The 425354-nt window shown below is 50.1% G+C and overlaps 2 protein-coding genes and 1 long non-coding RNA gene across 13 annotated transcripts; 2 read left to right on the top strand and 1 right to left on the bottom strand.

Moving 5' to 3' along the window:
* Positions 1–450: 450 nt before the first annotated feature.
* On the bottom strand, positions 451–345213 carry ASTN2 (astrotactin 2). Of its 7 annotated transcripts, none has more exons than XM_062640264.1 (24): positions 345111–345213; positions 344252–344400; positions 281621–281808; positions 251150–251534; positions 232405–232554; positions 224792–224899; positions 211483–211629; positions 198356–198523; positions 187330–187414; positions 187089–187163; positions 186074–186211; positions 153983–154133; positions 142492–142658; positions 140554–140742; positions 122038–122162; positions 121532–121636; positions 119988–120167; positions 97528–97793; positions 88104–88237; positions 86783–86931; positions 34934–35075; positions 8782–8882; positions 7795–7978; positions 451–1317 (listed from the first exon to the last, which is right to left on the bottom strand). In XM_062640264.1, exons 3-24 carry the CDS (start codon positions 281804–281806, stop codon positions 1080–1082), a joined length of 3573 nt encoding a protein of 1190 aa, XP_062496248.1. In that variant the 5' UTR covers positions 281807–281808; positions 344252–344400; positions 345111–345213; the 3' UTR covers positions 451–1079. The 7 variants fall into 7 exon arrangements, with proteins under 7 accessions (XP_062496248.1, XP_062496253.1, XP_062496247.1 ...); XM_062640269.1 differs by lacking the exons at positions 344252–344400; positions 345111–345213 and adding an exon at positions 333910–334258 and having other exon boundaries at positions 451–851; positions 1105–1317; XM_062640263.1 differs by lacking the exons at positions 344252–344400; positions 345111–345213 and adding exons at positions 285478–285561; positions 286026–286149.
* On the top strand, positions 47005–50033 carry LOC134174919 (uncharacterized). The gene is made up of 3 exons (XR_009968835.1): positions 47005–47587; positions 49014–49199; positions 49548–50033. It is a non-coding gene; the product is annotated as an uncharacterized LOC134174919 (long non-coding RNA).
* On the top strand, positions 106339–113940 carry TRIM32 (tripartite motif containing 32). 5 transcript variants are annotated; one of them, XR_009968834.1, is made up of 3 exons: positions 106829–107948; positions 108807–111431; positions 113194–113940. XR_009968834.1 is itself a non-coding variant. In XM_062640273.1 (2 exons), the coding sequence occupies exon 2, from the start codon at positions 108874–108876 to the stop codon at positions 110815–110817; it is 1944 nt and encodes a 647-aa protein (XP_062496257.1). In that variant the 5' UTR covers positions 106339–106379; positions 108807–108873; the 3' UTR covers positions 110818–113940. The 5 variants fall into 5 exon arrangements, 4 of the variants coding, with proteins under 4 accessions (XP_062496257.1, XP_062496254.1, XP_062496255.1 ...); XM_062640273.1 differs by lacking the exon at positions 106829–107948 and adding an exon at positions 106339–106379 and having other exon boundaries at positions 108807–113940; XM_062640270.1 differs by having other exon boundaries at positions 108807–113940.
* Positions 345214–425354: the final 80141 nt, after the last annotated feature.

Genomic DNA, 425354 nt, shown 5'->3' with positions numbered 1-425354 from the left:
CCTGTGCCAGCGTTTTACAACCCTCATTGTAAAGAATTTCTTCCTCACATCCAGCCTGAATGTCTCCTTTTTTAGTTTAAAACCATCACCCCTCATCCTGTTGCAACAGGCCCTGCTGAAAAGTCTGTCCTCATCTTTCTTTAGGCACCTTTTAAGCACTGAAAGGCCACAATAAGGTCTCCCTGGAGTCTTTTCTCCTCCAGGATGAACAATCTCAACTCTCTCAGCTTTCCCCATAGCAGAGTTGTTCCATCCCTCTGATCGTTTCTGTGGCCTCCTCTGGACCCTCTCCAACAGGCCCATGTCTTCCCTGTACTGAGGACTCCAGAGCTGGATGCAGGACTGCATCCAGAGCCGAGTAGGAACAGCCACCAGTGATACCTGGTCCTGTGAATGCCCAAGCAGCGCTGAGGTGGTGTCAGGAAGAAACACCAAGGAGGCAGCAGAGACGGACTTAATATGAACCTTTAATGCACAGCACAAGCTGCCGGGCGCCGGCTGCGCACGGAGCCGCTCCATCGACTCGCAGTGGTACAAAAGCCCAGCTTGCCTGCAGCATCCTGGCACCCGCCTGGCATCCCAATCCGGGCATCCTGGCTGGCAGCACGGTGTCACCGGCCACCCGCGCCACCTCCTCCTGCGTCCTCGGCCACCACTGCACCCCACAGGCAGGGAGGGGATCACCCTGTGCCCAGCAGCTCCCCTCTGCCTGACGCTGGCTTCCAGCGCGTTATCTCCTCCTATCCAGGGTTTTGGAGTGTGTAGTCCAGGAAATTCAGTAAGAAAAGATTAAAAAGGAGAGGCTTTGATGCTGAGTCAAATTAGGGAATTTCTTCTTGGTTTTTTTTCCTCTTGAAAAATTAAAAAAAAAAAAAAAAGGAAAAGAAATTAAAAGTCCAACTTGCTGATTTCTTGTTTCTCTGCTGTCTGCGTGAGAAAGTCCTGTTTGGCCTCGCTGTCCCCTTCCAACCCCTCCAAACACCACCCGACCCCAAACCCCACCAGCACTCAGCATTATCACAAGTCCTCGACTCCTCGGAGTCCCTTTGCCTCCCACAGCTCCAGGCCTGCACCTTCCCTCACCGCCCCTTGGACTCCCCGTACGTGTTGCGCAGCATGGAGACCATCTTCTCCTCGCACGTTACTTTGGTGTCCTTTAGGATGCTGTACCAGACCATGCCGGGCGGCCGGACCTCTTCGCTGCGGCAGAACAAGTAGGGCATGGTCTCGGTGCGGCTCTGGATGTAGGCACTGCGTAGCAGGGTGGAGCAGTGACTGCTGACCTTCTCCAGCCTCCTCAGGATCAGGTGTGCTTTCCTGGAGGGGACAGAGATAGAGATAGAGACAGAGCAGTGCGGGCAGTGCAAAGAGACCAGGAGACAGGACTTTTGGGGTCCACCACCAGCTCTGTCTATGAAGGTGATGAGGTGCTGGCACAGGGTGCCCAGAGAAGCTGTGGCTGCCCCATCCCTGGCAGTGTTCAAGGCCAGGTTGGACACAGGGGCTTGGAGCAAGCTGCTCTAGTGGAAGGTGTCCCTGCCCGTGGCAGGGGTTGGAACTGGATGAGCTTTAAGGTCCCTTCAACCCAAACCAGTCTATGATTCTATGAAGAATGCATGAGACCCATCTGCCTGACATTGTCTTTCCCATTTCAAGTGAGAAGCTCTGCTTTGCCCAAATGTTCTGGGTGTATCTACTATTCCACAGCAGCAGGCTGGAGGGACCTCAGGTCTGACCCACAAGAGCAGCTTGGGTGCACGGGGTCACTGTCTGCCCTTGCTATAGGGTCACCATCACCACTACGCGCTCTGACAGGCTCCAGCACATGTGCTAGTCCCCATGCACCCTGGTGACACTCCCAGCATCCTATTGATGAGGTCAGCCCTCCCTTCCCTGCTTTCCCAAGTCTCCAGGAGGCAAATGGCCCAAAAGGACTGACACTAGAAAAGCGAGGGGAAAAAAGCACACCACATGAAGACAAAACAAAATAAACCCATAAGAAACCAAGAATCCCCTTGTGGGAGCCTGTAAAGTGCTAAATCAAACAAAGGGAGGGGAAAAGGGTTTACTTCAGTGGTCTGAAAGTCGCAAGATCACAGATTATTTCCTCTCCCTTGGGTGCCACAGGAAAGCTCTGGATTCAGGGCTTGGGGATTTCGCAGTTCCTGCAGGAATGTAAATTCCCGATAATGCGATGTCAGGGGCAGCGAGGCACAAACACAGGGAGGGATTAGTTGGTTATGAAAGCTGAGTGATGTTGCAGTGTGGGGGGAGCCCGATGCACCCACAGGCACCCGGCGACAGGACGCCAGGGAAGGGCTGCCTGGAGCCACCCAGCGCCGGAGCAGAGGGCAGAGACGGTGGCAGGAGGCAAGAGAGCATCCCAGCATCCCAAACAGCTACAGACCAATCCCTGCAGAGCAGAAACAGTGGATGAAAGGCTGTAGTAAACCACTGCTCCTCCAGCGCTGCGTGTGGAAAACTGCCCTGCTCCATCCCCAGGGTCTTGGGGCAGGGTTGGCTTTACAGGGGAAGGGAAAAGGGAGTTGGTCATTCTTGGACCACACTACATGGTACCCATGTAGTGATTTAATGTATAAAGACAAGCCTGACTAGGCAATTTGAGTCATTAGCTATACACACACATATAATAATGGTGTCATGGGCTGAGCTGAGCCCAGCTCTGACAGAATCCTCTACTCATGCTACTCTTCATAGCAGCCACCTGACCTTCTGCAGCAGCTGGTGCTCCCACTGCTGAGAACAGGCCCGTCACTGCTGCATGTCTGCTGCAGATGTTATGAAATCCTACGATGGCATTAGATGCTTTCAGTAAAGACTGATCGAGTAAAGCTCAGCTCAGCAAGGTCTGTAGTGACTGTCACTGCAGTGAACAAACTTCAGCAAATCACAGTCACTGGTGTTGGATGGGACCAAACACCACCATCTGTGCCATTTCCTTGCTGGGAACAACCTGCCTTGATGAATATCTCTCTGATCTGGTTTTAGAGCCAAGAGCCCACAGTCAGCTCCTAGGATGGACTTGGATGTGACAAGTGCCATGGGGAAGTCATCCATCTGAAGGCCACCCAAACAACCCAATGATTTTCCCCCTGACTGACTCCATAAGGCAAGAAGGGAGCAACAATGAGTGGCCATGATGAGCCCTTGAGGCAAACCCAGTGGTGATAACCACAACTTGGCCCTAAACAGCACAAGGAGTGGACTGCCCAGCACATCCCTGTACATGTGCTGGCCAAGCTCTTCTCTTTCTCTCCCTCCTTCTCATCACTTCAACTAACTGTTCACACACCACTGCATCTGCAGGTGTGCTTGGTGCAGTCAGTCCCAGGAAAGAATCAGTGTTTAATGCTGCGATGCAGCACACAATGGGTTGGTGCTACAAGGATGCTGAAAACACGCTGCACTGTGGTCAAGGAGGAGACAGGGTGATGGGGAGGGAGGGAATCAGGCCCCTGGTTTTCAGTGCCCAGTGCCAAAAAGCCCCAGTTTTAATGGGTTTCACCACTTTGAGTCATTTATGTTAGTGGGGTAATGAAGTCATGTGTAAATGTTAGATTTAGCTTTCGGCTGTCAGCTGTTCCCTCTTAAAACAACTAAGGAGAAGGAGACCCAGAGCGGGTGAGGGGAAAAGAGAGGCTCTCTGGTGAAGTGGGGTAATAAATTACAGGAGCAGTTCTTGGGCTGCCAATTTAACACCATAAATCAAGGCCTGGGTATTACCCAAGCGCTCCCTGCGGAGGGCTGTCGGGTCAGAACGACCACCTTTTCAAATCCTGGAAATGAAATCTTCCTAAATGCTGACCAACCTCATCCCTGCCAGGAACAGTAATTTATTGCCTTATTAAAGGGCAGGAATAGGGAGAGGAGTGAGTGAGGGGGGGAGTTGCCTGTGGCCAAACCCCCAGCTCTCAGCCCCCAAAGGCATGCAGCAAACCCTTTCCCCTCACCCCATATCCCAGACAAGGGGTGCCCCCACATTGGCATGAGCCAGTGGAGCAATCCCACCTGCCACGTGCCCACCACAGGGGCTGTTGTTTTAAGTCAGCACCAGCCAGGGACTGATTTTGGTCTCCACTTCTATGATGGATTTAGGAGGTCACAGCCACAGCCATAAATGATGAAGAGGGGGATTTAAAAATAGGCTCTGTACGGCTGTTTCCCTCTGTGGTACCTTGTGGCATGGTGGGGGAGAGGAAAGGGAAAGGGGATGGGTGCTGCCAGGGCATCTTCCAAGTGCTCGTGCATGAAACAGTGGCCCCACTGCAAGGGAGTGCAGTGCAGTGATTGCACAGGGGACAGGGCACCGATGTCCCTGGTTGCCAGCCCCAGCTCCACAAGGCTGTGACCAAGAGCAGGAGACATGTTATGTCCTGCTCTGCCCAGCCCAGGGGTGTTCCCACAGGGACATTTGCCCCCAGATGCAGAGGGGCCTGTGACCACTCACATTGAGGGCTGGTGTGGGATGAAAACATATCCAGAGCCAGCAGAACCTTGCCCTATCTAACCTAGGAGGAAGGTATTAAAAGAGAATGAACCAGCATAAAGAGGCAAAGAAGAAATGATACCTGGGGTAGAGGGAGGATGAGATTCCCAGGACTGCTGCCTGGCTGCTGTGTTCCCATATGGGGTGATTTTGTCATAAATACAGATTCTTCCACTCTACTGAGAACTGACCTGGGTCTGTCAGACCCTCATAAGGGAGGACAATGAGTCCAGGACTCGATGGCCTCTTATCACAGCTTCCCATCAGAACATTGCATTCCCCCTCGGTACCAGAAGGCAGCTGCTCTGGAGATGCACTTCATCCCCCGTGACTGTCCCAGCTGCCTGCCTGGTGACCTGCTCCAGCAAAAGAAAGGCTGCAAGCCCTGGGCTGATGCCACATCCTGACCCCTGCTTGTTGCTGGAGGCCACAAGCAGGGGCATGGAAGGAAGATTTAAACTTAATTACTTCTCCTGCCTCCTCGTAAAGCCAGTGGTCATCAGAATTGTCCTGAAAACACAGTGAGAGAAACTTAATACAGAAACCTCCCTGTTGCTGTGTCAGGAAGCCCTCTGGCTGCACACATCCAAAGGTCTGAATGCACAGTAGCATTAAACCTTCACTGCTTCAGACAGATTTTGTTGGAACAAATTAACTCTGTGAGATTCACTCCGTGTCTGCAAGAGGACTGGGAAGGGAAGCAGGAAAAGGGTTTGTTGTTGCTAAAGGAGACGAGCAGGAAGAGGCAAGCCAGGTGCCAAGATGCTGCTGACCACAGAAAGTCCTGGTTTAGGGCCACCTATGAGCTAAGTTTTTAATGTCTCCTTAATGTAAACGGTCTGGTTGGGACATCTGGCTGTCAGCATGGCTCCTCGCAAGCAGCTGTTTGCAGTAACCTGTGGCTTTCATGGAAACTGGGCTCACGAGGGCTCTGGGGTGATGTATTTATTACACAGAGGCAATCAACTTCCCTCTTGTCGCTCCGGTTTATGAGGGAACATTTACTGCGAAGCTGAGGCTCATCTGATAAACATCTCAAGGTAGGAAAATGAACGTTCCCCCGGGAAGGAGAAGAGGCTGTCAGTTCCAATCGCGTCACAAGGTGGCCTCCATTGGCACATCCTTACTCTCCTCCCGCTAAGTCAGTGCCTCTGCTTCTGTCCAAGCTGGATGGCAGAGCTTTGCTCTTGTCAAGGGCCTGGCACTGGCTGCTGTGGTGTTTGTAGATGCTTCCCCTTGGCTCCAAGTCACGTATTGCTCAAGTAGAGAACAGGGGCACTGCTAGGAGCTCCTCTGGCTTGGTGAGGAAGGCAGACAGCAGCCGAATCGACCACTGGCTCTAGATGCAGTGTGGTACAGTCAGGCAAGATGGGCAGTTTGAATGTCACTTTGTACCTCTCACGACCTGATGCAGGTGTCAGGTTAGATAGCATCCTTCAGTAAGTGTGGTGGGTCTCAAATAACAGGAAATAAAGATCTGTAAGAAGAGGCTGATGGTTCCCAGGGATTTAAAGAGAGAGGAACAACTGAAAAGGACAAAGGAGTCTGCAGTATCATCAAGGGAGGAGGAGAGCAGTGGGGAGGATGAGGATGGCTCTGTGCCAGAGGCTAATGGACTACCAAAGAAACTATGACCAAGGTCATCTCTGGAGGAGGGCAAGCCCCAGGCCAGCTTGGATTTGTGTCCAGGAAGGATATAAACTGTTGTGAGGAGCTGTCATCTGGTGTTATAGGCAGATCCTTAGCAGTATCTAACAAGCAGACAGAAGCAGAATGCTTCCTAAGGGGCTGGGTGGCAGTCTGGCCTTTGCCAGGACACTGCCAGCACCCTTGGTGCAATGTACTTCATGTACCTTTGATATCTTAGAGTCACTGGGGTTTGCAGATGCAGTCCCTCTGGAAAGGTTCCTCTTCATACTCCCAGAACCAATCCTCTCCCAGCCCTCCTCAAAGCATGAAATGTATGGTAAAGAGGAAATACTTCTAGCATAAAGGTGTATATAGGTAACAGATGAGGTGCTGTGCATCCTTGCATGGTGTCAGGGGCACCACAGGGCTAGAATTTAGGAGGACCTTTCTAGTGCCTATATCAGCAAGCTGAATTATTCTTTTGGGACAGAGGGAAGGTGGAAAAGGGAATTTTGGAAACATTTATGGTTTGTATGGCAACCATATACCACTGTGAGAATAAACACACGCCAAGGCAGATAGATAGAGAAATAAATAGAAGGAAACGTTCATGAAAGGTACTATTTAGAAGAGCCAAGTTTATCACATATCGATTGCTCAATCATTGACCCCTCTGATGGTGTCAAACAGTCAAATCTACACACACAAGTAATAATCTGTTCACCAGCACCTCAGCTCTGCCCTTCCAGGGGCTAAAAACTGTTTTCACATAGGATTAATCCCCCTGCAGCGGGCGTTTGCATTGCCTCACATGTCCCCAGCCACACAAGGAGGTAACAGGAGCCCAAAGCTAAACGTGGGACAAGTGGTCCTCTCCTTCAATGTTCACAGGGAATCTTTCCTGGGTGTGGAGGAAGCCAATGTGAATGCAGGATGGCAGAACGGATCTGTCCTGGGTGCAGAATCCACTTTGGTCCTGGAGGTCACGTCATGTTCCTTGACACCAGCAAAAACTGCCCAGGAGGGATTCTGCTGCTCCTCATTACCTGGCTCTTTGGCATGCACGAATACTACAGCATAAGGACGGACTTGTCCTGTATTCCTCAAACACCCCGACGTGTACAGCTGCCTCTGTACTGCAGCTCTTGGTACCTAATGCTTGGTGCACACACCACTCAACACATACACACCTGCTGCATGTTTGCTCCATCCCCTCAGTCACCCTTTCCAAGCATCCACCCTGCAATTCATCAGGACATCTCTGAACCCTGGGGCAGCCATGGGCTCATCTACCACGGCTCTGCAACTGAAGAGGATCTGAGTCGGTCCCAGTTTACTCTCTTGTCCCAGGCCTAATTTACACCCTTCAGCTCTTCCAACACACCCAGCTCATCTGCACTACCTGCCTGTGTCAGGCTGGTTGCTACATGTCCCACACACTCCCATCCAAAGACCTCCAAGCTGCTATATCTGCCATAACCACTCATCCAAAGATTGAGTGGGACCTGGTGGTCCTAGGGGATGACAGCTTGGTGACCACCAAAAGGGGACTTCTCTCAGATACAAGGAAAAGGCAGAGACGGCCACATCCACAGTGGCCAAGCAGAAGTGTGCCCCAGGCACTGGTGCAGGGGAGAGTGCAGGGAAGGGACAGGTACCTGGGCCCCAGCTCGTCCTCACTACGCCACACGAAGTCTCCAAACTTCTCGTAGTGGGAGTTGTAGTGGTGCTGGACTCGGAAGAGCATGGAAGCGGAGACCTCCATCAGCGTGTTGTAGGCTGTCTGCTGCTCCTTCCCACTGGTGTAGCCGTTGTAGAGGTTGTAGATTTTGTCAGCTATCTCTGGAAAGGATCAGGGGAATGGGATTAATGAACAGGGGTGGGCATCTGGGGTGCCTGCTGGTCCCTTGGGATTGCCTGCAGCAGTATCTGGTGACTGGGGGAGCATTTAAAGACTCCAGCAATTCTCCATGAAGGAATGGGAAGAGGAGGAGGGCTGCAAACACAGCCTTACCCTCTCATGTAGGGCAGGCAAGCTCTTCCCTAATTCACCAGAACAAAAGCAGTTGCACAGCTATGATGCTAAAGGATAGGAAGAATACAAGGCTGTTGGTAACAAGATGGTACTTCAGCCACAAATACTGCGCATCATCTTTGTGGTATCTACTAGAGCCGCTCAGATGTATTAAACAAGAGGGTGAACCCTGCTGTAGAAAAGGATCTTTCTTTAGAGTTGAAAAATGCACAAAACTCCATTCCCTCCCTTCTCTGTAGTCTCCTGTTTGCTTACTTTTCCTGGTAATGCTCATCAAGAACATGGAATAAAGCATTAATCAAAACTTCCTTTTGTGTGCTTTTCAGAATAGAAAGCAAGGAAGAAAGAAAAGAGGTAACCTGCCTTTCACATAGAGGAATCTTTAAATCTGAAAGCAGCCAAAAGCTCTGGGCATAAGAACAAAAGGTATTGGCTTCAAACCTCAAAAATGCAGATGTGCAAAAGCAGCGGGGCTTTTACTGGTGTTTCTGATTCGGAACCAAACCAGCTGCCACCAGCATCCTCCTAAACACCCAGAGCTGAATAGAGGCAAAGCAAAATTAGCAGGAAATGTCTTTTGTCATGGCAAATGAGGCACCTGAACACTGACCTTCTGCCTTGCTGTCATCTACCAGCGGGCAGGCTGTCCTCAGGGTGACCGTGCTCGGCTCTGAGTGTCTCCCTCGCGTATCCACTGCGTAAAGGGTAAATCTGGAAGGCAGGAAGGAGAAGGAAAACAAAGCCTTTATCACCCAATCCCACACCATGGGGTTGTTATAGGAACCGGCCTTCACAAGAGGAAGCAAGAATGGGGTCAGGTTTGCCATCTCAAGGAGATGCGAGATGGGCTTAGAATAGGAGAGCACCCAGGGACAGGAGGCCACCATGTCCCCATGCAGCACGATGGACCCCCTCCATCCCTGGAAGCCCTGTGGGGCTGCACCCTGCAGCTGCCTGACTGCAAGAGGGTGTAAACACCTCCAGGGTTGCTTTGCCATGTGCTGATGCAAACGTTATAATGCTCTGGCGTCTGCAAGCCGGGCTCCTCTGCGGCCCTCCTGAGACTGAGCAGTATTTCCTGGTGTAAGCGGGCTCTGTGCTGACAAGTGACAGCTCGTACACATTCTGTGAACGGCCTTGAGGTTGTTTTCTCCCTCATTTCCCCACCAGGGTGGGGTTGGTAAAAGGGTGGGAATGATAATTTCACACTCAAAGCTAATGGAGAGCATCTGACAGTAAAATATGGCTTTTGTGTTGGATGAAGCAGTCAATAAACAGGCTGTGGCTGCATGGGATGTCCAGGGATGCTGAGCACAGAGCCCTGGTCAGAGTATCAAAGCTCCAAGAGCTTTTTCACAGCAGGGGGGACAATCTTCTGTCCACTCTCCCAAAAGGCACTGGTTCATATTTATTCACTCCAAGCCAGGCACGGAAACTCCAGCTTGGCTTTGACAAAGCGCAGGAGCTGGCTTGAACCCCTCGGAGGTTGGAGATGCCTGGTGGTGGGGTACCCAGCTCCCAAGAGACAGCAGAGCCCCACTCCTTATCCTAAACATGAGCAGCTCTTGCAAGTGAGTTTAAAGAGTCCCATAAAAGCAGCTGAAGCTTAAATGGGATTGAGACCTTGGGGTGTGTTTACTTAAGGAATGGTCCTAACTCCCCAGCATCCTTCATGGGGGCAGAGCAATGCCTTCCTTATCCTCACCCCACACACGAGCCCCCTCTCTCCTCCCGGCTGCACCCCATGCACGTGCCTGATAAGAGCTGCCATTTGCACAGTAGCAATTCCCAGCACAGGACCCATTCTCCCTGAACAATTAGCCTTAGTTCCTTAACAATACTTGCTATCTGAAAGGATGCCAGCAGCCTGCCAAGGAACCAGCTTGTGTGTAGGGGCAACTCCCATTTTCACTAAGCTGGGCCATGCAGAGGATGCACACTCTCAGCTCACCCATGGAGATGCTATTTAACTCTTTGGCATGACATCAATTTCCTTAATTTACAAGGAATGTTGCTGAGAGTGGGAGCAGCTTGGGAAGGATGTCCACAGCTTCACAAGTACCACACACAGGCTGTTCACTCCCTATAATTAAGGGACAGCAATAGAGTAATAGAGTAATAGCAAATTTAGGGCAGGAGTCTAACTTCAGCATCCCATTCCAGATGTACCACCTCCTTACAGTAGACAAAGGGTTCAAGGTGAGTAAGGAGTCTCCTGCTGTAAGCAGATAAGGGATGTGTCTCTGCAGCTTGGCAGCATGAATCCCTCTCTTTCCAGGCCCAGAAAGCAACAGCAATAGGAGCACCCATTGTTCGGTGGGGGGACCTCAGCCCCAGTGAGACGAGGAATTCTGCATTGAGAGAGCTGAACAACGCTCTTCTTGCTCACCAGTGCAAGCACAACAAGCAGTAAGAGGGCTCAGCATGCAGGTTACCGCTGCGTGCTGCTCTCCATCCCCATCCTGGGGCCACTTGCTTAGCCACAGCAGCTGGGTTGTTGTGTTTTCTTTCTCAAATGGGTGGGCACAGCTAATGTGTAACCTCTGCTCTGCCTTGTAGCCGCTCAGGCAGCAAGGCTCCATTAGCAATCAGTGCCAGAGCACTTTCCATGAAAAACAGCAGACTTTTATCCCAACACAGTTGTAATATTCAGCAATTAGTGCCCACATCACCTAGTCCATCGCCAGGGGGGTCAGGAAGATTGGTTGGGTGTTAAAGCGTATCCACCCCTCTGGGTGATGTTAAAGACCTATGTTAGCCCTTTGACTGCACTTTTCCCCTCTGCCCAGCATACACAAGAACAAAGTCATTCAGCTGCCAAGAGCAAGAGCATCTGTACTGGTCAGGCCTAGGTTAAAAAATACATATCAACAAACAAGCCCTTCATTTCATCCTTCTTTTTTTCAGATGATAGAAGAAAAAACCCCATAAATGTAAATGGAAAACATCAGAATCAAAGTGATTTTGATCTGCTCAAAACCACTTTTTTTTGAGGAAAAAGAAAAATACTTGCTTTACCTCACCTGAAACCAGCCCTCTTTCAAGAACCTCAGAGGAAAGCTCTTCATTTCCATTCACTCGGAATGAGATGTTATGGAATCAGCACCAGTAAATCCAGCTTTGGTGGAAGCTGGTTGGCAGCCACAGCCCTCTGCACCTCTCCAGGCCCTTCCAGGGGTGATCTCAGAAGGTTTTAACATTAATTACGGTCCAAAAGATCACCCTGGAGCACAGCAGTAGTAATAGCTCTGTTTATCAGTGGTAAACAGAGACACATGAGATGAAGCATCGTGACCCGGAGAGGCTCGGTGACATGAACAGTTTGGAAACTCAGGAGATGATGGTTTCCAATCTTGCTCTCAAACCACTTGACCACTCAGCAAAACACTCTTATGGGCAGTTAATGGCACTGTGCAGAGCAATGGGGTTTATGTTTTACTTTGATTCCCAGAAGCAGACAATAATGAAGAGAAGAGAGTGCAAAGATCTGCAGCTCAGAGTAAACTTGGTATTAACAGAAGGATCTTGCTTACTGCATCTAAGAGAAGCCTCCAGCAGATGCAACCGAGGTGCCACCAGCAGGGATAGCACCAGCATGGGACCCAACAGGGCACAAAGGTGGTGGGACATGAGGGAGCACAACCACACGGGAGGGATGGGGAGGTCTGCATATAAACAAGGGGAAAGCTGCAGCAAGCACGACTGAGGGAGGGAGCTGGTGGGCTCGAGTCCGGTGTTCTGAGCCAAGGACCGAAGCAGGCAGCATCCCCACCGACAATGATGGAGCTGCACCTGACGATGCCAACCCTGATAATTTGCAAAACAAAACCAATGAGGCTGAAGAGCGGTTCCGAGTGTTCTGCCCAAGGCAGGGGATCTCTGGAGTGAAGTCAAAGCCAGAAACAAAAAGGTCCCAGACCCACACTGAGTGCCTGAAACACGTCAGACAACCTGGAATGCCATATGGTAGCTACGACCTGACAGAGCCTCCTTCAGAACCTGGAGGTGTTTTGTTTAGCAATCAACTTTCCTCACGATGGTTTCTCGTGTTTTCCTGTGCTTTACAAAGGAGCTTGGGGCTACCTGCTACTGTCTCACAGCTGATCCTCTTTTCCATGAGTGCCTTCAGTAAGAGCACACATGAACACTTGTTTTTCTACAAATAACTAAGACGTATTTTGCCCAAAGAGGTCCCAAAGCGCATTTCACCACTCCAAGCACGTATGCTCTTGGCAGAGATCAGCCCTCCATGCCTGGAAACGCTGCCACCTCTGCAGCAAAACACAGCGGATGAAATCCTATAAAGTAATGCTGCTTAAATGTTTACTACTAAACTCAAACCCATTGGGACCTGAAGGAACTTTCAGAGAGAGAGAGAGAAGGCAATTAACATTTGGCCTCATGAAATGTCAACACCTTCCTTGTAGATACCCCACCCAGCATTGGCTGAAGCCTGGATTTTATCACTAGGCTCAAGATGCTTCTTGGGGGAAGAAGAGAAAGCAGAGGGGGATGTTTAAGCTCCGGTTCCTGGAATCCAATGAATGTGGAAGATGGTTAATTGCATTTGAAATAAGGAATATTAAAGAACAGAAAAATAACAGAAATATTTCTATTTTTCTAGTTTTCCATTTTAAACGTTTTTCAGTCCAGAGAAAAAAATAACTCAAAATACAAACTTCTACAGGCACTAAGGCTCTACTACTTCTCAGGCTAAGAATGAAGCCCCAGAAGATGTTATTTATTTATAGACACCAATGTCAGCTCATGTTTTTTTCACTTCCTCTCATGATACTCATGTTTGAGTGCTTTACTCATGATCCTTACTTGCGGGAAGGGAGATAAGAACTTCTGCATCTGACCTTCCTTAGCTTGGCGGCTCATGTCTTTATATCCCATAGAGATACCACAGGCATTTCTGTTCTGCCTTGTGCTCTGCTCAGAATCATAGAATAATAGAATAGTTAGGGTTGGAAAGGACCTTAAGATCATCAAGTTCCAACCCCCCTGCTGTGGGCAGGGACACCTTACGCTAAACCATATCACCCAAGGCCTCGTCCAACCTGGTCTTGAACACTGCCAGGGATGGAGCATTCACAGCTTCCCTGGGCAGCCCATTCCAGTGCCTCACCACCCTAACAGGAAAGAATTTCCTCCTTATATCCAATCTAAACTTCCCCTGTTTCAGTTTTAGCCCATTACCCCTTGTCCTGTCACTACAGTCCCTAATGAAGAGTCCCTCCCCAGCATCCCTATAGGCCCCTTCAGATACTGGAAGGCTGCTATGAGGTCTCCACACAGCCTTCTCTTCTCCAGGCTGAACAGCCCCAACTTCCTCAGCCTGTCTCCATACAGGAGGTGCTCCAGCCCCTGATCATCCTCGTGGCCCTTCTCTGGACTTGTTCCAACAGTTCCATGTCCTTTTTATGTTGAGGACACCAGAACTGCACACAGTGCTCCAGGTGAAGTCTCACAAGAGCAGAGTAGAGGGGCAGGATCACCTCCTTCGACCTGCTGGTCACGCTCCTTTTGATGCAGCCCAGGATACGGTTGGTTTCTGGGCTGCAAGCACACACTGAAGCTGGCTTATGTTAAGTTTCTCATTGATCAGCACCCCCAAGTCCTTCTCCACAGGGCTGCTCTGAATCTCTTCTATGCCCAACCTGTAGCTGTGCCTGGGATTGCTCCGACCCAGGTGTAGGACTTGGCATGGTTAAACTTCATGAGTGTAACCACTTGGCATGGTTAAACTTCATGAGGTTGACATCAGCCCACCTCACAAGCGTGTCGAGGTCCCTCTGGATGTCATTCCTTCCCTCCAGGGTATCAACCGAACCACACAGCTTGGTGTCATCGGCAAACTTGCTGAGGGCGCACTCAATCCCACTGTCCATGGCAGTGACGAAGATGTTGAACAAGACCGGTCCCAACACTGATCCCTGAGGGACACCACTCGTTACTGCTCTCCAGCCGGACATTGAGCCATTGACCACAACTCTTTGTGTGCGCCCATCCAGCCAGTTCTTTATCCACCGAGTGGTCCATCCATCAAATTGATGTCGCTCCAGTTTAGAGACAAGGATGTCATGTGGGACAGTGTTGAACGCTTTGCACAAGTCCAGGCAGATGCCATCAACTGCTCTACCCCTGTCCATCAGTTCTGTAGCCCCATCATAGAAGGCCACCAAATTGGTCAGGCAGGATTTCCCTTTAGTGAAGCCATGCTGGCTGTCACCAAGCACCTTGTTGATTTTCATGTGCCTTAGCATGCCTGCCAGGAGAATCTGCTCCAAGATTTTGCCAGGCTCAGGGGTGAGACTGACTGCTCTGTAATTCCCCGGGTCATCCATTTTCCCCTTCTTCAAAATGGGGGTTATATTTCCCTTTTTCCAGTCATGGGGAACTTCACCTGACTGCCATGATTTCTCAAATATGATGGCCAGCGGCTTCGCAACTTCATTCGCCATCTCCTTCAGGACCCGCGGGTGGATCTCATCAGGACCCGTGGATGGATCTCATCAGGACCCGTGGACTTGTGCACATTCAGATTTTTAAGATGGTCTCGAACCAGTTCCTCTCCTACAGTGGGCCCAAGGTCTTCATTCTCACAGTCCCTGCGTGTGCCTTCCAAGACTTGGGTGGTTTGGTCAGAGCCTTTGGCAGTGAAGACCGAGGCAAAGAAGTCATTCAGAACCTCAGCCTTCTCCAAATCCTGTGTAGCCAGTTCTCCTGAGAGCTTCCTGAGGGGGCCTACGTTCTCCCTAGTCTGTTTTTTATTTGCTATGTACCTGTAGAATCCCTTCCTGTTATCTTTAATACCTCTAGCTAAGTTTAATTCTAACTGGGCCTTAGCTTTCCTAACCTGGTCCCTAGCTTCTAGGACAACATCCCTGTACTCTTCCCATGCCACCTGTCCTTGCTTCCACTTATTATAAGCCTCTTTTTTCATTTGGATTTTCCTCAGGAGCTCCTCATCTATCCAAGGAGGTCTCCTGGCTCTCCTGCTGCACTTCCTTCTGGTTGGGATGCAACACTCCTGAGCTTGCAGCAGGTGATCCCTGAATATCAACCAACAGTCTTGGGCCCCTCTGCCCTCTAGGACTGTATCCCATGGAACCTTCCTAAGCAGGTTCCTGAAGAGGCCAAAGTCTGCTCTCTTGAAGTCCAGGGCAGTGAGCTTGCTGCACGCTCTTCTCACTGTCCTGAGGATCTCAAATTCGAGCATCTCATGATCGCTGCATCCAAGGCTGGCTTGGAGCATCACATTTCCAACGAGCCCTTCCCTGTTGGTGAGCACGAGGTCAAGCATGGCACCTCTCCTTGTCGGCTCCTCTATTACTTGCAGAAGGAAGTTGTCTTCCACACAATTGAGGAACCTCCTGGATTGCTTGTGCCGGGCCGTACCGTCCTTCCAACAGAGGTCAGGGTGGTTGAAGTCACCCATGAGAACAAGGGCCTGCGAGCGTGAGGCTTTTCCTATCTGTCTATGGAGGGCTTCATCTGCAGATTCCCCTTGATCAGGTTGTCTGTGACAGATCCCCACAGTAATGTCTCCCATAGCTATATTCCCTTTAACCCTGACCCACAGACTCTCTGTGGACTGCTCACCTGTCCCCAGACAGAGTTCCATACTCTCCAGCCTATCCCTAACATAAAGGGCAACTCCCCCTCCCCGCCTGCCAGGCCTGTCCTTCCTAAAGAGCCTGTAACCTTCCACTCCAACACTCCAGTCATAGGAGCCATCCCACCGTGTTTCTGTGAAGCCTATTATATCATACCCCCATAGACATGCCCACATCTCTAATTCCTCTTGTTTGTTCCCCATGCTACGTGTGTTTGTATAGAGGCATCAGAGCTGAGCTCCAACTGAAGCCGGCTCATTGGCTGGAGCGGCTGGGATATCTCTACATTGCTCCAAGCATTTATTATAGGTTCTGGCAACTGACTGGTGTCTTCCTGAAGCCTTTGGGCTTGTGAAGCTGCTCAATGAGATGCTGTACTGCAAACAGGCTGGCTGGGCTGCTGAGATATGGGCCCTATAAGGAGTCAAAATCCTGCAGGTGCCAAACACCCATGTTAAGTAACTGGGTGCCTGCAAGTAGCTGGCTGCATCCAAAAGCAATGGCTGTGGGGCAAACCCGTGCTGTGCTAAGGAAAGCCCTGAACCACATGAAGGGAGGAAAAGGCAGAGATGCTGCTGCTGAGCCCAGCAGAAATATGGTCTCATGCTTTCCAAAGTGGTGCAACCACAAGATGCTCTCGACAGTTGGCTGGAGCTTGGCTGATAAGCCTGGGCTCAGCACCTTGCTCCTGCAGCCACAAGACTACTGCTGAGCTCCAGGAGCCTGGTGCAGGGTAGACCTGGCCACTGTCACACAGTGCACTGGATTCCCTCTCCCCTGGTAGTGTGGGTACCACTGCCCACCATGCTGAGCCCAAGAACACAGATCCCAACCTGTGTGGCATCACCTCGGTGTTACGTGCACATCCTGCCATCACCTTCTTGTGGATCACAGCTTGTCCATGCCTTCTGCACAGCCCAGGGTCTCTGGGCTCACATTCAACCAGCGCTGCTGAGGCTGGTCCAGCACGCTGACATGCACACATCACACCCCTGCTTTGCCAGCCCTTCTTGCTTCCTGTTCCAGCTTCAAAACAAGTCAAGAGGCCCCTGTTTAAAAGCTCTCAATGGACCAGCTCTTGGCAATCCCCGTGTCTCTGCTCCTCTGTCATGTCAGCATGGGGACTGAGCATGAGGGACCTGGGGCCAGCAACACTCTGAATGTGCCCAGACACAGGCAAGTGCAGAGCAGAGCAACCAGGAAGAGTGCCACAACATCTTTATGCTCGGGGGACCCATGAGCACAAACTGTTCTTTCCCAATCTTGTAGTACCTTTGGCTCTCAGACACCAAGATGAGGGGCTTGCTGGAGGCAGCCCAGAGGTGGGAAGGCTGACGGGGTTGTGTGTTTCTTTATCCCAGTACTCACAGTAGAGCATCATTTTGGTGAGTGTAGCAAAGCTTCTTGTGGCTGCTAAAGCCAGCAATAAATTTACCCAAAGTTTCCCTGAAAGACTATTCCTGCAAGGTGGGGGAGCCCAGGGGGGTTGTGGGGAGGAGCACAGCTATGGGTATTTTAAGCCCAGCTGCAAGCTGCAAGCCTGCAGCTGAAGGTGCATGCATGGTCCGCAGGGCACTCATCACCCCTGTCTCCCCAGCATGGGCTCACACATCTCCTGCTGAGCCTCCCAGGCACTTTCATGGATGGCCATGGAGCAGGAGTGAAGCTCGCCTGCCAGCAGCATGCATGGGAAGGGGTGTGTGTGTTTAGTGCAAGCATTCCCAATTCAGAACCCATTACAATTTAAAAAGAAATCAAATCCAATAAAAGCAGCCCATCCACGCAAGCCACAGGAATGCAGCTCAGCTTGTTGGCAACTCTGCCATTTGAAATCATCTAGCAAGGTAAATGAGAACAACCCCCTCAAGTCTCTGCAGCAAACAGCAAGCAGACAGAGCAGGGAGTGGGTTTTAGAAGGAGAGGATTTCTCAGTGTCTTTGCTGGGCTCTGACTTAGGGCTGATCGCTTATGCCATGCCTGTGTCCATGGTGCCAGAAAGCAAGCTGGTACCCTGGCATGACCACACTGCATCCCTACCAATGGCTCTGCTGGAGGCTTGGGATGTGGGCTAAGCTTTACAGGGCAGTGGACATCCTTGTGCTGTCTCCCAGGCTGGCACCACTGTAGGTATTACAGCAATCAGATGCTCCTGTTGGGGTGTTTGAAGCCTGGCAGGAATAGGGTGTTGAGCTAAGGACAAGGGGCTGTGCTATGACCTCGGGCTGTCCCAGAGGGAACAGCTCAGTGTGGAAAAGAAAGAGGAGAAGCAGCTCATCAAGGGGAGGGCACAAAGGGAGGCAACACCAACCTGCTACCAGTGAACTGCTGCTTACGCACCATACATACCATTCTGCAGAAGGACCCATGGCTTTTGCTTTGCACAGCCATCATTTTTGGCTCTGCCTTTCCGCAGAGCCTGCACCGCACTAAGGGAACAGTGCACAGAGCCATCTTGAACACAAACCATCTTTTAGAAAGCTCTCCTCACAGTTGTACTACCCAAGAAAAGTACCTTTTATAACTGGGCTTATTTTAACCATCTGCGACAAGTGACCTTGCTCCCATCAGTATGATGGAGGAACAGGTTAGCAGCGATGCTGGTGTCACAACAGAGCATGAAGCTTTGCTGTTACACGAATACATGAGGCTGTCAGGAAACTGTTCTCACCATTCACACCTTGTTTTTTCCGGGACAGCAAATGTCATGAGACTAATCATTACCCTTCAACAGATGCCTCTCAACAATACCCGAGCACAGTTGTCAGATGGAGGGAAACAAATGTACCTGCCACAACACGCCTCAGGTGTTTGATGCCTTTTGGAAGTGTATAAACCAGTGCCCATCAAATACTCCTGGCAGGAGGAAAAGCACGGGATGCTCAGCAGGCTTGCTCAAGTGGGGCTGGGAACAGGCTGGCACAGCCCTGGGTCCATGTCTGCTCTGTGGCAACCCTGGGGAAGTCACCCAGGGTTACCCACACTGCAAGGTGACCCTGAATTGCAGCTGGTGCTATGTCCATGCTCCAAAACACTGACTTGAGAACGTGGTACTTCTCATGGGGAGGACAGGGCCACTTAATGCTGCTGCGTTATGGGGATGCAACAAGGGACATGTCATTTTGGTGTCCCAGCATCCCACCACTGAGGTGTTCTGCAGCACCCATGGCATGTACCACAAACCCCACTGCTACCATGCACAACAAGAGACACAGAAACTAAAGCAGCATAAGATGCCTTCTTACCCAACACCAAGATTTGCCTGAGGCAGTGGCTGCTGTCCCCTGGAAACTGGGTGGCACTGGGGAGATGACGAGAAGGAGGAGAGGCTCATAGGACATGTCTGTACACAAGGTCAACCCCCAGGTAGAACGAACAAGGTAGCTCAGTTCCAGTCATATCAGCTCGAAAGCTGAGGAATGGGAAAATGCTGCTCCATGACTTTTGGCACTGAGATGCTCTCCACACAGCACTGGGTAAGCATTGCACGCTGCTCCAGGTCTCCTAGAACTTGCTCGCTCTCTCCTGAGCTACAAGGCCATGGAGAGCCAAAACCTGCAGCAGGCAAGGTGTCAGTGCTGTTCCCCCTGATTCCCTCCTGCACGCACGCAGATGCTGCGCGCCTGAGCCAAGCTATAATGCAGTTTCACTCAGCTCTCACTCCTTACAGCACTTCATCAATCTTTTTGTTTTCAGATCCCTGTCAAACAAGATCCAAAGCGAGGACAAAAGGGAAAGAAAGAAACTCATTAAAAGGCCGGATCATTTATGGCTACTGCCTGGATCCATTGCCTCCTCGCTGGAGAAACCCCTGGTAGGACATTCGCCTTCCCAGCCTCAGCTGCAACATCTCAATTTCCCTCGAAACTCTGTCAATAAACCCCACTAGAGCAGCGATTCCCAGTACTGCCATGGCTGTGAAAGACGGCCTTGATACACAGGCCACCTTCTGTTCCCTGGAGCCCTGCTCCTGAATGATACCTGTGTTGGAGGGCCAAGATCCCACAAGGAGCCCCTTTGCCAGCCGGACACCTTGCAAGCGGCAGTGCCAAGATTGCCTGAGGCCAAAACGTGTTTCACTAGAAATGAGGGAAAGATGCCAGCCGGGCCATGGATTCACCCCAGAAGGTGCAGCATGGTCCCTGCAGCCCTCCCGGCTGCTGCGACCATAGGGTGCCTTCACCACCCCAGGGCTGAGAGCACCAGCAGTGCCCCGTCCCCCTTGCCCTTCTCTCTACCTTACACATATCCTCCTTTGTCACCCCTGCTCCTTTCAACCACTGGCAAGGAGCAGATAATTGCTCCCTCATTCCTCTCCCTTAAAAAGGTTTCTATTTCCCCGGTGCGTGGCTCACATTCAGAGTACATCCTTTCAGAGGCAGCTTTACACCAAGAACAAGCTTCTCTGGAGATCAGGGTCACTGTGCTGCACAAAGCTGCTGGTGGAGATGGGATGTGCATGTGAGAGAACAGCTCCTTGGCACGGCAGCAGAACAGCACACCCAGAAAAGCTGCCCTGACATGAGATAACGTTAACACAGCCTATGTTACACCCCTGGGGCTTTAGCTTTTAGGCGTGCTCCAAGGAGCAAGTGTTTTATTAGCTTTAAGATGCCCAGTAGACCCCACAGGGATGGTCCCTGAACTCTAAGGACAGGACAATGGCAGAAAAAGCAGGGTCACTATGGAATTCCCAGCACTGGGGAGGATGGATAACGGGTGTTGGTGTTCGAGGTCCGTATTTCTTGGCAGTGGTGGCCTTGCTTTCATCCTGCTGGCTGTGAGGATGAAGATTTGCAGATGGGCTTTATAAATGCAATGCAGCAAGAACTGGGCCAGCTCTTCATCGTCTCTACTGCCTATCCCAGTGCTTGAGGAAAGGTGTTCCCTAGCTCTGCATGGCAAGGCAGAGAAGGTCCCACGTTACCCAGGATGTGATTCTAGCATCGTTTGGTGGAGAGAAAAACCAGAAGGAGGTGGTGCTGAGCCACTAGCAGCTGGTGCTTTTGTCTCCAGTGAAGCAAAAGCAGCTCACCCCAGCCTGTTGAGCACCATTCCCTGTTATGCTGGGACTCCCAGGAGATCCCGAACAAAGCCCTTGGACCAAGGTCAAACGAGCTGCCCCCGACTCCCTGTGCTGCTGGAACAATTCCCCCCATGCCACGGCTCAGATTGATGCCCAAGGCTGTGAACTGCAGGGGTTCATCCTGCTCCAGATGCAGAATATTAGTGGAGCTGGTGATGGATTGAGCTGCCCTGGGTGCAGCATGGCCAGGGAGGGCTTTCCCCAGGCTCTGCATCCCACGTTTCCCACATGTCCCTGCAGCCTTCACACAGGACCATGACACCCATCAATCCCCTCCAGGTCTCCACTCCCAGGGTCAGGGTATCCCCAGGCAGCACCCACTCCTCTCTCCCTTCCACTGCAACACCTTCTGCTCTCCCATTAGGCCAGGTACCACCCTGCCCCTCTTCCCTCAGCCACAGACACCCCAAAGCCTCCAGCTCCACGAAGGTTGTGTGTTGAGGGGTAAGTCATCACTCTGAGGTTTTGCTTGTCTTCTTTGCACAGATCTATGGCTGGGTGGCTCTCAGCCCCATCTGAAAGCATTAGCCCTGTGTTCTCTGAAGAGAAATCTATCACTTTAGTACCTTCCTTGGGCTACCTCTAGGACGGCTGCAATCCTACTTCTATGAAGAGACAGCAGGGCTCGGGCAGGCTGCGGCTGCAGGAGATGAGAAGGCTGCTCAGAAGGAGAGGGGGAATAAATCAAACTCTTCCTCCAGTTGTGCCAGGGAGAAAGGAGAGAGGAGTGAGGCCCTGGACCCCTGTGGTGAGCTCCACAATGGAAATGTTCACAGCTCACCATACCAGCCGTTCAACCTACCAATGCTCTGCAAAGCCTGGCCATCACCGGCCCTCGGGAGATGTGGGGAGAGGAAGGTTGTGACCCTTGGCAAATTGGGAAACGTTGGCCCCTCCCAAGCTCACAGTCATTCTAAACAAGAACCAGACACTCCACAGTTTGCTACCCCTGGAGATCCCCTTGGTAGGGCTTGTTCTCATCGTCCTGGGGGCTTGGCTTCCATCTGGGCTGCTGGTTGAAATCCAGCCCCGGCTGGTAGCGACTTCAAAAGGCAGTGTCATCTGAGGAGTAGTGGGTGGTCCACGTCAAGCGAGTCAATGGCTGACTGTTCTTATACGAGCCACCACAATAGGGCCTCCTGCTTGACAGCTTCAGAAGAATGGTAAAGGGCTGCGTTGACTGCAGGGTGCGGGGCCAGTCACCTTCGCAGGCTGGCACGGGGAGGTGGTTGTGCACCCCTGCAAGCAGAGGCTGTCCATCTATCTACGTTGGGTTTGTCCCCGAGCACTGTTGGCCAGCCTTAGCTTCACCCTTTGCATGGAACAAAGCAAAACAAAGCACGACAACAATAACTGCCCACAAGGGAACAGTTCGGAGGAGGGGGATGCCTCCTTTTGCCGCATCCCAGGGTCCAAATAAGCAAGAGACATCCGTCGTGCTGGGTTATGGGAGCAGCAAGAGCAGCCAATGGGGCCCTGCAATGACCCCACAATGTTGGCACAGGGGGAGGACAGTGGCAATGCAGGGATGCTGTGTGCAGCGAGCCCCAGGTCCTTCCATGCCCTGAGGCCCTGAATCAAGAGGGAAGAGGGCAAGGGGCTGGCAGGAGGCAGGAGATTCTCACAGCACCACAGGCAGGGGGGGAGGAGGGTGGTGGGGAGGACCCGAAACAAATAATAAAAACAAAATCCCAGTAAGCACGTTAGAATTCGTTTGAAGTGCAGAGGAGCTTTCAGGCAGGGTTATGTACGTCTCCCAGCCCGGCGTGATTTACACATTCTTTGCAAGCAAAGGAATCTTCCCTGATTTGAAGTAAACCAGATGTTTTGGGGTTTTCTCCCCCACCCCCTTCCCTTTGAATCATTTCTTTATTGAAATGATGGCTGTACAGCCCTGCTACCCCAGTTGGCCTGCTCCGGGGCCAGTGACCTGCCCTGCATTTAGGGAGAGCACCTCGTCATTGCCATGGCCATGCTTGTGAGCATCCAGAGGTGTGGAGCCAGCCTCATGTTCCTGCAAATGCTGCTTAGGGGGCATTGATCGGTGCAGGTTTCTTCCTTTGCTTTTCCTTCTACATGAAAAGATTGCAACTCACAGCAGTTCTTCCTCCTCTGCAGCTAGAGCTAACGCATGGATCCTCCATCCCTGCTCCACCAGCCCAGGTCCAGGAAATCTTCTAACCAATACTACTGGCCCAGGAGACTTATGTTTGATGGTGTGATTTGCCCTTGCTCCGACTCCTCAGCTTCACACCTCACCCTAGCTGTGCACCCTAGCATGTTCATTGACAAGGGCAGCCTGGCCAGGGCACATGGACCAGCAACAGGGCCCAAGTGAAACAACTCAGCCCAGGGGACAGCGCTGGGCAGGCAGGATGGAGCTGGGACTATCTCTTGGTTTGAGCATTATATGTTCTCAGCCAAGTTACTTTGCCCCTATTTTTGTCCCATGTTTTTCACCCAGAAAACTCCTCTGAGGAAGGAATTTCCTTTTCCCAGAGGGATTCACAGCACTGAGTGCAGTGGGGGCTTCTGAGTGCTGGTTGATGCTGCAAACTACCAGCATAGCCATGCCCTTGAGTTTATGTTCAAGAGCAATAACTCATGGCCAGTAGCAAATCCATCCGGCTCCCCCCATCTTTCTTCTCTTTTTTTCCTTTCAAGCCCTGTTGTTATTTCTCAGTACTTCGTTGGTGGCAGGGTGGGAAGGCTTTTTGTAACACATTCACGTACCATTGGGACTCGCTCCCATTCCCGTCTGGTACAAGAGATTGCACAAGAGAGAGAAACAAACAGGGATGAGGAAACGCGTGTTTATGAGAGGCAGCTCTGTCATCGTGAGCAAGGGACCCCCCGCAAAAGAGCCAGCCTGGGAGCCAGGGGAGAGTTTCCATTCTCTCCTAACACTCCATTCATGCCTTGTTTCATACTTCCCTGGAGGCTCCATGACTGGCCACGATCCCACAGCACGGTGTGGGCCTTGCACCCCCCATGTGCTGCCTGCCCCGGTGCTTGCTGTTGGGTGGAAATAGGGAGATGGTGTTGTCTCATAAAGATAATGAATTGAGAAAGAGCAGCGCCCTTTGCTGCTGGATGCGCTGCGGGTTCTGCTGTGGTGGAGGAGCAGGTCCTCCCTCCTGCATCACTCAGCGCCCTCTCTGCCATGGACCTCACCTCTGCCCGCTCCTCTCCTGCACCCCAAGGATTGGCTCTTCAGTAACACCCACCACGGAGCCCTACACGGGCATTCCATGCTTGGTGTGCTGCTGTCACTGCAATAAGCATCCTCCTGACCCGACTGGGAACCCTCTGTATAATCCAAACCACATTGCTCCTCATCGGATGCAGTCACCGGTAAATAACCTTGACTGCAGCAGTCTGGAAGAGTGAGGGATCCTGTATCACTGCTATTAATGATTTAGGATTGTACATCATTTGCAGATGACACAGAGAGAGTCTCAACCCTTGCTACATCTTCTCCAGGACAGCCCCTCTCCCGCCTCACCTCAGATGGGCTCCAAGTTAAAACCCCCAGGGTGACAATTACTCCCACCAGATACTGGTGGGCACACAAGGAAGGGTGATGGGTGATCTCTGCTCTCCCTTGTGCACTGCAGATCTACCAGCAATGAGGTTGGGATCCCCCTAGAAGCAAGTAGGGTATTAAAACCAAAAGCAATTGGCCATGCACATACTACAACCCACCTGGGTCCCTCTCCCTCCTGCTCCTGCAAGCCCCCTGCCTCCCCCCACCTTCTCCATACACCTCAATTTCATTATCTCTGATCTCGAGCTGCCTATTACATGCTTTTTGCCAACATAAATATTTAATCCCGGTGCATTGCACAGAAAGGCCCTTGTGGAGTTAATACTTCAACTCATGTTTCCACTTGGAAAACAATTCAGCGTGCGGCAGTGCAGCAGGTACAAGCCAGGGACAGAGATGAAAGCCTGGGAGCTATGTGGGGTGATGTAGGTGGGCTTCACGCCATGGGGTGGGCTTCACACCATGGGGTGGGCTGCTCCAGCCAGCTCTGCTGGAGCATCAGGTTAGGATACGCAGTCGAAGAGCCACAGTGAGCTCAAAGCCACTGTGAGCTGCTGCCTGGGGAGCATGCGATGGGGTACACTGCCAAGGGAACCTGAGATGCAGCCCTCTGCAGTAGAGAGGATATTCCAATCTCTGCAGTACTTTTGGTTGCAACGATGTGGAAATCCCTGCACAAAGGGTTTGCTTCACCTGGCAGAGCATGGGGCTACCCATCCACACCATCACACGCTGCTCTGTGCGTGCACGGCCACACGTGTCCTCATCAAACATCTCAAAACACACCTGCACAGCCAGGGGTTGTTTAGAGCAGGATCTGGCTGTGATTCCACCTCATACAGACTACGGGATAAGGGATGGTGGGTGTATGGGGCTATTAGGTAGCACTAAGGTACATGCTCCTGCTGCTGGTATGGGAAAGACCCCCTGCAAAGTAAGGTGTCCCAGCTCCCCGGATCCAAGCCCATAACCAGTACGGACAGAAAGGCACACCAAACCTCATCCATATGCTCCAGCACCACAAAATGTACCCAAACCTCACAACCCCCCAAACCCAGAGGGGAGAAGCACAAGAGAAAGAGAAGACAGGGAGGGTGACACCAGTAGTGCTGATGCTCCCCAGAGGCAGCCTGTCATTCAGGCAAATAGATCACAGCCTGTGGCAGTGCCAGAGGATTACCCCAGGCAGCTTCAGGTCCCCTCCAGTCCCCTACATCCTGCCTTGATGGGGATGATGCCAGCTGGAAGGGCAAGACAAAGGGTAGGGATGAGACAGAGTCCTTCTTTCTGTCTTCTCTCTCCATTATGGGCATAAAGTAGGGAGAGCCACATTGATGTGACTCAGGCATTATCCCAGACCTGCTCTGGGACAGCTCAGCTCACAATTCATCAAGAAGATGCTGTTATTATGACAACAGCCTCCACTGGAGAACAGGCTGCCCAAGCCAGGGACACACATCAATCCTTGCCCATGCAGGACAGATGCTCCTGCAAGAAGGGACCTCCCTGAGCTCTGGGCTGGTTCCTGCTTAGCCAGGGCCCAAGGTGTTTGGGATGTTTTCTCCCAGTAACCCAGCACCACGCTCCCTGAATCAGGGCTCCATTTACACTCCTTCCTGCCAGGGCAGCAAATCCCCAACCCCAGCTCCATCAGCCCATCTATTGAAGGACCCTGCCCCACCATCCCCTGAACAAAAGCAACCCTCAGACCCTACTTCTTTTTTAAGGAACATTAGAATTATGACATAAGCTTTGGCTCTGAGGGGGTTCAGTGAAAGCCAGGGTATTTTCTTTCCCCTTTTCATAACAGAAACCATATTGCTCTATAATCAAATTTATCTCATTCCTGATGAGGGAAGTGAGTGTGTGCGCGAGGTGACCAGGAGCAATGAGGGCATGTGTGCTGGGAGCAATCACCCTGAAGGTATGCAGAGCAAATATCCTTGGCAATACAATGTGCCATCAGATTGAGGAGATCAAGCAGAGACCAAATAAGCCACAGCTCCAGCAAGGACCATCACCCAGGGCATCAGCAGGGACCCACCTCACCGTGTAGATGCCACCTCTTGCAACCAAGAAGCTATTTCTTGTCTTTCCCATTTTATGATGCTGTTTTCTTCACTGTATAGGAAACCTTGCAAAGGGTGAAGCTCACTTTTGACACGTTTTACAGGTGGGAAAATTCAGGAAGAAGCAGTTACTTTGAGGTTAGTTGCTAAACATTGTCTCCATTTCACATTGATCTACTCTGGTGCAATTTCAGCTGAGGCCAATGGGAGATGTGTCTCTGCCTGTGAAGCCTTGAAGATGATGGTCCCAAAATGGAGATGCTGGCTACTTTTGGGGGTCTGCAGGGGGTATTTGGCATCTAAGCACTAACATAACTCGAGACAGGCAGTGAGGGCTGTGAACAAGTGAAGTTGAGGGACTTCTAGTCTAGATACAGCCAATATCCTCAAACTAGGAAACTACAATCAAAATTCTTTTGCAGGGGGGAAAACATGCCAAAACCCAAGGAATAAGTTAAAGGTCACTTGAGATCTACTGGAAAGGGGCTGAGGTCAGCCACCTCCTGTGCAGGTTCCATCACTCACACACATCACCATCATCTCCCCCATGACAAACTCCCTGCAGGTGGGAACCAGCCCTGTCCCATGATTTTGACAGGGAGAAGGGGTGGAAGAGCTGGAGGGCTTGCTGTGTGCTTGTAAACCCCAGCGTGGCACAACCAGGAGGTGGATGCTTACAGATGTAATGTGCTGCATGAGTCAAGACTGAGAGAGATTTTGGTTTTTAAATACACACCCCAAAAGAGAAGGCAAATGAAGATACAAAGTGCTCTCTGACAGACAAGGCTGGGGAGGGACTCTCTGTGCTGCTGTTACAAGAAAAGGATGGGGTGGGATGTGCTGCAGGTGTCCTTTGGCAAAATGAAACAACAAAACCCACTTAACTAGATTAATGGACTTGCAAGCTATATATGAGATATATGCACATTGCTGGTCTGAGCTGGGATGGGTCTTGTAGGTATGGCATCCAAACTTTGCCTCTAGATCATGGAAGATGGGCAGGTAGGATTAGCTTGTAACTTGTCTGATTTAGATAAGCATCACCTTTTGGGGCAAGTATCTCCAGCTTTTGGGACCTGGGGTCCCATCCAGAGTCCAAGGTGATTTACTCCCTGGGCTGAGGTATTGCTATAGGTTCAGGTAACACCTGTGAATGCAGTAGTATCTGAACACCTGGGCACCAGAGCAGCTTCTCACATCCTTCCTGGGGCATACTCATGGATACAGCTGAGCTGCTTTTGGCCACTCCTGAAGGAATAGAATTAGCCTATTAAAAACTTGATTTGTCTGCAAATATCAGTCTGAGCTGCTACTGAGTGCAAGGAAACTGTCGAAGGAGACAGAAACTTCCAACCCAAACATGAACGTGCTGGTTAGGGACCCATGAACCCACACGTGGAAAACCCAACCATCATTTTACAGAGACAAAGCTTGCCTGGGGTGTATAAGTGCTATCAACCCACAAAACAACACACGGCAAAGGCACAATCACCCTAATGGGACTTGAGCAGGAAAACATCATCAGCACTGTATTAAATAGGGCACCAGCTCCAACCCTGCTGCAAACCAGCCCTGCGTGCTCAGGCTTCACCCCGTCTGATCCCCCTTTGGTCTCCTCTCGTTTGGCAGGGCAGGTGTAAAGCCATGGGGCTGCCAAGCGGACACGGCCGTGCAGCATCTGGCTCGGTCTGGCTTGCACGCAGGCTGCTTGGATCCCTCTGCATCACACTTGCCCATATTTTACATTCCAGGATCAGCATGGGCAGAGCTTGTTTTCGGCTGCGTGCAGGACCTGGAGCTGCACACGCAATGTAACACTGCCTCTTGGTGTCAAAGCCCCGGTGCAGGCAGCGCTCCTGCAAAGTGATGTGAGCAACAGGAGCTTCGCTTGTGCTTTGGCAACAGAGGGGGAACTCTGGCTGGCAAAGTGGCACCGTCACCCACTGTCTCCAGTACTGTGCAAAGAAAGGCATTGTGCTGCCCGATTTGCCTTTGCTGGGGAAAAAAACCACCAACACACAGAGAAAAAGAACAAGAGAGAGGGGAGGCAGCAGCATTGAGGGCATGCCTCAGGTTTCACATGTGCACCCTCAGGTACCTGGTCCCAGACTGCATGATGAAGTTAGGAAGAGGAGATGGCATTTGTTCAGGAGGCACTGCTGAACCCCCTGTTCAGAAAAGCAATTCTCTTAAGTACTCCTAAGTGCGAGCAAGGGTATCCCTGGACTCTGCTCAGCTCCAGCCCACTGTCACATCACCTCTCCCTGCCTCAGTTTCTATAGTTAGGATATGACCAAGAAAAACAAAACCCATTTGCCCTTCTTCTGACCCATTTCTTCCCTACAAGATAAAAGTAACACCCACAGCAAGCAGTGAACTCCTTGTGTCCTGGAAGGGGAGAGGGATCAAACCCCGCTGTAAGAATCAAACCAACACGGCCCCCAGCTTTCCAGCCTTCAGGAAAAAGGTGCTCTATACCATGGAGAACTGCTGAACAAAACAAATGCCTCCAATCAGTAGTACAGTGCAGCTTTTCCTGGATTAGAAGCAAACCGAAGCCAGCAACGCCCAGTGTTGATATTTATATCGCATCTCTCCCATTACTCAATGAGATAAGACTTGGACGGGTCTGTGTTAGTGGCATTAGGTTTCTACACACTCAGAAATAGGAATACTCTCCAAGTCTGTAACTGTAAAGGGTTGGTGACAGGGGAATTGGTGACAGGGAAAAGGTGGAACTGCAAAGGTCCATTTGCCAATAGAAGAAGAGGCCAAACTCCTCTCCACCCATTACCATTTCCAGGAAGAATCCTACATTCACACACTGCAACACCCTATACAATGACCTGTCCATGCCTCCTCCTCCTTAGTCCCCCACTGCCAGCCTTCCTCCAGCCATCACAGAGGAGCAAAGCCAATGGGCCTGGGCCCAGCCAGGTTTGGGGTTCGGATACTGGGAGGTTTTAGGACAAACCCAAGGATGTTATTTCAATCTGGATGTCCTGAGGAAGGGGTGGGGTGGAGCTGGCCACAGGAGGTAACAAAGGCTGTTCTGTTTCTCTTTGTGGCATGAGGTATGAGCAGAAACAGAGAATTTGGGGTGGATAACCTGATCTTTCCAGCAAGAAGGAGAGAGACGCTCATACACTTGGCAGATACAGGAGGAGCAGGTTCCAACTGAGGTCACTGGAAAGGCACCTCCTGACTCCAGATCTGTCCCAGGTGGCTGGATACTGGTGGCAGAAACAGATCAGGAGGTGGATTCAGGCAGAATCCCAACTTTCAGAAGAGTGATGGCAAATGGTTGGTGTAGCAGCATTGGAGCAGCACATGGAGGCCCTGATCTCATTTACTCAGGCTGGGCTGTACAGAGATAGTGAGAGAAAGCTTAAAACCTGAGCTGATAAAGGGACGGGAAAAGAGTAAAGATGAAAGTGAGACAAAGTGATCTGCTTAGATCACTTAATAGAGTAAATGGTAAAGTTGGGAAGAACCTCTAGCACTTTGACTTGACATGAAGAGAGTGTGAATGCCTTCTCTATGGCTTTTGCATGCATACATTCCTAATGCTGGAAACTTCAACAGGAGCCCAACTTTCCTCAAGTTCCATGCATGGGACTTCTTTAGTATCAGCAGAAAGAGAGATTCTCTCCTTCTTCAGCTGAGCTCCTGACCTCCCTGTACAGACCATCCTTCATGGGGCCAATCCACCTCCACTGAAGCCCACATGGGCCCAGACAGCTTGGTACTGGACGGACTCAGCAAAAACAACAACTCATCTGAGCCAGCATTTGGCAGCTTGGTTCTGAAGCAACCTTAAGCTGTTGAGGAAGGATAAGCACAGCCCCAGGATTAGCAAACACTTGTTTGACTCCTGACTTGCCTTGTTTGAGCTTCCGCAAGCCAGGAATGCCTGAGAAGAAACTACAGCCATACACCACTCGGCTTCAGGAAGCTGGAGAGCATGTGGAAGAGAAGAGGTGGATTCAATGAAGCAGCACAGCTCCTGTGCACACAGGGGATTCAGCCAAGGCTGTAACAGATGTGTTTTAACCCATGCCACTGAGCTATTTGGGATCTGTCTCCAATTGCTCCAGTGCTCATTCATGTGTCTTCCTGACAGAAGACCAACAATAACAATTAGTATCATATAAGGAGCAGGGGGACTGCTGCCAGCATTAGCACAGTCTTGAGCACCAAAGGTTTCCATTCCACTCTTTATCCCAGCTATGCGCAAGGCAGAGGTCAGTCAACATTAATCAGCCTTGCTCTGGGCCAGCTCCTTCAGCACATTCAGCTTGCTGAGTTGCAGTCACTGTCTCTCCATGCTATGATGGGCTCCCCCTACTCAACACCTTTGCCTCTTTCCTCAAGCTCACCTAAAACAAAGGTATATTCACCGTTAGGCAGCACATGATGGCAGAGGCTATGCCTGGCCATGCTGGAGGTGGCCTTCAGGCTCTACATGGGGTCACGTTGGCCAGGCAGGTTTTGGTGGGTCGTTGCTGTGGACGGGAGCCTTGTGCCGTCATTCTGAAGTCTAACTGTATCCCCTTCTATCCAATGGCGGTGCCTTACCTTCATCCCCTAAGAAGGGGTTTCCACCTTTCCAGCACTCCTGGAACACTCTCCCAGCCATAGGCATTGGGCTGGTTCAGGATCCCCCTGGGGAAACCCTGTCTGAGCCAGCAAAGGGAATACAAAGTGGAGGCTCCTTCTCAGCACGTGAACGCACTCCAAGGAAAGGCTCTGGAAGGGATCCTGATGACTTTCATATTATTTCCAGTAAATTTTGTGCTGATTCTTGGCACAAACACTGGAAATGAATAGGCTAAGTCAGGAATGTAAATAAAGTGAAACATTAGGATTTAATCTAATCTATAATTATAGTATCTGTGGCACGGGGAAGAAGTTGGTGTGTTTGCACTGCAGCTCCATTGAGGAGCGCGAGGGGGTTTCATTTCCCTCTCCAGAATTTCCCTTTTTGGCTGAGGGATGCTTGGTGTCTCCTCATGTATCTGAAAGAAACGTGCTGGGCTGGCAGAGCTGCTTTCCATCAGCTGAGCAGGTACAGCCCAGGGAAGAGACATCCCCAGGCACCCATGGAATGATGGGATGAGAAACTGAGATGGATGAGCTGGGCTGAAGGCTCAGGGAGGCTGTGGGATGCACAAGAGAAGCTCCTGTCTGTACAGTGAAGAGACTGGTTGGGTTCGTAGGGTGCTGAGCTATGTAAGCTCAGTCCTCAGACCTCTGAGACAAGCCAGAGCCCTTTCTCTTGACTGGGGTTTGGTGCTTGGTGCATCACAAGTTCCCTGTCACAGCAAACCATCAGTCTGATTGGCATTAAATGCTGCCCACGCTGGCTTGTCCATGTAAGACAAGCACTTAACAGACACACAGACATCTCTCCCTCTGCCCTCCTCACCCCATCCTCGTCCAGATCCACCTGGGAGGAAGCTTGACAGCTTGCTCTGGTCTAGCATCTCAGGGGAGAATAATCCCCTCTCCTGTGATGCACTTTGCAAGAATTAAAGACTTTTGTTTTTTAAGAGCTTAAATCAAACTCAACAGTCTTTGAGGACCATCTTCAGTGTCCCTGTGTCCGGGTACCCAAGTGCATGCACATGGCTGCAGCATGGATCCCCACACATGGGCCCTGTGACAGACCAGCAGCAGTATCCACACGTGTACATGAACCTGCGGTACCCATCTTCGCTGACATGAACCACTTTCCCTCTGAAAGCCCTCTGTGCAGGGACTAGCATCCCAACCCTGACATACCACAGGCAAGGGCAAGAAAAGAGATGACAGGCAATAGATTTTCATCAGACTGCAATTGCAAAGGACAAAGGAATTAGTTCTCCTTTTGTTAGTTTATGTTTTGAAATTTCAGAAGTCTCAAAAGCAGAGGAATCAATCACGCTCTGTTTATTTATTTGCTTCTAGAGCATTTCTTGGTTTTGTTTTTCATACTCAAGCTCAGCTTTGATCTCAGGCTGGTAAGACTCCAAATAAATGGTCAACAACAGGGTGTAATTGCCGTAGGTACTACCAAAGAAAAGGGACAGGATGTCCAATGCATTTACAGACCAGAAGAGACTTCCATGATCTCAAGAGTCCCCTCTCTCAGTTTACATGACACCCTCAGACTACGAAACAAGCAAAAGCATTTGCTTTTGGAGAGCTCTGATGCTGAACCCTGTGTGCTCACCCAACAGCCTAGAGAAAAGCACAGGTCCCTGCTGAGTGGCTATAATCAGGATTATACCCAGGCCAGAGCCTTCCAAGATAGCTGTTTTTCCACAGAAACAAATGAAACAAGCAGAAGAAATTCAATTTAAGCAATGACCCCGTGCCTCTGTTTCTGTTGTTGTTCCGTCTGCGCGGGCTCGGAACAGAGTGTTAGCCTCACATTTCACTGTTCTGGCTTTCTTCATGCTGTGTTGCAACTGTGTGGACATCTGAGCAGAGGAATATTTAATGTGTGTGCCTATGTATCTGAGAATGCACACATGCTAAGTAAACACGTGCTGGTTAGGTCCCAGGTTGGAGCAAACGTGTGTGTGTGTGTGCTGGATCTGCATGCATCCATGGCAATGCATTAGACACGTGTATCAGTCCATGCAGGTGTGCTGGGGCATGCATGTTTGATATTGATGCACATCATATTGATGCACATAAATACGATGACCAGGAGTGTGGGTCCATGCCCCACAAGTGCCAACATGGACGTTTATCCATATGCATGTGTCCACACATCTGCACTTAAGCATGCACAGCCCTGGGAATGATGTGCCAAGCCCTCCTAAGCATTAGCTGCTGGATGGAGCCAGCACTGTGCGCTACCCTAGGGCCTGTCCCCACACAAGGATGTGGTCCAAAGCTCCTCGATGCCAGGGGACTGCTGCCTGCAGCCACAGCTGCCCATGGAAGCTACAGTCCCACACCCAGATGCACCCACAGAGAGCAGGAGCTGCCCACAGCCACCCCCAGGACATGGGGCATCACCGACTCTGCTTACCACCTCCGCGGCAATGTGCCTCATGACTGCAAAGCAGAAGCCTGGCTTGGACCAAAGGGATGACAAAACCCTGGACAAAGCTTTCCGCCTTCCACCCAAGGCTCTCCCAGCCCTTTGCAGACATCAGGAATTAGATCACAGAGTCCCTAAAGCAATGGGTGAGTGCAATTATCCCTGCCTGGCAGATGGAGAAGATGATTTGGCAGCCCAGGCTGCCCAAGAGCCAGACCTTCTGGCTCCCAACTCCGTGCATTCACCTTGGCAGCAGCCTCCCTATCAAACCCAGTGGCTCTTCCCTCATCCAGTGCCCTCAGCAGCCAAAAGGCTGAGAGCCCACAACCGGATGAGTTTATGGGTGGTGGGTTGATAGCAAACTGTGGTTGCTCCAGCCTCCCCCTGGCACCTTTTCTGAGCAGCCCGGTTCACATAGATACTAATAGCTATATTGATGCATTATGTATATTTAACAAGAAAACATCTAAACCCATTCAATGGCAAGAGGTATCACTTGGAGATGCTCCTGACACAGCCCCACTCAAGAGATGTGCAATAAAAGCTTCTCCTTCTTCAGAGGCTGTCAACATACTGAACTGGGGAGGTGGTGGACGGGGAGGCAAAGGGAAAGTATTAATCAAGATCTTTAAAAGTTCTCGTTGACAGACCATTTGCCAGCTCTCGTTTTAAATGCTTTTGTGGTCCCATAAAAAGTTTCATTACTCACTACAAAATGCATTTTAATTATTACAGTCCCTCTGACATTAAGCCCTGGGTGTTTCTCTCTTGCTTACTTTGTCTCTCCTCTGTCTCCTTGCCTCTTTTTCTCTGTTTCTTTCTCCCTCTAAACAATACTGAAGGAGAAGTTAACATCCAGATCCTGAAATTATCCCTTGGCTTTGGACACTAATTGCTCCACAGGATTCACATAGAAAAGCCAATCGCATGTGCTCAAAGAACATCTCAGAAGACACAAGAACATCAGCACAAGGGTGGCCACCATCCCTGCAGAAGTAACTGGGTGGTGGGGAGATGGATTTGATGTCTCTCTGATCTGCTGTATGTATCCTGATATAAACAGCAACTTCCAGAAACATCACCTACCACACTTCTGACATCTGGCTATTTCAGTCCACCAGGCATTTGACAACTTGCTTCAATCCGACCACGTCAGCTCAGCTCATCCATGACACATAACCCTATCCATGAAGCATGGAAGAAGACTGAAATATGTGAGTTATTCCACTTATTCCCTCAGACTCCCAGTGCCTCCAGTGCTACAGACCTGGTTTTCCATTCCAACAGCCCAAAGCAAGAGTCTCATCATCTGGTGCAACATAGCATTGACCAAAAAAGTCAGTCACAATAATAGCATTGGAGACCCCTCCTTGCCCCCAGCACCTCCCCACGTGCCTCTCCTTACTTGTAGAGACCATCTGGTTCCAGGCACTTGAAAATGACTGAATAGATGCTGGTTTCAGGGACATCTCCATGGCTCCTACCCGCTGCCACACAGGATGTTGCAAGGCCAGAAAGCAAATCATCTGCGAAGCTCAGGGATTCTCCTGGAGAGCAAAGAGATGAGCATCAATACAGGTACAAGATTATTGCTGACCATTTGAAAACCACTGTAGGAACACCTCTACATAGGACAGGCAATCAACACACTCTAGCTGTGGTAGGAATGGCCCCAAATCTATATGGAGTGTGTCACCTGTGGACAAAGCAAAGTAGAAAACACTGGGGCCATCAGCTGATATGGACCCACTGGAGAAACCTGCAAAGTCAGTGCTTGGACAGTGGAAGGTGCACTCACAGAGCATCCAGGCAGCATGTAGACTCCCTGCAAGCTCCACATGGGGGACCACCATCCAAGGATGGGCTGCGGGTCCCCAGGAGAGCTGGAAGCCTGGATAAATAAGGCTCTCCTAGTAGGGAGTTCATCTGCAGTCAGTTCTTAAGGGGAACACGGCCTTTGTCAATAATCACCTGTGACAGTGATATGTATTTCTGCTGTGTTAGATTATCAGGAAAGAGACAGTTTTAGAGCTTGGATGGAATTTCTCTCAACGCGCTGGGGCTTTTCTTGTGTGTTTTATTTTTATTCAATGAAAATCAGGAGCTTTGCATTCCCTTTCCTATGCACCCTGCCAGCTCCTGGAGCTCTGACTGGAGCTCCTTCAGCTGTGCTCAGGAACACATTGCTCCTTTACAAGCTTTTGAAGAAAAAAAAAAAAATCCTAATTAAAAATTATGAAAAACCTTTTTTTTTTTTTTTTCCCTTGGTCTTCTGGTTTTTAAAGCTTATTAAACACTTAGATCATGACCCAGCTGAAACTGAAAACGCTCCATTTATTACGCTTTTGGGGCATGATTATCCACTGCCGTGCAACCTGTCTCCTCGCAGTGGGCAGGTTGTCTATCAGTTAGAGCTCATTGCATTCAATTCCCATTTTACATCAATGGAACTGAAAGCCCAAGGTCTCAAGCAGTGAAAAAAGCCCGAGCAGCTGCCCTGGTTGTGCCCCCATTTCCACTGATGGGAATCAGAGAAAGGGCTGTTGCAGCTGATGGAGTTATGCTGATATAAGCATGGTATAAGCAAACCTGGATGCAGACTGCCGTGCCAGGTACCTTGTGCATATGTAAATGTCAAGACACCACAGCAAAGTGAGGAGGAGAATTCCCTTCTCAGCACTTCATATTCCTAAGAGCAAAAGTGACTGAGGATGACTGAAATGAAGCACAAGTCTGATTTCTTGCTATAGACCCTAAGAAATAACCCAGTGCTATAACCAGCCCAGAAGGTCTCACTGTGTGGCTGGATTACCCAGGTAGAAGAAGAAATCCCCTCCTCCCCAGCCCCTCCAAACCACATTGGAGTCTTGTCTCAAAATACACAACTCAGTAACAAATGTCCCCCTTGGCTAGAGAAAAGAGCAGCAATAAATTCTTTTCCTCCCTAAAGGAATCCAAGCCTTAATTATTCATTTTAATGCTCCCAGCATGACTTGTTCTTTCCAAACTTTTTGTTTTTTTTTTCAGGCAACTCTGTCACCAGTCTCTGTAGTTTAACCCAATTCCCAGCCATGGTCCATACCAAATCCCAAGCCAACTCAATGGGCAGGTTGGGTTGGCAATGGTAAATCACTGCTTGGAAGTCATGAGCACTGAATGGCCTTGAGCAAGCCCCTTAGCTCTGGGTTTATGGTTTAAACAAACAAACAGAACCCTATTGCTCATTTCCAACTTTCATTACCATCCCTTTTCATATGATGTTGGGCTGGATTGGGGAACTCCCTGTCACCAGAAGTCATTGAGAACAGACACTACCATGACTTACAAACCAGATGAATCACAAACACATAACAAAGAACCAGACTGTGCTGCTGAACTGGAACTAGAACTCTTAAGCCTCTTCAGACCACAAGAAACCTCTCTTCTGACGAGGAGGAGACTTCACAGGGGGAACATCATCCCATAGGGGCCTGCTGTGGGATCTCACACCTTCCTCCAGAGCACTCAGGGTTGAGAAGCAGCCAGTGAGAGGCAGGAAAGAGAAAAGCTGAGCAGAGAGACCATGATGAGCAACTGGACAAGATCAAGTGGAGATGTGGACTGGCAGTGCATGGATACCAGGAGCATCAGTCAGGACATCTGTGCCAGGGAGCAGAAGAGATGGGACAGGAGAGAAAAACACAAGGTTGAGACAGGGAGTGCGGAGGGTGGAACTGGACTTGCGGAGGACTGAAAAGGGGGTGGAAAATGTCATGTTCAACCAGTGACTTTAAGAGTGTATTACAACTGCAGCGTTAACTCTGTAAGGCACCCACTACCTTCTGAGCGCTCATCTTTCATGGTCCTTCTGTGCAGCTTTGAGGGGAACAGTGTTGCAGTGAGCACTGCCCTGAAACACAGCGGCAGCTCCATCACACAGTGGTTTGCCATGGACCAAACCCGCACAGATTGTTGCACTGCTGTCCCCCTGCATGCAAGGAAATGGAGCTCTCAGTGTCCACCAACACAGTGTCAGCTTGGGTTAAGCCAAAACCCTTGCAATAAAATCCTTATGGCAAGATGGTGTTTAGTGTTCAACCCTGAGCCTCTGGGGAACTTTCCCCTCTCATTGGACCTGCTACAATCAAGCCAAAGCAAAGAGGTTGTTATGAAAATAGCAAAACAGATGCTAGCAAAGGTGCTGAAACCTCAGCCCCAAGGCTGGGAGTCTTTCTGCACCTGTATAAGCAGCAGTGAGGTTGCTGGCTGTGCCAGACTGCGCAGACCATGGAGCAAAGATGGAGTGGGTAAAGGATGTCCCAGGGACAAACCGACTGCCCAGAGCTGTCAACCCACAGTGAACGTGGGGAGCTGCTTTGCTGTGCTCTCCCCTGGGTGAAGCAGAGCATACAGCAACATCTTGCACAAAAGAAGTAAGAGGCCGTTGTTCAGTCCATGGAGCTCAGAGAGAAATTTCCTAAGCTTCTCCAGGGCCAGAAAACAAGTTATTCCCTAGATTTAGACTGGATCCTACTCACTGGAATGTCACTAAGGCAATGAGTGCTTTTGCTGGCATTACAAGAGAATAATGGAGCACTAATGTTGTCCTACCAAGGAAAAGTGGTCTTGGGATGTAGCAATAGAGGAATACCAACCTAACTGCACAAGGCCATGGTGAGAGCTCAGTATGTGACATTGCTCATCTGTGCTTAAGAACAAGGCATGGGGAAACCAGGAGAGAAGGCTTCACAAGGAAGTAACAAAAAGGACAAATTTACTATGCAAGGAGAGACATAAAACGACCAAGTGGAGATACATAAACCTGTTAATACATCTACAGGGCAGGCACTCAGATGGAAAAGAAATATTTGGGCTAATGAGCAGTAATGGCAAGAGAAGGTAAATTGGATATGAATAAACAGGCTACTCCTGAGAAGGGCAAATAACATAACTAGCTTTTAAGAAGGAGTTTGATCACTTTATAAAGGGGATTATATGGATAAGTGCTGGAAAGCAAAGGGGCTTCTCTTTCCCATCTGGACTTGTGTTCGCACACAGCCCGCCAGCAAATATAAAGAAGGATTTCAGCCTCCCCAAGCAGCACTGAAGCACAAACCTTGTAGATTGGTATCTTTGCTTGTGTTATTAAATTTCAGAAAGAATCCAAAGGTTCTCTGCAGAGTAAATGATAGCTAAATAGATCATCTCTGTGGAGTAGAAGATATTTTATTGACCAGACAGCCATCTGTGTCCTTCATTAATAGTAATAAATAATTGATGTCACACTAAATAAAGCAACAAGCTGTTACAGATATCAAGGAAAAATGACCAGCTCCTGTGAGGATCCCTCACCTGTGTTCACTTCTCAGTAGTGAAAAATCCAGACCAGAGCTCAAGCATCACTGTGGTAAGTGCTGTGCACAGAGCAAAATATGCCACTTGCTGCACACTGGTAACAGAGCAATTGTGCTCAGCAATGGGATGCTGATACTCCCAACTGCACATCAAATCTCTGCAAGAATCTTTCCATACCACTGCCTTCCCAGTGCTGGTCTGCCCCAAACCATTCAGTTCCCCGGGTAGCTTCTGAAAATCAATCTCTGCTCTACTACTGATGATGATGAAGATGCAGCTCCCTCCAGGTAGCGTTTTTCTTCTGTCTCTAGTGCAACTCTCTCGCTACTGCCTCATCCTCTTCTGCACACATACTGTGGAGTTTGGCAAGCATCCTCTTTGGTTTTGTAAACATGCATCTTTACGCTGATGCTGGTGTTGTGTGGGTCAGAGCTTGCCCTAAACCAGAGGAAAATAACAGCAGATATTGCAGTGGGGTGGGATGGGCTAATCCCATTTCATGAAGCTTTGCAAACTTCTGGCCACAGTGAGGTATATAGGTCATCCACCGGTGATGGCTCTCAGATACCCATCTGGGAACTGAACTTGATGCCTGGTCTGGAGAAGGACATCCTTTACTCAGCTGCCTGCCTGCAAGGTTGAGCTGTTAATCTGCTCTTGAATGAGCACATATCTAGTGACGGGAGGTTCAGATGGCCAGGAATGGGGACTGAGGAATGATAATGGGTGGGAGCAGGCTCAGACCACTCGCTCGCAGCATCCAACAGTCTTAGTCTGCCTCAGTCCTTCCATTGTGAGCATTGCCAGTGCCAGTGGCTGCGGCCAGTGGGCAGGATGAATTAACCATCAACCACCTCACTGAAGACGACAGGAGTTATAGACTAAACCAGAGACCAAGACCAGGAGCCTCCAGGAAATTAGAGGAGCAAAAGGAAGCCCTCTCTCTGCAGGCATTCCCACACCTTCAGCTCATGTCTGGGTGCTGAGTGGCACAGACATAACTCAGTGCAACCCAAAGCGGAAATGAAGATGAGAGACCTCCCTGCTGCAATTCACCTCTGAGATTCCTAGAAAGAATAGAAAGGGGAAAGTAGGAAGGCACCAATGTCTCTGTCTTGACATCTTCTTTACTAGCCTGGGTGAAACCAACCTTGCAACGTTACCAGTCACTTTCTTCTGATTGTGGTTTTCTCTCCCCATCTTTCTCCCTTTTGCTTTTTTTTCAACCTGTTTTCAATTTACTCTTGTGGCATCTCTGTCTGTGACCTCATTCTGGTACTTAAAGGGGGAAAAAAATCAGAGAGAGAGAGAGAGTGTCCTTTAAAAAAGAAATGAAAGAAATCATATTTTATTTAGCTTGATTGGTTTTGAAGCTTTAGCAGAAGAAAGATTAACCTTTTCTGCCTAACTTAATGAAAACAAGGAGAAAGCCTGTATGGATAAATAAATATCTGTGTGGGTACGGAGCAGGCACGATCGTGTTACAGCCCCGGTGGAGCTGTAATGGGGAACAGGCGCGTTCCTGCGCAGCGGCTCCCAATTCCCGATCCATTTTCAAGGAAAGAAAAACAGAGTAGAATGTCAGAGGCCCAAGTGGGCATAAATGAGGGAGCCCGGGGAAGGCAGATGGGGCCCAGCGAGGACCTCCGTCCCCGACAATGACCTCCGGAGCAATGCCAGCGAAGCAGATGGAAAAAGAGACCTTACTCCACTTTCTGTTGCCAGGATTTAGTTCCTGAAATGGGGAAACAAATGGCATGCCCAGCCCTCCATGACTGTCACCTTTTGGGGGTCTTCATCCCACCCTCCTCTTCCTCCAGGGCTCTGCCTCCAAGGAGAAGAGGTTCAGAGGAAGGCCTGGACTGGGTATTTGGATGGGGAGCACAGGCTTGCGGGGTGAATCCTCCACAAGAAGGTTGTGCCTGGGTTTAATGTGCTTTGGAGCTGGTGCTTGATAGGGGAAAGCAGTGAAAGGTGGTTTGTCTTGGAGATGATGGGCTGATTTAAATTGGTGTAACATAACTTTAGGCGACAGAGCTGTTCCGATTTACATCAGCAGATGGTCTGTCTTGCTGCCTAGATCATTAACAGCAAACCGTCCCTACAGACCCTGGTGGAAGGATGTCAAAACCTCCTTCCCTACACGGCTTGCCAGATTCTAAAAGAAATAAAAAGACCTAGTTACTACTAAAAAAAAACCCTTCTGCCCACGTTCTGGGAGCATCCATGCATGCCAGCCTCTTGTGTTAGACGGGAGCTGAAGCCCCATGCCCATAAAACCTGAAGCCTCTGGGATAATTTCTTTCCTCTAAGACACATCCATCAGGAATCCCTCTGGCTGGGCACAGGCTGAAAGAGAAAAGCCAGTGATGATGCTGGGCAACTTCAGGCACAGTTTGTGCCTCATTTGCCAACTTGTACAAAGGTGCAAATGGCAGAACTTCTCTGAACGACTTCATCTTGCCCAAGTTATGATTTTTTGGGCATTAACTTCCTATAATTTATATGCTATTAGACACATTAATAATGATGAAGAGCTCTCCTCTGGGCTTCCCAGTTCTTCTGGAAGGCTGCATTTGTAGATGGCTAAATGTAAGGAGCGATGCTTTAGCTGAGCTAAGAGCAAAAGTTGCTTTCCAGTGCCACAAAAGTCCCTTGAATGGCTTTGCTGGTGCTCTCCAGGGCTACAGCTTGCTCCATACAGAGTGACCACATGGAACTGAAGGATGAGCTGTCTTGCACTGTTCTTATCAAGAGCAGCCAGTTGGACAGAAGGAAATGGTCTTCATCTGGATGAGCTGCAACGTTCTAAAAACATGATGCACAAGGGTAATCACAAGCATATTCTGCTTTCAGGCTCATCAACCGGACTCACTGCTCCTTCACCTGAGCTCTCTGCAGACTGCTTATCACAGTTCTTTCACAGTCAGTATCCAAGACCTCAGAAAATCGGCTTCAACTCATGTAAAAATGCATCACCTCCTCCATCTCCCCTAAGGCTGTACACTGCTGGAGGAGAGTGAGAATTAATGCATTTCATTCTGTGCTAACAGCCCTCCAGTATTTCTCAAGGTTCACTGGGTTGCTAAGGGTCAACCACAGCCAGACACAAGCTGACTTTGCTATGCTTGGAGTCATCCAGGCATGAGCCAGTTCCAGTCTCGAAGCCACGTATTCACATTAGCATGGTGGAGAGTCCAAGTGAATTTATCTATTCCCTTGGAGTTTGTTTCGGGCTCTGCAGCATGTTAAAGTAGTTACTTGATTTCAAGGCGAAGTGGGAACCCATTTGTTCTGGGAGTTGTGCAGACACAAAACAAAGACATCAACTTTGTCCTCAGATACTTTGTGTCTGGCAGAAGATCTTGTCCAACACCACAGATCTAGTTCTCACTCTCATCACTGCAGATCTAGTTCCTACTCCCATTCTTACTTTCCTTTCAGTTTTAGCTTCTTTTAAATTAGAGATTTCTAAACAACGGACCAATGGTCCAGAACACTTGGTGGGTCCCAAGGTCCACAGTCAGCAGATCCAGGGACTGCACAGAGCTTTATGTTCACCAGGAACACCACCAGCCCCACAGCCACTCTTCAACAGCATAAACTGACGTTTCAGATCCTTCAGACAGAGCAACAAAGCCTGTACCATGACCTCTTTCTTCTTAAATGCAGAAAGCTACTGTACTCCTGTGGTTCCTTGGGAACAAGCCAGTGTCTGAAAACGACTCCCAAAGTTTGGATGCAAAGATGTCGCCAAGGACCTGGACCTCCACCACTTCAGAGTAATGAGGAGGTTCCATCTACTGCTAGAATTAAGATGACTAAACTCGAAGTGGAAATCCAGGATCCTCCCTAAGGAAAGGTCAATGACAAGGTAGTTCTGACCAGTCCAAGTGGGACGTGGTGCTACACCTACACAAACCTCCTAACCTGCCTAGTATATGATGGTCTATGAAGAAAGGAGGCTGAGGTCTTTCATTTCCAGCTCTACTGAGCAGTCTTTTACCTTTATTTTCAGGTCTTTATGATCAAACACTGCAGAAGTTTAATGCCCCAAAGAACCCCACTGGCTGACTCGCACCCACTGGAGCTCAAGCCTTACAACACATATGCAAATACCAGGCTAGCAGGAGGAGGAAAGCACATTTCCTAGAAAGAAAGTCAGTGTGCAATTAATCACTAAACCCATAATTAGCTTGGGTAATTTGTCAAAGCTAATTAATGTAAAGCTTTGCTGAAAAGCCATCGGTTGCTCTGTGCTTCATTTTTCCTTGCGCTTGTTAGGAAAGTGGGATTTTTGGACTTCTAGATGAGCCAGTTTCTTCTATATTGCCACTATTGCCTGACCCTCCTCCCGGTCCCTTCTTACACTTGATACCTCAATGTTGGAAAGTGGAGCAAATCACTATCTGTAGTGTCAACCAGCTTTGGTTGGCCCCATGTCTTCTAAATAGAGGTAATATGTGTAGATGCTGATGAATTAGCGATAAGACTTTGGACCAGTATATTCCAAAGGGCTCAGCACACACAACTGCAGCCAAATCTGCAGCCAACGAACACTTACAAAAATTGGTCCTGATGGAGGCATGCACATGGAAGCAGACCTCTTATTTGGCCCTAATATGCAGTTTTGGACATTTGAGAATGTGGGGGCAGCTCCTCAGTTCATAAAATCTCCTGTAGCTCCCTTGAAGTCAATGGAACAATAACAATTTACACTAGCTGAGTTTCTGCATCCTGGCTGTGAGCTATTTGGAACAACCACACCATAATGATTATTACAGATATTTCAGACCACTTGTCTAAGAGGGAGAGGAGAATACCACTGCATAAGAAAATGGAGAGCTGGTTTGCTATGATTTCCAAAGAATTATTGACCCGTATCTTGCAAACATTTACACATGTTTAGCTTTATTCATGTGAGCTGTTCCATTACACTTGTGTGCCAGATAAACTAATGTACATGCTTGCAGGACCAAGGTTAAAACTTGAGCAAACACAGCGAGTTCTAAATATTTGTATAGATACGTCCAGTTACCTTGGATTCAGACTAGAGAGCAGGTCATTTCACTGTGCCTCTTTTCATAACTCCCCATTTATCCAAGCAGGTATCACAAGAGAAGCCAAATGTGATATCAGAATGAAACTGAGAAAATAAGCAATTATTTGACCAAACTCAGAAGCTAAAAAACACCCACTCGGTCAGGATTAACATATGCAGGGGTTGACATCAGTTCTTGAACAAGGAATTACCTGGATTACTAAAGTATTTTCACAACAGCTTTCTCCACACAGCTAATGAATCATTCACTTATTGATTTCTCCATAATGAAGTTAACATTTTTCTTCACGGTTTTGATTTATGAGAAGACACAAGCCAGTGAAGAGGAGGAAGAGCTGGGAATCTTTTGGCCATGAGGAGCCTACTTCAGCATCCATCATCATATCAGCAATCACCCCATTTTTCCCACTAAAACTACAAGGTGAGACGGGATCTCCCGCACCACCGCACAGCCTCGCTGCTCCCAAGGACAGAATACAATCCCTGACTTCTTAAACTGAGCTGATTCTGTTTCCTTGAGGACAAAACACGTGTTAACAAGGCGCTGACACCCAGAGACTTCAGTGCACTTCACAAAGGCCATTAATACCTCTGACAACGTAGGCAGCATTTGTGAGCTCCATCACACCTGCATCGCAGAAGGCTGCAGCCTCAGGAGAGGCGACAGGCAAGGGAGCAGGGACACAAAGAAAGGAAATTACTTTTTCAAGACAGCAAAAGGCAAATTTGAGGCTATAACACAGAGCCCCAGCCCAGATCTCCAACCATTAATAGCTGGCTTTCATCTCTGAAAGACTACTCACCCTTTTTCACATGTGAGCAGGCACTGTGGATACCTGCTGTAAGTGCACAGCAGGAATGTGAATTTTAAGTCCTGCTTCTCAAAAACCAAGATAAATCAATCTTGGCATCCACAAGAAAGGGGAGCTGTTAGTAGCCAGGGCAGCTCTCACAGATGATGTCCCCTGGGAAATCATCTCACCACAGGCCCTCTATGGTGGGAACAGCAAAGTCCTAGGTGATATCCTTGGCAAAGCAAGGTATCTCAGCACACTTCCTATCCCCAGGATCACCGATCACTCTAGCTGGAGACACGTCATCACCAGCAACTGTGCAACATCTGACCACTCAGACGACAAAAGACAGATTCCCAGAATGAGCAGAGCAGGATTAAGCCAAGTGCTAAATGGATTCCAGGGCTGCTCCAGAATCCGTGCTGACGAGGGAAGCCAGTGCCAGGTAGCCAACCCGGAGCTCATATGGCAAGGTTATCAATTCCTTCTTTTCTTCAAATCCCTAAATAGAACCCAAACATCGCTTGGGCCATGTTACAGAGATAAGGTGAGTCTCTCCCATCCCTTGCAAAGCTTGAAATAGAAGTCCAGCTACTCTCCAAGCATTAGGCGTAGGATGTTGACATTTAGCAGTAGGGAAAATTACCCAAACAATGAACCCTCTCAGGTCTCTTTTCTCCCCTCCCTTCCCCAGTCCCCTGGAAAATGTTCATAAAGTGAAGTGGAAAAAAATAACCAACAAACCCAAACCAACCCCAGCCCCAAGAACCAACCCCCAACCTTCCTAAGGCTGGAAATAACATGCAGAGAAGAGTGAGTCAGGCTCTGCTAACTGCACAAGGGTCACCGGTCCTGAAGGCAGAGATGATTCACCATGGCAGCAAGAACAAGAAGGTAGAAGAGACTCAAAAGAGAGGGTGGAAAGAAAGAAGGGGAGGAACTAAGCAACAAAAAGGTTCTGGGTTGCATGTACCTTGATGTTTACCGAACACCACTCAAGTGGAATTGATCCTGCATAAATCACTTGATAGTGGTGAGACTATTCCCTTGGTGCTTTGGCCAGACTTCCTTTATGAGAAGGAGGGCAAACAGGCTCTAAGACCTCAATCCATCCCCATCCTCTGCTCCTCCTTCTCTTCTTCCCCTGCCTGAGATGCTCAGTGAAGCCTCGATTTCCTGCTGCCTCTGCTTCCACTGCTCATTTCCTTTGCCCATTCCCTTTCAATTCTGCAGCATTAGGGGACTGTTTTCCCTATAAAGGATGCCTTCAAGATGAGAAAAGCAGAACCTGCTCAAGAACACAGCATGCCATGGGAAAGCCCTCCAGGATGCCACTGGCACAGAAAGTACATTGTCAGAAGAGATGGAGAGGAGGATGGGGCTCAGGTGCCTGGGGAGAATCTTGCCTGCCAGAAAGCTCTCCTGCTATTCCTCCATTCATCCTTCCTCCTCATCTCCCCCCTTGCTTTTATCTAATAACCATAAGAATTCAAACACAAAAAACCTGCTCTGAAAAAATTCTAAATACAAAAAAAAAAAAACAAAAAAAAACCCCACACCAAAAACCCCCAAACCCTTCCCTCTAAAGTTCACAATGAGAGCTGTAAAATTGTTTCTGCTTGGAAAATTCTCCTGGTCAGTTTTTCCTACTGTTTAATCCCCGCTTTGAGTTACACAGAATGAGTAAACACATTTTATAAGGTTCTAATTCATACCTAACCCATACAGTTTATAGCTTAACATAGTAAAATACACACACACACACTTTTTATACATATATCTCTCTATATATATATACACCCCCCTCCGCTCACACACACATGCATAAAACAGCCTTGGTCCCACTCCTGCAAGCCTCCCACTGATTGCTCCGGCATGTGCTGTGCTATGGAAGCAGCCTGGCGTGCTTAGGTGTGAGTTTGCTGGCCTGGGGAGTAGTTTCCACTCCAGATTCCTGCAACCTCCTTTGTAATAAATAATTAGTCAGTCTCGTTAAGGGAGCAGCAGGATCCACCGCTCCATCCTTGGAGGACTAAGGAACGCCACCACGTGGTATCCCAGGACTTGGAGCAAAGCCCCGTGGTTGGGCCGGAGGAGCTGTGGGAGCAAGGATGTGTCTGAAAGGCAGCTTTCTGCTGGCAGTGATTAGAGGAAACCTGAAGGTGGGAACTGGGACGAAAGTGGCCCACGGTGTGAACACCACCAGTGGTTGCTCTGGAGGAAGGCAGGCAGCCCTTGCGTCACACCTCTCCATGTGGTCGTGGGTTAGGGTCAGCCCTGATGTCTTTGTCCGATGCCAGCCTCAGCACGGAGCTGCAGGACAGGTAGTTCTTTCTCTGCATTGAAACCATGTCCTTCACCTTTGCTTGTGAGCACGGATGCAGACCAGTCATGACGTGTTGTGGATGGCAGGAAGGCCAAAGAGCTACCTGAACCTCAATTGCCGCTCCAGACGTTTGAGAACAAGCCACCACAACCTGACTTTACCTCCCTGGAGGCAGAGCTGACCGATTCACCCAGTTAGACCTGGGCTGTGCCTCAGATCTCTCTGCTCCTTGAGCCTTTAACCCAGCGTGGGCAGGGGAGACGGAGTCCTTTCGACTAGTAGTTAATGATAAGCTAATATCATGCAGGAAAAATACACTGCCTGGCACAGAGAGCTTGTGAACAAGAGCACACCCCAACAGTCCACAAGGAGGTTTACCTTACCACTTCTGATGTGTGCTTCTGCTACTCCCAAGCATCCTCAGGGCGAATGCTGTGCACATCAGACCAAAACCATAGCAACAACACCCCCAAACGCTGCGCAGGGGGAACCTTCTGAACATTTTGAGCTGCCAGTGGCTTTGAACTTGGCTGTAACCTGAAGGTAGGAGAACTTTACAACTACTGACTAAGGAATTGCTTCTACCATTGCTCTGAAGAAGGTGGTTTCTCTTGAGCATTTGTGCTTTGGGTTTTCCCACAGCAGCTTGCTAGTAAATTAAACGCAGTATCTCACACAGTCCCACACTTCTGCCATAGAGAATAACTGTGACTGAAGTACCAGTTCTGCTATACCTCTGCAAGACCACACCAAGAGATCATTTCCAAAGAAAACCAAAGAAAAAGTGGGAACAAATGTAACCCCCATCAAAAGACTGGGGTCAACTGGAAACCTGCCCTGCAACAACACAATCACCTGGTCTAAGTCTTCTCAACTTTATCTTCTCGCCCTCCAGCACAGCCTCTGCTCAAGCTGTCAGGAAGCCAAATCCCAAAGCAGGAATGAGTTAAACCTTGAAGTCACTCTTTAAAGTAAGGGTTACCCTGCATCCTTTAAGCCCTTAAGCAGCCTTGCACTAAAGCCACCTCCCAGGTGGGAGTTTGTCTCTAAAGATCATGCTCCAGGTCTCTGCTAGCAACCATGGCTACAGCTACTTGAACCACGTCCCTAGGGGAGCGAGCGCCATCACCATCCCTGCTCTTCTCTCTTTATTCCTTCTGCCTGATGCTCCTGTTAAAACCAAGGTTTCTATTTTTTTCAAGTGCAAAGATTGCCTCGAAGACTCAATCTCTTTTTTTCTGGGAGCTTATTTTGATATGCTGTCCCTCCAAAGGTGCAGCAAAGCACTCCAAGTCATCCAGGTGAAATCAGGGGCATCATTCAAGCCCACTCTGGCCAGCCCTGTGCTAACCTGTTACTTGAAGGCAGGGACAAAAGCCATCACTCAAACTAGCGGGTTTGAAGCTGCTTCTGGCCACACTAAATGTAAGATGTGGGTTTCAGGCCCCCAAATGCTATTTTCATTCTCCTCCTCCTCTAAGAAAATGAAAGCGAGTGTTTATTTCCTGAATGCTCTGGTCTGAGAAAGGGCAAAACTTTCCTGTGGGAGCCAGGTGGCTGGAAAGGGGAGGCACAGGCAAATATTTGCCGAATTTGTCAATGAGCTCTTATTCCATATTTCTTATTAATATTTATTTAGCCATAATGTGAGAGAAACCTGCTCAGACCACAGCAATGTGGGAGATTCCACTGTTATTCTCCTCCTGGCAGCTACTGGCGGGGAGGGAGGAGAGGAGGGAAAACAGAGACAGAATGTCAGGGAGTTCACAAGCAATTTAGAGCAAGTCACGGGCTCTTGTCTTAGCAGAAGATGGGATGCCTTGAGAAAAATCAATGCATCTGTGGACCATGCGATGGGTCAAGGAGGTTGAACAGCTCAGCCTTCCTTGCTGATATTCAAGGCACAGGTGTAGCTTGGAGAAAGAAAATGATCTCATCCTACAGCCCTCTTTTTCCTTTTCTTTTAAAGGAAGGAATCCTAAACGACATGGAGACAAGGAGAATAAACCGCAAGCCCAGGTTTAGTAAATTGCATGAGATGAACCTGATGCATTTCTTCAATGAGACAGTTCATTCCCTAGACATGAGAAGCGTGGTACAATCTCATTTATCTGGGTATCAAGAGGCACCACAACATGACATGGGCAATTATTAGGTAAGCTTGAAAAGGTGGGAATTAGCAGAAGAATTATAGAGAAGGTAAGGAACTGAGTAACGGACCAGTGAACACAGGCTGTGCTGAAAAGAGGGTGATGGAAACTGAGTTATAACTAACAAGGTTCTTCAATGACCAGGCTTGTAATTCATCTTATTTCTCACTCGAAACAGTGGTGATTTAAGCGCTGAATGAAGTGGAATGAATTATTAGTGTACAGGAGATCAGAGGCTCAGTCAAAGCAAATTAAAAGATCTTGAGGGCTGTAGTAATACAAGCAGAAGGAATTTTAATATTTAAAAATGCAAAGTAACTTAAAGATGGACATTAAAATAGTGCTTTTGTTAGCAGGAACCCCTGCAGACAGAAACAAAGGAGGAGGAGGAGAAATCTCTGGATGCACTGGCTGGTCACAGCACAACTATGTGTTGCTGTTGGATGAGAGCTGGAGAAATGGAAAGGAGATTCTTGGACCAGCTTAGAAAGGCTCCTCCAGTTGAAATACAGAATAATCAAATCCTGCCCATGGCAGTGAGGTTGGAACTGGATGATCCCAAGGTCCTTTCCAACCCTAACTGCTCTACGATTCTATGATTCTTTTGATAGCGAAAGGCTGAATATGGTGGCTCACTACCTGCCTTGCCATCAGAGAAGCTCAAGAAGTCTCCAGCCCATCCTCCTCAAAGCAAGGCCAGGGCATGGCTGCTCAGGGCTTTATCCAGTTGAATTCTGAGTATCTCCCAGGAGTCCTCCAAGAGCCACAAAGCCGGTGTATAAATAATCACTGCTTGAAGCAGAAATCCCACTGGACTGTGGTGACCAGGAGGAAAGACCTGGATGGAACAATTTGCCCAGGGAAGCTGTGGCTGCCCCATCCCTGGCAGTGCTCAAGGCCAGGTTGGACACAGGGGCTTGGAGCAAGCTGCTCTAGTGGAAGGTGTCCCTGGCTGTGGCAGGGGTTGGAGCTGGATGAGCTTTAAGGTCCTTTCCAACCCGAAAACGTTCTACGGTTCTATGTGTTTCTGCAGGGCTTCAAAGCCCCAGCACTGCTGCCTCCAAAAACCAGAGGAAGGGCTGTGAGCGTGTCCCCTGTTGCCCTCCACTGGACAGAAGAAGAACGTCACACTTCCGTGCCACATCTGGGGACAGCACACCCTAAAAGCGTCTTCTCTTTCAGCTGGGGTAAGAGTCTGTGCTCTGGGAATAGAGCAGCTGAACTCTAGCTCTGTTTTTGCTCTGTCTCATGTAGCAACAGCTGGGGGACATAGGTTCGCTCAAACCACAGCCAGACGATTGGAAATAAAAACGATATTCATATATTAATTAACATCTGGTGACTCGTCTCATTACCCGATACAATGTGCCTGAGCTGTTTGTTCCCTTCATATTTTATGCATTGAATGAAAACTAAACAAATGTTGCAAACGCACAAAAACCAACTCAAACACTACCCAAGTTTGCGCTTCTAACACTTACTGACACATCAGCTTAATTAACATGTAAAGAAGGCCATGACTAACCCATCACACGAAGATGGTGGTGACACCAAGCTGGAATTAACATCCAACCTGGCTAATTTTTCATTAAACTGGGTTTCCCTTTCCACATATTCTTCAGACAAAAACCCCATCAAGTCATAATTTGTTCAACTGAGCAGCTCAGGGCCTGATTTAGCAAATTATTACTTACCCATTCCCAAAAACCACTTCTAATGAAAACTGGCCCTAAACATTTCGGCTGGAGCATAAAGCATCATCCCAAAGGAACAGAGCTGATGTCACTCGGCCTGTGCCACATGGCTGCTGCTTACTGCCACATTTTGGGGACAGAAAGAAAGAAGGCGAGGGAAGGAAAGCCAGCTTAATTAAGAGAAGTCATCACTCAGGTTGCCTGGCAGTAATACATTACCCTGTGTGTGTGGCCATCCCCATGGGGTTGGTGGTAGATGCCTGGTGGCCACCAGTGAGGTGACGGGGCTGGCGTGCATCCGGGTGAGGATGTGGAGAAGGGAATGGAAAAGCTGGAGGCTTGGCTTGGCACTTGGTTCCAGGTCATGCTTGGGGGTTTTGAGACAGGGGCATTGAGAGGGGAGGCAGAGGGGGGAGCAGAGCCCCTCTTCCTTCCACAAGTGACCTGGGGGAAATAGATGCCCAATAAACCATGCCAGGCTCTTACAGGATTAGCCACGTTCTTAAAGAGGCTGAAGGCTTCACTAAAAACACAACAACAAAACAACCCTGGGCTCACAAACTCTTTTCTGAACAGGAAGAGTGGAGTAAGAGGAGCTCTGGGGCTCACAGAGGTGGAAAGTCACGGGGTTTCGGGAAGCAGCTCGCACAGAATCATGACTCCCCAGCACTCATGTGCAACCAGGTCAAAACCATGGCTCTGTTTGATACTGATGCCACAGAGGGAACATAAGGCAACTGCTTACCTTTTGGGTGGCCTGGTGCCCATGCTGGAAACCTCTTGCCAGCCCAGTGGATAGGTACAACTGGGTGCAACTCGGATATAAGCACACATCTTGGATGTGAGCTGAAGCCTCTTGTCAGCCCAGTGGATAGGTACAACTGGGTACAACTCGGACATAAGCACACATCTTGGATGTGAGCTGAAGCCTCTTGTCAGCCCAGTGGATAGGTACAACTGGGTGCAACTCGGACATAAGCACACATCTCGGATGTGAGCTCTGAAGGGTTAATACCACTGACCAGCAGCTGGTGTCACCCTCAGTTTGTTAAAAGGGACCAGAAGCAGAGAGGATTCCTCTCCTTCCAGTTTCCCATCTTCCCAAAGAGCATCCCGACCGCACCAGTACTGCCCTGATGCTGGTGATCCAGCTCCCCCAGCTCATCCCACCGCAGCATCTCTGTGAAGGTGACTGGGCAGGGTCCCACCAGAACAGGGATTTGATGGTTAGCATGCAGACGCCCATAACCCAGTATAGACATTGCCATCCATTACTCCATCCCTGCAAGCAGAGCAGGTAGCATGGCCTCAGCACGCTGAGGCACTTTCCATACACTCAGTTCCTACGCCACTGCCAAACTTCAACTGTTTGGGTTGAAATTTTCCACACTGGGTATCTGCCTCGGGCTGAATTTTGTTTGGAAAGTTCCAGATAAAATAACTCCAGCCAATTCCAACAAAGCAGCTCAGGAAAAAAATACACTTCTCCTCATGTTAAGAAAAAAAAAGTCAGAAAAAAACCCAAACTAACTTACAACTTTAGTTGTGAAACCCCAATGCTCAGAGCAGGGACTTGGCATTTGGCATGAGGTGGTCACTGTGCTAACCACATAGCTTAGTTGCCCCTGTAGAGATTCCATTCCAACTGGCAGCATTGCCAAGCCAGCAGTGCTCAGTGTGCAGACACTCCACAGAGGGATCCTTTAGCTTTTCCTGAGCTCCCTGAGATGCTTCAGCCCTTCCCAGCTCCTAAACTGGACCACACCATGCACACATCCCTCCTGAAGGGTGGGTGAGTGTGTCGCAGCCAAAAGGCAGCTTTGTCACTACTTATTTAAGGACTGAAAAGCATCACTTAATGCTTCCCAAGTGCCTGGTGCCTGCTGCATCCCGAGGAAAAGCCAACATGTGCATTAAGCACTAATGCAACGGGAGTGCAGAAAGAGCAGAGGGCAATGCAGGGGCGGCAGAAGATGCTCTACTGGGTCTTGAAGAGGCTCTGTAAGAGCTCCACAGGTGAATGAATGCACACAGAGATCTCACTGTATGAAGAAGAGCCTGAATTAAAGGGCTTCAGCTGCCTCCTGCACTGCGGAACATCAGTGACTACTGTGGGGCAGGATTTAGGTCTTACAAAGGAAAAACAGAAAAACAGAAAACAATAAAATCCAGTCACAAAGTGATAGAGAAGTTTCTTGGCAAATTATATAGGAATAAACCTCACTTTCCTTGTTTCAGTGCATTGGGGTTTTCTTATTATCCACGAGGATGTGTCCAGGCCCAAGGATACAGCTAAACCATCATGGAAACAACCAGTTCCATAGGCAGACTTCTACCAATACACACGTTCAACAAAGCCTAACTGAAATGTGAACATGGGCTGAGCTTCAGGAAGGAGGACCATGAGATGCCATCCCACAGGTCTACCTTTCCATCCACATAACTAATTTGATCATAGTTGTAGTCAATATAACCCACCAATACATCTCTTGCAGGGCCACATGGACACTGGTACATGGGAGCTTGCACCCACAGGCTAAAAGCCTATCACTCTGGCCAGTGGGCACTAACTGGGCTGGAAACCCAGACAACTAGCAATGCTCAAGCCAACCCTTATCTCCAGGGCTGTGTGCTTCTATTCTACCTTTTCCAAATGGGAATAACAAGATTTCTCTGCCCCACAGAGAGTTGCTGAGAACAAAAACCGTAAGACATTATAAAATACTGATAGAGTAACACCTCAGGTACAGTAAAAAGTCAGACTTTCATCAGTTAGAGCATCCCACTCCCCTCAACTCAAGCTCTTAACACCATCTAGCACCAAGTGAGGCTTACATCTCCCTCCCTAAAGGAGACTGGGACACTTGGTAGGTAAGAGCTCTTCCTTTCTCTCTGCCTGCTCCATAGTCTTCAAGATTGTTTCAGTCTTCAGCCACTGCCCTCTGATCCTTCACCAACATCAGGAAACGTGCCAGGAGGAAGGAAGAGAAAGAAACCGGGAGGAGACAACAGTCATGTGAAATTGTGGCATGAATGGCGCAACCGGTTGCATGTCATGGGGGCTTGGGAAGGGGTGGTGGGAGCTGGCAGGGTGGGCAGTTGCTCAAAGGAAACCACAGAGGACTTGACCAAGCACTTGAAAGATTCCATGCATACCTCCCAGATATGCCGGCGCGTTACAAAACCCCTGCCAGGATTGGGTGGCGGCATGCACTTGGAATAGACAAAAAAGGGGAAAAAGAAGAAAAGAAAAGGAAAAATCAAAACCCCAAACAACCATTCATGGGCTACAGAGAAGGCTGCAAGTCATCTGCTTTAACGAGACGCCACAGGCATTGCTCCCTTGGAATTTGGGCTATGTTTGCGGTCCATGAGGAGACTTGCGAAGCCTTTGGTCACATTAAGCAACATTACATGATAATGCTGCAGCCCTTTCAGGCTGAGGGAGAAGGAAAACAAAACAGATGGAAAGACATTGCTGTAAACCTGGGAGGGAGAAGAACATTCCTCCGGATACTCTTTTTGGCTGGTTGTGTCCTCCCCTTGTGCCTCCCACCTCTTTCTCCCTTTTTTCCCCTCTCCTCCTCTTGCAGAATTGGTGACAGCAAGTGTTTTCTTTTGCTAATATTTCCATATTAAATAGAAAGGAAGAGTGTGAAAGGCTATGCGGCGTGGTGGCAGCTAGACAGTGGAATCTGCAACTGAAGGGTGGAGTTGGAGCACTGGAGAGGTGCCGGTTATTTATAGGGTATGAGAGAACACAAGAAATGTCTGGCCCCTTTAAGGCCCCTTAATCCAAACAACCAATGGAAAGAAAAAAAAAAAAAAAAAAGGGAAAAAAGAAGAAAAATGGGAAAGAAAAAAAATATATAAGGAGAAAAGGCATCTTTGCACCAGACTGCAAAGTGTGAAGGAAGACGGGGTGATGGCTTGGCAGGGTCTTGCTCATCTCTGCAGCCAGATCTGTGCCCACGGCCCTCAGTGCTGCAGGGCAGCACCGTGCTCGGGCAGAGGGATGATGTTGGAGCTTTGTGCTCCCCAGGCAGCCTCGAGATGCAGCTGCCTGGAGGGTGGGACAGGGCAGCTGTTTAAGCCATGATACAGCAGCGCTGGACGGGAAGCGGAGATGAGCGGCGCGGTCAAGAGGAATCAAAAGGGAGAAGCTGAGTGTATTGGGAATACGGGCTGGAAACTCCCTTTCTTCAGTCGGCATTTATGGAGCAACCAGGGATCTTTGTGCTCTGATCTGAGATGAGACTATGAGATGTGCCTGTCCATTGTCCTCACTCACTTTGGGATACATAGAGTGGAAACTCATCTTCTCATGGCTGGGTATCTCAGCGCAGGTGTGGATGCTCTGGGAAGGCTGCTGGTCAGACCATTGTCACGGCTGGTTTAAGCAGGGTTATTTGGCTCTAGGCCTAGAAGACCGTCACTTCCAGCCCTTTTCTAATATTCCTGATAAATTTTAGGTCAGCTGAGTAATGTCTGTCCTCTACAAGATGCCTTTCCCGAAGAGGAATGAGAGGGACCTGAGTGCAAAGAGGTGCCATGCAAACCACAGCAGTTTTGTGCTCTAAGTAAAACTCCTTTTTCCTTCTTTTCCAAAAGAAATGCTTGAGGTTATGCCTATCTTTTCTAAGCAGACATAAGGGAATTGTGAAATGGTCCTGGAGGAGACTCAGCACTTCGGTGATTTAGTGCACAACGAAGTGGATAAGTCATCAGCTTCCATGAATATACACCTGGAACTAGGGAAACTGAAGACAGACAATTCTGTGGACAGAAAGGGGTCACTAAAGAGATTCAAGAGCTAGAGCAGATGACAGTGACACTAAATCCTCATGTCTTTTCACAAGCCCTGCTCTTATTCCCTAGGATCCTGTTGAACCCATGAGCCTTCACTAACGGGTTTCATTCCCCTCTGCCAATATCAAATAACAAATGTCAGATCTCAGATGGGACTCTCAAACAACATAAAAATAAAATTTATATGGAAAGATGAAGTTCAAAAGAACAGTTGCAAAACCCAGAGAGGTTTTCGTTTGTACCTGAGTTCACACACATAAAATCAAAGTCAAAACACTGCTGTTCAGCATTGCCATCACCATCATCTGTGACCTTCTCCCACCATCATTGTGACTTTGAATGCTGGACACTGGCTACAAATGAATATACTGAAACTGAGGAAAATGCTTCCCTGATGTGTAAATAAGAAAAGGCAAATGTGCATTAGGTAATCCCAACCTTCATTTGATCACTTCTAGTTCACACAAACTGCATGCTAATATTCCCTCTAGCTCTTCCTTCCTCTAAGAGAAGAGTTCCAGAGCTCTGGATGTGCTCCCTACCTTCCAACCTCATCAGAAGGGCAACAGCATTACAATGTCTAAATCCTTAACTGCCAGTTGGTGATGCTGGCTTAGCTTTCTGGATGCCTCAAGCATCATAGATCTGGAAAGAATGGAGAGGTGGAAAGACTTGGCCAAATCCTCAAGAGGTGTAAATCATTACAGCTCTTCTGATGTCAGCACCCCAGGGGGGCTGGACCGGCATCAAGAGGAGCAGTGAGGAAGAGGAGGACTGCGCCTCTTCCTGCTTGTCACAACATGATTCCAGGAAACTCGGACCTCGGCTCTCCTCTTGCTCTGGACTTCAGCCACTGGCTCATCCTGCTTGGAGAATCTGTCAGCACACCTCAACCCTCGAAAACTGGGGCTGGAGCCAAGGCCCTCAAAAGGGAGCAAAGGAAGGATGGGAGATGGAATCCAAAAGCGTCTTTCCGCCCTAAAGGTGAGCCCTTTGGAACAGGCTCGAGTCCCATCCGCCCGCCTGGGGACAGCCTGCCAGTGGCTGTTTGATATGTGGAGTGAATGAAAATGCTACCCCCACGCGATGATGTTCCAGCATCTTTCAGCACCAACTTGTCTTTTCCTTTATCTATCTTTGTTTTAAACAGAGGCTCTCGGGAAAGCAACTTAGCAGACCAAGCTGCAGAGCAGAGACAGAATAGAATTGTCTTTTTTTTTTGGCTTCCAATACAAGAATGCAAAGCATTGTCTCTCTGGGAGGAGAATTAAGTATGGGCAAGTGTTTTGGCAAGAGAGCCACAGAGGAGAATGGAAGGCGAGGATGAGGCGGGGGAAGAGGAGGGGAGGGAGAGCTGGGGGTCAGATGGATGGTTTCGTCTTTTATAAATCTTGGATGGGGAAGAGGCACACAGATGGCTTTGTGTTTTAAAATGATTCTAATAAATCAACTCCATAATCATAATCAAAATGCCCTTGTCTCCCTTTTTTCCCCCCTTTTCTATGGATCACAGCTGAGCAATGAGGCCAGAGTGTGTGTCTGGTGAGGGAATGGCCAGTACATGAGACACAACCAGACCGCGGTGGAAGAGTGAGGGGATGTGTGCGAGTGAGCGTGCAAACCTGAGTGCACGTGTGACCACAGCTGGGTGTGGGAGCCACCACAAGCCCTTCCTATGTCAGGTTGTGAGTGAACCGATGACATGAACGAGCACTGTGGGCTTTGCAGCACACAGTGGGCAGGCAGTTTCCAGGGCAAGGGTGGGCACATCCCTGCAAGAGCCTGGACCATTTCTAAGCGGGAATGTGGCCATACATATAGGAAGAAGGTCCAAGTGTGAGAGTGAGCCTGCAAAGAGATCTGCAAGGAGAGGAGCTATCCTGATGGTGGGGGAAGGAGTGGGAAAAGGCAGGGTCTCGTCTCTCCCAGGCGGGAGCAGACGTGCTGGGGAGGAATGCTGCGTCCCCATTCCAGCGCTCGGTCTTGGCTGCGAGGAAGGTGCAGTCTCTCCTCCTCCAGCAAGAGCCACTGGGCCTGGAGTGTGGGGGGAGCAGAGGCTCTCACTGTCCGGGTTTTCCATTTGGAGCTCCACATGGCACGAAATCCCATCGGCTTCCTTGCCAGAGGGAGCCAGGTGGAGAGAACAATAAAAAGCAGAAGGCGCGGGGCGGGGCGGGATGGTCCAGAGCGGATGCAGAGGATGGAATTAATCAGCTGTCCGGGAGGAATATTAGAGCTCTTCGGCTTGTCGTCAACGCCTTCTCCTCCTTCCCAAAGACAGACACAACGAGAGACCAAGGAACATTTCCTATTGTTACAGGGGATTTGTCCACAAGGTCCAGCCCCATGTGGAAGTCATTACCGGCTGGGAGTGGTAGGTATCTCACACAGAACATGCAGCTAGATGGGATGGGGGAGGGCAAAGGGGAGAAAGTCAAGAGACCAGAGATGATGTGGCCCTGTCTAATTGATTTAGGCATCTCAAGGGGGACTGTCACCACAGCAGCCAGGATCCAAGTCCAGGGATCACTGTGGGATGAGGTACTAAGTGTTTTGCTCCGTATCAACCCCTTGGATTGAGCTGAAGTCCCGAGTTCCTGTGAGAAGCCATCAAGGGTAGCTCAGCGCCAACAAGAATGGATCACGAATTTCACCGCTGCTACCAGACAGGGAAGGGAGGGACAGTTACGTCAAGGTTTGCTTTTCCCTGCCTCTGACCCTCCCTCGATAGAAAACAGAAAAGGGGCTGCAGCAACAGCTGTAGGAAGCACGAGGTGAAGAGCTGACCACTGCCCACCTGCACGTCCTCCCGCTCCAGCAGAACTTGGCCTTCAGGATAATCCATGGAAGAATGTAATTATCCATGGGTGAGAGCCCAGGAGTGAGTGATCAGAGAGAGTCAACACCTCCGTGCTCCCAGGGGAAGGCAGATCCTTTTAGACACATCTAAGTTCAGTTGTTTCACACTAAATCATACTGAAGGCAATAGCATCTCCAGAAGTGATGATGTCAATGTCCTCAGGACAGCCAGAGGGAAGGGGCACCTCAGAAAGCAATGAGAAATCAACATCCTGACTCACTGGCTGCCACTTTTTGGTCTCCCTGCTCTTACCCTGTTGAATACTGAATAGGATTGAGATGAACAGATGTTGCTGCAAGTAAAAACATGACAAAGCTGCCCTCCCCATGCCTCCCAAGCTCACTCATGATTTCCCCAGCCATGAAGAAGCAGATAAAGTCAGTCATGCATACTGGGGTAAAAAAAGACTTGTATGAAGTCTATTTGGGCCATTTGGTCGGACAGAAGCCACATAATGCACTGCAAAGAGAAGTGAGAGTGCTGAGGGGAACAAGCAATGGACAACTGGCTGCTTGACACTACCTGGGGCAGCAAAGCTGTTATGGGAAGTGTGCTCAGAGGACATCTGCTAAATGCCACCCACTATTGCTGACATCTCCCAGGAATCTGGAGCCCCACAGAACAAGCAGCCTTTAGGCTCCCAGGAAGAGGAGGTACCGCTTTTACCTGGATGACATTTGGAGCAGGCACGCAGCTCCTTTAAACACCTCCTTCTTTTGAACCAGGCTATCCAAACCCACTCGACATATACATACACAAATGGGGAGTGATACCAGGACTGAAGGTTGTCTACCCGTAACGAAGCCTTCAACTAGCAGGGTTTCTCTTTCACCCAGGTGACTTACATCAAGTTTCCACCAGGGTTATGGCTTGGACAGAGCTGATCTGCAGGCTGCACATGGGGTCCATCTCCAGAAGATGCAATACCCAGTCTCATGCAATTGCTCACACAAAACTTTAGTATCAAGGGGGAAAGGATTTGAGAGAGAAAGTAGGGCAGGCCCATAGTAATGAAGACCATTCAGTGGGACAAGCAGTGTCTTCTGGGGTCTTCAGAAGCTCCAATAACATGATACCACACTTGCAGATGGGCACATGCAACTGCGCTAGGGGAGCAGGGACCATTGCTGTGGGGGCAGACCAGGAGAAACAAGGACTCTCAGCCACCCTGACATGTTGCAGGACCCCAAAGCCTCTTTTACACCACAGATTAAGCAGATTTCTCCAACCTTCTGCCCTCACTGCAAGGCCTCCAGCCCAACCCTACCACATGGGTATTTCTTGCCTGCATCAAGTCCACTGCACACAAAAGCTCTCACTAAACCAAGAACAGTGATAGGATGCTGTGCTGCTCTTTAGTAAAAAGTCAATAAAAATACAACAGAAATACTTGTTATCCCCAGGAGGCTCAGGATGCTCAGCTCATTTGTCTCCAAGGAATTTCTTCTCAACTGAGCAGGATGTCCTTCCCCACAGGATACTGTATATTTGGGTGCTTCCACCAGCATGAACACTGCAGAGTTGTCTTGTAAATAGTGTGAATGTTCTCCTCTATTTCTGTCCTACAAGAATCCATTTTTACCAACATTTATGCATCATAACACATAGCCCTGATCCTGCAAAATCTCGACACGGGCACAGCTTTGTGTGTGCCTGAGACCTCCTTGGGTTCAACGAGCTGTTCATCAGCAGCTTGCTGGAGAGGCTGAAGCTGTACTCATGTTTTATGTATCTGGAAAGATTATTACATAGCAATAGGGTTCAAACAGTAGCCCCCAGAATCATCAGCTGTTTGACTCACTTGCTACACGCAGTCTAAAACGGAAACAGGGGGCGGTAACATAATAAAATATAACAAAAATGTCTTTAAACATTTCAGGTTATTGGGAAAAAATATCTGTCTTTGTAAGTTCTTCAGTTTTGAAACCATCTTCTCACAGTCAGACTCGACGAGTAGATTGTATTTGATTTAAAATTGCATTGTTCCAACTGTACCTACAACACACACACAACAGGCACATGTATAAAACATGCTATTACACTATAAAATCCATATTTACATTATTGAAATTTAAAATTAAAATCATACTGAAACTAAATGTAGTTGGTTGCCATATGTCTTTGGAGGACACACTACCCTCAGTCTGGAGTCCTAAATATATATATAAAAAAGCTAGATATTGAAGTCATATAGCTGTTTTCTCTTTAAACTTTGGTTTTTCTCCTCTTTTTAGACATCAGCTGAATTTTTGGGCAATCTTTTTAACATCATGTACATCATACTGCAGTACGGAAGATCATAGGAATACGGCACGGAAAGCGCATCCCCCCGTACGCCCAGCAGTTGCAGGAGGAAGCAACCCCAGTGATACCTCATTGGCACCAGCATCATCTCCTGTGACGGGGAAGGGGCAATGACCACCATGGGGAAGGGCAGATACCAAGTCCCTAAAGCCACCAGCCCACCATGTGGTGGCCTCCAGGGCTCCTCTTTGTGCAGCGCTGCTGGAGGCAGCCCGTTCACAGCAGCACCTCTCTCTCACCTTCCCTCCTGTGCTTCCCGCACACATGGAGCTTTCCTGCTCCTGCCTCCCTCTCTCTTTCACTCTCCCACCACAGCTGGTTAAAATTATGCTGGAATTTTGTTTTTCTGTCAAGTGAATTTGGACCTGGTAAATCCCTCCCAGCCACTCCAGTGGGCTCCCTGCGAACATCGGGGCTGTGTGTAGTCATACACATGATTTAAGAAAGGTGCTGCTGGAGCTATTTCCGAGCACGTTCACCATACAGGGCTCAGGGCAGCCAAGAGGGGCTCCTGCAGCTCACAGACACCCGGGGAGGGATGTTGGGGTTTCCACATGAAGAATGGGTGGGGGAAAGAGAAGAGGACCAAAGAGCTGTCATGGCAGCTGGAGCAGCTCACCTTGCAAGGACAGTGCAAAAACAGACAGCGAAACAAAACCAGACCATCATAGGCTTGGAGAAATCCCAGTCCTTTTGTCTTGAGAGAAAACCCTCCGGTAAGCCAAGCCAATGGGGGGCTGTGGTACAGGAGGAGGAGAACATGTTCTTGGCTGACCTGGGGAAGCTGAGTGCTTGCAAAACCATCTAACAATAAACTGAGGCTATGAGCATGTACCTGAACACACTGACCCACACCCAGCACAGTGCAGGGCTCCCTTTGTGCCTGGGGGTCCATCCTGGTGGTGTTTGACCCACCAGAGCACAGAGAGCTCCACGTGCATGGGGCAGTGGGTGGTGGGACCTGGCATGGGGATGTGCCCAAGCCTAAGAGCCTCCCCTGGTCACCTCTGCAGCTTCGATGGGGAAAGGCTCCCAAAACTGGCACTTCCTCCCTGCCAGTTTGGGCCATCCAAAATGAATTAGAGATCTCCCAAGAGACCAGGCTGCAGTTATGAGCAGGATTGGTTACTAGGTCAAAGCTAGCTATCCAGCAAAATTATCCTTATGGTTAAGAATAAGAGGTTTAGAAAGAGGCACACAGGTCAAAGACATTCTGGGTTGGGGGAAATGAAGTGAGGCAATCCCTTTGACAGTGTTGAAACGGCCCCGTTACGACATGTTGGGAACGGAACAATGCAATTTTAGCCTTCAAAGTGTCTTTTTAAAAGACAATCACCGACAGTTAAAAATGTGAAGTTTTTAAAAGGTCAGGAAGAGAAAAAGCTTTTCTCTTTTGCCCTAAGTGGGTGTTAAGAGGGGGCAGGGAGGGGGCTGTAAGGAGAGATTTTATTTAATGGAATATTTCCAATTATTAGAGGAGGGAAAGAAGGGGAACCATTCCCTTTGGCCATAATTAAATACATGCATACATATATACACATACACATATGCATACACACCTCTTATTTCTTCAGACCAATATCCATGCCCTCTCTGGGTTTAATTGATACCTGGTTGTGCTGGGCATGTAGACACGATCCCTGTCCTGGCCAACTCCCAGTCCCAAAAGAGCAAACCAAAGGATGAGCTGGGATCTAAGGGATGAAGCAACAGCTCTAAACTCCCTCAATGGGTCAGTAGCAAACCTGCAACGAGAATCCAGGCAGCTCTGGGTATCACTCGCTGCATTATGCACTTGGCCAACTCCGTGAAGGAAAAGCTATTTACAAGGTGATGACTGAGCCGTCTACATGGGCTGGGTTGGATGCGAACAGGAACGAGAGGAGAGAGGTCGTGTGTGCACGCGTGCGTGCCCGCAGGCACGTCTGTGCCCACCTCCTGGACGGGGCTAACAACCAGCCCTGAAATCACTGCGAGGAGGTGTAAAGAAAAGAAATAAAACCAAAGACTGAATCTTGGTCCTGCTCCATATTTGTCTTTGCCCCCATCCCCCCATGCCAAATACAGCTATAAAAATGGTGAATTAACTTTAAGGCATTTTTTTTCCCTCCTTCTTGGTCTAGCATAAGCTTCAGATGATATGAGAAGTTTTTATATATAACCTAGATTTATGGCTTTTTTGTTTTGCAGTTACATGCTGGGTTATGAAAGAAAAGGAAATCATGTTTTGGTCATAAACAGAACGCACGCAAACAGAAAGTCATTTAAGTATTAGCTTTGCAAACTTGATGTCTGCATTTTTATATCTATATAAAAACACATCCCCCCCTAAACACAGAACCAAACCCTGTGTTATACATCATGTTTATACACTATATTGATGTGCACTTATAGAGAATCCACTTACTGACTTATTGTTGCTGTTTCAAAACATGCCAGCAAAAAGCCGAACTGTCAGTAAACACAGTGGATATCACCCCTGTTTTCCCTTTTCAGGTTGGTTTCCCTGGTGTACAAAGGTCAGCCCCAGCTCCAGCATAAATTATTACTGCCTATTTGATTCATAATAACATATCCAAATAATGACCAACACATGCTGGATGCTTTATGGATGAATAATTCCAAAGAACTGGCAATTTAAACAGTTTAGAGGTAGCAAAACTAGGGCAAAAGTCTCATTGCCCAGGTTGTGTAGCAAGGGGCAGAATAAATCCTATGCCAGTGGCAGCTCAGAAAGTTGCCTGGATCAAACCACTGATCCCAGCACCTCCACTCCTACCCCTTGCTGGACCCAAGGCAGGAGAAGCATGCAGGGCAGGCTCACGGTGGTCAAACCTCTGCTAAAACCCAGCAAACCTTTGGATGCTTCAACTTAGCATGGAGTTGTCACGCTTTGAGACAGCCAAGTGGGTGCAGAGGAGCCGTGCAAGCTTGGATGGATGGGACACTGCCTTCCCCTCGCAGGACAGGGTGGGTTTCACCCATCCAAGCTCTGGTTGAACACGTGGCTGAGACCCCATCAGCCTCCGTGATGCTCCATGTCTCTCCTGCATGTGATGAGCACAAGCACAACCCTGACTGCTCCTACGAGCCCATCCTCAGGCTTTGCTGGCTCCGTCCCTGACATGTAAATAATGACATACCATTTCCAGGGCTTTCCAGCCTATTACGCTGCTCTTTGGACCTTGCCTCCCATCCGAACAGAAAACCTGTGTCCCTGCGTGACCCTCCTGGCGCAGCCAAAGCAAACCAACGTGCTATATTTGTTTTTCAAGCCTGGGCCAGGAATGATTCCCGTAAGGCTCGGCCTGGCTTAATGGAGCTGTGTCTGTGCTGTGCCTCTAAGCCTACATTTGGCCATGAGGCCGGAGCTGCTTTTTCGCCTGGCTCGGGTAGAAGGCAGCGGTGTTTGCTGAAGGTAACTCCATAGCGAGAAGCAGCAGCAGACAGTGATGATGGGGCAGAGGAGGAACAAGCAAAAAAGGGAGGTGAGGGAAAATCAGGAGGAGGGGCAGTGGAGGGTGCTCCCAACCTTCCCAGTGTGACTGTTCTGAGACAAACCTGGCTGAACAGCCCCATTGCCAGGGAGAGAAGAGCCGGGGCTGCATGAGCATCGCTGGGACCTCCTCACCATGCCTGTGTCACACCACTGTACTCAGCCTCTCCAGCCTCCTGCTCAACCACAGCAGCAGCCAGGATGTTTTTCTTGGAGGAGGAGGCTGCTGCAGTTGTTTGGGGACAGGCTGGGCTCCTGTGGGTGCCACGGGGAGAGGTGCGGTGCCCAGAGGATGGTACCATGACTTGTGGTCCTGCTGCATCACCTCTGCTTCATGATAGCCCTCAGCTCCCTTGTGTAAATGGGGCTGTCCCCAGACCTGCCGTGGCAAAACACGGTGCAGTGTGGCACCTGCATTGCCTTTCTCCACAGGTCCCACTCTTGGGCCACAGGTACCCAACCTCCTCCCACAGGAGCATCCTCAGGACTGCACACACCTTGAAAGATGCAGAAACCACCTCTGGGTCCTGCATCAACACACACCTACAGCAAGACAGTCACTTATTCCAATCACTCCAAAGAATGATGAAAGCAATCTTGTCCTAAGACAGACATGTGAGAACCTGAGCTTTTTTTCATTATAATGAAGCCCTGTTCCCTTGTGAAGCCCCCTGCCACCCTGCATGGCGACCTGCTTTTTGGTCTGCAGTGAAAAGAGAGTCCTGGATAGCACCCGAGCGGTACCTGCAGAGCCCCTCACACAGAGCCTCCCAATATCAAGGCACAGAAGGATTTATGTTTCCAGGAGATACCTTTTCCCAACAGGATTTCCCCACAACACCCAGCAGAGGAACAAGCAGGTTTGTCAAACCAATGACATTTGCAGCCGATTGAGTGCATGGTCATAGCCTGTACTTAGTAGGCTACAAGATACTAATTAGATGGGTTAATAGCATCAGTGAGATGCAACTGTCCCCCTACACTGGTGTCTATGCAGACACCCAGGCACTTTGCCCTGCAGCCTGGCGTGCCCAGAGCCCAGCACACCAAAGCAAAGGAGTTATATTGGGCTCAGCACACAAAAACTGAGTAGCCGGACTGCTGTTGGACAGGAAAAGCTTTGGGGAGGACGAGGAAAGCATGGCTGCTGGACCCAGATCTTCTACTAAGTGCCAGAGCAAAGCAGGAGAAAGGAGACAGATTGGATCTGCAAAGCTTGGCTTAAGAGCCAGAGCAGAAGCTGAGCTCGCTCGGAGTTTGGATGTATTCAGACCAGGACAAGATTCAACTCCTTAGGAAGGGCATGGCCATGAAGTTTGGATCCAGAGCTAAACTTGTGTGAGTTTGTGCTGTGCCACCTACACCCTCAAGGGTCCTGCTGTGGGGTGGAAGCAGGGGGCTGCAGGGCATGGCTTGGGCATGACACGGGAGATGCCACACTTGCTCTGAAAGCCTGGATGGGCAAGGAGCACGGGCAGAGCCACAACTCCACTTTGACACTGCCTATTCATGCCTCGGGAAAGGAAGGAGGGAGGGAAGAGGTGACGGTGCGCACGTTCTTTGGGAGCTGCTGGGTGGTTGGAGGCAATCGATGCAGTGGGCTCCACGCTGTCCTGCTGGCAAGGCATGGACAGGCAAGGCACGGACAGGCAAAGGCAGGCAGGACAAGGTGTCAACAGGCAGGGTAAGGCACAGACAGGCAGGGCAAGGCAAGGACATGCAAGGCAAGACAAGGCGAATGGCAGGGCTGGGGCTGCCTGAGCGCAGCGCGTCCCAGACGGGGCCCCCTCGGCTTCCCGGCCAAGGCAGGATGGAGCAGCCCAGCTGCTCGGGCTTGGCTTCTCCTCGCATGGCAGCCGGGGGGGAGAGCCAAGCGCAGGGAATGCCGGCAAGCGCCTGCATGCACGGGGGGCTGCGAGCGCCCTCCCCTCGCCTATGGGGGGGATTGAAAAGTAAAGATGAGGGATTAGTAATTAGGAGGTGAACTCGGGACATAAAAGCAGCAGAGAATCCTCTCAAAGGGTGCTTTTGCTTTTTAAAGGTTTCACCAAGATTCCTGCTTTTCCCCAGGGTGCCCTTTGCAAATCAGGCCTCACTGCAAAGGCTATTGGATCCGACTCTGACGTCAGCAGGGAAAAGGTCCCCAGACTCTCATTAGAAAGGGGAAGAAAAAAATCTGTCCTTGTTTTTTTTCTTCCCCCCTGACCAATTTAACCTTTTCAGGACAATAAACAGGCTCCTCACAGGGTGAAACCGAACAAGCAGAAGGGCTGCGGGCTCTGCTTCCCGGGATGACGGAAAGTGGATAGTGGATAGGGGCTTGAGCAGGCGCTGTGATTCCTCTCCTGGATGGTTCAGCACTGTGCCCATGCATGGGGTTGTTTGTAACCCTTTGCTAGCGTGGAAGCTGATGCTGATTTCACTACCTGAGCCAGTGCGTTGGCACCAGAAAAGGGTGGGATACAGGGAGGCTGCTGCAGATGAGCCAGAGCAACCAGCTGTACCCAAAGGCAGCGGTGAGTTCTACTTCTGGTTCTGCTGCTGAGGCAGCCCATGGTGCTGTGTGAAGCAGTGAGCACAGCGAGATGCTGCTCTGCCCTTCCATGGCACCCATTCCCCAAATGTTTGGTGCCAAACTGATTTACTGTAACCCATCTTACTGAAGGGGGTGGATGGGTGAAGTGCCATAGCAGGATGTCCCCAGCAGCTCCCCAGATGCCACTTGCAGACCTCCCACCCACTGCTTAGATGTCATGTTCCATTTGATCCTTGCACACACGTGCCATATAGGAGTAAGGGTATGGTTACCAGCAGCTACACATGCCAGAGAGGGAGCAGCTCCTCATTGGAAAAGTAAACCATCAGTGTTTACAGCCCTTGGTTGCCCTTGCAGGGAGTAACAGAGGTGTGAAAGAGGTCCTAAGAGGCCAAGCTCAATCTAGAAAGGTCCCAGCCATAGAGATTGTGCCCTCTGGAAAACAAGACATCTAAGTTTTAAGATGGTGAATGGTCACACCTAAAGGAAACAGGCTTTTCTGAATGGGAACAGTGAGGCTTGTCAGTGTGCAGCGCATGGGTCAGCGCTGATGGAGCCTGGCCTGCGATACTCGGGATGGGCAGCGACCCAAAGGGAACATCTGCTCATCGCATGGTATTTTGGGCCCGGTTTTCCCAGTCTGGGATGGGCAGGGCTCGGCTAGCAGATCTGGCAGGGCTGCTCATGAGAACTGGGCCGCTGCCCTTCCACAGGAAGCGGAGGACAAACCACTCCAAGGTGGGAAAAAGAGGCTGTGAATGGCAGCTCCGGTTGTCAGAGGAGGGAGGACCAAAGGGCTCAATGGCTGCTCCATCCTCCCTGCTCTGTCAGCTCTCCATTCAAGACCCCATCACTCCTCACACCCCCAGGCAGGCTTACTCTGCTGGGGGATGCTGCACAGCTCTCCTCTTTCTGGGTGCCCTTCTGCCCCAAACAGCCCCTTTCCATTAGCCTGTACCATTGCTCACGCAGTCCATGCAATCAGAAGGTAAATTCCCACCCAACACGGTGGGACCCTGCTTTAAACCCTGCCCTGCACCTCTTGAAGCCACAGCACATCATCCTATGCACTCTCCCATCCCATTCAAAGACTTTCTCCCTGGCCCCCATCACACTACATGGACGCACAGTGCCTTTCCCTGCTGTGATGCCTGCACCATGCTGATGCTAGATACCAGTTACCCTGGCTCAGAAGCACTGGTGAGTGAGAGGACGAGAGGATGGGCCAGATCTCCACCCAGCCACATCCCTCTAGGGTGGAGAAGGAGGAAGCAAAGAGGCCGCTTGCTCCCGGCTGCCTGGCCCCCGGGCTTGGCTTGCCTGCACAGGGGTGTGCGTGCATCAGGCTTCCCTCTCGCCTTCCCTTTCCATCCTGCACTTCTGGGCCCGTCAGCCCAGAAAGCTGGGAATGCTTTCCCACCGCTCCCCCGTCATCACCACCGTCACGTCCGTCCTGTGGCGCTGCCTCCCACACTCGGGATGAAGCCTCATCCCTTCTCTGAGGTTTGACGGGGGTGTGCTGGGTTGGATGAGCTTCTGGATGGGCTGCAGGGACCTTTCTGGGACAGACAGAAGAGATAATCGCTTTGCAACAGGGCTGACATCTCTACAGGTCGTGTCCTAGACGTGTTCTCAGCTGCCACTGAACGCAGGAGGAGGTGGAGCTCAGCAGCAGTGGACAGGAAAAGCAGTGCTGTTATTTTTGGGATTAGGATGCAATCTCCTCCAATTGCCTTCCCCTGCCCCTGTCGCAGCTCCAGACCTCCTCAAACCCCACGGGTTTGTCAAAGGGCATCAAAAGGTGCTGAACCTCATCAAGGAGAGGGGTCAGAAAACAACACGTGGGTCCTGGCTCCTATTGCTCACCCCATCTCCGGCCTGCACCATTGCAGACATTCATCTCAGCTTTCCCCAAGCTCGGCTCTCCCCTTTCTTCCCCATCCCAGCTAATCCCCAAGCCCAGCAAGGCCACCCCAACTCAGACATCACCTTCATTTTACCCCAATGAGGCTCATGGGGTGATGCCCACCCGCCAGCACCAAAAGCAGCTTTGTTCTGCATGGGCTAATCCTAGGAGGGGGGTGATAAAGATCTCCTCATCCCCATGGAAATTGAGCCATGTTCCTCACATACCTCCACTAATTCAATTTTACACTGTGTGAATAGACCTGCCAAACCTTTATTATTCTTTCTTCTTGAGAAGCTTGCAGCAGAGGGGTAGGGCAGGCACAGAGGGGCGGGCTCCCTCCAGCCTCTCCCAGGCTTGATCTCTGCAATAAATGGTCATGCTTGGTCCTCCTCAGGCACGTTTCATTACTCTCCTTTCAAAACATGGCACTGAGGATGGAGGAAAAGAGAAGTCCAAGGCCAATATGTAATTGCTTAGAAATTCCTGGGGAAGGAGGCAGTGGATTTGGGATTTAGGTGAGTGTAAGGGAGAGAAGCACCTGGAGAGCATCCTCTGCAGTTCTGCTAAAATGGTTTATCCTGGTCTGGACCACAGCTTGTCCCACTCTCAGTCTTCACTTCTGAGATGCCCCATGCACAGGTCTGAGCATTCTCCCATGCCAGGTCCCCCCAGCACACCTTGATCCTGCCCTCCACATCCACAGCCCCGGCCAGTGCTCATCTGGAGTCACACATCAGCATCATCGCATTTGGTCACCCCAACCCCTCCAATCCAAGCCAAGGCAGTGGGGACACTCAGGGCTTTGGCACACACCACTACTCGAGTGCTGGTTCTGTGACAGGGACCTGGATCAGTGGGCAGCCCTCAGGAGCAATAAGAATGCTGCAAAATGTCCTTATGATGCTCTATGGCTACTTGTGGTTTGCAATAGTATCTGCAGCTAAATCACTCTGTAAACCCCTGATAGATCATGCAACATCTTACACAACACAGGAACTGCTTGCAATGTATGGGTGCAAGAAAACCAAAGAGATGCCTCTAGAGTCGTCTTTTAAAGAAGAAGCAGCCCCATTCAGAGGATATGCACAGGGAAACTGCCAGCTCAGTCACTCAGTCTGCAAGAGGGTTTCCTGGGTGGGCAAATAAATGAACAAGCAAATGGGCTTTCACAGAAGACTCAGTCTGCTTGAGCCCTACATCTGGTACAGCACCTAGGGTTGCCAATGGAAAGCACATGGAAGGTGGCCTGCTGAACCATCAGAAGTGGAAATCCAAGCCTGAGTCGCACTGCAGCTTTCCTCCTCACAAGCCCCTCAGACGTGGTCTCCTGCACGTGGTGCAGGATGCACAAGGTGCATCACCTAGAACAAAGATCAGGTACCCAATTCCTAAAGCTAATCCAATTTTGAGCCCTTCAAGAAACGTATCCCAAGTGGAACATGGATTAATGAGTTCTGTTGGTGATTTGAATGCAACTGTTCAACTGGGTTTGGAAAAGTGAACCAAGCAAGACAAATCACAAGACACTGATGAAAATACTAATGAGAGTGTGCCAATCTCCTCAAATTCCCAGTCCTCAGAGATGCGAGGCAGGAGGGGATGAAACTTGGAAGCTAGTAAGTAAATACAGTTATTAGACATAAACACATAGAAAAGATGGAGTTCAGTATTGTTTGCAAGATTTAAAAAGAATAATAACATGAAAAAGCTGATAATGTCCAACATGCACAAAAGAGCCAAGCTTGATGGGTTTTTTAACTGTTTTCTATATCATTGAAGCTTTGATGTATTTCATACCCTCAAATGGCAGGACCTACCCTAAGTAGTTGTAATATCTACTGCCTACCCTGGCTCCTTGAAATGCAAATTAACAACGTGTTCAATCTGATTTAACTTCCCTATTCAATAACTCAGGCTTTTTTTCCTCCTCTCTGCCCTTTTTGGCTAATGCTGTTGCGAGATTACCCACTAGTTTCCTTTGAAACCTGAAATTACTCTTATGCATTCTCTACATTAGTTCCACACTGAAGCTATTTGTTTGGGATTAGTTATACTTACCTAACTCGAGGGGTGCTGAGAGGATTACTGGCAGTTTGCAAAGGGCTCTGCCAGTGGAAAGCACTATCTAAATGCTAAGTATTATGAAGTCAGATCAGCTATTTACTGACCCCGATTGGTAATATCCCCTCCTCCAAACTGGACGCAGAAACTGAAAGAGCAGAATCCTTTTTTTGGAGAGACAAATAGTGACAGAAGGCCAAGGCAAGGTCCACAAATAAAAGAAATCCTAGAACATCACTTCAGGTCAAAAAAGGGCTTTATTCCTGGTATGAATAAGCACTGAGCGAGAGGCAGGACCCAGAGCACAGGCAGGGAGGGTTGCAGGAGGCAAACCCACACCTTCAGGGATCTCCCTTCCAGCCTTCTGCAGTGCTTCCCCATCATCCATTACACAAACCAAACACCCAAATGGTTTGTCTCACACCAACCTGCAGCTTGGCTCTTAAACAGAGAGATAGACCGAGCTCCTCTTCTTTACAGGGATGAGTTTTACTGATGCAACGTGACCTTTTGCTGGGCAATGGTATTCGATTGTTTCATCTTGCAATAGCACCTCAAGGTCAGCAGAGAGAGCAGGGTCTTGATGGGAGAGCTTTTATACACATACATGTGAGCAGGTAACTCCTGCTTCAGGGAGCTGGATTCAGTGATCCTCATGGGGCCCTTTCAACTCAAGATGCTCCATGAAATATAGGCACTACCATCGTTCCATAATGGTTCTGTACAGCCACAGATGATAGAAACAATCCCTATGTCTTCAATAAATACACCATGACCATATTTATCAAGGTGGGAGGGTCAATGGAAGCATGACTCCATCCCTAGAGCAGACACTGCATCCTGCACCTATAGCTGAATCCCTTCCATAAACAGCTAGGAGAATCCAGATGGAGATGGAGGAGTGAGGGAGAGGGGCATGGGGATGAGGAGAGAACTGGCTGTTTACACACATAGCAGGTTTTGAAGAAAGCTTTGAGAAGAGCTTTGAGTGAGCATGATGAGGAGATGGGGACAGCACAAGGATCCTTGGTATACAGGCAATAAAATTTAAAGTGCTGGGAAGAAACTCGGAGATATTGATGAGGTCAACAGCAAAGGGAAAAAGAGCAACACTTCAGAGTCAAATACAGGCTCTGGGGTGGGATTCTTCCACCAGCAAACAGCCAGCACAAAGCCCCAGGCCATCCTGTTCCCAAGTGCTCAGCTCCTAGAATGGGCAGAGAGGGAACAGGCAACCAAATTTCTGTAGCAAGAGCCTCCACGGGGAGACATACACTAGGACAACCCCACTCCACAGGGCTGAAAAGGAAGGTAGAGACAAACCACTTGGTTTCATCCCTCATCTTCCCACAGTGATTTTTCCCATTGTGTGGACACTTGGTCATCAAGTTGGATTAAAGGCAAGGTCTTTGAGACCTGGCTTAAGACTCCCGCTCTTCTCTGCAGAACACTTTGGCCAGCTGGTAAAAGCAACACCAAGCTTTGTAACCCAGCTTCCTGCAGGGTTTGTACTCCCAAAGCAGAGAAATGGCAAAGATGAGCTGGGGGGGGGGGGGAACTGCAATCAAATGCAGAACCAAAAAGCAATGCTCCAGTGTACCTTGCACTGTCACCCAGGGAAGGCTTGGAGGCTCCCGGATGGAGCTATTCAGGCCCAGCAGTGCAGTGATCCCAGAGAAGATGCGAGGCTGCTGCTGCACAGATGGGATGGGGAAGGGGATGCTCACTACAAGAGCCATGAAAATGCAAATAGGGGAAAGAATCACCAAAGTGGAAATTTGTGCAGAAAGAAAACAGGACAATGAGCTTGGTGGGAGGTGACAGGGACCTTCAGAAGGATGGACCATGGGATCCTCTGGCTGCCCAGCCAGAGGGGTATAGAATCACAGAATCATAGAATGGATTGGGTTGGAAAGGACCTTAAGATCATCCAGTTCCAACCCCCTGCCATGGGCAGGGACACCTCACACTAAACCATGTCACCCAAGGCTCGGTCCAACCTGGCCTTGAACACTGCCAGGGATGGAGCATTCACAGCTTCCCTGGGCAACCCATTCCAGTGCCTCACCAGCCTCACAGTAAAGAACTTCTTCCTTAGATCCAATCTAAACTTCCTCTGTTGAAGTTTTAACCCATTACCCCTTGTTCTATCACTACAGTCCCTAATGAAGAGTCCCTCCCCAGCATCCTTATATCCATATACCAAGTATGATATATGATACAATAGTGTGTGAGGAGATGAGCAAAATGGGCAGAGTTCTACACCTCTCAAGCAAGCCACTGGACCATAAGGAGGGTAGAGCGATGGTGTTTGGGACCAGCTAGTGACTAAGGGAGGACTGTGTGTCCAAACTTAGTCATTTTTTCCCATTTCCTTCTCCTAGTGTATCAGTTGGCCTAATAAGAGATATTACCTGCCCTAACAAACCACATCTCACTGAGCATTTCTCCAAGTGGAATTCAGCAGGGAAAAGAGAGCACAAGCACTGAGAGTGCATCTCCAGCGATGCAGCCTCCACCCTATGGCTGGACACTGCCACCAGGACAGGAAACCCTCATCCACAACCGGCGGAAAAAGAGGAGACAGCATCCTCCGGCCCCCACGCTTCACCCATGGGGACCAATCCGTCTGTATTGTTCTTTACCCCAGCCAAAACCATGCAGCAAACCTGACCTTAACCTTTGTCAGAGTTTGGGGGTGAGGAACATGCCATTCCTGACATAGCTGATGTTTGTGAACAAAACAAATGAAGAAAGAAATAAATAAGCAAAGGCCCGGCCGCAGACTGCGCTTGGTGTCTCTGTGGTCGACAGTTACAGCCCACGGCGGCTGTGGTGAGGATGACAAACCGGGGTGGCCGCTGCTGCTGCCGGGGCAGGGCATCACTTCAGCCCTTAATTCCCTCTGGCAGAGCTGAACTCGTGTTTGCCCGGTCTGCCTGACCTCGTACCCAACCTGAGGCAGGTCCCTCCTTTGGCTCAGACCATAGGCAAGGAGCTGACCCAACACACAGCACAATGGGGCTATCACCCCAGCAGGGACCATCAGCCCTGGCACAGTAACAACAGGACAAGGGGTGATGGGTTTAAATTGAAATGGAAAGTTCAGGTTGAATATAAGGAAGTTCTTTATTGTGAAGGTGGTGAGGTGCTCACACAGGGTGCCCCGAGGAGCTGTGGCTGCCCCATCCCTGGCAGCGTTCAGGTTGGACACAGGGGCTTGGAGCAAGCTGCTCTAGTGGAAGGTGTCCCTGCCCGTGGCAGGGGTTGGAGCTGGGTGAGCTTTAAGGTCCTTTCAACCCAAACCAGTTTGGGATTCTGCAACACCGGGTGGAGGACTCTTGGGAAGAGCTTTCTTAATTATTCATGGATCAAGACAAGCTTCCTAATTGGGAAAACAAAAACCGGTGGTGGAGATCAGCTGCTCAAGGCATGTTTTGCTGATTGCTCCTCTGAGCAGAAAGAAGGGGTATGCCCCTTGCTTGCTCGGCAAGGTTTAAGAGCATGCAGAAGCGCATTTGCAAGATAATTTGGTGGTCACAGGAGACTGGGTTTTATTCCTGAATTGAAAACTGGCTATTAAACATCATTTAAAAGAACAAAATAAAAATAAACCAGCAATTTCTCATTTTATTCTCTCCCTATCATCATCATTAACTGCATAACATCCCTTCACCAAAGATCTTCAACCGAGCAATAGAATTTTAGTACCTAAACCTTATCAGTGCTCTGCAAGGGAGTATTCTTCTCATTTCAGAGAGGGAAACCAAGGCACAAAGAACTGAAACGACCTGCTCAAAGTCACACTGCACATTACAAGTGGAGCCAGGAATAGATTCCTCGAGGCCTGGACCCCAGGAGGCAGCACGCCCTCAGGTATGCTGCTCTTACAGGCCAATTAGCTTTTATGGAAACGTTTAAGGAAACATTTCCTTTCACAGACTCTGCCTGCTAATTTACTCCCAAGCTTTGTCATCCGTGAGTAAAAGCATCTTCGATTTAGGCTGCTACGGAGCGACTCAGCCCCATCCCTTGCTTGAGACAAACGCGCTTTGAGCAAGTAAAGATCTGACAAAGAGCACCCCATGACAACGCTGGATAAAAAGGGGCTGGAAGAGGTTTTCCCCGTGGATCCCTGCCTACTGATTAAGACTGATTGCAGAGACTTCATCAAAGCAGAGGGCTCTGTATGGAGATGCAGCCATGGGGACCGCTGGGGCTCTGGGTGCAGAGGCATGCTTTGCTTTCCAGCACGCTGCTCTGTTTAGGTCTGCTTGGCTTGGTCGGGGCAGAGCTGAATCATAGAAAGGACCTTAAGATCATCTAGTTCCAACCCCCCCTGCTGAATGTTCACCTAAATCCTCAATGTCCTGGGTTCTGCCACCATAGGAGCTGGGAGGGAAAAGGCAGAAGAGAGAAGGGCAGAAAGGATGGGAGCAGGAAAGCAGACCCTTGTTTTGCTTTCCATCTCTCTCTGCCGAGAAACGGTTAACGGGTTGCAAGGTTTCCACCCTTCCAGGACGGAGCCTTTTCCTCCCCTTTCGAGTGCCCCCTGCCTTCCTCCTCCAGCGACTGGGAAGCTGTGACTGCTCTACACCGCTGACACCTCGGCTGCTCTGGAAACCCATGAACTGCTTGAGAAAGGTCAGCTGGCAGCCGCTGCATCCCTTCTGCTGCCTTCCCAGCCTTGGGCAGTGCAGGAGCCCCCTCTGTAGGCAAAGACCCACATTAACCAGCGTCCCTGGCTTCTTGACATGGATGTTTTTCCCCCAAGCAAAAGCCTTTTCATCCACCCCAAGCTGGGATGTAGGGCTCTGCCCCACTGCTCATTGCTGGCCCCATTACACGTGACATGAACCAAACAGCACAACCAAAGGGAACCCACCACTCTCAGCGCTCCTTTACCTCCTCACCCCAGCACTGCACATCAACGAAGTGAGCCTCTCCAGCTCCCAAAACACAGACTTAAACCCAGCTCTCGTTCAAAATGACCCCGTTTGGTCCATTAAGATATGCTGCAAAATCCCACCCCCCTCCCAGACATTTGCTGAGGCCAGCAGTGAATTTAAGGGCAGATGAACACCAGACTGGGAAGTAGCCGAGGCAAAATTCCTGCTTGGATGCAAACAAGCTCTGTCCTTCCCAAAAGAGGAGTCTTTCTGGGGGTGGGAGGTTAGCAGCTGAGTCAAGGGCTGCTGGCAGTTGTTATCAGGCACTACTCCTACAGAACAGTTTGACCACAGCTTGTAAGGAAATGTGTGAAGCTGCCCGTGTTTACTGCTCGCTGTCCTCACCAGTTACAGTGCCTCCTCCTTAGGGATGCTCAGCCTGTGCTCACGACATCCTTCTTCACCCTTCTCCACCCCTCCTGCTCAGCCACACAGCAGCGTCTCTGCCAGCAGCCTCATAAGGAGCTGCTAACCTAGAGCAAGAACCCGTTCTGGATGGTGTCTAGTTGGGAGTAACATTTACTCTTCCCCGCTCCTCGCCCCCTTTGTACAAAGCCCAGAGCCATCACTCACACAGGCATTGTGCCCCATGACCAACTAGGGGGTGGTAACAACAAAATTAGAAAGGAAGATGACGAAGATCTGAACAGGCACCCTGAAATAACCTGGTTTCTTTGGTGTCCCGAGAGCACTTCTGTCCGAGACATTAACATCACTCAGTTTCATTTGGAGGAGTTTCAGCATGCAACAAAAATATCTCGGGCTCAGTAATGAGGCAAGAAAGAGATGGTGCTTATGGAGCTGAGCAAGGAGCATCGTTTCCCTGTCCTTGCGGCGGAAGAGAAATAACTGGGGAATAAATTAATCCTAATAACTGTAGGGTTCTGATCAGGCATACATAACCAGCAGTGCGCCTGCAGGATGAGCAATTGATGAAGTCATTGCTTCAAAGGTGCCTTGATGCAATTAGTCACTTGTAAAACACGCAGCAGAGGAGAAAACCCCGCTCCTTTTGTTCAGGAGCATGGAACTGTGCCGTGTGTCGGGGTGATTTATGGATTACAGCACAGCAAAATTAGAGCTTGGTGGCAATTAAGGGTTGTTCTCTCCTGGGTGAAAGAACAGGGGGAGAGGAGTGGAAGGATGGGCAGGATGCAGAAGGGCCAGATGAAGTCGAAACAGCAACACCCCATTTCTGTGCTGATGGTTTGCAACAGGGATTATTTCCTTTCTGCACATATCATTGCAGGGGGAAAGAGGGTTTCACCTGTAAAGCTGGTGCCACTGAAGATGAATCAAGTCATGAATCACCAGCATGAGGATCTGTAATTAGAGCTACTGGGAGTCACAGGAGCAAGAATCAAAGGCTCTAATGGGATTATGGACAGATCTGGACTGTTTTATGACTAATATTAGCAGATAAAGGGAATCTACCCCATGCTCAGGGAGCAGGGAGGAAGGCATTTCCCATCCCCAACCCCACTCTCCGGCTTTAGCGTCCACAGCACCATCCACCCGAGGCTGTCAAGGTTCACCCCAGCACCCAGGGTGCAGGATGAGCCCATGGCCAAGATCCAAAGGGAGCTGGCTGACCCGGCCGTGGGGAAGCGGGGTCGGTCCCGGTGCAGCTCAGCATGTTCCCGATGAACCCACCAGCTGTTTGCAGCTGGAGGATGCAGGCAGATGCTGAGCAGCCGACCCTTGCGGTGCACAGCTGGGATAAGCAAGGAGTGCCTGTCCAGATACCCACCTCCCGTGCTATCCCAGCCTTGCCCGGACAAACCCAGTGGCTTTCCTATGCTCCCCCATCACACTCCAGCTCACACTCTCCTTCCTCCAGCCCTGCTCGGAACAAGCCCCAGCATGTCTCTCCACAGCCAGGAGGAGCAGAGACGCTGGGAGCTGAAGCCAGGCAGAGCAGGAGCCAAATGTCCTCTCAGCACCCCTGGGAGGGGAATGTGCAGCCTCTCTTTAGGTATAGGGGCCCCAGTGCCCGATTCTACACAGTTACTGCTGTTTTTTTTGAGCTCAAGACTTCCTTGAGGAATGAGAGCTTTCAAAGAAAGCATATTTTAAATAAGGAGACCGCAATCTCATGCCTGTATGTCCAGAAAACAGGATGCTGAGATGGGGCTGCACTGCTGGACACCAGTGCATCATCCTGGGGTAGCTGGCAGATGAAGCAGAAGCATCCAGCAGCTGCAGGGCTGTGGGAGGACCCTCAGTGCAGTCAGGACACTAAGTGGGAATAGTCTCCACGATCACTGCATGTTGTCCCCACAGGGGCTGGCACACCCCAGGGCACCCAAATGCAACGGCCATCTTCCCATCCATGAGAGCTGGGCACCAGGGCAGGGCAGAGCTGATGGTCTCCTCACTGCCTGGGGGTAACAACGCCTCCTGCTCACCTTGGTCCCAACCAGAATGGGCACATTGACATGGGTTTGACACTCTCCAGCTACCAAGACGCCACCAAGGTTCTCCAGAGGAACTGGAAATTGAGATCTGAAATTGATCTGCAGCCAAGTGTGAACGTTTGAGGCTCGGGAGCAGCAAGCACAGTAAATATTAACTGTTCATGAATTTAGACCCCTTGCATTCAACTGGCTCCTCTGGATTTAGAGCTCCTGCACAATTTTTGGCCGTTACTGTCGAGTGCCTCCATTTCCCAGGGCACACAATGAAGTTGGTGAGATTTATGGATTTCCATGGATGACAGCACAGCATAAAGGAAAGCCAAGTGTTACCTGCGACGATGCACAAACCCTGCTGCACTCCTGCCCTCAGTGTCCTCACAAGCACACACGAGCGTGCCACAAAGGGGGAAATGGAGAGTGGGGTTCCCTCAGCCATACCTCAACCCTCTGGGAATGTGTTCAGGGTAACAAAGAAGGAGCCTCATTAAAGCCAGCAAATGGACCTAGCTGCAGAGGGCCGTGGATCTCCCTGGAGCTGAAAATCGGATGATCCCAGCAGGGTAATGTTCATATTGGTGAGGCCAGACCCAAGCACAGCACGGCCAAGTGACTGTTTAGCCTTGCTGCTATGTAGGAAGGGCCTTTGCCGCGCTCCAAGCTCCAGTGAGGCATTTCCTACCCTGCGTTACCCTGTTTCATCAGGGTGAATCACCAGACCACCACAAAAACCTCAGGACCTCGCTTCTGCAGTCGTGATCAGCAACTTCCTTTATTAAATTAGTGACCAGCCCCTATCTGTCATCTCGCTGTTAATAAAAAGAAACAAGGGCTGGAAGGAGGCTGCAGACCAGTGCCTGGAGCCAGGCTCAGCTCAGCACAACTCATGTCCAGTAGCACTGCAGAGCTGCTCCCGGGCACAGCACACAGGAAGATGAGGTATTAACCCCACACCAAACAGGTCTGTAGCATAAACGCAGGGGGTTTCCCTTCTCCCGTACCCCTCAGGATGCTGTTTCACTGCTGCATCCTCCATCAGTACAGCTCAAGCACTCATGCGGCCACAGGGACAAGCTCATCTCACTGCTCTGCCTGGACTGATGTGAAATCCTTCCTCAAATGCATCTCTCACATAGGACAGATAAAAGCATACACCTAAACGCTCACTGCTCTAAATGATCCCTGCTGAGATGTATCGACCCCTTTCCCACAGCTGGCATGACATGGGCTAGCAAGGAGGAGCATCTTACTTGGTCCAAACAACACCAGTTCAGAACACAAAGCTTTTCCTCTGCCAGAGTTGCTGGAGACAATGACATCCCTTTGAAAACACATGTTCTCTCCTTTGGGAGCAAACCCCAGCAGCCGGTCAGCACCACACACCCCTCCCTGCAGCAAAGGGGGGGTCATGGTCCTGCTCTCTGGAAGAGCAGGATTACAGGGGTGGAAAGAGCTCAGAGACAGTGGCTCCCAGCGAAGACCAAGTCAACCCGATGTTGAGATAAGACCACTCCTTGACCCCACCACATAGGCCTGACCAGTGGGAACCCAGCATGGGAAAGCTGCAGAATATCCACTCTACCCCCAATAACCCAAACTAGCCACAGCAGTATTTCCTATTATGTCTCCATAACCTAATCTGACCCCCTCTAGGGTCCCCCGATTAATATCAGAGAAACCTCACAAGTCCAATCACCCAATTACAGGGAGGAAAAGTTTATCCTATCTAAACAGCATGAAATGTAACCTAGATCCAGCTGCCCTGAGACTCCTGAGGGCCAGATCTCAATCCCTGGCAAGCTGAACAAACTGGGAAGGGGTCACAGGGGAGATGGGGAGGGTCTCTCCCTGCTCCTGTATCATATGAAACCTGCAGGAGAAGAAGCTATTTTAACTGGTAAATCCCCTGAGTCAAGGTTTAATCCCTCTCTATTTTCACTTAACTTCCCTCACACCAAAGCTACACAGGGAATAGATGACATTCCCCACCTTGCCCAACAAAGGGAGCCCCCATCATCTTGATGGACAGGGAGGAAGGGGATAATGGTCCTCAAGAGGCAGAGTGTGCACAGGCCAGCTTGGGAGATGCAGGGATGACCATATGCCACCTAACACAAATGGTGTGGGTTAGAGCAGGCCTGATGCTGGCAGGGCAACAGACAGGATCACAGCAACATCCCCAGAGTACCTCGTGCACTGTGGTTGAGAGGTTTCAAACAGGACAGAATAGGCTGCCCCAAGGCAGCCTTTGTGCCTCCTTGGATCCCTTTCCCATCCTTATTTCCCTCCAGAGGAGCGTGGAGGGATGCTGTCTAACTTCTTGGATTCTATTTCGGCCACCTGACAAAGCTGAACGCATGGGAAACCTCAACAGCAGCCAGAGGACTGGAAAGCAGATTCCCCATCCTGCTCAGGATCCCAGCTCAGGCTTTGGCTACAATGAGAAGAATACACAAAATCTCCAGGAAGATCCTACCCTGGTGTGGAATTCCAGTCTGGTGTCATTCAGAGCCCATCCAAAGGGAAGACCCTTGTGCTTCACTTGGCGAGCGTGCCCAAGTTCCCTCCCAGAGCAGGGTTCTGTTGCATCCAGAGATGCCCCAGAGCCTAAGTTTTCCAACCAGCTCAGGGCTGCATTGCCAAGCACCAGCTTTGCAGACGCAGACTGAGCTCCCCTCCAAATTCCAGCCACAATGTATTGATTAGAAAAGCCTGTTTAGTCAATAAAGGCTCCTATGAAAACCTTCCACTGAACTGCACTCACATGCCATGATCCGTCCGACTGCGTTAGCAGCCTTTGCTTTTGATGCTTCCTGACAAGATGGATTTGTGGCCTTGACTTTTCCAGATCAGGAGAAACGTAATCCTAGAGGATAAAGTTACAGACCAGTATAAAAAACTCCATGACTGGCTTCATTAACTGCTGTGTAAGAAGTTCAGAGCCTCCTTAGCTGGAAGGGAGCACCTACAGCTGTCCTTTGCCTTGCCGGAGAGGTAGCCCTGCACAGGCAGCACAAAGCCCTTGGCTCTTAAAGTGTATGACATACTCGTGGCACCATCCAGGCTGCTCCATCCTCTGCAGACAGCAGGGAATGGGCAGACAGTCCAGGCTTTCCACCTACTAAATGATTTGGGAAAAAGCAAAGATAATGCCCAGTTCTGTCCAAAAGGTGTCTGGGCAGATAAAAATAAAACAACCCTGGAACAACCATATGGAAATGTGAATTAATGAAATACTTCAGCAAGTGACTCAACCCTAATTGAGAGCTGAGAACCCTCCACCTCCCTTCTGCTTTCCAGGATACAAAAATGACACTGGTAGGTGGAAATAACTACAGCTGTCCCAGTGGGAGAGAAATCAGTGCTTCACAGCAAGTGTGATGGCCAAAACTAAGCACTTGCTTGGTGCTATTACACAACACAGCCCAGGAAGCAGTTTCCAAAAACTTGACCTTCTCTTCAAAGGCTCCTTTTTTTGAATCATCTTCGCTTTTGCCAACAAGTGAAATGGATTCAGCACTCCAGGAGGGTGTTCTGGGTGTTGAAAGCATCTTTACCCACGTGCTAGTCATAGGAGAGGCAGCAGCAGTGACAGCTTCCACACAGCAGCCCTGTCTGATCAGGCTCCCTGCACACAAGCATTCACAGATGAAGCTCTGCTGCATTTCCAACCCCAGACAGTCCTCACCAAGTGGTGGTTGTGAGCAGCCAGATACCTACCCACTGAGAAACCAGCTGAGATCCACCAGGTAGATGCCAAGGAACAAGCAGGTAGAGACAACCAAGCAGTGGCATCAGCTCCTGACCACCATCAGGTCCTCCTCTACTTTGGTCATGTCCAAGGACCTCCTTTGAACACAAGTCAAGCACACAGATGACCCCTGAAAGAGCTGTTTGTTGCTTCCAGGCTGAGCACTAACCTTCCTGACCACCAGCATCACTATGCTGAGAGCTGCAGTGTGGTGTCATAGATGGTGAGGGCAGAACAGTTCTCCTGAAACCAATGGAGATCGTAATGTCCTTCCTTTGCAACCTCTGGGCTAACTCTCCAACCAAACATCATCTATGAAAATGGTACCTACATCAACACAGGTGCCACAGGTCTCTACAGAGAGAGCTTTGCCACCACAGGGCTTTACAGAGATAGTCAACACCATGATTCACACTCAAGATCTAACACCACCATCTCTAACAACAACTGTTTTAAACACTCCTGCTTTAACATCCTCCACACTTGACTGGCACGAATTAAAACTCAGGATGTTCTACCCAACTCTGCACATGAAGCTCCTATAGCTTTCCAAGGGCAGTGTCAATTCCTGGTGCTCTCTTTGGTACCAAAGCTGTTGGGAAGTTGGGACTCTGAAGATGATTTTAAGGCATGTTAATAGGCGCATAGCCTGGGTGTAAGAAGATTGCACTGACTCCTCCCTGACAGGCACACTATTTGCTCTGCCCAGATAGTTTTTCCTCCTCTTCCAGCCTATCCCTGGTTTTCACATGACAGTAGCAGCACAGCTTGTACACAAGAGGGTGTTCTGGAAGAGACGGTTGTCATAGCTATACCCATACAGTCCTGGCCATCCAGACACATCAGAATGATGCTCTGCAGACCAGAGTTAAGTTATAAATGAGATGCTCTCAAGCTTCAACTCAAGAGCACAGCTTACAAACCACTAAGCCTTTTGGTTTGACTTCTTTCTTTCAGAGACATGATGTATTCAAAGGCTCCTCTGCAGAACAGCATTGCTCCAGAAAATCCTGTGATGCTGGCATGGTGCTGCACATAGGTTTTATGCGATCATACCCTTCATTCTGTACATCATTCTACCCAGCCTATTCTCCAGACACCCTCCTGCCAGCTCTTCTCCACGCCACAGGCTTGTGTATAAAGGGTCCCAGTATATTACGAGACTTTGACCAAACTGCCAGCATCTTCATTCTTCTGCTCTGAGGTCTATATGGTCTCCAACAAGCTCATTCAGCAGGTTTTCTGTTCTGCTCCTTTCCTCAGGAATTACAAGCTGTTCTGGATGAAGGCTACCTCTTCTTTGAAGATGATCAGCCAAAGAGATTCAGGAGCAGAAAGGATCCCTGAGAAATAATAAAGCTTGGGAGCCTTTTCTTACACCTCACCTGAGGATTTCACTCTTCATCTTTAAATTGTGGTCTCCCACCTCAGTTCCCAACCCTAAAACCAGAGCAAGGATCCTTCTGCCCTTCTACCCATCACAGGCTGGAGGACGCAGCGCTCCCCATGCAGGACCATCTCAGGCAGTGAGGCTCAGGGGACCTTCTAAGCCAAGGCCACCATAACGAGTGATACCCCAGGTCCCCCACCCAGCATGGCCTGGCTACAGGAACCAGAACTGAGACATTAAAAGCACTTTGCACCACGGGCACTTTATCCCCTCGTCCCTCCCCCTCATCCCCTTCGGAGCTTCTTAACTTCAGAAACTTCCCTCCAGAGAAGCGTTGGAGTGACAGAAAACATTTTCCAAGCCCTAATATCAGTTCCAGATGTTCACAGCCATTTCAGTTTGTACCTCACCCTGTAAAACACATTTCTCCCTCTCCCTCTCTCAAGCGCAGCGCCTGCTTCGCCCATGACATAATGCGCTGGCAGGCTCGGCCATGCACACACACACACACACACACACACACACTCGCGCCCTCTTCGAGAGCCCCATGTTCAAACAAAGAGCATCACTCAACTACAAAGCGGGCACGCACATGCAGCTAGGAGCAATTTCCACAAGTTTTAATAAACAGTTTGGGATGTAATTGCTCTCCGTCTTCTCCGCTCGCTCCCCGCGCGGTGGTGTTGAAAGCGTGGTTTGTTTCGCACACAAGTTCACCTCCTGCTAGCCTCACATTGTCCAAGGGCTGTGTTTTCCTAAGCACCAGTAATAAGTCTCTTTAAGAAGCATGTACAGCCTAGGGCAGCCAACCCATGTGAGCTCCCAGCTTCTTCCACCCCATCCCATAGCATCACTGCCCTGTGCACAGGGGATGCACCTTAGATCAGCCTCAGGAGTCCCTCCTGACTGCTCTAAGAGGAAGCGGAGCAAGTACTTCCTGGCTGAAGGAAAAGGCTCCATCTTCCAGTTGCAAAGGACAAGGAGTTTGGCAAGAGTGAGTGACCAGAGGTTTTGGGGAGCAGGAGGAAGCCAGAAGGCATGTAAGGCAGAGGCCAGGTACCATCTAGCTTGCCATGGGGCTGAAGAGCAGGTTGGCACAGCTCTAGCCCCAGACAATACCAGGAATCCCAATAGGAAATGACTACAATTGCAGTAAAACAAACAAACCCCTGTACAAGCACAAATGACCCACACATTTTAATTCAAGAGATGCAAGGAATGAATGGCAGCAGCCTCAAGAGCCCTCAAGCCTTGTACTGCCACACTCTACAAATCCCCATCATGTACATCCCAGTAACAGAGCAACTTGCACCTACCTGCCAGGACACTGATGGGGAAGGAAGATCTGCCCCAAAGATATGCCCAAAAGCCATCCACATTTCATGTCCCACACCCTTCTCCCAAAGCTTCTCCCTTCTGGGGTTGCCTTGTTTAGTGATGCTGCTCAGATGTGATGGAGATGAGGTGCAACTGGATGGGTAGGTGATGGTGATGAGGGAACACCCACAGTAGGGCTTTTGGCTGGGTGAAGCACAGTACAAGTGAAGCCTGTAGCAGTCAGCATCTCTGCAAACCTACACATGGTATTTGCAAGAATCAAGTCATCTGGCACCAGAGGCCTGTAGGGTAATAAAGGAATGGAGGCAGGAATGCTGTTTGGTTCTAAACAACATGGAAAAAAAGGGAGACATTTAGGGTTGGCTTTTCTCTGTAATTGTTAATGGGGTCATTCTGTCCCATGCAGTCCCCGAGAGCAAGGTGAGGGGAGGGCAGCTCCCCACAATGAATTCAATTGCCTGTCAAACACATGGCAGTCATAAAAGGGAAATAATACTAATAATCATCTCTATTTCCTCCTCTGGCTGCCAGGCAGAAATCCAGCCACTTCAAAGGAGAAACCCCACATTTCCCTGGGCTGGCCTCACCTGAGTGATGTGTAAGCAATCTGGCATCCCCATCCAAAACAAAGGCTTGTTTTCTGTCTCCATTACTGGAGGGTGCCCCTCCAAGATAAAGAACAAGCCTTCTTCCATGCCAGGAAACTAGAACCATAACCCAGGGGCCATCCTGTATGGGGCAGTGCTGGAAGTGGATAGGAGAGGCTGCAGATGCAGAATAGATTGGCCTGAGATGAACAGAGAGGGTCAAGACTTGCCTGTGGCTGGGAGCTGGAGCACTTCATGGCAGCTCATTGCAGCGCAGGGCTTGGCTCAGAGATGAGTAAGGAGAAGAAACAAGCCACCTCCACAAGCTGAGAAAGCTTCTGACCAAGACCTGAGGACTGTGCACAACTCCTGAGCTCGATCTGATTGATCTTCCTGAAGTCACCTTCGCAACACGAGAACACAGACAAATGCCTTGCCTGGACGTCCAGGAAGCCTCTGCCAGAGCACAGGGAGGTTTCCCCTCTCCAGTGCCAGCCCTGTCCCTACCTCCAGGCTGGTTCCTTGTCCTTGCAGGCAGCCTGAACACACACACCTCACATAAGCCTTAAACCAAATGAGGTTTTAATGACACAGAGCGGGAGCTGTTGCTGAGTTCCAATGACAAAGCTGTTCCTTTGCTCCAATGACAGGTAGAACCCTTCTTCATGTTCCCTTACCTAGAAGGGCTTGAAATAAGGCACTGCCAGCATCTGGAGGAAGCAGCCTTCATAGAAAGGGAAATCTCTGCTTTGGTCAACACCACCGGCTGCCCTTGACATATCACATGAGCATCTTTAACAAAGTACATCCCAAATCCTCCAGCAAAAAGCAGTAGGAGGCTTTGCCTGGCTTTCCATGCATCAGCAGCATCACTTCAGGTCTCAAATCCTATTTCCCAAAATAAATCACCGATTCACCCAAATCAACCCCCATGATTCACACCCCAGCAGCTCCCAGAGCATGGCTTGAATTGCTGACAAAGCTTTCGCAAGGCACAGAGCACTCAGTCTAAGCCTGAGCTGGGAACCAAACTCCAACCCAGGGAAGTTGCAGGTTCCCCTGGAGAAGTTTGGTGCTGCTTAAATGATCTCCTTATATATTAGAGGCTTTGAGTTACTTTGCTATGTGTGCAAGGCAACTTGAAGTGTCCTTTCAAAGGCTGCCACGCAATGCAGTACTCACTAGAAGGGACCAGTAAAGCCCTTGAGCTATTCAGAGCCGCCCTCTCCCTGCAGCCACTATTGTGTAGCATTTCAGACTGCTCAGACCAATCGCTTCACTCAGAAGCTCCAACTCAAAGTTCTCCTTCCCCCAAAAATGGAAATCATTTCCTTCTGCCATGCTATGTCCTTGTATTTCCCCTTTCTCTCAAACACTCCTGTAACACCTTGGCTCTATGCACCATTGCCCACAGACGCAGCAGCTCCCAGCCAGGCAGGGCACAGGATGCATCGCCCTGTACCCTCTGCACCGAGAGGAGCAGCACCCACCTGTGTAGAGGTCCGTGTCTGTGTACTCATCCACCTTCTTGTGCTGCAGGACGTAGTCAGACACCTTGGCCCCGATGGCAGGCTGCACATCCAGCCACTCCAGAGAGACCACGGTGCTGGAGGGCTCCACGCTGGGGGAGAGCCTCAGGCTGAGCAGGAGACAGAAAAGACACCACATAAGACATCAGGTCCCTTTATAGGGAGGAATCCACCTCTGCAAGCAGCACAGCCCCAGGCAGGGCTCACACTCATACACAGCGATGTGCACAACAGGAAAGCAGATAGGAGAGCATGGAAGAGCTGAAGTTGAAGGTCAGTTGCAGCCTACTGCAATGTGTCCTTCTCCCCCCCTCCTCCTGGAAAAGCCTAGGTCACGTAGTCACAACCATGCAACCCAGACATCCATAGAGCCATAGAATGGTTTGGGTTGGAAGGGAACTTAAAGCTCATCCAGTTCCAACCTCCTGCAGGGACACCTTCCACTAGAATCCCACCTAAAGGAACTTCAGCGACCCCATGGGAGACCAAGGAGCAGAAAAGACAGGGAGGCTCCAGCTTAACCTTCACATAACCCAGCAGGGTTGAGCCTACAGGAGGGGAGGGTCCTGTGTGCATTGCCAGAGCAAAGGGAGGGAGAGAAGGGGCAGGTGTGGCTGTGAATTTACCCAGCTGCAAGTGAGCAAGGCTCTGATGGGTGTGAGCATCAGCCAAAGCAGGGCAGCTGTGCAGGAACTCCTGCCCGGGTCAGGGATGACGTGGGTAGGGGACAAGGCAGAGCAGCTTTGTGCTCCTGGTTGTGTTAGTAAGAAGGCATCTGCTCTCTTTGCACCAGGGTAAATGACAACATGAAGTACAGGGCTACAGAGAGTCCAGCTCCAAACACGCAAGTGTGTTTGTTGGACTTGGGATGGGAAATGAATCCCCTCTGAGGATGTTGGCTCACTAAGAAGGTGCTCTGCTCCTTGTGGCTCGCTGGAGCCACTCTTCCTGCTTTCTCAGCTAATTCCCCAACAGTTTGCTCCTGATTTGCTCTTGCTCTGACAAGCCACAATGAATTGCACCGTAATTCCATTTCTTTCAGCATTTCAAATCCCATTCTACAAGCCTTGCTAATCAGGTGATGAAAGTCTACAAGGAAACCTTCCAGGGCCACAGTCGGAGCCAGGATATCCTAAAGGCATCAGTCTCACAGTGAGGAGTGCTGGCCTGCGGCCCCTGGGCTTGCAGGTGAGGGGCAGGAGGTGCCCATGGGCTGAGCCTGCAGGAAAGGGATGGTGCTGGGGGGCTGTGACCCATAGAAGGGGCTCACATGGATACGTACACGGGTGGAGGGAGAGGGCTGCAGTTGGGGAGTCCGTTCTCATCGAAGGCGTTGAGGTCGCACCTGCACCAGTCTTCAATAACATCGCCTTTCCCCGAGCACCAGTATGAGCTCATCAGGGCTCCCTTGAAAGCCTGATGTGAGAACAAAAAGCGTGAACACGTGTGCTAAAGACTCGGTGAAATCCAGCCAGCAGCACGACTGCGCAGGACTCAGCATCAGGGATACGTGTGTGCAGAGCCCCAGGATCAGGGAGTACAGGGTGGATCCTCCCCACCTCTGCCACAGATCCTCTGCATGGCCCTGGGAGCATCCCTTCCGCTCCTTGTGCTTTAGCTCCTGGGTATCGAGTGATGCTGATTCATCCCTGGGTTGGGCTGGGGAGCATCTGCATGATTCTAGAGAGGAATCCTGTGTTGGGGGACTAAACTGCCTGAAGAAACATTAACTTAAGCCTGTTGTGACACCAGACATCATATGTACAGTACGTGCTGCTGCACACAATGAAATGTATCCCCGTGCCTGCCCCATAGGTGTTTCTGTCCCTCATATATTAATTTCTCCATCCCCAGCCACACAGCCCACTTTCATCCTTCTCATAGTTTGTTTATAGGAGCTGCCCTCCTGCAAGCAAATTGCAGCTTTATTCACTGTGTAAGGAATACTCTCAAGCAAAATAGCAGCATGTGGAAGCAAAAGACAGAATCCCATTAAACACTTGCAGGGTGTTGGACCAGCTGGGCAGCCTCCTCTCCGCAGGCTGTCCCCAGCCTGACCAGGAGCCCTCCCAATGCTCTTAATGATGCCAGTGGATCCCCAGAACAACAGCTTTTCATCTGCTGAATCTAAGGCTCAAACACCGACTGGATTCCCAAAGCCCTCCACGTCTAACCCTATGGTGCATTCCCTGCAGCTTGGTGTTGGTGCCCACACTGCAGCACGGAGCATCCCTCGCTCCATACCCTGCTGTAGTTCAGACTACATGGATTTAAAGTGGTTTCTCCTGCTACTCTTTGCCTGTTGTGGCTAAACCAAGCCCCAGCTTAGAAGACGGGTCTCTCCCTGCACACACACACAGTGAATATTCACTCCAACCCTGCAAAGCCGCAATGCCCTGCTAGAATAATCGCAACACCAAAACTCCATCCATGAAAACAAACCCCTTTGTACTGCTTTTGACCTTTTACAAGGCACTTTTGGGGGCTGAAACGCCTTCACGGATCCTCACCCATGTAGAGCAGCCCAGCTCGCAGCAGCTCTATTCCACCCATTCAAAGCTGCCTATGGATGCCTGGCCCCGGTGATACCGCAGGTGACGCCTTAAAGATAAACCCCTGCCCTTTGAGGGGGACAGGGACAGCTCCAGCAGCTCCGGGACTGAGCAGAAAGCTCTAGGAAATGCACCATCCGGGGAGGTTTCTGAAAGCAGGGATAGAAATAGAGCCTGACATCAGGGCTCCCATTGTCCGGAGCCGAACACCCCGAGCACCTTTAACCAGGCGCCTCAAAGCTTTCGTGTCTGAAACAGTTTCTGCTTCCAGGCATTTTACAAAATGGGACTGTTCCAAAAGGGGTGGGGGGAAGAGAAAAGGAAGGAAAAACCATGCAAAAGAGAGAAAATGTGATGTTACTTTGCTTTGTTCTTTAGACTGGAACCGAAGAGCTGGGCTGGAGGAGGTACTGCAAAGTGAGGGAAGCAAGGACAACAGAGAGGAGTTTATCTGATACATGAATAAATGAGTGCAGATACACTTGTGTAGGGAGCAGCGGTGCTGTGCAGGGTAGAAACACAAAATGATTCACGTAGATGGATAGGGAAGTGTATGCTTTCCTTAGGAAGCAGGATAGATACGTGTGTTGTGGGTCCGTGTGTGCACAGACATACACTGGGGGTGAAGACAGACATGGGCAGATCCTTGTGCTGTCACCCTGACCCTATCCCTGACCCTCACTGCTCTCCCTGCACATCCCAACATAAGGATGAAATCTCACCCGCCCCATCCTTGCCCTTTAGCCAAATCCAATAGTCAGTTCCTTCCTTCTATTTCCTTATTTCTGCTGGTGAGTGCAAGGCAGGATGAGCAATCCCTGCTCTACCCTGCACCCATTTCAATTAGATCCTGTAGGCTCCCAGCCATCATCTGCCTTGTGTCAACCTTCACACAAACAAGGTTAGCTCAGCGATGCATCCTTCCAGCGCTCTCATTAAAGCACCTACGTGCACTAACCAGGTTACTCAGAGCATGGCTAGCCCCCGGTGCCTGCATCCAGCTGACGTCAGGGCCAGGACTCACCTTGTCTCACTTCCCAGCAGGACTCCAAGCCAGCAATTTCTAGGATCTTCCCAGGGGAGTGCATAGCAAAAGGTGGGGAAGTGGCAAGAGCGAACTGATGGAGGGGAAATGGGTAAGACCATGTGGAAAGAAGGGATGGAGCTCCCTGCACAAAGATGCTCACCATCACTTTAGGAAGCTCTACACCCTCCATGGGGACACCAGCCTGCTCTGTGGGAACGGCTGCACCTCAGAAACTCCAGGACAAAGGGAAGGTGTCCATGAGTGTTGAGGACTCTCTGGTCCTCCGGCACTGAAGTCAGACACATCCAGCCCACCCTTCATGCCCTCAGCTCCCCAGCCTGCTCCAGGCTCTGGCTGCAGTGGCAAAGGCTGCTCTCAGATCAGCAGTTGAAGTCGCCTTCCCCTGCAAGAGCAGTAGCACAGCCCCAAAGGTGGCAGCCATGTGAAAACCTCTCCTTCCCTTTCTCCTTCTGACAACGTAGCCTGGGAGGTACAGGACTGACCACACAAACCCAGGACAGCAGCTGCCACCCAAACCAGGAGCCCAACGGCACAGAAGACCAAGAGCAGTGGACAAAGGATGCAACAAACGTGCTGAGTCCCATGGGCAGCAGCAGCCTTTGGGAGAGCTTCAAGTGGGAATGCACAGGGACCTCCCTGGTTTATGGTGGCTGAGGATGCTTATTCATTTGCCTTGGAGTGGGAAACTCCGTATGTCATACAATCATAGAATAGTTTGGGTTGGAAAGGACCTGAAGATCATCCAGTTCCAACCCCCCTGCCATGGGCAGGCACACCTCACACTAAACCATGGCACCCAAGGCTCTGTCAAACCTGGCCTTGAACACTGCCAGGGATGGAGCATTCACAGCTTCCCTGGGCAACCCATTCCAGTGCCTCACCACCCTCACAGTAAAGAACTTCTTCCTTATATCCAAACTTCCCCTGTTTCAGTTTTAACCCATTACCCCTTGTCCTATCACTACAGTCCCTGCTGCTATGCTTGGAAATGTGCGATAAACCCCCTGCATCCCAGCAGGAGACAGCATACACAACAGGACCATCTCCACCATAACCATCCCGCCATGGTGGTCACACCAAAGCTACCAAACTAGGAAACCCCAACAGGCCCTACCAGCACGAGGGGCTTCCCAGGAGCATCCCTGTGTGCTGGGGATGGCAGCGTGGCCCTCAATGTGCTCACCAACCACTCCTTGGGATCTCAACGTCCCTGTGTGCCCAAAGGCAACTTTATCTTTCATTTCAAAGTATCCAAATTGTGTTGTTTCCCTGTGAGTCAGCCCATTTAGTTTATGTCCTTCAGTGCCAGAGGGGAAATTTATGAGATGAGAAACTGGCTCAAAACGTTTATTTTCTAGATGACGAGTCATGCCATTAGATATATAGCATTATGAATCATAAGAACAGCATCTAATTTGCTCTTAAAGGTATAATAGGCCTGACTCCCCACACCCATACACACACATCTATTGGATTGATAGTTCCCCCCTAGATGGCTAGTTCATTTGTTTTGACACAAGCAAGACTGAGAGGACCATAAAGTCCCATCTTACCATAAGTTAAGCCTATTCATAAAACAAATATTAGGGAAACGAACGATCAGCTAAGCACATTTATCCTACACTCAATTGCATATGGATCTTTCTCCTGTTGTTATTTGTGCTCAGGGGGAAGCCATTTGGGCCCCTTTTATAGCTTAGACACTCTGCAACAGAATACAGAAGAACATTTCCTTTGTCCTCTGTTAGACCTGGCTGATGGAGGGAGAAGCATTAAGTTATTTCAAACTGTGGGTTTCTGTTGACATCCCCAGAGAGGTAAATCGCAGGACGTGAAGGAACCTTTTAGATCAGCATCAGCAACACCACAGGGGCTGCTCTTTCCAGATGGGATACTGGAAATAGCATATATTGGATGCTTATTGGTCAATATCTGGTCTTGTCCATGGCTGGCAGGGATATGAGATCCTGGTTCCACTGTTTCTTTAGGTCTAGGTTTCTTTGTGGTTGGTGCACACACTTCAGCTTCTGGGAGAACTAAAATACAGGGAGATTAAAACCACCACCAATGAGCACACAGGCTGGACAGGGATGTGCTGCAGACAGTGGGGATGATCCAGCAGCTGGGAATGTGGTCCATTGCAGGGTTTGCACTGTTTTCCCTGGTCTTTGCTTGTTTGTTCTCTTCCTCAGTGCAGAAGGAAAGGAAGAAGAGTGGAATGAGGCTGGGTCATGCAGGCAGACAGGCCCCGTGTGTAGGGAAACAGCCACCCAGCGAAGCTACCCCATATGGAGCCTGGCACAAGAGGACCACCGACCCCAGCTCCGGGACACTGCTGTGCTCCAGGCAGACTGCAGATAGCAACAGCATCAAGCGAAAGAACACGGGGCGTAGGCTCAAGCAGGGATTTTACAGCCCGAACGGGATGCTACCACGATGATTGCTTGGCTGCAGGAAAAGCTTTCCATGCCCTTACATTAAAGCTCCGTGCTGGTCACAGGAGATAAACGCTGCCCCTTAGTCTAGACATGTCAGGGGCGGGGAGGAAGGAGGAGGAAAACTACGGATTTCCCAGGCCAGAGACTCTTTCCAGGATCACGCAGTTCGCGTCTGGAAGTCTGCTCCAGGTTCGCAGCGAAGGAGGATGAAGTTTCCCTATTGCTGTTGGCAGGTGATCTCATCTTGTGCTGCTCACACCCTGCCTGCCTCCGGCTGCCTGTCCCCGGGGAGCAGCATCACCAGCACTTCATCCTGGGGAGGCACAGCAGCGCTGTGCTGGAAAGGTCAGGGTGCTGGAAGGGACCCAGGGTGGGCAGAATCCTGCTTTCTGTTATTGATGGGATCCGAGGGAGCAGCAGAGGACACTGTAAAACCTGGCAGCGGGGGAAAGCGAAGCCCCGTGCTGCGGGGCCAGCTCCGCTTTCACACCTCGGCTACAAAGCTCCTCATTCTAGCGGTTACAATGCTGCTATTCTTCCCCTGGAAACGCGAGTCGGATGTGGGCTGGAGCTGCAGCAGGATGCTCGAGTGCAAGGAGCAGGACAAGGGCCAATTAGCAGATATTAAACCAAAGCAAAACCAAATAAGTGTCCCCCCACACACAGACCCCAGACCAAAGCACTCACCTCCACAATGTCCCCGTTCGCCCTGGCTCCCTTTCAGCTTTGGAGGTGGAAAAAGAAATCCCTGGCATCGGCTCTCCACGCCTTCAGGGGCTGCTTTAGGGAAGCTGTGTGTATGCAGGGAGGATTGCCGGCCTCTGGGTGCTGTATGAGGGGCCAAAGTGAGCCCATGGCCTTGGGGATGCCTTTCACCTTGTCACCATAGCCTCTTGCAAAACCTCACCTGTCTCTTGCTGGATCCACATAGGCAGAGGGTATCAGGAGAACTAGCTTTGAGATACAGGGTAATGGGAAGGGCCCAGATATCCACCCTCCTGAATGGGATTCAAGGGGTACAGCTAAACTATTCCCTAAGAAACAAGCCCCAGTTTGACTTCTCCAGCCTCTGCCTCAGCTCCCGTGTCCCTCCTCTTCAGGCTCATGCTTGTCCTAGTGCTGCTCAAGTCCAGGACTGATCTCCAAGCACATCTCTGGACTCCCCTGACGGAGGTTTGCTTCCCTGCGGGCTGAACTGGGACGGCTGCAGGGACAATGTTCACCCCACAAGAGTCAAGGGCTCCTCTCCCAGGCACAGCTGTGATTGCGAGGCCAGCAACAAAGCCCAGACAGTGCCCAACAAGGTCAGCTCCTGCTGCAGAGGGTCTTGGGGTGCCAGCACCAGGATCCTGCATTTCCCAGGTGTGCTCTTTTCCATCTGCTGTGCCCTTGAGGGCAATGTCAATGCCAAAGTGAGGGGTCACAGCACCAGCAATACACTTGGATACCCCAAGCCACAATGGTGAGCCCAGTCTGCACTGGACAGGGTGGGCTCCCCACCACCTTTATGGGCAAGCATTGATGGAGGTATGACGGGCACGTTTCACCCCATTGTAGGCCCTTCAGACTCTCCATCCTGGTAATTCAGGGTTGGTGTAAATGTACAGAAAGGCTCCAAGTGCACTGCCAGGGCACAGCTCCATCACACAGCTCCTTCCAACAGCAATTGCAAGACAACTGTGACCCCAAGAACTGACCAAGAACCAACTGAAGACATCAAAACCAGCTACACTTCTCCCCTCGGCTGAAACACAGCCACCAGAGCAAGTGAGCAGCAAGGGCACAGAGATGGGCTGCATCCAGGAGGAAAAGTGACACTGGTTTGTGCAGCTCCCTCTGAAACCACCACCACCACTTTGCCATGGTCTGTATGAGTAGCAAGCCTGCTCCAGGGGAGGAAGCGCATGTGCTCCATCATCATCAGTGCATGGGGCACAAGCAAACAATGGTCCATGCACAGGCAGCAAAGCAGCTCTTGCTGAGAGCCCTGCCAGGGTCCCAGCCATGTGCTGGCTCCTGCTGAGGCCAATGGGGCTGGCAGTGTGGGGAGGTGCCCCCAGTGAGCCTCCACACTGTGAGGGGGCCGTGGCTGCAGGCAGATGCTGAGATTACTCGAGTCTCAAATTAAAACAAGGTCCTGGGGGTCTCCTAAAATCCAGGCTCCACATCCATTTGTCTCCTCAAATACAAACAACAGGGGGTTGAATCCATTTCCCACTAGGAGCGAGGTTGATCTCTGCTGCCCCACTTCCCTGCATCCCCCTCAGCACACCACCCCCTAAGCACTTCTGCAGCTGGAGAAGCTGCTCTGCTAAAGCAACTTTGAGTTTGGTTTGGGTTTCATAGAGCCATTAGGGTTAAAGGGACCTCTGATCATTGTGTCCAGCCCCCTGCCAGGGCAGAGCCACCCAGAGCAGGGCACAAAGGAATGTGTCCATGGTGGGTTTGGGATGGCTCCAGACAGGGAGACTCCACAGCCCCCTGGGCAGCCTGTGCCAGGGCTCTGATACCCTCACATAAAGAAGTCCTTCCTCATGCTGAGGTGACACTTGTTGTGTTTTAGTTTATGGCCATTGCTCCTCGTCCTGTCACTGGGCACCACTGGAAAGAGCCTGGCACCATCCTGCTGGCACCCGCCTTTGAGATACTGATCTGCATTGATGGGATCCCCTTTCAGGCTGCTCTTCTCCAGACTCATCAGGCGTAGTACCCACAATCTCTCCTCATAACAGAGATGCTCCGGACCCCTGAGCATCCCTGTGGCCTCCTCTGGACCCTCTCCAGTAATTCCTTGTCTTTTTTGTGCTGAGGAGCCCAAAACTGGGCATCCCTGTTCCTCCCAGTGCCCTTCAGGATTAGCTGCCCTTTCACCTTCCTGCACCCCAGCCAGGGAACATGGGGGTTTGCAGAATGGGCAAACCTGGGGTCTCACTTGCTCAGCCCATGCCTCTTGGTGGACACCAGGGTTATAGGAAGTCCATTGCTCATCCCATGGGGTGAGAGCAGGCACCAATATCTGCTGGAGGAGGAGGAAGGCCACCGCAACATGGCTCTCCTCTCCTTTGGCTCCAGGATGTTCACTAGATGGAAACCAGCCAGGGTCACCACATCTCTCTTCTCTCCCATCACATGCACTCAACAGCATCCTGCCGTCGAGGTGCTGGGGGCATTTTGTCATCAGAAAACCCCACAAGAGCAGTGGAGCTATAAACAGCAATGGTGCTATAAACTTACTTGGGCTAGTTTAATCCCACCAGGAGCAGTGGAGAGAAGGCTCCATCATTGCCTCTGTTCCCAAAAGCAGCCCTTTCCCTGTGAAACCTCCCACCCACAGCCACACCAGCCATGTCAGCTATGAAGAAGCCATTGAACAAAGCCCCTTAAAAGGTGCTTGGACTGTCAAACACATTCCCTTGACCGTGGGGAGCTCCTTGCCCAGCACTGCCAAAGTCCCCATACAGGATACAGCTAACAGTGACCATGCAAGTTCTCTGACCAATGCTGTTAAACCACAGGAGAGAGAGAAAAACCTCTTAGCACGGCTCAGTCTGTAGTTCTCAGTGCCTGAATGAAGGAAAAGAGGCAGTATTACCATTGGCAGTGCCCTGATCCACTGCTCCTTCCCACTGCTGGGAGCGGGAGCGATGCTTGAGCAGCACGGGGAGGCAGACCAAATCCCTGCTCATTACACACTGTTAAGGGTTTCCTTACACAGCACAAGTGCCTCTGAATAAATGCTCTTTGGGAAGCAAAAGGCAAAACATGACTCCTGGAGCCCTTCTAATTTCAAGCCCTTGCTTCAAAAGCAAGGAGAAAACAGCAGTTCCCAATGGCATGGAAATAAAGGGTTTTCCAATGCAATTTACGTGGGCAAAGCAATGGATTTTCACCTATCTCCCTCTTGGAAATGGTCAGTTTTAGAGCTGAAATCAAACATGCCCACACAGAAGCATCATAAATCAGCCCAAGGCAGACACCCACCATGAAACTGAAACCCCAGCACTTCAGAGCCTGGTAATGGAGAGCACAGCCTTGTATTGGGTGGTAGCTGTAAGCTTTAAAAGGCAACTCACTGCATTGGGGTAGATGATAAAACAAACCCACACAAACTGAAGTGGGCAAAATGCCTTTACCTGTGTCTTGCCTTATCTCTGCTGGATGGAAATACATGAAATATATATGTATATATATAATAATTATAGAATCATAGAATAGTTAGGGTTGGAAAGGACTTTAATATCATCCAGTTCCAACCCCCCTGCCATGGGGAGGGACACCTCACACTAAACCATGGCACCCAAGACTCTGTTCAACCACCAGGGATGGAGCATTCACAACTTCCCTGGGCAACCCATTCCAGTGCCTCACCACCCTCACAGGAAACATATATAAATATATGTAATATGTATATAAAATACATGTAAATATATGTAATACTTTCAGCATACTTTATAGATGTTCATATCCACCTTATTACTGACCTTGCTTTCCCTCTGTACATGTCTATGCGGACATAGATGCAGAGAGCATGAACTTCAGTGCTTACCACTATTACTGTGCCAGTTCCTCGCCACCCTCATAATAAAGACTTTCTTCCTAGCGCCTAAATCTGTGCAGAGACTGAGGAAGGCAAACCGAGGGGTGACTAAAGCAGGATCCATCACTCACCTCCCTGGTTTCGTTGTCCTGGATCAGGGCGTACAGAGGCACCACGCGGTTGATCTCCAGCAGAACCGGCGTGGGGCTGAGCTGCTCCTTCCCGGGGCGCCGGCACAAGTGGCAAGTGGATGGGCAGCGTCCTTTCTCCTCGCAGTGAATCTCCACCCCTGAGATGAGGTGGTCATCGGACAGCATCTGTGCCGTCAGCAGGCCTGAGAGATAGGTGATGAAGGGCATGGATTTCAACTCCTTCTTGTTCCCGAGCTCGGTTGTTTCTGGTTCGGGGAGAGGGAAGAAACCAAACAACATTAAATAAAGCCCAGCACAGGTGTATTCCCAAAGCCAAGCTCTGCTGCAGCGAGGATAAATGCAGCTGCTGGAGGTGCTGGAGGCCAGGTGGGAGCAGGAAACCAGAAAGGTCAAGGAGAGAAAAACAAGACTTGCAGGTCACTGCTTGGGAATTGGCAGGAAGCGCGAGCACCGACAAGCACTTCTACAGTGACAGACTGACCATGTTCTCTTCCTTCTTCTTTGTAACTTGCTTATGCACTTTCTGCACTTCAAAATGAAACCCAAGTATATCCTAGCTGCCAAAGTGAAATCGCTCCAAAGGGACCAGGGCAAGCAGCTGAGTGCTCCCAACGCTCACCCCAACACCAGCCCTCTCTCTATGATCTTTAGCTCTCTCTTTTGCGTGACACATTATCCAGGACACTGAGATGGAACCAAAGGAGGATGCAAAGAGACTGCACTGAGGGATGGAGCTCCTGGGCAGAGGGTACGATGGGTGTGGGAATGAACTCACCACATGGGGAGAGATGGAGGCATTACCAAACCCAAACTGTCAATATGCTGCTTTCAGGAACTATTCAGCCCTTTGAAACCCATTGTGAAACTTCCTGGTGGTCTCAGTTACAAAGCAATGAACCCAAGAAAGCCTTACTTTGTTCCGGCTTGGTCCAAACACTCGCTAAGGACAAAGTACAATACCTGGTGCTACCCTAAGCACAGGAGACAGGACTGCCATCTCCATCCTGTGCACCTATATTTAAACCCTTCACCTGTAGACTCCTCTTGGGTTGATCCAAGGAGAGCCCAACTTTCATAACCTGGTGAGGGACTTGGAGGAGAAAAGCCTTTCTCCATCCTGTGCCCAAATGAAGCTCCCAACACCACGAGCTCGATGAGGCTTCCAACACCATGAACTGGACAGCTGCTGCCTCCAGCAACAACATCCCAGTCCCACGATGGAGCTGCAGAAGAGCAAGGATTGCCTCAATGCCCTCAGCTCGCAGTGACACGCAGCTGATGTGGCAAGGCACTACTCAATTAGGAATACCAGTAAACACAGTATTCCTTCACGACTCCTGATGGGCTCCAGGCTAGGGCCAGCCTCCCCTGCTGCCTGGCTGACAGGGAGCACTTCAATGCTCAGGATCAAAGCTGTCACGGGCAGAACAAGCAAATTTCCATGTTTCAGTGGAATAAAAGCGGGGAAAACTGCTCAGATAAATCAAAACAAGGCAGTGAGGAGATGTCTCAATGTCTAGAGACACTGGTGTACAGAGACATGGAAAATGAGAGTTGGGGCTGGCTCCTGGAAAGATTATTTTCTAGAAGAGCAGCTCCAGGCAGTTTCAAGCCTCATAAGGGGAAACCATGAAGCCCTGACAGATAAACTGGGTGGCTCAGAAAGAGGGAAGCTACAAGGTGATGCCATGGACCTCTTCTTGCTTCTGGGCAACACATTTTTAACATCACTATTGAACTACATGTAAAAGAGAAAGGAGATGACAATGACACTTCCGGGCTGCAGAGCTTCTTCACCAGAGCTGAAGCAGTGATTTTGGAGGTCCTCCATGGGGAAGGAAGTTTTGGAGCCATGCTGTAAGGGAGAACATGAACACAGAACTGAAGAGAATGTGGACTCAGTTATCTCATGATTGGCAATAGGGTATCAAACCTTCCCTCCTGAAATACTGGCTTTACAGCTAAGAATTGGACTACTTGCATCAAACATCTGGATGTGGCCTTAACACAGGCTATGGCTTAGCCTAAACCTAGCCAAGGCTTGTCTGGAGATATGGCACAGAGTTTCCAGCCTTTCTGACAATCACTGTTGAAATCACACACACAGGCTTCCACCAGCACCTGGAAGAAGCCCCAGGGTGATGGGCAGCACAGTCCAGCTGCTAGAGCATCACTCTGGGGATGCCTCATTGGAGGCTCCCTTCCAAGTTACCTGTTCTGTCCTTCTCCCTCCATGTCTGCATTGAAGCACAGGACACTCAATGCATGTGGGCTCAGGGGCTCTTTGAGTGCAAACAAGCAGTAAGGAGTGGGATGAATAAGCAAGAAGAGCAACTTCCCTTGGTCCTGCTCACTTACAGACTGTTTTTGCAAGGAGCAAGCTGGGGCAAGTACCCTGTACCCTAGGAAAGGACACTGTAGCTGGGGGTGATTGTTTCAAGAGCTCTCCAAAGGGACTGGCATGAAAGCAATGGTTCCTCCTGTCTCCTGAAGGAAACCCAGATGGAGCAAAGGCATTTCAGGAGCAGCAGTCACCAAATGGAGCTGCACAAACTCTCATATAAACTTATACCTAAGAACTCATATATAACTCATATATAGTCTCATATATATAAAGTCTTATATATAATCAAAGTAAGGCAGAAAACTGAGTAGCACAGCTCCCTTTCCATACAGCCACACACCCAGCCACAGCAGATTAACCATGGAGCCTTGTGCCTCATGGAAGACTTCACAGGTAAGGTGGAAATCTCTGTATTTAATCCTCTTTGTAACAGCTGAAGCCCCAGTTACTTTAGGGGAAAGGATTCCTTTGCATCCTTACAACCTGGGGATGTAAGGGGCTACTGGAGCTGAGCTTACAGGTTCAGTGCGCTGGCAAGGGATACGCAGTGTTCCCTTGTGATGAAAAGGCTCTGGGTGCACCTCCAAAGGAGGAAGATGAAACAGGATGTGGCTTAGCAGAGGGAGATGGGTTTTGCTGCCAGCTCTCAGACAGACAAGCACTTGGAAGTCATCAGCACTGGAGAGCAGATCCTGGCAGCAGTTGTGCAAGGAGCTTTGGGGGCTTAAATGCAGTCCTGACAAAATATTCACCCCCCTTCTGCTACCAAACCCCATGTGAGAGTGCCAATTGCACACCCTGCTTGGGATCCAGCTGATCCAAAGCTGAGGACAGGCAACAAGGAGGAACAGCTCCTCATCTGCTGGCTGACAGGGTGGAAAGCAACAGCTCCAGGAGCCTCATCCCTAGAAAGCTGGTGATCTTGATGGAGACTGTGCTTCCTTCTCTTCCCAACCACATCACCCACCACTCACAGCATCTCAGAGAGGATTCAGACCTGGGAGGTATTGTCCCTAAAACACACTCCTTTATTCCATTGCAACTGTAGCCCAAGGAGAAGGGATCTGGGTCCTTCTTTCCTACCTCTGAGTTCTGGCTTCCTGCTCCGCTGCCTGCCTGCAAGGATTGTGCTCAAGGGCCAGCCTGCTCTCCCCACAGGGAACTGGAATAATCACATATATTCCTGGGGGCCCAACCTCTCTTTTGATTACCTAAATCCTTGTACAGCACCCATCAGTGCTGAGGCCCGGCTGAATGGCTGCTTCTGGAACAAAACACAGGCAGCCCAAACCTATTCCTGGTGAGGCCAAAGGAATATTTGACATTGGATTGGAGAGAATCAGAACCAGACCCTGCAACATCCCATTGCGCTGCCATCTCCAGCTGCCAACAGAAACCCTCCTGCTGCTTTCACTGCAAGCTGGGCCCAGTCCAGATTAAGTAAACCCAGCTTTAGGGTTCAGAGCCACATTGCACAAGCTCCATCCAGAACTGGACAACGTCCCAAAGCACTCAAACTGCTCTTGCAAAACCTCTGCTTTACTCCTAGGGAAGGGCTTTGCAGGTGACTGCTGCTGGGTGCTCCAAAGGTCCTGTTCTGGCAGGAGGATGAGGCTTGGCTGCAGGAGCTGCAGCAGCAGTGGGGATAAGAGGGCTTCCTTATCAGCACTTGCATCTGAACATGCTTTCGCTGGTGACTCAGTTGGATTCTGGCAACATCTGTTTGGAAGCGCGGGGCCGCGGATGTGGTTAGATGCATCACGGCAACTTGTGGGAGTTATTAGTTTGTTTGCATGAAACATGTATCTAAAAGAAAGAGGGGAAAAAACAACCAACAACAGCACAACACAACAAGTAAAATAACAGCTTCTGCCAAGCGTCAAGCCTGGCTTGAGAGAGGATGAGCAGCGCAGAGTGTGCAGAGGTACCACGCGCTGGCCTGGCTCTGGGCTCCATCAGGGTTTATAACCCCACAGCATGAGGTGATTGCCTGTGCAGGGGTCCCTGCTCGGGATGCAGCAGTTGCAGATGTGAGGAAATACTTCCAGTAGCACCTCCTAGTGCCTGGACAAGAGGGAAGCACCATAACACCACTGTGGTAACAACAGCACAATACCTAATCCTTCGCACTGGAGTTTGTCTTGAGAGCTCCCAGAAGATGATGGGTTTGCCAGTGGTCCAGCATTCTAATACAGCACCTCCTCCAGAAGATCCCAAGTCATTCCAAAACTGGGAATCACACCACTTACAACAAGTACGCAGCCACATCAGGGGTAGGATGTGGTAGCTCCTGAATAGGAGAAAAAGCTTGGAACGAGGAGAGGAGAAGGTTCTCCAGCTGAAGCTGCAGAGGGAATGTCAGGAATAGACCCAGGTGGGGACTCCTCCAGGCTCAGCAGGTTAACCCCACCAGCACCGATAGGCTGCTCATCTGGCCCTGATTTAGGACCTGGGCTTTGCACTCCACACATGGAAGAGGCAATTTTGGTCCACTTCTGCCCTAGTGCCACAGCAGGCAGGGCAGTGGGGATTTACAGCCAACACACATCCACTGGCACAGGCTGCCCATTTATTACCTGGTGGAAAAAGACCCCATTTGTTGGCAAATCCATCGGAAAGGACTTAGAAAGAAAATCAATCCTTGTGTTTGCCTGGGAATTTCTCTTGCAGTAAGATATTGTCAGTGCTGTAACCCCCAGGGCCGCTAAGAGCCTGAACAGATTTAATGCTGCCCACTGTCCGTGATGGGAAACCACTGCTTGGGGCTGCAAAGGAGGTGTTGGTGTAATGCCTAGGGGAGCCAGCAGTGCTCTATTATCACACATGCACCCATGGGTGCAAGCAGCACAGTGCCACCCCTTGCTGCTGCCCAGGAAACGCCACACCAACAGCGGCTCAGGCTGGCTGTGCCAAACCACCAATGCCATGTCCCATGGAGGATTCACCTACGGACTGTCACCCATCATTTAGGGAATGCCACCACCCCACGGCACAGCAACCCATGCGGGAAGCCTGGGTGAAGGCACGACCACAGCCTGTGCACACCCCAGAAGGGCGCACGCTGATGCTCATAAGCAACCGCAGATGTGTATCCATGGGACACCTCGGCTGAGCCCACGGAGCGGCTGGAGGGGTGACACTGGGGTGCTATGGGACCTGCCATGCATGGCTGCGGGGCAGTTGTGGCCGCTGCGGTCCGTGAGGACCTGCTGCCCTCTCGTGGCACCGCGGGAGGATGGCTCTCGGGCTGGAGATGCACCACGGCTCGCTCTGCTGCTGGCACTCCACAGCCCCTCCGATGGGACCTCATCCTGCATGGAGCTCCGGCCTCGGCATGATGAGTCTGGCAACACAAATCCAGAACAGCCTGAGTGCCCACAAGTGATGATCTCCTGAATGTGATGGTCTGTGACCACTTTTCTCCCCCTCTTATGTCCGGAGAGTCACAACCACCTTCCTGCCTCTGCCCCCCTCTCCCTGCTGATTAACCTAATGCAATAAAACACAGAACCTTGCACACTCTCACAGCCCCAACACCCAATACAAGCAGTGGCTGGTGAGCTGTGCCATGGTGCTTGTGGCTCAGTGGCCCACAGGACCCCTGTGTGCCCATGGGAGTCCCTCTGCCCTGGGGTGATCCCGAAGGTACCAGCAAGGACCATCTCCTCCACAGGTCAGACAAGCAAGCTCTGCAGTAACCTCAGCTTCAGGTGAGACATTTACAGACTTGCAAGCCTGTGGTACTAAAGGAAAAGGCCAGGAGAGCTTTTAGAGATCATTGATCAACCCCTACAAAGGGGGACGGTGCAGGCATCACCAGTGTGCTTGCTTCATCACAGGAATCAAAGGCCCTGCACGGCCCTCACTGCCTGGAAGAGCAACCAAAGCCTTGCCCTGCTCATCCAACCCTTGGCAGCACCTCCCTGCTCGTGCCCCCTGCCTCTGAGCCACTATAGCCCCACAAGGATGGTCCCAGGATCACCAAATTGCTGCTCTGGACCCCATGGGCTGCTGTGTTAGCCCTGTACCAGCAGCTGGCTCCGTGTCTGCTCCAATGCACCCTCCTCATGCTCATTTCCCATGGGATGGCTGAGATGTCCCAAGCCCTGCTGGCTGGATGACTGGCCACCAGTGTGGGGCAGCTCTGCCCCCCCCACCCCGTGCCAGGGTGACTGGGGTCCCAGCCTCCCCATCCTTCCTCCTCATGGCACAGGGTCCCCATACTGTACATGCTGGGTAGCATCAGCAGCTCATTGTCACCACTCCCAACTAAATCCCGAGGGTCCTTTGTTTCTACCCCAAGATGCATTAAAAGCTTATTTCCTTACTCCTATACTTATTTTTTCCTCACACTGTTCACTTCCAAGTGTGGGTGACCTCACACATCCACCAGAACACCCCAGTTTTGTGCTTATATCCACTTTTATTCCATGGAAAATACATCAGGAGCTGAAAGCGCATTCCCATGGAGATGCCAAGAACTAGGAGTGAACCCCGTGTCCCCTTCTGGGACACTGCAACACCCCCAGGGCACTGCTGGAGCACCCCACTGAGGTTTCTTGCTCAGAGTCAGGAGCATGACATGAAATAGGAGACCATAAACTTCACCCATTGCAGCCCTGGTCAGGGTTTGTCTCTGCTCTTGCTGCCTTTGAGTGCATCCACTGCTCATGTTGCTGATCCCTGCTGCTCCTGATTGCTGCTGCTCTTGATCCCTGCTTGGAGGTAGGTCCCTTCCAACTGAATTATTCCATTCTATTCTAGTCTAATCCATTCCATTCCATTTCATTTTATCCTATCCCATTCCATTCCCTAATTCCTACTCAATTCTGGCTACTGCCTGGGTACCACTGGGACCAGCAGTGATGCTGGCAGCACTGGGGTGTTCAGAACACGGCTCCCATGGACCTGCCTGTCCAAGCCTTGCATCTCCCTACTCCCACAGGGAAAGCCCCAAGCCCTGACATTCCTGATGTGCTGTGCAGGTCCTCCACCCCAGGTCACAGTAAAGCTGGGTTCTGCCATCATGAAGCGGTCTTGTGATGGCCAAGTGAAAGCTGAGTGGGAACAGGACCCACTGTTACCAGTGTCCTTTGCACCACCATGACCCCAAGAAACACCAGGGCAGAGCTAAAACCCCTGCCTCTGACCATTGCTGCCAGCCCCAGGCAGCACAGAGCCTGTCTGATGGGCAAGGGGTCAGAAACCAAGGCTGGAGGGACAAAGAGGAGGACAGAAGAAGCAGGAGGGAAATGACTGGTTCTATGATCAATGACTGCTGGAGAGATCACCTTTTGCTGCCTCCCAGCGTGAGCAGAGGAAGCAATGAGCGGGCAGCACAAGCTCTCCTCTGATCGAGGGCAAACCCAAACCCACTCCATTTCCCCATTGCTTCCTGCCTGTGCCACAGCAGCAACACCAAGCACCGGCCAGCACTGCAAGAAAGGTGTCATTGTAGGAACCAGGACGTGCTCTGAGCAGGTCCTCACACAAGCAACCACAGCTGCCAATGCCCATATTTATGTCACTGACAATATTTATATGCAATCGATTATAGTTGCTATTCTCTACCTCAAAATAGGCCTCTTTGTCCTGGGAGCCCACAGGCTGCTCCAACACAGTGGGAATGAACCAAGTGATGAGTTTTCAATAGGCCAGTTGAAAACATGACAGTGCTCAGGTCCCCACTGCAGGGTAGAAGATGAGAAGGAACTGGATTATCAGGAACTGGCACAGAATAAACCAAGAACAGTGAACCCCAGAATCCCAGCCTGGGTTGGGCTGGAAGGGACCTTAAAGCTCCTCCAGCTCCAACCCTGCCACGGGCAGGGACCCCTTCCACTAGAGCAGCTTGCTCCAAGCCCCTGTGTCCAACCTGGCCTTGAACACTGCCAGGGATGGGGCAGCCACAGCTTCTCTGGGCACCCTGTGCCAGCGCCTCAGCACCCTCACAGGGAAGAGCTTCTGCCTAAGAGCTCATCTCAGTCTCCCATTTAAGCCTGAACCCATCGTCCCTTGCCCTATCGCTACAGCCCCTGATGAAAATAATCAATTAGAATCAATCAGTTGGGAAAACACCTTTAAACTCACCGAGTCCAACCCTTCCCTTTCTTTGTCTGCTTTTACCGCCCCTGCACATCCCAAGCAGGAGGAGGGGCCGCGCCGGGAGCGCCCTATGCGGGCAGGTCCTCAACTCCAGCCCCCGGCGGCGGCAGACCCAGGCCCATCACCACCCTGCAGCCCCACTCCGGCCCCAACCGAGCTCCCTATCCCGTTAACAACCCCCCCTATCCCCGCGTCCCCTCCGCCTCCCCTGCTCCTCCCTCCCGGCCCCGCTCCGCCACCTCCACCCAGGACTCCATCTCCCGTCGTGCTCCGCGGCGCCCCCCCCCCCTCACGCACGTTACGTCCCGTCGCGTCACGCACGTTACGTCAACGCGCGGGGCACGCCGGCCAGCCGCGCGCGCGTCCCGGCAGCTGCGGGCAGGTAGGGAGCGCCCTGGGCGGGACGCGGCGGCGCCCCCTGCAGGCGGGGCGGGACGAGGCAGCGGCCGGGCCCCCCCTCCCGCGGTGCCCCGTGGCCGGGCCGCGGCTCCATGGGGTGGGAGCCCCGGGGTGGGTCCGCCCCCGCCGAGCCCTTGTGGAGGCCGCGGTGGGGCTGTGGGTGCGGTTAGGCTGCGCTGACAGCAGCGGGACGAGCCGCGGCCCCGCGCTGCTGAAGCGGGGGGTGAGCCCCGGGCGCTGGGGCAGAGCCCCCCCCCCCCCCCCCCCCCCGATCCTGCTGCTGTCCCCGAGCGGTTGAACGGGTGGGGGGACCCCAGCGGTCAATTCCAGGCGCCTCGGTAGGTGAAAACTAAAGGGAGAGGAGAAACCACAGCAGGAAATCGCTTTGAGTCTGCCTCATGTAATGCACCGAGGTTATAGCCTGACCCAGGGCTGAGGCTTCCCCCAGTCCCTGCTCGGCGTCACTGGAATGATGGGCACACGAAAACAAACTTCCATCGGAGCACGAGAGAAAGGGAAGTGCAGCAGTAAAGTTAACCTAATGTTGCTGAGGCGCGTGCTGGCATGCCAAGGAAATGCATGGAAGGAATCTTGGACAAATCGTCTTCCTACAAATCTAACTTAAAACTCAATAAACCCCCCTCTGTTATTGATTCCTGAATGAGAACAGTTGTTTTAAAGCTAGTTTTTGATGTATTTCACGTGTATTTTATGTAATTCCCTGTATCTGGTATCTGTGCTGCTCCCTCATCCTCCCCTAAGCAAGTTTTCTAACGTATTTCCAAGGAAAATAAGAATAATGGAGCTGGTACCCTGTGTTGCAGTTTTAAAATGCAGATTTCTCCATCCCTCAGAGGATGGTTTCTGATCTACAGTGCCCAGGCTTCTGCTTCCCTGCCTGAGATAGGAGCCAAGAAGAAAAGGAAAGAGCATTCAGCAGCAGCAAGTGCCAAGCGTTTCCCTGCTCCTGTGCTCATTGAGCCAGGGATCAGATCCCAGCGTGGGATGAGAGCTGCTGCACCGCTGAATCCCCTCCTGAAACACAGGCTTTAAAGGACTAAAAGGAGTTGTGTAACTCTCAGCATGAACATAAAGAACTTCTCTTCATTGCAGTTGCCTTCTCCCACTTGAGCGAATGGGAAACTGAACTTTTCTGTTGGAAATGCTCCCAAGGATGAAGCTGGCAAACCAGCAGCGGGGAAGTGAGAGTGCTCCGTGCATGCAGCCACAGTTCAGGACAAGGTGCCTGTCTGCATCCCTCTGTGACCAGCTCTTCAGTTTAAAGACTAACTCCTTCCCTCCCCTTCTCTTCCCCTACAAGAAACGTTTCCTTCCCCGTTGCTTTTAATAGCTAAGCCATGCAATAGCAACGCTATTGAAACTCAGTCTACTGAATAACAACTTAATGATGGGACCCCTGTTCTATTCCTTTTGAACGGCTGCTTCAGCGGGATCTGCTCCCTGCTGGGAGGAAGCTGAGGGTGGAGAAACCTGGACTGAAGCTGAATGGCAACCAGAGTGCTGGAAAACTGAACCAGAAGGCAAGAATGAGGTCAATGCTGCGAGTCTGAAACCAGGAGACGTTCTATGCAGTTAAGCTAAGTTCAAGAACTAACAGAGAGCACTTGGGGTGTGTATTAACAAATGCTTGGAGTCCTCTGTTAGCTCCATTAGTGCTAATTCCTGCTATTCCGTGTGGAGCTGTGTTTAATTGGCATGCTGGAGCATGATGCTGGGTGGCAGAGGTTAAAGAAATAACACCGGCATCGAATCTTCACTGTTTGCTTTCAGTATGTACAGTCATTCCCAGAACAAGTGGAAGCTGACAGATCATCCCTCCTAGTTTCCCTTCCTGGCAACTCTACGAAGCCTTGAGGATTTATTTTGGCTATCTAGAAAAAAAATGAGGAGTAAAGCAACCACATTTGTTTTGTTAGTTCCCGATGTCACATCTGAATGCAGGTCTCCAGAGGTGATAAATTAATGTCCTCAAGCGTTGCACCATCTGGTTCCTCTTTGGATGCGCAGCATTCTGAATGCTTGGTTTAATCTCCCTGGGTTTCAGTAAATTATGGAAACTCAGAGGCTTGGCAGCAGGAGATGGGCACCATGAGGAGATGATTCAGTCATCAATATCTATTGGGCTTCCTTATTGCTGCCATTAACGCTTCTTTCTGTTCTACTTAAGAAATTTTGCGAGTGAATAGTTCATCACACCAGGAGCTGCAAGTTGGGGTTGGAGTTTGCCTACTCTGAGGTTAGCTATGACTAATTCGTCCTTTCCAAAGGTGGCAATGCTAACTGGGCTGCTTTTTTTCCAGGGTTGGGTGATAAATCAGAAAGAAATTGCATGTATATGTAACTGATGACATAAATCACATTTCCTTTTTTTTTTTTTCTCTCTGGACAGAATTGGAGCACCTCGGAATAGATGCAAGAAGAAGACTTTGTGCTGGGTAAAGCTGCCTTGGAGAGCCATGGCTGTCGCCCCTCATCTCAACTCGGATGCACTCCGAGAGGTCCTGGAGTGCCCCATTTGCATGGAGTCCTTCACTGAGGAGCACCTGAGACCCAAGCTCTTACACTGCGGGCACACCATCTGCAAACAGTGCTTGGAGAAGCTCCTGGCAAACAGCATTAATGGGATCCGGTGCCCCTTCTGCAGCAAAATCACACGGATCACAAGCTTAGCTCAGATGACTGACAACCTGACTGTGCTGAAAATCATAGACACCGCTGGACTGGGGGAAGCAGTGGGTCTTCTCATGTGCAAGGTCTGTGGGAGAAGGTTGCCAAGACACTTCTGCAAGAGCTGCAGCTTGGTTTTATGTGAGCCCTGCAAGGAGTCATCACACATGCCTCAAGGACATAGAGTTGTTGCTATCAAAGAGGCTGCTGAAGAGCGTAGGAGGGAATTTGGGACGAGGCTTGCCAGACTTCGGGAGCTCATGGGTGATCTGCAGAAAAGAAAAGCGTCTCTGGAAGGTGTTTCAAGAGACCTGCAGTCTAGATACAAAGCAGTTCTGCAAGATTACAGCAAAGAAGAGCGCAAGATCCAGGAGGAGCTGGTCAGGTCACGCAAGTTCTTCACCAGCTCTTTGTCAGAAGTGGAGAAGGTAAATAATCAGGTCATGGAGGAGCAAGCTTATCTGCTGAACTTAGCAGAAGTGCAGATCATGTCTCGCTGCGACTATTTCCTTGCCAAAATCAAGCAGGGAGATATAGCCCTCTTAGAGGAGGCAGCAGACGAGGAAGAACCAGAACTGACAAACAGTCTTCCAAGGGAGTTGACTCTTCAAGAGGTTGAACTCCTGAAGGTGAGCCATGTGGGACCACTGCAGATCGGGCAGGTGGTGAAGAAGCCCCGCACTGTTAACGTGGAGGAATCCCTCATGGAAACTGCAGCATCCTCATCAGCATCATTCAGGGAGCCCGAGTTGGTGCAAGAGGAGCCCAGCTGCACACCCAGTTCCTCCCCAGCCAAGCCAAGGATGCCTGAAGCAGCCACGAGCATCCAGCAGTGTCACTTCATCAGGAAGATGGGCTCCAAGGGCAGCCTGCCAGGGATGTTTAACCTCCCTGTGAGCCTACATGTCACCCTGCAGGGTGAAGTGCTTGTTGCAGACAGAGGCAACTTCCGAATCCAGGTTTTTACCCGCAAGGGCTTCCTAAAGGAGATCCGCCGGAGCCCCAGCGGAATCGACAGCTTTGTGTTGAGTTTCCTTGGAGCAGACTTACCCAATTTGACACCCCTTTCTGTCACCATGAACTGCCACGGCCTCATAGGTGTGACCGACAGCTACGATAACTCTTTCAAGGTCTACACCATGGATGGCCATTGCGTGGCGTGTCACCGGAGCCAGCTAAGCAAGCCCTGGGGCATCGCTGCTCTTCCTTCGGGCCAGTTTGTAGTGACTGATGTGGAAGGAGGCAAACTCTGGTGTTTCACAGTGGACCGTGGCGTGGGGGTAGTGAAGTACAGCTGCTTATGTAGTGCAGTGCGCCCCAAGTTTGTCACCTGCGATGCTGAAGGGACCATATACTTTACCCAAGGGCTAGGGCTTAACCTGGAGAACCGGCAGTACGAGCACCATTTAGAAGGAGGCTTTTCAATTGGCTCTGTTGGCCCAGATGGGCAGCTGGGGCGCCAGATTAGCCACTTCTTCTCTGAGAATGAGGATTTCAGGTGCATTGCTGGGATGTGCGTAGATGCCAGGGGAGACCTCATTGTTGCTGACAGCAGCCGTAAAGAAATCCTGCATTTTCCTAAAGGAGGGGGCTATAACATCTTAATCCGGGAAGGACTCATCTGCCCAGTTGGTATTGCCATTACTCCCAAAGGGCAGTTGCTGGTGCTGGACTGTTGGGATCATTGCATTAAGATCTACAGTTACCACCTGAGAAGATATTCCACCCCTTAAAGCATGTCTCTAAGCAGAGATTCTTCCAGCCTCATTGCAATCTGGCAGGAGCCAGTGTCAAGCATTCAGGAAGACGGTGCCATAACCAAAGGGGGGGTCAACGTAGAGGCCGCTGTGTTTTGTGTTTAGAAACAAAATAGCCTATGTGGTGGTGGTCTGCTTCTTCTTCTTCTGTTTTATATATAAAATCCATACAATAAAAAACAAGTGCCAAGGGAAAGGATCCATCCTGGAGTATTGGTTCCTTGTTAAATGACTGGTCACTCCATAAACCTTCTCACCTCCTTACGCCACATCACCTGCACTACCAGCTTCAGCCGTTGTATCTTTGTGCCATAAACACTGACTGCTCTAAATCGTCTTCCCTTAGAGAACCAGAGAGGCAGTCCTTGCTGTGGAACTCACAAGGAACTGGGTAACAGTTGTCTGGGCAACTACCTGGGAAAGCAGTTTCTGATTGCAGCGCTGCATCAACTGAAATAGCCCTCTTAAACTGCGTGGAGATGGAGCTGTGCTTTCAGACTGACAAGGGAGGGGTTTCTCTCTCTGTTTTTTGGGTATTCAGGAGATCACCCCTGTGGTGCCGTTGGTGAACCGTGTCTGTTCAACATCAAGTGAGTAGTGGGCAACTGTGGGAGGCTGAGCTGAGCCACAGAACTGCCCTCTCTGGTGGCAGCAGGGTTTTTATTACTACTGAGAGTTCTGTTAGGTAGAAGGGGATAAAAGGGGAGGGGGCTGGAGGAAAAAATATAAGGGGGGAGGGAACCTATGGTTGATATTTACTGTTTTCTTGTTAAATGTATCCTGGAAACTGGCTTTGGAAGGTATGTCTGGTATCTAAAGCTTTACTGGGAGGTGGTGGGAAAGGGCTGGGGAAATACGTCTGTAGTAAATGAGATTCAATGGAACATCCTGTACATTCACCTGCACTTCATTATTCTGCATTCCAGACTCTTCCATTTAGCAATAGGCTTCCACTTCATCTGCACTTTATACCTGCAAGCTGCTCACTGCCAAGATGAGGAGGGGAGGGGGGGCTGTTTTCTTTCTTTAATACTTGGAACCACATCCATTGATGTACTGCTTTTTTTTCTCCTCCTTGCACAGCAAAACACTACATTCCTCACATACATTTTGTTACAGCACCAGCAGGCTCCAGAGTTCATGTTCATCACGGCTTTGGGCCAAATGAAGCACAAAACTGCAGCTGTGTGAACCAAAGCCCCCACAGTGCTACTCTCCTGGCTGATAAATGTGTACCTCAGTGTGGTGCTGCTTGCCCAGAATAGCTTATTGAAGGAAAGATGCATTTAAATAGGGCGCAGTGGTAGCATGTTAATCTGCCACAGATAATAGTTACACTGCAGCGTGTTTATTTGCTGCTATCAACAATGTAGTTGCAAATTCGGGGGCATGACAGACAATCTAAAAGCTGATTTTATGGTGGCTGCCATGCTACAGCAAATTGTTTGCTACTTGTGCTACAACATGGATGCAACAAGTGATTCTTTTTAAGCTCCCATATACTTTCCCCTAATGAAACAGCAAAGTTAAGTCGGCTTCAGAGGCACTGCAAGCTCCAGCCTGTTGTTTGGCACTCACAAGGTTTGTAGAAGAAGTGGTGGGAGCAGATTTTAGTGGGGTTTTCTTTTCCTCTCCCTGTTCTGCTCAGCCAAAGCACTGAAGAGGCCCAGCACAGCACACACCCAGCTGATGGGGGTGCCCCTCCATCAGGGAATCTTCCTATTTCTCTTACTATAACAGGATGGAAAGAGGTTGTGGAGAAGGGAGCAGGAGCTAAGACACTCCCATGGGAGATGGTGCTGAGGGAGCCCATGGGAACTGAACCCTTCATGCACTACAGGGGCAGGACGAGGGGGAATGGGTTTAAACATAAATAGGGGAGACTGAGATGAGCTCTTAGGCAGAAGCTCTTCCCTGTGAGGGTGCTGAGGCGCTGGCACAGGGTGCCCAGAGAAGCTGTGGCTGCCCCATCCCTGGCAGTGCTCAAGGCCAGGTTGGACACAGGGGCTTGGAGCAAGCTGCTCTAGTGGAAGGTGTCCCTGCCTGTGGCAGGGGGCTGGAGCGGGATGAGCTTTAAGATCTCTTCCAATACAAACCAGGCTGGGATTCTATAATTCTATGATAACCTCCCCTTTTTCCTGCACTGCTCCTGCATTTGCTGAAGCTGCCAACTTGCACATCAGTATTCACATTCTCTGCTTCTCTTTTTGGGGTGGGAGGGGCAGTTGCCTGAGGTATGTTACAGCAATATGGGGAGCTGATCTCACCTTGCATGTATGTTTTGGGGACATGACAACTATTACCAGGCCTTTCTGCAGTTAATTACGTTGTAACTCAAGGCGTTTTTTCCAGTGTTACAGCAATAGCAGTTCCTCTCCTACTGATCTCTTTTCAACATTTCTCCTGTTTCCAAGAACTGCTCCAAGCAGGAAGCTACAATGGACCTGAATAATTGAAGCAATATTATCTATGCTAATATGTACCTCTGTCATTTTCTGTCCGCATGGATCTATTTAAGCTTTTTTTTTTGCAATAAACATCACAGTACCAGCAATAACAGCTCCTGGAGTGCTTGAAGGGACAGAAAAGCTGGTCCAGTAAACTGAGCAGTTGGTTCCTCCAGCCTGTTCCTGGTTATACAGTTCAAACAAAAGCATCGTCTGTCATCTGTTTCTCGCTCAGATGATCCAAGAGAAATCACACCACCCTGCAAGGCACTGCTGGGGCAGGACACTGTGATTGGCACCTCGGGGTGCTATGTGTCGCCTGCAGCTCTTTGTCTGCTCTTGGCTTTCAGGCGGAAAAGAGGTAAAAGGAGGACCTGAAAACCTGTTGTTCCTCCCGCAGGGTACACACATCCCCTGCTAGAACACAACAGTGACCGTGAGGGGGTTTTGCAGAGCTGTATTTCTCACCCTGGTTCCCTCCCCTCCAGTGTTGTGATCATTTGCCAAGCAACATGAACTGGAATCATTAAGGAGCGTGATGAAATAGTTTGGCTTCTGCTTTCTACCTGGAGAAAGAGCTTGTCTGGTCGTACGTATGTATTTGGGCTTTAAAGATTGTGTAATAAAGGAGAAATTGATCCAATTAAAAGCGCATTGCAAATGGCTCGTTTTCTTATTAAAAACACTTTATCTCCTCCCTTTGGTGGCAGATTGGGTTTTACAGCCACTGGGAATTCAACTTGGGAACACAATGGCTACGAGACTCCTTTTATGCCATCGGGTTAGGAAGATAAATCTGATCTCCTTGGCAGGTCTCACATAACTTTATCTGATGCTTCCCTACCCACCTCATAAACAAATACTGGAGTTTCCACCTTAATTCATGCTGATACTCCCACAAGGGCAGTATCTTTTCACTGCAGGTGATACCTGATGTTTTAAAGGGCTGGTTCAAATTCACTGGCACTAAATGCTCCATAACAGGATGTGGAGGCCTGGCTGAAAGCTTCCTCATCCAACCCCCTCATCATCCTGACCATCAAGCAGCTTTCTGCCTCAGCTCTGCCCTGCTGCAGAGGTGACACATTTGCTGGGGCTGGTAGAATCATTTAGGTTGAAAAAGACATTTAAAATCATTGAATCCAGCCATGAGCCCAGCACTGCCAACTCCACCACTAAACCATGTCCCCAAGTGCCACATCTACATGTAGGAGGGCTGCTGGGAGGATTTACCTATTATTCTGGCTGCTTCTGATAAATGCTGCAAGTAAACCCTAGCAGAAGCAGTGTGTGTAGGTGAAGCCGAAGGAGAACTAAGCAATTTGCTACTCAGCATTCAAATGGTCCGTCAGCAGCATGTGCAGGTTCTCCCCTGGTCCCATCATCCAGCTGGGTTTGCTGTGCTGGGTGAAGGATTTTAGCGCTGGGGCTCATCTCAGATGTTACGAAGCAGCTCTTTAAGCAGACACCAGTTGCTGGTTTATCAAAGCACACGATGCGTGCACAACAACTGCCATGCAGGTGCTGGTATATGAGCAGTTATCATTTCTTAGGGTAGCAGCAACTACGCTGCGAACATTCGTTCTGGGCAGCAATCAACAGCCCAGGTCTCTGAAGGGATGAGGGGAGAGCCTGGTTCTTAATCAAAGGGGGCAGAGCTATGGAAGTAGAACTAAAGCCAGATGTTTTGAGTCTTTTCTATTGTATAGCTGAAGTGATTTTTCTGGGTCATTACTCAGTGCAAGGATTTAAAGTTATTTCATTCTGCACAACTAATTGCTCGACTTGCCTGGCAATTCTGGATTACAATAGGCAGTGCATGAGGTCATTGAACAGACATATTTTAGACGAAACTAAATTTTGCGGCAACCACGAGATTGCTTTTTCCTCCTTCGAACAAAATGTCAGAATTTGAGGGTTTGAAATACATAGAATGACATAAACTGCAAGCAAGATTGTTAACAAAGGCAATAGAGTGGTTATAGGATCTCAAGGACAGGGAAATTCTATGCGCTTTGCTTCTGAGCAAGAAGGTATAAGGGAAAGCCACTATTTCCTTGTCTTGGTTTTGGCTGGGATAGAGTTAAGTCTCTCTCTAGTAGCTGGTGCAGTGCTGTGTTTTGGCTTTAGTCTGAGAGTAATGCTGATAACACACCAATGTTTAGTTATTGCTCAGTAGCACTGACTCTAATCAAGGACTCCTCAGTCTCTCGTGCCCTGCCAGTGAGGATAGGCATGAGAAGCTGAGGAAGCAGTGACAGGACACTTCATCCAGACTAGCCAGAGGGATGTTCCATACCCCAGAACATTGTGCTCGGGATAGAAACTGGGGGGAGTTGGCCGGGACATCGTTGTTGCTCAGGATGGGCTGGGTCTCAGTCAGCAGGTGGGGAGCAATTGCATTGTGCATCACTTGTCTGTCTCGGGTTTTAGTCCTCTCTCTCTTTTCCCTGTTCTGTTATTATTAACTTTATTTCAATTATTAAACTGCTCTTATCTCAACCCACAGGTTTTACCTTTTCCCAATTTCCCCCCCGCCCCATTCCAAAGGGGATGGTTTAGGGGGATGAGTGTGGTACTTAGTTGCACCTGGGCTTAAACCATGACATTCCTTTAATAGATGCAAAGCTTGCCTTACAGCTTTCTTAATGCACCTGATTGCGAAAACTACAGGTTCCCCCCATGGACCAGTTCAATTTTAAGTGTGTTATGTCAGTATCAGACCTGAAGGGAGAGGAATGAGACCTTGAGAGGACAGGAGGGATCCACAGACCCTGCTCAGAAGAATATAGGCAGCTATTTTAGCAGAGCTCAAGGCTGTATCCTTAATATGGCTCCTATTTTATGAAGATCTTTTGTCTGAATTGCTGAGTCCACAAGAAAGCATGAAAACTTTAACCTCTGAAAGGGAAATGCAGTCAACAACCTATGGTCCAAGAGACAAGAAAGAAGTACTGGGGAGGTGGGTGGGCAGACCACAGTCTCTCCGTGGACTGTTTTGCTCAATGCTCTGTTACTGAGAGGGAGCATCATTCACGTCTGCAGCAGCCACTTTCAAAGTTCAGCTTGCTGAGCACCCAACTTGCCCAGGTAAGCTCAGCCAAAGAAACTCCATCTAGAAATCATAGGAAATGCAAGGAAAACATTTCACTCACTGCAGACCTGAACAGCTTAACGGGGTGATGAAACCCTCCGAATCTCCTCCACCCATGCATAGAACATCCCCAGCCCATCAGCATCCCTCCCTGCTCCCAGGCTGGGCTTCTCCAATAGGAATGAGCAAGCTAGAACAGCTCATGGAGAGATCCCACTGGGGCTGTCAGATTGTGCTCTCGGAGCAGTAATTCCCTTTCCCTAACCAAGCTTTCCTCTTCTTCCTCATCCAGCTGGACCAAGGGGCCAAAGAGAAAGCAGGTCTCTGATAAACCCTTATCAGCAAATGAAATGGTCCCTGGCAGGAGGGTTTCCAGATGGAGGGTTTGCTCTTTCCTCCCATACACTTCATGAGTCTCTGTGCTGGGGTGAGTCCCAGCCTCTACCTCCAGTTTCCTCAATGAGCATGGCATTATGGGATGTGGAATAGCCCAGTTTGGGTCAGCAGCCCTGGCTCTGTCCTCTCCCAGCATCTTGCCCATCACATCCTATTCCCTGTGGGGACACAGAGGAAGCCTGAACACTGTGCAAGCACTGCTCAGCAGCAGTAGCCAACACACTGGGGTGTTACCAACACTGGTTTAGCCACAGATCCAAAGCACAGCTCCACAGGGGCTGCTACAAAGCCAGTTCACTCCATCCCAGCCAGACCCAGCACATTCTTACACAGAACAGGAGGTGGCCGAGGGCATCACGTTCGCCCCAGCTGCCAAACATAAAGATGCTAACACAATTGGTGTGAGCTTAATGAGACACCATCAGTGTTAAATACTGGCTTCGACAGGGGAGAAAACCGATGTGGGCTCCTGTGGCACAGATCAATGGCTGGGTCGATCTCAAAGTCCCTGCTTGGAGGCCACTCTGATGAGTTAAAGCGTTGCTTGGCTGCACAGAGCCAGAGGAACCAGCCCCAGAAATGGGCTTTGAATCACTCCGCATGAAGTAAAATTGGGGTTTGGGCTGGTCTGATCATGGGCTAACACTGGGGGATGTTTGTGTGAAGAGAGCGCAGTGCTCAGTGTGCTGCAGCCCCTATGGCTCTCTCATTTGCAGGATTTACTCCTGAAACTCCATAGGAACTCCCTCCCCTGCACACACCTTATCTCCTTGCAGGAGGAAGGGGAACACTGAACACTGTGACACCATCCCCACAGGACAATGGGTCCAGGCAGCGAGACGACACCACCTTCCTGCTGAAATCCCGATCCCTTTCTCCTCCATTTAGCCCTGCAGACACCGACCCATACCCCAGGCTCCTGTGCCGGCTGCGGGCGCAGCATTCCAGCTGCTCCAGCCTCGGCAGAGAGACAGAGCTTCACAAGGAGCCTGGCTGCCAGCGCGTGGTCTCCTCTTTGAGCCCGTGTTTTCAATTAGGGCTCGACACCGCGGCTGTGGCTTTACCGGCTCCTGAGGCTGCCCCGCGATTGATGAACCTGATTAAAACATTAACGTTATTCTGTGTGATGCTGCAATGTACATTTGTATCCTCTTTGGTGCCTTCCCAATTAGCTCCAAACTCCTCTCTCCCTCCTCCTCTCCTGACCTGCTTTGTTCCCTAACAAATTGCAGCTACGCCAGCCTTGGTTGGGTATTTATTAGAGATGATGCATATGTGTGCTCGCTGAGCGGTTCGGGAACGGGCTGGCTAGCAGCAGGGAGCCCGGCAGGCCAGAGCTGTTTCTGAGCGGAGAAGGCATCCAGAACCGTCGAGCTGGAGCTATTTATTCCCATCCTCCTTATGTCACTGGCAAAATGAGTGCAAACCAGTGGAGGAGCAGGGAATAGATGCTGTCTACCCTAAATGGCAAGCTCTTTCTCTTAGCTACCAGGGGGGCTCTCCAGGAAAGAGCATTGGGTTTCCTGTGACACTTCTCTGTCGTGGGATCACAGCCTGCTTTGTGCTGAAGGGATCTTAATGCTCATCCAGTTCCAACCCCTGCCACTGGCAGGGACCCCTTCCACTAGGGCAGCTTGCTCCAAGCCCCTGTGTCCACCCTGGCCTTGAACACTGCCAGGGATGGGGCAGCCACAGCTTCTCTGGGCACCCTGTGCCAGCACCTCAGCACCCTCACAGGGAAGAGCTTCTGCCTAGGAGTTCATCTCAGTCTCCCCTCTGTTCACAGAACCAATCTCTCACTGTATCAGCAAGAGCCCTGAGCATCCTTGATATCCTTCCAAGAGCATTTTCCACCCATCAAAGACCTAAGTACAACACTGGTCCCCCCTTCAGTACCGACAGCCACGAAGTTCAACCTCACATTCCACCAGCTACCAAAGCCACAGGCAGAGCCATGCACAAAGAACAAGGTCAGAGCCAAATACCCAGATGCTGCACAGTCAGAAATTGAATGATGATGTCCAGGCATTACATGCAAACCCCCCGAGGTACCACAGGTGCTTTGGTGGTGGGGAAGGATGCTCCGGATGCCCCCAGCACATGGGGCAGCCCTGCAAGCAGCACGGGGCAGGCACAGCTCCATGCAGGAGTGAGGGATCCTGCCTCAGCCAGCCACATACCATGGACTAAAAAGGAGAATCACTGCATCTGCAGTGACAGTGCTGGGACCATGGAGCCACTGTGGGCCTGCTCCACACTGGCGTTTTTGGCCAGGGGTTGCAGCAAGTGCTCCCGAACGCTTCACAGCAGCACCAGTACCTAAATAACACACCTGCGTGCTGCTTTCTGCTGCTAAACCAGGGCATTGCTATGGCAAACTTCATTTATCACTATTTAAAACCCAAACAAACGAGTACAGGGTGTTATAAATGTGCTTCCAAGATGAGCTGTGCTGGGAATACAGAGAGAATAAATAAGCAGAAAGCAATGGAGGCGGCGGGTGGGAGCACATCTCCATCCGCTGGCTTCCACAAACCAAAGCCACTCTCACGGGCAAGGCACAAGTGCTTTGACGACCTCTATCACCATCAGCCCTTACACATAGGAAACACCAGAGATGTTTTTCAATGGAAAGCTATCAGACCCAGGGAATATCCCCCACTCCCTGGAGGACAGAGATGACTTGGCAAATGGAAGGCTATGGCAATAAGGGAGTTTTTATAAACATAACCTAATTGTATTACTTGGAAGTCCTGAAGTTTATTGCCCTGTTTAATGATGTGTCTCGTTATTTATGGTGTAGCACAACGAGTCTGCTATTGATTTAATGCACTTCCTTAAAGACTGTCATTGTCACAAGCAATAAAATGAAGCCATCCTGAGACAGCTCAATTATGTCACATCTCCATCACCCAGCCCTGGGCACCAACGGTGTGTGGGGTACACATGGTGATGTGGGTCACCCAGGAAAGGATGGAGCTGGGGGGCAGGAGAAGGCAGGATGGGTTCGCCTGGCTCTGGGATGCTGCCCATGGACTTGTGCCATCATCTCCTGCTGCTGGGCACTTGGTTCGGTACAAGACTCCTGTCTGTGCCCACTAACCAGCGTGGTGATGGTGAATGCACAGGGGAAAGGGGGTGATGGATGGAAAACAGCACAAACGACAACCGGCAATGGTACCCCTGCCAGTCCCCACTGCGCTCCTCACCTTTCTGGTACTGGAGCCAGAGCTGCTGCTGGACCTTCTTGCTGGGGAAGTGGATGGTGCAGCTGAACTCGGAGCCATACAGAGCCTCCGCGACGTAGTGGGAGCCAAACTGCTGGATGAAGGAGAGCAGCTCCTCCCGGCTGCTGTCCTTGTTCAGGATCTTCAGGATGTTGGCGAAGCCTGTGGGATGGAGGCAGGGGGTCAGCAGAGATGGAGGGAGACCCAGAGATCCCCTGCTCGAGCCATGCAAGTCCCTACATAGGGGCAAAGCGCAGTTCCTCCTCTCTTGCCTCCATGCTCTACATGATCCCTTGGAATCCACTGTTCTTTACCCTCGGCTCTGGCATCCTTCTACTATCCCTCTCCCTAAGTAATTTCTGAGATCCCTTTACAGGATGTGAACATGTGTGTGCACACCCTCTCCTGCCAGCTCCATCCTCTTCTTCAGGCCACACTGGCACATCATTGATACTCTCCCAGAGGATGTGCTTGGCCTTTACCAGATGTTCTCCTGTTGTAAGGATGGATTTATTGCACATTGCACCACATCTCCAGAGGAAACATCCTGTACAACCAATAACTACTTCTAGGAAAGCTGGAGACAGTCCAGGGGGACACAGGGTCTGGGGTGATGGCACTGGGCACACCATAGGTGTGGGAGGGTCAGGGGACTCCACAGCACCCATGCACATAGTGGCGATGGGTAGCACAGGACAAGAACAATGGAGATATCACTGAGGCCACCACACAGCACCTGGGCATCATTTAGAGCTGGCTGATATCATTGGCTTGGTTCAGTGGTGGAAATGAAAACACACTGCAAGAGAATACCTCATTACAGGCACCAAAATGAGGTTATGGGGCTGGCTGGTTGCTTGGGTTATTGAAAGAGAAGGTGGGTTTAATAAAGCAGCAAGAAGAATTCATTCGGAGCTGAACCCAAGGATGTTTTTCAGCTCCAAGCAGGTGGTTTTGTTCTGTCTGTACCAGATCCCTTTTTTCTTTCTTCATTTCAAAGCAGGCTGATATTTTAAATACACATACATGAAAAAAACCTCTGTTTTGAAAGGAAAAGGCAAAACATTCCAGGTCACAACAAAACGCTCCAGCGTTTCCCAACAAAACGGGTAGCTCTGAACACGCGGCACTGAAATGTTTTGACGTTTGCAGGATCCTCCCACCCACCCCCTGCTTCATCTGCGACTCCCTGCTTTGTATGACCCACATTTAGAAGCGCTTTGGGGCCTTTTGAAACCACGTGCTTTCAAGAACTCATTGTTTTCTGTACCCACGCATATACAGAGCCACCCCCTCATGAATCCTTACTGCAGTGATTTAGCTTGATCCTGGTTCTGACCCCAGGGACTGAGCTCCCTGCCTCAGTTTCCCCCATGTATAAAGGAGGAAAGTCTCTCTGCTCACCTCTGTAGTGTGAGTGACTGCACAAGCAAAGCCAATGCTTGGCATGACTGTGCCTTGGGGCAGAGGACCACCACCCACCCGCCCATGCAGACACACATCTTGGTGATGTTACCAAGCCTCACCTGCAGAGAGGGTGATGGAGCTGAGCTTCACCCTGTAGAGGTTGCTCCTGACCCGCCAGTGCTGCACCATGGGGTAGCCCATTGCCTCGTCGTACTTGATGTCCCCTGCAAAGGAAAGAGCCGATGCTCAGCCCTTGCTGCTGCAAGAGATGCTTAATGCTGACATTGAGGAACTGCTTTGCTACATGATACAGGGACATGAAATGGAACAGGGGCAGGGATGGTGACCTCCTTTGGTGGCTATGCCATGGGGTCTCCAGGCTGCTGGCAGGACCAGCATTGCAATGGATGTGGTTGCCTGCATCTTGCAGGGATGGAGATACTGCCCTGCCATGCCAGGGCAGACCCACACAGCCCATACACTACACCTGCCCCAGGCACACAGGAGGGATGCCATGAAGGACTGCGAGACTGGGTGTTCCGATGCCCCTTGGGGACCACAGTGGGATCCAGGGTGGGAAAAGGGGTTCTTGCTCCTGCGCTCACCCCATTGGGGCAGCTCGTACCTGTGAGAAGCTGGAGGTCGGGAAGCGGCTCGGAGAGGACCCCGCGGCACTGCTCCTCCACGGGCAGTGGGATCACCATGAGGCCATCGGCCAGCTGTGGGAAGTCCTTGATGAAGTTATTCTCCCTGCAGAGAGAAGAAGACAACTGCAAAGCAACAATGCAGGCCACGGCCGGGCAGGGGGGCCGAGCCGCCCAACGGCACAGGGATGGGTGGCTCAGGAGGGTGAAGAACGTCTCCAAGCAGGAGACCTGACAGGGGATGGGGTTAGCAGCCCCTGTGATGCCTAATAAGCTCCCCAAGGACCAGGGCTCCATCAGCCCTCTGCAACAAGAGACTGCTCTGAGCCTGGGGAGCCAGCCATTGGTTTTGGCTCAGGTTTTAAAGTGAGAGGGGGCAGACAGCAGTGAGGAGGCTGTGACACCCCAAACCTACCCCTTCCCACCACCAGCAGCATCTTCCCAGGACTGAACCGTGACCAAGCCCCACTGGAGCTTCCCATCCCCTCCACAGCTCTGCCCCCAGATGACTTACTCTGTAAAAGGAGGAAAAGCTTCATTTACAGACAGACACCAAAGAAAAACCCCAAACCCAGCGCGTGCAGCTCACGGTGTGATTTCCCCACACACGCAGGCTCTTTTCTAACCTTGGCAGGTAGAACATTGTGTAATAGGCCCCTAATGAATTGTTTCTAGAACAACGATAGCGGGGCAATGATTTGAATGGGTGAACAGACAGGTCTCTGGGAGACGAGCCTCCCCCCCCGCAAGCGAAATGCCTCGCGCCTGCGCAAAGGGAATGAGAGGGGGGGAGCTTAAATATTGATCTTAGAGCCAAAATATAGGCCAGGAGGCTCCGTGTCCTCTGGGAGCGGAGACAAAAGGGCAGCGGAGCAGGGAAAAGGGAGGTTCCTGTGAAATCAGGTCAGTGCCGGGCGCTGGGGGATGCTCAGCCCTAGCTGCATTGTTAGGAACAGATTTTCCTCTAACCAGCTCCTGGTTTCATTCCCCTTCGCTGGCTTTATCCCCCACATCCATGGTGCGTGGGGGGGGGATGCTCCAGCATCATCTCACATGTGGGGACACCTCGGGCACTACTGCAGTGAGATGCTGAGTTGGTGGAGCACTTCCCTGAAGCCCTACTGCTGCTCCAGGGCCAGGATACGGCCCATGTGTCCTGCACCAGTGGTGAGCAGGAGGTTGTAGCCCCACACAACCAGCCTGGGGATGCTCCAGCACTGAGGTGGGTGAGGAGCACTGGGATGAGGAGCTGCAGGTCACAGTGGGACACATTAGGCAGCAGCACCCCCATCTGAAAGCCACCAGCACCTAATTTCATCTCAGGAGCTTCACTTTAGGTATTGCCAAAGTGATCTATTTATCTGAGGGGAAAAGCCTCTCGCTCACACACGTGCTCACACATCTCCCATTGATCATGCTGGGTGCCTGATCCCCGTGCTGGAGCAGTGCTTTGCTGTTCTGAGCCTCTTGCTGTCTTTGCAATGCAAATGGAGAGCTGCAATCACTGCAGAGCCAGGAGCTGTGGGTGCTGGGAAGAGGGGCTGCAAAGCGAGGCGAGTCAGGAGGGAGCATGGGAAGGAACCTCCATGTCCCTGCTGCTCTCCCTCAGCAGAAAAGGGAGGAAAGCATCAGTGCTACCAACACCTGAAGAAGCAGACACCAGGAGACAGTTAACCCAGTGCCCTGAATGCAAGCACAGGACAGAGAAGATGCAAAGAAGCAGCATCTCCTTCTCCCCCAGTACAAACCGATCCAGACCATCTCACAAACACCTGCCCATGCCATGAGCCCACAGAGCAGCTGTCCCTGGGCCTGAGCTGGGCTCACAGACTCACAGCCTGCTTTGTGTTGGAAGGGACCTTAAAGCTCACCCAGCTCCAACCCCTGCCACAGGCAGGGACACCTTCCACTAGAGCAGCTTGCTCCAAGCCCCTGTGTCCAACCTGGCCTTGAACACTGCCAGGGATGGGGCAGCCACAGCTTCTCTGGGCACCCTGTGCCAGCGCCTCAGCACCCTCACAGGGAAGAACTTTATCCTAACATCTACTCTATGGGGTGACAGGACAGACCCCAGGGGCTGGTGGGTCCATACATGAGCAGCTGAGGAGGGAGAAGCAGGAGATGCACACCAGCACGAGGGGAACACGCACACAGGAGCTGCTGTTCAGAGCTGACACCTCTATGAACAGGTATTTATCAGAACGCCACACTCTGCAGTGCCAATTGCTGCAATCCCGTTTGCTTTAACTGCTCCACAGCCAAAATGACAGGGAAAACCAAGGGGCAAGTGCAAGTCAAGGTGTGAGCACACACATGCTCCTATCACGCAGCGATACAAGGCAAGGCTTGGCTTCAGGAGCACGTCAATGATGCGTTTTTGCTACCAAACCCTTCCTGCATCCCCTTCCCACCTCCAGCCCCCTGCTCCCCATCACCCCAGGGATGACCTGAATCCATGCGGGGGGAAGCACCCATTGGGTGCAGAGCCCCACCAGCCGCCTCCACACCAGCACCCAGTGCACGTGTGGGTGCAGGAGGGTAAACGGGGGGGGGCAGGCAATGGGACCCCCCCATCCGGCTGCGCCAGGGCCGTGCGCTGCGGACCCGCAGCCGGCAGAGGGCTGCAGCTCCTCTTCCTCTGCTCCTCGTTAACAGCCCTGCGGCTCCGGCGCTGCTCGGCATGGAGGCACGGAACGGCTCCTGCCAGGCTTTGTGCTCTCTGGCAGCGCTGATCAAAGCCATCAGGCTCTGTGTGAGCGACAGGGACAGAGGCGAGGAGAGGGATGTGACAGCATCCCTGTGCATGTGCTGGCTGAGCCAATGGCACTTCTGAATGGGTGCAGGGCTCACAACGGGGGGGGTCTGTGCCGTTTCCAAGAAGCACGGTGATGCCTTCACGACCTCATGGCTCCTACTGGTTTATTCCAATGGGATCAGGGGAGATCCAGGCAAACCTGCCTGATCCCAGCCCCTGTTAGCCCCACAGCATCCTGCTCTGTCTCTTGCTCTGCCCCCCTATATCTCCCTATCACTCACAGAGCAGATGCTTGGTACTGGCAGGAGCAGTGAGTAAACTGCTCTCATCCAGCACAATGCACACTGAATGCACGCATCGACTGGCAGCACTCTCCTGGTGGGGATCTCATCATCTCTCAGGGCACTGTGCAGATACTGAGTCATTATACAAGGAAATGCTCTTTCGCCCTCGCAGCACTGGTCCTGAGTAGCATCCAATGCAGAGTACATCCCTGCCTCTGGAGGAAGCCGACTTCCAGACAAACAAGTCTTGATGCTGGGAAAGGTCAAATGGCCAAAGGCTTTTATAAAGGCAGGGTTTGCTGACGAGGAAGGCAGTCACCTGGATTAAACTGAGCTCAAAATCCTGGCTTTAGTGGACACTTCCTATACCCTTGGCTGAATCTATAATGCACCCATTGCCTTGGGTTACACAGCAAACAGCAGCTCCCTCAGTCTTGGGATGCTGCTGAGATAAAGGCAACCAGCGGCTGCTCAGGTACCAGGAGGAGGGCTCAGGCAGCAAGATCCCGCTGTGCTGGTGTTCTCCTGTCCTAGATACACAAACTAGAGATGCTTTTGGGGGATCTGACCTTAAATAATCCACCCAAGGTCATGCGATACAGCCGTGGTGCAGTGCAGTGCAGGGCTGCACTGCTGAGCTCCGCAGGGCTGGTGTCAGCTCACGCAGCTGACAGGAAGCATCCAAAAGGGATGAGCATCCCACAGCATCCCTGAGCAAAAGGGAGCCTAGGGGAACAGGAGAGCCCAATGCAGGCACTGGGAGCAGCCGGAAAGCTGTGGTCTTCCTGGATGGCACCACAGCCACAGGGTCCTGGTCTATGGAATGATTCTGCTGAGCCTTGGGACACCTCATCCCATGGCAAATGTGCTCAAAGCCAAGCTTGCAGTGGGAGCAGCAGTGAAACATCAGCTGGTGACTCACATGCAGGGGTGGACTCTGCCCACTGACCCTTTTTAGAGACCTCCTTGCTCCTGTGCAACTCCCACTGCAAATCCAAGCATCAACTGAGATGGGGCTTCTGCCTCCTTCCACTGCTGGCCATGGATGCACGCCTTGAATCACAGCAACTGGGCAAATATATTCATGAAGGGGTAAAACCATAATAGTAATAGAAAATGACCCCACGAGTGATTAGCTTATGCCCTGGAGCATGAGATTTAATTACCCTTATCTGAGCCAGCACTGCTACAAACGTTAATCACATTATCATCCAGAGTGCCTGTGTTCAGCAAAGTGACTATGGGAGGACTGTGCTTTCTGGTATGCAAGCCTGGAAGGACACCTTCTCTAGCAAGCATCATTTATTAATCTCCCTTATTTCTGTCCCTCAATGGCTTGGGGAGAACATGATGGGTTTGAGGTTATGGAGTGCCAGGTTTTGATCCAACTTACCCTCCGAGAAGCTTTCTCACTGGGGTGGCTGGAAGCTCACAAGAGCCCAGCCTGCATCTGACATGGGACATGCAGAAATAGCTTCTTTTTAGCTTATTATCACCCAAAGAAAGTTAATCTAAAGCCATTGGGAGACAGGAAAGAGGGTGTCCTGTTTCCACAGCCACTTTGGAGAAGGTAAGCACACTGTAAATCTCCCCCCATGTGTCTCTGTGACCTCAGGCACGGGTGAATTATAAAGGCTTAATGCAAACCCTCTGAAGCAGCAGTTACTTATTCCAAATTTACTGATCATTAATTTTAGCAAGGCCCCACACTTGTGTAATGAAGCAGGATGAAAAAGGAGAGACCAATCTCGCTGGAGCTCCCTCCAGCTCCCTAATGTTCAGCTCTAACAACTGTTTGCAATGGGGACAGAAGAGAGCATCAATCCAGATCCCTCTGCTGCAGCCACCATGGCCATCCCCATCCCTCCATCAGCCCCTGTGCTGTGGATAAGACCAGAGCTGCCCATCCCTCCCCACCATGTCCCCAGCGTGTATCTCCACTTCAGTGCCAGCCCTAAACAGCCTGACAATATGTGATAGCTGCCTTAGCAAGTCGGTGCAGGAGAATTAGCATTTAAATTGAGGTGCTCCAGAGGTAAATTGATGCCAGTGCTGGGGCCGCAGCGCCTGTGGGCACGCACGGTGCTGGTGTGATGTCCCCATGTGCATGGGGCTCAGCACCATCCCCTCCGCACATCCTCAGACTGAGCCCCAGAACCCTCTGTGGAGCTGGGAGCGACCCCAGCCATGGCACAAGGATGGTGACAGCCAGCAAATGACATCTGGATATGGGATTTCAAGACCTGAGACAGCCGGACAGAAGGATGCGGGCAGTGGGAACAGCGATGCTCCAAGGAGCCAGCAGAAGCAGGGAAGGGAATTACAGTATCACAGTATCACAGTATGCTAGAGATTGGAAGGGACCTCAAAAGATCATCTAGTCCAATCCCCCTGCTGGAGCAGGAACACCTAGATAACGTTACACAGGAATGCGTCCAGGCGGGTTTTGAATGTCTCCAGGGAAGGAGACTCCACAACCTCCTTGGGCAGCCTGTTCCAGTGTTCCGTCACCCTCACTGAGAAGAAGTTTCTTCTCAAGTTTAAGTGGAACCTCTTGTGTTCCAGTTTGTACCCATTACCCCTTGTCCTATCATTGTTTGCCACTGAGTAGAGCCTGGCTCCATCCTCGTGACACTCCCCCTTTATATATTTATAGACACTTATAAGGTCACCCCTCAGTCTCCTCCAAACTATAGAGACCCAGCTCCCTCAGTCTTTCCTCATAAGGGAGATGCTCCACTCCCTTAATCATCTTGGTTGCCCTGCGCTGGACTCTCTCCAGCAGCTCCCTGTCCTTCTTGAACTGAGGGGCCCAGAACTGGACACAATATTCCAGATGGGGTCTCACCAGGGCAGAGTAGAGGGGAAGGAGGACCTCTCTCGACCTACTAACCACCCCCCTTCTAATACACCCCAGGATGCCATTGGCCTTCTTAGCCACAAGGGCACAGTGTTGGCTCATGGTCATCCTGTCGTCCACTAGGACCCCCAGGTCCCTCTCCCCTACACTGCTCTCTAACAGGTCGTTTCCCAACCTATACTGGAACCTGGGGTTATTCCTGCCCAGATGCAGGACTCTACACTTTCCCTTGTTATATTTCATCCAGTTATTCCCTGCCCAACTCTCCAGCCTGTCCAGGTCTCGCTGGATGGCAGCACAGCCTTCTGGCGTGTCAGCCACTCCTCCCAGCTTAGAATTCCTTCCTGGTGAGTGGTTTATGCACTGTAAAACAGCAATTCAGTTGATCCAAAGCCATTTATCAACTCCATTTGAACCTGCTGCGAAACCTGAGCAGAGATTTTTAAGGTGGTGTTTCTTTTAAGTACAAAACAGAGGATGACAAATAGATCCATCAGTACCATGCTCTGGGAACACTGGACCATTCCGACCTGGTTTTCATACAGACCATCTCCAAGCATCTCCCAAACCCTGACACCTGGACCACACAGCCCGGTGATGCCACCAAGCACTCCAGTATCATATTCACCATCATGGAGGAAAACTGCATCTTCTCCTGAAGCCACTTCTAAAGGAAACACACAGGAATGTGCTCTGAGATGGAGCAATGGAGAAGTTTAGTGACAGAAGCAAAGATCTCCTTCTTGGTGAGCCCTGGAGCAGGCAACCAGTGATGGGACTTGCCGTTGAAGGAGGTCCACCACCAACACGTGGCTCTAGGCAGCACAAGCTGTGAAGCTCAGGTGAGTGCCCACAGCACCCATTCATCACCTTACGTTACTCTCCCTTCCCTGCTCCCCATTATCCAGCTATTTATTCCAGTATTCCAGTGTCTCCTGTGGCTGAAATCCCACATTAGGCTGTGGATCTCCCTCCCTCCGGAATGCCTGGTGGGAAGAGGCTGAACTGAGTGCTGAGTCAATACAGGTTTGGGAAGTTCTGGTTCCCACAGCAACGCCCGGCGCCTGTGCAGCAGGCAGGCAACGCTGGATTTATGCCTTCATTACTGAGCTGGGAATCCCATACAAAGCTCTAGCTTTCAGCCTGTTATGGAACTGGGCAAATCTATGGATTATTCCCTTTGGGATTCAAATTTCTCAGGTTTAAATGTGATTTTCTGCAAGAGATTTTAAGAGAAGTCAACCCCCCCCCCCATGTTTGAGAATGAAAGAAGGGAAAAAGCATGGATACCCCTGTGGCTGGAGAAAGGGAACAGAGTGGGAACCTGCCTGGTGTTTGCCTGTAACTCTGCACAAGTTGCTCCTTGAAGCCCACATTCGCAGGGAGTGAATCCCCAGGGATTCATATCCCAGTTCATATGAGCTGGGAGACACAACTTGGTGCAGAAGCTGCCATCATCATTAACACTTGAACCTGGCTAAGATCTCCTGGCTGCATCACAGCCCAAAAGAGTCCACTGACAGCCTCTTCCCTCTGACAGCTCAGATCCAAGCAATCTGCTGCTGGAAACCTCCTTATGTGAGGCACTGCTTGCTTGGACAAGCTGATGAAATACAGCCCAGCGTATGTCTGACCCAACACTTTGCATCTTTAAGCTGCTATCTCCTTACTATTGTCCTGCTCAAGTCACATCACTTGAGCATCACGTCACTGAGGTGCATCATCACCCAGAACAAACCCTTCCACACACACCTATCTGCTCCTCTCCTTCTGCAGGGGCAAAGCAAACACACAAGGAGCCAAAACCCCTTACTCATGTGGCTCTGCATTAAGTGTTTATCCCAACAACAGGGTAGGCAGTAGCTCCACATCTGGCTGGGGTTTAGCCTTAGCAGCCTTGTCCTGAGCCTCCAACCCGGTGGCAGGACCACGATGACATGTCAGACCCATGTGCCATCCCTCCTTGTGTGGAAGGTCTGGGAAATGCCCAGCAGCTGATGTGGCTGATGAGAAACCTGCCTGTTTGCAAAGCACGGGAGGATCCGTGTCCCGCTCCATGTATCTTCCCTTCAAGGTGTCTCCCTCCATCAGCTCTGCCATCACTGACAGCCGAAGGGTCTGACCTTGTTGGCTCCCATGAGCTCAGCAGCTTCCAGTTGTTGAACCATGTGGATGGAGCAGACAGACCTGGAGCAGCTCATGGAGCTCCTGCCCACCAGGCTGTGGCCAGGGCAAGATGATCTGGGCTCTGTTTCTCTATGGGGATGGGTTTTCTATGCCTGAGCATCCCAGAGCCGGGCTGGACACCTCCTCTGGATGATGATTTCAGTGATGAGTTGATCTAAGGCTGCAGGTCCCTTTGCATGGGGACTGTTGGGGTGCTGTTTGCAATCACCTCCTGAGCATTGCTCCAACAGCTCCGTGCCTGGTGCTTTCATTGTCATTATTTGTAATGAGCCAACAAAGGCAGAACTCCCACTGGCTCCAGAGGAGCCAGGACTCCATGCTGCAACTTCCCAAGGAACTGGATGCAGTTCCTATGGGATTCCTCTTGCAGCCCCTCAAACCACCAGCTCTCCCACAGAGCAACCCACATCCCAGCTGCAATGCCCTGGGAAGCACAAGCACTGCCTTTTAAATAATATTTGCCTTTGCAATGTAAATGCAGAGCCAGCTTTCTGCTCCGCATACGCATCCATTCTCTTTAACAATTTGGGATCTTAAGCATGTATTTCCCTCTCCTAAGCTTCATCGTTAACCTTTAAGATGGAGATAAGGTGTAAGAGTTTGGAAAGGAGTCAGGAGGGACGTTGGAAATGAGCCAGGAGCAGTGTTAATACTGGGCTGCACATCATATCTCTTCTTTCCCCCCCAGGGCGATTCGGACTGCTCTTGACTACCACCACGGTATTACAAACTCTAATGAGGTTTGGAAAATAAGAAACCCACTGCGGCGTGGGAGAAACTAATAGAAATTGTTTTGTCTTCTCTCTATTAGTCATTAGGAGCAGAAGAAAAACAGCCACAGGCAGTGGCAGGGCTGCAATACCACCACGCATTTCATATGCTGGCACTCCGACAAAGTCATTTTAACGCAGTTAATGCTCCTGCTTCCCCTCCACGCACGCTCTGCTGTACAGCAGTATGGGCTGCAGCTGCACCAGTGTCCCCTGTGACGGGATCAACCAGCCTGGGGTGAGCCCAGCGGTGCCCGGTGCCTGCCCTAGGTGCCCATGCTTGGCCAACCCACAGCTCTGCCCAGCAGCAAACCCACCACCATGGACGCAGCAAGCTGATGTGCAGAGCCAGGTATCCCCCAGGGACAGGCATGGAGGGTGAAGGCAGCACCCGTGCAGGCAGCGCTCAGGGATGCATCCCTAAGTGGCAGCTCCCAGCGCTGTCTGGCAGCCAGAGCATATGGTGAATTAGCTGGGATTTGTGGCCACATCTGCAAAGCCGAGTCTCTGTGTGTGAAGTTAATTACAGAAGCCACAAAACGCTGCACACAGCGAGATAGGGCTTGGTGATGGCACCTGCAGCAACCTCACCCCTCGCTATCCTCCCTGGGAGAGGCGGGCACTGAGTCCTGCTCCATGGCTCAGCACAGTGCCCTGGAGCACTTTCCGCTTTGCTTCTCTCCTCCCAGCTCTGTGGGACATCACACCCCGGCTCTGCGGCCGCTGGATGACAAGTGGCAGTGCCATCACACCTCCCAGATGTTCACCTGCTGCCCGCGGGTATGAGCACAGCTGGCCGATGGCACCATCCCCAGGAAGCTATGGCACAGGCACACAGGCTGCTCTGCCTGCATTGCGCTGCCCTGGTCCCTGCTGGGGAGAAATGAATGGCACAAACACCCCCAGGCTTTCATCTCAAGGAAACTGGTGTTGAAGACAAAAGCCCATGCGAGATGACTTCTTGCTCAGCTGCAGTTTGGGCAGGGAGACAGCAGGACAGCAATAGGGATGAGGAGGAGAATGAGTGATGCTGGGTTGGTCCCCACTACCTGCTCCTGTGTGCCTCTGCGTTGAGCCAAAGCTGCAGCATCCAAGACAGGAAGTAGGTGCAGTAAAAGATATAGGAGATCGCCCAGGTTATCCCATGTGCTCTATGGGTAGGATGCAGCAGGAGATGGGAGGGCTCCCAGCACAGCTTGTGCACCACCTTTGGTGGACAGTGGATTAAACTCATGGTCCCCAAGCCCAAACCAAGCATCTCCCTTCAGGTCTACACAGTCACAAGTTACACTGCAACAACAGAAGGGCAAATCCTCCATCTCTGGAGAGATCACTTGGGATGGGAAAGCACAAGGAAAGGTTTTCTGCTGCACTGAGGATTGCATCCAAGCCCTGCTGCTGACTCGGAGCAGGTATGGCTCGACAGCTGGCATAGCTGCAGAGCACTCGGATATCCCCACACTGGTGACTGCTCGTGACTGCATTGCCTGGAGCAAGGATTCGCATTGCTAAGTCAATGTCAAGCTGATTTAGTCGCTGGATGGGGAGTCTCCATCGACCAGTGCTGGCACTAGCAAGGAAGAGCAGTGACGGGCTGGTAAGTGTCAGCCTTGTCCCCGGAGGTGCTGCTCGAGTGGTGTCAGTGGTGCAAGCAGCATGAACCCATGGACTGTGCTAATGGTGACCACCACGAAGTGCCCATGGCATGATGGAAAATCCTCCTGTCATAGCTTACAGTCAACTGACTACACTTTACTGCCTCAAACCCTCCCGCCTGAGTCTCTTCTTCATTTTCAGCTGAACATAATCCTTATTTCATGTGTCCCACGTGGGTGCAGAGCCCCTGTGCCCCAGGAGCAGCTTCAGATGAGGAAAGAAGCAGCAGCAATTCCTCCTCTGCAAGCCTGAGCACCACTACAAGGCTATAAAGCCAATAAGGACCCCCTGGGATGAAAGGTACTCTATAAATCTGAGCTGTTATTATTATAAAACCAATCTCCACCGCATCTCTTAATAATGCAGATTAACTATGCAATAACACCCTCTATAATTAGTATCACGAAAGTCAGAGATGGGAAAGGCCAGCAGGTCAGCGAGTCCAGCTGGCACACTGCTCCCTATGGTATGGGGAAGGGGAAACCTCCTGGGTGCACTGGCAGCTGGGAAAAGCAAAAGCAGGCTTGGCATTACCGCGCACCACAAAGGGAATGGTAAACGAGGATGGCACACAAATCACTGCATCGAACCCAGGAGGGCTCTGCAAGTGGCCAGCACCAAAGTCTGGTCCCTCCCCTCCTGTGTGGGTGCATGTCTCCTCTCCAAACCTTTACCCTTTCCTCATGCTCAGGACACAAGGGCGTCACCATCAGCTTTTCATGGGGTGGACCCTGCAGACCTCACTGAGCCCCTGATGGCTGCTTTGGGGGCACACGGGTGTCCCCTGCAGGCTGATGACAACAGGGCAGGTTCCTTGCAGGAGGAGCCCATGTCCCAGAGGGACAAGCATTCCCCAAAACCCTTCACCTCCCATCCCACAAATAGCTCCCAGGTCCAGGATGAGGAGACACAACCTTTCCATACTCATACCTTGCCTAGCAGCATTCCCACACTGGGATCCCACTGCCTGCTCCCATCCTGCACAGGAACCAGTGCTGACCAATCCATCTATCACACTGTTCTGAACCCCATCATCCTCCTCGCCTCCATGGTGTGCCCCTATGGCCATGGCACTTCTTCCCTGTGGTCCCCACTGGCAGTGGCAAGGGCAAGAGGGAAGGTTCCCAGCCTGGGCCCTGCGCTGCTCTGCCCAATTAGTGCTGCCGGGTGAGAGGCTGTGATTGCGCTGTGGAAATGCAAATCCGAGCTTCCTGCTGCAGCAGCAGCTAACAAGATAATGAATATTTTCATCAGCTGCAGAGAATACAAACATCTGCACACACACAGACGTGCTGCCAGGGCCGGGGGCGGGAGCAGGGGGCAGGGCCACAGGGTTGGGAGCAGCTCTGTAGCATCCCTCGCTGCCAGGGTAAAGGGAAACTGCACCTCTGGCTGGTCCCCGAGCCCAGAAAAGCCCATGGGTGATGCTCCATGAGCTTCATGCTGATGTATCTCCAACAGCAGTGCTTTGGCTCTGGATTGTGCCTGTGAGGTTTGGGGTACATATCCGTGGTACCCACATCTCCTATGGGCACCCGCTCTGCCCATCTCTGGGGCCCAAGCTCCCATTTGCAACAGCAACTCACCAATGTGCATGGCTGAAAAGCCAGCTTCCAGAGCATGGGCTGAGCTGCATAGTCCTACTCACACCAGGCAGAGAACAAGGCTGAGTACCCCTAGTACTTAAATTACCTCTATTATTCAGTCAATCCGTGTGTTTTAAACACCACCTCTTCCACCCTGGACCCCTGTGTTATCTTCAGGATATTGCCAGCACCAGATTTGCTTTTGTTTTTCCAGAAGAATACAAAAGAGCTCCCAATGCAGTGCACAAGCACTTGCCTGCAGCCTGTCACAAACACCAGCTCCAAGCTGCGCAATCTGTTCTCCTCTTTGGTGGGATGCTAACTTTGAACCGGAGCAGGGCTGATGGAGCGCTGTGCTAATTGCATTAGTCATTATACACTGAAATGAGAGATCCTCAGTGCTTAGCCTGGCCAGCGAAGATGTGCTCAAAATACACAGCGTGTGTCTCTGTGCAACCTGTTGTGGGCTCTGAAAAGGGCTGGATGAACTCAAGAAAGCAGCCAGGATGGCCTCGATGCGAGGCGGAGAGGAGAGAAAATGGGATTGAGAAGAAACAGCTCAGACAGAGACCCTTTGGGGGCTGCAAAACCATTGCCAGTAGCACGGCCACAGATGGGCATCAGGACATCTCTGCTCTGCAGGCAGCATCCCTAGCATGGCACAGACTGAAACAGGGTAGGCAGCGGAGCACCACATCCTTCAGCAGCTCCACAACACTGCTAAACTGCTAAAAGCCCCCTTACCTGCTACTGAGGACCAAGGCCGGAGGCATTAGCCTGGCTTGGAAAGACATCATTGCTTCCAAGTAGCATGTCTGAGCCTTCTGAGTTGTGAACAGGTAATAGAATTGCAGCAACAAATAATAAAAAGAGGAATGAAATGGAAGGCAGCCACTGGAAAAGAGATCCATCCATTATCCTGGCCTGAAGGGTAATAGGTAAACAAGGCGGTGGTGTCCCGGCTGGCGCCCTGCTCACCAGCACAGAAATAATAAGCAGTGCAATTATAACTTATGTGCGTGGAGCTTTCAAGACCCAAAGGGGGGGAAGGAGGAAATAGGGAAAGACTCAATAGCATTCATTTAGCTGGTTACATACATTACATTTGTGATGCCAAGGGGGATGCAGGACATCCTCACTCATAAGCTCCGAACCAGGATGTACCACAAAGCCCCCACTGGCCTCTAGCACCCAGATGCGATGAGCACTGGGTGCTGAGCACCCATCCCAGGCTCCTGGCAGCACCCATGGCAGTGGGGACACGGGGTGCAGCCTCCCCCAGCGGAGGGACAGCGATGGGGATGTTTCCCAAAGCATCCCTGCGGCAGTGATGGTGCTGAGCTGTCAGCTCCCCCCGTGCTGCCACCGCCGCGCTGGTTTATTAAGGGCTGAGAAGCAGCGAGGGGAAGAAGTGACAGATTTAAAATTAACTTGCCAAACTCCCCATCAATATTATGACAATTCCCTGCATCGGTTCCGTGACCCGGCGTGCGCTCGGCAGCGCGGCTGTGTGCAGGCAGAGCCGCTGCCGCGCTGGGGCCAGCGGGTACCCAGCCCTCCCCACGGCATCCCGGCCTCCTCAGGGCTGTGCTCAACACAGCTTCCACAGCTGTGAAGCAGCAGCACTGGTTGATGGGTGAGGATGCGTGGAACAGCATCCTCTGAGGACCGGTTTGCAGAGGGAAGGGTGCTCAGCGTGGCAGCCCTGCACCCTCCAGACTCATCCTCCTTGATTATGGGAAGGGGAAAACACTTGGTGCTCAGTAGGGGTTTTGCAGTGAGGTTGTGCCAACGCAAATCCTCTCCCCACTCCAGCCACCAAACCACTTTGGCTGCTTATTTGCCCCCAGCACCCAGAAACTGCCTGGATTCGCTGCGTCTCCAATGGGAAGGAATCAAATGGGGGCTGTGGATGAGTGAAGTGCTCCCCATATCCTGGGGCTATGCCAACGACAAGAGCTGGGATGAGAAGCAGAGCCAGAGGTAAGGATGGGAAGGGACCCTGGTTAGGGCAGACGGCTGCTCCCCAGGGAGTGCTCTGACATCCCATGTGCCATGCAGTAATAATCCAGCAAGTGAAGCTGGCTCCACAGGTAACAGTCTGGGATTTCTCCATATTAATGGCATAAAAGCAACAATCTGAAACTGCAAATAGCTTTTAAACAAAACATCTCTATTCCCTCGTGGCAAAGAGGCAGCACAAAACAGATAAGGAATGAATAAACAACCCATTTGGAAAATAATCCCCGGGTGATTTGGGGATGGTGTGGAGTTGGGGCTCTGCCCCAACGCGAGGCAAGGAGGGGGAAATCACTCTAATCCAGTCTTTAGTGAGCTGGATCCAGTGCTGAGCCTCCCGGCTAGACCGAGAGGTGTGACTGGAATAGATCAGCTCCAATCCCATCTATTTATTAACATCATGCAGCATTCCACCAAAGAGAAGAACCTATTTAACAAAAAGAGATGGATGCCCAGAAGAAGGCGGCTCTGAATGCGCTCTTGGCTTAACAACGGAAGGAGCAAGGGTGGGGAGGGTTCTGGTGTGTGATGAAAGATCCCTCCTCTGCCCCTATCAGAGCACCTGCGAGGACACGCAGAAGCATCACCAGAGGAGCGCTTTGATTTAAATCCTTGCAATGAAACAGCAGCAGCAGCAATGATGTGGTGCACTCCTCCAAGCTGAAGCCTTGATGAAGGCTTGTCCAACAGGTGAGTTGAGCACCCCAATCACCACAGTGATCATTAGCGGTCATTAAACCACCTCAGTACAGAAAAAGCTGTCACAGAGTTCCTAACTCATGACAGCTCGACCTGAGCTGCTGTGGTGCTCACGTCCTGAAGGGCTGTGGCTTCACTGTACTGATGGATGGGGAAAGGGTCCTTGGCACCAGCACGAAGGGATGTGAGAGCAGGAACACAGGCTCTATGTACCACAACAAGGTGCCACACCAATGCAGGTGTATATATAAAGCACATATAGTGCATGCAGTATGAACTGTTTGATTGCTGCCCACCCCTGTTGTGGGTACATCAGTCACAGCAGCCAGTATTTGCTTCCTCCATCCTTCCCTTGCCATTGAAGTGCCTGGGTGCTGCTTTACCCCTCAGATAAAGTGATGCGGGTTAAAAGGGAAACCCAAAATCTCATGCAGCACTGACCAGAACCAGAGGCTGGTCTAAGGTCTGGGACCTCCAAAACTATACAGCTCTCCCAGTACCAGCATGGTGTGCTGAGTGCTCATGTCCAACACCGTTCTCCTGCTGCATCCTAAAGGTACCTGCTGCACACCCCCATCCTCTCGAGCTGACCAGACACAATAAAGCCATCAGTGTTACACCAGCTACGTCCCAGTGCCATGCCAAGCCATTGCTGGGAGAACCTTTATAAGAGCACGTAGTGATTGGACAAGGGGGAATGGCTTTAAACTGAAAGATTAAGGTTAGATATAAGGAAGAAGCTCTTCCCTGTGAGGGTGCTGAGGCGCTGGCACAGGGTGCCCAGAGGAGCTGTGGCTGCCCCATCCCTGGCAGTGTTCAAGGCCAGGTTGGACACAGGGGCTTGGAGCAAGCTGCTCTAGTGGAAGGGGTCCCTGCCCGTGGCAGGTGTTGGAACTGGATGAGGTTTAGGGTCCCTTCAACCCAAACCAGGCTGGGATTCCATGACTCTATGACCACACAGCCATCAGAAGGGTAGAGACTAACCAGTGCTGCAGACCTGGTGACAAAGAGACCACCCCAATGGGATGCAAATACTGGTAACTGGTAGGTGTTGCCCAGGCCAGGGTCCATGAGACAGCTTTTCCCAGCACAAAGGCTTCCTCCCAACCCCATGCTGACATGCCTGGCAAATTGAGAATATCCTATTTAAGAAAGACACTGAAGATGCGGCGACATGGGAAGCAGACACCATTCAACTGACTGTCACATCTGCATAGCTAAAGGATCCCAGCAGTTCTAAATCTCTCTAAAATACTCAGCCCCTTGTTCTGATAGCAGGTTCTTGCTCCTACTTCGCAAAAACAGGCTTTTAATCCCTGGTATTAGGCAGCTTCCTGCTATGTTTCAAATGCACCAAATTAAGGGCTTCTCTAACAGCTGGTGTCTTAATGCACAGAGAGGTTCTTGAATACCTATGAAAATCAGAGGCAAATTACATCTTTCAGTTAATAATTTCTTCTCCATTAACCTCCTTCTCTTCCCTTGTTAGGGGATGATGTAATGGTGCTTCTGCAGCGTAACCCTCCAACACACTGGGCAGCCTGGCTGCAGGGAAGGACACTGCATGGGGTGAATTGAGCTCCTCTCATCACTGCCCAGGGCTTTTGGATCCAACAGGCTGCATTCCAATGGGAAAGGTCAGCCATGCCGACCTTTCAGGATGCTGAAAGCATTTGTGGAGCGAGACATGGTGCCTCCAGCCTGGCTCCGAGCTCTGCCGAGCCAGTGTATCACACGCAACACGTGGATGTGTTCTGAAGGTTGCTCTTGCTTTAGACCTGCTTTCTCCTCCCTCTACCGGCTGTTGGACCTGTTGGGATCCCCCAGCTGATGCTGGGCACTGAAAATCCTGTCTGTGATGTTGAGGTCGTGCAGAAGACCTGGGTCCCGCTGTGCAGAGCCTCACTGGAAAACGCTTCCTCCCACTGCATGCACCGCAACCATCACCCAGGCAGCCTGGCCGGCCATGGCTGGGGAGAGGATGGATCACCAGCAGCCCTGAAGACCCATCAGCCAGAGCCTCAGGGAAGATCCAATCCCAACACCAGAGGTCTTTTATCCTGAGAGCAAAGAGGCCAAAGGCAGCTCCAGCAGGAACTGCTCCTGGGACTGCTCAAACCCAGCATCCCCAGGGCAGCATGACTTGAAGAAACCGCATCGACCAGGAGAAACCACATCTCCTAGGAGAAGACCCATCTCCCAGGATAAACCAGACCCACAGACAACCCTGCATGCTTCCCAGCTGGAATTTAGCGCTGAGGACAGAGATGTGTTTCCTTCCTGGTAGCCATAAAGCAGCCCTTGGTCCCCAGCCCTGGCTGAGGCAGGAGGAGGATGGCTTTCAACCCTCCTGCTTTGCAGGAGGCTATGGTTGAGCTGCACAAGGAGGTTTGGTGCATAAGGACTGATGGCACCAGCTGGGGCTGGCCCTCATTCAGAGGGAGCCTGCCTGGGTCTGGCATTCCCAGGAGAACACTTGGGGAGTGTCTGAAGCCCCCGGAGCTGCTAGCTCATGGCAAACCTCAGCTGTGACGGACCTGCTGACGCTTGTAATGTGGGAGGGAGAGAAAGCAAAGAGGAGCCCACTGGGGAAATTGCCTCTGTGTGCTGTCAATTCTCACTTCCAGCGGCTCCAAGCACTCTGCTGGCTCTGCCTTTCTGAGCGCCTCTGTGCTGGTGGAGCTCGTAATTCATCTGCCATGGAGAGAGCAGAAGGCCAGAGTTCAGCGTGAATGCATTGCTAGGAAGGCTCTGCATTCAGCTGGGGGAAAAGCGCCCAGAGAAACACCGTGGCCAGCAGTGATGAGCTCCCTGCTCCAGCTAAAACCAGAGGTAGCAATGGGGTCTGGGTGCCTTAACAGGAGAGAAACCCCCAGTGTACTGGGAAGATGCTGGACGAGGAAGAATCTCATCTGTGTGGGATACGCACTGGACCCTCTCCTGACTGTGATCACTGCTGCTTTGATCATAGGCCCACCTTGGTTTATTACCCAACCAAAGTGTGTCTGTATTCAGGAGAAGTGAAGAAAAATACATAAATAACTCATTTTCCAGTCTGAATTCAGCAGCTACCAGCAAGATCCCCTCTGTGAGCACTGCAGCTCACATCCTGCTCTCCCTGCCATGCACATCTGACCCCCAGCACTCCTGACATACCCAGAATGCAGCTTGCAAACACCTCTGCTGTCTGCTATTTGCAGCTCTAGTGGGATATCTACTTTCAGCTTATGTTATTTCTCATATATATGTGTGTGCATGTATATATATATATCCACAGCTCCCCCCAGTATTGTAACTGGGGACTCTGAGTAAAACCAGCTCACACAGGTTGAAAACACGCCCAAGGAAACACCCTTTCATACAACATGCGATTAAACAGCAGAACTCCTTGTCACAGGGTATCATGGAGATGAAAGACATCAGTGTTCAGAAAGAGATGAGGCAACACTGCCTGGAAAAGCCCACCAAATGCAATTAAACACTTTACAAGACACACACTGGCCCAGAAGGGTCTGGCTGCCTGCAGGAAGGATGAGCAAGTAGGAAAACCATGGATGGTTGCTGTCCTCTTGCTCTCTTCCCCTAGAGAACCCATCAGAGATGCTGGCTCTGCACCAGTGGACCTTCATCCCATCTCACCATCCCAATGTTCCCAAAGCTAGGAGCAGAACCAGGCCATACCTGAAACTCATCTGGAACACCTGCCCTTGGTTGACGTGCTGGGTCCTGTTGTTATAACCATGCAGCATCTCCCCAAAGAGAGTGTCGTTGAACTTGGCATCCGACTTGAGGCACTTGGGGCCCTCGCAGATGTCAGACAGCATCAGGCAGGACTTCCCATCCGGGGCCAGTTTGTACTCCTCCACGCACCTGTGGAGCACCACAAGCTACTTAGAACCACAGCCTGGTTTGGGCTGGAAAGGACCTTAAAGCTCATTGAGTCCCACTCATGGGCAGGGACACCTTCCACTAGACCACCCCACAAGCCCTGCCATGGGATAAGTCTCTGATGAGTCCAGCCGAGCACCACCAACGTCTACAGCAGCTGCCTGGGAAGGTGCTGTTTTGTGTCCAAACATTCCCAAGGCAAATTCAAGCTTCTGTGCTTTCTTCCACCCTGGAGTGCCCCCATGCAAGGAAACAGCACCTTTGCCCTTCGGTCCCAATTCCAAGAACATTGTGGGTAAGATGCACACTCTCACCTTTGACAGACAGGAAGGGAAACTGAGGCAGGCAGCAGGGATGTGATTTAACTACAGACATCAGGGACATCTTCTGCTCATCCTTCCCTCTCTTTTCTCTGGCTTTTTTCCTCACACTGGCTCCCAGATGACAAGGAAACCTCCATTCTCTGCCTGCCCCTTCCTCTCCATAGCCACAACACTCTGCTAACATCAATCCCATCTCCATCCAGGTTTGCTGCCCTCTCCCATTCATCTGCTGCATTTTAGTGCTGCAAGCACCCGCCTGTCACACCTTTCCCCGCCTGTTCCCGAGGTGCAGCTCTGCCTGGAAAAGGGATCATGAAAAACAAAGGGGAAAAAGCTCTCTGCCCTTGGGGATGGAAAACTGAAACGCAGATTCCCTGTGTGGGTGTGAATGGAGACCATGATTTTCTAGACCATCCCCGCAAAGGTTTCTGGTGCCCATATGGATTTCCAACCCCTTTGGCAGGCACGGTGCAATGTGCTCGTTCTCAGTGACTCAACTGCTCTGTGCTGCTAAACCAGCATAGAAAAGAAGGTGGTGTGGAGGAAACCAGCAAAAAGGGATACAAAGAGAGAAAGTGACATGGGCAGAGCTCCATGGGCTGCTCTTCCCCAGCTGCAAGCAGCAGCCAGGGCTGCAGGAGATGCTGAATCTGCAGCATCGGGATTTCAGTGGATGCTCCTTGGAGTTAATGGTAGGAATTTGCTTCCTTGTGGGTATTTCCTTCCCAAAGGGCTCCTTTTCCCCTTCTTTACCCTAATCCTTCCCACCGGGATGTGAAGCAGGTTCCTGCATGTGCCCAAGGGCATGAACCAGCCAAGGGATGCCATGTGCAGAGCTCCAGGGCTGGGCAATGGATGGCTGGCTGGATGGCTGCAGCTGTGCAGCATAAAGCCAGATAATCACTGAGCTCCTTTTAGAACATACTGCAGCCAGGGAGATTTTCCTGAGAGAAAATGCTAAATTGTGTAGGATTATAGGATCTTGGCCAAAATCAGGGATGAAACTCTATTTTAAGAGAGGCACAGGGGAGGGGGGGGGGGGGGGAAGTAGTGTTTTTTAAACAAATCCTCCACCTTCCCCCTCCAACACCCAATGTACAGTTTTTGGGTCCCTTCACAGTGAGTCACAGATCAAACTGTGCCGTCACACAGAGGGGGAGAGGAGGAAGGTGCAGCTGCTCACAGTGCTCTGTGCGCTCCCATATGCTTTTGCCCGCAGGCAAACCAGGTGCTTCTATTCCCTACTGGAAATCAGCTCCATAAACAGCCTAAAGTACCTTGGGCACCCAAGAAAACCCTCTCTGGGCTCACTGGTTTGGGGATGGTGGTGCAGGAGGGTTGGCAGGGATGGAAATGGGCACAGGTTATCTATGTACAAGTGGGAGATGGAGCACTGGAAGGGACTCACCCACAGAACATGAAGATAGTGCTGGACGAGGGGTCGTGGGGCAGAGGGAGGGTCTGCTGCAGACAGAGCTGCTCGCAGCCACCGTTGAAGCCATCCGAGCAGTCGATCCCTTTGGAGTAGTCGTAGCAACCGGTGCCATCCTTCATGGGTCGGAGGTCCTCAGGGCACTGCAGAGAGAGATGGGATGCATTGTCCTCACAGAGCCTGGAACCATAGCCTGGTGGGTGCCCTCCTTGGGCAGAGCTCACCCAAGAATGATAGGAAAAAGGGTGATGGGCTCAAACTGAAACAGGGGAAGTTCAGGTTAGGTATAACACAGAAGTTCTTCCCTGTGAGGGTGCTGAGGCGCTGGCACAGGGTGCCCAGGGACATGGTAAATGCTCCATCCCTGGCAGTGTTCAAGGCCAGGTTGGATGGGGCTTGGGTGCCATGGTCTAGTGTGAGGTGTCTGTGCCCATGGCAGGGGGGTTGGAGCTGGATGATCTTAAGGTCCTTTTCCAGCCCAAACCATTCTATGATTCTATGAATGATGAATGGGGCACCCCCAAGGGCCGTGCATCACCTTGCACAGCCTTTGGGGCAGAGGCAAGGACCACAGGGCAAGGACGAGGTCTGCTGTGAAAGCCTCACTCCCCATCCTTCCTCTGGAGGAGGGTCAAGTCCTCAAGGCAGCAGAATGACACAGCAAGGAAGCCTCAAGTCCATGTGGGGTGAGGGTGACAACCTCCCTAACACAGAACCATAGAATGGTTTGGGTTGGATGAGACCTTAAGATCATCCAGTCCCAACCCTTGCCACAAGCATCTTGCTGCCTCCCATGGGAGGAGCCGGTGGTGGAGGCAGGATCACAGCCCAGCTCATCAGTTTTCCACAGCCAAGGGAACCATGCTGATTCACAGAAGCTGGCGAGCTGCTGCTGGGTTTTAATTCCTGTTTCCCAGCTGGTTTTCCTTGTCCCAGAAGATAAAAGCCATCAGGCGGCAAATGCCACCAATAAATTGTCACCCGGATTAGAGCACTATTGCACTGTGCTATTTATCCCTTTTCACCAACCACACACACACAAGCACCAACAAAAGGGCCAGTCCTTGAAAAAAATACATGTATCTTGTCCAGGAGCAGCTGGCAATTAAAAATGCATTATGGAATTCCTTGAAGATGGGTTAGACTGGAGCTTGTACAGGTAGTGATGAAGGCAGGTTATAAATGGCCTCTTGTCAAGCAGAAGAAAGGTTATAAAGCCGCTATACTTTGTGGTTAAAAAAGAAAATCAATTTTCCACCTGAGCAAAACGCTGTACATATTAATATATAAGTTCAGGATGCTCTGGACCCTGCTTCCAACACCAGCAATGTCCGGATGGGACTCACTCTTAGCTACTCGAGGACCAAACTGCCTCCATGGGACAGCAAAGATGCTTTAGGGAGCCCTGGCCCACCTCAGCCAAGCACTGAGAAGTTTCTCTTCACCTCCTAGAAACCCGGTGCCATTTCCCTGTGGCAGCAGCATCAACGCTGCTTCTGCCCTGTCTTCTGTGATGTCTCAAGCATTTCCATACCCAGTGCTCCTCCGACACCTTGCTGGCTTCATGCCCTCTGCTCTGAAGCTCAGGTGGACCTTGCAAAGCTCAGCACCTTCCCTGGATAAGGTGGGAAGGGGAGAGGCAAGGGAAGGCTGAGAGGCATGAGGCTTTTCTAGCCAAAGGATGCTGGCAGCACAGGGCCTTGGAACAGGATGCTGCCTGTGTCTGCAGAGCAGGCAGGGCACAGGCAGAGCCCCAGAGGGACAGCTTGGGGAACAGTAAGCCTGCCTAGGCACGAAGCAGCAGCAGACATGGGAGCAGGAAGCTTTGGAGCTGCACGCACAGAATAAATACGAAGGAGGAGAGGACACTTGGAACAATCTGTGCTTTTCACCGCCGAGCTGCCTGGGAAACAGGATCAGCACAAGTGTGTGTGTGAATCCACAGCTCCAACACTCCTCCCCTGTGGTCTCCTCCACGTCTGCTGGCCCTGCTGTAAGAATGAGGGCTGTGCAAATTGGCAGCAGCACATCTCCCTGGGGGACACGGAGGGCTGACTGCAAACAGCATCTTCCGCTCCACGGCACCGCATCCGCCTCTCTGCTGCTCCCCCCATGCCCACGGGGATGGGGAGGTCTGGGGTTCTGCCCAGGTTCCTCTCTGGAGCTCCCGAGGGACCCTCCAGGGCATTGAAGGCAACTGGATGGGACCTCGAGTCAGCAGGAGCTGCAGGGTCACAGCCAGAGGAACAGCCACTGCTCTTCTGAGCTGTCATTTGGAACTCTTGCCCTGGCACTGATCCATGTGCTGAGCTCAGCATCTTCCCCACCCCACAGAGGAAGATGATGGCTTTTTCCCCAGGACTGGGTTAGCAGGTCACCCCTCCCCGTCCTTAGCCCCGCTCTGCTCGAGGCCACCCTTGGGATATTCCTCCCATTTGGGCTTTTAATCATCAATAAAACGTGTTTCCTTTCTGTTTGTAATTATGCATCTTAATGCACATTAATTATGGCAAGCAAACAGCTCAGCACAACATTTGCAGAAGAAAGCATCCCCGACACATCCACCCCAGCTCGGCACGGAGCCGGCTCTCCAGCTGCTCCGTTGCAGCAAGAAGCTCTCCAGGGACAGAAAGCTTTGGGAACACAAAGCAGGGACATAAGTAGGTGTCCCTGCTTGCTAGGGCTGTATGGGACAAAGATGCTGGGCAAAGCAAGGGAACCAGTGAGCTCCATGATTAGTGCCGGGCAGGAAAACCAACAGGCAGATGGCAGGAAAGGCAACAGCCTCAGCACGAAGCGGTTTTCAGGGATGAATATAGATGGAGCAACTGTTGGGCACAAGAATACTCTGTCACAGACTTCTCTGCCCTTGGAGATGAGGATTTGCAATCAGGATGTCACACAGCAGGGGGAGAACTAAAGCCCATTTGGGTACAACTATGCTCTTGCCCACAGTAGTCAGAAATGAGCCAGGAAAAAGGCAGCCTGTGCTAATCCCAACCCCCTGGGCTATGCTGAAGGGTCAGTCTGAGCTCCCAGGTGGGCTTAACAAAACCAATGCTCACTGGGCTTGTATAAAGGACCAGATCTGTTATTGCTGACATTGATTTGTCTGGCTCAGACAGCAGAGAACCAATAATTACAGTGAGCTTTAATCAATCCCCCATCAATTCAGCTGCAGTTCCATTTGTGATCTGCCTTGGCAGTGACACAGGATGGGGGGCTGTGTAGGGAAAATGATTAGGAAATCAATAAGCAACTCAATCAATAACTCCATCTGGGCGATCATGGGTGACACATCCCTCCCTGACGGGTGGAAAGCTGGTGAGATGTGGTACCCAAAACCTCTGCCTTTCCCTCATCCGGATACAGGATGAATCCATTTATCCAGGGAGGCAAGAGGATCCTACGAGCCATTAGACAGCAAGTCAAAAGAAAAAGCTGTTTGTGGTTTCTCATGTTAGACCTGCACTGCTTGGGAACTGGCTTCAAACTCCCAGGGCATCCTTCATCCGTGGATCTGACAAGCAAAACTACCTCGGAGCTTGGGAAGAGAGTCTGGTATTAATCCGTGTTAGAGAGGAAGAGAGAGGTAAGGGGAGACTCCAGCTCATGCTCTGCTCTGCAAAGCCAGGGAGAAGCTGGTTAGCACACAAATGTAATGCCACAACCTTGCAGATCCGCTCCGTCTACACAGGAGTGAATTGGTTTCTCTTTGACAACGTCCAGCCCTGAAAATTGCTCTTGGGACTGGACAAGAAAACTCAGTTTCTTCTCTTCTTCTGCATTAGCACCGATAATAGAGATCCTGCAGGCTCAATGTGAGCCACAGCCACAAGAACCAAACCCTGCTGCTGCTGAAGGAGGAACCGCGGGCAGCTGGGTGGGGGTTGGCTGATAGAATGGTCCTCACCCCACCACACCACCCATCTGTTTGTGATGGCAGTCAGCAAACGGACTGCAGGTATGCACGGGGAATGGATGTGCTGAATCACAAAGTGCTGTTTCTAGCTGGGTTTTGGAGAAATGGGCTTTTTTCACCCTTTAAATGACATCTCCAAGGTGACACGGAGCGGCAGAGCAGGCAGGACAGGCTGCATCCTTGGGATGCCACCAGAGCCTGCACCACTGATGAACAGCACCATGGTTTGGAACCAAATGGGATGTCTGTGTCCGGTGCTGCCACCCCAGCACAGTGCATGGCACCGTGTCAGCATGTGGCCTCCTGCCACCGGGACACAGTACAGCTCCTCTGCCCACCACCACCATCCTCAGCACGATCAGAGCAAACACAACGGGAGAAGAATCATTGAACCCCAGCCTGCTTTGTGTTGGAAGGGATTTTAAAGCTCATCCAGCTCCAACCCCTGCCATGGGCAGGGACTCCTTCCACTATAGTAAGGTGCTCAAGGGGAAAGAAAAGAAGAATCCACTGAAACCTGTACCAGATTGTGTCTGAGGAAAATAAGTATCTGAACAGCAGTATCTGAAGCAGTATCTGAACGAGTCCCTGCTTGTGTTAGGAAAGGAAAGGGCATTTGCTCACTTTCTCATTTAGAGAGCTCATTAGCAGTGAGATGGGTGAGGGGATACTGAAAATAAAGTGTCATTACTGCCACAGATCCCCCAGATGAGAGCACACCAGCTCTTTATCTGAGCTGCCTGCCAGGGTTTCCCACCTCAGCTCCTCTCTTCTGTTAAGTTTAAAATCAAGCCTATCTAATAAACTGTTTCTATAGAGACTAAACTGCCCTTGTCATTATTCTGCTCTGTCTTCTCAACATTGGCTGCCTTTTTGTCAGGAACTTCTGGACTGGGGTATCAGAGGTGATGCTCAGGCGAGCCCGCTCCTACTGTACTCTGGGTACCACACACCAATGTCTGGGTGCATCCAGAGGTGAGACCCAGGACTCAGTGCTGCAGAGTGCAATGTCCAAAGGTCCTAATGAACCCATTTTATCTAGAGGCATCACCACTCCTCACCCAGGAACCTCTTCAGCATAAGACAAGAACATGAATCTGAAGCACTGCTGAGGTACAAGCAAGTGCCAGCAGTTTGAGCTCCAGACTATGCACTGGCATGTATTTATTTGCTTGTTGGAGTTCAGAACTGATACAAATGCAGTAAACTCTTCTATGTCCACATATATATACACACACACACTTACATATATATATATATATATATTCAGACAACTTCAGCCTTTGCTTTCCTGTCTTAGGAGGTTCCAGTGATCAATGCTCTTCAGCAGCAGCAGGACCAGAGTCTGCCTGCACACAGCCTGGTCTCTATGGGGGGGATTTATCCCTCCTTGCCTAATATTAAAGCTGATGTTAGTGACTTAGCATTAGGTCACTAAAGTGACCATCACCTCCAGGCCATCTCTCTCCAGGACCACCCCTGACTGAGGGCAGTGATGTCCTCACCACCACCCTCCCCAACACCTCACTGTGGGGAGCATCCTTCCCAGAGGAAAACATTACAACTGCTTTCAGAAATAAGTCATTATCTGCCCACTCTTCCTCCCTCCCCCCTGCTTCCTTTTCCCTTTCAAGACCATCAATCATTATTTTAGCCTCAGAAAAATCAAATCCATCTGTTTCCCAGGCTCCCGAGCACACACTGTGATAGCTCACCCTCCTCAGCTTGGTGTCCCTCCCCATGACATGGGCTGGGGCTCCATGGAGGAGACCAAAGCTTGGGCAATGAGGCATCATCTCCTCACCTCTGGCCACTACGCAGCTCTCACATGGACCTTCCTGCACAAGCTGCCATGTGTATGTCAGCATCTCAATTCAAAGTGGGATGGACTTGTTTCAGCAGTTGATGGGATGCTTGAACAGATACATGTACACAGATAGAAGTGCTCAGAGCTCCTGGAGCAAGGAAATCAACCTAGTGGATACCCCACAGCTGCTCCCCTTCCTGAAGACACCAACAACACATTTGGAGGTGTTCCAGCATCTCCTGCCCATCAGGGCATCTCCTTTCCCAGGCACAGCAGAGGCTGGCACCTCCCACAACCTGTGGGAGACCAGAAACTCAACTCCTGCTCCACCTGACATGCAGGGTACAGCCCAGCCACAGCACACCAAATCCTACAACCCAACCCAAACCCAAAGCCCCAACCTAGCTGCAATCACAACACGCGAAGCATCCCAGTCTGGTGGGGATCAGAGGGGAAAAAGGCTTGAGCCAGCTAAGCCCTTTGAGGAACACTGCTAGAAAAGCCAACACTGGAGCAAATAGGGCTTTTATAACCCAAGCTACTTCCTCCCAGGCACAAATGGATACTTCCAGCTCACCTCAGTGCTTCCTGAGCTATTCCACTTGCTTTTAAACCTAGCCATCACCTTCTGACATGATGCAAACCCCTTCTGCAGCACTGCGAGCAAAGGCAGGTGGGTGGTGGGCTCCCTGCCATGGCCGGCATCAACCACAGCAGCTTTTACTTCTCTGTCATCCTCAAATCCCATTTTTATCTCACATAAATGAGATCAACCCAAACCCACAGGCTCCTGAGGAGGGGACTTGCTGCTTCCAACCATAACATGAACAGGGAGCCTGCTTCAGGGAGCCAGCTAAACTTTAATGGGATTAGAGGGGACCTGTTCCCATCTCCCTCCCTTGAGCATCTCTAACTTAATGAGTTGGGTGCCTCTTAAGGATGAGTTTTTATTCTTCAATGAACAATTGTCTGTCAGAAAAAATGCAGATTTGATGAAGCTTCAGTGTTTTGTGGGAGGCCATCAATTACAGCTCAAAATTCATTGGGAAATTAGGAGAGGGTTGCATTTTGACAAGGTTGAAATGGTTTGCTTTCCACCGCCTGATTTGGTTTTCATTTCAGGCTCCACACTGGGATAATGCAACATGTGACGTGAAGTCCCATGATAACGCTGGAATTGAACATTTCTCCCTCCTTAAGAGAAGAGATGCTTTGAACCAAAAGATTTTGGACATTTCACCCAGTTTCCCTCCAGGAATATCAGTTCTCAGCACCATCCACTCCATGTTGAGGTACAATCCACCCCTCATGGTCCCTGAGCCACCTCTGGGTGACTTGTGCTGGAAGGAGGAGATGGGAGCAACTGTCCTCCTCCTTCACTTCTAATCCCATTTCTCCCTGAACAGTTATTCTCTTAAATGAAGCCATTTCCCTGCCCGACTCAGCAGCAGCCAAGGAAAAGCCCATCATTTTGATGTGGAAAAGAGCTAAAGAAAAGGATTAGCTCCAGCCAGGCTGTGTTAAGGTTAGGTGCCTGTGTGGACCATGCCAAGTTTCTCCTTCTGTATCTATAAAGGCTGGGATCAGCTCCACATCGGTGTCGCCGTGGGCCACAACTTCATTAAGAGACACTGGTAGTAGATGCTCTCCCTTCTGCCCGCTGCTGAGCCCAAGAAACCCTCCTGCCTAATGGGCTGAGCCTGCGACCATGGAAAAGAACAGCTCACACGGTCCTTGTAGGCAAAACATATTTTTTTCTCATTCAGCTTAGAAACAAATCTGCGCTAGAGGAGCCCCAGCCTGAGAGCAGGATGATCAGCAGCAGGATTTCATGTCTGTGCGGAGCAGCAGCACCCAGCTTGGTGGGCTCTCCTACCCCTTCCTGACACCTCTCCCAAGGTGGGATGGAGCCAACATCTTTGGGCTTCTATGGCACACATCATTCTCTTCCAACCTAAAAGATTAAGTCACCAACATCTGCAGGCATCACCCCTCTTACTCCCTTGAGGCTGCAATCCTGCCGTGCTGGGGCTCTCAAACAGGCAGGGCCATGGGGTGGCAGATGCAAGTAACCTTCTTCTCCCCAGGTGGATGAGAGGATTGGCATCAGTGAGTGAAACCATGCTGAGAGACAGGTGGGGAAACCTGAATTAAAGCCATTTTACAGGTGTTCCCTTCAGTCCCTCAGGGCCAATTCACAGGTTTTCATCTCGAATTATAAACCACCAACACATGAGGGTTAAGCACTGTTCTTCCTTCAGCATCCTCCCTCCGAGCTGAGCAGCTACTACTGTGCCAGTAGAAGGGAGCAGCAATACAGATATGTCTCAATATATATTCTCCTTTACTAGCAATAATCAGACTTATTCCTTCAGCACACTTAATCCTGGTTTACTGTGATCCCTGCAAGGTAGTATGAAACACATTGCACTCAATGTGCAGAGAGGTTTAGAGAAGCTCATTGGGATTTTGTTTTCTTGGGATATTCCACAAACCCAACAGGAATTCTAGGAAAAGCAGCACAGAATCAGCTTTTCTAGAGCTTGGGGATTGCGTTGCTATGTTTCAGGTGGGGCTTAAAGACAAGGCTCCAGTTAGCAATGCCAAGGTCTTTGCAAGGTTGCAGCTCATCCTTAGTTACCCAAATGAAAAAGGCCTCCGATAAGAAAAGAACTGCAGAAAGCCTTTAGGCACTAATGCCATCTACTGGGTACACGTCAAAACAACACAAAAGCCACGAGATTAAGGGAGGGGAAAGGGCCCATCCCCATGGGAAGTATGGGCTGGAAGTTGGGGACCGCACTGCAGAGCCTTTGGGGTCTTGTAGGTGATCCCTCTCATGTAACTATGCAAAGCAACATCCTCTTTCCTCCTTCCTAAGCCCAATGAGAGCGTCCTCAGAGATGCTCCACCGCGAGCTGCATCAAACCACCCTCCGCCTTTTAACCGAGCCTTTTTAAAGCCAAACAATCAGGTAATGGCAGAGCCCACGCTGCTAAAGAGCCCAGAGATAAATGCATCCCCGAGTCCTCGCAGAATTACTGGAAGCCGTATTAAAGGCCCGGCGAAGCTGGTAACAGATGATGATTATATATAAAAGGAATAAGAAATCCTTGAGATTTGTGCTGCTCCCTGGTTGAGCTGCTGGGCTCCAGCTCTGCTGTGTATTAATTGCTTACAAGGCTGCCTCTGTATTTTATGCTCAGTACCTGTCTGGAACATTTGTTGGATTTAGCCTTGATTGATGAACCACTGATTATGTACTTCTGTGGTCCTCAGCAAATTAATACACTGTTGACTGCTAAAGATTAACAACACGTCCTGATTTGCAAAACAGTGCCCAGAGTAAAGCTGGAGCAAGCCTAGTGCTAAAATTAGTAGGCAAATGCTCCCTGAACTCCATAAAAAGGGGAGAGCTTAATTAAATTACATCCCGATATTGCCCACAGCACTTACCAAATTGGCAAAGGGAGTTCGCAGCAGTTCAGCTCTCAAACTAACTGACAACCCCACAATGACCCCAGCCCTGCTCGCATTGGAAGCGCTGCTCGCACCCAGCAGGCTCCAGAAGCAGGGTTGGGATGAGGAAGGGATGCGTTACACAGTGCAGAAGGTACCAAAAGGTCACACACTGGGGATGCAGCAAGCTCCAAAACTCAGCTCCCATCACCTATGACTTAACACCATGAGCATGACACAGGGCTGGGGCAGCACTGTCTGGCCACCAATTAGGCTTTTCCCCAGACAATAGCCATAGACCATGGTCAGAAACATGGGACAGTGTCCTTTAGACCTCTGTTTCTTGGGACCTACAAGCAGGCTGAGTGTAAAACAGGGTTGGGAATGCTGGGAGGGATGGAGCACTGTGCCTCTGGTGTCAGCGCCATGGGAAGCAGGGAGAGATGTGGATCAGTGGTGGGGTGCAGCAGCATCTCCAAACTCTCCCCAGGGAGCTCAGCTCTGTTGTCCTCAGCCTGCAGCTGAGACTGAGGAGCTGGGGGGGCTTCACCCCATGACTGAAGGGTTGTGGAGAGGGGCAGAGCAGCCTCATGCTCCTGCAGTGGCAGAAAAGGGGGTGAAAAGCAGAGGAGGGAAGGATGAGCATCACTGCAGTTATCTCCTGTTCCTATTGGATGCATAGCCGTGGGAGCAGGAGGACAGGGGATGCCCTGGTCCCCATGTGTCCCCTCTTACTCATAGCTTCTGGGGGAGGTGATGTGCTCAGGAGAATGGCTCCTGCTGCATCTCCATCCTCCCCTGCTGCCCGCTCTGTACAGTTTATCCTCTGCGTAAAGCCTCTGTCAGGCATTACAGAACAGGGGTTATTCTCTCTGAGCGACACAGTTGTCAATTTCCACCTCTCCATGCACCACGTGGAGCCCTGGGCCTGTAATGTATTGACAATTTCAATCTTAATATATCCTGACTTCTAAAAAGAGGCATCTCTTCCCCCAGTGGCACAGGGAGGTTGAGTCCCGATTGCTTCTGACAGTGTCTAGGAGGCCTGTTGGCGTCGAGAGCAAAATAACACCCAAAAATAGGGGGACACCCCCCCCAATAGAGTAAAAAGGTGGTTGGAAAAGGGAATAAAAGGCAACGGGAAAAGGAGAGGAGCACAAGGGGAAGATGGCACCAGGCGCTGCTGGTGACACATGAGGCTGTCGCGCTAAATGGCCTTAACAAGCAACCAGAGAAGGGGATAATGAAAACGCCACCCCCGGGACAGCACCGCTTCAGCCTGACCTTTCCCTGTGCTGCATGTAAACATCTTCAATAAATAAAGAGGCACTTAACTCCTGCCTCTGCCCACGTGGGAGGGATGGGGCAGCGGGGCCTCAGCCCGCACGGAGAAGGCAAGGGGCAGAGGTCTGGGAGGCTTCGGAGCAGCAGGGATGGGTTTTTGGAGGGCAGTGGAGTGAGGAGCAAGCTCTGGATCCCTCGCTGGGGTCACCACCCGCTGCTGGGCAGGCAGGAGCTCCTACAATAGGCAGACAACAAGGGATGCTCCGGGTTTCCCACTGCTTCTCAAGGCTCGGCCCCCGAGCGTCAGTGTCATAGCAGACCCCCACCACCTCCACACACAGGGAATCATAGAATCAACGAGGTTGGAAAAGACCTTTAAGATCAAGTCCAAACTTTACCCCAGGAAGTGGTGATTTTGCTGTCAAGGTGAGATGGGGTAGAGCAGGGAGAGGTGCTGAGCTCTGCTGCTCCCACCTGGAAGCACAGTGAAACCCCTCCGTACCTCAATAGCTTGGAGCATTTCAGAGCCTCTGCCCAAAACTAATGGCCTAGGGTCTAATAGGTCTTTTGGAAGGGCCTCAGGAGATTGTCTGGCAAGACACAAGCATGTTCAGAAACAAATCAAAGCTGTGAGGGTGTCAGAGGGGCCCAGAGCAGGAGAGGATGGGGAGATGCTTCATCTTCCTCCAACACTGGGAAGCACACGGCAGGATTAAAAGCAAGGCTGCTTCTGGTCTGTGCTCTCTTGACAAGCAGGAAAACAACCATCAGCCTCAAGCCTTCCTCTTTTGCTCATCTGAGCCCCTGGGCTGCTTCTCCAAGGTCCTTCAGACATATGTGATCTGCTATGAAGGCCCCAGAAGAGGGGGAGAGCCCACCGCCAACACACACATCCCCTTGGCAGCATCCCTGGGGAGGGACAGGCAATGTCCCCCTCTTCTTTGCCCCCCCCCCCAAACAGACTCCAGAATTGGGATGAGCACCCATGTACCTACCACACAGCCCGTGGAGTCCACCTTGCGATCTGAAACGCACTTGAAGTTGCGGGTGCAGCCACCGTTGTTGCGGGAGCAGTCCCGGACCGGCCCGAAGGAGGAGAGCAAGTCATTGATGGTTTCAAAGTAAGTGGACAGCATCGCTTCTTCCCTTGGAGAGAAAAGGCACCGTTAGGGCTGGCAGGGAGCTGGGAACACATGGCATTGGTAGGAGAAGCCATAAAGAGAGCTGCTCTGGTATTCCAATTAGCAAAACCGAGTCAAAGGAAGCTTCCCAAGAGGATTAAGGCTTTGTGATTATACTGTATGGAAGAAGTTTGCTGCATAAGTGACATTCTTGATAAAAATCAACCAGTTATGGGGTTTCAAAGATACTATCTACCATTTCCATGCAAGCTAGCAATGAAGAGGTACTTTATTCACAGCCTGGACTTGTGTGTGTGGTTCCAACCCCATATAGACAGCAGCTAATCCACAATAGTGAAACTCCTCCTGGACATTTCACAGCTGGGACAAGCCTCCCTGAGCACCCGCTCCTCATCCATCACCTGGGGACACTCTCAGAGCTGGAATTCCACATGAAACCTGGCTTTGCACCAAGATGTGGATGTGGGGGCTCATTCACGTGCTTGGCTCTGGGTGACCTGGAGCAGGGGATGCAGGGATAGGGACAGCTCTCTGCAGCTCTGCTCAAGCCCTTGATGGCTCTGCAGAGCCCCTGCCGTGGCCACGCTGTGAGAGCCCTCTTAAGCAAGAGAGAAGCATAAGAAGCATGAGAGCCCTGTGCACAGCAGATTCTGTCTGTGACGAAGCATCCAGGCACTTTGCTTTCTGCTGGGCTCCTGCAAAGGGAACACAGATGCTTGTCAAGAGCTTTAAGCATCTCCAAGGTATTTGTCATCTTCAAAGCACGTTTTATATATTAACCTCTACTTGCAATCCATCTTGGCCAATAGATCCCATCATCCTCTCACCAACAGGACAAAGAGATTAAGCCAAGGTTAAAGCACAAGTCACTGATGGCAAAGGACTTGACCTCCACAAGCTACTTATTAGATCCTCATACACGCAGGACTGCAGATAAACACTGACCCTTCTGACCTTAAAATAAGCCCTGAAGCAATGCCAGGAGTCACAGGGCCTCCCTGCTCTCCCATCAGCACCCAAGCAGCCACACAGTGACTCAATGCCCAGTTCTGGTCTCCCTGTTTCGGGGTGGTTTTCATTTGATAACCCCATGCTTGGCAACGAAACAGTGGTGGAGGAATATTCAGCAGTCCCTGAGGACCACAGCACTGCTGTGGGGTACTAGCACTGCATTCTCCATCAGCAGAGGGACCCTGCACGCACACTCAGAGTCACACTCATGCACACTGCCTTGCCAACACCAAATGCTCCTAAAGAATCATGAGTCAGGCATTAAAAATTATATATACAATGAGAGTGGCATAAAAATGGTGAGATTTTAAAATAAATCAAGCACTGGGTGGGTTGGGTTTTTTCCTTCCCTACATTTGCCTTCTGCTTTCTGAGCCTATAGGGTATAATCAAGTTTTTCCCTGCAAACCCAGGCACCACCAAACCCAAAGATGTAAACCCCTGTGCAGTATGGAAGTCACGACTTGGCAGCTTCCAGATTTCCAGGCAATCACAGCATTCCAGAAGCTGGGACTTTCAACAAGGAAAACACCATAAACCCAAGGAGAATTGGCACATCCCTGCTCTAGGGAGGTGGATGGAGGGCAGTTTCTCTGCTACCATGGATCAAGGTGGATGAGGTGCCCCAGCACAGCGGTAGCTCCATGCCCTCCGTGATGCCTCTGGCTGCATCATTACCCCACATAGCAAATTAATGTCTGCACTGTCTGCTTCCACCCCAGTTAATGCTTCCCAATTTCCCTCTTAGTGATCAAGCTTCCGATATTCCCCCTTTTCTTGGCCCAGCTCCTAGATTTTCCAGCATATTTGGAACTCAATCTCCCTCTTGTCCTTTCTTGGTGATGTTTCAAATATCTTTAGAGGCCCTTTTCTATTAGCACTCTGTTCCCACCAGAATCTGCAGCTCCTCTGACGTGAGGGAGTGAGAATAGCGAGAATACATTAGATCAGGGCACGTATTTCTGCTGGAGAGAAGATGGGGAGAGAAAGGGCATATTAGTTACTACCCAGAGTATTTACTAACCAAAAAACACTGTTTATTAATGTAGGGAGAATTATTTAAAACACATGACAACTCCTCCACCGCCCACCCAGAAAGCTCAGCCCCATCTGGTCCTCTCAAGGGGTTGCTCATCGTAGGTGGACTGAAAGGAGAACTGTGCCCCCATCCTCCATCCTGGCTTTTCCATTTGGGTACCAAACAATCAGACCCTCCTGCAGCTCCCGCATCCCTGAAAGAAGATGAGAAGCTACAGCTGCCTTACGTGGTGGAAAGGAGACTCTGGGGCTGGATAAGGGCGGCTTGGGGGGGGCAGAGGATGGGAAGAGAAATCTTGCTCTTCAAAATCACGCCTGGCATAATGGTGACCCCTGACAAAGCACAGGGCATGGGCTGCCGAGCTGGGACGAGCCATTAAGCGTATTAAAGTATTAACCTCCCTGGAAGGTGGGTCAGTGAAGCCAGAGGGAAGCGTTCAAGTGTCACCTGCGAGAGGAGAGGGGTGATGCTGCTGCCTGCGGATGGAGAGAGGCTGCTTGGCCGGATCACTTCGGTGTCATCTGCTGTTAGATCAGAGGAGCATCACTTTGACACGGCGCGCTGACAAGGGGGATGGCAGCAGATGAGAGGGCTGCTGCGATGCTTGGAGCGAGCTGGGAGGAAGCTTTGCTTTCACAGAATCCTAGAATGGTTTGGGTTGGAAAGGACCTTAAGATCATCCAGCTCCAAACCCCCTGCAATGGGCAGGGATGCCTCACGCTAGACCATGGCATCCAAGGCTCTGTCTAAACTGACCTTGAACACTGCCAGGGATGGGGCATTTACCACTTCTCTGGGCACCCTGTGACAGCACCTCAGCACCCTCACAGGGAAGAACATCTTCCTTATGTCTAACCTGCCTAACCCAGAGGGTCTTAGATGGAGGCACTGCCAAGCCTCTGGCACTGCCAGCCTCAGAGGCTCCTTTTAATTAGGGGGGATGAAGAGCAATAAGTAACTATCCACTTCCTATGATGACTCCCACTTCCTACCCCTGCCCACCCCTCCCTGCTTCTGTACAGGACCACAGCCCTCATCCCCATATCTCAGAGCTGGAGAGAAGGCAGTGCCGACAAGGCAGGAGCAACAGCAGCATCCGACCACCACCACCCGGCCACGCCACGTTAGGCCAGCACTGATGGATGAATCACTCTCCCTGCAGTAACAAGCTGGCTGCAAGAGAACAGCTCTTTTCTCTTGTTCTCCATCTATCCGTATTGAATTTCACTGAGTAACCCCCGGATCCCATCTGACAAGACAGGATGGAGAAGTCAGGCTCCGCAGGTCGCGCCACGCTTGGAGCACACTGGATAGCCAGGGGAAGCTGCTGGTGTCCCTGCGTGGACACAGGCACTGAAACCACAGGGACCAGGCAGGGCTCAGCACTGGTGTGATGGGGCAATTCCCCACCACCCTGAAGCAGATGCCAGGTCCTATCAAAAAGGGCATTTTGGAGCGAGCAACAGAATTTCTGGTGCCAGATTCTCTCCAGAAATAGAGAACTAACATGCAAGCACATGCACACGCTATTTAACTCTCCAGCCCTCTCAAAGACACACGCTGACACCCAAATGACACACTTGTAAATGAGATTCACTCCCCTCCCTACCAGCACCCACTGATTGCATCCCCACCAGCAGTAAACCCATCTTTTCTAACAACCTCTATTGCCACCAACGGTCAGCGTGGTGCACAACAGCAGGGCTCTGCCTGACCTCGCACAGCTCCCACGGCGCAGACCACAGCACCCATCCTCACCCAGCCCCGTGCCACCTCCCATCACAAACCTCATCTCAATTCCCTTGAAAAATCCTTTTCTCCACCCTCTCCCCTTGTTGCAGGCCCTCATTAATGAAGCAGATTCAGTGACAGATATTACTGGGGGTTATTTATTCATGAAATACCAACGCCGTGCAATTCTCAAAGCCTCCAAAGGACTCATCTCAATAAGCTCAGCGCATCGCTGTGCCTGTTCGCTCCGGTTCATCCTGGAAGGGGATTAGTGGGTGTTATCCGTTCAGCTGCCCCTTTTTATTGCCTGCTAATGGTTAAAGACTTCGGTGTCTTACAAAGTTACCCAGCACTGAGAAAAACAAAGAATCAGATGTGAGCTGGGGACTAAGCCAGTGCTGCTCCAACCATCTGCTCCCCTGAGCTGTGTTTGGAGAGGGATCAAGAGGAGATCTGGGGCTCCTAAGTTTCTAGAGATGGGGCTCAATAGCAGCAAAAGGCATGATGCTGTGCCACCTGCTTCACCCCAAAGGAGGGACCAGTGCAGAACAGGGACCCAAGCCCACCCAGCATAGCCCAGGCACCTCATGTCCGAGCACCTTGTGCTGCTTCCTGCTTCCATTAGCAAGACCCCTCTCATCAGCAACTTCAGAGCTTGTAAACCAGGACAGAGCAATTTACGCCCAGATTCTGCATTTTGCAGCTTGACTGAACAATTTTGATCAGTTTTGGCCACAAAACAACTGCTGTGCTGCGAGGCTTGAGAAAGAGATGGTCTGTTCACTGCAGAGAGCCCACCAGACAGGTGTCTCCCTGTGCAAGGACCCTGTTATGTCCAGCTAGGGGTTAAACCTGGATGTCCTCTGCCTTCACCCTTCTTCCCTGCCCTATCAGATCATCTCTGATCTGGCTTTACCCATAGGGACCCTCTACTTTGCCCTGTGGATGCTCACATGGAAGCAGTGGCTGCTTTCCCCTTCTCGTCCCCATTATGGCCCATCCAGCCCTGAAAGCTGAAGTTTAGCACCCATCCCTCTGGGACAGCTTCCAGGGAAAGCTGTATTTTTCCTTAGGGAAAAATGCCTCCAAGGCAAACACAGCCCTAGAGCTGCAACAGCTCAAATCCATGTCCATGTGGCAGGTAGGTTATTTCCTCCCTAACAAACCCTCTCTCTGAGCATCACCTGTACTCTCACCTATTTATTCCTCTCCTGTCTTCTCTCTGCTCCTTTTCTCTTCTCCCTCACATCTCTTTTCCTCCACTAAACCCCCACCTTCCTCTGCTACTCCAGCCAGCACTGCAATCATTAGTGAGGCTGCCAAACTCTTCCTCGAGTTTCAGAGTAAACTGCTCAAAGATATTGATGCCATCAGTGGAAGTGGGACCTGGCCGAGCCTTTTTTGCTGTGCAAATGGTTCTGCCTCTGTCGGTTGGGAACTTCTTTCCCAGCCACGAATTGCAAATACTGGGTGGAAACCAGCGAGCTGGGGAGGGAAGGTGCTCTCAGCTGCAAGCTTGAAATAGCAGATTGGAGGGGATATTGCAGATCAGAGCAGAAGCAAAGTTAACCCAAGCCCTTTGTCCTGGGCTTTGTGCCCTGCAGCACGTGGCTTCTTAAGGCTGGGAAGAGCTCCGTGTGTTCAAACAATGCCTAGCAAAATTCATCACAGCAATGGGCACAAAGGATCTGACACAGGTACCCCAGCCAGGGGTGCACTGCAAGATTCATCACCACATTTTGTAGAAGAACATTACATAGAACTGCTAAAAAACCCCAAATAGCATCTGTGAAGCTCAGCACTCAGGACTGAAATGGTGGGATTTGACCCAGGACCCACCATGCAGGACCCCCAGTGTCTCACAAACGTTACTTTAGACTCACAGTGGCTGTACACTGGGTAGTATTTTCTTCACGCTAAAGATGGGGAGCCAAGGCAACAGGAGATGAGGGTTAAAAGTGCTCAGCACTGTTGAACGCCCAACTGGAGACGCTTTCAAAGTTATTTATAGGACTTTCAGCCCTTCCCACGCTCACAATACAAATCCAACCGGGTCTAACTGCACCACAGGCTCAGCTGCTCTGTATGGAGCACCATGAAGTAAAACACCCCAATTACGATGAATGTGCAATAAAACGTCACCTGAGAAAAGTGGTCTCCAACTTAAAAGCAACAGATTATGTTTTTTTTTTCCAGGATTTCAGCCCTTTCTTTTTTCATTCTGCCTGCAGCAAGAGACCATTCTCTTTATAGCTCTCTCCTGCACCCACTACACCTTTTACCATGCCTGTAAGTAGATGCAGCAACCATCGCCTAGAGTGCCAAACCATGAGCTATCTCCTGAGCAAGTCTATCTGTGCATTGACCAAACTGGGATGCTCTGCAATAGTTCATCTCCAGCCCCACAACTGGACGTCCCAATGAGGATGTGACAGCTTCTAAGTCAGTCTGTAACTCTGGCACATTTAAGCTCACATCCTCAACCAGGTTTCTTAGCACAGTGCATGAAGATGTGTTTGCATGCACCAGATTTATTACTCTATGCAGAAACCCACAGTTCTGCCCAGCACAGCCACAGGCTCTTTTCAGCCACGCTAATAGTGCTGGGAGGCTTGAGAAAAAGCCACCATGGGGTCCTAAACTGGGAGAAATCCTTACTTGAATGACATTGGAGAAAGCATTCCAACGGAGCTACGCTGATGCACCACAGCTGATGAGCTGCTTACTGTGAATTTTCTGGGTAATCTCACTGCTTGTGGTAATACTGTAATAAACACTTGCAAAGATGCTCTCCCAAAACCCTTGTGGTTCCAAGTGTGAAAAATTCCCTACCAAGCATCAATAATTTGCTGGAGAATCAATAAACCCATGACTATCGCTTCACCAGAGTGTTCTGAAGCTCACCTCAGCAACCAGAAAGGAAATTAAAACCAAAGCAAAACCAAACCCATCAGAATAAAGGTGAGCTTGGAAAGCCCACGGCATGCAGGGGAACATCCCGGGGGATGCCAGGGCTCTCCACTCTATTGCATTCCCCTTGGAGGTAGCACATCTGTTATGTGAAGGACCAGGATGTCATGGATGAGATAGAATCATAGAATCACAGAATGGTTTGGGTTGGAAAGGAACTTAAGATAATCCAGTTCCAACCCCCTGCCGTGGGCAGGGATGCTTCACACTAAACCATGTCACCCAAGGCTCTGTCCAGCCTGGCCTTGAACACTGCCAGGGATGGGGCATTTACCATTTCTTTGGGCACCCTGTGCCAGCACCTCGCCACCCTTACAGCAAAGAACTTCTTCCTTATATCCAACCTGAATATATAGTTTTAATTATAAATTAATTTCAATTTAATTCCAAAGAAGATAGTTTTAATTCATTTTTCCCTCTGTTTCAGGGAAGCATCATGGTTATGGCTTCAGCCCTGTGTGAACCAAAGGCAAATGCAGGGAGTGATGGCTCAGTCTCCCAGGCAACCTCAGCGTAAGGAGGTGTAAGAAAAGGGCCATGAGTGTTAGGAGGGATGATGAAGCATGGTCAGTAGCTGTGCTGGGAATCACACGTCTCAGCACCTGCCTTACCGGGGATTGTAATGAATCCCAAATTCAGCAGGTTGCCTCTCCTGTGTAGTGGTGCTACAGTTAGGATGCTCCTGTGTGTCAGACAGCTGGACAGCAAACTGCAGGATGGGGTGCAATGGGACTGGGTGGGATTGGATGGGATGGGACAGAGGCTTGGAGCACAGCAAGAAAACCCACGATAAGCATACAGGAACACCAGACAGGAGGAGAAAGAACACTGCCAATTATCACGTCCCACATCGACCACCCTGGCACATCATGGCGAAAGGGACAGGCATTACCCTACCTTCCCAATATCCCATTCTCAGTTTATTTAAGATTCAGCTTTCCCAGCCGTTTTCAAATCATAGAATTCCAGCCTGGTTTCTGTTGGAAGGAACCTTAAAGCTCACCCAGCACCAACCCCTGCCACAGGCAGGGACACCTTCCACTAGAGCAGCTTGCTCCAAGCCCCTGTGTCCAACCTGGCCTTGAACACTGCCAGGGATGGGGCAGCCACAGCTTCTCTGGGCACCCTGTGCCAGCGCCTCAGCACCCTCACAGGGAAGAACTTCTGCCTAAGAGCTCAGCTCAGTCTCCCCTCTGGCAGGTTAAAGCCATTCCCCTTGGCCTGTCTCTGTTATAATGTCTCCCTTCTCCAGGTTTTTCTTGAGGTCCCAGGCTTTACCCTGCTACCTGTATCTCCTCTGGAGCCTCAACAGCCACAACCCAGCAGGTCTCAGGGGCTCATTGCCCTGTCACACTGCACCAGGCAAATGTCCTTTCTCTGCACATTTTCTACCTGCTCCTCATTAGCTTCATTAGGAGCTGTCTTCAAGGTGAGGATGGAACTCTAGCCATTTCCAAAGTGTCAGCACTGACAAAACTACTTCCCTTTTTCCACACAACCGCAGAGCCTGAGCTCCCTCCTGCTACTACCACAACCAATCCCGGCTCATGTTTTCAGCTTCAGAGGAGCCCGTTTCCCTCTGCTGACAGTGTTACCACCAGCCAGAGCCAGACATACCTAATTCAGCTTCATTAACATTAGTTATTAAGTTATGGATCACACAGGCTCAGATGAGCCTGGCCCATCCCTTCCCCTACACTGCTCCTCCAAACTTCAGCTGCAAAGAAAAGCTTTATAATGTGAAATCTAAAGGATAAAAACATGGCAGCAAACCAGAAAAGCAAAGTTTTAACACCTTAAGTAGCAAAATAAGAGTAAAAAAGATCATTTGGCCCATGAGGAACACATAGCCCCTCGTACCACTGCAATCACCTTTCGGTGAGGGGGCTTAGGCAGCTCCTAATCTAGGAATTCCAACAGTTAGCAGTGGTGGAATCTGCTTGTTCAACACGCAGTCAATAATAGTAATATGTATTAATTGACAGCAATTGCACACTCATTAACTCACAGAGTAATATGTTTACCCAGCAAAACAGATCACGCTATTGGGGTGGGGATTATCAGGAAAGGCAGCGATGCGTAATTAAAACACACATAAATGAAATGATCAAATGATTTCTCTCTACTACTTCATACTTGCACTAGCTCAGCTTGCCCAGCAGTTCCTTACATCCCATCCTCTCAAGAACATAATTTTCTTCCTTGTAAATACATTTCTGGCTTCAATACAGGAAGAAAAAGCAACTGGAGGGTATTTTTTGTGCTCAGAGGTAACGTGGTGATAACATGGGTGGAAAACCTGCACAGAAAGGGAAGTGAGGGGACCCAGGGAGGGTTCATGGCTCGTCACAGCCAAGCTGCTCTGGGCCAAGCAGACCTCACCAATGCTGCTGGCAAGACCTTCTGCACGCTGCATGTAAGGAGGCATCTAACACCCCTACCAGCTTAACACTGATCACAGAATCATGCTGTGACCAAGGGCAGGGACCCTGGAGGACAAGCAAGGCCAGCCCGGTGCCAGATCATTCATAAGGAAGCAGCATGGGTTCTGCTATTATCCCAACCTTGCAAGCAACTGCTTGGATGCATCCCAGCCCTTCCAGCAACCCTGCCACCCAAATCCAAAGCATCCACCAAATGCAGCACCCCATGGTTAAATTTAGAGGGAGCAAAGCCCTCCATGGGGATGCCGCATGCAGGCTATCTCTGCCTGGATGGTGGGATCTCCAATGGTAACAAGGGTCCTTCAGAGCATCTGCTCTGCGACACAGACCCAGACCAAGTCTCCAAGGAAAGATAAGGTGGGCACTGCAAAGCTGGTGAGACATCAAGGTCCATCAAGCATCCCCCAAACAGCAGCCACACAACACGGATACACACAAGTCTGTGCATGCAGAAGTATAATAAAGGAAATTAGGAAGGTTCCAATATCACATACACAAAACTTACGAAAACGTGAGAACTACAGTTGCCAGGGCAACCTTAATGCAGTCTTTGGTAATAATGCACTTTGATGAAGGTGTTAATTGCAAGACCACATACAAGAGGGTTATCTGAAAGACCTCTCTCTTCAAACACCAAAGATGCTGCGCTGTAGCCTCATACCTTTGGATGCCTGAAACGGTCTGGAGCTCAACATTTAGGCATCCAAAAAAACATGTCTGGGTACATATGAACATGAACAGGCTTCTCAGCCCCCCAAAACCAATGCCATCTGCAGCTTCTCCGCATCTTGTTTTCTTTTCTTTAAAGGTCACGTAGCTCCTACTTTATTGTACTTGGATGCTGTTCTGCACGCACAATTACTTGGCTCCTCATGGGCTGCTTATGCTCTGCTCAACACCGAAAAGCAGCAGTATTTCACAACCAATAGTGATTAAGTTCCCAATCTCCCTGTTATCATCCCCACTTTACAGATGGGGAGCTAAGGCCAGGGAAAGTAATGTAAAAAAACCATCCCCTGCATTACACACACCAAATTTGAGACATTTAGACCTGATTTTTCAGAGTGCTTAACATTAAACGACACTTCCCCTGCTTAGAGCACAGCTCTCATTGACTTTGGTTGAAGTTTTTACAGCTCCACATTAATGCAGATCATTCCCAGAGCAGGCTCATCGGCTGTGCTGAGTGACGCAAAGGTGAAAAACTAGGATATGATCACGCCATTAACGACGGTTCCATAATGGATGTGCACACAGGGGCTGCCTCAAGGCTACACAGCAAACTGACCCTGGCACCTCCCGGCTCTGGAGTTTTGCAAACCTGATAATCTTGGCTAAAGAAGAGCTTAATGGGAGTTTTATTCTGGGCAGGGAGGACAGGGAAGGTGTTCCCTCTGGCAATAGGACATTCACCATCAGCAGTTGCAGGATGTAGCATCGCTCAGCCTTCCGCAAGCACCGCTCTCTCTGGGCAAGCTCCTACCTGCTCGCTCACCATCCTCTTCCCCTCTTATGCCAGTACAGCCCATTCGTCTCCCCCATTCCCCCAGTTCCCCATCCCTGTTAGACCCAAACTCTCTATTTTGAGGCAGCTGCTGTATCTCTTAGCCAGTATTTCAGGCTCGGCCATGAGGATCGATGCCGACTCACTGCTGAAATCAAACAAGGCTTCACACTGTGTGCAGTGATTCAAGTTCTTCAAAAGCACTTTTAAGCTGCCCAAATTAAGGCGGTTCTTTGCTTGTCAAAAGAGAGACCCTCCACAAAACATCTGCCTCAATCCTCTGCTACAGTTTTGCCTGGGGGAAGAGAAAGAAATCTTAGCAAAACAAGCAACCGAGCAAAAGCCTAGACAGAAGGCTTGGGATCTCTCATCATAAATTATTAAAGGCTGAAAACACGGGATGGGTCAGGCCACCCCAGTACCAGGCCCTGATTACAGCCCTGCCAGGGCTGGTTCAAATAAAACCACATAGATTCTATGTGGCATAGTGAAAAAAGGCATTCATCTTACTGCTGTGATGAGCTCTGAGCATCTCCTTGCTACCTCTCCCATAACCACTCCCAACACAGCTCCAATCAGATCCCAGAGAGGAACTGAGCATCCAACCACCTTCCCCTTGTCTTTGCCTTTCAAATTATTCAGCAAACCAAGGTTTCAGGTCGCTGCTGGTTCAGCATCCCAAAGGGATGAGCAAAAGGATTTTCCCTTTTAAAACACATCGATTCTAGCCCAAAAGAGAGCTTGGCTGTGGCAGTTCCCAGCTCTCCACCCTGATTTCCCAGCCTAGAAAGAGGGAATCTGCTTGCTGGTGGGAATGTGGAAGGGAGAGACTGGAGCTGAAGGACCACAGCCCATGTGCTGGCTCCATCCCCTGCTCCACTGCTCAGCTTTGGGGATGCACAGTCCCTTTGGTGCTGCAGCTCGTCCCCAGCCCCACAGAGGCAAAGATGTCCTACCTACAGTGCCCCACAGGTGCTGGGGGTGGACCCAGTACAGGGTACAGCACGAGGGGCTGTATCTGCCCTCAGTCATTCAGGAGCATTTTGCAATGGCCAGCTTGACCATTTCAGCACGGGGCTCAGACCTCAGCATCCACGTAGGCACCAACAAGTCATTGGGGTCTTCATTCCCTTTTAGCCTATGAAGGTATCACGGGCAAGTTCTCTGTTCTCAAGGGTGAATTCAGATCTGGCTTTACAGCAATTCATGAGGATCACCAGGAAAAGCTGGACTTTGCAGGGAAACTGGGAGAGGGAGGTTACCCTTCAGCCCATTGTTTCCCTGCACCCAGGCACTGGGAGCAGCCACATCCCAGATCCAGCCACTCTCATTACACACTGATCGTGGCTTTTTTCAGGATACATATGAAGTGTTCAGATGTGGAGGTGATAAGCAGTTTAGAAATGCCAATAGAACGAGATTAGATAAATAGGAAACAGCCAGGGCTGCCGGATCAGTTATCCATGCCCTGTTTTTTCACAGATGCTCTTATCGATCCACTGGGAACAGTGCTGAGTCCCTGAAAAACTGGCTGCTGGGGATCAGCAATCTCCACGCAGGCAGGGATGAGTGTTGGGAGAGCTGATCCCTGCCCTGGTAAGATGGTTGCTGCTGGTAGGATGGCCCATGGAGGAGCCCCTGCAGACCTCAGCAGTTCATCCACGTGTCTCCACCAGAATCCATCCAGCTGAACCCCCTGAAAGCCACAGATGGGTGACCTTTACCAACCTCTCTGCATCCAAGGGACCATGTAGACTCATAGAACAAAGCTGGTTGGAAAAGCCCTTTAAGCTCACCCAGTCCAACCATTCCCAGCACTGCCAAGGCCACCACTAACCCATGGCACTGAGGCCTCATCTCCACGCTGTGTGAACACTTGCAGGGACGGTGACTGCAGCCCTGCCCTGGGCAGCCTGTTCCAATGCCTGAGCACCCTCTGGAGCAGGAATTGTTCCTCAGCTCTGCCTAAACCTGCCCTGGGGCAGCTTGAGGCCGTTTCCTCTTGTCCCATCCCTTGTTCCTTGGGAGCAGAGCCCAGCCCCTCCTGGCTCCATCCTCCTCTCAGTCACTTGTAGGCAGCGATCAGGGCCCCCCTGAGCCTTCTCTTCTCCAGACTGACCCCCCCAGGTCCCTCAGCCCTTCCCCATCACACTTGTGCTCCAGGCCCTGCACCAGCTCCATTGCCCTTCTCTGGCCCTGCTCCAGCACCTCAATGTCTCTCTTGTAGTGAGGGGCCCAGAGCTGAACACAGGATTCAAGGTGCAGCCTCACCAGTGCCCAGCACAGGGGGGACAGTCATTGCCCTACCCCTGCTGCATGGAGAAAGGGGTAAGAACCCATGAGAAGCAGAACTAGAGCTTTATGGAGAACCAAACCCATGAGGTGCGTTTTAGAAGCCACACACGTGGGTCAGTTCCTGGGGATGTATTTATGCACACGTATACAGATCCACACAGCTTTGCTGCTATATATAGCACCTTCCATCAGCAACGCTCACTGGCTTTGAAACTGCCAGGTGAGTGTCCGCAGCCAGAGGAACTGAGGCACAACCAGATTATTTACAGCTCGTTCCCACAAGTCCTCTTTGAAGTTGGAATCCAATTAATTTTATACCTGGGGAGAGATTTGCATAGGGATTTTCCATCCATACGGGCAGGGTTTTCAAAAGGACTCAGCTCATATCTAGGCACCCGATGCAGGCCGTCCTTTCCAAGGTGCCCAGCATACATTAGTAGCTCCTCGGAGTACAGCTCAGTTTGTCACAAGGGCAGCACCCTCCTTGGTAAGGCACCAGTCACCAAGCGCCTTCTGTGAGGATGTCACCTCCATGGGTCTGGTCTCCAGAAGTGAGGATGCTGCTGCCTTCGGAAGGGACCCATCTCTCCTCTGCTTGGAGATGTGGGCACCTCAGAGCAAATTATTTCCTATTATGAAGAAAATGAGAGGTTTCTGCTGGTTGAAATCCCTGAACAAGCTCAGCCTGGGATCAGAGAGATGCCACTGGGGCACAGGGGAAGTGATGGACGTTGGTGGTTGCGGGAAGGCCAGGAGCACCCTGTGCAGTAGACCCATTCCATTAAATCACCTTGGCTATCACCTAAAACTGCACCAGCGCTGCTAGAAGGGTTTGTCTCCTATCTCCTCTGCAAAGATGTGCCACCACAGCAGCAAGCACAACCTGGACAGACCTCAACACAGCTACGTGCTGTGCCCAGCCTGCAAACACTTTGGGGCAGGAGCTGTATTTAGACCTGCACTTGGGGCAGGTCTCTTCCCTGCACTTCAATGAACCTTTCCTGATTTACAGCCTCACAAATACCCCAGTGGAGAGGCGAGCAAGCCTTTTCCATCCCTTTCCCACCCCATCACAACCCACAGGCCCCGGGAGTCCATGGCGTGGTGCCTAACACCCTCTGATCCAGGCAATAGCTGCAAAGCATCGACTTCAGAGGAAGAGACAGAGCTTCAAATGCACACGAAACCCCCAGAGCCCCACGTTTCACAAACAAACAGCACCCCTAGGGATGGAGCGGGCAGCCCTGGCTGCAGCAGTGCCTGCCTGTAATGAGCTGACCTGCAGGCTCCCTCCTGGCTCTCCCGTTCCCGGGGTGATGCTGTGCATTTTTAGCCTTGTCTGCAGCCATATCCTACAGCAGAGGCTGCCGAGCTGTGTCCAGGGCCAGGTGTGCTGAGAAAAAGTGGAAAATCATTTAAAATAAGAAAAAGGAGGAAAAGCTGGCAGTGAACTCTGCTGCATCCAGTTTTGTTCCTGCTGAACCAAATTGGCTGCCATCAAAGTAAATGGCAGATGAAGAAAACATTGACTTTCTGCTTGGCTCAATAAACAAGATAAATTGAGTGGGGAGTTGGATGTGGAACAGGGAACATCATCATTTACCTGAGGAAGAGAGAGGGTTAAAGGCAAAGAGGCTGAAGCAGGGCACGCTTCCATATCTCATGTAAGGAAGTTTTCACATGGGAGCTCAGCGCTGGGAGGCAGGAACCATGCAGCTTTGCCAGGGTTTGGGACTATGCTGTAAGACTGGGTCTGATGTGCTTAAAACAGAAGACCCCAGACCCAAATCCAGGATTCCATTCCCTCAATGGAGCATCTGCTGGTGCCAAAGGCATTTGCCTGGAGTGGGTGCAGAGCCTGCAGAGACTGGACCAGAAGGTCTTGAAGATGCCAAGGTTGGGATTTAGCCCACCCATCCCAAGGCAACCCAAGATGCACCTGGGAATGGGCTCCTCCAAACTCACTGGGGGAAATGGGCTCATTTGGGGGATGATGCTCCTGTCCTAAAGGTTGGCAAGGATTGCAGCAAGGGCTGGTTGGTGCCCTCAGCAACACAGACCAGGTGTGTGATGATTAGGAAAGGCAGCCTCAGGACCCAGCTTAGATACAGATCTAAGGATTACCTAAGCTACTCCTAAGTGCAGTCAAATCAGTCCCAGCCTATGGCCCTTGGAACTGCTTGAAATAGATGCCAAAGAGAGAAGGAGGAGCCTGTTATTGGGTTTCCTGAGGAAAGAGAAGGTCTTGAGCTCACCCATAGCATTAGATAAAAGACCATTTAGGGCAGAAACAGAAATCCTCACCTACAGAAAAGCCTCTTTGTACTTTGCACTGGCTTACCACAGATCTACCATGAAACACAACCATGTGAGACGTCAAAAGACCAGTGCCCTCAACAGGATTCACTGTCCTTGTTGGGCTGTCCCACCTTTTATCCTCTGGACTACCCTAGTTCAGATCTGCCAAGCAGAGCTATTAATGGGGTGTGTAGGTGGAGATGCAGAGGGCTGAATGGACTTCCAGGGTTGCTCACTAGTCCCAGACTCAGGTTTCCAAAGGAGGCATCGCTTTGGAAGATCCACCTCCGTATTTTCACAGTATCACAGACTGGTTTGTGTTGGAAGGGACTTTAAAGTTGATCCAGCTCCAACCCCTGCCACGGGCAGGGACACCTTCCACTAGAGCAGCTTGCTCCAAGCCCCTGTGTCCAACCTGCCCTTGAACACTGCCAGGGATGGGGCAGCCACAGCTTCTCTGGGCAACTTATTCAACAGCCTCCCCTCTCTCAACAATAATCCACAACCTGAAGCATCAGTAAAGAACTGGCAACACATTAAACCAGTGTCATTAAACCAGTGCTGTCGTTAAACCAGCACTTGCTATCACACAGACATAGACTGATTTCAAAGTTCAACTCAGAGCTTCTCACTGATACCAAGCATCCCAGGACAGACATCCTCCCTCAACCTGTAAATATGTCTGCATTATTAAGCATGACATAAAGAATATATGTATGCATTACATCAATCCCTGAGTGGGCACTAAGAGCTCCACACCAAAGGTGTTTAGGAGAGCTGTGCTATGGCAGTGGAAGCACCTGGGGCTGGAGCCTGCGGGCAGTGATGGGAGCTGCAGGAGCACAGTGAAGGATCTTCAGTTTGAGCCTCAATTCACAGGAGTGCAGGACATGGTCATCACTATTCCTGCCTGATTAGAGCTGTCAAAACCCATCAGGGGGAAGTTTGCCTGGAAACCCGCTCTCTGGCTGCATGTTTAGCAACAGGAGATTGATGTCAGGAGAAAAAGAGGAGGGGGAAAGACAGATGAGCATTTGCACACTGCGGGACCAGCCTCCTTCTCCCACCCATCACATTTTGCTCCCCACCTGTATTTAGTGTCTATCTTAATTAAGAACACACAGAAAGAAGGAAAGGCTTCCATGTTAATCCAAGATCTGGCCTGAAGTGGATACCCAGAATAGTTTGCTTCCTTTGAAAGGCATCAGAGGCAGACATACAGAGACATGTCCCTCCATGGTCCCAACACAAACCACCTCTGTCAGGGCATGGAGCACTGGATGAAGATCTGATGGGTGCCAGGAGCATCATCAGAGCCCATGGGTACAAACGGGAGCTGTGAGCATTGCATGGGCTTTCAGGGGAGATGGGGAGTACAAGATGTCTGATCCCACCTCGACGGCAGAAATAAGCCTCTGCAAACATGACCTTGGACAAAAGAGTCTTTTTGGAGGCAGAGCTCACCACAGAGGCAGAGCTGAGGATTTAAGAGCAAGAAAAGTTGGTGGTTGTATTTTTTACCATTCCACCCAAATAGGTTCTCTATGTATTTGCAAAAAAAGGGATCATAAAACATGAGCTTAACTTGTGCCTCCAAGTTTTATTCCCAATGGAAGGGGCATTTGAAGGCTCAAATGCTGCCTGTTTGCTGGCCTGAGAACAATGAACTTGCTTTCAGATTCTGCCCTAATAAACATCAGGAGTCTCTGATCTGACTTGGGCAGTATTCACCACTATCTGTCCACCTCAAAACTGAGCTTAAAGCAACACTCGAGTGTCTGCTCTGCAACAAGAGAGCAGCAGAGTGTTCCCAGTGATAATGCCCCAGTTTGGGAGCTGGCGTTTTGGGATCAGCTGCAGGCTGGGATGGTGAATCCCTGCACAACCACGGGCAACGGGCAGGATGTGTCAATTCTCCCAGCTCCTCATCTGTACAACAGGGACAACAACAGCTTCCTACCTCCCACCGTGCCGTGCAGTTAATTAATGCTCCTTTGAGTTGTGAAGATTAAAAGCAGCACAGAACAGAAAGATAGTGTTTTATCATTGTTATGAATGAAGCCTCCACTTGTTCTATCAGAGTGCACCTTAAAGCAGTGCTACTGTAGATGCTGTGAGTTGTTCCCAGCAGCTGTACTACCACTGGCACTCGCAGGAGTTTGACTGTAGACTTACAAGGAAGAGCTTTGAAGAAGAAAGAGAAGGAGAAAGAGAAGGAGAACAAACAAATAGGAATTCCACCATATTTTGTGCTTAGCACCTGGAGATGAAGCCCTACCCTCCTGCGGGCTGGAATAAATCCAGCCAAAGACAAGAGCATCTCTTCACCTCCTCTTCTTGCCTGTGCTTTACCTTCATTGGCTGCTGCAGCCCTGCATGTGCAACATAAGGACAGATCGTGCTGCCAAGGAACTCAAACAGCAAATTCAGATCACACAGCCACAGGGGAAGGGATTAATATATTGTCTCTATTTGATAGGTGGAAGAAATACAGCACAAGACACTGAAATTGCCTGCTGGGGGTAGAACAACATGCCTGAACCACATAAAGGCATGGACAGGGCCCCTGCTCTGGCGGGGGCAACACCAGATGTGCCCAGCTGTTGACACCATCCAAACCACATCCCATCCTCCCAGGTGAGCTGGTGGAAGGGACCATAGGAGCACTCCTCACTCCCAGCCCGGGGGCTCTCCAGCCTCTGTAAACCCTCCTTGCCCTTATTTGATGCTGTGAGCATCAAACCCAGTGCAGCAGGTCCAGGTATCAATCCCTCTTCTGCCTCACGTGGCTCTGAGCTGGTAACACCAGGCTAGCACATAGCAAAAGAAAGTTCAGATCCTCGAGTACTTCACGCAAATCACCTTTTGGTTCCCACACAGCCTGCATTTTTTAACAGAGGGCCAACATTAATTCCTTTGTTCCACCTCACATCTCTTCACCCTGCACCTCCCCAAGGCAGAAACCTCTCCTTGATACCTACTGCCCTCCTTACCCTGCAGCCAGCTTCTCCATGCCCTGCCAATGCAGCAGAGCTGCTTGCTGCTCTCCATCCCTCCCTCCAGGGCCTCTCCAGGCCACCTCCACCCTGCCCAGGTGAAGGACCCAGATGCCTGCAGCACACCAGGGCCACACTGCTCCCTATAGGTGCTTTTCATGTTTAATTCAGAGGCTAGTTTAGTTAATCTCTGTTTTAATAATTCATCCCTTCCATCTTAATTTTGGTAGTTGTTGAAAATCCCTAATAAAACATTTAGAGGCTCTTTTAGTGAAGCAATGGTATGATTTACTTGATGGAATCCAGTCTTTGATGTCCTGTCTTAATTCCCTCCCTCCCACCATGCCTCAATCCTGTTTATGGCTGTGCCGGAGGTAAGAGGTTCTTGTCGAGTTTTGTAGCACTTAGATACTTGGTCAGTGTTAATAATTCAGCTGCCCCACATGGCTTGGATAAATCATGTAGCACATCAGCCTCTTCCCTTTATAAACAGCCCCTCTGCCACCATGAATCCCAGCATCGGGATCAGGAGCAACCAGGCAGAGCATCCCAACCAATGCGGGTTAGAATATGAGCAGGCTATCCCAGGTACTAACTACATTGTGGGGAGAAAATACACCCTTTTACAACGCTTGTATTTCATCCTCTACTGCCAGAATGGAGAAACATGCTGGGTTTTTGCATCTGTAATTGGGGAAGAACAGATGGTGAAGGCACAGTTGGAAGTAATACAGCCATTAAAATAATCTATACAGCTTGTAATTCTCCAGCACGTGAGTAAGAGGAGGGCCTGCCTCTGCCTGAGTGCCCACCTGGGCTGAAAAATGGGTGGGAAAAATGGAGCTTTTTGCAGGTTTGGGGATATTGAGGTGTTTCGGTGGGTTTGATGGGGTTTAGCAGTCCCCTTCTCATGAGATGCTCCTCTTGAGGCAAGTTGAGGAGCCAACAGCTGAACCAGAGCTGCTTCCACTAAGTATTTGACCCTTATGTGGCATGTGAGGCAGATTATACCCCCAAGACACCCAGTTAAAGCAACTGCTAGCTTCACATCTATCTCAATAGATTTAAAATGATATAAACAGATGTAAAAAGAGCAGCAGAGAGCCCTAAGCACTTGAGGCAGGTAGGGATGTTTGTGTGCTTAACACAGATTTCAAATGGGGGGTGATGGGAGAAGGAATTACACAAAACCACTCCAATTGATTCATGAAAATGGAAAATTCTCAGGGCAACACTCAGGCTTTGCCATCACCTCTGTCACTTGCAAATCTCGAGAGCAAGAAAATGTATTATCAGAGTGAGAAAATTGCCCAGGAAAGCCCAGACGTTTAGCCAATACATGGAAATGTATGTCCTTGCTCTGCACGGTTTCAGAGAGCTCTAAACCCCCAAACACCCCAGCCATGGCATTGTTTGCTACCTGGCCTTTGGCCACTCTTTGTGTTGATTTGCTTTTCCATGCAGAGTGCTACAGAAAAGGTTCTGCTTCAATACAAAATGAAGAAAATACCTGATATCTCCAAAAAACACATTGGAAGGAGCAATCCTTTCCCACTCAGATGCAGAGGCCTGCATCCCCATCCTGATTTATGGGAGGGAGAAGGAAAGGGAATCACAGCAACATCCGCTGTACCCAAGCGCCCCATGTCCCTCAGGCACTGTGCTTCCCACGAACACTTCCCTGGGCTGGACACAATGATGTTCCCAGCCAAAAACCTCTCCATTGGGCTTAAAACCTTCACTGTGATCACCAAGCAAGGACCTCTCCAAACCTGAACACACGGGAGCCAGCAGGATGTTACCTTGACAGCTGGCTTTGCTTTATGGAGCTGTAAATACATTTTTTAGTAGGCTGGTGGCAAGAAAGATGCGTTTTCAGGCTCGGAACCATCCAAAATTAACTACGATTCATTTCAGAGGGGGTGAAGGGGTGGAGGAAAGGGGAATGCAAGGCTGAAACCCACAGAATATGAAAGCCTTGAAAGAAACAGCCACAAAGCCCCTGCATAGCTGCCTTCTGGCTCTCGGAGAGAGATTAAAAACCTGAGCATCATCAGGCTGAAGCAGACGTCACAGAGGCCACCCCGGGCCATGCTCATGCTCAGATAAGACTCATTATTATTTTCCTGGAGACAACCCAGCCTTTGCTAACACAGAGTTCTGTGGCATCACCCACACGATGGGCTCATCTAAACCAAGGAGAGGAGATGCCGGTGCCTGGGGTGACCAGGGGTTCCCACTCTACCTCAGAGGGATCCTGCCCTGAACAACAGCATCTCCTCCTCTGTGTGCGTTCAGCAGCAGCAGTCATTTTTCTCCTTAGTAGCTGGTGCAGTGCTGTGGTTTTGACTTGAGCCTGAGAACAGTGCTGATAGCAACAACTAAAACATCAGTGTGTTAAGTAATGCTTGCTCCGATCAAGGACTCCTCAGTCTCATGCTCTGTCAGGAAGGAGGGGCATGGGAAGCCAGAAGGAAGCAGAGACAGGACACCTGATCCAAACTAACCAAAGGGGTATTCCATATCACAGCACACCATGCCCATGATAGTGAGGAGGGGGGGGAGTTATCCAGAAGGTGCAAATCACTGCTCCGCTCGGGCTGGGTAACAGTCAGTGGGTGCTGAGCAATTGTACCAGGCATCACTTGTGTTTGTTGTTCTTTCTCTTCCCCCTTTTAGTTTTATATCCTCTCCCCTTGTTATTTCCCTTATCATCATTAGTGTTAGTAGCATTACTACTACTAGCATTAGCAGTAGTAGTTTGCATTATACTTCAGTTACTGGACTGTTCTTATCTCAACCCATGGGATTTACATCCTTTCCATTCTCCTCCCCATCCCTCCAGGGGCAGGGGGGAAGAAGGGAGTGCGCAAGTGGCTGCATGGCTCTGAGTTACCAGCCGAGCTTAAACCACAGCAGTGTGCCAGAGCATTAAGCCTGACTTGCCTTCGTTAGCCCTGGTGCCGCTCTGCCGCCACCTCAGTTGACTAACCCTTTAGTGCCTAATTTAATTACCCCGGCCCACAAAGTGACAGACAGCTGTTAAAAATGGTTATTGCATTATTAATACGCTCCAGTAATTTCCCATTAAAACTATACTGTTACTAATTCCCCCCCCCCTTGTATTTCTTCCCTCTTAATTAGTCTATTTAAAACGTTGAAGGAATATTCTCTTTATGGTAAATGGGAGCGTCGAGCAAATTACATTTTTGATGGACTACTTCTGTGATAGGCCAGCAAATAAGAGCGTTGAGTTGTTAATTATTGTCACAGTTTCACGCCATGCCTGCTAATGAGGCAGTCAATCTTCCCTGCCATTCCCAGAATATTAATGGAAGCCCCTTGGTATTGATTTTGTCACGGGGACAAGGCAGGGTTCCCTCCCTCTTGGGTGGCTATAGGGAAGGCAAGGAGGGCTCTGTACTGGGGGGGGACACAGAGAGCTTTGGGATGGGCTGAGTCAAGGAGGGTTTGAAGCTGGATGAAGCTCTTGGATACGCCTATAGGCGGTGTCAGCTCCTGCCAGATTCGCTGTCCCCAATCTGTGTCTACTTGCTGATTGAAGTGTATCAGATTGACCCTTTATCTTTCTGTGATAAGAGAATATGGTTGTTGGGTTTAAGGCAAGAGAAACACCTGCTCTGTCTGGATTTCAACTGATAACTTCATAGTGATGCAGGGAAATTATTAGCAAAGTGACCGTGGATAAGGATTGACATGAAACTACGAGGTGGCTTAGACACTATACAAAAGCAGCTTTTGAGCTGCTCTGGAAGATGCAACAGGGAGCTTCAGTAACACTTCTCAGGCCCTTTGGGGACTGATCCTATCTGGTATTTGCACTAGTGCTCCTCTTGGAGGATGGAGGAGTCTGACAGCAAAGCCTGCCAGTGTCAGAGTCACGGGATGTGAATAATCACTCAGGCTCCCATTGTCTATCTCAGAGAGCAAGAGCCAGTCTTATGGGGTCATGCCCAGTTCAATCCCAAATGCCCACTGCAAACAGTGTCTTGGCCAAGCCAGATTTTAAGAAGTCTTGACTTCATAACCAAGACAGAGAGGAGCAGTGGTCAGCAAGGAGGTGTCAGGGTCCAGGACCGATGTCCCAGCTAACACCATCTCCCCTGGGCACCATGAAGTGAGAGCTTGCACGTACACACATGCCATTAAAAGATGCCACACATATCCCTGCTTCAGCGCCCAAAACAGGGATGAGCACACACAGAAACTGTTCCACCTGAGCCATGGGGACTGTTTGAGTGGCAAAGCTCCCCCCTGCACAAGCATGTCCCCCTCTGCCTTCTGCAGCCACATCTGCAAGAGCAAGGAGCCCTTTCAGAGCAGCAGCACTGCTACCACTGCAGGTGAAGACACACGGAGCAGATATGGACATGCTGATGGTGCTGCTGGAATATGGGCAGGAGGGACCACAGCATCTCCTGGCAGTGCTGGAGCTGTGGCAGAGGACATGGGACTGACTTTGACAGGACCCTGTGGCAACTCGACATTGCCAACGTAGGTCAGACTCTCAAGGCACGGAGGAGAGGTCAGAGCTTTGGGACTTTACTCCAGGTACCTGCTGCAGCTGCTCCAGTTGGGAATAAAGGGGGGCTGAGATCAAGAGCTTCATGGTGGATTAACTCCAAGGGTTTTTTCAGGGCATTCCCCTGGGGAGGGAGTATGGAATAGCTGCTCCACAGCATTCCCTAAGGTAGATGAGCCCTAATACACATCAGGGACCTACTACACCTATAGATCATGTCTGTGTGGATAAGCAGCATATTAAGCCCTTGAACTCTATCCATCAAGGAGCCCTTTTTTAAACCACCCACAACTTCACCATTAACCCTTTAGAAACTACTCAGCTATGGCTCCAACCTGCATCTGTTGGCACTTCAGAGCCAACATCTCCAGCTCTGGCTTGTCTGTGTTTGATACGCACTGATTAAAATAAACCAACTAAAAAGGGACTGTGGACTGAACTGAACTGAATAAAGAGACTTCTCACCACAAAAGCTCAGTGCATATTTACACAGTATCCTGCCTTAACTCTCAGCTTCTTCATTTATGTCATTTTAAGCCCTCCGCAGCAGTAGGGAAGTACTATCTGGTGTTTAATTGTGTGTTCTGCTGGGTTCAGCACAGCTCCTGATGAGCTGCTGCTGGGAGAGGGCCCAGCAGGGATGGACGTGGAGAGGCAGTGACAGGGGACATCCAACACAGAGCCGCCAGCCAGGAGGGTGAGCGGCAGCACGGATAATACCCCAGTCTGAAGCAGTTTTACCTTAAATATAAGGGAAACACTGAGCAACCTGGCTACGTGATGCTATGAGGACCTGGAGTGCAACAAAAAGATCTCCTGTTTGCAGGACACATGAACATGTTCTCACTCCAAATCCAGTGCCAGCAGAGCTGGACTGGGGGCTCTTCACTCCATCATGTGCCTCCCCTCCAATGCCTGTTCAATAGCAGTCACTTCCATTTCCTCCAGAGGAGGTGAAACATGCGCTATATGGAATATGTAAGGGCTGTGTGGTCCAGGAACACTGTCATTGCCACCCCTCCTTCCCTGGAGAAGAGAAGCTGCGTGGAGACCTCAGAGCAGCTCCCAGTGTCTGAAAGGGGCTACAAGGATGCTGGAGAGGGACTTTTCATCGGGGACTGCAGTGATAGGACAAGGGGTGATGGGTTCAAACAAACGGGAAGTTCAGGTTGGATATGAGGAAGTTCTGCCCTGGGAGGGTGCTGAGGTGCTGGCACAGAGAAGTGGTTGTGTTCAAGGCCTGGCACATCCCTGGCAGTGTTCAAGGCCAGGTTGGACAGAGCCTTGGGCAACATGGTCAAGTGGAAGGTGTCCCTCCCCATGGCAGGGGGTGGAACTGGATGATCCTAAGGTCTTTTCCAACCCCAACCATTCTATGATCCCCTGCCTCCACCCCTGGCAGCACCAGCGCTGCTCAGCCCCGCCGGAGCCTGCAGCACAGTGTGGCAGCGGGTCCTTAACTGCACCCATCCACGTTATGATAAAAGGCACCTGGTTGCAGCCAATAGCACCTCATTATATCAAAACCACCGCAGGAAACGTCTAGAGCTGAATTGATTATGGCACAGTAATTCTTCAGGCAGTGAAAGCAGGGCAATTCCCAAGATGGGATTATTTTTTTGCAAGGCTTCACCTAATTTTCTTGATTTTGCTGTTTTTTCCCCCCTCCCCGCTCACTCCCCAGCCCTGCTTCCAAAACTCTCTTTTAGTCCTTCAAAACAATACTCTGCTTAACACACACTCTGGTGTAGTGCTCGGGAAAGCATCACCACCCACTGGATCTCTGCCTTTAAACAGGAAAAAGTAGGGAAAGCTTTTGCTTTTCACTCTGTTGCCAGAAGTCCCATTTGGGGAGACCCCAGAAAAAGACTTCGCAGGGCTTATAAACATCTAAAGCAGAGAAGAAGCTGAGTAAGCAACAAATAGAGATGGAAAGGAGCAATGATGCAAAACCTGGGTAGGGCAGATGCACAGGGCAGATGATTTGACCACAGTCTGGTTGCAAAGCACAGAAAGGTTTCATGAGCCAACACCAGACAGGAAACACCATCCCCTGCACTGTGCAACACTGATTCTAAACCATGCACTGGGCATTTTGGTGCTTCTAACCTCATTTTGAGCTGGTTTTCCTCCTTTGGTTGTCAGGGGAGCAGAGAGAGCCTGCAGAGCATCCCTCCTGCCTCTGGAGACTGCACGGAGTGAGAAGGACCAGCACAGCATGAGCTGCCTGGAAAGTGCTGCACCAACGGCTCTCTTGTCTGTCCCAAGGCCAGTAGGAGGAATAGAGGACATTTTGTCCTAATAAATCACCCCAGGAGCTGGGGTGACATCCCAGAATGGAGCAAATCCCGCGGGAGCAGCAGCCGTGGCGGTGGGGCACTGTACCGAGTCCATCGGAGCTGATGGAAACATCACCCCGGTCCGCGCTGCTCAGGAGCAGGAGCTGAAATTAATGAACTTCATTTGTCTTTGGAGAGTGCAGCAGCGATGGCTTGCAGGTTCAGCAGCTCGTGTGGTCACTGCTGCAGGAGGCAACTGCTTGCCCTGCGTGGAAGGTGAATGGGAGCTTTGACCCTTGGTTGTGTCTGGTTGGCACAGAGCTGCCTTCCTTGTCCCTCCATGGGGGGAACGATGTTCACCTGCAGCAGTCATCCTTCTCTTCCCTTCAGCAATCCCAAAATCCCCATGGAAAATAAACCTTCTTCCTCAAGAGTCCTTTCCAAGCTTGCGGGGAATGGCGTCTTCTCACCGTGTCCTTAATGCAAAAGGACAAAGCTGCCCTGCTCATGTCCACTTGCATTCCATCTGGGTGAAGTGATCCAGTGGTAGGTACAGGAGATGAAAACAACAAAGGAGAAGCAGACCCGGTCCATGTCAGGCAAGTTTTAGGCAACTGAACTGGTTGGTGGATGGTGCCAGCTCTTTCCACTGAGCTGCATTAAATAACTGAAGAAAGGTGTTAGCATGGCACCGCAGCCCCAGAGTTGCAGAGCGAAGCTGAAGGACAGCTGTGCATCCACATGGGACTGTGGCCATTATCCCACCCTATCCTGGAGCACCACAGGGCCTTAAGGACAAAGTTGCTGAGAGAGGGCATGGACACTGAGCATCCTTCCCCAGGCCCCACAGTGCTGGCATGGCACTGCTGTCTCCATCCCCACCAAAAGCACTACAGCTCCCTCCCCAGCACAGAAGGAAGAAGAGGAGGAGAGCAGAAGTTCCCTGTTCCAAGCCTCGCACTGGTCCCCACTGTCCCAGCACCATGCTGCCACAGAGACAGGGCCAGGGGATGAACCTGGCCCCTTCTCCTGCCTGCAAACCTTCTAGTCCCCGTCACAGGCAGGAGATGCACACAAAGGCAAAGGTAATAAAACTCAAATAGTGAGGGAAAAAATGTAATTGAAAAATAGGAGAGAGAGAGAGGCTGTATAAACAGAGGGGCCATGGGGCTGCTCTTTGAACAGGCAGCTACAAAGCATGCTCCAGCCAATATTTAACAGAAAGCAAAGGCAGAGACAGCAAAACAACACCATGAAACAAGGATGGGAGAGCGCCTTTCATTGAAGAAACCCAAGGTTTGATTTTGCTGCCTTGCATCAGCCTTTCAGCTAAGCACACACAGCAGCACAGTGGTTTCAAGTCCCCTCTCCAAACCCTCTGTGCTCACTGCTTGTCTCAGTGCTGGCAGGATCCTGCTCCAGCGGTGGGACGGATGGACACAGCTACAGCAGCACATCTGGGAGACCACTGTCAACCCCTTCATTGTGATGGGAGATCCCAGATACATTAAAAGAAATCTGGGGATGAGATGGCATCTGTGTATTTGGTGGGTGTTGGGGCTTTTATAATTGTCTCAATAAATATACAAACAAAATCTGCTCATTCTTTGAGTTGTTTTTTTCCTCCTGGGCTCTGAGGCACCGTGATGAGAGGAACAGCAATTGCTCAGCTGCCAAACTTGTAGCTATTGCTCCCTACGATGGATCTGAGAGCCACGTCCAAATTCACACCCACTGCATCCCTAAGAGGTTTCATCATTCCCTGGGCAGCTCTACAGCCCAGCATCACGACCTCAAAACCGCAGTGGGTTCAGAGCAGAGAGAGTTAAACTCGGCATTGCCACAGCAGGAGCTATTAACCACCCCTGAAGAAGGAGGGCTGAAATGTCCCTTGGATCCTAGGCATGAAAAATCACCCATGGCTGGTGATGGACCAGGAAGAGACAAGGTGAGGGCAGTGAGGTCCCTCGGTGCTGGGTGATCTGCATTTCAATTCTGACCTGCCTTAGATACTCCCTGGGTGATTTCAGCTCAAGATTTCCTTTCCACCCCTATTTCCCCATCACATCACTCACATAATTCCTCTCATTCTACTGCTCACACCCTTCGGCGGCTGCTGCAAGATTCTGTCTCCATTTAGTCACCTCACAGCCAAGTGAGATGTACCTGATGCTTCTCACCCACTCTCATAAATCAAAGTGGGATGCAGGGAGCAGGAAAAATCCCAATAAGCAGCCAGGATGATGCTAAGTTGACAGATGTAGAGCAGGGGTTGATGGCTGCTTCTATGTAAAGCCTCTGTCCTTACCCTCCAGAGGATAAGGCCAAAGGCTGCCTTTATCCCACTGTAAGCACTGCAAGCTGCTTCTCCACCACATTTTGCTAGACGATAGCATGTTAGGGTGCTAAGAAGCCCATGCCAGAGCAGCAGGGATGTTACCCATGGGGATGTCTCTGTGATGTCCAAGGTAATGAATTACTCAGAAATGAGTAAGTTGTGCCTGGTGATGCAACGATCAATTTGCTTCATCTTTGAAGCCATCCATTCATCACCGACTGCCTCCGCTCACAGGCACTTTATTGGCACCAAAGCAGCAAGTGCAGGCAAGCAACCCACTGAGGAACAGCCCAAGAAAGGGGCTTCCTCCTGCATTGAGCATCCAGAAATCACAGCCTCATCTGGTCCAAAGAAAAGGGGGGAAAAAAGACCAAGTTCCCACAGCATCTCCTGCATTGAATGTCAAGAGGAGTGGGCAATGTGTGTCCCCACCAGCACAGTGCCCCTGGGGACCAGCCCAGCCCAACTCCTGAGCCTCAGTGATGCTCACCTGCAGCAGCATCCATTCTCCTGCACTCCTGCAGATAAGGTGCAGGGCAGATGAGCTCTGCTGCTGCTGCTGCTGCAGTGTGGCCACAGCAAAGCTGTTTCTCCTCTCCTGGCCCAGATTCCATTCGCCTTTCTCATCCACCTCACTTTTCATCCTCCTTCACTACCAGGCAGCCTCACACCACCATTCTCAACACTCACCAGTCAATCACAAGTACCCAAATCACTGCAAAACAACACTGCAAACCCCTGGAAGACACGGCATGGCCGAGCCAGGGAAAGCCACAGGCAAGGAGCAGAAGCCCAGCTCCTGTTCTCGACAGGAGACAGGATGCATACAGACACAGAATGCATCTTCAACACGAAACAGGATGCATATGGACAGAGAGCTCTGCCACTGAAAGACCTGGAAATGAAATAAACAAATATAAAACCCCATAAAAAACCCAGTCGACTGTACTTGTGCAAAGAATTCCGAGAGCAAAGGGGCTCACTTGGGAGCAAAACGAAGATGAATTGACAGCGAGTTCAAGAGAATTCATTCTGCCGCTGAACACTTTTCTCTCCATCAGGACATCTCAAAGCCTTGTCAAGCAAAGGCAAGGCTTTTATTTGTTTCTATGGTTGCCATAACGATAGAGCTGTATGTCATGTCAGGCAGCAGCTGAGGCTCGTGCCTGATTTATAGCTGCTTACCAGGAATTAGCAACTTCTTCTGCAGAGAAGGTGGCACCATGAACCAGGACCACAGGCATTTGCTAGTCACTCTCTGCTCCCCAGGTTATCTCTTCTCTCAGCTCCCAGCAGCCAGCTCTGCCCAAAGGGATGCTTCTGTTATCCCTTGGAGGGATGCTTCTATTACCCCCTGCAGGGATGCTTTCACTACCCCCTGCAGGGATGTTCCTATTATCTCCCTACAGGGATGCTTTTACTATCCCCTGCAGGGATGCTCAGTTCTGGCAGTGGTGGGACCCAGGGGTGCAGGCTCTCCCTATGAGCTGAACAGCATAAACTGCCACAATTATAGTGATTCCTAGTCCTGCAGGACAAGTGGTACCTCCTAAAGGGCCAAAGAGAGGTGGCAAAGAGTCCAGGGAAGGCCAGCGGGAAGGATTAAACACAACAGCAATTTGTTTAAAAAATATATGGATTACTGTGTTTACCACCACGTTATGGGAGAAATACAGGTAAGGGAGAAGGAAGGAGCAATAAGGAATGGGAAACAAAGAGGGATCTGGAAAACAAGCAAGAAAAGGTGGGAATTGGAGGTATTTCTTGTCCTGGCAGGTGATGTGCAGCTGAGACAAGCTGCCCAGCCTGGGACCTGGCCTCCAGCCCAAACCAGAGGCTCCCCAGCATGGGGAGAGCCCTTCAGCTCTGCTGGCCAACATCCTATAAACAAAGACATCGCCATGAGTGTAGCTGCCATGATCCCAGATGTGTCACTGATGTGATCATCGTATGGAAAACCAGAGTCCGGGGTCGAGGAGGAGATGCTCTCTATGGCTACTGATCAATTATACATCCAAGTTTCATTGACTCTAAGCACCCTCATGCTTAATTTATGATGCACAGCCCTAAAACCTCCATCACCAAGTTCTGCATGCAAAGCCCCATCCCACTCAAGCCCCAGCACATGCAGGAGCATCCCTGACGGGATGTTTGCAGTAGGCCTTTTGTCTCCTGTCTACAGGAAGTTTCTCTACTTGGCTGCAGCAGGAGGAGGCATGAACCCTTCGTTCCCATCCAGTACAGCACTGGTACATGTCATTGCACTGCTGAGCAGTGAAACACACACAGAACAGCATCATGGAGAACAGCATCCCTCCAGGGAAGCAGCGTGGAGCTAGCGCTTCTCCAGAGAGCTGCTGAAAGGCAGAGCCCCACCTGCTCTTCCACAGCATCAAGCACCTCCATAAAAACACAAGTCCACGTTTGAACCTTTAACCCTCTGAGCTGTCAAGACTTCATCACTTGTTTTCTCCAAACCAGGCTCGCTGCAATTTCCCTCCATTAAACTCATCAAGACAAGTGACCCCGGTGCCAAGAGGTGTCAGACTAATGAAAGGTCTGGAGGCATGCAGCAAGCTTGCTGTTAGAGACACAGAAGGAGTACAGGACTGAGCTGCCATTGCATCATCACAGGACAGCAAACAGGGCACTGGAGGTGCTGAGATGAGGCCGTGTTGAAGCTGGTGTAATGCAGCCCAATATCTGCCCCTTGACACGGGGATGTGTTAGAGCTCAAGTGCTACAGAAGCTGCCAGCATGGAAGGGCAGATAATGGGATGGCCCTGGGAATAGGTCTTCCCATGCAGAGGGATGGCTGTGTTTGGACACCTACATAATAGACAGCACGTGTTCATCTCCAGTGGTAGGTCTGACATCTGAACCACCAAAACTTCTATATTAATAGTCCCTTGAGAAGCTACCAAGGGTTGTCTCAGTCCAGAGGGGACAAAGTGAAGAGGGTGCAAGACAAACAGCTCTAAAAGTACCTTTCTCGTTGTGTGAAAGCACAACAGACACAAGCCAACATCATGTCTATGAGCACAAAACACAGCAGCATCCCTGCTCACCACCTGCAGGGGACCTGAACAGGCAGCACCACCCTGATTTCCACTCATCCTAGAGTGCTCGGACCCCAGGCTTACAGCCTGATCCCTGCTTGAGAAGTCGTTTAATTTCTAATGCAGAAAAAATAGATTGCTTTTCAGTTTTCACTGTATCTGTGAACCCTTCCATAATTCAACATCAAATATTTAGTATTACATTTATTAAGGTTTTAATAATTCAGCACCCCCTGTATGTAAGATACAAGAGCCGTGAACTTGCCTCCCTTATTCTACCTGGGTCACTCCAATATTTATACCTGGAATTCTCAGCTCAGATTCCATTTATGAAGGGAGCAGGCAACAGCCTCCATGCCAGAAACATCCCTCCTCTGCCTGGCATTCATCCATCCCAATCGAGACACAAGGATCAGTGCTAAGACACAATCACCATGCTGGAGCAGAAAGCAAGCTTCCCAGCCTCTACTTTTGCTACTTTAAATGAAGATGTGAGGAGGCAAGAAATAATGTTCTCCTGGCATTTTGGCTTGGAAAATGTTAGCATAAAGCAACGGGACCCATCACCTTCTCATATGGAAAGCAATAGTTTTCCACAGACAGGAAAAACAACACTCTGAAGAGAGCCAAACTGTGATAGGTATGGACCATCAGTCTCCTTCTAGAGCACTAATGGGCCACAGAAACACCCTTGGAAGTGAGGACCTCTTGGATGCCAGCCCTGGCTCTGCCATAGCTTTTGTAAGCACTTGCTCCAACCGTAGCCCTGCCAAGATGATGGGACAGAATGGGACATCGCTCTGGGAAAAGCCAGAAAGGGCTGAGGGACATAAGGATCCTGGGGCACCCAGGGAGATGATTCATAACACAGACAAGGGTTTGCAGGTCTGGAAATTGTGTCTTAAGTCAATGGGAGAAGGCAGAGAGAAGGAAGGAAGTGAAGGGGGGAAACAGGTTCTCCCTGGCACCCAACAGTCACATCCTCCATTTAATGAGGGAGAGGGATATACACACTAAATAACAGGAATTGAATCTGTGTAGTCCTCTGACCTTGGCTCTTCACAAGCACCACAGCAGACACCTAAGACTTGGATAGATGTGACATACGTATCAGTTTCTGAAAGACGAGCACCTCCATACTGCTAAATGCATCAATTTAAGCTATCCAATCTGACATCAGATTCAAGTCACTTCAAAACCGCCCTGCCAAAGGTTCATACCAATCTACCTGCCTGGATTGGCAGGCTTCAGAGCTGCATACACAGGCCTAACCTAGACCCATCAGGACCAAAAGAGCCTGGAGAGCTATCACATCATTTCTTATTGGAACAAAATTAATCAGACTTATCATCATGGAAATTGCTGCATCCTCAATGACAATTTAGAGAACAGTGTAGGCACTCAAGCGTGAGGAAAAGGAGGAAATCTGCTTCCTACCTGACATCTGCTGGATCTTCTGTCACCAGAACATCTGTCTTGCAGCTGGCGAGAGGATTGATGGAAAGCTCCACGGGGGGGACCACGAAGCTCTTACTGACAGGCAGCCACAGGCCTTGACCCAAACTATAGGTGGACCTGGAATAAGGACAAACGTGTCATATAGGAACAAAGTGTCCACAGCAAACAGTGGCCACTCTTCTGCATCAGACCACTTGGAAGTCACAGCAGCAGTGGCACCATGGTGTTAGTCATTTGGTCTTGTCATGAAAGACAAATAAGCCAGGCTGAGAGACCTGGGTCGGTTCAGCCTGGAGAAGAGAAGGGTCCAGGGAGACCTTAGAGCAGCTTCAGTGCCTAACAGGGCTACAAGAAACCTGGAGAGGGGCTTTGGACAAGGGCCTGCAGGGACAGGACAAGAGGGAATGGCTGTAAGCTAGAAGAGGGGAGATTTAGGTTAGAATTAAGGCAGAGAGGCTGGTTTAGGGCTATTTCTTCCCTGTGAGGGTGCTGAGGCGCTGGCACAGGGTGCCCAGAGAAGCTGTGGCTGCCCCATCCCTGGCAGTGTTCAAGGCCAGGTTGGACACAGGGGCTTGGAGCAAGCTGCTCTAGTGGAAGGTGTCCCTGCCCATGGAAGGGGTTGGAACTGGATGAGCTTTAAGGTCCCTTCAACCCAAACCAGGCTGGGATTCTATGATTCTGTGAACAGCTAAAGATGTGACAGGGAGAATATGGGAGTGGTCAAGCTCTTCATTTCAGTACAATGGGACTTTCCGTGCACATTGTCCTTGCTGTTGCTGTGTCTGGCTATGGGGATGAGAGGGAAACCCTTCTCCGTCTGTAGAATATGGACACATCCTTCTGGTGTGTCAAAGGCAAACAACACTTGTGTCCCCCAGCCAGCATTACAAGACAGAGCCAGGAGTGATCAAGAAGCAGCATCTACTGGGATGTCCTCACTGGCTCTCCTCTCGAGAGGAGAGCTTGAGCCAAGCTGAACCCTCCTTTGACTCACCTGAGTATCTTCTCTGGCGCCTGCTCTCCTGTGACCAGGTCGTATCCTCGCTCCAGCGTTGTGTATGGCCATGGCCTGGAAAGCAGAGAGGGAAAGATCAGCTGTGGCACATCACTTGGCAAGGGAAGCAGCACAGCCCGGTCCTGGGTCTTTGGTGCCAGTGATGGTGGGGAGGAGAACCGGGCTCCTCACCAGCATGGGAGCCAGGACAGAGGGAACACAGCATCCTATCTCCACTCACCCTTCGCTGTGTCCCCAGTCGCTGCGCACACACAAGTGGCGATGGACGGGGTCTGGGGCATAACCTTCATGGCAGCTGCACTCTCCTGCAAGAGAAGAGGAGAAGATGAGACCTCTCTGCCCCAGAGGTACGTCAGCAACCTGCCCATCTCTCCTTGTTCACAGCCATTCCTGGTCATTGCCATGGACCTGGAGCACTCTAGTCTCTTCTGAAACCTCCAGGAGATGCTGAGAAGGAGATGAGATGTGGAAAGCTTCAAGAAACTGCTGCTCTTCTGGAGACAGGGATGCCCCCAACCCATCCTGGCCACATCCACTTCCCAGCTCTGCTCCTGCCACCTCACACCGGGACAGCACAAGAGGGTCTCCTGTAGCCCAGACTCCCACAGGAAGATGCAGAAGCCTTCAACCTCCATCCTCCATGGACAGCACTCACACCATGCCCCCATCCCACAGCTAAGGGGCTCAGTCCCACTTCCCACCGCTCTCTGAGTGCTGTCTCACCCTGTTACACCCTATTGACAGCAAGAAAAGACATTTCCTGCACCAGAAACCGCATCGTGCTTGCCCCAAATTGATTCCATGTTCCATAGAAATACATAACCCGGAGCAAGAAACAGCAAAATCAAAAGATTAATTGGATTTGCACGTGGAGTTTCTGTTACAAGCTGCTGCTGGTGTTTCCACCCCCTTCTCCTCCTCTCTCCATCCTGCCTGATGGCGCAGCAGGCTGAGCAGTAAACACCAGCAGCAGTGACGGGGACCTGCAGAGGATGAGTGGGGTACCCCTATCACAGTGGTAATGCAGACTGGCAGGTACCTGTGTGCTCATCAGGATCCCAAGCAAGTTCTTAAAATGCCTCGCAGAGATTACAGTAAAGAGCTTTACTGTCATGAGGGAGCGAGAGGGGTTCAACTGCTGAGATTTTTAAGGAAGAGACGCCTGGAAACAGGGAGGCAGCAAAAGAAGAAAAGAAAGGGGGAGTGGGGGAAGAGACAGCTAATGATGTGCTAAAATGCAACAGCACCTTCATGAAATATTCACTGCCTTAAACACTGTCTAATATTAAAGATTAAATGTCCTGGGATTTGTCCCAGCGACTTCGAAGCACTGATTTATGATCTGTCAAAAGCTGCTAACCTCATGATTCATAACGGGAGCGGCAGGAACATTGCTCCTCTGAAGGGAAGGGGTTGGGAGAGGGATGGTGGCACTCGCCCTGCTCTGGCTCAGCAGTGCCTGGGGGCTGGGGCGGCCTCGCTGCAGGAAAACACGGGTTCTAATGGCTCCATCAGTGGCTTTAAAGCCAGGGAAGTTATTTTTTTCCTTGGGTGCTTACCACGCAAGTTTCCCCAGGCCTGCTGTGGATCATTAATTCCTGGTGCTCATTGCATAACAAATATGTGCTCTGCAAACGAGAGACGTCCCAAAGTGCTTGCAAAGCAAAGCCGGAGTCTTGGGGCACCGGCTTGTGCTCAGCTGCTGCGACAGAGATTACAGCAAGGAAGGGGAAAACATGAGAGGGGTTGGCACCAAACAGCCCAGCTGCCCAATAACTGGAGGTGCTGGTGGTGGATCCCATTCCCATGGTGCGGGAGGGTTGATTTTGTCCGGCTGTTTGCTCACCGCTCCATCAGGTTGGTGTTGGGAAGAGCAGCTCCATCAACCTGCAGAAATATTGATTGTATCGACTCCAATCCCGGAGTTTCGACAGCCTCTGCTGCTGCTTGAGGCTTTAGGGGGAGGTTGATTTCGAGAGGGCGAACAGTGGCACCAGCTGGGTGCACGTTGAGAGGTGGGACACTAGGGAACACCATTCAGAGCACGGGTACCAGACCCTCACCAGGAGGGCTCGGAACCAGCTTTCCACAGCTTTTCCAAGGAGATAGGCACCCCTTTGGCAGAGTTTAGGAGCTCGATAGCAAGGCTCCCAACACGGGATCAGATGAGCGCTGCAGTCTATTGAGGAGCTGGGGCTCCATCTCTTCAGGACAGATGGTTTAGGATCTATTTCTGTACCTAGAACCTGGAGCAGGCAATCAGTGGGGTTTCCAAAGTACCTCAGCAGACCCTGCTGTGCTCTTACAGGTTTTCATGAGCTTTTGCTCTCTCTACAGCAGCATCCACCCTCCTTCTTTGGCCTCCTGAGCTACTTGGTTACTTTCAGTCCCCATCCTCCCTGGATGTGATGCTGAGCCAGCAAAGCTTATCCCCATGGACAAAGAAATGCCTTATAAAGCCATTTGAAGTGGGAGGAAAAGGGGTTCCCATACCTCTAACACCTCTCTAGGGTAAGCATATTTTCTAAAGAGCAGATGCTAAAAGAAACCAAAACCCCCAAAGCCAAAACAACAGCACCTTTGTTCACAGCTACTAAATCCCGCGTACTTCCAACACGGGTGCCGTTATCCGCTCAGCATTGCTCAGGCTAAGTTAGGATTCAACCTGAGCTTAAGACCAAAACAGACTCAAGTAACCAAGTCTGACAACTGGATGCAGTTTCCACAGGTCCTGCACACGCCTCTGTGCAGTGTTCAGCTACTGGGGGAGGACCTACACACTGCAGTGACAAGCATCCTATTTGTGCAGCCACCAACCCACACCCTGCCCACAGTACACAGGCGTGTGTGGTCCTTCCTCTTGCTTTGCATTCATAACACATAAATTGGGTTGGATAATCCAAAAGACGGGATCACTGCTGGCTCAGTTTAAGTGAGAGCAGGTCCCGGTGCTCAGCCCTGGAGGTCCCATGTTATACTTCAATGTGTTATTAAGAAAAGCACTGGGAGGGAGGAAACACCTCTGCTGTTACATAGTGAAGATGCATAAAGCAGGAAATACAACACCAAAGCTCTAGAGAGAGGCTCAGAGGATGTGTTATTCATGTGACAAGTGCAGGTACATGGAAGGATGAGGGGAGAGCTGAGGCCATGAGAAGGCAGCAGCACCCACAGCATTGTTCTCCATCCTCCCCTGCTCCCCTCACCTTACACCAAATCTCAGCACAGACGATGCTGCTGTCACTAATCACAGAACCACAGATGGTGAGGGTTGGAAGGGACCTTAAAGTTCATCCAGCTCCAACCCCCTGTCATGGGCCGGGACACCTTCCACTAGACCAAGAAGGACAGGTAACATGGAGCCTCCATGCCAGTTTCTGCTCAAGGAGACTGAGCCCTTGTCTGAAGCAGCAGGACTCATCCCCAGACACAGCAGGCACACCTCACCTGCACCCTCACCCCTGCTGTGCCTTCATCCCCACGGAGCCTGGTGGAAGAGACTACTGGCAGCTCAGCTCAAAGTGCCATGCAGAGATAGGTGCCATGCGATGCAAGGTGACAGGATGCTGCATGGGCAGAAGCTTTGGCCCCACTGTGTTGCAGGCATCACTCTTGCCCTTAGCTGAGAAGGTGAGAAGGATCCAGAGCCTCACCTGGAGGAACTGGGCAAGCTAAGGACAGGTCGACCTGGTTTCTGCCTGTGGACATGAGCTTCCTGTGTTTCTGAACAAAGGGCTTCTCACACTGCCTGTTAGCATCATCAGCATCCACAGCTCAAGGCTGGTCCACACTGAGGCTCTCTCCTGCCTGAAGGAAGCAATCTAACACATACAAGCCATCACCCCCAGTGGCACAACCATGGTGCAAAGCCAACAGTGTGGAGGAGCAGAGCCCTTCAGCTCCTGCTGCCTCCTGACCAGCACAGCTCGAGGCTTTAGCTCTCTTTTTTGTTATGTCTAAGCTGAACCATCCTTCCATGTCACCCACTGCCCCATGCTCCTGACAGGGTCTCCTGCTGCACCTTGGCTATCCCTATGCTCAGGGCTGTGGGATGAACCACCAGGCTAACCCTGTTATCCTCGTTAGGGCAGAGATGATCCCTGGTGATAAGATCCCTGCAATATCCCCCTAATCCACCCTCCCAGCAGGATCCTCCCAGGGCCCCTGTGTTCCCAGTGAAGCTGCCATTGGCATTTTTATTTAAGGAGTCAGAGGGGCTTTAGCAGTGATGGAGCAAACCTATGTCTTCCTACTGCTAGCACCGGCAGTGTCCGTGATTCCCTCCTCCACAGCAGCATCTCTGCATTCACCCTCATTCCAGAAGGATGCTCTGCTGTGCCAGGGCCATGTCCTGGCCACAAAGGCACCATCGTGGGGCCAAATCCAGGGGCTGCAGGGCTACAGACACACACCTTTAGACCTGTAGAAGCACTGCATGTACGCAATCACACCTGCCTCTCCCACCTGAAGTGATGCTCAGCCTGGGCCCAGCTTTTGGGTCCCCTCGTCTATGGACACACACAGAAGCCAGGGGACACACCAGTCCCAGCAGAGCAATCCCTTTGCCAGCAAGCTGCAGCATCACATCCCTGCCACCTTTGGCTCTGCAGCCCAGCTGGGTTGTCCTCCCTGCAGAGCCCCCATCCCATCCCTATCCCAACACCACCTCTTGCTTCTCCTCCCTCCGCACACCACAGCACGGGAGGAACAAGGGTCTGCAGAGGCAGCAAGCCAGCGCCAGGCATTTTTCAGTGAACAGAGGCAGCTGTTGAGCACAGCCCTGACTGCATCAGTGTTCACAGAGGGGCTGCAGCACAAAGCCCCTCTCTTCTGGGTGAGTGCGGAGCCATCTCCAGGGTTACCAGCCTGCTCCGAGCTGGGAGCACTGGAGAGTCCCTCCTCCTTCCCTGCTGCAGGCATGAAAAGCTTTCCTCCAGTCAGCAGCTCAAGCTGCATGGTCTGAATCCCCTCACCAGGGCAGCAAAGGCTGCTTCAAACGGTGTCTCCTGCCCAGGTGCTGCTGTCCTGGCCATCAGCTTGATGCTTGGCAAGGACCATGTCCCCTGTCACCGCTGCCCTGGAGTCCCCATGGGGGCAGAGAGGACATGGATGCTCCCATGCTGGCCTCATGGACTGTCTCCTGCCACCACACAGGACACTGTATATCTGCTGTGTCTCTCCCAGGGTGGTGGCAATGCCCTGAGCACCGGCTGTGTGACAAAAGCCACCAATAGATCAACACAAATCACCCCATCCCTCCAACAGCCATGACCACCAACCTCCCATAACGAAGCTGTCAAGGCCTCAGGGTCTTGTCTCTATCAGGAGGAAGCCCTGCATTGATTTATCCTTTGCAAAAGGTTCCTGAGCTCCTGGAGGAGAAACTGCCTCTTCATCCAGCATCCACCAACAGTCTGATGCGGGTGAATCCAACCTCATGTCCTTCAGCCACATAAAGCCCATGCTGTGACCCCATGGGCATCTCACGCAGGCTGTTCTTCCTCATCCTGGAGCCTCAGTGCAAAAGGAGGCTGTAGGGTTCCCACCAGGGCATGGTATGATCCAGTGGTCCTCGTCTCCAAACTACATGCAATGCTGCCTTGGCCCATCTCCTTCCCCACCTACAGCAAGTCCTATGCAGGTAGATCTGGCTGCATCCAGATCTGTGACAACCCATGGGAAGGTGCCACGGGCCCCCCAGAGCAGCACCTCTCCTTGTTGCCAACCCTCCTCCTGAGGGATGATCACCCTACAAGGGATAAGCAAACCCCAAGAGCCATACAAGAGATCTCAGCCACCAAGTCCTGCCCCAGACAGGAGTTTCTCTGCTTAAAATCTGTATAAACATTAAAACATCCAGGTATCTGCTGGGCTGTGGGTGAAGCATCTCATGCTCCAGCACCTGAGCCAGTGGGCGCCTTGGTGCTGATCCCCTGGGAGGAGCAGCTCCCAGCAGCACAATGACAAGGCTGAGATCACCAGGGACAGGACAAGACACATCTGCACAAGGGTTGGCACCAGGGTTTCCATAAACAGAGGTCTGGAGGAGAGGAAAGTTGAAAACCCCACAACAAAACCCTTCCTAAGGAGTTTGCTGTGCCACTGTGGTATGGGAGAGCAAGGACCCCTGTTCAGAAGGACATAAGGAGGCAATTAAACACAGGCAAAGATGAACAAGAGTCTTAATAGTTCATCGAATACCCAACTTCAATGACCAAGTGAAGCATCTTCAGAGAGCTGCTCCTTCAGTCAGGACTGGCCCCTACCCAGGGCCATGGCTCCTCCAACAAAGCTTCTCCTCCTGCCCTTGCTGCCTGCAGTCCTTGGCCTTTAGGGGTGACACTTTCCAAAGCGGAGTCTCTGCTTCCTACTGATGAGAAATGTCTGCCAAAGCACTTTAGCTCTCAAGCAACAAGACATGGAAGGCGGCTTCTACTCAGCTGACCCACCACAGGGAACACCCGGAGTTAATGTGACAGTTATCCATCCTCTCCCTCTTCTGCAAGTCGCCCTCTTCACCCAGATCCACCATAACACCTAAGTGCAAGCTTAGCTTCCAAGGACTGTGCCTAGGTTTATGCTCTGCATGGATTATACTCTCATTTATCATCTGCTCAGCTCCTACACCGCACCACTAAGGAAGATCTCCCTGGGCACACACGCATGGCTGATGCAAGGAAGCAGCAAGAGGTCCCAAGGGTGGTCCAACGTGCCACAGCTGTCATCGTCTGGGCTGAACACTGCCCCACAGCTGACCATGGCAGTGAGAAGCCACCTCCTGCAGCACTGGTGGGATGGGTCAAGCCATAGAGATGGGCCCAGGGCCAGCTCTGTAAAGCACAACTCATTCCTCTTCCCTCCCCTCCGTGGTCTTCAGATAGGCACAGAAATGCCATTACAAGAACATTAGCAACTGCAGGATTAAACACTCTAATGGCAGAAAATGAGAGTGTAAAGACAGCACTGATAACCTTAACTCAGCCCCCTCCAAGGCATGCATTTTGATTGCTGTTTATGTATAACACTTCAGCCCAAAGCTAAATTAACTTGGGAGTTAGCTGCCTCCTGCCCTGCTTGGTGCACGAGGCAAGCTGTGCCACCACATGAAGAGAAATCGTATATTACATGGGTTTTGACCAAGTTATTAAACTCCATACCTTAGAGAGACAGAAGCTCATCTTAGAAAAGTCTAAGTCAATAAAGACGGTCAGGTCCTCCAACAGCGAAAATAGCAGAAGTGCACAAGAACAAACAAATATTACCTGATGTGCACAAAAACCTCCTGATATTAAATTGAACTATAGGAGGAAATGGCTGTTTTCATCAACACAAATACACCCTCACCAAGATGGGTCATCTCCTGATTTACCTGCTCAGCACTGCCACCTCTGAATCCTCTTTAAAGAATGGCTCTGTTTAAAGGGGACTTTCATCTGTGTCCTGCCCATAAGACCTCCATCCTACCTGCCCATGAGCACCACCCGCAGCTCTGGTGACAAACTTCCATTTGGAAGATGGTGGAAACCTTTTCTGCTTCCTCCTGCCACTTTCCAGAAAGACCCTTCCTTACCACATCTCCTTTGGTCCTTACAAGCCGGTGCCTATTGCTTTGGGGGTGCTATCCATTGTGGATGCAAAGGAGAGGATTTTGATGGCAAAATGCCTGATTTATAGATGGAGAAGAAAAAAATCCCACCCATTTGCACCTGCTAATCAAGGTGCCATCCATCTCATTTATGCCACTGCTCCAGCAAGCCTGACAGCACAGAATCAGAGGCTGTTTCTTCCAGCACTTGGCCCCAAGGGACCGATTCTCCAGCAGGTCTCTTAAGCAATGCCCACAGAATGTGCAAGTGAATCGGTTTTGTGCATACAAAGCAGGTAATTGTGCTCACAAATCAGGATTTGCATATGCTGCTGGAAACAGATGCTCTCATCAATGTTACCGGTGCTGGGAATGGAGGCCAGGGAAAAAGCACTCCTGAATCTCACACAAGAGGTATCTCAGTGCATGGTATGAGGGGTGGCACTGCCAATGTGCTCCACATCTGTCCAAAATGTAGAGAGCGAAGAGAGTTGATGGCAAGTCTCAGAAGATGACAAACCTTTCCCTGTTCATTCCAAGCACCACAGCCAGCTCCTGCCAGGAGGATGGGAAGATTTGGATCCCATCCTGAGGACCACAAGGACCACATCCCTACCCTGGCGAGGCACCTGCCCCATCTGATGTGGCGGATGGGGCATGGCCACTGTGTTGCATCTGCAGGGGGGAGACCTTCAGCAGCATCCATTGGCACCTGTATCTACAGTCAGCCATGCCTGATCAACCAGCTTGCCTGTTTCTAAGGCAGGGGGGGAAGGAGGAAGATGCTATTTTGCTCACGTGCAGATGTTGGTGCTCCCTCTGACAAGCTCTGACGAGCTGGTGCTTTGCAAAGAGGGCTTGAAATCTGTTGGGGGGGGGGGGGGGGGGAACAGCAATCATTTAATTAAAGAGTGAGTCACACGGTGAAGACACAAGGGAAGGCAAATTAAGGTCAGGCAAGCAAAATGTATTTTGGCATTTCCTAGCGTTTCAGAGCCTCCGCTTTCACAGCGGATTATTACTCATAGTGAAGGAGTGCTTGGTGGCTGGAGTCATGAGTAAGCACGTTGTACAGACAGATCTCATCTAAAACTCCAACCCGAAAGGAGGGTAAGACTCAGCAGACAGAGCATACGTGACCTGGAGGTCCTTAAACATGTGCCAGGAGCCTGTGGCAATGCCACTGATGTTGAGTGCTGCCCACAGAGGTCTGATTACACCTTGGAGCAAGGGGGCTTTGGGACAAGATTGCATCCACACAACCATGGAGTTATGCAATAAATATACTGGAGGACCTTAAACCTGGCTGTGCTGCTCTCCACAGGAGAAACCTTCAAGGCTTTTATCCTCCAGACAGGACAAACCCCAGTCCTCATGGACGCTTCACCCAGCCTGAGAGGACAGAGGGCAGGGGAAACCCTCAGCGCTCATCGCTTGGGATGCTCATGGAGATGATGAAAATCCCTGACCTGAAAAGGTTGAAATTCAGGCAGGATTTATGTCCCACAGTAAAACCACAGGCCTGCCTCTCTCGTGGTGATAAAAATAAATCACCCTTAAAAACAGAATGACATTCATAAAAGAAATCTGAGTATACATGCAGTGTATCATGGAGTTACAGCCTGCCCCAGCCTGGCATGGGAACTCCTCACCAGCTAAAGGTTGGTCAATGGTGATGACTGTAAATGCATGCTTGGGGATATGTCCTGGGATAGGGTGTCAAAAGGCACTTCCAAAGGCATCCTTTTCAGTGGGTGGTTGCTCAGCTCTTGTGAAGTTTGGACCTCTTAAGAGGGGTCTCAGATTTAGGCTCTGAAAATCAACAATCCCATTGGCCAGTCCTGCTCTATCCCTGTGGATCCAACTGACAGGTGAAGGATTTTCCTTTATCCCCATGCAAACTCCCAGGCTGGAGGGAAGGGAAAGAAGCCGATCGAGATTTCAGGCGAGGAACCTGAAGGTTCAGATGAAGGCTGCTTTGTCCTTGGCTCCCACCATGGGTAAGCAGGGAGGATGGGAACCAAGAATAGGAGCTGTAGAGCAGCTGGCACGGTGCAGAGCAGAGCACATCCCAGGCTAAGGAGCGTCACTGCCTTTCCTACAAATGAGATCTGACACATCCCGCTCAAACATGGGGCATCCAGTGAGAGCGACAAGCTGCTCCTGTGAGCTGGGGATGGAGGGGGAGCAGCAGCTGGGATGGCATGGGGAAACAGCCGTTCCTCACAGCAGAGGCCATGTGAGCATTAAAGCAGCCCTGCTCCATACCAAGGTGGGGAGGGGGCTCTTCCAAAGGGGAAGTCATGGTCTGGCTCCATGCATTTCTGCTGCAGGCAGAGCTTTTTCTCTCCTCCTCCTCTGAATGGAGGGAGAGCGGAGCACATCCTCCCTCTCCCACTGAGGTGGCTGTGTTTCGCCATTGCCTGAAACAACCCTTCTGCTCTGTGACATCTGGATGAGAAAAGCCTCCTCCCGCTCCGACTCCATCTGCCGGGGTGGCTGCTGTCACCTCCCAGCCCTCATTGGGACTGTAGGTGATGCCCAGGGCTCATCTACATGGGAAATTCATCCCAAGTAATCATCCTGCTGCAGCGGTGCCTCCATGCAGACAAGCCTTGAGGAACAGGAGTACTAAGAGAACACTCGTGAGCAAGAAAACATTTATGTGACCGTGTTCAGTATTTGCACCTCAGCAGAGCAGGCAGGGATGAGAACAGGGTCCCCTCTGTCAGCCTGTGGTGTGTTCATGAAGGATTTCTTCCCCTCAAGATGCTATGAACAGCAGTGGGAGGCTCAGAAGAAGTCATTTCTGTGAGCCATCCCCCTCCAAACCCGCTGGCAAAACCAGAAATCAACATCCCTATTTGTAGCCATGAGTTTGCCCCACAAACACACAGTGAAAACATCCATGCGAGGTCCTGTCACCCATTCCAGCTGAGACATCACCTCTCAATGGCCAGCCACTGGCTGGGGTCACATATACTTATTTCCAGTCATGCAAAACCCCTGCCCTCATTCACTAGTTGCATGTTTGCTGTTTACTATGTGCCCAGCTCAGTGCAGATGCCAGGACCCCTGTTTGTCATGCAGGAGCATGTAGAGCAGAAGGAATGGTGACACTTCTCCTCTGCCCAGCCCCATATCTCAGAGTCCCAGCAGGGCTGGCTGCAAGCAGAATATGCTCAGCAAAAAGGTCATTTATAGATGAGGAAAGATGGCAACTTCCCAACTCCACAAGGAAGAGCTGAAGAGATTCAACCGAGGTGACCATCAGACAGGAGCACTAATGGAAAATGTGGTGCTCTGCAGTGGAATGGTCAAAAAAGCAAAGGGATGGGGATGGGGCAAGCTCGTGAGTAGGGTGTCCAAACTGGACAGCAAACAGCACAACTTACAAACAGATTAACCCCACGTGTCTGCTGCTGCCACACCAAAGAGGTGACAGCTCCACCATTTCAAATCCCCGTCCTTGTGCCCATCTCCTTTACACCTTGCTAATGGGGCTCACCACTGGGTGACCCTGCTGGTACTTCTTGGACCTCCATGTCCAACACCAAGCTGAAGAGGTGAACCAAATAGGTGTCGAAGTACCCAGAGATAAAACTTCTCCCTCACACCTCCAAGCTTCCCAGGGTCTTCACTCTTCCCCAGCCTCCCTTACCTGTCTCCTGGTCACACAGCTGCTCGCAGGCATCGGTGGTCCTCTGGCCACAGAGGTCTCTCACCCAGGGGGAAGTGGCATTGATCTGATAGTACAGGGACAGCTTGGCTGGGTTAAGCCAGTCGGAGATGTCCAAGTAGCTCCCCTCGCTCACAACGAAGCTGCTGCCTGGAAGGTGGGAAAGAAGCGTGTTAGGTGAGTGTAAGAAGCTAAAATAACCCAAAACAAACAAACCCCACCAAACATGCATTTTGGCCCAATAGCAGAGCACTCAACTCTTCAAAGGCTGCTCTGATGTCAAGATTAGCAAAATAATACCAAGTTCACCAACACTCGGACCCGAAGAACTTTGTTTGACCATTCCTCTCCATATGAATGTGCCCCAGCAAATGGTCCCCCAGCTGGGACACTCTTCTCCCCGACCCTTACAATACGCAGCATCACGAGGCACTGGATTTGAGTCCAAAATCTCTGCAGGGCCAATGTGACTAATATGATCCATAAGATTGAAGCATCTCATCCGCAGCTCATGCAGGTGGTGTCCATGAAGATGCATGGCTCAGCGTGCGAATGGGCAGTGGCCACATGGGCTATTCCCACTTCACTTCCATAGTCGAGGTGAGGGAATTGACCCAACACAGAACTTCTTATATGAGTGGTCTCGTATCAGAGACATTCCCAAGAGGCAGAAATGAATTCCTGCCAAAAGCGCTTTCTTCCAAAATCACGTTTATTTTGTGAAACATTCTTTTTCCCCACTGGCATCTGGGAATATGCATCATCTAATTAGCCAAATAGATTTTCAGTTCAGCCCAATCATTTCCTTATCTAACATCTGAGGCCTAGCATCGCTTGGGGGATTTTGCAGGCACAGAGGTCCTCATTAACTCTGATCTTCAATTACATTGATTATAAGACAGCCTCCGTAATAGGGCCGCACAGATCAGAGGGGAGCAAAAAAACCTCTGCCATTAAGTGGTGTTTTGCAAAAGTTACCAGGGTAAAAGCCTTTCAAAACAGGGCAGAAGAAGCCTTCAAAGAGGAGGGGGCAAGGGGAAGCACCAGATAGCCCAGGAGCCCACAGCCACCCTTCCAATAAGCGCTAGGACTTGCAAACATGGGTAAAATTTGCAACCACTATATGAAGACTCAAATCCTTCTTAGCGATTATCCAAGGATAGCAAGTCCATAGATCCAAGGCATATTTTCATGAAACTTAAGGCTTGTCACTTAGTAAAGGACTGGGACATCATTTTGCTAAGCATCACATAAGATCTTAGCTCAATGAAAGCCAAGACATTAAGAAAGCAGGATAAAAACTCACAGCAGCAACCACCCTACATGATCCTGCCTGAACACAACCTCCTAATTTCCTTCTGAAGAGAATCACTGGTGCTTTAGCAAGTTCTTCTAAACATCAACGTGCACCATACAAAGTATAAAATAAGCAGAGCCTGAACTCCAGCATCCCAGTGAGCAGCCCCATTTTCAAGCATCCCAAGATCTCAGCACCACGCAAATCTGAGTTCTAATTTCGCATGAATGCAAGTCTTCTACACTTACACTGTTTATACACCATAAACACGTTCACAGCCACATCTCCACACTCAAAGCTGATGGAGGCTGCCAAGCTATTGACTGTTCAAGCAAATGGAAATTAGACTTCCTAGATCCAGCTGCTCTGGAGACCCAGCAAGGCAGGAGCCTGCATCACCAAGGCTGCAGGATACATCTCAATCAGACACACAACAGCAGTAAATTGCTGGGCAAACTCCACACCAGCAGTGGAAAGCATGGAGGCACTGAACACTGAGAAGTACCTTAGAACCACATCATTTTCTCTCTAATTGTCATTCTTTGCCACGAATATTTAAAGGCAGCTTGAAATACCAATGCTAAAGTGTTGCTGGTTTGTTTTACCAAACAGAAATGCAGTGTGAACCCATTGGGAGTGTTTACTATTTATGTGTACGTGGCTATGCAGTAACCTGTCAATCTTCCTTTCTTCCTTATTTTTGTAGATCCCTAATAAAGAGCGAGGCTTGGGAATCACGTAAGCACATTCTGAGGCTCAGCTACAGACAACTCCCTCTGCACCCAAAGACTGAAGAGCTAAAGCAATAGCTCTAGATTAAATCCCTACTTAATGAACCCCACTTCTAGCTGAAATACAGCCAGCCTGAAAGCAATAGAAGCAATTCAGACATAAAATAGTCACAGTGTCAGTGTTCATCAAGATGAAGGTGACTTCAGCTAGCAGAGCATCTTGGAGGGGATAGACTATGCAAAGGGCAGGACCCCTGGCTGGGGTGGGCAATGACCATCCGTCCCCACATGCTAAGGTCCTCAGCAGGAGGAAGTCCATTCACAGCCCTGCTGCCAAATCTTCATTTCCTTTGGAATACCCTGTTTGCTGCTGAGTATTAAAAAGAAACCCTAACCCAACAACTATGTATTTATGGAAGTACCTCCTAAATCCACACCAAAATGTGACACCTGGACAGGAGCTTGTAACTTCTCGTTCAGCAGAGGTTTGGTGTCCATGGAAAAAACACAGATTTGGGAAGCCTGAAATTACCTCCAAATTGATCAAGTTTTGTCATATTCTGTAGAAAAAACCTTCCCAAATATAATGAAAGTAAAACTTAAGAAAAGTCCTCGTATTTTCAAGATTATTTTCATTTTAATGTGTCTGATTGAGGAATCATCCTCAATACTGAAAGTTTAAAAATCTAAAACAAAAACAGCAGTGAAAATGTTTGAATCCAAAATCCCTCAATCCAAGTTCTGAAGGGGCTACAAGGATGCTGGAGAGGGACTCTTTATCAGGGACTGTAGTGATAGGACAAGGGTTGATGGGTTCAGACTGAAACAGGGGAAGTTCAGGTTAGATATAAGGAAGAAGTTCGTTACTGTGAGGGTGCTGAGGCGCTGGAACAGGGTGCCCAGAGAAGCTGTGGCTGCCCCATCCCTGGCAGTGTTCAAGGCCAGGTTGGAGAGAGCCTTGGGCAACATGGTCTTGTGTGAAGCATCCCTGCCCATGGCAGGGGATTGGAACTGGATGAGCTTCAGGTCCTTTCCAACCCAAACCATTCTGTGATTCTGTGACTCTAAGTTCATTGTAAAACGGAGGCTTTTCTACTCCAGTATAAGGATAAACCCCAAACCTGACGAAATTGAAGGTTTTAGTTAATTATAAACACTTTCCCTCCTTCCTAGGAGGAGAAAGGGGACAACTTCCAGCAAGGAACCTTCTCCTGTCTGAAGCCGAGTGCTGCAGCGCAGCTGGGTAAGATTAAGAGATGTACACAGACACTCTCATCACCTTTGCTCCCATTGAAAATACAAACAAACATCCCAACCCTGATCCCCTTATTGCTTGCCTGGGGAAAAAAAAAAGGAAAAATAACAGGAAAAGGTGGTTTACAAATATTTTGAAATCTCAAATTTGGAAGATTTCAAAGCTTTTTCACACAATTTTTCTTCTTTATTTTCAGAGACTCTAAAAGCAGAAAACAGTTTTCAAAATTCACCATGAAAAACATCTTGAAAAGCTCAGAAAGGGCAGGCTGAGTATCAAATCCTTTTAGAAACTACCAAGAACAAACATTTTCCAAGCTAGAGCCGTTTCAAATGTCTTTAGCTTGTCAGGAATACCAGCCAGGTTTGTTTTCACCAATATACAGTCTGTCAATGAAATCAAGAGGAGGGAAGGGGGTGATGGGGATCTCAAAGGCACTCACACAGCCAGGGTAGACGTGGCTCCATACCACCCTCTGAAAACCCACCTCAAGGACCTCAGACCCCACCAAACAATCCCCACAACCAGCAGATCCACTCTCTGAAGACACCCAGAGGGACTGTCCACCCTGCTGTCCTCTGCTGCCAACCCCATCACCTCGATGATGTGTGCCAAGAGACAAGTTTTGAGCTTCCCACTCAAAAGCTCAGTGAAATCCCCCTTAAACAGAGACATGGTCTCAGTGTAAAGCAACCATCAACCAAACAAGGGAATACAACACCAAAACAGCAGCTCTCCATCCATAACCACCACCTCCCGAAACCCTCATTGTAAGACACATCCCTCAAGCACTGTTGGCTTTACACCATAGAGCAGCATCACCACACCACGAAGAACATCAGTTCACAGCTCCACAACTGCCTCCCGGCCCCATAAGGTCTACCAGCACCTCGGGGGATTGATTTGTTTGGGTTTATGTATGCGTGTGTGTTTCCCCCTTTCCCCCCTTCCTTCAACACTGATCAAAGCCAGATCAGTTATGGCAGCATCAAAAGTTCACGTCTCTCGTGCTGGGGTCTCCTTCAAAGTTCAGTGGAACTGCTTAAGCCTTGACAAAAGAGGCTCGAAGTTTTTGACATTTCAAAAATCATTTTCCAGAACACAACAGGATAAAACAGCTCAGAAGAGATAGCGAACAAGGGGAAAGAACAAAGCACCCAAAAGGAAGCCAAGAGGGTTTGGTTTTTCTCTCTTTCTTTTCAAGAAAAAAAGATCAAAATATGAGGCTTTTAAGACTTTCTATTTCTTCCTCCCTCTGCTCTTTTTGTCTTTGGTCCATTCACTGTTTCTTGGCCAACAAAATTCCTTTTCATCTAATATTAGTATTTTGTGCTGGGGAGCTATGGGAGGTCATACTACATGTTGCTATTAATGTATCCTTCCCTCTACCATCACACAATTATAATCCTGTCACAGATATTTTCTTTAAACACTAGAGGAAGGATTACCCCCTTACTCTGCTCTATAGGTACAAAGAACAACTCTGTTTGATTTCTTTGGAGACCTTTCTTATTTTCCTTGTTAAATTTGAAAGAATATTTCCCAAAGAGACAACTCCTCCCCTATCAGCTCTTTGGATTGATCAGCTCTCTCCTGCCCTGGTCTTAAATGTCTTTCAGGCAATGCAGGAGAACCTGATAGATGTTGGATGCCCAGGACACACACACCGACCCAAGGAAGCAAACCAGGCTTGGTGCAGGATTGCATCCACAGACTAATAGGGTAGGCAGTCACAGAATCCCAGCCTGGTTTGAGCAGGAAGGGACCTTAAAGCTCATCCAGTTCCAACCCCTGGTACAGGCAGGGACCCCTTCCACTAGAGTAGCTTGCTCCAAGCCCCTGTGTCCAACCTGGCCTTGGACACTGCCAGGGATGGGGCAGCCACAGCTTCTCTGGGCACCCTGTGCCAGCGCCTCAGCACAGAATGACAGAATCCCAAGGGTTGGAAGGGACCTCAAAAGATCATCTAGTCCAACCCTCCTGCAAGAGCAGGGTAACCTAGAGTACATCACACAGGAACTTGTCCAGGCGGGCCTTGAATATCTCCAACGTAGGAGACTCCACAACTCCCCTGGGCAACCTGTTCCAGTGCTCTGTCACTCTCACAGTAAAGAAATTTTTCCTGATGTTCCCATGGAACCTCCTGTGCTCCAGTTTACACCCATTGCCCCTTGTCCTAGCACCGGACATCACTGAAAAACACCTAGCTCCATCATCCTGACACTCGCCCTTTACATAAACGCCCTTTACATAAACACCCTTTACATAGCACCCTCACAGGGAAGAGCTTCTGCCCAAGAGCTCATCACAATCTCCCTCTGGCAGTTAAAGCCATTCCTCTTGTCCTGCCCATACACTTGCAAAAAGCCTCTCTTCAGATTTCCTGTAGCCCCTTTAGGTACTGGAAGGCTGATCCTTCAAAGTCAAACTTGTAATTCCATATTCTAATTTGAATCCAGGGACAGTTTCACACTGGGTTAAAATCCAAGCTATCCACTTCATCCTTTTGAACGGGTTCTCTCTTGAACAAGATGAAATGCCTAACCAGAAAGTTATGATAGCCACTTTTAAAACCCACAAAAGCCTATAGGCACATCTTTCATTTACTCTCCCATCAGCCAAAGCGCATACAGTTTACATCCTTGACTCAAGGATGTACCTTCAGCACACAAACTACTTCCAGAGCCTGGGCTGCCTATACCAATGCTCCCCAGCCACTGATTTTTGGCTCAAACCCACAGACCCCCATCCCTTAGAAGCGCTGTCAATCCTGCCAGAGCTTTTTCACTCTGGCAAAGCAGAAGCAAATTAGTGATACAGATCTGCATGTAATTACAGCTGTGAGTAGAAGCATCTTTCCTGTGGGAGGAGCAGGGTTACATTTTAAGTGTTAAATTGCACTTTCTTGATCATTCTGACAGACGGTTTCTTCGGGGTTTCTTGGCACTCAGTCCTGATTTCACCAGGGCTGAGCTTCTGACAGGCAATGCCCATGTTTAACCTCATACAGCGGGTGAAGACTTTGCCAACTTCTCCCAAACCCAAGGGGCATCTTCACACCCTGACCTTGTGGCCAAGCTTACTCTGCAGTGACATCTCCCATGGTGTTAGTAGGCAATACCATTGTGCAGGTGCTGGTAACAGCACATCTCTATCATCAGTAGGCATCTGGGCCAGCAATGGCTGAGACAGAAATTAGACTCCTAAAGAAAAGCTTCTCCTTAATGCTCCGTATCTCCCAACTCCCACGCTCCAGCCTGCGGCTCTTCCTCAGTGATGCTCTCCAGATATTGGACAACGGCTTGAGGAAATCCAGCCTAAATCAAATCATATCACGAAGTATATGACGGATGAGCTATGATAAGGTTTAAAGAGCACAAAGTGTGCATGAACGGAGATTTTTCAGCCAGCACCAAGACTAAACATCCTCCCAGAATGGCAGAAAACAACCAAGAGGCATCACGTGCAAGGTTATTATGCCATGGGACTGAGGCAAGCTATCACCACTCACCGAGAGATTGCACATCAGCAACGGTACTTGTTGGAAGAATGATGAAGTAGCATGTTCCTAGCTATGCAGCCTCCAAAAAAACTCCCTGCACTGCTGCATCACTGTTGCTGCAGGTATCCCATGAATTCTGGTTCAAAAGCAAGTGTGGCCTAAGCCAGGATCCCAGGACTCACCGACCACCATGCTGCAAGCAAGCAGGGTCTCATCCTGTGGATGCATGAGTCAATGTTTGTATCTCTCCATATATGAAAGGAAGCAGGTTAGTTGGTTAAGGACATGCCTTACTGCAGTCTTCACTCGCCATCCCTCCCAAATTAGAGGATAAATGGTGTTGGTAGGTGAGCAGGCACTGGGAGATGCCACCTCCCTTGTGATGGGTGCATCCTGCCTCTCTCAGGATGCAGGAACTCCTGGCTTTGAACCAGCCCCTGCTGACACCTTCCAAATACCAGTCTGAATCCCCCTGGCTTGGCTTTGATGAATCCTGCAAAGGAGAAAGGAAGAGGCAAAGTGAAGCTGCCCCAGCAGCCCAGCACACTTGCGGCACAGGGGAGAATGGATGCAGGTTCACAAGCCTGTCAAAAGCGCGATAAAAACACGATGTACTTCAGCCTCCAGAATCTTATTAGTTCCTCATGCAAAGAGCGTTCACGCTGTAAAACCATCTTGGAATCCCTTTGATCCGTGCTGATACAGTTCATAAATTGATGTTAATATTTAGAGTTCATGTCTGGTAACGCTGCAGCCATTTGCTCACATTTCCTCACCCAGCCAAACGGGCGCAGGAACAGGAGGGAGCTGTAATGCAGGCACGGAGGTGACCCGGTGGTTAAGAGCTGATGGAATTAAAGGCAATTTGTAAAGCTGCCCCCAGACACGGCCTCCAGAAACATGCAGGGCCCAGGGCAGGCAGACCTGGCACCAAGGCTGCGAGAGGAAGGCATTGCTTCTGCCAAAGCCCTGATCCAGTCTCCATAGAGCAGTAGAATGACTCCATGGGGAAGAAACAGCACAAGAAAAATCCAGCCAATTCCCTCTGCTGATTCCAAAGCGGGTTGGGACCAACTGGAGAATGTAGGGGACTGCAACGGCAGCATCCCTCTGAAAGCTTGGATGCCTTTGAGATCAGATCCCTTTCTCCATCCTTCTTGGGTATTCCACATGTAAAAAGAGCATCCCAAGCTTCATCTTGCTGTAAAACAGGACGGGGAAGCAGCAGGCTCCCACGTCTCACTGCTCATTTCTCTATGGCACGTGCTGAGCACACGCGGGCAAGCACCTGAGGGCACAAGTTAATGCCTGGTCACCTCCGAGGGCTGCAGAAGATTGAGCAGGAAATGTCAAAAGCAAACAATTTAAAGCAACATTTAATTAAAACCAAAATGAGAAGTTGTTGTGAGTCCAACAATTGCAGGCTGCAGAGCTCCAGCAATCTTTGGGGGAAATTAACACAGGCTGCTAATAGCAGCATCCAATTCCACTGGCGCCTTGGAGGGATCAGTGGTGGGGGAAGGTAGGAAATCATCTTCAGATGAAACAATTACCCATCAGCTGCGTGACAACCGCAGAACGTCACCGGGCAGATGCAGGCGCACGCAGCTTAGAAGCAAACAGCAAAACACAAAGAAGCTTCTTCCAACCCTGCATCAAACCCAAAGCATGGTCACGAGTGGCAGTTCCACCTCCTGGCTTTGCACAGGCTGGGGTTTCCTTCTTCCCCTATGGCTTGCAGGGCAGTGTGCATCCTATGGGAATCCATCCATGCCTGCAGGAGGGCTGCTCCTGACCTGCATAAACCACCCAGCCCACAGTTCAGACAGGGATAACCACATCTCCTCCAGCACGCGTCTCACAGCAGGAGGGAAGGAGGCTACGAATGCCCCGAGATGCCTTTGAAGTGACAGAAACCTGCTTTATGCCCTTTATTTCCACTTATAAAACAAAGCCCTACAAGCCCCTAGCTAAATGTAGCCTTGCCTCCTTCAGTATGCACCAGAGGATCTCACGTCCCTCTCCCACTAAAGTATCCGGATCCAAACATCCACCCACACCATATATAACCTCTTTGCAGGCTGTAAAAATGGGAAGCTTTAATTGACACTATATTTCAAACATGTTGTGAAGCAAGGACATACTCCAGGCTCAGGCCTCTGGGGCATCTTTCCACAGTCCTCCCTTCCCTGCAAGCCGCTCCCATTGCTGTAGCTCTATTTTTTGAATGATTACTTACAAGGGGAGAAAAACCCCCAACTATTGAATGTACAGAGCCCGGTGCCTCACATATTCACATAAAGAGTTTTATTGCCCACACGGAGGGGCTCTCTTTCTTTTCTTCCTCCTTTTTGGCACTAAAGGGTCCTCTAAATAATGCTTTGCATTTCCATATCCTCATAAAAGCCACTACCAACCTTTCTATAAATGCAATCAGAGTGATGCTTTCTGCTCAGCACGGGCAGAGGCTGTCCCTAAACATGATGCCCTGGAGCAGCAGAAGGAAGAGGATGTTTCAACCATCGCATGCCAAGAGAAGGGTTAGAGGCATCAGCCCATTTCTCAGTGGCAGGACATCCCCATCCTTCCCCACCAACAAAGAGCAGGGATGCTTCTGCCAGGCTTCCCTGGATTTGGCCACCCCATGAAGGCTGAGCAGCTGTACAAGCCAGGCAGTAATTGCTAAGAGGGGGAGAGGAGCTGGGGGGGGACCCCATCAAATGAACAAAAGGAAGAAAATGAACCAAGGAAGAGAAATAAGGGCAACAGATGCAGGCTGGTCATTAACACTGCTGCTTGGAATATATCCCCCCAGCTTTTGCTGCCAGTTGGCTTCTGGTCCCAGTCCTTCCCCTCCCCTTTCCCATGCTGCGACTCCAGGGAGCTCAGGAGCTTCCTCCTCTAACCCCATTGCTTGCTGTAGAGGGGAAAGCTGGATGCATCTGATGGGGCTTCCCCCTTCACCCCTCCTTTTCCCAAGCTGGGGTTGGCTCCTGGCTCGCTGGAGCTTGCTGGCATCTATTTAAAGTTCCCTTCAAAGATGAGTTTTCATCTGCTAGGAGAGGGATTTCTTTCAGCCTCTGTTTGGCTTTCCCTGCAGAGGTGTTGGTACCTGCTCTGCTTGAGGATTTTTCCTTGGCTATTGAAACACCACATTTCAAAAAGGAACTGAGAGGGCACCCACCCTTCTCCCGCATGGGAACAACTCCTGTGAATGCACCAGCCCTGCCCTCTCGGAGCCTGCCTGATCATCACACAAAATACAACAGAGAGCAGCTCCAGGAAGCAGATAGTTAAGTGCAAGGCAACATTTACGAATATGGTGCACACCAGCAGGTGCCACGTGAGAGGCTGGTTTAGGGCTGATTCTTCCCTGTGAGGGTGCTGAGGTGCTGGCACAGGGTGCCCAGAGAAGCTGTGGCTGCCCCATCCCTGGCAGTGTTCAAGGCCAGGTTGGACACAGGGGCTTGGAGGAAGCTGCTCCAGTGGAAGGTGTCCCTGCTGTGGCAGGGGTTGGAGCTGGGGGAGCTTTAAGGTCCCTTCCAATACAAACCAGTCTGGGATTCTATGGCCAAAGCTCCCAGCCTCAGGCAGGCCAAAGACATCAGCCCACACCAACCCCCCTTTGCATCCAAGCAAAAGCAGGTTTAAACCCACCCAGGGCATCCCCAGAGAGAAGCAAGTCCCCTCTTCTCCACCAGCATAAGACTCCGGGTGCCAAATCCCTGCAATCACAGCCAGCCCCGTTTTCACTGGGTATCATTAAGGTTTCCCAGCCCGGCTTGGTTCTGTGATGCCTTTAAATGTTTTATAGTGTTTTGCTGCCAGTTGGGTGCTGCCTTGGGATTTGTTGCTATTCAAAAAGAAGGGAGAACTTTAAGAGCTTCTCTCTTCCCAGGCGAGGAACTCTGCCATTGCATAAAGTGATGAGATCTTAGTGAAAGTGATAGCCGCTGCAGAGTGTACTTGGCTGCTTCTGGGTGAGGAATTTGACTGTTTCTCATAACAAATATTAACAAAGTTCTTGCAGTTTGCAATTAGGTTTTACAGTTCCATCACAAAGCTCATTTCAATTCTTCTCCAAGCCGGTTCTACCAGTCCTCTCGCCGCTTTCTCTTCAGCAAAGTCATTAAGTCGGGACTGGAGATCATCCCATTTCCCCCAGTTTCGAGGATATTAATCTGTTTTAGTGGTATTTCATTGTCATTTCCGTTCGAGTGTTCTCCCTGTTTGCATAATTTGCATTGCCACCCCTTTCCCAGTGACAAGCACAGGCTCAGCTTTCCATGGTCACCCAACACAGTCACATTGTATTCTGGTTTATCTTCTTTTTTCAAGGAGGTGCTGCCTTCCCTGGGCCAGGAGCAGGATGCTGAGGTCCTATCTCCATCACTCCCTTCCCAGATAATCTTCAACAAGTACCAAAGCCGGTTGTGAAGTCCCAGCCCAAGGGATGAACCGGCCAGTGCCCATCTCAAAGGGACGTGAGTTAACAGCAGAGCAACCTCCTTTCCCCAGTGCAAAAAGGAGTTTCTGCTCTCCAGCTACTCAGAATAACAATCTGAAGACTTCAGAACACTTATATGCAGCTTGGACAACCCTTAAAGCTTTCTAGAAGCAGGTCAAGGTGTAGAAAGTCCCTTGTTTCGTTATGGCTTTTTCACATCACTCCACTGATGTTCAGTTCCTCCAACCTGAGATTACAAAGCAGACACTCGCCTCCTTCCCTTAAAGAAGGACCAAGCTTTGAAAGCCCATGTACCCGGAGACTGGGTTGCAATTTCCAGAGTCAGCAGCTTAGAAGCATCCTCAGGGATCAGAGCAGAGGCAGCTTCATGCACCAGGATGGAGGCATCAACCATCTGCACACAACACCCATCCCATAAGACACTTATGATCCCCATCACACCTAGTGAGGCAGACACTTCTCTGCATCACTTGGTGCAGAGAAGTGGGGTCAAACAAAGCAGTGGGGAGCTGGGGAGAGCACATGCTCTGTCACTGTTACAGTGCACGTAACAGCCTACAAATGCACATCACAGCCAAGAAGAAACCACTCTTAGCAGGGCTGAACCCCACTTCAAAACACTTGGTGAGTCCCTCACCACCACAGGGTGACGGTTTAAGCCCCTCTCCATCATCCCCTGCTGCTGCCATGCCTCTGCATCCCCTTCACCATCCACTCCCCAAAGTATTAATCCCCCCCCCAGACCTGTCCCTCATCCCAGCCCCAAAGTGGGGGCTATACAGGAGCTGGCCATGCCAGGACACCCTAGCAACTACGGTGATGCACCAGCTCCACGTGGCACATTTCTGGCAGAGAAAAAGCATCCCCACTGCGTGCCCCAAGCAGCGAGATGAGTGCAGGAGCTGAGGAATTGAAATCGACTGAATAATGGCTCCTGTCTGCTGGAAGAAAATGAAATTTGCCCTCGTGTTACCAAAAACTTGCACTCGACGCTCACCGCACATTATAAAGAAAAGGTCAGTGAAACACAACAAACGCAAGGAGCCCGGTTGGAGAAAGCAGTAAGTAGTGACAGCAGCCCTCATCTAATTGTTCAAAGCATCTCTGCCTTGGCTCAAACCCTAGCAGTTTCCCTCCGCACTGCTGCAAGGGGCTGGGATGAGCAGCTTGGCTGCTGCAAGACAGGAGGATATCTGTTTGCTTGGGGCTTGTCAGCGAGTTTGTGGGAAAAGAGGAACATCCATCCAACACAATTAGTAGTAGTTGTAGTAGTAACGATAATAATAAGAAGATGCTACAGAGATTTTGGCCTCAGGCTCATTAATAAGATAATAATAGTAATAATAATAATAATAAAAGATTTAGATTTTGGCCTCAGGCTTGCAATAATAATAATAATAATAATAATAATAAAAATAAAAATATAGTAGAAGTAGTGTTAGGACAAGTGGTGATGGGTTTAAACCAAAACGGGAAGTTCAGGTTAGATCTCAGGAAGAAGTTCTTCTCTATAAGGGTGCTGAGGCGCTGGCACAGGGTGCCCAGAGAAGCTGTGGCTGCCCCATCCCTGTCAGTGTTCAAGGCCAGGTTGGACACAGGGGCTTGGAGCAAGCTGCTCTAGTGGAAGGTGTCCCTGCCCATGGCATGGGTTGGAACTGGATGACCTTAAAGTCCTTTCCAACTCAAACCATTCCATGACTCAGATTTTGGCCTCGGGCTCACAGATGTGCTTTGCTCCTCTGGGAAGGGGGATCCCTGCAGCTGAACAGAACCAGGCCAATTCCCAAAGAAAGGGACCCCCATGTCCCAGACACAGCCTATGGGGCAGCAGGGTCTGAGTCTCCTGAGGGTCTTACCATCCGCAATGAAGTGCTCGGGTACGTGAAGCGTCACCTTGACGGTGAGCGGGCAGGAGAGCTGGGAGCCACACACCACGGCCAGGATGCAGGAGCTCACCGCGATCAGGGTCAGCGCTGTCTTGTTGATGGGGCTCTTCATTGAACCTGGAAGGCAGACAGAGGGGTGGGTAAAGGCAAAGCTGTACCTGGGATGCAGGAGAGCTCCAGCCCAAGGAAAGGGGCTGAAAATGAAGACTCAGTAGCACTGGAAAGCTCAGGAGAGACCTCAGGGTCTCCAAACCCATCACATCGTGTTTGGCTGGGGTTTAACATCCATGTTGTTTCACTCACAGAGTTACATCTGTCTTAGGGACTATGTTTTCCTAGAGGAGGGAGAAAACCTGCCCAGAGCCCTGTATGGACCCTCTGCCTGGGAAGCCCTCCTAACCCTAACCACCATCAGCTACAGTTGGGTTGGACAGAGAAACCCCCAAACTCTGCAGAAATGGGAGTGAAATGGGGCAATGGAGTCATTGAGAGAGAGAAGAATCCCAACAGATTGGGATGCTCTTGTCTGGATGAGACACCTTCCATTGATGGAGGGAACCAGGAGAAACTGTCTCCAGGCCATCACTATGCCATCGACAGGTTTCCACTGCCCAAGAAGGGAGCAAGCCTGGAGTCTGCATCCTTGGGTACCACTGATTCCTCCCTGCTCAGCCTCTCCAGACATGGGGATACCCCACTGCGGCTCTGACTGAACCAAATGCCCCATGGCCACTTAGTCCAACACCTCTCACAAGCACTCCACTCTGCTCAAAGCTAACAACAGACACCTCACAAAGAGCCAGTTCCCTTCTCCAGTGCTTGGGATGCCCATCAAAAACCACTTGAGGACTATGGCAATGCCAAGGAGAAGGCACAGCCCCACATTTAACCCCAACCACTGCACAGTCTATTACAATGCAGCTGAGATGACCAAGCTCCCAGCAGACCTGGCCACATCCCTGCTCAGGATTTCGGTGAGGACACTGATTTCTTGGAAGCCAATCCAGCCTCTCCTCCCTTGCTCCCTGGTATTCTCCATCTCTTCAGCAAAGCGAGATTTAAAAAGCATCAATCTGAACATTGAATGGGAAATACATCCAGCAAGTTAGCACTTGCACACCCTATAACGTGACCAAAGCCGCTATAGAGGTGCTGGTGCCATGGCAGACACCATGCTTGGCGCAATCTGTGTTTTCCAGTCAGAGCGTGACCCACCAAAGCATTCCCTGCTGTAGGATGGAGCCTGCACCGACCTGCTCCAGCCAGCATCCTTAGGAGAAGTGGCTGTTCTGCCAGAAAATACCCCCCTCACTGCAATACAAGAAGTATGCAAATTCATTATTTATGAAGCATCTTTTACTGTCCTTATGCATGCATCATCCAAACAGCTTTCCCACCCCTACTTCACAGCTTTATCGCCGACCTCCCGCGCCCTTCACCCTGAGATCCCTCTTTTTCTTTCCTTTCCAATCTTTATTTAAATCACCAGCATAAGTTAGCACCTCGTTGGGAAGCAAACTCATTGAGCAGACTGTGCCTGCCACAAACCCTGCTCTTGCTCGAAGCTACTACACAAATGCTAAAAGGGAAAAGAGGGGGGAAAGGAAGAGAAAAAGCAAGGAAATAAGCCTCCACTGGGATAAGTGGACACAGCCAAGTGTATACTAGAGCAGAGAACACTGGGGTTCACCATTATAAATCACCTTTCAATCCAGGGTGTTAAAGCACTTTGCAAACATTAAATCACAAATCCCTTATGAGTTAGATGAGTATTATCCCCTCTTCACAAAGAGCCTGAATCACAGGTATAATGGCAGCTTCCACCATCCCACAACCAGAATGGAGCTGGAGGAATCAGGATCTGGGAGCTCCCATCCCCAGCAGTCCACGTGGCTGCTTCTTTCCCCATGAGTAAGAGGAGAGGGGCACAGGAGCTTGAAACAGTCAAAAGCTCATTACAGCTCAATGAGTTCGAGCTTGGGTGCCCAAGGGACAATGTGCTATAAAGTCACCCAAAAGTCAACCTTTCCCTCTCCCCTGCCTCCTGCACCCCACTTGTTTCCATCACCGTGCTAATTAGTGACCTCCAAAACTGCCCAATGTTGGCTTTGACTAACTGAACCAAAGCAATGGGTCTTGTGCTTGAGCAGAAATTGGATTTCCAGCTCAGCTCTTCACTGCTCAGGGCCAGTTTGCTGCCAGGTTGGAAGGAAGGTTGCTGGAAAAGCAGATCCTTCCCTTGTTTGTTAAAGAGAAGGACACGACTCCCATTTTCCATCCCATTGCCTGCTCTTCGGACCACCGATGCTCCAGCAGAAGCACTGCTGTGCTGTGTTTAAAAACCCATCTGGAGATAAACAGCTTCATGCTAGGCCTCTAAAACCACAAGCAAATACATTCTTAGCAAGCCACTGCTAACCAAACCAACCTCACCAGGGCTTCATGCTCCTGTCAGAGGTGAGACAAAATGATCCATCCCTTCCTTGGCCCAGAGAGGGGATCCAAACAGAGCTCAGTAACTCAGACAGCACCACATGAACCACTACACTGCAAATGGGAGCCCTGCCTGGTTGAAGCCTGCTCTTCCCTCCTCTCCTTGTCACCTCTATGCTTCCAGGGCGGATTTGCAAACCAAGGTCCATCAAACAAGCTGGCATCAACCTCCTTCACTAAAAAGAGGAAGCCTGGGGGAGAATACAAGACCTTTATGGACAGCTGATGTGACTCAGAAGCCCCCAGAGCCTCACCATCCAGTCTTTGTCTGGGTCTTGTGGGGTCCAAAAAGCCCAAGAGGAAGAAAAGGACCAGGCACGGATGAGACCAAACTCACTCCCTGTATTCCTCTGCTCTAATAAATCCTTCATCTATTGAGATGCTCTCTCCATGTTTTTAATAAAGCATGTTTCTGTTGCATTTCAGATGGTTGCAACCAAGTAAGAGGGTGCCCAAGTTTGGGGGGGAAAGCAATGGTCAGAGGGGCTTGTGCCCGAGGAGCAGGCAAAGCAGTAGGCAGGACACATGAGGATGATGAAGGAGAAATCCCTGCTTCCCAACAGGCAGAAGTCACCTCTCCCCCCAGGGAGTGAGAGCAAAGGAGGAAGAAGCAGAAAGCAAAGCAAACTGCTCTGTTTCAGGGCAGAACCACACGTGAGATGCTCCCTGCTAGCCATCCAATTAACAGCAGCTTAATTAAACTGGGAGACAAGAGGAGAGCCAGCACTGTGGTGAGAGGGGCTGCTGTCACCACCACCGCTCCCACCCAAGGATTTCTGCTCCTCCCTTTCAACACTGGAGCCAATGAGCCCAGCTCCATCCTCCCGGGGAAGACACGGGGCCCTCAGCAGCCAGCTCGGTGCTTGCAAAGCACCACATCCCTGTGAAGATTCTGCACCTACTGCACGATGCAGATAAATCCAAAGGCACCGGTGTAAACACTGCAAACAGCCCCTCCAAACGCACCTTGGAAATATCACCTCCTCCCGCAGTTAATTACTCTTTGCTTTGTACACCTTCCCTTGCTCACTTAAAGGACAAGGAGGAGGGGGAGAAGACACCCATCAAAACTCTGAGCTCGCTTCTTTTTAACGCTAAATTTAGGAAGGGGGGGAAAAAAAAGCTCTGTTTAGAACACGGATGGATTTACAAGCAACACAAACATCCCGTGCTCTGGGTAATGTGATGTTTCTAAATCAGGCTCATAAATACATGCTTGGGAGATGAGTCCACAAGAAAAAATGCACTTTAATTACCCCATCTTTATCAGCACACAACCCACGGTGTTAGCCATATGTGGGTGTTAAACGCCAAGTGCTTTGCAATCTTCCCCACCCCTCCGGAGATAACAGCAATAATAGGGAATGTTTCGCGGCTACTCGGATATTAAAATGTATTTCCACCACCCGAGGAAGACAGAGCAAGGGAACCGTGAGTGCCTGAACTGCTTAGCAACGCGTGGAGCAGCTGCCCAGCTGCTGTGCCATGCCGCATGCAGAATCACCCGGTGTGGGGTGAGCAGCACCCACAGCATCCCCACGGAGCAGCGAGCCCACCGCAGCCCATCTCACATCCCTGCATCCCGCCCGGTGTTGCTGGTATGTCACTGTACCAGGAGTGCTCCTAATGACCCCTCTATGGTCCAGCTGAGCCTCATTAGGATGGTACAACAGCATTTCCAGGACACCCTCACACACAGAAACATCTCGAGGTGTTTCACAGGGGCATCGTGTGGAATCAAATCAGATGCCAATTAAAGGGAGCAGTGGTGTTGAAAGGTGGCTCTGGCCATGGAGCATCCCTGTGCTGGGATGTGCCAATCTCCCTTTCCTACCCCACACCCCTTTCACATCTTTTCCTCCAGCACACATGGGATGGGATAGGATGGGACATCTTCCTTCCAGCCAGATGCAGCTCTCTCATACCGTGGATCCCACCAAATCTTCATGGACCATTGTGCCCCAGAGACATTTCCCTCAGAAACAGGGTGTGAATGCAATGAACCCTCCAGACAACATCTGAGCAGTGGGATGAGAGCCCAAGCAGGCGTTTCATCGCACACCCTCTCTGCAATGCCTGGCTTCAGCCTCTCCTTGAGCAGGCACCTTCTCCATCGCTGCCTTGGGCAAATCCCAAGTGGAGATGCTCACATTTAAAGGCTGGATCTGGGTCAGGGCTTGGGCACGGGGCTGTCTCCAGTCTCATCCCCCGAGTCAGTAGGATGAAGACCAACTCAAAGTGATGGCTTTGCTCTTCCCAGGTCCAGGAGAGATTCACCTCCATGAGAGCAGAGAGGGTGCACAGCAGAAGGGACAAGGAAGAAAAGCAAGGAGGAAAGACGGCTGCGCTGCGCAGAAGGGTGAGATCAGACGCTTCTGGATTTATAGAGGATTTGATCTTGCTAAGCACACACTGAATCAGATTAATACTATTAACATTTATGAACTATGAATTAGTCAAGGCATCCTCCAGTACAGCACACGGAGGGTGCAGAAATGGCAGCCCTGGGTGCGGGTTGGGGAGAGGATGATGCTGAGGGTGGCATGGCCACAATGGGAGGTCAGCATCGGGCTGCTGGGCCCCATGGCAAGGTCAAGGCTTTGCCAGCTGATCTGTGGTGTACACCACAGCCTGCATTGGAGATAAAGAGCCCCAAGTGAGCTCCCGTGCTCCTCCAGCCTTCGCTCTTCACGTGCTCCTGGAGTTCTAATGCCTCATGTATTGAATAAATATATTTACTTCCTAATTATACGGTTGCTGGTGGTGCTCCCGCTTTGCTTTAAAACAATGGGCCTGCAGTTCCCAGACATGCTGCCAGTAAATTTCAATCAGGAGGAGGAACAAGGAAGCGGAGGGAAAGGAAAAGCCCTGAAGACTGAGCAAGGAAGTGGGAAGGGAGGGTGGAAACAGAGATGAAGGTGGCACAGGCAGAAAGGCTGTGACCCGCCAGCCCCATCACCACCAGGGTCAGCATCTCCAGCCCCATCACCACGGGTGACAGTTCTCAGAGCTGCCCCAGCACAGCAAAGAGGGGAGAATCTGTGCAAACCCAGCTTGCTGTCCTGGCACTGTTACAGGTTTTTGCCATTTCTCTGGGCATGGACTATTAAAATCAATGAAGTCAGTTCTGCTTTCGTGTTCTCGGTGCTGAATCGCTTGAGATAAAATCGCATTAAAGAAACAGTTCCATATTTAAAGGCAGAGATTGTCAGCACTGGAATTTTCTTTCATGCAAATCAATGGAAACACTTCTGGAATTAAAGCCTGATCCTTTTTTTTTGTTTTAAACTCCAGATAAGTCCCAATTTTACAATATACAAACACAAAGGCAAATCTGAGTGGAAGGCTTCATTTTAAGGAGGAGGGAAAGCAATTTTCCATATAGTGTAATGAAAACATTATTCCTACAGGAGAAAAGAGGAAAGAAAGTAATCATTATCTATGAAATAGCTCATGTTGAGTCACAGCTCAGGGAGGATTGTGCTTGGCAAGCAAAGGGCTGGTCAGAGAGCTGAATTGATTTTGGAGACCTGGAGAGAGTAGGAATGGGGGCCAGGATGCCACAGAGGGCTCAGGACCTGGCAAGAGATGCCCCACCACACTGCCAGTACAGGCCCTGTCTGCCCTTCCATCACCACCCTGCAGGCGGAGCTGGGCTGCTGCCTGGGATCATGGAATCCCAGCCTGGTTTGTGTTGGAAGGGACCTTAAAGCTCATCCAGCTCCAACCCCTGCCACGGGCAGGGACACCTTCCACTAGAGCAGCTTGCTCCAAGCCCCTGTGTCCAACCTGGCCTTGAACACTGCCAGGGATGGGGCATTTACCCAGGAGGATGAGAATAAGAATCTCTGCTCTGCACAGCTCCCCAGGCTTGGGCCACATCCCCTCCGTGCCTCAGTCTCCCCTACAGCCAAGCACCACACAAGGACAAGCTTCAGTGTGCCACAGCACCCACCCTCCTCTTCCTTCTCCTCCCACTCCTCCTCCTCCTCCAACCAGAGACACATCCACAGCACCACAGGCGCACCGAGCATCAGCACCGAAACGCATCTTCCTTTCCCACGCGGAGCCGACCCTCCTCCTGCCCGCATCCAGCGGGCTCATGTTCCGCTTCCTGGGAAACAAGAGGCTCGTTGCCATGCGGAGGGCGGCAGCAGAGCGATTAGTGAAATTTGTTACCCACATGCTCCCAACAAAATTAAATTAAAAGCCCTGCTTTGCTGTCGAGATAAGGGCCGAGCCCCTGAGATAATTCTTTTCGCTCTCAAACACTCAATTACTCGCTGAGGCTGGATCAGATACAATCAGGGAAATAAATAAATAAACAGGGAGAGCCACACTGCCTCCAGGAGCAGATGTAAGAGCCGTTATCTCCAGCACAGTCCCGGGAAGTTAAAGAGCCTGCAGCTCCTGCGGCATCGCAACTGCTTTAACCATGGACCCCTCCGCGCCTCTGCTGATGCTTTGCAAACAGCTTCCTGCAGTATCCCTTCTTCCTCAGCACTTCTGCTTCCCCATATCTACAACCCCCAAGAACTTACAGGGCCGAAGATGCTGTTGGAGTAACCCCAGCGCAGCCTTTCTGCACAGATGGAGTCAGACAGGGATGGAGAAGGGCTCCAAGTGGGTTTTAAGTGCTGACGAGGTGCCTGCTTGCTCTGCGAGCAAAATAAGCCCTCATGCAAAAGCACAATGTTTGTTTGCTCGCTGGAAAAACAGCATCCACAATGGAGAGATGAGAAACGCTGGATATTAAGAGCATTCCTCATCAGCACCACCAGCCCAGGGCATCACAGCGGTTTGGGCATGGGTGCAGCCTGGGTAGGACATATGCTGGTGCTCTGAGAGGGAAAGATGAGACTTGAGCCATGAAGGTACCAGCACTGACCTGTCCATCTATTCCTACACTGAGCAGCCTTGTCCCCCCTTCCCAAGGAAGCCTGTCCTGCTTCAGAGCACTGTGGGTGCCAGCAGAGAGGGAACAAGGCTCCCTGAGCACACACAGGCAGCACAAAGCAAGGAGAGACCCGTTACTCCCTCTTGCTACCGTAAGCAACCCAACACGTTTATCACCTTTCATCTCCCCTTTGATTCCCAGCAGCACCTCCCGTAGTTTGAAGGCTGCCAGCCTGGCAAACTGAACCCAGTGCACATGGAATCACAATCCCTGAGGAGCACAGCACAGCACACACTACCCACAGCATTCACCCAGCCCCACTGAGCACTGGCAGAGCACCGAGAGCGGTACCCATATTTCATCCCGCATTTCGTTTAGTTCCCCATGAAATACTAAGTGTTTTCTGCCTCTGGAGACAGGAGAGGATCAAAGCGAAGCTTCCTCATATGTAACAGACTCCGAATACCTAATATTCCCTTCTAAAAGGACTTGTTTTAAACACCAAACACAGAGGCAGATCAAAGCTCAGCTTCTCGTTTCTCTAACAGCCCTCAGACGACTTCACCAGCCAGCAACATGCGTGCGCACAGGTTCTGCTGACACCGATCCAAGGGACGCAATTGGACACTGCTAATCTGTCTTAGCCATCACCATGTGCTATGGAAACATCAGGGTGCCTTGTTCATGGATTCCTCAGCATCCCAAAAGCAGCATCGCTCCCTTCTCTGGGCTGCTGGGGAGCTCACCTGGAGTGCGATGGGAAGATACCACTTGAACAAAAGCAACGTGTGAAAACAGGGTGGGATATTTCCCCTCATCTCTTTTAAGAAGCTTCAATAGAGATGATGCTGAGAGGGGTGAAGGGATCCCAGACCTGAGTGTGGAGGAGCAGGCTTGGGATAGCTGACTCAGGCTGAAGTAGATCCAGAGCCTGTTGAAGAGCAGCAGTCAGGTGAGGATGCTCAATGAGAACCCAGCTGGGTCTCTGCACTGGGGTACCCTCCAGCACATCTCAACCATCGCAGCATTGCCATCACTTTGCACTTGCACTCCGTGCTCTATTTTGCATCCAGATTTTCAGGTATTTATACCTGATGGGAAGAATGAGCTCAGCCCCAGCTCCAGGGACCCCAGCAGGTCCCAGGGGCTCAGACAAAGCCTGGCTACAGAAAGAGCCAGAGGCACTCTGGGTCTCCAAGACAAACAGGGTCAGGATGATCAACACCTTGCAGGGTCTCCATATGACACCACCACTTTCCCTGCCTCAGTTTCCCCTGACCCAGGAAGCTGCCCAGCCCTGCAGACCCAATGTGATGCTGATTTACTCTTCATTTAGCCCTTAACGATCTTCTAGAAGGGGCTTTAAAATAGCAGGAACGTTTCTGCCTTACAGATCAGCAGCTCCAGGGCTTGAGAGAGCAGGCGGAGGTGGGGGAAGCTTGTTCACACTTCCCCTCTCCCACCAGCGAGCCAAGGGGCTCATTAGACAACCCGAGTCCTCAACAAGGTGGCAGCAGCCCCCACCACTGCAGGGAGCCCGGTACCACCTTGGAGTTATGATCCATCCCCATCTTCCTCTCTATTTGAACAGCCACCGAGCAGGCACTGCATGTGAAACAGGAAGCTCAAAGCTGCAAAATCAGACACGGAGCTGAATATATTTTGCTGGGCAAGAGGCAGCCACCACCCTGGACCAAGGGGGATGAAGCAGGAGCAATGCACAGTGTAAGCAAGGCTTTTGCATGGGGCTCTGCCTCCCTGGTTTGGGGGTTCTTTCTGCTACTACTAGTAGTTTCCTCAAACTCAGAACGATGACTGAACACACTGCATGCTGCTCAGGAGGAGAGGAGCCAAGTATCCAAAGTTGGTACGGCCCATGATGAGCAGCTGGGGATGTGCATTAGCATCTCTACAGTGCTGCCACATTCTCAGAGAGACTTTAGTGCTAGTGGAAGGTGCAATGACTGACAGCCCTGGGGATGATACTACAGCCACATGTGAGGAGGTTCCCATGCTTCCCGATTCTCCCAGGGGAGCAGGAAAGGGGAAAGCCAGCCTCACAGCAAGCAGAGCCCCAGAGCACACAAACCTGTTGAAAACAGAAAAATCCCAGTTCTGGAAAATCATAGAATCAGAATAGGGTTGGAAAGGACCTTAAGATCATCCAGTTCCAACCCCCCTGCCATGGGCGGGGACACCTCACACTAAACCATGCCACCCAAAGCTCAATCCAGCCTGGCCTTGAACACCACCAGGGATGAAGCATTCACAGCTTCCCTGGGCAACCCATTCCAGTGCCTCACCACCCTCACAGTAAAGAACTTTTCCCTTAGATCCAACCTAAACTTCCCCTGTTTAAGTTTTAACCCATTACCCCTTGTCCTGTCACTACAGTCCCTAATGAAGAGTCCCTCCCCAGCATCCCTATAGCCCCCCTTCAGACACTGGAATGCTGCTATGAGGTCTAAAATCTCATGGGGTCAGTATGAGGATCTGCAGGTAAGAGCAAACCAGCCATCCTTAGCTGAGGACCCTCCAGCCTTCAAGCCTGGAGCTCTGCGTGGCCTGACAGCCTCTCTCGGGACTTGTTCCACTTGGAAAAGTAGGCCATCAAGTCCAAATTCCAGCTCCTTTGGGACTGCATGCCAGCCTTGCCATCAGCACTGCCATCCAAGTGAAGGACACACTGATCCATCACAACACAGAGGATGGAGAGCTGGTGTGGGCATGGTCTGTGGTGAAGCAAAGGGATGGAGATGGGTACGACCAGAGAACCTCTTGAAATGATCCAGCTCCCCAGGGACACTGGTGAGCAGCATTGCCTCTCCTTGCTCAAATCCCAGGGATGGGGCTGAGCCCAACAGCAGAGAAAGACCAAGGCTCCACGGGAAAATCTTGTCCATGTTATTCCTTCTGTTCCCACCTCCAGCTTCTCTGGAGACTTGCCAAAGACAGGGAAACATCAGTGTGAGGGGATCCCACAGACCCAGCAGCTGGGAAGGTGCATGGTGGGGTGTGCTAAGACCGCAGGTGATGCCTCAGCCATCCCTGCCTCTGTGCCCAGACTGAGCAGATTTCTCTTTCCATGTATTCCAGCACTGAAAACAAAGTATTAAGGGGTTCTGAGCTACCAGAACAAGCTCTCAATTTACTGAATGCCCCTCTAATGTATCTTGGCAAAGCACTATGAAACCTGCAGTCAGGGGACAAACAAGCCCATGACCCACTAACCAGCTCACCTATGGTGCCACCCTAACTGGAAACTTCCCTGGGAATCAATGCCTTGACAGCATCAATAATTGGGCTCAATCCTGAAAAACCTAATCGGAGGAGAGAAACCCCAAGGAATCTCTCTCCTTGGACCCGATAACTATCTCACAGCACCTGCAATGACACGCAACCGTGGCAAAATCGATCCGAAACATCATTGTCAGAATTAACTGTATCTGACGACGCATCCCTCTCCATTTAAGTTACATCTCATCCAATTATGGATCTTTGCTGAACTTGTAATTATGAGTTTGGTACTGTGACTTCCCACTAAGCTATTGCTTTCCTTCCACAAGGGAGAGGAGAGTCAATGAAAGGATAATAGAAAATTCCTTTCAAGGACGTAGTGATGGCAAAATTTAGCTAGACAGGAGGGGAAATACAATGGGGACTCGATGCAAGACGATTCCCTCTGTTAGCCCCCACTGAACATGAACAAACCAGGTTCGCCCAGCACCAGTCAAACACGAAGGCAGATCTAACAGCCAGCTCTGTGCAGCCATGCAAGGCAGCTCTTCCCCCCCCACAACTCCCTTCAAACCCAGCCATCAATGCTGCCCAGTTGAACAACAGCTTATTCAAGGGGAAAAAAAGGAATGCTTCCCATTTATCTACTCCTTTCTATTTGCCCTACCAGAAAGCTTAAACAAACAACCCAAAGCCACTGTGTATGTCAATAAGAATATCTTTGTACCCGGCATCCAGCACGAGTGTGTGTTTCCAGAGACTGTCAGAGCACTTGACCTCACAGGGAATGGAGTCAAGGCAGTGTGAAAGCAAAGATTTATCTGCTTTCCATTAAAACACAGTTTTCCACACCGTGCTCATGCTCCATCTCTCCCTTCCCTAGTGGCAGCTGAAAACACCCTCAAACTTCAGGGGCTTTTCCAAAGCATTCAAGGACTTTACGTTAGAATAACTCACTGATAAAACTGCTTCAGCACTGGGGATTTCTCCCCTGCACCGGTGACCTCCCAGGACCATTTCTTTTGTCCCTCTTTGCAACGCAAACCAATTTCCTCCTCCTCTCGCACATCATTTCCCCCTTACTGCAGCTCTGTTTGTTCTGCGACAGGTAACTTTAACTCGGGAATTCTCTGCTTTTCATCAAAGGCTCATTTGAAACTTGGTGAGAACGTCTCCTGGTTCTAAACCCCATGGCAGAGCGCTAACACAACTGAATAGCCTGCCTTCCAGCAGGAATAGACGCAACGCACCCCTGCGCACGTGTGCTTATTCCCATGTGCAATCAAGCTGATCAGAGGTGTTGAGGTAATTTCACATTCAAATAAACACATTGAGAGCATTTATCAGAATGCCTCATCATTGAAACAAATGGGGCCGTGTTGCTGCAGCAGGCACAGGCATCTCTCTGACGTGCTGAGCTCTGCCTGCCTTAACACAGAAAACAAACGGAGGGAGCAAACCCACTGTGCGGTTCTTAAATTGCTTCCCAACATCGTTGTTTCCTCACAGGGGTTTGTCAAATGCAGCTGCAAATCTTGCTCCATCCTCCACTAAAGAGCTCGGACTGAGGGTCCTGAACAAAAGGGCTCCGGTGTGATGTGACCAGATTAAACAGGTTGGACGGGGTTTGGAGCAACCTGCTCTCATGCAATGCATCTCTGCCGATGGCAGGGGTTGGAACTGGATGAGCTTTAAGGTCCCTTTCAACCCAAACCAGTCTGGGGTTCTGTGATTCTGTGAAATGCGGACACTAATGTCAATGTGAGGATGGGGCTTGTTTCTCACAACAAAGTCTGAAGGGACTCCTGTCTACAAATCCCTGTCCCAACCCTCGTTTTGGATTTGCTCCTTTTAATTGCCTTTGTGTGCAGAGGAAGGTAGGAAACACGGGGCAGAAAACAGGAGTTTGGAGCAAGGAATTGCCAATGCCTATCCCTGAGAGCTGCACTGGCACCAGGACAGTGACTGACACAGTCACCATCCACCAGTGCAGCTTCAGGCAAGTGCCAGGGCATGTGTAATGTAACTGATAGTAGAAACAATCAAAGAAACCCAGAACCTCAGCAACATCACCAGGAAATGCTGTTTATGGCTCATGCATGGTGCTGCATCACACGAAGAGCACATCTTGGGATGTCCTTACCTCTACAGACTGGTATTGTGGTCTTTACCTAGATTCATAGAATCACTGAATCATAGAATCATGAAATCAACCAGGTTGGAAAAGCCCTTTAAGCTCACCCAGTCCAACCCTTACCCCAGCCCTGCCAAGGCCACCACTAACCCATGGCACTGAGGCCTCGTCTCCACGCTGTGTGAACACTTGCAGGGACGGTGACTGCAGCCCTGCCCTGGGCAGCCTGTTCCAATGCCTGAGCACCCTCTGGGGCAGGAATTGTTCCTCAGCTCCATCTAAACCTGCTCTGGTGCAGCTTGAGGCCGTTTCCTCTTGTCCCATCCTTTGTTCCTTGGGAGCAGAGCCCAGCCCCTCCTGGCTCCATCCTCCTGTCAGGCACTTGTAGGCAGCCATCAGGTCGTCCCCCACCCGAGCCTTCTCCACTGTTCACACAGTATCAGACAGCATCACCACTGCACAACCACTTTCGTCCTCTTACACCAACATATCTCACCAGTGCCTATGTCATTCTGTACCTTTGCTTCGCCTCCGGCTCCGGTACTGCTCGGTGTAGAAGGTTAGCTGGGTTTCATCGTCTGCTTCTGAGCCAGAGTTTCCTTTGGCACGTCCAAACCCAATCCCACCTGCAAGCAAAGAAACAGCTCTGTCAGCTGGGATGCACAGCAGCAGGGAAGAGCTGGGAGCATCTCGGCAGAGCTGCTGGGTTTGGCCATTATCCGGTGCTCTCAGCCTGGGAGCTCTGCTTGGGATCACCAGAAATGACCAGGGGCTTTTGTCACTTGTGATGTCACTGCTTCCTTATCAAGGACCAAGACCCCGTGGTGCCATTTGTGATGTGAACATAAGATGCTGTCTACCCCAGGCATGCATTGCAATGCATTGACAAAGAAAACCTCTGAATGCAGAAGCTGTTCTCTCCAACGATACCCACATGGTCAAGAACTGTGAATTTTAGGAGTTTGCTTCAAAGCAAACCCAGCAGAGACAAGTGGTACAGGGGGAATACAGCACTCAGATCCCCTCTGCATGGCGAGGGTCCCTTTCCACCCCTAGCACCCACATTAGCCCATCAGTTCCACCAGCTTGCCCTGATGGCCAGCAGATGTACCCCTGCCATAACAAGAAGCAGGGTTGTGCCATGGTTCACTTGGCATCTCCCTCCTGGAGCTGGAGATGATGTGGGATGCTGGAGAACCCTGGCTCGCTTCAGCTACAGGACCCACCAAGGAGTGCTAAAGACACTTAAAAAGCGATACAGACTCTAACTGGCAGAAGTCCTTCAATCCTTGCAGAGTTTAAAGCAAAGAGGCCTCTGGGGGTTGACAGTGGTCCTTTAAACTGCCATTAAAATATTTTACTGGTTTTAAAAAATCCTTTATTCTAGGCAGAAGCACAATTTCCCCACTTCTTGGCAGGAGAACAGAAAATGAGCAGCGCCTTCTGCCCTCTCAAATCCTTAATCACCGCAATGAGAGGTGGCTGGCAGGAGCCAGAGGGACACCGGGAGCTCGGCACGTGGCTCCTGCCCCATCCATGCCCCGACCTGGCTGTGCAGGGACCTCAAAGTGGGTCATAACCAGGGGGGGTGGGAAGAGGCTCCACCAGCTCCTTCCCACCTGAAAGCAGCAGGAGTAATCAGTGCTTGCACACAGCAGCTTGAACATGGATCTGGGGGGTTTGCAGACTCACACCTCAAACAATAACCCACCATCAGCCCCTCTTCAGACCCCCTTAATGGCAAGCATCCAATGCCATGGTACACCCGCACCCAGGGACTGGGGTTTTGAAGGACACAGCAGAGCGGTAAAACCAATCAGGCTTCACATCAGCGAGGAAAATCTTAATTAACCTGGGCTTCTAATGCAGGCCCTTGGGCAACCAGCCAGGGCTGCAGCTCTGCTGCACCTCCCCTTCTCCCCCCAGCCCCTGGGCTCTTCTGCTTCTGGCATTGCCCAGGGCTGGGAGACAGACAGCAGCTATGGAAGGGTTTTCCTCCTGGAGCTTGGCCCAGGAGAAGGATGTGGGCACTGCCTATGCAGGCAGAACATGGTACATCCCTCTGCCACCTACCCACGAGCCAGACCTGGTCCTTTTAGTGCAGGCAGATGGCTGGGGGTGGACAGAAGCAGTGACCTCAGGTGCTTGTTCTGCTCTTGCAGCCCACCGAGGTGACCAAGCAGCCGGCGCAGGCAGCAGCCCCCCCTGGCCCCTCCACGTGTATTTGCCGGCTGCGTCTCGGTGATGGATGGAGCTGACATGTTAAATTACTCAGGCTGGATGTCTTCAGAGAGCTTGTGACAGCAATATTGCATTTTCTGATTACCCAGCACTGCGCAGGACGTATAAATACAGGAGAGCTGGGACACCCGGTACAGGTCCCCAGCCCACAGTGGAAACATCTCTTCTGACCCAACACGCAGTGGCAGAGGTCAGCCTGGAAACATGAGCCCAGGGCAGAGAAGAGGCTGCGAGGGGATGTGCTTTTACCCCTTTTTGCTATCAAAGATGCTAGAACACATCTTGCTGATAGTTCTTGAGGGGGCAGAGCTCAGTTGAGGCAGCCTATAGGATGCAGGAGCACTGATCCTGCCATGAACCTGACTTCATGTTTAACTGTCTCCAAAATGCAGCTGAAACATCTTTGATATGCTCACGCTTGGAGCAATACCTCCTGCAGCAGCTCCAGTCATTGGCCTGGCTGCTCCCTGGGACATGGGGCCAGGGATGCTCACAATAGAGCTGAGGATGCTCATGATGGGGATGAGGATGCTTGCAGCAGAGAGCACCCACATGCAGCTGCCAGTGGGGATGAACAGGAAGAGCATCCCTCAAAGCCAAGCAGCCCTGCCCTGTCAGCACTCCTTTTTTCTTTAAAAAGGGAGAAAACAACCAAGTAATAGAAAACAGACCCTAATCACCTTGATTGCAAAGAGATGCTTAAAAGAGGCCACAAAACCAGCAACTTGGCAGGGCTGGGTATCCATAACACACCAGCAGCTCTGTGCAGTGGCTGCCCCAAGGAGTTACATCCCCTTTACACCCAGTTTACTGCTGCTATTTAGATTTGAGGAAAAGCAAATCTCCCCCTTCTTGCTCTCATCCCCGCCTCCTGCCCCACCACCTTAGGGACCGGCTGTGGGTGAGGAGGGGGAGCTCAAGGAAGATGCTCTCATTTCTAATCCTGTTTGCAGATTTACAAGCTCGTTAATCCGCTCAAGTAGCTCAGAGCTCAGCGCCGGGGCAGGATGCTCCTTCTGAGCATGCATTAATTTAGTGGGGAGCAAGGAGGGTGCCAAGGCAAACACCTCTCTCATGGTGTAATTAAAGATGGTAGAGTTAATGCCAAATGGGGGCATAAAACTCAGGCACTGGAGGCTCTGCTGTCCCCAAAGACTTGTTGTTAGCTCAAGCTACTTGTACTTCCTTTTCTTTTAAAGGTGCATTTTTGTCATTAGGAAGAAAAAGCAAACTTGACATTTTAAATCCCTTCCCCAAAGCCAGGAGGTTAACAGGGAAACAACCGTGGATGCAAAACAAATCAAACCCAAGGTAAAATAAAGAAGGAAGTAACAGCAGCTATTTGGATAACTCCTGTCTGAAGCCAGGTTGACCTCAGATGCTTAATCCCTCCGAGGTGACTGTTAAAAGAGAAGTGGGAGCTTGTATTTGTCCCGTGGTGACACATCCGTCCATGCACGCTTCTGCCCTGCCATCACAGCCTCAGTCGCAATGGAAAAGGGTTTTCTGCACCCCTTCCACCTGGAAAAGGCCAAATCCTGCACACACACAACACTAAAGGCTCACAACCTCCTGTCTGACTGTGTTCACCTCCACACTCGCTTGCCCCATGCTATTCAGTCTCTGTTGTGTTCAACAAGCCCCTCTGCTCCCAGGCTTCCCAGTGAAGACCAGATCAGAGGTCCTCTCCCCACCTAGGTGCAGAGCTATACAATTGGTTAAAAGGAGAAGATAAAGGAAACAAGCCCTTGAAAATGAAATCCTCTGCTCTGGTTTGTCACCGCAGCAGGGTGTGCATGCACACATACCGGCTTCAGCTGCTGAGGACTCTCTCCACATTGATCTCCCCTTTTCCTTCTGCCTCTGCCCATAGAACTGCACCAGGGTGGGTGATGCAACAATCAGGTGGTGGCCCCACGCCTTCCACTATGGAAAACTGGGATCCCACTGATCCCCAAGGACAGGCTTTGCACAGCTGTGAAGGGGTTTATTCTCACCGAGGAGCTGGCCATGATGCTTTGGTGAGGTGAAAGCTCCTGGTTGAACCTCAAATAAACCTCATCAGCAAAACACGATGCTCCACAGGCACCAGGACAGAGGGATGGGGTGAGGCAGGAGGTATTGTCCTGGCACAAACATGGACCAGGGGTGAGCCCAGCCAAGCCGTGGTTCCCCTCCCTAGTGTGACTTTGGGTGACTTATGGCACAGCCACGACCTCTAAACCACAAGAAGCTGCAGCCCTGATGAACAGCGCATCCTGCCTCCAGCACCAGGATCTATTAATGGCTTATTTCTTCTCAAAGCCAGGGTGCTTTTAAAGGCCTACCCCAGGAGAGGGCACCAGACCCCCTCTCTGCAAACCGGCCTCCCCCAAGGCCACCTCCCAGCACTGCACCCCGACATCCCACCAGCTCTTGGGATGGGTACGCAGGGTGGTCCAGCCAAACCCGCATCCTCCATCCCTGCACCACTCCCTGCCCCACAATCACTTCCCAGTGTAAGCCCCGCTCCAATGCAGCCGGGTTGGGATGCTCCAGGTACGAGCCTGGCTGCATTTTGGGAACCAGTAAATCCAGACTTTCTCTGATGCAGCATCCTTCCCTCCTGCCCTGCCATCCCTCAACAGAGATCCAGCCCATCCCTCCTGCACCTCGGCTCTTACAATCCTCACTCTCCCTCTATTATTTATAAGCTCTAAATGCACTTCACTGGTGAGAATGTTTGGGGAACAAGTTTGTATGAAAAAGGAGTTAGGGAAAATAAATGGTATTATAAATGGAGAGGGTGGTGTGTATTTTTGTTTTTTTTTTTCTAAAGTCGTTCTTACCACCTTTTCCAGGGCTGTTAGAACCACTTAGCACAGAATCACATTTAATGACAAGCAATAGGCAGCAGTTTAAACACACTTAGTGCAGGGAAGTGAAGCAAGGCAATGTTTATCCCAGATTTGTTTGTGTTGGGCTGGGGCAGCGGGTTGGGTTGGTTCCTGGTTTGGTTTATCCTTTCCATAAAGGATTCACTCCACTCCTTTATGGAATGCACAGTTCCTTCAGGGAGAGCGCTCCAGCTGCAGGGCTCTGATGAGGTTAAACATTAATTAAATCAAACCAAGAGAAAATAATTACACACATGCATCCATCAGGCCGCCTTGTCACTACCCAGTAACAAAGTTGGATGCAAACTCCATCAGCGGAACTGTCAGGCAGCTCTTAGGAGGAAATAAATGCATCCCAAATGGACAATTTCCTTTAGGGGGAGGAAAAAAAACAAACCCACCATGGATTGCAAAGGATTAATGAGGCAAAGGGTTTGTGTTTGCAAAGGGATGTAAAATGCAAACATCGGGAGTGGTGATACCATTGTTTAACCTTAATGTCCCATACCACTCCAAAGCTGGGCTGTGAAGACAAAATGTCCAGCACGGGAGAGGGGAAAGAAGTGGATATGGCCTCAAAAAGAAATGTAAAGCAAAGAGGATGGGATGCGGCTGTGGAGAGTGAGATCTGTGCTGGAGACCCTGGAACTGGCCTGGTTTTGGGGGGTTGCTCACTGATTTTTCTGATGATGGAAACCTTAAAATCTTCTAGGGCGTGCTAGTGAAGGCTCCCATAAGTGGACACACGCAAGGTCACACTCCCCTCCTGAAGTCCATGGGGTACCTTATGCCTTGGGCAAGGAAGGGCAGACACAGCTCCCCAGCATCTCTTATGGCACATGCAACCATCCACGAAGGAGCTGCAGGAGGAGCAGAGCCCCACAGAAACTGCAGTAGGTTGGACACCAACACCACGGAGACCCATCCTGCTCCCCGTGCAGATAAGGACCAACCACAACAGCATGTTCCCAGCTAACCCGAGCCCTTCCCTTGCACCCATCCTATTTACATATACCAGAACTCAGCTCTGTAGCACGGGGTGCACTGAGACACCCCCACCTTCCATGCAGCACCTTTGAGACCACTGCACCCAGCTCAGGACAGAAGCAGCTTGAGGTACCACTGCCCAGCTCCTCCCCATCACCTCCCTTCACCTGCATCTTGTCCCCAAGGGCTCTGGTGTCCTGTATCCACTAATTCCTGTGGTCACTAATGGGCAGAGGGATCCGCAGAGCAGCAGTGATGGGGCAAAGGCTGCGAAGACCCTGCTCCATGGCATGCTCTGGATGGGAATTTGCAGGGAGGCAAGGAAGCACCAGCCAGGGAGGTGGGAGATGGAGGGTGCATGTCCTCAGATATGGGCCAAGCCAGGCTGCTCCCATGCAGCCGGGCATCGTGTCTCCTCCTAAACCTGGCTCCAAGGCTGAACTGATTTGCTTCATTAGTGACCAAGTTCAAAAGGGAAACAAAACCAACAGCGACTGAGCCTGGAGCAGGGAATCAAGGAAACCTCCCTGCACAGCACCCCCCACACAGGCACAGCAAACCCCAGCTCTGTGTGTTTGAATAACTACCAGAAAACAAACCAAATCATTTAAACCAGTTAAAGACGCAGAGCATTTTCTTCACGCAAAGTGAATAATTTATAGGCAGAGCTATGATAAAAAAAAAAAAGCCCTTTCCAGCCTGTATTGCAGGAAAATGTATCCAGAAGAAAAGATCACGTTTCAGACTCATAAATAAATGAAAACCAAAGCCAACAGTAAATAGGAGCATTTTCCTTCCCAGCTCCCAGTGCTGCCACAGAGACCCGCAGTGTGATGGTCAAGGGACCCTCCGGCCCATCATCCCTGGAGGGACCCCAGTGCCTCCTCCCCAGCTGGAAATGTGGACCCAAAACCCCTGCACAGCCTCAGCGCTCACCACCTAACCCACAGCCATCACCCTTCTGAGCAGGGGTAGCAATAGGAGGAGGCAGTTTACATGCTGTGAGGCAACGCAAGGAGCAAATCTTGTTCTCAAGGCTGTTTTAGCCAGCATCCTCCTGTTGTTTTGGTGTAGCTGGCAATGCTACATATAGAAGTCATAGTGTGTATATATATACAGTTATATGTACTATAGTGTATATATATAGTATATATGCTATATAATATAGTTATATACAGTTATAGAATAGCTACATATAGAAGTTATGCTTTTGCATGGTACAGCCTTCAGAACCATGGATGCGGCTTCCTTTGTGACCCAGCATCCTCCTGTTGTTTTGGTGTAGCTGGCAATGCTACATATAGAAGTCATAGTGTGTATATATATACAGTTATATGTACTATATAGTATATATGCTATATAATATAGTTATATACAGTTATAGAATAGCTACATATAGAAGTTATGCTTTTGCATGGTACAGCCTTCAGAACCATGGATGCGGCTTCCTTTGTGACCCAGCATCCTCCTGTTGTTTTGGTGTAGCTGGCAATGCTACATATAGAAGTCATAGTGTGTATATATATACAGTTATATGTACTATATAGTATATATATAGTATATATGCTATATAATATAGTTATATACAGTTATAGAATAGCTACATATAGAAGTTATGCTTTTGCATGGTACAGCCTTCAGAACCATGGATGCTGCTTCCTTTGTGACCCCTAGAATAAAGGCCAAAAATCCCTAATTACTGGGAACAAGTGGAAAGATGAGATGTCCCAGTGATGCGAGTTACGGCCAAAATGAATTTCACCCCTTCCTCCAAAACAGAAGCTTGCCAAGAAACCATATTTGACTCCCACCAAACCTCACTTAGCTGGGGCAGCTGACAGGAGCCCTGGATACACCCCGTGAGGACACACAAGGTGAACTCATTCCCAAGCACCTCCACCAGACCCCCCAGAGGATGCTGCATGGGGTTTACCCCTCTTCACCCCATCACTGAGGAGCTCCTGCCTTCCTCCTTTGGATGTGGCCAAACCCAGGTCATGGAGAACATGGAGATCTCATCCTCCTACCTCGTGGCCGGCTCCGGCGTTTCCGTCTCCCCACGGACGTGCTGCGCAGCGCGGGCTGGAGCTGCCCGATCTCTATGGGTGTGTTGGTGCGGAAGCTCTCCTTGAACTTCTGCATCAGGGACTCCACCGTCTCCTGCGTCACCTCGGGAACTGCAACACCACCAGAAGGATGTGGTTAGAAGAGGACCATGTCCCCACTGCCCATATAACCCCAGAGCCAAGCCCTGGGGCAGGAGCTCTGCCAAGAACCCCAGCATCATCCACAAGGATTCATCCAGAGCTTTCCAAGTGTTACCAAAGGCAGAGAACTCAGACAATTGTGAGTTTACAGTAATAGCATTTCTGCTTTCTGGCATTTAGGGTTATTCCTTGCCTCTTCCCCATGTGCACCCATGGAACTTGGAGCATCCTTATCCCTTAACCACACAGGAACACCTGGGCACTGAGCTGGCTTCAGGTTGGGTCTAACTGTGCCCCGGAGCTGGGAGCTGCACCCCAGGCTCAGCAGCTTTCGGGGGGTCAGGTATTCCCTGGCAGGCAAATCTGGGATCAGGGAGCAATGGGCAAGACTGGGATGGGAGCCAAGTGAAGGATGCACAGCCAGTTCAGGCATGCTCTGAGAGGTGCAGCAGGAATCCTGGGGGCCTTCCAGGTGCAGCACAGGAAACATCTTGCTGCAATACCCCAGGGCACATCACAGCTCACTGATATTTAAGTAGCTCCCCTCCTTGTTCTCACATACCCTCTTATCCAGTAAGGCTAAAACCCTTCCAGGATTGTCCTATGAAACTCAGCAGGATGCGCAGTTACAGGAAACCATGAAACCGTTCACAAAGAGCAAAGGTGAAACTCAGGATCAAAGGTTTGTCCTCCTGCAGGCCACAGAGGTCTCCCAGGTTTAACAAATGCCTTGGCCTCTGTCAGCTCCTACAGCACACTCATTAGCAGAACACAACCCTGTTTCCATTGCCAGAGTCACGGAGTCCATCCGAGCTCCTGAGGCTCCCCCCTGCACACAGCATCCCCATGGCAGGGATCACCAGCCCTACAGCCACCCATCCTGCTCGGAGTAGTGAGCACTTTGGAGCTCCCAGCCTGGCAGGAGTTACAGGTTGAGCAGCACCCCACCACATCCCCCAGCTCCAGAGACACATCACATCTGTACAGAGCTATTCAGGCACCCGGTGAGCTCAGGGTGCGTAACTGCTCCGGACCATGGACTCTAATTCCCTTCACAGTGTGGTGCAGGGGACATTTTGGTGTGAAATGAGAAGCTGGCCATGCAGGACAAGGCATCTGTAATCCTAGACAAGGACTGGACTGTGGGCTCCTCCAGCAGTCATCCCATGCTGCAGGCAGTGCATGGAACAGCTCCCCCTTCCTTCTTCCCAAATCCCAAAGGCAATGCCTTCAGCCTGAGGGGTTGAGAGCCTTTAGACCACCCCAGAGTGCTCTTCTACCCCACAGGCTGCAGAGAAGGTACCAAAATCTGTCAAGGCCATTGTGAAAGGGAGCAGCAAAGAGCATATTGGTGCAGGCGCATCTGGAAGGCTCAGGAGAGGAGCCATCCACCCAGCACTGGCGATGGATGGATGAGCAATGAGGATCAAACCCACTGCCTGCATAAGCACTGATGGTGGGAACCATTCTGGGAGAGCTCCAGAGACAGGGTGGCCTCAGGGACCAGTTCTGCTCCAGCTTCCAATTATTCAACACCAGGCTCACCCAGATCAAAGGCAGAGCTCCCCAAAGCCCCCTTACATTTATAGCAGGCACAGCTGGATCCTGCAGTGCCTATGCTCCAGCAAGCAGCACAAAGGGGAGTATTTCAAGAGCAGGGAAAGGCCTCTGAAGAGCATCGTCTACTCCCACCCTGACAGCACAACCCCTCTCATAGGGCTCTGCTGAGGCACTGGGGAAGGATGCAGCACATCTCAGCACCCCATCACTGTGTTTGTGGGGGAAAGCCTGTCCTTGCAGCTCCTTCATCATCCGGGAGCAAGCAGAGCAGGGCCTCCCTGGGAACAGATGGCAAGTGATTTGAACCTCGGGGCTGTGCAATATATAGTGTGTGCAAGTGGAGCGGGGAGCTCGGGAACCGCGCGGCTGAGGCTTAGTTACCGAAAGGAGGCAAGAAGGAGAGCAAGGGAGGAGGAGGAGGGGGCCATGCCTTCAGCAAGCAATGAAACGTGGTGAGGTCACGGCTCTCTCATGCTCCTTGCTTGGCTGATGGGAGTAATCAGCACCACGGTGATCGTACCTCATCTGAGCACCACGTCCTGGCGCAGCCATACAGAGGCATCTGCTCACGTGCTTCTCAGTGGAGCAAACAGCAAAAGCAGGGGGGGAGCATAGCCTATGTGGGGAGAGGGTCCCTGTGGCTGTTGGCTATTTGTGATGATGCTCAGACACCTCCTAAAGGAATGGGAGCAGAAAGATGCATCTCAGTGCTCTGCACAGCTCGTGCACCAGCAAGGTGCTGGCTTCTCCGTGCCCCTGAACATCAGGGTTTGGAGCAATGAAAGAAAAAAGCAAAAAGAATAAAAGAGAAGGAAACGACAAGAAGAGAAAAGAAAACGTCCTTGTCGACACAGCATCAGCAAGGGGAGATGAACATGGCCAGCATGGAAAAAACCCTCGCTGACAAATGAAAGCAGCTGGGCTTGAACTGAATGAGCATCAGGGGTCAAGGATGAAGGGAGGACCCTTCATCCACTGCCAACAGTGACAAAAGGGAGGCAGAAGAAAGCAATGCAGCATAACATGGTGAGAGATGGTTGGTGGGACCCTTCTGACTATGGGAATGTCTGTTCATATGCATAAGACACAGTGCACTGCACACCGCTACCTGAGCTTCCCCACAGGCTGAGCCTGGACAGCCAGGGATAGGAGCCCACCACACACCCAGACCAATGCCTCCATGGGCAGCACACAACCACGTGGCAAACACAACTTCATGCACACCCAGAGCACACATGCCCAGCATTCCTGTCTGCCTTCTCTTGTCCAGAAAAGGATGCAAAAATCACTACCATGGGAGAGGCAGTCACAGAATCCCAGCCTGGTTTGGGTTGGAAGGGACCGTAAAGCTCATCCAGTTCCAACCCCTGCCACAGGCAGGGACCCCTTCCACTAGAGCAGCTTGCTCCAAGCCCCTGTGTCCAACCTGGCCTTGAACACTGCCAGGGATGGGGCAGCCACAGCTTCTCTGGGCACCCTGTGCCAGCGCCTCAGCACCCTCACAGGGAAGAGCTTCTGCCTAAGAGCTCATCTCAGTCTCCCCTCTGGCAGGTTAAAGCCATTCCCCTTGGCCTGTCCCTACAGGCCCTTGTCCAAAGTCCCTCTCCAGCTTTCCTGCAGCCCCTTCAGGCACTGGAGCTGCTCTCAGGTCTCCCCTTCAGGAGCCTTCTCTTCTCCAGGCTGACCCAGCCCAGCTCTCTCAGCCTGGCTCCAGAGCAGAGCTGCTCCAGCCTTCACAGCATCCTTGTGGCTTCCTCTGGACTCACTCCAACAGCTCCACATTCTTCTTATGTTGCCCTTAATCTACTTTAACTATTGGTCAGCCCTTAAACGGTCAGACATTTGGACTAGATGACTGTTACAGGTCTCTTCCAACTGAATGAATCTATTCTACATACCTCAGCTCTGTCCTGCAACACCCACTTGGGCTGTATGTGCCAAGCATGGGCTCAGCCAGCAGCTCCCAGCACCGCTGTTCTCCCCACACACTGCTCTCACATCATCAGTGCCTGGGCACCAGCTCCTCTCAACAACCACCCCAACACGACACGGTTCTGGAGGTGATAGGACCATCCTCTCCTTGAGCAAAGCTTGCCAATCTGCCTTCTCCCCCCATCCCCTGTTTCCAGGAGATAAATCCATCAGGGTTAGTGAGCTCGCACCGTCATCACCACACTGAGCTTCTCCAGCCTGGCAGAGGTGGTGAGATCCACCTCGACGCTTGGCACAACGCTATGATCTCAAACTCACCCCATCCTATAGTGAGAGCCTTCGGCAGCACAACCACCCCAGGAAGAAGCTGAAGCAGAGGCATCACGCGGCTCTTCGGCCTCCTCAAAATGAGCTTCCATCTCCGGCAGCGATTTAAGGATGCAGCTGAAGGTCACTGTACCTTTGTGAAGCACACGGCATGTTCCTGACATACACCTCCCTCCTGTCCACCCCCATATGCTATTTTGAAAGCGCTTTGCTCTCCTTATGGCTCCTCTATTCGTTTGCATGTCTCCCACAAAACAATTCAAACCAATAGCCTTCCGTTCTTCCTTCCCTTTCTGCTGGCACAAGCTGCAGTGGGAAAATATGTTGCTTGGCTTAAAAATTACAACAACAACACCACAAAGTCATCAACTGAACAATATGAGCAATGTTTGGGTAAAAATACATTGCGACGGAGATGGAAAACAGCAGCACTCGTTCCAACCCTCACAGGGCTGCCAGCCAGGAGGGCTGCACCTCTCCCAGGCACACGGGGTATGGGGGGGGGCTGTTTTGGGGAGATACCAACACCGGTATCTCGCCAGCTTCAGTGGCCAAAACACAGTCACAGGCTGGAAGAGCGCAACCACACACAACCTGTACCCACAGCCTGTATTTGAGACACGCACTGGTTGCGTGCCTCCACCTCCGCTGGTTGCATTTTGATGGTGCCTCCTCCATCCCAAGGGTCCAGCTCAAAGGATAAGGAACTGAAAACCCCTTTGACTGTGCAACCTGTTTTGAGCCAGCTAAGGCAGGTGGTGATGGAAGTGCCCTGCAGCTCTTGGAGACAACCCTCAGCTTTGGTGGGTTATTTTAGGGCCTTCAGACCTGGACTTGGAGGACCCCAATGGAGCAGCCGTATCATGTACTGGAGAGCTGCCTTCAGTCTAAGCCAATGCTCCTGCATCCTGCAGAGACCCTATATCCCATTTGATGCTGCACCAGACCACGGCAGGGCAAAGGAAGGGCAGCAGCTACTCCCCAAACCATTCTCAACATCTCATGCTCTCATTGGGTGGTTGAGAGGGCTGGACAGCCCCAGGGCTCAGTTTTTGTGGCTTATTAAAACAGAGCCCTCAGCTTAAAGTCTGTAAAGGTGCCAGCTTCCCCAGGCCTTCCAGTCTTTGGTGTCTGGCTTTAAGTTTCAGTCCCTGGAGCCACAGCCATCCCTGTCCTCCTCACACAACATCTGCAGGAAGAAGACTGGAAAGGCAACAGCAGCTCCTATTTGAGCTTCCTACTCCGGGTATGGGTATTAAAACATCTTTTTGAAAATACAGGGTTTTAAGCATCTGATTTTCCCATCCCTTTCTGATTCTGAGTGTCAGAGGGCAAGTTATCGATTCCTCAACATTACCAGGGCTCCCAGAGGTTTGCAGAGAGGAGTAACTTGCAGAGCAGCTCAAGAGCTGCTCGACTGAACACGGTGCTTCACTGAAATCAAAGTGTTTCACAAGGACTTATCAAACTCAATCAAGGATTAAACAGAAAAGCTGGGGCTCAATTAGAAGTCAAGGTCAATGGGATTTTTACCTACTGACCTGCATTCATGGCTGCATCCATGGCCATGTGTAAGACCCACTGCCCTCATCTCACACACTAGCTCTTCTCCAGGACTCTCTCCTGCCCTCTCACCACCTGCTTCCAGTATTCTGATAATCCACCTTTTCCTAGGCACATGGTAAGTGCTTTCCTAGGAATCCCTGACCTAAAGGTTTAATGATTCCTCATGTCCATAATGCATCACGTGAACACGTATGTGTAAACACAGTTTCATAACATTATAATCATTCCCTCCAAACCAAACCTCTGAGTTTCAATAAGCTCTTCCAGACGTGCCTGGATCGATATCTTGGAAATTTCTATTCAATGAAGTATCTGAAGACATTGACTTTGTGATACTATTTGGGATGAGCATAAATTTCACAATACTGGAAGTTTTCCACATGGTGGAAAGCCTGTTTTCTCACCAGCTCTAAATAATAGGTGTTTGCTGCTTTCCGAAGCATGAAATAAGGTGTTTGTTCCGAAACTGGGATGTGGGCTGATTTTCAACAGTGCCACCCTGAAGGTACTAAGCTCCAGAAAGCAGAGAGCGTTACTAGCATAAAATTAGGCAATTACACCGAAGCCTGTGTGGAGACAGTGGGACAGCTTCACATGTATTGGGATGAAAACACATCCGGAGAGCAACATCCTGCCACGCAGCACGGTGAACAGGGCAAAGACAGGAGAAATACTCAGAACTTCACTGCTCCATCTCTTTCTCCAGCCACCAAACCCCTTTACCACCTCTCAAGCAAGACAGCCTGTCCCCATCAGTCCTTTGCTCTCCACCATTCTATATCATACGCCATGTGGAGGCCCACCATGTCCAGAAAACACTGGGAGACTGCTGGCTGAATGACACAACTAAGTCACAAGACATGTATTTATAAATATATATATACATATATATATATAAAAATCAAACCAAAGCACAAATTACCACATACCATTACATCAGGGGACCAAGCACCTCCTGCAACGCACGCATCTCCAAGCCATCCTCAGGTGAACCCATCAGGGTAAACCAACAGCATGAGGGGAGATCAATGTCTCTCCAAGAAGCTCTCTTACACAGAGGGGTTTCAGATGCAGCATCAGAGGGATAAGGGAACCAGGGAGCATTTGGAAAACAAGCTTGTATTTAATCTCTTTTCTTTCCTGGCCTTTCTTGTTGAATTTCAAAATAGAAAATGCATACTTTTTTTAACATCGGTATTAACGCACAGCTATTAATACATTAATAGGTTATTATGTACATTAATAAATCTCTCGCTATAAAAAGGTTTTTATATATAAACCTGATTGTAATTGCAAATTGGAGGGGGAGGGAAGCAGAAGAAGAAATAAAGTTTTATTCAAGATGTCTCCTTTGAAAGAAACTGAACAAATGTACTTTCCTCCTTCACATATTCATGAGCTCACTGCTTCCCTAGCCCGTTCTCCACCACCCTCAGCTCCGGGCTCGGAGCCAGCACGGTCCTTATCTGGTACAAGGCAGGGAAAAAAAAAGCCCTGATAGGATCAGAAGTTTTCAGTAGTTTAACAAATCTGGGGGAAAAAAAAAGAGTCTCCATTGGTTTTAATAAAGCTTGGGGCACGTGACAGGGAAGGGGGGGGTGATGCAGAGATGCGGGTGTGCACATGGTAGCAGGATAGAGACGTGTTGGCTCAGCATCTCACAGTGAGGACGGCAGGGTACCCCTCAACCCATCCGACCATGCACCCACTCTTTGCTTTCCTCTTTATTGCAAAGCTTTGTTGGTCCCCCACATCTAAGGCCAGGCTGGATGTGGTTCTGAGCAACCTGCTCTTTGCAGGGGACTGGAACTGGATGACCTTTAAAGGTCCCTTCCAACCTAAACTACTCTATGATCCCATGATCTATACAGAGCAGGAGATACCCGCAGCTCCTGTCCTTGCTGCAGCCCAGTGAGAGCAGGGCCCAGGGGAATGCCCATCCAAATGGGAAGAGGCATTCAGAGCCAGAGCCCCCACAGCAGCACCCTCCCAGCACCGCCTGCCCTGACCCTTCCTCATCCTCTCTCCAGTCACGCCGCTCCATCGCTTCCCAGCTAATTGCCTCCACTCATGTGTGCAAACTAACCGTTTACTAGGAAATGCCACAGAATGTTAATTTCATTCCAAACGCACTTCCAGAGTTTTATGGGAGGAAATGAAGAAGCATTGTATTAATAGCAGCATTTGCAACTCCAACCACAGCTCCGTCGACAGAGGCTGTGAGTTACCCATCTCCATGCGCTTTCCCTGCCTTTCTACCTTCCTCCTTCCCTTTTCCCCCAGCCACACTCCTGGCTTCCCATGCTGGTGATTAAGATAATACAATATAATTACAAACGCATTGTGAAAGAGCAAACGCTTCAGAGCCACGGTCCAACAGTCCCTGCTTCTGCCTCACGTCTTTAAGCATCTTTTGGGTCTCTGCACTTCATGGGCTGCTGCCCATGGGTTTGACCTCCCCAGGAGCTGTTTCTGACTGGGAAACCCTCAGCTTTTCCATGGGGCAGAGTTGTCTAGCACACCCCTCCCCTGGCATGTACAGAGCATTAATCCCTCCATGGTGTTTCTCCTTCAAGGAAAAGTCTTTGGGTCCATCAAGCTTACCTCACCTTCCCCTGCCCCAGCACTAAGGTCCAGACCATCAGAGACTTTGTCTCCCATCTTCTCCACCCTAATAAAACCCTTACATTCTTTAATGAGACACCATAACTTTTTCACTTAGAGGAGCAGGCAGGATGGGCAGAGCCTCAGCACCAGCTCATGCTCCTCAAGTGATAAAGTAATTGAATAGTTCAGTAAGAACACTCTGGAGGAAGCTTCCCCATTTGGTGCTAATGGGCACATGAAGCAGCCCAAGCTAATGTTGCTTGAAGAGACAAGGGCTGAAGAGCACAGCACTGAGCTCCAGCTCACTCCCTCTGCCACACAGCCCCTACAACTCCACAAATCCAGAGGGAAAAAAGCCCCATGGTACCACCAAGGGCAGGAACAGCCCATCCCTACCTGGCTGAGGAATCGATGCTGTGGGATCAACCTGGAGGCAGCAGCACTGTGGCGTCTGTAAAGTGAATGTGAGCAAGTCCCAGCACCCCTAGGGACAGGCAGGGCAAATGTGGATGGGAAACGTGGCACATTGTCCCCTCTCCAGTCTCAACCACCACTCGATTCGCTGCTCAACAGCATGGTGCAGAACATTCATTAGTTAGAAATCAGATTTCCTTTGCCCAACAGGCAAGGTGATACCTGTTCATGGGACCAGCAACTTTGTGCCACGTGCTGGAGCAACGAGGGAGCAACATCAACCCACGTGAGAAGGGCAAACCACTAAAACCCCATATTGCAATGGGGCCAAGGAGCTTCAGCTCTACCACCCCTACCATGGCACAGACCAGCCATCTCCCACACCAGGAAGCACACAGATCCAGGCAGGAAATACAGAGCTTAGAGCCAGTTTGCTGGCTCAGAAGAAGACCTGGAGCTGAGGGAACACATGGGGACCCTGGGGTATCAAACGCATACCTCTTCCAAACCACGCAGATGTGAGGCTGAGCACATCCAGACCCTGCAGGACCCGGTGGGTGAGCCTCAGCAAGTGCTGTAAGTCAGTGGGGCTGTCAGGAAGGATTGATTTGAAGCACTTCCTTAATAAGTTTCCTCTCCTGCTGGTCCTTTGGGTAGGTCACTGCCTTATGATAAATGGGGCTGGAAGGTGCCTGCAGACCTCGTGCCTGGCCTCGATCCATCTTCCTTTGGAGCCAGCTGACAAAATGAACTGTCTCTATGCTGTAGGCAGGTGAAACACAGCTGACAGGAAGAGGACATGCAAACAGAAGGAAGAGCTGGCACTGGAGCTGCCCTCCCTGCTCTCCTTCCCATAAAACTCACAAGCCTTGGATGGACTGATAAGGAGAATATAGAATCATAGAACGGTTTGGGTTGGAAGGGACCTTCAAAGGCCATCTAGTTCCAATACCCCTCCAATGAGCAGGGACATCTTCAACTAGAACATCTCACACATTCAGACCGAGAGACCCACAACGCTGCTCAAAGCCAAACTGAAGAAGTGCTGAGCACCATGGACTGAGACAAACCCATCACTCTCACACAGGAGGCAGGATCTGGAGCAACCTCAGCTCTGAGCCACACATCCCAGGGGCTGCCCAAGTGCTCTCTAGCATCTCTATTTCCAGCTGAAACAGGGAACATTGGAGCTGTTCTCCTTCATCCCAGATCCCATTCTTTTTCCTGGCTAGCCTGACTTCAGAAACTGATGGCAGTGTTCTGCTCCACACTGACACCATTGAAGAACCAGCCCTGAGCAGGGATGAAGCTATCCCTCTGCACTGCACACAAGGGAGCTGCAAGATGCAACCCAGCACAGAAAATCAGGAGAGGGAATGCCACTTGAGATCCCCCTGGGACTTCCCTGGGGAATAAACAGGCACTATATTATTTTTTAGATTTTGCATCAGGAAATAGAAAAATAGTTGAAAAAACCCACCCCATCTCAAAGCTAATCCTGGTCAACAACTGGCCTACAACCCAGCAACGCCTTAAATAATGTAGTGCTTTATCAAACATTCATAGAGATGCACAAAGTGATGAACAACGCGCCTTTATACAAATATAGGTCCTGATGGCTTGTTTTCCTTGGACAGCCAAAACTTCACAGCTTATCTGCTGTGAGCTTGTGATTTTGCCTGGATGAAAAGCACTTTGGACATCTGGGGAATCAGGGCTACTGCACATGGAGCTGCCACGATGCCTCCACCAGGCAGCCCCACAAAACCCAGTGTTAAAAGAGCTGCTGCTGATTTGAGGAGCCGCAAGTCACCTGGCTGTGGTTGGGAGAGGTGACCAAGGGCGTTTCTTCTCACATGGGATGACATTATACTGTTGGGGTGAGACCAGCCCAAGCCTTACCAAGGGGTGATTAACCAACAGGACCTCACAAAACCACCATCCCTTTAGGTATCCGAAACACCTCGCTTCCATCCCCTATGGCACCATCAAAAGCCACTTTACCATCTGCTTCTTTCCTCCTCTGTATTGTGAAATCAGTGAGCAGGATTCAGCAAAGGGAGGGGAGAAAAGGAAGTCACATCAGGCAATCCAACCTATCAGCCTTTCCTCAACAGCAATGCTGCTGTGTGCCGGGAATAGCCTTGACTGGTCTGAGAAGTTTAAGCCTTAACCAGTCATTAAGCAAGGGCAGCAAAGCACCTCCTTCAGCCAGGGGTATGCAGGACCAGAGGAGGCCACTGGTCCCCAGGAGCTTCCCCATCCCTTCTGACCCTGTGCAGGAAGCAGGAGCCACATCGGATGCGGCTCTTGTTGGGGAGACCTCCTGGACATGCTCCTGTACATCTATGCTGCTGCTTTAGGCCACTTTCTTGGTGGGGTATAAGGAAGGGGAAGCGTTTCCCACAGGAACATGAGGCCAAGAAACCATCCTTCCCTCTCCCCATATTGGTGAGGACAACGCAAACTCGAGATGGAGGCCACAAGCGCAGTGATGAGATCAAAACAACCTAAAACTGCAGCCTGGCAGCTCTCCATTTACAGCTCAGAAAGCAATTAATGTATTAGTATATTAATTATGACTGTGTTTATCTCTCTGGAAAGGAAAGCTTTTCCCTGGCAGGTATGGACCTTTCAAACCAGCATTAAAGTCAGAGCAGGCATCACCATCAAACTGAAGGACTTAACAGCATATCTGTTGTAACTGGGCCCCCTACTCCCTTTATTAATACACTCAAATCAGTCGGAATTACACACGTTGGACTTCAACCCACATCTAATGTGTCTAATAACAAGAGACACTAGCTAAGCATGTGTTTAAATGCTTTGCTGAATTGGGACCTGATTCCTACCCTGATGGGCCTCATTTTCTGTATTTTCTTTCTTTCAAGCTGAAATTCACAGCCAGGTTTCTCAGGCAGGAATTGGGGACTGCACAACCCACTTTCCACTGGCAGGCCACGTGAATATACATTTTCAAAGGTCTCTGGAAATTACACAAGGAGTTGGCAGGGATTAGAGCAGGGAAAAGCTGATCACGTACAAAGAGGGTCATGATCCCATCAGGTCACTGGAAAGAAGACAGAGCCCCAGGACACATCAGATGCTGGTCTGACGCACTGTCCCACTTTAGCCTCCAGCCCCAGCAGGTGTTAAGCCATCGTTTTATTTATTAAAGGCTCAGAAAGCCTCTGGGTAGTGCTCAGGGTGGCACTGGATCTGCCTACCCGAGTGAACGGTGGCTGCAGGTGGTGGCTCCTGGCCCTGACATTAGGGACAGCACACCCTGGCATGTGAGGGACCTCCTGCCAGCACCCACGACCCCTTGAGGCCACGGGGCTGTCAGCTCAGGGACAGCAACATCAGGCTCATCTTGCTCCCATCACCCATGGTCTCACCCTTCTTCATCAGAGAGCAACACCACCAACCCCGCTGGTATGAGGGCATTGCCTCTGGCTCACACTTGGCCTTTAAGTCTCACCTCCAAGATGCTGAGGAGCTCACTCTGTTGTAAGGAATAGCACCTCCAGGACCAGCTCAACTACTGCCCTCCTCATTCAAATCTCATCCCCCCAAATACCCCTCTCCCCAGCACCAAAACCTCAGGTCAGACCACTGCCATTCCTTCTCTTAGAGGAGTCTTCACTGGGAGGTGAAGACACTGACTGAGATGAGGCTACCAGAACAGTTGCTCCAGCATTGGTGGGTGGCATAGGAAGCCCCCTTTCTCCATCACCAGGACCCTTCCCCTGCCTGCTTTTCGCTGTCATCTCAAACCTAAGCTATCTTCCTCCCTTCCTCCCACAGTTCTGCTGGACTGCATCACCCAGAGCAGTTTGGCTGGAAGCTGGTGTAACAACAACCCCTTAATATTAGCAGTTCTCAGTGCTTCCTCATGCTGCCCTCTCTGCTGTCTGGCTCCAACTCACAGACAAGGACTGGATCATTAAGTGACATAGAATCATAGAACAGTTAGGGTTGGAAAGGACCTTAAGGTCACCCAGTTCCAACCCCCCTGCCATGGGCAGGGACACCTCACACTAAACCATGGCACCCAAGGCTCTGTCCAACCTGGCCTTGAACACTGCCAGGGATGGAGCATTCACAGCTTCCCTGGGCAACCCATTCCAGTGCCTCACCACCCTCACAGTAAAGAACTTCTGCCTTATATCCAATCTAAACTTCCCTTGTTTAAGTTTTAACCCATTACCCCTTGTCCTATCACTACAGTCCCTAATGAGTCCCTCCCCAGCATCCCTATATGACCAGGGTTACCAAAGCAAGCAGTGGCAGAAGAGCTGGATCTCCATGTCCAGGCTCACTCTAGGTGCCAGGCCATGCTGGAAAGCCTCTCGCTATCACTACAGAGAAAAAGCATTAAGAGAAACTTCAGAGGTTTACCCAAGTTAACACAGCAGGTGAGAAGAAAGTCCAGGAGGTATGAATTCAAGATGACTGCACAACCACACCTTTGATATGCCTATGGTATTAATCATCGGTACCATCGGTAATAAGTCCTGTCTCCTGTCTAGACTGGGAGGCCATACCCAGACTGCAGCGTCTCTGAAGCCAGCACAAAGGCTCTCTTCAAAAGTTCTCTTTTTGAACATGAAAGAAACAGAAAATAAAGATGGGTCCCTTTGTTGCAGGACTGGAATTGCAGATACTCGATTTTCAAGTCCGACATCTCTTCTCTCCTCAGCTTCCACCAAGCACAAGTTCTGCTTCTCACTGATCCTTAAGAGATTTGGTTTGGTGAAACCTTCTCGATAGGGAACTTGGGGGTAAGCCCAGATTCAGCCTTGCTGGGCTTTTATCTGCTGTCATTCACTAACCCCATCTCTGTGTATCCAACGCATCTCATTGCGGCTGTAGCGATGCTGCCTTCAATGGTCTGGGGACCAAACCCCCTCAAACAGCACCTGATGCACAGAAGCAAAGGGCTCCTGCTGCTGTAGGATAAAACCCTGTTGGTAAAGAAGAAAGCCAGATATATCAATAGGTAAAAGCAAGTTAGGAATTCCCAAAGGGCTGCAGCTTGAGGCCATCTGCTTGGGAAAGGCAGGAGAGCAAAACTCATCAGCTGCATGAGCTGAAAACTACACAGATCAGTGAGGACAGGCACGATGAGGACAGAGATAGTGAGGACAGAGATAAACCTGGGCAAACTCACCCAAATCGCCTCAGTCTCAGAGCACTGCACACTTGGGAACTGGGTTCCAACACAGACTGGCGTCTTCCTGGTGAAGACCAGGACCCCATACACTGCAGCCCCCACCAGCAGACCCACACTTGGCACCACACAAACCCACAACGACACAAACCCCTCTAATTGCCAGAGACAACCCAAAACAACTAGGAGACGGCATGGCCGCCATTCCACACCAGCACAAAGGGATCCTCTGGGATAATCAGGGATGCTTGGCTACTGCCTCCTTCCTCGCTCCATTTCATTTTACTATATTAATTTTAAAGAAAAAGACTATTTTTCTTCTTAAACCGCCTCGGATTTTCCTCCTGTCTAAATTCACCTGGGCTCTGAGCAATGTCACCGGGTCAGGCTGTGCTCCTGCTGCAATTCTAATTCCACCAGCTTTCCATTCTCCAGGGAGCTGGGGGGATTTTTCTTTATGTATTTTTATCCCCCAAGTCAAAAATGATTTTGCATCACAGTAATGATGTTAATGGCCCTGCACAGCGCATCCAGATTACAACTGCAGCTAGGGAGAAATAAACATCTCATCTTTGCCCTGCTGTTTATCTACCCACAGCAGAGCCCGGTATCAGGTCAGAACCTGTAATTTCATTAACTTTATCACTCAGACGTGCTTGTTGCTAGATGTCATTATTCAGTACATTGCTCCTGTGTTTTGTTTGTGCTGGGCTTCACTTCAGATGCTCTGGCACCACGCGGGAGCTGCTCGAGGTACCCGAGACTCGGGAGGGAAGTTTGGCTCTCTGATCCATGCTTCGCTTGCCCGTGATCTGCAAAACATTTGTGCTGCTCAACATTCAGGCAGGGGCTTCTCTCCCATTTTGCAAGGATGTATTTAACAGTCATCCAGTGCAATTCCCTGCCTGACCTGATACATCCAGAAGCTCCATACGAGGAAGAAAATCCCCACATTCTTCATTGTTTCCCAGCCTGGTTTGCGTTGGAAGGGACTCATCCAGCTCCAACCCCTGCCACGGGCAGGGACACCTTCCACTAGAGCAGCTTGCTCCAAGCCCCTGTGTCCCACCTGGCCTTGAACACTGCCAGGGATGGGGCAGCCACAGCTTCTCCGGGCACCCTGTGCCACTGATTTTCCTCATGGAATGGAGCCCAACAGCAGCACAGTGTGGGGGGCACAAATCCCAAGTGATGAGAAGCTCCTGCTGCCAGCACAACCTGGCACCCTGGGAATCAATCACTGCCCACACATGGGGAGAGAGCAGCGGCACAGGCATGAGGAGGACGAGCCAAAACTCTCCATCTTCATCGCATTTGCCATCCCTGGTAATTAATACTGGGAAGTGACACTTGAAAGAGCCTCTGGTGACAGCCCAGTGATGATACTGTTTGGAGCTCACTGACAAGTCCCAGCTGATGTCTTATCAACGCTGCAAGAGCAGCGAGAAGAGCTTTTCCCTTGGGTGCTCATGGACTCTGTGGGATGCGAGCACAGCTCATCACCCAGCCCCGGTGACCACACTGAAACCTGGCAGCTCCAGCCATGCACTTGGCAAAGGCTGACCCTGTCCTTCAGCTAGGGCCACGCTCCAGCATGCATCCTCCATCCACCTATAAAACTGTGCCTGAGCAGAGCTGATTTCCAGCCCCTGGGGATCTCCAGGGACACGGTGTCTGCTCACACCAACTGCAGTTCCTCCACCCCACCTGCCGCATCCCCATGGGAATCCTGGCTGCGTCTGCTGCTCCTGGGCAGTCACAGCGCCCGCATGTGCAGCACATCCACTGCCTCCCATATCCCTGTATTTACCATGGGTGTGCAAACCTGGTCAGAGTGCAAAGCCCCCAGCATGTATATTTCTAGCCTAAAACCCTACACCTGAACTACAGCCGCTTCATCCTCCGCAACCCAGGCTCCAAACAGCTTCAGAAAAGGAATAACATTATTAGCACATTCCATATTTTAACTCCTTGAGCAAAGCCTCATCCAAAAGGGAAAAATGCCCATCTAGGAGCAAGCAGACAGTGAACCGGCATGCCTTGGAAGGATCAGTCCAGGCAATGCACAAACCTGCCTCGATGCTAGATGAGCGTTTGTGAGCTCATCTCTGAGCCTGGCGTAGCCCTGGCCCCGCAGGCAGCCTGCAGCCCCAGCTTAGGGGGGATTTTCAGTCAGTATAAGAAGTTTTTTATTGCCAATTCCTGAAGCCCTCAGATGGTTTAATATTCTGCCCTAGATCTTGTTTACTATTATGTTTTGAAGAGAACTGAAATGCAGTTACTGCTGTCTTCCCCACTCACACAACTCTAAATAATTTATAGAAAAGCAAAACAAAGAAGAGAATATGAAAGAATAAAAAAGGTAGCTCAGTTACAACATATGAAGGCTTTCATTTGTTCATTCGCACTGAGCAGAGGGCTGGGGAAACATCTCTGAAGGCTAACAGACAGCCTTACACAAAGGGGGATGCCAACGGGGATGCTCAGATCAGCACTCAAGGATGACAGGTTGACCCCTGGGTACCTCTGCGTTGGTCTGAGCAACAATAACCATCATCATAACCTTATTTACAAGAGGAAAGAGTAAAAGAGCACTTCAAGTGTGGAAGAAACACAACCTCAGCCACCACTTAAGACCATTGCAAGGGCAGGGACCTGCTTTCCAGACACAACACATCTGCGCTCCTCAGAGCTGCTGTCTACTCCATGGAGCCAAGAAGAGGACCTGTCCCCATCCCTATCCCCCAGCAGTGCCACTGTGGGTGCTCCAACAGGGACCTCTCAGTCTTTACGGGCATTCATGGGATGAAGGGAGGGATGGTCCAGCATTACTGGAGAGCTGGTGCATCCCCTCCTTGCTCCTGCTGCAGTCACTCAGCAATTAGCACTAATGTACTTTGCTTTTGTTTATCCAAACGCTGTTCACTGTGCATTGCAGGTGAACAGCATTAAATGGCTTCTAATGACATTTCTATAAGCAGAGGTGGGTGTTGCAGCTTCTGAGAGACAGGCTTTAAAGATGCAGGCAATCAAGTGTGCATTAGCCAAAACACCCTGGGGAAAGGGCTGCTCTTCTCCACGCAGCAGAAACATCTCTCCCAGGTCACACAGTTGTACCCGTGCGGTCCATGGTCCCTCCAACCCACACATCAACACCCAAACCCTGCCTGGCCCTCATGGAAACAGTTCTCCAAGTGCAGAACAACACGACTTGGCAACATGGGTTTTATATATTTGCAGTTAAGAGAACAAGTAAATACAGAGCAGTCTTTCTCATAGGCTTCATACAGGCTCTGACACTGGCCTCCTCCTAGAGCTCCTGATGGCCCTCCAATAGAGCATGAAGAGACACCACCAGTATCTGTCACCCATGGCTTGGTCTCTCCCATCATCCCAGGAGAAGGCTGATAGACACAGGACTGCTGCCAAACCCTGTCCATGGGGCCCCCCTTCTGCTCCCACATGCCCAGTACAACCAGAAATGGGTGCCATCATGTACACTGCAACTGTGGAGGACCATGTCTGCCTGTGCTTTCATGTCCAGCCTTTGGTCCTGTCGATGCTGGACTGCTTTACCCAGAGGGACCCCACCAATTCTTACTTCCTGAGCTGGGCAGAGCTTTGGGGAAGGGAACTGCAAAGGACCAGAGTTCCTTGAAATCCCAGCTCAGCACCTTCGGGGAAGGCACGAAGCATCAGCAGCACCTCAACTTCTCAGGAATGGGCACCCCAGCCCTGCTTTATGTGCCTACTATCAGGGATTTACCCCTTGCAACAGTGGTGCTATCTCACATTGTACCTTACAAGCAACCAGCATCATAGGGAGAGGCAGCAGCCAGAACCCACATAGGGAATTGTATAGGCTTCTTTCTAATCTGACCTACAGATGCTATAGAACATCCTCCCTGCCACACCAAAGAACACAGGTGGGAGGTGTTCGCATTCTGTGTTCATCCATTAGATCCACACAGATTCAGCTCTGCACTCTCCCTCAATCAGAACTGTCTGATCTGCCATTCCCAGCTCCACTCAGAGCTCCTGTGCTCTCATCTTAAATCTCCAGCCCTGATGACTTTGTTTGTGGGCGAGTACAGGATTGTTTGTCTGATTGCTCAGAGAATAAAGCACGGGGACGTTTTGCCAGGAGCAGAAAATATGGCTTCATGGAGCAGCTCTCTGAGGAGCCCCATGGCTCAGCAGGCTGGAGCAGCCCCGGCACAGGCACGTTCACTCCATAGAATGGATGCCCTGCTCCAAGCAAAGCGATGAACCTAAAGAGTAAAGACAGGCTTGATGGATACCCCTGTCCCACAGCATGGATCCCAGCATTCCCATCCTGTTAAGGAGACAGGAGTTCCAGTGCTGCTGCAGTGGCAGCAGTGACTCCTCCTCAGACTCTTTTGTCCTCCTCTCCCTAGGGACATGCCAGCTCTGCTCCCACATCCAGCATCCTCAAACCCAGTGGGGGGTTCACAGGGGTCTCTGCCATTGCTAGGACCAGACACACCACCAAGCCTGAAAGCTGAGCCATCAGCTTCCCAAATCATCATGCCATGCAGGCTTATGTTGGAAAGAGGGGACTGGTTTTGGAAGATGATGACAAAGGAAACAGGTCAGATCCTATGAAGCTTCCAAGCACACGCTCACGTACCCCTAATGGTACCTGAGCCACGAGCAAAGCACAGTAAAAAGCTGATGCTAGTCCAGGGGACCTGGTTCTTAGGGCTGGCAACGATAACTTAGGTCTTATAGCAACCATGCCTCAGTTTCCCCATCACCATCCAGAAGTGATTCTCATCTCTGGAAGAGCAGCTCCAAGACAAGGTCTGCAAACCACCTTGACAGCTGAGGACCAAAGCCTGGAGAGCCAAGCGCCGGCCATGGGGCTATATGGGGATGAGCCATCCTCTCCAGGTGACCCCATATAGGACAGACACCCTGGCAGGGGATGCGGGGAGGGACAGAGGAGACAGAAAAGCCACAAACCTTTCTTCTCGTAGTCAGGCTTCTCATCCCCACCCCGGCCCAGGCTCTCCAGCGTCCGTGTCACTTGGCTGCCAAACTCATCCTCCCTGGTGCTGGGCTCTGCCCGGCGCGGCGTCTCCTCCTCTTCCTCATCCTCGTAGTCATCCAGGATGGGGGTCTCACGGATGGGCACCCCGATGACGGAGTTGTGGGCCTGGAGGCGCGAGTTGCGGAAGCTCTCGCGGGCCTGGGGGCCCAGCAGCACCGAGGGGATGTAGTGGATCTCGTGCGTGGCCTCCGTGCTGGCGCTCTTCTGCGGGATGCGGCGGCGCTTGTGCCAGCGCCGCTGGGCGTACAGAGCCACCATGAAGACAAGGAGGAGCAGCAGCAGCGCGATCAGCCCCCCCTGCAGAGGAGAGCAAAGGAAGAGAAGGGTCAGGAGATGAAGAGGGCAAAGGGATGGATCAGGAGATGCAGAAGGATGGGTGAGGAGATGCAGAAGGTGCAGGGATGGGTCAGGAGATGCAGAAGGCAAAGGGAGAGGCCAGGAGATGCACAAGAATGGGTGATGAGATGCAGAAGGATGGGTGAAGAGATGCAGATGTCACAGAGGTGGGTCAGGAGTTGCAGAAGGCAAAGGGACAGGTCAGGAGATGCAGAAGGCAAAAGGATGGTTAAGGAGATGCTGTAGCCAGCATCCATGGACCCTCTCCTTTTCTATCCCCAGAGCAGCCTTTCATCAGTGCTCCATGAACCACACATGGGTGGGTTCATGGAGCAGCCACCCCTGGGTGGGACATCCCAGGCAGGTGAGCAGGGTGCCAGAGATGGCTTTTAGTTGAGAACAGCACAGTCACATCCTGCTCCCTCTCCCAGGGTCTTTGTTCTTACCACACATCCCTTGGGTCCGCCCCCAGCTCACCCACACAGGGGTCTGAGGTGGTCAAGCCCCCCTGCCACTTTGCAGGGGGAGATGGACAAGGAGGCGATCGCATCCCACCACTTAGGAGGAAAAAACCTCATTAAGACAACGCAGCCACTGACCCCTGAGCTGTAAACGTCCAAAGAGTCACAGCATCACACAGATGATGGTGACCCCAGCCCCAGCACTTCTGGCAGTGATGAGCCTTGGGTTTCACCAAGACTTCACCTGCAGACCTGGGGGCACAGCACAACGCATTCCAGACCAAAACCATCTCTGCAAAGCTCTCCTCTTCACCCATCTCTAAACTATTCAATACAGTCCCTAATTACATTATAATAAAACTCTACCCCAAAAACCCAACTTCCTAAAGAGCTATAATATATCCATGGAAGTAGCCTCTCCTCCCAAGGAAGTACCTAAATTCGGCCACCTTGGCCCATACAGGCTGGAGCTGCACGTGTACCAGCCTCTTCATCTCCACAGGGTCAAAGCAATTTTACCCTGTGGCAGAGAAGGAAAGCAGGACACATAAATCTGGAGCAGTGGGAACCCTCAGGGCTTTGCAGCCAAACCTGGAACACCAGGGCAGGGGTTTCTGTGGCACAGGGGATGCTGCAGCCCGCGACTTGGCAGCGTGCAAAAGCAAAGTGGAGAGGTGCAAATGTTCCCTCTGCATTGGATGCAAAGCATGGAGCTGTACAAGAAGCTCAAGCAGGATCAGCTGTAAAGAGGTGGCATCAAAAACTGCAGCTCACAGGGGGAGTTAAGCTGGGGGAGAGGCCTTGGGAGCAAAAGCAGAGGAAAGATGCTTCCCAGGACCACCCCACACCATGATCTGTTACATAGAGTAGCCCAGCCTCTCCCACATCAAGACCCCCTCTTCTGCCTCCTAATTGTAACAAATGAGAGCAGGGCTTGGGGATTCAGGAGGGCATTGCTCAGATGACTTTCCCAGTGCATGCTGCCGTCAGGAAAGGCAATTTAGCATCCAGGAGATGCTCAGGGATCTCTGCACTGGAGAAGGGTAGGGCTTGGTGAGCAGAACGGTTTCATGCCCTGCAGTAACACAGCACTTAAAGGACCACGGGATAAGGACCCTTCATGGCATTCCATGCTCAGAAACAAGAACCAGCCTGGACACCGCAACCTGGAAGAGCAGACATGCATTTCCTTGGGTCTGTGCAGCGCCTGACGCATGGAGAACCCGGAGCATCACAGGAGCTCCCTAGCATGAGCCACTTGTACCAAACTGTGGCCATTTCCTCAGAAGTCCAGTTTGCAGGAGAGAAACCATGGCACAGCAGACACTCCAGAAGGGAGGCCCAGTGACAAGGACACAGCAGGGCCACAGGCTTCAATGTGACCAACCACACTGCAAGACCACATCCAGCTTGTGTGCTAGCATCCTTCCAGAAAGCGAGGGCTTCACATTACGGAAGGGTTTAAAAACAACAGTCATGGACATGACTACAGGGAAAAGCCTTCTCCAAAGCCTCACCACCAAGTCCCAGAGCTGCTTGGCTGGATGCAGCTCATGGCTGGATGCTCTGCAACTGTGAAGTGGCTGCAGCGCAGGGCAGAACACTCCACAGCTGCAGACACAGCAGAGCTAGCCCTCCCTGGAAAAGCACAACCAGAGACAACCCAGACGCTTTGAAAAGGTCAGGGATGACTGTGAAAGCCTTGTGCAAGGAGCAGCTTTCCCAGATGGACCCAGGGAAAGGATCCAGGCATCCGCAGCAGTGGGGGAGCTGCCTGGCTGGGCTCACCTTGTCTTCGCCCTCAGGGAACAGAGTGGAGCAGATAAACCTGTCAGCACGTTCAATTAAAGATGTGCCTGCTTGGGAGGGATCAGGAGAAGGCATAAAGGCACAGAGGTTATTAGTGTGCCGCTCCTCTGGTGGCTTGGGAATGACGGGGTCAGCTCAAGGAAGCTGATGCAGCCACATCTCCCGCATCCTTTGGGGATGACCCGGAGATCTTTGCTCTACCAGCCATTGATACGATGGTCCCCTCTGTTCCTGGGAAAGGCTGGGGGTGCCTGTGCCACCACCCATGGGCTCATTGCAGGCAGCTTGCTTTCAACATACTCCTTTTGTCCCTGACCCCATGCTACCAGCTGTATGTTTAACCAACCGCACATCCCGGGAATGCTTCCTGGGGAAAAGGAGGGGAAAAAAGGAGTCAAAGGTAGGAGGCATTCAAGCCAGCTTCACTTTAATCTACTTTTCATGTTAAATTATCCAGCTAAGGGAGCGGGAGAGAGAAAGAGGAAGGAATGGATAATATGAGAAATGTTTTATTTGACAATGTGTCATTCGGAAACTGATTATTTCTGTCTCCGAGCTTTTTAATATTCCCAAACAATGGCCGAGCCGCGCAGGGATTTGGTATTCTAAGGCTGGATTTATAATACTCTGTTCTGCAGTGATAAGAACATGGGCCTTTAATCCTCCGAGTTGTGAACATGCATATTCTCCCACGTAATGTCCTTCCCACTGCGCTCCTGCATGCCCTGCGTGGCTGAGGGGGAGCCACCGGGTTGCTGAGGCCCACAGGAGAGGAGGAGGGACGGGAAGAAGAGGAGAGTGGGAAAGAAAAGGGTTGGTGGGGACAAGCTGCATGTGTGCAGAACTGTAGGGCTTGGGGCACTGGAGCAAACCCCACCTGAAGGCGGAAAGCAGAGAGGCTGGGACTTATTTGAAGCACAGGAAGCAAATGATGGAAGAAGCCACCTCAAAGTTAAAGAAATTGGGCATTGACATGAATTAGGAAGGCTGCCAAGCTGCCGACCTGGAGGGTGGTCACTGCTTGGGCATCTGTCTGAGGTGCTGGGCAGTTTCTGAGCAGCAAGAGGATGTATGAACACAAGCCATCACCCTTGCCCCCAAAGCAGTGAAAGACAAGGTAGTCCTGCTGCTCCCCTGGGGTCCAAACAAACTTCCTTGCAACAGGCTCTGGACATTCCTAACTTTGCGGGGTCAGCTCTGCTCCCCACAGTGGGGTGGATGTGATGTGGCCCCCATAGGGCTCCTCCAGGCCTGCAGCTTTGCAAACACAGAGCACCCACAGCAACACAGCCCAGCCATTAGGAAAGCAAAGGTCTGCCCACCACCATGCCAAGAAAGTCACAGAAGGTGGTCCCAAGCTGGAGCATTGCTTGGGCTAGATAGACCTGTTATACCAAAGCATCCCTTCTGCAGGTCAAAGCAGAACTGCTGCCAAATAGCACAGCACTGTGGCCAGCGCTGATCTGAACCCCTTCTGCTGCCTCCTCTGAACACCAATACAAGGTTTCGCCCTGCAGGAAGAAATATCCCTGTCTCTTTTACTACTCTGAACCCACTATGGCTCCCACACAACATCCAAATCCAATTATCATTCTACATTGTGACGACTACCAGCCCTATCCTAGCTACATCTAAGTGCAACAGGGCTCACAAACCAGAGCCACTGATCTAAGGGCAGCCCCTTGGGAGAGCCAGGCTCTGACCAGCACAAGACCCCCCCATTGCACCCCACAGAGAGTTGGGGCAAGCAGGACCCTGGCGCTGGAGCATCACATCACCCTATGTCGTCCCAGTGGGTGAACCATGTTAGCAAACATGTACCAGCAACAACCACAGCCCTCAGAGCATTTCACACTGTACTTATCCCTTTCTTTTCTTTTTTTGGCCCTGAAGGTAATTAAACACCAGGACAATTTACCAATGGTGGGAGTGGATTATCCATCACTGTCAAATTTCTTTCTTATTACTTGGTTTTTAATCAAGCCTGGATGCTTTAAAGTTATGCTTTATTTCAAATGAGAAATAAAGGCTTCAGGGTGCTCCTGTGCCCTGTACAGACCTGAGGGCAGCGCAGTGACCCCACAGTTCCTTCTGTGCTTCCATTCCAAGGTCTACCCAGATGCAGAGAGCACTACGTGGACACAACAGGCAGGTAAGACATCACCTAACAGCACAGCAAAGGGGGAGATGCCACCAGCATGGACCACCAAACCTCAGAGGTCCATAGGTCAGGACACAAACCTCTCCTGGCTCTCCTCTGCCATTGCCAAGGGCTATAATGAAGCAGCACGCCCTGAGCAGGCGTAGCAAACATTTGCATTAGGTTTTAGCCATGCTGTAATTGGAGCTAACACGTTTCTAATTTATTTAACTGAAAGTGATGGCCAACGGCAGCACAGAGACCCGATAAATGCTACATCATCAGGCAAAGGTCCTCCAAAGCCACATCCCAAGACAAACCACAGCCAGAAGCAGAGCTGGGATCACCCACGCTGGCTGCTACAGCAGCATCTGTGAATTGCAGTCAACCTTCTCATCCAAACCCTTTGCTGCAGCCAAACTCAGAGAATCATGGAATACCAGCAAGGGGCTTCAAGGATGATCTGGTCCAACCTTTAAGAAGATACCCACATTGGAGCCCAAGACAACTCGTGGGCAGCCTGGTCTGTCCATCCTCTTCCTCCCAGACCCACAAGCAGATCCCTTTGCCAGACCAGACCCAGTTTTGGGGGAAAAATACCCCATTTAACGTTTTGTGTTGCATGGCATCAGCTTCTTCCCCTTCCAGCGCAAACCTCCAGCTTCTCCCTAGAGCTCCTTTGCCTTATCGCATTTCTCCTCTTTGCTGCACCTCTCAATTGAAATGTTTCTCCTGCAAATCGGAATTAAGATGTTGTTTGCACCTTCTTTCCCATCATTAACAATGAAAAATAAGGCTGTTCTCTGCAGACATCTCTCATAGCCTTCCCTCTCCTGCGCAGTGCCATTTATCACGGCATCCTCTGCACCCTGCTGCTTCCTCACCCTCCTGGGGTGCAGGACAGACCCACAGACAGCACACAATCCCTCGGGCTTTAAAGGAACAGCGAGGCTGGGGAGGGGATGCTCTAGTGTGCTCTTCCCTAGAGTCAGGACAACACCAGCCAGGGCTTTGGGAGCAGGCTTTGCAAGAAGCACTCACATCTACAAGAGGAAAGCAGGGCTCATGGATAGAAAGGGAGCAGCAGGACCTGGAGTTAGGGAAGGAGCTGGGTACTGTCTTGGGATGCTCCTGTGAGCACAGACCTGAGCAAGCCCGCTCAGTCCTCACGCAGCCTCTGCTGCGTAAGGGATGTGACAATATAAACCAGCGATGTAAAGATGCTTACTCTCTTCCTGCATGGATGGCATGAGAAATCGGGAGCTTGACTTGAAGCAAGGATCACTTAAGAATCATCACAGAATAGTTGGGTTGGAGGGACCTTAAAGCTCATCCAGTTCCAACCCTCTGCCATCAGGCAGGGAAACTGAGGCAGAGCATGAGGTTGAGGCCCAGGACAGGCAGCAAACCAGCATGAAGGCTAGCAAGGAAGAGCTCAACACCAGGATTAAAGATCTATAGATACATACACACACAGAGATAGACTCCAAAAAGAAGTGTATGCAATCCTGATCTCCAGACCACTCCACCCCACCTCCCCATAAGAAACAGCAATGATACAGGGCACATCTACCAAAAATATACAGCATTTTCTCCCTGTATGCTTCAAATCCCCATTTGAGCACTGCTTCACCAAGGTGCTTAACCACACGCTTAACTCTGAAAGTGTGTTTAATTCCCATCACAGTCCATGAGACTATAGCACATGCCTCAGTGCTCTGTTGAGCAGGGATGGCTGCTTGAATTGTGGCCCTAAGAGAACAGGGTTATGTCTTTTCTTCCCCTCTTTCCATTGCTCTTAAAACAGCATTGAGCTCCAGTGATGATGGAGCATCACCTTCTCTTACCATACCCATATCACCTAACGCTACCCAGAGCTGACAGCATCCACAAACCACCCTCTCTGAATGGGCTTATACCAGTGCAAGCTATAAGGGAGTTCAGGGGGTTTAAAAGGAAGGATTCCCACAGGATGGCTCCATCAGGCTCATGCAGATCCATCACACGCAGCTGCTCTGCTTGCCTTGCTGCACATACACATACAGGGCATAAATTTAATGGCATATATAGTCCTGTAAAGTATAACACACGCTCAAGAGATGAGAGTTACAGTTGCTGTGGGAACCATAACTTTAAAATCTCTGACTGTCCCGCGTTAAGGAAAAATAAACAAGTCCCATTTCCATATAATTTTATATTCCTTAAGCCACGCTGAGTTTTCTTGTGCTGTTTCATCCAAGAATGGAAGCAAAAAGGAGGAGTGGACCTGCCAATCAGCCTTTCTGTGCCATTCAGACACGCAATGCGATGTTCCAGTAAACGTTTATTTGCATGGTCTCCCAGGCGCTGGCTCTATGCAAGCATCAAAACACACAACCCTCAATCACAGCGAACACGCCTGTATATCCCGGGCTGCACATCTCGCTAGGATAACAATTCCAAATGACTCCTAAGGCATTTTATGATGTGAAAAAGAAAAGGCATTTATTTGCAGGGAAATGAAAGAGAAGGGCTGGAGGTGATGTTATTAAGCACCTGATTGCCAGCTCTTTATAAAGCCTGAGCACTGGTTGCATACACAGTGGTTTTAACACACACTGAACACTTCACCTGTATCGGCTGACCCACCAACCCAGAGCTTGCCCTGGGTGATGGAGGGTTTTACAACACAGAAGGTCTTATCCATTCACCCTCATGTTTCGCTAACCCGGGCAGCCTGGATGAGCACAAAGCTCAGACAACAGCAGCTTTATTTTCTCCCAGGGAGTTTCATTTACCAAGCCCCATCCCTCCTCCCTGCCCAGGCTCCTACAGACCCTTCCATGTTTTCAGTGCTCAGCTCATTTAAACCCAGTACCTGCACTGCACGTTAGCCGCATCCCAAAGGGGAGCCAAAATTCACTTGAGTTAAGAACAACCAGCCTTGCTTTCAAATAAATAAGGTCACCACATCCACAGTAATTCTCTCAAAGCACAGGCAATGTCTCATAGGCAAGGATCACCATGTGTTACAGGTTGAGAACCCAGGGTTGTGCCAATACACAAAGCAGCCTGCAATCAAACACAGGCATAAAGGGAAGTCCCTCAAAAGCAGCAAGCCACCATCCATGCACCATTCTTCTCTGTTCTGTATTCAGACCAAAGTCCAAAACCTGACCATCTGGGGTGAGGAGCATCCCAACGCCAGCAGAGCTGCCCTGTGGCCACATCCTAGCCAGGGGTACACTGCCAGGGGAAGGGCAAATGGGAACCCATCAAATATCAAAGGGAACAATGAAGAGGGTATGTGTGGCCCTAGTATCTTCCCAGATGAAAGAGAAGAGCAATGATGTACTCCAAAGCTCAGTTTTGGCTTGGTTTCACTGAAAACACCAGTAACAGCAGCTTGATCATGCCTGGCTTTCTGGATACTCATGGCCACTCATGTGGCCTCCTCTGGACTTGCTCCAACAGCTCCATGCCCTTCTTACACTGGGGACATCCGACATCAAAAGGTGTGAGTTGCTGATTCAAGCAGCAATTCCCATGGGCCCCCCGAAATCACAGCCACTGGGGAATACCTGAGTTCCCTCACTGCTCCTCACCCTTCCCAAACAAAGGTTTAACAAATGCCAAAGAGAGGTCGCGAATACCTGGGATTACTCCAATATCTGTCAGCAGAGCATTTGCAAGCAAGTGATGAAATACAATTAGAGGTAAAGAACACTTGTCAGATAAACGAGCAACATGTAGTGCTGTTGCAAAAGTACCTTTCTTGCTTCTTTCATAATTGTGTTTATCTGCTTCCTCGCTAATTTACACAGAATGCGGTTAATTCTCAGTGGATCTCGCAGCCATTAGCAGGAATTAATGCTGCTCCCACTATATATTCTGCATATATTAAGAAAAAATTAATCTAATAAGAGCTGCACATCTCCGGATGAAGGAACACGAACACGATTCACATTGTGCCTCCAGCTTCCAAGTGCCGGTGAGTGACACGGTACAGCATCCTTTCTGCTCAATTAACCTGCCAGCTTCTGGGGGCTGCCACAGCTTGGATGGTGCGGGGAAAGGTGAGGAGCAGTGAGGGAACTCAGGTATTCCCCAGTGGCTGTGATTTCGGGGGGCCCATGGGAATTGCTGCTTGAATCAGCAACTCACACCTTTTGATGTCGGATGTCCCCAGTGTAAGAAGGGCATGGAGCTGTTGAAGCAAGTCCAGGAAAGGTGGCAAAGCACAGAGACAAAGTCATTGCAGCATTAAGGAACAGGAACCCCATGGAGTAGCCCAAGCCCTGTTGATGGACCAGGTCTCCTCTGCGTTGGCGTGTGCTGCTGCTCCATGCGGGGTGCAGCACAGACAGGCAAGAGACTGGAAAAGGGGGTTAGAGTTTACTTAGGAGCAGCTCTGCTCTGGAGCCAGGCTGAGAGAGCTGGGCTGGGGCAGCCTGGAGAAGAGAAGGCTCCTGAAGGGGAGACCTGAGAGCAGCTCCAGTGCCTAAAGGGGCTGCAGGAAAGCTGGAGAGGGGCTTGGGACAAGGGATGTAGGGACAGGCCAAGGGGAATGGCTTTAACCTGCCAGAGGGGAGACTGAGATGAGCTCTTAGGCAGAAGCTCTTCCCTGGGAGGGTGCTGAGGTGCTGGCACAGGGTGCCCAGAGAAGCTGTGGCTGCCCCATCCCTGGCAGTGCTCAAGGCCAGGTTGGACACAGGGGCTTGGAGCAAGCTGCTCTATGGAAAGCATCCCTGTCTGTGGCAGGGGTTGGAGCTGGATGAGCTTTAAGGTCCCTTTAAGCCCAAACCAGGCTGGGATTCTATGGACGTCTCATGAACAACTTCTGGAGCAAGTAGCTGTTGTGCTCACAGGAGTGGAGGGTAAGAGCTCATTTTGTTGAGGTAGGTTTCTTTAAAAGGTTTATCCCTAGGCTCAAAGCTGGCAGCTGCTTTGGGAATGATCCAGCCCATTGTGTAAAAACAAGTGCCTTACCATATTTAAAGTGCAAATACTTCAGCACAATGAGCATCTTTCTGAAAGGCTGCAGCAGGAACCACTGCTTTCCAGGGGGTAGAGGGAGGGCATTCAAACACAATAATGGGAATAAAAGCTCCATGCATGTGTCTGGAGCGTTTGCCAACTGACGGTACTTTGCAATTCTGGCATCGTAACTCACACTACAGCAATTACTGCAGCCACCTGTATCCCATAGAAGAGCTTCCACTGGTACATGGGACATTGCCCACCAAAGGAAAAAGGTGAATAATAGAACTAAAAAGTTCTCTCAATTTGCACCTATGCAATCTGAGGGATGCACTGGTGCCCCTGTGCATCCCAGAGAGGGGAAATCAAAGCCTCTGATCTAAAGCAAAAACGGAGGAGCTCAGCAAGTCCACAAACCTCCTCTCCCAAACCACAAAGCTATTCCCATCGGTTATTACGAGCCCAGTTAAGTACAGCACTTAACCATACACTTAACTCCCATTAACCTCACTTGGACTTCGCACAGAGATAAAATTCATCAAGTGTTTCAGGGCTTTTTTTGTCTTCCTGCCCAAGAACACGGAGTTCCCAGCGCTCAGCCCTTGGGTTGATGCCTCCAAACAATCCCAGGGCTGGGAACAGCGGAAAAGCAAACCCATGAGGAGTTTTCTTGGGAGTAAACCCAAGTTTTTCTTGGGTGAGCATCACCAAGGGTTGTGTTTTTATTCCAGCACACAGCTCTCAACACCTCCAAGCACCCTGCACACAGCCCTGGGGACTCTCATCTCCTAAGTCCATCCCTTGCCCACAGAAAAGAGCACCACAGTGATGCCCCCCGAGTGCCACCAAGATGATGTGCCGAGCTCTATAGACAAGGGACCAAGACAATGTGGGACTTGCACTTGCTGTAAGCAGAGTTTGGAGCATGTCTGAGCACGTATGTGCATGGAGAAATGAGAGCTCCTTCCCAGATGGAGGGAGCATTGCAGGGCACTGCTATTGCAGCAGCGAGGGTCCACGATGGGAAGGCTGTAGCCCTCCCTCCCCATCCAACAGTGCCCATTTGGAAATGGGAAAGAATCCATTTCAATTAAACATGCCTGGTGCTCCGAACGAAACCAATTAATTCTTCCCATCTGAAAGCTGATTAGCCGGGATAGCTGGGTAAATGGATAATAACAGGCTAATAACACCCTCCCCATCCCTGTGTGCACGCCGGCACTGCCGTGAGGGCTCTGACACGGCATCGCAGCGTAATTGCAGCATCTGTGAGTAATTGTGGATGGCAGGCAGCTGGGAATGGGCAAGGCTGGAGCCCTGGAGCTGCTCTCAGTCCTCTGCACATCCACAGCAGTGGCGATCGTGGCACTGTGCCCCCCTCGCTGCAGCGCCCACCTCTGCTCACCCACTGAGTGACAGCAATGAGGGTTGTGAGGGCTGACAGGTTGGATGCTCAGTTGATGAACTCATTACATAGGCTTCAAACGGGGCTCTGTGCAAGGAAAGCTGTCCCCCTAAAACGTCCTTCATAGAATCACAGATTGGTTTGTGTTGGAAGGGACCTTAAAGCTTATCCAGCTCCAACCCCTGCCATGGGCAGGGACACCTTCCACTAGAGCAGCTTGCTCCAAGCCCCTGTGTCCAACCTGGCCTTGAATACTGCCAGGGATGGGGCAGCCACAGCTTCTCTGGGCATTCATCCCCCTGGGAAGGTTCTGCAGGGCAGCCCTGGGCATGGCAGGTCTCAGCCCTCCCCTCTCCCCATGGCTGTTATCAGACTATGGACTCCACCGTTTAATTTCCTCATCCTCCCCTCTTAACTTGTGCCTTTTGGGATGTGCTCCCACTCACCATGGCCTGGGAACAGATGTCAGATGCACCAAGGGGTTAACAGGCCAGAGAGGGCTCTGCACCCCCATCCCAAACCCACCTGGTTTCAGCATCCCTGCTAACGCAGGCACTGCAAGGGCAGCTCCTAGAGCCCCACAAATGCTACTCTGCCCCACCCCAACTTTGTTTTCCAGTTGGAAAGCACTGATGAACTAAAACCCACTTTCCAGCAGGGTATTTTTGGGTAAAAGTGATTTCCAAGCCAAATCATGCACAGAGAAAAACAAAGATCTCAATCCCGCTGCCATTTTCTAATCAAATTTCCTTTTTGCTAATTTGACAGGCCTGTTTTGAAAATCTAAATTTAAAGCTAAAATAAAGTTAAGATTCCACAGCTAAATGGGAATGGAGAGGAAATATTTCAAATGGAGGTAATAAAACCCTTCTACCCACACCTTCGGGCTCACAAAGCAGCTCTCCACTCCTCCTTTGCTGCTTCTGGTGCACAGTGTGTATGGAGCTTTGGGTTGCTTCCCCCTCCCCACGAAAACAAAACCCCAAAACACCTTGATTTTAGCTTGTAGGAAGCAGGAAAACCACATCCTATCAGCTTCAGCTCCATCACAGCTCACCACAATGCGGTACCCATCCTGTTTGCTGTGCTGGGTTCACAAATGCACTGCTAACCTATATGAAGCCCAGCCCGTGAAGTGCTCCCATGTTCAGAGGGGGCTTGGCCTCCTGCAGGAGAAACAGCTTTGCCTGAGGAGCGAGTAGGAACGGGAGATGAAGACATAGCTATATGTACATGGAGAACCTCACCTGGGTGCTGAGGCCTCAGCAATCACTGCAGCTCTCCATTAGCCCAAGTCCCTGCAGGACAGGCTGGAGCAAGAGGAATGGACGTGTCTCCCCGAAGCACAGGATGTCCCATTTTTCAATGGACAGCTTAAAAAGCAGCAGCACCCTTCCACACATTCACATGTGCCTGTAAGCTCTGCCTAAGAACCAGGGCCATGGGAGGATGCCAGCCTGCATCCCTGCTTGCCCAACATCCCTTGAGTACCAGGAGCAAGGTACTCAAGGGTAAGTTCTCAGAGCAAAACACTGACAGGAAAAGGATTTCCATCAATGGCTTCAAACCACCGGTCCTGGCATTGTAAATAGTTATTTGTACTACCAGGCTGTTGTAAAGTTAGGCTGGAAGAAGGGAAATGTGTTTTGGGGGTTGTGAGGTTGCTTCTCCCTGGGTTAGCTATGATCCAAGCCCAAATCTGCATCAGAGCACACAGGCTGGAACAACACAACTGCCTGCGGGGCTAGAGGAGCCTTGCAGAACACGATAGAGAAGCATTCATCATCAGTGACAAAGGGTTATTGATCCTGCCCGAGGGCACAGAGATGGATTTACCGACCTCTCCAAACCCCTTCCACTACAGAGATCCTCTGGAAAAGCAATTCTCATCCTGCCAAGCCCTCAATAAGGGCAGTGCTCCCTGGGGCATCCTAACCGATGCCAGGGCCATCAACAGGGCAGCACATGTCGAAGTCCTTAGGTCTTAAAAAGCGACTCCAACACGGCAAAACCAACATGCCCACTTGAAACAGCATAACAAAACCCACCCTGCAGTCACAGCACACCTTCCACGGCCAAGCCCCTTCAGCATTAACCTGAAAAACTCGTTTGAGAGGATGACAGTGAAAAACCAGCAGGGCCCTGGGGCACGCAGATGAGTTCACTCACGGTGTCTCACCACCCTCCAACCCCCGGGGACTGAAGGAAGCTCTCCAGGGAGGTTCAGTGCAATGAGGCACTGCAGAGATAACCAGAGCCATTTGCTTATCCACTTCATGTTCCACTTTCCCGTGTTTGCACTGTCAGGATGTTTTCCAGCAGAGAGAATTGTTTCAACCTGAAACTGCTCTGAACAAAACCATACAATTAGCAATTCCCCCACCGAGGAAAGCAGGAAAGAAGTCCAAGGCACAATTTAAGCCTGCAGAAAACAGAGATGAGCAAAGAACTAGCTATATATGAATGTAGCTAAATTAAAAGATAAGGAAGTCGTGCTTCCTATCTCTGTACATTACACCGGATGCCAGCTCAGTGAAAAATACATATATATCTATGTGAAGTTTATATTTCATATATATATATATAGACACAAAGACATAACATGCATGAATTGGTTTCAGTCATAAATCAGCTCTGTGCATTTGCCCAGTGGGACACCAAGCGATGCCAAGGGGTTGACGGTACCCGGTGAGCTGCGATGCTGAACAAACAGGAGTTCCATTGGCTGTGCTATGAAGGCCAGGGAAGCATATGGCCCGCACATTGGGTGCTGGAAGGAGGATGACCTCCTCTTCCTCCTCCTTCCCAGCAGTTTTTAAGGCTTCATGCATTGTGATCCAGGTCTGCAGCTGCCCTAACTCATGGGGACAAGAGGAACAAGGACATTCTGCTTCACTATCAAACAAGAGACAAGAGTAGCACACATCCTCTGATGTGATACAGCTTCAAGGCTGCAGGGTTATGCATTCAGGGCTTGTCTCAGCCTTCAGCCTCAGCCCCCCGGGATGGCCACACCACTGTCACCTTCCTTTTAGACGGCAAGAGACCTATCAAGACACAGGACCAGTAACCAGGGAGACAACCCATCTCTCAAACCGAGTTTGCCCCACAGAGGTCAATGGTTTCCCAAATCAGGGGGTTGTCACACACAGCCCCCAGCTTCTCCATGTATTCACCCTCCTCATGATGTATCCCTCTTCCTGTCCTGTTTCCCTACCACATTTACACAAAGGTTGAGATCCCTTCCCAAGTGAGCTCATTTCGCTTGAGCATCACCATGATTGCAACAGCCTCCTTTCACCTCCCTTCCCTGCAGACCCCCCCCCGTTCCTCTATATCTCTTCCTGTTTTGCTCCTCATCCCTCCCCTGTGTGAAACAAGGATGCTCCATGACCTTGCCAAGTGCAGTGAAAAGAGCCTGAAGGACACAAGAACAACTCCTTAATAGCTAAGTACTGGTTGCCACATTAGCTGCTCTCCTGACCAACATCCCTGAGCTGCTGCCTGTCATCTAAAGGACATGTGAAGCCATAAAGCAAGACAAGGAAGACAGGAGAGAGAACTATCTGCCCACCCCCAGCTTCACCCCCCAGGCACCCCCATAGCTCCAGCCCCACAGGGTCACCTTGCAAAAGGGGGAGCGGGGGGTGAGCAGAACCACCCTGATAACTCTTTGAAGACATATGGCTCCTCTCCATCCTTCGAGCAATGACTCCACCACGCTTCCCAATTCCAGCTGCCTAAGCGCTTTCTGCGGACATTTCCTCCTTCTTTGCAATCATTTGGCTAATAAGATGAGCAGGTTGGGCTCATTTATTTTGGACACTGTTCGTGGGTCATTAGCAGAAAGGCTAATCATTGCATTGGCAGAAAAGATCACTTCTGCTCCAGAGCTGACTGCAGAGCGTGGGGAGGGAGGGAGAGAGAAGGAGCTTTACAGAGCCTCTAGGAAAAATAAACCACAAACCCCAAGTTCTGTGCCTCTGGAAGTGTTATTTTCCTCTGCTATACTCCAAGGAACCCAATGCGAGGATGAAGCAGGCAGACTTCAGTGCCCGAGGGTGCTCTGCAGAGCTCCCACCTCTGAGGGCCTGGAGAAAGAGTGGTGCTCACAGCAGCATCGTGCCCTGGTGATGGGCAGCCCTCCAGGGAGGAATCACCTTCCTCACCCTGGATGCCAAGAGCCCTAAAGCCCAAGGTGGAGGTGAAGGAGCCCTTTCTGGGATGGTTTGGGGTCAGGAGAGCGGATCAGATGTGATGCCTGCACTCTGTTTGCAGCACCTGAGAACCAAAAGCTACCAACAGAGAGCTGCTGGAGTCATTTAAAGAACACTTTGTATTCGGTGCTGAAGCCTGGAGTGCCAGTGGGGGTGCTGAGCCATCAGGCTTTTAGAGCTGAAGCCTGCCTTTCCAGGAGAAACAGCAAAGCTGAGCCCCTTCCATTTCTATCCCAAGAGAGGAGGTAGCAGGAGCAGAAGTTGAAGCCCCACAACACAGCCATGCCAAAACGCAGCAGCACCGCCAGGCAAAGCTGCCCCAAAACCACCTCCCCGAGGGCCCTGGGTAAAGAGCTGCTCTGCAGCATTCCTGCTCACAGAGAACAGGGACACAGAGAGCAGGACTGCTGAGCCGCATTCCACCTCACAGCACAGCAAAACCAGCCTCTGCCTTCACTGACTGACCTGGCAAGGGTAGAAATGAGGTGCTGGGAGCGGGAGGACAGCTGGACACAGCACAGGTTGTCCCCTACTCTAACACATACACAGCCAGCACGCCTCCTGCTCTGCTGATCCAGCTTCACCTCATCCCAGATGTCCCGGCCATGTGTGCCACCAGCGATGCCATGACCTTGGCTGCTCTCAGCAGCATCCTTAGGGCAAGCACAGGCTGCACCTCCTGCCTCCATAGGGAGGCTTTTGGGGGCCATCCATCAGCTCTGTGTTTCCACTCCCAGCATCACAGCTGAGAAACCCAATACTTGCCAAGCAAATACATGGGAAGGGAACTGGGCAAGGGGATGGGATGGCATCCCTGGGAAAAGGGATGCCAGAAGCTTGCCCCCACACCTCTCCCCAGGGTGCTCCAGCCTGCCTTAAGCTACACCACGTCAAGGCATTCCTATGAGAGCATCACACAGTGCCCTCCAGGCAAAGACCCCCAGCATCGCAGCAAAGGCAGAGCCCAGTGACAAAAGGGGAGCTCAGGCTTGCTCTGCAGGGTGCTCCAGCCAGAGAAAGGGAAGGAGGAGGTTTGGGAGCTAATTTAGAGCTTGGATTTCCTAAGCCTTTTCAGAGATGGAGGTTATTGGCAGGCAGCATTACAGCCCCTGCCAGTCTCAGCGGCTCTACAATGTCCTTCCCTTGGCAAGGGCAGCGCTGGGGAAAAAAATAACACACAAAAAACAAGGGACATGTGATGGAGAGCTTGGCCGAAGGCTCCCTCCCCCTGCCAACCTGCCCGCCTCGGAGGAAGAGCAGGAAAGTAAGCGAGAAGTGGCTATTTAAAAAGGAGAGCAAAACAGCCACCGTACTTGTTTGGCTAAGGGAAACATGGCTGAGCCGAGGGGATGGAGCTGTAGCAGGAGATGAGTGGATGCAACCTGGGACCATTGCTTTGATTAGTGCCCATCACCCTCCCCACATCCTCCGGCCAGCACGGGGCCCTCCTGCACCGCACGGCTGCAGTGCAGAGCCCCACAGGGAGGCATTGCACCCACCCCAGTGAGCCCATAGAGATAACTGCAGCTGGGAGCACAGCTCTGCTGTTAGGCTTGGGCACACAGGGGTGGAATAGAGGGATTTTGCCACAGTGCCATGATCCATAAAGGCAGGGTGGTGGGAAGCATCCTCTCTCCTCCCTGGCATTCACAGGAGGGGACTGCTCTCTGCTTGAGGGTGCTGCAGTGGGAAGGAGCTCACCAGTACCCAAAGGGTACAGAGAGTGAAACCATCTACAGCCAAAGCATCACAGCCAGAGCAGCCAGGGACAGGATGACTCTGATGCCCAAATGTCTCTTTTTCAAAGGAGAAGGATGACTCCAATGCCTCATTATCCCTTTTTCAAGGGAGAAGAATAGAGGGAGACAACCATGAGAGCAGACAACCCCAATCCCCCAAGCCCAGGGGCTACCTGAGCACAGGCAACCCGAATAGGCAAGGACATGGTCAGGTGAAGTGTGATCACTTTAAAACCGGTTGGCAAAGAGATCTGCAGCACAAGACTTCATCATTAAAGCTTCTTTTGCCGTTATCGTGCATCATCTGGCAAGCAGAGCACCATGTACCTTTACATGTTCACCTACCCCGTGCAATGCCTGGACAGCTCGAGCAGCCCTAGGAGCAGAGCAGCCTGCTCACACATACACAGCACTCCCTGCATGAAGATCTGCTCAGTTAACAAAGCCAGGATCTTGGTATTAGTGTCCCATGGAGCACAAGTGCCCCAAAGCCAGTGTGGGTCATCTCCATCCAAGGTGGGACCAGCCACACAGCCCAAGCCAGCTGGGATGCACACGGGCAGGACACACATCCTTCAAGGTCAATGTGTTACCTCAACCCATCTCAGCTGGGGAAAGGCATTTCCACACCATGGGGAGCAGCAGCTCACCCTCAGAACCCCTCAGGGAAGGCTCTGTTGGGGCTGGCAGCTAGGCAGGGCTCCGGGGCCCAGGGTGGGTTACACAGGGAATGCAGCAGGCAGATCCAAAGCAGTCAATATCCTAAGGTAGGAGCTGCTTGGCTGGAAAAGGATCTGCCCATAGCTGTCAAAATGCTCACCCTAACTCCACCTCCCCAGCACAGGGGAAACACAGGGCAGCAAACAGCCCAGCTCATCCCTCCCTTCCACAGAGCACAGGGTTGAGCGGGGAGAGAGATCAGGTCACTTCACTCCTCTGCTTTGCAAAGCTATTCCCCAATTCCCAGCGCTAAGCAGCAGCTACAGGAACAATCTGGCTGATGATTCCTCCTCCCCTTGACCCCCACACATCCAGAGGATGAGGCGGGCTGCATGGCAGAGGTGGCTCAAATACAGAGAGGAGGACTGAAAATGGCTCCACGCTCCAGCTCCTGCTGCTGTATTCATCCCAGCACAAGCCACAAGCATCCCAGGTGGATGTGGGAAAGGGTGAACCCAATGGGGGCCTGAGACAAAGCCAAGGTAGCCCTCAAAGAGGGAGCTAAGATCTCTCAGCCCAAGCAGCACATATACTCGACTGATACTCAAGGTGTTTGGTGTGGAGCAGGACCAGAGACAAGCTGACTGTGCCACCCCAAGCCCCAGAAGCTGCAAGCAGTGACAGCGACAGCCTCTTTCAGGGCACATGAAATGGGTAGAAAAGCTTTCCCTGGCAGCTTACACTCCTCCCCAGCCAGGGAGGGCACAGCCACATCCACATCCCTTCCCCTAACCTCAGCCTGAGGGCACAGACCTTACCTGAGAACTGAATCCTGAGCCACAGCTGAGAGCATCTCACAGCTTGTTAGCTGGATCCTGCGGGGAGAGAGGAATCCCTGGCACCAGTTCAAGCGATTGCTTGACATACCTGGAGCTGTTGTCTCATTTCTGTTTGTTTCCAGGAGCCTTGCAGCTATCATTGCCTTTGTTTGCTGTTTGTAAGTGAGCCTCTTCCTTACCTAAACCCACACCACGGCTGGCTGGAAGCACACAGCACTGTGAAGCAGCAACCCAATATCCATCCTCTATCATCTCCCAGCCACATGGGGCTGAACACAGCTGAAGAACCATTCTGCAAGGGGGTTGTGGATGTGCCTGAACCCACAGGGTCCTGAGAAGGTGCAGGGACAGTGTCTAAAAGCCACATACAGCAAACTCCCACCATGAGGAAGGACAATGGGAGAAGCAGCTTCCCTGCCTCTGCCATCCTAAGGATGCAGCTTGGGATCAACCCCCTGGTACCTCACTCAGCCAACCCCAGCCTGCCCAAGCTGCATCCCAGGACACAAGTTTGCCGGCAAGCTTGAATCATTAATTTCTGTGGCAGAGGGAATCTGCCAGGCCCAGTGACGGTGTGAATAATGATGGATCGAAGGGAGAGGCCAAGTGAAACCTGCAGCTTAATGGTACTGAGAAACTGCCTTTGGGGCATTAACCAGCGCCCTCCGTTCAGTCAATGCCCCCACTGCAATGTCACGCTGCTGATGTTCCTTAATAAACCCACCCCCTTACACAGACCTCTGCAGGACGATGCTCCCCAAACCCCACATCGTTTGCAAAAGCAGCAGCAAATCCAGCACCAGGGCTGGGCTCTGCCCCCTCAGCAACTGCTGCCGTCACCGCCTTGGTTTCACCCCGAGCTCGTGTTTGGTGCAATGAGGAAAACCATGCCCAGGCCAGCAGGAGAGCTTAAGCTTGCCTAAGGCAAGCTGGCAATGAGCTTGTAACCAGATAAACCCCTGGGAAGGTAAATGGAGGTACCTGACGTTGTTAAAGCATCCACCAGCTCTGCTGCCATCTTCCTGCAGGCAGGCTTCTTGCCTCCCCATCCCAAAATAAAAGGTCATAGAATCCCAGAATGATTTCTGCTGGAAGGGACCTTAAAGCTCATCCAGTTCCGACCCCCTGCCACGGGCAGGGACCCCTTCCATAGGCTGCTCCAGGGCCCGTCCAACCTGGCCTTGAATAAATAAGTACTCCTCTGCCTTGAGGAGCCACAAAGGAGGAGGCTAGAAGGGAAAACAATCCATTTCCCTGCTGGACAAAGAGCAATACAAAGATTAAAGTGCCAAACCCCTGCAAGATGAGCATCTCCCAGCAGAGCTGGGGCTGATGCTCCCGCTTGCTCCCTCTCCAGCCACTTCCATAACGAATCCAGGCAGCCCTGGGGAGCTCCCACCGGGGCAGAGCCCAACCGGGCTGAGTAGCTCCCTGCAAAAATAATTATTTTCCTGCAGTTTTAGATAATTGGATTTTAAAAATAAGCACAATTACTTCCCCACATCCCCCCTTTTCCCTTGCTGCTGCAGGGAGCTGGCGGAGACCTTTCCAAGGCTGGAACAGAGCTCGATCCCTCTTGTCCGTGGGGATGGAGGCGGGAGGGAAGAGGCAGAGTGGGAGCAGTGACAGGTAAAAATAACCACGCTTGGCCTGATGTTGCTCCCAATTAAGCCAGTGGGAATTGTGCCCAACTTCCTCCAGCAGCAAGATCCAGACACGCACATAGAGAGTCCTCTGCTGTATTAGCAGCCTTAGGATCATCAGAGAAAACCACGCAGTCATGGGCCGCTTCCCCCTGTTTCATGCTGGTATTTGAGCATCCCCACACCAGGGCTGGGTGATCATCGGACCCCCATCCCTTCCCCAGCACCACATCTCCCCTGGTTTAGGCGCGATCCCTCCCCAAAGAGCTTGGCAAGGCTTTCCAGGGAATGGTTTATCTGCTCCGACAGTTTCCCATCAGCTGAAACTAAAGCGTAAGTGGTTTTGGGGAGGATATGGAAAGTGTTGAAGAGCAGAAACATTTCATTCTGACACTTCCCCGAACAAAAAACACTCTGCCTTTTCACAGCACAGCGTTGCCTTGTGAAACTAAGTCCAACTTATTTTTAAATGGAAAGGGGGGGGAAAAAAGAGCCCAAACTGAAAGCAAGCATCATATTTTTGGGGACAAGTATGATATTGCATTTCATCCTATCATTAACACTCCCAGCCTTGGGATTTGCCAATCAAATGAAAACGCAGTCTTTCCTAGTGCTTTAATGTGAAATCTTTCACAAATCTTTCAGCTATTCTGCACCAGGTTCACCCCAGTTCATCTTCATACGAGCCAAAACCTGATACCAACAATGTTTTAACTGATGCAAACATTTCTAACTCTCATTCAAACAAGAATAACAGCTGAGAGAAGCAAGATCTGCAGATGACACGAGATGTGATGGGGAAAGTAAGACTTTTCACTCCTTGTTGGAAGACCAAGCGTTCTAGCCCATAGGCTCTCCCTTAGAGCTGAAACAGAAAAGCAAACCCCAGGGTAAGGAGCATCACGCTCCTGCATCCCCAGGGTCAGAGCCTGTGTTGTACAGACAGAAACCTGGAGATGATCCTATTCCTCTAGGGATATAAAGAGCGTGCCAGGCATTCCTGCTGTGTCCCAGCACAGCCTCACAGGCAAGGGGACAGGATCCCCATCACCTGACAGCATCCCCATCACTCTGCTGAGGAGCACCCCAAGGCAGGCAGTGCAAGCTCCACAGCCTTGGAACACACTCCCCATCCATCACCTTGGAGCCAGCCATCACCCATCCACGGGTGTCAGCATCCACAGGAATTCTCCTAGATTAACAATTCTAACACCATATGTAGCAGTTTAAAGCGACTAGATTCAGTCTGGTAGCTTCAAAGCATTTCTGTGTCTGCATCGGCATTTCAAAGGTACGGATCAAATGCTCCCAGCACTTCACACACTGGATTAGCACAGGGCTCCTGCATGGAATTGCTCTCCCTAGGAGCCCAGCAGCTCAGTGAGACCCAACCTGCACAGGACAAGGATGCTCCTTCCCCTCCAGTCTGCAAACCAAGGAGAGCTACCCCACCAAAGCCTGGCTTTTCCATCTGCTTCAGCCCATGCTGAGAGAAAAAGCATGGAGAAAAGGTCAAGCTTCCAGCTACGCCCCGCAGCGCTGTAGATGCACGAGTATTCCTCCCAGACAGATGGTGGGAAGGGGAAGAGTGAGGAGGAGGAAGGACGGGAACGAGATCAAGACAAGAATCTGAAATTGGCAAAGTCCCTGCTCTGGGTGATAAAAATACACAGCTCGCCATCACCAGCAGTGATGGGACCCACCATGGGGGCGAAGGCAGACATGCATGATGCCTGGTGCGTGTCCCACCTCGAGCCAGGAGCTGACACTGCTCCAACGCTCCTCACCCCATTCCCAAACTTTCCTTTGGTGGTGTTCTCCATCTCCTCATCATCCCTGGAACAGGCTGAGAACACTGGGGCTCTTCAGCCTGGAGAAGGGAAGCTGTGTGGAGAGCTCAGAGCAGCTTCCAGTGTCTGAAGGGGGCTACAAAGATGCTGGGGAGGGACTCTTCACTGGGGTGATGGGTTCAAGCTGAAACAGGGGAAGATCAGGTTAGATATAAGGAAGAAGTTGTTTATTGTGAGGGTGATGAGGCCCTGGTTGCCCAGAGAAGCTGTGGCTGCCCCATCCCTGGCAGTGTTCAAGGCCAGGCTGAACAGAGCTTTGGGTGGTCTAGTGTGAGGAGTCCCTGCCCATGGCAGGGGGTTGGAGCTGGATGATCTTAAGGTCTTTTCCAACCCAAACCATTCTATGAGTTCAGCATCCCCCTCCCAGCTCTAGCACTACAACTATACCAACCACCTTTCCAACGTGAATGCTTACTTTTTCCCCTCATCCCTCCTCTTTTCTCAGCACATTCAGGTTATGCATTCTCTATGTCTGCAGATCATTCCCACATGTTCAATGCCACCTGCAAAAGGCAAACCCCTCCCAAATGCTTCCTGCGGCTGCTTTCCCCCCAGTACCAACTTTGATTGCTCTGGGGATGACAAGAAAGTTAGTTCATCCGAGCTGAGCAGCAAACTAAGAGTATTTATTCAGCCCTGCTTTATCAGAGATGCAAATCAAGCACTCCAGTTCCATAGCTGAACACAGTGGGGGGGAAATGGGCTAGATAGAAAGCTGTAAAGTGCCTAATATATTCACAGGAGCTAAGGTAGAAAACAGAGATTAGTGAAAAATTATTAACATAACAGGTGTCATTGTCACAAAAGTGACACTTTAAGACAAATCCCCCCAAAATGAATTCCCTGAATACAAGAGCACAGTGTTAACTACATTTAGTCCCTGGTTTACATCTCTCTGCAATGAAGGAGAGCACAGGGGGAGGCTGAATGGAAGAGGCTGCTTCTTCCAACCTGCCTGAAGTCATAGAATCATTAAATCATAGAATCATAGAATAGTTTGGGTTGGAAAGGACCTTAAGATCATCCAGTTCCAACCCCCCTGCCACGGGCAGGGACACCTTACGCTAAACCATATCATCCAAGGCCTCGTCCAACCTGGTCTTGAACACTGCCAGGGATGGAGCATTCACAACCTCCCTGAGCAACCCATTCAGTGCCTCACCACCCTAACAGGAAAGAATTTCCTCCTTATATCCAATCTAAACTTCCCCTGTTTAACTTTCAACCCGTTACCCCTTGTCCTATCACTACAGTCCCTAATGAAGAGTCCGTCCCCAGCACCCCTATAGCCCCCCTTCAGATACTGGAAGCTGCTCTGAGGTCTCCACGCAGCCTTCTCTTCTCCAGCCTGAACAGCCCCAACTTCCTCAGCCTGTCTCCATACAGGAGGTGCTCCAGTCCCTGATCATCCTCGTGGCCTCCTCTGGACTTGTTCCAACAGTTCCATGTCCTTTTTATGTTGAGGACACCAGAACTGCACACAATGCTCCAGGTGAGGTCTCACAAGAGCAGAGCAGAGGGGCAGGATCACCTCCTTCGACCTGCTGGTCACGCTCCTTTTGATGCAGCCCAGGATACGGTTGCTTTCTGGGCTCAAGCGCACACTGAAGCCGGCTCATGTTCATTTTCTCATCAACCAACACCCCCAAGTCCTTCTCCACAGGGCTGCTCTGAATCTCTTCTCTGCCCAACCTGCAGCTGTGCCTGGGATTGCTCCCACCCAGGTTCAGAACCTTGCACTTGCCATGTTTAAACCTCATGAGGTTGGCATCAGCCCCTCACAAGAGTGTCAAGGTCCCTCTGGATGGCATTCCTTCCCTCCAGGGTACCAACCGAACCACACAGTCGGTTAATGATATGCTGTGGAGATTAAACATGAAGCCAAAGAATGTCCCCATCTTGGGAAAGAGCATCAGGATGAGAGGAGCAGGAGGCTTTCTCCTAGCTTCACCCATCAGCAGACCCACTCCCCACACCGGTTCAAGTGTGCATCCATAACATCATTAGCACGGGACAGGTAGAGGTTACCAGGGTGACATTCAGCTTCCAACTATGCTGAGCTCCAGTCCTTGAATCAATGGGGTGCAAGTGCCCCATTCAATAGCCTGCAAGTGCTCAGCAGCACTGTCTCGGACCACTAAACCCAGCAAAGGTCCCACCAACCTCTTTGGCCACCCCAAAGCAGCTCAGGGCCACCACCAGCAGACTGGGACACTGCTCCAGGCAAGGTGCTAACCCTCTATCTGCCATCAGCACAGAGCCTGCGGCTGCCATCCTCCTCACAGGCAGCTGGGGATGCTTGGTCCAGCTGCACATTGGGGTGGGTGCCTCCTCCTCTCCCCACATGTGAGGAGGAGGGATGCGATTCTCACACAGGGACACACTGAATCCGGCTCCTGGAGGTTGAGGGCTTTTCTTTGGGGTTTTGCATTTTAATAGAACCAACTAATTGGAGATCAATTTAGGTTTTTAATACCTTTCGGATAAGGAAATCTGCTGCAGCAGCAATTCCTTCCCTACCTTAATTAATTCCTAAACATCACCGAAGCTAGAAGTGCATGCTTTATGAATCTGGTTGACCTCCTGGTGCAGGAATGATGACACAGATGTTGTGCCTTCTTCACTACCTCATTACTCATGTTACACCATGGGTTTTTTCCCCAGCTGAGCTAGCTGACAGGAGCTCCAATGCTGCCATCAGCATGACAAGCAAGACATCAACTGCGAGCACAAGGTCGGCAGGGAAGGAAATCCAGTGGGAGGTTTTGTACCAAGGAGGATAAAATCATGTGGCTGCCCCATCCCTGGCACTGTTCAAGGCCAGGTTGGACAAAGGGCTTGGAGCAAGCTGCTCCAGTGGAAGGTGTCCCTGCCCATGGCAGGGGTTGGAGCTGGGTGAGCTTTAAGGTCTCTTCCAACCCAAACTGCTCCATGAAAATACTGTTGGGTAGGAAAATGAGACCCCACTCATATGATGGCCAAGCAGAGGGCAATGCCAGAGCTAAAGGAGGCCAAAACCTGATGTGTCTTAAGCCCGTGGGACCTGGCGCTATCCCTCAAAGAGCTGTTTGCTGGGGAGGATAGGAATCAACCCAGTTTTGCAAAGGGTTTTAGCATCCTCTCTCTCCTGTACACACCAGGATCATAGAACAGGATAAGTCAAATTGCACTGGTACGATGTTACACCCACCTATGGGATAGTGAGCAACTCCTGCCAGCACAGGCAGATGGAAAGGCAATTGGGCTTGCACATCTGTTTGGAGAAGACCTCACCGCCCTGTCCAACATGCTGGACGGATGCTGTGTTCAGGGCAGCGAAAGGGCTCATCCCATTGGGGTCCGGCTGCCATTGCACCCCAACGATTGCACAGGACAAGCACAATGGCACCATACAAGATGCTTCATGCAGCCAAGCTGGAAGCAAAGAGCCTGATGAGACACAGAGTCACTGGGGAAACATGGGCAGTGGAGCATGGAGGGAGGGAAAGTTGTGATATGGGTCACAGATAATGGTAAGAGAGAAAAAAAGGGGGTGAAAAGGGGAAATCAATGCATTTCCTATGGCTCTCACTGGTGATGGCAGCTTCAGAAAGGAGGTGGCAGCAGCTCAGAACCTCACTTGCACTTGGACCTTCCTGCAGTGCTGAAGAAGCTGGAGACCTGCCTCAGAAACCTGCTCACCAGCACCCACCTGCACCATGCACGGGGGCCACAGGAGCCCTCCCCATCTCCACTTCAGAGCAGGATGCTAAATCAGAATGAAGCATTTAAGAGCACACTTTATACCCAGCTCAGAGGCTGGCAGAGCATAGCACCAACGGCTGATCGTTAGGGAAACATGGGGATGCATAAGAACAAGAGGTAAAAAGGAAACTTGTCCAAATGAGAGCTAAAAAAACCTGCTGGGAGACTTAGAAAGCAGCAAACTTGTCTGTTCCTGGCATCAGGCAGCAGAAAGTAGGCATTAGAAATGAAAAATAATAACATTTAGAAAAGCCAGCCTGATGAGGTCTAACAACCTTTTATTCCAGACACTGAAATGCTCCCTTGCAGGGTGATGGCACAGGATGAAACAAGGCTTCTACTTGTTACTGTCCTCAAAGAAGCCCAACTTATTTCTGCTGGAGATGGAAGCAGCGCATCACTCGTTTCCACAACATGCAGGAGTGGTCCCAGCTCCAAATGGCCAAGGCTTTACCAGCATCACTCACAGAGGCTTAAGGAAGGAAAACCCATCCTTTGGCCAGCAGGATTGGATGAGGCTTTGCATCCTCTTCCCAATCCTGCATCCCAGGCACTGGAGGAGCCACAGGGTGCGATGCCCCTACCAAATGTCTGTGAGCTGGGTCAATGCAGAGATCAAACATGCCTGTTCCTGCCTATCCCCATCCCTCCACCTCCCAGAGCATGGAAAATAAGCCTTCACCTATAGAAATCACTGCTGGACATGGCCCCAGGTCTGAATTTACTGTGCTGCAGAGCAATAATTATAACAGGGACACAAGATGGTGGGGAAACAACAGAAAAATAAATATCTCTTATGTTCTGTTAAATCCAGCAATTTACAAGGCTGGAATAATTAGCAGCTTAAAGTGTTTTGACACAAGCAGCCCCAATAATCATGATAAATCATATCAGGCATATGCCCAGATCCTTGAAGTGACAGATGACAAACACAGCAGTGACAGGACGCTCCATCACGCAGGGAATCATTGAGTTAATGGAAGAATTATTGCTTCTGAAATCCACTCCAGTCCTATTGTGGGGAACATTCCAATTTATCAAAGCCAAATGAACATTAATTGCTGCAGCCTGGTAAGTTTTCAAGCTGCTGTGACCTTCATTGAATTTTAATCCCAAACAGATAAGATTTACTTCCACACAAGAGGAAACAACACAATTAAACCCAAGTGACAGCTAAGATTATGGGGGGGAAAAACACAACAGGCATAATGACAAAAATATTGATTCCTTTCTACTTGACACTGCACACACACACAAAAAAAAAAGGGTAAATAAATAAAATCCAACATTTGCATTTTTGTGCATTTTCCCTTTTTTCCTTTCTTTTCATTTGGGAGACAAATTTCAGATGCTTTAAGCTGAGAGGAAAGGGGTGGCAGAGAGTAATGGAGGCTGAATTCCCTTTAACTGCAGTAATTAATGTTATGTCTCATTGGGGAGAGATTAAGAAAAAACAGTGAGCAAAGGAAAATACAATAAAAATCAAGTATTGTTTTGCTGCTGAAGATGCCCTTGAGCTTGGGAAGGGAGGTGTGAAGAGGGTCACGGATCCCAGTGCTGATGTGGGGGTAGATGGCCTCAGGGACACGGGGTTATGGGCACCGACAGCCCCTTTCCTGCTGCACTGAATGCAAACCCCAAAGCAGAAAGCCAGGCACCCCCAGACAGAACCACCTCAATAAGGAGTAAACCCAAGATTTACATCCCTCCCTGAGTCCCACACAGTGCAGGGGGGTTCTTGGCTTTAGAGACACAGCAGGAGCTACCAGCCAAGTCATAGACACCTACAGAAGCCCAAAACAATGCTCCCGTCACAGCTTGGCCATGTCTCACTGTCCAATAAAGCTTTGCTGGGTACTCCCTAAGCGAGGGATTAGCGGGATCCCCCAGGCAAACCTTCCCTGGCCTCCTATAACTCAGCCCAAGGATGAGCAGACAGGTAGAAGTAAGCGTTACAGCCACTTAAAGGAGATGGAAGGAAGCACTTTCCCGTGTCTCCTCCTGTCCCCCGCAGCGAGATGCTGGGCTGATGATGAACAGGACACACAGACTCTGAATGCCAAGGCAGCACTCAGGTGGGCTGATGCTCCAGGAATGGTGTTTTAGCCTATTGAGAGCACACAGATATCAGGCTTTATGGTAGGAAGCAAAAGGAAAAGTATTTAAGAAGCTAGGAAGAAGGCCATGGGGAGGCACAGCTGTATCTTAAGGCAGGAGAAGGAATATGGGCAAAGGGGAGGATGGGATACAATGGGATGGGGGGGACCACACTGTCCCCATGCTGGCATCCAGAGGGTGCTGAGCACAGCACAGTGGGTGAACCTGCTGCAGGGGAAGGAGGAGGGCTCCAGTGACAGAGGATCTCTGGGATGTTGGTCTCAGGGGGGAAAGTAAAGGCATGGGAAAGCATCCCAAAAAGAACCCGGGGACTCAGAGGAAACGTTTCACCAAGAAACAAAGACTTCCACCCCATTCTACTTCAGCTACAGAACTCCATATGGTTTTGGGGGAGAGGATCCAACAAAGCACACATTTATCTTGCGTTAGTAACTCAGAACTTGGCTCAGGTCCGCTCGGTTTCACTCGAAAAGTTAATGAATCTTCAGAAAAAACCTGGGCAAGGTTTCAAGTCTGTGCTGCAAACCTGACCCAGGGAAGAAACACACAGAGCTTCTGCCTCCCCCAGCACACGGGTGCAGCCCAGACCCATATCCCTGCCTGCAACCTTGGCTTCTATTGCGAGGAGTATCAGGATTGATAAAGGGAGTCTAATCGTGGCTGTTTTCCTCCTGCCTTTCCCTTGCTAATGTAGAAGGGCAGGAAATGCTCAGGCCGGGAGTTAACTCTCACAACAAAGCTATGGATGCTCCTGTGCTGGGAGAGGTGTCAAAACATCTTCACCAGCTAACCCAGGAGGACAGGGCACAGACACTGCTGCTGTGACATGCACAGCGATGCCTTCAGCTCCCCTCCGCCAGCATCGGTGCTCCTGCGCTCCATGGTGCAGAGGATGGAGGCTCTGGGCAAGAATCTCTCTAAGAAACTTTCTCCAAAGCATCAATCAATCCATTACAACCATCACGTTGCTTTCTTAGAAAGAGCAGCTTCAGCAAGGTCTGGGGACCAGGACTGAGTTGATCCCTGCCAAAGAAACTCTGCATTTCAAAGCAATTGCAGTTATCCCATAGCCAGGCTCTCCCCACAGCCACGGGCCGCTTTCCCATGGCTCAGGGTTGCCCACAACAGCCAAACAACCCCATCCCCATACCAGGAATCAAGGTTTTCACACCCCAGACTTGGGGTTTGCCACCTTCATTCCTTGCTGTGTCTCACTTGTTTTTTCAGGCTCATTTTCCAAGTACATCAGTTTTACCCTTTCCTCCCCAGTATTCCATCACAGTGGCATTATTAGTAGGATGTAAAAACGTTCCCTATCCAACCAAACAAGCTGCAGTCCCTGATTCCTATCCCTTCTGCCATCCTGCTATCATACTGCCTCTTATCTTGCCCAACAACCTTAATGCAAAGCCTCTCTCCTGCTGCCATGTACACAATGCCCAACCTAAAGCTCCACTGCCAAGGGTTAAGACACTCAAGAAGAAATCAGATTTAAGCTGTACAAGCCAAATAGACACTTGGTCAAAAGGAAAAATAAAGGCATTGCCCAGCCACCACCTCTGCTCCTTCTCCCAGTAGGAGGACAGAAGCCATGGAGATGACACACAGGTACCAAGAGAATCTGTTCAGATTCACCTTTTGCAGAGGGTGGCTGCAATGGGATCCCAATACGACAGAAGAATTCCCTTGGCCAAACAGATGAGCTGCATCTACACAGGATCTACAAGCCTAACTTCTCTATTTCTTTTATTGACTGGACAGCTTATCCCAATGGCAGTTAAGGGATGATACATTTAGTCCCATTTCACAGATGGATTCCTCTAAAGCACAGAGGAATGACAGACCGGATCCAAATACATCACCACCTCATAACACACTCATAACCATATGAACCATATCAACCACCTCATAACATACTGAAATAAGCATTATAAGGCAACAGAGCACATATATGATCTATTAATAATGGTCACAAACACTTGAAAGGGAGATATTCAAAGCATCAGTTCAAGCTCACATCCTTTGCAAGAGAAGGATCATGCTGCAGGCCATATTCACTTGACAGGTAAAATTCAGCTTCAGAAAGAAATGGCCAAGCCCAAAATCTTGCCTTTACACATGCCTAAAGGCACAACCAAGCGGAAATACTCCCCTGACCCACCTGCCCAGTTGCCAGCAGTGATGGAACCACCACAAGCTTCCTCATCACCTTCCCCACAGCTTCTTCTCTAGTCTGTTGTCTTGCTTCATTATGACAAGACCAACCACTCTTTTTTCCCCAGCCCTTTCAAGCACATCTCTTCCTCTCTGAAGGCACAACCAAGATGGGACATGGACATTTGCAAACCAAACTCATCACCTTGCTCCTTCTCACTTCCTTCCCATCACACCCCGGTTGCCAACCACCATCCCCTCCCAGAGGGTCCCCTGTCCCCTCCGATGCCATTGGCAGCTTTCACTCACCATGACCGAGATGTGCAGAATGTGCAGCTGCTCCTCCACGATCTCAGAAGGCTCCTGCAGGCTCGGGGGGGTGGCCCTGGAGAGCTGCTCAGCGCTGCTCATGGAGACATGGAAGTACAGGGTGCCATTCTCCAGCCACTGCTGCTTCCAGTGCACCAGCGAGATGTCAGCCACGGTCCCCGACATCTCTGCAGGGACAAACATAGAACCATACAATCAGCCAGGATGGAAAAGACCTTTCAGATCATCAAGTCCAACCACAACCCCTAAGTTCACGCAAGAGAGGATCAGTTTTCTCCATGACGCCAAAAGCAGTGTTCTTAGCGGTCCTGGGAATCAGAATTTTTTTGAGTCTTACCCCTAGTACTGCTCCTGATCTACAGGATGAGTTTGAGCATTGCTTTTTGGCCTCTGATTGCTATTTCCCCCATAGATGAACATCAGCAGTTGGATTCCTTAATAAAAAGAGGCTACAAAGTGCCTTGTGATTTCCAGATGAGAAAGGCAGCTACAGTACACAAGTGCATGAGGTGTCTTTAACCTCCTATAGGAAAAAGGCTGGAAGAAGCTCCTGGAGATCTGTAGCCAAGCCCAAGGGGGGTTTGTTGCTTGGCACAGGGAAGACACTTGGTGCCAGGCGAGCCAAAACACAGACATCATTCTTCTTCTGGCATTTACAAGTGAAACCTCCTTCCAGGTCGTGATGTAGCACTGCAGCCATATGGAAGAGGGACATTCCCAGCACAGAGTAATGAGCACCAGTAAGAAAAGGTGACCACCTTGACAAAGATCTAATGACCTGGAGAAAGACCTTCTTAGGCAGAAGCTCTTCCCTGGGAGGGTGCTGAGGCGCTGGCACAGGGTGCCCAGAGAAGCTGTGGCTGCCCCATCCCTGGCAGTGTTCAAGGCCAGGTTGGACACAGGGGCTTGGAGCAAGCTGCTCTAGTGCAAGGTGTCCCTGCCCATGGCAGGGGTTGGAACTGGATGAGTTTTAAGTCCTTTCCAACCTAAACCATTATATAATTCTATGACCTTGGGGTTGCACATCTCTCCATCTTCTCCTGCAGCCGCCTGTTAATTTCACATCCCACCCAATCCTGATTCACAGCATAAGCACCCTGGGAGCTGGGATTACAGCATCCCAACACACATCCACTGCAGCAGCTTCCCCCGCCCTAGGGCGCCACATGAGTAATTTGGGGTGAGGGAACCCCAAAATCCATCCCCAGATCCACAGCCTCCAGCACAACCAGAGCCAGCAGCTCCATCCTCAGCCGCAGCTCCCGCCTTGGCCAGGCAGCAGCAGATGCAGGCAGGAGCGCTGACAGCTCCAGAGCTGCCCATCAAGGTTTAAACGCATCTCTGCAAAGCTCTGCTCTGGCAGTTTGACAGGCAAATCAAAGCCAGGCAAAAAATACCAGCGAGAAAAGAGCCAAAATATTTCTCCTTGCACCACCTCTTTTGTTGTGTTTGTTTTCCCATTTGCAATATAAGCAATGGGAAGCAAGTCAAGGCCTTGTAGTCACCAGGCTCAGCGATCACCTGCTTTGGTGGGAGAATCAAACTCAACTCCCTCCCTCTTTGGGAAGGGCAAGCAGCTATAACGGACCACGGCCTGCAGCCTGAATGGTGTGCTTGCTCCATAAAGGCTAACAGCACAAGCTCAGTTCCCCTGGCACCACGGCTGGACCAGACACAAGGCTCTCCTTCACACCTTGGTCATCTTGGAGGACAGGGCTTGTTCCCCTGCAGGCAAAGCAGCCACAGAACAGCACTGGTGCTATATTGCATTTCATTTTGCTGAACCTAGCTGGGGAAAAGCACATCCCAGTGGGGATGAAGGAAGGAATAATCCCAGCTGAGGCTGTGCTCACACCTTCCAGAGCATGAAGCTCAAAGTCTTCCTGTTGGAGCAAGTACAGAGGAGGCCACAAGGATGCTGTGAAGGCTGGAGCAGCTCTGCTCTGGAGCCAGGCTGAGAGAGCTGGGCTGGGTCAGCCTGGAGAAGAGAAGGCTCCTGAAGGGGAGACCTGAGAGCAGCTCCAGTGCCTAAAGGGGCTGCAGGAAAGCTGGAGAGGGGCTTGGGACAAGGGATGTAGGGACAGGCCAAGGGGAATGGCTTTAACCTGCCAGAGGGGAGACTGAGCTGAGCTCTTAGGCAGAAGCTCTTCCCTGTGAGGGTGCTGAGGCGCTGGCACAGGGTGCCCAGAGAAGCTGTGGCTGCCCCATCCCTGGCAGTGTTCAAGGCCAGGTTGGACACAGGGGCTTGGAGCAAGCTGCTCTAGTGGAAGGGGTCCCTGCCTGTGGCAGGGGTTGAAACTCTGGAGCTTTACGGTCCCTTCCAACCCAAACCAGTCTGGGATTCCAAGCAGACCCTTGGGTGCTCTGGCTCACAAGCTGCCATGCAGGTGCTCCAGAGACTTCCACTTCTACAGACCCACATCCCAACCCAGCAACCCCCCCCCAATCCTTCAGGAACAACTTTCCTTATCACCAAAACCCAATACATTTTCCAGCAGCATGCTCCCGCCTTTCCCTCATGGGTTACATCCGAGCCAACCACCCCTTGCTCACCGAGATATCCCCTGGTCCTGCAGGATCCCCTTGCCGCAGAGCCCAGCTGAGAGCAGGGAGAAGGTGACACCGTCACTGTCAGCTCCCTGATTCAGCACCTCACTAATTACACCGCTGACATACCTGAGCTGGCTGCAGTGTGACCTGAACCCAATCACAGAGGGCTGTGCTCATTATCTGCCTCCCCAGCACAGCAGGGTCATTATCCCCAACCTCTGGGCACATCTGAGCACTCAAAGGAGCAAAGCTGAACAGCTCCTGACCATGCACAAGGTCCATCAAGAGCCCCCGCTTGGCTTTAGAGGGGACATGTGAACTCCCCATCATAATCTCTTGTCATTGCAATGAGGTCGCTCCTAATAATCCCTTCCCTCCTTTATTATAAATAGCCTTTGGCTGGAGCAAATCAGTAGTGAGAGGTGTTGCTCGCATGCTCTGCCCTGTAAATGAAGCCAGACCTGCAGCTCACACTGCAGGACACCGGCTTGTACAAGACCTGGCAATGTAAATGAAATGAGTCCTGTGCCTCTCACCTCCAAAGAGGCTAAAGCAGAAGGTTTTAAAGGAACAAAATGAGAGGAGCATCAGGGCTGCTTAATTGCAGTCATCTTCCCAGCAATACTTCAAAGGTCTGCACTGAAAAACACCTCCTTGTCTAATTAAAATCACAACAAATGCTACTTCCAGGAGCAAAAGCACTAACTGAGCTCTGGGATTGTTATCACAAGCTCTTCCGCAGAGGCAAAAGGGCCATGGGACAGCACGGATGCATCAAAAGATAGGACTGTGGTTATGCAAAGCCATCAGAGGGACAGTCAGCTGTAATAAGGGATGATTTACAGGACTGTACACTCATCACAGACACATCCCTGCAGCACACCATTCCAAAGGAGCTCAGGAAATGAGGTTATAGAGAAGAGACTGGATGTGGATGCCACCAGGACCCCACCTCTACTGCTCCAAAAGAGATCACATTAGGGAAGCAGGGAAAAAAAAGACCTCCAGGGTTAATCTTTCTCCAGATTCTTTCCCTTACACTCACATTTTTTGCATGGGATGGCTCACAGAGAACATTTCTGGGGAGTTCTGAGATACAGGCAATTTTTTGGATTTCAGCCTAGACTGAAGATAAGCCTGTTTCATTTTCAAAAGGTCTCTTCCAAAAGTAGAAACTTCAATTTAACATTCATTTCACCACTTTAAGCAAACCCAGCAGCAAGGCAATCGCTGACAAAAGTTCACTTGCCAAACCCAGGTCCCATTTCCCATATATTTATATATACCTGGATGCTCTGTCATCCCAGCAGCCTATATTGAGGGAAACCTGCGCCTTCCCTCTCCCACCATGAGCCTTCCATCATGATTTGCTGCTCACAAAACATAGAAAAGCCTTTTCAAGCCCTGTTAACTGCTGAACCCTCCAATATCCAAACACAGGGAAGTTTTTGGCCTCATATACTTGACATAAATATTATACAGCCTGTGTTTGGCTGGACACACATTGTCACTCCACTATCTACGTGGTAGTTACAGCAGCAATAGCCCGTCCATCAGAAAGGACACAATAGTCTGCAGCAAGATTGCCTGTTATCAGGGCTTTCAAATGTTTTTGAAACAAATTAAGGGCATTCCTGCACCAAAGCAGAATGAGATACAGCCAAGGTTTTAAACGGGCAGCAATAGAAAAGCACTTGTAATCTATAGCTATTTAAAATTGTGGCATTTAGCAGATGGGGAGTTCTCAGGGAGGGTTCAAACACAGCTTCAGGAGTAAAACACCAGGTAAAGCAGCCAAACAGACCTCGAGACGACTGCCATGTCATCTTCCTACCTGCTCAGTGCACCCAACAGAGGGAAAGGGTCAATGAGGGTCCTCCCGCCCCACAGCTGCCAGCCAGCCCCCTGCTCTTCATCCAAACCCCACAGGCAAGCACCTTTCTCCATCCCAAAGCAGAGCAGAGGACCTGAGGAACCATCTTCCCTCTAGCACAGCCAGAAATGGACTCTCCAGGCTCACCCTGCCCCACACCTGCCCCTCATCTCGCATCACACAGCTCAGCTGAGCCCTAAGAGCCCTCAGCATCACCTGATGATGGCTTCAATTAGAATAGGGCACACAGAGTCCTTTCTGCTTTCCTGCCCTTCCTCAAGCTCTGAGCCTCATAAAATCACTATTTCTATGTTTTCCTTGGAAATCAAAAAGCAATCCCAAACAAATTCCTTCCTGGGGCTCCCTGAGCTGGGCTCATGCCCATCAGAAGGTCACCAACACAGGACAGCAACAATCACAGCAAGCTCCCTTCCACCCGCTTCTCTAATTCCATTTTCCCCTTCGCTGTCGCTACAATCCTGCCATCTAAACATTTCATTGAAGTCTTCAACTCGTATTACAATCAAACTTAAAAAGCAAAAAGGGCCTAAATGCATTTGGTTGGGAACCAAGAGGATTCCCATAAAAGCAGATTATGCTGACATGATGAATATATAAAATGAAACAGCAGATATTAAAGTTGGAGGATTGTTACACCAATGCCTTCGGGCTCCTGGCTGCCCTACCCACCTCCTCCTTCCTCTCCCATCCCCTCCCACTCTGTTTTACTCAAGGCAGAGATAGCCTTTTCACCTCTGCCTTCTCCCAGGCAGCCTGCCAGGCTAGAAATACCCACTAGCTCCCCCCGACCTTATGCAATGCTTCAACATTCATCAGTCATTCGGGAGGTCGCAGCCCTGCTTTATCTGTCAAGGCGTTTCACAAAGCCTGTTTTGTATTTAATTGGCTTGTTCTCACTAATCTACCATGATTATTGTACTTTTATTTCATTCCTGAAGGTCTTTATTAATATAAGCCATTTTACTTATGGCAGTTCATCCCTGTATGGTTATCCAGGCAGGATAACCCCCATGGTTATTCCCATCCCCGGTCAAACAAACCCGACTCATGCTTCCTCTCCTCTCTGCTCCCCAGTGCTGTTCAGACCTTGGGACCAGCTGGAGACCTTTACTATAAGAACCAAATCCTCACTGTGATGGATGAGAAGCCTGTGAGTAATTTCCAGTGCACGGTTCCAGCTTCCTCCTGCCTTCTTCCTCTTTTCCTCACCACCTGCTTCATCCCAGCAGGACCTGCACCCCGCAGCCAGACTCCATCAGTTCACCTGCACAGCTCATCGTCTTAATCTGTTGGCAAAGCTGGAGATCTGTTTAGTGATTACATTTCCTCTTCCAACAAGCTCAGAAACACATTCCCACCATGCACAAAAAGCCAGCACCGGCAACTGTGCACTCTTCTTGTCACCCCTAATCCTGCAGCCCCATTTCTCCTGCTTTTAGACCAGGGGCTATTCTGAGTTAATGTTCTCCCGAGGCACCAACCTCCGGTGAAGTGTTAGTTTATAGATTCCTCAGTTCTAGCTACCACTTATGCTAATAAACCAAATTTATGCAGAAAGTCATAAACAGAGAGCTCTCCCCAGTGCCCTTGCCAGCACAGGATTGCTCCCTGCGGAATAGATTACCATGCTCTGTGCAGACTAGCTCCAAAACGACTCTAGTAATGGGGCTTCCCCCATGCTCCCCAGGGGACTATTCTGCAGTCAAACAGGCCCTAACAGTTCTAAGGGTTTGGGTCTTTTGGTGGCAATATGGTAGGGATTTTATTCCAATCATTAGCTCAGTTTGCTTTTTTCCTCCCTATTCCCATCTCTTAACATGTTCCTTCCCTTCTACATCTCCTCCACTGCTCCTCCCACAGTGCTCCCCAGGGCAACACACAAACACAGCTGCAGGTCATAAAAAGTAATAGAGAAGCTCGGAAGTTTAGGAAGGGGGGGGAAACGATGACAAGCTGCCTCTGATCATCTCCTTTCCAAGGCCCTGTTTGTGAGGAACATAGCCCTGCTCCTGCAGAGCATTCCTGGGGTGCCTACTATGCATGTCCATTGGGATATGGTGTATTTGAGGGATGGTGAAGGATGGAGGAGGGCTTCAGGGAGCCTTGGTCTCAGGGTGGTCCATGGGGCCAGGCTGGGGGACTCTCTCTGCATCTCTGCTAACATCGTGTGTCTCACATTGAGTGGGCAAGTGGGACTTGTAATAGAGTGGGTTTGGCTGCTTTGAGGTTTTACCCAAACAGCCTGGAATGAGATGAGCAAGAAGCCAGGTGTTGGGCATGCTCCTGGGATCGGCCACCTCAAAGACCACATAGATGTGGTAAGAACTGAGCTGACATCACATTTCACCATCCGAGCTATCAGAGCCATGCCACTGTACCTGCTGTCCCCAGGGTGGCCCTCAGCATCTGCCCAGCTTCACCAGGCACCAACGCCAACCTTTACACCTCCCTGTCCAACCTCTGACTGGGCTCCAGCCCTCCTGGGGAAGCCTGTGCCATGTGCCAGGAGCTGGTATTACACTTGCTGGCCCAGTGGCAGCACTGTATTTACTCCAGTTACTGTCAGGAACAGTAAACTCAGGGCATTTGGATTCTCTTGTCCTCCCACCAACCTTATTCCTAAACCTGGATTTTGTTTGGGCTTTTATTTCAAGAGAGTATTCTAGGTTGATGTAATTATCATGCAATGCAGCAAGGGGTCAGCAGGCTGCATCATCACACATGGTCCAGGAGTGGAGATGGGGTGACAGGAACAAAGTCAGCCTTATTCAGCCCCTAGTAACAACTTTAAGACAACCAGCTCCTGGCTCTGAAGTCCTCTGCACCATCCCCACGTCCCTTCAGCTTTTCTAATCATAGGCTTTAGGGTCCCTAAATACATCAGTGAGTGGATATTGATTCGCCTGCACTGCCTACAGATCATAACCTGACTCCATTGCACCTTCAAGGAGCTCAGCACACACTCCACGTTCTTACAGCTGCTTTGATTGCAATTCAGTCTCTAGTACATTACCCTTATTTATAATGCCAGAGCTTCAGCAGGGCGCCTCAGGCACTCTCAAATTATTACATGGCCCTTTTGACTTTCAATTCCTTTCCATTCAATTCCATTTTTATTTGTCAGCAGATACTCCCATTGACCAGTGGTGGAAGCCGACAGCGCACAGGCGGACAGGGCTGCTGCACGGTAAGCCAATCCTATAGGAATGACACACACGCAGCTCAACACAACAGGTCATTTTGGTTTGAATGAGAAATGCCAGGTCTGGAAGAGATGGTTTGCAGCCGTCATTAAAACAAAAGATGAAGGAAAGTGACTTTAAGCATTAGAGCCACTCTTGTGTATCCTACAGAGATGAATCACAGCATCGTCAGGGTTGGATGGGACCTCTGGAGATCATCCAGAGCAGCCCCACACAGGAACATAGCCATGGTGGGGTTGGGATGCCTCCCAAACAGAGATTCCACAATCCCCCTGTGCAGCCTGTTCCAGGCCTCTGCTGCCCTCAACATAAAGAAGTTCTTCCTCATGCTGAGGTGACACTTGTGTGATTTAGTTTATGGCCATTGCTCCTCGTCCTGTCACTGGGCACCACTGAGAAGAGTCTGGCACCATCCTGCTGGCACCCACCTCTGAGATACTGATCTGCATTGATGGGATCCCCTCTCTGGCTGCTCTTCTCCAGACTAACCAGGCCCAGCTCCCGCAATCTCTGCTCATGACAGAGATGCTCCGGACAGCTGAGCATCCTTGTGGCCTCCATTGGCCCCTCTCCAGCAGCTCCTTGTCCGTCTTGTTTGCAAGAGGGATGGATGTGAACATGGTGTCTTGATGCACAGATTTTGTTGAGCAGCACCAATCCCACCTCTCAGTTCAGACACAGGGGTTTGCTTCAGAAGTGCTTTGGGGTCCTTCTGAAAAGCTCAAGCTTTGCCACCTCACTGGATCATCCAAGAGAGACATGGGGTTTGCTTTTGCAAGAGCACTTGAAAGTACAAGGAAGAAGAAAGAGCTGATGCTCCATGAGAGCTGCTGCTGTAGAGACATGAGGAGTGAGAGCATGAGGAAAGCTGCAGAAATCTGTTCCCCACTTACTCCAGATCCTCAAAACCCAACAAGACACAGACCAGATAAATGAGGAGGGGAAAGTCTCTCTGAAAGGCATAAGAACCAGTTTTTGATGGTCCAACTATTAATCCCTGCTAAAGAAATCAATGTCCTTGAGAAGGAAGCCTTTCTGCAGGTAATGGGCACACAACACCACCCGCCCCAGCCTGTCACTGTTTTAAGGATGGATTAAATCACAGGTTTTCATAAACACAGGATAGATCTGCTGCGCTGGGGCAGCAGCCCAAGCCCTGCTGGGGACATCCCTCCATCACTGCCCCAGCCCTGCATGTGACTCTAGCATGTCCCAAAACCACAGTTTGGCTCCTGCAGGATCACCACAAGCATTAGAGGCTCTATTCCCACCCCACATCCAGGAGAACCACCTTCAAAAGCCTTTACTATGCACGTGGGTAAGAAAAAAAGCCCTAATTAATCCCCTAGCCCAGGCTCAGCTGAGTGCAATCACCCGCTGCTGCACATCACTGCCTGCACGGTGACACCAGAGCTTTGCTTGGGGCCTGAATGGATCTGAAGGGTCTAATGACACAACCTGAGGTGACTGAGCAAGAGATGCTGTGTGAGATAACCGCTCACTTGATTTCTTCATAGCAGATGGGGGAGTACGAGGGAGGCAGACGTGAAGGCAGGGGCAAGGCAGAGTGCATCATCTGTAGTGGCACCACATGGTCCCTGAGTGCTGGCACATGGAGAAGGGACCAGGTGGGTTCTGCTGATAGTTTAACCCAAGTCCCACATTAAAAGAGAGGTGCTCAACTGATCCCAGCCTGCCTGCATCCCTCCTGCCTGCCTTCCCTTAACACAGGCATTTGCAGTGGTGGTGATGCCTTTTCCCAGGACAGCCAGCACCACCTCAAATACCAATCCTATGGAAGCGAAACAGCTCCAAGCAACATCATAGCACTAGATGAGGCTTGTGCGAAGAGAAAACCATTTCATTTTGGGGAAACTGCCCCTACAGCATCTTCCCTGTGCAGTGATAACAGTGGCTGCAACTTTCTCCTTGACTCTGAGCTTCTACAGGCATTGAGGGCTGGGACCAGAGCAGGGTAGAGGCACAGTGAGGTGTGCACCAAAGGGCAGGGGACAGCAACAAAGGGACACACCAAGCAGCGGGGACCGCTCTCATCTCCCCTGCAAGCTACAGCAGGAGCAGAAGGGCAATGTGACCTATTCAGGTGACTCAAAGAGCATTGCAATCCAGGCAGACTTCACAACAAAGCAGTGTTATGTTCATTTTAGAGCATCCACAACATACGTCAGGGACTGAGTGAACAGACAGCACCCGCCTCAAGGGGTGAGCATCGCTCCAAGCTTGATTCCAAGTACCCAAGTGCTTTATAACCCCTCTGCAGTTTCAAATGTCTCTCTTCGGGAATCATACCTCTTAGAATGATAACGTAGTGCAATCACTCAGGGCACTGCTCAAGCTGTGATGTTTCTAGAATGGTTCCTCCACAGATCTCACCTCCTAAGAAGCTCTTTGAGCACTGAGGAGTCCCAGCAGAAGCTCCCTATGGACCATGGAGGGATGGGCAGAGGACGAGGAGGAAGTGGGGAAGAAGAGAGGAGGTCTTGCTGCTTTCTAAAGAGACAAACACTAGGATTGCTCCACCTCTTGAGAGATGGATGTTCTTTCCCAAGGAGAAGGAACTGGCAGGGCAAAAGGGAAGAGCTGGATGCTGGATGGAAAAACAAAGAGGTAATGGATAATGTGGGCTCTTCAGCCTACCTGGAGCACCAGGAGGGTGCATCAAAAGCAAAGTAGCCTGAAAACTCTGGGTATATCCTTGCCCAAAAAGGCAAAAATATCAGTTGCCAGTAATGAACATTTGTTCCATGTGCACTGTGATGAGGTTTCTACACTAACAGGGTCCCTTCCCTTGCTGCCAAGAGAGACATCCACAGTGGTTAGAAAGGATTAAGGGTCTTCTTTCTTATCTAGGAGAGGTTTTGAGTGCTTGCTCCCTGGAAAGCCTCCAGAAACTCCGTGGTACCCAAGGTACCACCCCAAGTATGCAGGCTCTGTCTTGGCTACTCACAAACCCCACATTCAGCTTTTACTTACAGAAACAGGTTCTTGCAACCTCACAGAATATTCACTTCTCTCCAAGAGTGCTACATCTTAACCCAGGAGCCACCTTGCTCCTGGATTTATCTACCCCAGCACCCAGCGGGATGTCATCAGCCCTGGACACACCAACAGTTGGCCACGTACCACCAGGTTTCATAGAATGGTTTGGGTTGGAAAAGATCTTAAAGCCCATCCAGATGCAACCCCCTGCTATGGGCAGGGACACCTTCCACTAGAGCAGCTTGCTCCAAGCCCTGTCCAACCTGGCCTTGAACACTGTCGGAAAGGAGGGAAGCACAGCAAGGGCTATGCAAAAGCAACCTGCTGCTTCCCAAGGATGCCATCCTGGGGTACCAGACCCCCTTGAGCAGGGCAGGCAACCCAGGCAGCCTCAGCCCTGCACCATGAGGCTATGAGCCATCAGGTTGCCAGAAACAAATGGGTTCACTGAGACATAGCTGTGAAAATCCTCATCTCTCTCTGGACTGACTGGCACTGAAATGAACTGGACTCGAAGCAGCCGATCTGAGAGCACAGAGAAATCACTGGAGGGCTCAGAAAGTGGCATCGTAAGACGAGGAGACACGAAAATCCAAACTGACTTAAGAAACCAAACTTATCAGGGCTTCTCAGAGCCTGTGGGCAACATGATTTTCCCCCATTTAAAAGTAGGGAAGGCAAAAGAGAAGCAAAGCAATTTGTCAGATTAGAAGTGACAAAGTGGCAGAACCAAAGCAGCCATGCCCTCACAAGCGCCACCGACAAGGAGGGCCCCTTTCCCAGCAGCGTGCTAGCTGTGCCTTGCAACAAGTGCTTCACACGCTGAAATAAAGGATCAATCCTGGGTCACCAGAACACCCTGATGCTGCCAGAGGTGGTGGCCAGGCCCTACAACACCCTGTTACCATCCAGGGGTGCCAGCCCTTGTGCAAGAGTCAAGGAAAAGCCTATGGTCCCTGGGTGTGATGCCGTGTGGATGCCAGGCACAGCCTCCAGCCCCCTCCAGCTCTGATGGAAGCATAAGCCCACCAGTGCCACATCTTTCCAAACAGCTTCGCTGTCACTGCAGCTCTGACCCAGCTTGGAAGGACCTTTGACAACACACCATCAACCCATAGGGCCCCACTCCTTCCAATGCCAGGTTGCTAGTGTTCTCCACCAGGGGAAAGGCTTCATGGGGCTCTTTCTGTCCCTCATCCTTCCCACCCGTCATTAGCAACAGGCTACCACCCAGTTCCAAGCCCTTCATCAGTATCTTCCCCTTCCCATCAATTTCAGATCAGACTTTGGACAAGGGCCTGTAGGGACAGGCCAAGGGGAATGGCTTTAACCTGCCCGAGGGGAGACTGAGATGAGCTCTTAGGCAGAAGCTCTTCCCTGTGAGGGTGCTGAGGCGCTGGCACAGGGTGCCCAGAGAAGCTGTGGCTGCCCCATCCCTGGCAGTGTTCAAGGCCAGGTTGGACACAGGGGCTTGGAGCAAGCTGCTCTAGTGGAAGGGGTCCCTGCCCGTGGCAGGGGTTGGAGCTGGATGAGCTTTAAGGTCCCTTCCAACACAAACCATTCTATGAACCCATGTCCCCATTAACACTGGTGCTAATCATCCCCACACCACTAGATCCAAAAGCAGCATGATTTCATGGTTGCACCCCCTAGCAGAGTCTCAGGGAAAGCTCTATTGCCACCACCTACACTGAGACAGAAGAGACACGGGACACCCTTGATCTGCATAGACAAAGGTCATGGGGAAGAGGCAGAGGGGGATGAATCCTTGCAGCCTCATTAGAGGCAAAGAAACAGTTTCTGCAAATAATTGATTTCTAAATTTATCCCCTAATTAAATAGGTTCCCTGGATGAATCTGCATGCAAGCTGCAAGGCGATGATTTAGCGCCTGGCTTCCTACGGGAACGCATCAACACATGTTTGCAAATCGTCTCTCTCCAAGATTCGAAGGCAGGGTGATCATCTCCCCACGCCAGCACACCCGGAGCACACAGGGATGGGTCCCTCCCACTGCCTGGAGCTTTCAGCAGTCAAAGCTCCCTTCTGTGACAGATTTATCAGTGCTGCAGGTGGGGCAGAAGGATGTTTGTCACCCGTCTTGTCACAGCAACCTGTGCTCCATGGACCAGAGCAGAGCAGCCATCACGACCAGAGCACGCAGCTCGCACCCTGCCTAAGCAGGAGGCCAGCCCAAGAGGAATTTGGCAGGCAGCAGCTCTAAAACCATGGCAGAACTGGAAGTGCCCTGCCTAAACTCTGCACGTAACGACGGCAAGAATGAGAAACATTATCTCCAAAACATGCTACATCCTACATCAATTCCACGGCTGTTCCTGTCTAGTGGCTTTGACTTTTTCCTACAGACACCATCAGCTAATAAAACCTCAAGAGACAGATCTGGGGATAAAACCAGGCTACAAGCTCTGCTAAAATTAAACACATTTATCACCCTTGCGCGGAGAGCTCCTTTTGGAAACCAGAGAGCCCTGTTACTCTCAGACAAGCATCAAAGGACTCTGGACGCGAGAACTCCCCGTTAGGTTGAAAAGGCGATGGTGCTGAGCAGCCCCTCTGTGTTACAGCCCGCACTAATTGAATCCTGCTGCCCAGGATGGAAAGTGTGGGGCCCACAGCCTGTCCCTACACAGTGCTGGGGGCTCAAAGCTCTCCTCTCCCAAGAAGAGAGGCACTTGCCTGCATTTACACACCATCTTCTGCCTGTCAACGCCATCAACGCCTTTCATCTCCTCCTCTTTCTTCTCTGACAGCTTTCCACCCCTCAAGATCATTCATGCACCAAGCATATGGGTCCACCTTCCTTCAGGGCTTTGGTGTTGAGGCTTTGGGATCTACAGGCATAGATTATCCTTCCTGATGCCCTACACACATAATGCTTTCAAGGATAAGCCATAAGTGCAGACTGGAGATCCTTTTTGGTGCCCATTGCTACCACACTGGGCAGAAATAGAGGAGCCCTCTGCTCTGCCCTTGGCTCCATCACTCATCTCAAAGAAACTCATCAGTTCAGATATTTATGCTCCCTGCTGGAGCTCCTGGAAGGCAAAGATGCAGCCTGCACATCCAACTTGCACCGCACTGAAACAAAGCGAATAGAAAGCTGCTCTGTGAAGATCTAAAGGAGTTTTCTGAGATTTTGAACCTTATCCTGGTTTGTGGTAAAGCAAAAAGACCATTTGGAAGTTTCCCTGTGAGGGAGAGGAGAAAAAACCTCTCCATCTACCTGCTCCAGAAACAGCAAACCAAAGGGCGAAAGACAAGCACCAGGCACAGCTCAGCCAAGACCACGGCCGTTTGATGTCCTACAGCACACACCGGTCACGTACTACCCACCCGGACACAGACTTTTCTTTGAAGAAATGCCAAAAGATGGGATTTTCTCCCCCTCTTCCCCCTAAAAAAGCGTTCAAAACTGGAGCATCTCCATGGCATTTTGGATTTCTCAGCACTTCTGGATGAAAACTGCCTTGTTAAGTGAGTTCTCAATCAAACAAATCACTACCACAGACGGAGCCTGGGCCCTAACCTACTTCTGAATCCAAAATAAAAAATCCATTAGGTGGCTAAATACATTAGGAACTGCATCCCTTCATCTCCCTGCTTTGCTGCTCCGTTTGTAGCTGAGCATCCTCCTTTATTAATTGCCTCTGAGAGCCTCAGATCTCTTCTAAAGGAAAACAGTATTGTTCACAGGATAGGAAAGGGATGCAAGAAAGCTAATTAGTCCTCGTACACAGGAGTTTGCAATAGCCAGCATTCAAATGAAGCCTGGTTTTCAGGTCACAGAGCTAAAATCGGCATGTTGCATCACTGGCTTTCTTTTCCAGAGGTGCCTTTTTTTGCTCACCTTAAGCGTATTTAAAGGCAAAGAAAATACCTTTAGGTACCAAAAGCAAATTCATGATGGAGCTCTCCACCACTTACCAACTTGAGCGCATTAAAACTCTGTTAAAAGCAGAGCAAGATGAGTCCTTGAGGCCCTGTTCCCTAAGGATGTGTGCACATAAAGCAAGGAAAATGTGTGGTTATTAGAGTTTAGCTTTATTGTTTTCATAAAACACACTGAAGATTGTGTTTATGATTCTGGAGAAAATAAAACCCTCTCTCCAATTGTTAAAATAATGAACACAAGATACTCCAGTGACTTCTAAACAATCCAATACTTTGGATTTGCACAACGCCTTCTGCTCAGGTTTCAGAACAGCCTGTACAAGAATGAAAATAAACCTGGATGGGTGGGGAATAAATCCATCATCTCACCTTAGAGCTAAAGGAAGCAGAATAGTGTATAGAGTCATTGCATAAGGCTAAGTTACACTTATGGGGGTGGGAAGGGAACTGCTCAAAACTCATTGAACAATTGCTTAAGAACCAGTTTTGCTGGTTTTCAGTTACATTGTTGTTTCTGAATGATCAAATTTGAAAGCCAGGCTTGAGCATGGGAATCATTTGAACCCACTCAAAAATCAGACAAAAAAGTAATACCTTAGTCATCTCTTTCTCTCTGGCCCTTGGTACAGCTTGCTCACAGAGACTTCTCCTACACAACGTTCAGAGGGCTATTGCCTGCCCCATATCCCTGCCACGCGGAAGCTCTTCTGCATCTAGCTGCAGGAAGGCATCTGTATCCATCCCTGCATCCTGTCAGGCTCACAGCATTGCTCAAGGAACATAAACTGTCGCCATCACTTCTGCTCCTCTACCTGCAGCCTGGAGGAGCAACCAGCTAAATAGTTCTTTCCCCTCCTTTAAATATTACAAGGACTATGTGAGGTTATGTATTACTGAATGGAACTGTCTGTTCAGTTCAGCATAGTGATGATGGAAGGGAAGCGTGGACCGCAGAGAGGCCATGTCTCCAGCACAGGAGCAGGGCAAAGAGCCAAGGTAATGACCAAGAGGAATCCTTACCCAACTGCTTAGTGTCTGCCCATCCATCAGAGCCTGACACCTGCCTGGCACCACTTGCATGGTAAGGATCGAATCCAGCTTGGAACACGACAAGGCAAATACATCTTCCCTGGCAGTGGCCTGGGAAATGAGGGAAGCTCTTCAACCAGGTGACCCCCTCCATATCCATGCAGCTCTGCTTGAAAACCTGGGTTAAACCAAGACCTGAGACCCTCTGGGCCATGACCCGTGGCTACCCTGGATGGACTCACTTGGCAGAAGCAGGTCTTTGGAGCTCCAACACAAGAGAAGACTGGGGTAGGGATGGAAAAAGCCAGTGAGGGCAAGGATACTGAGAAGGTGGCGGCAGAATGCAGCCTTTAGGTAGTTTACAAACACCTTCTGGAAGGTATTACTGTCAGCTCTAAACCAACCTATTAATATGAGCCTTTGGGGCTTGTAATAAAAACCAAGGTGTTATTTTTTTGTTCAGAGCCAGGTTAGACAGAAATGTCTGAATATTAAAGGAGCAGCCTAAGAAAAGGTTTCAATTCCATCCCTCACTTTATGTACTTTATTCACAAGCTCCTCAGAGACTGAGGTCACCTCCGGAGCAGTGGTGCATTAATTGCCATAGCATGCAAGAGATGTTTCTGCTCCTCAGACCCACCTTGCTAACAGCTTCATTCCAAGAAACACATAACAACACTGAACTGAGACTTAACAGATTTCCAAGAAACACCAGATTTGATGCACACAACCACATCTTCAAGTTGAGGCAGCACCGAGCATCCAAACTAACACAGTCTCTGTGCATCCAACACTACATCCCAAAATTGAGAAAAGTGGAGTAGTTTCCAGGGCAAACTTCTTCTGTGGGCCTCCTGAAAAAGGAAGTAACTAAACCCAACACATTACCCCCAAAATGATTTAAGTTTGAGGAACTGAAGCCCTCCTACATAGAAAAAGTTGAGAATCAAGTTGTTCCGCAAGAGATTTGCCCTTGTGGCTGCCCTTGATCATCCCATCACACACTATATTGCTACCTATACTCAGGGTTAAGATCCTCATTTAGACACCAGAAATGAAAACCATTGTTGGGAGCCCCACTAGGTCCAATGCTGCCCTTTGCCTCCGCGAAACGCAACTTATCCCCTGACTGTCAGCCTCAGCACCGCCTGGCTTGAGACTCCGGCCCACTCACTCCTATTTTTACCCTGGGTGTTAATGGAAAGAAATCTCTGGATCCATTTGAAATGAATTATACTCCAGTAATTGCAGCTGCTATAGGACAGTATTAGGTCAAACTGCCCTTTTTTGTGCTGTGTCTCAAACACTAGAGATGATGAATGGGCTCGTTTCCGGCAGTGCTGGATGCTCGCAGCCCCAGGTGAAGCCCATGCAAGCTGCAGATGCTCACCACCCCAGTGCCACATCACCGGTGCCTGCCACGTGTTTCCTTCAATAAAGCATCCAAACTCACACTGTGCAAACACAATTCGAGCTCACATTGCTTGCTACATGGCAGCATCCCCAGGTCCTCAGCACACAGCCTCCCTGTGCCCTCCCCAAGGCTGTCCTCTCCAGGCTGCATTTGATTCCCTAAGAAATCTATGCTGTTCTCTCCCTTCTCAGCCCAAACCAGAGACTGTCTCCTCCCATTCTAACTCTGTGTTAATTATTAAGATAGGGTGGGATTGAAGAGACTAATTACCACTGTAAAGTTACCCTCCTGAAGGCTGATAAGGAAAGTAATTAGGATGGACAAGCGTGGATTAGAGAGCTCTAAATCTCTCTCTCTCATCAAGATGATGCTGCTGCCCAACCTCACAAATGACAAACGAGTCCATAGGCAAACATGTGGAGTTGTGGAGACCAAACAATGGGCTACACCGTTACACAGCACAGATCCTTCACGCTGTAGCCCAAGGGGATCCCTTCTATAGCAGCTCCAGGCTGGGATCAGCCTCCAAAACACAACCCCAAGGATCAGAACACAAGACACCCTGCCCTAAGCTGGGTGATAGCTCATAATTGCACCCATGCTGCTCATCTTCTGTGGTGGGTTAACCTTGATTAGGTGCCATACATCCATCAAGGTGCTCTCATGCTCCTTCATTCTCGACTCTTCTATCTCCTCCCCATCCCGTGTGCGTGGGGATGGGGAATAGCAGTTGCCACATAACCCCAGTGCACCTTCCCTGTCGATGAGATGGCATGTTCCTTCAAGTCAAAACACCCAGCACCTTCCCCCCTCTAGACACCATGGCTTTGGCTTCTTTGCCTTCATCTAAGTCTCTTTATACCTCCCCAGATATCAACCAAGACAAGGAGCACACTCAAGCAGCAGACAGACGATGACAGCTATTCCACTGGGCTATCACAGGACACACATCCCCATGACGTGAGGGCGAGGGTGACACTTCATGATGCCACAGCAGCGTCGACTTCCCTGGGAATGTAGTTGCTTGAAGCAAAAGCCCAAGTACTAGGAAATCCCAAGAGCATCAGCCCTGTGCATATCTCCAGCCACCTTCTATCCCATGTCCATCAGCTTGTTTATCCATATGGGAGATGTCTCATAGGTGAGATACAGCAGTTGCAAGCTGGCTGCAGACCCCAGCTCCCTGTATTTGTGCAATACACAGCAAAAGTTGAGGGTCAAGCTTGGGCAGAGCTGCCAACACCACTAAACACATCATACAATCATAGAATAACAAGGTTGGAAAAGATCTTTAAAGTCATCAAGTCCAACCCTTACCCCAGCACTGCCAAGGCCACCACTAAACCATATCACCGAGGGCCTCGTATACATGGTTTGTGAATGCTTCCAGGCATGGTGATTCCACCACTGCCCTGGCAATCATCTATAGAGCAAGCCAGCACAGAGCACACAGACCATCCTCTCTTCTAGCTGCAGCAATACCAGCTCCAGGGTCACTTTCCTCCCGCAGCACGTCTCGCACCCATTCCTCATGCATGCACACAGATTATTTCCCTCTAACAATTTCAGGCACCCTGCACTAGAGCATTTATAACTAATACATATTCTAATGTTCCCGTTCACCTGAGACACTCGAAACTTTCCTGCCTCATTTGTCAGGTTTCTTTATTTTCATTTTTTTCTTAAATACCTTCTTCCCCTCAGGCCAGGCAAATCAGTCCCGTTGATCCTAATTTCCATGGACTTGCTCAGTCATCTCAAGGTCATTTGGGGCCTTATTTTCTAGCTTCAAGTCTAGAGGATTTTGCAGGATTTGCAATTGAGGCTTCCGATTATCTGCTACATATTGAAATGAAAAGGAACCAGCTGAGGAGAGACAGTGATGAAGCACCCCATTGACACCCAGGTAATTAAGGAGAAGCAAACATGTTTGTTGGCTGAAACAAGGAGGGGGGAATGATGTAAACCACTTTATTCTAGCAAGGAAGAGAGGAAGGAGTGAAGAAAAAAGCAGCAGCTAATGGCTTTCCATCAGACAGGCATTGCTTTGTTCAAGCCAAAACCTTCCCATGATGTTTGCATTTTGGTGGGAAGGTTGTTGGGGTGCCATGGGGAGGCTATTGTCACTTGTGATCAGAAAGACAGTGGAAGAAAGAAACCCACTAAACTGCAAAACACAACACTTATGATGCATGAGATGGACAGATCAACACAGCCCCATTCTGAAGGGGTGGGGGGGAATATATATATATAGGACATACATCTGTAGAATCATAGAATAGTTAGGGTTGGAAAGGAGCTTAAGATCATCCACTTCCAACCCCCTGCCATGGGCAGGGATGCCTCACACTAGACCATGTTACCCAAGTCTCAGTCCAACCTGGCCTTGAGCACCGCCAGGGATGGAGCATTTACCACTTCTTTGGACAACCTTATCCAGTGCCTCACCACCCTCCCAGTATATCCTAAGGGCTCAGAATCATTGAAGCCTGGAGGTTTGCCATGGGACTGCTCAATCTCCTCCTGCCCAACCTCAGCATTCAAGTCCAGGATGTTACTCCCTGGTGACTCCCAGTGTTAACTCAGCTCACTGTCAGGACCAGACGATGCTGGGGCTGCGGTAAGGGACAACTTCCCTGGTGAACTTCAGGACTACCAAGGCGAGCCTGGTGCAGGCACGTCGATCCACACTCCAAATGTGTTTATTAGATGTCCTTAATATAGCGGTGGCAGGCAGAGAAATACAATCAAGCCCAAGTCACACATCTTCCCAGGTCCGCAGGGACCACGGGTACAAGGCTGGTTTTGTTTCTTTCCCAGGGAAACAATCAAGATACAGGGCTCGCAGCTCAAATCAGGAGCACTCTCCAGGGGCAGGAGATGGTAATTAGTTTGTGTGCATTGGAGGCATTTTCCGATTCAAGCCCTGCGTGGGGAACCTGGCAGGAATACTCAAGCTGCTGGGCAGTGGAGAGACCTAGTTCTGATGGGGAGTGCTGAGCAGGTACAGTCTTGGCCTCAAGCTCTCGAAAACTGGCCCCGTCCCACCAATTTTTTGCTATCTAAATAGTACTGTGCTCCAGGCTCTCTTTTGTCCCATGGGAAGCATCTTCAAGGGAGGGAAACAGCTTATGTTAGTCTCCTTAAAACAAAGCAAACCCTATTACAAGGGGAGACCTTAAAACAGTCTTCCAATATCAAAAGGGGGCCTACAAGAAACTTGGTGAGGGGCTTTGGACCAAGGGCCTGTAGGGGCAGGACAAGGGAAATGGCTTTAACCTGCCAGAGGGGAGACTGAGATGAGCTCTTAGGCAGAAGCTCTTCCCTGTGAGGGTGCTGAGGCGCTGGCACAGGGTGCCCAGAGAAGCTGTGGCTGCCCCATCCCTGGCACACTAAGGCACAGTCACCTGCACTGCTCCAGCCAGGTCCTTGCAAGATGCTAAGGCTGTGAAAGTACAGCTGAAGTCAGGATGTTTTCCTGCTGACTGTGAAATCAGTGGGTTAGAAATCGAGAGGGATGTATTGCCATGTACATTTGTCCAGGCAGATTGGACATGAGGGCACAGCCAAGAGATTAAGTCATTTTTCTGAGATTAAGTCATTTTTTCTGTTTGCTGAAAGCATTTGAGGGGGAAAAGGGAAAAAAGATCCATCCTTAAAACATTCTGCTGTGAACTCAGTGCTTCGTTTGACAATTAGTCCTGAAATAGCAAATGCTTGAAACAAAGCCAAAAAACACCCTAAATGTTAGAAAAATATCATTAAATCATTGCTGGGCCAAACCTATGTAAAAAAAGAAAATGTCTGAGTGAGAAAAATCCTGGTCTAGTGGCAGGGGCTGGAACTGGATGAGCTTTAAGGTCCCTTCCAACCCAAACCAGTCTGGGGTTCTATAATCTGAACCCACTTCCTATGTGCTCTATAACAGGGTTCACCGCTGACAGGACTGAACTTGCATTTTGCTAACAGACCTCCAGGCACTCTTGTCCTGCTTTTTTAAGACAAAACCACAGAATAACCCCAAACTAAGAGATACAATTCAACTCACATCAAACCCCAGGGCTGCACATCCCTCCCAGCGCCCCAGCTCGGAGCAAGGGCTGCGGGAACAGATGTACCAGGACACAAGGAGTTCAAGAGGCTCCTTCTTTGGATGGAGCTGTGCTGCTGCGGAAGGAGGGAGCAGCAGGGAGATAAGTACTCGCTTCTGCACACGGTGCAGAGAAGGATTAGATACTTACAAATATTTTATCCTAGCTAAAGTAATTGCACCACTTGTTCTTATGAGTCAGAGCTATTTATTTTCATGCTTCAGGGCATCAGTTGATCACACCAGCTGAGGTCAGGCAGAAATTCCCATTGCTCCTGTAAGCCTTTTGCGTACTGCAGGGAAGTGCACTGGCACTAGTTACTGCAGCCTGGCACTTCCCTCATCCCAGCTCTCCAGTCAGCAGCGGGCACACAGGACACGCCAGCAGGAACAGCTTCTCCACCTTAACACACAAAGTATGGCACAGAAACAGTCCCAGCTCTCACCAGTTTAACTTCTTAACAACAACTTCACAACGATCACCAGGGGATGCTTGAAGAACATAAACAGTACAGCCTATACAGAGCAATTCCTCTCCTGGGACACCATTCCAGCTCCCAACAGTGAGCTCCATAGAAGTTGTTCCCTGTGAGGATGCTGAGGAGCTGGCACAGGGTGCCCAGAGAAGCTGTGGCTGCCCCATCCCTGGCAGTGTTCAAGGCCAGGTTGGACACAGGGGCTTGGAGCAAGCTGCTCTAGTGGAAGGGGTCCCTGCCCGTGGAAGGGGTTGGAGCTGGGGGAGCTTTAAGGAAACCAACCCAAACCAGTCTGGGATTCTATGGTTCTGCTGGTGAAGAAGCATATCCCATGCTCCTTCACTGGGTAGAGGATGCTGAGCCTCTTGGTACCCTTCAGCATCATCACCACATCCAGCTGTGTTCCACCCTCCAAGGAGCAACCAGGTAGAGACACAAGGAGGAAGAGCATCCGAATGAGAAGAGTTGGTATCAGTCATACAGGAGGTGAAAATACAAACAACTCCTTTTGACCCTCAGCCAAACTGGGATCTCCAAAGCTCATTTCGACTCTGCAGCCTCTGCCGGGAGCAGACGGAGATAACTGCTCATTGCTCTGGACTTGTGGATGCACAGCTCTAATCATGTCACCACCAAGAACCCTCCCAAAACCCAATATTTGGGCAACGTGAATAGATGAAACACAGGCAGCACGTACTTTGAAGGGGCAGAGGAATGCAAGAAAACAGCCACAAGTTTTGGCCTAGGGAAAAACCCCATCCTCCCTCCCAGCGCTAACGAACCAGCTTAGTAACTCAGAGGCATTTAATAATGGTCTTATAAAGAAGCAGCCCTTGGCCTCTGAGCACCGAGCATGAAATGAAGTGGCAGAGGCCACCACTCACCAAATGAAAGGTTCCCTTCACACAAACAACAGGTTGGCTGCTCTTGGAACAAACCACATCCATGTGCTGGTGGTCCCTTCGGCAGCAGGGACTGAAGATGCTTCACCAAACCTGAGAGAGCACACACAGACCTGGCTGAAGGGTTTCTCATACCATGCATCCAGGATCGCTCCTCTACCCCCTTCCTTTCAACCTGCTCATCCCTGAACTTCATCCTATCCTCCCAAACAGCATCATTTTGCCTCCTCACCCCTGCTTGGATGCTCACCAGAAGCAGGTATCTTACGTTTCCTCATCTGTGCTTCACTGATCCCCATTAGCAATTACAGCGCTGCGGCAGCAGCTCCAGAACTTTAATTATAAGACAATTTCTGTTCTAATCCCTGGTTTAGACTCACTACTGCAGACCCCCCCCCCTTCCCTTCTCTCTCCTATTCTCTCATTCGGTCATTTCAGAGGTGAAGTCATGCAGATAAGGAGGAGTTTGAACAATTAGGTATAATGATAATACCGACAGCACTTTCATACAGATGTCTGAATATCGCTTCAAGGGCAGGACCATGAAGCCAGGTTGGCTCTCTGAAGCTTTGCCATTTCTTACAGCATCAGAAACAGTGTCAGGATCCTTCCAATGTCCACTGTTTCCAAAGCGCTGGGTCACCCCCTTGTTGCTGCTGGCATCTTGCCTTTTGCACAGCCCACCACAGAGATGATGGACCAGCAACGGCATCAACACCTCTGCACCCAGAGCATCCCATCAGCATCCTCCATGTGACATCTCTCCCCTGTGAGGCACAGGGAGAGCATCAGGAAAGTAAAACCCTCCAACCCAACAGCCAAAGCCCCAGGTTCCACACCCAAATCTTCAGCTCAACTCACTTGACTTTACCTCTCATCCCCCTGCCTGTCACGGGGGATAAGAGTTTCTTCCCTGACATGCTTTGTTATTCAGAGATAGAAGATTCTGTAAATGCTGAATTATTATCATCAAATTACAACACTCAGAACATTGTCTCCCTTTGGGATTCGTGCTGCAGGAGGAAAGAGCACAGCGCAGCACCCGGAGCTGAAATGTGCCACGTTTAGTTCCCTTAGAAATAGCAGGGAAACGATGCTGCTTCATCGGTGTTTTTTCTCTGCCTCAGCTTTCCTGGAGGAGTCTCTCTCTGACAGGTCTTCTGCTGCAGAGAACTGAACTATATTTGAAAGGTAATTTTGGAGCAAATGGGAAGAGAAGTGTCAGAGCTGTCATGAGGAGATGTTTTTGGAATTTCCTTCCTGTTTCAGGGGAAGAGGGTGGGAAAAATCAAGCCATTTTGCATTGGAGCGCTTTCAAAATGGGATGGTTCCTTCTGTTGCCTCCAGCTTCCCCAGGCTCCTGGCTGGAGGACTCCACAAAAGCCCTCAGAACAGCCCCATACACTTGGTTCTCTCCTATTTCCCCTGAATGCAGCAGATTTCAGATGGAGCCACTTACAGCACAGGACAATGGGACGGAAGCCATTATCCAGGCTCTCCCCAGACACACTTCTGATAGCCAGCACTGCACCTCAGGGCACACATCATCCCCTCAAGCACCCAAAGAAAGCTAATCCACGTCACTGGGGCATCTCAAAATCACAGCACACAAGCACAGAGCCAGCAATACCCAGTTCTGGTGCTCATGAGGCCGGGCTTGGGTCTCCCTACACAACCCCCTGGGCACAGGCTGCTGGGAACAGCCTGGGGAAGGACCAGCACCCATCTCCTCAGCCTTCCAAGAGCTTAACAGCTTTCCAGTACCTTCAGGGGGCTATGAGAAACCTGGAGAGGGGCTTTGGACAAGGGCCTGCAGGGCCAGGCCAAGGGGAATGGCTTTAACCTGCCAGAGGGGAGACTGAGATGAGCTCTTAGGCAGAAGCTCTTCCCTGTGAGGGTGCTGAGGCGCTGGCACAGGGTGCCCAGAGAAGCTGTGGCTGCCCCATCCCTGGCAGTGTTCAAGGCCAGGTTGGACACAGGGGCTTGGAGCAAGCTGCTCTAGTGGAAGGTGTCCCTGCCTGTGGCAGGGGTTGGAGCTGGAGGAGCTTTAAGGTCCCTTCCAAGACAAACCAGGCTGGGGTTCTGTGATTCCTGCCCATTTTCAGCCTTCATTTTAACATTTTCAAGGCAGTCAAAATCCACCTTTTCAGGAGGAGAGGCAAAGCCAGCCAGACCTCTGGAGATGGGCAAAGGATAACAAATTACTAAGCATTAAGAACGAGCGCACGAGGATGAAACTCCCTGGGAAGCACAGCCGGCAGTGGCTTGACCCAGCCGCAGTATCACCACCAGCACTGCTGCTCCAAAGCCTGCCTGTTCCCATAATTCAGGCCAACAGCCCCAGAAACCTCCCAGACAAGTAACAGGGAAAACAAACACCGCAGGCACACGACAGCGCAGCAGGAATCCATTGAGCTCGGATGCAGGGGGAGAGGAAAGAAAAGGCTCTTGCAAGCGGCAGCCTGCAGCTGAGGATGGGAGGTTTTTGCTCCTCCTCTGCTACCAAACTTGCTATCAGCTCTTCCTAAATGCCTTTTCCCCTCGTTTCCCATCCTCCAAAGGATTTCCTTAACAAAACCTCAGCTAGCGTGGGCACTGGAAATGTTAAACCTCACTGGTCCTGCTGGGAAACCAGGCATCCTTCATCCACAGAGCACCACACACCAGCACCTCTGTTCTCAGTACATCAGCCCAGCCAGGGCAGAACATCCCAGCTCATGCCAGAGCCCTTCAGCAGGCAGGGACAGCCTGGCTCCATCCTCCCAACACAATCCTGCTGCCACATCCACGGCTGCTCCCTGGGAATGATGACAGCAGATGATACAAGACCTTGAATTTAATTGCAGTTGGGGGAAATAAAATAAATGCTCAGAGTGATAAAGAGCCCTTTCCATGAGCTGCATTGTTTGTGTCTCTTTCCCAGAGAAGAGTTTGCCTGGGGCTTGGTTTGTGTTCTGAGGCTCAGGGCCACAGCTTGAACAGAACCAGTCACCCATGAGCATCCTACCCATGCAGCACAGAGGTGTCTGTATGACAGTGTGTAAGCAGGGCAGATCCGTCACCTTCTCCATCACTTACTGGACCCTCACATCCCAACATCACACACACCCCCCTCTCCTGCTCACCCCGGGTAGAAGTGAAGGAGCAGTTTCAAACCCACACAAACCTCCCTCCTGCTCACCCTGGATATACTGAAGGAGCAGTTTCAAACCCTCACACACAAGACACCAGTGGCAAATGCTTTACAGAAATAGGAGAACATCCAAAGATAAAACCCTGACACCCTTACAATCACCACAGTTCATCCTGCCGCTGCACCTGCTGGGTTCCTTGTAGCAGAAAACCCAACCAGGGTTTTACCATGCTCTTCTTTGGGGCTGTCTTTTCCATGGACCTCATGCTACTGGAGAAGGAAGGGTATGGTTGTGCAGTGGTCACAGAATCATAGAATTATTTAGATTGGAAAGGAAGGACCTTAATATCACCTATTTCCAATCCCCTGCCATGGGCAGGGACGTCTCGCACTAGACCATGTCACCCAATGCTCTGCCCAAACTGGCCTTGAACACTGCCAGGGATGGGACAGCCGCAGCTTCTCTGGGCATCCGGGGCCTCAGCACCCTCACCATAAAGAACTTCTTCCTTATATCTAACCTGAACTTCCCCTGTTTCAGTCTGAACCCATCACCCCTTGTCCTATTGCTACAGTCCCTGATGAAGAGTCCCTCTCCAGCATCCTTGTAGCCCCCTTCAGACACTGGAAGCTGCTCTGAGGTCTCCACGCAGCTTCTCTTCTCCAGGCTGGACAGCCCCAATGTTCTCAGCCTGTCTTTACTAAATGGATTATCTCAGCATTGCAGGGAAGGGTCTTACCAGTGGAGAGGGAGCGAAGAGGGAGAGGCACGAGGGCAGCCTTGCTGCAGGGCAAACGGTGATTAAATATTTATAGATTTTAATGCATTGATTTGTTAAGTCAGGAAACAGTCCCATAAGAGCTGGAAGATGCCTTTCAAGGCAATTCTTAATCAGAAAGCCAGGTGCAGCAGAAAGGAGCTCAACAACAGGCAGAAATCATGGCGTGGGAAGCTCTTGGAAGTGGGGTTCTCTCCTCCTCACCCATGTGGCCAGGATGGGATCCAGGAGGCTCAGAGAAGCCCTATCAGAGACTTATGGCCAAAGCAGCTTCCTAACTAAGTTTCTCCTATAAAAGATTAACTTTGGACCGTATTTTTGCAGGAGAAACTCAAGTGATGCTGCTTAAGGAGACACAAAGTGCAGTATTTCTGCAGAAAGACTCCACACCCCTTCCAAAACGTGCACAATCTGACCAAGGAAAGCTGTTACCCACACCAGCCTCCACATCACCAGCCCAATACCAGCTCCTTTCTTTACTTTGGGGAAAAAAATCTCTCCTTCAAAAGCATAAATAACCAAAAATGGGGGTCAGTTTTGTGCTGTCCCAAGTAAGGCAGATGGTCATTGCCCCTGGGAACACTGCATGTCTTGCTACAAGGTCCCCAGCTCCTTGCGTGCATTGAGGTCACACCTATCCCTTCCCAAGCTGGGACAGAGCTTCTGGGTGGCACCATTTGGCCTCTGGAAATGGTTTGGTGCCACCAAGGCAAAGGTGTTGGAACAGACAATGCCCCCTAGCAACCCTTGCACGCCTTCCTTGCGTTTGTGCCACAGGCAAACCAGCCTCCCCCATCCCTCGCTTACGATGAAGCCGGACACTGACCCCACAGAATCCTAAACCTCCTGCAATCCAGCCATGAAAAACACTACTGCAGAGTAAAACTGTGGTTTGCACTCTAATTCAGCCAACTGGAGGGCACAGATTCAGTGCTCCCCCCTTTCTTCAGTGAGATTATGTTTTCTAAAGAGAAAACTAGAAGAAAACTTTTGGATGCTCTTCTCTGACTGGGAAGCATCAAGCAGCCTCAGGGCTGCAAATACAACATCCCATAGTCCATTGAATCCATTAGCTTACTTATCAATGTGAGATTAATTATTCCAGTTCACAGGATATTTGGTTATTTCTTAATGCTCCGACTACCACACTCGAAAGAGCTGAGATGCTCTTGCCTTGGCTCACTGGATTAGCTGCTCCTCATGGTCACTGCCAGCTTTTAAGACACAAGCAAATGCCACCTCTGGGCTCATAAATAAAATGACAAAGAGCAAATCAAACTCCATTTCAGGAGCACCTGCTGATGCCTGAGCCAATGTGGTCCCTCGTGCAGGCCCGTCCCAGGGAGGAGAGTGGGATGCAGTCCAACCCTCACCAATGACTCTAAGAGTATAAGCAAATGTACCTTGCATTTGGGTTTCTGCTGCCAGATTTTAACAGGAAAAGGGAGGAGAGGGACACAAGAGGGAGGGAGGGAGCACACAAAAGGGGGAATACAAGAAATCACAGACATTTTGTTCCCGAATCCTCCAAACGTGACTCACTTTGCTCTATTGTGACAAAGTGAAACGCCTCTGAGGAGTTCATTTCACGTCTCATCCATTCTCTGAATAATGGGAAAATCCCTCTTTGTTTCTCTAAGATATCAGCATGCCTGACGCACCACTCACACCCGCTTCCATTAGACATAATGGAACGAGATTGTCTCAGAAGTTGTTTTCAATTGCTTGAGTGCACCCTTCATTTAAGGAAACAAGAATATATGAGCTGTTCTAGCCCGGCCGATGTGAGGATGCGATCTTTAAGTTGAAGTCAGGGCCATTTGCTTCATGGCATTGGCATGGGAAGAGGGTTGGTCCTTCCTTTCACCAGCTCCAGGACTGGGTTAATCAAGAGGCTTGGCCATGCTCCTACCAGTACAAATACATGTGTGAAACCAGAGGTCAAGCTGTCTTATGGCAAACAGTCCCCTCTCCCTATGTGTCAAGCTTGAGTGCTCCTACCACACGCTGAAGCCTTGAGATGCTACACTGTGTGCTGTGCCATGCTGAGCAAGGATGCTGTGGGTTGCACAAGGGATGCCCCTGTTTCCCGGGCCATTGACCTGGTTTCCCAGTACATCTCATCATGCTGTTATGCAGCACATAATAGAGACAGAGGGTGCAGGAACACACCAAAACCTCCATGTGTAAAAGAAAAGCCTGTTTATCTGCCAAGGAAAGCAGATCCCCCAGGAATGCATGTTCTAGCTGGCTGCCTACAATTCACCTTGACTTCACGGGACAAAAGGAAGTTTGAAAGCCTTGGAGACAAACCAGGCTGCCTTAAAGACACTGCCTGTGATAAGGATGTTGTTAACACTGCTCACATTGCTTCCGCATTCAGAAGGACCCGATGGGGCTTAGTGGGGGGGGAGAACGATGGATCACAGCAGCCAGGTTTTGAGGTTTGTGTTTCTAATTGACTGCCACCTTGAGATAGTTCCTCTTCCCCGCATGGGAGAACAAAAACCACCACCACAAGGCAAGCAGCATCTTGAGCCTATTGGATCCTTTCAGCAAAGCATCAGCTTGAAGCCTCCACCACACCAGTGCTTAAAGCAAAGCACGTGCCTGAGCTGCGAGCCTGAAAGGGGACCCCTGCTCCCAGAGCAAATTCACACCAATGCTTGCCCTGTGCTTAGGACACGACAGCGATTCCCCCTGGCCATGCTGCACGCTGGGGACTTCAGGCCTTTCAAGTTTAACAGGTTTTAGGTTTTCCCCTTGGAGAAAGCATGCGATGCAAGCATGAGCAGAGCACAAAACCCCTCCCTGAGCACAGAGCCACTTTCAAGCTGTTCTTCCCCTCCAAGTATTCATTTTCAGATTCACTTCCCCAGCCCTGTGGGAAGGATCATAGCAACTGACAACAGCCAGACCAAAGCCAGCAGCCAGCAGTGCTGGACACAGAGAAGTGAGGCTTTCAAAGGGACGTGATGGTCCCAGGGCTCTGCATCAGCCACTATCAGCTCCCTGTGCCCAAAACTATATCTCAGCCCTATGACAGCCTCCAGATAGATGAGCTGTGGGCCACACTGCATCATTTTCTCCCTAGTGTTGGCACCCAGCCTTCCCTCTATAGCTTCTCCTGGCCTGGTTTCAACAGCAATAGGTTTTATTATTATGCCTTGCTGCCCTAATTCTCTCCACACTCAATCTGCTATTGACACATTGACCCTCCCCTGCTTTCCCTAGCCCTGGGCAGGCACAGGCAGCACTTGGTCACCTGCCTGCATGAAATGGGAGTTGGGGGCAGGAGAAGCATCCTCCTGGTCCTGCAGCATCCTCATGGACACAGCCCTGCAGGAGAGTAAAGGCTGGGAAGTTTCTGACAGGAGCAGAAAGGAGTGGAGATGGTGAAGAAAAGGAAAGCCAAGGAAAGCAAAACTGATGCAGCACAAAGAAAATGAAGGGTCAGGGGAAGAGAAAGAAGAGAGCAAAAGCAGCAGAAATTCAGCTGATGGGGTATGAAATGTGATGCAGACACATGGCGATAAAGCAGCTGCATGGCACCAGGACAAGGCAGCTGCTGGGAACCCTCCCAGCTCCAGGTCTCACCAGTGCAGCCCTGCCTGGCTCCTGGTCACCTTCTCACAGCATTGCTGAGACATGCAGAAGAGCATCAGGGATGGAGGACTGCGAAGGCTCATTTCTACTTTCTCTTCTGGCTTCCCCTGGTCACACAGGCTGGGTAGAGGGAGTTGTTGCCCCACTTATTTCTCCCAAATAAGTGACTTGCTCCTAGAAGACTGACCTCAAAGGCAGCATTACAGCTCCAAGTGCTACATCCATCTGCTTCAGGCTGCAAGCCACCTGGGACAGGAGCCTGGCAGCACCCTCATTTTGCCTTCAACCAGAGACTTCCACCCCGCCACATGGAAGAGGGATGCAGATGCACAAGCAGCATCCCTAACCCATAGCCCCTGCTGGCGCTGGCTGTCCCCAGAAGTCACCTCTTCTGCTCATGTTACCTTTGCCATCCAAACCCACCCCTTCACAAGTCTTCTTCACAGAGGGCATGCAAACAACCTTGCCAAGGTGAGAGGGAGGGGATCAGTGCCAGCAAGGCCCAAGGGGCTCCAAAGAGGAGGAGGAAGACAGCGCTGGCTTGCAGCTGCCTGCTGAACACAATGAGGAGACAGAGAATGGCCTGTGATTACAATTTGAAGGGCTTCTATGCACTGAAAGGGAACTGATTCAATTGTGCCTCGACTCTTGAGAAGCTGTCAGCAATCAAGGCGTTCCCCTCACTACAATCATCAGAGGCAGGGTGCGAGTGAGAGCAGCAGAAAGTATAGCTTAGGTGATGGCAAGGTACAGCAGCGCGGCTTATTCAGCAGCTGTGATTTCCTTTCCCATCAACATCCAATGGAGGGAGCATCAGGGAGACCAGAGAGACAGAGGAGATGATGGTTTGCAAAATGATGCTCTGGCAAATCCTGTTTACCCCAAGACCTGCCAAGCCACAGACCTCCAAGACTGGAAGAGGAGGAGTTGCTGCAGCAGATGAATTTGTGATGCAGGTTTCGTGACCACTTGTTCTCATGGGCTCCCATGCCTGCACCACATTGTCCTGGGCTGTGACTGTTCACAGGCAGCAGCTCCATCACAAGCAGCTTCTGAATTTCAATTCCTTTCCTGGATGCAACAACTTGTGTAAAATTCTAGCTCAACCTCCTCTCCCTATGTGCGCCCAACAGCAAGTCCAGCACCCATCCCTGCATTTGGAATTAGAACAAATGAACACAGAGCTGCACCTTTCACACCACAAGTTCAAGACCCAAAGCACTGAAAGTCACTTTTAACACCTCACTGCAAAGCTCAGACCAGGCCAAGAAAACTTTAATGCAGGCAAGCTACAAAACCCCTCCAGCCCTTCCCTAGAGCCCCCACTATTCATGGGCAGCCTAAGTACTCATGGGGTGCATTTGGAAGGGAAGGTGATGAAGCAGATGCTGTGGAGCTGGTGGGCACCAAAGACATGTAATACCACCCCCTGTGCATGCCTGCAGTCCCAGGGCACCAGCAGCAGGTTGGAGCTGCCCAAAGCCACTCATGCACAAAACTCTATTCGCACACTGAAGGCAACCTCGAGAAGATTCCAGCTTTGGGGACTGCAAGAGAATGGGTTCATTACATAAAGATTAGACATTAAGAAGCTCTTCCCTGTGAGGGTGCTGAGGCGCTGGTACAGGGTGCCCAGAGAAGCTGTGGCTGCCCCATCCCTGGCAGTGTTCAAGGCCAGGTTGGACACAGGGGCTTGGAGCAAGCTGCTCTAGTGGAAGGTGTCCCTGCCTGTGGCACGGGTTGGAACAGGATGAGCTTTAAGGTCCCTGCCAACATAAACCAGGCTGGGATTCTATGAAAATGCAGCCCTGCAATGCCTGCTGGAAGTGAGCAAAATGCACTACACGCATGCTGGTAGGAAGAAGCTATCCTATTATCCCAGGAGATTATAATTACCTCATTTGCCTATTAAAAGGATACTGTGACAATATTGAAGTTAGGATGCTTTGATTATTTGCTAAAAATGATGTGGTTGCAATCAAATGAAAGGCTGTAATGCAGCCATAGCAATAGTGCTAGTAATTTGTGTAACCAAGGACAATCATTATTCATGTATCAGCCAACGTGTTTAAATATGATTTTTCACACACATACGTATATATGTGTATGTATATATATAGGTTGATGGGCAACATGGGCTCAATTTCCCCTTCTCTGAGAGCTCTGAAGCATCTTTCTTCATTAGCAGAGCACGAGACGTGTCGCCTCAGCAGGAGGCTGTCTCCTGCATAGCCTCATCCGCACCCTGCCAAATGGATGCAGAAGATAAAGTCCCCCATCAGCTGATGACAACCTGTACTATTCAAGAAGAAGAATTCACTGAGCCCTACAGCAAAGGGGACAGGGAATAACGAGATTTCCCCTTCTCTACAAGCCCATATTGAGGTTAGTAGCTCTTCCACCCTGAGATTACCCAGGAAAACACCCTGGACTCTTCCTTGCAAGGCTTCTGTAGCTCTGCTCCTTGGCTTTAAACTCTATTTGCAACACAGAGCCCACCCTGTGAGTTTTCTTTTCTTCTAAACAATAAAAGAAATAGGCTCATACATTTTTACTTGGCATTGCCCTCAGAAAATGGAAACCTGATTACTTATTCCTTGCAATCCCGAATTACCCCTGCCAGGCCAGACACGGTGAATAAATCTTTGCTTCTACAGATACTCTCTCCATTATAAGTGCATGATGGGACCAGCATCCCATTGACCCAAGGACACTGGGAGCACCGGCGGCAACCTCTTTGGTCTGTGCCATTGCCACCCAGGCAACAAACACTTCCAGGAGGGATTAACGTGAGAGCTCAGCGGGATGATGCATCTCCCCAGCTGAGAGCAGCCTTTGGGAGCACACACACCAAAACTCAATTTCCTTCTCCTCTGTGCCATTTAACCTTGCAGAAAGGAATGAAAGGATGGGGGAGAAGGAGGAGGGATGCAGGGGAGCATGGATGCTGCTGTTCAAAGACATCCCTCCTGTGTCCTGAGAAGTCTGGGAAGAAGCTTGCTTTATCTGTAGGAAGCAGAAAAGAGCAATATCATGGCCTGTTGTAGCCTTCCAGCAGCTGGATATGGGAGAAGGCTTCCACCTGAGCAGCTCTATCACAAGCCAGCCATTCCCAAAGACACAGGCAGGGAGGAGGGACAACAGCAATCACACATTGGGACCCCCCCACCTGACAGTGGCCAGCTTTTTTCTTCATTTAGGGATTTGGGCTTCATCTTCAGGCTGAATATAGGTAATTGCAGCTTCCAGCTGCTGGCTACAGTGATGCCCAAGCCTGCAATTGCAGGGCTTTGCTCTCAATAGCTATATTTTCCCAAGTACATAGAGCTGGCCAACCAACGTTATTTATCCCCAAGCTTTTACACAGAGAAAGGCCAAAGCCACATGCGTAGGTTTCTTTTACCATGCAAGAAAGAGAACAGCAATTCCCAAGCACAGAAGAACAGACCCAACACTGCTGTCTGCAGGGACCCAGCTCATACATGGCTCTCCCCATCTTATGGGGGTGAGCATCTCCAGGAAAACAATGTCTCTCCACGTTAAACAAGCCATCAGAAAACCTACATCAGATGCAGAGGATGAGGCTTCTCAGTAGTTGTAGGTACCTGTGCATCCTGGCACTGAGCTCATCTCAGTCCTTCAGACGTGTAAAGCTCGGATGCGGAGCTGTCCCCAACACCAACACAATTCCCACAGTATCCACCAAGCCCTAAACTCCGTGCAAAAACAGCTCCAGTGTAATTTAGCGTAATTATTTCATATTTAAAAAGCAAAAGACCAAGGCTGCAGGACCACAGAGCTAAATACCAACCTGCAGGAGAGTAGGAACTTCACTCAGAGTCTAATTAATGGGTCAGCCAATATAGAAGCCAGGAAAGTATAATCTCAATAGGTCAAGGCAACGCAACTTCCTTAAGGGATGGTGGAAAAGAGGCATGCTAAGTAACCTGGCAGTATTATCTGCAAAAGAAAGCCTTTAAAATAGATGAAGGTGATTTAAAGGGTCTAATTTCAGAGGATTTTCAAAGAGCTTATGATAAAAGTGCTTCAGAAAAGATTAAGGCAAGTAAATGGCTGCCCAGTAAGGGGCAGAGCCAGGCAGGGATTACAGCTGGTGAAGCAAAAGGAAACAGAGAGTGGTTCCCAATTGAAAAGAGGTGGATGGGAGCTAATTGCATTATGGAAATGCTGCAAGATGCAGAGAGCAAGTCGCAGTTTGCTGAGGATCTTGGGGGGTTGTGGCTATGAGGGCCGAGCATCCCGGCTGGATTCATTGCACACAATGGGAGATGAGGGTGAAATTCTGGTTAGGTGAGTAAACAAACACGTTGTGCACACCAGAGGCAGGTGGATGCATGAATTAACCACACTGATTCTGTATTTTGGTGGATTTGCCTGGAGGATCAAGTGCGAGATGGGTTGGGGCAATCCCCAGCACAAACACAGGCTGGACTGAGAACAGCCCTGAGGGACAGGCCAGGGGGAATGGCTTTAACCTGCCAGAGGGGAGACTGAGATGAGCTCTTAGGCAGAAGCTCTTCCCTGGGAGGGTGCTGAGGCGCTGGCACAGGGTGCCCAGAGAAGCTGTGGCTGCCCCATCCCTGGCAGTGCTCAAGGCCAGGTTGGACACAGGGGCTTGGAGCAAGCTGCTCTAGTGGAAGGGGTCCCTGCCCGTGGCAGGGGTTGGAGCTGGAGGAGCTTTAAGGTCCCTTCAACACAAACCATTCTATGATGCATTTTGGGGATGTGTTTGGAGGGGGCTGCCAGCTCATGCAAGCAAATGAAATTGAAGGGAAGCTGGTTCAGTGCTTTTCATTAACAACCATGGGGGCGGGGGCGGGAGGGAGGATGTAATTCCCAAGGCTAAGGTAAAAAAAGAAACAATAAATATAGAACCAATAGTTTTGTTCATTCAAAGCCAACACAGAGTAAATCAATCACACTCTGCTCCCCCATGGCATGAGGACGCATCACTGAACAATGCTCATCACTCCCTGTTGGTGATTTCCCATCTCGCCCATTCTAGGAAAGCCTTATCCAGCCCCAGGGCCGTGCCAGGCAATGCAGCCTCCCTGTCCCATCCCACAGGCTTCCCAGCGTTGCAAAACACCGGGAGTGATGCACTTCACTAACGACACCATGAGAGACAAATCAGTCCTTGGGCAATTGAAGATCCTGCTGCTTTTCTCAGGGACCCAGGAGGGTGCCACATTAGCAGCCTCTATGTACCTACGGAGAAGCTGTTCAACCAAAACTTGGGGAGAAACCCAGAGACAGAAAGTGTCCAGCTTCCCAGGGGGTATGCAGTAGGGATTACTAATGGCATCAATCAGAAAGCCAGTTGAGCTTCATACACCCGCTAGCTCGTGGCACTTCTTTGCCAGCATCTCTAACGGCATTTAACAGTAGGAGCACTCTTCCAACAAATCCCAAGCAATGCACTTCATTCCTGTGTACAGAAAAAACACTGGGGTTGAGATGGCTCATGCCTCTGCGCAGCCACTTGGCCAAGAAGTGATGGTACATACTGACAGCCACCTGCACAACCTGCATCCCTCCATGAGCCCTGTGTTCTGTATGGCACCAGGGGCATCTTGCTCACTCACCATGAGGCCAGAAGGAACAGTGAAGACCAGGCTATTTGACTCTAGACTGTTGCCTAAGCAGGTAAAACGAGCAATGCCACATCTCCATGTATAAAATGAACATCTCTTTAAATCCCTTGCAAATAAACTCCCAGCTAACCCCCTCAAATCAGACAAACCAGTGCAGAGATGAGGAATTTCACCCCACACATTAATCCTCACTGCAGGTGCATCCCCCAGGCTCTGCAGCACGGATGCTTCTAGAAACAACACAGAAGTTATATGGGACAGAAGCATCAGCATTTAGCCTGAGCGTGGACTTGAGAGTCTGCTTTACACCCCAGAAGCATCCCTGGGTACCAGCACAGAGCTCTGTGGTGGGGACTGGGAAGAGACAGTCACTTACTGGATCTAACTGGAAGAGGGAGAAAGTCAATACTCCACAGGGGCCCCGTCAACCAGAGCATCCCAGCAGCGAGCAGGAACCAAAGCAGCTGAGGCCAGCACATCCTCACCCCCTGCTTCATCCTAACAAAGACACAAGTGATATTCAGAAGGGAACATCTTTGACAACTCCCTGAATCCCCCTCTCAGCCAGAGCCAGCAAACTATGCAATGGTCAAATTGACGCCTCCGTGCGTGTCCAGCATCTGCTGCCTCTGCAAACACAGCAAGGGAAAGCCCCTTCAAATGGGATTTCTTCCCACTGGGGTTTTTTCCTCCGGTACAAATCTATTTGAACAGAAGATAAAGCATCTGCAGTTTGACTGAGGTTGTATTCAGAGAAAGCTCTGGCTCAGAAATAATTGCCGCTTGCTATAATTGGTGAGATGCAGGAAGGGACTCAATACAAGTGGAGTCTGGTGCAATTTTGGGAGATTTGTTACGCTTAGCTCACTTCTATCAATTTCAGTGGCTCAGACGCTTCTGACCTGTTGCTCGGCTTATTGTGAAAATGGCTTTTATTTACTGCACTTCCATTAAAAGATGAAATCCATGCATAGGGCTCACAGGGCAGAAAATCACAGTTTACGTCTCAGCTTATCTCCCTTCAGCGGCCCCAGCTCATTTTTGCCCTGGCTCGCTCCCAGCTGCTATAAAAAAAGTCTTCCTGAGCAGTGTTTCGAGTAGCCAAGGCCACTTCCAGCCCACAGGGCAGGAGGTGCATTTGGATTTTAAGGGAATGGTCTGTGCTGCAGTCATCACATCAGCCCAGGCGGGGAGGATGGGGAAGGATGGAGTGGATGGGGATGCTGTGGCACAAGCAGGCTCTCAGCTCCCAGGGCACAGGACACCACTGGTCCCTTTGCAGCACACAGACCCTGCTGTGCTCACAACCACCCTTCAAACCCCAGCCAGCGCTGTTCTGCTGCTGGGTTATCAGCTCCCACTGCCTGCAACCTAAGCAGATGGACAAGCCAAACGCTGTGGTCCTGGAGTGCAGGATCCTGCTCTCCTGCATCTCTGGAGCTTCCCTTGATGCAGCTCCAAGCCCCACTCACTGCAGCGCAGGCATCACTGGTGAGGAAGCAGGCTCAGCACCCCTTTCTCCACCAGTTCCCTTCCTGTACTGCTCAGACACCAGAGCCCTTCTCCCCAGAGCTGTGGCTGGCAGCACACGCAGCCAGGGCATCAGTGAGAACAGAGCAAGCAGCAATGGGACATGGGTGCCTCCTTCTGTGCCAGCTCTTGCTTTGCATGGCAGACAACACCAGCCACACGGAACCTGGTTTAATGGACGGTATCCCCGCCCGTGACAGGGGATTAGAACTGGATGAGCTTTAAGGTCCCTTCCAACCCAAACCATGCTATGATTCTATGATACGGTGCCAGTGAGGGAGCTCTGGCGTGCAGGCAGCTTGAGCTCTCCTGTCCTCATGAGAGGCCATTTGAACACCAGACACATCATCTCCAAGGGCAGCTGGAGATGGTCCCCAGCATCAGCGTGGGGTTGCCAAGGTTACCTCCTCGGCTGCCTAATTAGAGAAGCTGTCACTCTCATAGAGATCAGGAGATGCTTGTGCACGTGGGGGAGAGCAGGGGAACTTTCAAGCGTGCGGATCATTTTTAGCACGCTAAAGCAGAAAGAAAACCCCAACTCCTAAGAGGAAAACACATTACAGCCATCAGACTTCGACAGCAGCATCCTGCCCTGCCGCTGCCCAGCTGTGGGATGAGCTGTCAGCTATAGAAGTGCATGGGGCAGCTGCTATTCCAGCTGGAGAGAAGCAGATCCGGGTCTGTTCCATTTCTGGCTCTGTGCTCCCACTGGTCTCCTTTCTCTGCACCATCAGCCCACCGGCAGGGTACCAGAGAAGGAGCAGAGAGGGTCTGCCCCTCCCTCCCATTTCCACACAGGAATTTCACACCACCTTGGTAATGCAAACAGGGAGCCTCTCCAGGCTCTTGCGAACAGTGTGTAAGGAAGATGTACAGAGAAGCGTGCTCACTCAGTCAAGGTCATTCCACAAGCAAAGAGCAAAGCCAGGAATCCCAGAACAACTCAAATGCCTGTGTTCTCCACCAGATGAATCCACACGCTCGTGTGTGCTTCCTTTAACTGCAAAGATCACGGAGGGAAGCTCTTCCCTCCACCACAGCCAAGAGATGTTCACACCTCCTCAAACCAGATCCCGAATCCCATACACAAGGCCAGGAACCAAGCGGGGAGCATGGAACAAGAGGCAACAAGAAACACACCACCTCAAAACAGCTTGGGAGAGCCTCTCCTTCCTTTGGGAAACACCAAAGCACGGCACTTACATCCCCCATATGGTGCCCCTTTATGTAGCCCGCTCTGAGCACCTTCCTGCCCACCCTCTTCCATGATGTAGGTAGAATAAGCCCATCTGCATCCATAGCTAACACTCAGATTTTGGGGAGCTGGGCACCAGGAACCCAGGGCTGTCCCATCCAGCGGTCAGACCCTTTGGAGAAGCCACAAACCCCATCCCTTCCCTGTGGCCTGGCCTTCAAGGAAGGGGAGCAGCGCTGCTCCTGGATGGTAGCACTGCTGGGAGTGCCTGTGCTCATCAGGGAAGTTGAAGAGCAGCAGGATAAAGAAGCAGATGCAGCCAAAAATGCAAAGAGATCCCTGGAGCTGGAGCAGTCGCCAAGTTCCTCCCTAACACTTCAAGACTCCCACTCATCCTCCCCAAGGGCTTGTCAGACTCACATGGCAAAAAATACATGCTCCCCACCTACCCGAGCCCAAAGAGAAGAGACCCTTAAATAAATGTGGAATCCAGGGCTGGCAGGGAGACAAAGCTGGGGGTGGAAGAGGAATTTTGGGTGTCTATTTTCTACCAAAGGAACTGCCTGACAGCTCTTCTGCAGCAGACCAGGGCTCATGGCCCTGTAACTCACACAGCCCCCTCAGACATTGCTTTTCTCCTGGGTATCTGAGAGCGTGAAATGGAAACCAGAGCTCAGCGGGAATAAAACCTCCCACCACTGCAAGCTGGGGCATTTAGGTGGTCATGGAAGGGAAAATCCCAAGACAAGGTGGGTGGTGAGCGCCCAATGCGATGCTTGCCATCCTGGCTGAGAGGAGATGCAGGCAGCCAGCTTAGCACAGCCCCACCAGCCACCCAGCATACCTTCTAGTGCACTGCAGCTTCATGGGGTGCAAGGGCTACTCAGGAGGCAACAAAAGCAAGGCTGGGCTGAGGGACCACAGCTTGATCCAGCGAGACGCAACGTTGGGATGTGGGAGACAGTCACCGGTGAGAAAGCTGCTGCATGTTATGCAGAGCCTTGGGTGACATGAGGTCTACTGTGAGGTGTCCCAGCCCATGGCAGGGGGTTGGAACTAGATGATCTTAAGGTCCTTTCCAACCCAAACATACTATGTTTCTATGCTGGACACAGCATCACCTACATGACAGCCAAAGCCAGCAGCACCTCAAAGTGCCTTCCCCAGCCCTCAGGGATGGCCACGTTTGATTCTGGCCAGGGAAAGTCCTGTTGAGAGCTGCCTTTCATGCAAACTTTATTATTCTTTTCTTCTTCTTCTAACAGAATGTGTCAATTTAAGGTGGTAAAATCACTTTAATCTTCAAAAGAGTGTCACGACTCCCCTTCAGCATCTTCATAACAATGCTGCGAGATTGGCTTCAAAACAACTTCCCAAACTTAATGTTCACACATACGCTGAACTTTTAAGCTCAGAACTAAGGGCTGCAATGAAACTGGAACAATCTGCTCTCTTGAATAAAGACAAGTTTTCCTTTTATCTAGTGCTAATTAACAGAAGCATCCCTCCCTCTGTGCCAGCCCCTGGTCAGTACTACCATGTCCCTGAGACCTCAAAGAGAAACCTCCCACTTCCCTGCGCACCACACAACACAGCATCCCCAGCAGCAGAGGAGACTTCCTAAAGAGGCCAATGTTATGGGGATGCAGGAGCCCCTCAGGAGCCTCTGCTGGGACCCTTCCAGCTCGGTCAGAACACACTGATGCTGATTGCAGCTATGTGCAACCAAGCATCCTGCGGGAATGCAGGAGCAAACCTCCATGAGATGCTCAAGGGACCCGAGCCATATTCCTCACCTTGTGCTGGCCACAACAGCAGAAGCTGTCAGACAGGACGGATCTTAGCACCCATCAGGACACCATTCTACAGTTATATGTGTTAGACATAGCGAAGAAGCTCTTCCCTGTGAGGGTGCTGAGGCGCTGGCACAGGGTGCCCAGAGAAGCTGTGGCTGCCCCATCCCTGGCAGTGTTCAAGGCCAGGTTGGACACAGGGGCTTGGAGCAAGCTGCTCTAGTGGAAGGTGTCCCTGCCCGTGGCAGGGGTTGGAGCTGGAGGAGCTTTAAGGTCCCTTCCAACACAAACCACTCTCTGATTCCCCTCGCCCAACCTTTCCCTCTAACCTAGTTCATGCCAGGAATAAGAATCTCCCTGGGCAGCTCCCAGACTGCTGCACACATTTGCATAGAGTTGGAAGAACGGGAGCACGGAGCAGGCAGAGCAAACGCTGCATGGCCATTACCAGCCAAATTAAAGCTGTAGTGTGCTCCCCAGCCAGGCCCAGAGCACCTCTGCTCTCGCCCAGGTCTCACCTGCCCTGCAGCTGCCAGAGCCGAGGCGAGAAGCACCACTACAAATAACAGCTTTCCTTGAATCTAAATTCTCCCTCCACCCAGCAACAGCAAAAGGAGGAGAATATTAACTCCTGCTGGTTTGCCCTGAGGTGCCTTCAGAGCAGTTTTGTACAGAGATGATCAGAACAAGCAGTGATTAAAAACCACAGCCCCACATCCACTGCAAACCCTTGCCTTTCGATCTACAGCAGCAATAACATCACCTTCCTCCCTTAACCCGCTCCATGGGTGGGGATAGGGAGCTGCTGGCCCACATCAGCTCCCTGCAAGGGAGAACATGCAGAATACAAGGAGATTTGGGACACCATTCCCAAGGAAGTGTCCACAGAGTTGCGGACCAAGCATCCACGGACAAATTTGCATCATTCCTGCTGGAGAGAGGCTCTGGAGGCCCAGGTGTACTAAAATACCAGTTTCATATCCCAAACCAGCCGAGAAGCCTGCAAATCAGCAGGGAACATGGGTTTAGGGAGGACATACAGCCAGGAGATGCCAAAGGACTTGATGGTTTTAAAGGTCTTTTCCAACCTAGCTGATTCTATGAAAGGGAAGGCTCTCACAAGGCTCAGCTTTTCCTCAGCATCCACTACAACCCCCCAGTATCTCACCCCAGCCGGGAGGAGTGCTGCAAACAGGATTTTCTCCTCCTGTTTTGCCTTTAAGAGGCTCATTGCAACACGCTGTAAAACCCCTCATCAGCAAGGAGGGAAAAGGTTTTACAACAGTCTTTAAAGCAAGCCCAGGCAGCGGAGAAAACCTCCCCCAGCATGCACAGCTTTGGCCAGCGCACACACTCGGAGGGACAGGAAGAGAAGCATTCCCACACCTCCAGCCCATGCAGCATTCTGCCCACATCCCAGCTCTGGTCCCACACACTGGGCCATGGCGTGGTAAGGAACAGCTTGTCAGCCTAGGAGCAACGGCGGTTGCGACAAAAGCAGAATCACGTCGGGTACAAGGAGCAGCATCTCTTGCAAACCACTGCTCCAGCAAGACCCCGCGCTGGCTACGAGCAGCCCCTACAGGCAGCGGCCCCAACCTCCCTCCAGTAGCACTGGAGAATGGATTTCCTCCTCCGAGGCAGCAGGAGGCAAGGAGCATGGTGAGGGCAACTGCGCTGCTGGCCTGGGAGAGTGAAGGAAGGAGGAAGCCGGTGCTGGACGGGATAAGATGCAATGCAATGGAGTTCGTGTCTTCCAGAAGCTCCGGTTTCTGGAGTTGTGTTAAAAGGCAAGGCTGGTGCTATATCATTAAATATACTTCTAGCCCCTCTGATCATGCTCAGACAAAATAAAGCCAGGCTGATGTGGCTGCTGATCCAGGACAAGGCACAAAACTGCAGCAACAACAGTAAGAACGACCATAAAACTCCATTACCTTTCTGATATTCAATCAATAACGAAGGCATTATTATCCAGGATCCATGAAACAGGCTGGCAACACCACATCCCATTCCTAGTGGCCTTAGGAATCATCTCAATGGGGCTAAGGGAAGGAGGCAAAGCTAAAGCTCAGGGCAGAGCATGAGAAGGCTTGGAGCCTCCAATGCCAGAGTAAATGGATGCAAAAGCTGGTGTGCTTTCAGGGTGCCCCTTCTCCATCCCAGGGTGCCCACAGCAATTCCCATACTCAAATGTGACAAAATAACCTCCCTCACACACGTTATCCCCTTCATACTCGAGGACCCCAGCCTGGCAGGCACCTCAGCCCTGTGGTCACCCCACATCCTGCATCCCCTGTGCACCAGGATGTTCTTAATGAGAACACGTAACGGCTGCTTCTGATTTTACAGTTTGTTTATAGCATACATTTGAGGAGCTACACAGGGTGGGAAAATACATCCCATAAACAAACTGCTAAACAAAACAGGCTAAGTGTGTACCACTCCAAACAAAAATAGACTCCAGCTAACCTCCGCTTTTCAAGCATATGCCTCTGATGACAGCTTCGTTTAGTGCCCCTTATCCCACTTCCAGTCTTGATTTTAAGGCTCTGCCAGCATCGATGGCAGCTTCCAACACCTCCCACTGCTCCCACAGCTCCAGGTAAGCCAAGAGCAGATGAAAATAAACCCAGTTGGAGCTGGACACCACCAGGAATGACCAAGGCAAAGGGCTGCATCGCCCTGCTGAGCTCCCAGCATCAGCCCAGATGCTGCAGGACATGGACACGATGGGGACAGAAAGGGCCATGGGGTGACAACAGACTTGCCCCCATGCCCATCAGCTGAACTCTGCCACCCTGCTGATGCTCAGGAGCCATTTCCCAAGCACTCTAACTTTATCATCCCTATTCCTGGGGCTGCACAGGGGGAACATTCCCCTGCAAATGCTTCTTCTGCCAAAGAGCCAAAGCTGTTGAAGCTGCGTGAAAGTAATTCCCTCCCACTGCCCCAGGAAGAATATTTCTTTGCATAACAGCTACATGGTTTTCCTTTTCCTCCTGAGAAACTCAGGCTTAGAAGAAAACACCTGGCACAGCCCTAGTCCAGGATCAGGCTTCATAAAGTCCCCCCTGCAAGGGGAAGCAGGGGGGAGACACACATGCTACCGCAGAGATTAGACTGCAGCCTTTCCTGATAACATTCAGTCACCCTGGCAGGCTGCAGCACACAGAGTTTGTAAAGCTCCTTGGGAATCCTTCAAGATGAAAGGTACAGTATGATACGGATGTATTATATCCATGGGCTTTGTTACAGCACACATTTCCTCGCATGGTTTTATTGCTAGAACACAAAGTTCAGCTGAAGCCCAGGGGCTCTTCAGGTGACGAATGCAGCCCTGCAGCCCTCCTCCTGCTCCGCAGGGGATGAAAAATGCTGAAGCCCCAACGTGAATGTGGTAGAGGAGCAGGCAGCGCCCTTCCAGCAACAGCAGGAAAGGACCTGTCTGCACAGATAAAGCTAATGTCATCACTGCTCAATGGGCTTTCGCCATATCTCACTCCCAAAGACACCCATCAGGTCCCCAAAATGCCACTGCTACGATCAGCTCTCCTCTGCAGCATCCCTCCTCTCCAGCCAGACCTATAGCCCAGCCTCCAGTCCCAAAGGCCATCCATCCCCATAGAGGCCATGAGTTAAGCCTACCTTAAGTGGTACCCACTGCCAGCATCCCCTGCAAGACCCCAAGCTGCCCACCCTGAGCACCTCCTCCAGACAGAAGATGATAGGAGGTGTTTGCCACATTCAGCGGGTGGCCCTGGGGCTGGAGGATCCCAGACCACACCAGAGCCTGGAGCAGCAACAGCCCCAGCCTGGTGTGGATGACACAGAAGAGAGGAAGGGGAAGGTGCATCCACCTTTTGGACCACCTTCCCTACATCTCACTCTTCTTGGGCACCTCGCTCTGTCCAGATTTCCTCAGAACATCAGAGACAGAGGAACAAGGATGCCAACAAGACTCAGAGAGGCCTGAAAAGAATCCCCTGGGCATGTCACAGGGCAGGAAAAGAGTTTAAACCCCTCTAACTTAAACAGATGAGAGATACAAAGGACAAGAAAGAAGTGTGATGGGGGTTGAAGGGAAAGGGACATCTCAGGATGTCCTAACAAGCCCCAAAGCTCTCCAGGGCCACCTCCAATGCTGAACCCACCACAGAGGTGACTGCTCAGAGGCAACAAGCCAAGGTGAGGGGGTTTTCCACCTCCCTCCAACCACACAGAGCAGCCTGTGCAAGGCAGTGCTGAGTAACTGAGACCAAGGTGGGAACAACTGGGAGCATCTGGAGCCCTTTCACCTAGGGAAGCCCATCTGAGTGGGAAACTGCCCCAGAGAGCAGATCTCACTCAGTGCATGAGTGTTGGTTAGGCCAGGGCCATCAAATTCTACCCCAGCTCCCATCAGAGCAGCAGAAGCAATAGCAAGACGGCACGTGTGAGCAGAGGTAGAGGCTTTTCAGCCTCACACAGAGACCTGGTGCTCCGTGGTAGAACAGCATCAGGTCCTGGGCTGCAGAGAACATGCTCTGTTCCAGCCCTGCTCCAGCACACAAATTGCCCTCCTGTGTTTGCCATCCTGCTGACACAGGAGCATCGAGAAGCTGATGCTACTGAGCACTTGGCTAGAGGCAAAAGAAAATCATTTCCTATGCTGTTGCCAACTCCTATTTGCTGTCACTTGATCCCATATTTTAGGGATGTGCTGCACTCCCTGGAACGCCAATTGCTGGAAAACCAGAAAGAGCAGCAAGGGAAGGCTATGGGCTGTGAACAGCCTTGGGACAGACACAGCCGCGACTGCGGCAGCCGCAGGCACACTGCAATGCCAGCTCTGTTACGTGAGTGCTTGGGGTGGCCAGGGAGCCCAGGGCATGCAGGGATCCAGCACAGGAAAAGCCACCCTATTGCCCTATGGAGAGATGGAAGGGAGGGAAAAAGGAAAAAGAACCAAAGCCCCAGAGATATGGGCAAAGCTGAGTTATGGTGAGGATGCTCATGGCCAGCAGCAGGGCTGAGAGCAAACCTGGGGCTCCTGCACCCCGTTACGCAGTTGCAGGGTTATGGGCTTCACAGCCCCAGTTAATCCATAAGGTCTTCACAGCCAGGGCCCCTGCATCAGTATATCTGATCAGACCTGGAGGATGAAAGGTACCAAACAACCAGCCCATCCCCAAAGGCAGCTGGAGCCTGGCATCCCTTCTGTCACTGAAGGATGGGCAAGTGCAGCCACGCAATTTCTGCCTTGCAATTGCTGTCTCACTCCCGTGCCCTGGAAGAGCAGATGATGGTGTGTGCGAGGTGCTAGGCCCAGCGGGTCCCCTCTCCAGCACAGCAGCTCTCCTCTGCCTGCAGAGAGATGCACCACTAACCTTCACCAGCTCACCTCCCTGCCTGCGCCCTGCCCCTCGCTTCCCCTCTTCACAGGATCACTCCCATGCATATGCCTGGGAGCAACACCACCAGCTCAGTAATCTCCCTAAATACAGCAGTTACCAGGTGACTGGGGAAAAATCCCTTTTACTGCTGATGCTGCTAATGGAAAATTTCTCCCCTTTTGCTGCTGCTTTCAAACCCAGTTGTGGTTTCATCCAGACTTTGTCTTGCCCGGAGCAGGGAGAGGTAAAAGCACAAAGGGAGAGTGCAAGACCAGTGGGGAACAGATAATGAGAAACAGAGGGGAACTCTGGTACTTCTGTCTTCCTCTTTGTCCACAGTGGCTCCAAGTCTTATCTGCCTCATCTTCTCTTAGGCAGTCACAACCCAGCCCCCTGCAAGGAATCCCTCCTTCCTCCCTGGACCACAGTGGGATGAGCAGGCTGGATGCATTCAAAAGCAGCGCTTCTCGCATGGCGCACAGGGAAGATGCCCAAAGGGATCAATGGGTCAAAATCATTTACTCTGTGATTATTTTTCCCCAGGAGACAACCAGAAAGCCTCACCCAGTCAGTGCAATGCGGCAGCGATCACTGCTGATCCCCTCCACATGCCATTCTGCATCTTCAATACCATTAAGTGTCTCCATACTGTCTGGACACTAGAAACCTTAACTGCATTAGCGGAGACCCAAGCAGCAGCACAAGCATTCAATTCTTTTAAGTGGCACCATTTCTTAAGCTGGTTGTGCACAAGAATCATTTCTGCTCCATTCTGTCACCCACCCCACACATAGTGACGGGGCAAGACTGGGATGACTGGCTGAGGCTCATCATTCCTTATTTCAGATGGTTACAACTGGAGGAGGACACTCCTGACACGCAGACGATGAAAGGCTTCAATCAAGGCATTTCTATTTTCTTCCCTTCTCCTTCCACTCTCCAACCACGCTCTGTAAGGCATTTTGGTGTGAAGGTAGGTGTTTCTCAAGCCACCTGCAACTGCTAACATATGTGTCGAGGTAGTGCAAGATCTATACCTCGTTGTTCCCACAAGTGGCACCAATCCATTTGCTTCCTGTCCCACACCTGAACTCTTGTTACACCAGGAAAGCCCAAGGGCTCAGCCCCATTTCACAGCCAGCCAACCCCACACATCAGCAAGGCAGCACAAAGGCTCATCCATCACACTGCTGGGTTCACATTTTAAGGACTTGGGAAGGAAAAGGCAGCATGCTTTGGAGGTGATGTCCATGTGCATGGTGGCACTCGGTCACTCGCCTCCCTATGCAAGCGCAAGCTCCTCACTTCATTATGGAGAAAAGCACGTTTTTTGTCCCAGCAGAAGGGCAATGAGAGTCCCTGACACAGCAACACCATGGAAAATCCACTGCCATCACACAGGAGGAAACGGGGAACAGAGGGATCCCCAGCTGCAGCCTCCTACCGCTACTCCAGCCTGACAGTTCAGCTGCAGTAACGGGCTCCTCTCTCTATAGTTAATCTTCTGTTGCCACTAGCTGGTCAACACGGGTACTCATGGAAAGCAGCAGCTCCCCGCGTGCAGCCTGCCACTCACTCAGATTCCCAGCTTTAACTGGGATTTTCACCCCAGGAAACGCCAAAGACAAAGCAAAATCCCTGCAAATCCATACCCTGCTGTGCTGGACAAGCCGCGTTCAACCTTGTCTTTGAGGAGGGAAATGGTCACCTGAGGATTGACCCATTTTCATGGGCATTTTGTGCCTACAGCTCTCTCCTACAGAGCTCACCTCTCCTGCAACAACAGCAGGACCCACATCACCGGCACATCCTCACCCCAAGCTGGGCTCTCCTTCCTTCCCTTCCCAACTACAAGAACCCAACAGCCTGGAATACACAAGCCATCACATAGCTTCAAAGACGGAGGGGAGGAAACTACTACCAGAAGGCTTTCCCTCTTTCTACACCCTCCTCTGGGCCCTGGCCCAGACCCCACAGCCATGAGCAGATATGGATGGACATGAAGGGGAAGGGAAGCAGCCCCTGCTATCAGGGCTACATCTCCCCCCAGTCGCTATCCCAAGGAGGATCTCATCTTCACTGTACCACCTTGTTGAGGTTTTTGGTCTCTCTCTGCTTGCCTGGTGGGAGATGTAACTCTTTCCCCTTTGGAATACCTTGGAAACAACCAGAAAAAGAAAAATAATAATAACCCAACACCTGATTGATTGACTAAACCTCTGGCTGCATCAGCCCTTCAAATCTAGCAGGAGGCAGTTAATAGAAAAGGGAGATGTTGAAACCAAACTCTGCTCATTGGCTTCTCTCTGCAGAAACACCCCAGTTTTCAGATGTCATGCCCTGATGAGGGGAGTCTCAAACCAGCCACGCTCCCTCTCCACTACCCACATGATGCTGCTCCACACCTCATGGACCACCTCCAACCAGAGGAGGATGCTTCTGAATAGCGGCATTAAAAGCATCACGCGCACCCAGGTGACCCCTCTGCCTCTCCACCCCACAGGGTGGCAGAACCCTGCTCGAGTGCTTTCAGACAACACAGTAAACTCAATCCACAGGGAACTAAGGGCTTCCTCTTGTTTAAATGCCCTAAAGAGGGGGAGAAGTTCAGGTTACAAGATGGCTTTGGGAAAAGTTAAGAAAGATAAAAGTGGCAGCGAACTGCAGAGGAGCTGTGTGGCTTCGGGAGGTGGGGGTTAACCATCATCAGGGGCCACGCTGGGACACCAGTAATGAAGATGCACAAGCCCCTTTACTGACAACCACCGAAACAAAGCACCTGGTAGCACTGCAGCTGCCTGTCACACAGCATCCATTAAAGCCATTTATGAGAAGTGTGTAGTAAACTGTTCTTATGCAAGCTACTACCGGGTAAGAGCAGTGGTGAAAATTCGTCTGCCTCTTTCCCTCTCTCTCCTCTATATATATCTGCTCACACATAGACAGAGCTCATCTAAATTAGCTCGGAAGCTAACTGCTTCATTCCCTGAATTGCACTTAAGGCAGGCTACGCTGCTGGTGGAGCAGCTATTGTACAGAACACATGGCTGCTGACTAAATCAAGATACATACCTTAGAGAGACCTCATTGTACAAGAATAAAGTCAATGATAGGCTGCACCATTTGCCAGCGTAACACTAGAAGAATTAGAGGAGGGGAAAAAAAAAAGGCCACAAAGCATCAGTTGCATCCAAGGTTAAGGAAAGGGCAGGATGCTTTTTCAGGAAAGGGGATGCAGAGCGATTCATAACACACCAGTGGCAAACTTACATTTGTCATTTCCTGCCACCACTGTGTTGTGCTGGGTGATTTTATAGCAAGGGAACTGGGGGTAGGGGGAGAAACATCCTTCTTGCCTCCAACGCAAGGGAGCAAAAATAAACCCAGGCGTAGGAAACAGAGAAACACCCCAGTGAAGAAGGCACGGGGAGCAAACCCGCGCTGCCCCGAGCCGCGTAAGCAGCAGGTCCCTGCATCCGGGAAGGATGCAACAAGGAAACAAAGTTTTCCACCTCTGTTAGGGGAGGATGAAGCCATTCCCTCCTGGGCCCCCCGTCCGCTTGCAGGAGGCTGTGTGCAGGGGGTGTGCAGGCAGGGAGGGCTCCCGGCAGAGCAGATGCTGCTGGTGGAGCATCTCCAGGCTCCCACCACCCCCTAGTGGGCTCCCGCACGCTTTCCACATGCATCCCGCACGCATCCCACACGCTCGCCAGGACCCACGGCTCACAAGGGTGAGCAAAGGGATGCTGCTCCAAGTGTGCCATGGGGCCAGGGGCTGGCTGCTTTCGGCTGTCCTAGTGTTGCCTTTCTCCTTTCACCCCACTCACGCAGTGGCTCCTGCAGACCAGGTAGGGATGCAACCCTGGAAGCTCCCTGTGTGCTTACACTGAGGCGAATGGACTCATATTGCCAGGGTACAGAGAAAGTTGCTTCCTCCCTAGAGGAATCCTTTAAGAAGGACACAGGGCATGTGCATCAGCAACCGACTCAGAGCATCCAGCTTCCCAGCCTGCTTTAACCTGGTCTGTCCTTAACAAGAACCAGCAGCAGATGTGGCACTCAGGGACATGGTTCAGTGAAGGACTTGGCAGTGTTCGCTTTCCAGTTGGACTCGATGATCTTTTCCAACCTACACGATTTCATGACTCCAAGTTTCACACTGCTGCAGACACAGCTCTGGCACCTGCCAGCCTTTAGCTACAGATCCTTTGTGTTAAGGGAGGGATGAGATGCATGAGAACCACCCCAGCATCAGGGGATTTACTAAGCCAAGACTTGCTGAGCAGGCCCAGAACTATAGAGCACCTGGCTTAAACACAGCTCATTGCTTAAACCACCTCATCACCACCCAGCAAGGCAAGGCTTTATTTTGTGCTTCCTGGCCTGGAAAGACTTCTGAGCCCTGCAGAATAGGGTGGTCTCGATTTATTCTCAACTTATTTCACTTCAGAGTCTACTTCATCAGCACCAGCTCTGCCTCCTTTATGCTTTTCTTTCTAAAGTCCCTCCAAGATGCCATCCAGGGCAGCTGTAGGAGCTCCTCCTACCCCATCCTCACCCCCCGCCCCCAAGAGGCCAGAACAGGGTCTGTGCTGGCAGCAAGAGCCTGCACTCGCAGACATTTAGGAGCCCTCAAGACATTGCAATCAGCAGGACATCAGCTCTTCCTAAACTCAGGCCCTGACAGACACTGAACAGTCAGCAACACACGTAAACACATATAAGCATCAGTAATCAGGTAACAATGGAAGATTCCGACAAAGAGAAGCCCCTGCTTAAAACAAACCCTGCCACAAGTCACTCCAAAGACATTCAGCCTCCCACATGTAAAGTGATTTTCACCTCCCAGAGCCCCATTACAAGGTGGCAGCAGCCCTCGGGCTCCCAACTGCTGCTGAACTTAGAAAGGATGCAGGGGTTAGAAACCGCTACAGCAAACTCCAGCCTTCCTCCTGCCTTCGAAAGCAGCAATCCTCCAAAGCACTCACCCAGAAAAGAGTTAACAGCGAGGCAGCCTCAGTTGCCACACCAGGAGATGGGAAGAAATGCAACAGATTTGAAATATCAGAGCATCCACAGCAATTCATGAGCTAGACCTTGGGGAAGGACAAGTGTTGTAGCTTCTCTGGAAGCAACGTGCTGATTAATTTCAGGACTGTGATGAAGCCATCCCACCATGGGCAAAGCTTCCATTTATCTTCCAATCTGCCTGATGCCTGTGGGCTCAGGGAAACAGGAGGGGACGTTTGGGGTCTTTTCGTCATGAAAGGGCAGCAAAAAAGCCACAGTTTGGCACAAGACATGCTGCATATTCAAGAGTATGCACACAACCAATATGCCAGGCAAGCAAAAGGGAATATTTTAGACCAAGACGCGGTCCTTTTACTGGCAGTCACTCACAGAAGTAGGATTTGCTACAGAAGCTTATGTCTCTGATCTATCAAGACTGATTTCTCTCCTCCAACTCGAGCTGTTAATCACACGCAGAGGGGTTCCTTTGCCTTCTGCACGCCATTCACACCCTGTCCCTGAAGAAACCCTACCCTCATCTGAAAACTCAACTCCTTGAACCATGAAACTTCCTGTTACTTTTAATCACTGGAAAGTAAAAGTCATCCCTACTGCACCAAACCTGATGCTTCACTTTTGCCTTAGAATTGACTGGTTTGTATGGGGTTTTTGCAGTTGACCAACCATGTCTAAAGAAGCCACACTGCAAAGCCAGAACCCAAGGAGCACCATCAACTTATGTATTATAGGTGCTTGATACAAGAAAGCTTCACAGAGGGTAAAACAACAGGACTGGGAGGCACTAAGTCATTTCCCTGCCCTGGCACATTGCACCCAGTGTAAAGCTGTTACCCCCGCAAGGTATGGGAAGGGAGCAGGGGCACACCTCAACACACAGATGCACGCAGGGTGATGCCCTGGAAAGCACAACCCTGAGGTGTCCAGCAGTATCTGAGACCCAAACTTAAGCAGGTATCCCAGTTATCCCTGCTTCAGACACCACAAAGCAAGGAAGCGCGGATAGACAAAACCTTCGGTGACCTGGCAGAGTAAACACCACCCTGTCCACACAGCACTCCGCACCGTTCCCTCGGAGGGTCCCCAGCCTGATTCAGGTTTGGAAAAGGCTGAAAGTGGCACGCAGCAGCTCGGGCACAAGGTCGAGACACCAGGATCCGACGTCAAGATGAAAGTACGACACCAGAATTATTCCTAGTCCCATCCCCCTCGCCACAAAAGCTGAAATAGGAGGAAAGTCTGCAGGCGTTCGCTACAGACCCAGGCGCTGGAGTTGTGCGTGAAGCAAGAGCCAGCTCCGAGAACCGAGACGAAAGCGTTTATAAAATTAGGCTCTGGCTGATAAAAACCAGCCTCTGCCGTCCTCCCAAGCTCGGGGTACCTCCTGCAGAGCTACGCGTCCAAGTTGGAGCCCCAGAGGCAGCACCCATCACTTTACACCCTGAGCGAGATGCTTGACTCCCAGGGCTCTCGGGAGGCAGCAGCCCTCAGGCCCTGCTAAAAAATCCCTCCCCAGCAGGAAATAAACCCCAAACCAACCCGGGTGCAGCAAGGGCAGGGTTACAGAGCTCCAAACCCCCAGCAGGCTGCCGGCGGTGAGGGGATGGGGAACAGAAACCCCACTGTACAGCTCGGAGCCGGCTGCCCGCCCGGGGATGCTCCGTTACCGGTGACGGTGCGGGATGGGGGGGGGACCATCGGGATAGGGACACACTGTTGGGACGGTGCGGGACTTGGGTGCCTACCGAGGGTGAAGAAGGGCAGCTCGGTGTTGTCCAGGTCATCCTGCACAGCGACGCGGCCGGGCAGCTCGCTGCGGACGAAGAGCAGCAGGCGGGAATCGGCGGCGGCAGCAGCAGCGGCGGCGGCAGCGGGCGGCGGGGCCCCGCTCCAGCTGATATCGTTCTCACGGAGCACCGGCAGCGTGGACACCGTGACCGTCTTCACACGGCAGGGACCGGGGGGCTCCCGCGACGACGCTGCCGCCGCCGCCGCTCCGGGCCCGCCGCGCATCAGCACCGGCAGCAGCAGCAGCAGCAGTACCAGCGGTGCGGCGGCGAGGCGGTGCGGGGCGGCCATGCCGGGCCGGAGCCAGGCGCTAGAGCCGCGGCGAGGGGAGGCGAGCGGAGCCGGGCGCACTGAGCCGCCCCAGCCCGCCGCCGCCGCCGCCGCCCGGCTCCGCTCCGCCTCCCGCTCCGCCCCGCCGCCGCTCCCCGGACGCGGACCCGGCGCCGCTGAGCCCCGCGGTGCCCCCCGTGCCTCTTCCCTCCTTCGCTGCTCAGCGAATCCAGCCTTTTCCCTGCCTATCCCACCGCCAGGCACCCGCGGGCTGACCCTCGCAGGCAGCACTGTGAGGTGCCTCCTCTAAGCTTTAACTAGTTACTGCCCTTTCCCAAGGGAATAGGCACCTCCCGAGCGCAGGGCGCTAGGAGATGGTTTACAGCCACAAGCCTGGAGCACACAAGGTGGTGGCTTACAGCAACGAGTATTTTGACCTCGTCTTCAAGAGAAAGTGGTTGAACGGGAGCTAGAGGGGTAAATGAGGCTGAGATCTGATCAAGTTCCTATATCCATCCATCCCCCAGTGTCACTGAAGTTGGTGCTTAAAGACAAACCAGGCGAGCTCCACCACCCTGATTTTAGCTCAGGCTCTGCCTTAAGCCACCACAGAGCCAAATGGCCCTTCTAAGCTGGAATGATGAGGATTCTTTAGGAGGCAAACCCAGTCCCTGCAGGCTACACGGACACGGTCAACCTAAGCCCCACAAGACCATGCCTGCAGCTGGGCATGACTAACAGTGAGGAGGCAGCCTACGGTAGTTATGAGTCAACGACTCAAAACAACAGTTTCCTATTGCCTGCTGAACTACCTGGTTTCATTTGTAGAGGTACATGTGAAAGAAGATGTCAAAACCCAAACAATGAACGCTCAACGCTCAGGCTTGTGTTATTGCCACAAGCTAATTAGGAGCCATTCATCACACGCCTATTGAGGCAAAACAGCTTTGAGATACACAGGTTATCAAACGATAAAACCACAGCAAGGGCAGAATGACAAAGAAGGTGAAATGCAGCAAACACCCTGAGCTGCGCTTCCAGCGTCAGTCCCGGCTCCAGCTCACAGCCTTGACAAGAGTTAACACCCTGGTGCAGGAGTGTTGGTGCCTGCTTCCAGCTGGGAATATGGACAAAGTGCCCCCACCAGCAAAGAGGCAACGAGTTATAAAACATCTAACGTGGGGCCCAAGCTCTGCCTAACTGGGAGGGAAGATGTTTCCAGGCATGTTGGAAATAGAAAAATCAAACAGAAATGCAGTCTAAGTGTCAGCTGTTGGATGGGAAAACTAATAGCAGAAAAAGTGGGAAAGGATGGATTTTAGACTTAGCAGCTGTCAGTACAGGCACTGATTTCCACGCATTATCAGCACATGTGCTGATTTCCTTTCCCTAGTTTCAGAACTTCATCTAGGCAAAAGATGAGACGCTGGCACAGGGTGCCCGAAGAAGCTGTGGCTGCCCCATCCCTGGCAGTGTTCAAGGCCAGGTTGGACACAGGGGCTTGGAGCAAGCTGCTCTAGTGGAAGGTGTCCCTGCCCATGGCAGGGGTTGGAACTGGATGAGCTTTAAGGTCCCTTCCAGCCAAAACCAGGCTGGGAGTCTATGGAAAAAGCAAGGCAGCTCTGCTGCATAGATATGCAGAATGACACACTAGAAGGCAGTGTGCCTGAAAAGTACATTTTTTATGGCTTTTTTTAGAACAGGAAATCCCAAAAAAGAAAAATACCTATTTCTCTGTAAAGCCCCATCCCGATTACTCAGACCTCCCTGTAGCCACTCTACTGCAGTGCTCTGCATGTGCCTGTACATGGAGACTTTTTTGATGTCAAGTATCAGAGGATTCTTGCAAGGGGCTATCCTAGGATGGGAATAGGATCCAGAGATACCTACTGCTGTCACAGTGTGCTTTGAGTTGTGGGGGGGTTCTTCATAGACGGGTTTGTTTTGGGAGAGACATGAAAGCCTAAGAGCTCATCTCAACCTCCCCTCTGGCAGATTAAAGCCGTTCCCCTTGTCCCGTCCCTACAGGCTCTTGTCCAAAGCCCCTCTCCAGGTTTCTTTGTCAACCCTCTTTAGGTTCTTCTGTCGTTTTTTCCATGGATCCACCTAAATTGGAGGGGAGGGCACACCCTTTAAGCATACCCAGAGTTTCTCTGATCTACCATATGCCATCAAGCAAAGAGAAATGCTTTTCAGGGTTTAGAGCTGGAAAGCAACCATCAGGAGACACGTTCAAATGCCTGCTTTGCTGCTGACTGACTCTGGGCAAGTCCTGAGCCATCAGAAGGCAGAGCTGGGAGGGATCTGGAGGGCTTGGCTTGTCTGTGCCCCTGCCCAAAGATCTGAGCAGCTCCACATGCACCATTCAATCCTGTTTTGCCTTGCTGTCTGTATTCATCAAGCACTGCTCACAGCTACCCTCAGAGAAGCACGCTGAGATTTCTGCAAGCCCTCCGGTACATGCATGGACACAATAATAAAGAAGCATGTTCAGCAAACCCCTCCCTTTAAATAGGTACATTGGGCTTCAATTTACCTTGGATTGTTCCCAGTGTAAATACACATCTTTGTTCACGTATTTTTGGAAGAAAAGGATTCAACTTGCTTTCTAGTTCCAAAGAATGGAGCTAAACAAAACCTCACTGTTGGAAAACCACCAGTGGTGTTTCTAAAGGGAAATAAGTTTTAGTCCTGATTTAAAACTAAGGTAAGAGGTTTTTACTACCACCATTCCCCCCTCCCAGAGCAGCATTCAACAGAGAAATAAATAGCACAAACAAGGTCAAACACATCACATTGAGAAAGTTCCACTTGCTAGCAAAATATTCTAGGAAGACTTAGAGAAACACACTTAAACTTGCTAATTTCAGGATGCTTTAAGTCCATACAAACTGTGGATTTTCAAGCCAATGCATCGTTCATAACCCAGATGTGTATTTGTAAATAAGGCCCATTTTTAACATCCTTTTCTTGTGCTTCACAGATCCAGCCTTCCCTCAGCTGACTGCCACACCATTGATTTCAATAGCACTGGGGCTGGGAAACCAGCAAAAACTGCTGCTCCCAGCAAGAGCTCTGGGACCAAAATGGAAATCATCTTACAAGTGCAAATGCATTGCACTGACAAGACCCATCTGGGTAGGGTGTGATGGGGGGATCTGACAGGTTGTCAGGAGACACCAGCTCTATTATCACCTCAGCTGCTCACTGACTGTGCTGCTCAGGGGGCAAATCCCCTGGGCACTCCTGAGGTTTGTGCCCTTTTACATGCAGAAAGTCAAAATCATTTGTTACCATAGTAAAGATACAGAAATTGGTTCTGTAAGTCCCAAATGTGGGGGGTTCAGTACAAAAAGCACATTCTCAGCGTGAGCTGAGAGTTTCTCCACTATGGAGCAGCAATAGCATGGCTGTTATCAAGTAGAGCAAGCCTCTAGAAGCAGAGCATATGCTGTATCATGTGAACTGTGACTACACTGAACTATGCCTACCTTATGTCTGCACCTGCCTACGTCCATCCCTAACATTCACCCGAGTGGATTCTTCCCATCAAGAACTTTGAGCCGCTCTTCAATTTATTTCTTATTCCCAAAGCAGAGCAGCTCAGCTCCAGGGTCATTTTCTTCTGTACAACAATAGCCCAAGCAGGATTCAGGCCAACCCATGATTCTGGGTCTCTGGAGAACTTTCTGCAGCTGTTTTGCTGGGAAAAAATGCTTAAAATATCTATACTATCTAAGTTTAAATAGGATAGAGGGGAGAAAAAAAGTCATTCTCTTTTAAAGGGTCACAGATGAAGCATTCTTCGACTTTCAATCCTGCAAGCTGGGTTTCTGGACACCCAGAACTAATGCATCTTTTATCGGCTGGCACAGAGGAGGAGGAGGTTATTGCAAAGATATCAATAGCAGCTTTCTGAAGTGGTTTTCAATTGGGCCTATTACCAGAGAGATGTACATTCAGCAGCCATCATTAAAATGCACTATGTATTTACAACATAGAGAACAATTTATGCCTGTAATGCATATTGCAAACCCTAGCAAGCAGAGGAGAAAGCCATACAGCCATAGTACAATCAGAGGGTTATATTTCACCCTGCAAAAGTCACATCAGCATCAATAACTCACTAAAGAAGTGAAAAAGGGGGTGTGAGGGGGTTATATTCTGAAGGAAACACCACAAACGCATTTTGTTTCTAAGCCGTGGTGTACAAAAGCTGGTCCACAGCCACATGGAATCCGACCATGGTCGATGACCACATTGCTCAGGCTGTGCTTCTGTCAGCTCTCACCAGCAAAGCGAGACAGGCTGGGTCAGCAATTCAGAGACACGTCCTGGGAGAGGAAGCGAGGGGCTGCACAAAGTGCCCTTTGCAATTCAGTAGGTGACATTCTTACTTCCAGGTTAATAGCGAGCCAACAGACCCCTCGCTGTGCTCAGAGCCGCAGGAGATGTTGTCTTCCTGACAGGGCATCAAACTAGGAGCTTCCTGACCACTTCCACATAAGCACCCTGAGGGGACACTCTGCTAGCTTTGACTTTCCTGCCTTTGCAGCCTGGAGCAGCTGAATTCCCTCCTCCCTTTCTTAAACACAAATAGTTAGTTCCTACCTTTTTACCTGTGCACTGGAAAACAGCCCCTGGGCTCAGCTGGGAAGGGCCTGAGCAGTAACAGGGAGCTACATAATTTGTACAGGTGGGAAAGGCTGTTGAGCGCTTTGAGTGGAAGTATGGACTAAATGGTTCCATTACGAGTAACAGCCCTGACTTACCCAGGTGGGAAGGTGCCCATCACCATGGCGTCAGGGCATGTTTTAGTTTTCCACCTCTGGATGGTACCATCCTGAACTACCTTTTGCTATCTAAGGTCAGGTTGGACTTGGAGCATCCTGCTCTAGCAGGTGTCACTGCCCATGGCAGGGGGTTGGAACTCGATGAGCCTTAAGGACCCTTCCAACCCAAACAGTTACAGGATTCTATAACTCACCCTGGAGCACACCAGGGGTTTAACCAGATCTTACTTGTGCATGGTATCAGCAACATGCTAGGCACATTCCTGACCAAAGCCATGCTGAAAAGGAACCTTGTACATCCTAAGGCAAGCCCTTGCTTGGGCAGCCGGAGCCAGGCACTTGCTTTGCTATCCAGGGACAACTGGCAAGCAGCCTGTTGCCTGATCCAAAGTGCGGGAAATGCGGCTGTCCCTTCGCCTCCTTCAGCTCCATGCAGCCACTCCATCACTGCCTGCCCTTCAACACTCTTTCATGAGCAATAACAGCCTCCAGCGTGGCTCCTCTCCTTCCCAAGATGAAAGAAACTTTAAATGCATGTAACTCCTGCACTCTACTTAATTAATCAGTTTTTGCATTACAAGTGAAACTTCTTTGATGCATGAAATATTAAGGAGAAGTGAAGGGAGGGGAAGGAGAGAGGAAAGTGAGGGGGGGAGGTATTGGCTTTCACTGCCTAGGAGATGGATGGGCTAAGGGACCCAGAGGCTAAACTGCAGACAGTGCATTTACAGCAGGACAGCCTGCCCAGACAGACAGATACCAGCCAAGGAGCCTCCCTGCACTTCTTGCCTCTCAAGCAGATGGTTTGTACTCCCCGTTCAAGCCCCACATGCTCAGCGAGGTTTGCTCACAAAGGGGATGGGGCCTGATTAAACTTTCATGACAAATAATCTCTGGTTGATTCATTGTTTTTTATCTCGTGATGGCTGCAAGAAAGCGAAGCAAAAAATGAGTCTTTGGTGAAAAGGAACAGCTCCGTTCTGGAAAAGCCAGACGGGCTTTTAGGCAGATGAGGCTCTCCCAAAGGATGTGTGAGTAGTTATTCGTGTTACGGGCTTGCAAGTGCCATTTCCACACCAAACTATGAAGGAGAGAAAGCAGAAATCCACACTCACACGCACATCAGCATGGGTATTACAGCAGCCCTCAGTAGTGCACAGCAAGAACTCGGTGCCACAGTACCGCATGTGTACAACATCAGAGAACTGCTCTGCTTTAAAACCCAAACCACCACACTTGATCAAAGTCATCTGTCAGCTCTGCCCAAGAGCCCAAAGCAGAACCCAGAGCCTCTTTGCTTCCCACCCTGCTCTTCCTCAGCTGACTCATTCAAGAGCTGGGCTGGCTTCTGAAAGAGCATCTCTCAGACCAGACCTGCTCATACAGAACCACCAGCCCCTCCAGAGCATCCCGATGGGCTCAGCTGCAGCATAGCCCAAGCCAAGCAGCCAGGTAACAGGTTCTTCCTAAACAAATGGTGCTGGTGTAGCCTGCATTAGCTGTATAAAGGGTAATAAATGAGTAAATGGGTTAATTATATCCACCACAGAATTTAATTAGGACCATCTCTGTTCACTCTGCTCCAGCCAGAATCTCAATTATAAATCTTTATTTTCAAGGTTTTTTCAGCTTGGACATAAAAATTTGCTCTGGGCTTAAACAAGACACATGCAAGGGCTCCTGCTCAGGGACTGCTCCAGTTTTTGTAACCCATCTGTCTTACAAAGGTCAGGTTGGGGGACCAGATGGCTCGAGGGGAAGGTAATGAAGGTGCAGGGCTTCTCTGAAAGAGGTGGCTGGCTCCCATTGTAGGCAGCTTAACAGAGCCGAGGCATTATTAAAGGCTGCTGGGTGAAACCATGCTCCCCTCTCAGCAGTCCCTGGCAGGCAGGAGCCCTCATGGGGGCCCCGGCTAATTGGCATCCTCACTTCCCATCAGCAGATACTAAGGACTAGGGAGAGGGGTCCCCAGAGTCGTGTACCCCCCCCAGGGCAGGGCCAGGCAGGGGAGGCTCCCACACCTGCATCCTGCACTGGGAATGTGCTCCAGGGCTCTCAGGTGCGTGCTGGCTGCTTCCCACCCCACCACCGGCAGCATCACCCAGCTCTCCTCCTCCTTCTCCAAGCCCTGCTCCCAAGGGGAGGAGGCGAGCTGGTTGACCTGGAGAAGCTGGAAAAACACAAGGCAAATTAGGAAGTATGTCCCTCTTGAAACGGTTATGCTTTTTGAAGGTAATTTGGGACCTGCCTCCTGCTTTCTGGAGTTGACAGTATTGAAACCCAGTACTTCTGTCTCCTTAAATGCACTCTGAAATATTCTGATCAGTTTAAAATGTCAATAGTATTACAGGAAAAAAAAAAAACCCACGCAGAAAACATGTTTACCAGCAGCATCCACAGTCTCAGGTCACATCCCCATTCAGTCTGAGGTATGTCACTTAATTAGTTGATTTGCTTTTTCCTGTCCTTATGCCAAACCCCCAGTGAAAACAGTGACTGCCAAATGGGACCACGTCTCAACCCCACTCCTTGCCCTGCCACTGGAGACTGTCACCATGCAGTCCGCCTGCATAAGAACAGGTCTATAGCTTCAGCATATATATGTGTAGATAGATCTTTAGGGGCACTGCAGATGCCTGTTTATTTTGTACAAGCTTTGGCCACCCTGGCATATCCGTTTTGCAGAGATTTTTTTCCAGTCACCCTCCCAACAGCATTCTTCTGCACATTCTACGTGTCCTAAATACATACTCGCTTGGTAAACGGGAACAAATCTATTGGGTAAGTCAGACTCCGGTACTGCTGAATACATATTTAACCAGCAGATCACAACAGTTTATTGTCTGCTTGGTGCACCACAGAATTTAACCCTTAAGAAGGCATTGACATGCATCAGGCGGCCAAGTTACTGCTCAGAAGGCAATGATAGATCACATGAATTACCAGTAATAAAGAAAGAGATATATGGGATGGATTAATCAGATCATAAATTTCCAAAATCTATGGCAGTCCATAAATCAAATTTGGCTTTATGTTTCTGGCTCTTATTCAGTGTGTAATATGAAGTAGAGATGACCTACGCATAGGTTTTTCAGTGGCCAGTTGGAAACCCTTAGTTTAATAATCAAAGCAAGCAAATACCTTTCTAGAAAGATCCTGTTCATGCATTTAAGCACTTGCATCCACAGGTATGAACATGTATGCACTTTTTGGAAGACAAAAGGTATGTTCCATACCAAGGGTTAAACCAGGTCTAGAACAGACACAATCAGACCAGGCTATAGATGGCACAGCTTGGATCAGCTTTAACTTCATGAGGCAGAGACAACTCTTTCCTAAGCACAGATAACTTTCCCAGTGTTGTGGTTTAAGCCCAGCCATAACTCAGAACCACGCAGTCGCTCTCTCACTCCCCCCCTTTCCAGAGGGATGGGGAGGAGAATTGAAAGAATGTAACTCCCACAGGTTGAGATAGGAGCAGTCCAGTAACTAAGGTAGAACACAAACCACTGCTGCTACCACCAATGATAATAATAAGGGAAATAACAAGAGAAGAGAATACAACTGCTCACCACCCACAGATTGATACCCAGCCCGACCAAGTAGTGATCTGTCCCTTCTGGGTAACTGCCCCCAGTTTCTATCCTGGGCATGATGTGCTCTGGTATGGAATACCTCTTTGGCTAGCTTGGCTCAGGTGTCCTGTCTCTGCTTCCTCCCCGCTTCCCCTCCTCCCTGGCAGAGCATGAGACTCACAAAGTTCTTGGTCAGGGTAAACATTACTGAGCAACAACTAAAAACAGCGGAGTTATCAGCACTGTTCCCAGGCTGAGAGTCAAAAACACAGCACTGCACCACTACTGAGAAGGAGAAAAATGACTGCTACTGCTGAACCCAGGACACCTAACCAGGCCTATCAGCCATCCTTGTTTCTTCAGGTGTTTGCCTCATTTGTGTGCAAAGCACAGGAAGCCCTAGGATAGAACATCCTTGTTCTAAGCCCCATCACTGCAGAGGTTCAGCTGGGTCTCAAAGAGGTCACACTCCATCCAGGCTGAGTCAAAAGAAACAACTAAGAGGAGCAGAAAGCATCTTGTGCCCTATCCTTATTTCTATTGACAACTATCACTTGGAATCATTCCTTTACACCTAAACCATCACCCACCACAGACTGGCCACCATTTTTAGCCCACTTAGAGGCACAAATCCCCATCCCCTGCACCTATTAGCCTTCTGCTGGTTTCACTTGTAGGGAGGTAACCTCTGATAAGACTTCCTCCATCCCTAACAGTCACAGGAGCCCTGCCTAACACCAGCTCTTGCCTCGGGGTCTTTGCTGCCCCAGTCAAAACTGGATTCACCAGCTTGCTATCAGACCTTTGAACACCCCAAATGTTTCAGTGTGAGGTCTGAACAAAACAAGAGTGACAACATGCTCAAAGCGAGCTGCTCCACAGCCCAAACATCACAATGTATTTACCAGAGGGAGCAGCAGGCTTTAGGAGTTGGATTTCTTTTTGACCATCCACACAAGAGACATGAAACAAGGAGGTTCAACACCAGGAATAAGCACCTATAAATAAACCTGACTATTTAAACCCGCCAAAGCCAGGACACTTGTAATGAAATCTCCCACTCTCCTCCAACACCAGCACAGCAGCGCTGCTGATCTTGTTTACAGCCGCAGAGGACCACAGAGCATCCTCCCTTACACTGAACCACACTGTGTTAAACTCCAATTAACAAAGTCATTCCTTGACTAAGAAAATGCAGATGTGGATTGTTCTTTTTCCCCCTCCTTCTCCTTTCCTTAAGGAAAGTGAAGGCATTCACTGAAAAAAGCTCATCTGCTTAAAAACTCTTAAGTGGGTGAAAGATGAAAGACCTGAGACGCTCTTTATCTAAAGGCAGGCAGAGGGGCTGGAGCAGAGAATGTGAAGGCTGCATGTCTGGCAGCGGATGCCCTCTGTTGGCACCTCTTAGGAATATGATACACAATATAATAGATGAGCTGGTAGCTGAAATCTGTGCATTTCACCCACTGTTTGTCCTGCACTGCACAGAACAGCCCTTAGTGCTGGGTATCATCTGTGAGCACACAGTAAACAGCAGCTCCTGCTCCACTTAACCCACTTGCACAGGCACAAGCAATGTCCCTGCATGCCAAAGAGGATGTTTGCACACCCTGCGCAGTGCAGTGCAAGCAGTGCAGAGCAGGGAGATGCAGTGTTCCTACCTTGCTCCTGCTCTGGTTGAGAGCTGTAGGTGGATGCTGGTGGCTGTTAGCAGGGTACATGTGGTCCTCGGTGGGTGCGGGGGCTCTGTGGTGCTGGAGCAGCAGCTCTCTGCAAGGATCAGCGCTGGCAGCAGCTCCAGGAAGAGCATCTGAGTCGCAGACAAGCAAAGGGAGCACAAGGGGAGAGAAAAGCAGTGATGAACAAGCAGAGTCTTGCAGCAAGCAAACACTGAGTTTGCAGACAATGAGTTTCTCCTCTAACCCCCTTCAAGCACACACGTATAAAACCCCCAAGCATACAGCATTCACCTTCCACAGCTCTTTCTGCTGCCACACAGGCCAATAGGTTGAGAAGCTGCTCTCCTGTGATGGAGCTTTCTCCTGCCCCATGCACCCCAGAAAGCAAGGTGAGATGGTGCCTTCTGGTAGACCTCATGGCCTAAGAAGGATGAGCACAGCAAAAGGGTCATGATCAGATGGATGGCTCTCAGGGAGGGCTCACAGCACTAGGATAAACCTCCTTAATGCATCTGGATGGTACCATGAAGGGCACATCCCTCCATGGAGAAAGGCTGGACATGAAATTGGTTTTGAGGACTCAGTTCCAGTGTGCAGTATTGATCTACAAGGAAGAGCCTACCTGGAGCTCCCTGCCCTAACTCAGCCCCACCTCATGGCTGCAGGGCTGCTGACTTTGCCTTGTTTCTGCCTCTCTGCCCAACCCAGCCATCTCGGGTGCTCTGGTCAACAACCAGCAATGCAAGTGGCACTTCTGAACCTAATATCGAGGTGCCACAAAGCCTGCTTCTCCCTCAGGACCCAAAGCTGAGGAGCTGCTATAGCCCCCATCCCACCCTACCTTAGCAGGGCAGTGAGTCCAACTGCTGGCAGCTCATAGCATCAGGGATGTTTGTAGAGATAAAGCAAGTCCAACATCATCCATCCAGGAAGCCAGTTGGTAGGCAAGACACAAGAGAAGCAACATGGCCATGAGAAACCCAGAGACAGCCCCACACACAGTCCAAAAGAAGATGAAGTACTGAGTCTGGGGCTTAAATACAGCCTATGGTGGCTAAGGCAGGTGGGGCTGGTTAGAGCTCATTAGAGCCCATTAGTGCTCCCAGCCTGACCCCAGGTTGAAGGCACACACATGCATCTCGTTGTCCATAATTCAGTCTCTAGTGAAGAAGGAGCTCAATTATCCCCAAGGATCCATCATTCCCATATCAAGGCATGGCCAGGCTTTGAAATTACCAGCTGTGGCTTTGCATAGTGCAGGGGCACTGGGTAGCACTGGCCTCTGAATGTGGGGGTCCCCCCAACACAAGTGGTGCTGTTTGAAATTCACTCCAATGGCAGGGGGAGGGTTCTTAAGCTGTAGGTGCTGAATATCCCCTTCTTTCCAAAAGGAAGGGACCCTTCAGGCTGTGAGTAGCGATGATGTCTCCATCTCTACTTTATCTCTACTGGGCTTTGCCTCAGAAGCTGCTAAAAGCAAGATGCACAAGGAGAGCCCCATCTATAAAATCACCTTTCATGGCAGTTCGAAGTTGCGATGCCACTATTTGCCCCATCCTCAAAAGTCAACCCAATAAAGAACACACACAAGTTTTGGGAATGACCATTTCTTTGGCTATTTTATTGCCAAAGAAAGCAAAAGCAAACTCTGAACCAAAGGAGGTCATAGACAATAAGTGATGATTATTCCACTTACAGTACACTCTGTACTTCTCTCTGAGGAGACTTTGTAACAGACATTATATATGGCAAGAGTGGATTTACCCTTGGAAGGGATCTAAATACCTTTTTCCTAAAATGAGTTGTAATCTTGTTTTAATGGCAAATAAAAAACAAGGCACAGACATGCTTTGTCTGTATGTGGAGGGGGGAGTCTTGTAAATCCTATTTTGGTATATCAGGGATAATCTAAATTGCTAGCATTAAGAAACGTGAATAATCTCAAGTAAACCCTGTGAATCCAGTGCAAATATTTAAGTCACTTATTCAAAAGAAACCATAGCAAGATCCACCTTAAGAAAAGCCCAGCAAAGACCATGAAAACTCTTCCATCTGAACAAAATCTCACTCTCCTGCCCTGTGACATGAATTTAGCCAGTCTCTCACCTGCAAGGAGACATTTCTAACCCATTTGGTGTTTACTGCAGAAGCTTTCAATATTGTAAATTAGAAAAGCATTCTGATACCTGCTGAAATGAGATGAAAAGGGGAAATCGAATGTCACAGGGGTATTTTATGGCTTCATCTCATCTGGGAGGATATCACAGAATGACAGAATCCCAAGGGTTGGAAGGGACCTCAAAAGATCATCTAGTCCAACCCTCCTGCAAGAGCAGGGCAACCTAGAGTACATCACACAGGAACTTGTCCAGGCGGGCCTTGAATATCTCCAACGTAGGAGACTCCACAACCCCCCTGGGCAACCCGTTCCAGTGCTCTGTCACTCACAGTAAAGAAATTTTTCCTGATGTTCCCATGGAACCTCCTATGCTCCAGTTTACACCCATTGCCCCTTGTCCTAGCACCGGACATCACTGAAAAACACCTAGCTCCATCATCCTGACACTCGCCCTTTACGTATTTGTAAACACTGATGAGGTCACCCCTCAGTCTCCTCTTCTCCAAGCTAAAGAGTCCCAGCTCCCTCAGCCTCTCCTCATAAGGAGGTCAGCCCCCAACCTGTACTGGTACATGGGCTTGTTCTTCTCCAGATGCAAGACTCCACACTTGCCCTTGTTGAATTTCATCAAGTTTCTCGCCACCCAACTCTCCAACCTGTCCTGGTCTCACTGAATGGCAGCACAGCCTTCTGGCGTGTCAGCCACTCCTCCCAGTTCAGTATCATCAGCAAACTTGCTGAGGGTACACTCAGCTCCCTCATCCACGTCATTGATAAAAATATTAAACAGCACTGGTCCCAGCACCGACCCCTGAGGGACTCCACTAGTCACAGACCTCCAGCTAGATTCTGCCCCATTGACCACAACTCTCTGCCTTAAACATGGCTGTGCAGAGACAGTGCTGCGGTCGCCCCTGCCTGGGCTTTGCTTTGCTAAATTGTCCCATTTGAACACTGAGGACCTGGAGCAAAGGATGAGCAAACACATTCCTTTTAACTCGGTTCAGAGTTTTCAGCCCCCACCTCATCCCATTGCTTTGTGGAAAGGGGAACACAACGTTCAATATAAAATTAACTGCTGTCAGCCCTTCACTGGTGGTGGGGGAAGGACCTGGTAATGTCTTCAGCTCATGAATATGTAATCTGCTCAATGCCTTGTGCAATACACTTCTAATTGCCTTTGTTCTTGCATTGGGAAATTCTTGGAGCATCTCAAGAGTTCTTCTTTTGTTCAGGCAATTCTCTGAGTCATTCTTGTAGTTTCATCAGGGTTTAATAGTAACTGAAACCCTGCTCCTACTAAGTGGAAACAACCTTTACTTTTATTTATCTCAAAGTCTTGCAGCTCTCAAAATAAGCTTCTTAATTCAATTAATTCTTCAAGAGTGCCTTTAAACTTGAGCAGTCATTACAGAAGTTATTGTCATCTTTTTCCTTAAGTATGTTTAGTGAGGTGCCTCTTGACAGATAACTAATTCCCCAATTAATACAAATACTCTATGCTTCATCTACTGCTGGAGTGGTACCCGACTGCAGCATCGTCTGACCTTGCCGTGTTGTACATAAAGCATCTCACCACTTATGTAGCAAATGCATAGGGAAGTTATCTCGTGAGTGTCTCTATGCAGAGACACAGTCCTTGCGACTGCACATCTCCAGAGAAGCTTGTCATTTCAAACATTTAAGGAATCAGCCAAGCTTTACAAAGACAAGAGGAAACATGAGTTGAACAGGAGTAACTAACATCTTCCAGAGACTGTTTTCCAGCCCTCCGTTTGGCTTTGTTTGAAATCTTCAACGTGTTTAGAGGCAGAATTACTCTCAGTAAGAATAACAGATCACTTCCTTGGGCTGATTTAAAGTAGACCTTTTTTCCTACATTGAAAAAGAATTATAATAAAGAAGCCTGATTTGTATCATATGCCTTATGGATCTGATAACACATTCCTGCATTCCTTTTTCCCCCTGCATTTTATGAAAGGTTTAATTCTCTGCAGTGAAATTCATGTCTGTGCTAAAACACTGCCCTATACACTTTTTCCTCCCCATCTCTTTGCTGAAACACTCTTGTTAGCTGTTGTGCGCTGACCAAATGGTTCCTGGCTTTCCAATCTGTCACTGGCACTACATTTACAGCTTGCAATTAAGGGCTTTGATTAAATATTTTCCACAAAGCTGCATGTTCCAAAAACCAATCCTTATATATTTCCCAAAAAAAGATAAGAGTATTGAAAAGTAAACCAAGATTGAAGTTATAAAACTGGCCTTTAGAGTCTGGATAAATATACAGAGTGGTTTATAGCCACGGATGTTATCTCTTTTGATACTGAGGCTTGCCCTTGGGTGACAGAAAGCAGAATCTTTCCTGGATTTCTTTAAAATGAGACTGAAAGCGTTCCTTAGTAAAGCACATATAAAACACGGGCTGATATTCACTGCAGGCATGCTGGATACTTTTAAAATGGCATGGTTTTGATGACTTAGCATATGTTAGGGTAGCTGCATACACTGTACATTAGCTATGCTATAAGCCAGTTCTTCATCAGTATGGATATTATCCCCTTAATTAATGTAGAAGCCCCGTGTTCTTCCCTATTCCTCTAAGTCTTGCCAGAGGTTTCTTCTGGTCTCCACCATACTCCTGAGGTGAAGGGGTGCCACAGGCTCACCATCCTGGTGGCATGAGAGGTGAAGGCCCCCTCAAGCCATAAATCCTTTCCATTCTTCATTTCATGCTGTTGTAGAGCTGATTACAAACACCCATGGTGGGTTCTGTGGTGGAGAGCCAGCAGCTGGGATCAAGACTTAAGCATGGTGCAATCTGGAGGTGGCCAACTGCCACCAGGAGTCCTGAGAAGCTCTGCCCATGGCAGGGGGTTGGAAACAGATGATCCTAAGGTCCTGTCCAACCCAAACCATTCTGTGATTCAATGATTAATGGAGGCTGACATCTCCAGCACAACCACTGACAGGAGGGAAGGAGAGCAATGCGTCGCCCTCCTTCTCTGCTGTAGCTTGAGTAGAGCAGATGCCAACCAAGCCAGGCTCCCTCCCTGTGCCTTCACCGAGGCACCAGGGCTTGGCAGGCATCCGAGGACACACACAATAGGAGGCTGAGTGTCTGCACACCGTTTCACACTCACTTGACATGAGTAATTTCCTGCTGCCTGGCTCTTGGAAGCAGCAAGGGGCTGCCTGGCACTGATCCTGCCAGCAGGCCAAGGAGCAGGGGGAGGCTGAGCCCTCTCTCTGCTCCTGTGCTGGGTATCAGCTCTCAGGAGCTCCTATTTCTCTATTAGACAGTGATGCTGCAAAGGAAACGCTGCCCAGACACTCATCAGAGAGGATCCAGGATGGATCAGGCCTATGCTGACTGCTTGCAGCTGAATGCTTTTCTCTCTGGACTTTGAGGGTCCATTTGGGATGGTCCAACAGGACTTTTCCCAGCTGTCTGCTGCTCTCTGGTGGAAATGCTGCTTTTGGCCTTGCTGCCAGGCTGCTGAACGCCTTCTTTTATGTCTCTTCACTTCCTGACCTAGAAAACTAGAGAGATGTGGTAGTAGAGTGATGGTGGAGGATCTCTTCCCTTTAGAATAGAAAACAAGACTCCAAACTCCAGCAAATAAACCAAGCGCAAAGGTTCTGCTTAACCCACCTCCATCCAGTGCTGCAGAGCAGCCGTGATGCTGACAAGGGTGAAGACTCATTTATCCCACTCCACAGACTGCCACTGTGTCACCTCCCTGGTGACCATGGCTCTGGCACCCCTGCTTCTCCTATCAGTCCTGCATAGGCAGCAGGAGCCATTCAACAAGAGGAAACCTATTAAATTAAACATCAGGCTTGGTGCTATCCTGCTGTAGTGCAGCAGCAGATGTTGGGGGCCACGCAGGGCAGTTTCCAGTCATGCAGTGCCTGGTAGATCCTAAGCTTTATTTACACCACTCCCCAATCTACAGATAAGTCCATCCCTCTCTTCTCTCAGCTTTCCTCCAAGCTGCCCTTTTCAGGTGCTGCCTCTGGCTAAAGCTTCCAGTCCAATCCAAGATCCAGGCATAAACTAAATTGCTATGAAGTCCGTCCACAACTGGCTCTACAGGCAAGCCTTGCATTACCCAAACTGATGTTCCCACTTACCTTCTTTTCTAGACTACTTTTTGCCTTGGGTATAATGTCTTCCGGCTCTCATCTTCTCTCTCTGTTGCTTCACCCTGATCTCTATCCCATCCTCCCATCTCTTCCTTCCCATGTGGTAACCCCTCTGGCTATGGAGCTCCAACAGTCTCTGGGATTAATGCACATCTTCTGCATCATCTGCCTTCTTGTACAACCTGGGATGATGTTTGCTGATTTTGCAGTAGTTTAATATCACTGATTTACATTCACTTAGAACTCTTTCTGCCCAGTTCATCTCCACAGTCCATCATCCTCAAGCATATTAATTTCTGGTTTGTCACAGACGTGTCTGAAGAAGGGTATCCTTGACAAATCCATGGTCATTGAGTCTCTTCTTGTTGGCACCTCCCAGATACCTGTAAATGTCATATCCATATCTTCCTGTCAAGAACTTTCATGGACTGAAGTTAAACCAGTGGGTTGATAGTTCCCCATTTCTGCCCATGTTCCCAGTATCTTTAAAAGTTAGGCATTCCTTGTCCCTTTCCAACGTTCTAGTGCTTCCAGAGATAACCACTAATGACTCTAAGGCTGTCACAACCAGTTCTGCAAGTATCCATGCCTTAAATCCACCAGGTTTGGAACAATCTCCCCAGAAGGTTTTCCCTCCTTGCCTCTGTCATTCAGCAGCGGGCTTATCACCAGGAGCAGAAGGGATTATATCCCTTGCAAGCATTTTATCCGCTTATCTATGGATGTCCGCTATCTGTCTATCACTCTGTGTATCCTCCAGAGCTGCTGCCCTCTGCGGTTGTTTTGTAGCACCAAGTTCCACAAGTCAGACCCTTTCTCCCACCAAGATTTCGGTGTAATCAGAGCCACACTCTTCCTGAAGCAAAGGAGTGGTATCGGCCACAAGGAGCAACAAGGGAAATTTCAACTGGATACGAGTTCAAACTTCCACAACAAGAGCGGTTGAATACAGCTTGGGTGAAACTCCAGCCCTGGAAGTGTTCAGGGATCCATTGGACCAGCCCTGAGCAGCCTGACCCGAATTAAAGCCTTAATGCAGGTAGGAGTGTGTCTGTAGCCAGAGCCTTTCCACAGCTCTGGTGGTGTGGCTATAAACCAACTGGTTTTACCCTTGTCCGAGACTCTTTTTGCCTTAAAAATAGGTTGTCATAAAGGCTTCATCTGCAGGAAATGAAAAAAAGGACACAAGAGGGGAAAGGATCAGGGTAGGTTTGGGCAGAAAATGGCTTCTTCCATCCCTAGATCTGGTTTAAATGTAAATGTGACCCCATTCTGAACCTGAGATTGCTGACAAGCTCGTCCTCTCCAGGGGCTGGGGGATTTCTGGGGTTGTGTGAGGGATCCAGATTCAAATCCCTGCTCTTGATGGACCTGGCAGAGACTTGGCCTTGGCAGCATCCATGTCATCAGGTTTGAGCATCAGTCCTGGGTAATCTGCACTTCAGAAGTCTCTTTCCTCTTGTAAGAGGGTTTAATCATATATCCCTCTGGGCCAGGCTTAACCATCTTATCAGGGTGAGATGTTCTTCAGGAAGGTTTGGTTGATAAAGAAGAAAAAGGAGGGGGAGAGAGAAAGGGAAAGAGAAGAGAGAAACCCGGGTTATTGAAAGCTCCAGTCTGGCTGCTGCTGCTGGAAAGGGATCTCACACAATGGAGCCTGCTTTCTCCTGAAGTGAACTGCTTTCAGCTTGCTCAATAATAGGAGATCAAACCGCAAGGAAGAAGCCGTTTCTAAGTATCTGACTATCTTAATGGCAAATTCTCCAGCAATTGCTCATCTACTTTAATCTGCAATTAGATATTAACATTCCAGACCGAAGCATTTTCCAGGTGCAAATGGGAAATGGCACAAGGTCTTGTCGTCTAGGTTTGCTATTCCCCTCCACATCTTCTGTTTTCCCCTTTATCAGCATGATCAGGGACCTGATGAAGAACACAAGGGAGAGAAATGCCCAGGAAAAGCTGTGAAGGGAGATAATAAGAGGATCTTTACACTCCAGCACTACTTGTCTGGCCTCTTATTGACAGAGCCTCCAAGATGCTCAAAGATAGCCTAGCTGCAAGTTACATTACCTGGAGATTTATTTCAGTGCCACAGACAAGTGAGGGGGGTAAGAGCAGAGGGAGGGAGGCCTGAAAACGTCGCTGTGGGCAGAGTGATTATAACCAGAATTCCTTTTTAATGCAAAAATCTTTAGCCCGACAAAGGATCCATCTCTCGGAGAGGTTTTTCACCATCCAGTCCCCCACCCCTTTGCATCGGAGCATTGCAAAATGTACTTGGAAGAGCAGCAAGTTCGTTTTAACCGATAGCATTCAGCGCTTTTTACTGTGCTATTCATCCATATGACAAAGCTGAGAGGGGAGCCCATACTTCTTCCTGACTTTTTATTGCTTTTCAGCCCAGTGGGAACCAGCCAACATGAAAAAAAAAAAAGTGTTTTAACTGCAAAATATGTTTAAGCTCTTTTTTTTTTTTTCCCTTTTTTTTTTGGCATGTCAGGAAAAAGGAGGAGCTGGAGGTGAAGAGCAGTGGTAAAACAGCCACAAAATCGAACCAAACACCAGCCAAAATGATAATGCATATGAACCTCATCCTACATACAAAGGGTTGGGTTTGAAGGCGGTGATGGAGACAGCCTTCAAACGCTGGGACCACTATGATGTGTGATAAGAGATAAGACAGGGTCATTTGAAGCTGCAAGGAGAGACCATGAGCTCCAAGTAGGACTGGGGAGGACTCCTGAGTGAAAGGTGATGGACAGTGCTCACCCCAAATGGCTCTGTTGGGGTTCTCCATGAAGAGACTGGGATTTCCATTCGGATGTACTGAACAGGCTCCTCCCATCCAGCAGCTTGGTCCTGCTCAATGGGACTCTTCTTATCAAGTCCAAGCAGTGATTTATTTTTAAGCTATATTTAGACTTTTAATTTTCTTAGATTAAAAAAGCACCCTCTGCTTAGCAGAACTGTTGCTCATGTGTGCCACACAAGAAGGGAAAAGTTTAAGGAATAAAAGGAAAACAGTATTTACCTGATCCCAAATACTTCCTTTCTCTTATCTATTTGAAACTAAACCACAGGTTGACCCAAAACACAAGGTTTTAATTAAGTCTTTGAAAAAATCTTTACATTTTATCAAATAGCCAAAAAAAAACCCCAAACCACTCTGGTTTGGGAATGGAGTTGTGTGAAGAACATGGAGGTTTTCAGCTTGCTCCTGCTCAGAACAACATCAGAAGTTGCTCAAAACCCAGCTTTAATGGTGATCACCAAGCCCTGAAACCTGTCCCTGGAAGGGATGAACAAAGGCTTTCACCACACGCACCTGATCCCAGGTCCAAGCAACACAACTCCCCACCAGCTCCAGCTCTGCCAGAGTCTTTTAAGAGTTTCTTTTCCTCATAACCTCTCCTGATAAAGCGATTCCCTCCAGCTGAGCCCAGGCTGGCTTCAATCTCGCTTGTGCAAGACAAATGTATTAACTCCTTCCCCACCGAGAAGCAGGACAGGGGCTCTGGTGTGTGGGTCAGGGTTTGGTAACATGCATGTAGTCAGTGTGTATTTGCTTAGGTGGATTCATGACACTTTGTACTGAAAAGCAGCAAAAGATGATGCTTCTGTCACCTCCAGCTCCTGTAACGTGCAAGTGATTGTAATACAAAGCAGGCTAAAGATGGTGAGAGAAAGGGTAGAAATAACTGCAAGTGCAGATGCAGGGAGCAGAAACAAAACACCTGTTTAAAATACAGCAAAGGCATCATCTGAAAACACAGCTCAACAGTTAGCCACACCTAGATAGGATGCAAAATCTGGCATCATGCAAGGCAATAGGCTTAGACTCTCACCCATGCTGGGCAGTGAAATAGTGTGGCTATACCTCAGTGTCACAAAGGCTTTCTATTTGCTTACATGGGGAGTGCAAGCAAGGTGTTAGGGCACTTTGGTCCTCAACAAGGGTTAGTCATGTTCCTCATCTTCCACAGCCCCTGCTGAAGCTCCTCCTGCTCCAGCTGCACTGACACCCAAGCTGGATGGTTTAAAACTAGCTCAAGTCAACCTACACTAATAGTTGTCCTCCCCATGCACTGCAGTAGGGACCAAGCTGGGCTGATGGCACTGGGTGGGCTTCCCCATGGTCACTCTCCTGTGGTTGTCTGGTTGCTCTTGGCTCTGGAGGTGGAATATCAGGCAGGCAACAACTGATGAGTATCTGCTCCATGAAGGTGCTGGGATGCAATGTAGGAAAGGAAGGTCTATCAGCACCACACATACCTCCTTCATTGGGAGGGTAAGAGTGTCTTGTTTGCTGACTCAGTAGTGAAGAAATGCCCACCCAGTTTAAAGCAAGACCTCTCTATGCTGGTCAAATAAACCTCTGCAAAGCAGAGGACAAGGAGGCATGTCTTTGACTCAGAACAGAGGATTGGCTGAGCTGGAAGATAGGCTCTTGTCCATCCTGGTGCTCTATGAACCAGCTCTAGTGGGAAGTCTCACTTGCTGAGTTTCTTTTTGGCAGAAGTCCACATTATCATTCCCTGGAGCTGCCTGCAGAAGTGCTGCAGGATTTAATGTGAATGCACTTGATGTGGGTTTATAGAAAATTAACAGACTTTATTGAAAGCTCATTCTAAATCCCATAGAGAGTACAACAGGGGGGGGATTTTCTAACAGTCCCAAGGAGAATTGCAGACTCTTCCCGAAAGCTCTTGCTCCCGAGAACCACCAACCTGCAGCCTCTTTCCCCATAAGAACCTTCCTCCCCCTTAAGACACATCAAAACAAGAGGTCATTTCCCAACCAAACCCCATTTCAGTTCAGCTCCAGCAATGAGATCTTTTTTGCCTTCTTTAGACATGTGCATGTGAAGCCTGAGGAGAGCAAAGATGCTCTTTGTGTGTCCCTCGCAGGCTCCTATAGTTGGTTGGTGCTTTGAGACTTACACAGGGTTTTCATCCTGAATCATAGAATAGTTAGGGTTGGAAAGAACCTTGAGATTATCCAGTTCCATCTTCCCTGAATCAGGAGAACAGAAAATTCATGTTGGGAAATTTCAGCCAGAAATGAATTTCCTCACTCAAAATAATGGAGTTGATTGGAGCATCCTTGAGCTGTCCCGTGACACACAGGAAGCCTTCAAATACCCTCATTACGGATGACCCCCTTGTGGGGTTGTCTCTGGAGGCTCTGAAGGTGACTCCTGAAGGAATCTGGCACTTTCCATCGAAGGATGATCCATGTTTTGGCAAAAGGTTTGCAAAATTCCATCAGCATCTTCATTTTCCAGCGATTCTCAGATTTCCTCCTCAAAGCCTTCAACCACTTTGTGATTCCAGATGGCACAGTGGGTGTCCTGCCCTCCCATTCCTGACCCTCCCATGGGTAGGGTTTGGCTGGGAGCAGCCCACTTCCTACAACTCAGTTTCTTTTCCTTGTCAGTCTTTGGCAAGACAAGATACAGGACAACTGCTGTTCAGGCTGGAGAAGAGAAGGCTGCGTGGAGACCTCATAGCAGCCTTCAAGTGTCTGAAGGGGGCCTATAGGGATGCTGGGGAGGGACTCTTCATTAGGGACTGTAGTGACAGGACAAGGGGTAACGGGTTAAAACTTAAACAGGGGAAGTTTAGATTGGATATAAGGAGGAAATTCTTTCCTGTGAGGGTGGTGAGGCACTGGAATGGGTTGCCCAGGGTGGTTATGAATGCTCCATGCCTGGCGGTGTTCAAGACCAGGCTGGACGAGGCCTTGGGTGAGATGGTTTAGTGTGAGGTGTCCTTGCCCATGGCAGTGGGTTGGAACTGGATGATCTTAAGGTCCTTTCCAACCCTAACTATTCTATGATTCTATGATGCCCAGTGCTAAGTGCTGAGAAATCCTCCTGTGTGGGGAAATGAAGCACAAGACAACAAAGGTGGAAAAACATTTGGAAGCAGCCTTGACATTGAATAATTGAAGGGGGTGTTTTGGGGAAAGAGAGGTTCTTTCTGAAAGACAACTTTTAAATGGCACAGTGTCCCTTGGACAGGGTGGTTAGAGCTTAGCCAAGGTCTGCAAGCTGAGAGGGAACTATTGATTTGTCTATTTAAATGGTCATCAAACAGCCTTTGCTTCTTGCTAAACCACCACTGTGGCAGCCTGACTGTGGTCAGTGACACATGGACAACACTGCTTGGATTCCCATTCCATAATTACAGGTATTACCCTTCTGAGGAGGGAAGGGCTGCTCTGCTTTGAGGTGATAATGAGTGACTGAGCCTTTTGTGACAGCCAGAAGTGTTGCCTTCTGCCTAGCTGTCCATAGTGCAAGCAGGATCATCCTGTTTGCGGGCAAAATAAAACACCAACCCTCCCTTTAACAACAGCAAATGAAGAGTAAATTGTTCAGAGATGATCTATTTTGGCTCGGAAACCTGCTCAGAAACTTTCCTCCTAATGCCTTTTCCCCGATGCAGGCAGTGCTCTTCCAGCCTGCTTTCTAATGACCAGCATTAGTTTGCATTAGATGGATTTGTGATGATTTCTTTCTGCCTGGCTGCTAAGCCTGTGAGCAATTCAAATGCATTGGGCTCCCTGTGCCCCATCTGGCAGTAGCAGCTCCACTGTTTCTCTTTGCTGCTTTCTCAGCTGCTCTCCCTCTCTCACATCCTACAGTGGTTCTATCTATCTGGATATTGCAGCTCCACGGTGCTCCATAACCCGTGCTCGATGCATCCCAGCCCCTCACTCACTGCAAACAACTTGCTCTTGGATGCATGTTGGAAACTAGTGGGAGAGGGTTGGGAGGAGGGAGATGGGTGTTAAAGTGCTGCTTTGTGGCAGTGCTGTGGTTCCTCACTGATGTGTGTGCCATGGAAGCCATGGAAGTGGTACCCACAGAATCATCCCAAGAGAGCTGGCAATAAAGGGGAAGATGTAGGTAAGGAACTGGAGAGATGTCCCTGGGATGGGAGGTAAAGTCGAGACCTTGTCCTCCACCTTCACCATCCCCTCTGGCACCTCACTGATGTTATCAGCTGTATTAAGACAGAAGGAAAGGAAAGATGGAGAGTTTGGGAACATTCTATGGTATGGCAGGCTGTGGTCTAGCCATTCTGCTGACCAGCACAGGGTTGCAATACCCTGTGGGATGGAAGGAAAAGCCTCGTCTTTAGCTTCCTAGAAAGATCAAAACCATGAGAAATAAGGTGAACGGGAGCCTCTTTCCCCTCTCTCTTCCCTCAGCTCCTGCCTGGGGGAGAAGCTATTGGGGAGAAGGAGGAGATACCCTTTTGGGATGCCAAAACCAGAGAGAAACAAAGCCGTTCATCACATTTACCAATGCGCATGTTACAACCGTAACTTAGAAACAGCCTGCTCTATTCTGAACACATTGATGGAAAAGCCAGCATCAGGGTCCATCCTGCCCATCCACCAAGTATCCTGTCACCACAAGGATCTCAAAACTCATCAGACAATGCATATTTCAGATCACCCTATCTTTTTCTGGCAGCAGAGACAAGGCCGGAGGGTTTGGGAGAGAAATGGCATCAGTTTTGTGTCCTTCTTAGTGCTTCTTTGAGAGCATTTGGTTTCTGCACCCTTGAGGTGAATCTCGGTTGCTGTCAGATACATATGACAGCTGAGGACAGTGTGCATGGCTCTAAAGAGGTGTTGCATCAGAGCAATTCTTCTTTCTTCCTATTCCCCCTCCTCATCTTCGGCACTGGGCTAATGACACCTCCAGGTACCGAGCAACAGAGGAGTGAGCCTGTTGTTTTTACACTGAAAATGAACAAAAAGTGCCTGCTGGGTCACATAAACCTGTCAGGAGAGCAGCCGGGGCTTCCTGTGAGAGAGATAATAGTTAAGAAACCTGAAATTCTGAGAAAAGGAGATTATGGATCATAAGCAATATTTATAGAGCAAGTCCCTATTCCCTGTATTTCCACTTGGTTCTTTATCCTGCAATTCTTTCCCAGAGCAGAGCCCTCAGTGTCTCTCTATGGCAGGTAAACAAGCCAAGCCTGGAGTGTGGGTCTGATAGAGCACATGGACATGTCCAGATGAGGGGGGTGACAGCAGACAGGGTGTCCCTTCACTCTGTTCAATGAAGCTGCCTGCTCGGGGCTTAACAATGCATCCTATATCAAATCATGTTGGGGTTTGAAGCCAGCAGAACATCTGGGCAGTTGTGCTCAAGCAGCACAGGCCTAAATGATGTTTAAGCTTTATATTAGGGAGTTATTAGACATCAAGTGATGCATAGACCTACTGGGGCTGTTGCATGTGGGGATTAAATGCTGGCTGAGCACTTGAAGCCCAGAGCAAAACCCTCCCCATTAGGATGCTCATCAGCATCTCTCCGTGGTTATCTGGTTGCTTTTGGCTCTGGAGACTGAATATCAGGCAGGCAACAACTGCTGAGTGCCTGCTGCTCCATAAAGATGCTGAGATGTAACATAGAAAAAAGAAAGTCTATCAGCACCACACAGATCCTTGCAGAGATAGGGATGTATAACTGCCAAGGGAGAGCAGCAGGTCCCTTGGTGAAAAGGGGCCTTGATGTGGGGAAGGGAATGCACAAAAAGGTGTGGGGGGGGAAGCAAATAGGAGCTTGTGCTGGGCAAGCGCCAAGTGAAAATGTAGGAGCAGCTCCAGTGCAGGCAGGTTAATGAGGGCACCATTCCCTGGGCCTCACTGGGGTAAGGGAGAGCAGGGCTGGGCTGGGCAGCAGGCTCTGAATGCTGTTCTGCAATTAGCTTGCAAATAGGATATGATATTTAGTGTAATTGCTCGGAAGAATGTCTCGCAGTCCCGCTCCGTGCATCACGCGCCGCGCGCTGCATCCCAGCTGCCACAGCAACTTTGCTTCCCTTTTGTTTCCCCTTGCCTGTCATTCCTAATCACATCGCTCCCAAATTTGATTGCATCATCTCCGAGCTATAGTTGCTAGGGTAACACCACAAAGTCATTATATGCATGAGGTGAATACATTACCCCCTCGGAGGACCAGTTATTTGACCATCCCTTTGTGACCCCCAACTCAGATTCCTTTGTCCGTCCCTTTTAAAGCAGATCCCATGATGTAAAAGCTGGTGAGAGGCTTGTCACTGATTTCTGTGGGAGCAGAAGGGATACAGGGAACTGTCATTCAAAGGTTAGACAAAAAAGACCTTAATAAATTGAACGACTCAATATTAGAAGTGGGGCTACCAGCAAAACTACACTGCTTTTTAAAGCACAGGCCTGGAATGAAGATGAGGGCACAAAGTACCTATTCCAAAGTACCATTCCCTTGCAAAAACAGACACAAACCCATGGGCTGTGTGGGATTTGTGTAGGCAAGGGGAATACACATGTGTTTCTGAGCAGGGATATGAGCCCTGCAGGTTGGCTCAGCTTGTCCTGCTGTGCATTTCCAAGACTGTGATGTCCCTGCAGCACCTTGAAGCTGTAGCATCAGGGCAGGTGACACCACACACAGCCTAACACAACCGTCCTGATAGAAGATGATGGCAGTGAAGATGAAAGAGGTTTCAGTAGGTGCTGTTAGAGCGTGCAGCCCATGCTGCTGCAGTGTGTGTGTGCTGGTTAGCAGAGCAATCCCCAGCTCCAACTATTCCTTCTTTGCCGTTGGTCCCTGTGCTAGGAAGATTCATGCACATCAGTTCCATGCTATAGTCAAAGTTTACTCTGGGTGTGTAGGGGAGCCTCTGGGCATTGAAATCCTATGGCTAGGAGGTCTGCAGGGGCCACAGTGTCCCTGACAGAGCTGGTCTGGATGCTCAATAAGTCCTGGGTGGGTCAATGGTTGGCATCACCCCCTGCCCCAACATTCAAACACCTTCTCTTTCAGCACAGATTGAAGGCTTACTCATAGGTCATAGAATCCCAGATTGGTTTGTGTTGGAAGGGATCTTAAAGTTCATCCAGTTCCAATCCCTGCCACAGGCAGGGACTCTTCCACTAGAGCAGCTTGCTCCAAGCCCCATCCAACCTGGCCTTGAACACTGCCAGGGATGGGGCAGCCATGGCCAGCAGAGCCAGGCTATAGCGAGGGTGATCCCTGCAGCAGAGCCAGCTTTTCTCCTTTCCACCCCATCATGTCCGCTGTATCTGCAGGAGCCAGGACGGGTGTGCTCCCAGCCCCCAACAGCGCAAGGCTGTGAGATGAAAGATATTGTTTTTCAGGTGGAATCGCTTCCAAAATGGTACATTTGCAGTCAAAGTGCTGTTTGGAATGCATATGAACCACCGCCTGCAGCAATGAGAAACAAAGCCATTAAAGTTTAGATAGCAGTGTTTTTATTTTTAACCAAATGAGTCAGTCTCCCCTCTAGCTCTGAGGGGGGAGAAAGTTGGGAAGGGTGAGTTCAGAAAGCCTTAACCCCACCGGGATCCTGCTGCCAGGAACGCTCAAGCAGCCGGCTCAGTTTAATCGTGCCTAGAAACAGTATTTAAACTGAAGATGCTGCTTTGATAGTGACTTGGGTGGGTGGAATCTTGTTTGTTTCCCTGGATTTTAATTAAAACCAAAACAAATTCCAGGCTATTTAGTGCATCTCTTTTTCCTCCCCAAATCCAGGAGACCTCTTATTGCCTCAACTTCTTTGTTCCTGCCTCTTTCCCTGTCTGGAAGGTGGGTTTGGGATATGGCAGGTTTTCCTTACATCTCCTCTGTTAATGAAACAGGCTGAGTGATGTTCTTCACCCAGGAAACCAACCTGATGTGTGTGTTGAGGGTACACAGTGTGTGTGTATGCACAGGGGTGTGCTTCCTGCCCACACCAAGGCTGCAGCCTCCTTATTATGCATGTCCAGTGCCCAGGCACCGACAACATTCAACAAGACACCTACCTGCTTCTGCACCATGGCAGAACAGTTTCTGTCTCTATCCCAGCCTGTTTCCAAGGTTCCTATCCCTATAGCATTTCTAAGAGGCTCTATCCAGCTGTTAAAGAGGAGCCTGTGCTCTTGCCATCATCCCAAGTTCCTTCTCTGAGAGTGCAGAACACTCCAGCCCTTGATGCTTGAGCACATGCTTCATTTAAAGCTGAGGCCCGGGTGTTGAGTGCTTGGTCCCTTGCAGGGAAAAAAAAATAACCCTCAAATACATGGAAAATTACAAAATTCCATTGCTTCCTCTATTGTTTTTGCCATGCCATATGGAAATTTATGTAAATACACAAATGAGAAACAGGCCCCGGAGCACTTGTGCGCTCGCCAATATGCCACCAGTGCTCAAAACCTTGGTCATTGTTGATGCTTTAGGAGAACAGAGCGAGAGAAATGAAGCCTGGCTCCAAGAGTTGTCTTGAGACATGGCTTCATTTTTTGTTTCCCATCACAATGCCTACTGTTCTGTTTTAATTCATATTGAAAAGTTCCCAGTGAGGGCTGGCTGTTCATCCCCATCCCAGTCAGGCTTGGAAAACCAGGGCTCATCGCATGCGTTTGGCTATGGAACAGGCTCTTTTGCAAGCAAATTCCCTTCACTACATTTTGCATATGAAGGGTGTGGATTTGTAGACAAGCCGTGAATCTCCTGTTATCCTATGGAGTGTGTTCATTTGGACCAGCTGATGGGGGTTTGGGGCTCTTCCATTCCCCACAAGTAAGTTTTAAATCCATATGTGCTTCTCAAAGGACACTGATGCTTTTCTGAAAGCAGAAGCAGTAGCAGGAGGCAGAAGGGGAAGCTTCCCAACTGTATTTGTTATAACCATCTCCATGTGGATTTTAAGTTACAGGGTGATGTAATGTGTTCCTTTTGGGAGTCCACATCCTGGGGAATAAGAAATATCACGGTGAGCTAGGTACCATTATCTGAGCTGGATGGAGCTGGACTAGACCAAAGGTTCATACCCAAAGTGTGAGTTTTTGTGGCTTTTATACATATATATTTATTTATATGTATATAAAAAATATATATGTAGGTGGGTACATATGTATCTATATTCACTTAGCTTTAAAAAGTGGTCCACTGGTAGAATCATGCCTTCATTTGATTTTCTTTAAGATTCAGCACCCTTTTTATGGTATGGAGATGGTATTATTATTATTATTATTATTATTATTACTTATTTCTTGACACAGCTTTGGAAGGAAAGCTGGGATCTGCAGAAGACAGGGAGAAGTCTGAGCAAAGCTTTCCTGGGAATAAAAACAATGCTGCTCCTGTGAATAAAAGATGGAAAGCCCCTCCCAGCTGTGCAATTTCCTTGCTTGTTATTAATTATGGGAAGTTCAGGCATTTTTGGCATCAACATTACCATTTGTGCTTTGTATATGTGTATATTGCATGTATAATGCTTTGTGTGTGCTAAATGTTGTTACTGTTTCAAAAGATTTATGTCTTGAGTAAATGATGAGTTGGATAATTGCATTCTCTCTACCAAGATCTATCCTGCAGCTTCACTGGAGAGGGCAATCCACCTTCACTCCTTGGCCTGCACCACTTTGGTGTGCTGCGATGTGTGATTAAACATCTGCTTCCCGTTCCCTGGGGAGCAGGGATGCATTTCCATGGAATGGACAGAGTTGGTGGGGTAATACCACTCAAACAGAGGTCTGTTCATAGCAAGAGTGTTGAGGCCATAGTTGAAGGAGCAGGTGGAAAAGGATTTACTTTTCCATAGCACTTGCTATGGAGTGTTCAAGGCAGTTCTGCATGGGGCTTGGCAAGAGATCCAGAAGAAGCTCCAAATCTGGTGTGCCCAACACTTGGCTCCTTGGAGCCTCTTGTGCCTGGGCTGGAGACAAAACATCCTTGTGCTGGTTGACCCCTCTCTGGGAAGATAAGGGAATCTCCATGCTGGGGTGCAGTGCAGGATGTGAAGAAGGACCACAGTGGTGGCTTCCCATGACGTGCTAAGCAGATGCTGAGGTTAGCAGGGCAATTCAGACTCCTCATGGTCTTTCTTTCCAAGATACCAATCCCGGCCCATTACAGCCAGTACTTTGCAGCATAATGTAGCTATATCTGCAAGCCACATGATTTGGCTTGCAGATCATGACCGTAACCAAGCTGCTTGTGGTTTGATGGTCTAAATTTTGGCTGTGCTCCGGTCAAGCCTTTCTTGTGTTTCAGTGGTGAGCTCTGTGACACTGTGGATGGATAGCAATACGGGGTTACAAGATAACAATACATCTCCATTGTAGGTGCATTCGAAGGTGTGTTGTCCATTCAGAGTGGCATTGGTGGGAAAGGAGCACAACGCTCACTTGTGGTAGGGGTCTAAAATGGTTCCCTGCGATAAGGAGGTAGGTAGGACCATATCAAGCTCCGAGGCCAAGTAGGCTGAGTGTTTGGTGGAAAGAGGGCCCTTAACCCTTCAAACATCTTAGTATAAACCCACCTATAGCTGGGTCTATACAGTCACTTTTCACTTGCTTTAGGCTTCTCACAGCTCTGCAGTGGGCACTGTCTCTGAAAGAGACAAAGCAATGAGCACCCACCAGTCTGTCTGAAGGATCCCCTGCAGTGCCTGCAAAACTGGTGCAGTTGATGTAGAAAGAGGAAGCAAAGGTTCCATCCATAAAGATTTCTTTCCCCAGGGTTATTTCACTTGTGGTATGAGTGGAAACAGCAAGTTCCCACTTCAGTCAACAACTCCTAGGAGGGGGCTGATGTTCAGCAAGTGCTGAGGTACCTTCAGCAGAAACAATGAGTGCTGCTCATTGCTGCACTGCTAACCCTGAGCTCTCCCGAACAGGGAGATTAAAGGAAGAACAATGACGTGTTTGTCCTTTAGCTCTGAATAGGTTCGAAGCAGAAGCAGGTAAATGGAATTTGATTATTCTTCTTTATTCAAACCATAGTCACTTGGGTCCAGAGCTGGAGCTGTAAGAGGAGAGACTTGATGCTGTTGAAAGCAAGAGGAACAGCCTTCAAGGACTCTCCAGTGGGACACAACTAGCGTGAGTCACCACTCATGGTAGCAACTGGGGATATTAGCATACTTTTGACTAACACTTACTAGCATGAATGCAAACTAAAAGCACGCTGACAAACCCAGGAAGTCATCAAGACTCCTTGATGCATTACTAGTGCACATAACTCAGGAGCTCTGCTGTGGCCTATCTCTTGTTCATATGCAGCATATACGCAGACCAGTGTCCTGTGTACACTTGGCTCACCAGGCAGGGCTTTTACACTGAGCTAATAGCTTCATAAACATGGTATTTTGTTATATTTGCAGGCTCCATCACTTTTCAGCTTGGTATAAGAAGAGAAGTAGTAAATGCTCCATCCCTGGCAGTGTTCAAGGCCAGGTTGGATGAGCCTTGGGCGCCATGGTCTAGTGTGAGGTGTCCCTGCCCATGGCAAGGGGTTGAGACTGGATGATCTTAAGGTCCTTTCCAACTCAAACTATTCTATGATTCTATGATTCCCAAATACATGGCAGCCCTAGAACAAGCCCGTCTTGGGGCGCAGATTATCTGGTTCACCACTGCATTGGTGGATGCTGTTGAAAGCCTATGGAACCAGGAATGAAGAAGGTAAATGAGAGTAACAGAACCACACAAGTGTCCTCTGGTGAGGACAACCCTGTTAGTCCTTGGGACCAGCAGGTGTTTCTGTTAAGCTCAGCAGTTTTTCTGCGTAGGAAACGTGACCTCACTCTATACACAGAAACTTGCTATTTTATACCTTCCTGCCAGCACGGATCTTAATCAACCAGAAAAACTCAAAATGACAAACAAACAAGAGACAGCTTTGCTATCTGAGGTTCATTAGCTCCCAGCGACCTTTCAAATCGGCAAGAAACCAAAGAGGAACGTTCAGAAAACATGGGAGGGCTTTCACAAGTCATTTTGCCAATAATTTCCACCTATTCCCCACTTCCCCCCTCGATAATGAATGCCATTTCCCGATTGTTTTCCTAAGCTTTGCAGTTATCTCAGCAAGGTAGACTGGAGCTTTGACCCACAATATATAAGGGATGGGAGGTAAAGTCTCCCTGAAGGAATGATGCATACTTTGTGTCTTGCAAGGTTATTTGACTCTCAAGGGCAGCATCAGACTCATCTGGGAGGCTGGAGATGTGAGCGAAGGGCAGCCTATTTCATGCTTGGCACGAACACACACCAGGGAGCCATCAGCATTGTGTGCTGCAGAGGGTTAGATGTAGGTTCATGAAGAGGAGGTAATAACATCTACCTGGGCCTTGGCATGCACCCAGCAGTGGGAAAGGAAGGATAGAAAGTGGTACAGAAGTGGGAAAGGACAGAAAGAAAGCTGCATGTGGATGACACACTCTTTGGCATGCTGACATCCTGCCCCTGGGCCATAGGAACCAGCAAGGAGGAAGCAGTGACCAAGAGCAGTCATCAGGTTGCTTCTACATGAAGGCTCTCAGGGCCAGCTCCTCCTCTGTGTGAGCAGACCTCACTTTTGGTCTACCCGAGGCTATTCCTTTGCATCTTTACCTGGAGTTTTCTTTTGGAAAGTTGGGCTTTCTTGCCTAACTGGAACAGAAGCAACACATGGATCCCTTCATGAAACACGTCTCATCAGCTTGAGATCTAGTCACCTCCTCCAAGCAGGAGAGGACCATTGCTACAGAGGAAATGTCTGTTTTAACTAGATGTAAAATCATTTGAGGCTGTCTTGTACCTTCTCATGAAGGCTGTTATGTTGGGACCGTAGCTAAGACCCTGGTGATTGTAGATGGAAAACAAAGAAAAGCAGACAAAGCACCAGCAAGAGATGAAACATTCAGAGCAGGCAGAATAAGGAGGCCCTGAGGGCATCTCTGGAAGATGTTTTCTGTGTTTTACTGACTTGTTTTGATGGGGAAAAGGGATATTTCAAAGAAGAGATATGAGACGTCACACGTGTATTTGCAAGACTCATGACAACTGCTGTGAGCTGCCTCCACTGCAGAGAGGAGTTGAAGAACTTCTGAAAAGGGAAACTGAAAGATGAACGCCTAGGCTAGAGAATGGAACCTCCCTTCTCTCCTGCAAGAGAACTTGTGGTGGGACCTGTCCTTTCAGCCTGAACATAGCCCCAAATGGTATTAACTGGGAGTTCAGGACTGGAACCCAGTTTCATTCACTGGCTGCATGGAGGAAGAGGAGCCCACGGATGAAGAATGGTGAAGCAGGGAAAGGTCTATGTCACATAAGAGCAGCTGGGAAGGATAATTTGCCATCTGCGGTGAGTGGTTTCACCCCAGTGCTGTCCATCACACCAGAATGCGACATCGCAGAGACCTCATATTTAACGTGGAGAGGGGAGGGAAACCACCTGTGGAAGGGAATCAGGCCAGTGTGTGGCCTTGGAAAGTCACATCCAGGGGTGCTGAGCTAGAAAGCACCTGATGCATCTCTGGTACCCGTGAGACCATGCAACAGAGATGCTGAGAGCAGCATGTGGCTGTGAAGGGACAGGCTGATGGCATCAGGGATTTGGAATGGAAGAGCTGTGCTGACTGTGCTTTGCTTCGGCAGCTTGACCACTGGGGTTCTGCAACACCCTGCTGTTCTGTGGAACAGGCTACCACTATGGAAACCTGGAGGAGAAGGCTTTGGGCTCTAGGAAAAGAGGGTAAAGGGTTTGCTGAGGGTGTGTAGCAGCCCGATATGCTTCAAAATTGCCTGTACATTCATATGGGAAGCCCTAATGGTCTGTAATCTTTAGGTCCACCATTCAGTGCCTCTCTACATTAGCCTCCCAGCCTGGGAGAGCAGGGGGCAGAGGGTCTTCCGAGCAGAAGTTAATGCACGGCAGTGTTGGGGCAGGATCCTTGGCAGAATAAGGACCGTTTTTCTCCCATCTCTCTGGCAGCACTGCATTCCTCTGACAAACCAAAGGGGGAACTAAGAAGTGTTGATAGGCTGCTTTTCTCCCGGGCTATTAATTCAAATCTGGCTCTTGGCCATTAGTGTTTTCATGCTATTACCTTCTAATGGCTCCTTGCTCTTGGCTGGGCTCTGCCTTGGGAAGTCACAGCTGTGTGCATAGTCAGCTACAGCTTCCCAGTCAGCCTCTTGCTGGGAATCTCAGTGGAGATGATGACTTGTGTCCATGTTATGAGAACAGTCCATGTGTGGCAGCTGCTGTCAAACACTGCTCCTCCCGGCAGTAGCTCAACAGGTCCTATAAGTGTTTTCCTGCCACCATGGATGGGATCAGCTGCTCCAACAGAAGGTGCATGTGCCATCCATACCCCCTCGCTGCACTGCATGGGTCACACAGAGCCGCTGATGAACAGGGACAGCTTTTGCTAAGGCAGCTGCATCTTTCAGCTCAGATGATGCAAATGTGCAGGGCAGAGCTCTGCAGTACATTCGTGTTCTGCCCACAGCTGCAGGTTTCCCCCTGGGTTTCCTACCCTGCTACAGGGGATGGAGCACACAGTAGGCTTTACTGTGGAATGTGGCTGTGCCCATGCTCTCTGCTCAGATACAGGAGATGATAAAGCCATCAGAAGTTTGACTCCTTTCCATGGTGAAGGACTAGAAGACTCAATGCTCTTCAGTCCTTGAGTTTTCCACCTCTCTCCATCAAGGCTGGATTGGTTTTCTTTCCCCAAATTTATATTCCAAATAGCAGGAAAATCCCATGGCCTCTTACACCAGAGGTCAAACTAGGTTATCCCTTTGGCCTTAGGATCTGTGTTACCATGAGAATATCCCATCAAAGAGCTATGTAGGGCAGTGTGGTCAGACCACTTCTAGGACCAGATACATGAGAATGGATAAGCATGGATGTTCACACAGCATACAGTGGGATTGAGCAGTAGCTTTAGGACAGGATTAGGATTTAGCTCTGCTGCTTCTTTTCCATGCTTATTCCGAAGATAACACAGGAGGTTTCAATGTGCAGGTCCAGCCAAGTGGCATGAAATTAATTTAAAATCCAAAAACTAAATTGGAAAAGACAAAAAAAAGCCTCCATGGCAAATCAATTCCATGGTGATGCCGAGAACACTGCTCCGCAAAGCAGCCACATTCCCTGCAGTTTGAAGTTGTTCTTCCTGCAATTTCCACCCCCATCCCTTGTGATGCTTGAAGAGTTGGACGTCTTTCTTCCTCTAGTTTTAGATATGCTGATTGGGGCTGGAAGGTGGAAAGTCCAAGAGAGAAAATACTGTGGCAAAGAAATGTAATTAAGGTGATATTACTGTGTGAATTACATATTGTATTTTGTTTAGAGCCATTATTGTCTGGAATGGCTCTGAAATGAAATTGTGCTGCAGATTCCTTGCTGCTTTTACCCAGGCTCTCTCACAGGCAGGGATTGCATTAGACCTGGAGAAGAGGGAAGTGTGGCTGCAGGAGGGGTCCAGCTGGGGAGCAGGGACAGTTGCTTCATCAGGGACTGTAGTGGTAGGAAAACGGGTGATGGATTCAAGCTGAAACAGGGGAAGTTTGGGTCAGATATAAGGAGAAGGTGGTGAGGCACTGGCACAGGTTGCCCGGAGAAGTGGTAAATGCTCCATCCCTGGCAGTGTTCAAGGCCAGGTTGGACACAGGGGCTTGGAGCAAGCTGCTCTAGTGGAAGGTGTCCCTGCCCATGGCAGGGGTTGGAACTGGATGATCTTAAGGTCCTTTCCAACCCAAACCATTCTATGAGTCTACGATTCTGCGAAATAACTCTTCCCATGTAGAAGCCTTTATCAGACAAAGAACCTGTATTAAAAGTGTCTCTTCACCCCATTGAGCCAAACTGACTCAATGCAACCACCAAGAGCTGGTATTCATCTGTGGGGACAGTTTCTCGCTGTCCTTAATCTTATCTCCTCCACTGAAATGGTCATTTGTGGTGGAGGAGTTCAGTGTGGATCTGCTCACCATGGCCTGGCTTAGGCAGGGAGAGCTGCTGTACAGGCATTAAAAAGAGTGACTTTCCCCTGCTTTCAGGCAATACTGCTCTGAGATGGATCTGAACCTGTGACCGAGGAGCAAACAGCCCATCAATCTCATCTCTCCTCACTTCCACACCCTGATGTCCTTCTGAAACTGCAGTGATGGGCCAGAGGGTAACAGCATCCCCAATGACATCGCAGTGTCCTCTGAGCGTGGTCCCGGGTCTCTCAGCATTGCTCTTTTGGGGTGTGAGGCTTTCACACCCACTGTGTGGGAGATGCACAGTGGTGGGAAGGAGTCATCATTTGGCAGGGGCACTGTAGGGTGAAAGGACACTGGGGCATGAAGGGCAGGAGTGGGGTCCAATGACGGCTAACAAAGGCATGGAGGAGATGGGAAGAAATAAGGGCTAACGTCAACTTCTGTTCTCTCTCCAAGGCAACAGCTTCAAAAAGACAGGGAAAAGAAGAGATTATAAGAAGGACATGGAGCTGTTGGAGCGAGTCCAGAGGAGGCCATGGAGATGCTGCAAGGGCTGGAGCAGCTCTGCTCTGGAGCCAGGCTGAGAGAGCTGGGCTGGGTCAGCCTGGAGAAGAGAAGGCTCCTGAAGGGGAGACCTGAGAGCAGCTCCAGTGCCTGAAGGGGCTGCAGGAAAGCTGGAGGGGGGCTTGGGACAAGGGATGTAGGGACAGGCCAAGGGGAATGGCTTTAACCTGCCAGAGGGGAGACTGAGATGAGCTCTTAGGCAGAAGCTCTTTCTGCCCTGGTGGTGAGGCACTTTGTTCCCTTTTGCACTGAGTCATCACCCCTTTGCATGCTGCACTCAGTTCCTCTGCTTTGGTCTGTACCAGTGTGCGGTGGTGATGAAGGTGCTGCTCACCAAGGGAGAAGCTAGTTTGCTGTGTGACCCGATGTGGTGTAGCTCTGGTGTATGTGTCAGGGAGAGGTGCTGGAAGGTGCTGGCTGCAAAGGAGGAGAGGGAAAATGCTTCTTGCATCTATTTTCCTTAAACCATCTCTCATCTGAATAAAGAAGGGGAATTAGAAGCGGATTATCTATCACAGGAGAGGTGTGATTCATTTCTGCCACTGTCCATGTGTCAGGTTCGATTTTCAGTTCAGATAATGTCAAAGCCAGATTAAAGCCCTATCAACGAGACCCATCCTGCCCACCCACCTCACTGAGCTGCCAGGACAGTGACTGCCATCCCTCCCTTCTCTCCCTTCAAACACACTGCTGATGCTCCTGCATGGGAGGTTGGACCCCCTTTCCCATCTCTGAGGCTTGCATGCTTAAGGATCCTAAACTAAGATCCCCCTATCCTCCATGCATGATGCCCAGGGCATTTGCATGGTGCCAGGGTGCTTTATCTAGGGACAAGGAAAAGATGCTCTTAACTGCTTTGAGATCATTGGATGGAAGGAGTGGAAGTGCCTGGTTATGTCTGCTCCCCTGAGCGAGTGCAGACACAGGTAACCCCTGCTTCTGCTCACACCACATTTAAAGCAAAGTGCTTCTGACAAACAAGGGACTTTATTAAAGTCCCCAGAGATCTCATTTTGAGATCTGATAACTCCTTCTGGGTTTTACTGGTGTTTTGTTCTACTTCTCAGTTATTGCAGACTGCAATGGTGGAGAGACACTGCTCTGATACTGATACAATGGACCTGCATGGAGCTGGTGTATGGGTGGGTTTGATGTTTATCATGGCAATTAATGTGCTGCTGAACTGTTTTCATTCCAGCTGTATTGAATTACAGTCAGTGAAGCCAAGCAACCTGCAGGGTTTTCCCTCTGAAAAAGAAACATATTGGAAATATGATTAAAAACTGAAGGAAGGGTCCTGATGCTTGACATGCCTCTGCATCCCTTTGTTTGCTTTCTGCATCCTTCCCCAGCTGAAATTCAGCTCTGCTCAGCAGCTATTCCCAGCTGTGCTCTGTGTACCAGTCGTGCTCCTAGTTTTGGCTCCTGCATCAGTCAGTTCTCCTCTTTACACTTCATTATGGAGAACGGGGGTAACTGCTCCTGCCTCCTTGGATGTGGAGTGTCAAAGAACTCAACCCATATTTTAACCCCATCGTCCAGCTTTGACAAAATTCAGGTTTTGGAAAATACAAATATTTTCTCTTTTGGGTATTTTACCATGTCTGCAGTGAGCTGTTAACTTAAAAGCTCCTCCTAAACCTGAACAAGGATTTTGGCATCTCATGTGAGTGTGCACACAGAGCCCTGAGCATGGGTTCCTTTCACACCCTGACACACATGGATTTTGTAACACGTGCAGTACATGAATGGACACCACAACACATCCAGTGTCACTGGAGTCAGTTTTGGATCTCTGGAGAACTAGAGACATCCCTTCAAAATGGGGGCCTGTGAGCCAACACTGATGGATGCTTCAGAAATGCCTAGCAATGACTCAGTCACTGCTGGACAAATGACCAGGACACACAGCTTGATAAAGGAGAAGTTAGCTGAGTTAGTCCAGTGATGAACAAAACCCTGCCATAACCCAATGCCATCTATTTGATTCCATGAAAAAGCCCCTCAAGTTCCATAAACTTGGCAGCTCTAAAGGAGACACAGCATAGATAAACCTGCTTTGTTCACCTTTAAACCCAGGCTTGCTTCTTGAACCAACCTATTGTGTCTCACTGGGGGGAAACTGAGGCACATCAAGCCCCAGACTCCAGCCCTGCCTTGTGTTCTCATCAGCACACACAGCTGTGAGAGCAGTGAGACACACAGGAGCACTGGGAAACGTTCCTATTGATCGGGAATGAATAATTATCACCTGCTCCCTGTTCCAAGGGCCTCGCGGTGAGCGGAAGAGCGGAAGCACTAAGCGGGATTAATAACTACTTTTCATTACTTTTAATGCAAACTATTGATTTTAAAGTGTTGTAGGGTATGACAGTTTATTACAATAAGACAATAAAACAGACTATATGAAATAATTGAGAATAATCTCTTCCCTTTTCGTGCGCGACGCAAGGACATTATGTTCTGTGCATGCGGAGACATTTATGGCAAACGCTATCCAGCAATGGCAGCTTAAGCACTCTATAAAACAGCACTTTGGAGCTGGAGTATTATAAATAATAGGCAATAAAACTGGTAAATGGGGCTTTAATTTGATTCCATTATGTCACCAAGTGACAGGAAGGAGGGGCAGAGCAGCAGCGAGGGGATGCGACGCCGAGCTGGGTTTGGGAGCACGGGATGCGCGGTTGATGGAGGGGACCACAGCGGTGCCAATGGGTCAGCTTGTGCCAGACCCTAGCCCATGTCTCTGTCCTGGCAGGCAACAGGCAGGGAATCCCTGCAAGGCTTCTGGCTGTGGCCAGAGTGGAAGGTGGCAGCAGGAACACCACTGCAATAGGACTTCAGGCTCCCGGAGGGTGGTTCATTCCCCATCATGCCCAAATGTTTGAGGTACTGTCCCAAATCCCTGATCTGTGACTGCTGATGCTCTCTTTTCCATGCTTCTCACCCTAAACTGGATAGCATCCCCCTGGCAGTGTTGCCCTTCCCAGCTCAGCTCCAGTCGGTGGTGCACAGCGATGCACAGGGATGCACAGCAACCATACAGAGTGAGCACCAGCCCTCAGGGGAGATGCCTGCTGCCTTTTGCTATTTGCAGCAGAAACTCTCCTCGTTAAGAGCCCAGGGTACACCTGATTATCATGGCTCAAATCAAATATACCCCAAAGAGTGCTCAGCCAAAATGACCTCCATGAAGAGATGGGCTTTATCCCTCATCACACCAGAAAATCAGCGCAGCGACTCCTTGCTGGGTGCTCTGTGTGAGGAGGATCTCTGCAAACCGTTGTGCATCATCACTGCTTCCCAGCAGGGATGCCCATGGCACAGAGGATGAGATTCGGGATGGTGCAGGCGACCGTGACAGACCACACAGCCTCTGGCTCCAGCGACATGTGAAATGAGCTGGGAATCTCAGCCCAGTGCTTTCTGCTGTAAAGCTCTTCCTGCTGATTGAGTCCCTCTGTCCAGGCTGTGGAGTGAATGCACCAAAGAGATCAAGGGCCAAATGCACTATGCCTAAAAACACCTCCCAAGCCCCAGAGAAGGAGCTCAGGGGCTCTGATACATGCAAGTACCAGGCCTGACCCTGACCCGTGGATGTGTTTTTTCCCTCCCTCAGGTCCTGGTCCTGTGGACCTCAGAAGCATCAAGAAGGTTGGCCCTGGGAAAAAGGAGGTGAAGGCAGTTCATCGCATCCCTGTGGATTAGCGCAGTGCCTGGAGTGTGAAATGAGGCTGGTCAGGACCTATATGGATCTACCATGGTCCCGTGGGATCATGCTAAACTGTTGTGCACTGGCCCAGTTAATGTGAAATTGGAAAGGATGGAAAAGGAGTGAATGGCCAGGACCCAGAACCAGTGGTTGGGGGGTCACATCTGGCCTGAACTCGCTGGGGTGCTGCCACCTGCACTAGGCAGCCCTAAAGAGCCTCCACCAGGCAAATGCTCCCTTTGCAGATGTGCTGCACAAGCTCCTCTCCCTTTCCCCCTCCTATCCCACTTGCTCCACCACACAGGATGTCTCCCAGACACATCTGCAGTGGTCCCAGCCTCCCTGCACACATCATTGCTGCTGTGGAGCTTTCTGCATTGTGGGGAAGCAGCAAACCAGTGGCACTTCTTCCTTTGCTTTCAGTTCCAAAAGCCCAGCTCTTCCCAGAGTTTTCTGTAGCAAATCTCAATGTCCCTGGGTGTTTTCCTAGCCTCTTGCCTAGGCAGACAATCAGGCAGGGCTGTGTAGAGAGGGGATTACACACACACACACAAGAGCAGAAGAACCTCATCGGAGATACTGCAATCTATTAGGATCTGCACTCAAAATAAGCAGCTCAAGGGGAAACACTGGACTAATGGTGCTGCATGTGCTGTGCAGGCAAGGAGGTTTGGGCTCTGGGTTTGAATGGGCTTTTCTTTTGGTCCCTGCATTCCTATTGCATCAGGATGTGCGTGTCCCACTCCCCTGGTCTGGAACACTGTGGGTATTGCAACAGAGAGCATTGAACCTAGTGGGAGGGATGCAAAACCTACTGCTTCATGGCTGACACTGGTGGCTTGGCTTGAAGGTCTGTGTCAGAGGAGACTGCAAAGAGAGCAGGGAGCAAAAGTAGGGAGGGAAAGAGCTGCTGGTTGGGACCTGTTGTAGGAAGCAAGGACAGATTGGAGATGGGAGAGCTGCTACACCAGGGTAGAGACACTGCAGCCAGCCCCACTGCTGACTACAGGAGAGCACAGTTTATTCCTCATGGTCCAAGGCACAGACCTCCAGGATTACCTGGGCTCTCCAGGAAAGGGGAGAGGATGGTGAAAAGGGGCAGAGGGGATCAAGCTGGCTCCTGGAGAGAGATGGAAGGGGTGCAGCAGGGCACAATGGTCTGTGCATGGGGGTGAGGATGGGCAAGCGGCCCTGCTCCTGCTGGCTGTGAGGCTGGCTGGCAGCAGCCAGGAGGAGGAGGAAGGGGAGGAAGAGCAGGCCATGGGTTTTGAGCATGGGGAAGTTTGCAGTAGGAGAGAAAAGAGCAGAATGAGCCTGTGGAGACCCTGGGTGCATGGTACCCACTGTCCCCTGGCTGCGGAGGAGCCCAGGTCCAGCTCTCCTCCCCTTCACACACACCTGAACCAACGCTCAGCCCATTAGACCTGAACATCTTAATATTGCGAGGAGCAATGTGTTTTCCTGCTCCATAGGGAGGCCCATGAAATGCAACCGTTTGGAGGCATTTGGGCACTGTGAGAGCTGGTGATAAACAAACACCCCACTTTGTGTTATCGGATTTTACTGTTTTTCTTCAAGTACCCAAGAAACGATAGCAGCAGGGACATAGCTTTCTTCACACCCTTTTGTCTGCCTGGTAAATCCATCAACTAAAGCGTTTTAGGAAGAAAACCTGCTCTGAGCACACTTCTGCACACATGCAAGCACATACACACACAGATGCAACCTCTCTTTTCAATGCATGGGGAAATTGCTTTAATCTCGTAATTAAAAGGAAAAGCTGTATTTAGGCCCAGAATTTACTTTCCACACCTTTTTGCTAGTGCAGTCCTGACACAGGAGGAAATGAGCAGTCATCTGTAATCACATGGCTAATGAGGGTACTGATTAATGAAGGGGGTGAGCACTGACTCCAGTGTACGGCAAAGACCCAGTGGACAGGAGGAGCTATGGGATGACTGGAAGGTGAGGCTAAGAGAAGGGACTTTGCTGGGAGATGAAGCTGTGACAGCAGTGAGAATGAGGTGTGAATGGTTTTCAGCCCTTCTCAGGGTGGGGTTGGGGATGCAAAGCTGGCGCTGTACAGAGTAAGGGCTATTTCTGCATTGGATGTCTCTCCCTGCATGCTGGCTCCGGGCTGAATGCTGACAGTTTGTGCTCAAGTGTTGGAGGACTGAAAGGGCCTGAGGCTGTGCTGGCTGCTCCCTGGCATCTTGCATTTCAGATGCCTTCAAAATGATGGATTTGATGCTTTCCCTTTTATTTATTACTTGTAAAGCCGTTTTGCCAAGGGGTGACTCAAGAGAACAGGCAACTTGCGCTCCTGAAGGTCCTAGGAGCTGGGCTGGTGCGTGCAAGGCAGAAGATGGGACCCCACCAGCAGCCTGCCCTTGCTGTCAGCAGAGGGAAGGCAGGGGTGGGTGGGAGGACAGGTCTACCTCCCTCCAGCCCAATTGGTGAGCCTGCTGCGCTTTCCTCCTGCCTGTGGGCAGTGATTATCAACACGAGGCAGCTGTAAATGTTCTCTCAGCAGCAGGGACCTGGGAGCTGGGAGTGCAGCTCAGCTGAGTGTGTTATTGGATTATCAAATGATTAGAGCTGTTAAGAGCCCACTCTTGAATAATCAACATGGTGCTTTTTGGCTGCTGTGTGTCAGTGGGAGGGGGAAGCAAGCAGAGCCACAAGCCTGGCTGCTGTTGATTCATGAGTGAGCTCTGGGTGTTGCTATCAGCAAGCTCTGCTCCACAGTGAGTTGTGATACCCACCTTTCCCAGCTCCAGCGTGTACATGGTCCACAGTGATGGGATGTGGAGCTGCGGGGGTTCCTTTTCCTTCCATAACACAGGTTTCAGGCTATAGGGTTTTCCTCCAGATCTGGAGAGGCTTGACCATGTGGGGAGATACTTGTGGTGGGCTTGACTGACCATGATCCAGGACAAGTTCACACTGTATTGGTGACTATGGCCTTGGAGAAGGGAGGTCCAGATCTTGTATGTGACAACGGAAGGGCTGTTGAGCTCATATAACGGGTGGGGATGTGGGTGTCCACTGCTTGCAAAAGGGACTCACTGGGTAGCATAAAGGGCAGGGAGACTTTCCTGGTGATGCAAGTGCCAGTGAAATCAAAAGCTTATCAAGAACTCGCAGTGATGCACTGGAGCTGATTCCTCTTGAGGTAAGGCAAAACAGAGACCAAGGGATGGAGCTGAATTAGGAAAAATTAGCCTGGGAGCATATTACATGGAGACAGCACAGTGCTCCCTTTCCTCTGCCTCCCCTTTGTACTGCCACACAGGAGGGTCAGACAATAGGCAGAGCATCAGGACTGTGCCTCTTTCTCTCTTTTTCTTTCTCTCTTTCTCTCTTTTTCTTTCTCTCTTTTTCTTTCTCTCTTTCTCTCTCTTTCTCTCTCTTTCTCTCTCTTTCTCTCTCTTTCTCTCTCTTTCTCTCTCTTTCTCTCTCTTTCTCTCTCTTTCTCTCTCTTTCTCTCTCTCTCTCTTTCTCTCTCTCTTTCTCTCTCTCTCTCTCTCTCTCTCTCTCTCTCTCTCTCTCTCTCTCTCTCTCTCTCTCTCTTTCTCTCTCTCTCTCTCTCTCTCTCTCTCTTCTTTTTTTTTTCTCTTCCCCTTATTTGAATTTTTCAGGGTTGGGTTGGCCTGTTGCTGACTCACAGTTTCCCCTGGAGGAGCTTCCTGCAGCCACCTTGCAGTAGGATTCATCTTGCTCTGATGTGTATTTTAGCCCCCTGGAGCTGAGTCCTCCTGGTTCTCTCTGGCCTGGAGAACATGATTCACCAGCAACATCACGGACCATGTTTTTTGCCCTTTGGTCATGGTGCTTCGGTCCCCACTAAAATCAATGGCATGTGTGAGGGGAGAATTGGATATTATAGCGAATAATGAATCACAGGCATATCAACTGTACCTTGATATTCAGGGGTACTGAGTGACAAGGATGGAGGGAGGAGATTCCCTCTTTCCCTGTGACTGCTCTGAGATCAGTATTCTCCTTTCAGAGACCTGTAGGGGTCACAGTTGGATTGTACAACAGGCTGTGATCCTGTCCTTGGGAAATGCAATCTGAGCATCACACTGCCCACTTCTGCTGAGCTGTGGGTCCCAAAACCATCTGGAAGGCCAAGTGCCCAGAGGTTGCTCCCCAAACCTATTCAGGTGGACTCCAGCCCCTCCTCTGCTCTCTCTGCCACTAAGCTCTGGGAGATGTTTCCCATGGGATGTGTTTCTTGACTTAATAGAACAGTGAAGCCAAACGTGCTCCAGGCTGGCAAGAACTGGTCCCAAGTTCATGCACAAAAAGGTGTGAAGAACAACGATTTTAACAGGAGGGTGGGATAAAGGAGAAGGAAGAGGAGAAGCCATGCATTAGATAACATGATTTATACACGCACAGTGCAATTAAGGAAGGGAGTGTGTCCTAATTAGTAGCTTGTAACCTGTCAAAGAAGGCTCAAGCTGGAGACTTACGTGTCCACGTTTCTTGTTCATGTACATGTTGATGGTCCATCAAGGCTGGTGCAAAAGGGTTTTGCTTCCTGTTTGTCAAACCTGACCTTATTCAAAACTGGGTGGTACAGACCTCAGAAAGCAAAACCCAGATGGCAGAACTGGAGGAATTTCAGGATGTGGAATTTGGGTCTTGGTAGACATCAAGTGAAGTGGGATGCATGGGGCAGCTCCTGACACCCTGGCCTGGTTTCCTTTGGGATCAGTGTTCATCTCTGCAGCTCACTTATGGGGTTGTGCTTGTCCATCTTGACTTCCATATTCAGTGGAGCCTCCTGTGACTCCTAACAGAAGTCACAGGAGACACCCAGGACCAAGTAGACAGCAGTGTGCTCTTCATCAGGGACTGTAGCAGTGCAACAAGGGGTAATGGGTTTAAACTAAAACAGGGGAAGTTCAGGTTAGCTATAAGGAAGAAGCTCTTCCCTGTGAGGGTGCTGATGCGCTGGCACACAGTGCCCAGGGAAGTGGTAAATCCTCCATCCCTTGGCAGTGTTCAAGGCCAGGCTGGACAGAGCCTTGGGCCACGTGGTCTAGTGTGGGGCATCCCTGCCCATGGCAGGGGGGCGGAACTGGATAGTCTTAAGATCCTTTTCAACCCAAACTATTCGATGATTCTATGATTCGAGAAAGAGAACCTGTGCTTGGGTAATTCCATACTTCCCATGGGAAAGCAATTATCTCAGTAGGGGTTTTCTGCCACTGCTGCACTAAACAGCCTGACCCGTCTTTCTACTGAAAGGAGACTGAAAGTCTCCTTCAGATGAGCCTCATCCAGTCCCCAACATGTGAAACAGAGGAAGCAATATCACCCATCCTCATCCTCCAAGGTCCCTTTGCCAGCACTGACTTATGGGGAGCACTGGTCGCTGTCAGAATCACATCCCCACATTCACAGGGCCTGGGGAGGCAGAGCAAGATCTATCCACGATGCACAGGAAGGTGGATCCTGATAATTCAATTGCCTGCGATTACATTCTTGCAGGCAGTAAATGATCCTCCCATTGCGCTCTCCCTCCCTCTTCCCAGGACCCCCCCTCGCCACCCCTCATCTCTAAATGCTGAATGATTTTACAGTTGATAGTTCCTTAGCTAAGCCGACCTTTAAGAGCTGAGCACTACGTGCCTGCTGAATTCTAATCAATTTGGTTTTTTTTCAACTGGAAATGTCAGACTTCACCACGGAATTACTTGGTGCCGGCTGATGTGACAAAGCCTCAAAGTTCAGCGTCTGAAGCCGTGGAGGAGCAGTGAGTTGCGTGCATTAGCACAGCTAATTTGCAGGATGGGAAAAGGAGAGCAGGAGTGAGGGAGCATATAGTTGTCATTAGCATTGGTTTAGAGGGTTCAGGGACCTGCATTTGTTTCATCCACTGGACTCCAGCCTCATTAAATCCAGCCCGTGGTTGGTAATGACTGGAAGTAAGAAGCTGCGAAGGGCACTAAAGGGCAAGGAGGTAAAGCGGGTTCTTCACCAGAACATGGAGTGAACCTTGGAGAGCAGCAAGCTCTGCTGTGCCCACTCTGTGTACTGAGAAGGTGTGAGTTGCCCAAGCCATTTGCCAGCCTCCACTGGTCCAGTTCATGAGTGCACATCGCATCACATACTTCGCTCTGGTCCTAAAGAGCCCAGCAATGGTTTCACCCACCGTGCTGGCCTTCTTCTGCCCCAGCAAGGAGATTATTAACCTTCTCATTAGCACCGAGCTTGGCTGGCCTTCCCTGGAAGGACTAAACATCCCCCAAGTGAAGCAAAGCCCGTCTGCAAAGAAGGGAAGAGGCTTGTAAACAGGCTGGATTCTGCTGCTGGGGAAGCCCATGGCAGTGAATATACACCAGTGAGGAACCTTGTTGTCTGTATTGGGAATTTCTGGCTTTCATTGTAACTTTGGCATCACACTTGTGAGCCGTAGCTGCAGTCAGGGCAATGCTGGGGCTACTCTGAGCAGGGAATCTCTCATCAGTGGCTAGGACGCTCCATATTAGTCGTGTCCTGCATCACCTACTTCATAGAATCCCAGACTGGTTCGCATTGCAAGGGACCTTAAAGCTCATCCAGCTCCAACCCCTGCCACGGGCAGGGGCACCTTCCACTAGAGCAGCTTGCTCCAAGCCCTGTCCGACCTGGCCTTGAACACTGCCAGGGATGGGGCATCTTCCCTGCACAACCATAAGTTATCATCACCTTCCCGTTTTCTTCATTCAGTAGCCTCCGGTGTTTCCCTGCAGGGCCACAGTCTGTTCTCGTCCTGAGCCATGACAGCCCTAAACATGTTTCTGTCCTATTAAAATGTAATTCCTTCTTTCGGATAGAGACCTCTCATCACACACAAACGGATGGATAAATGTTTGCTATAGTGACAAGGATTGAGTGTATTTAATCTTCCTTCTCTTTAAAAACCTGTGCCTGTTGTTGCTTCTTGGCACAGGTACATTAAAATCAGTAATGAACCTTACAAGCGGATCTGTGATAAAATGTGGTCTATCCCTCTCCACTGAGCTGTAAATAAGCAGCTTTTTCAACAACCATGCATGTCCTACGTGCAGCAAAACATAATGTGGTGACTGAGGTGGTTGAAGGAAACTTCCAGCACACTCAGTAGGCTGAGATGTGCCTCAAACCCAAGTATTGTCCCAGTGGCACAAAGTCCATGTAGTTCGAGATGGAACTGCTGGAAACTGGCTAAGGGTGGTTTTTCACATGCCCTCATCTATGATGCATAGAATCACAGGATCACAGACTGGTTTGTGTTGAAAGGGACCTTAAAGCCCCCTGCCACGGGCAGGGACACCTTCCACTAGAGCAGCTTGCTCTAGGCGCTCTCTGAAGCTCTGCAGTCTGCTCTCTGAGGAACCCGTGGTGTGACACAGGCCTTGTATTGTGCCTTCATGTCCCTGGAATAGATTTTAATTGGAAATCTCTTGTGGATTCACATCAGTTCTTTGTTTTGGAGGGGAGGGATGAACCAGGTTAGATGAATTCCTAACTGGGACAAGTCTAATGGGCAGAGAGATGCAGAACTGTCATGGTGGTGAGGCACAAAGGACTGTCACCCAAAGAGGGACTGAGGTTTGCTCTGATTCAGGGTGAAGCAAAGGCATGAATCTGCATTTATTGTATCTTGGGTGACAGTGCTGATCATTGACTCACGTAAGGGAACCTGTTCCTTGTGCTCCAGCCCATCCAACTTTGAGATCCCAGTTTTGCCCTGAGGAGGATGCAGGATTTCTTTGGGTTCTGCAAGAGGGGGAAACGTTTCTGCTCTATTTAGCTTAGGGGTGCTGCTTCTCAGATCCTCCCATGTGCAAAGCCCTCAGGAGAAGACAGTGAGCCTATGGAAAGCAGCCCAGCGCGGGCTTAAACTATTCATCAGTATTCCCTTTAAAGAAGGCAAATGTTATTATCCCCTTTGCCAAAAGAGAGTGTGAACACATCTGCTCCTCCACCCACCCTCTTGGCACCCCCTCCCAATGCAAACTCCCACAGCTCACCCTCTGTCACAGCTCCACAGCCCATTACAAATGGCTGTGTTTAAGCAAGGTCTTGCTCTTCACTTACAGCCCTCTCAGTCACTCTGATGGGTTCCTTCCCTGGCCTTTCACAGCCTCCATTTGTTTCAGGTTAAGAAAATGTCAAGCTCATTTGGAAGTTCCTTGCCCCTCCTTGCTTTGCCGCAGCCATTAGTGGTAGTCTCCCTGCTGCAGGAAGCTGACATTTACATCGCGAGCAAGGGAGGAGATGATTGCAGTTAAGTTGGACTTTGCTAATCACTTCTGGCCACCTCCAGAAAGGAGTTTACGTGGCCACAACTGATTTCCCTCATTCACTGCCTCATTCACATATCCCCATCCACCCCTGTCAGCTCCCACTCCATCACCACTTATTGACTGTGGTGGCGTCATTCAATGAAATACAGGTTAAAAAAGGAAATCACTAACTTTGGAGACAAGATTAGAATTGAATTTAGAATTCCTCCCCGTGCAATTATCCCTCCCAATTCTCTCTACCCCTTCTGAAGCCAGTGGGGAAGAAGCTAAAGCTCAGCAGCAGAGCTGGCAATGAGAAGGGGCTGAGGATGCAATCCTCATGCTCATGCTGAAGATCCTGGGCCACACTGGCCTTCAGCGGGGAGGTAAATATAGCAAAGAGGGCATGTTCTGCTCATTTAGTTCCTATTCTGGTCCAAATACAGCATCAAACCTCAAAAAGGAGCTGGCACTTCCCATTACTGATGAATCTCATGCATGTGGGGCTGTTAGACAAGGAGATGGATTAGGTGGCCTCTGGAAGTCCTCCTCACCCCTGACTGTCTGTGATTCTGCCAGGCTGGCATTTAAGGATTAGCTCAAGACTGGCATCAGTGGCTTCTGGGGGGCTCTCCTAATCAGCAGCTTCGTTCACATCTGAAAATCAGTTTTGACCAGGGCTATTGATTTCCCTCCTTGCTTTGCTTTTCCAATGTGTATGCATATGTGTGTGTTTGCAGTTTTAACCTGAAAGCCTCTTCCTGACTTGCGTGCACCTCCCCTTTGAAGCCCCGATGAGGGACTTCATTAAAGAAAAGCAAACTGCAGCACTCAGGAAGTGCAAGGGGAGGAGAAGTAAGAACTGATGAGGACAGCAAGTGTTTGAAAGCTGAAGGAGAAGAGGAGGAGCGCTGGCAGATGTTGCCAGCTGCTGCTCAGTGCGTGGGTGCCACAGCAGCCCAGCCCTACAGAGCAGAACAAACCCAGAGATTAAGTCATTGTGCTGTGGGCCTGGTGCTGTCCTTTTCTATTGCAGTTGATAGCTGTCCCCAGGCCTCTTTCTGTTCTGTTCTCACGGTCTTCATCCACCCATGTCCATTCTGGCTGCTCCGTTCTCTGCTCTGGCTCTTTACTGCTGTGTCCAATGGCTGTCAGCCAGCTGTGAACAACTGAGCTAGGGAAAGCTATCTTCATTCATGTGATTGAAGTCTTCTAAAAACATGAAATCAATCCAGTCTGTGTGTTTTGTATATTAAAAAAGAAATATCTACTTGGTTTATGGCATCTCTCTTTTCCTCCTTCAAATTTGCCTGTTTTCCTGGAATGACACTTGCTCTGTCATCAGAAAGCAAGTGCTGATGTATATTCTTCCTTCTCTGTATTGCACTGCTCCCTGCATAGAGTTGTGCTCTGTCTCCAGAGGGTTTTCTGAGAGATGTTGGGATTTTTGCCCCCACCCTTGCCTATCATGCCAAAAATCACATTAATGCATTCCTTCCCTTTCTTCTCTTATTTGACCAAAGAATATGAGCAAGCATTTAAACAGGAAGTATTTGTATAGCCAGAAGTGAAAGGCCAAGTTGTCCATCTAACCTTAAAACTACCCCTTACTTAAATCCATTATGCCATCTTTATTCTTCTTTTTTTCCCCCTTAGGATTCCACCTTATTCTGCATCCAAGACTGGTGCCTTTTGAGAGAGGACTAGTGCAACGCAATGTAGGAGACTCACCTGTAGGACAGTCACTTCATTTTGTGCAGTGATCTTTCCTCTTTTTATCTGTGCCGGTCCCCCTGCGACCCCTCTGCCCCAGTCTTTATTCCCACTGTGGCTTCCAAAAGTCAGGAGAGGAAAGTGCAATCCCCTCAGCCCCTGGAGCTGCAGAGGTGTGACCCTGCTGCTGCAGGCTTGCCATCAACCTTTCTGCCACATGCAAATTATTAGAGCCCATCAATAAAAGGATCTTGAGGCAACTGGAAATGGAACAGCTGCTTGAATTGCTTGAGGGGAAGAGAAATTCATTCAAAGAGGGGGTTTTATTATTGTGATTTGAAACATTCAAATGAATGACCCTATCTATTACAGGCCTCTTTGTTCTGAGTCCCTTCCCACTGCGGGACTGGCAGCTCTGCTTTGGAGGCAGCAGAGTTCTGCTTCCAATGCCAGTTCTCCCCACTGGGTCCCTCCAGCCCCTTGGGGAATGCCACCTCCCTAGTCTGCTGCCACCCAACCCAGGCCATGATGTGCACCCAACGCAGGGGAAGCATCTCCCTGAAGATCTACATCGTGTGCAAGGGGAAGAGTGCTGGGAAATTTGGTTCCCTTCACATAGGAGCTGGGTATGGGGTGGAGTCCTCATCTCATGGACTGTAAAGAGCACTCCTATGGGGTGGAGCAGAACTACCTGGGTGATGAGAAGGGTTTCTCCTCAGCCCATGATAGCGAAGTAAGCCCTTGTAGTATCTGAGTGCTGCTGTGTCTAATATTGGCTTTGCATAATGTGATGAATGGATGCATTTTCAGAGTGTGACTAGCGCTGGACTGGACTTCACTGCATTTCTACTTTGAAGACTCTAACTAAAGACCCTCAGCTTCATTGCAGTGAATGATGCCCTGACTAGAGCAATGCTAAGCCAGCTGCACACCTCTTGCAAAGCCACATGTGCCATGCCTCATCTTTATTCCCCTTCTTAACTCCTTGACCATTGACCTCTCCAGCAGCAATCAGCCTCTCTGTCCCTGTCATTACCCTTGCTGTAATGATGAAATAATAGCCCTCTGCTTCAGGCTTGCCATCAGGATTGTCCTGAGTGCAGATGGCCTGCTATGCTGTCCAAGAGAGGGAGAGTGCCAGGGGATGTATCCACTGCCTGCAGGAGCATCTGCAGTTTCAGAGCTCCAGCTCAAATGTCTTTCCTCAATGGCACTTGTGCACAGCCTTTGGAGGCAGAGCTGCAAGCAGGCTGGGGTTTAGATGCCATGTGTGCTTGTATGATTGCAGGGCCATTCCCTCCCTAATTACTGTACAGCAAAATAGTCACCCTGAACATGTTTATTGAGGTGTTTTGATGGATCCTCACCAGGAGACAGCCTTGCTTTGGTTTCATGTCCTTGGAGAACTACTTTTTCTCTCTGTGCATTGTTTACCTGTCTTATTATTCCTCTTTTTAGTGCTAACTGGAAACTTCAGAAGACTGAGTTGTCTCTAAGCAGTGTTTGCACAACAGCATGGAGACATATACAGCTCCTACATCAGCAGTGTATCTGAATGCCTCAGCTGCAAGAACAGGGCTTCTCACACTGCCCTCCATTCTGGATAGGGCCCTTTCTATAGCGTTCAGTGCCTGGAAGGACCTTATTTCAACCTGTTTCCAGGCTCCCAAGAGCTAGCACCCTCTGTGAGATTCAGACTAACTTCCCTGCCCATCCACCTCTTGTTTGTTTGTTATTTTAATCTTCCTCCGTGGTCCACAGTGTGAAGAGAAAGGGCTGATTGACAGCGTAACTGTTTCAAATCAATACAAAGAGCACTTGGAGATTAAAGCAATTTAAACAAGGTGTTTATGTGGAGCTAAAATTGCACTTGAAGGAAACAAGGAGGGAGCTGAAGGAAGTGGGTCAGCCACAGACACAGGGAGACGGCATGAGCAGAGGTAAGATTACAATAACAGGCTGGGATGGCTTTTTCATCAAAAAGAGATCACTGCTTTCCATAAAGGAGGCCTAATCTCAAAATTGCTTTAGCTTCTGACTGATTGTTCCATCGATTCCAACACGCCGCCCCTGCCCCTCTTCCTATCCCCGTGCTCTTCAATCTCTGACACATCTCTCTTTTAGTCTCTGATCCAGTGTTGTTGTAACCGGGCCATAGAGACAACCCCTCCCTGATGGAGAAGCTCTGTCCTCACCTCCAAGTGGTCCCCAGCTGACTGGAGAAGGGAGGCAGAGCCCCAGCAGTGCTGTGACTGATGAAGTACCTCAGGGGCAACTCAGAAGCCATCTCGAAGATGCCATTACATTTTTTAATCAATGCAAAGGCCCTGTCCCCTTGCTAAATGACTTGATCTCCTCCCCCTTCCCGGGCTTTTAGGTAATTGCTGTAGATGAGCATTACTGCATATGGAGGATAGCTGAGCCAGGGCTATTGATCAATCCAAATGTGCTGTTGGCATGGTTTAGAAGAGCTTTACGAACTTACCCCAGGGGCAGATCAGGGGTGTTAGCCAAATCAAGTGAGTTTCATGTTCCTGCTGTTTTGCATAGCCCTAATGAGATGGTAATTCAAGCCTGCCCACTGTAGGATGGCAGTGATTTGTCCTGGGACATGCCAATCTTTCTCCAGTGAGCACAAAGTCCAGACAATCGGTTTACACTATGTGCTTGATTTCTGGCCAGTTGAATTAAGGGGGAGGGATCCCACTGCTCTCCCATGAGGAAGCATCACCATGTGAAGCAGATGGGTCAGTTCTCCCTATCCTGACTGAGGACCGTACCCTGTGTGGAAGCAATCCTGCAGAAGACTGGGACACAGCTTGTTCCAAAGATCTGGAACCGCAGAGGGAGCAGGTGCTGGGGAAGCTCAGTGTAAAAGACAGGGAAATCTGGTGTGTCTGTAATTACCATGTCAAAATCTTCACTAAATCTGAAGGTTTAGATCAGTAAAACCCTTGGCCTCCGATGCAGACAGCTTTTGGGGACACCACAGAAGGTAGAAAAGTTTATAGCAAGGGGCTGCAATGGAGTAATTCCTCATTTCCATCAGTCCCAGGGAAGTGATGTCAAGTCCCAATTCCTTAGCAAGGACTTGAGAGCAGAGTGGGTGGTAAATTACTGTTTACTTTCTGTGTCACCAGAAACATGCAGCAGGATTCTGCCTCCCTGGCTTCCCAAGAAGAGCATCAAGTAGAGACACCTGCTCCTTTGGGGGGGAACCAAGCGTGTTTCGAAGGCCATCCACAACATCGATGTATCCTGTTAAGTGTTTATCATTTTCTTGGTGATGTGTCCAGCTGACATAGTAATTCAGGTGGCACCACAAGAGCTCTGTGCAATTACAGTGTGCACTGCAAAGGCATGCTCTGTCTTCCTGGGTGATGTGGTGCTTGCGATGTGTTGCTTGGTTCATCAACTCAATGCTACTGCCCTATGCACAAGGCAGTGCTTGCTCCATAGAGCCAGCAAAGCTCCTGGGCTCCTAGGAGCATGTGGTGGTCCTTGCACTGTGGTATGGGACATGGCCCTCATAACTGGACATGGATGCGAGAGTTCTGATTCATCCTACCATTGATACAAAGAGATGAGCTTTATGAGGCCGGTCCTGATATCCAAAGCAGCGTTCATCATTGTTACTTACCATAGCATCATTTTGAATATGGGCTCAGGGGAAACATTACACCAGTCTTCCAATACCTAAAGCAGCCCTGTAAGAAAGCTGGAGAGGGGCTTTGTACAAGGGCATGTAGTGATGGGATAAAGGAGGATGGCTTCAACCTGCCAGAGGGGAGACTAAGGCGAGCTCTTAGGCAGAAGCTTTTCTCTGTGAGGGTGCTGAGGTGCTGGCACAGGGTGCCCAGAGAAGCTGTGGCTGCCCCATCCCTGGCAGTGTTCAAGGCCAGGTTGGACATAGGGGGCTTGGAGCAAGTTGCTTTAGTGGAAGGTGTCCCTGCCCATGGCAGGGGATTGGAACTGGATGAGCATTAAGCTCCTTTCCAATCTAAACCACTCTGTGACTCTCTGTTTTACTGAAAGCCCTGCCTGGTGTTTGACCCATGTCTTTTGAAACGCACAGCTTGCTCTGCAGGGAGGGCTGGTGGCCTGTGTGTGAAGGGGCAGCACATTTAGATACGGTTAATTATAAGGAGCTTTGTTTAACCAGGAGGTCTGAGCAGGGTGTTGGTTGCTATGTAGCATCCAGAGACACCCAGGCACTGACAGGCATTCACAAGCTGTGAAACACAGCCTTAACATGGCTTGTCACTGGCGGATGCTCTCCAGCTGAAGCAGGGCCAGCTTGGGCTCCTGCCACACAGGGTCCTGTCTTGCAGCTCCTCTGCAGATGGGGTTTATCTGGGCACTTCTGGGTGCACACACACAGAGCTCGTGGATTTACAACATGGGATCAATGTGACAAGGGGACCCTGTGACCGTCACCCAGGCAGCCGGCACTGGGAGGTGGGAGAAAGCACTATCCAAATCAACCTAAACAGCAGGTTATACACTCCTGAAACACTGGCTTTGCCCCAAACTCCCTGCTTTTAGTTCCCTGGCAGGTGCTGGCCATGCAGGTTGCTCAGGGGGCAGAGGAACTTTGCATGGAGACAGGGAAAATCTGGGATTTATTCAATATCAGCAAAAGCTTCTCCTAAAGCCCCATCCTGCTGCGATGGGCTGCGGAGCCGGCTGTAAATGGAGAGAGAAAAGCATCACATTTGCAGCTTTTCCCTCCCCTGCCCTGGCTGCCTGCATTGTAAATCCTGGGTCCGTGCCATTCCTGCCTGCCCACCTCCGAGCTCGTGCACATACATTATGTGCCAGCTGACAGCTTCAGCAGTGACAGATTAGTTGAGCTGGAGAAAGGCCATTTGGACCCCGGGATGCTGGTGGCAAAGTCCAGCTGCTGGCAGCAGGAGCGCATGGAGCAGAGAGGTGTGTGTGCCTCTTGGAATCTCAGTGGAGCCAGGAAACCCAGAGAAGCAGGAAGGGAAGTTTGAGCCATGGGGCTGGATAAAATACATTTAGGTTCATGTCCTGAGCTGGATGCTCCTGCCTAAGGCCTTTTTGGTGGCTTGAAGGCTAACCTCTCACCTAAGCCCAGGAAATGCTCTCCGTTATACAGCATCCAACTGTGTTTCCCCATGGATATAGGCAGCAGGGTGGCACAGCAAGTTTTCAGCCAAGCAGAGGAGGAAATAGCTCTCACTGCACTATTTCCGTCCTGTTTCCCACATCCAGCATGCTGGCAAAGGCTTCCACATGGAGACAAGGGAAGGGAGATGCAAGTGTGATTGCACAAGTTGGGAGCGATGTTAGAGAGATGTGTGAGAGCAAAGCAAGGTCAGCTCTGACACCTCTTTGTGCAGTAGCAGTGGATGAATTTGCATTGCCAGCCACTAATCCATGCCAGTCTGCACCAGCTGAGCACTTGGGCCATGAGTTTTGTGTGCTGATGGCATATAAATGTGTTGTGTTTCAGTGTGCTCTGCTTGTAAAAGGAAAAGGGATTGTATTAGTTATAGGAAGGATGTCTTCAAACATACTGAATAAATGCTGTGCTTTATTTATGAGGCTTTAATTCTCCATCAGATTAGAATCTAACTAAATCATGAATCTATTCCCCAGATCCTCACACAACCCAGAAAATAATTCCCATTTAAATCCAGATTAATTCAAGTTTTGATGGTAAAGGTAGGTGGGAAAGGCACTGTATTCCCTCATGTAGCTAATTCTTAGGAATGTGACAAACAACTGTCTCCATTTAACTGCTGGGGAAGAAGGTGCAGGTGAACCATGAACTAAGGAAGCTAAAGATACATCACCCAAGAAAGCATCCCATTTCCTCACAATGTGCTTGCTACATCGATGACATCCTGGATGCAGGATGCCCCTCTGTGTTATCCTTCTTCACCTCAACATAAAGAGCTATTTGTGTAGACTTTAAAGGCATGACACGGAATCAAATGCCACGTGCTCCCTGGGAGAAGGGAAAGTGTGAAAATTGCTCCAGATTTCCCATCTCATCTGATCTCATGGATCTGTGGAAATCTAGAGGGGGGAAATAATGTGCATGGAGGTATCTGACTGCTCCTGATGCCTCCATGGCAATATAGTCCCCTCCAGTTTGCTTTGCTCTGTGAGCATTGCCTGGTATGGAATTGACTCCCCATGGGGAAAGAGCCATGCTGAACACATCTCCTTCCTCTCAACTCATGAGGCACATCCTTTGAGATGTCAACTACAGAAGAGATTTTACTGGAAGAGGGACCACCAGGTGCCACCAAAACTGCCGTTCTGCTCGTCTGCTGCACCAGACCCACCAGAGATGGGGATATCTGCTTGTGGGAATGGCGTGGCTGGTGCATGTCAGGGTGCCAGGCAGCAAGTACTTCTTTAACCCAATAAGCAGGCTTTCTCAGCAAGGAAACACAGCGCTGCTCAGTAAACTGAACAGGACCGTGTTCATTGATGTGCCTCACTGCACCAGCGAACACCTGCATACATTGTGGTGGCTGCCAGCAGGCAATTCCAGGGGTAACGGCAATAACCCAGCCTAATACAATTCCCAAGTAAGTGTAAAAGGTGATGGGAGAAGATGGGGAAATTTCTTTCCTAAGGCTATTCTTTCTCTGCATTCTGAAGTTGGAGATTTCCATTCCCCCTTTCACAGGTATAATGACATGCTCTTAATGGCTGTAAAATTACAGAGCTCTTTTTTTAACTCCAACTACAGCATACCCCTCTCTGACCTCCTGCAGTAGTGAATTACATAAACTGACTACACAGTCCATCAGATGTGGTGGTGGGTTTTTTTAACATGTATTAAATTTGCCTAACCATTAATCTAATGGAATAAGACCACAGTTTTCATATTCCAAGGCAAGAAGAGCAATAAATTCCTTTTTCACAATAACTCCTGTAATTCTAAAATACTCCTGCCATTAACATTCCTCTGCAGGGCTCCTCCCCAGGCTAAATACCTTCTGAGAGTTGTGGCCACATGGGGTAGTGATAGACAAACCCCATTTAGGCCTTCAGTCGCCTTTGTTTCCCTTCCATTTTTCAATCTTAATTAAGCCTTGACATCTTCCCAGTGGGAAATGACCCAGAACATCCTGTGCTGGAGTCTAAGTCTATCAAGGCTAAATCGGGTCAAACCTTTTCTTCAACAGCTGGGAGACAGGGGCAGTGGCTCTTTACCTAATGGGGAAATTCCAATCCCAATTCCCAAAGATCAAGTTTCTTTCTGTTCGCTGAAGCCACAGACTGGACTGTGCCTACTCAAGAGCCTCACGCCTGGAGGAACACTTGAAAGCCCCCTTGCTAGCATAACTTTGATGATCTAATGTGATTTAATCAGTGAAGAATGACTTTGAGTGGATATGTGCAAGATTATCTTTACAGAGGGAAACCACCGAGATGACATTTGTTGTAGGTGGGTACCAGAGTGAATGCCCAACACAGATGACAAGAGTCAGGACAAGAGCCAGCAAAACACCAGGCAGGATACAAAAGATCTCCCTGGAGCAAGTTGCTCCTACAGGTAAGTGTAGCCCCTTTATGTGGGGCCCAGTGACCTATATTTGCAAATAGGGACAAGGAAGGTCTAGTCATTTCAGGGGAGGCACAGTCCTTCACGATAGAGAGATGTGCAAAGAGACAGGAGAATACACACACCACAGAGGGCTGTGCAGCATGGGGAGGAACTGCACCACCAAGAGGAGGAAAGCAGATATCCAACCTGCAACACCCTTGGGGATCAATCTATGCTTCTAGCATAACGATCACTCCGACTCAGTGCTCCTGTCATTAGCCTGGAAGATGACCTCTTGCCATCTTCCCTTCTAGGATGTCTTTGCTAAAGGCAAGATGTAACCCAGGTAAGTGGAGATGCATTGCACTTTGCTCTCCAGCGCTGGGCAACGAGATGGCAGCGCCTGGTCTAAAAACCCTCCTGAAGCCAGAGCTCGGAGTGGCACTGAAGATTTTCCCCTATTCTTTTTCCTTTCACCATTTCCAGGGCTGTAAGTAGCACATCAAACCTTCTCCTTGGTGCAGAAATGCAACCTGCAGAGCTTGGTGATAGAAAAGGGCAGAGCAAGGCCCTGCTCCCACGGTTTGTTTTTGTGTTTGTTTCTCTGGAAATGCCTTGAGTGTTTTACACTTAGGTTGTTGTCAGAGGTGGCAGACAGGCTGAGGGAGGAATAGGAACAACAATAATAACCATGTGCCTTCACTGCGATTTGGAGTCATGGGAGGGAGTACAGAGCAAAGGAGGACCTGGGACCTGGTGTGCAGAGGACATGGTAACGTTTCAAGTGTCAAATACAGCCTCAAGTAGCCCAATGATGCCTGATGCTTCCCCTGTCAAACACGCAGATATCACATCCGCCCTCTGCACAGGTTTGGGTACATTTTGGAAAGCAGGCCATCACTTGGTGTGATTTTTTTCAAGGTCCCAAATCCAAATGCTTCGGCACCTCTGGAAATGATACACTGAGAATTTGCTTCATCTGGCAGCACAGATACCTAGAGCAGTGAGCTATTTTGTCTTCTTCTGCAGGCAGGGAAGAGAAACAGATACCTCTAGGGTGTAATGCATCCTGTGCTGGTGTCTAAAGCAGGTGAAATGAATCATGCCCTTGAAACACCTCTTGTGTCTATAGACTGGAAAGGCAGCCTAGGGCGATGAAGCCAGACAAACAGCACTGCGGACATCAAGAATGAAGAGGGGAGACTCTCCAGACTTTTCATGGGAGACATTCCAAAATGAAAGCAACCAGAAAGGATTATTTGTGAACCTTTACCCCCCCTTTGTCCAGATATTCTGGGCCATTCCTCTATTCTTTGGCTATTGAACAACACTTGCGGTGCTGGGCACAGAGGACCTGGCTCCCAGCACATCACCCTTGCTGTAGGGAATGGTGTTGCCTCAGATGGTGCCACTTGGACTCCACGTCTTCTCCACCCCATCTTCACAGGACCTTTGACAGACACTTGGCTGCTCTTCCAATGGCCTCGTGATGGAGCCAGAGCAGCGTGTGGATGCAGTGTGCCAGGGGAGCCTACCTGTTAGGGAAGGGGCATGAGCATCCATGCAGCTCACTGTAATTTCTCTAATGGCTTTCTTTGGCTTGATAGATATTGAAGGAAGCTTGTTGCCGGGGCAATTTCCATGGAGAGATAATAAGAGATCATTTTCAAGTGAGCGAAACTTTAATGGCACATTCTGGTAATGAAGCAGCAAGGAGAGTAATGACCGGAGACCTCAGAGAGTAAGCACAACGTGAGAGGGGGGAGAACTCTGAGTTCACTGCTCAAGGCAGACATTTGAGGCCTGATCTTTGTCCTCTTGAAGTCAGCCTGGAGTTTTGCTGCTGACTACAGGGAGAGGAAGATTAAGACCTAAGTGCTGGTATAATGGGTCTGGATGGCTCCATAGAGATGCCCCAGTGAATTCACGGGGGAAGCAGGAAGACTCTGATAGGGCTCAGACACCAAATGCTCCAACCTTCACCTTCAGCAGAGGGCAAGTTGTTTTGAAACAGAAGTCAAAGGAGAGCTGGATAATCCTGTGCACAATGATGTGCTTTCCCTCTGAAGCCAAGAGGAAACATTTTAGCCTGTGTGTGTTAATGGGACTGCGTTCCTGGATGGGAAGCAATGGTGTATGACAGAGAGTGAAGGTCCTGTCTGTTTTAAGCTCTGTTTTGTGATCAGCATCTTCAGAAATCCAGAGAAGATCTGAAATTTAGGGAGGGTGGTAGCACCAGAGGGTTGGGAGGCAGAGATTAGGGGTCCATGGATAAGGGAAACCAGTGATAAAGACTAATAAAGCCACTTATCCCCTTCAGCTTTAGTATCCAAGGAGAAGCCATGCTTATTCCTCTGGCCAGTTATGAGTGTAGACATGGAGCCCAGCTGCCAGAATAAGCATAAAAGCCACTTCTGAATTAAGAGGGCAAACTGTGTCCATGCTAGACCAATGCAAAAACAGAGTGCAAGAGACCATGGAAAACCCATGTGGAGCCAAAGAAACCTAAGGTACCGGATTGTGTTTTCTGGTCTAAATCTCTGGTGGATTTAGGAAGGTTTGCTCAGGAATTAAAGCACAGAAGAGCCTGTGGATGTCCTCTGCCCACTTGGAAGCATGAAGCACCTTCATGCCTCTGAGTTCTTCGAATTCATCCCTGCAGCTTGTTTCTGGCCTTGCTCTTAAGGAGGGCCCTCACTCAGCTATACCTTCAGGGCAGGCAGAGCCAGCTGCTCTTTGTCTCCTCTCCCAAGAAGGAAGGTGAAGGGGCTGCTTTTCTCCAGCCTCCTTAACACTTGTTTCATTAATCACAGCTCTCTCTTCAAACCCAGAGACAATCTGTCCAATTAACATTAAAGCTCTGGTACTCGCTTGCCACAGTGGGGACTTCGCAAGCGGCACTTTGACAACCATCGCTGTAAATCCAACACTAAGGTGCTTGCAAGCAAAACAGCCCAATTGCACTTTGTTAACACCCTACAGTCCTTCTTTGTTGGAGCAGCAGAACCAGCCTCCTTTCTACTCCTTTTTATGATGAATCTCAGCATCCAGGTCCTAAAATGCTTCTTCCACAGCCCCCTGTCTTAATCCCACCACCCCATGGGTTTACCTACATAACTCCTTTCTGCTATATGCCACCAACCATGCTTGAACACTGCACTTGAGTGAACTGAGCACAGAGATGTAGGTCAGACAGAATCAGCACATTAAAGAGTAGGTCCAGCAGAAAAGGTGTTTAATAATGTCTTGTAAGGGTCATGCCCTGTGTAGGAGTAAGAAGTAATAAGGTGTGGAGAAAAAGTTATGCGGCTAGCTACAAGCCTCTTAATCTAACCTTGGCTTGAGATTTCAAAGTGAGTTTTGAAGGGAAGAACAATTAAATACCCAGAGATAAAGGGGAAATGAGATAAGACGCAACATGGGTTTACGAAACATAGGCTGTGTCAGATGAACACGATAGCTTTGTTTGATCAGATACCTGATTTTCTAGACAAAGGAAGTGCTGCTCATCTCCTTTATCTAGACTTCAGTAAGGTATCTGATAGGTGCCACGTGGGAAATTAGTAGTGAAGCTGGAGGAAAGGAGGATTAGTAAACTGTGAGGAGAGGTGCAACTCTCTGGAGGGAATTTACTGAACGAGTTTCTCATTGAACACTTTTGGAACTGATCTTTTCTTCTTGTGGATGATCTCGGCAGCGAAAGCAGGATCCTGAGGCTAAAATTGCACAGTGACACAGAACTGGAAGCTTTGGCAATGCAGAGAATGAGAGTACAAGTCTGAAAGAGCTAAGTGACCTTGAGAATAATTGAAAGGAGATGGGAAACAAAAAGTTTGAGATGGCAGGTCACAAATCTGAGGACTTCTGATGGCCTCAGATATAATACAGGAGATGATGAGCTGACAATGATCAAGGGCTCTATGGTCTAAGTGACTGCAGACTGACTGAATGTCAGGCACAGAAAGGCAAATGCTCTTCTTAGATGTATCAGAAGGGTTATTTTAGCAAATACAGACCAAAAAATGGTGTCACTGACTGCGTGTCTGGCTTCTTAAGGTCAAGATGGATAAGCTTAACCTTGTCTGAATGTGGAGGAAAGATGGAAAATGATATAGAAGATAGAAAACAGACCACAGAGAGGAGAGCAGCAGAGTCAGGAACAGCATGTTTAATCTGAAAAGCACAGGTTGACGTGGGAGAAGTTCCAGAGGGGCAAAATGGCTCCGTAAGCTGATGGGATACAGCTCCTGAAGCAAGTAGGGCATGGACACAGTCAGACCAGAGGTAGCTGAGAAGGTTCTCTACTTGCTGGTGAAAGATAGAGAGACAAAAGAGAAGGATTTAAGGTCTGAGCTCTTCCTTTTACACCTGCAACACCAAGGACTGGCCTTGCTAACCCTGACATCCACGTGTCCCAGGCAGGGCACTTCTCCCTTGAGTCCTTCCTAGTATTCCAGCTTTCTCATTCCTGATGCTCCTTAGAATCCCTCCAGGCTCCTGCCAGAGTCAGGAGGTGTGCATGGGAAACTGATGACTGCAGCACCCATAGGGAAATCTCAGGTCTAATGTAGCCAGAATAGGGAACAGAATGAGGGAAAAGAGCTCAGCAGAGGAGTTGGCATGGTGCAAGAACACAATCTGTTGTCTGAGGTCCTGGTTTGCTTGCTATCTTGTCACAGTTTTATTGTTCTGGGTTAGCATTTCTTGCCACTTCCTTCCTATCTCACATCAACCTATGAGACAAATCACCTCTGCATTTTGCTGTTTAAATGCCTAAGGAGGGTAACCTGGCATTTAGAATCAGGCATACTGGTATGATTTGTGCAGCGCATGTTTACTCCTCCTGACGCTGCTCCTGCATTAGAGTCATTTTAACCAGCATATGCTTTCTTCTTTTGTATTCTATTTGCCTCCTTTTCAGGCCTTTTGTGAAACTGGGACAAGTGCTTTCTGATGAAGCCACTATGGATTTGAGGAGCTGGCTGGGAAGGCTATTTACTGGGTGGGTATGAACTGGGCTTAAATCTAAAGGAACTGTTAATGCCTTGTCTGGCACAGGGCTATCACACGTGTCACAGCTTTGATTATTGCTGCCTTGCCATGCTGGGAGGTCAATGTGAGATTGGGAAACGGATCTGAGCAATCAAGGTGCTATGTCCCTGGAAGGGGCTGGGAGGGAAACAGGGGAAGGTTCCAGTGTGCCTGCAGGTTTTCTTCTCAGCTTTGGACCAGCAGCACACATGTAATTACATGTAGATGTTGGCCTGGTGGGAGAAAGCTGCTTGAGGAAGTTCCTACACTGCTGTGATGGTTACATTAGCAAGTGCCAGGCACTGGGGAACCTGCCAGACCCTGAAAGGAAGAAGCAGGAGCTCTGGATTAGGGATTGTCAGTGACTTGTTGCCTCTTAGGGAATGCTAATCCTCCTGTATGCAAGCTGGTGTAGGACTGTCATGCCCTGGATGTGGGCTCTGCCTGTCTGCCTGCCTTGTCTCTTTAACATACACATAGGGGCAGCTTGTCCTTTTGGTGTACGTGCTCCCCTGTATGCTGGGAACTAAATCATAATTATCACTGATATTTTACCTGTCTGCAGCTCTCTGCTAAGTTCTTTTCATGCACAGCACAGGAGAGAAGCTGGTGGGCAGCATTCCGCTTGGGGGTGATGGTTTCACTTCAGAGGGGATGGGGACAGACAGTTAAGGCAGCAAGTGGCACCGTTGCTCCTATGTTATGTTCTCATGCTTGGCCAGTTGCCCCAGTTAGTGATGCTTCCGTGTCCACAGAGTGGCTCATACCTCTCCTGGATCCACCCTTGTCTCACCTCCGAACATATGTCATAATCTGTGTTTGTCAGAGCAGGAAACTGAGGCACGGGGAGTGGAAGTGATCCAAAGCGAATGCTCATTGAATCCCTGCTTCTGAATGACAGGAGCATCTTCCCCCAGGTGACCTTCCATCAACGGTGTCTCAGTCCAGCACACAGGTATGTGACCAGTGGTTTCTGTGCCACCTCCTCCTGCCCCTCTCCTTGCCCTAGCATCTTAAAAGCTCTCCCTAGAACAGGTCTCTATGGGGAAGACAGAGGCTGGAGTCCTCTTTCAGATATGTATGTAGAGTGTCTGGCATTATCTCTGTGTCTGTGTTGAGCTACCAGATGAGGAAGCCGTCCTCCCCTTCCTGTGGGATCACTGTGTTGGCAGGTTGATGCTGAACCTCCAAGTGTCAGTATTTGTTCCCTGCAGAAAAGGTCAATCCCACCACTTTAGGGCTGTGGCACCATGACCTTTTCAAAGCATGGACAGATGGAAGTGGCTCTGTGGAGAAAGGCCATAGCAGAGGGCAGCTGCCAGCCTTTCTACGGGCCCAGTTTAGCGGCAGAACATACAAGTCTCTCAAACACATCCACATTTACAGCCAGCTCGTCTGGACTGATTTACAACCAGTGTTGCAGTGCGTGAACCAGCACTCCCTTAACCCTCTTCTATTTGCACAATGCATCTCTAGCTCTCCCCCACACTGCAAAACCACTTGACTTGTTTCCTCATCGTGCTCCAAAGCTCTGGCTTTCCTCTCTCTGGTGCTTAGAGCCTTATTCCCATGCTGGAGAGGTAAGAAATGGTGCCAACCTGACCTCCCCATCTGGGCCATCCAGTCTTATCCATCCTGCATACGAGCCAATCAGGGCACAAAGCAGAGGGGACATGTTTTAGCTGCCTGCCATGCATGGGACCGCTGTCAGGGAGTATGAGGAGAAGTCAGAACCGAACTTGCAGTTGATGCAGTGCTTCCCATCTCAAAAAGATGCTTTGCTAGTATATTTCCATGAAATGAAGACAAGGAACTGTAGCGACAGAACAAGGGGTAATGGGCTTAAACTTAAACAGGAGAAGTTCAGGTTGGATCTAAGTAAGAAGTCTTTGCTGTGAGGGTGCTGAGGCACTGGCACAGGGTGCCTGGGGAAGTGGTAAATGCCCCATCCTTGGCAGTGTTCAAGGCCAGGTTGAACAGAGGCTTGGGTGACACTAGTGTGAGGCATCCCTGCCCATAGCAGGGGGGTGGAGCTGGGTGATCTTAAGGTCCTTTCCAACCCAAACCATTCTATGATTCTATGATATTTGCATTTGAATTCCTGCATCCATCCCACTCTGTGTCAGTATTGCAAAGCCAAGGTGCAGGTGTATGGCTCAGTAAAAAGAAGAAAATTGTTTAGTCCAGCATCCTACCAGCCACATTTACCATTTGATTTTTGGATGCCTGTGTTTTGGGATGAGATACAAAAGTCTTTGTTAACTCCCTGCCCTCAGTGAAACACCCATCTCACCACCCTGAAAGAATCCATAGGAGACAGAGCCCTGTTTGGTTCTGGTTTCAGCCTAGCAGTGTAAGTTGTAACTTTACAGGACTTCTCCCTTAAAATGAAACATGTTGTTCTTATAAAGTTGGTTGCTTGATGGGGAGATTAACATTTGTGATGAGGGAAGTTGTAGTTCAAGAGACCATGAAGATTGCTGGGAGCTGAAAGTGATGGAAACTGGACTGGGATTTGGTGATAGAGATGAGAAGTGGAAATGGAAAGATGGAATTTGGCTTTGATGAGGTTCCACTTGTCCACTTTTTCTCATCTGATTTCATTGTGGAGGGTTTTTCTTTGCTTTGGAGGTTTACATTTATATATAAAGATTCATTCCAGTGATCCTAAAGGAAAGACAGGTACTTTATCAGCAGCAGACTGTTAGTTTTGGTTATGTGCTGCACATTCCCTTTCCTCCTTCTGCTCCTGGCTTGCACAAGAGCCAACCATGTTGCCCACAGCCTCTTGCAGAGAAAAAGCTCTTTGGCTTTCCCTTCCACACCAAGGCTGTGCAGATCAATATTGCAAGCCCTGGCCCCTCAGACTGTGCCTACAACCCCGAAGTGTAACACCCGCTTGTGCAGACAGACCAGGATTAGCTGTAACACAGGGAGGGAAGCAATGGTTCTAGGCCAGTTCAAGTCTAAACCCTCACAGAAGGTTGCATGGGTCCAGCAAGGGCACAAGTGTGGTCCTGACTAAACAATTCTGTGTAAAATGACATGGAGTTGGTTTCAAGCTCTGCTGTCTGTGATTGATCTCCTGTAATGGGACATGTGCAATTAACCACCAGCTCTGCTATTAATAACTATCCCTGAATATGTGGGTGAAATGAATCGGTGTCTCTGTGGATTATTGCCTTTCTCCATCTGACACTTCTTTAGAGGAATGACACAGAACAGAAAGGGAATCTTAACAGTATATAATTGAGTGTATATTAGGGTTTATGAAGAGATTCCTGCAATAACTGTCATGTTCCACCTGACGGAGTAGCTGTTATGTGAACATGCCAAAGTAGCACTTTCCTTGCTGTGATCTTTGTTCTCACTTGCTTTCCTTGCATTACCTTAAGATCTTCTTTAGCTGATGCCACTGAAAGCCATCTGAGTAACGACTTGAGTGCAAAATAAGGACAGGAATAAAGAGTGAGGTGCACACTTACTGTCAGAGGCCTCAAATTGGGTACCAAAAAACAAGGAGGCCCACTGTTTCAGAGACAGCTTCTGCTCCTTCCACCAGTGACAGCTGCTCTGGAAATCAGGACACATCAATTTATATCCTCTTGGAAACTCAAGACCCAAGCTCCATTGTGCTTAGCATTGTCAAACCTCTGCTCCAAAGGGGACAGCTACATCAGGCACAGGAAGCACTGGGAAGAAAATAAAGGCATGGAAGAATGAAGTGACTCGCTTTGTGTCATAGTGGGTTGATGGCAGAGCCTGGGAAGGCAGCTGGCTGTGCTGGACCACTGTGCTGGGTATCCCGGAGCTGAAATCTGACTGGGATGTAGTGGTGCTCTCATTAAAAGAGGTTCAGAAGCTCTCAAAGCTGACCAGGTTTCCCTGCAGCATGACAGCGGGACTGACTAACACAGGCACAAAGCCTTCCTCTTGCTGGTGGTGTCTGGTGCAAGGCTGGCACAGAGGAGTTACAGCAGACTGCTTACATGTGCCCATGGATCCACACCCTGGGATGGTTTACAAAAGGACACCCTTTGCACCAGCAGCCAGCCCTTGTATCCTTACACATCCAACAGCATGGAGAAAGCTCCCTTTGCACCTCAGCTCTCCCTCCCCACCACCAGCCAAACCCTTTTTCCATTGCTGCCCTTGATCTTTCCATCCTATTTTCTTTCTCTGGCCTCCTTTTCCCCCTCCATCTTCCAGTTTGGCATCACACACATGTAAGATCACACACTCAATCCTCCCCCTGCCAGCAGATCTTGAGTGCAGTGGGGCTGAGGGATGCCCTGTCACTCTTTGCCTCTCCACATCCCTCCCTGCCCTATTCTCCTCTGATCTATTGCAAAGGACAGGTAACCTCAGCCAGAAAGACGGATGCCACAATTACCTTCCCCGTTTCAGCAGCTCCTTCTCTCTGCTTCTTCCTGATGGAAATCGTGGGCAAGAAAAATCTATTATTACTCTCCAAATCATATCAAATATTTATCAGGGTAATTCTCTAGTTATCACCACCGATTGCAAGCCTTAGTCACGTAGTAAATCTTGTTAGTGTCATCTCTGGGAACGTGCCTCGTCTGTCTTCTCAGCCGAGTGCTGCATAAACCGGGTTGCCCCAGGGGAACTTGGCTTATGGAAAAGGCAGTGGAGAAGGAGGAGATGGAGACGACCAAAGGTGGGTGCAGACTTCCCAAACCCCCTTTCTCCCAGGACATGAAATGTGATCTGCTCAGGATGGGGAGGTTGCGTGTGGGAAGGGGAGGTCTGGACCACACCGCTGACGTCTCCCTGTGTCAAGTGCTTAACAGATAAGCTCATTCCTAATCCGAAACTGTCTGAAACAGGCCAGGTTCAAAGAGAGAGGTGTATTATCCTCCCCAGGAGAGAGATGAAGCGAGTGACTCAAGGCTGTATGATGTGAAGTCAGTAGCAGGGGCCAGAACCGAGCTCAAGGTCTCTGGCTCCAAGGCTAGCAGCTTAATTACATGATGATTCCTTTTGGAGCACTGTGGCTGCTTTGATACAGCGCTGTCCTGGGGGTCCTGTAAGTCAGGGCAACCTTGCCATCTCTGCTTGCCATGCCAAGGACTTTCCCCTCCCACCCGCTGTGTCAGGACTAGCAAATGCAGCCACTCGAGCTGGGCTTTTTGTTGTTGTTGTTGGCACCAAAATGTTTCCAGATTGTACCTATTTTTAAACTCTATATTGGGTCAGATCTGGACAGCTTGGAGACTTCAGCTCTTCCCTCTTTGCTACCCCTGTGCGTGTAACTTACTGCTGCAAAGGGAAGAAATGAGCAGCGCGTTTCCTCTGCCAGAACCAATCAATCTGGCGCCTGTCATCAGCATCACAGCAGCTATAAAATATTTAATTCCTTAATGATGAATTGGCAGATTGTTTCAAAAAGACAACAAGGAAACAAAGAAAAGGAAGCAGACACTCGCAATCTGCAGTCGCACTCTTTGCCAGGCTCAGCCTTTGGAAAAGACAGCAGGAATTGTGTTTTGCCATCCAAGGTACCTCAACAGTGCTGTCTATTCATAGAGCCCTGGTAGTTGTTCTGGGGATGTTTGTGCTTACATAGATATCGCACCCTGGACTTGATATCCTCAGGTCTCACCACTGATTCCTGATGAGACTCAGCTTTTAGAGGAGGATTTATTGTTTGGAAAACAGGAAAACAGCTTCTCAGTGGCACAGCTCTTGCCTGTGTAGCTCTTGCTGCTACACAGGAAGGAAATTATTATTATCATATCATATAATCATAGAATGGTTTGGGTTGGAAAGGACCTGAAGATCATCCAGTTCCAACCCCCCTGCCATGGACAGGGACACCTCACACTAAACCATCTCACCCAAGGCTCTGTCTAGCCTGGCCTTGAACACTGCCAGGGATGGAGCATTCACAGCTTCCCTGGGCAACCCATTCCAGTGCCTCACCACCTTTACAACAAAGAACTTCCTTAGATCCAATCTAAACTCCTGATACACATAAATAAGGAAAAAGAACATCCAGGCTAAATCAGAGGACAAGTGCATCCAGCCAAGTGTGCTGTCTCCAGCACTGCTAAACAGCGTGTGCTTTAGGAAGTACATACGAATATGTCAGTCCTATAGTGCTCTTTCTTTAGCAGCCTCCAGCAATCTGCAGCCCAGGGAGAACTTTGTGCTTCTCCAACTGGAATCTTTTTTCCATGAGCTTGCCTAGTCATTTATAAAAGTTATGCAAACTTGGAGCAAAAGCTTCACTCAAATAGCCCCATAGTTCTCCTGTGTGAAGCTGTACATCTTATTTTGTTTTCAGCATATCACCTACTAATTTAAGTCGATGTTCCCAGCTCTTGCATTAAAAAGACAGTGAAAAATCATTCTCTCTTCACCACTCATCCCTTGGGCATGTTTGGCTCACAAAGTAGGGAGCAGCATTGAGATGCCTGGGTTAATGGACACCAGAATTGGTCTAAGTCTGCAGTGGACAGTCCGGTTTCACAGGGCAGGTCAGCTTGTGCGTGCCCATGGATATCTTCTGCCCCCAGTACAGTGTCAGAATCCTTGCCTATATCACCATCTATTTGCAAATGCATAAAGTGATGCTGGTGGCAGACACCGATTCAGCTGATGCAGCTGCAGTGGAAAAGAGATGTCACAGAAAGGAAGACCTGTGCTGAAGTTACATGAATTACTTACAGGACTTATAAACCACATGCCTCTCCCTATGTCTATTTATATCCATTCCTTTTGCATGCTGTAAATACACAAGCAAGTGGCTTGCCTGACCAAAGACCTTCTTTTACTCTATGTACCCTGTTCTATTGTAAACCCAGTGATACTTGGTTTTTTGTTTGATTAACTTCTAACTCCTATTCTTGGAACCTTCTAATTACAAGCAAGCCATGAGGTTTCACTGAAGCGAACCCCAGCTTTCATCCATCACAGAGAACCTGAAAACCGGAGCTCTAAGGGCTCACAAAACCCTGCTAAAGCCTGGGGGAAGGAAGAGGAAAACGAGGGGGTTTCACTCATCCCCCATGTATTATTTTTAAGCCGGTCTCATGATGCGAAGCAGTGACGCTCCTCGGTGGCGTGACCAACCTACACTGTTCCTCTGGGCTGGGGAAGTTTGGCAGACGTAAGTGGGAGGCTGGCAGCTCGTACGCGGAGCCTTCGTGCTTCCTCCTCTGCCTCTCTCGGCAGCCAGTGCTCCCGTAGCCGTCTGCGGTGGGATGGGTTGGTTGCGGTGGGATGTGGCCGGCACATAATGAGGGTCATGGAACAGTTCAGCTCAATTCACCCTCTGTCTGCTGCCGTGATTTGTGTAAGCCCCCTGCAGACATCCTGGGTGAATACGTGCAGCAAAAACTCCTGTAAAGGAAGGGCTTAAGCTGCTTTCAAGAGGGCTTGGTGCAATTAGAAGCACCAGGAGCTGGTACATGATGGCAAACTGCTGCTTCAGACCTCTCCAAACCCTGGGTTAGCTCTAGGGCAAACCAAGGTTTCCCCCAGCTCCTATGCAAAGTCTCCCAACCGCAGAAGGATGCTTCCGTATGCACCAAAGCACATTGTGCTCCTAAGGGCTGATTGCTTTGGCATAGGGATAAGATAAAATCAAAAGAGTACTTTCGAGTCAGGCATCTCATTTCCCTGTTAACTCTGGATCTCTGTCTTCTGCAGATGGTGTTTAAACCTTTAGAGAAGGTTGCTCCATTGATCCTGTCTAATACCTCTTTGGAAGTTCTGAATGGAAAACATCCTGTTTGTCTCTAATCAAAGCCGGTTTTTCTCTGCCTCTGAGCCAAAACACTGCAACGAGCTTGGCCTTTTTGGGAGCAGTGGATGCTGAGCTGTCTGCTGCTTTTCCAGCATGGGAGAACCTGAAAACCAGCCTCTTCCCACTGGCTTCATGATTTTGGGGTACGCAAGGGGTAATGAGAAAGCAGCAATCCAGCAGCTCCTAGCTGGGTGGTAGCTGACTGCACCACAGCAAGTCTAAAGAGGCGTCTCTTTCCCATCTATTAAAATAGACACCACCAGCAGCGAAAAAAGTCGGGAAGTGTGACTCAAAGTGGGGGAAGGAAAAGGGATAGGGCTCATTGGTAGCTACACACCCACATCAGGAGACCATCTCCGCAAACCCGCTTGCATCCTACTGTTGTCAACGTGATTTCAAACGAAACATATGCTGATATAGAGAAGGGACTGAGAGAATAGTTGGGTGTAGGAAGTTCTTGGCTCGCAGTGATAGAAAGCACATGCTAAGGGTGTCTGTGGAATGGACAGTGTCAGAGTCCTCTCTGTCGCAGTGATTTCCTATAAAGCATTAACAAAGAGCATGAGGTTAAATAGAAGCTGCTTTTCTTTCTCTCTTGTTACCCAAAACCAGCCCTGGACAATGGTGTGAGGGCATCCCTCTGCCCTTGACTCATTGCCAGGCATGCTTGGCTGGAAACCTCCCTCCAGATGGAGCAGGCTAGGAAAGGTAAGGAAATACAAAGAGGAGAGAAATGAAAACGTATGAACGCCCCTAATATTGGTTATGTTTTTGCTGTCATTTTGATTGCTGCAAAATGAAGGTAAAATACTGTGATTCCACTCTAATAATATTTCCATCCTCTTACGCTGCCATAGGCTTCCTCTGAGTAGAAACCTTTGTCAGAATCTGGTTGGGGCAGATTATTTTATTATTTGATTGCAAAGTGCTTAATTTCTCCCAAATATCTTTTATTCTTATTAAAAGTAATCACTAAACATGGCCAGCCAAAGCCATGTGTACACCTACACCAGGTGTAGGTAGATCCAGCTAGAGAACCGTAGTGTGAGAGGGAACCAGGAATACATCTGGTGCTGAGGTGGGAGCATTGCCACCTCAGCCAAAGTTAACTATAACACTTTCAGACTCAATAGTTTGGTTCCTTTTAGCTGGATTAAAAAGTTAAGGTTCAGGTTAGATCTAAGAAGTTCTTCACTGTGAGGGTGATGAGGTGCTGGCACAGGGTGCCCAGGGACGAGGTAAATGCCCCATCCCTGGCAGTGTTCAAGGCCAGGTTGGACAGAGCCTTGGGTGGCATGGTCTAGTGTGAGGCATCCATGCCCATGGCAGGGGGTTGGGACTGGATGATCTTAAGGTCCTTTCCAAGCCTAATTATTCTATGATTCTATGAACGTACCTTCATTTTATGTTCTTTTTAAACTGTGATTAGAAACCCAGCTCGCCTGCCATGCCTCCCCATCCCTCTGCATCTCCGAGGGGTGTTGATCACCCCTACACCATCCCGTTTCCCGGAATGTTTTGCCACCAAAAAACCCAGCTTTTGAGGAAAAACAACCGCCAGCCATCCACTTCTATGTGCCAGCTTCACCAGCCCCATGCATTTCACCCCTCAGCCCATTGGCCCATGGCTCAGACGAGTGCCACCGGCTCAGGGAGCCATGAGGCTGGGAGTCAGACCCTGGCTTGTCTCTGCCATGGTTGTATTTCCCTCATACCCTTTGAGGGCAGGGAAATGGAGATGGGCCTGGATGGAGCTGGGCTAAACATGGTTGTGAGGCTTGTGGGGCTGTGGGCTCAGTGCCTCACAGTTATGAAAGGCAGTGGGGCTGTCACTCTGAGACCAAGGCCATGGTGAGAGGCTGGGTGTGAGGATGGACATGGTGCCCTTATAGCCACGAAGTGTTAGAGAAGCTGCAGGCCAGCCTGGGTACCCAAACCCCTCCTGGATGCGAGCTCTGTGGTGCTGGAGCACAGTGATGCTGTGGTCCCCTCCTCATGGCTGCCTGGGCTGAAGAGTGGGAGGTGGAACCATTGCACCCCAGCCTGTCCTGAACTGACACTGGGTCCTGCTGTCCTCCTCTCCACACCAGAAAAGCAGTTCCAGCCATGGTTATTGCTTTCTGCTGTTCTTAATGAGTCCAAGAGCTAGCAATGAGGGCCATGAAGCGAGGAGCGCCCTTGCTGCCACCACATCTGTCTCTGCAGCGATGCTGCTCACAGCATCTGCTTTTCAGCCCTGAGCATGCAGGGCTGGACCTGGCTGCAGCCTCCTTTGCGAGGCACAAGCAGAACAAGCCCTGAAAGGCTTTTCCATTCATTCCTCTCCAGCCATTTCTTCCTTGTTTGTCCTCTGAGGGGCTTGGAACTGGCTGGGATGCTCTTTGCCTCAGGACATAATGTGGGCAGGTAGCTGGGGAGGGTTAAGCTTTGGGATGCAGCTCCAGAACAAGGGACACAAGGGGGGAAGCTGTGGCCTCCTGACCATCACATCTTTCTCTTTCCTTGTGTCAGGCTGGACCACAATTTGGGGAGATGCAGGAAAGTATGTGCATACCCCAGGGCTGCGAGAGCCATCATCTCTTCCTGAGTCTGCCAGTGCATGTGGATCCATCCCCTTCTACCTGCTCTGCAGGGCTTCTGCCCCAATAATTGTTGTTTTCTCACATTAAGTCATTTTCCCCTTGCAATCACCCATTTTTCCCATGCAATAGCTCATCTTTTAACTTGCAAAATAAGCTAGGGCTTGGTTAAGCTCCAGGGCTTGCTTGTGTATCTTGCTGCTTGTTGGAGGCTCAGGGGGAAAGAAAAGCTGGAGCTGCGGAGGGCAGGATGAGTTGCCAAAGCTTCGTGTTGGAAAGCTAGTGTAGGAGCAATGGGAGAAGGCATGGGGATGGAAGGAGGGAAGAGGCAACAGGCTGTTCAATAACAGTGATAGCCCTGGGGAGGGACAGAAGCCACGCTGACTGCAGAGGAGATGCAAACAGGTCTGGCTCCCAATGGAAGGTCTGCAGCATCCCAAGGTGCCTGTTCCCAGCAGGAAGCCAGGCAGCAGCAAGCAAAGGGGATGTAGTGACACCAGCCCATGGGCCCTCCTCATGCTGTGCAGGGTGCAGGGCTCCTTTGTCCCCAGCTCTGCTGTTGCAAGTCCCCTTCCCAGGTACCTCTGTGCTCGCTGGTTTCTGGTGCCATCACTGGGGCACTTTGCTGTTGTTACCATAGATGCTGTTGAGGCATCCTGATGCCGTTTGCTGGTGTTATTGAGTGCTTTCTCACATGGATTTGCTTAACAGTATGGCACAGCACCCACTGACAAGAGCTGAGCACCTGCCATGGCTGGAGCAGGGGCTATTAAGCAGCAAGAGGGGTCTGCTGGGAGACCTCCAGGATCAGGGTTATTCCAGGCAAAAGAGAGGGTAAACCCCCCATTTTTCCATTCCATGGCTCCTTTACTGGGTGATCTTTTGCTATTCCCCTCTGAGATCTCCATAGCCTTCAGCAGTAGGATATGGGGCTGTTTTCAGCCCTGTGCTAAAGGACATCAAGATTGCTGACACACTGGGTCACGCAGAGAGCATCACTGCAGAGGACTGCTCTGTGACCACCTCTTAGTGGTATTCCCACTCCTTGATGCTCAGAGCTGGGAGCCGGGACTTGTCCCCTCCAGGGACACCCAGGGACACTGAGGGTTTGTTCGCCTGTTCCTGTGGCTCCCCGTCAGCCGGGAGTGTCTCTGCAGTGCGTACCTACAGCACATGATGGCACTGCAGGAGCGCAAAACGGCCTCAGCATCCTCTGCAGCTCGCCTGGGTTTTTAACCCCTCCGTGCAAGCGGAGCTGCTGCGCTGGCTTTCCAGGGACAAAGTGTGGAGGAGGGATTGGGTGGCGATGTCCGATGCCCTGCTGTCCCCAGCTAGGGCAAAGCCTCGAGTCCGAGCTGCTGCAGCATCACCCTTGGGTCCCAAGCACCACCCTTGGGACCAGAGGAGACACAAGTGCTGCAATGTAGGCCTGTGTGTGCTCATGAGCTGGCATCTTCCGTAGTGCACAGTGGATGCTTTGTGCACTGGCTCCTCGCTGCTGTACATCCCTGGTCTTGGCATGCCTGAGAGCATTCCCCTCTTGCTGCCACATTGTCTGGCTTCTCCTCCTGAGCTCCCACAGGCAGAGAGGAGGTCTTCAGATGCACACTGGGCAGAATCAAGCCTTGGTGCAGGTCTTGCATGAGAATATCCTGCTGGGTTTTGGAAGAGAGCAAGGAAATGTGTTAGTTTGCTGGTTCCTGAAGTTATTGATCCTCTAGCCAAAACCCAGGGAGAGCCGTAGAGATGAACAGAAAAGCTGCAGCAGCATTTCCATAGAACATATGTTTTTTCCTGAAATAATCCCTGCAGGAGAGAAGCTGTAAAAATATCTGGATGTGACAATCCTGGTGTTTATCTGTTCTTATCTACAAAGAACTGAAGAGGTAGAAACCCAGCAAGTGCTACCCACATTAGTGTCAGATCCTGTAGGTATAGGGAAAAGAGCCATCTCCTTCCGAGTTGTCTTGAACTATCTCGACACAGGATGGATGGCTCTGCTTTTCCTCCTCCTATTGTCCACGAAGGAAAAAGTTCTCCCTTGGACTTTTCCATAAGGAACAAGGTGTATATCCAGGAGAAAAAGCACAGAACTGGGAGAGGAGGGGATAAAACCCCATGTTTCCAAGAGAGGAGGAGGACAGAGGGGGTCTGGTTTCTGCAGCTCTCATCCATCTCTCTGCATGGAGACTCTTTCCTTGCTATCTCCCAGTTGTAAATGCAGCTGATGGATTTTCTTCCTGTTCCTTCTCTCACACTTGTTCATGTTAATAAAGATAGATTTTATTTCTTTCTTTCTTTTCTAAATCCAAAACAAAATGTTCCAGTGTCTCCACCCACCTCCCCCACCCCCCCCCCAGCACCAAGTGCTGATGCTGATTTCAGTGCTTATAATTTGATTTCTGCCTCTCCTGCTGGGCTGATGCAGGAGAAACAATATTTAGAGAAGCTGATTTTTAATTTACTGGTTGGGTCTTTTTCTGGAGCAAGGGAAGCAGAGGCTGGGAGCGGGGTGGGAAGAGGCTCGGCAAGAAGGAACTCTCCTTTTCCAGGCCATTTTCTTTCCAGTTTGCGGTCTCTGATAGACAGAAATCACAGCAGAGCTCAACTGATCAATTGCTCTGTGAAGAACAGAGAGTGCCTCATCTCTTTAGGTATTGTTGTGCAGGGACTCATAGCTACTCGACACCAGTGACTCCAGGTTTGGAGCCTGAGCTTTGATAATCTCCATTTTCCAAGTGGGGAAACTGAGGCACGCAGCGATAAACTGCCCCCTTCCCCTTCAGATTGCAGCCAAAACAGCATGTGGCACAGGCACTAAGGGCTTGCTTCCAAACCCAGGCTGTATTCAGCACACACAATCCTCAGCATCACTCTGCTTCCAGTTAAACATGGACAAAACAAGGTTTTCACTGGTGTTTAGCACCCAGCCCAGTACTGAGCACCAGAGTAGCAATAGACATCAGCCACTCCTCAGCTCTTGGAGTTTCACAGGGAAAAGCTCCTGCATTTTGATAAGAATTTTTTCCTTGCCAAAACCCTGACTTTTCATTTCTAGGCACAGAATTAACTTGCTCATCACTTTATATTTTTTTAAGGAATAGCATCCCCCTTTTCCCTTTTTCCTTTGATTTTCCCTGGCTTCTGGGACCAGGGCTTGTGATCGCTTCTGTGCCTAGCAAAAGATAATAGCTTTGCTAAATAATTTTTCCTCTTCTAAAATATCCATCAAGATTGCCTGCTGCACAGTTTACATTTCCTGCTGTGGAGACAAATACTTTAATTAAAATGGAAGGGAGGGGGACAAAAAAACACACAGAAAAAAGAAGAAGGCTCTGCAAAAAGAATCCAAAAAGGTTTAGGAGACGCAGCAATGGGCAAATGAAGCCCTTGGGCAGCCAGGATGGATTTTGCATCTGTGCATAGAACCAGAGAACGGTTTGGGTTGGAAAGGACCTTAAGGTCATCCAATTCCGACCCCTTGCTATGGGCAGGGTCACCTCACACTAAACCATGGCACCCAAGGCTCTGTCCAACCTGGCCTTGAACACTGCCAGGGATGGAGCATTCACAACTTCTCTGGGAAACCCATTCCAGTGCCTCATCACCCTTACAGTAAAGAACTTCTGCCTTAGATCTAACCTGAACTTCCCCTGTTTCAGTTTAAACCCATCACCCCTTGTCCTATCACTACAGCCCCTAATGAAGAGTCCCTCTCCAGCATCCCTGTAGCCCCCTTCAGACACTGGAAGCTGCTCTGAGGTCTCCACGCAGCTTCTCTTCTCCAGGCTGAACAGCCCCAATGTTCTCAGCCTGTCTGCATACGGGAGCTGCTCCAGCCCCTGAGCATGCAGGCTTTTGGGGCTGTTTTGCTCAGTGAAGGAGGGAGGTGCTGGTAAAACCCAGTTGTGTTTCTGTTAAGCAGCAAGAGCCCCTTCCTCAAACTGCTTGCCCTTCTACATCTCCTGCTCCAGTCTGTGCACAGGAACAGTGGAATGGTTTGAGTTTGGATGTTTGTATCTTGAGGATAAGGAAACAACATCTTCTACCTACCTTGGCCCTGCCCTTTCACTTAAGACCAAAATGCTCATCTCCTGTTGTTGCTTGTTTGATTATGGGAGCCCTTATATCGCCTCTCCCTCCCTTGGCTTTAGCTGGCCCACAGGGAAAGCACAGCAGCAGCAAGCAGGAAGAAACACCTTAATGTGCCAGCCTGATATTAACTCCAGGGAGAGGGGAGAGGGATGGGAAGTTACAAGTACCAAATTGCTGCTCAGACCTGGAGGTTTTCTCCCTGGGTCTAGTTAGAGACTGACAGCATTGCCTCGAGTTTGGAGCGCGAAGCTCAACAGAGCAGGAGAAAGGGAGACCCCATTTAGGATGGGAGTGCAGTGTGAGCCTGCAAGGCTTATCTGCAAGGAGAGCTGCCAAGGGGAGCAGCAGCAGCCAGCCCTGGGTTTCAGAGGGCATTGGTGCTTGAGCTGGGTGGCAGTGAGCAGGAGGATATATTGGGATGGCTTAATCAGCCTTCAAAGGTCTTTCTTTCAGGCCAGGGTATAGGGGGAAGAAGGTGGATTGGGATCATTCCCCTGCTAAGCTGGGATTTGTGTTGAGCTCATAGAGGATAATGAGATGATTACCATCAGATGGGTAAGCTGAGCTCTCACTTTCTGCACCATCCCTCTAAGAGAGGAGTGCATTATTCCTGTTTTTCACCAGCCTGAACCAGCAATTGTGATGCTGTCCCCATATAATCAAGTCTGTCAGTCAGATTCAGACACCTCAACACTCCAAACTGCGTGGCTTACAAGGAGCGATCACAGGACTTCACTGTTTGGCAGTCAAAGCAGCACCTTGTGGGCTCTTTTCTCTTGTTGGAGGAACAAATATGGGCTTGTGAGAAGGAAACATCCCTGGGAGAGCAGTGAGGTGGCTGCAGTGCTTCCTTGTATGCTGGCTGTGACTGAGGGTCCTGTGCAGGGGGTGGGATGAGCTGCACTGATCCTCATCGCTGTTTCTGGTTCAGAGCCTACTTCTAAGGGCTGAGGGTATGAGTGGAACCCTCCTATGCTGGCAGGGGGTTTGGGTGCTTATGTACTGCCTTGATCAGCCAGAGCACACAGCAAAACAGTGGGAGAGGGGCCTGATACAGTGCAGCCTTTCCTCTGTGTACAGTGGGGACCAGTGCTCTAGGGATGGAGGCAAGGCATCAGGAAGTCTAGGCTTGTGGGGTGTCTGTCTCTGCAGATACGTTTCCACTGCTTTGCAAGATGTGCATGGAGACAGTAGGAATGCTGCATCTATACTGAGCAGACTCTTCTTTGCCTTCTTCCAGTGGGAAAAGCTGGTGGTCTGGCTCTGTTGTAGGTAAGAAAACCTCAGTGCATGCTGAACCCTGCTCTCACCACGGTGTCACTCTGCCCTAGGGCCTTGCTGAGCTGGGGCTGTACAGGATGAGTCCCTCCTGGCCACTCATGTCCTCACTGGAGAGACCCCAAAACTTGATCAAGGTGAGGAGCTGCTCAGACAAGCTGTTATTGTCCACGTTACAGAGCTGCTTTTGGCGGAGCTTTTCTGTGGCATGAACCTCTTCACTTCAGCCTGGTCAGGACTGGAAGGCTTCCTTTGCATGTACATCTTATTGCTGTGAGGACACCAAAGGCTTTTGTCCTCTGGGCTTTGTACCCAACAACCACAGTGTGCGTTGCAGCTGCATCTTACTGTGTGTGGGATAATGGATCACAGTGCAAGAGAGGCTGTTCGATGACCCTTATGGTCCCCTGTTAACACCCAAGGAGCAGCCAGCTGACAGCTATGAAGAGGAGCAAGGGAGCCCACACCATCAATGTGGGCAGTGGGCACAGCCAGGAGGGACCAGCCCCATGGGGAGTATGTCAAGGGAACAAGGGCTTGACTTGCTCACGGTCAGTGCTCTCCCCTCTCTGCACTGTCACCGTATCATTGACTGAGTGATTGCTGGAGCGCAGTCAGGCTTGAGCTTGCAAGCAAGTGTCCTTAGCTTTGGGGAGGAGGATGCTGCATTTACCATGGCTCAGCAGCAGAAGGCCCCGTTTGATTTTCTCTAGCAAGGGGCTAACTCAAATACAGCCACTTGGAGGCTCCAGACTCTCGAACAGGCTCTGCTCATCCGCAGGTCTGGGGGCTGCAGAGGCTGGGGAGATGCTGTCAGAAGGGAAAGGTCCTTTGGGCTGCACAGTGGGATGCTCCTCGCTGCAGTGATGCGGCTGCTGCCTGTGTCAGCCGCTCCATTGCCTTCTGCAGGTCTGTGAGTGCCGAGCCTGTGTGATGGGCTTACAGGACAGTCACAAGGAGCAAGCTACCTTTTCTTCTTCCCCTTTCTCACCTCGTCATTGCTGTGGTCTGGGGTAATGGTGAGGCACAATTCATTACCGTGGAAACAAGAAGCAATCACCCTCCCAGGGTAAAACCTGCGCAAGAAACAGCTCACCAATAATGTGAATCCTTGGGGACATGCAGCATTATATTCTGCCCAGCAGTGATTTGAGGGCAGGGCACATAAAACAGTAGCAGCATCAGTGGGCCTGGACCGGGCTTAAGCTGCAGCAGTGATTCCCTGGTGCTGATGCTCACTTCCAGAGTGTCTTCTGGACATCCCACAGTGCTATTCATTGCCTGTCTCTGTCTGGAGGAATGAATGAGACTTACCTGAGGCAATGATTTTCTCAGACTAAAGCAGTTTAAGGTCCTGAACAGCTCAACACAACTTTGGCATTAGCTCTCCATCTGTTTCCACCTAAATCCCTTTAGGTGCTATGGGGTGGTGCAACTCATGGTACTGAAGTGGTCGGGAGCTGGGAGACTGACAACATGGAGAAGGAAGGGTCCATAAACTCAAAACCCTGCATTTTCAGACCTCTTTAAGAGACCTCCTGATCTATCTCTGATCTTATCACTGACTCTCAGGCCAGAATCTAAAGCCTTCAGGAAGGGCTGGTAGGAAATGAAGCTTGTTTCTTTCACAGGAAGCATTGTGGTGCTCGCAGAGATGCTTCGTGTGGAAGGTTTGTTAAGCCATGTCTCATTTGTTTGGGGGATTCTGTTGAGACATGAATCAGTGTCTCAGTGGCTGCTGATGGGTGGAGAGTGGCAGCCTGGGGTTCATGGGCAGAGGCACAGGAAGTAGAGCTAAGTTCAGCTGCGTGTTGCACAATGGCAGCTTGACACTAGTGCAAGTGACTCAGCAGGTCAGAATGATGTGATATAGATGTGTGTGTAAAGTGTCCTCTGAAGGACAACCAGAGATGTGCTGTTGGAATGAGCAATGTGCAGAGAGCTCACGGGTGTCCTGAGCTTTGTCATGAAATGAAGGAACAAATGACATGGAAACGTAACTGGAATGCTGCCTCTCTCTGTGGAGAAACAGCAAGGATGAGTAAGTGTTCCCCAGACGTGTACAGAAAGAGGAATAGCTGAAAAGAGAGAGGGACTGAGGGGCCAGAATTGGAGGGAAATGAGATTGTGCAGTCGCTGCAGCTCAGAGGTGGATTCAGGATAGCTCAGTAGCTTTCCAAAGCTTTTCATTATGCAGCCTGCTTCAGCTGCCCTACTCCTTGTGGCTGATCCTGCTCTGACTGCTCCACTCATCCTTAAATACTGCCTCTCTCAATGTCTCTTGGTAGGTTTGAATCTCACTGGAAGCCTTTCCTGACCTTATACTCGCTCATGGAGAGGCTTTTTAGAGGAGAGCTTGAAAAAGTTTTGTGGGTCCATATAGTGCTTTGGGGGTTGCAGAGCTCAGGCATTGCAGTGCCCTTCCCATGTTGTCACGTCTAGGTTGGACATTGTGCAGCCAGAGAGCCTCCCTCTTATGGAGGAGCCTTGAGTGCTGCAGAGGGGATGGAGATAGAGCTGGGCACGAGGGAAATGTGGACTGACCGATGGCATTCCTTTGAGGAAAGGTATAGGCCATGATGGTGGTGATGGAGGAAGAGGGCAGGGCTTTAACTCCAGGCTCTAGATATGCCAAGAGGGATGGAGAGTGAAAGGCTGACAGCAATGCTCTTGTAGGTGGAGCAGGAACCATTGTGGGAGCTACCAAATGTCAGTGGAGAGAAGACACTGAGTGGGTCAATGCCTTTTTCAGTGTGAGATATGACAGAACATCTCTGCTGCTGGTAGCACTGATCATAAAGAAGATACCTTTTACATGTAAGAGTGCCTCAGTTTGGACAGGGTTGGGCAGATGAATGTGGCAAAAGTGGTGTTTGAACAGGCTTTACCATGTGAAGAACTTAAGAAAGTTCTTAAATGCACTTAAGAAAGCATTAAAAATACCTCTTTAGAGCAGAAGAGGAAGGGAACTTCGCCCGTTGGCAGTGCTGGGGCCACAATTCTTCCCTGAAGGTAACTCCTTAACTTCTCATCTTCAGTTCTCTCTGCTTTTACCCCATTGCAGCTCGTTCCTCATCAGGAGTTGCCTGAAGCCTTTGCCCAGCATGAGGCTGGGCTGGAGATGGGTGTTGGGGAGGAGGCATGTGTGATAGTGATGGGTTGAGAGCCCTGGTTTCTGCACTGAAACTCAAAGTTCTTAGTGCTCAACTTCACAGCCCTCTCTGCCTCTCACTCCTGTCACTGCTCATCTCCTCTCTCAGTAGGTTTCGCTTTCTCTCCCTTTTACACGTCCTTTCAAGCAGCTCTCGCACTGATGAACTTAAGCTGCTAGATCACAGCTCCCTCTCTAACTTCTGTCATAGCCTGATCTCTGTTCCCAGCACTGCCCCATCCCATTTTCTCTTGCTTTAACTCCATCCCAAGCGCAACAGTGCAGGGCTCGGAAGGTTGCGTGCCTCCCTCAGTTCTGCCTGCCCACATTCAGGGAGAGCAGAAAGCCAAGTAAGCTCTGGTAGCTGTTGTCAAATGCTTTCATTTGGGCCCTTCCTCTTTCCTCTATTTCATTAGAGGTATTATTCATGGCCTCTCATTCTCCCTCTACACTACACTGCATGCCTTAAGCAGAGGTTTGCCCTTCTAGTTACCTGCTGGGTATCCACACTTGGCTTTATTTCTTTCTCATCTTGTGTCCTCTGGCTAACTGGAGATCCTTCACAATTCTACTGGTATGGTGATGGCAGTACATTGCCTTTATGGTCACTAAGATAAGACTCATCTATCTAGGATACAAATGGACTCCTACTAGTAAAGGCTTTGTTCCTCTGATAGGAAGTTACCTAGGAACATCAAAAAGGCCCTCAGGGGATGCTGATCTAACCTGATGGAGACGCTTGTCAGAGAAGGCCTTCATCTCTTGCAGTCTTTTCTTCTGTCAGTTTATGGTGCCAAAGCTGCATTGTGGAGGGCAATGGTTGGCCCTTCATGGCCAGCACTTTGGGAAAATGATTGACTCTTACATTATCAGGTTGGACGGGGCTTGGAGCAACCTGCTCTAGTGGAAGGTGTCCCTGCCTGTGGCAGGGGGTTGGAACTGGGTAATCTTAAGGTCCTTTCCAACACAAACCAGGCTGTGATTCTGTGATAAGCTGCAATATCAGTTCTGTAGCAAGGCACTGATAAAGAAAAGGTTACACTATGGTGGGAGAAAGGGGGACAGATTGGATTTCTTTGGCAGGTCAGTAGAGTGTCACTGAGACATGGGGAAATCCTAACACAACAGATGATCTCTGCACTGAAAACTATGCGGCAGCACAATGGGAACCAAACCTGACACCCTGATGTACAACAGAGAGTGCCCATTCAGCAAGCGGAGCAAAAAAGTTTGTTGCAATTGGGCAAGTTCTCCGAACTCCCTGTTCTGAAAAGGCTCTGGTAATTGCAGGTATTGCCTTTTCAGATGGAATCAGGAGTGAATGGAAACAGGGTGACAGGGGGCTGGAAATGGATGAGCTTTAAGGTCCTTTCCAACCCAACCTCTTCTATGATTCTAATCCTTACTAAAGCCTTAACAATTAAGCAGACTGAGGAGTGATAATGTGCATGTGACTTTCTTGCCTGGCAAATGTAACATCTAGAAGGCATGAGCTCAGGTAATCAAATGGCTTTCTTGCAACAGGCACAGCAGGAGCCAGAAGAATCTCTACCACTCATCCACAGCTGCTGGACAGCCATCTCCAGCTCCTTGTCGTGGCAGGCAATCCCATGTTGCAGGACCACACGCATCTTTATCCCAACTTGAGAAAGTACTTTCATTTCTCTGTGCCTCGCTTCCCTATCTGACAATAGTGGTTATCTGCCACTGCTGACTGCCTCTTTATGACAAAGGAGGAACTATTGGTGTGAGATGCCCCATACCATGGAACCAGGCTGCTGTGTTGGGCCGTAATGTGTGTCTGTGCCCTCAGTGAGTTCAGGCAGTCAGTCATGTACCTGACAGCACACAGCTGGCTCCAGGGCTGTGTGATACTGAAACTGAACCAGTTCTGCCTTTGATGGTCAGATTAAGTGATGCTCCAGTAAAAGAGCATAAGAAAGATGTGGGCTAGACAGCCAGCATCTGGCTCTTCTTCCCTGAGCCAGCTCTGCACAGCCCTCTGGAAAACAGTGATGCACTGATGGTGTTTGTCCCATTGAAACCCCTGCATTTCCTCTGGCTGAGAATTGTATTATACTGAAAACAAGGAATAAGGTGAGATGTCTCCAATGAGGGACGGTTGAAACCAGGTTATTTGTAGTGACATACTCAATGGCTCTAATAATCATGTAGCTTTCAAATATTTAATGAGCTGCATAATGCACTTGAGACCTTATTTTTCATTAATTAGAAAGACCCCAGTCTCAGCCACACTGGAATAAGTGGAACAGACCAGGAGATCCTTTATTCCTTCACACTCTCCACAGTCCTGAGCACCCAGCCAGAGCAATAGACCACAGCTACCTCAGGGATCTTTATCATCGTACTGGTGTGCATCAGCATCAAGCATTTCTCTTTCTCCTATAGGTAGAGGTGGAGTTTGGGCACCAACACCCCCTCTGGGAGCGGAACAGGAACATCTCAGTCGATTAGTTAGTCCCTTCCCCTAGTAAATGCAGTCCTCAGGTTTGGATCCCAGAAAAGGCAGACTTCTCCCCACTTTTCACAGCACTGCAGTGTTATTTCAGTCTGCCCCATCACCCTATGCCGTTTTGCATTCAAATCCCTTTTCAGAGTTATATTTCTGTCCATATGTCTAGACCTCAGATAACCTGGTTCTCTAGTGATGAGCAGCTGTGCTGCATCAGCCCCTTCATACATGTTCCTGTGCTTTCCCTGTCTGAAGACCATTACTGATTATTAGCCAGTATAAAATGGGAGGAATCTTGCTTGGCATTCCTTAAGACACTGCTTTTGCAGACCTCTGGCCTGAGGCTGCCTGTTCTGCCCAGTGCTCCTGAAGTGCAGTTTTCCCCTTCACTGTGCACGATGGAGGATTATTTCATTAATGAACCTAATGATACTTTGTCTTTGGTGCTGATGAGCTTTGTGATGGTGCTGTGCAATGTTTAATTAACTTTAAGCCTGCCAGGCACTACGAGGATGTTTATAATCTACAGCAAGTGCAGAAGAAGCGGGAAGGGCTGGTGTGGTACAATAACCTTAACCAAGGTCATGCACTGGCTATTGGCTGGGTTTGAGAGCAGACTCCAAGTCTCCTGACTGCTGAAGCAATGCTGTGAAAAAAGGAAGTACATTTCCCTGCTCAAATGCTTGGGAAGTGCAAAGTGGGACAGCGCAGGTGAGGGATGCTCAGTGCTGGGTTAGGCCTGGGGGACCAGAGAGCATGTTCAGCGCGGTGGCCATGCTCAGTCACAAGGCTTTCAAGGCAGTGTTTGAGGTTGTACTTGCCCATGTTGGCTTTATGTGAGCTCAAGGCAGTTTTGAAGCACACAGGCCAGGGACAGCAATTTAATGTGTGGGTTAAAAGTGAGGGCTGCCAGCAGGGAATACACACAAAGAGGTGCATGGCAGGGGTGCAGAGACCTTGTGTAGGTGCTGCCACGGATGCTTGCTGTCCTCCAGACACCACTGATGATCCCAGCAGGGCTTTGCCCTTGTTCCAGGTTGTTTTGAGCAGGTCACACTTTGTCCTGTTGCATGTAGGGTGGGAGATGAACCCCTGAGAGTTGCCTTTTCCTCCCTTCGCCCCTGGGTCCCACCACTGACTGCTGTGGTGGAGGGTGGCACGTTGCACAACCCTTCTGCGCTGGGTAATCCCCTCCTGGTTTGTAAACAGGCATCCATGTGCTCAGCAGCTCTTTGTGTAAAGCACTGAACAGAGATGCTAAACTGGTCCTCAGGCCCTGAGATAGGGAGGGGTAAGGGTACAATACCTGCCATAGGATTTCAACCTCTTTCCTAAGCAGATGGGAGTGAGAGTCAAACCCATCACTTGGGGAAGGGCCCACTAGAGATTTCAGTGTCTTGCTAATCACTGGGAAACATTAATGTCTTCAGGAAACAAGTCTCTTTTATTGTTCTGTGGGAGAATAAATGCACTTCTGGCTTCAAGGACTTGGAACTGTCTTTGGGAGGGGGATTTCTGGTCAGGACGGGTGAGAATTGCCTTAGCATCTTCTCTGAGATCTCATGGCTGTATGATCCCACATAATCCTTTTATTTCCCCCTCTCCCCTCCCATGCTGTCTGGAGCTTTCCAGCTTGTTATAAGCCAAGTTTACTTTGTGTGTTGAAGATCTTCCACATTTAAAAAGTCACCTTAAGCCCCCACTTAGCCGTGGCTGGCTCATGTCCATATTCCACCTTTGGGATCATACCCTCGCATCCTCTACCGCTTCCTTCAGGATGCAGCTGTGTCATATTTCTCCTTCTTTACTTCCTTCATTGCTACTTTGTTCCTGGCCTGTTGTCATTGTGGGTTCACCTCAGTTGTTGCCTGACCACATGCCGTCTCTACTAGCAGAAAGAACCTACAGCGATGAACTTAGAAGCTGATGGCTGTGTTGGTACAACCACTTTACTGCAGCATCTTTAGCTTCTCACTATGAAGAAGGCTCCTCCTGTACATCTATTAGAGGGCAGACTCTAAGAGTAGGGTTGGCTTAATTTCCATCAAGCTGCATGTGTCTTGCAGCAGCACCACTGGGGACATTAGTCCAGTACCCGTAGAACTGTTTTTACCATAGGAGGTGAAACTTCTGCTTTCCCTTCCATTTCCTTCCTCCCTCCCTTTCGCTGTGGTCAGGCTTTCAGGGCACTTCCTGTGCTCTTTGTGTCACTCGTTTTCCTGGGTGACTTCTCTTCTAGTATCTCCTCCCTGCCTGCTTGGTGCATGCAGCTCACAGCCAAAGAAATGCTGACAGAACTCCTCAAAGCTGCCTTGCCATGGGGGACTGGTGGAAGAACTGGAGGTCCTGGGGCAGCTCAGGGTCATTTGAAGGTGGAAAGGGGATGGCCTAATCTAGAATGTGCAACCAGGACTGAACCTGGAAGGAAAAGGGTGTTCTGATAAATTCCTCTTTATCAGCTAAACACCGGCTTCAGGTTTTACTCCATATACACATAAATCTGTAAGTAACAAGTAATAGCCAGAGAGGTTTTGCAGATTCTGAAAGCACGGTGCTCCAAATGCATGCAAATGTGCATTTGGAGCTGACTCAACCACTCTTTTGGAACATATTGCTTTGTTAGTAAGGGAAGTGGGCACTCGGCTATGTGGACAAGTAATACTCATATGTTCTTCTCCTGGTAGAGTCAAATGGCATAAACCCCTTAGTGTCTGAAAGCTGATGTACAAAGCATGCTATGCATTAAGCCCAGGAGCTGGTTGAGGTTTTCTCTCAGGTAACGTACATACAAGACCTTCACCATGGCTTGCAAGATCTGGGTCTGCCCCTCCTGCTGCAGTTGTTGCAACACTTTCCTGTCATGTAGTGTCAAGTCATGGCAGTGAAACCATAAACACGAGGCCCAAGAGTCTTAGCACTGGTCACTGCCTGTGGCACTGCTCTCTACTTGCAGCAAGCAGGTCTGCTCCCCAGCTTTTTGCTCTTAATTGCTGGCTGCGTTTCCCTCAAACCAGGTTTCTATAACCCCTCCAGGGAGCCATGATTCATTACAGCTGCCTCTCGTTTCTAGTATTTTCGTTTAGAGCTTAGTATTTAACCATGCACTGAATCCCCACATCAGCCTTTGCTGTGTCCAGTCTAAAAGGCCTGAGATCTGCAGTGCTGCATGCCCTGCACACCTCTCATGTTTGGTAGGCTGAATTAGCCTTGCCCTGCAGCATACTCATTGTTATCAAGAGAATGGGGCAGGGAAAGGAGGTGGAATGAGTAGGATAAGGCAAAGCCATGGTAATACAAACCATGTGTAAATTTGGCTACCATAAAAAGGATGTAATGGAGGGGGAAGGAGAAAGAAAATCAGTCCTTTTGCATCAGTAGCAGCAACCAGTGTTGGTCTGAGGTGGCAATCCACCTTTAGCAGGGCTGCAGGCACAGCACATTCCATGCCAAGGCACTGACAACATCCTCACATTGATGGCCATTGAGTCCTTGGTTCTGTGGCCAGCCAAGAGGTGACCATGGTTCATCCAAAGCAGAAGGGGAGGGAGCTGCTGGGCTTCCTGGTGCCAGCCTGCCCCTCTCCAGGAGTCAAGGGGGTTCCAGTGTCACTCTCTGCCTGTCTGTGGATGCTTGGCAAACAAGTCTGGATGCTCCCACCATCTGTGTCAAATCCTTCCAACCATTCAGATCAAACATTGACCAGTAGAATGTAGGGCTCCTAACTGACTTGACATAGTCCATATGGAGTAGCTGCCACAGATAGTGACTGTCTTGACACTGATTAATCACTTCTTCTAGTTGTATATTTGTCCCTGGTTACTTGACACAGTTCTTCCCTAATAGCTTTTGAATAGTTCTGGGGTATTCATATGACCTTGGCTTTGGGGAATAGCCCATCTGATGACACACATTACCTACTTCAGTGTAGGCTTGGCTGCTTTTCATCAAACTAACTTGGATGTCAGCTTTTGGGGGTTTTCTTTCCCCTTTGTACACCAGTATCTGTCCTTTTCTGCAGTGGGAAACACTATAGCTATGCTGGGTTCTGTCTGGTTTAGGTGGCACCATTGGCAATGGGCTTGGGGCTTGGTCTCTGCTATACGGCATGTAGAAACTGTGATTCCACCTCTGTGTCCTTCCCTGTCACTTCCAGTCACAGGCATGACAAGCAATCTGCATTACTGATGCTCCTTGCTTTGAAACTAGCAGTTAAATGATCTGTAACTAGAGTCAATCACTGCTCAGGCAGACAGCAGCGAAGCTGTCTAAACACCCCAAACTAAATGCAGAGCTCCTCTCAATCTGAATGTGGTTCTCTTCTTCAGAGGTACAAGCAGAGGCAGTGGGTCTTCCAGGCTGATCTTCCATCAAGTGTGAGATTATTACATCCAATTCCTATGGTGAAGCATCACAAGTGAGAGTTACAGGCACCAAGGCACTGTGCTAGGGACCTGTCGTGATGAGTGCACTAGGCGTAGTGCAGGGTGCTTGTGGCTCAGCACTGTCTCTATCCAGATCAGCCTGCGGTCGCTGTGTGAGCTGGTGACTCACCCATTCCAGGAAGCAGCGATGCATTTGTGGAATTTGCAGCGAAAGGATCTCAAAGCTATATTCCCCCCCCCCCATTTTTTTCCTTGTGATTGATACAAACTGTTTTTCCCATCAGAATGGCTGGGAAAATTCAATGTACTATTTAAGTTTTGAGACATTACCTTTTGCTTTTCCTTTCAGGCTTGGGCAGGTGAGTGACCTACTGACTACAAGGACTGGCAATTGTCAGCTTAACCTCAAGGACTCAGTAACTGTCTACACACCCTGAACCTAGACCGCAGCTGCAATGTGACCTGATTTAAGTCACAACTTACGTGACTGCTAAGCTGAGTTGTGTTAGCTGATGGTGTGCTAGTTAGGAAGGCACATATGGCCAGTGCTGCAAATCTGAGAGCAGTATTGGGTCAGCTGGGGTAGCCTGAATGCACACCTGAGCTTCTCAAGCACTTCTGGAAGTTCTTGTGGTGGTCCCCATATACTGTGTTGTGTTAGACCGTCGTGAGACAGGTTAGTTTTACCCTACTGATGATGTGTTGTTGCAATAGTAATCCTGCTCAGCACAAGAGGAACCACAGGTTCAGACCCGTGGTGCGTGCGCTTGGCTGAGGAGCCACTGGCGCGGGGCTACCATCTGTGGCTTATGACTGAGCACCTCTAAGTCAGAATCCTGTTTAGAGGCTTGATGTTGTTGCATCATCAGTCGCTCAAGATTGACCCAGGTAATGACAGTCTTGTTCAGATTGTGTGGGTTAAATCCCTTCCTCAATCTTCATTAGCAAAGACAGGCCTTCCTGATAGGAGAAGGAAAACTCCTATCTTCAGACCCGGGCTGATGGAGCTCGTCTAGCCTTGTATGGTCTTCCATCGAAGAGAAAGACACTTACAAAACCTACGACCTGCGGACTTTGCTGTCACCATCCGAGCTAGCTAGGCCGTGGTGGTTAAACCTCAGGTGTAAAGGATGGGGCCTCACCTAAAAAATCCACTGTGCAGGCTGGAAGGGCTTACACCCACTTGTCTGTATGGACAGGCGAGGGTCGAAACAGCAGGTGACAATGTGCATGGGAAGCTGCAGATCCAACTCTGCATGTGGGCAGACCAGTGCATGGGTAGCTTGAGATTGCTCAGGAGATGACAGTCCTGGTTGGACACTTTCTGATTGCCTAAGCACCCTTTTTTCCAACCAGGTTTGCATATCCCACATGCCCTTGGTCATCGTGTTTGTAGTAAGTGTGGTTAAAGCCCCTCCCAAATCTTCGCAAGCCAAGCCATCATATGCCAGCATCTCAGGAATGCTCTCTGCCACCTGATCCATGGCTCACAACCAAATAGTTGTTATAGATGGCTCTTCCACTTAAAGTAACACCTGGTTTGTTTAATCCTGAAACAGTTCTTGCTGTGTTCCTTGGTCTCCATTTGCAGATAGATTTGGGGAACTGCTTAGGATGACTGCTGAGTCAAATATATGTTCTGACTAACAGCTGTTCATCTACATGTGGTACTGGCTTAGGAGTGAAGCCACCATAGATACATCAGCCCTATCTGTTCTTATGGCTATCACCAGTTGTCTTGTCCAAGAGCTTAGCTAACTTTTCTTTTTGACTCGACTTCACAAGTTATTTTCTTTTAATATAAGCAAGTACAAGATGTTTTTGTCAGTCCACCTACATTGTGGTCCTTTTACACTATGTAATGTCTTTCTTGAGATCATAGAGGTTAGTATATGCTGTCTACCATTATGTTACTTATAATCATGTTCAGGAGGACAAAGATAACTTGAACATGTGTTTTTAGAAACACATATTTTCTCTAACACCTCCTTTCTAAGAGATCTTTAATGATCCCACCAGCAAATTCCCATCACAGTGAATCATGTTTCATTTAGGATGTTATTCTTGTCACTTTAAAGGATTCCAAATAATACTTTTGCTTCTTGGGAACCGAAAGAGGCAATTACATAGACATTTTGGCTTTCTGCAGGCATTGCACATTGTTGTATGCAAGCTGAAGAATATGAAGTTAACCAGCATTGAGTTCCTAAGCTGGGTTTGATTTGCTAGCTTGCATGTTTTCTGCTTGTGCCCCATCCCTTGCAGTTTCTGTGTGATTTGTCCTTGAAAAAGTGATGATGTGTATTGTGAAACTGTTCCTTGTGATGGAAGCAGCACATTCTTTCAATGTCCTTCAAGCTGCACTTTCCACTTGACCTCTGTTGGACAGATTCTGTGATGCTCCCAAACTCTCCAGCATCTTCAGTGAGCTCCCATTGAAATGGTAATTTCTAGAGAATACTTCAGGCTCATCTCAGCTTTAGATACAAATTAAATGTGGATTGCTTCATTCTGCATATTGAATACTAAAAGATGCACTCATTTGTCCTCTCTGCAGACACATGATGCTCTGCCAATTTCCTTAATCCAGGCACAGAAGCAGTCAGCAATTGTTTCCATTCACTCCTGATTCCATCTGAAAAGGCAATACCTGCAATTACCAGAGCCTTTTCAGAACAGGGAGTTCGGAGAACTTGCTCAATTGCAACAAACTTTTTTTGCTCTGCTTGCTGAATGGGCACTCTCTGTTGTACATCAGGGTGTCAGGTTTGGTTCCCATTGTGCTGCCACATAGTTTTCAGTGCAGAGATCATCTGTTGTGTTAGGATTTCCCCATGTCTCAGTGACACTCTACTGACCTGCCAAAGAAATCCAATCTGTCCCCCTTTCTCCTACCATAGTGTAACCTTTTCTTTATCAGTGCCTTGGTACAGGACTGATATTGCAGCTTATCACAGAATCACAGCCTGGTTTGTGTTGGAAAGGACCTTAAGATTACCCAGTTCCAACCCCCTGCCACAGGCAGGGACACCTTCCACTACAGCAGGTTGCTCCAAGCCCCGTCCAACCTGGCCTTGAACACTGCCAGGGATGGGGCAGCCATGCTTTCACTTAACTGCCATCTCTGCAGCTGCAAAAATAAAGATAAGACACTGATTTACATTGCATAACCCCGTCAGTGAAATTTTACCTCCTATTTCTATCTTATATCTACCAATAATTAATTAATATCTTATAGCTAATACTGATTTTCACACACTTCCATGAGTAGTCTCGCCCTATTCCACCTACTTCCAGGCTAATATCCCATCCTCATCCTGCATTTTTGCAACTTCTCTGTCTCTGTGGTGTTAATAATACCCAGCAACCCTATGGCTAGAATGCAATAACGCTCCTTAGTTATCTACAGAAAGCCAGGAGTAGATACATGAATGCACCACCATTTATCAGTGTAAATGAAGGCAGGAGCTTTATTAGAAGGATT

Source organism: Pezoporus occidentalis, unplaced genomic scaffold (assembly GCF_034315485.1).
Source record: "Pezoporus occidentalis ecotype Australia unplaced genomic scaffold, CSIRO_AGI_Poc_V1 ctg64, whole genome shotgun sequence".
NCBI lineage: Eukaryota > Metazoa > Chordata > Aves > Psittaciformes > Psittacidae > Pezoporus > Pezoporus occidentalis.
Note: the sequence above shows the minus strand (reverse complement) of the source record. Positions and strands in the feature narration are given on the sequence as shown.

Bases quoted from the DNA above. Each gene is read 5' to 3' on its own strand.
- ASTN2 (XM_062640269.1), bottom strand. From the start codon at position 334,243: ATGGCCGCCCCGCACCGCCTCGCCGCCGCACCGCTGGTACTGCTGCTG. The intron at 251,535-281,620 runs GTGAGTGAAAGC...TCTCCTCTGCAG, and splicing joins TTCTGCACATCTCGGTCATG to GGGGGGCTGATCGCGCTGCT. The intron at 186,212-187,088 runs GTGAGTCAAAGG...TCCTTATTCCAG, and splicing joins GCGCCAGAGAAGATACTCAG to GTCCACCTATAGTTTGGGTC.